Below are 416213 nucleotides of genomic sequence, written 5' to 3' on the forward strand. Positions count from 1 at the left end.
TCAAAACACTGTTATAGATTTAATCTGCAAAACTAATCTTAGAAGCACACACACAAAAACCTGCTAGGCAACATCATACATTTAAACATTACGGGCCCATTTTGAATTTTCTCTGTGAAAGTGAAATTAATTAGGCTGAAATGTTTATCTCTGCAATGAAGAACAAAATATAAAGATGCTTAACATCAATAAGTCTATAGCTCTGTGGTGAAGGTCTGACTGGAGTTCAAGAGGTCTCATTTAAATGCAAGTGCCACCCTGAGTGGAGGAGTCAGATAAATTACTCAGTGTTTCAGTGAGAAGTGGCGTCCTCACACTGCAGTAAAGGACGCTTGTCCACATAAATCTGTTTTTTTTTAACGATCTGGGCGGAAGAGGTTACGGGTTCAAGTCGCCACTATATGTCAGGCTGAGGTGACTGAGGAGTTGTTTAGATCACAGTCCAGCTCTGTCATGTCTGGCTTTTTGAGCAAGGGTTTTATAACATTTAGCATACTTTTTAATCCATAGCAACACACTGTACAGTATAGGCAAAAACAGGGCAAAAAAAATGAATCCACTAAAATACAAACAAGCATTCCACTAGACTATTTTTAAGCATGTTACTTCTAATCGAATATACAGTAAATATACTATATAATATACACACACACGCTGTTCAAAAGTTTGGGGTCAACAAGATTTTTTTCTCTAAGAAATGAATACTAAGGACAGGACTTGCTACTGTTAATAGATACATAACACGCTGCTGTGAGCAAGTAAGACACGCTGCTGCTGTACAATATAGCGTACATGAATGACCCATAGCAGATCTATACAGGTGGAGCTGGGGAAGGTGGGTGGTTTCTGAAAGTGCTCTGCAACTGCTGACCAAGTATTTGAAGGTTGAGCAGCGAGCTCATTGGCTACTGATACAGCAGGAACCAATCAGCTGTGCCCTGTATAGAGAATGATGTGATTGCAAAAAGATTGAGTTAAGGACCTATCAGCCTGCGCCATCTAGAGTTTCATGACAGAACTTTGTATTTATAATTTTCTATTCCATATAAATTCTGTTCATCAAAGAATCTTGAAATATTAAGCAGCACAACTGTTTTCAACATGAATAACAATAAGAAATGTTTAATGAGCATCAAATAAGCATATTATAATGATTTCTGAAGAATAATCTGATGCTGAAGAATGGAGTAATAATGCAAAAAATTCTGCTTTTAGGAAGAAATTGCATTTACTAAAGTTTTCAAACAGAAATAGGTTATTTTAAATGGTGATATATCGCAATAATTCTGTTTATTTATTTAATGGAGCCTTGGTGAGAACAAGATATTTATTTTAAAATAGATTTGTAAAATTCTTACCGACCCCAAAATTTTGAGAGGTAGACATAGTATATGTTAGTATTAATATAAAATGTATATACAAAATAAATAAATAGAGAAAGAGCACTAACCACATCTTCAAGTACCATTCAAAGACCAAATCATAGCAAATACTTGGTTACTGTGCAAAACACAAAACAAAGGTCACATTTTACTACTATACATCACAAATCAATGAACTAATTAATGATAGGCTAATAAAAAAAATATAAATTAAAGATGTTAAAGTTTCAACCAGCATCAAATGAATGTCCTGTAAAGAATTCACTGCAATACATTCACTTCTTTGTTACAGCAACACTTGTCATGACAAATTAATTAGTCACTTTTTGTGCTCCTCACCTGACCAGCCAAAACATCTCAAAAGCTTATTGAAACATACTAGAGCCTTTCCCCGTCAACACTGTTTTGACTTGGACTGGACACATGAGTGGCTTTAATGCCCCCTGAGGATATCCGGACTCCTGAAGTCAGATTTGTTGACGTGTTCCCTTCGGCCCCTGAGGATTATTCCCACTTGAGCAATTAAAGTGACGGAGCACATGATATGACAGTGCTGGAATTTCCAGCAGGAGAGTGACGAGGGAAAGGAGGGAAAGTCAGCAGGGGCTTGTTAAAATGTGCCTCGGAACAAAGCTTCACATCACACAGATGAGTCAGTGCTGGCGTTAACATTAGCCTGAGAGCAGCAGCCTGTGCCCGGATCCTGTCGGAAATACATGTGCACTCCAGGACTGAATCAAGACCGTGTGCTGCTTCACAGTTGGACGCAATGTATCCTCAAAGATTAAACCTTTTAAATTACACAACCATAGGTGTAGGCATTGATTAAAGCAGCAGGAGGTGATATTTTTCCACTTTCGCAGGCTCTGTAGCATCTCACTGATGCGTTTATGCCATACAGATGACGAACAGCATACAAAGCACAACAGCCACAAAGAAAGATACAAGATACCAAGTTTGGGGTGGGGGGGGGGGAGGATAATCACCATAAATTATAACATAAATCGCAAACACGGCTCAACAATAAGGATGGCCAGCTGGCCTTGGGCCAGAGTGAGAGATTTTTGGGCCAGTTGACCGAACAGAGGTCGACACGACAGTCGCTGGTCCTTTCAGTCTAGTTCTTTAATGCCACTGAAATCTTCCTGTACTTCCATTTTTATGCCTTGAAAATTTTGTTTTCTGAGATGTATTATGCACATCGCAGTTGCAAATTCTGCTTTTGTGCCACAAAGATAATAATATTTAGCTGGCTATAGCATAAATAGGTTTTGTCAAAATTGCAAAAAATGCCTTGATAGTCATAATGAAAGCATCAGTAAAAATGTGATAAACTGCATAATACATTAGTTAATATCCATCTTTGTTGCATATTTTCTTTTCACAAAGAAATATTTTGGTAAAAATCATTAGGTAACACTTTACAATAAAGTTTCACTTGTTAACTTTAGATAAGTTAACATGAACTAACAATGAAAAATACTAAAGCATTTATTAATCTCAGTTAATGTTAAATTCTGCATTTACAAATGCTTTACTAAAAATCAAAAGTGCTTGTCTTTGTTCCTATGTTCCCACCATCATCACCTATTTTGTACCTAGTTTTTTGGCCTTAAGTTCTTTCTGTCTGGTGTTGTTTATGTTGATACATACTGTTACGTTGATCCTTCTTCCTTACTTTTGAACCCCGTAAAATATCTATCAAATTTTTAAAGCTACCGAGAATATAAACATTAGCATAATGTTAAATGTGAAGGAGTCATTTCTGAAACACTTGTAAAACTGAACTATAAAAATAAGCAAGTCCCAAACCCTTTTCTCCACAAATTAACGTGAAAAGAAAATAGTAATCGACTTCAAGAGGTAAATACTGCAATTATTTGATAATAATATTACTATATTTTATTTATACGTTTTATGTCGAAAACCAAAAAATTAAATGTGCTGCACAATGCATGTTTTGCTTGCTTACTTACAATATGTCATGTTATCTACATGTGTTACATGTTCAAATAAAATTGACAGAAAAAAAGTTTTAATTTTCGAAAAGGATTAGTCAAAATGATAAATTATAGGTATTTTATCAGATCCATGAACAAGTTACCTTATTATCTGAAGTGTTTAGATTTTTAGAAAGCACATTAGCTTATTTCAACCAGTCAAAATTTACAAAAAAAATGTGGGAAAAATGTTCGCATTGGTCTGAAGGAAAATGGAAAAGTAAATCAACTCTCTAGTCTAGTACGTTAGGTGACGTCACGCTCACGAAACAGCAGAAATAGAACCGTTTCCACGGTAACCTCTGTAAACAAAGCAGCGCCGAGCTGAGCTTATAAACCCCATTTATTACAACAAGGAGGGAACAAGAAAAGCCAATGCCAGTTCCCCCATTACACATTCACAGAATTAATTTATTTATGTATTCTTTCATATAATTTCTCTCACAGCACTCTGCCTTCCATCATGCTTTCACACAAAACAAAACATACGATGCGCCTGCGCGAGAATGTTGCTAACTTTGGACAGTATTTAACGTTAACGTTACCCAAGTACGTACCGCAAGTTTTTCAAATCGTGATAATCAAATACGGTTTAAAGTACAGAGGGTCATTCATGCCAACTGCCATTAGACTGTACACCATTCATCCAGAACTGATTCTGTTTGCACCATTGAAAGAACATGGGAATACATTATCACTCAAACGCACTAATGGGTCTTGAGTTATGCATTACTGTGAATGTGAACTGACAAGGTAACACACAAGGCATAAGAGTTAGTTACAGTCTGCCTGATACCATAAATAAGACACTGTACAGAGAACATACACATATCCAGCCACATATTCATAAAAGTGTATTAGAAAAGTATATTTCCAACAGAACGGAATCCAAATTGGTAGTCTCTGGTCTCGGTATAGAATCACATAATAGTGCTGATATATTATGCATTGACAACAACCAAGGTATAGACTGCACTGGTTTTTATAAGTGTCTTACATCTTTGGGCCAGTAGGAGGAGTTTTAACTTTCAGTTCTATGTGCCTTTATTGAGCCGTGATCGCTGCTGGTCCTGGGTCTCCCTGGAATCCTCCCAGGGACGAGGGCCACGAATGTTCTGCCATCCACCCAAGTCCATATTTTTCAATTTCTGCAGCAACAAAGGAGATTTGATTACATCAAAATGACTCTTTTTACCATAGCCAGTTATAGCCACAAATCAAATGCACAATCAAAGCACAAATCATGCTAAATGGCAATCAGAAGTCAAGAATAAATGCATAGAAAATGCATTAAACTCCTAATCAAGTCTTGCTAAAGTATTAAACGGCCTGAATGCTACAGTTCAAGTAAAAATATATTTTTTAATGTTTTTAAAAGCCTATTATGCTCACCAAGGCTTCATTTATTTGATGAAAAGTACAGTAAAAATAGTGATATTGTGAAATATTATTACATATTAAAAAAACTTTTCTATTAGAATACATTTTAAAACGTAATTTATTGTGATGGCAAAGGTGAATTTTCAGCATCACATGATCCTTTAGAAAGCAAGTCTAGTATGCTCAAGAAACATTTCTTATTAATTGATTGATTGATTGATTTAACTGTATTGTCCTTAAAGGCGATTCTTTATGTCAATTATCAATGTTGATTAATAGAAAGCTCAAAATAACAACTTTTATTTGAGATCTTTTGTAAAATTATAAATGTCGTAACTGTCACTTTTGATCAGTTTAACACCACTGCAGTGTAATGAAAGTGTGTTTTTGCAGTCCTGTGGACAGCCTCAAACACACACAGACTGAAATGGAGATAATAAATGAACCTAGTGCACTTAGTTGGGACTAAACAGCTAACTAGACACTTTCCGTCCCCCAAAAAAACATATAGCACACTAATTACCGGGTCATTGAGTCTCACTGGAGCAACCTAGTTTTACGTGTCCTGCTTGACAAACTGCACAACAAAATTGTGATTACAATTCCTGAGTCACCCAGCGTCAGATCCAAACCTGCACCCATTGCATTTAACAAGCCAGATGTTTAACAATTATGCTACCACAAACTCACTACCGAATAAACATAACATCCATGCTGCAGGCAGCAAAACAGCAGATGGCTCTTCAAAACATTATAGCACTATAAAACAGTGTACGAACACAGATCTCAATACCTCATACTCTTCCTCAAGGATGACAGACTGTTTTTGAGGGTTCACCCGAGCTTCCAGTGCCGGGTCCAGCTGGAACAAACATGCAAAAAAATAAAATAATAAATAACATGAAAGAAGTATAATAATAACATGTTAAGAGATTGTATTGCACAGCAGAAATCAGTTCTGTGCGTTTGGCAAGATGGACAGATTGTATTTCAGATGCTATATTTTAGTCTGTTAAGTTTCACATACCTTCCTTTTGATCTTCTGCGCATCATACCTAATCTGAGTGAATTCTCTCAATCCAAACGACCCTCCCACGACCAGAAGCTTCAGAAAATAAACATTCAAATATGAGTACCAGTCTACCTCATTATGTACAAAGGCAGAAACTAGATCCTGTAAATAGAAACTAGAACTTGTAAATATTGCACAATTGAAAAACTGATATATCATCAGTATCAACAATGAAAAAAACACAACATTTGTCGAAATCTGAAACCTAGAACTAAGGATACACTCCTGTAGTTATTTTAAGCGTTAAGGAAATTATTTACATACGTTTTCTTTTACTACTAAATAAACCTCACAGTGCACTCTTATAAAACCTTGAATTAAAAAAAAAAAACCTTCATCAAATATTACTAATATTGGGGGAAAAAATTACATCACACAAAATATGACCTTTGCTTTGACGGTCAATTAATCAACCTCTACATTACTACTACTCACATTATTATTATTATAAGTATTATTTAAACCACGATCTCCGTCTAACAATTACTAAAGTTTAAGTCACACACAAATATTTAAAACATAACTATAAAGACTTGATGATAATAGCTCATCCAGCATACACGAACTAACGTTACATTAAAACGCTCACCAGCATCGGGATCCCATATTTCAAGGTTTTGTTCTTTTGCAGTTTACGAACTTGATTCCACATGTTTATGTGTTCATGTACGTCATTTCACAAATTCATATTATTCAGAATAAAGTCAGTAGGATATAAATCAACATGGCTTCACCGGGCGCAGCCATTGATGTAAACCCACAATCCTTGCAGCGGTGTCGTACAGCCTCGTTTTCCGTCCGTGTAGAACTAAGAAAGGAGTAACGAGTTCCACTTTAAAAATGAGGGCATAGATTAAGCCTAATACTGTGAATAATTACAGTTGAAAGCACCTTATCAGATTTAGTAGGTTTAATTATAAATTAACGTGATACATATCTTTATTGGAGAAACTCTAGAGCATGTAAACTGATCACTTTAATTAGATCTTTAATTTAATTATTCTTTGTCATGAAAATTACAATTTCTAAATAAAATTAGCACGAATCTTAATGCCAGAAGACATAATGAAACTCATGAAATCAGAATAAGAGTTTGTGGGTTTTAGTCCATGTCCATTATCTGAGAACTAACTGAGCTGAACAAGGACATCACGGTTTACTCGAGAGCGGCTATAAATTAACTAAATTAATAACTTTTTTACAACAAAAATGAAACTTACTTAAGCTGGACTGTGACGCTGTTTTCTTCTTGAAACAAACTTTGTTGCATTATTTTCTTGTTATCTCTGAAAAGCTGCTTTAAAACAATCTGTAGGCCTATTGTAAAAAGCTCTATATAAATAAATGTGACTTGACTTGACTTAAAGGGGTGGTATAATGCCCTTTTCACAAGATGTAAAATAAGTCTTTGATATCCCCAAAGTGTGTATGTGAAGTTTTAGCTCAAAATAAAAAAATATGTTTTTATATAGCATGTTAAAATTGTCACTTTTTGAGGGTGAGCAAAAACGCACCGTTTTGTGTCTGTTCCTTTAAATGCAAATGAGCTGCTGCTCCTGGCACAGGGGGCGGAGCTTCAGCAGCTTGTACACACACAGACATGCACTAAAAATTCATCAACTTCATCAATGCTTTGCGTTGTCCCGCGCAACATTTTCCCCCCTTGTCCCACACGTCGCATATTGAGAAAATGTCCCGCATTTTCATCATTCTGTTGGTTTTTAATTATCATATTAAGAAAACGAGCATGCGTTCTTTTGCCTATTTAAGAAAGAATTTTATTTATTCTTTTTGCGGTGTCGTTTTTCACCTATATTTAACAGCGCTTCGTCTGAAGTACAAATACAACAGCCGTTTTTTAGATCCAATATAATGGTTGAAATGAAAGGAGTTAAACACGGTCACTAGTAGGTTGTGACGGCTGTCAATCAAAATGTGGACCGGTGATCCGTTCCATGTGTTCCCTGTCAGAAAACAAATGGATAATTCGGTTAATTAAAATGTTTATTTAACAGAATTATCAACTTGTTGCCTGCTGTGGTTGTTTTAATTCACATCCTTTCTAAAAAAAATATGAGTTTTTTGGTTTAACATATTCTTAATATATGAGACTGTCAATGATTCTAATTTCATGTTGTTTTATATTTTATTTGTTCATTGTTTATTTATTTTGGGGATTTTAGTTGGACTTGGTCAGAACTGTTTAAAAAATAGTTATCTGCATGATGCCTGCTGCCTTTGGGCTCAGTGATGTTCAATTTAAATGACATGTAAAATAAAGACATGTTATGTAACATTGTGATGTAATGGTGTTTTCTGGAAGGGACTAAAGAACAAAGAACTTTTATCAGCTGAAAGGCAGAATACAAATTATTTGATTAAGTTAGATAGACATTATATAACAGTTTAAGGTTATGTTTTAGTGTTGGTAACTCGTCCCACATTTGGTTTGTTTGATGGTGGTCACCCTTGTAGTTATCTTCTAGTCATTGATTAGCATATTCTGTCTTGATAATCTATAAATTGTGTTCAGGGGGCGGGGTTTGTGTCAATTCTAGGGTTGGTGATGTCACTAACCCTGGAGGAATGTTGTGTAGTCCCTACCAGCCGTTTGTTGTAGTCCTTAAAAAGTGATTTATTTAAAAGCAAATATCTCCCTTTGCTTTGAACTTTGAGAGTTGTAACTTTGTAGATGTTGTCTATGCTCAAACAGCAGCATAACACACTAACTAAAGTTAAAAAAGTGAAATCATAATCAACCACCCTTTTAACTCACACTTGACGAAATGCACTTTTATTATGAGGCCATATAGCTTAAAAGCTTTCAGATTCAAAGCAGTTAAAATGGACAAATAATATTTTCATAATCCTATAATTGAATTTTAAAACAAAAACTAAATTATTTTTCATGGCTTTTGTTAATGTCACAGGTCAAAAAACACATGGGTGGAAGGACAACACCAATACACTACATCCCCAACTTAAATTTGTTTCGTCTTAGAACGTTTTGCTAACATTCCTATTCAGTTATAAAAACATTATTTCTTAAACGTTCTCAGAATGTCTAGTTTTTTAATGTCTTAACGTTAAAGCAAAAAAAGGGAACGTTTCCTTTACTTTCCAATTTTGCAAGTATTATGGGAAGATTTTTTTTTGTTCTCTGAACCATTTGAAAAAAAAAGTTGTTAGTAACGTTTAAAAAAACATTAGATTTAAAGTCTAATTAAAATGTTTCAGAAAATTTTTTCCGTTGAATAATGTAAATAAAATTTATTCTGCTAATATTTTGAAAGACCAATTGACTGACGTTACGAGAACATTTGTTCGTAACTTTGAGAGAACCTTGCCAAAACGTATTTATATAGCGCTTGCCAAAACTTTGGCAAGGGCACATACATTATTTTGGTAACACTTTACAATAAGGTTCATTAGTTAACATTAGTTAACTACCTTATTTAACATGAACTAAGAATACACAATGCTTCTTCAGAATTTATTCATCTTAGTTAATATTAATTTCAACATTTACTAATACATTATTAAAATGTTTGTTAACATTAGTTAATGCACTGTGAACTACCATGAACAAACAATGAACAACTGTATTTTGATTAACTAATATTAACAAAGATTAATAAACACTGTAACAAATGTGTTAGTTCATGTTAGTTAATACATTAACTAATGTTAACTAATGAACCTTATTGTAAAGTGTTACCATTATTTTTAAATGAATGTACTTTATCAAGAATTTAATCAAATTATGTTCATAATCTGAAAGTATAGGAATTTTGGTCCTTATATATATATAAGTTTAGACACCCATGCTAAAGTTGACTAAAAAGAGGAATAAAAAATCATCTTTTGGAAATTGAACTTAATGCCTTAATTAAAAAAAATAGGAAAAATCCAACCTTTAAGGACACCAATTTTCTTTGTGAATGAATAATGTATCCTAAATTTATAAATGGTCTTCCTTAAAATACAGGGTGCATAAGTTTGGACACCCCTATGTTAAATTCCCATAGAGGCAGGCAGATTTTTATTTTTAAAATCCAGTTACTTCATGGATCCAGGATACTATGCATCCTGATAAAGTTCCCTTGGCCTTTGGAATTAAAATAGCCCCACATCATCACATAGCCTTCACCATACCTAGAGATTGGCATGGAGTTATTTCAGTTAGCCGAATAGCTGGTTTGATTTGCATTGAGAGATGATCTTATGGAAAGTACTCCATGCCAATCTCTAGGTATGGTGAAGGCTATATCCTGTTTAAATAGGAAATATCACAGGAAGAAAACTGTGTTCGTCAAGCAGTATAATGGGTTCTCCACAGCTGATGAGTTGAGTAAGCATGCTAATAAATAAATACATTTGTCAAAATGAGTTTTGAAAACGATATGCCTAATTGTCGTCTTTCCTTTTTACATTAAAACAAAGCATCATCTCAAGTTCATAGAACGCATTTCTCCATGATACAAGCGGTTAAAAAACACAAACACACAATTGTGGTTGTTTCTTTATTTAAATTTTCATACGTTTTTTTTTCAAGTTTTTTAATAAGGTGAAGAAAAATACCTTTTTTTGTTCTGTATAATAAAATATGTTAACTTTATTCCTTTATGAAGAGGAAAAAAAACAAAATAAGAAGTAAAAATACAGAAAACATTCCTCTGGGGGGGGAGGGAGTTTTTCAATGTTGCGCATGGAAGCAGAAAGGCGAAGATCTGTTCATGAAATCTGACTCACCGTCACGAGAGAACGATCGAAAAGCATTCTCATCAACAAGCATTTACTGCGTGTAAAAAAAGTATCACATGGGTCATAGGTCACAATGATAACATGATGCTGCCTACCATGTGTTATTGTGTATATTTTGAACCGTTTGTTGCATATTGTATGTTTCCATGGAGAGAAGAGTATTAGACATTCATGTCCTGTTTCCTTTTCTCTCCTTCAATGCGACATACTCAATTACGACTTCAGTGAGAAGACAGGCAAGACAGACTTCATGAACACGGCTGGAAAAAGAGCAGGAAGTCGTATATGACAAACAGAAAGGCCTGGGCTGATAGGAGGATACAAAAATGACACATTGTGTGGTGCTGATGGAAGCTGCTCTGATTGGCTGATCTGGGACCAGTTCTTCTTGCTCTGCTTGTTGGTGCTAGATCAGCACTGAAGAGCCACTTATACTCTCATGGAGTGCAAGCTATGTGTGTGTTTATGAATATGTGTATTTGTGTGTATTTGTATCAGAAGGCAGGTTGACCCCACATCCGGGGGTCACGGCTCAGAGGTCACTCTCCCCATAGAGGGCGGTGGAGAAGGACATGTAGTCGAGAGCTCCCGGGACGGTGTCGGGGCCGGAGTAAGGCGTCATGCGGGCGATGCAGTACTCAGCCTGGTCAGGGGGGAGCTCGCGCCTCAGCTCATCCGCCAGGATATAGTTCTGGACCAGATAAAGAGTTATTCACTTGGTTATTAATTTAAACATTTTAAAACAGGAAAATGTCTTTTGGATGTTGTATATGTACCTTGTCTCCAGCAAGGACTTTAAACGATGCCATGACCTGATCAGCGGTGTCCGTGTCGGCCGTCTCGCGAGACATAAAGTCAATGAAGGCCTGGAATGTGATCAATCCCAGTCTGTTAGGATCCACAATGCTCATGATGCGGGAAAACTCCGCCTCTCCCTACAGAACAGAGAAATTCTTCTAAAAAATCACTATGAAAACAATATGAAAGGTTGTTCCTCACTGGGTTAGAATAGCTGATGCTACTTTTTATTTTATTTATTAAAAATTTTTACAGGAATCAAGTAACTCTTTCTCAATAACTCAACCAGATTAGAGAATACAACAGTCTGAGGGGATTATAATTTACAGTAGTCAACATTTTAAGTGGATCAAAAACTTTCATCAAAGTTATACATGAATTTTGAATCTTGAATCTTGTCTTAGGACAACTTTGATTAACTTTTTTGATCCACTTGTTGACCACTGTAGTTTAATTTACAATCCTTGGACTTTTCTCAACCAGTTCATGCTACTTTTTCCAGAGATACTGGAGTAATTTCTCAAATAATAACCACATTAGTGCTGACAATGTTAACTAAAACAAAACAAAAAATCGCTTTTGGTAATTGCAAAAAGAAGGGGGAGGAAAGAGAAAAAAGTGATATAAAATAAATTATAAATATTAGATTAAAAAAATTGAGAACATTTTTCAAAAATCTGAAATGTAGCCTTGGCAACTAAATAAATAAATAATTGTATGTTGAAGTACTAAAATAGCTAAAACTACAATTGAAAAAATTTATTAAAACCATGTGAAGAAAAAAAAACTTATACAAATGACAAAAGCACATAAAGATTACAAAAACTTAAAACTACAAAGAAGATATACAAATAAAAGATAATTTAAAATTTAAAAAAGTTCAGGAAATCTTCCCTTAACCACATAACTCTGCCTTACCAGATAATGCATGACGTTTATTACGCTAGTATCCACCATAGTATCATACCATAGTAAACTACTTCCTGTGAAAACTGTAAACTGTTAAACTATTAGTGTTACAAACCAGTGTGTTTATGAGTATAATAAATTAAAGGGGTCATGACATGGACTTTTTCTTATTATTTTAATATGTTCCTTGAGGTTCACTTATAAAGTTAATAAAGTTTTTAGCAAAAAACAACAACAAACAATTATTTCTACCTTCATTCTGACTCTGTCTGTAATGATCAGTTTTTAAGGGGCGGCTCCTTTAAGGCTTGTCAGTAAACAGTGACTTATGATTGGCTGCTCCATCTTTCAACAAAAGTTATTTGCCAACTCCCCATTACACTTCGCATCGATTACAAAACAGAACGCTCCAAACAAACATATAATCCTTCAAAGTGATCCAGGACACCATTAAAATAAACCATCCACTGGGATCCTTCTGAAGTCTGTACAGAGATGAAAATGAGCGGTTTAAACTGGACGCGTCAAATTGAATGTTATTTCACTCTTCCATTTGTCCTGTTGTCGAAAGACTCAAGCGCGTGAGTTTGTCAGAACCTGAACACGCTGCTCTAAGAATATTATTCTTATTCATTTTATTCTGCTCTTCTCATGATAGCTGTATGAGACATGTTAAGACCACAGTATCTAAGGTCATGAAGGTCAATAAAGCACTGCATGTATGAGACAGCATCCCAGATGAGAACTTATGACTGACCCTTACCAAAGTTTCTTACGAATACAGAACAAAGCGTGTCAAATATAATGTCTTTAAATGACCCCATTTGCTTAAAGAACAGAATACCCTGCTCAGATGCTGCTCGAATTATCTGTACTGTTAACCTATCAGAACCTGTAGAAATGACGTCAACTGATTAAAAATATGACTATCAGTACTAGTGTTTCAGTATCCCAAGTTAGTTTGAGGCTGGATCCTCTTTCTTATTTTCTACAGCATATGGAAGTCTGGAGAACTTTGTCTTCAGTAAACTCAGTGAACTTCAGCTTTGACTCCTGGACTTCCCCTACAAGCAACTGAACGCTAGAGGGCCTATGTGGCCTATGGTGTGATAAACTATTCATCGATATCTTGCTCTGGAGGCAGGCATATGCAAATGTATCAGCCCGTGTGACGTAACATGTCACCCAATATCAAAACAAGCTGTTTTTGGAGCTGCTTTGTTTATAATGAGGAGGACGTTTTAAGCTATGAAAATTGCAGGATGTTATAATGGTATAAAAACCTCTTATATGTCCAAAGATCAATGCAAATTTGATTTCTCATGTCATGACCCCTTTAAAATAATATGATAACCTATATCAGTTTGCAACAAGCAGGATAACGGACTGTTTTTGCACAGTCAAGTTACAAATGGCCGCACCTACTCTTATGTTAAAAATGAGATGGATACCCCATGTAGATAAATCTTTATTTTTCCAGGTTTATACCATGAAGTAGATTATAAATCTGTTTTACCATATATATTTTCAATTTACAATGAATTCGATTCCATAGGGATTGAATTAGGCTACAATCCATGGACCTTTTTACTAGTTCATGCTACTTTTTCCAGTAATACTTAAGTAACTTTCTCAAATAATAACCCACATAGATGTAACTAATTCGTCCTAAGCCAAATAATAACTCTGCATTAACTGAGAACACCTGGAGATTATAACTGCTTTACCATATTATACCCCATGCTGAACATAAATCTATAATTTTCCAGGTTATAGCATTTAGATTTCTAAATCTGTTTTACCAGATTAATCCAGAGGGATTGTAACTATCAATTTATCCATATTACAAAACATTCAGATTATATGATTTACCAGTTCATTATCCACGGGGATCTAAACTCTCAGTTTAACCTGATCACAACCCATGGAGATTTGAACTCTCTGCTTTACCATATTATAACCCATGGAGATGAGGCAGGCTCTGAAGTCTTCTGCATCCATCATGCCTGTTCTCTTCTACAGGAACCCACGAGGGACAAACAGAGCCAGGTAGTAGTGGAGAGAAAGATGAAGAGCGAAAGAGGATGGGAGGAGTATAAGTGAAGGAAGTCATTTTAGAGGAAGGGTTGAGAGAAAATTGGAAAAAATAAGACCGAGAGCGAAAAGAAAAGAAAAAGAGAGTAGAAAGGGAAAAAAAACAAAAACAAAAAGAATGTGGTTAATGGCAGAACTCCCTGGCTGGTGTCGGTGTGTGTGTACCTGTGCGTCGTTCCCGATATCGAAGCCCAGACTGATAAGGCAGGCTTTGAACTCCTCAGCGCCCAGTGCGCCCGAGTGGTCCTGGGTGTCAGAGCCGTGGGCAGGGTCAGAGGTCAGCAGCGTGGACATGCAGCACACACATTGGGGGGGTGGGGGAATGTCATGCAGACATGTGGAGGGGTGGAAGAGGGTCCATGCAGAAGAGAAAAAACGAGAAGACAAAAGAAGAGAAAGTGCACAAACGTTAGGACAAACTGTGCATTACTGTGCTGTGAGGGGGGGGAGTGACTGTGAGGACAGATCTAATATGTGATGCTCAAAATCTGGGCCTGCTGTGTTCGGTTAACGGTCAACTATGTTGTGTGTTTTATCGATGTTAAGGTGTCTTGGGTGGCACTGCGTGGGTTTTTAGTGCAGCGTTAGGTTTCAGCATGGCAGCCTGTAATCTGGGACATGTGTGGGTGACATACTCTATGCAAATCAGGTCAATAATACAAATGCATTTCTATGAAAGTCAAAATTCTGATACTTGTGCATTTTGGTCATTTTGCCTGCCTGAGATGACAGATAAGTCAAATATTTGAGCAATTGGTTGTGCTCCACTTAGAATTGAAATGAAAAGTATTTTAAAACTAAAACTCAGTTCTTGAGTTGAATATCAGTAAAGGTAGCAAACATGATGTGGAATTGAAGTAGAATTAAAATGAGTTGAAAATCAAAGAAATTCACATTTTCTAAGTCTGTAAGGTTTACAAATCCTTGAAAAAAAAAAAAAAAAACATCTGATAAGACTAACCAATTTTATCTTGCCCAAATTAACTTTTTATTGTTAAAACAAGTTATTGAGGTAATCATTTTGGGCACAATAAACTTTGTTGGTCTTGTCTGGAAGAAAAAAGCCTTGAAGCAAAACATATGCCATTACCGGCTGAATTTCTTTAAATCACAATTCAGTAAATTCTACTTTCTGTCATTCCAATTTAACTTCCTGTGGCGCATGATTAATTCAATTCAAATGATAACTTGTGCTCTAAAAGGAAGCAAATTCTTAAACTCAAAATTTTGCCCGAGTCTGCAAGGTACCACACAAAGTATCGCAGCAGCCAATCACAATATGAAATGTAGTCATGCTATTCTCTGTCGGTAACAACTCAGATGAATTGACTAAGTTACGGTCTCAGACGTCCTACTGCTCTTAATGATGTTAAACTGTGGTGTTGGACTGTGCAGTGTTATACTGACTCGGTCGAAGTGGTTGAACGAGGCTCTGAACTCATTCATTTGGTCCTGGCTGATGCCTTTGGCGTCACGGGTCAGAATCTGGTTCTCGATCTCATTAATGGTGCGAGCGATGGTGGTGAGGAGCTGCTCCCAACCTACACGGATGTGCTGGAGGAAGAAAAGAGATGTCAGGAACACACAAATGCTCTAGGGGGGCTGGAAATAAGCATTTGAGAGTTATTGTGCGTATATACCTCCATTGTGTAATTAGTGTGTTTGTTGTCAAATATAAGTGCTTCCTGTATTAGTTGATGGTCTCCCTCTAGCTGGTCAATCTTTGGTTTGTAGTTTACTATGCTCTTCTCATACTGCCGCAGGTGGGTCAGCTGATCCTCCAGGGTACCGTGCATCTCAATAGAGATTCGGCCAATTTCCTGAAGATTAAACATTAAAACATTTTTAAAATAAGAGAACAAAGACAGTTCTTCCTGAATCTCTGCCTCTGTGTCCAGGGTTTTTCCCTACACATTTTTCTGAGGCCACCCAAATTATATTACAGAGCTAATTTAGCAGTATCAGATGCATTCTTTTCCATGATTGACTTCATCTCACTGTGTTAACCTCAGGAAAAAATTCATAAGGGCAAATACCTTAAAATGTATGACTTAAATTATTGAGGGACTAGATGAGTAGAATCCCATAGAATTTTTAACTAGACAGTCCTGTGTCTACTTTGCTACTTTGCTCCAAATAGTTATTTGACAAATAATAACATATATCCTATGTAAACATATCATGTAATTAAGTAATTAAACAGTTTTAACTGTAACCTGTAACTGTTTTCATTTTTAATATATTTGAAAATGTAATTTATTCCTGTGATGGTAAAGCTGAATTTTCAGCAGTCTTCAGTGTCACATGATCCTTCAGAAGTCATTCTAATGTGCTGCTCAATAAACATTTATTATTATTATCAATGCTGAAAACAGCGGTGCTGCATACTATTTTTGTGGAAAACGTGATACATTTTTTCAGGATTCTTTGATTAATAGAAAGTTCAAAAGAACAGCATTTATTTGAAATATTTTTAAACATTATAACATTATATATGTCTTTACTGTCACTTTTGATCAATTTAAAGCATCCTTGATGAATAAAAGTATTAATTTCCTTTTTTTTTTTTTTTTTAAGTCGCCCTAACCCCAAACATTTGAACGGTATTGTATGTAAATCAACCACACGTGTGACCGTGTATGTAAGCTACTCACCAAGAACATTTTTGACTTTTCTCAGTTCTCTGACAGTACCATAAGAGAATGTGATTAATTTTCTGTTAATTTAGCTCATGTCCCACCTCCATCTTGGTCTGGATCCAGGGCCCAATAACATTTGCCTGATTAGCAAACTGTCTGCGCAGTCTCTCATTATTCTGCTGGCGAGCGTGTTCTTCGACCAGGGCCTGATCTCTCTGGGGTACTAACTGCCTCACCTGAGAGGAGAGAGAGAGAGAGAGAGAGAGAGAGAGAGAGAGAGAGAGAGAGAGAGAGAGAGAGAGAGAGAGAGAGAGAGAGATTAGGAGATTAGGAAAAAGCAGTGTGGAGGTGAATTAAGCATCTCTTCTTGTACCCATTTTCTTACATATAAAACATGTATTCATGTGTCATATATTTGTCTGAAAACTGATTCTCTTCTTTTCTTTTCCTAAAGAAGAATTGTGCTCAAACCTTATCCCATTTGGCATTGATCTCCTGAGGGTTGATGGTGGTGTAGGGGTTGGTGCCAGCCATGTTGACGTGGTATGTCTGCACAATTTTAGCAATTTCATTATGGATGCCCAGGATGGCCTGTCGTTCCTTATCTGCCTCAGGCAGTGTGGCTTTAAACTGCTCATGGGCTGTGCTGAGTCCCTGATACACACACACACACACATACACACAAAGAAAGGTGCTATAACTTTCTGAAACATTCCTCCTCTGCAACGTTTCAATTTTCACTCTAACATCAACTTTTATATGAAATGCACCAGAACACTTTACAGTCCCACTTGAAATCCACCAGATGGATGGATGGATGGATGGATAGATGGATGGACAGATGAGATACATTTCTGCTCATTCACACAAAACCACGCATGCTGATTTCATATTTAGAGACTGTCTTTTTGTGATTTTATAGTCATAGAATATAGTCCATCTCGCGATTTGATAAAAGGTGACCTATTATGCCCATTTTCACATGATGTAATATAAATCTCTGATGTCCTCAGAATGTGTCTGTGAAGTTTCAGCTCAAAATACAAAATACCACCCAGATTTTTTATTATAGCTTGTCAAAGTTGCCCCTTTTTGGGTGAGAGGGAAAACGCGCCGTTTTTGTGTGTCCCTTTAAATGCAAATGAGCTGCAGCTCCCCGCCTCCGTTCAGACAACAGCCAATCATTTACATGTGCTTCGGATTCTATGGGAACAACATAACAGCCGAATTTCTCAGGCAAAATGTCAATAATACCCAGTAGCGAGTGCAGCCTTACATGTTTGAACCGGAGACAGATACAGAGACTCAGGAAGAGGCTGCAACTGTTAGACTGTACATGGACATTTCTGAATGGTTAGTGCTACATTTATGTAAGTTGTTGTGGAGTTACGTTTATTCATCTCATCGACTAGCCTGTACCGTCGTGTTAATCTATAAACTGCTGTATAGGTGCTTGTGTGTGAACAGTATTAGGATGCCCATATGTTGCATGGAGATAGAGCAGGTATCGCTTTGTTTACGGTTATAGTGTCGGACTGCTGCTTCTCACTCAGGGCAGGATCGGGATTATAAAAAAAAGTATTGGGTGGATTTTTACCATTATAGATTGGTTGTTTACACACACTGTGGACACACATCTGTGTTCAAACACCTTATAAAAGTGAATTTTGCATAATAGGTCCCCTTTAAGCCCCACTTTTGATTCATTCATCCATACTTAGCCAAATTCTGTGACATTCCACATTATACAGTCAATTTAATTTTTATGACTGAATTGCACCATTACGTTGACGTTTGGACAGGCAGGCAAACAGATTAGACAGATGGATAAATGGATGAATGGATGATTAATGTGCAATACCTGTATCTCCTCAATAGTGTGGACGATAAAAGTGTCCTGCAGGTCCTCCATGGCTCCCTCCATCCAGTTGTTAAATGGTGCCGCCCTTTTGGCGAACTCCAGGTACAGCTGATCAATCGTTTCCAACAGTTTCTCTGTCCTCTGAGGGAAGAGATAGAGCCAAGACACACACATATGAGTGCAGTGCACTTACAGCACAAAAACACAAACAGTGGCAGACAGTATATCACCAAAGAAGTGATGCAGCCGTTTTCTGCAGGTCAGAATAGAAATGATAAATTCAAGGTGGATGATAAATTCAAACCTGCAAGGCCTCGCTGCGTTTCTGAGTTAAAACTCCCAGTGAATCCCACTGATCGCAGATCCGCTGACAGCGGGCGTTTACACTGGGAGAGTCGTAGTACTCCAACTCACTAAAGAGAGAGAATTGGTGTGAGAGTGAAGCTATCAAACTACTTCAACAAGCATTGTCTGAATCAGGTTCTTCTGTGTGTTTACTGACTTAAGCTCCTGTGCGATGGCAGCGATCTGTTCCACTCTGTCCTGATGAGCTGCGAGGTCACTCTCAAACGCCTCATGCTTCTTCAGCAGAGCTTTGATATCTGAGAGGGTTGCCGTCTCGAAGTCTTTATCCTGCAACATCTCCTCCTTACCTACAGGGAGCAGCAAAGATCAGCCATACCTTAGAGAGAATGAGGAACTCAATTCTTATAAACAAAGAAAAATAATGTCCCTGCATCCCAAAGTGCATACTATCCATCCTAAATAGTATGTGAGATTAGAATTAGTTTGTCCCAACGCATAGTTTGTTGAAAAGAGTGTGACCTACTCTAACGGCTGATTTTGCCAAAAAGTCATTGCTAGTGGAGGATTTGGTTCAGAACTACAAACAAGAATAAAAAGAACTACAAATATGGCAGATGTTCGCAAGACCGACTGTTAGTAAGTTAGTTACACACTGTAAGGGGTTTGAGTTATTAATAATCAATATCTAACCTGATGAAAAATATTTATTTAATATGATCTGCGTTTTATTTAATTTGCAACAACATGTACACAGCGAATCGATTTTATTCTCGATTCAAAGGTTTTTAATTTGATTCAAGAACGATTTTTACAGATTCAGAATGATTCGATTCAAGACGAATCATCTGCCATATTTGTAGTTCTTTTTACTCATGTTTGTAGTTCTGAACCAAATCCTCCACTAGCAATGAGTTTTTGGCAAAATCAGCCGTTAGAGTAGGTCACACTCTTTTCAACAAACTATGCGTTGGGACAAACTAATTCTAATCTCACATTTAGTTAAATGTAATTTATCATTCAACGGAACTGTGCGTATAGTGAATAAATACACCCCTACACATGACTGGCAAATTAACGTACTACTTGTTTTCTTTCTGATATGGTAGGAAGAATTGTGTAAATTTAACTAAATAAAATTTGGTGTATGAAGATGATAACTGTGACAGGATTATTGACAGGCCGGTTGAGACAAAATGCAATTTTGCCCCAAAGCTTGCCTACTCTTCTGCTGCACACTCAAAAGTATCTACTTTTTCCTTCACAAAAAGAGTACATACTTTTAGGGCAAAGTATAAGTAGGCAAATTGGGACGCAGCATGTGTAATTCTGCTTCATTCTGCTTCATCTATCTGTTACCGTCAGTCCAGGCTTCGTGGATGGCGGCTTTTTGGCGAAATTTCTCTGCAAGATGGTCGAGTCTCTCCAGTCTGCGAATCTCATTCAGTAGCCACTCTTCATAACCCTTCTCTGCTCCCTCAAGACCTCCCCAAGCATTGGAGATATCCTACACATGCAGACGATTCATTACTGACCAGTGTTACAAGTCAAATTATTAGAGTTGGATGCTCTAAAACTATGGTTGATACTTAGTTAGTACTTGTGCTAAGTTCTCACCGAGACCATCTTCCCCTCTGAGGGCATGAACGCAGGCCGGTTACTGAGGCGGAGTTTGGTCTGCAGTGTGTTGAAGTTGATCTCCAGCTGACATTTCTCCTGAACTTTAGGCGGTTTGTGAAGTCGTCGGTAGTCCCGGAAATCCTCCAACTTCTGCTGCATGGCCTGCATGGTGTTCTCCGGAACGCGGTTCTCCAACCACGGGATGGTTCTGCGAATCCACTCCAATAGCTGAAGAGAGCAAGAGAGAGAGAAGAAAAAAAAAAAAAGGGAGGAAACAACAAAAAGAGGGGAAAAAAGAGGATCAAACACATTGGAAAAAGATGGGAGCAGACAGAATGAGATAAAGGAGGTAGAGAGAAAAAGAGATAATGAGATTGGGTTTTAAATATGGGATTTATTGTTTTTTTTATTATGAATTAGATACAGGGCTCCCATATAATTTAAATAATACATTTCCATGACTTTTCCAGTCATTCTGAAATACAGGATATGGGTTTTATTCCATTATTGTGGAATTATTACTTTATTTAGAGATTGCACTCACAAAAAGATGAACAAAGCTGATTAAATATTTTATAGCCGAGCATAAAATAATTCACATTCAATATAGAAATTTCCAAGATCTTTTAAGATTGTAGTCATCTTTTTAATGGAACTGCCTGGCCTGGAAAGCAGTATTTTAAAATTCCCTGTTTTCCATGACCACAGGAACACTGTAGAGTAAATGTGCTAGATATTAGCTGAGTTTAAATGACTGAAACTTCTCACAGGCCCTAAATGAGCACAGGTTGAGACGACAGGATAGGAGAGATGAGGAGACGAGACGAGAGGAGGATGGGAGTGAAGAGGACAGAACATGAATGAGTGTGCTCACATCACTGGCTAGTTTCTCATAGTCTTCCATCAGTTGCTCGTTCTCCTGATTGACAGCCAGCACTTTGCAGATCCGATTGGCTGCTGTCTCGGCCTGAGGGGGTAAAGGACAGTGAATCTGCTTCTGTTTCTGTGGAAACCACATTAGCGCCATGGCAACGCTGTTAAGGTTTTGTGTGTTTAAGTGTGATGAGGTGCTCAAGTCAATTTACTACCGTTACCAAAAGCAATCAACCGCTACGTCAATATCATATAACCCTTCTGTGCATGTTTAATTATAAATGTGTGTATTTTTGGAGGGGAGGGGGGCGGGGGTTAGGAAGTGAGTTGCAATCCTAAAAGCCAAAAAGGAAGAGGAGAAAACAATGATAAGCTCAGTTTATCGTTGTCAGTGACAGACAGAGTTCATGCAGTGGCTCTCAACTTTATGATCATCTTTTGAATGCTTATCTGAAATGTTACCCATGTTATGCTTTTTAGTGGAAAATCAGCTGTGAAATACACAGCAGTTTCTGTTGAATAGTGCAAAAGTAAAGTTTTCATTTTTTTTAAATCAATAAAAACATGAACATCATACGCTCTTTCAGTTTCTATTGTTCAGATGAAAAATAAAATAAAAAAGTAACTTTTTTTACTAGGCTTATATTGATTTGTGTTGAAAATAAAATATAAAAAAACATTATAGAAAGTGCTTTTTAAATTTTTATTTATTTATATTGATTATGATTAAAATCCCAAAATTAAGTGATATTGTTTTGTACAACTAATACTGAACTGGTCATCAAAATATACTAATTCTGTCATCATCTACTCATGTCATTTCAAACCTGGATTTTTGATTTGTTAGCTTTTTCCACTGTGGAAAACAAATAGTCTGTGACAATCACCAAAACAATACAATTTGTTTTATCCTGATACACTTACTGGACAAAGTCATTTAGAACAATCCACACAATAATAGTACATGGGTGTGGATGTGGGTGTGTCAGAGGAAGTTTTGTTGAATACTGAACTGTCTGGTGGGTTTACAATCAGACTCGTGCCTTATAAGAGCAGACAGGATCTGAGTGTGCAGGGAACACACACCCAGCTTGTAAAAACTGTTTATCGAGGGATGTTAGTCATCAGTTCAGAAACGCTCACACAGAGTTGAGGAAACCCAGCTGGATGTGATGAATCAGCACAATGAAGTAGTAACTTTCACCCTGTCAGTGAGAAACATGCTGCCTCTGAATGAACTTTTGTGATTTTAAACTAATTCACAATTGTAAGTCTATGTGAAGTGACTTAACATGTGAGAAGACCCACGTGAAATCTGTGTGCACAAAACAGAAAGCTCTGAAGATGTCCACAAAATGGGAAAATGCATATGGCCTGCCCCTTGTTAATTCAATATTTTAGTCAATTTAGTCTGTATGTTACATACATTAGAAGTAACATCTAAATTGATTGGTTTCATACAAGCCAAAACTATTATTTAATAGAACTGAATCAATCTGACAACCTTAAAGCAAGTGATGCATTGTTTCTGCCAATCGTGATATGTTTATGCCGCCTTTGTGCCACATTAAAAAGTGCAAACATATTATTTTGTGGTGTACAAAAGTGGCTTCTGGGCTTTGGGCTCATGAGTTTGCCTAAGCTGATTCAGATTCATGAATCTATATGAACTGACTCGGATTCTTGAGTCTGCCTAAACAGATTCACTGCGGTGAATTTTCTGGACCAACTCTTTACAGACAGAGAAGGAATTATGAACAATAAAGATTGATTAAGATGTTTGAATAGGAACTGTCCCAGTGATTTTAGCAGGACATCTATTTCAACACCTATTCTAAAATGTAAAGAAGTTTGATGGTTTCTATAGACACAGTGTGTGTGTATGTACAGATGTGTGGAGAAACAGAGCTAGGTGTGTTATGTAATACTAGAGCAGGGTTGCCCGGGAAACAGCCAGAACTGACACAAAACCAAAGAAGGAAATAGAGAAATATCACAGCCAAACAAGAAATGAGAAAGAAGTCACAATGAAGTTTCAGAGCAGATGGGTTCTGACCCGTCAGTGACATCAGAGACTGACCTCACCATAATAGCCCTTGTGAAAAAGAAGTGCGCTTAATTTAATTTAATCACTTGTAGTGTACTTCAAATCTTAAAAAGATATTGTAAAAAACGTATTTTCAGATAATGTAATATGAATAAAAAAGGCCACTTAAAGTAAGTGAACTTAAACAGTTTTTCCTAACACACTTGTACACTTTTAAAAAGTGCACTTTGTTAATGTAAAATTAAGTGTTACTTTGAAGTATGTGTTAACTAACATATTAACACAAATGAAAAATACATTCATATCATTTTAACTATAGTGTGTTATTAGATATTTAAAGTTAATACATTTTAAATGTAATAAATTACAACTTCATAACAAATTTATAATTTCATTACATGACATACATTAGAATAGGACGTTGTGTACATTCAGCAGCACACTTTAACCATATTTCAAAGACAATCAATAAAAGTCATTGTGAAATGATATATTAAAGGAGAACTCCGGTGAATTTTTAAGCTAATCTTGATCGTTTTACCTTTGTGAGTACTGTCTATAGAAAAAAAAACGAACCGGATTGGTGCTTGCAACGCGGAGCTGTTACAGTTAATGCCCAGAGCTCCCATTCAGCTAAACCGGCAGTTATGGGGGCATAAACCTAAAGAGTGTCTTTGTGCCTCTTAACAGACACAAAATGCAATTAAAATGTCTGTCCAACATGAACAGGGCCCTTACATGACAACAAGATGCGTTTAGCAACTTAGCCATTGTTTAAACTCACCTAAATAGTGTTTTAGACAGCTAGCTGTAGTCTCGCGCTGAAGTCCCGTGGGAACTCAGTTGTAGCCGGAAAAAGTGCGTGTGATTTTTTCCCCCCAAACCACTTCAGCGGAAATCCCGCCCTGCAGCTGATTCTAAGGTTTTCATTGGTCATGTCAATCGTCACTGTAACCTAAACCAATTAAATCAGCTGCAGGGCGGGATTTCCGCTGAAGTGGTTTGGGGGGGGAAAAAAAAAATCGCGCACATAGTGCAGGTGGGAGGAGCGTCGTGTTCCGGCTACAACTGAGTTCCCACGGGACTTCAGCGCGAGACTACAGCTAGCCGTCTAAAACACTATTTAGGTGAGTTTAAACAATGGCTAAGTTGCTAAACGCATCTTGTTGTCATGTAAGGGCCCTGTTCATGTTGGACAGACATTTTAATTGCATTTTGTGTCTGTTAAGAGGCACAAAGACACTCTTTAGGTTTATGCCCCCATTACTGCCGTTTTAGCTGAATGGGAGCTCTGGGCATTAACTGTAACAGCTCCGCGTTGCAAGCACCGATCCGGTTCGTTTTTTTTTCTGTAGACAGTACTCACAAAGGTAAACCGATCAAGATTAACTTAAAAATTCACCGGAGTTCTCCTTTAAGTAATATTTAAGTGGGTCTTTTAAGTAACCAATTGCATTTAATATGAATTTACACTATAATACATTTCCATTTAATTGCAAATCACATGCAATCAAGTGTCTGAAAATATTACATTCAGTTACAAAATATTCTTTTGAAAGTATATTATATCCTTAAGAACTCTTTCTAAAGTATGCTGAAGTTTACTTCTTTTTCACAAGGAAGTTCGGTTCAGTGAAGAACAATATATCACATCTCTTTCAGTCTAGATTTGAATAGGATTTTGATGTGGAAGCTGATTGGCTGATGTCGGTCTGCGCTCACCTTCTGTTTGCCTGAGAAGGCATGGTAGTAACATGACACATACGTCATGATGGCCTTTTCATCGGGACGCAACGTACTAACGATATCTGCCCAGGGAAAGAGGGAGCGGGAACAGAGAGAGAAAAGGAGGTGGAGAGGAAGGGAGAGAAAAAAAAAAGCACAGAGTAAAAGACTGCATAGACACGAAGACAAACGGGGCATAGTTCTACAGAAATGATACAAGGCATGAAGAGGTCTCCAGGAAGTCTCATTGATGCCGTGAATGTTTGGGTATTTTTTTAGGAGACTGAAGTGGAGACACACTCATGCCTTCATCATAAGAATTAATTTCCTTCATGCAACAGGTGGAAAGACCCATGCAACTGTAGAAGGAGCATGAGCCCTGATGGGCGGAGCTTAGCACTGCAAAGAGTCAGAAAGAGGCAGACGGTTAGGAGTGTAGTCATGTTCACAAGAAACCACGACATCCAGTAGTCACTGCTACTGGCGATCACGAAAACCAGTGAGCGGAAACAGAGTGAAGGGAGGGCCTTATTGGGTGAGTGTAGAAGTTCATGACATTGGGAGGGGGGTGCCCTGCGATACCTTCTGCGCCCCAGAGAAGGCATGGTAGAAGCTAGAAACGTAGGTCATGATGGCCTTCTCATCGGGACGAGCCGTACCAACAATATCTGCAGAGAAAGAAGGGGGTGATATTAAAGTAATAAGAGAAAAAAAATGAATGATCAGAGCACATCACACACAGTCACATACTTCAGAGGCCCATACGAGGGGACTTCCTGTGTAAAGAAAGAGTTATTAATGTGAATGGAGATATGAAATCATCATAATCAGAGCCGGAACCAGGGCACATAAATCAGGAGGGCATTAATATGTGTGTTGGGGGGGGTATTAAGTGGCTGCCGAAATCATGTTCAGCCTTGGTGAAGGGTTGGATGCGTGCATTTGTAATCGCTTTCAAATGCGTGCCCGCTTTTCTCTTTCACGGAACAGTAACTCGTTTGGGGGGGGGGGGTTGGATGACAAATACCGGCCCTGATTATAATCAACCTAAAAAAGAAACCAACTTCAAAATGCCTAACAAGTTTAAACAAGATTTGCATTTTCCAAGTGCTTTCGAGCAACAAAAGAATAATGGTAAAGTTTCAATTCAAATGTTGTTGCAAATCGTGCTGGTTTAATTAAGGCACCAAAGCAACATTATAATGCTTGTGGAAACTAGGGATGGGCATGATTAATCGACGATCGATAATTGATCGTTAAGAATTTCGTCGATCACGTTTATTTGTTATCGATTAAACTAATGCAGGTTGCGTTGCGTAGTGTGAGTCTTGAAGCAATGGAATTAATTTTAGCGCGGAGGTACCTGTGCATCCCGGCAACGTCAGTCCCCTCAGAGCGGGTGTTTTCGGCGGCTGGACTGGCTGTCACCAGGTTGCGGTCGCGTCTGATCCCAGATCATGTCAACATGCTTATCTTTCTCAACAGAAATCAGTAGACTGGTGCAGAAGTTCTATGGGAACTTCATGCGTTTTCTCAGATCGGATAGCTATCTGATTTATCAAAACGATTCCATTTACACCTGGTCACATAAATGTGTTTTTGCAAAACGGATATAAATCCGATCTTGAATTCCCGCGCTATATGCATATTTAAATTGTTGCACGTCATCGAATCGAAAGCAACTGATATGAGCTGCATTTTATTGATCATCAGCGAAAATTTCTAAATCAAAGACCGCAACAAGATATTGCGGCAACAGCCCTGGTAAGATCATTTCGGTTCTTTACTTTTAATGAAGATGATTGTGTGTTGATGAATGACTTTAACTTTGATTTGCGATAGTTTGCACGTTGGCTTGATGAATAGATGCTCGTCTGTGGTGATGCGTGTTGAAGTAGCGTCGTCATATCTGGATATAACATGACATATAGCCTATAACACGCTCTCACACGTTTATTTCTTATCATTTTTGGGATAAGTCAAATTTACATATGTGGTTTCAACAACCAGATGCATTTACTCTTGTCCAGTTTCGTCTGGAATGCGTCTCAGATCTCCTCCTGAAGTGGTTTGAACGATCGGATTTAAATCCGTCTCGAATGCGTTTCGGAGGGCATTTAGATTTGGTCTTTTCACGACCGGATAGCTATCCGATCACAGAAAACGGATGAAGTGGCCATGGGTCTCTGTTTAAGAACGCCGGCTCGCAGCTGCAGGTTCCGCTGGTTTAGAGCACCGCAGGAATCTTCAAGTCTACCGAACGTCCAGTTTCACTGCCACAAGTTGATCTTCTTGTAATAAAGATCTCATCGAGGACAAACAAACTGTATTTTTGTATTTTCATTGCATTTTTAATTTATAAAAAGTTAAAGAAATAATGAATTTCAATATAAAAATATTAATGATTAATCGATAGTCGATCGTTAATTCTCCCGACGATCGACTAAGAAAATTTAATCGAATGCCCATCCCTAGTGGAAACACATAACAGCTGTATAAATTCCAGATTTTATTACAAATGAAAAATATAATTTATTTATTACAATTAATATGATATTTTCGAATAAACAAACAAATATTAAGAGGGTACTATATTAAATATATATATCAGAAAAAATACTATAAATATTCAAAAAATATTTATCAGTATAAATAATTTTCTGGGACATATAACAAAACATTGTTACATTTTTATTTATTTTTTTGGTGGTGGTGGAGCCAGTAAAAATAAGTATTATATTTTATCCATGTGATTAAGAATCCACATGTGTCTTTGCAGTGTATAGGGGCTTTATATTTAATTAGATATAGTTGTGAGAAAGAAAAGACAATTCAGTATGCATATAGATGCAAGAAAGACCTATATCAACTCAGTATGCACATATTATGACATCACCGGCATCTTACATGCTAAACATTCTATGAATTTTATAAATGTATCAAGTATAACGCTCACAAAAGCTAGAAACAGATAGCACAACTAAGCCTACAATGATCAGCAAAACAAAGTTTAATTGCAGACTGCATGTTAAGTGGTTCGGGTTGAGAGATTAAAACAAACCTTAACCAGAATGTTTGATGAATATCAAGCACTGCAACAATCTCATCACGACACATCACAGCCCATTATCCTAAAAATCCCTCTGAACAGGCTAAATGTTAGGAAAAAATCCACAATCACACCTGCAGTAATGGGGTGTCATTCAACCTACACACATACCTGTGTGCCTCCTACAGCTCTATATTTAGACAGAGGTCTAACCTAGTTTCACAGTGAAATGGAACAGAAAGAAACTGTCCTCTAAATGTCTTACCTTCTGCATCCAGCATCTTAGGGATGTCCAGGTACTTCTCAGCGACATCAAAGGCGGTGTTCAGATTAGTCATTGGATCATCCTGAGTGAAAGCAAACATCAAAACATGAGTCATTGTCTTTTATATTGCTGGTCTCTAAATATGGTCGGAGGTTCTCGTAATGCCTCACCTTGCGCAGTTTACCGTAATCAATGAGCTCTGGACGGTGTCTGTGAATGAGTGCACAGAAGCCCAATCCATCCTTCCAACTGACAGAGACACAGACAGAGAAAGGTAATATATGATGCTGTGGCGCAGCGTTCAGTTACAGTATCTCTGTCTTTTCCCATCATTCAATCTGTTTCCCACTAATGCTTATTTCCTCTCTGCTAACCTGATGTGGAAATTCTGAATGTTGACGTTTTTGTAGGGAGCTGTTTTCCTTTGGCACCACAGCAGCAAGCCTTCTTTAGCTGAGGTCTCTGCGCACACACACACACACACACACACACATCAAATGTAATCTCAGTAATGGAAAGACAATGTTGTCATTTAAATGACTCACACATTCCTGACATTGCGTGTGTTTTTAACAGTGAATATTCAAGAAATCCAAAAGAGCAGAACCGTATTTAATTATGCTAATTAATACATTAGTCATTCTGTTAACTCTCATGATATTCAATACACACAAATTTACTACCTACTGTCTTTTTCTTCAAGATCTAAAGCACCACTTATAAACTTAAGTGTGTGTGTGTGTGTGTGTGTGTGTGTGTGTGTGTGTGTGTGTGTGTGTGTGTGTGTGTGTGTGTGTGTGTGTGTGTGTGTGTGTTATATTTATATATACCCTCCACTGAGATGTCCTGGATGGCGAAGCGGAGGATAATGGTCCAGATCATCCCTAGAGTCATCTTAGCATTTCCATCAACAATCTCTGAGCAGAACAAACACACACACACCAGCATCACATTTACTGTAACAGCTCAACATTAAGATCACTTTATAAACTAAAGCCATTTCAAAATCATAAACAGGTTATATAATTCAGATAATTCTGCACTATTTATATATACTGTATATATATATATATATATATATATATATATATATATATATATATATATATATATATATAAACCATAATTATATATTTTTTTTCTTCTTCTTCTTTTTCATTACGGTAATGATACAGTAAATTCCTTAGGTCCAAAAAATTGCTTCATCTACTTTAAATAATTATTGTTAATTTTTTTCTTTTGATTTTCTGGGTGACCAAGACATATTCTTGACAGATTTTATAAAAATCACCCATAAATGGCTGCATGCTTTCACTCCTGTGAAAATTCCTCAGGCATCCCTCTAGGCCTCTACCATTACAACTCCACCAAATAATTATATTATATCTTAAATATTATACAACCTTTAATAATTAAGACTGTAAAGTGAGAAGGCTGTGGATATTAGTGAGTGTCTAGAAGGGTTTTAGAGTCTAAAGTGCAGGAGAACAGCTTTGCCAGATTGTTTACTTTGATTTGATTAAATTGAGTTAAACTTTAATTATACTTAATTATACTTTTAAATACAAAACTGCTGAAAATGTCCCCAAAAGCTGTTGTTTTTCTCAAAAGGAAAAATGGTTTATAAAGGCTAAATAATATTAAGCCTGTATTCACTTTTAAATATACCAAGTTTTATTTTTATTATTTGTTTTTATTATTGTTTTTACACACAGTTGTATATGGGAAGTCCCATTTAAATATGTAGGTAAACATGCATGTGTTTCCCCTCCATCTTCTTAGGCTAATCTCATAATACACTCTACACACATCCCAGTATGTGCTTGTGTGTATGTGTATCCCAGCTTTGCCAGACAAACACACACACACACACACACACACACACACACACACACACACACTGGTAACAGTATGTAACCAAGACAAAGGCTTTGGTAAATGGCTAATCTGTCTGGAATGCCGCTCTGGATTAAAAATAGAGAGAGAGAGAGAGAGAGAGAGAGAGCAGGTAACAGGAAAAATACACACACATTTTCAGATAGATCTAATATATGTCAGGTATGTACTGCATGTCTAACCTATTTAACTGTATTGGAAGGGGGAGGGACTTCATGTGACATGAGATATAAGCACATATCACATACAGGCAGATCGTCTGATAGCCATTGATCCCACATGCTGAACCCATGACCCTGGAAGCCTGCAGAATATAGGTCACTGCTGGAGGCGGGGGGGGACCTACCCTCTGCTCCAATAGAAACCAGTTTGACTCCTTTGCTGGCGATGAAGTCCAGAGCTTTATTCACATTGGAGATCTTATGGACTCTCATTTTTCCTCTTTCTGGTTTGGCCAAACGTTCCCCTACAGAGAAAGACGGTTTAAATATCCTGAATCATAATATTACATCACGCACAACATCACACTGCCCTCAGATGACCAAAACAGGCACACAATTACTTTTATTTCACACTTATTCCAGAAAGTAATCAACAAGCTTGTAGTATGCAAATTCTATTTTAAGAAAAAAAAAATATATATTAATGCATTTTATTATTTTTGTATGCAAGAGAAATTCTCTCTCTCAGCTAATTCTAGAAATTAAAAAGGGAACACTGTAACTAATTTTCATAATCTTAATCTCAATCTTAATTTATTTATAAAGCACAATAAAACAACAGTAGTTGATCATTGTGCTTGAACATTGTCAATTAAAAAGCTAGAATGCGCACAACAGTATGACAGTAAAACACAACATAAACACATAATTGAAGCTTAAACTATCCCCATCTGACTCAAAGATTATAAGCCTTCTCAAAGACAAAGACTGTTTTAGCGCCGGCTATGGCAAAAGCCCGGTCACTACTTTTCTTCAGCCTGGACCTAGGGGCCCTTTGGCCCTGTTTACACCTGGTATTAAGATGTGTTTCGGTCGATGGGATCACAAGTGGATGACGCTAAATACAGGTGTAAACGGGGTCTAAAACGTTTTGAGCTTATCCACTTCCACTTTTAGAGGTTGTCTGAAACACATTTGACTCGATTGCTTTCGTAGTGTCGACGCTCATGTGGTTGAATATGTTTGAACAGCCACAAAAGACCGTCTACTCTCCACCTACTGACCTCACGAGTAAACATTATGGGCTTTGTCTTATTAACTTATTAGTAGCTTTGTTGGCTGAAGATCCAAGTTTGGTTTGAAGACCAAAAAAAACGCACCAAGGAGCAAGGACAATGTTTTCTCACCATTCCTGATGCTTTCCATATATTTTTCCGTCATCTCCAGTCGCGTTCATATGTAAATTGCGCAAGCTTATTTAGTTAATTTCGAAAGATCTAGGTTAGAAAGACCTAACCCATAGACCCTCCCCTCAAAGAAACCAGGACAGAAGTGTTTTGAAAGTGGACAAAAGAGGTGTAAACGGGAATGTGTCTGCCTCGTCTACTTGTGATCCGATCGACTAAAACGCATCTTAATTAATACCAGGTGTAAACAGTGCCTTTGATAATATCAAAGAAGATACAAGCTTTAAAAGGTGGGGGGGGGAAGGTTCAAGGTGGAACTGCGTTGAGAGGTCACTGACCTGAGATGACCTCTAGCAGCAGCATGAGTTTGAGTCCATCTCTAAAATCCTCCTCAATGTTGTCGATCTGTGTCCCCGCCTTCCGTAAATGAGAATTGCACCATGCAGTAAACGTCTGAAAAAGAGTGGTTTATAAGTTGAGAAGAGAAATAAAACCAAAACACAATGCAAAATTAAATGCAACAAATGCCTTTAAATGTGCAAATAAGACTAGGCAGAAATACTGGAAACCAAAGAAAAAAACAGCATTAAATTTGAAAATACAAAATAGTCACTTAAAATATTATTCACACTTTACAAAATCTATTAAACATCAAAAGGCAAATGATATTGAAAACTGTTATTAATTTTATTTTAGATATTTATTGTTTTATGAGTCAAATAATTTTCTAATTCTCATATAAAAAATGATGATGTCCACAATAAAACAATAATATTGTTTTTAATTGTCAATGTTTAAATTGAAAATGTAAGTTTTTCATATTTTTTTCCACTCTCACCATCTAAATACACCATATTTTGCTGCTGTCCCTTTAAAACTATCACTGTATGTAAACATCCACTTCACACATGAAATAAGAAAAAGGTTCACAAGATTGTTAAGATCAGACAAATAGGATAAGTAAAGTGACATTGTTGAAAATAAACTTTTTCTAATGTTGGGACCCTACAGAAGAATTTGAGTGGCAGATGCTACACAAAGCCTGAAAAAGCACAAGAAAGTCATGAATCCAGTTTTATTTCATACACCTGTGTTATACATGCACTTGAATACTTTGGTAATTCTGTAATCATTTACAACCATGCCCGATTGTGACAGCAAGAGAGAGAGAGAGTTAAGGAGGGTGAGCGCTCTACAGGGGTTGTCATGGCAGCGCTGAGTATCTGTGGCTTCAGGATTCTTCGGTATGTTAGCGAGCTGATGAGAAACAGCTGTGGAGCAGAACAGAAGCTAAACACACTCGCACACTAATACGACTGATGTGCCACTTAACAGAATCAGAGACCCCTTCAGTTTATGCACGTAAAAGCAGGAGATTGTTCCAACTTTAAGAGGTGAGGAGAAAATGCTAGATCTGGACTGCTAGACAGGACTGCTAGATGATGGGATGCAGCCGATCCTCAAGGGTGAGCACACACACACACACACACACACACACACAAGAGCCACGACTGCCGCTACAATATTCCAGCAACTGTAATGCAAATCAAAATGTGGAAGACAAAAAACTATGAATAACTAACAAACTTATTAATAATACAACTTATAAAAACAATGAAGATAGGATGAGCTACCATAGGTTTCTGTAAGAGATGCGACAGAAGTGAAAGTGCACACTGTAGCAAAACTACACGTTTTCAAAATCAACTAGCCGGCTAGCCGGCGGGCTGCGTAAGCGACTAGTCGACTATTCGTTTTTTAAGGAAGTTCCAGTGTAATTAGGCTGACTGGTTTTCTTATGGGGATGTTTACATAAGACGTGCTCTTCTGTTCAAGAGCAAAGTGTGTCGCACGGCACACGTCCTGAAAAGTGCAGCCAAAGAATTTCGATCGCCTCTTGGTGGCTGACTGCAGTATAGGTCTTTAACCCCGCCCTCTCCATGTAATCGAATGGGACGTGAATCCAAATTTTTTTTAGCAATTACACTTCAAAAAAATGTTTTCCAAAGATGGTTTGTCATTTTAGGTAGTTCATCACGCAAATGTTTGTTTTCCCAATACGTTTGGTTTTGGTTAGTTATTTGATGCTACAAAAACAGGGTGTAACGTCATTATTGACATCTGTCCTCCAAGCTGTCCTTGGAGTGGGAGAGGGGGCGGGACCTTGATACCGTGTGTGTGTGTGTGTGTGTGTGTGTGTGTGTGTGTGTGTGTGTGTGTGTGTGTGTGTGTGTGTGTGTGTGTGTGTGTGTGTGTGTGTGTGTGTGTAAACAAAAATATAAAGAACATAAGCATTTAAACACAAGAAAAAAAAAAGAAAAAAAAAGCAAATAAAGCAGGCCGCGCCAAATATGTACAGAATGTACATCCACACTCGAGTTGGCGTATGGTTATCATGTTTATATTGTTTCACATGTTGAGAAAAACGAAAATATCCACATGCTCGGGTGAAAGTTGGCTCCTTTGGCTCCTTCCATCTCAAGATATGAAGTCTTGTTTTCAGTGAAATTGATCAAAATTAATTGAGTTTATGATTAAAATAAATGTCTGCCAATGGGCTCAGAAAAAAATTATTTAAAGGGGAGTTATCATAACTCATTGGCATATTTGTTCTTGTTTTAAACATAAACTGCGTACATTTTTTTTACCATAATTTCGAGATTAAAAACACGTGGCATTCTACGTCCTCGGACTCGAAATTACGCCTTTCAATGACAACACCAAAATAAATCTGCAGCGGTCACATGGTACAAGTCGGAGCTCACAGAAAATTCGGAGTTTATAAGTTGTAATTAAAAGTTAAAAGTCGGTATCTCGTAATTACAGTAATTACTTCATGCGTGCTTATAGGATTATCTTGGATTCACTGCATTTACGGACAGAAAACCAACATGTAGCAAAATTAGGGGGGGAAAAGTTTATTTTTATTTTTTTTTATAATTATTACAGATCGAATATTCGACTAATCCCGCACACCTCTATCAAAAAAACTGTTTTCTATTTTTAATACATTTAATGTCAGTAATGTCAACGCTAAATTTTCAGCATCACTTATCTTCAGTGTGACATGATCCGTCAGAAATCATTCTAATATGCTGATTTGCTGCCCAACCTAAGAGACATTTATTATTACTATTATTATTATTACTTGTAAACATCACCAGTTTTCAGGATTATTTGATGAATAGAAGGTTTAAAGAACAGCATTTACTTGAAAACCTTTTGCAACATTATAATTGCCTTTACTGTCACTTTTAATCAGTTTAATGCATCCTTGCTGAACAAAACAAAAAGGCACATTCAAAAACGAACATGTATAAAGATATGCACGGCCATGCAAATGTTTGCATGTAAATACAGTCAGACAGGCAGCCGGTCTCTGCTCACTCCGCAGGAACACTGCTAGATTTCCTCACACCTAGACCACAAATATTTCTTCATTATAGCTCTTTTTTAACCCCATATTTACTCCTCTATTCACTCCTTCTCTTTCTTTTCCTGCGCTCTCTCTTCCTCGCTCTGGTGTGAAATACAGCACAGCTCGGTTCATCGTCATGGGGTTGCCATAGCAACTACAAATGCCAGAAAACCAACAAACAATTAGTCGCCCTGAGACACACATACACACAAACAAACTCCCCCATAAGCCAAGCAAATCACCTGTTTATTTACAGCTATAGAGAGTAAACTCGGTTTTTTATAGATCCTCCTTCAAAATTTCTCACATGCATGGCATATGGTGGCTCCTGTGGGCACTCAAAAATCTCTACATATCAGAGCAAAAACCAAGAGGCATCTGCAAACAAATGATACTAGATCTTTTCTCAGAGCTAACTGTACTTTTCGAAGACATCTTTTTCATTTCTTACAAACCCCCAAATTAAAATGAGGTGTCCTAGAAGAGAAACCACAGTTGTAGTTCATCACATTACAGAGATAGTTTACCCAAAACTGGAAAAATGACATCTACATTACCTTTGCACCCATTAAAAAGTTTATTTTTAAAAACACTAATCATTTATTAACACTGACTGTTAAATGTAATCTTTAACAGATCTTAACCTGAACATCCACTTTTCATACCGTGCATTATATTGCTATGTCTAAATTAAAGGGATACTTCAGGATTTAGCATTTAGCTTTGTATTAGTAGAAAACCTGTAGTATTTTCGAATTACTGTGCTTTCTACCCTCATATCCCCCTGAGATGAGAGATTTATGTATTTTTTTGTCTGGAAAAAATCCTCCGATGACGTAAAAATCGTCATTTTGCGTCATCGGAGGATTTTTTGGCCAGAGGCTAAAGACTACAGCCAGTAGGAGGAGCTGTCCTGCATGTTTTCAACCCGCCCATAGAGGGTGGGATCTCACTCACAGAATGTACACACAGTATTAGCCGTCTTTCTTTGGAAGCTAAGCTAACAGGTTCTTGTTCTGTGGAGAAAGTTGAGTAGTAGGAGAAAGCTGAGTATTAGGGGTTACCATCCTCTTTTTCCCGGACATGTCCGGCCGTCGAGATCGTCCAAAATGTCCGGGATTCGGCTTTTGCCTTCTGCAGTCACCATTCATTGTTTACATGCACACCTTTTGTTTCAATCTAACTGAATTCATTCCGATTGGTGAATCTGAATGTAGTGTTTACATGAACGCTAAACAAGTGATCGGTTGATGTGCGTTTTAACATTGCTGAGAAAATTCCCGCTCCTCCGTGAGAGATATGAGACCGGTGCGTCTCGCTCATCAGTAAATCACGCCACCGGCCTCGCGCCGTTCTCCCGCGCCCCTCAGCCTCGTCCTGCTCGCCACAGTAAACATAATGAATGGCGACTGTAGAACGCAAAAGCCGAATCCCGGACATTTTGGGCGATCTCGAAATCCCGGGAAAACTCGTAAGAGTCTCACTAGTAGCCTAGCCTTGTTGTTTTTAACTGCGCTCTCTTACCGGTAGGTGTGGCTTGGGAGTGGCCTCCTAGGGCAGCAAAGCAAGTGCATTCTGGGAGTTATTGTCTTTCATCCACATAAGCCAAAAATACATTTTCTGGCTTTTCTCAGTCTAGAAAGCTCCAAATTCAAAAATAATTTCACATTTCTTCTACATAAATGACCTATTTTAAATATACATTCATCTTTCCAGAGGTGAAGTATCCCTTTAACTTGTAGCAAAAATTGTTTTTATTTTTTATTTATTCAAACAAAATAGAATAAAAAATGTGTTTATTATTATTTAATAATATTGTTTAATTATTTAAACTTAATATTTAAATTATAGTCTAATATAATATTTAATAATTATTATTTCCATGTTATGTCAGATAACCTATACAAATGACCTTTTCAGTGTGAGAAGCAGAGAAGAACGACAGGAATGAAGCTTCTCACACTCGCATTAGCTCGGCCTACTCAGGTGTGCACGTGTGACAGGTCTAACAGCTGTTACCTGTTTAAACAAAATGCTGACCGCACACACACAGACAATGACATCATCCCCATTCAACAGATGAAATGCCTGTGTGTTTCTCTGTTTATCTTTATCATTAGTGGTGTTTGATAGGGCATTCATTTGAATAAACCCCTAATCCTGAATATTAGCCTAGTCTTTAACTCATCTCACACGGTGTCATACCTGCATAAATAGGGTTGTCAACTGTGCTACTGGTACCGGTCGGTCCCAAAAAAAAAAAAAAAAAAGCATTTTACTAAAGTTCAAGTAAATTTAAATGTTAAATAATAAAATAAAAACATATGACTGCAAATCCATTAAAATATTTACAACTGCAAACAACTAATGAATTGTGAATCTTATCACAACATGTTTATTATGATGCATAAATCTCAATTTTAACAATGAAAAGTAATATACAGACAGTGACGCATGTGCAACAACAATAATATTTGCAATAATCAATTTGCACTGCCGACTGTTTATTTACAGTACCGACTGTTTACATATACATTTGCAATACCGTACTTTAACTGTAATATGCAATTACTTCCACTGCACTTTCACTCGGATAGCTTCTGTCCAAACTTTATTTGCACTACTTTAAATCCATTGTTATACTGCTCATTTTAGCCTAACTTATACATATATCTATTTGTAAAATTCTGTTTATAGTAATAGCCATCTGTATATTATGCTCACATTCTGTTTATAGTAACACCCATCTGTATATATATATATTCATAGTACATATCTATCTGTAAAATTCTGTTTATAGTAATAGCCATCTGTATATTATGCTCACATTCTGTTTATAGTAACAGCCATCTGTATATATATATTCAGTACATATCTATCTGTAAAAATTCTGTTTATAGTAATAGCCATCTGTATATTATATTCAGTACATATCTAGCTGTAAATTCTGTTCACAGTAATAGTTATCTGTATATTATATTCATAGGACAAATCTATCTGTAAATTTTTGTTTATAATAGTATTCAACTCTATATTTATTCAGTACATATCCATGTTCTGCACTTGTATCCATGTTCTGCACTTGAACCACTGTATATCCTGCACTTGCTGCTATTGCACTTCTGGTTAGACCTAAACTGCATTTCGTTGCCTTGTACCTGTACTTGTGTAATGACAATAAAGTTGAATCTAATCTAATCTAATCTAATCTAATCTAATCTAATATGCTACTGTCTTAACATAACATCTTATTTTTAATCATAATATGGTTAGTTTCAATTAATATCGAAGGCTATATGCTTAATATGTAGCACTGTTTGACACATTTTGTATCGGGGGTCCCTGCTGCTACATTGCCTAAGGGGTCCTTGCCCTGAAAAACGTTGAAGACCCCTGCTCTAGCTCTACACCGCAAAGTTTCTGTGGCAACCGTATTTAAATGCTCGATTGAATAGGAAACTGCGATGATTGACAGTCAGTGCGTTTAATACACACACCCTAATAATGCGATTATAATGGGATTTTGGCAATATTGCGATTAAACTTTACCTCATTCAAACTAATGAAGCTCATAATCGTAGTAACCATTTTTGCATTAAACTATGTGGCGTACGCCAATTTCAATCGTAATAAACAGGCATGTAAACACCTTAATCTCAGTATTACCGCTCTGACCAAAGTGTGCATGTGCTCGGTTCTACACGGATGCCGTGTGTTGTTCACTGGAGTTTTCTCTTCTCCAAATCGCTAAACTCAACTCGCTGCGCAGTCTCTACTCCGTATCTTCATCCAGACGGCGCGCATGCAGCGAAGGCAAACCCGGTGTTGTGTCGAATTCTGACCCCCGCCAAATTATTACCCCCCCCTAGTGTAGGTTTAGGATTAGTTGTGTGCGAGGGGTTAGGATTAGAGGTGGGGTAAGGATTAGGCAATCAGGTAGCGACTTCAATGAGGGGGGTAATAATTTGGCAGGTAGTCGAATTCCGGCACAACACCAGTAACATGCATACTGTAGGCCTAAGCCTATCTGAGTGTTGTATAACATTCACATTGTTCGGGAAGCAGACACACACTCTGTCAGTTCAAATCTAGACTAAAAACACATATATTTGACCTAGCATACACATAACCCATTATAGACTTCTATAATTCAATGTTAGGCAGCATAGATTAGGTCAGCCGGAACCAGGAACACTCCCCATAAATCCTGATGTACTTGTTACATCATAAGAAGGATGCCGTCTACGCTAATTTTAGTCTCTCTGTTAATCCGAGGTTTACCGCAATCCGCCGGATCCAGGCCGTATCCAGATCTGATGAAGGACCTGCGCCTGGACACGATGACAACGCAGTCCTGAAGTGTCAACCAGTCTCTCCCCTGTGAAGACCTCCTTCCCTTCCCTTCACCTCAGTACAGATAAAATGTTGTCGGGATAATTCCGGTTCGCGTGGCTACACAGACGCGACAAAACATTTCTGTATTATACATTTTTAAGGCCAGACAAGTAGTTTATTGAGGGTTGATTCGTAAAGAAGGACTACACGCCTGCGCACATATATTCAAACGCACAAACCCTTGCACTGAACACGTAACGCGCATGTGTGCGACGTGTGCGTTTTCGGGTTTGCATTTTTGAGGTTTGCGCAGAGATAACGGATAATCGTTTGCACTTTCGAACCAATTTCAGGGAGTGCGTTCTCGAGACACTGTTTTGTGCTGAGCGTGTAAAGGGTTTTCCTGTTAGAACGGTGTTGTGTTAGCGGCCCCTAAGTTTATAACTAATGATCTTCGCAACAGAAGTGAATCAATCAATCAAAACTAACTTTAGCTGGACATTAACTTTATCCTAGAGCTGTTGTAAAGCCTAAACAATCTGTTACGGTAATTTCCTATTATCTCTGTAAAGCTGCTTTGAATCCATATTGTTAAAAGAGATATATAAATAAGGTGACTAAACTTGACTTGACTTGACTATAACCACACTTATCAGCGAATAATCAGAATAATGAAAATTGCATAAACTGGAGTGAAGAGTATTGCTCGTGTTATGTAAACATCTTACTGCGATTAAGACCTTACTCTGATTATTAGAAATAATCTCATTACTGGTGCACGTGTAAACGTAGTCAGATATACCAACAGACGAGAGACATTTTTTTAAAAGCATTTAATTCAACAGTTTTTGCTCTTGTACCGACAGAGAAAAGCCGCAAAGTTTTACTGGTGTTGGAACCGACTACTCAAATGTTGGTACCGTCACAACCCCATGCGCAAATGTAAAAATCTACTTTAGTTTCCATCTGTTTCTCCCTCACCCTATCTCTCTATTAGTGGGCTGTTTGTTGGTGTCTGCTGGCTTTCTCCTCCAGACAGGAAGTGCTGATCAGCCCCAGAGACGCGCGGCCCACTGTCTCGCTTCCACACGCATTCCACATTAGCCACCCCCCCCCACACACACTACACCCTCCTAAGGTGAGCCTGTCTCTTATTTTCATGTTTCCAGACACACAGTTTAATGGCTCATTAATAATCCTATCAACACAGCCAGAGGCTTCACTTACAGCTAAACGCTGACTCGCTCGGATCACTGCTTTTACGTTAATTAAAGTTCCAAAGTTTATGTGCACATCTCCTCATAGCAATGTTTCATTATCTACACAGGTCATATATGAGGAAAAATAAGGCCTGGTTCTTGGTAACTGTCAGATAGTCCCCAGGAACAAAGTCCTTGTTTTGAGCGCATCATCAGGTTAGGAGCGGTATGAGATAATTTGCATGAAGAGCTTGACTTTCACCAAGATAAAAAGTCTGAATTGACATATTTGACTTTGCAAACTGCAGAGCCGCTGGAGGACCAAACACAGTCAATAAAAGAAACTTTTTAAATACGCACACACATTAATAAACTGTATCCCCACAGCATCTTGGTCTGGCTCGAGCAGAGACACACACACACACACACACACACACACACACACACACACACACACATACACATACACACACACAGTCCCAGTAAATGAGGTGGCAGCATTCTACACTATTCTAGCTCTATTCAAGCTGTTCTTTCATTGGCTGAAAGAGCACAGCGAGGGATTAAGTACCTCATCACGTCCTCACATCAAACTCCAGGACAGGAAATGGCAGAAACGGTGTCATGGATGTCATTGTGCATGTCATTTTGGTGTGTGTGTGTGTGTGTGTGTGTGTGTGTGTGTGTGTGTGTGTGTGTGTGTGTGTGTGTGTGTGTGTGTGTGTGTGTGTGTGTGTGTGTGTGTGTGTGTGTGTGTGTGTGTGTGTGTGTGTTCACAGACATGCTGGTTATGATGTCATGAAATAGTGATGGATTATCTAATGTAATGTAATTAGGTAATGTTTTGAATCAAGTTAAACACTTTCTGTTCAGGGACTTTTTTTCAATCTGCCCTATAATTTTTTAATAAAACACAACTGAACACATTTGTTCGCATTGTTTTACTAGAACAGATAGTAAGCTGTAGAAAAGCAATAAATTGGAGTCTGCATCAGAGAGATGTTGGGTAACCACAATAAACACTGACATGGACAAGTCCACACCAATAATCAGATATTGCCACATTACCCACCATTCCCCCAAAATTGGTTAGGTCCCCCACAATCTTCAAGACATGGTTATAGCCTGTGATTGCCGCCATTGCTTTCTACCACTGATAACAACCACATGGAAATGTAGAGAATTAAAAAAATATTTCTAACGCAGTATCGTCACAGCAACAGACTGGCTATATGAAAGCTTCTGCTCAAGAATTGAAAATGCCAGATTTCATTAAGTGGTAGGGACAAAATCAGGCATGCAATGTCGCCTAAGGACATCACGTGTTATATGCAGGCCTACATGGCATCTGTGCCCGCAGAACTCCACGTAATTGAAGCAGCTGCCATTCACAAAGTTTTACACATACCCTGCTCCTCACGTGTTGGTTTATTAGATATACTGGCTAATTTTATTATGCTTTCAGCTACCAATAAGAGTGCAGTACTCGCATTTTACCATGTTTCATGGAATGCTTCAGATTTTCAGTAATAAACTGCATGAACGTGTAAAACGTAGTTATTCATGTATGTCAGTATGTCAGTATCTCCACAGAGAAATAAAATCTCTTCTTATATTAGATCTGCAACAGATTTCAGGGAACTCACCTCAAACCAGCTAAAAAAAAATCCTCTGTATCCCCTTGGGATCCTCAACTTACCCCCTCTAATAGAGGTGGAGAGAAAGAGAACGAGTGAGACACAGAGAAAAACAGAGGATTGATTGCGACAAGCAGACCTACTTTAATTCTTTAAACTGAAAAAGCCAGAGGAGGCTTGCCTACATTAACCCTTTACCACCCTTAAAGACACACACCAAGAAAATACACAATGCAGATTGTCAGATATAGATCTCAGAACCCAATGATATGTGACTGATTCAGATTCACTAGAGCTGAACCTTTTCCTGTTTCTGAAGATCTACATCTTTCTTATCAGAGCAGTCAAGACTTGCAAACAGAACCATATAAAACCTGCCCAAGGCAGACTGAACTACTGCAGCAAGGAAACACTTAAAAATAACCCACTACTTCAATCCACACACTGCACGGCACTGAAAGACAAATTTAGCCTTTTCAGTACAAAATTCAGATTTTCACATTTTCTAAAGGAAACCCACTAACATAATGCTAGGATGTAGTGGCTTGTTGCTAGGGAGCTGCTAAGTGGTTGCTAGGGTGTTCTGGGTGAAATATCGAACTCATTCAGTTCAGTTCTCATATGAAAATATTGGAAAAAATGTTTTGTTGACACCTGGTTATGCGAGTCTCAACCTTTACCAAAATAAAGTGTTTTGGCAAATGCCTGAGGTAAAACTTCTGTTGAACATGGCCACAAATTAGGGATGCACCAAAATGAAACTTCTGGTCCGAAACAGAAAATTCTGGAGTACACTTGGCCGAAAACCCAAACTGAAAAGTGGAGCGTTCGCATGGGCCGTGAGCAACTGACCCCAAACCTTTGAACAGTAATGTAAATGTAAACAGAACATTCACTGAAACCTAACAGAACTCTCTTGTGGCAATACAAAATTAACTGTGGCAACGGAAGACTTCTCCGATTGGCTTAAAAAGCGGCAGAATGGGACACGTGAACAAAACAATGAAGTCTGAACTCACAGATGAGGCCAAGCAAAAAGGAGAGAGTTCATAAGGTCTCGCTGCCGTTTTAAACTGAATCACCTCACACCTGCCCAGCCCGAGGGTCTTTCTTCCCCTCAAGTTGCAGAAAAACTCTTAGAGACCTGCACAGATGTTATAAGACAGGAAAATGTGTTTCTGATTCTATCGGTTAAGTCTGAACTTGCTGAAATACTTTAACCCATAAACATAAACAGCAACCAATCAGATGTTTTCTCACATGCATTCACTTTCTCAACGCAAATTCACTCCAGATTTGACTTATTCCGTATGTCTTTTACGACTACGAGAGCTGCCCGAGCTGCCCTCTATACCTGCAGTGTGTGTGTGTGTGTGTGTGTGTGTGTGTGTGTGTGTGTGTGTGTGTGTGTGTGTGTGTGTGTGTGTGTGTGTGTGTGTGTTTGCAGAACATACTTTACTTCACTTCTCTACTGACCTTTCAGCCCTGTCAGAAAGCAGAACAATAACCAATTTATCTGACACACACACAAACACACATCATTAAAGTCACAGAGGGTGTTTAATGGGCAGTATGGAGCAGACGTGTGTGCGTGTGCGTGTGTGTGTGTGTGTGTGTGTGTGTGTGTGTGTGTGTGTGTGTGTGTGTGAGAGTGTTATTAGTGAGTGTCGGAAATGGAAATGATGCTCTAACACAATGTATTGCTTAGATCACGACACGGAAAAAACTCTTCAGGGCTTTTTCTAGTTGTCTCTCTCAATTCCATCTGACCCACCACACAAACACACACCACTATAACATATATAACGGTTAATGTAGCAAAAATAAAATCTAAATCTAAATATGATGATCCTGCACTAGGATACTGATAAAAAACGTATTTTTAATTTATCTCTTAACACTCAGTTAAGCAGAAACAGCATGTCAGGGCTGGTGTAAACTGTTGACACACGGTTTTGTCATGGGTTTATGGTTGTAGGAGCTGAAGTGAAGGACTCTGCCCGCATACCTGAGCATGAGTCTTTCCCGCCGGTAGCTGATGACATCATTCAGGAGTCTACAAGCTTTCGAGGAAGGAAAAAAAAGTAACCCGGGAAAGTTTTCCAGCAGCCGTGTACGGGGTCTGTTATTACCATTTTTGGGCAGACTCGCTCCCTGACAAGCCCAGCCCAAACCGCAGCAGATTCCAGCACTCGTTCTTTTTTCCTCCCCGTTTTCCAAACGGGAAGAAAGGAGTGTGGGAGCGACAAATGTTACTCATATTTCAAATAGTTTTTAGACTTCTGTGCAGAAAATCACATCCGAGAGATTTTTTATAAACACTCCCCTCCCCCAACTAATGGTCTACCGGAATCCGTTAACGGAGCTGGGCCTAGAATTGGCAACCGAGAGCCGGTTCTTAATCAGGACCGTTAAACATACCGGAACTAAGCGATTTTCATGACTTTCGGCTTTGTTAACCGTGCATTCTTCTGCCGATGAACACTGAACACTGTATTAAAATACTCTGACAGTGTCTGCTAGCAACTAACGTTACTGTTCATCACCGCTAATGATTCTACAAAGTAATCCGTATAACGTTAAACCCCGAACGAACGACTCTTATGAACCGGTTCCTTAAGTGAATCTAAAACACACGGCGAAGTTCGATTCTCGAACAAACAACTCCAATAAACAAATCATGTAAGTTAATCAAAAAGACTTGTGAATCAGTATGAAAGGTTCCAAAATTAATCTGACGAATTTGAACCGCAAATTATAACTTTCGTCTACGCGAAAGTTAATCAAAACCTGCATTATGCTGTACTTGTGAGACTTAATCAATGCAGTTGTTGACTAGTTGTCCATATGGCAGCGTGTAGTTAAAAGCCATATTATACAATCTGTTTTATATAGAAAAATACATTTAAAAACGGGGTAAACATACAGTACCTTTTGCTAAATTTAAGTTATTTGTTATATCTGTTCTGTTGTAATCTGAAATTACCTCATTATTTGTCAACAGACTGCCGAAGAAAGTAAATGCTACAATAATTGCATGTTTTTTATAAGATACTTCCTCAAAAACACTAGAATCGTTAGAGAACTGAAATCGTGAATGGGAATCGGAACCAGAATGACTCTCATCTCTATATTAGTCACACGTTAAAACCCCGTAAATAAAGTGAGCTCGTGCTCTCTGCGCGCGCATCAGATCATATGAGCCGCATCCACGAGCAAAGGCTGCTGTCTGTCGCGGGCGGCGGACATCTGTTGCGCGCGGTGAAGAGGATCGGTGGGCGCACGGTGTCCGGTGATCAGGGTCCGGCCGGATCGGTTGACTGGGGGTGGGCCGTCAAATCGCTCAAATGAATGGACAGACAGAATGGTGAATAGGAATATGCGCAATCCCGCAACAGATGTTCCTCAAGTTTCTTATAATGAAGACTAAACAGAGTACCGAACAAGTTTTTGATGCGCTATACTCGCTTGGTTTGAGACAAACAAATATGAGAGACACAAAATAAACAAATTCATGCATGCGTCGCCATGCAAAGCCTGTTTCACCAGCAGCCCACAACTCAATGACTCGGATTCCGGACGGGGCCTTTAAATCTCCGCATTTCGGCATGGTATTTTTTTCTGCTGGTTTGCAGAAAGTCCCATTGCATCTTAAACCGGTGGTATGGAAAGATTATAGCGCGTAACGTTACCTTTCGCTGCTGTTTCTCCCAGGCAGGGTCAAGCAGCATATCCCGATCCCAGTCATCTTCCTGGGGCATATAGTCGTTCTCTCCTCCATCATATTGATGATGATGATGTTGTTGATGGTGATCCATTCTGAACTGCTGTTCCCGTCTCTCTCTCCGGTCCTCCGGTCTCTCTCTCCCTCACTGTCTCTCTCTCTCTTTCTCTCTCTCTCTCCCACAGAGCGCTGCAGTAAACACTCCTGTGCGCACTTTAAACGATGGGCACGAAACTAATGTCGCTGCCTCGTTTTCCCTGCACCGTTCACTCTCCCCAAAGTCCGTGCCTCCTTGTCTGTCTCGTTCTGTCCGTTTTTTCACGGCCGCTATCCAGAGAGGCGAGTAGGCAGAACCTCCAGCACGAGCATCGGCAGCAAAAACTTCACAGTAACGGGAAAAAAATAAAAAGAGACGCAGGGCGTCTGATTGGCTACTTAGCAAACCTTTAAAGCCCGCCCACTTGAAAGGCTTGGTGGTGATTAGTTAATATGGTTGTCCGTTAATAGATTTGGTGTAGGTTGTCTGCATCGGCGTAGGTATTAGAAAAGCTTTTAGGTAGGTTTGTGCCCCTGGAATTAATTGCTGGATGTATTTATGTTTGTGTTTATTTATTAAAAGTTTAATAAATCATTGTATTCAATTTCTTAAAACTCCTTTAATGTTTTCTCTATGCCCTCCAGGTGACCACACCCTGTTTTATCTCACCGTGTCTCAGGTAACAGTGCTCATGGAAAGTGGTGGAAAGTGGTGGGGGATTCTACATCATAAGACAGCTCACATTAGTATTGTCTAATATTTAGTATCCATGCTAGAAAATCAATCTTGATCTGGTCAGTGTTTTGAAACATTGTATCTGGTCTCTAGCTTGTTCAAAATGGTCATTATCTAATCTGATAGGACTACCAACAGACCATCTACCAATTTGACTATCAGCTTATAGTGGTCAAGCTGTTTTTTGGAACATAGTATTAACCAGATAATAACCAATGATGATGACCATGTTCCAAAACACATGTAGCTACCATCTTATCCCAAAAGGGTGAATGAGCCTATGAAACTTTCACAACATTATAATTAAAGGGAATAGATTAGATAAAAGACTGAAAAGTGATGCTATACCACTGCTTCAGATCAAGGCAGTACACTGTAAAAAAAAAAAAATCATATGATCAAAAAGTTATGACATGTTTACATTGCTTTAACTCATTAAAATAAGTTAAGCAATTTTCAACTTTTTTTAATATAAATTATACAAGATTCATCTAATTTATTAAGTCAGTTAAATGTAATTTAAGTTGAATTGTCTTAAACATCCAAGTTGATTGTATACTTAAAAAATTAAGGCAGCAATATATATTTTTTTTTACAGTGTATGTTGTTAGACCTATGGGTTAGACACAAAGAAGTATGCCTAGACTGGCAAATGATATCCCTCATATTCATCACATCTTACTGTGGGGAAGAAAAGCTGTGAAGTTTAAGATGATGAGATTTCCTCCCTTGAACCCTTGCGGTTATTTTTGGAACAGGATCGAAATGATTTGTTCTGTTCATTCAGGGCATGTTTGAACAGCCATTGCGTGCTCTGACGCAAACAGATGTTCGCCTTATGAGTATTTGATGCCCTGCATTGGCTGAACAAGGGTCAGCAGTTCATTTCTGTGATGCACAGCCTGGAACATCTTACTGTACTGCCCATTCTTTCCTTTTGTAAATCTATGATGCACTTTTATACTCACTCTACTGCATATATTATTTGATTTGCTTTTGACAAATACATTAGCTATAGACCCTTCACATGCTCACTCTTAAATAAAAATTAATTACGGTTACCTCTTTACTGTTTTGTCTCTTATCCTGCTGCAATGCATTATATTTTGCATTTATATCTCCTAAAATTTTGTTTATATAAATATTACTGTTGTTATTATTGTTATTGATATACATGATCAGTATGATCACTATGACAATGAAGCTTGAGCTGTGATTTGACTTTTTTTATTCTCATTTGTGTCTCATACTGTACAATATATTGTGTATATACACATGTATGTATTGTCTTGCAATAAATACTGTTCACATTTCATATTGGTCAGAGCTACAAAACTTTACACCGCTACTTAACACCCCCAGTGCATGGCATCAGATCAAAGTCCACCTCCTGCCTCCATCCTCCCAACATTCCGAAGAAGGCCGTAGTTTGGGAAGGAATGCCTCTGCCATCTAGGGTAAAGCCCCCACCTGGTGAACAGAAGTCCCTCTCTGCAGAGGATGAACCAGGACAGAAGCCTGACTCACACATTCATAGCCTATAGTGTTTTACCTTATTTCTGTTATTTTCAAATATCTATCTATCTATATATGAAGAGTTCAGATGCAAAAACCTCTAAATGCCATCTGAAATTTCCTCCTAGAATGATCATTTTTATGAAGCTCGTATATTTAAGTTCAGTAATTTCACTTTAAGTGAAATTATTGAACTTAAATATACAAGCTTGATAAAAAATGTCATTCTAAAAGAAAATTTCAGATGGCATTTAGAGGTTTTTGCATCTGAACTCTTCATATATATATATATATATATATATATATATATATATATATATATGTGTGTGTGTGTGTCTGTCGGTTTGATTCTCTATTTGAGGACTTAAAAGAAAGTTTTATCTGATTTAGCAAAATTCAAGGAACATTCTTCAGCAATTTTATCCCTAAAAGTATGACTAGGTCAGAAACACACCCGCGCACTATGCACTCACAGTAGTCTGGATGATCGCTCTTCCATATATGGACAAACTTCCAAGCGGCGAATGTTTGGGAAAGTGACGTCACATGTTGAGCGCACAGACAGTGAGATCTTATTTAATCAAAGCAGTAAAACAATTCCTCGCCAAAATAAATCTAACTTTTCTTCAGCTTATGACAAACTTATTTATGTGTTCGCCATCATTATATTTCGCTCACACGTTAAGTATTTATTTTTGCTCGGCATATGAAAACACATGAAAATGATGACCGGAAAGTTATTCTGCATGTCTGTAGAAGCATTTCAGACGATTTTAAACAGCAGCATCAGTCCAGCTTCGGATTCAGTTGCACAATCTAGATCACTTGGGGAACTTTTGACCTATGACAATGTAAACAGGAAACACTTTCTCTTGAAGTTGTTTCAAGGAGTAGATCAATAAATAGATATAATTCTGGGAGGGATGCTGGTTGATGTGCTGCTGCTCTTGGCTTCAGTAAATCTTGAATAATAAAATCTGCTGCTCTCCTGCTGTCATCATAAATGTCTCCCTATGGACAATCCTCTTGACTATCACTTCCATGCAAAAATAAAGGTTTAAAAGCAACCATAGCACACACAAAGATGGATATTGGTTCATATGAAAACCAAAGTGTCAAAAGGATCTGGATGCCTCATTTACCATTAAATGCCACTTTGAAAATATAGTCTTGTTGCAGTCATTTGCACTTTCTATAAAGATCATGAAGATTGGCTTTGGGTTTAGTCAGAGAAATGTTTACTCTGGACCACATTCAGATATTTATTTACTCAGAAATGATTCAAATTATTCATATGCCATCTAAATATCTACATAACCACTGATATTATCAACACCAACATCAACAAAACTGGAGCCAAAGGTCATTTAATCATTTTACTAAAACTAGTCACACTTTTCACAACCAGAGAGAGGCAAGACAGCTGTTAAATTACTAAAACAAACTCCACTCCAACTCCACTGGATCACTGTTTAAATTCAAAGGACAAAATTGTAATGGATGGCCATCAGTGTTCTTGGTCCACCAGACAAATATTTGAAGATATTTCACAACAGAAGGTCTAATTTACATGCACAGGGTAAACATGGATCACACATACACTCTCTCACACTTAAACACATCAGATAGTCTATCTAGCCAAACTTTCTATTTTCTACATAAGTATTTTCACACAAGCACGCAACTTTTTCTCATTGTTTCCCCATTTGAAACATATTGCAGAGCATGTTATGGAGGGTGATTCTGTTCATATGGATGATCTTTGGGACAGTTTGAAAGCATTCCGGCTATAATCCGGCACAAGCTGGCACTTCCACCCCCCTGCCCCCTTTGAGTGTGAAACTCAACAGTATCTAGAGCTGTTGTCACAATGTTCCTGATAAGATGCTGGCTGCCGGGACCAAGGCAAGCCTGTGAAATTTTATCTTAGTTTTCTGAGTGGCTTATTTGATTTAAAAGTATAAGAATAACCAACCTCCTCATGTGCACAAGGACATTAAGAAGGCGTGCGGGTACACATCATTCATTTCCTGCTGATAGTTCCAGCCGATTCAGACAGAATGAGATGAACAAGGTTACAGGATGGAGAAACTAAAACAAAACACGAGCCGATGCTGACAGCTGAGCAGAAAGCCCTCTCACACAGAAAAGGATTTTCACGTCGGTATTTCTTTTAATTAATTAAATCAATAATAATAGTGTTGGGTTTAGTTTTTATTTTATTTTTATTCTGACCATATAAAATCATAGTGATATACTTCAAGTGATATACTTCTGAACAATTATAGCTGTTACTAAAATAAGTAGCTATTAGTTTTTCTCAGTCGCTTTTGTGCATCACAACTTTCCTACATTATCAATTGCTTTTTTCATGTTGATCAAGTCTTACCCCTCAAAACGTCTATGCATTAGTTCATTAAATGCGGAATGGTTGAACTAGTTTTCATAAGCTGTCAATCATCATTTCTATTAGAATTTTTTTCACTATTGAAGGGAAATGTAAAGGGCTAAATCAACCAATGATCAACCAGTTCTCTAAAATAGCTCAGAGGTGCATCTCATGAAGCTTCATTTGGGAAGAATATATAGACAGAGCACAACACAGTGTTACAAATTCTGACAATGAAGAACAACCAGGAAACAAACAAGGGTCAACAGCTGGGAAGAAGAAGAAGAGTAAGGATGCATGGTGGAAGAGTACAGAGGCAAAACTGTGGAAGAGGTAGAAGAGGCCATTGTGGACCATGTTCTCAATCATGACCTCATCACTGTAAAAAAATGTCTAAGCTCTCCAAGTCAAAATTTTCTAGTGACTGGTCACATCTAAATTTTTTAATTGGCCCAAGTGCAATTCTTGTTGCAATAGTCTGTTAACATTGGCTCAATGAGAAATAATACGTCAGACTAATTGAAAAATTTAGATGTGATCAGTCACTAGAAATTTTTGACTTGGGGATGTAATTTTATTTTACAGTGATGGGAGAACATCTGGGACCTCAATCAGACATTGTTCAATACTGTAATGCTATATTACAATAGTCCACTTACATTTTACATCATAAATATACTTCATAGAGACATAATGCAACACACAAACACACACACATGTACAGAGTGTGTTTATAGTCTTGCCTTTTTCTTTATATCGCATGACATTGTACTGTAATTTGTTGACAGACCAACAGTAAAAGTGAAACTGTGAATCCTGTCCAGTCTCTTTCAATCAATATCCCAAAGAGTAATGTGTACATTCATACTGTTTAAATGTACATGCCATACAGATAAAGTGCAGTCTTGTGCATTTTCAGTCACTGTTCTCAAATATAGTTTACATCTGAAAATACTGACAGAGTCCACTGTTAAATTGATAACATGACTAAGCATTTTGACTATCTTTTTCGTGAATAATGACACAAGGACTTGTCATTCTGGTGGCATTGATATGTTCGTTGACATAAATGAAGAGCAGGAAAATATTTTAAAGGATCCTTTCCATTCGGGACATCGGTCGTTTGAATTGCTGCCCTCTGGTAAACGTTTTAGGTCCATCAAATCACGGACCAATAGAGTCAAGAACATTCTACCCCAGCGCCATGCGAGAGATGAACACTGCCAGCACAGACACACACACACTCTGAGAAACGCACCAATCTGAGGGGGCATGTTATATCTCATCCTATACAAGGTTAACAACACCCCCTGTATATCTCAGTGTGTCTATGTTTACACTATGTTATTCAAATTTGGTTACATTCTGTTGCACTTACCTCTCTTTCATTGTGTGCGATATCATGCAGTACTTATTGCTTACTGTGCAATATTTCTGTGCAATATGTGACTGTTCGCCTTGCTTGCACTGGTTTTGTGTGTATTGTCTTTGTGTTGTATTGATTATGGCATATTGTTTATTGACATTGTACTGTATATTGGTTATCATTGTATTGTGTTCTTTAAAATTCTACTTAAATTGTATTTATTTAAATTACCTGTTTAGTTTACACAAAGTTATATGTGAATCTGGCACTGTAAGGATTGCTACAATTCTGCTAAACCTTCGTTTTCAAATCTTAAGGATGATTCAAGAAATGTACCAAAGTGACAGAGAAAAACTGTAATAAGGCACAAGATATCCTAACCCAAAAAAGGAGGTATTAAACCTAGTACAACTAATATAGTTATAAATTTATGAAAAACATGATGCCCCCACATTTATATCTAAATAAACCGGTTGATTTCTGGCCCTGGTCATGAGAAATATCTCAAACAAAAGCCTTGTTTGCATGAAACCTTGATTCCACAGGTGAGCCGTTTTGAGGACTAGAACACAATTCTTGAGATGATTCACTGCAAAACAGGGGTCATGATGTGAGAACAATTCACACTTCTCCAGGAGACTGAGGGTGTGTCCCAGTAACCGTACTCCTGAATGACATCAACCAAATAACTGTCAAGTAGCTCTTACCGCTGGGTGGAGTTTCCTTATCGTGTTCAACAACGGAGACAAGTCCATTTATGGCTGCCTCGAACTGCTCATCGGAGCAAGACCATGTCCGCCTGACTGTGTGTGTGTGTGTGTGTGGCCGGCCAGTGGAAAAGCTGTAGTTCATTTCCTAAAGGACAACCTGTTTCTCATCCAAGGGCTTGCATTAAACAAATACTACAGCGATTCTGTGAATTCTCTAGATGCCACGAGTTTAATCTGTTCATCATCAGCCGCAGGAACTGTTCTGCAATTGTTTTATGTCAAACTCAATAACTGCATTTTGATTCACATGGCTCCAACAAAGTGTTCTGTTCTCTTTGTAAAACTATCAGGGAATATCTGTAAGATTTCACTTCATTTGACACATTTAGTTCATTATTAATGGTCCGCAAAGTCATAAAATAGACTACACTTGAGTCACAGATTAGGGGTTGAGAATAATGGGATCGTATACATATACATTACATGTATATCTTTTAAAAGTTTGGGGTTGTTGTTTTTTAATGTTTTTGAAATATGTATCTTATATGTTCACCAAAGGCTGCATTTATATGATGCAGTAAAACCAGTATTTTTTTTTTACTTTTCTAATTTATTATATTTCAAAATGTAATTTATTCCTTTGATGGCAAAGCTGAATTTTCAGCATCATTACTCCAATCTTCAGTGTCACATGATCCTTCAGAAAATATTCTAGTATACTGATTTGCTGCTCAAGAAACATTTCCTATTATTTTCAATGTTGAAAACAGTCACCCTGCTCAATATATTTGTATGATGAAACCATGATACATTTTTCCAGGATTCTTTGATGAATTGAAAGATCAAAAGAACTGCATTTATTTGCAATATCATTTTTGGTAACCATGTAAAATCTTACTGACCCCAAACACTTGAAAGGTATTATGTACCGAGGGCTGCTCTTTAAAAGATATGAAAATAAATATGCTAGAATTTTTGCATATATTTTCTTTCAGGTTAAGTAACCTGTCATGATACTGTTATTGTAACCGTCACATAGTTTGCATAATGTATACAGTACAGAATAACCACTTCTGAGGTGAATTAAACTGATAAAATAACTGGTGAATTTTAGTCAATCCAGGGGTTGCATCAGCATGGCCATTATGTTAAAATTGTCTCTTAAAAACTATGACCAATCCTCAGTTAGTTAGGGTTAATAATAATTCATCTTACTTTTCAGTATCAAATTGGACCCAATCTGCATTTTTATGTTTTATGTTATTTTTATGTTTTATGTGAGTAGTACTGAAATGGTTGTGCTTAAACACTCCCTACGATTCTGAATCTCACTTTAGATGTTTAAATACCCGATTTAGTCGAATTTTCAAGGTACTATCAATCCGGTGACTGTAGAGGAAGAGTTTAAGACAACAAGTCCTCTGCTGACCAATTACATTATCATTAATGTTCTCATAAATCTTTCACTTGGCCCTGCAATTCGCTCCATTAGACAGATGGAGAGCAGATACCGACACATCACCATGGTGACCATTCTCACATTGGAATATTCTAGAACACTCACCCAGAAATTATAGCAGGCTACTTCCTGTTTGATGATGATTAGAATGGTGTACGATGATGATGATGAGATATCACAAGACGGTTTCTATGGAAACACTGGAACAGAACTTTAATGCACAACTCAAACAGTTGCTGCTCAATGAGGTTACCATGGAAACACTGCCCCCCCCCTCCCCACTCCCCCACTGATACAGACTCACAACAGGCATTCTTATAGAAATGCTCTCAAATCCCTTTTCTTCTGACAGCCCAAAACCAAACCAGGACCCCTAACATAAAGGTTACAGGTTCAGTGAAACTAAAACATTATGAAACCAAAAGCAATGCAGTTATTTTTTTCTTCCAATAACATATTAATATCACTAATATCTTTTTTTAGTGTCATCCCTGTGGTGTGACATCAGATAAAACGAGTTGGTTCCGAAATTAAACCAAAAGAACTTGAAAGAGTCCAAAGATGAACAACTCAAAATAAGTTTGACTCTGAGCCAGTTAGTTGAGCTGTGACATCACCACATTTTCGCCCTCTTCTCCGATGGAGAATCCTCCTCGTCTCCTGAGTCCGAACAAGTCCGTTTCCCAGCAACACTGGTGGACTCCCTTCCAGAGGGCTCCCCCTGGGTCCTGGAGTCACCAGAGTTCTTACTGAGTTCTGTGTCTGCCCCAGAGCATTCTGGGTGAATAGAGTCTGCAAGGTTCTCATCTGCGTGTGGACGTCCGTTAACCCCAGCCGCTGTGGTGCGACTGCTGAGTGTCGCGTTTATTTCCTCCACAGCACTGAACTCTTCCCCGCTAGTTCTCCCTCGCTCTAGTTCCTCCCCAGACTCTGCGAGAAAGCCCACTCGAGATTTCGCCCTCTCCACAGGGGCGTCACCAGCCGAGAAAGAGGAAGTGATGCGGCGCCTGCTCCTGGACTGCGATTGTGACTGTCTGTCAGATAAGTGCGTGGGACTTGAGACATGTCCGCTCTGCTTTGCTTTTCCACGATTCCTGAAAGGTCGACCTTCGTCGCCTGAGGACGAAGAGGGTGATGACTGATCATGGACGGAAATGCTGGGATAGTTGGAGAAATCTGTTGCACTGTGAAGATTGTGAGCAGATTCTCTTCCAGAAAGGCCAATGTTGCGCCTCCACCTGGCTGCGTTGCGCTGTCGCATCCTGCTCCTGCGCAGCTCCTCGTCAACTCCATCTGAGCTGGAGGAGGAGCTAGAAGACGAGCTGGGGGAGGAGCTAGAACTGGAGGCCACGCCTGCTGAGGAGGCGTGGCTAGAAAGGCTCGAGTTCTCATGTGGACTAGGAGATCTGGGACGGGGCATCGGATCCAACCAGAACCCGCTGGAATCGGAGTCCTCATTCACAAGGTCAAGCAGAAACGCAGATGCACGTGGCCTCGCCCGGCTCCTCTCCGACCCGTTTCTGTCCTGATCGGTCCGCTCGCTCCCGGACGCTTCTGGTCCAGCCAATGAAGATGAAGAGGAGTGTTCAGAGTCGCTGACGTGAGTGGCGGATACATTAGCAGGAGATTGTGGCATGGATCGTGTGGAGCGCGTGGACCGCCGAGTTCTCGCATGCAGCTGCAGAATGGCACCCTCGCTCAAATCGCTGTCCGAGTCTGAGCTCCAACCCTCAATCTCACGGCGAACCAGCGAGTCGAAGAAAGCCATCATTCGCGGGTCCTCCTGCACTGACTGGCTGACGTAATCATGTGACAGGCCACTTCCGCTGTTGAGGACCAGGCTTATGTATTCCTCATGAGTGTAGAGAGAGCGAGATTTGTCCTCCACCAGGCCTTCCAGATCTCCAAGACTATCTGGTTGTTGATACGGACTCCATACCTACAGACAGAGAGAGGTAGAGGGAATAAAAGAGGAGCGAATTAGAATCATTTCACATGTTTTCATTTCGCCCATATTAACAAGTTTACAAGGGATCTTCTTCCTAAAGTTTAAAGGTACTGTCAAAGAAAAATATTACATTTGATATTATTGTATTAAAGTCAATTTACTAAAGAAAATGTTTTTTATTTACTTTGTATTAAGTTGGCAGTGTGTCTTTTCCCCAATATTAATTCATTTTAGATGTATAGACATACCTATTCAACACAAACTTATTTTTTATAAAAAATAAATAAATAAATAAATTATTATGTTTCAAAGCAGTTTTAAAGAGAATACTGCCATTGAGCAAAATAAAAGCATATAGAAAGATACAAATAAAAAACTATTCTTCAGCACAATATATTATTTAATTTATTTATAAATACATTTATTTGTAAGAATCAGTAAAAAAAATGTTTATTAAAATTTAAAATAACCGTTTTCTTTTTTAATGTTTTAAAATGTAATATATTCCTGTGATTCCTGCATTTTTAGCAGCCATTATTCCAGTCTTCAGTGTCACATGATCCTTCAGATGATGTGCTGTCAGTGTGAATGCACAACTGCTTACTCACTGCTCATACATGAGCCTAAAACAGGCCTAACATTCCCAGATATGTTCAAGATTTATAACAAAATTGAACATGTATAAATCACTGTAGCCACATCTATGGCTGTACAAACACAGCAGATGTCTGTCTGTTTGCGTGTTATATAAAAACAGCCATGATGGTCTCTGACAAAATCAAGTTTAGTGTGTGAGAACAGGCCCACAGTGTGCAAGTGTTACTCAACATCTACTGCCTGCCAAAAATTTCACAAGAACCACCAGAAAAAGATAAACTACAGTCTCACTCTTACACACACAACAGCACATGACAACACTAAAGAAACACATTCACACAGAACATGACAGTTGGGGAAAAAACACACACCAAAAAATGCAGAATGCAAATCCAGAGAAAAGACAGTGAGACAGGTAAAGACAGTGAGACAGGTAAAGACAGTGAGACAGGTAAAGAGAGTGAGACAGGTAAAGAGAGTGAGACGGGTAAAATCGTGCCCAGATTTTGTGCTTTCAGGGTTTTAGGTGTGGCTGAACCAGCGACAGCAGAAATTCATTTAAGACTTAACGTAGCAGAGACACAAGTTCAGACATGATAATCTTTCCAACACGCAGAATCTTTTCCTCTGTGTGTGTGTGTGTGTGTGTGCGGCAGGTCTGCTCGTGTCAGGCAGTAATAGTTTACCCAGAAATCACATTTCATCCATTTATTCACCCTCATGTTGTTTCAAACCTGTGTGACTTTCTCTTCAAAAGAGATGAAAGGTAGAATGTTTATGCTTCTCTCTTCCATACAGTAAAAATGAATGGGACGGATGCTATTGAGCTCCAAATACGATAACAATACACCATAAAACAATTAAAAAAATTGTCGAAATGTCTTGTGGACTGTAATTTATGAAGATATATGATGTTTGTGATAAGGGAGCTTTCAAAGCTAATTTGAATATTCTGCATATTAAAACTTTAGCCACAACATGAACTTCCGTTCAAAAGTTTGGGGTCAGTAAGATTTTAAAAATGTCTTTTGAAAGACGTCTCTTTTGCTCACCAAGGCTGCATTTATTTGATAAAAAAAATGTAAAAACAGTAATCTTGTTGGATTACTATAATACTATAATAAATTTAAATGAACGGTTTTCTTTTTGAATATATTTGAACTTTATTCCTATAATGGCAAAGCTGAACTTTCAGCATTATTACTCCAGTCTTCAGTGTCACATGATCCCTAGAAATCATTCTAACATGCTGATTCGCTGCTCAAGAAATTCTTATTATTATCAATGTTGAAAATCAATTGTTTTGCCTAATAAAGCATGATTTTTTTTCAGGATTATTTGATGAATGGAAAATTCACAAGTACAGCATTTATTTGAAATAGAATTATTTTGTATCTATGTAAAAGTCTTTACTGTCACTTTTAATCAATTTCATGCATCCTTACTGTATAAAAATATTATTCTCTTTAAAATCTTACTGACCACCAAACTTGAACGGTAGTGTACGCATGAACCAGTGGTGTTTTCCAATGAGATTTTCAATGAACACCAACTTAAATTGTGGTTTGTTTCTCACAAAGCTATTATATGACTTCAGATAACTTGGAACATTATACACAAACCATATTTATTACTTTTAAAGTCGTTTAAATCCACCCACCCATCACCATTCACTTTGATAGTATGGAAAAGAGCAGCATTAACATTCATTTTTGTATTCCTTTGAAGAAAGAAAGTCATAAAAGTTTAGAACAACATAAGGGTGAGTAAATGATGACAGAATTTACTCCTAGAATTTGATGCATTATCCCTTTAAATAAATCTGCTGAAATACATCAGTTTGTTCTGATGCTAAATACTGTTTAATGTATGTGTGAAAGTAAAAACTAACCTTAATGACCTTCTCCACACCGGAGGAGCAGATCATGTACGTGTGAGGGTTGAATCGGACCTGATTCACGATGGACCGATGACCTTTCAGAATCATAAAGGCCCCGTTCACCACTCGACCCGGACCTCCTGTCGAGACAGAGAGAGAATGTATTCATAAACAACAACACCATTAGACACGGTTACCTTGTGCATGAGTGTGTGTGTTTACCTGCTTCAGGGTCACTGGGGATTCTCCACATGTAAAGGTTAAAATCATCTGAGCCAGACAAGATGTACTGAAAACACACAGAGATATTTATGTCTGAGAGTTCTAGATAAATATGACATGATCTGCCGCCACAAAAGAAGTTTCTAGAATTATATATTCGAACACAACACTCAGGCTCAGTAGAACTGCTGCACACAAACACGCACACAAAACGAGTTTAGATTTTTTTCTAAATAAAAAATTATAACATAGAATACCATTCAAAAGTTTGGAGCCAAAATCAAATCTGCATATTAGAATGATATCTGAAGGATCATGTGACACTGAAGACTGGAGTAATGATTGGCTTCGCCATCACAGGAATATACACTCATTTTGAAATATATTCAAATAGAAAACAGTTATTTTAAATTGTAATAATATTTACCAATAATTTTGTTTTTAACCAAATAAATGCAACAAGACTTATTTTAAAAATATAAAGAAACCCTACTGACTGCAAACTTGGTATTGCTAATGCATTTATAAATAAATTATTTTTAATAAAAGAGAAAATGTTTTTTGTTTTAAAATGTACATAGAAAACAAAACCTCCCTTTGGGGACATCTTATATTTAGCCAACTTCAAAAAAAAAATTTGTAACACACAGACTAAGCTTTTCAGAGGATAGAAAGGATTTAGGAAGGAGGATCCACTGTTCTGTAGAAGGAGGTGTACGACAGTCAGACAGAAAGAGAGAGAGAGGAGAAACAGCTGGACAAACATACAAAAAATCCAAACACAGAACCCAACAGACCGACGCACAGACCGACGCACACACAAACGCAGCCAGACAGACAGAGCAGCATCTGCTGATCTTTAGATTCAACACTGATAAAACAAGCTTCTACAAGCCATAACCCAACATTCCAGCACTGAACATACCTACACACACACACACACACACACACACACACACACGCACACGCACACGCACACGCGCACACGCGCGCACACGCGCACACACGCACACAAAAACGTACACACATGTGAACTCAGAAACTTCTGGGCTATCAGTGACCAGTCACATACACACACTGTTATATCACCCATTACCAGACATAATAAAGGGACTGGTTAAGTTAGTCGCAAGTTAGTCATTTGTTCACTCAACTTTGTGTGTGTAGATGACAGTTATTCAAATAGATGGAAAGACAGATTATCTTTATTATAACTAATGAGTTTATCTATATTTATTGGTTTAGTTCGTTCTGTTATGCTCAGACTCGTCGTTTTTGAAGAGTCCAAGCTAGTGAATCCCTAAGAAACCGGTCTGATCTCGGCCTGATGGATACGACATTAAACCAGCATAATTATGCAGATGCACTCAAGAATTAAACATAAAACAAAAGAAAGAAATAGCACTTCTTAAAATATGATGTGTGCACTCGCGTGAGACACAGGCTCAGTTGACAGTCAAATCAGCAGATGAATAAACAGTTTTTTTTTTTAAACATGGAGCGGGTCGTCTCATGGTGGCTGCCGTGTCGAGATCACGTGACCAGCTGAACATGAATACCTTTCCATCTTGGTTACCTCCCTATTATCGAAAAATGTATAATTGGAGAAATATCTACTATATTTGTTTGCACTTTGCAGTGTGGCGTCAGTAAGATTTCTTAATATTTTTGAAAGAAGTCTCTTATGCTAACCAAGGATGAATTTATTTGATCAAAAACTGTAATATTGCGAAATATTATTGCAATTTAAAAGAACCGTTTATAGATTTAAAAACAGTAATTAAATCCTGTAATGGAACATTTTCAGCATCATTACTTCAGTCTTCATGATCCTTCAAACATCATCCTAATATTCGGATTTGGTGCTCAAGTAACATTTCTTATTATTATCTATGTTGAAAACAGTTTAATATATTTTGTGGTTTTTCAAGAATCTTTGGTTATTAGAAAACATTAAAAACAAAAATCTTTTGTAATATCATAAATGTTATCTCCGTCACTTTTGATCAATTTAATGCATCTGTGCTAGATAAAAATAAATTCATAATTTTTTTTAAATCTCACTGACCCACAAACATTTTTGAACAGTAGTGTATGTTGCTTGAAAAAAAAAAATTGTTCTTAAATTTTTGGATTTGCAATAAATGAAGAAAGAAGTTTTTGCCCACATGGTTTTGCACATCCCAAGTGTTTATCTAACCTGATCTCGGTCTCCGGCGAAGCAGCAACTCTTCATAGTGCAGGAGTTGAAGTAGCCCTGGTTATCAAACTGGAAACTGGGCAGACGGGAGTGGAGCTCGTACAGGACGGGAGGCAGACGTCTGCGCAGAGCCAGCAGCTGCGTCCCCGTGCTGTTAAAGCGCACGCTCATGGCACTCTGAAGAGACAAACTCCCTCCATACCGCAACAGAGAACTACAGCACAGAGACACACACATCAACTACAAAGGAAATTGTTTATTATAAAAGATCATCATCCATATTTATGCTATTTTAAAGTGCTTTTAAAATAGCATTAAAGGGGCATTTTAAGAGATCGTGTCAACACTTGACCAAACGGAGAACATCTTTACACAAGCTCTGCTGTCCTCTGCTGGTCTCAGGCAGTGCAGCAGACAGCTATGATCATAGAGCTGGCCTTGTCAGCTAGATTTCAGTCCATATTTGGACCGAAGCGTCATGCGTTCAATCTTTTACCAAACATAGTTCAGCAACCCTAGTTTCCCCTGTTTAGCTTTGCTTATAAACACTGTTCTCTGTAAAATGTTATTCTGATTAGCCAATCGCAGCCCAACATGTTTGCATAATGACAATAAACTGCATATTTCAATATTGTCTCTGGCAGCCAACTCTGCTACACTGTGCTACTTTCTTTTCTCTTTTTTTTCACACATAATAAAATAATTTCAACTCAGATTAATATTTTAGGTCCATTTATTTACATATTCGGTAAGTAGTTAGTAGGTTATTATCTCAAAAGAAACCTCTTCAGGATGATGCTAGGTCCTGATCACCATGTAATTTCTCATTTATTATAAATGTTGAAAACGGTTGTGCTGCTTAATATTTTCTTGGAAACCGTGGCATTTTTTTTTCATGATTCTCGAATGAATAGAAAGTTCAAAAGTACAGCCTTTATTTGATATAGAAGTATTTTCTAAAATTATAAATATCTTTACCATTACTTTTGATCAAGTTATTGCATCCTTGATAGTATGAATTTCCCAAAAAATTTACTGGCCCTAAACTTTTGAATGGCTATTTACTTATGCAAATAAAATTGAATATGGAAAAAATATGGAAAAAGTTTAGCATAAGCTATTTTTGCTTTGGATACTGTCAAAAATATGAAGTTTGGAAATCTTTTTTCACATTGGATGCATAAGCAGAGAGTAAGAAGCACATATTTCTTTCGGCACCCATGATAACAGATAATAACATTCACACTGCACGCCTGCTTAAATTATTAAAGCTAGAGGTACAGATGTGCTTGAATGTTTGTGAACCCTTTAGAATTTTCTATATTTCTGTATAAATATGACCCAAAACATCATCAGATGTCCTAAAAGTAGACAAAGAGAACCCAATCAAACAAATGAGACAAAATTATTTACTTTGAAATTTATTTATTGAAAAAAGGATCCAGTTCTACATATCTGTGAATGGCAAAAGTATGTGAACTCTTGCTTTCAGTATCTGGCGTAAGCACCTTTGGCAGCAATAACTACAACTAAACGATTCTGGTAACTGCTGATCAGACTTGGAGGAATTTTACCCCATTCCACAGAACAGGACAGCTTCAATTCTGGGATGTTGGAGGGTTTCCTCACATGAACTACTTGCTTCTGGTCCTTCCACCATATTTGAATGGGATTAAGGTCTGGACTTTGACTTGGCCATTCCAAAAGTTGGTTATTTAACCATTCTTTGGTACGACTTGTAGCATGACAACGACCCCAAGCGCACATGACCCACTTTCTCTGGAGGTTCACAGACAGAAATCCTGACATTTTCCTTTAGAATTCGCTGGTATCAAAATGAATTGTTCCATCAATGATGGCAATATGTCCTGAAGCAAAACGGCAAAACTCATCAACATTAACATCAGCCAACGTAAGAGAGACCTTTAGTTGCTTAGGCGTTACCCATGGGTCCTTAGTGACCTCGCAGACTATTACACGTCTTGCTTTTGGAGTGATCTTTGTTGATTGACCACTCCTGGGGAGGGAAGCACTTATCTTGAATTTCCTCCATTTGTGCATAATCTGTCTGACTGTGGATTTGTTGAGTCCAAACTTTTTAGAGATAACCTTTTCCAGGCTGATGAGAAACAACTCTCTTTCTGAGGTCCTCAGAAGTCTCCTTTGTCCGTGCCATGATACACACTTCCACAAGCACTTATTGTGAAGATCAGACTTTGATAGATCCCTGTTCTTTAAATAAAACAGGGCACACAATGACACCTGATTGTCATCCCATTGTTTGAAAACATCTCAGAACAGACGGAGCCTAAATTCGCCTTAAAATGAACTGTTAATCCTAGAGCTTACAGATATGTAATATTGAATGACGAAGTATAATATTTAGTCTCATTGGTTTGATTATATGACCAAGTATAATATTTTGTCTCATTGGTTTGATTGGGTTCACTTTGTCTACTTTTAGGTACAACGTCCAATGTGAAACAGGCATCAGTGTCAACATTTTTAACTCATATCCCAAAATAATGAAACCGTATACGTTTCATGAAATTATTGTGAACGTGCGGAGATTTACATTTACATTTATTCATTTAGCTGACGCTTTTTATCCAAAGCGACTTACAATTGCTATATATGTCAGAGGTCGCACGCCTCTGGAGCAACTAGGGGTTAAGTGTCTTGCTCAGGGACACATTGGTGTCTCACAGTGGATTCGAACCCGGGTCTCTCACACCAAAGGCATGTGTCTTATCCACTGCGCCACTACCACCCCGGAGATCTGATAATTACTCTGAAAAATGCTTGGCCCCTTGAAATTTTCTTTTGGCCTTTGAAAGAAAACAGTTGTGTGTGTTTTTTGGATAGATTTCCATCTCACCTGCGGGGTTTGCGGATGTCCCACAGCCCCACCCCCTCTTTAGAGTTTGCAGTGGCCAGCAGACGGGGTTCTACAGGGTTAAACATCACGCTGTGAAACGCCGATGGGTAGTTGGCCAAGCAGAACGGTTCTAAAATACACAATAGAATAAGAGTAAACCAGGGTTTCTAGAACAGTTCATGCTTTAGATGGAACAGAGGTTATAGAACACATCAAAGAATCCTGAAAAAATACATTATGGTTTCGACAAAAACATTAAGCAGCACAAAAATTTCCAGATAAATGTTTCTTGAGCACCAAATCAGCACATTATAATGATTTCTGAAGGATCATGTGACACTGAGGATTGGAGTAATGATGCTGAAAATTCAGCTTTGCCATCACAGGAAATTACATTTGTTAATTAATTGAAATAGAAAGCAGTTATTTTAAAATGTAATAATATTTTACAATTATTACTGTTTTTACTTAGCCTGGAAATCCAGACCCAAATCTGAAAGATTAAGGGTCTGGCATCAAGTAATGAAAATCGCCCAACTCGAGGGGCGGCACCAAGCATGCATTTGAAAATCTCAATGCACGCAATTGGATAACACTAAGACCAATCACTGTCGTGATTGTGCTGTCACTAGCGCAGTCGTCATCCGTTTAGCTCGCCTCTGGCCCGCCTATATCAGATACACCGATGTGATTGGTGCAGCTCGGCTACAAGGGCATAGTTAATGAGCATCATTACTCAATGCCAGAGTAACTCGCTGAGCAAATTCAAATTGTGCTCTCGCGAGAACTTATTTTTGATCAAATAGATGCAGCCTTGGTGAGCTACTTTTTAAGGGTAGTGTACATCCTGAAATGGAGCCACACCAAAAACTAAGAAATTCAACTTTTCACTTGTGTGTACCTCCATGTGGAGGTTCCCGCGTGTCCCATATGAGAACTCGGCCGTCATCAGAAGAGCTGGCGAAGACGTTATCATTAACAGGACTGACGGACAGACCGTACACAGCGTCATCATGCAAGAAGACGTTGAGCGTCTCTCCACGTTCTACATCGTGCAGAATCACCTGCTCATCGTTTCCTGCAGAGACAGACAGAAACATTAGACATCTGACCTCCTCTGTTTCAGCTGCAGCATCATGAATCTGAGCAGCTGCTTGTTTTACCTCCTGAGAAAACACGTTTGTTGGTGCTGTCAAACGCCAGGCAGAAGATGTTGGACAGATGCTCCCCCTTCAACTTGATCGGTTTGGCCCGTGAGTGTATTGCTTTCTCCATGTGCCACAGCAACACCCTGCGGTCATCTCCACCTAAGACAGAAGACATATTAATAGATTCTCCTGAGTAATCGACCAATCGGTTTCAACTGTAGGGTTATATGCGCACAATCTGGCTGTTTTACAGAAATCACAGAAATGTTTGAGAAGCTTTTCTTATTAAAAATATACTAAATTATAAACTGTAATAATGTTTCACAATATTACGTTTTCAAAAAAAAAATCGGATGAATCGCAGTCAATTGTGAGACTATACAGATTGACATGTTTTATTTAAAGGTATGGCGGAGGATTTTTTTACTTCCGGGTGGAATGCCTATACTATTGGTCCTCCTAATTGTCAATCATTCTGGTGAATCAATCAAACTTTTCAAAAAGTGGAGAGGGCGGGTCTTATCTAAAATTCGGAAAGATCCTCCGCTATACCTTTAAGACCACTTGTTGTCGCAAATGTGTTTTTGTCATTTAAACATGTTGATGGCATCCTACTGCTATTTTAGTGTCACATCTGTTGTGCAAAATGAACCAGAAGGTTTGAGGTTTTGCATTTAGTTTCGCAGTGAAACCAAGGAAAAGTTGACCGCAGGCATCATCTACATTTCTGTACAAAACCTGTGTAAGGAAAGAACACTATACTTTTACTTTTTCACTATCACCTCTCAGTATTTCGACCCACGCGTTTTCTAGTTATTACTGGACAAGGGGTTTAAAAAGATATTTTAAATAGAATGAAATTAGAGAGAGCAATCTCTAACATGTCCTGGTTTCACAGACAGGGCTTAGATTAAGCCTTTGTTCAATAGGGGCATTTAAGTAGCTTTTATAAACATGCTTTAGAAAAAAAAAAACATTACTGATGTGCATCTTGAGACAAAACAATGGCACTGACATATTTTAAGATATATCAGTGCAAGTTGCTTTCAGTTAAAACAGCGCAAACATGCATTTTAGTCTGGGACTAGCTTAAGTGAAATAGGGGGTAAAGAGTTTACTAGCTTGTTACTAGAAAACTTTTCCAAGCCTTGAATCCACCATTTAAGAACTGCCTTATATTTCCTGGTTTCCATGAGCATGGGAACTCTCTGGAGCTCTGCGCATTCACCAACGTAAAGACTGAAAATATGCAAGTGCAAAAACATACAAAGGACAAAAATAAAGACTCGACCAGGAATGAATATGTGAAGCCAAAAAAACAGCAACAGCTGCAACCAATTAATGAGTCAGCAAGAAAAAGAGTACGACGGGAACTATGGAGGCCCTTCTACAGTCTGAACCGTCTACAATGGCCATTAAAAGTGCGTTTTTGTAAAGGTTTATCTGGCTCTTATTCAAACTAATAGAGACCTATCAACCTGGATGGATGAAGATTGTGAAGAAGTTAATAAGCATTTTTGGATTCAATTCCAGCAAGTTTTTTATGTGCAGTGCCAATGTCTGTGTCTTGGACAGGCTATGACCCTAATTTGTTCATACTTAGCACTTAATGTCTTGCCGTTTTATCCTTGAACTATGGCACGGTAGATCTTTTTTATTGTTTATTATTAGTAGCAACATAGTAAATTATTAGTAACTTTTGTCAATTGCATGACAAGGCTGGTCATGTGATGTCAACATGGTTACACCCATGAGGGGCGACCCACTTCATGTAGAATAAATAAGCTTTTTCTAGAAGACTGATCTTTATCTCATTATGTAATATACTTTTATTTATACTGGTTTGATTTCTTTGTGTTAAAGATTTTTACTGAGTGCACCTTAACATATACTGATAGGAAGACTGAAACCCTCTCTTGTTTATTTATTTGCAATGAACAGAAAATTAAAACATGCTAGCACAAACTGAAGATGTCAAATCAATCCCGTCAAGTCTTAACTCAAGTCAAAGGCTTCATTTGTGTGAGATATGCATGCACGTTTTATTCTGAATGCTTATTCTAAAGGCTAGTCCGTTTGAGACTCTGGTCTCTCTCTCGCTGACCCACATTAGAAAGATCAGCGTGCAGAACCGGAGGATCTTACCGGACACCAGCCACTGGCCTCCATTGTTGGAGAACTCGATGGCGTTGACGCAGCCGAAGTGGCCGAGCATGTCCTTCTTGTAGAGGCTGTTGCAGCCGGCCAGTCTGCGCCGCTGGAACTCATCCTTCAGCTTCGGCTGTCCGCCGATCATCCTGCGGGAGAGGAACCCGACGGCGCTCCGCATGCCGCAGCCCCGCAACTCCTTCATCTCTCCTCCGGTAAATGAGTCTCAATGCCAGCGCTAGAGTGTCCCGGCCGTCATGGGTTTGAGCTCAGGTCTAGTTCGGTGGATTCTGGTTTCTTTTGAGGATGTACTGTTACATGTTTGCTAGGTAAAGCATGAGAGTGCGCAGCAAAAACAGAAGGTTGTTTAGAGACTGAGTCCCACCGACCGCCGGCACTTCCTGCTCCGGTGCAAGGGCGATGACGTCACACGACCGGATCAGAACCCGTGCTGTACTTTCTGATTGAATGTTATATCATTTGTTTCAGCTTTTGTTTGTGAGCGCATCTTAAATCTGTATTGCTCTTAATACAGTGCTTGGTTTTTGTATGTTTTTTTTTTTTTTTAATAGTACCAGGCAGTTTGCTAGGGTACTGTGCATTAAAAAAAATTATTAATTAATAAAAAAATTAAAAATATGCACATGCTTTTAAAATACTATTTAATTGTATTTTTTGAGGACTTTATGTATAAGTCTCTTTAGTCTGGGTTTGTTAGATACGGTCTTATTTTACAGCGTTATTTTAATATAACATCATAAATATGAAACAAATTAAAAAATGTTAAAATAAACCATATCCAATTATTTATACAATATTGTAATACTATTAGGACTTAATTATTAAAATGGAAAAAAACAAAAGAAATTAACATAATACATTTACTCTCATATCAAAAGATAAAACGGTTATTAAAAATAGTATATATAATATTATAAAATATTATTATGTAATAAATCTTCTAAATTATAAATTCCATATTAAATTATTTAGTATTCAGATTCATAAGCTTATATAGAATTTTTGACATTCAGATTCAGACAAGACATCCCAAAGTGTTTAGCATTCTAAATCTTGTGATATTCAGAGAAACTATTTCTCCTGTAAGTCTAAGAGCTGCCAGCATTTCTAGTTGAGATTTGGATGGATATTTGGTGTCTTGATCTGTTTGATATTCGTCCAACAGGTATTAAAAAAAAAATCACAAGCAGAGACCAGAACAAAAGCATCTTAGTATGTGTAGTTTTATTAAATTCCAGTTAAGGAATTACAGTGGTAGTATTTTTTCCAACAGTTTTTCTTACAAATACAAATGTATCTGAGTAATCCCCCATAACTGGAGCAGAACATTTAAATTAAAAAGCTAAAAGTTTTTTTAATATTTTTTTTTATAAAAAAAAACAAAAAACTAATACTAATGGCAGGTATACATTTAAACGGCAAACAGACAGTTCTTAAGCACAGCTTTAACTATAAGCTGACATCATCAGCTCTGCTGACCATAAACAGAACAACACTGACATCATTGCACAGGTTTGCCACCAGCTTGCATTAATTGTGACAAGTGCGAGTCTGAGTTGAAGTATGGGATGGTTCCCTCATGGGTTGGATTTGTTTTTTTGTGACATATTTTGGCTTTCTAAGGAGCAAGTGAGGCACAATATAATTTGATTTAAATCTACTCTATATGAGTAATGAGGACTAAACGATCTCTCCATCCTTAAAAGCAGAGACTAAGAGATAGTTCAGAGATGCCCTAAAAGGCCTTATGAAAAAGGCATGTCTAATACCTTTATAACACTGAGACATCAGTATCTACACATGCTCATCTCACCTACAGGCAAGTTTAAGCACACAGGCTGTGGAACACTGAAATTCTTATGCTACGTTTAGTGAGATTAAGATATTGTGACATTTATGTAGCTCCATCGTTTAGTGTTCACGAAACATGCCGGTCATATTTCAGTCCAAAATCAGAAGACTTTTTTTTTTTTTGTCATTAAGTTTTTCTAAATAGTGACCAATCAAGTGTCATTACTCTAATTCTTTTATAGTTTGCTCATTATTCTCAAAAGTGATTCTCATTAGATTTTTGCCAGCACTTATAAATAACGATAAAGTTGAATTCATTAACACATTTGATCTCATAAACTAACCATGAATAATATTTTTACAGTATGTATTAATCTAGGTTAATGTTAATTTAAATATCTTATTTTACATTGTTAATTCATAATACATGTAAAAAAATTAAAAACTTTTGAAATTAACCAAGATTAATAAATGTGTAAAAATATTGTTCATACCTGATACATTAACAGAAGTTAACTGAAAATATTCCCATTATTATTTGTGTATTACAGTATAAAATACTGTTATAAGATGGGTTTTTTTAATAAAAGATAGTACAAATTGTTTCATGATGTGTACATTTACTTAATTGTCATGAAAATGTCATTACAAATGCAAAAACATACAAATAAAATTATTATAATAATAATAAAATAAATACTATGAATAATTTGTTAATTAAAAATGTCATTATTTGCCCTAAAAATAGGCTATATTTTTTCTACAAATCCAAATATAATTTCTTATTCTTTTCTTTTGATTTTGGGGTGAAGTATGACCTGAACATGTTCTAGGCACATCAATTAAATCCAATACAGCATCTGGGGGAAATTCGACATCCTCAAACAAGCCAACAAACAAAACAGAACATACATTTCATTTTAAAAATCGGTTACATTAAAAAAAGATTTTTAAGAGTGCAGCACACAGGTTTGATAGTGGTCCATCTAATGTAGACACAGACACTCAGTCCAGTTTCTGTCTCCAAAGTTCCCACAAAGCTTTGCTGCAGTTTTTAGCTGGAGTGAACAGCGCTGTGCAACACAGGAAGCCTCATAACAAAAACACAAATCTAGTAATGTTTTAAAAGTGCTTTAGCGTTCAGTACCTTCAGTGAATACATTCACACACACAAACCTACAGAAAAAGAAAAAAAAGTTAACCACATATAACGAGGTTAAGTCTGCAAAACACACACACACACACACACACATAGAGAGACACAATTAACCTTCGGGAGACTTTCTGACCTCGCTGAGGTTATAGAGTGAGAGAGAGGGATGAAACGCTTCAGCCGTCTTCGGGACTAAGCCACATGGAAAATCCATCCAAAGCAGAGTCCAGTCCAGAGTATGTCCTTTTAATAAATCAAAAGCACCGTTCCTTTCTCCTGTTTGCTGGTTTGCTCTCCCACAAGTGTGTTGGCTGCTGAAATGATGCTGAAATGTGTGGATACAGCTTTACAGAGTGACACAAAACTCACTAGTTACGGAGTTAAATCAGTTTTAAAGATTCAGTACATTAGTCATTTAACTATTACCACTGGAGGGTTTTAAAAGCTCAACATAAGTAATCAAAAAATAGGCCCTGTTTCCAAGACTACATCAAGTCTTTCATAAAAGAACAATCAAATGTCAAAAACAAAAACAAAACAAAAACAGACAAACCGTGAAAAAAGCAGATATTTGAAATAAAAACATCAGGCAGCACTGAGTGTAAAGGCAGCCGTAGCGGAGAGGAGTGAAGATGTGAGGCTGTAGTTCAGTAAGGCCCTTTGGAGGGTCCGAAGACGGCAAGTGGGAAGTGTTTGACGTGGGATGACCACTGAGCCGCCAGCTGGAAAAACTTCACATCGTTCCATTCAACTCCATCTATCAACACTGCAGAGAGGAAACATAAAACACATGACTGCGTTTAGTTTGTAGCCATATTTTCATCAATTCCACAAACATATACATATACTGTATATATACACACACACACATATACATATATATATATATATATACACACACATACACCCACAAGTTTTGGGACGTCTGCCTTTACATGCACATGAACTTTAAATGACATCCCATTCTTAATCCGTATTCCGTAGGGTTTATGGAGTTGGCAGACCCTTTGCAGCTCTAACAGCTTCAACTCTTCTGGGAAGGCTTTCCACAAGGGTTGGGAGTGTGTTTATGGGAATTTTTGACCATTCTTCTAGAAGCGCATTTGTGAGGTCAGGCATTGATGTTGAAGGCCTGGCTCGCAGTCTCCGCCCTAATTCATCCCTAAGGTGTTCTATCGGGTTGAGGTCAGGACTCAAGTTCCTCCACACCTAACTCGCTCATCCATGTCTTTATGGACCTTGCTTTGTGCACTGGTGTGCAGTCATGTTGGAACAGGAAGGGGCCATCCCCAAACTGTTCCCACAAAGTTGAGAGTATGAAATTATCCAAAATGTATTGGTATGCTGAAGCATTAAGAGTTACTTTCACTGGAACAAAGGGGCCAAGCCCAACCCCAGAAAAACAACCCCACACCATAATCCCTCCTCCACCAAACTTTACACTTGTCACAATGCAGTCAGGCAAGCACCGTTCTCCTGGCAACCGCCAAACCCAGACTCGCCCATCGGATTGCCAGACAGAGATGTGTGATTCGTCACTCCAGAGAACATGTCTTCACTGCTCTAGACTCCAGTGGCGGTGAGCTTTACACCACTGCATCCGACTCTTTGCATTGCACTTGGGCATGTAAGGCTTGGATGCAGTGGCTCGGCCATGGAAACCCATTCCATGAAGCTCTCTACGCAGTTACTGAGCTAATCTGAAGACCACACGAAGTTTGGAGGTCTGTAGCTATTGACTCTGCAGAAAGTTGCCGACTTCTACGCACTGCACCTCAGCATGCGCTGATCCGCTCTGTGATTTTGCGTGGCCTACCACTTCGTGGCTGAGTTGCTGTTGTCCAATTGCTTCCACTTTGTTATAATACCACTAACAGTTGACCATGGAATATTTAGTAGTGAGGAAATTTCACGAATGGACTTATTGCACAGGTGACAACCTATCACGGTACCACTCTTGAATTTACTGAGCTCCTGAGAGCGACCCATTCTTTTACAAATGTTTGCAGAAGCATTCTGCATGCCTATGTGCTTGATTTTATACATCTGTGGCCATGGAAGTGATTGAAACACCTGAATTCAATGATTTGGAGGGGTGTCCCAATACGTTTGGCAATATATATATATATATATTATACACACACACACACACACACACACACACACACACACACACACACACACACACACACACACATATACACACACACATAACTGTTCAAAAGTTTGGGGTCTGTAATTAATAATATTTAAAATATATAAAAAAAATTTTTGCGTCTTTCATGCACACCAACACTGCATTTATTTGATCAAAATTACAGTAAAACAGTAATATTGGTAAATATTATCACAATTTAAAATAACCGTTTTCTATTTTAAATTATTTCATAACGCAATTTATTCCTGTGAATTTTCAGCATCATTACTCCAGTCTTCAGTGTCACACAATCCTTCAGAAATCATTCTAATATGCTGATTTGATGCTCAAGTAACATTTCTTATTATTATTGTGCTGGTTAATATTTAAGTGGAAACGGTGACATTTTTTTTCCAGGATTCTTTGATGAACAGAACAGCATTTGTTTGAAAATGAAATCTTTTGTAACAATGTAAAATTAATGCTGAATAAAAGTATGAATTACTTTAAAAAAATGATCCCAAAGTTTTGAACTGTGTATCATTTATTATTATTAAATAAAAAAGTATTATTATTTAATTTAATTGTCAAGTGTATACACTGATTACTTAAAGGGGTCATTTTCTATATTATTTTTATTATTCATTTTAAATCCCATAAGTCCATTTATATATTGCTAGTCCATGTTTAAAGGGATACTTTACCGTTTTTTCATATTAAACTATGTTATTCCCTTAACTAAGACGAGTTGATACATACCTCTCTCGTCTCAGTGCGTGCACTAAATCCCTCTGTCTTGCGGCGAAACTTTGTTAGCCCAGTTCATTTAATATGGGCCAAGCAGAGAAGCTACCAAACACCTCCACGTTTTCCCTATTTAAATACAGTTACTCGCGAAGTGTAACTCGACCTAGAACGGTGACACAAAACAAAACGTTGCGCTTTTCTAAGCGTGTAAAATGGATAACTATTTTGTATGGCGGAATACCATAGCAAGTGCTTGTAAGCACTTCGACTTGGCGCAGTAATATCTTCACTAGAGGGAGCGGGGGCCGGTGAGAGGATTTTTCACGAGTGAAGATATTACTGCGCCAAGTCGAAGTGCTTACAAGCACTTGCTATGGTATTCCACCATACAAAATAGTTATCCATTTTACACGCTTAGAAAAGCGCAACGTTTTGTTTTGTGTCACCGTCCTAGGTCGAGTTACACTTCGCGAGTAACTGTATTTAAATAGGGAAAACGTGGAGGTGTTTGGTAGCTTCTCTGCTTGGCCCATATTAAATGAACTGGGCTAACAAAGTTTCGCCGCAAGACAGAGGGATTTAGTGCACGCACTGAGACGAGAGAGGTATGTATCAACTCGTCTTAGTTAAGGGAATAACATAGTTTAATATGAAAAAACGGTACAGTATCCCTTTAAGAGCTGTTGGTTTACATTATAAATATAACTTTTAACAGCCCTATTCTTCAATAACAGTGTCTTTGCAGGACTGGCATTACTTTGTTGCAGATCCACAAAACTATTTGCATTGAAATGTGCCACTTTTGCAGCTTAGTTACTTTTTCGGGCTGTTTTGCAGTATGTTTTCGAATGAACTGATGATGATGATGATGATGATATGACCCATTTAAGCAAAGTTTTCTGATTTTATTGAAAGTTGTAGTGATTACTTTGATGAATTCTGATTGGCTGATCACCTTTCAGCATGGTCTGCTGTTGTTTGGCTGTGCAGATGAGTCGACTTATGCCCTCTATCACCTGACTCTTAGACTCCGCCTCCTTATCCTTGGTCTTTTTAGGCAGAAACATCACTGAACACAGAGACAGAATGTTTTTAATGCTTATTCAATGAAATGTTCTGCTGTAATGTAAAGCGGCACAGTGCAATTACGTTTTCAGGTCTTACCCTTTTTATTTTTCTCTTTGGTGACAACAGTCATGGACATGGTCGGCTGATGTGTAATCTCTGCTCCGGCCAGTGGGAGGCGGCTAACCTGCAGCGAGCGGAAGGTGCACTTCAGCGTGTTTTTTCCAGAGGAGTCTCTCTTCTCCACTTCTTTCTTCCTTTCTGACGGAGCAATCCAATAATCAACCTGAAGACCCATCAGTTCCCCCTGGCCCCCTCCAGGAGAACTGCAGCCACACACACACGCACACAAGTTGAAGAAATAGAAGAATAAAGAGATATCAGACACCTAGGACTGTGTGTTAGTACCTGGACAAGTGTACAGAGGGAGAAGAGGGAGGCGTTGGAGATGCCTCTTTCAGTAATGGGGAGATCTGTGCAGGAGGAGTAGAGGAGAGAAGAGCAGATCCCACAGGAGCAGCGTCATCTGAATCGCCTATGAACACATGATCACATGCACAGATATATTTTAAATTCAATTTTAGGGCTGTTAGCAGTTTTTAAAATACATATTTACTTTCTGAACCCTATAGACCTTTTGCGCCAGAGAAACAAGCGCGCAGCCATCTTTAGAGATTTGTGTTCGAACTTCTGTTTTTGCGGTAGCTCTGTATATTTCTATGGCATCGCAGTTGAAGAGTAATTAGCTGGTGAAGTAGATTTACTTATTGTTGAGTTGACAAAAGTTATCATGAGCGTTGCAATGTTTAAAGGGGATGTCATCACAAATGTCAGAAGATTTTAAAACCAGCGGTTCATTCATAAATCCGTAAGGTCTTACCTTCATTCTGTGGAAACAGAAAATGGAAAAGGGGCGTGGCTACATAAGGTCTATAAATCACATTGAATCATATATTTGATATGCAATTTATAAGGCCTCTAAATTACCCTTTGATTTCCTTTTTTATTAAGTAAAAGGCCTTTAAGTAAAAGGCCTTTCAATTATTTTCTGTATAATTCTAAATATGTGAAATCTTTAATGGCTTTATCAAATAAACTTTTATATTGTTAAAAATATTTCTAGATGAACACTTACTGGACTGAAGCCACTTAGGTTTACTTGATTATCCAAACATAATTTTTTTGAAAAATCATGATCATCAGGCTTTTATTGCATTGCAGAATATGTTTTCATAAGATCTCTTTCAGAATTTAAATCTTACTTTTTTGCCATATAAATATCAGCAGTCGGACCAAACTGCATATTATTGCTCAATTTGCAAAATTGTTGACTTTTTTTCCATTTCAAAATTTGTTCCATGTGACTTTCCTTACAATCATTTCATACGTCACGCTTTACAGAGTTAACATGTTCAACTGACAGCCCTATTTAATACATAATACATTGACAGTATAACTAACCAGATGTGGCAGAAGTCTGTTCAACAATCCCCACTTTCACCACCTGCAGACAAGTTGAAATCAAATATGTCAAATACAGCAATTAAAATAGCATAAAACTATAAAGCTTAAATGTAAATGGACGACGTACCCCAATAAAAGGGATAAATTTCTGGCTCGAGTCTTCATCAGGACTGTGAAGAAAAAAGGAGACTATGAACACATTGTTTACTGACTGTTAAATTAATACAGTGAGCAAAAAGGCCCCGCCCACCCTCAAGGGGAAACACATCCTGGTTAGCATAGTTACCCATTCACTTCTATGAAGAAATAGATTTTACTATTTTAGAAAGAAAACACTTCTAAATATGTAAAACACCACACAAATATATCACATTAAAGGGGACCTATTATGCCCCTTTTTACTAAATGTAACTTAAGTCTCAGTTGCCCCCAGAATGTGTGTGTGAAGTTTCAGCTCAAAATACCCCACAGATCAATTATTATACCATGTTGTAAAAGCCTATTTTTGAGTGGAAGGAAAAACATGTTGTTTGTATCTTTAAATGCAAATGAGCTGCTGCTCCCCTTTACAGCTCCTGCCTAGGATACTCTGCCAAAAACTAAAACATCTGTTTGGTTTTGATTATCGTCTCTATCGCGGTCACGCTCTTATTGCATTTCTTTATCATCATGAACGTTTATTATTAGCGTGCGTTTTAAAGCCATACAAGTCTAAACTTCAAATATTTCTGAGCGCACACATCCAAAGCTGGCTGTCAGACGGCACGTCCCGTGAGTATTAAAACAAGTTCTATTTCATGTCTTATTGTGCTTAAACTTTCAAATACCCACACGGTTGTCAAAAACACAAAGTTCACATAAACATACACAAAGTCCAAACAAAACACAGTTTTTGATGTTTGGGTTTATTTGAAGGACAAAAAACTATTTTGGAGTGTTTTTCTTTATAAATACAAATCTATCAAGTTTTATTTTCTCCCTAGAAATGAATGAGAAATTATAGTAACCAGAATGCCCCCCATGCTAAACCACATCCATAGTATCTTTCTGAGACATCGTAGATTGTATCTATTAAAGAACATTGATCATTAAAAAAAAATAAAAATTGATCTCTGAGGAGAAAAGGCTTCTAACACTGAATTTGGCATTGGATTCGTTCAGGCATGCTGCAAAGAAACGCTGTGAAGCGAGACAAGCCTGTGTAATTCCAATCAAATGTTGCCGTTCTGCCACTGCCCCATCCACTCCATAGAAGCTACCAGAAAGAAAGAAAAACTGAAAGAAAGCAGCATTCTCAGCCAATCAGAGCTCAGATTTAGGCTAACTGAACCAGAGGTGGTCTAAAGCAGAGATTATAGATCTAGCAACAAAAAATAATGTGATGTACAATTAACTTGTATACTACAAACAATAAAATATATCATGAAATGGCTACTCTATTCAACATAAAATTGGATTTTATATCATTCAGACTGAAATCTCATGCTTTGTTAAACCACCTCTGATGGAAGAGCAGAGCAAAACCCAGAACCAGAAGCAAATTATAAGAGAACCAAAATAATAAATAATCTCTGTGCCAATGAACCACCCCAAGAACACAACACAAGCTCAAATATAAGGAGTTCATTGAGTTCACTGAGTTCATCTGAGCAGAAATAGAAGCTGCTCTCAGTGAAAAGCGTAACAGATGTTTTATTGCTCTGCGCACCAGAGCATAAAGGGACACAGATGAAACCAAAAACTGAGAAATCAGCCAATATCAGCAGCGATACTTCAAGCACCTGCTTGGAGAATCAAGACTGTGAGTGTGTGTGTGTGTGTGTGTGTGTGTGTGTGTGTGTCTTGTGTAGTTTAGGTTGTTTACTCAGATGAGAGACAGATAGAGAGAGATCACTAGAAGAGAGAAAAATGAAAACAAAGCCAAGACAAGAAAATTTATGAATTTGACCTCCATCTTAAGGTCTGTTCACCTTAGATCATTGCTTTGTCTTTTTTTATAAAAGTGGAATCATTTGAAATAATTTGCATCCTTTACTTTGCTATTCAAATAGAGAATATCCTCTGGGACCCAGAAATTTAGATAATAAAATTATTTTTTATTAACAATTAACAATGTTTTTATCCGATCATTATTAAAGAAGAATGTGTTAAAGAACAAAAATTGCCTGAAACAAATATAAACATAATTTGGGGCTATATTTTTGCCTAATGTTTTTCATAACTGAGTTCTGAAGTCCTCTACAGAGGACATGGAATAAATGCTTCTTATTCTCCAAAAACTATTTTTCAAAAGCTATTTTTTCTGGGTCCTGGGAGGACATTTAGTTTTTAATGTTATGAGAAGATTACACTGCTCTGCTGAAGGACATCGGAGGTGTTCAGAGGATGATGGAGGTGATATTCATATCCCAGGACAGCAAGAGATCCAATAAAACCTTCAGATTCATTCCACACAGCAGCCTTCATTATAAAATTTAATGGCTGATTCCAAAGACAGCACAAGGTGGAGGAGATTGACCAATTTTAGAGAAACCCTGAGAGCCCACTGAACTGTTTTGACCCAGAATTTCCCACGAATCAAAGTGTGGATAGAATCTCTAGAGTTTCAAAATTGTCTCTCTGCTCTCCCTCAGCCATAACTCAACCTTGGTGCTATATGAGATATATGAGAGTGAGAGAGTGAGAGAGTGAGAAAGAGAAAGAGAGAGCGACAGGAAGCAAGAGGCCGAAGATGATATGTATCTGATTGGCTACAGTATCAGCACAGGCAGGAGGACCACAATACCTTAGTGCAAAATCAAAATGAAAGCTCTTTTTCCTTCAGAGAGGGCAAGGAAAATAAAAAAATAAAGAGAAATAAAGTATGTTATTCACAGACAGAGATGATAAACATTGACATTCACATGCATTCTTTAAAAAACATGACTTTAAGGAAAAGGATGCTCATGGAAAAAGATGCAGATATCTGGAAAAATGCACAAAATGAATCGAGTGTCAGTTTTGAGTAGAAAACCAGATATCTGCATCTCCAGAGCACCTGCAAATGAACCCAGCCTCTAATAACACATATTCAAAGCACTTTTATATCAATAGTTTATTGATATTTTCAAATTGTATTTAGCCAAATACAATTGTAGACACTTATAATCTTTGAATATGTTTTATTATAAAGTGGTAACATGTTAAAAATCACACTGATATTCCATATTCAGTGTGTTCAGCAGAGCATCTATGTTGCCTTCTCTGAACTTTTTAATTCCTTTATATACAGTAAATATGGCCCAGGGCTGCACTGTGCATGTGTATTACCTTTTCTGCTTGTAGGTGAGCATGGCCTCTGCTATGGGCAACTGGTGAGCTCCATTTGCTCCTAACATATACTGGGTCACTCTGGAAACAATATCTGGACTGTCCTGAACTGCTGGAGAAAGAAGTTGACAGAGAAAAAGAGAAAATCTATATACTTATAGATATATCTATATTGTTTAACAATAAGTAGGTCACCTAGAAATAATGTAGGCTCTCATGATCATTTGGATATTTTTATTTGCCCATTTTACTTGTTGGATTTAAAGATGTAGCCTATCTGCTGTCCTTAAAGGGATACTCCACTTTTAAATGAAAATTCTGTCATCATATACTCACCTTCATGTTGTTTCAAACCTGTATGAATTTCTTTCTTCTGCTGAACAGAAAGGAAGATATTTAGAAGAATATCAGTAACCAGACAGTTTCTGGTCCCATTGACTTCCATAGTATATATTTTTTCCTACTATGGAAGTCAATGGGACCAGAAACTGTCTGGTTACTGACATTCTTCTAAATATCTTCCTTTCTGTTCAGCAGAAGAAAGAAATTCATACAGGTTTGAAACAACATGAGGGTGAGTATATGATGACAGAATTTTCATTTTAAAGTGGAGTATCCCTTTAAAATGAATGCCACCTTGTTTGATTTTTTTTTTCCTCATCTAATATAATGATATTCATTCATCAAGTGTGTTGTAAGTCCACTTGTCACATTGTATGCATAAGGTGTATTTATGGGGCATTTATAATGTTTTAAAAAATAAAGACTCACATTTTACTAAAGTAGGTGTTTCTGCAGCTGGAGCAACTAAATGCTTATGTTTCGGATAAGCGTGTGTGTGTGTAAGATATTAAGTGAGAAAGTAGGAAAATGTAGGTCAGTTGTTTTTACAAGGAAAAGAGATGCATGTGCATGTTGACTCGTTTGTTATGTTTGACTCTGAAATGTTTTCAGCATGTGTTAGTCTTTAACTGCAGTTCTCTGGAAGTTAACACACACACACACAGATCTGGTTTCCTATCTTTAGACGTAATGGTTTTTATACTGTACAAACTGTATATTCTATACCCTTAAACAAACCCTACCCATCACACAAAACTTTCTGCAATTTTACATTTTCAAAAAAATCTCATTCTGTATGAGTTATGAGCTTGTTTCCTCACGCAGACCTCAAAATAGGTCACCATGGACATGAAAAAAAAAAACACATGCGTTTGTGTGCATGTGTGAGTCAGTGTGTGCGTGTGTGAGTCAGTGTGCGTGTTTGAGTCAGTGTGTGCGTGTGTGTGTGTGTATATATATATATATATATATATATATATATATGCGTGTGTATGTGTGTGTGTGTGTGTGTGTGTGTGTTTACATAAAAGTAAATAGAGTATTATTATATTTTTAATATGCAAATAAATATTTTTATTTATTTACAGATGGATAGAATTGAGAGTGAGTGACTATCAGAGAGAGACTGTTACCTGAGGATGGTGCTTCTGGTTTGTGGAAAAGATCTCTCCATGCCGAGTCCTGGAACAGACTGTTATATCTGTAGTCTATACTGGCCAGATATTTAGCCACTGGATGAACCCCTACACACATACACACACATTTTTAGCGCTTCTGGTAGTGTTTTATTGGTCAGTGCATGCTAATTTTTTCCTCTAACGCCTGCACTCACCGAGAGGGATGATGAGGAATCGCAGGTATCCGAGCCAGTCGGGGGTTTTATGTGTCAAGTGATCCACAAACAAACGCAAAACGGCAGACAGGTAATGCTGAGCTCCTGCTACTCCGATCCGCACTGGAGTCGGTGTGACTGAGTTACTGTTACAACTAGAGAGAATGACAAAAAGAGAAACGGGGGGGCGGAGGGTACATAGTGTGTTACTATCCTGGAACAAAAAACTGGAAAATGTAATGGCAAAAATAATTCAATGTGTATGTGTGTTTCCTCTTTGCTTCAGTGTGACTAAGTGACTCACAATCTCTGTATGCGAGCGATGATGGTGCTGAACGCTGCCTGTACGTCAGCCATGGTATATGTACACACAACAGGAAGACCGTGATTCTGTAACATCTCAGATACATACTGAGAGAAAAAGAGAGGAAAAGAACCAAGAGTTGAAGCTGTTTTAGTACTGATGACAGACTTATGATTCATATGCTATGAATCTTATGTATGGTATTATTCATAATCTTGTCTTTTACTTTGAGTCATTTAAGTTAATAAAAAGACGACAATAATCAGATGAGATGAAGTACTTTTCATTCAAGTATTTAATGTATGGTTTCCACAAAAACAAGAAACACTTATTTTTATTATCAAATCAGCATATTAAAATGATTTCTGAAAGATCATGTGACACTGAAGACTTGAGTAATGATGCTGAAAATTCAGATTTGCCATCACAGGAGTAAATTACATTTAAAATATATTAACAAAAATAATTATTTTAAATTAAATACTGTTTTTTTTTATTATATAAAATAAATGCCTTGGTAAATGTAAGAGACAAAAACATTTAAAAAGAATTACCAGCCCTACCAACTTTTTGTGTATTTATCATTATGATAATAATAATAATAATAATAATAATAATACCATTATATATAAATATATGTTTTAGGTCACCGGCAAAAATCTACCAATGATAATTGGCAAAAATTGTGATGCTGTACTGACAGCTGTCAATCATACCTGGCCCTGCCAGTCTGAGGTGTTGATGAGGATGATGCTGTCGGGGAGATAGCTGTCTGACACCAGGATGTGGTTCAACTGGTCGTAAACAGTTTTACGTGGAATCTAACCACAACAGGGACCAAAATTAGTAAAGTAACAACCTGCTGCTTCTGTTCAGTAACTAGAGTGCATTTGTTCTATCTGACCTGTAGGTGGCAGCGTGTCTCAAGCGAGCGCTCGTTGTCCAGGCTGTTGGCTCTCTCGTTGGGCGGTCGACTGGGCTGCCTCTCTTTAAGTGATGTGCTCCGCCCCCGTCGCCCTGCCAACTTTGGCTCCACCCTTCAGATCAAGACAGAAAGTTGTTCGTATTGCAGAACTTTTTTTAATACAGACACACACACACAAAAAAAACTAAGTTAAATGTACAGCATCTTGAAATATAGTCATCTAAAATAGGAACGATCTATTAAGCTCTCTTTACCTCAAAATGTGTACCCTCATACATTAACCGCAGTGATTTGATTTGTGTATCCTCACCGGTTGGATGGAATGATGAGTGACTCCGTTTTGGTCATCCGGCCAGTTGGAGGCAACCTCTCCATGAAAGTGTCCATGTTGTCCATCATCTCCAATTCTGTGGTAGGGGTCACAACCTCAGGAAGACCCTAAAACCCAGAGACAAACATAATAAAACTTAAAAAACACTATATATACACACCATATAATATTGTCAGGGTCATGTGTGGTTTCTTTGTGTTTTCATTCCTGTGTCTTTTGTTTCAGTTCAGTTTGACCTTATTTACTCTTTCCTTAGATACCGATTAGCCCAACCTTGTTTAGTTCTCCCTGTATATATACTGCGTTTGGTTCTGTGTTTGTTCTGCATAAGTTATATAAGTTATATATTTTACCTAGTCCTAGTTTGGACATGTATACAAAATAACGTTGTTTTACACTGTAGCTCCTGTTTACTCCACATGTTGATTCAATGTGGGTGAGTCTCAAGCCATGATTCAGCTTTACAGTGTCTGTCAGAGCTCATCTCAAAGCAGATGAACACGTGAGTCTTGATCTGATATTCAGTGAATATCTTGTGGTAATGAAGGACATACCATAGAAATATGATCAGATTCATTATCCATCTGAAACTTTCCACCTCCAGCCCTTATTTTATCAGGATCCATCTGAACAGAGAAAGAGAGAAGGAAGTAGAGAGTTAGCAGAGGATTTGAACTGGAGTCTTTGTGTTTCTAATATAGCTGCTCCTTTCTCCTCACAGGGAAAAGTGGTTAAAAATTTATAGAGATCTATATATATAACAGTAAAAAAAAATACAGTAAAAACGCTAATATTATGAAATATTATTACATTATAAAATAACTGTTACCTATTTTAATAAATTTTAAAATGTATTTTGTTCCTGTGATGGCAAAGCTGAATTTTCAGTGTCACATGATCCTTTAGAAATCATTCTAATATGCTGATTTTTATATATATAAAATTTTTATATATATTCACAATGTTCTTTTGTGAATAATAATACAAAAATCTTACTGACTCACAAACTTTTGAATGATACATAATAGGAAAGGGTTTATATTAGGGTTTTTTGTTAGGTTATTATAATTAGCTTTATTTTAAGACAATATAAGTTTATGTTATGTGCTTATTTCAATATCTACTAAACACATGAGTGTGTTCTTACTGGACTGGGCGGCTCTCTGTGACTCCTAATGCTGTGAATGCTGCCAATTTCTGTCTGAGAGCTGGATAGAGAAATTCCTTCGAAATATGGCCTAAATCACACACACACACACGGTTAATAAAACAACACACATCTCAATATTAAAATAGGCACTACACATTCACTAATGAACAAACTCTCTCCTCAACATACTTGAGTTTGGGTTTTGGGGTGCTGAGAACGCTTTCATCATCATCCAGATCCGGTCCACTGTCACTCGGATTCTCAAACTCCAAACTCTCTAGATCCAGATCTAGATCTTCCTCTACCTCTGGAGGCGGCTCGGCTGGGTCCTGCTCCGAGTCCAACACCTACAAACATTTAAACATGTATTCCTCATTTGAACTGCATGGGAGACGGCCAGTAGATGAGACCGAGACAGAGACACAGGGTTAAGCATAATCTGATAAAACAAAAAGTGCTCAGACTCCGCTGCAGGGGAATCGATCCCAAAGCGGCATGTGATGTTCCTGAATAATATTAATGAGAGAGGAAATCAATCAAGGACTTAGTTTGCAACCATCAATGGTCAAGTGTAAATCCAGCTTCTTCAAATATTAACAAGCTGCTGCTGATTGAGCTAAATGCACTAACGTCATTTCTGCATTAGATGTTATAAACCAAATGATCATTACACAATGAGTAAATAATGTCTCAAATCAAATATTAACATTCCATTTTAAAGAGTTTGCTTTCAAAATCTAAAAGATGATGAAAAATTTAAGTCTCAGATAAAGTTCACCATTGCTACACCAATTGCTAAATTAACGCAACATTAGGAGGTCATGTGACAACAGTTGTATATGTTTTATGAAATAATAACAATATTGTTTCTCGTACTATTGTTTTAGTAATATTAGTCGGTATACAGTATATACTGAGCAGTATTTAGTAAGTAGTAAGCTAGTATTAAATTCCAAAATGTAATGTTCTGGTGTTCAAAATGCTTAATTTCCTGTAATAAAATGTTGCTGAAAATACCTTCAGTCAGGTTTCAGTGTGCTCCATAATAAGAATCAGCGTATTGTCAGAGCAGGAAGTAATCTGAGACATGATGCTGATGAGATCATGTTTCTGTGCCCGCTGCTTCTGCACATCAACACACACGTCCTGTCCTTGAGACAGGACTGACCTCTGAACCCAAAGTGGCAAGTGTTTGCTTTGCTGTGGGCAGCCGAATACTAGAACTTACTGCTTATTGAGGATATACTATATATTGCCTTTTTTTTTAATAGAGTGCATTATGCAATTATAGAAAACTATAGTATGCTACTTTGCTGTTATATTATGTCGCATGACCGCCTCACGTTGCATGATTAATTCAGCAAATAATCGAATTTTAATCCAATTATGTATAAAACGTGTAAATATTTACAGTCCAATATAAAAAATAAGAAATGACATTTAAATTACATTACAATTAAAGGTTAAATCAAGTGATTTGCATTGCGGGCAAAAAATAAGATCCAAATATAGTAGCTCATCCAGTTATTCCATGCATGCAGCATATATATATATATTTGCATAATGTCAAAAGAACAGTATGCTATAATGCTGTTCAGAACAGTCCTTGTTCCAGTCCTGCTCTCATTGTGCAAGATTATCAGCTAACAGGGTTTCGGTTTCCGTAGCAGTGCTGATCATGCATGGCTAAATTAATCTGTGGAGTCGCGTAAGGGTCACTGACTCTCAAGACTCAACACTATCATGCAAGAGTTGATTGAAGAAATCATCTTCCCACAACTAAACATTTATAAAATTACTTTATTAGGTGAAATGTTGAACTACCTATGTCAGGTGTGAGGTGAGAAGTCTTATTCTTATGACTAAGTTCACACTGTCAACCCAAATCGCATTATTTGTGTATCCAATAGGAATCTGATCTAAATTATTGACTGTACGCACTGTGTATCGCAACTGTTCGGATCCGATTCGTATGTCCCACGGCGCTCTTTCATCTTCCGGAATATCTGCATTGGTTTCTATGGCAATGACGTTGCATTGGTAGGTATGTGGCCAAAAAAACAAAAAAAAACATGGAGGAGGTTTGTAATACAGATGTTGTCTTACTTCCAACATGACAATGTGTAGCCGCCGCGCTGGACTACTGTGTCTTAAAAGGTAGCAGCAAAAAGTTAAGAGGCTGGAATGTGTGGTTTTATTTTGTGCCATTATATTATATTTCTGCTTTTACAACAACACAACCTAGTTTCTGCAGCGACTTTCAGCAAGTTTCCAATAACAACGTTTGGCATTTTAACGTTTTACATGGCGCGAGAAAGTGACAAATTAGAGCAGTCAGACTGAAATGGATTTCCAGAAACGATTCAGATTTTAAACCACATATTTCATGGTATTTTTTGCCGTTGACACTTGTTAAACCTGATCACATTTCAATTGGATATTCACAAAGAACGGATATGAACTGACAGTCTCAATGAGGCTTATGTAATTCTACAATATATTTAGTTAAACACAAAATAAGTTGCACACAAACATGGACTTGGTCCATTGAGAAGAAAAAAAGTTTGAGGTTTCACTCATACTAAAAAAGTGTACTTATTGGGCCAACACAACAAGTAAACAAGCACAACCTGTCTAACATGTATTTGAACATTTAAAGTGCCCTGATTATGCCATTTTAAAGGTTCTTAACTTGGTTTTGGAGGTTTCCTACAAAAGGTTTACAGGCATCCAAGATCCAAAAACACTTATATTTCCTCATTATATACATTTCAAATCACCGCTTTTCTCACAGTGTCTGAAATGATTCTCTTTAGGACTCTGTCTCTCTAAACCCCTCCTTACTGCCAGCCTACTCTGCTCTGATTGGTCAGATGCCCCAGTCTGTTGTGATTGGTCTACACCTACAGAGCGTACAGCACGGGCAGCCAATGACAACCATAGGCTGGTATTAAGCAAATAAGTTACAAACCTAAATCGTTTGTTGTGCACTTTGATCTTTAAAACTTAGCAGACAATTACCGCTATTTTGTACACTACATGAGAGGTAATATCTGAAAACAGCATAATAGGGGCACTTTAAGCAACAAGTAAACTCTGTATTCACCAACCTCATCAGAAACTCTGAACCGTTTGAGCAACGCCACCACACGCTGCTTAAAGTTCTGCTGCTAATGGAGAAAGAGAAACAAACACATAAACATACACGCTCATATTAACAGTCTGTTTAGTAGGCTACACGATCACATCTGAAAGTGATGACTGCGAGTAAATTCTCATTGTTCTCTGGCGTTCTTACCCTGGTGATTGACGCCGTCCGGACTATTGACCTCCTCTGCTTTTTGGGCTTCCTTATCTCGAATTCGTCATCCTCGAGATCCTAAGGAGCATGTACAAACACGGGTCAGCTAGAAGAAAGGGAAGTGAGGTTGCTTTATTTGTGCGTGTGCTTGTAATGACCTGTCCTTGTGCTGCGTCATCACTGGCCTCCTGCTCTGACGAGAAGCTTTCATACTCTTCTTCTGAGTAATTATCTACCAAGTCAAACATACAATATTATAAAAAGGACAGATCAAGTCCTGAATGCTGATTGGTCAATACAGCGTTCCAGCTAGGAATGCACAGATACAAATAATTATTTTTAGGTAATGGTCGATAACCGATAAATGGACAATATTATAAATCTATTTTATTTTTACCATGATATATCACTATACCTTTAAGTTAATGCTAAATGATGATCTAGAGAATTAAACATCCAATAATCGGATGAAATCGTAAAAATTAACCAACAAATAAATAGCTGATATCCAATAAGGTGTCAATATATCAGGTTACGCATCCCTAGTTCCAGTCACGCTAAAATACACAATAAAGAAGCAAAACACATAGAAAACACAATTGGTCATATATATAGAAAATACAACTGGTTATTGTGAGGGACATGCCATCGGCTAATTCTTTAAAACTTAATTTGTATGGCTGGATGTTTTTTTTTTTTACCAGAACATTTGATTTTCTGTCCCAGAATGGCCGCCTCTTCATGGTCAATCGGCTGACTGGACAGGGAATAGATCGAAATCTCAGCAACTTTACCCAGAAGCTCCTTCTGATTACTGCACAGAGCCAAGACCTGCCCTCCTTCTGCAGGATGCTGCATCACCTGCACACAAACACAAACAAATCAGCATGTTAGCATGTGTGTGCGCTTCAAAAGTGACAATTGACCTCAGTAAGAAACCTGAAATACCTCTGCCATGTCTATAGAACCAGCAGCCAACGTCTTGTAACCCAAAATTGTTCTGTTTTTGTACCTCTTCCTCCTCTGAAGCAGGATTTGCAACTTATTTCCCTCGCGCTTCAGAAAATGAGGGTACTACTCGCATACAAACACGCACACACGGGACAGAAAGAAGAAAATCTGAGAATCAAATTCTGTGTTCAGTGCACATTGAGATGATGATGTATTGAGAACAATATTGGCTCTGTTTCAAAACTTAGTAAGCCGTCTACGCAGGAAGCATTTGAAGCAAAGGTTGTTTCTACGATACCTTCCTTTTGGCCAAATTCCAAGGCAGCACATCATGTATCCTCTGCGGTGAAAGCACTCCCATAATGGATTGAAAAGAATAATGCAGAACGTTCCAAATCAATCGCTCATGACGTTCTTTGTCAAGCAAGGCAGTGGACAACCAGGCAGTTTTGGAACAGAGCCATTGTTTTTATGATTGAGCGATTTGAAAGTGTGCGTTTTGAGGATATCTTTACCTGTAGAGAGAACGTGAGGGCGAGATCAGTCTCCACCCCTCCAGCAGGGGGCAGCACTATCTCATGAGAGCGCAGGATTCGCTTGGAGCCCTACATCACAGGAGCAAACACACAATCTGTATTTCACACAATCACTTTGAAGAAACAATTATCCACTTAATTTGGAATTGTGTTTATTGCAGTGTTTTGGATTGGCTTTTTTAACTTTGTCAAATGGAATTTGTCCCCATACTTCTGTATTGGCCATTTACATTTACATTTATTCATTTAGCTGACGCTTTTATCCAAAGCGACTTACAATTGCTATATATGTCAGAGGTCGCACGCCTCTGGAGCAACTAGGGGTTAAGTGTCTTGCTCAGGGACACATTGGTGTCTCACAGTGGATTCGAACCCGGGTCTCTCACACCAAAGGCATGTGTCTTATCCATTGCGCCACCACCACCACCCACGAATGTGTTCATTCATAAATATAAATTTTCACAGAAAATGGCTTTTTTCTTTTTTTAAGAAAGATGTTGATATATATTAGATTCATTTAATTGAATTTTAAAAATGTAATTGCTTATAAGACTCTTCTATGGTGTAATAAGTCGCTGTTTGGATTTAAATAGGCAAACGCTTAGGAGTCTATGAAATTATGAATGGATTAATATTGCAGTGATTATTATGTTTCTAGCATGTTATATGTTTGGCAACAGTTCTTCTAACCCTAACTGATGGAGTGTGTAACTTTTTTCATTTCTTAAACAACCATGTAGGAAAACACATCATGGCCATATTCAAGGATGACAAAGCCAAGATTCCTCAGACTCAAATTGTGAAAGAATGGTTGGGAGGGAGCATGAAGAATCATTTTCACACATGAATTGGCACCTCTGAGTCCAGACCTTAAATTCATTGAAAGTTTTTGGGATGTGCAGGAGGAGACTTTACAGAGTCAAGAATACACTTTACAATACAAGATCTTGACAAAAAAAAATGGATGCACTTCTTGATGGAAATAACATCACAACATTTATTTCCATCAAGACTATTAAAATCAAAACAGCGCCTTTTCTGGGCAGTGTATAAAAAAAAATTAAAAAAACAAAACAAAAAAACTTAAATGTTCCCTTTTAAAATATTTCGTTTATTGTCTTTATACTTATAAATGTTGTGGTCTTTGTTGGAAAAAAAAAAATCTATACACATGCTGGAAAAACAATCACTGCTGATCACTACGTACCTGAATCTTGACTGCAATGACAACAGAAATCAGCTCTTTGTCAAGTTCCTTCATCACAACTAGCTTCTTCAAAGTCAGACTACACAACCTACAGACAAAAACAACAGAGTTATTTACACAAACACGTGATTATACATAATGTCTGGCGAATTGAAGAGTTATCTTTATAGGTAGTATAGTAGCATAGTAACTTTCAACAGATCAATCCAGAAAACAACTGGAAGTCATGGGGCTGATATCAGCCCTCTGAAAACTGGCATACAAAACTGTTTACAAGACGTTCCATTGAGAGTCTGTCATTCCAACCAGAAGGAACTGCTTGAATGAGCCAAATTCTACTAAAACATAACAAACACACGCCCTCGCTTCGACACCGCAGTAAACCTGAACACTGTACTGAATGACATCCACCCTTCAGCACATACAGTGATAACACAGATTAATCAACACCCCCACATTCACATCACAGAGGCAAACATTTCCAGAATGAAGGATTAGTAGACCAAAAAAAGACAATTAAGTACTGTAGTTATTTGCCTATAATCTTCCCTTTTGCCAAAGCTCAGACATCGAATAATGCAGGCGGGACACATTTAAATATGTGCAAATGCAAATTGCTCAGGGAATTACATTTGTTTCTCGCACAAATCTTCAGAAGACTTGGAACAGAATGTGGTGATTTTTCTCATTTATGGATCTTGACAGACCAATTTACTTTCATTAAATGGCAAAGATACATATTGTACTATGCCTTAAAAGCCGAGAGTACCCCATCACAGAGAATGAGATAATGTCAGTCACGCAGAGAGAGAGCCGGAGCAGAGATGAGTCAGGAATGTCGCAGTGGGAAGCCTGAGCAGAGAGAAAAGCCAATGGGGGAAAGTCCCACACGCACCTAGAACATTAATAAGAAACGCTTTATATATTCAAATCACATACTAAGAGGACAAGGAGGAAAGAGCGAGAATGAGAGAGAAAATATCCCTCTTCCCTTTATCTCTGCTCTCTTGAGTCATTCACTTTGTCTTTTTTTGTGGGTTAATTGTGATAACATATTTATTTTTAATAAGGACACATTTATGCTTTTTTCCCCTTTTATTTATATATATATATGTTTGAATATGTCTATTGCTTTGGCAATATTGTGCTATTTCACACAGTCATGCCAATAAAGCTCATATGAATTGAAAAAAATATTGATAGATATATATATATATATATATATATATATATATATATATATATATATATATATAAAATATCTTACTTGGACCAACTTCCTCTTTGCACATCATATTTATAAATGCAACAAACTAAGAGGTACAGGGAACATTATAGTACTATGCGTTGACTGTATTTTATGAATGTTTTATAATTTTTTTTTTTTGCTTTGTGCAATGCTTTGGCAATATGGAGAGAGAGAGAGAGAGAGAGAGAGAGAGAGAGAGGAGAGAGAGAGAGAGAGAGAGAGAGAGAGAGAGAGAGAGAGAGAGAGAGAGAGAGAGAGAGAGGAGAGAGAGAGAGAGAGAGAGAGAGAGAGAGAGAGGCACACAGTCCAATCTCTCTGGGGATCTGAAGGCTGGTATTGTTCACAAACCATTCTTACTTTGACTCACACACACACACACACACACAAAAGCCATTCTTCTCCCCTGAGCGATTAGCATGCTAACACACAACAAAGGAACACACAGTGATTCTAAATACACTTTTTACATTTCTCTCACACACAACACATACAGACATAGATAAAAAAATATTTTTGCATATATTTGTGGCTGATGACCTCTAATTCTCAAAAAAAAAGAAAAAAGAAGCCATTTCTGACATTAAAGCAAAAGAAAAATTAGGTAAATTTGCAACCCAAAAACTCAATAATATAACATTAAAAAAAAGTGTATGCGCAATTGCGCATGACGACACTGTTGGCCGGAGTGACTGCGGTTACCCCCACTGAGTGGCAAAAAGACTGAGCGACAGCGTTTGTTTTCAGCGTGAATGCTGTGAAAAACACACAAAACACATCTAAACCGGGAAAGAGCTTTGCAATTGACTCTATATATAGTTTTGACTAGAAATCTGAGGTATATTTTTTACAGAGAAGCAGATGGATCACTGCAATTCACTCCAGGCAGCGAAAGGTGGATTTGCAGTTATTTTGTGTCCATATGCTGAACTTAGGGGTAAAATCATACACTATATATTGTACTGACAACTCATCAATTAAATATGCATATACATATATTCTTTCATTTGATTGTGACGTTAAATACAGCTTTGGTTTGACTCAAAACACTGCCATAAATTACACACTTTAGTTTTAAACAGTCAACACACATTATTTATAATCAATTATATCAAGTAAAAAAGAATTGACATTAGTGAAAGCTGTGTCAGAGGTTGATCAATGAGACCACCTACAAACACGACAGGAAACAATGGCCACACACACAAATTAATGTTCTGTTTTCTCAGTACAAAGGCTGATTATTTCAGCTGGTGTGGTGTGAGGTGTGTGTGCTGTATCTCTCATTACACAAACACACACACAAACACTTGCTCTCTCTCTCTCTCTCTCTCACACACACGTCAATAAAACCCCTCTAATAACTATGTAGGCCTATAACCTCCTATAAAGATCTAAAAGCCTTCAATGATCTCTCACAGAAGAACAGAGACTGTTCATCCTCTCTGGAGTTAAAGATAAACGTGTCTCACTCCACTCGACTGGATGCAAACTCAATCACAGCTCCATTACACACACTCTCCTACAGATACTGTGTGTGTTTCTCTCTGACAGATGCTGCAGAGACTCTAGAAGCACAGAGGGAATGAGAACAAAATCAATTTCATTCATTTCTCCTCAGCTCCCATCACTCCTGACTCAGGTTACACGCACATCTACTGTAACTTTAAGTCTGAAACGGCAGTGCTAAGGGGTGAAATTGTGCTCAGGTTACGGGCCCGGACACACCTCCGGGATTAACCGATGCATTAAAACACACAAGAGCTGACACCATCATTTCACAAGACTCACAGAGACACTGTGTGTAGATTTACAGACCTGAAGCATACAGCATTGACAATCTTTACAGAAGAAAAAGTCCATTACATCATTAGAAATACCCTTTGATTCATGCCATAATAACAATTTAAACGTGAAACGTATGAGTTTTGCACCACTAAAAACTGGCATTAAACGGAATTGCAAGAGGGGTTTGTTTTAGCACATGACTTCCATTCCATAACAACATTGGCTTTACCAATGGATTGAGCAGACAGATGCATTGGAAAAACTGCCAAAACCAGCAATGCAAGTTTGAGAGGTGGCGCCCCGCCAAATCTCGCGAGAATCACGATTTGCTTTACGGCACGACGTCACATACATCAACAACATATGAAGCAGCCTCTGTGGAAGACACTAGCACGCATTTCAGACGTGAATCATGGAAGAGTCGACGAAGAAAACGAAGAAAGCGCGGTCGGAAGAGTGCAGAGACGGCTCTGCGTGAGTGGTATTTACAACAGTAACATTAAATACAAGTACTCCACAGCGACTCTAGGGGTCGCTGTTTGAGAAAAACAGAAACTGCATAGTGTGCCTTTAAATTACACAATTCACCTTCACGAAAGTAGTTTTCATTCTGTTACGCATTTCCTGTTGAAACAGGAAGATATATGGACATTGAAGTTTTATGTAATATGTTTATATATATATATATATATATATATATTATTTATTTTTTTTAGCCATCATTGTCAGTTGCAGATGGTGTGAGGGGAAGGGACATTCACATTCTAGAGCGCATTCTATTGGACAGAGAACTGCATAGTGCATGATGAGTCATCAATATTTGGGCTATATTTTCCTGGAAGAGACCAATTTTAAAGTCCCCATGAACTGGAAGTTGCAACCAACTTTACTTCAGTGTTGTAATGTATTTCCAAGTGCAATGGAATATTGAACAGAGGATAAGAAGGATTATCAGACTGGCAGTTTGAGGGGAGTGGTTAAGCATTTTCAACCCAATCCGTCAACCTGACGTCATCAGAGAAGGAACGCCATATTCCAGAGCGGAAGTACATTTTCAGATTCTGATTACAGATTACCACAGCAAACTTGCACGGCTTAATTGTTCACCACAAGACTAGTAATGTGCGATAGAGTAAATAGGGTAAATTTTGATTTCATGACGAAACAACTTTAACTGCAAACTATCACATTTGTGCACTGGCAGAGATTGCCTCAAAACTAACACACAAGGACTAAAAGCAACAAAACCATTTCGATTTCACAGTTTGTTTGTGTGTGCCTTCAAAGTGAGTAAGGATTTTGAGGGCCGTTTCCATGCTGGAATCGTGTGTATGTGATCTCATCAGAATGACGGTCCAAATATTCTGCATGTGTCTGAAAGTGAGTAAACCCCAGAGAGGTGACCTACATTTACTTCTGGATGCTAAAAACACACAGGTTCTTACACACACATTCACACACTATTCTAACAAGGTCAGCTTGGTCCTAATTAGCTCAATTTCAAAGACTTCAACACTCCTTAGTGTAACTGATGGAAGGGACACACTAAGACTCAGACACAAACAAACACACACACACACACACACACACACACACACACACACACTGAGAAGTGTGTAAGTCTATAATTTAGCTTAAGTTTTCATTGGTATGAAAAGCACATGAATGGTTGACATGCAATTACAAACACACACACACTAATTTCTGCTGAGTCTGTCTAAACGTATGAAACCTGGAAATAAAGATTATTGCCAAAGAAGAAATTTTAGGAAATATTATAAGATCACTAGGATGAAATGAAATGTACAAGTAAAAGAATGTCAGCAGATTTGTGACACACTGAACTCTTTGTACAAAAGGTCAGATGTTCTCGTTTCCATTCAATCAGCACGATCAGTCAGTTTCACAAATAAATACAAAACCTGTCCTAATTGAAAGAAAACGAGTTGAAAAACAAAGATTAAATCCAATATTTGGTGATAATATAGCATCATAAGAGATTTATAAGCTATTTTTTGTAGGTCGTCATGTTTGACCAGGTCCACCACAAGTGTGACTTTGTGCCATTTTGTGCAAGATAAGAGCATTTCAAAACAAACTTCCTAGTTAAACATTAAAGCACACTTTTGTGATAAACAGAGCCATTTTTTTCCCCATATTTTGTTGAACATTGACAAAATTATCCACAAATAATGCTTTTATCACTCAAAGACTGAGGTTTATAGGCTCAGATCAATGAGGCGAGAAGAAATCATTGGATCATTGGATGGTCAACGATCCAAAAAGAAATACAAAACGAGCCCTAATTGAAAGAAAACAAGCTGACAAAAAGATTGAATCCAATATTTGGTGATAATATAGCATAACGAGCGATTTACAAGCAATTTTTAAAAGGCCGGGAACATCAAAGGTGCTACAGGGTTTTCAACACAGCATAAGTGTTAAAAATATAACCCTGGCCTATGACAACAAACTCCCAATAATCTTATCATTAGAGACTTTAACAACTATCATGAACCAATCAAATACGTTTTTGCAATACTCTTTTCTTCCAAATTGTGAAGTATATCCGAGTGAAGTGGCTTCTCGAACAAGAAAAAGTGTAGGGCGGGACTTGATTTTGTCTATCGGGAATTGATTGGATCATTGCAGTTTGCTATTGCTATGATCTCATGTGATTGACAGTTTGCCCCGCCCTCTCGCCCGTAAACACCTCATCAGAGAAGCGATCACAGCAAGTGGGAGGGCAATTGGACAAAGATTATGAGGGCACACGAATTAAAAAAATAAATAATAATGTGCACGGATAAATCATTTATAATAAATACTGCAATATTACACAAAAAAATAAGAATTGTCCATTTTGATTTCATGGTGACTTTAAATGTTGTTTCAGTCATATTTTCCACTTGTTGGTAGTCATACTCCAGCTCTGAACACATCGTAGGTAAAATGGACAACACTTTTGTGTTACTGTACTGAGGAAAGGACAAGCTGAACAAGTCTTTTGTGACATTTGAATTCTGCGTTATGATCTCAAGCATTATACAGCACAGTGATTGGATTGACAGTTTATTCTCATGAATAATGTGGAGAAAAGCTCAGAAACTGCTGAAGTAGACGTGTATTCTCCAGCCAGTAATCACTCCAAATGAAGGCATATATCCCACATTGTGTGACGTTGATTCAACTTCGATTTTTAAACCAGAGGAAAGAAATGGCTCCGAAAAATGAAAAAATAACCACTTCCCCATAAAAAATAAATATAACTAGTGCTATTTTTGTTTTCAGTGATGTGCAACCTGTACATATATTTTAATCTCAAATATGTTTTAGGGTTTCATGACCCTTTAAACTTTTGGACGCCACCGTATGCAAATGACGGATAAACCGCATAGTTTTTACCAAGAAAACTGTGTGCACACTTAGATTTTCCACATTACTTTTTTATCTGAAACTCTAAATTATGTGTTTGAACTTTAAATGGAGCAGAGAGTCAAGATAACCTGGAATCTTTCCCAATGACTGCAATAAAACTGTGTGTGTGTGTGAAAAAGAGAGATATGAACAATATAAACACTAATTCACACACAGTAGATTTGAATTCATTTCACCCTGGTGAGATTACAGGAGTCCCTGACCTGTGGATAACAGATAGACCACCACAGATTTTCTTAAAATGGACAGACAGAGACAGACAGGAGAGATCGAGTTAACCTAGGCCTTTAATGCAGGAGAACATAAACCAATGCAAACAATCCGTCTGTGTTTCACCTGAGTACGAGCACACGTTTCTCCGGATACACTCTGTTGACTTCATTCAGTTCATTAGCAACAGCTGCGTGTGTGTGTGTGTGTGTGTGTGTGTGTGTGTGTGTGTGTGTGTGTGTGTGTGTGTGTGTGTGTGTGTGTTAACTTCCAGAGAACTGCAGTTAAAGACTAACACATGCTGAAAACATTTCAGAGTCAAACATAACAAACGAGTCAACATGCACATGCATCTCTTTTCCTTGTAAAAACAACTGACCTACATTTTCCAACTTTCTCAATTAATATCTTACACACACACACGCTTATCCGAAACACAAGCATTTAGTTGCTCCAGCTGCAGAAACACCTACTTTAGTAAAATGTGAGTCTTTATTTTTAAAACATTATAAATGCCCCACAAATACAACTATGCATACAATGTGACAAGGGGACTTGCAACACACTTGATGAATGAATATCATTATATTAGATGAGAGAGAAAAAAATAATAATCAAACGAGGTGGCATTCATTTTAAGGACAGCAGATATGCTACATCTTTAAATCAAATAAGTAAAACGGGCAAATAAAAATATCCAAATGATCATGAGACCCTACATTATTTAGGTGACCTACTTATTGTTAAACAAAACCAAACTTTATAACCAATCATTATATGGGCAGTATTTCCATATCTGTCCATCTCTATTTTTATTTTAAAAAACAAAACAAAAACAACAATATACACTACTGTTCAAAAGTAGGTCAGAAACTAACGCTTTTTTCAGCAAGTATACATTAAATTGATGAAAAGTGACAGTAAAGACACTTATAATGTATTACTATTTCTAAGAAATGCTATTCTTTTGAACTCTCTTTAAAACCTGAATGTGTGAGCACCATTCAGAAATATTGATCTAAAACTAGGGGTGTTGCAATATACCGGTATTGGCAATAATCTGTAATATTTCAAATGAATAATACACGTATAATAAAATGGCATTTATATTCTCCAGTGCCAGTATCTGTTTGACATCCCAACATACAGTAGGTGTCGGTATTGTCGGTATGACATCACTTTGTAAGCCAAAACACAGAAACGAGTTAGCATTTTAGCACTTCCGGTTTTTTGGTTAAATGACTGGAATAAGGTCTGCGGTGAACATAAGCTCAAGACACTTTTATGTTTATTCTACGACACAAAACACATCAATATTACCCGACTCGTGATTTTTTTAAGCTGTTACGCGTCTTGAAAAGTGTGGTTGCAAACAAGTGGCTAAATGGGACTACAGAGGCAGTCAAGGTCATTAAACGCCATCACACCGAACAAAGGTAAACTCTTTTTACAGCATCGTTATGGTTATGGTTATGGTTATAATTGTGATCTTATAAACTATTCTAACTCAAACATTCTGGGTAAATGTTTTTAGATAAAAACAGAGTTGTCGAAAGCTTAGTGATGGTGACGTTGAATTTGTGGGACCGTGGTGTTGTTCGTTTATAGCCTGCCTTACCTTTAGCTTTTTACTTCTGGCGACTGCATTTAGGCTTCATAAAAGTTGTGTTCATTTCTGATAATAAATCTTGGTGGACAAAACGTGTAAGTTTCAAACTTTTGTTGATCACACAGCTTGTTTTTAGCGATAATCCAAAAGCATATGGGACAATCCTATTGGGTTTTTGTTGAGGGAACCAGCGTGATGCGGCCTACAAAGTGACATCATACCTGCACCACTCTATTGCTGTAGCTGAATAAAACGCAGAGAGAGACATTTTGACTGATTAAACAGGAAGAGAATTAACACACTATTGCGACATTATTATAGTTTGTGTTCTTCAAGCCAACTCAGGTATTTTCATAAGGATATTGTATATAATAATGCAATGCCAATCGGCACTGTATATAATACGATCTTTTTCATTTCTATTTAACTGATATCATTATTTATTTTTTTCGGAATTTCTATAGATATTGCGATATATCGTTATCATGGATTCTTTTGGCCAGGATAACAGTGTAGTGAAAAATCTGATACCGCCCTAATTTAAACACTTTCTGTTTGTCAAACTTAAGGGGATGTTTAGTGAATGAAATCTGTTTTTCTTAAGAACAGCTGATTAAAAGTAATTAAAATTTTTTTTTAAAGTTAGTTCTGAGCAAAGGTCTACTTGAGAACAATAATAAAAATAAAAAAAACAGACGCGATACAACGGTCAAAGACATCCATCTGAATACGTATGGCTATAAATCTGAGATCGTCGACCTCACTAAGTGAATAGTCAGTTGTTGGATAACTAGTCAACCATGGTGACCCATCCCTCTTACAGTCCAACAGACTAAAATTCACATGCTTAACAGTAGAGAAGCACTAAACTGATCTGAAATGCAGAACAGAAAACAGTGCAGCAGACTGTGAAAACAAAGCAAAATTGTGAACTGAAATTTTCTATTTGTACATACATAATTGTGCATTGTTTTCATATCCAGTGTTTGGTTGAACACTGTTACATGCTGTCTTTACACAACAAACAGACACACCTGCAATGATCAGGAGTGAAGTTTTTTTCACTGTGGTCACAGCTTTATTTAAACAAAACCGATGTGCCCCGCTGCCGTGTGGTCATGCACATGTGATCAGGATGTTCGTGCTAGTTTTGCATTCTTTATAATCATAATTCACAGACCTACTCCTGCTGGCTTACACCAGGGCTTCTGGGAAAGAGCAGGTCATGGTCCACAAACCAGCTATTTTTGTCTTTGGACTGCAGACTCTCAGAAACCCCAGGGTGTAAGGCATCTGTTCTTTAGGGTGTGCTCAGATGCCATTTTGGTCTGGAATCTTCTGAATCTCTGGACCTCACGGTAATGTTGATGATCAGTCTTTACAAAGCTTGCTGCACAGCTAATAGACAATACAATATTATCAGCAGAGTTTAAAATAGATAATTTCAGCACAATAATATCAATGCAAATGAATGTAACTTGGTTTAGGAAGAAGAATCTTGATGACTAAAAGGGATTGTTCACCCAAAAATGTAAATTCTGTCATCACTGACTCACCCTCATGTCGTTCTAAACCCGTATGACTTACTTTCTTTAGACCAGAAGCAGGATTATTGACTTCATTTTTGGCCACATGCAAATAATTAAATGCAGACATCAGCACAGCTCTGCAAAAACATCAACTAACCAGTAGGTTGCTTTCACAGAACCTGATGAACTGGGTTTAATATGATGCAATTGTAAAAGGAAACATCAGCAAACATTCAAAACAAAAACAGAGGAATGTTATAGTCTGAACGACTAGCTATTGACTTTTAGAGGGGTTTGTTAAGTTCAGGTAAACCCTACATTATTGGGACATAATGTCCCCAAAAAAGAAAATCTGCAATGTCCTCACAAATATAGTGAAACAAACATGCACGCGCACGTGTGTGTGTACGCAAGTAGTCAGTTCCTTTCCTGCCATGTAGTTATCTTAAATATAAACATGTATTTTTTTTATATATATTATTTAAAAGTACTGTAAAACAGCAATATTAAGAAATATTATTATAATTTAATATATTTTTTAATCTGAATATATTATGAAATGTTATTTATTCCTGTAATCCCAAAGCTGAATTTTCAGAATCATTACTCCAGTCTTCAGTGTCACATGATCCTTCAGAAATCATTCTAATATGCTGATTTGCAGCTCAAGAAACATTTGCATAATCTATGTTGAAAAAAAGTTCTGCTGCTTTATATTTTTTTTTGGGGGGAAAAAACAGCTACAATGGTTCAAATTCATCAAGCACATAAACTCATTGATTTAATAGTTAATGTATGTAAAAAATACACTTTACACATACATTGATAACAGCTATTCTAAGAAGCCAGTGAAAATTCCTGACGGAACTTGGCAAATTAGCCTTCTAGGTTGGCCTACAAATGGACATCATGACTGAACAGCTCCATAATAGGCAGTGATGTACAGACTCAGACCATGTGCAATAAAAGAGTTGCACCGTCATCCCATTAAAGAGATTAAAGCATCTGCTATCCCTCCTAATCAAAAACGTACTCAAAAATACACAACAAAACGCCTCAAAACAAAACAGAGCTTTACCATATAAACAATACGGCTATTTATCCCGCTCCTGTCAGTGTGTGTGTGTGTGTAAGAATGGCTGTGGGTGCGTTAAAGACAAAGGCATGACTGTTTCTTCCCTCTGGGTGAGAACACAGCACACACTCCACCAACACACACAAATATGACAGCCTAGCACAGCCTGTTCAATCAGAGAGAGAGAGAAAGAGAAAGAGAGAGATTTCTATTGTTTGAGTAAAAATGATGCCCACTTGAGAAGATACAAAGGACCATAAGGGGGTCGTGCGCGCACTCGGCAGCACAGGGTCACTGTTAAGTCTAAGATTGTATTTAAAGGGATAGTTCACCCAAAAAGGAAAATTCTGTCATTAATTACTCACCCTCATGTCGTTCAAAACCTGTAAGACTTTCATTCATCTTCGGAACACAAATGAAGATCTTTTTAAATGAAATCTGAGAGATTTCTGTCCCTCCATTGACAGCCTACGCAACTACTACTTTGAAGCCCCAGCAATGTAGTAAAGACATCATTAAGGTAACCCATGTGCCTCCGGGGGTTTAACCTCAATTTTTTGAAGCGACGCTAATACTTTGTTTGCACAAAAAACACAATTTAATCTTCAATGTGCATTCACGAGAGCACCACGATTCATGTTTAATTGATGCGGAAGTAGACTCGCACGTTCGTTAGAGAACTACAACGCATGTATGGCAAGCCAAAAGGTTCAGAAGGTTCGGTTTTAAAGCAGTCAAATACGCCGTCCTCATTCCAAACACCATAAAACCGTGTGCAAGTCGTCAAAAATGGCGTATTTGACAGCGTTTACGGTGCATGCGCAACTACAGCGGCAAAACTCTGCTTGGTGCTGCTGGCAATGCTATAATGTGTTTTTAATCTGTTGTTTTCAACACACGTCACAGACTATATAATCATCAGAGATGCACGCGATTACATTTGGAAATAGGCAAGCTTTGTTTCCAAATGCCAAAGTAAAGATATCATGTCAATTTTATAAACTTTTGTAAACCCAGCCAGCATAATCACAATGAACGCCTCCAAACTGCAATATTGAACATATATTTAGCAACTGCAAAGCGTCCGATGTGTAAACAATATGATTTACACACTAAATCCAGCATAAACTCCAGGAACAACCTGCAGATTTTTAAAGGCTCAAGACACATGTCACTACCTCAACCGCACAGCGATTGGCTGCCGACCGCGTTTTACATCTGCTATTTGCATAAAGTCGTGAACTGCCCAACCTTTTGAAGCTCTCGGCCGCCCTCAACGCTTTCTCCAGTCCACTGTCAATCAATCCCACAATGATTGTCACGTTGAATTCGCTTTTTTATTTATTTATACAATATAGTATGGAATTTTTATAAATCTATCAGTCATAATTAAACAAAAATAAGTTTTCTGGTGTTTCTGGTCTAACAATATCTTTTCTAGTCCCTCAGTATTACCTCAACGTGACTGGGCAGGCCATGCTCACCAGTGAATGGGTGTTGATGTGTAACTGTGGGCGGCCATGTGTTCATAAATTTAGGTTTCTGAAGTCAGAAATAAGCCAGCAGTTTCAAATGATGTTTTTTTAGCCTGTCAGGAGGAAGTTAAACTTCATGTTTTCATAATACAATGAACTCAAAAGAACAAGGACATTTTGATTTATCATGATATGAGAATAACCTCCAAAAACTTCTTAACTTCCTGAGTTATTTTAGTACTATGTATGATTATAACATTTTGGATTAGCTTTATATTTGCACTTTTCATTTAAATTATTGTTTAAGTTTTAGTGATTTAGCGATTTTGTCATTTATAAATGTGAGTGTATATATATTATATATATACACACACACATATACATACATACATATACATTAGCCTATATAAATACATACATATATATACTGTACACATACACACCTTTCATTATTTTTTATTTCAGTTTTAGTCATTTTTTATTTCAAGTTAAAGTTTTGCATCTAATATTCACATTTTTTTTATAATAGTTAAAAAAATCGTCCAATAGCTTATAAAAAAAAAAATTTTCTCACACATTAAAAATTCAACGCATTTCACATGTTGGACTGAAAACTGAATGAATTAATAACAAGGCAGAAGTGGATAAGCTTTTCTACTTTTGCTGTTTTGAATTGTGGTTGACATTCCTGTGTCTCATAGGCATAGCATTCATTTACCTTTGGTTTTCTTTCACTGCAGCAGGACTCAACCAGTCAGAATGTGTCGGCTCTGACAGCTTAACTGAACGTGAGGATTATGGCAGCTACAGTGAACTAATATTAAGCCCCTTTAAATCGATCAAATCTGCCATAACACACAATAATCACACAGCCTTCAGACTATTCTGTGACCTATTTTGCAGCGTGTAAATCTGAATGAGGATTCTTCTTATTGAAAAAAGTAATTCGCCATAAATTCAATCATCCTCTTCTTCACTGAAACAATCAAACATCAGAGGAGATCAACAGCTTGAACTCGCATTCAAAACAACTGCATGCAGATTTCAGCCCACCACAAACACTTCAGGAATAGCTTGAAGCTGACGACTGATCACACTATCTTCACAGGTCATAAATTTAGAGGTTGTAATGAAAGAATCACTCTTCAAAACACTCGTAAACTTAACCTCCAGAAGACACTCGACAACAAAATAAGCAAAAGAGATGAACCATGACGAACACAAAAGCACTTGTTCTGCCAGACACACGTTTAATAAAAAAAAAATATATATATACAAATAGCCTACACGTAAAGTGGTGTGTTCTAATGGACTTTTATATTTGGTCACAACCAGAGCAAACAGATCAATAAGCATAGTTGTTTTATTAATAATATTTATAATTATTTTAAATAAATTTTTTTACATTTTCGGTTTAATTTTAACTTTAGCTTACGATTTAGTAATTTTGTGCTTTTGTATATTTCTATTTAGCTTTCTATTTACTTAAGTTTTAATCATTTTTGTACTTTATTTTATTTCTTTTATTTCAGTTAGTTGCCAAGTCAACATTTCTCATTTTCATTTGAGTTTTTTACATTTAAGCTTTTCCTCCAATATTTATAATATTGTATATTTGAATTAACGAAACACAATTTTTACATTTTAGCTAACAATAACAGAACAGCATGAATAAAACATTTACCAGAAAGCTGGTGAATAAACAAAATATACAATATTTTAATATTTCACCAGTACTATATTGGAGACACGCCCAACACATCAGACTTAGCCAATCAGACAGTATCTCCAGGCAAGGCCACACCCACTGCAGTGGAAGCCCACGGGGGGGAAATCAAACCGAAAAGCTCAGAAAAGCAGCTGCTGTGGCTCATTAATTAGCTCATTAAAAGCTGAATTTAATTTAATTTTTAAGACAGGGATGTATTAGAGTGTCTCATTGCGATAAGATGAGTCATTTCTCTCAGATTCTACTCTCAGCTTTAATGATGTGCGCAGAACGGACCTTTACATTAACACATAATTAACTTCAGGAATTCTACGGTCAAAAGTCGTGCTCCTCGCACACATACAGCGAGCAGACAAAGGGCCCGAGGGAAAATGTGTCTGTGGTACAGCTGTGAATCTTTTATTATGATCAAGAATTCATAAGGCACATCTCTCTCCTTATTCCCCATCCTCCTCTCCATCATTTGCTCCAGTTCAGGCTGATTTAAAGAGGTAGTTCATCCTAAAATGAAAATTCTGTAATATATCACCCTCACGTATGTGCAAAACCAGTATGATTTTTTTTTCCCATTGAACTAAAAGTCTAGCGACAGCTCTGATCTGTCTTTAGTGTGTCATCTATGATATTATGGTTAGAGTACATCAAAAAGCAGATTTTGGTAATTTAAGACTGGTATATTAACATTATATAAATTACTCAAATATACAGTTATTAGTTGTAAAATGTACAGGCATACCGTAACATTGAAACATTTTAACTTTTTTTTTTGATTAATTTCTAGATTCCATACTGACACTTTTCTCCTGTAAATTGAATGAGATTATTTTTTTACAGTAAAGGGCTGTCAAGTGCCAAAATGACAAAAAAGCACAATAAAATAAATCAAATCTAATCTTTGTATGAAGTCGTTTTTCATAAAAAAATTCCTTCCCTTCACTCAGATGTTATCTGCTGAATTTGGACCATTAAAGGGTTAGTTCATCCAAAAATGATCCCATAATTTACTCACCCTCAAGTCAAACTAGGTGTATATGACTTTCTTCTTTCAGCCAAACAAAATAGGAGTTATATTAAAAAATATCCTGGCTCTTCCAATCTTTATAATGGGAGTGAATGGTACCTTGTTTTTTGAAGCCCATAAAAGCGCATCCATCCATCATAAAAGTAATCCATATGGTTCCAGGGGTTAATAAAGGCCTTTTGAAGTGAAGCGATGCATTTTTGTAAGAAAATTATCCATAATTATAACTTTATATAATTAGTTATACGTATGGATATTTTCTGTAGCTGTACGGATTTCTTTTATGATGGATGGATGCGCTTTTTTGGGCTTCAAAAAACAAGGTATAAAGCTCAGAAGATCCAGGATATTATAACTCAGTAACGATTGTGTTAGGCTGAAAGAAGAAAGTCATATTCAGGATGGCTTGAGGGTGAGTAAATTATGGGATCATTTAAATTTTGGGGTGAAATAACCCTTTAAGTCAGTGAGTTGAACGCAAGAACTGAATCAATCCAAATGGTGAACAAACAAAAAAACACTGGATCTGTGAACTCACTCAACTGATTCATTGAAAAGACATGATTTGTTTAGTGAATAATGACTTCATTTTGAACCGCTCCTCACACAAAGCTACATGGCTTCAGAAGACTTGTAATCTTCTTCACAGAGATTTATGATATCTTTTGAAGCTTGAAAGCTCCAGCTCCAGTCCCTCTTTATAATTTCTCCTGGAGGTGATGAGGTTGAGTAAATAATGACGGCATTTTCCTTTTATGGGTGAACTCTTTAAGGTCAATAGCGGACACCACCCATAGTTCATCATAACAAAAAACAACCTGCATGCCAGCACACATACAGCAAACTCGTTTTATAAGAAAGAAAGAAAGAAAGAAAGAAAGAAAGAAAGAAAGAAAGAAAGAAAGAAAGAAAGAAAGAAAGAAAGAAAGAAAGAAGTACTTTGATGACTCAGACAGAAGAGAAACAGCTGTCTCTGAATATCTGGGTCACTCAGAACATTATGTTTCTGGTTGCAGTGCATCTAGTAGATTCACTGGTTTATTTTGCACTAAACCGGTCCGCGTTGATGACAGCTCGACCCTCCGGCGAAACCGCACGTGCCACCTCACCCGAGCGCGGCGCGAGAGTGGAACCCTGACGTCACAATGGCAAGGGAGTTTTGTTTGTGTTCGCAGACCGAACAGAACCTGTCAAACCCCCCAGGTTCGCTCAAAGCGTAACAGAAAAGGAAATTAATGATACTATCATCAGTAATAATAATAATAATACGCAGCACTTTAAGACTAGGATATACATATATAGGCTGGCTATATATATATATATATATATATATATATATATATATATATATATATATATATATATATATACATACATATTACTCCCTACTGATCAAAGCGCAACCGGGTCACATTTTAACACTTCGACTAATGCTGGTGAATGACAGAAAAGCGTTACTAAACCAGCAGAACATCACTGGATTTGTGCCACCTTGATCCGATGCTGACATCGGTCCAATCAGACGCGCTCGAACAGTGCAGCACAATGACAGACTAACTAGTTCACACACCCTTTCTCTGTCTAACACACACACAGACAGACACACCACTCCCTGCCGCCGCTGTGCACCTGCCTGCCCGCTGACAAACAGCCCATCTGGGCTTCCGAGCGATCACGCATGACTCTCACCTGGGAATGCAGTTGGGAGACGAGCCGTCTATCTCCCAGGTGGCGAACAGGTTCATAGGAACCGGTCTGTTCAGCGCCCCGCTGCCGGGGAAGCTCAACCGGCCACTTCTCTCCGCCATGCTCGCTGCTGGTGTCCCGTTCACCTCCACCCGACGCAGTGAGCAAACTTCTCCTTCTGGATCGCGCTGGATCTTAATCCCCCCTCCGCTAAAACGGGTGTAAATCCGCTGCCCTACGGAGACGCCTTTCCGTTCACGGGTGGTGTGGCGATTCTCGTGCGGTGTGTGCGTGCAGCTTCATGCCGCTGTGGTTCGGAATTTCCACAGCGTGCACCGTGCGCTCGCGACAAGAAACTGCAGCAGCAGTCACTCGCCGCAGGAAGTCACGTGACCCCGCGCTGTACCCGCGACTGGCGCATCTGCGCTCTTGCACACTCGGGATGGTCAGTATAAATAACGGGACAACTGTAGCCAAAGTACTTACTGCTGTTTATAAACAAGCAGTCACATCATGATAGTTGGGCACAGTTTGAAGTACATTATTATAGAGCTTGCGAGTACTGGACATTTGGATTTAAGCATAGCCTACTGTAATTAGGCCTTATATTAGACTTTTGTAATTAAGCACATGAAATCTGAACATTTACTGTATCTAATGCATGTAAAATGAAGTTGTCCAGATAAAATATTTATAAATCATAATAATGCATGTTAATATCGAATACTGCCTATATTATATTACATTTATTATGTCATATTATATTATTGTTGGCTAAATATGTAAACATATATAAACTATGTAGTAAAAAAGTGCAACTCCAGTATCCTGGACATCATTTACACTCATATTATAATAGCATTCTATAATGGCAATCAGTTTTGGGGGGTAATGCATTAGGCTACAAGTAACGCGTTATGTAATCAGATTATTTTTCCAAGTAACACATTTATTTTAAATTTACAACAAAATATCTGAGTTAACTCAAGTTACTTTGTTTTCCCATTTACACTCCTGTTACTTGCACAAAAATAGATTTAGTAAAAAAATGCAAACTAATGGCAGCACAGCTGAAAGTAGGCGTGAATTCGCATTTCCTTTAGCCACTTCCTTTATTCATTTCACTTGTGGTGTGAAAGGGCCTTTACATTTGCCAAAAATTTAACTTTTTTGTTATTAAAAAAACAAACAAATCTTGCCCAGGTGAGAAAAAGTAACGCAAAAGTAATGTAATGCATTACTTTCCATGAAAGTAACTAATGCAATTAGTTACTTTTTTAGAGAGTAATGCAATATTGTAATGCATTACTTTTAAAAGTCACAATTTTATAACAATATTTCACAAAAAAATATACTTAAAAATACTTGTCATCCCCAGGTCTTGTAAACGGGTTGTTCAAAAGGAAAAAAAGAATACTGAAATCAGATTTGATCATATTGGTTTCTTGATTTCGGTATCAACCCTGCAATATGTTCTGTTCAAAACATTTTATTAGGATACCTTTAATCCAAAACATTTGGATTATCCTTCCTGATCCCATCAGAAAGGTGGGTTCAAGCTAGATTTAAGAAATTAAATCTAATCAACTTTAAAATGTTCAATACAACAATTTTATGACAGAAAGACAGACGCCATAATATAAACTCCCAAATAGCTAGAAATGCAAATCTACTAGTTTTAATAATAATAGCATACTGTTTTGTCAAAATATTGTGGTTTTTTTTAATGTTTGAAACTGTTTAGCTCTGCATCTATAAAATGCCGCAGCTTCTGCGACTGACAATGAAATTGAAAGAGCAAAAGGACAGGCTGTTCCAGTTAAATGTGCAGTATTTTTTTACCTACGCTATTTGTGCATGTTTCTCATTCTCACCAGTACGTCACAAACTGCCCTCAGCAATCTGATCTCAATGCACTTCAGTTGTTTGTAGTTTGATTTTATCTGTTTGTCCTTGAGAATGAGAGCGTCGCAGTGCACCGAGGACACCAGTTTTATGAGCAAGAAGGGGGAAAACCAGATTGGCTGAGGACTGAGGAGGCATAGAGGGAGGGTGTTTTGTCCTTGGACTCTACAGAAGAAACAATATTACCTCTTATTCATATTCGTCAATCAGTGGTTTCCAGGATCCTCATAGCAACAGAGATCAATTAATGAAATGCAGGTTTCAAGCGCTCCTCATATCGTATTGACTGAATCAATAAACCCAGGTTCCGCGGTGTACACGTTGAGGCCCTAGCTGGGAAAAGTATTGATTCTCCAAAAAAAAAAAAAGCATAAAATATCTTGGGTTTTGTTTTGAATCACTGTCAAATTGTACAGTAAAATATCCAGTTGTTTGGCACAACCCTCTGGAAAGGGGAACTTCCACTTAGTTAGAAACCACAACTTTAAAATACAAATTCAATTTATCTCTTTACTCACCAGACCAAGCATATATTTCTAATTAATGACCATGTAAAGATCAAACCTGTTGTAAGTCTCATCTTAAGATTTATTTTTTCCAAGCTATGAAACAGCATCACCTAGTGGACTGAGCTGAAAATCTGCAGAGCTTCACACATCTTCCATTCAAATCAGATGGCAAGAGTTGATTTCATAGCAAATAGTTAGAATATTAAACTTTAGTGTTTCTAAACAATGCAGAGCTAATCAACTTCAACACATGTGATGGCATTAGGAAAACACACCATCTCTCTCTGCCAAATACCAATATACTTTATTCCAGAGTGTATATACAGGCATAACCTTCTGTTGAACAACCATAAAGACAAACTAAAATTAACAGGCGAGTTTGAGAAACAAAACTCACATACATTTAAGTTCTCTACAGAAGTACTCCAGGACTGATATTGATCAAATAAAAATAGAAAACAAAATGAGACATTTGTGAAAAAGATCTAGTCTTAACCCACTCCATTATCATTTAAACCCTCCCAGCTCATTAGCATAAGAAATAAATCAAAACATCTTCATACTCACATTCATCCATTCAACTCAGTCAGTCAGTAATTTACACTAAAGTAGCACAATGAGATGCCACATTAATAAGTGAAAAAAGCTCATTCTCTCCTTCACGCACACATACAGTTAGTTTCAGTGCTGACTCTCTGCAGATGCAGATCTGGAGCGGCTCTGTTTCCTCGGAGGAGACGGAGAGCGGGAAGGAGAGCGGTTGCTGGTGGTCTTCTCTGGGGTGCGACTGACTGAGCGGCTGCGAGAGCGCTTGCTTCCACGCTCAGGGCTGCGACTCCGACTGGGTGAACGGGAACGGGAGCTGCTCCTGCTGCGGGAACGACTCCTGCTACGACTGTGGAGAGAAGAGAAATAAGTTAGATTTTGTCAGTGCGAATTTTAGTGTAAAGTCAAGTGCGATTGTCTGTTACATACTTCCTCTTGCGATCCTCGTACAGCTTGAGCTTGCGCCCATTCAGATCTGTTCCATCCAGCTTCTCGATGGCATTCTTCATATCGCTGTGTGAAGCAAACTCCACCACCCTGTAAAACAAATCAGGAAAGGTTAACTGAGTGTTACAAGCATGTGACGGTCAGAACACAGTCTTGTGTGTATGTACAAGATCTTACCCTTCATTCTTATTGGTCCTGTGTGCATCCACAAAGGTCACTTCTCCCACCTTCCTCATCAAGTCCTTCAGATCCTGCAGGAAAGCAAAAAGCGCTTAATGACACGTTTTTAAGTAACTCAAAAGCACTGAGTCACACTGCAGTTTAGCACCCACTTTAAATACACACTGCAGTCTGCAGCATCTGCTCTAAATTGTGCACTGGCGCACCTGTAGAAAACTCCCTCAACAGATGTCATCTTACCTGTGGATCTGTACCAGTTATAAAACTACCAGAGCGTTTTCGCCAACACGAGTCTTTTAGATTGTGTGAAACAGCAGGAAGCAAAGCCCTCAGATGGAGACACGCCTGACTAAGCTAGTTCCTGAGAACTGGTTCTTCTCATGTTAAGTAGTTTTTTTGTTCAAGTCTCAAAACTACCTACCGGAAATCTGTAGCATCTTTCTCCATTTACAACTAACTCCAGATTTAAAGTGACAGAACCCTCTTTACCGTGTAACTATCCAGTGTGATGAGCTACTTACCGTTCCAAACCACAGAAGGCATTAGCAAAGAGCCACTTGTCCAAATAGCAAACGGAAGCAATGAAGCGTTAAAACGACCTCGGACTCGACCCATCCGGCCTCCGTAAGAACGGACCCCACCAGAGAGAGAGGATGGGGGAGGGGCCAAAACCCTGCACCCCTCCCCGCTTCAGCACCAACAGAATAAGACCCAAACAGCAGATCGGGAGGATGGAGCAGATCTGACATCACAGACCCTCCAGAGAGCGGCTACCCAGCTCCTCTAAGGCTATCCTGTGCTACGGCTCTGTCTGGCGCTACGGACCCAGCCAAGACTTAGACCGGCAGACACTGCGTGTCGGGTGAGGCACCAGAGGGACACTATTCAGAACACAACCAGGGGAGGGCGCTATGCACCTCGCAGGCTGTGCATGCAACTCCAATTAAAGAATACCAGAGCACAGCTGTTAAAGAAAAGGTTTGAAAAACATGGGTCTGGGTTAGAGAACCTTTCAGCATTCAATTCATCATTTTTTTTGTTGTTTTTTTTTTTTTTTTACTTATGCAAGGTTTGGCTGAGGTGAAGAGGAAATTCTATTTCCAGTTTAACAGTAACAAAGATAACTAATAGTTTGTGTGCTTGTACTGATTTCAAAGGCAAGAGAAATGCAGGGATGATGAAACGCTACAACAGCAGGCTGCTACACCACTCCGCTGCTACCGCTCGGGATGCTCACCTGCCAGCTGATTCGAGAGGAGAGATTCTCCACAATGATTCTGTGCTCCGTGCGCACTGGTGGTCCATACCTAAGAAAGGGGCAGAGGTTAATTATTTGACCGAACTGTATCTGAACAAACCGCGTGTGATAACTAGGGATGGGCATTTTTCTAAAATATTGCACTATTTTTTGCCTCATAATCGAATATTCGTTTATTTAAATGACGTTTAGAAAGACGTTATTTTTTAAGTTTGTCCGTTTCTGAACAAGCTTACAATTAGACAATATACACAAGTTTGTTATATCTTAAGGTTTTCTTTAAGTTGAAAACATTAAACAATTTATAAACAAAATAAAGAAAAAGCATTTAAGCGCAAGCAGCAAACGGAAAAAAAATAAAGCAGACTGCGCCAGTTATCGTACATATACACTCAAGTCAGAATATGGTTATCGTATTTATGTTGTTTCACGATCATGTTGAGAAAGACAATAACATCCACATGCTCGAGAGAAAACACGCTGCGCTGACAGATGTTGCAGAGACACAAAGGTAACGGTGTGCTAAGCAAAGTTTCTGACAGCACTGTTTTTTTCTGTTCTTAAACCTGTCTGTAAATCTGTAAAATGTCACAAAATCATATTTTGCTATCTGATAAGTTACCATCTCGGCTCACTCGGTACAGCTGCGCTTACCTGCAGTCATGAATGCAGTGATAGACAGCTGTCTTTCCTCATTCGACTGTTTCGATTTCATGCGATTTCTCATTTTGGCGGTGATATTATGATAACTCATTTTCATTGATTAAAAGTAATTCCATTTTGTAATATCATTTAGTAAGATGATTTTAACCCAAATAATTCCAAATTTCACTAAGCAGACGACATTGTGATCGAATACAATCAACTTGTTAAACACGCTCCACAGCACCACCCAGTGCATTTAACTATAACAGTTAGTGCTTGGGATTTATCATGGATTCACTGCATTTACGGCCAGCAAAGCAACGTAATGAAATTCTAATGCATTTTATTTTTCGAATAAGATCGAATATTCGATAATTCGAATAATCGTGCACACCCCTAGTTTTAACTCTCACATTGCTGGGACATCACACCTGGAACCCCCATTGCGGGACTGGCGATACCCTCCAAATCGTGGAGAGAAACGTCCTCCCATTCCTGGGCCACCACCTCTTCCCCTGCGAGAGCGGGCATGCTCGATAGTCACCCTGAAGTTAATGAAAAAGAAAAATGAAGGCCAGGAATAGTTTTCTGCATTGGTTAGATTTAGATTAGAAGTGTAGACATTGCACTCAAAGTGGAGGCAGATATACATGAGCTTGCAGAGGCAGTTTAAACAGACTAAATAATTGGACAAGTCAGGCATACATGACCAAAGAGAAGTCTGTCATTTTCACAGGAAAGCCAATATTTGAATTAAACATTACAAAGTACATTTATTAAAAATGAGACATAACATGAGTTTAGAAAACTGAGCGAATTTTCATTTTAAACCAACCACAAGGAGGAAGTCTAACATGTACATCTATCTTTCTGGGCTCAGTCTCACCTCTCGCTGCACAGCTCTTTTCCATTCAGCTCATACACTGCGTCATCTGCATCCCTGTGGTCGTCAAACTCCTGTGGAAATCAGACAGTAGGGGGCAGTGAGACGCATTTCACAACCACCTCACACATTAGACCCCCAAGAGAGTGTCAATACTCACCACAAAGCCAAACCCGTTTTTCAGGTTAATCTCTCTGATTCGTCCGTATCCTTTGAAGAACTTCTCCACATCTCTTTCCCGAGCATGAGGGCTCAGACGGCCGATGAACACGCGACATCCACTCATGTTGATAAAAAAGACTCAAGGAAATCTAGGAATAGAGGGTGAAAGGACTGTTAATCAACAGTCTGGCAACGTGTACTTTACACTGCAGGAAAGAGCATTTGTGCGCCGCCCTGCTGGTCACACGCGGCATAAATACTGGATAATAATTTATTAAAGTCCACGTATCAGCATTAATAAACACCCAAAAGCACGACAACCGATTCGTAAAACGAGAAGGTTTTCTGTAACACTAGGTCTTTCAACTAATATAAAACAAAAACTCATATCTAAAACGATTTATCTAACGTTTCTCTATCTAACGAATTTATACCAATAAGTACAATATGCATCCACTAGAGTACAACAATAATCAGAGCAGCTATAACTTATTAATACTAATTAAACGTTTATCAAGTCTAAAAGATAAGAATAAACCACGACTAATATGGCGAACACGGATCAGGCGTGCGGCCGAGGCCCAGTCAGCATGCGCAGATAGATTTACTCGATGTTAAACCGTAAAAACGGACAAAATACCGTCGAAACGAATTCTATTTGCATTTAACTAAACTCAAACAAAACGATTAGCTAGCAATGTATCTAAAATAAAAAGTATTTTTAAGAATTCGACTTTGTCCTCTCACCTCTGCTTGCAGGACAAAATGGCGTTGGTCTCGAGACTGAGGACCGCGGTCGCGCGCGGAAGTATTTATATGCGTGTTCACGCGCAGGGGGGAGGGTAATGGGAGGAGAGTCTCGTGCATGCGTACGTAAACCATAGACTGTAAAGACGTAAACACATTGAAAATGGTCATTTTACGACGTCTTCGTATATACTTATACCAGTTATATCTTTTAATCAAAATAATCAAGAGATATTTATTTACTAGACTTTATACTTTTAGCATTTTAACTCGATAACACAGTTGGAGCCGGATTGATCCAGTCTGGAAGTTTCCATGACCTGATTATCTTTAGGCTTCTGCTGAACATATCAAGTCACATGAGAACAATGACTATTAGGTGTGAATTAATTTAATTAATGTTTAAAAATATTCAGAAATGTCAATGCCCCTTCTCCACCCCGTGACAGCAATAACATTCAGGGAAAAGCCTTTTAGTTTCTTTATTCTCTATATTCATCTGTAAATATCTGAAATTGTCCATCACATCAAAACAAGAAGTACTAATCGAGGCTAGAAATGGCATCAGTGGGGAATGCCTACAAAATGGGTCTTTGCTGTAGTAAAAGATCTCAGTTGTGGTCTCGGACTAAATTAAACAAAAATAGCATCATAAGAATTAGGCTCTACAGGTTGATAAGATCTTTGACAAAATAACAGTAAACAGAATCATATTTCAAATATAAAATTCTATTTTATAAATACTTCACCAAAAACATATTTCCCATAGATTTGACTCATGGGTGGTGTTTCCACCTACAATGCCATGCCATCCTGAGTGGCAAAGGTGGGCTTCTAGAGAAGATTTGCAAAGAGAGAGGCAAAATGGCACAGAAAGATCAAAATAATACTGAGAGATGTATCATTTACTCTGATATGGACCATAGTCAATGAATACACCTTTTTTAATATTTCATAAATAAACACATTTTAATGTTCTTAACTTTAACTGTCGATCTTTCAGCTGACGAAACACTGAAAATGAGCTTTTCTAACAAAATTTGTGATAAGACTAAGAAAATTGCTATAGGACCAAGTCAATCAACCTATTGAACAAACTGTGCATCTGTCTTTAGAGCTTAATTTTCATTTGTGAAAAATTAGATATGGCATCTACATTTACTAAGGTCTATTCCAGAGCCTGAAAATACCCTACAACCTTCAGTTGTTATCTTCCTTTACTGTTGAGGCTGGATTACACTTCACTACTTTTAAAATCTGAAGAGATTTTAAAACACTAGGCATCATACACTTGCTGATGTTGTAAAAGGTTACAAAGGAAAACTGGCCATTCTAAATGACTGAAGATCACACACTACCAGACTTTCAAGTCTTTCAAAACACAACAAAGTCACGCAGAAACATGTTTGATATCTTCCGACTGGGTGGACTCAGTCTGAAGCTAAAAAACTGGAGTCTGTGCCCTTCACACACAACGTGATTTTAGAGAAATCTGCAGCCTGGCTTTGACTTTTGGCAACTGGTGTGTCGACTCCTCCCGACTGAAAATCAGGACAACAATCCGTGCAAAAGTCATGTAGTGAGGTGTGGATGACTCATTTTAACATCAACATCACTCTTTTCAGTCTGCACTTTTAAAAGCCAGAAAGCACAATAACTTAAGTCAGGAGAAATGACAATTAACACCTTTGCAACACACATTCCCTATCTTTCTTAATCACTCGCATTCAGCCACAACACTGTTGTACAGTAGGCCTACTGATACCAGACCTGATGTGCAGACCCCACCCACAAGTTCCCACCCCCCACCCCCCAACATCACCCTCACAAATGCCCCCTTTGTGTCCTCAACGACAGAAAAACAGGGGGCTTTTGTTTCAGTTGAGTCCAGCATATCAATGGCTTACAGTTATAAGGCTGCAATTTCCAACTACTGTCAGTGTGTGAAACACGTGATGACATCGGCCCTTTTATTGTAAATTCATTGAAAACCTTTAACTTAAATATAAAACAAATACAGCCAAAGATATCTAAATAAAATAAACGTAAACCAAAGATGGCATTAGTTTGACATCATATCATTAAATTAAAGCAGATTTACATTACTAAAGTCACTGAGGAAAAAAGTAAGGTTAGGAATGTAAATTCCTCTGCAGATGACACACTGTTTTATTCTATCACAAAATAGAAAATAATTAAATACACAGCAAACTCGGCTAAATCTAGAGAACACCCAGATGAGATTAAAAGTCAAAGGGACAAACAGAAATGAATTGACTACTGAAAGTTCAGTATTTTTGAAGGGCCTGTAGTGCTGTCACACACCAGCAGGGGCAGTCCATCATGTTCACCCATCATTCATAATGTCCTACTTATAAGAGAGAGAGAACACTAAATGGCAAACACTGTTTTGATTTCCCTAAAATCTCAGTAGAAAATCAAACAATTCTAAAACTTTAAGATAACCATTGCAAGGTTTTTAAATCCCTGTAGGCTCTACAGAAAAAACATGACTGATTTCCCCTTTCAGAGACGCCATGAGGTCTGGTGTTCATCCAGCCCAGCAGGAGGCGCTGTAGCAGCAGGATCAGAGGTTGGAGTGTATGTGTGTTCACTGTTCAAATTAGTGTACAACTGTGTGTGTGTACGTGAGATCACACACGGGTGTGTCTGCAGCTGTGTGAGGTTCCAGCAGCTGCCTCTGGGGCAGATGAGGGCTCATCGTCGCTGGAATCGTGTGTGTGGGAGTGTGTGTTCTCCTTCCGAAGGCCCATGCAGATATGGCTCTGGAGCGCGGCGGGCGTGAGCCACTCTTTAGGCAGACAACTCTGCAGAAATGGTATACAGGAGCTGAAATATGCCAATCGATTCACCCAGCGTGGGATCTCTTTCCCACACAGCAACTAGAGAGAGAGAGAGAGAGAGAGAATAAAATGATGTGAGAGTGAAGAAAAATTACAAGCATAAATGTCATCATCAGTCAGTGAGGTTGTACATGGCCTATAGTCCGATCATTTATAAAATAAAGACAGAAAAGGTCATTAGGGGAGTAAACTGACCTCAGATAGCGAGGATGAAAAATGGTTGCAGTTTTTGTGCATCAGGTGGTAGGCGTTCCCCTTGAACTCCTTTCCCAGCTCCTCCATTATTTTATCAATGTCCTCCTCTGCAAAGTCCGTTGTACCCAGAGCTATAGCCTCTCTGTAGAGAAAACAGGACTTGTGTTATGGTTTTTATGGCTCATATGTGTGTGTGTGTGTATGTGGTTGTGTAAAACTCACTTGAATTTGAAAGTCTCCCCCAGTTCTGAGGCATTTCCAGGGCTGATCTCAAAAATGCCGCTGAAGGGATATGGATGGCCGCCATATGCAAACTCTAATGGAAACAAAACAGCAAATAATAATGTAGGTTGTAAAAATTTTTGACTGTCACTTTAGAAGGAATTTTACAAGAACGGTATACTTCACTTTAAATCCAGGCTGTCTTGAACATTGGGAGAACCAATGTACTTTGTACAGTAATCAATCTAAACTATTAGCAAATAATATCTTTATTTTAAAACATGCAAAAATTCACTCTTATTTGTATGCCTTATATGGCAAAAACAAATATTTCTTGTCTCATCACGTCCAGTTACGTAATTTATTATTTTCATTTCAAAACAGCTAAATCTGACATAAAGTGGAGTGGTTTGCTTTCCTGGATATTCCTTTTTGTTGTTTAAAATTTCTATATTTAATATTAAATGTTTAGCTACTTACATCCTACCTCGCATTCTTTCACCATTAAAATGTAAGTGTCATGCTGGAATTCATATGTGGTATCTGTGAACAGTACCTTCTCTGATTTGATTAACCATCTCAATCATTTTGACATTGACGAGCGCAGTTAGACCGCAGAGGCAACCAGCCTAAAAATTTAACTTTTTCTCATCCTAACAACAAACAGAGCAGCATCAATAATATCAAATATTGGTGGGAACAAATTTGGCCATTTTGTCCCTCTCAATGTTTATGGTGGTTAAGGCCCTGCTTTAATATCGGCAAGAAATCAAAATTGACGATTCTTGTTTTTTGGTTTTTTATTTCACATCATCTATCCAATCAATTCCTGGTTAACAAAATCAAGTCAAATGTTTTTCTTGTTCAAGAAGCCGTTTGACTTGGATATACATCACATAAACATCATACATCTATTGCAATCATCTTTTTTCCCCTATTCTGACATATATCTGTGTATTAATGAGAGGCTAGAGTAAAGATCCAACAAATCATGGCTCACTCCTCACTCCGCCTATGTCTGCTCTGTATTAATGCTGCTGCTTGCTGCTGAGTGTGAAAGAGTTTCACAGGCCTTTAAACGCTAGTGACAAGGATCAGATTGCAGTGATTGCATCGGTGACCGCTGAATGAACAAAAACATGTACAATAACAAGGAAGATTAGTGATGTATGTGAATATATCACATTACTTAAAGGAACACGCCGACTTTTTGGGACTTTAGCTTATTCACCATATCCCCCAGAGTTAGATAAGTCCATATACATACCCTTTTCATCTCTGTGCGTGCTGTAACTCTGTCTGACGCACCCACTGCTAGCTTAGCACAAAGACTGGAGGTAAACGGCTCCAGCTAGCATACTGCTCCCAATAAGTGACAAAATAACGCCAACATTTTCCTATTTACATGTTGTGATTTGTATAGTCACAGCGTGTAGAAATAACAAGGTCACATGAGACACAGCCATCTTCTAACCGTATACATACTGGGAACTATATTCTCAGAAGGCAAAGCACTGCTAATTGGGTGGAGTGATTTGCTCGCAGCACCTGAGAAGCCCCGAGGTGAGGAGCAGGGAGTTCGCTCAGAGTTGGAGTAAATCACTCCGCCCAAGTAGCAGTGCTTCACCTTCCTGAGAATATAGTTCCCAGTATGTATACGGTTAGAAGATGGCTGTGTCTCATGTGACCTTGTTATTTGTACATGCTGTGACTATACAAATCCCAACATGTAAATATGAAAATGTTGGTGTTATTTTGTCACTTATTGGGAGCAGTATGCTAGCTGGAGCCGTTTACCTCCAGTCTTTGTGCTAAGCTAAGCTAGCAGTGAGCTAATCTAGCTATCTAAGCTAGTCAGGCAGAGTTACAGCACGCACAGAGATGAAAAGGGTATGTATGGACTTATCTAACTCTGGGGGATACGGTGAATAAGCTAAAGTCCCAAAAAGTCGGCGTGTTCCTTTAAATATGGCAACTCCAATTACTACTACTTAAAAAATAAAAAATAAACTGAAATGATGAATGATATTCAGTTGCTCGTTCAATTCTAAATTATCTTCACCCTCACGTCATAGTATTTTTTATTTGACACTCTAAATATATCAGTAATGGAAACTACCTGTCTACCATGTCCACTAATTAGTCCCAGTAGCTGAAACAACCCTTTCCACTGTGTGTAATGAAGTTCTTTACAAATGGGACTGAGGTTCCAGTATAGGTCTAGAGTTTGATAAAAGAAAAATATTAAATCATTGAATAAGCTTAATATGTCACTCTACCTCTGCCGTAGATCTCTATTCCTGAGTGGAAGACTCCAATACCCAGAGTGGAGGTGTATTCATTTATCCAGTACTAAGAGAGCAAGAGGGAGAACGACATCATCATACAATCATGTTTTAATTAACTGTAAATGTATTTGTTTCTCTATGTCTGGATCTATCAACCTATCTATATTCTGTTTCGTTAGCTATATACAAGGCATTCAAATCAATGAATGGTGCAAAGCCCTGACACACACACACACACACACACACACACACACACACACACACACACACAATAAGCTGGGGGTGAATATTGAGAGAAAACATCTATGTGTGAGGCCAAAAAGGTGCACCAGCTGCCCTTCATGAATAATAGAACATGATTTAATGTACACAGAGACTAGTCTATCCCACCCCAGTGTTTTATATGGTGTGTGTATTCCAGGGGAATGCATGAATTAACTTATAATACATACTTTGAATGCCATGTCATTCGATTTGGATATAGTATTTATTAAATGTATAGTCTTATTAAATGTAAAATAAACTAATAAGTCCATGTGTACCCATTAGTCACTTTCTTGATGTTAAAATGTCTGTATTGTGGTTTTATGACATAATATTGCATAACATATACAGCATTTTAATGACAAGAAGTGTTACTTCCTAAATAAACATTTGGTTTGCCACAATCACTGTTCTATCTAGTGCGAGTGTTTAGATTGTGATGGGGTTACAGCGCCTCCTCGAGCAAGGGAGTAAAAACACACGCGCTGTCATCTATACCGCTGTCAAAGATGCTTCACACTCACAGAAGGTTTGAAAACGTGCTTTCAAAATGAAACCTCTGTGTTAGCGGTCCAGATTCTTCATCACTACACCATGACCACCATTCCCAAAGTCTTTGTATTGTTATTTTATAAAATGCTAAATTAGAGCCCAAAAGGAGCGAGGTTTATGATAAAGTGTAAACTTAAGTATGAAATAATGGAAGGGTTAAAGTTCTTACCATGTCATACACATTAAGAATAACGGGCTCATTTGCCATCCTGAGAGAGAAGCGCGCGGTCCCTTAAAATAACGGGCGTTTATTGCTCTCGAGCCCCTCGCGCACCCGGGTTTCGGATCCAAAGATAAAAACACAGCAAAGTCGCTACTCCAACATCCAAAAGACCAAAACACTACATAAACGACCCACTCTTTTCATTTTATCCATCAGAGAGTCATTCTGTGAGATGTTTCGCTGGGCTCGTGGGCCTAGTCGCGTTACTAACCGAGAAACAGCGGCTGCAGAGGTAGGCACGGGCGAGGAAAGGCAACAGGGCATCAGTTTCCATCAATGGTGAATCTAGCCAGAGAAAACAGGCACTTGTGGCCTCAGAGTGCGCAGCGCGCGGACAGTCTCCGGTAAGCGCGAGGGGAATAGAGCACAGGCACCGAATAAGACCTATTTCACCGGTTTTCAATGGTAGACACTAAACAAAAAAGTACTGAAAGGGCGCAGATGATATGTGATGCACAACGACTGGCTGTCAGCCAAATCAGGAGTTTGAATTCCCGTTAAGATGACCAATATTCCATATAGAATGTTGCTGTAAAGAAGCGCGCGCTCGCGCGTGTTTCGATTGCACGGGTTTTGCCGCTTGTCTGAGCGCTGGGGTCGCAGATGTGATGTCGAAGGGAGCTTGGTGCAGTTCCGACCCCAACAGCCATCAGCGCCGCAGTCCCGGGGTTTGTCCTCATGGAGGCCGCGCTGAGCAGCACGGACGCGGTGTGAAAATTCCTAAACACGGTTCATTCTATTGATGGTGACATCACTCTAGCCGGGTCGCGAGCGTGAGGAATCTAGTGTGCACTAGAATCAGCGGAGCGTGCGCTTATTACATCATCATCATCATCATCATCATCACGATCAATACGCAGCGCGTTCATCATCCCCCTCCTCCATCCGCGAAGAGCGTTATATCGGGGCGGGGGCGATGCGTATTATTCCGATCTCCAAATAACAGTGTTATGTTAAAATGGCATCTGAAGAATATGTTAACTGACATAAACTACAAACTGTAAAAAAAAAAAAAATGTTTTAAAGGAAAACAACGAAAATGATAATGCTACCTGATCGTTGGTTAACTGTAACATAAGGTATTATATAAAAAAAAATAAAAAATAAAAAAAAATGAAATAATATTTTTAAATACAATACATGTGATTTTACTGGAAAAGAAGTAACTTTTTACTTGTAAAAAGTCTACATGGCCTTATAATACTACAAAATAGGCTACATATGTATCAAGGCAATCCATTACAGTGAAATATTGTTACAAATATGTTTTTGTAGTAAAGAAAAATATAGAATCACCTTATATTTTATGGATGAAGAAGACATTTCTAGAATTTCTGCAGGCCATTACATTTGTTTAGAGCTGAGGTTATTTTTGCTTGCAGTTACATTGTTTACAGTGAATTTGACACTTTTTCGACAGTGCATTATTACAGGAGCTCATCTAAGCTGGTGCATAGCTCTCAGAGGGTTTATTTGTGACAGAGAGGGGGAGAGGGTGATGGCTTTAATGCTTACTGTATAACCCATAACATGGTGAGGCTGTCCGTTTTCATATAGGTTTAGTATTTGATTGATGGTGTTTGAGCAAAATTGCACTGTTAGATTGTATGTGCTTTTGAATCCATGTCCTATTTCTTGCTAAATGTTAGTAAGTCTTGTCTAGTAGAGTACATAAGTGCATGAAGGAAAATGTGTTAGACATGTTTTAGCCATGCTGCTGTCATTTAAATAATGAAACAGCATTACAGAACAGAGATAATTATTTTTAGGTATGTCATTTAGAATACTGATTATTCAATATTCTAAATACATTAGAAGTAAATGTAAATAAGCCAAATCTTTAACCATGATGCCACCGTTCTCCATAATGTAATACGACTCCAGCAGAGGAAGCACTGCATTATCACTCTCTTTTGTTTCTCTCTCCTACTTTAAGTGCATTCATTCACTGCTGCCTTTGAGTGTATTGATTTCTGATGAGGAGGACTACTACACACACAGACACAAACACACACAAACATGCACACACCAGTAGTCATTTGTCAAAGGCATGTGCTTCTGTTCTCAGACAGCAGACAAAGAGACAGCAGCAGACAGCCCATCCACTCACACATACAGCATGTTGTCGTGAATCAGTCATCTCAATGGGACACAGATGCAGAGCAGTTCTCTGCATTTCATCCATCCCTCACATAAGCAATTGAACCCACTTATTGTCACAGTATCAAAATATTTTGTATCTGCTGCCAAGAGTCATTATGGCACTAGGACAAGGGATTAAAATATGTTGACAGCAATATTTTTACTATACTATCACACATACGCAAACACACACACACACTCATTATGTATATATAAGATCTGTAGCCTACTGTATTAGTGAAAGTGAAAAATAATCCAGTTAGAACACCTGCTCTGACCAATGATATAGCTGAGCTTTATGACGACAGTAAAAACTTATTATATTTATTTATTCATATCTAACTCAAATTTAAAATTATTATATTGTAAAGCTATATTGTCATTAATTACTCACCCTTATGTCCATCCATTGACAGTCGGATATTAATATTTTTCAGATTAATATTTTGTACATTAAATTATAAATTCTAGGGGGGGGGGTGTTCGCAAACAAAGCACTAATAAAACAGTCCCTTCATAAAACTGAGGCTTAAAAGCTAAAACTGATGTCTTTACTACCTTTGGTGGTTGAAAGTGGTAGTTGCGTAGACTGTCAATGAAGGGACAGAAAGCTCAGGGGCCGTATTCACAAAGAATTTTAAGGCTAAAAGTAGTTCCTAACTGGCGAATTTAGGAGCAACTCCTAAAAATAATGGGCGTGTCACTCGTAACTTTAGGACTCCTAATTGTTTTGACTAGAGTAATTCACGAAGCATTTTAGCCCTAAAAGTAGCACCTAAGCCTGGGACAGCTTAAAAGAACTCAAGACTCCTAACTCACTAAGACCTATTATTCACAAACCGCTTTTTGTGGCATTTGATTTCACGTTGCGATGTTTTGAAATGCGTATGCGGCGGCTACAGGAGCATCCAATCGTTGAGGGAACAATCATGCATTGTAGGCATAACTAGGGATGCAATAACGCCACCAACAACAACCAAAACTAGGCTACTCATTGCATGTAAACTAATTGTAACGTTTCATTGTGAATCAAATTAAAATGTTTTTCTCTTTGCAAACGTAGGCAGAGGCATATAGTGACAGATTAATTCAATAATGTTGCAAAGATATTGCATCAATCCATATGTTTCATTAGGCTTCTAGGCTATTTGTTTTACCACTCTTTATTCATTTAGGCTATTTATTCAGTTATTCATCATCTTCCGTCCTTCGCACTACTTGTGTAGCGCACGCATTCTCAGACCTACTCATCATCGTAGGGGAGGTGTTTGGAATCATTCCCGCGTTACAATCATCAGCCAATCAATGTGGTCACTTCAGTCAAGCTCGTGCATGAGTAATTACGTCATCCAGAGCAACGAAGACTCACTCTTAGTTTAGGAGTTGTAATTTTTCTTTACTAAGAGTAGGTCTGAAAGGCGTTGTGAATAACTTTTAAGAGAAAACTCCTAGCTAAAATCTTTTAGTGCGATTTAGGAGTACTCCTAGTGGTAAGATAAAATGCTTTGTGAATACGGCCCCAGATCATTAAAAAAGATCTTCATTTGTGTTCCGAAGATGAATGAAAGTCTTACGGGTTTGAAACGACATGAGTAATTAATGACAGAATTTTCATTTTTGGGTGAACTATCCCTTTAAGAAATCAGAATTCCTGTGAAATCCTGAAGGGGGCTGTGAAGACACTTATGGAGCTTCTTCTGTATGCGTATTTTGGGATATTACATAAAAACGCTGAATGGAAACGCCAAGATGCGCATACATTCTAAAAATGCGCAATTAATTTTATACGAAAAGACGACATGCGCATAAACTACGGTGGAAACTCCTTTACCAAATAAATCACGTGACTTTGCATCAACAGTGGATGTGATTGGATGACCGGACTAACCAGCAGACGAATTTGAATTTCATTCACTACAACTAAAATGTGTTACGATTTTGTAAACACATGGGATGGAAACACTGCTTTATTCCAATTTTGCTTTAAATTCGCAACGTTGGATGGAAATATAAGTGTGATGCGTGTTCTTCGTCAATTACATGTGATTGAAGGTCAACTTGTCCTTCCGCAAAAATGTACAACAAAAACAGACTATTTCAGACCTCAAGTCCATCCTCAGTAATAAAACTTTACCATACGGTTCGTCTTGTTAACATTAATGCATTTGGTATCGTATAACAATGATTTTTTTAACGGTAAGCTATTTTTTTTAAAGAACACATTAATCTAGGTCAATGTTAATTTATAAACACTTGTAAATTCATTTTCATTCATAATACATTAATTCCAATTTCTGCATCTTGTATGATAAATGTTCTTTTGCATAAATGTAAAAATGCACTTGCATAATGTAGATGTCAGTGTCAATACAATCAATGATTTCGCCGGGTTTTTGTTTTGTTTTGACAAATACTGAGAAGCAAAAAGTGAATTGTCTTTTCAAACAAATGATTTATTCAATGCTTGATGCATGTGAATCTAACATTATTTAAACTGTGAAATGTGAATAAGCACTTCATACATTGCCTTTACATGTGTTTTTTTTATCCACACAGACCTGCAGAAGATCCGCCATGACAACACAAACACATCCGTCAGTTACAGGACAGATATTACTGTCAGAAGCAGCATGAGCTGCCGCCCCTAAAACTACAGACAGGGAGCAGCGCTGAGACCAGCAGCTCAACTTGGCAAGGCACGAGTTGAGGTGAAGAAAAAAAATGAGTGTACAAGAGGATTCCAGAAACACAAGCCATATACAACATCAACAATACATCTTTTTCATTCTGATTGTGAATTCTAACAAGTTCCACCTTTAGGTTTTGTTTCCCCTGTGGGAAGAAGAGCAAATACAAGGCCAAGCACTGATGGCAAATAAACAAACTGAACGGCTTCACTTCCCACACTATTGCAGCCACTGAAATTCATCCTGCATGTTCCAACATGGAAGAGTGAGAAATTAAAGTATTTAAAAAAACTAAAAAAAACTCTCAACCCACATCATGCACGCTTTCGAACATACTCTTGCACAAACAGGTACCCGAGAATACCTCCATTAATCTAATGGTACAACCTCAGGCTCATTCAAGCACTCTCTGGAGGTGCAAGACTGTCTTCTGCCCAGAAACACAGCTCCACCTCGGCCTCAGACTCCTGCCTGCGGCCCCTCTGTCTAGTTTGGATTACAGAGATTTCTGCAGCTGTTGATCCAAACACTGTGCTCATCATCCCTGTTCCCTTATTCCACCATGTGATGTCATCAGGCATGCTGAAAATTCTGGTTAAACGCCAATGATTATCACCAAATTAATTGTGAAAATATTTTACAGCTACATGCGTGTCATCATAACATGGCATAAATGATTAAAGAAAATTTTGCACATTCTGCTTCCATTAACTGGGTTTCCATTTTCACTCCCTGGTTATATTTGGACGAGTTCAAAAAAAAAAAAAAAAAAACTTTAGTCTATAAAATGTGATGGGTTAAAACGGGCCTCGGGGCCCCCGGTGGTTCAGCTGAAAGCGTTTGTAAGCGATGAAACCTGCTGTTACTACTGCCAGCGCGACTACAGTATACAATGTCCATGTACCGATAGCAGATGAAGATTCTCCATCGGCACGAGAGCTTGTGGGGCCGTTCTGCAGAATAGGCTGTAGACATATACAAACACATGTAAGTGAAACTGATTGATTGACAGTTCCCAGAGATGTTATCTACATCACAATTGCAATGGCCATCAGTACTTACTCGCTGCTGTATGCGAAGATGCACATCCTCCCCTGCAGACCGAAACAGCTCCACTGCTGCACCGTGAGACAGATTGTCCAACTTCTGCCCATTTATCTACACGAAACAATCATGTACTCATCATTTATTTTGAAATACGAGCATATATGAAAATTCAACTTTCCTATCAGTGGAATAAATATCATTTTAAAATATATTCAAATAGAAAACAGTTATTTTAAATTGAAATAATATTTCACAATATTACGTTTTTCTTTTAACAAATGAGTGCAGCCTTGGTGAGCATAAGAGACCTTTTTTAAATCTTACTGACTCAAACGTTTATGTAAAGTTATATTTTATAGTTTATAGTTAAAGTTAAAATGTATCCACTTCTGCTCTGGTGAAGTGGCAGTTTTGATTCACAGTTAAAGGTACAATATGCAAGAATTGTTTGCCGCTAGAGGGCGCTACATTCCAAACAACAACAACGGCGTAGCTTGATGACGATGTGAAGGAGCGTGGAATGATGGGAACTGTCGTTTTAAACTCCACCGTGGATGTAAATCAGTCAGATGGGAATAGAAAAATCATGTTCATGGATGAAGTAAAGTTCTATTTTTATAAATGTTGCATTTAATGACATGCTTTTTGTGGCGAGGGGGGCGTGGTTCAGCGCGGTCTGTGATGGGAGAGAGAAGAGACGAGCAAGTAGGTCAAGTGCAAAAGACGAACACCTGTGTCTTATTGCAGTATTATTGGCGTGGAGAGACCGCTTATAAGACGCACTGGAACGAGAGAGAGACTGGAGAGAAAATTGGACGCAGAGGAAGAAAACCCGTGGATCCGAGCTCTCATTTTTGAACTGTTTTGTGCCGTCGCGGTTGCCACGGTGAATGCGCGTTGTGCGCGGCTTTTGTTTGTTTTGCTTTATTTTAATAAAGTACGAGTCCCAGTCATGCGCCGACCCCTGTCTTCTTCCTTCCTGGCTCTTAAACCTCATCACACTTTTATTTCATTAAAATGAATTAACCGCAAGAGAAGTAAGGTTTAATACTAAATTGGTTATCATAGATGTTACTGTATTTGTTGAATTCATTGTTGTGATAACGCTGCGCAGTTTTACGTGTTCTAAACAATTGTTGTAAAAGTACATTCGAACATACCCACATCATTTTCCAAAAATACTGATTAAACTTTATGTATAACACATGCTATATTTATGTACATGGCCATAAACACCAGACGTGATAAACAATGTCAATAAACTAAACACAAATCTAAAGCAATAATACTTTCCTTACATAAACATAACTATTACCGAATGCTACATTTGGAAAATATAAAATTAAGCATGCTTTGTCGACAGAACCAGCTGCAATCGGTAAAGAATAATTGTGTCCCATAACGACTGCACGAAACAAGCTAACGTTTGTTGCTTGATAGACGCTACAACTAGGCCTACAACTTCCGCATTTGTCCAGGACTCCACGCAGTACGAGCGGAAACCGAGGGTAACGCGGATATGACGCAATTGACTGGCGACTCCCAGCTCACCCCTGTTCTAACGCCCCGTTTCCTTGGTTAAAATCGCAATTTTCTCACGATTTAAAAATAGTTGGAAACATTTGGGATATTGTAAGTAATCAACTTAACAAAATATATAACACTGGCCTTGAGATTTTGGGATATTTTAATGAAAAATTCTTACATATTGTACCTTTAAGTACAGAGATATTCAAGAATTAAACATGAGTAAAGTATAATTTGTTGAGTTTGTACAGTAAATTACAGTGGTTTTACCGCAATAACTTTATCTCCCTCCTGCAGACGTCCGTCCAGCGCGGCTGCTCCGTTTTCTTTGATTTTTGCCACATAGATTCCGCTGTCATTCATTATATACTGCTGGTCCACTCCACCGACTATATTAAACCCCAGACCTGACAGAGAGGGAGAGGATGTTACACACAGCACCAGGTTGGACTACTTACATGATTAAACTATGGTCAGAAGGCCTTAATGGGATTTCTGAAGAAACGGAGATGGTGTACAAACAGACATGATCCCAGCCAGGCATCACTTCTTAAGATACAGTGGTCTCATTCTTAATTCACACACACACACACGGAAAACATCACTGTGAAATGCAGTCCTCGCAATCACAACATCTATGCTAATGCAAATGTAAGAAATGTTAATCGAAACACTTAAAATTAGTGATTGAAATTATGCAGTAGGCAAAAAAAGTTCTTCTTTGCTCTTTTATGTATTTTAGTAAGAGGTTGATACAACTCAAAATTTAAAGTCACAACGAAATGAAAAAAGCAACAGATCTTTTCCTCTGAATTGTGACGTACATCCGAGTGAAACCAGATTATCAAAAAACTAAATTGTGGGGATTTGTGTCTATAAATTAGTAGTTGATTGAATTTTGAAATGTGGGTATCACTCAATGATTGGAGAAGTCCGGCATACGTCACCAGAGAGAAATAGTGACGTACGAAGATATGCAATTTTGATTAAACATTACAAGGGGAAAAAAAGGTGGGGAAAAATGAATAAAAATACATGGATGATTCATTCAATAAGATCTATAACATGCATTTAGGTAGATAAAGTGAATTTTCAAATTTTAAATGTATTTGATTTATTTACGCAATTTATTTCAAATTTAATTTATTTAACTGAATATGTACGGCAAGACAACAGAGTCTGAAACTAAAAAGAAAAGAAGGTCAAAATGTAGGATAGCGATACATCACTGCACACTGGTGGACAGTTTTGCAACTGGTATTGCTTTATTGTAAAATCATGTTAAATAATATCAGATCCAGTCCAGGGGTCTAAGTCTAATTTAATTTATGGGGGATTAAGAACATTTTCTTTCCAATATTGACAAATGGATTGTAGGGTGGGCCTGGTATCAGTTAAACAGACTGACTTGAAGATTCTATTATTGTTTTCAAGTCATACCCTTTAATCAAAGTCAAAGTCCAGACCTATCAGAGCAGTCCAGTCCATAACCTCACAAAGGTCACACACACCAACGCATTATATAAGAGTTTAATCAAAGTCAACAGGCAGCTGAGACTGTCAGCTCTCAGAACCTGCACAGATCCAGACCCACAACTCCTGAAAGACTTCAATATCAGGAAAACATATTAGTGTGCATGAATCTGCCAGAAATGTCTGTATATGTCGGTCGATTTCGCTGATAATGTATCGTGCTGGTACTGAACTTTCGCTTTCATAACACAAACGTCTATAAATAAACCTCGATCTACTCGTCTGGAAGAACCCACTCGTCTCCGGATTATCCGTTCGTGTTTACGCCACCTGTTAAATCAGCACTTATTGTTGAAGCGGGCCGAACCAGCAACACAGAACCGAACCGCCGGACTGAACTCTGTTTCAACAGCTCCAACAGTGCAGGAGAAGTCGAAGAGAGAGCCAAACTTACCAGCCGGGCCTCTTTTCAGTGTAATATCTGAAACGCTCGCCGCGCCGTGTGCGGATCCGTTCATGATGTCGGAAAAGTTCTACTTTTTATTCCCGAAACAGCTAAAAAGCCTCATAAAGCGTGCGGAACTCCGCCTGCTTCCTCTCTAATGCTGCCGGGACACGAGCGCACCCGTCACTGCCCCCTAGAGGACAGGACACCACCTGAACACTTTCAAAGCGCACTGCAGTGACGGGACGCCTGACTCATCTTCGGGAGTCGGTTCTTGCAACAGTTCGCCATATTGCATCACATATATGTTAAGAAATCTGTGTAGTACATGCTCTAAAACGTGCCATTTTGTCACATAGACTATTTATGTTATTGCTTTTTTCGATTAGATGTTTATTGTAATTGTAATTTTATTAGCACATTCAACAACAATTCATTTGCATCTCTTGGCTGAAAAAAATGTCTAACCTCTCCAAGTCAAAATTTTCTAGTGACTGGTCACATCTAAATTTTTTAATTGGCCCAAGTGCAATTCTTGTTGCAATAGTCTGTTAACATTGGCTCAATGAGAAATAATACGTCAGACTAATTGAAAAAATTAAATGTGACCAGTCACTAGAAATGTTTTACTTGGGGATGTAATTTTTTTTTACAGTGTACTTGTTTTAAACTTGTTAAATACTTGTTCATACACTCAAGTCGTACATATTTTCAGTATGTTTTATTTGTAAGATTTGAGCTTGTTTTTCCACACCAGTCAAATGTCCATACAATCAGCACAGTCGACTTGTTTGAAAGAGACAGTTCTCTGTGCAGTGAATCGGTGACTGGTTGACCACTCGTACCGACTCATTCGTGATTTGTGAACAAATCTTTTAGACATTATGGCTGCATCCGAAATCACATACTTCCCTACTATATAGTAGGCAAAAACAGTAGGCCTATGTGACTAAAACTATAGAGTAGGCAAAAACAGTATGTGACTAAACTATATAGTAGATGAAAAACAGAATGTGACTTAAGAAGTATGTCTATGGCTGTGTCTAAATCTCATACTTACTTACTATATATCAGGTGAAAAACAGTATGTAACTAAAACTATAGTAAGTGAAAAACAGAATGTGACTAAAGAAGTAGGCCTATGTCTATGGCTGCATACGAAATCGGCTACTTCCCTACTATATAGTAGGCTAAAAACAGTATGTTACTAAAGTATGTCTATTACTACGTCCAAATCGCATACTTACCTACTGTATAGCAGGAGAAAAACAATATGTGACTAAAACTATATAGGCGAAAAGTATTTGACAAAAGTAGGCATTTGTCTATGGCTGCATCCGAAATCACATACATACTATATAGTACTAGGCGAAAAACAGTATGTTACTAAAACTATACAGTAGGTGAAAAACAGTATGTGATTAAAGAAGTATGTCTATGGCTGCGTCCAAATCGCATACTTATCTACTATATAGTAGGAGAAAAACAATATGTGATTAAAACTATATAGTAGGCGAAAAGTATTTGACTAAAGTAGCCATTTGTCAATGGCTGCGTCCAAAATCACATACATCCCTACTATACAGTACTAGGCGAAAAACAGTATGTGACTAAAACTATATAGTAGGTGAAAAACAGTATGTGACTAAAGAAGTATGTCTATGGCTGCATCCGAAATCGCATACTTCCCAACTAGTAGGTCAAGCGTTGATGCCCCTTGTGAATGGCAGCATGAGGCCACGGGAGAGGACTTAATGGCAGTGAAGTGACATAACTGACCCTGGTAGGTCACATGATAATGACAACATGGCGGATGTAGTGCATCCAGATTACATTCATACTACACACATTCATACTACAGTAGTCAACATTTGAAGTAGATCAAAAAAGTTAATCAAAGTTGTCCTAAGACAAGGACGGGTATTGTTAAAAATTCATGTATAACTTTGATGAAAGGTTTTGATCCACTTCAAATGTTGACTATAGAACATACCTTTTTGGCAGTCGTGAAGTCATTACTTACTCAAAATAAGTACCTACTCAAGAGAGTATGCTATTTCGGACACAGCCTAGGTGTGTTTGACTTGAAGCGGCGCTGTGCAGACCGATCGGTGTATGACATCAAAGTACAGAGAGAGCGATTAGAGAGAAGGCGGCTCTGTTTGCTTTCAAATCGCTCTTGCAGTACTTTGATGTCATACACCGATCGGTCTGCACAGCGCCGCTTCAAGTCAAACACACCTCTTGTTTTGTGAATCAGTTCAACTGAATCATTAAAAAGATTTGATTCAAAAAGAACGATTCATTCACCAATCAGACGCAACCGTATTGACAATCATCAGAAATCTCACACAGCTTCTCCAATATGTGCAGAAATTGTGCCCTTATTCTTTGAAAAACATGTTATATAATATTTTTATTAATGTTATATATTTTGATTTCATGTTGGGAGTTCTCAGAAATAGGAAAGAGCATCATGGTCCCTGGAGTCTGGCACATACTATGTTCTGCTTAATATTAGTGTTAATATCAGTGTTTAAAAAAAATATTTTAACATATAAAAAACACTGAGCATTGTTGTCAGATTGACACCAACATGTAATAAGAAATATTTTATGTAATGGGTATTTTCAACATTAAATGTACAGAGAAATGCAGACAAAGGATGCTCAGGTCAAAGGCCATATATACTTAACCAAAAAGTGCTTAACACAGTAGAACTGACAGTCATATGACTAGCTCAGATCATTACAAACCAATTACCTGAACAAATCACAGTGAAGAAGACTTGAGTGACATTGATTTTTACTCAACTGAATGATTTAAATGTACATGTATCTTTCTATTCAGGAGACTCTTGGTTGTTGTGGCCAGTGATCTCCCGGCTGAGAATAAAACTTCATTAAATAAAACTTTGTAGATTCTACGCTCAAAAGACAACAAAAGAAACAGCTCAAGTGTGATTGAGGTAGTGATAGTAGCTTCTTCATGGGACGCCATCACCTTACTTCAGGGAAGTATTGTATTGTATTGTAAGTATTAAGGTAATTCAGGGAATTACCTCGAGATACTGTAGTTTTTATTTTTAACAACTGGAAGTTGCTTAAATTGTCCGTGGTGAAGAAGTCAGATTAAGTAGGTTGTATTCGTATTAAGAATTTCCACGACACCATATAAGTGGACAATTGCAAATATTATTTACATGGTGTGTTCAGTAAACCAAAATATGGTAATCACTTTCTCTGTGTCCCAGTTATATTTTGAATCCAAAATAGTATGCATGCTTTCACACCAACTTATTGCACAACATTGTGATGGTTCACCTTCAACTTTTCAGTTGTACAAAAGTGGAAAGACAAAGGTCTATATAATGCTGATAATCGTAACATAAATTAAGAAGCTAAAACAGATGCAAATGACAAATGGGTCTATGGTATAAAGACACAATTGTATAACATGACCTGACAGATTGCCCCAATACTCACACTGTCACATTACTAAAATGATGTACGTTTCTATGCCCAGTGAAGTGCATACTTCTAGAGCACAGCAAAACTTTGAAGTGTGTAAGTTGTATGTTAAAATACTTTCTCCAGTCTCAGGTCAACATGCAGAATATAATATGAACAAGCACATTTTAATTGGGGTAATACAGCATTTATTCGGACATAATTACTTGCTTATCTCCTTTATCACAATGCTTTAATTATTATGGTTTTATTCAAAATAATAAACATTTTCCAACATTCATACCAATAAAAGAATATTCAGCCATTTTGATCTGATGTAATTCAGCACAGTGTCACAGCTCTGGTCTGCAGTTTTCCTGAATTAAAGATCGATAACTATAAACATAGCGTGTGAAAGGCTGGGCAATACATGTTTGATTTTTACAAAATTAGTTACGTTCCGGTATACATGCAAAAGGGTAACTAGCATAATGCATTCTGACGGGTCAGAGAATGAGGAAAAACAGACCGTTACGGTGTGTTAGACACGCATCAGTGATATCAGTGTCCTGATGACCTCTCAGACGAGTCGGAACTTTCTCTACATCTGTATTTCAATTGTTTAGATCATGTGGCGATCAAGTGTTTGACTAATCTGCAATGGAGAGACGTGTAACAGATACATCATTATTACTTTTATTAATTTCTGTTCGTCCCACTTTTTTGGAGATAAAGTACTTTCTAAAGACCAATGACTTAATGTGTCACCTCAACATTGTCAAATGGCTCCCTGTGTTTCAGATCATGCTGGGGGCTGCACTGAACAGAGTAAGGTCTCCCTCTATGTGCAGACGAGTGACATCCTCCATCCCGCCTGTTCTGTGCTCAAACTCCAGCAGATGAACCCCGTCCACAGCCACCTTAAACCCGTCTGTCTCCACCAGGATCTTCAGCTGCACACAAAAACACATTAGGGCCATGAACACTGCACGTAACGTTTGGTTGTCAATTCACCTTTTAGTGCTTAGTCCTGTTCTGTACACACACAGTTCAGTAACATAAGTTCAACTTACAAACAAACCACTTTTACACAACTGACAAACCACTTTTACACAATACTACGCAGTGTAAACAGAACGGAACTGAACAACCAGCTGTTAATGACACATCTTCTGTGTGTGTGATGTAAGGGTGTAACGGTTCTCAGGAAAAAATCGAACCGTACTGTTGTCTACCCACAGTTCGGCATACATTTGCACCGTGGTTCATGTTAAATCAGACGATGCATATGCATCTATAATATGGTTTGTTGGAAAAAAAAACACACGCAAGACAGACAAATAGAGTTAGGCTTATGTATGTTTCTGTCGATGGATATACGCATTCTGGCTTCCCCTAAACTTTGTTCTAAACTTCCCCTAAACATGAGAGTGTCGTATGCAGCCGAACACGTGACCCTAAAACTGTGATAAAAAACGAACTGTGAGAAATTTGAACCGCTACACTCCCAGCGCAGTGCAAGAAAACCACAGGGAAAGAGGTACGAGGGTTGACTCATTCTTGTTGCCAGATCTTGTAAAAAAAAAAAAACAGCAAAGAAGAACATACATTTATTTTAGAAATACAGCTGAAAAATTTCAACCTGCACCTGTCTACTTTAATAACTGCATAAACTGGATGAGCCAAGCCCAATCAACAAGCCCAAAGACACTTATAATAAGTGGACATGTCAACACTGCAGGGGCGCGCTCTGTAAAGCTGCCTTCCAAACATAAACCGAACTCTGCCTCTGTCGACCGTGGTTTGGTTCAAATTGCTAAACACAACGAGTCTTTGATCACTGTAATATCACTTTGGTAAAAAATAGAGGATACCAAACGCGCAATATGCCAGGACTTCGCTATGGTTCCCACGGTGTCAATCATCGCAATTTCAGGAGCGAGTCATGTTCTGTACAAGGAATGATAATTCAGGGGGTTCACTCCCATATTTCAATGCGGTTGTCACTCCTGAAACTGTACAGTGTGTACGTGGCCTAAGGACACACCACTGAAATCAGGCATGGTTTAAATTCCTTCTCTGAAGGTAAATCAGAAGGCCGTACCTCAAACTGTCTGCCCTGCACAAAGGGAAAGCCTCCATCTCTCTCCTCGGGACCCCAGCAGCCTCCAAATTCTGTGTTCCGTACGATGGTGTTCTCGTGGAAACGTGGGTTGAAATGGAAAACCACATCATGCCCCCTCACAAAATCTACATGGAACCTAAGAAAAGAGAAGTGGGTGTTTGCTTTGGACACGGTGAAGTAATGCTGTGTTTTGTTACATAAATGTGTGTGTTACCTGTTTCCTCCGGGTACCGGCTCACCCACGATAGTGATCAGGAGGCCGGGCATTATCCCTGCATGCAGCGGTAGATCGTACGGCAATGGCTAAAACACACACACAAACAGAAGTTATTTGAAGTCATTAACAGATTTAACAGGTCTCTACAAGAAGAATATATGTAAGAAAGAATGTATCCTTCATCCTTATTATTGTAGATAGCCTATTGATATTGGTAAATAGGGATGTAAAAAATTTAATATCTGGCATGTTATGGCTGATAACCAATAAAAGGCGGATTAAGTAAAAATGTGTACATTATAATATGCAGCATGAAAACTGGATATTAATTTTGAGATATGCTAAAGATTATTTTTAACTGTGTTATTAATTATTAGTGTTTTCAAAGATTAACTTGATTTTAGAAATTAATGTAAATAAGTGTTAGATGACATCAAAGGTCATCTAAATGTAAAAATAGGGGAAATTAGCATGTATACCTACAAATCCAATAACAACTGATACTATTAAAGGGATAGTTCACTTTGAAATTAAATTTTGGTATGTTTTAGCTTACCTCAAGGGCATCCAAGATGTAGGTGTCTTTTTTTCCGCAGTAGTTTCAATTTTGATATTTTTAGGTCAAACCGTTCTTGTCTGTCAGTCATATAATGCAGGTCGATGGTCACGGTCTCAAAGAGCATGCACAGAGTCCAAATTAAAACAATTCCCTATCGTAAGTACACATTGATGGCCTAAGACACGAAACGAGCGGTTTGTGTGAGAAAACTAACAGTATTTATATCGTTTTTACCTCTTGTACACAGCCACGTCCAAGTGATCTGAGAGCGCGGGCGGGTATAGATATATACAATAGAAGTCGCATTGGCTACTGCAGTTCATTGGAACGAAACCGTAGCCAAGGCGACATCTAGTGTATATATCTATACCCGCCCGCGCTCTCAGATCACTTGGACGTGGCTGTGTACAAGAGGTAAAAACGATATAAATACTGTTAGTTTTCTCACACAAACCGCTCGTTTCGTGTCTTGGGCCATCAATGTGTACTTACGATGGGGAATTGTTTAATTTGGACGATGGGGAATTGTTTTAATTTGGACTCTGTGCATGCTCTTTGAGACCGTGACCATAGACCTGCATTATATGACTGACAGACAAGAACGGTTTGACCTAAAAATATCAAAATTGAAACTACTGCGGAAAAAAAGACACCTACATCTTGGATGCCCTTGAGGTAAGCTAAAACATACCAAAATTTAATTTCAAAGTGAACTATCCCTTTAAAATGTAAAGCTAATAATATCCACCAATAACCATATGGAGATATAATGGGCATCCCTAATTGCAAAGAAAACACCTGCAAGCAGCTACACGTTATGATCTCTATCCTAAAATGAACTCTATATTCCAAAATTTGACTGCACAATAAAGATAAGAGACACAAAATTGCAATCTCTTACAAATAAACTACAGTTCAAAAGTTTAGGGTCTGTACACATTCGTTTGTTTTTAAAAGAAGTCTCTTATGCTTATAAATGCATAAATAATTATCTCATACATTTATTTGATCGAAAATACAGTATGAACAGTAATGCTGTGTAATATTATTATAATTTGAAATTTAAAAATAACCTATTCCTGGGATGCGAAGCTGAATGTTCAGCATCATTACTCCAGTCTTCAGTGTCACATGATCCTTTGCTGATTTGCTGCTCAAAATGCATTTTTTCAGGATTCTTTGATGAATAGAAAGTTCAAAAGAACAGCATTTATTCAAAATAGAAATCGTTTGTAACATTAAAATGTTTTACTGTAATTTTTGATCAATTTAATACACCCTTGCTAAATAAAAGGTTTGCTAATTAATTTCATTGTATTTTACATGCAATGACAATAAAAAGAAATTGAAATTGAATTGAATAAAAGTATTTAAATACATCTTACAGACCCCAAAACTTTTAATAAAGTTATTATAATAATAATTTGTTACATTTATATAGCGCTTTTCTGGGTATTCAAAGCACTTTACATAGCAGAGGGGAATCTCCTCAACCACCACCAATGTCTATACACCAATAAACTGTGATTAAGTACAAAGAACAAATATGTGCATAATCATTATCTTAATGTTGGATTAGCCCTGTTCCCCTGAGAGCTCAAGAGTTTTACACATGAAGTACTTGACAGGTTTCATCATCCTTTAATACATTTACTCAGGTCTCTAACTTTCTTCCATTCTCCATTATAAAATTCCATGGCTTTTCCATAGTGTGCAAAATAACACGAAGCCCCTCCTGACATTTAACTGGACTGTTCAATTCAACGGAATATTTTTCCAACTTAAACTGGAAAAAAGAAGAAGAAAAAACTAATAGAAGCTAGTTACTCAACGTCATAAAAGCTTATGTATACTAAACAGCAAACACCCAAAACAAATCCAAACACACGTCCCTTTTTCTCTCTTATTTTAGCTAATGCCACGTCAGAGATCACATGACATCAAGTTTATAAACAACTTTGCTATGGCAACACTGTGACAAATCTCATAAACTGCCAATCCCTGATTCCAAACCCCACCCACTGACTCATTATTCCTTTCAGTGAAAACAGATTAAACACACACTACCTTTCAAAAGTTGGAATAAGTAAGATCTTTTTTTATAAAAGATATTTATATTTTTATTCAGCAGACACATTAAACTGATCAAAAGTGATACAAAATATTTCCATTTCCAATAAATGCTATTCTTTTTAACTTACTATTTATTAAAGAATCCTGAAAAAAGTATCACATTTTCCAAATCAGCATATTAGAATATCTGAAAGATCAATTTTAAAATATATTTAAATAGAAAACAGTCATTTTAAATAGTAATAATAGTTTACTGTCTTTTTGATCATAGCCTTGTAAGCATAAGAGATTTCAAAAACACTGACCGCAAACTTTTGACTGATCTTGAACTTGTCAGCTTCTCAACATTACCTACAATATCTGACTTTTAACAAACAATAAATTCAGCCCATTAAAAACCTTAAATTTCAATAGCACACATCTGTTGGTTGTATAAACACAAAGTGCATTATTTATTTTTTCTCTTTTTTATGCAATAACATCATTAAAACATACACCCGTCAATAGTATTAAAATAATCACGAGTGTACTTTGCAGAAAGTGTCTCAGCTACATTAAATATGTGCATTTGTTTGCAAAGGTGATATGCAAATATATCAGCATGAGTTTGTGCTAAATGTCCAGAACTCTGATTGGATGTTAACTGGGGTCTTTGTGATGGCTGCAGTGCTGTCCTCCTCCTGTGATTGGCTGAGCTGCTCATTGTGCTCAAAAATATGGAGGTCTATATGGTGGCTGAAAAACAAGAAGAGGAGCTTTTGAGATCTGTCGTTTTAACGTGATCCAGCAGAATGAGACCACCGCAGGAACATCCCAGACCTCAAGAGCTAAACCTACAAACCTGAAAGCAACACTTATGTCACCAACACTTTGATAAAATAAACTCCAGAAGGCCAAAAAACAAATCCCCAGCAACCACCAAACCAAGCCTATCCCACACACATATATGCGGACTCGCACATGCAAATACCTTTATACACTAGGGCTGGGTTGACAATATTCATTTCTCGATTTTAATCGATTCTCATTTTAATGAACCGAAATCGATCCGTCTCTGAATTGGAGATTGGAGTAGAAATGTAATCTTTATCATTAAAGTTTATATTATTATAAAAACTTCCTTATGTGCAATTTAAATGTTTGTATACAAATCAGAGGTTAATTTTAACCTTTTATTTAATAGTAATGTACCAACTGACAGGGTTCCCCCAAATAGTTACAGTATTAGTCATCCCTTCAGGGAGAAAAATAACTCTCATGTAACTGTACCCAATATACAGTATATCCTTATGAATTGAGTTAGAAACTGAATTGAATCGCAAGCCTGTGTTTTGAAATCGAATCAAATCTTGAAATTTGTGTCAATATCCAGCCCTATTATACACCCATTCATACGGTCATAATTACTCACCAGCATTCCACCTGGAGCTGCAGGCCCTCCGTATGGTCCCATGGGCCCTGGACCGAAGCCTCCTGGTGGGCCAGGTTGAGGAGGGAAGCCCCCTCCGTGTGTACCCCAGGACCCTGGTGGTATTGGGGGAAACATTCCTCCTGCATATCCTGGGCCTCCATCTGGTGGAAAGGCACCAGGGCCTCCTGGGCCGTACATGCCAGGCCCAGATGGACCTGGTGGGTAAGGCACATTTGGATATGGGCCCTGTGGAGCCCCCGGTGGGGAAGGGAACTGTCCAGGAACAGGGTATGGCATGGGTGCCCCACCTGGTGGGAACTGACCTGGCATCGAGGGAAACTGTCCTGGAGCTCCAGGGTTGGAGGGGAACTGTCCAGGTACACCCGGACCTGGAGGGTATCCGCCCGGACCTGGAGGGTATCCACCCGGGGCAGCTGGGGCTCCAGGAAACTGGCCCGGGGCTCCTGGGCCGGGTGGAAAGGAACCAGGGGCAGATGGCCCGCTCTGGGGAAAGCCAGAAGGGGCTGTTGGTTGGCCAGGGCCTCCTGAGGATGGGAAATTAGGGCCACCAGGGGCCGCACCAGGCCATCCAGGGTTAGTGGGGGGCGGAGCACCATTTCCAGGAGCTGATGGATTGGTGTGCCTAGTTTTTGATGCTTCACCAGAAACATCATCTGGGATTGCGTCCGCAAGCTACAGGAAGAAGATGCAGGAGATATCACAGCAAATGAAACATCAACTGAATTTTATCAAAAATACTTTTGAATAGTTTTTATCGGTGCAAAGCCAAAGACTTACTAGGGCAAACAGTGGAGTTCAAAAGACTGAGACCAAATTGAATATATGGGACTAAAAACTTAAATTAAACTTGTAAATAAACTTTTAGGACTTCGGAAAAAAACTAAACAAAAACAAAAGCAACTTTATGATGTAAAATGAATCATGTTTAATATTTCTAGGTCAGTAATGAAGCAAATTTGTATATATATATATATATATATATATATATATATATATATATATATATATATATATATATATTAATGCTCAATAGAAACTTTTCCACTAGTGGTCTTACGCGTTTGGACCCCACTGTATTTTATAATACTGTATATCTTTATTGAATTATTGAATATACTTGCTGAATAAAGAATACTAAATTAAATTGATGGGAAATGTAAATAACCGAGTCTACTAGTACAGTCATTTCTACTGCTGGTAACAATGTATTAAATTACAAAGTTTCTTATTTTACTAACACAGGAGGAAATACAAGCCCAAAATGATACAAGTGAACAACAATTCATAAACAGTTAAAAAACTTACCGAAAAGTCTGCCATGGCCTAACAGAGAAACAAGAAGTGACATTTAATATCATACAATTGTATGCAAATCATAATATGTCATAAATCTAGCACATGTAGACAACTAGTTATATAGACGCTATTAATAAAGAGAGACGTCACTGGATTCAACACACTGTCGCAAATGGTTATTTTAAACACTATTCATTTAAAAATGATCTGGTTTAAGATTAAATCAGGCACCATTCTAACTATACACAAATTAAACTGTGTCATCTATACACATGCGCATTTTGGGTGAAATGTGAGCAGTTTTGAGAGCACAAGCACCTCGACTGGATCAGGGCCTGCGGTCCAAAGATACGGGTTTCTGAGCAGCACCAGGTCCCGTCGCCCGAAAAGATCCGAAAGTCAGTATTACTAAACTCTATACAGGAAGTGAGGTGATAACTGGAATATTAAGGGTTTTCAACGGCGTGTTTGAAAACAATGTGAGCACCAAATTATATGGATAAGACATTTACCGCTGTAGTTAAAGGCACAGATCAATCTACTGTGTTTATAGATCAGATATGAGCGCTACACACGCGCATGCTCCCCGATGGGCGTGTCATCTGAGGGATGGGCCGGTTTATCTGCGCATGCGTAGGGTTACTGTGACGGAGAGTGGGGAGGGGGGTGTTCAACCCTGGGATGCTTAAAATAAAACAACCATAATAAAATGAATCACACTCCCACAACTGGTTTACATACTTTTCCGTTTTTTTTAAATGTCCTTCCACGAACAGAGCCTGAAAAAGTAAAGATTTTCCAACAACTGGTGAATGTTAATGTGAAGGTTGACAAAAACGGTGTTTGTCAACCTATGAGGCCAATATATGATTTTTTTGCTACCCTGATCCTAAAGTTTGGGACATATCCACAATTTGAACCGTGATTTGTGTGCTTTTTATGTCGCTACATTTACATGTAAATTTATATTTCCCATAAATAATAATAAAAAAAACATGAATTTTATATTTTCTACAATAAATATATGAAAAAAAATAATAATAATCTGCTTAAAAAATTTGTGCGAAAACAAAATGTTATATATTCCTGACGAGCGTCCCTATAGAAATGTGTTTCAATCTGTTACATATGGTTTTATATTTTTATATATAAATATATATTCTTATATTTTTATTTTTTATTTTTTATCTTGTTTTATACAGTCTATGGGAGTCTATAATTCGATATATAGTTAGTTAGTTAGCTATTTAATTAGATCAGATAGTAATCCAACCAAATCCTTTAATGTCCCTGTGGGTGCGGAGAGATCTTGTTTTATACAGTCCATGGGAGAGATAGAAGCATTAATTCGATAGTTCTTTCCATGAACATCAAGCTGAGTTCATGTCAAAACGCTGCTGTTCTGGAATCAGACAGAGCTCGTCCTTTTATGGGTGAAACGAACTGATCCAGGAACAGTCAGCCATTCAAAGCCTGGCGCGTTCAGGCGTTCTGATTGGTCAAACGAACGTCACGAGACGCGGCACGGTAGAACTCCTGCACTGCTGGGCTCGTGCTGTCTGTGAAAATGGTGAGTACAAAAACTGGCTTGGATTAATAAAAACATTTTAATGGCGGCGTTGTCTTATAGGATGTATAATAATACGGAAGCATTTCCAAATAACGCCGTAGGCCTCAAGGGTCAGTGATATGTGTATGTTATAGAGGTTGTTGTTTTTTTAAGAGCCCTGTTGCAGTTCCACCCAGTGCTTTGTGATGAGCTGCATGTCAAACCTTCTCCTGCATCACACCGACTTATAAAGTTTACTAAAATAAAGACACGTTTGGCGTTACAATTACCCTAAAACTCTGTTTAGAATTTTCACGAGATAGGATTGCCTTACATAAGTGATATGATGGAATTCCGGCGGCTCCCGGGGAATTCTCATTTCCTGTTGCGGGCAGGGACGTGCTCTGCTCACACTTCAGTATTTCAAGGAAATGTTGGAAAATCTGCTGTTCTGAGCGACAAAAAGACTGTGTGGCTCCTTTTCATGGAATGGCACGTCAAGCCACGATCAAACAATGTAATTTAATCAGAGCAGAAATGGCAAACAATGCAATGAAATAAATTCTTCGCATTCCACCAGCACTGCACGACAAACACGTTTGCCCACTTCGTCCGCCACATCAACAGCTAAGAAAGTGTTGTTCTCCTCCTGATGACCCACACTCATTGTCTTAATGGAGGAGTTTTGTGAACTCCTAATCTTTGAAGACCCCATACAGCTGGATGTTGTTGTGTGTTAGAGTAGACAGGTGGTCTCGTTGTATAGCATTATATTGAACTGAGTTTGTTAACAGAATAACAATTTCACAATCAGAAGAAATACATTGTAGTTTCCACTCTCTCTACTTTAAGTCTGGTTATTTCTTACTATAGGTCAGTGGTTCTCAACCTTGTTGACTCAAATACAATATTAGTCAGTATAAAGTCAGTTTAATGTTGTAGATATTTATTTTTAGCATTTTGATTTAGATTGTTCATTTGAACACTTATTGGAGCTTACAAACTCTCAACCCTGTGTGTGTCTTTAACCTGTATGACTCAGTCATATTGAAAGAGATTACCAGTAATTGGGAGTTTTTCAGGTTGATTAATTATTTATACACTACTAGTCAAAAGTTTTGGACATGCTTGTCTAAGCCAACCGACAAGACGAGAGGAAAAACAGCCTTGAATGTGGTCGCTGGATACACCTAATGAACTATGGTTATAATATGACTGAGAGTGTGCTGAGCTGTTATTTAGGCAAAGGATGGCTATTTTAAAGAAACCAAAATATAAATTACATTTACATGTAAATGCTTTTATCCAAAGCGACTGAAAATGAGGAGAACATTAGAAGCAATCAAACCAACAATTGGGCAACAATATGCAAGTCCTGACTCCTGTGATTAGTCCCTGTTAGTCTAACACAGTAGCAACGACAACTAAAATCAAATGAGAAAAGAAACAAATACACTTACATGCTGCTGTCCATTTCTGTTGCTTGACCACTTCTCCTTAATATATAAATTTTTTTATTTATTGTTTTTGGTCTACATAATTCACATACTTCAAATATTGTATAATGTATTGTATAATTACACTGTAACACGGACACCTTACAATAAAATGTAACCGCTGATAGATTTTATAATATTTTAAAATGTGAAAAAATAGTAATAAGAAAAATGTGTGTGTGCAGAGTGAATCTTTAGTTGTGTGTGAGGTGGACGAAGACCTGGTGAAAAAGTTGCGCGATTTCCGCTTCAGGAAGGAAACCAATAATGCTGCCATCATCAGTGAGTTCAACTTAAATGAAACACTCAAACTGGTCCACATGCTCACACTTTCTCATATACCATGAGGATTGAATGTTGACATTGCTGTATTCTCCTCTGGTTACAGTGAAGATTGATAAAGACAAACAGCTGGTGATTCTGGAGGAGGAGCATGAGGTAAATTCACACACACATCATATAACCACTTTTATTGCATGAATACATAATAGACGGCTTTCCAGTGGAGTTTACAATTGAACAGCTCAATGGTGTAAACCAGGGTTTGATTTCTTGTAGGATATTTCCCCTGAAGATCTGAAGAACGAGCTACCAGAGAGACAGCCCAGATATCCTTAACTAAAACAAAGTCACTTTGTACACTACCAGGATTTAAACTCTAGAAACTTATGGAACTTTGGGAAGAAATGTTCTATTTTCCATTCACCATTGAACAATCATTAGTTTCCCTAACCTGTGACACATTTGTAGTCTACAGCTACAAGTACCAGCACGATGATGGGAGAGTGTCCTACCCTCTGTGTTTTATCTTCTCCAGTCCTGTTGGTAAAAAAAAAACTGTTTAAAAATGAAAAATTTTATATGCACAAACTCAGTAATATGAAGCAGTGCTATGTCTCCAATTCTCTAAAATGAAACACTTTCCCAGGATGCAAACCTGAGCAGCAGATGATGTATGCTGGCAGCAAAAACAAACTGGTACAGACGGTTGAACTAACCAAGGTGAAACACTTGACTTTACACCCAGTGATGTTCTTTCTTTAAAGCAGTGTAGTGGGAATCGCTTCTAAATATTATTTTTTTCAGGTGTTTGAGATAAGGAACACCGAAGATCTGACAGAGGAGTGGCTAAGAGAGAAACTGGGCTTCTTCCGCTAAGAACAGACCGAACAAGCTACAACTCATGTTTAAAGAGTGACCGAGATGGGACCATCACCTCCAAACGGAGAGAAAACCATAGTCCATCTGATACTGTCTGTTTGTGTATGTCTGAATGCTTCTGCCCAAACTCTAAACCCGCCTGTACCAGTTTAAGATGACAGATATTTGAGGTGCAAAGACAAGAAAAGAAAATATGAAAGCAAATTCCACAAGTACTCTGAACTATTCCTTGGATTTTTAGAACCATTCCACTCTCATCCCTGAGCAGTAAAGTATGTGCTGGCCTGCACAGGCAATCCAATCTTACTGCCATGATAGTTGGGTCATGTTGTGATTTTAGGCAATCCCATGTCAGCTATCCTACATGATCGATGACATGGCAACATATTTAAACATTCTAAAACTCTAACATGTGATGTGTTTTCCCAGTTATGTCTTCATGTAATGCCCTGATATTACAAGGGCCTTCGTAATGCATTTTCTACCTCTAATTTGGAGTATTTTTGACCAAACATTAATTATTTTGTTTTGATATCTGTTGAACTGTAATGGTAGGCGAAGGGTTCAGAAGTCGGGAGAAGTTGGGAGAGAGTATTTGATTATCGTATCTGACCTGTTGTCTTGAGTGTCATACATTTATTCTGTTTTGCCTTTTTTAAATCTGTGCTCACAACCTGACAAACAAATCTCCACTAAAGATTTAGAATCTGTGAGGACAATTGGGTGAGAGTTCTGGGACTCATTTTTATTGATTTATTGTTTTTGGGAAAGGGGGTAAGGTATACATCACCCAGACAATCTGTCCCACCTTTTTGGAAATGTGTGGTTTTAGATGTACAGCGACAGGGGTTTGCTATTCCATGGTGTTATTTGGCCACAGGGATCATCTCCTAATTAGTTCCTCTCTCTCTTTGTCCAGCTAAACACTGGAATAAAGCCGGTGTCATTATTCTTGAGTTTATGCAACGCATTGCTATTTCCATATTTATGTAAAAACAATCATTCTATTGGCAAAATGTAAACACTGGAAATTAATTAAATGTTTACAGCTTAACAGAGTAATACAAATTAGTTGGAGGAAGTGATATTGTGGATTCGATTAGTAATACCTCTGCAGATCTTGTGTCTTTCAGAATCTGTGAGCTCTAATGTGGGTCAGGCTCATCTCTGTACATCTGTAGAACCTGTAACACCTGTGATTAGTGCTGTTTCTTATTAAACACTAATTGCTCACTTTGGTGGTTTATATGATGTGGACATCACATGATATGTCCCATACATTAGTGAACTGTGTATGTGTTTAATGTCAAATTTTTAATGACTGAAGATGCTTTTCCTGGTCATTTATAATCTCTTCAAACCAGATAAACAGTTAACCTTTCAATATGTGTCTCAATTACATTTGTCTGCTGTTTTGAATAATTAAATAGAAGGTTTTTTCCTTTGAAAATTTGACCATGTGTTTAACTGGAGTGTTCTTGATTGTATTCACACCTTTATTTTTAAACTTCTTAGTTGAGCTAATGACTGAAAAACACTACCATGACATGAACACACATGATGTGTGTTCATGTCATGGTAGTGTTTTTCGGTCATTTGTACAGTAAGCAAAGGGTGAAATAATGTCATACAAAAAATAACTAGCCTAAAATGTAATATTGAGGTCATGCGTTAAATTTGAGTATCTTACTGGTTTTTAGCAAAGTTTACTGGTTGAAGTTGGTTGTAAGTGGATGATACATTATTCTGTTCTGAATAATGGCCATTACTTTTTAGGAGTGCAATGAAGACTTACCTATCCTGGTTATTGAGACTTAAGACCAATGTTCAGTTGGCTTGGGAAGGAAGTATCTGCTAAGAGAGTAAATGAAATCCCATTAGACAAACAAGGTGATATAGCCATGTCCATTACCATGACAAGTCAATTCTATATAGGCTACTGCATTAGTAAAACAGTATTAGGTTAATGGCAAAAAGCATTAGAAAATTCTACCCACAGTTGTTTTTATGTGGTTTTGATTTAATCTGTCTGGTTGGGTGTTATTGATCTAGTCCTTAACAAACATGCACCACATGACGTGACGATGATACATTGTCATTTCATCTTGCCCCAGGAAGTGAAAAATTCCATCAGAGTATGTCTTGTTTTGTTTTACAGGCAAAACAAGGAGAAATGCAAGAAGATCTCTTTGGCTTAGTAATTGTGTTTCCATATTAAAACAGTTCAATCTCACATCACTTTCACTGCAACATGTAAAATATTCTCATATATTAGACTCTTCAAGCTTTTATGTTCGTGATTCATATTTGTCCTAAAGTCTGTGTTAATGTTATTAATTCATTCAGCACATTTTATTAATAATAATATTATATGTATTTATAAGTATGCATCTTTGTCTCTTAGCCTTTTTAAAATAAGCATTAATAAGCACAAATTAGACAAATTTTAAACTAAATCTGTTACTCACACAAAGCTAACATCATGGCTTCAGGAGATTTGGTATATAAAGTCTGTAGACTATTTTACTTCATGGTATTTTTTAGTCTCTTTTAAATTCAGATGTGGCCTTTATGAATATGTGAACATGCAATGAATGATTGTGCTCCACGAAAAACATATGGGCTTGGAGGATGTTACTATTTCATTATTATTATTTCATTTATTTATACTTGGGATTTCCCCTGCTCTCGCGTTTTTTCGAGTATCCATGTGAAGTCTCCAGTCACGTGACATACAGCTGTCTCAACGTCACAGCAGTCGTCGGTCTGGATAATTCCACATGAGCGAAAAATGGCGTTCACATTCGCGGCCTTTTGTTATATGTTGGCGCTTCTGCTGACGGCGGCGCTCATTTTCTTCGCTATTTGGCATGTAAGTGTTTTGAACAGAACTCCAACACATTCGCTAAGGTTTTTAAATCAGATATTCAGCGGATAGTGACATTAGTTCAACATAGAGCAGAGCGCGAGACAAACGCGAATGAATGGCACGAGCGCAACCTGGTGACACCCATTATTATCATTACCGCTAATATTCCGTTAAACAATTAAGGTATTTATATGTATCTAAACGTATTATCTACGGGGTTAGCCATATTTAGTTCACGCTTTGTTTATCAGTTTCTGTCGCATCTAATACTGGTGATCACGGGCGGATGGGGCGCGCGCTCCCGTTTGGCTCTCGTGCATGTGTTTACAGATCAGTGATAAATCAACTGCTGCTAAAATCATATTCTATATTCCATAAAATCATATTATAATGTTAGAATTAGAACTGTTATGTTTTTGTGAGAATTAAGAGAGAATTATTTGCGGAAAGAAAAGCACCATTGCTCAGATCTCCTCAATGCTGTCTGGTGTCATTAACCTGTTTCAGAGATACAAAAACTTTAATTGCAGAACTAGTATCACATTTCTGCCTTTGCTCAAATATGCCAAATACATTCAAACGTTTTCACGTCACAGTAGTGACTGGAATATTGTTTTGTTTTTTTCATCCCTTTCTCCCCCAAGAGTTAAATAAGGGGACTTGTGAATGTCATACAATAATTACTTTTGGTAATGGATTAAATCTGTCATTACCAATTTTCATGAGTAAACAAGTATAATCTGAATTTGATTCAGGCATACAGGGTAATACTTTCCTCATTTCCTAATTGCATAATTTCTCTTGCGACACAAATCTCACGAAATATTAAGCTCTTGTTTGTCAGTATTTTATAGTAGGGGTGTAACCCCGGCATCCTGGCCAAATTTGCCCCTTGGCCTCTGTCGATCATGGCCTCCTAATCATCCCCATATACTGATTGGCTTCATCACTGTCTCCTCTCCACCAGTAAGCTGGTGTGTGGTGAGCGTACTGGCGCAATATGGCTGCCGTCGCATCATCCAAGTGGATGCTGCACATTGGTGGTGGTTGAGGAGATTCCCCCCTTCTATGTGAAGCGCTTTGAGGTCTCAGAAAAAGCGCTATATAAATGTAACAAATTATTATTATTATTATTTTATACATTAATTGTTTTAAATTACTCATTCATTCAGCAAAGAATATTTCTGAATGCTTAAAAAACCTTGTAAGTGTTGTTCTGAAAGAATAACACATTCCTGACATATGATGTGTGAAATAATATTTGTATGTTTACTCCTGGATCATGTTTAACTTTTTTTTCTCCTTTATTTTTAGATAATTGCATTCGATGAGCTGAAGACTGACTATAAGAATCCTATAGACCAATGTAACACATTAAACCCGGTAAGTGAGAGTTTTTGGAGAGATGCCGGGTGATGCATGCACTCCTGTTTCTTCTCTTCTATCACAACACTGTTGTGCTAATCAATGAAATCATCTGCAGTGAATGTTGCTTTCCAACACTAACACTATTAGAGTTTGATTTTCTGATTTGCATTTTGTGTTATTTATTTTCTTAATATTTACTTTTTACCTTTTTTCCTCTGATTGGCTCAAAGACAGTTGACAGGGTGAAAAAAATTAAAAGGGTCAGGCTTGCTCTGAAGGTTGGTACCAGAATTCAGCTTAAGATCAGTAACAGTCTCTCTGTGTGCACGAGTGGAGTGTTTACAAATGTCTTTTCAGTTAACTAACACCTCAATGTGCAAACATGCCGAGCAGGGAGACAGGATCTGATTTATGCCAACTGAACAGCTTGATTACAGAGGTTGTCTCGTCTTGCAAATGCCATTACATATGCTGAATGAACAAAACGCATTGCTCCTTTAGGGTTGCTTATATCTCACTCATGTTTGGCTGGTTTAGTCCGTTAGTGTGGGGTTGGGTGGAGGCACAGATGTCTGCGCAGGTGTATACTCGAGTGTAGGAAAGACAGTGGTTTACAGGGAAAAGTGTTAACTGAAAAGACTTGCAAATGCTCAGAACATGCATGTGCCGTTCTGTCCCCCCCTCCTTCGTTTGCTCTTTACCCAGAGCGACTAACTCCATTTATGATGTCTCACTTAGAAAGTGTTCTTATAAACTTGGCACCGCTGTAAAGCAATTGCACCGTTAAGATAATGCAGGAGAAGTCATTATTTCAAGTACACTTGAGATTAATGATGTATGGGAAGGAAGAGCGGGTGTAGTGAGCATCTTTGGTGCACATTCATCTAGAGTTGAGGAATGGTATACCTTAGAATCGACTCAGAGTTGTTGTTTCTGGCTGGATGTGTCCGATCACTCTCAGAAGGATATGCTTAATGAGTTTTGAGGCAATTTGACTTCATAATCACCATCAACAGTTTGAGTTTTTGATTTTTACTATGTGTTTGTGTTGGGCGAAAGCAGAACACACACTTTTTCTCTTTTGCATGGGCTTTATTGTGTTGTCTTCATTTACCGGTTATGATCAGGCATGGCAGGGGCAGCCTGGGGTCCTTGTAGCTTCTCCCTTCCTCAGCATGGCTGCTCTTCTCACTCTGCCTGGTATTGTTTCCCTTTAAAAAACACAATCCTGCCTCTGTTCCCATACCTTTGTATGTGGGCTGGGGGATGGGGGTGTAGTAAATGTTGACTTGTCTGTTTTTTTTACAGTAATTTGCTAATGGCCAGATGTTCTATTTGCCTAATATGAGAAACTCTGCACTCTATATTTGACTAAATCTAAAGCAGATGGGGTATAGTATATTCTTTACAAACCTCAACAGCTTTGGGATATAATAGATGACCTGTTTCAGAGGTTATTGAGTAGGAATAGGTGTTCTGCTTGGTTTGACTTTTGAACTTGAGGATGTCATAAGTTCTTAAATGGATCAAAGGTCTTTGAATTCTAAGCTCTTGAATTTTTCACATACTATTTGCATAGGGATTTTTTTATTTTTATTTTGCAGTCTATACTATGTAATTTAAAGTCACTTGTTAAATGTAAATATTTTATTTATCATTGCTTTAAATAATGATTTATGACAGTTATTCTCAGCAGATCCGGATCTTCTGAGGTTTAGAGAGATTTAAATGTGCATAGACTAGAAAGTACTAGAGCTCATGGGTTGGTGGTAATCCTAATGATTCTTACACCTGATTGGCTAGATTTGGGGCACAGGCTTCAGGCGCAATAGAACTCTGTCTCTGAGATGGATCTGTGTATCTTTTTTGATCTGATTCTGATCATGTGTTGTGTGGTTTCCTTAGCTCGTCTTGCCGGAGTACCTCATCCATGTGTTTTTCTGCGTAATGTTCCTGTGCGCCGCAGAATGGCTGACGCTTGGACTCAACATGCCCCTGCTGGCCTATCACGTCTGGAGGTGGGTGGGGCGTTCAGCCCCAAACTAATCACAGATAATCACAGATAAACACTTGCTGGATATATATGTCAAACATCTCAGCAGATGTGTCAAGCTAGTGTCTTTAAAGTTAATAAGTTATTAGTCAGGATTGTGTCTTGCTCAAAGTGCAACATGAAGTGTTTGTTTGTGTACAGGTATATGAGCCGCCCTGTGATGAGTGGACCTGGATTGTATGACCCCACTACGATAATGAACGCAGATATTTTGGCGTACTGTCAGAAGGAGGGCTGGTGCAAACTTGCATTCTACCTCCTCTCGTTTTTCTACTATCTTTACGGGTATGTACAGTTTAATGTACATCAAACATATAGAATGTTTTATCAAACATAGAAAGGAAAAAAAATTATAATGTATGTGTATATATACTTAAAAAAAAAAAAATTAATACTTGTATTCAGCCAGGACACATTTTATATATATATACATCAATCCATCACTGTGTCCACAAATATATCAAGCACCATATTGACTGATTTCATCATTGATAATATAAAAAAAATGCTACTTGAGTGGCAAATCAGCATATTAGAATGATTTCTGAAGGATAATGTGACACTGAAGACTGGAGTAATGATACTGAAAATTCAGCTTTGACATCTCAGGAATAAATCAATTTAAAATATATTTTATTTGAAAGAAAGAAAATTATCATTTGTAATATTTTGTAAAAATGTGTTTTTGCTGTTTTTTAAACACACATGAGACTTAATCTTTAATCTTTGTATCACTGTGCTTATGTTTCTCTGGTCTTTTTATTATAGGATGATCTATGTTTTGGTGAGCTCTTAATCTGGATACAGCTGCAAAGTGCATATGAAGGCGTTTGAGATGCTGATTTTAAAACCCAAATGGAGCTTGGACTCGGACATCTCTCTCAGTTCTGCTTGGCTGTTTCAAATGGACATTGACTTTATTTACTCCTCATCAGCCAAGAACGATTCAGGACGCAAGCAGCCCGCACAACTCCAGAACCACACATGCAAAAATAAATAATTACCAACTCTAAGTACAACCTTTTTAGACCTACTTAAAAGATCTAAAACACACATTTTACACACATGCCGCACCAATGCCAAACCTCTTCACACACTGAAAGCATCAGTAGATGAGAGAAAACGGTTTACATTGACCAGATCATGTCCAAAGCAGATGCACAAGGGCTTCAAAACTATATTGCTGATGGATATGTGCAGAGATTCCCTTGTGTTTTCAAACTGTGGGGCAAAATAAAGATCTTGATTGTAGCATTTTTACAGACTTATTTTATTTGAACTATATTACTGCCTTGTTGCTCAGTCAGTTCTTTAATTTGACCTTCAGAGTTGTGTGCTGCTTTGGTAATTCCTGATCTTGTAATACCATGTTTTTTGAGCTCAGGCTGGTGGTCTTCTTCACCTTGATGGTTCTTATCAGATGAATGCTCCATTTCAAGTGTTAAAACCATTGTTTTTCTCTCATGTTGGAAGCAAACGAGGACTGATGCTTTCAGTGTATTGAAGGCTTTGCTTCGCTCATACATCTTTGAAATACTCTACATGTAACCTTTTTTGCTTTTAAATTTTGTTGTGTGAATTTGTATTTCTAAGTGGAATTGTTTTCTGATTTTATTTTTGTGAGATAGCAGAGATGACTGTGGATACCATTTTGGACACTGGTTTAATGTTGGCATGATCTCAGTGTGCCAAGATTTTTTTTTATTCCGTCAGTAATCACAGGCAATCCTCAGTCCTTCACTGATGCTGTAGTTTGTGTCTGGATTCAGAGCAGAGCTGTGTGGAAGGAGCTTTGACTATACTGACAGTCAATGCAGTTGTTCCTAATCACCAAGCTGGACCACCAAGGTGATATTTAGAGTAATAGGTTATTTTGGATTTTCCCTGTGATTGGTTTAGAATTTTCTCTGTTTGCCATCTTTTGTGTGTGAGTGAATCCAGCTTGATATGTGCGTTTGAATGTTATAAAGTCTTGCAAGAGCTGTAGTAAATTGTGTTTTTTTTTTTTTTTTGCTTGTAATATTGCTTTAAAGTTCCCAATAAAGTCCACCATACATTAACTCATGGCTCATTTTATGATGCCGTTTTCTCTGTATGAACTCCTGTTTATTCCACTTGGCTACAATAATGTGAAACTAAGGTTTGGTTTACTCTGATAGTAGTAGTTTGTAATCAGTAGTCTGATTTGTTGAAATTTTTTTTCTCAACAATATAATCGCTTTTTTTTTTCAATCAGAAAAAATAAATATAACACCATTATACTGTATAGCACAAGCTATATTAAAATGATCATGTGACAAACCTGAAAGGTTTATAATCATTCAATAGTGCCTGAAATTGTAGCACTTGAACTGCATTGATTGTGATTATTAGTGTATCTCTGATCAATGTAAAGACATTGGTACTTGTTACCTTGGTTAACTTCTCCGGTAATGGTTACAAACTTAATATATCCCCTTACCAATGGTCACTTTGGTATGAAAGAATTGCCAAGAAGTATTGCCAACAACTGCATTATGAATTTAATCTGCCATTCAAATCACTGTCACCCACATAAGCAATATATTGTTTCCAAGACACAAAAATAAGCATCACTCTTAATTTGATCCACTGGCCAGGATTAATGCAGACAACATCTTGTTTCGGCCACTTAAGACCACATTTAAGTGAACAAGGCTCATTTAATAGTAAAGTTAAAGTTATATATTAAGCACACTATTATTAGATCAACTTATAAAAGTACAGCATTTTTAAAGTACCATCAGAATAGAAACAAATGCACTCATGATCAAGGTAGAGAACATCCATAGAGCAAAACAACCAATCAAACCAATTAGTCTTTTTTTTTTTTTTAAATCATCTGAATGTCAGGTAGATCATCGGGACACTGATCTCTCTGAAAGCCGCTCTTTGGTTTCTTGATATGCTGCAAACTTCTCCCGAAACTCGTGAAGGAAGTTGTATTGCTATAAGAGGCCATGAAGAAGCATAATTAACAACTTAGTTGTATGGTTAAGGGAAGTGATGTATCTAGGTTTTCAGATGTTGCCTCTTACTTTGACAGTCTGAATGGCTCCGCCTCCTCTCAGCTCCCTCAGGATTTCCAGCGCGGCACTGGGCGTGATGGAGACAGAGAGCTGCAGCAGCAAACAGGCAGCAACTGTGACAATGAAACACAAGTTAAACTCCTAATCACACACACGGGACTAACATTAATCATGACACTGTGCTCAGTTTGAACATTTGATACTTGCTTAGTCCTGAGCGTCCCAGACCTCCATAACAACTGTGGAGGAATACAAGCACAATTAGAATCTAATGTTCTTCAAATGGTCATATAATATATATATATATATATATTACATACACATATGTGCTATCTCTTATGCTGACCAAGGCATTTATTCAATCAAAAAATACAGTAAAAACACTAATATTGTGAAATATTTTAAAATGTAATTTATTCCTATGATAGCTAAGCTAAATTTTCAGCACATGATCCTTCAGAAATCATTTAAATATGCTAATTTGCAGCTCAATAAAAAAAATTTTAATCAATCAATGTTGAAAATAGTTGTGCTGCTTAATATTTTTGTGTAAACTGACATTTTTGACATTCTTTGATGAATAGAAAGTTCAAAAGAACAGCATTTATCTGAAACAGAAATCTTTTGTAACATTATAAATGCACTGTCACTTTTCACATCGATTCAAAGCATCCTTGTTGAATAAAAGTATTAATTTCTCTTAAAAAAATAATACTGAATAATATTAATACATGTAAAGTTAGCTTAAAACTAAAAGGTTTGATATACCGTATAGAAAATACATTTTTCTCCCTGGAAGAGGAAGAATATCACTGAATGCAGTAACTGAGAGTGTTTTATTCTTACTGTATGACGGTCTTGCGTTGATTCTGCAGGCAGTCGTGCAGTTCTTCCAGGATGCAGCAGCACTGAGGAAGCTCTGGAGTGCATCCGTCCGGGAAGGGGAGGTGGTGCACCCTGAGCCCACTCTGAGAATAAACCTCTAACAGACATGGCACTCTGTAGCGCACCAGCTCTCCTCTGGTGCAGAATACAAACACGTCCTCCACACCCTGATCACACATCTCAGCTACACACAAACACAAACCACAGATAAATCACAGTTATCCTATCCCACAACGCATACTTTAAACTGGTGCTTCTCAACTAGTTGTGCTTCAGAACATCTAACGTTTGCTAATTGCTGCTTGCAAACTGATCAGTATCAGCAACCAATCAGTCGAGAACCACTGGATTAGACCATTACTGTGTGTGTGTTTGTGCCAGCTAGACTCACCAACATCTTTCTGCAGGTTTCTTCTGATTTCTTTATATTTGCAACCTGAAATGAGCAGAAATTAGGGCTGTGCAATCAATCAAAATAAAACCGAAACATCATGGCTTTTCAAAAATCGATTTTCAAATCACAAAGGCTGCAGTTTAATTAAATATGTGCGCTGTGTGTTTTAGAGTGAAGCACTGTGCTCATTTACACTCATGGCCAAAAGTTTCGGCAGTGACATAAATTTGGTGTTTTGCAAAGTTTGCTGCTTCAGTTGTTGTGGTGTTGATTTCCTGCACAAAATGACCAGCTAAAACCATTTCACCAATCATATCATCAGCAAATCACTTTATCATTCTATTATATATTTAAACAAAATTGTTTTTGCATAATATACAAACCCAAAAAATGCAAGAGCAACCAAAATGACTTTGGCAACCATAATAATCAAACAAAAAAAACGCATACCTTCCCTTTATGTATGACATAAAGCAATTCACGCAACCAAGCTTTGAAGCATGGAGAGTCCTAAGATTTTTATTTTTTTTGCAAGAATCATGGCCATCATTAGAGGTCATTGCTGAAAGCTTGAAAGAGTTTGTAATGTCCCAGAGGATCCCAACAATTGCTAGGCCATGATCCAGCTTGATTTCTTTTTGAAAACTTTTGAAAAAGAAATCAATCCAGATCATGGGTTAAAAATAACAGTCCAACAGTTTGGAACAAAACCAAAACATGTTTGACAAGGTTTGCCTTCTATTTTACATCTGTCACAAACTGGAGAAATAGACAGTATTACTCCAAAAACTAATTTGAGTAACATATATAATTCTATGTACCACTTTAAACTGAATCGGCACGTGCCTCACATTTATTGAGCAGCCTTGAATTTTACTAAGACTTTCATACTAAGTTTTTGTCAGACACTTTATCATCAAAGAAGGATTTGGCCGAGACGCTGATATCCAGCATGCCAGAGCGAATTGCAGAGGTTATGAAGAAGGGTCAACACTGAAAATATTGACTCTGCTGCATATATTGAATGCCAATAAAATCCTTTAAAACCCACGAAATGCTTATCATTGTTTTCCAGTATATTATAGAAACGTGATAAACATTATCTACAAAATACTGAAGCAGCAAACTTTGTGAAACACAAAATGTATGTCACTGCCAAAACTTTTGGCCATGACTATACACACAAGTACCTCATGGTCTGGTGTTTTTAGTTTGGTTTAAATTAGTATTGTAATTTTACAGTTGTACAGTAAAATAATAATTATTAGTATTTTTCTTAAATACTCTTTTATTTAAAAATGAAATATTACATTAGTAATGTTTTAATTGAGTAATTATTACTATTATTTTATAGTCATGTTGATAATCACAACATTTTGGGCCAAATTGAGCATCCCTAAAAAACAAGCAAATCGAACCTGGAGCTTTTTCAATTTAATTTTTTTAATAGCAATTTTTATCAGAAAAATTAATAAATAATGAATTTAGATTTTCCCCCATATCATGCAGCTCTATTAGAAATTTCCTCATTTATGGAATGAGCACACACAGAGACATTATTCATTTATCAATTCATTTTACCAGGTAAGGAACAGATGCCAAGAGACTGGGAACACTCCACCACTGACAGAGACAACCTGCAAAGCGCACACACACACACACACACACACACACACACACACACACACACACACACACACACACACACACACACACACACACACACACACACACACACACACACACACACACACACACACACACACAATCACTTTCAATCTATGTTGAGTATGTAAATGCAAAATTGCACATGTATATGTTGCTCACCATGAGATCTGAAGAGGTGTGGCTTCCTCTTCACCAAAATCCTCTTCGTCAGATGAATCAAACTCACTTGTCCTCATTTCCCCAGTCTACCACAATGACACCAAGACCATTAATCAACCCAGACACTGACATCCAAACAACCGATATCTAACAACCGATATCCAAAACAGCAGCTTGTTCTGATGGCTGTGCTTATCATGTGGGAAAGGAACTGAGATGTTCATATGAAAATTCATATGTTTTTAGTGTAAATGTATTAGCAATAATAGTATAACATGCTGGGTGACATTAAAAGGTTTATATATGCAGTAATATTCTCAATTATATTTTCGCACTCGACAACTCGAAGTTATTCATCCGAAGCATGAATTACCACAACATAGAAACACAAAGTTGTAAGCAAAACAGAGAATCAACATTCGAACTCACCGAGAAACACCTTTCCCCACTGCGCATGCGCGGAAATTTCAAAACATACTGAAAGGAGTCGTCCAATCATATTCGACATGTTTAAAATCCACGCCTCTGTTTATATAAGACACGCCCTGTCCGCAGTTTCGCTAAATCTGTGAATTAAATATTAATGAGTCGTGTGCCCGTTTACTTTTTCAGCCTTTTTGAAGTGAGCTATATAAATGTGAGAATGTATGGAACTTATTTTATCTTGGTTACTGCACAAAATATTCTTTGTATTCAAGTTAAATTAATCCCAAACCACGTATAGAGTCCCTAATGATCTCAATACATTATAGACCTCTGATATAATGTGTGAGTGGAAGTGAAAGAGCAATAAGCAGCAGAAAATCGCTCTTTTGCTGACTGTGCAAGAGCGCGTGAACGGTCCCGAGAGGGACACCGGACGGCGCGCGCACAGTCAGTCCGTGTCCTGTCCCTCCTCCCGCAGTCAGACGCAGTGCACGACACCGGATAGACGGGACACCGGGATACAAGAGCTCAGGGAGAGACAACTACTAAAACATGAGGCCGTCACTATGTCAGAGAAATGGAATAACGTTTAAACTGAAAAAGAAATCTTGAAGATTTGCTTTCTGGTAAGTGGGCGCGCGCTGCACGGTCATCATCATCATCATCATCATTATTATTAATTTGCGTTTAATTTCATTAAAAAGATTTGTATGGAACACTGTATTTAATGAATTATGAATGTGTCGTTCTCCGTCTGCTATTTAGATTTTATATAGCCTAAAGTTACTTGATTTTACATATTGTACAAGACTGTAAATTGTTTTAAGAAATGAGAAGATAGTGAAATACTTATGAATTTTTTTTTAACAAAACATTTATAAATCTGTTGCCACTCTCTGCTGTAGGGTGGAGCAGCTCTTTGGCAGGTATCTTTCCCCCACCTGGGGGATTCGCTGACTGGGCGTCGGGCGACCTGCTCTAGGTAAAAGCACAAGCGCGCGCATTTCATAGAAACAGTGGAGGAGGTATTTAGAACTATATCTTCATCGTTAACTTTATAGTTATTGTCCTCTGTGTGAACGGGCCTTAAATCTAACACGTACACAAACCTTTCTGCATATTTAGAATTTGTTTTAGGCATTATACGTCTATTATCATGGTCACTGCTGGCTTGTTCCCACAATGTTGGTGATTTCAGGTTTTACCATTGCTGTGGTGACTAAATTGTTAAAAGGGCCATTCCACCGAATGGGTGACATTTGCTTGTTGTAACTCCTCAAAATTAAACTTTATTTTTTATCTTTTTTCAACACTGATTCTAATAATACACATATTTAAGTATTCAAAATGTGTATTGGTAAATCTCAGGCAACTTTATTTTATTTTTTACAAGGTTTCTAAGCGGAAGATGGACGCATGTTTTCTAAGTCCTGTTACTGAAACTCATATGCCATTTAAAAAGCATGTTTAAAAGCATGTCAATTAATTCCTTTGTTTTCCCCACAAGAAAGTGTTTATTTTAAATAAATTGTTGGTTATATGTTCAAATAATTGATATTTGTGACAAAAAATCTCTATATATTAAGGCAAGGTGAATTTTAATAAAAAAAACACAAAGCCATTTTCTCATTTTAAAGAAGACCGAAGCCTCAAGTTTATACTTAAAAAAAATAAAAAAATATTTATTAAACAATTATATAAATGATGGACCAAACAAAACTGATAAAAACAGAGGTTTAACTCAATTTTTTTAGAAGAAAAAAAAATAGTAACAGGAATGAACACTTGGTAACAGGAATGAACACTGGGTAACAGGAATGAGTGTCCATATGTGTGTTTATGAGAGAGAGAGTGTACATGACTGTGTGCATAAGAATTCTGTGTTGAAGTGATGTACGATGTGCTAGTAGTACATCACAGCGAAGGAGGTGGAAAGAGAAAGAAGGAGAGAGAGAGAAGAAGAGAGAGGGAGGGAGAAAGAGGGAAGTTAAGACAAAAAGGGGAGAAAAGAGAGGGTTGCAGGTGTGTTTCGCTCCTTCCATTGCAATATGCCATAGGTGGGTGTTTCTGGCACCTGGATAGTATGGGTTTTCTCCATCTTCTACAAAATATAAGAAAGACAAAACGTTTCAGTCACTTCGTATGGTGTTCACATTGTAAAAGTAATGATAAATGTCTACAATATAAGTAATTGCAACCTTAAAACTCATAATTCATGTGAATAGTATTTTATCAACTAATATTTACAGTATTAAATCAACAAAACAGAGGACTCTACTCACTCCTGTTACTTTAACTCACTCCTGTTATTTTTCATATAAGTAACGGACTGAAAGTAACAGGATTGAGTTTTTAAGCAAAAAGTTATCAAATACATGGCATAGGGCCACATAGCATACATGCTAATAGCATGAGGACACTGAGCAAATTCTAGTAACTTACCAAAGTTCATATTTTTAAGATAATATTTTTTTCTAATCTAAAATCTAAGAAATAATTTAGGTAACAAGACAGTATGTTGAGATTGACCTTCTCAGTCATATTTACAATTTCATCAAATATACAGAAATTAAAATGAGAGGACTTTACTGATGGTCTTCCCGTTGCCTTCAGAAGATCCAGATGATGCAACTTCCTGTTGAAAATGTGTCTTGTGGAATATTCCAAGTTTTTCAGAGGGGGGTGTTAGGGTAACAGGACTGAGTGAAAACCCGGGGACACGACTAATATGTGTATTTTATCTAAAATATTAGATCAAATATTTGTTTTTCTCATAAAAATAAATAAATAAACATTTTAAAGGATAGATTGGATATAAAGTCACACAACAATGCCCAAAAATTAAGATTTCTGAAGGATTTTAATAATTATATTTCATGGTAAAGTTTAGAGATAGAGAGTGAGGACATGCAGAAAATGCTATATTTTTTAGTGTTCTATGTAGTTTTTATTAATGTTTTTAATTATACATTTTAAATTTGTAGTTAGCTTAATGTGCAGGACATTTTGCTTAATAATAAAATGTATTTTAGAGTTCATTTTCATGCAATTTTATACATATAATGTCCTGGGGACAGAAATGTCACCCTTTCTGTGGAATGGCTCAAAAAACATAAAATAGATAAGATGATCATCATGGCTACTTATCATTACCATATTGTTGTATTGTGTTTTACTACACCAACATCTATTTCAGTAGTCACCTGCATATTAAAGCTTCTCCACAGAGAATGCTTACAAACCTTTGAGACTGTGTTAAATGATGTTTGTGTATCCTCACACAGAAAAGGAAATCTCATGAGGGAGACATGGAAAGAGAGATCTCTAAGGTAACAGACACACACTGACAATCTTTCAACACCTTCTTTGAGTAATAACAAGAAACTTATATGAGCATTAAATGCAATTTCTCACATCTTCATGGGCCTTTAAACATTTGTCTTTCAAAAAGACATATTTTGGGTTGGTATGTGTAATTCAGATTTCCCACAGTCATGGAAAATGTCAAGAAATATCAAATAATCTAATTGTGATTACTTGGCCTGGAAAAAATATGGAAATTAAGTCATAAAAATCACAGAAATGTATTGCCATGCTTGACTCCAAAATGTTTTTTTAAAGGGACCTATTATGCAAAATTCACTTTCATGCTGTTTGAACATTAATATGTCGGCAGTGTGTATACAACCACCCTAATGGTAAAAATCCACCCACTCCTTTTTTTTAAATCCCCATAAATCATAAGTAGTGTCTCAGAACAAGCCTCTGCCCACGGATGCTGATGGACTCTGCCATATTAGCATAGACCCCGCCCTGAGTGAACTGTACACAGTCCGCCATGTTTATCTCCTCGCCAGAGCATTTAACATCAGCATTTAAGTAAGATATGTATTCTTATTAAAGCTATTATTCAATCAAGAGCAGTGATTGATTTTCTGTTTTTCTTTTGTTGTTTGATTCATATTAACTGCATATTTAGCAGTAGGTGCTGTATATTACGCTGCTTTCACTTTAATACACAGATAATATAGGCTACACATGCGATTTCTTTACTTGCTGTTTACGTTCACAGACATAACCGACTGTGTTTATGTGAACTTTGTTTGTTTTTGACATAACATTGCATGTATTTGACAGTTTAAGCGCATTAAGACGTGAATGAGAACTTAGTTTAATACTCACGGGTCGTTTAATTACTCTGACAGCCAGCTTTAGATGTGTGAAAACCATATATTTGAAGTTTAGACTTATATGGCTTTAAAACGCATGCAAATAATAAACTTGATGATGAACAAATAATGATGATGAAGAACTGCAATGTAACATGAGCGTGACCGCGATAGAGACGACAAACAAAACAACACAGATGTTTTAGTGTTTTAGTATCTGAGGCACGAGCTGTAAAGGCTCCGCCCTCTTCTGGAAAGCAGGGTGTGGAGCAGCAGCTCATTTGCATTTAAAGAGACTTCCACTCAAAAATAGGCATTTACAACATGGTGTAATAAATGATCTGTGGGGTATTTTAAGATGGAACTTGACAGACATATTAGGAACATCTATGACTTATATTACATTTTGTAAAAAAGCGCAGAATAGGTCCCCTTTAAGAGTGCAATCTGCATACAATGATTAAATATCTTCATTAAGTATTCAGTCTCATTTGGTTGTGTTCAGGTTCAAGGCATGGTGTGCGAGTTGCGGGCAGGGTTTTCTCGTGCGCTGCTGGAGCTGAATCAGATTCAGCAGGGAGATACTGAGCTGCAGAGCCAGCTGGAGGACACAAGACATGGCTGCAACAAGCGCGCACTTCACCTAGAGAGTCTGGTGCTGTCCCTCAAGGTGAGGCCATACACACACCTGTGTTGTAAATCTATTTATTTATTTGCTTATTTAACTTGGGACAACGTACGTTAATGAAAATCAGTATAAAATACAAAATGTAAATGTACCGGATTATAGCAACATAGCCAATTTACATCCGTAGTCCCTAGGCAGGTAATGCAAACAATACATTACTAATAATGACAATTATTAAAATACAAATATGCATTACAACAATTCAATTACAGATACTTCAAGATCAAGGAAAGAAAGAAAAAGGAGAAAAACAGTTCAAATCTGATCTGTTTGTGTTGAAGTCACTTTTTTCATGTGACTTTTTAGGAGGAGCTGGAGGAGGTACGTTGTCAGTTTCGTCAGCTCTGTGAGACACAAGACAGAAAACCACCGGAGAATCCAGGAAGAGAGAAGTAAACACTCATATACACACACATGCGCACGCACGAGCACACACACACACACACACACACACACACACACAAATTTACCCATAGAATGTAAGACTGAAACTGTGTTAAAGTGTGTGTGCCAATGTGTGTATGAATACAGTAATGGAGTGGATGATGGTATCGGACAGAGTGATGATGCTGCAGAGGCTCCTCCCCTTTCATCGGTGGGCGGAGCATTTCTCATACACTGTTACCTACAGGGCTTACAGGTGTGGCAATGGGCCAGACAGACTACAGGTGAGCTTTCATTTTTTGGGTACAAATATTTGTAATGATCCTACAATCGATTGATTGATATTGATGATTTTTAAAAAAAAAATATATGTTAAAGTTGGCATGAAATGGAAGTTGCGATAATCGTTTCTTTCCTATTGTGACGTATATCCAAGTTAAAATGGCTTCTTGAACAAATAAAAGTTGGGCGGGACTTAATTTTTTCCATCAGGAATTGGTTGTGATCTCATGTGAGTGACAGGTTGTCCCGCCCTCGTGCCAGTAAACACATCATAAGAGAAGAGAAGAGATGTCTATGCAAGAGGGAGGGGAAGTTATTTTTAATACAGATTAAGAGGGCACATGAATTTATTAGTAACATGAATAAAATAAAATAAAATTATGTGAACGAAATTTTTTTTATAATTATCATTGCAATATTGCATTAAAAATTTGCATTGCCAATTTTGATTTCATGGTGACTTTAAAAATGATAAGGTCACATGAATAAAAAAAAGTATGTGCGCGATAAATCATAATTTAAACAATAAATACTGCAATATTTAATAAAAATTGTCCATTTTGATTTCAAAGTGACTTTAAAATATATGCTCATATACAAAATAAAATAATATGTGGTGGGAATTAAATGAGAAGTAAATTATATTTAAAAAACCTCAGCGATTTTGTTTTCTGTTTCTCAGGTGTAGATGCTCTTTCCTGCCAGGTAACACACAGCTGCTTACGGCGAGGTAAATCACCTCTTCACCGAGACTTTTAACAGCTCAATATTCACATGTGGGTCCTCATGTTCCTCTGTCTCTTTCTGTCAGGCAGGAGGCGCGGTGTGGTGGAGATGCTGTTGCAGTCTGAGCGCGATTATGTGTCTAGTTTGAATCAGCTTCTTGAGAAATATAAATCTGCAGAGCAAAAGTACAGAACTATATTACCACTATTTTATGTCATCTCTTTATCTCTGTCTGTATCACGGACTATAATGATCATTTACCATGTGTTTGTGTGTTTCTGAGACAGTGTGGCGTTTGTAAAGCATATTGATCAGATGCTACAGCGCCACCTGCTGTTCCGCAACACCCTAGAAGAACGCCTGACCACGAATGAGAGAAGCTGTGCAGCTGGGGAGGCTTTTCTCAACCTCACTGGACAGAACAATGTAAAATAATAATCTGTTATCCCTCATTAAATGTATCAAAAGTGACAGTAAAGACTTTTACATTGCTACAAAAAATCTATTTCATATAAATACTTTCTATTCCTCAAAGAATCCTGGAAAAAAAAAAAGTTTTCAAAAAAAATTATTAAGGAACACAACTGTTTTCAACATTGATAATAAATGTTTCTTGAGCAGCAAATCAGCATATTAGAATAATTTCTGAAGGATCATGTGACACTGAAGACTGGAGTAATGATCATTTACCATCACAGGAATACATTACGATTTAAAATATATTATAGTAGAACATTTTTTATAATATTTCACAGTATTACTGTTTTTACCATATATTTTGATCGAATAAATGCCAGCAATGGTGCTCTTAAGAGACTTTTATTTTTTAAACATAAAAAATTACTGACCCCAAACGTTTAAAAATAAATGCAATAAATGCATTCATTCATTACTTGTCTCTCTGCAGAAGTCTTTCTCTGATGCATATCTTGGATATGTGTACGGTCTGGGAACTGTCCTGAGAACAGAGTTCAGTACAACGTCTCCCCACAACAATCCACAAAACGCTCAGGTAACATCTTCCTGTTTCACGTTATGAAACATGTTACAATATTTAAAGTTTTGAATGCAAGGGACTATGAGATGTGTCTAGAGCAACCAGGCCCTTTTATATCTAAGTGCACGAACAAGTCTATTGATTTTTACATTTGTGTAATATTGGCTTCATGTAATTATTTATAATATGTTTCTGCTAGGAGGAGAAAGAGAGCTGCAGATTGCTTTCTCTACTGTTCGCTCCTGTTTCCCGCATCCACTCATATCTGAACATTATACAGGTGAGTCACATGCTTGCAAATGAAAATAAAATAAATAAATTGTTAGCCGTAATAAAAACAATACTTGCTATTTTGATATGTTAAAGGTGTGGTTGATTAATATTTAACTTGTTTAACTTTAGTTAGTGTGTAATGTTGCTGTTCAAGCATAAACAACATCTGCAAAGTTATGACGCTCAAAGTTCAATGCAAAGAGAGATGTATTCTTTTACATAAATCACGTTTTAAGGACTACAACAAACGGCTGGTGGGGAGCTTCTACACGAGCTTCCTCCCGGGTTAGTGACATCACTAACCCTAAAATTTACATAAACCCCGCCCCCAGGAACACGATTTATAGATTATCATGACAGAATATGCTAATAAATAACTAGAAGATAGTTAACTCCAGCTAACATAAATGTCTAAAAGTTTTTGAAATTTTCAGTGTGTGTCTGTGTTAGGTAATCGGAGCTGCTAACACAGGAGCTCTTGAAACTCCATCCTCTTTGCCGGGAGCAACAGCTCGTTTACATTTAAAGGGACACACACAAAAATGGCGAGTTTTTGCTCATCCTCAAAAAGTGACAATTTTAAACATGCTATAAAAAATGATCTGTGGAGTATTTTGAGCTAAAACTTCACACACACACTCAGGGGACATCAGATACTTTTTACATCTTGTGAAAAGGGAATTATACCATCCCTTTAAATTGTGTACATCCTTTTAAGGTGATACAGTAAAAATGTGAAATATTACTTTTTTTAATAAATGTAATTTATTCCTGTTATGGTAAAGCGGAATCATCAGAATCATTACTCTAGTCTTCAGTGTCACATGACCCTTCAGAAAATCATTCTAATATTTGGTGCTCAAGGAACATTTCTGATTATTATCAGTGTTAAAATGAGTTGGTCTGCTTAATATTTTTGTGGACAGTTTTTTATGTAGTTGCACATTTTATTAATTTAAAGTACTATACATACTTGATGAGCTTCCATTGTAAGTACATTACTGCAAACATGTTTGTTGTTAGCTTTTACAAACTGAGAGATCAGTCAAAAACATTTTCTGTGGTAAGAGACAGCATGACATAGACATGTGCTGAATTCAGAACCGCATACTAGTGTATTTACCTTTATCATATCTTTCTATGGCAGAAATAGCTATAGTATGCTTGTATGCAGTTTCGAGTTCAAGAGGTTGTATTTCGTCCAGAATATTCTATTAACCATCTTTAGTTTCAGTCACTACTGAAATGTGCAACCTGACTCAATTAAACAGCTGATGTTGTATTAGGAATATATAGTCAAGATACTTCTAAACTTATAAATATAGAAATAGAGCAAATGTTGTGATGCTAGACGTGACGCTAGGGTTGTAACCCGTCAGTTGGCACTGAATGCTACGGCACAGTTGAGCAGGTCCAGATGGCATTACTGCATTGCTGAACTCGTGCCACCTTAGGTCTGCTTTGCTCACTACTGCACTATTGTCTGAGGAAGTAAATCGTTGCCAAGCACTTCACTACAGAAAGTGTACATTTTCTTCCTAAAATGCAGTCTGCTATTTTCTAAGGGATTTTCATTTCCAGTGTTGCTACAAAAGACACTGCATCTTCTCCACTGCACTTCCTATTTCCACCAGGCTCTGTTACACAGTTCTGGTGCTGGGCACGCAGACTGGTGTTCACTACAGGAGAGCGAGCGGGTGCTGTGGGATCTCTGCACAAGCTGTCACATGACCTTGGAGAAGGCGGGGCCATGCAAAGAGGGGGTGGGGCCTAAACAAGGGTCAGTGTCACGTAAGGCTTCAGTAAATGTGAATTTTATGAAGTGCTATTCTGTCTAACTGGTTAAAGCTGGCTTTTGTGGCAGGTGGTTGATTCTAATTTTAGTGTGTCTGCAGTTTGAGAAGCAGGTGCTGTGCCGAGAGCCCCGCCGGTGGTCCTTCCGCCTTTACTAAGTACTGTGCCAACACTAATGTGCATTCAGCCAGTGTCACAGCGGGCGCAGGCATAGACAGCACTGTACACCAGAGGAAATGCTGTCGCGTTGGCATCTCACAGACGCTACCTCGGCCCAGTGGCATCTTAAGGTATGTCATCAGAAATTTGAGCAAAATAAAAGTCACTTTAAGACAAGTATTTTTATGGCTACATCAGTCACATTTTCTAGGAAAATAATCAAGCTAGTTTGACTGCATTTAAATTAAATGAATAAATTTGCATATAGCCTAATAATATGTTAAAAATCGGACTTATAACAATCAGAATAAAAAGCCTTCATGTTAACATTTCAATTGGAAGAAAATGATCTGATCAAGCTCGGTTTGAGAGCTATATTTATCCAATTTCAAGAGATGATGCAGATCTTAAATAATATGTATAAACATTTGAATCTGGCTACTTAAGTAACTGGATACAGATACACCTCTATTAAATCTCTTTAAAAAAATAAGAATAAATTACTTACAAATAATAAATACTAAAATATATAAATATATAAAAGCAAATTCTAACAAATTAAATTAAACTTAAGGGAGGTTAATCAATAGAGTTAAGGAATTCCTGGGTTAAAAATATATATTTTTAAATGATTTAAACATTTAAACAAATCTAAATGTACTGAAATGTATTAAATTGAATCAAATTTTGGAGCCTGTAAGTACAGATTATATTTGAATAGTTTCTATTGGCTGTAGAGCAATTACAAAATAAATGGCAATTATTTAATTTTTAAACATCACAAAGTGGTGATGAAACCGAGGTAGCGACAGATTATTGAAAAAGAAAAAAAAATTTAGGTGGGTCCTAACATAATAAGGATTGACTTATTACTTTTTGGGGGGGGGGGGGATTTTTGCTTACCTATATTAAACAATAACAATTTTTATCTACATAATAAAACAGCAACTGTTTCCCCTCAGAAATGGCCGTGAGCATATTTGTGAGCTGCCACTTGGTGGCTGGACTACAGAGTACAAGTGGAATGGCAGTGCAGGGCAGAGCCACACGGGTCCCATCTGCGTACCCTTCGTTCGTCATCCTAGAGAGGCCGGTCGGTTTCTGAACCCTGGGCCACCTGTTGACGTAGTGGGAAACCTCACCACTGCTGCCAAGAGTCAGAGCTCCTCGGCTGGTCTGGCCGTACGTGTTTGTGGGTCTCCGGGGCTTGATGGACGCGTTTACACATCTGACCTTTGCCCTCCACCCCCTCGTTTCGACGACGGGGACACAGACTGCGACGTGGCCGATGCATCAGTGTTTGACTTCTCCTCTGTGACGACCTGTAGCCCAGATGAAACTTTAAATCGACTCAGGGGAGCGGAGGCTCATGATGATGATGATGATGATGAAGAGGACAACGAGGTTCCAGTTCTCCTCAAACCTTCATACACTCACAACACTTCAGCCGTACAGGCGGGGGGAAGCTTATGCATGCCGTGGCAGATTCCCAGACGGGCTCCTATTCCTGCCGAGGTTCGCATTGGGATACAAGGAAAAACTCGTGCCCCAAAACCTCACAGAATCCCCGCCAGTGCCTTTCGGCCGATTTGGGAGCCAATTTACTCACAGGTTTGAGGCATCACATGAAAATTAGCACAAGACTACTGCATCCTACAACTTTTAATCATAATGTTTTTTCCCTGATGTCCATTTATAATGTCGTTCAAGCTGTTTTGCACTAAAAACGTAATTCAGTTTCACATAGACATTTTACACCGTCTTTTTGACCCATAGAATCCCGTTGTGCTGTATCAAAATTTTGGGATGACAATTTTTTGCAGCTTAGTTTCAACATTGTTTTGAGATGTGTAAGTTACATTATGTAGTTTTATTTAAGAAGAGCAACTGTTTTTTTTTTTTACATGACACCTTGAGATACAGTTCAAGCTAGTCTGAAATGGAGAAGTAAATACTACCAAAACATTAACAAAACCTTTTCTCTTTCAGAGTGATGTGACTCCTGCAAAAGAGAACTCTGTGTCTTTCAGTTCAACCAATCAAATCATGAATCAACAGCAAGAGACTGACCAATCACGGTAAGAGCCGTATAGCTGCGTTTGGAATAGCATGCTACCTTGATGACCAAAATGTGCAGTATACGACAAAACATTTAATAACCTCAGTTATAAAAACAATTCCCTTTCGATAAGGTTCACTCGCATTGTACCAGTAACTGACGCTTATGGGGAAAACTCAGTTTTTCTACGAATACTGAAGCCTGATTGCTTCATGTCTGTGCACCTGCACAGAGGGGGCCGACTGCCTATTTAAGTCGCGCTGAAAGCCATTTTCATCAGGATTTTTCTCCAAGCGCGAAGTTCATCTCTTCACTGATTCAGAAGAGAAGATAGAAGCCTTTGAAAACAATCATTGAAACAAGCCTCAAGCAGCGGATTAACGGCGCTTCAACAGCTGCAGCTGACTCGTGGACGAGCACACCGAATGCATCGCTTGCCTGGGATGTGCCCACGCCAAGGCTGCACTAACCACCTCGCACGCTCTCCCATTCTCTTCCCCTTTCAAGCCGAGACAGAAGACACAGCGGAGCCTCGGGGCAGAGCAACAGGACTGTAGCGAGTTCATGTCGGCCCAGCACCAATGTGCCTCACTCTCCCCTCAGCGTGATGAATCTCCAATGCTCTTCACCCGCGAAAGACCAGCACCCCTCATCTGGTTCAAGCGGCATGGTTTCATTTGGCGGCTCCAAGGAGGACTTTGATGAGACTGGCTGCCTCTGAAGAAGAGGACTGGGACTTTGCTCCGAAATGTTATTGAATAGTGGATGCAATAGCGCTGGCTTACAAGTCCTTGGGCTTGCAGTGCCCTAATAGGGTGAGGGCCCTTCTCCACCAGGGGAATGGCCTCCTCTTGGGCTTGGTCTAGAGGAGTGTAAATTGACGACATCTGTGCGACGGCCAGCTGGCCTTCGCCATCCACCTTTAAAAGGTTCTACAACTTAGAAGTCCCTGCTCTTCACGCGCTGATATTGTCTGCTTAACCAGTATGAGAGTTGATGGTACTGCTCCCCAGGTAAACAGATGTAAATCAATCAGGCTTCAGTATTCAGAGAAAAACTGAGTGTTCTCCATAAGCGTCAATTACTGACACAATGCTCGTTCCCGTTATCTCAGGGAATGCTAGTTATGCATGAAACTGGTTCTGTGAATTCCGGATGATCGCCAGAGGCAGTGTAAACAGTATTAGATTATAACAGCGCCAGCCAGATATGTTGAGAGAATATATCAACAAAGTCACTTAGTGATGTATGCTGAGCCCTGGGGGTTATAAGCCACAGTAGCTCAGCACTCGGTATACCTTTCTCGGGTATTCAGATTGACTAAGAACTCTGGCAGTCACCCGGAGTTCACATAACCACAGTTACATGTGTAACTAGAGTTCCGTTTCGTTCTTACTGACTGCCAGAGGCAGTGTAAACACTATTGGATGACACATAGTAATGAGGAATGCCACCCACCTGAGGAAAAATGAAGGCTGCTCCTGAAGAACCGCAGAACTCACAGCATGATGAGCAGCAACGTTGACCTTACAAAACCTGGCAAACGTGCATGGAGAAGCCCAGGTAGTGGCAGTGCAGATGTCCGCCAATGAATCTCCTCTAAAAACAGCCCATGAAGATGAGATGACCCTATTTGAATGGCAAGTTAGACCCCAGGGCAATGGTTTCCCTGCTGCCTTGTAAGCCAGTATAACAGTCTCCACTATCCAGTTTGACTACCTCTGCTTCGACACTGGAGCACCTTCCTTCACACAACCTTAGCAGACAAATATCTGGTCTGACTTTCTAAATTGAGCAGTAGTGTCCACATAACACTTCAAGCCACAGACAGGACGCAAAAGTTGAGCACTTGAATCAGTCTGAAAAGAGGCCAGTTCAATGTGGTGGTTTATGAACTGAGGAAGACGGACTTTTGGAAGAAAAGAAGGACTGGGTCTAAGGACCATCCCAGAGTCATCTGGCAACCAACGCACAATTTGCTAACAGACAGCACCGTGTAACTCACTGGCTCATTTAGCAGAAGCAATAGCCAACAAAAAAGCAGTCTTCAAGGATATCCATTTAATGTCAATGCTTTGTGCACGAGTGGGGTTTCAGATGGCGTGCACCCTTCAAAAAACTGCAGACAAGACTGAGATCCAAGAGAAGGTCCCCCAACTTGAACATGATATGCAGAAATTGGAGCGACGTACACTTTCAAAGTGGAAGCCACTTTCCTCTCCTCAAGAAAATGTTGAAGAAAGCTTAAGATGCTCAGAATGTCACATGTTACAGGATCAAGCCCCTGCTCCTCACGTGCAGAAAAAATCTTCCAATGGGAAGCATAAATCTGTTGTGTGTTAGAAACCCCAGCATTAGAGATGGTGTGAATATCCGCAGAGTCACAATGCTCCAGAGAAGAATTTAACCCAATGGCCAGACCCAAAGCTCCAGACGAGCTGGATCTGGGTGACAGGCGCTGGCCTCCCGCTGGGAGAGGATGTCTTTCTTGGGGGAAAGCTTCTATTAATTGCCTGTCAGAAGTCTCAGCAACAAAGGAAACCATGGTCTTGCTGGCCATCATCCTGTGTTACGTCTCCCATTACAGAGGGATAGGTGGGAACGCATATAGTAGGCACTAGGCAGTGTATCCTGGCCCAAGGTACTGGACACTTATGTCTTTGCGAACCATAAGCGACAGTGAGTGGTCATCTCTGAAGCAAAAAGATCCATCTCTGCTCTTCCAAATTGTAACCAGATTTCTTGCACTACATCTGGATGAAGCCTCCATTCTCCTGGATGTACTCGATCCCTGGAAAGAGCATCCTGAGGTGGAGTAAAACCAGGGGAATCACCACTGTAGCAGCTGTTAATATCCCTATTAGTCGTAGGACCACCCGGTACTGCAAAGACACACCCGGGCGAAAGCGAGCCGAGAATTGCAGAATGTTCGTCACACGTTCCTGAGACAGAGGTAGACATGCAGGAATTCAGGGTCATTCCTAGGAATGTAGCGGTCTGTGTTGGAATCAGATGGCTCTCTTTCGCATTTACAGAAAAACCCAACTTCTGTACGTGTCTCAAAAATAGTCTGATCTCTTGCACAGCCTGTCGTGTTGAGGGGGCCCAAAGAAGCCAGTCGTCCAAATAAGGCAGAATATGCATACCTCTCATCCAAAGAGACAGAGCTGCGTTCACACACCTTGTGAAGACACAAGAAGCAAGAGAAAGACTGAAAGGTAGAATTTTTGCAGAATCTTTCTGTGATAAAACACAATTGGGATGTGAAAGTATGCATCTTTCAGATCGACACTTAAAGGGATACTTCACCTCTGGAAAGATGAATGTGTATTTAAAATGGGTCATTTATGTAGAAGAAATGTGAAATTATTTTTGAATTTGGAGCTTTCTAGACTGAGAAAAGCCAGAAAATTTATTTTTGGCTTATGTGGATGAAAGACAACAACTCCCAGAATGCACTTGCTTCGCTGCCCTAGGAGGCCACTCCCAAGCCACGCCTACCGGTTAGAGAGCGCAGTTGAAAACAAGAAGGCTAGGCTACTAGTGAGGCTCCGTGGCGAGTTTGCCCGGTATTTTCGAGATCGCCCAAAATGTCCGGGATTCGGCTTTTGCGTTCTACAGTCGCCATTCATTATGTTTACTGTGGCGAGCAGGACGAGGCTGAGGGGCGCGGGAGAACGGCCAAGGCCGGTGGCGTGATTACTGAGACGCACCGCCGGTCTCCTATCTCTCACGGAGGAGCGGGAATTTTCTTAGCAATGTTAAAACGCACATCAACCGATCACTTGTTTAGCGTTCATGTAAACACTACATTCAGATTCACCAATTGGAATGAATTCAGTTAGATTGAAACAAAAGGTGTGCATGTAAACAATGAATGGCGACTGCAGAAAGCAAAAGCCGAATCCCGGATATTTTGGACGATCTCGACGGCCGGACATGTCCGGGAAAAAGAGGATGGTAACCCCTACTATTAAGCTTTCTCCTACTACTCAACTTTTTCCACAGAACAAGAGCCTGTTAGCTTAGATTCCAAAGAAAGACGGCTGATACTATGTGTACATTCTGTGAGTGAGATCCCACCTCCTATGGGCGGGCGGGCTGAAAACATGCGGGACAGCCCCTCCTACTGGCTGTAGTCTTTAGCCTCTAGCCAAAAAATCCTCCGATGGTCATTGGAGGATTTTTTCAGACAAAAAATACATAAATCTCTCGTCTCAGGGGGATATGAGGGTAGAAAGCACGGTAATTCGAAAATACTACAGGTTTTCTACTAATACAAAGCTTAATGCTAAATCCTGAAGTATCCCTTTACCATCTGCTGCCACAGACCGAAAAATGTTGTCTGTCTGCAGCATTCTACAAGGAATCGAGAATTGGGGCAGAAACCACTGTCCTTCTTCTATGGCTCCGTTCTCTAACTGAACAAATTTCCTGAGAGCGAGCCATTGAACGAACTGTGTCTCTGACAATCGTAGGAACAATTCTTAAAAATCTGGGAAGCCAGTGTCAAAAAGGTATATCCCCTGTTCAGGGTCATCTAAACCCAGGGGTCTGCTGTGTTGGTCCTCCAGTACTCCAGCTGTTCTACTGAAAAATGATTGCAGGCTGCCAAAAGCATGGCTGTAAGACTACCCAACTAGCGAGTCACATGGCCCATGGCCAAAAAAGCAGTTTGCAGAAACTGTGAAATCGAGGGATCAAAATTTACTAGTTCCATCGTACTGGTGACAGCAAGAAGTAGCTAAAAGATTGTGTTTTTCTGCATGGGTTATGCAAGCAACAGACTTGTATGCCTATTTAGCAATGATTCTGTGCGACCACATTGCGTACTGGGACATCGCACATTCCCTCATAGAGCCTCATCAAGAGACATCAAAGCTGCAACGGGCTGCTCTATTTCCGGATCACGACTCACCCCAATGGAATCTGCTTCAGCCATAGATGCTAACGTCCGAGCAATCTTTGAGCGCCGCTTAGGCAGACCAGAACCTGTGAGGGCATTTGAAAATTCAGCCACAAAATTGCAGGCAAAGGTAAAAGGTAGTCACAGCTGTGGCCTGCCTGAATAAAACGTTGGTTTGGGCAGATTGGACAGGTGACTTATCAAGTCCTAGACAAGCATTTGCCATTTGAAGCACGGCCAAAGTATCATCAGAAAAGGACTGGACCTGTCCAGATGACTGAACTGACCCCCAACTAGACCCCTCCACTGCTGGATAACCAGTTGTGCAGCAACATCCACAGCATCCCCATGATCACGAAAAAAAGAATCCGAAGCACTCATAGAAAGCACATCCAAGTCAGAATGATGTGGAAAACAAGGGGAATAAATAGACTCTTAACCAGCTCCCTGATTCTGAACATTCTCTTCATCCTGTGTCATCTTCACAGGTGTAGCAAATGTGACAGGCTGAAGCGATTGAAGCAGGCGTTTCAGCTCCGCCATCTCAATAGAAAGCACAGAAACCGTCTTAGAAAGTGAATTTTTCATCAAAACACAAATGTTTCTCACTTCGTGATGTGGCCCTCTCTTAGATGGGAGGGTAGCGCCGGGTGCTGCAGATGCCCTGCGCTTCAGAGTGCGCGAAGGGGCTACATCCAACTGTCCGAGTTTCACCGTTGAATTAGGGTCTAACGCTGCAAGACGGAGCAGTCGTTCAGACATAGGTAAAAGACTGCAGTGCAGACACGGGTCTGTGAGAGCCTCTCAGATGTTGAACACCCAAACACGAAGGGCAGACGTCATGACCATCGTCCGGGAGAAGATTATTACGACACAGCTTACAAGTCAGTGGGAAACCAGTGGCCATCTAGCTGAGCCATATTTACTCAATAATAACACCCTCAGATAGCACCGTAAGGTTTAAAGTCAAACAGAATGATGGTAATGAAGCAACGAAACAGGCGAGAAAAATAACAGGATTCCTTCCTTTCTGCCAATAGAGGCCTAAAATGGCCAATGGATTGAACTGAGGGGCACAGAGTATAACTTACATTTAAAGGAAAAACACTCAGAACAACTGAATAGATGATTATGTGGAGACTGGGAGACAAAGGGAGACTGTTAACCTATAGGCGCGAAAAACACCAGTTTTACCAACGAAAAGCAATGAAACTCAAATAAAAATAAAAACTCACCAAAATGGTGCTAAAATTCACCAAATCCATTGAAGTGGCGTATATGCGCGCTGACACTGTTTGTGAGGACGATACCTTACTGCTCTTGTAAGCTGCACTTGACAGCTCAAATATATCACTTAACCGAAAGAGGCAACTGTGGCTTATAACCCCCAGGGCTCAGCATCTACTTGACTTTGATGGGTATATTTTCTCAACCTATCTGGCTGGCGCTGCGATAATCCAATAGTGTTTACAATGCCTCTGGCGGTCAGTAGGAATAAAACAAAACTTATGTTATGTTAGTAACTGGAACATTATGCATTTATGCAATTCTGTATAAATATGTCTTTCAAACAGTTACATTAACATTCCTATCATTCAATTTGACCTAAAGAGTATTTATTTAACATTTGGCACTTGGTAAGTGTTAATTTTGGATGCTGTGAAATACTTAGTCACCATAATTTAACATTAATTTAATGGAATAATGCAATCTCTATTATGTAAGGGATAATGTAAAAGCGTCAGGGTTTATTTTGTGATAACTGGCTCAAGATACATAATCCCGCACATCTATTATTATAATTTTTTATAATTATTTATCTATTATTATTATCTTATAATCTTTAATAAAAAACATTAATGTCCCCTCATCCACGCAACATCATCACTTCCCCACCACAAGGGCGGGACAATAATCCGTCCCTTCCAGCAACCTGTCACTCAAAAGGAACTGCAGCAATTAGCAAACCACAATGATCCAATCAATTCCCAAAAGACAAAATCAAGTCCCACCCTTATGTCTCATTTGAGAAGCTGTTTTACTTGTATATACATCAAAATAAGGAAGAAAAGATGATCACAACTTCTGTTGTGAAGTCCTTCTACAAATCTAACGACAAAAGTATTTAATACACAAGATACTGTACCAATAAAATTGCAGTGTCAAGTTGGGAGTGTTTTGCTTAATTTTAGCAACATATTCAACAGCACTCACCTCTGAGGTCACTGTCTGCAGAGCCACTAAACCCCAAACTATATATGCCTGCAATAGAATATTGTGAAATAGTGATAAAAAATTAAATACAAAAAAAATATGGCAGGTGGTATGCTATTCCAAACATACCAAATGAAGATTTATCTGAAAGCTCAGTACTGTATGTCAATACAATTATGTGCATTGTTATCCCTGTGCTAAACTTAAAACTGTGATGCCATTTAAGGGCACTTTAAAGTGGTAATGTGTGCATGTGTTGTTTTAGATCAGCATATAGAGGTACTGGAGTCCAGCGGGCTGAAGCAGTGTGGCATGACAGTGAGGACAGTGAAGGACCCTGCAGTACAGTCTGACACACTCTCATGCCAGCAAACAATTAATATTCATGAGTCTGCACTGATGCAACCAATCATACATCAGTTTTTTTTAAATAAATGACAACAGTTCCTCTCACTGTGAACTGACATGCAGCAACAGCACACTCACGACAGAATCCAACAAAAGTTTTCCAGCATGATTTGATTTGTCAGAGAGAAATAAACACTGTAAATGTAACAGAATGCACATTAAGTCAGAGGAATAAAAACATTCTGTAGAAAATAAGACTGCGTGTTTATTAATGAGTCTCATGGAGAACATGGTACAAAAGCAGTTACAGGCCTTGAATGCGCACAGACACACATACACACACACACACATACAGAAACAGTGAGTTTTTGGGGATTTACTAACACTTCAAACCAATTGACAAATCAGCTCAGTGGGAAAGGCCAGTATGAGTGTCTACACATACAGGATGTGACATCACTACAGAACACTGCAGTCCCTCTTTGGCTGATCGCCATGGTCAATTTGATAGGAATTGCTCTGGTGACAAAGCCCTTCCTGCGTGGACCTGGTTTGGTTGATGAGAGGACCTGAATGAAAGCAGGAGGCGTGATTTACAATAGAACATTCGGCCCGCAGCGCTGTGTCCCTAAGTACATGAGTTTGGGACACAGCCCGACGGTTGTCCCGGCCAGCCCAGAGGACGGGGGTCAGCAGGACAGGGTCATAAGGTCACAGGATTGTGAGTTTGAGTCCTCTGCTTCTTTGTAACAGTACTGCCCTAAAGTGCAAAAAAAGGCTCACCGCACACTATTAAGACACACAAACTTGACACTGGTCCACACCAAACACTCTACAACAGTGTGTGAATCTGGTGGGTCTCAGACTGAGATTGTCAGTAGATACATCAGCAACTGGGGCGCCGAGGTGAGAAGTGAGGGCAGATATGTTACTCTGTACAGAATACTTGGAGCACGCGCACACACACACACACACACACACACACACACGCACGAACGGAGGTGTTGTCTAGACATTTGTTCTAAGCATGGTCAAGGCGAATGCTTTCAGACACTTCAATTTTGTTCAGTACTGATATTGAAGGCACATTAAGAGTCTGGAGCGAAAATCACGAGTCGTAAGTATTGGTGGAGGGGTGTGGCTTGTGATGAATAGATGAGTACGCCTTGGGGTGGGGGGGGGGGGTTAAGACATCATATTGGCTTTAAATAGTGTGAGGAAAAACCCTCACCAAAATGTCAAGAGTTCACCTGAAGGGTACAATCTCTGGTCAAGGTCACAGCTGTGAGTTAAAGGCAACTGAAGAGAGGCGTGCTGAGGGTGTTCGGGTTGAACCCTGGTTGACCTTTGACCTGCAACCAAATAAACATCCACAGCAGAGTCTAATGATGGTGAAAGGCCTCAGAGCTGCATTTTCATTCGAGAATGTGCTGTTGACGAGCACATGACCTTGCGTAGCTCTGCATGCTGAACGTGAAAGAAAATGAGTGAATCACATTCCTCAAGAGCAATGACCATCTTCAGGTTTCGACTAGCATCAGATTGTCTGGTTCCAGGTTAAACAATGTTAAAACACACACACTCGCGTCTCTATTTTAGGGCGGGATGCTCTTATTCGTTGCTGTCCCTGTTGTCGACTAGCGAGAGAGTGTGTAGCGATGGCTGCGAGAGAGTGTGTGTTGATTGAGAGAGTTCTCTCTTGTAAGTCTTGGGTGGCAGTTTTGGCAGCGCGGGGGTGGAGTTGTGACGAGGCGGTATGGGAGGAGCTGCAGTGGGTGGGGGCAGGTGGACCAGAATGGGCTGACTGAAGCTGGGCGTGCAGGGGCGGCGAGGCACGCGTGGAGAAGGTGTGCCCGGGGGCGGAGCACGGGGAGAGGGCGTGCCGGGTGGGGTGTTGGGAGTGCTAGGCGAGCTGGTGAAGTCCCAGTGGAAACGGATCCCTGGAGATGGCTGCATGTTCACCGGGTAGTTGATGAAGATCTCGGGTGGTCGTTGTGGAACCGGTGGAGGCGTGTCTGGAAGGGGATCGCGGGGCGGAGGGGGTGGGGGGCTCGGCAGCGGCCCCTCCGTCGGCCCGTTGATCACCGGAACGCGTGGCTGCAGGCGAGGAGGAGGAGGCAGTCGTGGTGGAATGGCGGGAGGACTTTCAGACCTGAAACTCTGCAAAGAATAGATTGCACTCGTGTGAATGTGACGGCACAACATGATGAACTTAGCCTGTGAAATGAAAGCATTTTCACAAGAGTTCTCCTACTTTTGGACCCCATAGTAATGTGTATGGATATGTACTACATGTGGCGGTAGTGATTATTGTATCGTTGCACTGGAGCAGCTCTAAATGTGGGCTCTGCCATTAAATGAAAAATAAAATATGAGTGAAAGTAAGAGAAGTTCATACATTTTATAAGGCATAATTTAAGCATGAAAATGACTAGAGAAAAACTCTATTACTAAACAAATTAAACCAACTAATAAGATTCGCATTCTATGTCCATTCTTTTTTTTTAATTATTACAAATGCAATGATAATACAGGTATTGGTGAGTACACAAAAAAAATGAAAGTATCATTATCATACTCATTCTGGAAAATCAACATTAGGGAATGATTAAAAAAAATGAGCGTTGGGTGTTTTCAAAAATTAAGAGAAATATTTAGTTAAAAGCTGTAGTTTGTAAAAGCGTGCCTCTTAATTTTTAAAATCATGAGTAGCACGTATAGTTTCAAAGTATCTTCCTCAACACAGTATGTAAGTCACCTTGGACTCTGAAGAGGTATCTTTCCTGCGGGGAGGTAATGGAGGGGGTTTAAGTAGCTCATCGCCCATCAACTGGTGTAAACTGCCACATGACACAGACTGGAACTCTGACAAAAAGACAGAAGTATACAGTCTTATGATCCGTCACAAAAAACATAAGCAGAAGAGCACTGCTTGAGGAAAATCATAAAACTTACTGGACTGGGGCAGCAAAACTGGGGCAAATATGGTGTTACCTGCAGAAAAACACAAAATGGCATTTAGGTCATGCATAACTTTGTAGCTGATTGGTATCCACTGAGCTGCCACAGATCCCCTCTCTCACCGCAGGAGCTGCTCAGGTCGTGCTCCATGAACACAGAGTTGAAGTCAGAGCTGGCAGACTGTGGAGGCGTGGGTGTGTTCGGAGAGGTGGGGAGAGAAGGAGGGGTTTCAGGTTCTGTTTCTGCGATGCTTCTGAAGGTGATTTTGTGAGGTGGTTCTCGTTCTAATGGCACCGGGTGACCTTTCAGCGTTCCTCCTCCTCCTGACGCCTGCCGCACCGGCCGAACGCCGGGAGACTTCAGAGCATACGTAGTCTTTCTGGGCTATATGACACAACACACTCAGTTGCGAGACAAAACTGCTGTGTAAACTTAAACACTTCACATTACCCACAGTGAAAAGGAAACAACACATTCTGACTCCATTTTATTCATATTAAAGTGACCAAGTTCTTGAAGAGTTCCTTTAAAAAAATAAACTTTAATGACAAAGTTAAAAAAAATCTTAAACAACATATAAAAAAAAGGTGTTTTTTTAAATTATTCGATCATTAAAATAGAGTAATTTAGACACCATCCTGATTCATCTCTTAACTATGACATGCAGTGATTTAACAAAAACTCACAAATCTGGATGGTTGTTTGCAGTTCCGTGGTTCGATTTCTAGAGACTTGTTGAACAGGTAGTCAGAAAACTCCTTTTCACTCATGTTTTCCATTGGATTCAGATTCTCAAAAAACCTCTGCAAGACAAAAAGACAATCTCAAATCTCATTTTCTAAAAACAGAGGCAATGTTTTTTTTTGTAATAAAAATCAATCAGTCACAATGCAGACTGCACACATATATGAAGTGGTTAGATTAAAACATTTACAATGCAGAACAAAAAAAATAGGGCTTCGGGTAATTTGTTACAGGTACAGAAAGAGAGGAAAAGGGTTAAACTCATGATAATGAGGGGAATAGGAAAACAGTGTAAGTGATAGATGAACATATAAACCTTTATGTCGTGTTCTACTTTGAGGCAGTAGGGTTGGTTCTGGTACTGCTGGATTTCTCCAGTGATTTCTGCTACTTTGCGTCTTTTGCTAAAGTTGATCAGTTCTTTTCCGTCACGCTTTAGGAAATCTGGATTCCCCTCTTCAGTCTTCAAAATGTTAGTCAGGTAGATACCTGAATACACAAAACAGACAGGAAACATCACATATGCCGTAACACTACTCTTCATAAGTTTGGGGTCAGTACGTTTTTTGTTTTTAAAGAAATGAATGCTTTTATTCAGGTAGGACAGATTAAATTAATAAAAAGTGGCAGTGAAGAAATGTATAATTACAATGTTACAAACGTTTTCAATTTCAAATAACTTTCTATTCATTTAAGAATCAGTTCCCTCAAAAATATTAAGTGACAACTGTTTTTTAAAGTCTGGAGAAATGGCTGCAAAAATTCAGCTTTGCCATCACAGGAATACATTATATTTTCAAATATGTTCATATAGAAAACAGTTATTTTAAATTGTAATATTTCACAATATTACTGGTTTTACTGTATAAATACAGTAAATAAATGCAGCCTTGGAGAGCATTTAAAAAATAAATAAATAATTGTCATCCCCAAACTTTTGCACAGTAGTGTAATTGTATATACATGCTAGTTTGTTACAAGCAGCTCTTTCTCTTACCAAAGAAGGGTACACAAGGTGGGTTGATGGATTTGAGCTTGGCGAGGTATTTCTTAAAATGATCCTGACTAAGTTCAACGGCTTCCTCTAGAATCCTCCTCTTCCTCTCAGGCACGGCCTACATATAAACAACAAAACCACATATACTGTACCGTTATCTGGTTATCTGTCGTTTACTATTCAGATTCACATTGTGAGTGCATTCAATAATAAATGAACAGGTCACCTCAAAGGTGTGGTCCAGACGATACACCGGTACTGAGTTGATGGCGCTTACAATCTCCAAAACTCCATTAAAGTTATTGAGCTCTTGAAACACCTGCAGGATCTCAATAATACGGGAGAACACAGCAACCCTCTCGTCCACATTTTCAGCCTCTACTATACACCTGAGTGACAGAGAGAGAAACTAAGAATTAAAGTACTTATATAATTTAAAATATTGAGACTGGTGATAATGGTTTTTCTGCAAGATAAAATGTGTTGTATTGTTCATGGAGACGATGCAGTTGGCTAAGGGCTAGTTACTCACTTCTCAAACCACAGTGTGAGGTTGGTTGTGTGTCTGATCATCCTCAGAAGATTGGGAGAATTCTTCTCTTTATCTTCCTTTGTCCAAACACTGCCTACCAGCTCAGATGGACGAACGGCTCTATGCAAACAAATGTACAATAGTTATAAATGTACTGTCTTTCTTATTCTCATGCTTAAAGTTCTGATTGGCTCACCTGTATAGATCAGACTCTAGAAGTGTTAACTGGCGAGCAATTTCTATTGGATGAAGAGTCATGAGGTCAAAGGTTTCGACCTGGCCTGGACGGCTGATGTGCCATTCGATAGGAGGAGGTGGGCTCTCAAAGGTAATGTTGTGACTAATGCCATTAGACTGAGTTTGTATCTTACGTCTCATGATCTTACTGATAGACTCCACCCACTTGCGCATCGATTTACCTGAAAACAGAACATCCTACATCAGTCTCTGAGCTTGTGTCTCATTGAGTATGCGTGCATGTATGAGAAGAATCTACAGAAATGTATGTCAGGGTGTGTATAAATGTGTATTAAGAGTGTGTACGTACCTCTAAGCTGTGTGGTGCTAGTGAGGTATTCTTTAAGTCTTCCGCAGAGTTCAGGATCATTCTCAAAGTCATAAAAGTGATGTTCCACCCACTGACGGAATACATTCAGAACCCTAATGACACACACAGACATCAGACCGACATGCTCACTGTGGTGACTTAATATACAACAGCACATTGACTGAAATGACCACGGAGAAGATGGAGCAACAACAGGATGCATGTGAGTCTTACAAAAACAAGCCCACCACCACCATACAAAAAAAGAACAAAAAAAAAAAAAACACACCATATAAACACACTACAGTTCAAAAGATTTTTTAATTTATTTAATACTTTTATTCAGCAAAGATGCATTAAATCAAATTAATGGATTCAAATGATCGAAATTGACATTAAAGACTTCAACATTGTTGCAGCAAATTTTTAATGCTGTTCTTTTGAACTTCCTATTCATCAAAGAATGTTAACAACAAAATATTAGGCAGAACAACTGTTTACATCATTGATAATAAAAATAAATGTTTCTTGAGCACCAAATCAGCATATTACATATGATTTCTGAAGGATCATGTGACAAAAGACTGGAGTAATGATGCTTAATATTTAGACTTGCCATAACAAGAATAAAATATATAAAATATATTCAAATAGTAAACAGTTATTTTAAATTGTTATAATATTATGAGTGCATCATGTATGAGTGTGCATGGCAATTGAGAATGCATGTTTGTTTTACCGGAGTTGGACAGGCTGCACGTATTCCCTGCGAAATCTCTGAAGCTCAGCTGCCATTGGTTGCTCTCCGTTCCAGAGTGCCTCTCTGTCCGCTTCTGATGGCTCGGGCTCTGGAATCTCAATCCTGAAGCATCATGGGGAAACAAGTACAACCAAATTACATGCATATACGGTACATCCTAACATGAAAGGTAAACAAAACAAGAAAAATCAGACAATGTTATGTAGGCAAACAAATGTGTAAAGGAAACAAACTCCTTGACAGACATGTCAATATTTTAGGGCGAAAGGAACACTGAAAAATTCTACAGAATTCCTTTATTTTCATTGGTTGATGCTTCTCTAATGCAAATGCTTGCTCAGCAGTGTAATGAAACTCTTGTGCATAGACTTGGTGATCTAATGCGACAGACTCAAAAGCTCCTTTGACAGTGACTAATCATAAGACAGGACATTTGCATACAACAGCATGGCAGAGGCCAGAGACAAAATAAAATTCTACAAATGCGTAGAACTTTATGCAAACTTTACTTAAGTGTAGAATTTCAAGTGTATGTGCTCTTTACCTTTCAATCAGTAGTGTGAGCAGGTCTTGGGGTTTACAGAAAGAGCGGTATGTAGTCAGAAACGTACGCACGAAATTTGGGTCTGTAAGAAAAAAAAGGAAATGTACATAAAAACATACTCAGGGATCAAAACAAATAACCAACACATACACTACAAGTCAAGAGTTTGGACACACTTGACAGAACATTTGTCATGATCTTAAAAACCTTTTGAACTAAGGGGGATTCTTGTTCTTTACCTGCGTACATGTGGTACGTCAGTCTCTCAATGAGCTTGACCACTGTCCCGGCTTTAATTATGGGGATTCCAGTCTTACTCTGCGCTCCCTCCTCAAACACTATGTTCTCTTCAGAGTCCTGGATGGCAAACCGGTAGACATCTGGTGATGGCAGCCTCAGTGGTTGTGCTTGTTCCTCGCGGTGCAGGACGGTGTCCAGCATGCGGTCCAGAGTAGGCCGGTACTGCAGCGTGACCAATGCAGCCATCCACGCGCTCTTCTCTTCTGCCGAACGAGCACCAAATACGGCACTGCTTTCCTCACGGCCAACCAGCTCAAATGCGTGACGAAACTCAGATGAATCTTCGCGATCTACGATGCGATACTTGCGTAACACAAACTTCTCTTTTAGACGAAACTCCGCCGCACTGCCAGCCCCTGGCAACCGGGAACTCTGGTTGGCTTTGCAGCTTATCATGAGGCCGTCGAACAGGAAGTTGTGCCGTTCATGCTTGGCACCAGCCCGTAGGAGTGCCCCCTCCAGGATGAACTGGCTGCAGCACTGCCCGATATCTCTGCCTTCCCAGCCATCAATACTCTTCTGGATGTCATTCATACGCTTTATTGCTGCCTGCTTACTGCGAGATGCACGACTATATAACCGATATAGGGGCTCCCTAAAAGAGAGTCACAAGAACGAGAGATGAAAATGGTGTTTGGTACAGACACATAGTTGTGCAAGCCCTAGTGTTTCTGTTACCCTTGTTTGCGCCGTGGTTGGTGTTTAGTATATATGCGTTCAATGCTGCATTGTAGGTTGATCAGTGCAGTCTGAGCCTGTTTCAAACACTCTCTGTCATCCTGGTCTTCACTGCACTCCTGCAATTGCTACAGAGAGACAATGATCTCAATGAACCTCAAATAACGTAAGATTACATACCTATAGGTTACTGATTAAGTGTGACTGCTTTGTTTATTACTCACCTGTAACAGTTCAAAGTAGTGCATGCAGTGGTAAACTGGGACCATCATCAACTGAGGAAGCACATACTGCACTGCCTCCTTAAAACCCTCTGCAATTGACTAAAAGACACAAACACACCACATGAGACAGAACATCAGAGCTCATGCCTGCAGAGATAAAGACTTTGACTCCACCGCCCTCGCTCTCTCTGACCCCACAGGTCTCTTTTCAGATTGTATTACTTGCCTTTAAAATGTGGTACATATGATTTCCAAGTTAAACTGATGAAGGAGCAGGTTGTCTTTATAAGCACAACTATAAAAACAGTGCTTCAAAGTGCAGTTAGGCTAGAGTTTATCACTAGCCTATGTCAAATAAACAATATATCTAAATAAATAATTGAATTGATTAATAAAGTAGTACAAAACTAAAACACAATCCCTAATGTCTGGAGATTTTAGTTATTTTTAAACAGGTTTTGAATTTAGAAGGGATGCACAATATATCAATACCATATTAGTTAACTGTTGTTAACAAAAACATACTAAATTAAATATAAATAAGATGGAAAATTTAAACGTAAAAACAAATATTTTTCATTTTGTTTTAAAAATAAATGTTGTTTTGGCGAGAGAGAGAGAGAGAGAGAGAGAGAGAGAGAGAGAGAGAGAGAGAGAGAGAGAGAGAGAGAGATGCGGTACCGCTGAATCTCTCGCACCATTTTCAAATGAATGATTTGATCTGATATTGTTTGTGGATTCATTTACTCATCTAATCTACATGCAATAGTAAACACATTTCTGTGGGAATTTCCCACATTTTAAGTGCGAAACCTGCAGGAATGAGTAAAACTATTCACACTCTACTATGCACAATACCCACAATCCAGAAATTCAGGACCTGTTTGGTAAAAAAAAAAAAAAGAAAAGAAAAGAAAAAAAAGTTGGTCGGGTGACCAATTCAGTGAACCAATCAGTGATGGTGCTGACCTGAAAGTGCAGAGCAACAGTGGGGCGGGACATCAGAGTGTTGAAATGTTGACAGAATTCTTTAGAGAGGATGTCCTGAGAGAGTGTCTCATAGGGATCAAATGCCTGCTCCTGTACACAACAGACACATACATGGACATTTCTAACAGCAGTCTAATGTACTCCTGGAGCTGTGGATGATCTTTCTCATTTGTGAACTTTCATGAGTGTCTATGACTTTATTTGTACCTCAGCGAGGTCTTCGAAGCAGCTGCCCACAAGGGGGTGTGGACTCCCATCAGCTGTCATTTCTACAGCATCCTCAATAAGACCCAACAGTTTAACAGTTAACTCATGGACCTCTAGAATATTACTGAATGCCAGCTCCACATCCTACACACATCACAGAGAGAGAGAAAACTGAGAATAAATGATAATAAAGAGAATGTAGAGAGCTAATCCCTGCAAATTGATGTCAATACGTATGCTCATTTACATAGACAACTCATTGCTGATTGGTCAGAAGAACACACCTGAGAGGAGAAGAGTTTGCTATTGGACATAAAGGCTTGGCGGAATACTTTGATGATGAGATCGAGTTCCCGCAGATACTGACGTTCCTCAGCGATCTCCAGACGCACCAGATCATCATATGTGAGCACACCAGAGGAAGACACCTCCTCTACACTTTGAGACACCAGCCCCATCTCCTCTTCCTGATCGAACATATCCATTAACACCTGAAGGCCCACAAAAGCAATATTAGGGATCTTAATACATCAAAATATTTAATTGGAACTTATTACTATGATTTATGTAATAAATTTTTTATTGATCTTAGTGTTCAGACCTTTTAGTCCAGAATAATCTTTCATTATTTCTTTAGTGTAATGGAGTGAAGCAGCTTTGGGACAATTTTTTTTGTTATTGATAATTATTATTATTATTTATATTATCATTATTGTTATTATTAACCATAATAATGATAATCATGATAATATCACAGACCTCTGTGGAGCACAATGTCTGTTAAGGTCAGTAAGCATTAAAACAATTCAGATAGTTTGGTTTTAGATAACAATATCGTTTAGGTATGAAAGTAAAAACATAAAGAAGAAACATGAAACCAGCTTGAATGAAAAAGCATTATTTCTCAGAACCTGACAGGTATTTTAAACTAGACTTTTCATCTAGTTTATCATTTAGGACTTTATTTGTCATTGACCCTTGAACCACTTACAAATTTTGCAGGTTTAAGATTTGATGAACTTCATGGATAATTAAATTTAGTGTAACAAAGACTGCAAATGACTTGGTTTCTGTTTCTTAATTAATCGCCTATCTTGATTTAATTTATAATTTAATTAGGCATTAAGAAGGTTTTTCTCCATGTTTCAGACACAATAGAATGATACTCTTATGACAATCCAAATAATTGTCATAATTAAAGGTGTAATATCACTACATTTATTTAGTGATTTTTTTTTTTTTACTCGTAACATCCTTTCAGGAAACAAAAACTTTTTATGCACACACATGACGAAACACACACACACACACACACACACACACGACGAATCACACACACACGACGAATCACACACACACGACGAATCACACACACACACACACACACACACACACACACACACACACACACACACACACACACACACTTCTGACCTTGTCAGCACACATGGAGACAGTGATGTCCTGCTGGCTGATCTCGTAATGTCGAATGTTGCTCACGTAGTTTCCAGCCAGCTTGAGGATGTCGGCTGAGATGTACTCCAACACAGCAACAATATACAGACACACATGATAGTCGATCTTATAGCCCAGCACCTCCTGCACACACAAAATCAGACACGTGTTACTCTGTATGATAGTATGTGAATGTTGTAGATTTAGTAAGATGTGTTCGAGTGTTTTTTTTTGCACCTTCAGTAGTGGATGTATCTTATCGACTGGCAGCAGTAGTGGGTTCCTTCGCTTGCGCTTCTCTATTGCAGCCTGAGCGTCTGCCATGGCCCATTTATCGATGGGATTCGGGAACGTCTTCTGAACACGATCCTGTGAACACACATCAAGCCAAAGGTGACAAGACCGGTCTTTTATTTTATTTAATAGTGCTGGGCTGTAGTGTTTATGATAGGCAGCATAACCAAAATCGTACATAATGTTATAAATAATTAATATCTTTGAATGTAACAGTACATTACAATATATTTATTTTGCTCGAACTAAAATAAAACGTTTTTGTTATTTTAGTGACCATGTGGTAATGCCTATTTTTGGATAATCCAGGTAATTAAATACTGTAATGAGATGAATAATTCAGGTCAATTATTCAAGTTATTTTTCCCATGTAATTTAAATATGTATATAAAACATGATCAGTTAACAAGTCAGTTAAGCTGATAATCGTGTCAAAGCAGCTGGTACACGGCACGACTGTACTGCACGGCGGGTAGGGCTGGGTATCAATACAGATGTCCTGATTTGATTCGACTCCGATTCTCAAGATCTCGATTCGATTCGATTCAATGATTTCAATTTTCACTGGCCCCACCACAAAATTAAATAAATCTACTAATTATTGTTTTTAACCCATGTATCCTTGTGTTGTAATAAATAAGGTTATGAAACCAAAATTATAGATACCAGTGAAAGATTCCAATTTTGATACCCCAGCTAAAACTACTATCTAACAAATATTTGAACATTTAACAACTTTAATAAATCCTTATTAAAGTTGGCAAAAAATTATTCAGTGAAGCGCAGTGAGTGATTTATTTGTCTTTTGTTGTTTGATTAACATTAAAAAAATTATTATATTAATAATAACAGTATTTATATTAAGGAACAGAATGCTGCTGTCACTTTAAGACAATGCATGGATCCAATATAATGATACACGTGTTGTCTTCTCAAGTGTTTACGTTCTCTTAAGACATAACCAACTAGGCCTATGCTTATTAGGATATTCACCATGGTGGCCGGGCATTTTGAGATAAATGTGTGTGAATTTGTCCATTCAAGTGCAAAGAGACGTGAAAGAAAATTCATTTTATTATTTGCACACGGTCTGAGACGCACAGCTTTTTATGCGTGTCTCACAAAACTTATTTTTGCGTCAAATAAAACTTCACACAGCACACTTTTGAGCATGAATGTTTAAATTAGCAAAGCTTAACAACCACGTGCAAATAATAAACGTTTGTGACCATGCAGCACTGGTCCGATCGGGACAGTGACAGTTCCTTCAATGTCCAGAACGTCTTTCATGCTGAAAGGCGCACCTGCGTCCGCCATAACAGGAGGACATCTAGTGGAGAAGACTAGTAAAAAGATTAACGTCAATCAGATTTTATGTTCAATATTTGCGGAAATAAATATGTAAAAAAGATTGATTAGTGGTTTTTGAGAATTAATATCGAATCAACCACATTTTAAAAAACGATTAATCGAAAAATCAATTTTTTTTACCAGCCCTAACGGCGAGCCGGTGGCAATCACATGAGCTTTCGCACTAAACACGGAAATTGGAGCTTTCAATGTTGCTGCTATATTAGCTTCGGATAGAAAAAGAATGAAAATAAAAAGACAACTGTGCAAATGATTTGGTGAAAAGCAGAGAACAACACAGCCTTTCCTTTAAACAAAAACAGTGTATTTGTGTGTGTGTCAGTGTATGCGCACGCTGTAGGGTTGCACCCACTGGACTATAATAGTATTCATAGATCTAGCCTATGTGACGTGGTTGTGTGTGATTTTGCAATAGGGAAGAGTAGGGATGCACCGATACCATTTTTTCAGAACCGATCTGATACCAAAAATTCTGAGTATCGACCGATACTGATACCAATCCGATACCAGCGCAGTTTTTTTTTTTAAATCAAGTAGAATTTCTATAACTCTGTGTGTTGAACTGATAATCACTCTTTTGTGTGCTAAACACAATATACTAAATACAGACAACTTAATTATAAAGAAAAACAACTAATTTAAGCTAAGCTAAGGCAAGCAGATAGTTTTGAACACTGGCTGGTTATGTACTTGCTCAAATTTATTTTGGATCATTTTTAACCCAAGAAAGTTATGGACTGCAGCTTTAAATATTAATTTCTATCTCACATTATACTATAGAATGGCTTCAGAACACTTATAATCTAGTGCACGAAAACTTTGTGGTGCTTTATGATGTTTTTTTGCCTTTTGTGGGGCTTAACAATAACACAGAATAGTATACGCACAATATTGGATTTGGATTGGTCTCGTCTGAACCACACCCGATCCGGCAAAGAATGGCAGTATCGGAGACACCCTAGGGAAGACCCTATACACTGGTCATAATCGTGCTGACTTCCCAATTTACGTTATATGAAAAAAGTTTAGACTAAGATTCTGATCGGACGTAGCGGTCTCCTCCATCTGCCTAAGGTCTTCATCTGTGTTCTCCGGTTCAAAAAAGTAGAGTAGTGCGAAAAACTTCAACTCATTTTCTCCTCCAACTTCAAAATCGTCCGACATCATCGTTTTACCTTTTTTGTTAAAGGGTTTTTTGTATTAGTCTTCGCACTTTCGCTTTGTAAACAATGGGGGCGGTACTTCCGACTACGTCCAACGTGACCTTTCCGACGTGATTACGTAATGCCTGGCAGACCAGCACAAGATGAACAATTGTGGTTAAAAATTATATCATTTTTTATTTTATTTAGAAAATGACCGATCGTTTCGCTAGATAAGACCCTATTGTTCAGCTGGGATCGTGCAGAGCCCTTTGAAACTGTATTGATTTGGACTTCAACAATTTAATTACCGTTGAAGTCCATAGTGTGGAGAAAAATCCTGAAATGTTTTCCTCAAAAAACTGAATTTCTTTTCCACTGGAAAAAGAAAGAAATGAACATCTTGGAAGGCATTGGGGTGAGTAAATTGTCAGGAAATTTTCATTTTGAGGTGAGCTAATCCTTTAAGTTAAGTTGCACCCTTAAATAACAAAACGTTCTTTCTCTTGATAGTTTAGGACATACGCCGATCCATATTTTTTAATTTCTCCATGTTTCTTTATCAGTCAAAGGTAAATAATGTAAAGCAGCCCTCCCTACTAATATTAGCATAAATATATCAATATGTACAGCACAGCCTCTGCCAGTTGACATATTTTTCCCATAGTACACTATATTCCATAATACCGCCCATCATTGGTGTGTGCGCGTACCTCGACATCAGCTATTGTTCTAGGCTGTGTGACACACAGCTTGTTCAGGAGCTGTAGTATGAGTGCCTCAATGTGTTGGAGTGCGTCTTCTTTAGCCGACAGGTTTGGATGTACTTGTAACTGCACCTGCACATTTAAAAACAGAGCAATGTTATAAAGGGAACCACAGATGCATTTGAATGGGGAGGAATGGAAAAACAAAAGCACATAAATTAAAATATAAATTGTTAAAAAAAATTAAAATCAATCTGGTCTGGGATCACAGATCTCTCACACATTTATAGATATACACACAGGAAGCTACACTGTTACAAAGGCAGCATGACATCATCTGACATACATACACTGATATGCACACACACCTTCTCGGCTCTCAGTTTGGTGGACAAATGAGACAAAAAAAAACACCTCTCTTTCCCATTTTATCCCCCTCCCACCTTACTGGGCTGTGTCCTTTAATAGGAATGCAGTCTGTTCAGGTACTGTGGCAAAACCAGTTATAGAAAAGTGAGAGAGAGAACAGCATTTGTGTTACGACAGGTGAAAGGTTAAAGGTGAGCACAGGTTTGAAAACAGATTTAATTCCCTTCTGCAGTCCAAAAGTGAAATACTGACCGAAAACACAAAGCAAATGCATGCATGCACATACACACACACGCAAATACACAGATGAGAGATGGCTTGTGATCTCTGCACTAGTGTCTGGTTACATGCTGTCCTCCATTAGGCACTGAGAGCTACTCTACTGGGACCCCACAACACACATACACACACACACGCAGATACAAACACACACTCTACCCCTCTGTCTTCCCCAGGGACGGGGGGATGATAGTAGCAGACAGAAAAGTATTGATGTGGAGAATGGGAGAGTAGGCAGAGAAAATGAAAGATGCGAGTGCACATCCAGAGTGATGCTCTGTATATTTACCTCTTGAAAGTGTAGGTTTGAATGAATAATATAACTCATACAGAACAGCTCTACCAATAAAAGTGAATAATAATATTGTTTACTATTCCCGATGGGATCAGTTATTCTTGCTTTATGTGAATTAGAATGAATTAAAGGGACAGTTCACCCAAAAATTTAATTCTGTCATTTACTCTCTCTCATGTTGTTCCAAACCTGTATGACGTTCTTTCTTCTGAGAAAACCTATTTATTTTGAAGAATGTGGTTAACTAGTTTTTGGTTACTGTTACCTTCCATTGTATTAAAAAAAAAAAACATCTTCTTTTATGTTCAACAGAAGAAAGATACATACAGGTCTGGGACAACATTGGGTACATGAGGGTAAACAAATGATGACAATTTTAATTTTTTGGTGAACTATCCCTTTAACCAATTATCTGTAAATATACTGTTTATAATCAAAGCTCATTCAAGTGTCTGAGTGAGTCACTCACTTCACTTACATTTCTAAGGGTTTTCTTGTTTGTTTGGAACCAAAAATCATTTTCAGCATCAGATCAGATGCAGCCAAAATCTTTCTCTCACAACCACAAACATTCACACACACCATCTGCTCCACGAGTCTCCTGATGGTGCTGAGATATTTTCATTGCAGTAGTGAGAAAACATGAGGGAGATTTGGAATACATTTGACATTTATTCTGGCAAGGGAAGCCGAGATCACTCAATCATAGATGTAACAGTGCATGATAGTTAGTTACACATTGGACTGTTTGGTCAAAGGTAAAAAGCCCCATCAAAAAGTAAAAGCCAACACTGAACTCCACCTAGACACTGGACATGACATGTCACGTCAAAGTGAGTGTGTGTCATTCATGAAACCGTAACTGTATGTTGTTAAGGCCGTGGCCAATAGTAAAGAAACATTGTTTGCATATTGCACGGATGCATCCTTCAGGAACATCTAAAAACAGACACTATCTACAGCTGTGCAAATCACCATACGGGGAGAACTCTGGATTTCAGTTCTGCACAATTACTCTTTAAAACTAACTCATTACGCCAGAGATTCAATGTAAACACTGTGAAAAGTGCGAATGAGGGACCGAACAGGGTCAGTACCTTTCGCAGTGCCTGCACGAACAGGCCTCGCCATCTCGCGCTGCTCTCTTCGCTGGAGCTGAAGTCGTGCTGCATGGCTGCTCTGCATCGGCCCCGCGCGCTCCCAGCACCGGGAACAACCACACAACTTTAGCCGCTCTTGCGGCGCGCACACACACTCAAAACAAACTCAGACTCTATCACATTTACGGGCCAGTAAGGCTTTTAGACACGTGAAACACCGCATTCTGCAGGGAAAACTGTTTGTAATTCAAATTAAGCCGTTTCAACGAGTGTGAAAGTGTTCGCGTCTCTGTCCTGTCAGCCGTTTGAGTGTCGCGGGTGTCTCGCGCAGCGCTCGTGCGCTAATTAGCCGCTAACATACACCCGAGATTAGCCGCACATGCTAGTCGGGCAGTTCGCCCAGCTGCTCCTCAAACAGGACAGCCGATGTCATGTCTTTCACACAGGGGGAAATGTTTAAAAAAAGGCGTTGAGCGTCGTCAGGCTGGTGTTCGTCTCTCGGTGTTTTGCCTGCGGTTAACAGCAGCACATCTGGCGGCGCGCGGCGGCTCTGTGGCCTCGAGACTCCTCATGAAGCGCGCGAGCAGGAGTTCCTCCAGCGCGAGGCTGTCATGTTGCGAGAGTCCGTCTGCTGGGCATATTCCAGTCACACAAGCGACGTCTGAAACCGTTATATTCCAACGAAAAGTGGGGAGTGCTAATGTCTTTGTTTTTGTTGTTGGCAACGTCCCGATTCAACTCTGATGTGGTGCGCTCGTGTCCATGACGGTGTAATCACAGCTGCTCACTGCGCGCGCTTCCCGCATCTGCGCAGCCCGGAGGGAGGGATCGCCCGCTGTGTGCGAGCGAGAGAGAGAGAACAAGCGCAGCAACGTAGCACATACACGTTATGTCTTATTTTGGCACAATAAACACACATACACTCAAGCGTGTTTTCTAGAAGTACTTTTTACAGTGAAACTATTGTTTTTGCCTTTCAGTAAAAAGCACTGAATAATCTTGAAGTGCCTTGTCAGCGGTATTTACAGATTATATTTTTGAGTTATTTTAGTTCCTATAGATCTAAAAATCCCCCAAATTTCCAGCCAACCCACTGCTATCGTGTGGTCAGTAGCGACACGACCACCCAAGAAATCATGTAAACACTTTTTCTTGGGGACATTTCAGCAGATTAATGCACTAGAAAAGGGGTTTAAGCCTTTACAGCAGTGGCTGCAGAGGGCCGGGGCCCACAGCAAAACCGAATGGGCTTCAAGACTACTTAAAGGGATAGATCACCTAAAAATTACTAACCTTCATGAGTTTGTTCTTCTTCTGTTGAACATAAAAGAGGAGATTTTGAAGAATGTCAGTAACCAGACAATTGACAGCACCCATTGACTTCCATAGTATTGTTTTCCTACTATGGAAATCAGTGGGTTGCCTTCAACTGTCTGGTTACCAACATTCTTTAAAATATCTTCTTTTGTGTTAAACAGAAGAAGAAAAAAACTTGAGGTTAAGTAAATGATGACAAAATTGTCATTTTTGGGTGAACCATCCCTTTAAAATGATTTAAAATAAAGCATGGATTAAAATAAGCTAAAGCAACAAAAAAATCAAGATGTTTCACCTCCTCGACATCTTTTATTTTATTTTCTTTGAAGTATCAGGGTTCCTAGTCTTGAAAAACCTGGATAAACAAGGTTTAGTTATGCCAAGCTCTAAAAATACTTTACTCTGTAGAAAAAAAAAAGTTCAATAATATAAACTAACATTACATGTTCACCTAACAGATTATGCTAGAAAGGAAGAAAATAGTTATAATGTCAAGAAAAGATATGCTTTATATATGGGTTGAAAACCCTGATTCTACAAGGAACAAATCAGAAGAATTGTTTTTGAATTACTCAATAACTCGCTTTAGACCAAAAATAATTTGTCATGTTTTATTTTTTTTTACAAATTCAGATATGGAGTGAACACAATCTCTTAAGAGGCAACTACCTTTCTACATTAAGGCAGTTAGATCATTAGATTTACAAAGACATAATAATAGTTTCCCAACATTTCCTAAAATCTGCATTATTTACAGAAGATACATTAAAAAAGAGCACCAGAAATCTTTTTGTATTATGACTGTTCCACACAATACCAAAGTTTTATTCTATAATTATTCTTTTATACTCTGAATTAAAGTATAAGAATGAGAGTGTTATCATGGTGATGGCAGTGTCATCTGAGCTATGTCTACAGTTGAAATCTTTTCTCCAGCTCATCTGCAATCATCTCAGCGATGGCCAGAGAGGAGCTCGCAGCGGGTGACGGTGCATTGCGTACGTGCAGAATCCGGCTGCCCAGCTCTCCCTTCCCACCGTCAAACACAAAATCATCCACCAGGTTTCCTTCAGCATCCAATGCCTGTGCACGCACACCGGACGGCCCCCTGCACAAACCAACAAGCAGAAAAACAACATTTTCAAACAGGCCAGTGTGTGCAGGACAAAAGCACTATATTAGAGTGACTACACAACAATAGTGGTGATAAATGACACGAAGCATGACCCTTATATCCTTTCCCAATAGAGTGATTGTACCTGAGGACATCACTGGGGCCCAGTTCAGGTATGAACTTCTGCAGAATCTTCACCTGAGCACTGGGAAACACACCTCTATACATCTCCCCCATTCCATACACAATGTTCTTCATCACCAGCCTCTGAAGACCCCTACACACACACACACACACACACACACACACACACACACACACACACACACACACACACACACACACACACACACACACACACACACACACACACACACACAGTTTTCAAGTCAAGAAATTGTCTTAAATGAACACCCCTATGTATTTAAATGAATATTCAGGGTTAAGTTAGCTCAATCGACAGCATTTTGGCATGTTGATTACCATAAAAACTTATTTTGACTTGTCGACATGAAGAATGGAAGAAAATGGGACCAATTTACTTCCATTTTTAAAGCAAAAACGTGAAGTTTATAATTTTATAAAAACACTTACATTATTTTGCCTGTTAAACCATTTATTATTTGAGATGTAAATTTTTCTCATTATTTTCATGGTCATTTTAGTTTTAGGCCATGTCGTTTTCATAACAACAAAGTTGTAAAACTGGATATAACTTTACAAAGGTTAGTAAGTCATTAAAAATAGAGTAAAAACAGTAATGTTGTGAAATACTATTACAAATACTATTATTCATAAAAACTATTTTCTATTTGAATATGTTTTCAAATGTACAATTTATTCCTGTGATGACAAAGCTGAATTTTCAGACTGATTGTTGACAGTCTTCAGTGTCACATGATCTTTTAGAAATCATTGTGATATGCTGATTTGCTGCTCAAGAAACATTTATTGTGTTGAAAACAGTTGCTGCTTAATATTTCTGTGGAAACATGACAGCTTTTTCAGGTTTCTTTAATGAATAGAAAGTTCAAAAGAACAGCATGAAATAGAACTATTTTGTAACATTAATGCCTTTACTGTAAATGTTTGATCAATTTAATGCATCCATGCTGAAATAAAGCATTTCATTCATTTGTAAAAAAAAACCCTGACAAACATTTCAACAGTAGTGTACCAATGTGTATTAGTATGTACCTGTAGGAGAGCGCATTAATGAAGTCTTGTGTGTCGAAGTCATAGAGTTTATACCCCTCTCGTTTAAAAGCCAACACCGCGTTTGGGCCCAGCCAGACACTACCATCCATTCGAGGAGTGAAATGGAATCCAAGAAATGGGAAGCGTGGGTTTGGCACCTAGGCACACAAACAGAGACCTTAAAGACACGCTCATATATCTGTGGATTAAGTGTGTGTGTGTGGGCTGTTTCTACTCACAGGGTAGATGTTGCCCCTGACCAGGTAGTTTTTCTCTGGCTTGAGCACCAGGTAATCTCCTCTGAAGGGAACGATACGGGGCTCTGAACTACAGCCAGACATCTCAGACAAACGATCAGAGTAAAGGCCTCCACATGCCAACACGAACCGACACCTCACCTCCTTCCCCTGCACACAAACACAGCCATACTAAGACAAAAACAATCCCAAGAGATACGTTTCCGACCTGAAATCATAAAAACATGATTAATACATTTCAGTTTCTCACCTGTGAGCTTTTGATGGTGATGGGATATTTCAGCCCTAAACACACATAAAGCGATGAATAGAGTTATATTAAATAAAAAAAAGAGGTCTGGGACATCGAACAGGTCACGTGACACACCTTCAGCACTCCCAGCTGGGCTCTCTGCTGCAACCCTGATGTCTGATGCCTCAAAGTCTGTCATCACAGTCCCACCTGCTTCCTGGAAGTCTTTACCGTAGGTCAAAGCCACTAACTGCCAGTCAACGATCCCCGTGAATGGAGAGTCCAATGCCATGATGCCCTATGTATAAACAAAGGAATGATTTCTTACATTATTTCATGTACTCTGACTGTTTGATGCATATTGCACACAAAAATGCCATTGGTTGGCTGAAATCAGCAGTTCTCTGCAGATCTGACTGGCTGCCACTACACAACTTCCTGGAGTCTAGGGGTGCACCAGTGAGCAACTGAAATTCTGCTTCATTTTCTGACATAAACTGTGTAACTGTTTGTTCTTTTCATTTTGGATTAACAGAAATTCTGATAACTGGAAGTCACACTACAGTCTGTTAATGTAGCATTATCTATTTAACAAAAATGTTATCTATAAAACAAAACAAACGATGAAAGATTCGGATGGTCTCTACCTGTCTAAACGCTGTTATTTTTAACTTTCTATTCATCAAAGAATCCTGAAAAAATGTATCACAGTTTCCAAAAATATACTAAGCAGCCCAACTGTTTTCAACATTGATAATAATAAGAAATGCTTCTTGAGCACTAAATCAGGATCATGTGATACTGAAAATGTAGCTTTGCCAACACAGGAATTAATTACATTTTAAAATATATTAAAATAGAAAACAGTTATTTTAAATTGTAACAATATTACTGTTTTTACTGCATTTTAGATTAAATAAAAGCAGCTTTAATGAATATAAGAGACGACGACTTCTTTCAAAAACATTTTAAAAAATCTTACCGACCCCAAATTTTTTATTTAGTGTAAGTGAAGCTAAACGTTAACTGACTTTACTGAGATTAAAAAAAGTCATACAACATTCAAACACATAGACGACAGTCATAAATAGGTTCATAAATCAGTGTTTGAAACAGCAGGCCTAAGGTCACCTGAACCAGGTAAAGGCCTGATGACAGCACTTTTGCAATCTGCTGGTTATTGATCAAACCAATGAATGATACACGCGTGGAAAATATGTACCAAATCTTTCATTAACACACAGACAGGCGTCACTCACCCTGCAGTACGGCTCTTTCTCTCGAATGGCTTTGGCGTCAATCAGCTTGAGATCTTGTACATTGTTCTTCAGACCGCGCTCATATAGAGCTTTTAGACGTGGAATCTCCTCTTTCTCCAATGCTACGATAAGCTGCGGTCACACACACATACACATTAGATACTATAGAGACAAATCTCTTTGTCTGGTCCAGGATTTGGTATCTGTGGTGTTAAGGGGCCTGTGCTCATTCTCACCTTGCCACATCTCTTATAAGGGACACCTTTCTTCTGACAGTACTGATATGTCAGCTTGGCTCCACGAACACAAAGCTGAGCCTTAAGAGAGCCCGGTGTGTAGTAAATTCCACTGTGGATCACACCACTGTTATGACCTGTCTGATGGAGAGCTGGGGGGAGACACCAAAGAAATAAAATTAAATCAGCATGGATATTAATAATCATCTAGAAGAACCAATGCACACTCACCAAGCTCTTTCTCTTTCTCCAGCAGAGTAAAGGTGAGGTTTGGGTGCCTGAGGATCATCTCTCTGGCAGAGGCCAGTCCAACAATCCCTCCACCAATAACAGCCACATCGAATGAGCTACACAATATAATGGTACATTATCAGCCGAGATTGGAAATGTTATTGTGCATGCGCATTTCATCTATTTTTACTATTTGTCATCATCGAACACTCATTTAAAGTTGAAGTTTACTAACTCGAACAGTTTAATATCACTGTTAAATGTAATCTGTAGAAAATTGCATAATGCGGTGATGCCTAATTTCACTTGTAGCATATGAAATGTCTGATTTTAGTTTAAAGTGTTTGATTTATTTATTAAAAACAGTTTCGTTTTCTTTAAATATTTGTCCATATACCAGTTGTCGGCCAAAAGACGAAAATAATTATTGATTACTTTAAAGGCATAGTTCACCCCCCAAAAAATGGAAATTATGTCAACATTTACTCACCCTCATATAATACCAAACATGTTTGACTTTTCTTCTTCTGTGGAACATAAATAATGATATTTTGAGAAATGTCTTTTTTTCTCCATACAACCAAACTGTTTGGTTATCAACATTCCTCAAAACATTTTCTTTTGTCTTCCGCATAAGAAAATAGGTCACACAGGTTTGGAACGACACGATGATAAGTATGATTACATTTTCGGTTGAACTATCCCCTTTTATAATATCGGTGCACCCTTAACTGAAGTATTATTGAAAGTATCCTGACTAGAGTATCACTGTGCAGTCACAATAGACATACTACAGCCAAAATACTTTTAATAGGATTCTTAGCGTGACACTACAGTCAGAACATTTTCTGTCACTATAAATACTCAGTAGTGTTATTAAGTAACTGTTACTCTGTAGTAGAGCTGTTGTTATTCTCACCCGCTGTGATGTGCAGCTCTGCACGTTGCAGACTTTGATCCCTGTGACAGTACACGCGCGCACACATATCCGGTACAGAAAGTTCGTATCATTATTCCACAAAGTAAGTTTTTACTTTCCCTAACAGACTTATCCTGGCCGTGTGATCATAGTGCTCGTCTTTGACCCGGTCTGGTTTAAGGAATCTCTTCGGTCGGCCGCTGAAAGCTTGTCCTTCGTGGCCCCGCCCCTGACGCACAACACTGACCAATGGGAGCGCGGTATGGGATGACGTAAAGGGTGAAAGATCAACGCGCGCGCATGGAGGACACGGGATGTAAATACTACGCACATATCCAGAACAGCACTACCCGAACCACACGGTCAGTTTTGTAAGATTCACACTATTTATTTTTTAGCGGTTCTGAATACGATTATAACAGATTATCTTGTATCTGTAACGTTACTGCATTTAAATGATTTAGAGGTTTGATAAATTATTATGTTGTCCTATAGATTCAATGACATGACATGATAGTTCTTCTCGATATTTTATTAGAAAGTGTATTTGAACAGTGCGTCTTCATGCTTTGACGTGTCGTCTCTTTCTCTCTCTTTATTTTAGTCATAGACATCAGACATGAGATTGCTGACCTGGTCAGCGCGGATGGTTTTACCCGCACGCAAGCAGCCGCCAGGGGGCAGTCGAGAGTTCTGGGGGTGGCTCAATGCTGTTTTCAACAAGTAATTTTTGAATATTTTTCCAAAACAACAATTACGTAACTAGTTTAGTTTTTCCTCTAATGTCATAATTATTTCCTTTCCCAACCCACAGCAGACTCTAAAGCACCTGAGGCCAGTTACAAGCTCTAGATACCTATAAAGGGACTAATGTCTAGAGTGACTATTCCTTAGAGTGAGAAATCCTTACAGAGACTCATTTAAATTTGGTAATTCACTACAACAGCTCTTATTTAGAGTCTAAACTTGTAACTTTAAAGTAATAGCATCTAGCTGTTCAGTTTTATACTTAAAAAAATGTGGCTGTCCAGTGGATGTGAAGTATAGGGGTGCTTTTTACTGATTTGTATTTCACCTTCTATTTTTTTTGCACTTCACTTAAACAGTCCTGAAGTGTGTCAAAAACATTTTAAAAGTTCCATATAGTCTCTGAAAAATACTGTACAAAATAGTGGTTGACAAATATGGGTTTTTTTGTTGGCTAATACCACTGGCAAAAAGTTGTGTTGCCATTTGCCGCTTAGTGAAATAAATGTAGTACATTTTGATCACAACAAATAAGATATGCAGTTCTGGTTCAGTAAAAAAATCTGTAAGATTTTTTATTATTATTCAGCAAGTGACAGACAGTAAAGACATTTATAATGTTAAAAAAGATTTCTATTTCAAATAAATGCTGTTTTGAACCTTCTATTTATCAAACAATCCTGTAAAAAAAATCACAAAATTTTAAAGGAATAGTTTACTTAAAAATGAAAATTCTGACATCATTTACTCGCCCTCAAGTTGTTCCAAACCTGTATGAATTTCTTTCTTCTGCTGAACACAAAGGAAGATATTATGAAGAATTTCCATTGCAGGAAAGAAAATACTGTGGAAGTCAATGGGGTCCATCAACAGTTTGGTTTCCAACTTCAAAATATCTTCCTTTGTGTTCAGAAGAATAAATAAATTCATTCTGGTTTGAAACAACTTGAGGGTGAGTAAATGATGTCAGAATTTTCATTTTTAAGTTAAATTTTTTTGAAAGAAGTCTCTTATGTCCAAATTTCAGTAATTTAAGAAATATTAAGAAATGTTTCTTGAGGACCCAAACAACATATTAGAATGATTTCTGAAGGATCATGTGACACTGAAGACTGGAGTAATGATGCTGAAAATCCAGCTTTGAATTCACAGGAATAAATTACATTTTAAAATATATTCAAATAGAAAATTGTCATTTTCAATTATAATAACATTTCACAATATTACTGTTTTAGTGTATTTTTGATCGAATAAATGCAGCCTTGGTGAGCATAAGGCATCTTACCGACCCCTAAACCTTTGAACGGTAGTTTATACAAGACTTAATTGGTCTATCACTGGTTTTAGATGGCATGTCACACTCACACAGCAGGACACTGCAGTCACTGCTTAAAATGTCACGTCGCCTTTCCAGATGCATTATTCAGTAATTGTTGTGTTCTTTGATCAATATAGAGTTGATTATGAGCGTATTAAAGCAGTGGGTCCTGATCGAGCTGCTGCCGAGTGGCTCCTGAGATGTGGTGCAAAAGTTCGGTTCCGTGGCTTCGACCGCTGGCAGCACGACTACAACGGACTCCCGACTGGGCCGTTGGGCCGGTACAAGATAGAAGCTATTGATGCCACAGAGTCCTGCATCATGTATCGTGGTTTTGATCACCTGGGTAAGTGAATGCTGCGGTGCCAAAAGATCGATTAAACGCACATATACACCCTTCTGACTGTCCTCACCCAGTTACCTTTATGTAGCAGAATGACCTTTTAACCTTTAGCATTGTTACTGTACATTACCTATGCAAATTTAATGAAATCATTAGTGAATGGAGAAGGCCAAGATCTCTTACTCTATTTTCTCCTGCAAAACAATCTTGCATTATTTATTAAATTAGACCCCAGAGAGGGAAAGTTTGTGAGGACGCTACCATGTGTGTGTGAGATGTGGTGAGACACTGAGACACCGTTTGTGTGTCACAGGTGAGGATGAGACACTGTCTGTGTGTCACAGGTGAGGATGAGAGGTTCAGTTGTGGGAAAAAGTGACGTAAAGCAAAAGGGTGTTTTACACTGACAGATACAGTGCGGTTCTCTCTCTTTTCACACATCTAGTTTTACTATACAGTACATTACACCTACTGTACTCAATAAAGGTTGCCTTTGTGTTTGTGTTTAGAGGGTCTCGAGCACTTGGAGGATATCAGGTTGAATAAGTGTATTTATATAGAAGACGCCTGTCTGGAGCGTTTGAGTCAAATAAAGACGCTGCAGGACAGTGTGAAGAACATGACGGTAGTTTCCTGTGGTAATGTGACAGATAAAGGACTCATCGCTCTTCATCAACTCAGGTATGACAACAGCATTTTTCATTTCAATTTTGCACCATATTACTGCATATTACTCCACATTTTGTGTATGCCAAATGAGGACAGTGATTGGACGACGTTGATCTCAAATGACCAAATATCAGAAGATTTATCAGCCAGGAATGCGTTTCCCAGAAGCATTGTGAGCCTCAGTTGAACAGAGACCAATGTTCCCAAAAGTTTCTACAATCTACTTAGTCTTGGGGGTTTTCACACCTCGCTTGGAGCGTTTGTTTCGGAACCTGGTGGGTTTTCTCCCTTAGTTCGTTTAGGCATATATGAAAGTGAACCGAACCAAGAAGAAAATGCAACAAATTAAGTCCCTGTTTCGGAACAAAGCAAACAGTCTACAGGTTTGAAAACGCCCTAAACACAGCCCTGGACACGATACATTGGTTTGAGTAACAACCGTTACCTCAGATTGTGTGCTTGTGTGTATTAGGAACCTGGAGTTGCTGTTTCTCAGTGATCTCCCTGGTGTAAAAGATAAAGATCAGACTGTGGACAGACTCCAGACCGCACTTCCCAGACTCGCCATAGAACTGGACCTTGCTTAACCAATCACATCATCTATCAGAGCACATTTGGAACAACACAACTCTCACAGCCTTGTGACCAGGCCAGACAACCCCTCTGGCTGATGTCCATGACTTCTGTGGCAACAGTAGCCAAGCAACTGAGCATCCCAGAGACGGATCCAGAGAGCTGCTTTGCTTTAGAGGCAAATCAACAACACCGGCTTCCCACCGAATCAGCTTTGATTAATTAAATAAAGTGTTTAGGCAGATGAACAATCTTATGTTGCCGTTAACAATAAACTTTCAGCTGTAGTTTTTTGTTGTTTTTGTCTTCACACATTTCTTGCTTCATTTAAAAAAAAAAAAGCTGTAGAAACAAATATATGTTGCAGAAAGATCTTTAATGATTTAGTCTGAAAACAAACAAAAACGATTTGATTTTACATCTATACATCTCAACTCAAAAAAACACGTTTGTGAATCATGTCTCTCGAATTTGGCATTTGGTGCGAGACAGTGGCTCAATTAGTAGCACCAGTCGTAAAGGCAACAATAAAGATCATTATGTCCACAATGGGGAAATAAATGTCAAACAAAACGCAGGGTTATGTCCAGGAACACACAGAAAGAGCCACAGATTTCTCTACAAGTTCTACACATCCTCAAATTTCATTTCTGTGTTCATTTCTTAAATATTTTGGCTAATTTGCTTTCAGTAACTCACAAATCCGTTTTACACTTTTTACAAAAAAATGCATTCTGCAGAATTCCAAAATCTGCAGATTCTGTTTTGCACCTGGTTACGTTTCTACAAATTATTGTCATATATACACACTTCAAACATACATGAAGCATCATTAGCGTTTATAATTAAGAAAAATATCTGTATCTAATAATAGAGGTTAAAAAAAAAAATCTGTCCCACTGAGCAAATTCTTCTACAGCACTGATGTCAGTTTCTAATCAAACTATCAAGCACAGCACAACATCCGATTTTAATGCTATTATTATTGCTGTTGTCATTTTACATATTACAGAAATGCCTCTGTGAGTCTTTGCTTTGGCAGTGTGACATCATTGTTCTACAGGCAGAGCAGAGCCCTTTGTCTATCTCACACACCAGCTGGGAGGTGGACGCTCGGTTCTCGGGTTCCTGATGAGTCGGCGTCCATCATATGTTGGGCAGATGACAGTTGAATTTGCGCAGGTTGTTGTAGTATTTTCTGTTCTCCACGGCTGGGAAGACAGTACTGCTGGCCAACTGAGGCAGATACTACACAGACAGAGAACGGGCATTTGAAATATTTTAATAAACCAGGGATTTCTATGAGAGTGGGGATGGGCAGTATGACAAAATGTTTTATTAAGTCGTTTTAAATGAACGGTTTATTTCACAATATAGTTATTTTTGGGTGAAAAGAAAGAAATATTCCCAAAAAAGAAGTCTCTTATGTCCACCAAGATTTGATCAGAAATACAGTAATATATTTATTAGATAACAGATGTTATTTTGATCATATATTATGAAATATAATTTATTCCTGTGATAGTAAAGCTGAATTTTCAGCATCATTACTCCAGTCTTCAGTGTCACATGATCATTCAGAAATCTTTCTAATATGCTAATTTGCTGCTCAATAAATTTTTTTTCTTATTATTAGTCACACATTATTTATACAAATACTTCAACTAAAATAGATTTTAATAATGTCTAAGTTAATACTTGTTTAAAACAATAACTTTAGCAAAGTTACTATATATAAAACTATATTCTGTTTATTTATTTTAATTAATAAAAATTCATTTTTGTTCAATAAATATAATGTCATTAAAATGTTAATATAAAAAAATATTTTAAAAATACAGAAAATTATTTTAAAAGTAAAAATTCTGAAAGCATTGAAGGAGATACCATAATAATTTAATATAGATTTACAGAAGTAACAATAAATTATTAATGATTAATATCGTATTTTTTAAATATGATGGTTTCATTATAAATATGGTGATTATCTCTAAGGTGGACAACCAACTTAATGCATGATATTTACCATCTGAATCTAACCATGTCATGTCAACAAAAGTCAGCCAGCTGTTTATGATGTCAATTATTGTGCCTTTTACACCAAATACTATACTTCTACATGTTCTTCCGTTGCTAAAACCGGTTTCTTTAATTAGCTTGAATAAAACAGAAAATCATTAAGAAGACCTTTGTCTCAAAATACTGGATATATTTTTTTGGTTTTCTCATTTTCTACTTAAATCTACAAAATGTAAAAACCCCCATCAAATGCTAGATCAATAAATTCAACAGCTCGAACTATCAACGCACACTATAAAGGGTCATACGGCCCAGCCCTAGGTGTGAGTGTTGTAGTCATGGCAACAGACCCCAGGAGGCAGGTGTTTGCGTGGCTGGCGTATGCGTCTCTTTCGGTCCAGTTCACGTGTCGCACTCTCATTCTCCTCTCGCAGACTGTCAAAGTATGGCTGTTCTAGTAACTGCTCACAGGACAACCTTTCAGCCGGATCCATCCGCAGACAACCCTAAGACAGACAGAGAGGTGCTGGTACTGGTTCTGAGTGCAGAGTAGACTTCTGAATGAATAGGGTGTGTGTGTGTGTGTTTAACTGACCTTCATGAGGCTCAGTGCCTGGTACGACAGGTTTGGATACCTCAGTTCAAGAGGCTCCTGTGCATAAGACACATGTAGAGTGCGTTTACTTTCTAGACCTCTAGAAATGAACTTATGCTGAGTGAAAAGTTAATAATCATCATACCGTCTCCTGTGGTTCAGGGACACAAACTCCGCTAAAGAACTGGTTAGTACTGAACACCTGCTGGTGTCGAGGAATCAACTCGCCTATGAACACAACAACACGAAAAAAAAATGCATTCATGTCATGCATCTATTCACACATAATATAAACAGCTAGAGTCACATGTGTGTCTTTTACCCAGAGTTTTCCTAATCAGATACAGCTGGTCTACATCAGATTTGCCCGGCCATAAGGGGGCGCCAGAGAGCAGCTCTGCAAACACACACCCCACCGCCCAGACGTCCACTGGCGGGCCGTACTGTGTGTCTCCCACTAACAGTTCTGGAGCTCTGTACCACCGCGTCGCTACATAATCCGTGTAATAATCACATGGACCCGCTGAAAAAAAGAGTGAGCCATTAGATGAATGAAACGGTGAAGGTGCAGAGTGTGTGTGGTTTAAGTGTATGGACTGCACGCACTGAGGATCCTGGCAAAGCCAAAGTCGCAGAGTTTGATGACCTGATGCTTGGTGATGAGAATATTTTCAGGCTTCACGTCTCTGTGGATACACTGAAACACACATTTTTAAATGTCTCTTAAAACAGTGGTTGACCAGAGTTGAGAACCACTGCCTTAATACTGTTTTTAGATCAGATGTTTTAAGATGAATTACTAATATTAAACTGACTGAAAACTGGTGGAACCACTTAAATAGATGCAATTCTGGAGTGGCTGGATCTGGATGCCGCCTCTTCTGGTAATTAATGTTATTATGCTGCGTTCACGCCATGTCGTAATTACCGTAAATAAAACGGTAAAACAGCGCTGCTTCAAGTCGAACACACCTTAAATCTGCAGTGGTCAGGTGGTACAGCGGCCACGTGGTACAAGTCATAGCTCTCAGTAAATTTCTACTTCTAGTACCACGTGAATTACGGTAATTACGACATGGCTTGAACGCGTACCTTTATAACATCATCATCACTTCACTATTATTATCATACTTGACTGTTCATGAAACAAATATACAGTTCAAGGCAAATGATGTTGGAGGTCTACTAAAACAAGCTTCAGATACAATTACATAGTTGCCGCATCCAGATTTTTAAAATTTGGTATTACATTATACTAGATTTGTAATTGCATTTTAAAATGAATAAATAAAAAGCGTTTATTTCTAAACTTGTAATTTCATATTTAAATGAACAAAATGTATAATATCATTTTTTAATGAATAACATTTAAAAAAAATTGTAAATGTCAGTTAACATTATTGACTTACAATATGAATTTTATTAAAGAAAATATTTTTTAACATATAACATATATTACTTCATATAAAGTAATTTTTTTCCAGATAAGATTGTAATAACTTGGTTTAATACAGGTAAAAAATGTAAAAGCTAATTATTTAAATTTAGAAACAATATTATGTCTTTATAATATGGCACTTTTCTTAAACAGTATAAATGCAGCTGCCTTTACTTTTTATACCTTTTTTAATTAACTCTGAGAAAATAATACTGTTGAGAAGATAAGACTCATATAGAAGATAAGAGAGAGCGGCAACATGTTTAAAATTCTTACGTTTTGTTTGTGGCAGAAGTTCACAGCCTGAAGTGTTTGCCAGATGATGCTTTTAACCATGTGCTCTGGAACACTGAGTGAACACACACACACACAAGCATCACAATGCAGTTACAGGAACACAAACCTCATTTTCTACTTTAAAGGGATCATTCACCCAAAAATTTAAATTCTGTCATTAATTACTCTCCCTCATGCCGTTCCAAACCCGTAAGACTTTCATTCATCTTCGGAACACAAATGAAGATATTTTTGATGAAATCTCAGTGCTTTCTGTCCCTCTGTTGACAGTCTACACAACTACTACTCCGCTTAAAGAGATCGTAAAACGAATCCATATGAATGGAGCGGTTTAGTCCAAATTTTCTGAAGAGACTTGATCGCTTTTATATGATGAACAGATTTCCTTTAGGCTTTTATTCACATATAAACTTTGATCAGCGAACATAAACAGAAGCTCAACCGAACCTGCTTGACACGCGAGAACAAACCTCATGGGTTCTTGCAGAAGCTCAAATGTGCTGCATAACACAAAAATAAACCTTATTGGTTCTTACAGAAGCTCAAACTGCTGCGTAACACAAAAATGAACCTTATTGGTTCTTGCAGAAGCTCAAACTGCTGCGTAACACAAAAATGAACCTTATTGGTTCTTGCAGAAGCTCAAACTGCTGCGTAACACAAAAATTAACCTTATTGGTTCTTGCAGAAGCTCAAATGTGCTGCGTAACACAAAAATTAACCTTATTGGTTCTTGCAGAAGCTCAAATGTGCTGCGTAACACAAAAATGAACCTTATTGGTTCTTGCAGAAGCTCAAATGTGCTGCGTAACACAAAAATTAACCTTATTGGTTCTTGCAGAAGCTCAAATGTGCTGCGTAACACAAAAATTAACCTTATTGGTTCTTGCAGAAGCTCAAACTGCTGCGTAACACAAGAATGAACCTTATTGGTTCTTGCAGAAGCTCAAATGTGCTGCGTAACACAAAAATGAACCTTATTGGTTCTTGCAGAAGCTCAAACTGCTACGTAACACAAAAATAAACCTTATTGGTTCTTGCAGAAGCTCAAACTGCTACGTAACACAAAAATGAACCTTATTGGTTCTTGCTGAAGCTCAAATGTGCTGCGTAACACAAAAATGAACCTTATTGGTTCTTGCAGAAGCTCAAATGTGCTGCGTAACACAAAAATGAACCTTATTGGTTCTTGCAGAAGCTCAAATGTGCTGCGTAACACAAAAATGAACCTTATTGGTTCTTGCAGAAGCTCAAACTGCTACGTAACACAAAAATTAACCTTATTGGTTCTTGCAGAAGCTCAAACTGCTACGTAACACAAAAATGAACCTTATTGGTTCTTGCTGAAGCTCAAATGTGCTGCGTAACACAAAAATGAACCTTATTGGTTCTTGCAGAAGCTCAAATGTGCTGCGTAACACAAAAATGAACCTTATTGGTTCTTGCAGAAGCTCAAACTGCTGCGTAACACAAAAATGAACCTTATTGGTTCTTGCAGAAGCTCAAATGTGCTGCGTAACACAAAAATTAACCTTATTGGTTCTTGCAGAAGCTCAAACTGCTGCGTAACACAAGAATGAACCTTATTGGTTCTTGCAGAAGCTCAAACTGCTGCGTAACACAAAAATTAACCTTATTGGTTCTTGCAGAAGCTCAAACTGCTGCGTAACACAAGAATGAACCTTATTGGTTCTTGCAGAAGCTCAAACTGCTGCGTAACACAAGAATGAACCTTATTGGTTCTTGCAGATGCTCAAACTGCTACGTAACACAAGAATGAACCTTATTGGTTCTTGCAGAAGCTCAAACTGCTGCGTAACACAAAAATGAACCTTATTGGTTCTTGCAGAAGCTCAAACTGCTGCGTAACACAAAAATGAACCTTATTGGTTCTTGCAGAAGCTCAAACTGCTACGTAACACAAGAATGAACCTTATTGGTTCTTGCAGAAGCTCAAATGTGCTGCGTAACACAAGAATGAACCTTATTGGTTCTTGCAGAAGCTCAAACTGCTGCGTAACACAAAAATGAACCTTATTGGTTCTTGCAGAAGCTCAAACTGCTACGTAACACAAGAATGAACCTTATTGGTTCTTGCAGAAGCTCAAATGTGCTGCGTAACACAAAAATGAACCTTATTGGTTCTTGCAGAAGCTCAAACTGCTGCGTAACACAAGAATGAACCTCATTGGTTCTTGCAGAAGCTCAAATGTGCTGCGTAACACAAAAATGAACCTTATTGGTTCTTGCAGAAGCTCAAACTGCTGCGTAACACAAGAATGAACCTCATTGGTTTTTGAAGAAGCTCAAATGTGCTACGTAACACAAGAATGAACCTTATTGGTTCTTGCAGAAGCTCAAACTGCTGCGTAACACAAAAATGAACCTTATTGGTTCTTGAAGAAGCTCAAATGTGCTGCGTAACACAAAAATGAACCTTATTGGTTCTTGCAGAAGCTCAAACTGCTGCGTAACACAAGAATGAACCTCATTGGTTCTTGAAGAAGCTCAAATGTGCTACGTAACACGAGAATGAACTTCATTGGTTCTTGCAGATGCTCAAATGTGCTGCGTAACACAAGAATGAACCTCATTGGTTCTTGCTGAAGCTCAAACTGCTGCGTAACACAAGAATGAACCTCATTGGTTTTTGAAGAAGCTCAAATGTGCTACGTAACACAAGAATGAACCTTATTGGTTCTTGCAGAAGCTCAAACTGCTGCGTAACACAAGAATGAACCTTATTGGTTCTTGCAGAAGCTCAAATGTGCTGCGTAACACAAAAATGAACCTTATTGGTTCTTGCAGAAGCTCAAACTGCTGCGTAACACAAGAATGAACCTCATTGGTTCTTGAAGAAGCTCAAATGTGCTACGTAACACGAGAATGAACTTCATTGGTTCTTGCAGATGCTCAAATGTGCTGCGTTACACAAGAATGAACCTCATTGGTTCTTGCTGAAGCTCAAATGTGCTGCGTAACAAGAATGAACCTCATTGGTTCTTGCAGATGCTCAAATGTGCTGCGTAACAAGAATGAACCTCATTGGTTCTTGCAGATGCTCAAATGTGCTACGTAACACAAGAATGAACCTCATTGGTTCTTACAGATGCTCAAATGTGCTACGTAACACAAGAATGAACCTCATTGGTTCTTGCAGATGCTCAAATGTGCTACGTAACAAGAATGAACCTCATTGGTTCTTGCGGATGCTCAAATGTGCTGCGTAACACGAGAATGAACTTTATTGGTTCTTGCAGAAGCTCAAACTGCTCCGTAACACAAGAATGAACCTCATTGGTTCTTCAAATGTGCTACGTAACACAAGAATGAACCTCATTGGTTCTTACAGATGCTCAAATGTGCAACGTAACACAAGAATGAACCTCATTGGTTCTTGCGGATGCTCAAATGTGCTGCGTAACACGAGAATGAACTTTATTGGTTCTTGCAGAAGCTCAAACTGCTCCGTAACACAAGAATGAACCTCATTGGTTCTTCAAATGTGCTACGTAACACAAGAATGAACCTCATTGGTTCTTACAGATGCTCAAATGTGCAACGTAACACAAGAATGAACCTCATTGGTTCTTGCGGATGCTCAAATGTGCTGCGTAACACGAGAATGAACTTTATTGGTTCTTGCAGAAGCTCAAACTGCTACGTAACACAAGAATGAACTTTATTGGTTCTTGCAGAAGCTCAAACTGCTACGTAACACAAGAATGAACCTCAATGGTTCTCGTACGTCAAGCAAACATGCTTGAGCTTCCGTTTACCACAACTGATGTGTGTGTTGATGAATGTTTATATGCGAATAAAAGCCTAAATTCAATCTGTTAATCATATAAAGTGATCATGTCTCTTCAGAAAATTTTGACTTAACCGCTCAATTCATATGGATTCGTTTTACGATCTCTTTATGAACTTTTTGAATCGTCAAAGTGTCAGTTACGTAGACAATGGAGGGACAGAAATCTCAGATTTCATCAAAAAGATCTTCATTTGTCTTCCGAAGATGAACGAAAGTCTTACATGTTTGGAACGACATGAGGGTGAGTAATTAACGACAGAATTTTCCTTTTTGAGTGAACTATCCCATTAACTATTCATTCTTCTCTGCCCCTTCTGTCTATCTCAACCCTCCGTCTGAACTTCACAATAACCCTATAGGTTCAGTGTGTATGTGCATGTATAAGTGATCTTTTTGTGTGAGCTTTGTTGGTTCTTGACTCGTTAATCAAGAGGATGGCAGAAAGAGTTAAATGTTGTTAAATGTTTAACAGCGTCTTAGTCAAGTGCACCACAGAGGGCAAATGCATCCTGTTGTAAACATTCCACTAAAGACATGCTGGGTGTCATAGCAACAAAAACAATATGTCTGTTAGTGTGAGAAACACAGAGCTGTTTTATAGGTGTGTCTGCATGTGTGTGTGTGTTCTCTCACCCTCGTGGGTATCTGTCCAGCTCATTTAGGACAGTGTGGTCGCAGTACTCAAACACCAGGTGCAGTTTTCTCTTTCTTCTGAACACTTCCATCAGATTCACCAGGTTTGGATGTTTCAGTTGCTACACACACAATGTAAAGCACAAATTAGGATATATATGTGGAGGAAATATATCCAAAACGTCCAAGACTGCAAGTGAAAAAGTTTCTTATCTAATTCTGATTTAATCAAGTTTTTCCAAACATCTTAGTATTTAGTTTGCCCCCCTTGCTTTAAAAATGAATGCCACAAGTTGGTGTAAAACGTGATGATAATGTTCTCCAGCATTAGAGATGAACATCTTGTGCTTCAATGGAAGAAAAACATATGATAGTCTGTACAGAAGAGTTCACATGGACAATGTCACAAATCTAGTGACCAAATACTGCATATTGCACAGCTCAAATGATAAAACGTCCATAATTTACAATGCTGTCTGAGACTTTTGGACCCTATAGGGGCAGATTTACTAAACAGGGCAAATTAGCGTGAGAGCGCAATTCCAAAACAGCGCCGATGGGAGTGGAAAGTTCTGCACATTAAAGAACACGGACGCAGTCAGATCGTTTCCTAAATCACCAACGCAATCTACCTGTAGTGTCTGGTTTAAGACGTACTTTTTTGGACGGTTAATAATGACGCAAACAACAGTACATTGACGAGCGCAAACCTTAGTAAATCACCTTGCGTGATTCATTTACACACTCTCATTCGATAAAGTTTGCGCCTGAAAGGGAAACTCCTATCCTGGTAAACCAGAGTTCTCGCGAGAGCACAAGTTGAATTTGCTCAGCGAGTTACTCTGGTGTCGAGCAATGGAGCTCATTAAATATGCCCCTCGATCTGAGCTGCACCAATCACATCGGGTTATCTGATATAGGCGGGCCAGAGGCGAGCTAAACAGATGACGACAGTGCTGTGACGTCGAAGTCATCAGTAAACATTGCAAGATGCCTATGGATGAATAGCAGTTGTTTGAAACGGCTTTGGCCGCTACAATGAACGAGTTAGACTTGGCTTTTTCCCAAAAGAGGAACAGACGGCGGCGCTCGAATCGTTCCTTTGCAAGAAGGGTGTTTTTGCTGTTTTGCCGACCGGAAGAGTCTAATCTACCAGTTAGCTCCGCTGGTAGCTAAGCGTATGGGGTTTATTGTTGTGATTGGTCGTAGTGTTATCCAATTGCGTGCTGTGAGATTTTCAAATGCATGCTTGGTGCCGCCCCTCGAGCTGGCCGATTTTCATTGATCGACACCAGACCATTCATCTTTTAGATTTAGGTCTGGATTTCCAGGCTAGGAAACTCCTACAAACGCCGCAAAAAGAACGGTCCACGCCTTTTCAGCGCAAATTTTTCATTGCGTGTCTAATGTCTTAAGTAAATCCTTCCTTACAGTACTTTTTTAACGCCAAAAGAGGGTTTGCGCTGGCGCAAGATGTTAGTAAATCTGGCCCTTAATGTGTAGGCCTACATTTGATTAAAGGGATAATTCACCCCAAAACGAAAATTGTCATAATTTACGGTAGCCTACTCACCCTCATGTTGCTCCAAACCTGTATGAGTTTCCTCCTCCTACTCAACACAAAAGAAGATATTTTAAACCTTGTTGGTAACCTGACAGCTGACAGCACCCATTGGTTATATTTCCTACTATGGATGTCAATGGCTACCCTCAACTGTATGGTTACCAACAATGTTTAAAATATCTTCTTTTGTGTTGAGTAGGAGGAGGAAACTCATACAGGTTTGGAAAAAAGTATGACAATTTTCATTTTTGGGTGAACTATCCCTTTAAGTGTGTGTTTACATGTTAAACAAGCAGCTTCATGTCTTATTAGATGCATTTCATTAAAACACACACAATGACAAACACACCCCATATCAGTGTTGTTATTGTTAACTAAACCTATTTAAAAAAAATCGTGTTTGGTAATTGAAATAAAGCTAAAATAAAATAAATATAATATAAATGAGTTTAACTACTGTACTAAATTATTAATTACTAAAACTAAAATTGAAATAAAAATAAAGATAAATAGAATTTTTGTTTTAAAGACACAAGCACATAAATGACAAACTAAAAATAAAATGAATACTGAAAATATATATAGGCTATAAAAAAGCTTTAGGTCACCATCCACCCCAGCTGAATTAAACATACAAACATTAACTTACTTATGAACTTATAATAAACTGGCACTACGTTTAGAGAAAAACAAAACCACACATTTTTACAGCCCAAAGTCAAATAAATGAACCAAAATCTGTGGTACAGTATAATTGCCTGCTATCATGACTGACCAAATAATAATAAAAATACCCTCAAGGGAGGGGAAGGGAACAACAAGAATATTCATCCATCCATCCCTTCATGCATAACAGAGTGAAATTAATTGGTAAGCGAGTGTTGGCTGACATCTCAGATCTTCAAAGGGCCACAGCTTTGCTCTCAGCTCAAAGGAAAGAGTTTGGAAATCACACAAGAGCTCCAGACACTGATTATTGAAACATCCTACTGCCACATGCTGACTAATGAGACAAAAATACTGCTAATACTATTATTCAAGTGTACAAATGGTGATAGTAAATCTTAACCCAGCCTAAACAGATTTGCTGGTTTTACTGTCTTTTGGCTAGTTTTAAAGGGGTTCTGGGCATTTAATAACTGGCCATCCTAAGAAACCAGCTTGCCCAGGCTGGGGAACCATCTTAAACCAGCAAACCACTTAGGCTGGTTTAAACTGGGATTATTCCCGCAGGGTCAGACTGAGCCATTTACCTTCAGCATGCGGATTTCTCTGAGCGCTATTTTCTTAATGATGGGATCATCCTCAGATTCTACAAACTTCTTGATGGCGACGATCTGTCCGGTGTCTTTATTCCTGCATTTGAACACGACGCCGTACGAGCCTTCACCAATCTTACTGATCTTCTCATACTTCTCCATCTCTGTGACACCAGCAGAACACACTTAAGATACTGTCTAACCTTGATGTTGATCTAAATGTGAAAAAAAAAGAAAAGAAACAAAAACCTGGAGCCAAATATGAGGCTTGTAAATGACACATACAGGGATATAGGTTAAAAAAAAATGCAGTAACATTTTTAAGGTGTCCCTGTTACAGTGTAATTACAAAAATAAGTACAACTAAGTACATGTAACTTGTAACAACAAGGACATTTTAAAATAAAGTGTTACCAAAATAGTGTTCTGGGCCCCCTTGCCTTTATAAAAAATAACACTTAGAAATTGTTGTGAGCCCCTTGAAGGAAGAGACACCATTTTTTAGGCAAACATCAGCTGGCCACTGGAATTTTATTTCTGAAATAATTTCTTGAAAGTTTATATGACAATATGTATTTTGGGTAAGTTAACTGAAGTCTTACTGTTATGTAACATCAAGATCAGTTCTAGTTAACTTACCAAGAAGAATTATAAAATAAAAATAAACTACAATACACATTTTATTATGTAATAGAGAGAGAGGGAGAGAGAGAGAGCTTACCTTCCAATGTCTCATCCAAATATTTGATTTACGATTAAAAAATAAAAGCGTATACAAAGCGCAACTTCCTGAGATCGAAATGTGTCACAAAAGCGGAGAGGTTTGTGTTGAGTGAATCTGACGACAGATGCAGCCGTGTGTCCGCGTACAACAGGAATGTGTTTGAGTTCGCATGGAGAAGAAAACACGCTATTTACAAGCGGCCAGTCGCCGTAGAAACCGAGTCGAAACTCCGCCTCCACTCTGCGCGCGCTTCAGTCTGCACAGCAACACGATAAAAGCTCGAAACAATCCGCAAGAGCTGACCTCAGATCAGTCATTTACGAGCCGAGAGCAGTGGGACCGTAAATCCCTTCATCCGAGGACAAATCAAATACAACGCAGTCTTGTTTCAACCTCCACATACCCACCAGTGCGAGCGAGCGCGAGGTGACGTGCACGCAGATAAAAGTTTCTGTTAAAGGGATAGTTCACCCTAAAATGAAAATTCTATCACCATTTACTCACCCTCATGTTGTTTGTTCTGCTAAACACAAAGATATTTTGAAGAATGTTTGAAACCAAACGGTTGATGACATTGACTTCCATTGAATTTTTTTATTTTTTTTTTTCATACCATGATGGAAGTCAATGTTGACCCACAACTGTTTGGTTACTCATATTCTTCAAAATATGTACTTTTGTGTTCAGCAGAAGAAACTCTTAGTTTTTGGAACAACTTGAGCATGAGTAAATGACTGTAAATGACACTGTCTCACACACACATATCCACAAGAGATTTTGTTTGTTATTGAGTAAGGTGTAAGAACAAACTCCCTTAGTTGATCACACACTACACTATAAACTTGTAAAAAGTACTTCTGGGTATATCAGTGTACTTGAATTAATTAGAAGGACAACAAAAATAGAACCCTGCCCATTACAAACAATAATCAGCCCACACACTATTTTTTTCCCCCTAGTGAGCATGTCAAAACATGTTGGTTTTAAGAGGCTTTCACTATATTTGTGTAGAGATTTATCTGAAATGACTTTCACAAATAATCAAAAACATCCCAAAATGTTAACAACTGCCTTTTTATTACAAAAGCTACATACATAAACCTAAAGCAACGGAAACACTTGAGATATCACAGTAACCTCGCATCTCCCATGTTTTGTCATTTTTAAATATAAAAAGATCATGTACAAAAGTGCTTACATGGTGCAAGTATTGAATTAAAGTTGCTTTTAAAAGAGATAACTGATATTTTAAAATATTACTCAGCTGGAGAAAATAAGAGCTAAAAAAAAAAACAAGGATAAAATGACCTGCAGCAGAAAAATATTCACTCAGTAACATGAGGGCGAGATGCTTCACTCACACGACTCTGCTGAATAAATAACACTCACTCACTCTCCCAAAACTCTCCCCATTGGCTGGCATGAAAACCTGACATTTTAAATCCACATTAACACAAAACCTCCCAAGTTAGTTACGTTTAATAAAACCGTTCCCTTATATGGCACTTTTTGAGCAGCAACGCTCTTTGCTCAATGTTCTAATCTTTGCAGCTTTAATGTTTTTTAAATGTTTAGAATGATTACATTTAATAGGGTTAAAAACAATTTTTGTATTGAATACAGAACACTATTGCTTGCAGTTTTGGCGATTGCTTGCTTGATTTGCACAAATCTGACTGGCTGCTGTAGAACTGCATGATATTTGATTTTGAAACACTGAAGTGTTGAGAAGTCCGGGGGTTTCTGCCGGTGTATGACATAAGGCTGCAGTGAGATTTAGCACTAAACACAGTCTGCTCATCAGCTCAGCTGTGGTTGTCCCGCATCGGTGCCGTTCCTGCAACGGCTCCAGGTGCGGCGTGCCTGAATGGCTGAAGGAGGTGGAGCTAATAACTGTTCTCATGTCCAGCCAGGATGTAGAGGTTACTGAGAGCGGTAGGGTTATCCGTAGGCCGGCTCTCCAAAACAACAACCCTAAAATGCACAGAAGCCCACAAATATTAACACACATACACTTGTCAGAAGCAACACGTATCATATACAGGAGATGTGTGTAAAAGGGTGGAAGAAAGCCATGATTATGTGAATGTAGAGGGGTTGCGTGAGGATGGTGGTGTCCTCAGCAGCAGGCGACAGATGAAATTACAGCACACAGACACCAGCCTGGCACTACCAGTGTAAATAAAATATGGAGATCTCAGAGGGAGAGTGAAAGAGAGAGACAGAATGTGCTAAAGAGGGTCTTGGGGTGGTACAAGGCCATCGTGTATGTGGTGTCAATTAGGGATGCAACAATACAGTTAGCCCACGGTTCAATAGATACCACGGTTTTCGGTTCGGTCCTGATGGCTTGGCACATCAGTGTTTTTAGTTATTCTATGCTTAGGCAACAGAAACAGTAAGAGGTTAAGGGGAAAAGTGACTTTTATTGCAATACTCTTTCTATATTTTACTTAAAAGCAAATGAAAAACCACCTGTACACATCCCAAGTATATTGTATAATATACAATTCACCTACGATACTGTTGCGCGTTTTCATAGAGGTCGAGATTTGTGTTCAGTTCTAGTGGTTTTTAAATGCAAGAAGTGCCTGCTCTTGTTTTAACTTTATAATATATTTTATAATGTAATCATTTCACAATTAACCTCCAAATTAATGTAGAAACATTTAATGGCATCTTTTTATGAATTAAGGCCAGTATGTCTCAATTTTTTTTCTTCCAATTTTAAACATTATTGCAATTCAATATTACAGTAGCTTTAAAAAATAAAACAACTTTTAAATTAAGTGACCTCAAAACAATCCTCTCATAATAAATGTCATATTTACCTGTGCCCTGTGTCTAACAGGTAGGAAATATACAGAAATTGAATAAAGTTATTAAACAGTTGATGAATCCTTAATAAAGCTACAAAAGTTCTTCTGTTATTGGTCATTCAAGCACGAAAGAGAACTCGATTCTGGCGTGCGTCTTTCTATGCGTCGTGTGTGTGTGTGTGTCAGGGCATTCATATACAGTGTGTTTTCTTTTGTCTTGTCACAATTTAATGGTTTAAAAGCATTTGCATGAATAAGAGCATGATTATTTATTTTTATATATATATATACACACACACACAAAAATTCCTCATTCTTTTGTGGCAATGTTGACAAGACATTTCTGGCTCAACTGGGACAGCAGAACAAAGTCTCCTCATTGAGCCTAGGTGTTAAATTGACAGACCTTATTTAACCCCGTACGTCACACAAAGCTCAGGTCCCCCCCAATAAACCTGACCCAGGGCTTCCCTCACTATAGAAACAAGCCCAGCCGGGACACCATGTTCTCCCTGTTGGCTTTTTTCCTCCACATGTCTCTATTTCTGTCCACTGCATGCGTGGAAGACAAAAGACTACATGTAGAGTTTCTGGGAAGATGTGAGAGCGGAGAGTAATGTTTCCAGGAGAAAAGAATTAGAGGGAAAAAGGTGATGATGTAAGGCAAGAGAGAAACAGAAATTATTTGATCTGGTTCTAACCTGTCTGATCCCAGGAGTCTGAAAACTCTGCTTGGGTCCGAAATCTCCTGTGTCACCTGCAGACGAGTGGAAATATTCTTTAATAAACAACTGTAGTACACCTGCTGAAATGCCCCTATTATAACACTGTTGTACAGTTATGCATATCAAAACAAAACAAAAGAGATTGTAATAAAATGTACTTTTCCTTACATTTGAAAATGAATAAATATATAATTATAATAAATAACTGTAATGCTCCTGGGAATTCAACAACAAACCTACAAAGATTTTTTTTTTATTAAATAAACAGTAAATAGAGACGTGTCAGAAAGGTGCAAACAATCATATAACAATAAACTAGTTATAATAATGATTGTGTTTAAACACAATAATATGTATAAAAAAAAAATTCAAGGTCTGTTTCTTTCTAGCTCTGTGATCTTTGTCAGAATTAGGGATGTCAATTTTCACAAATTCCCATGATCGATCGTCGTTTAAATTAACGATCAATTAATCGATTAATCGTTAGCCTTAATACTGCGATATGCGTCTACTGCAGTGGCTATGACAGCATGACAGGGTCTGCAAATGCTGCTCAAAACGCTATGTTCCTCACCAAATCAATTAGAATGGTTTTAAATATAAATAAAGGGCTAGTAGGATTGTAAAATGTTTCGATGTGATTGATAATCAAATTAATTATTTAATAATCAAATATAACTACTAATACAACGTGTCACCAACGCCGCCTCATATGCGCTTAGAATGTGTGACTGTTGTGGACGCGCTCTTCCTGGAACAACTGCACGCGCTGAATGAATCTGCTACCGTTAAACTGGAGCACTTTGCTAGCACGTTATTTATCTAAAAGAAACGCATCCTATATGAGATTAATCAGATATATTCAAAATAAACATAATATTACAAATTATATCTGCACAAAATGACGCAAATTCATGCACAAGTGAACTTGAACTAAGTTACGTGCCATTCATTCAGAACTACTCATGTTGTGGACGCGGTCTTCCTGGAGCAACGCGACACGGCAACTAAACCCAAATAATTCACAATGTTTTATTACAATATTGTTCTCTTTATAATGTTATGTAATATTACAGTCCCAATAGTCATTATTTAGTCGTGCACTGCCGTTTGAGCTGCGCGCGCTGAAGCTGACGCTTTACTACAGAGTTCATTCTTAACCAAATGCATCCAATATGAGATAAATCAGATATAGATAGGCCTACAGAAAATAAACAGTATTACAACTTACATTTGCACAAAACAAAAGGCTGCGAATGCACAAACAAACTTATAGTCGTGATGAAGGTGTAAAATGGTCCCAAACATAACTTCGGCGCGCTCGCTTTACATGTTTCGCGGTTGAGCAGCGCGCACGCGCATGAAGACCTGCTTAATCGATGATCGATAAGTTGTATCGATTAAATGTATTATCGACAATTAATCGATCGTCGATTAATCGTTGACATCCCTAGTCAGAATACAATGTGGACCAGACTAAATAACGATAGTCAAAGACCACAGCCAACTACCGGGCAAAATTGTGTTGTTGAAAAAACAAAAACAAAACAAGTTGCATTTTATTATTTATTACATTCAGAAATAATGTAAAATACCAGTGCATAGCATAGCTTAAAGTGGTGGTCATATAAACAATATTTATTGTAAATGCCAAGCCTAAATTAATTTATGAAAGGAAAGTAACAGTGCCCAGAGACATAACTGTACAGTGGACACACCTCTACCGGCAGTTAGAGAACTCTTCATGTCCACAATCAGATCATTTAGTCTTCATTTCATTAAGCGTTGTTTCACCTTTTCGCTAGTCTCGCACCCATTTCTCGCTTACACACCAAATTTGTGTTGTGCTGCACAGTTTGCAGTTTTCATTTGCATATGATACAACAGTCAGTTTAAACTGAACTGTGTAACTTGTTGTTATTCTGTAACTGCATTTTAGTGTTATGATGAGGCGGCTGCAATGTCAGATTAGCAATGCTACAACAGATTTGTTTTTCATGCATATTTGTGCCTCACTACTCCCATCTGAAAGACTTTAAACAATGGCTGAAAATATCACGCGTGTCATGTTCCAAAACAACAATGAGTGGCAAAGCAGGTGCACAATCTGGCAGGCTGTAAAGCTCACCCCACACACACACACACACACTGACACAATCTTTTGAGGGGTGTAGGTGCAGAGGGCTTTTCAGTGGAGTCAGAGAGGAGAAAAACAGCTGAATAATTTAATCTATTACTCTGGCCAGCTGGAGCTTTCTGATTGTACATGAATTTTACATCATCCATCACACCCTGTCATCTGTGTCTCACACACACTCACACACTATCATATGTCATAAAGACAGTGCTTCACCTCCAGAAGACCTTTGGTCTTTTATTGTTACATGCTATAGAGCCATGAAACATCATCTCACACATGATACAAATACATATGTGCACACACACACACACACACACACACACACACACACACACACACACACACACACACACACACACACACACAGATATTAAAGAGCTTGTGATCAAACAGAGCAAGCAACATTAATATCATGGGTTTGAATGCATGAACAGATAAAATAAATACATACTTATGCAATGTAAGTTGCTTTGGATAAAAGCATCTGCCAAATGCATAAATTATTATTTTATTTATAAAGTTTTATTATATAAACCTACCAATCAAAAGTTTGGGGTCAGCAAGTTATTTTTGAAAGAAGTCTATTTTTATTACCAAGGTTGCATTTATTTGGCAATGTTTTACTTTTTTTATTTACTTTTGTTTTAAATCCCCAAACAGTAGTGTAATTTCTTTAATTTTATTTGACAGATTACTACAGCTTGCTGAAACCTATCAGTCTTGTTTCAAGGTGTTTAAGAGAGACAGAGTGCTATTGTCTGTGTTTACCTCATTTGATTTGAAGTTCTTTCCCTGCATCCCATGTTTCCAAAAGGCCAGAACACTGTCCTGGAGACACACTGGCACAAACACACACATATAGAAGGTTACGCACACACATCAAACACATACTAAATAACAGTCTAAGAGCTATATCACAGCTGGATGTTTGCAGAGGTGAATCTCTCACCTACGGAGTCGACACAGAAATCAAAGCTCAGCTCAGATGCCAGTTTCTTATTAGACTTCAGCTTTCCCTGCAAGTTCACTATTTTTACGTTCTCTAAACACACACAAGAACAGAGGAAAGACAACATTGGAAATCTTCAATAGCTAATGTATTTGCTACGTTTGTGAAAAAAGGTTTATCAACGTGTGCTTAAAGTTGTCACTTACTGTCCAGGCACACGAGTACGGTGTCTCTCTCTAACTGTGTCACATGGACTGTATCAACCTGGTTACCACCTATACCCAGACAAATACACATCAATCATTTTGCTTACTAGGCCCATTTGACAGTTCTCACCAGCAAGGTATAGGAACAGAGCAAAGTGTGTGCGTTTGTGTTTGTGTGTAAGCTATACCTGAGCCGATCTCAGTGAACCAGGACGAGCAGGAATTGAGGTTGATGGTCTGGAAGCGAACCAGCTGTCCGGGCTCTGTGCCCTGACTGACCGCCACACACACCAGAGGATACTCCTGCTCAGGGACCACCAGCATCTCAAACACACGCAGCGGACTGGGCAACGGGAAATCAAAGTGCTGTGTGAGAGTGTGTGAGAGAGAGAGAGAGAGAGAGAGAGAGAGAGAGAGAGAGAGAGAGAGAGAGAGAGAGAGAGAGAGAGAGAGAGAGAGAGAGAGAGAGAGAGAGAGAGAGAGAGAGAGAGAGAGAGAGAGAGAGAGAGAGAGAGAGAGAGAGAGAGAGAGAGAGAGAGAGAGAGAGAGAGAGAGAGAGAGAGATTTAAAATCTTCTTAATATAATATGCCATCTTTTTTCTTTATTCAGTCTTGATTTAATACAACTTTCCTTCATGTCTAACCTTAATAAGCATGAATCTCTGCATGGGTTCGTACCACTGCAGCAAAACAATCCCTGACTGCAAAGCTCCGCAGAGATACTTGTGACCCGTGTACGGATTCCGCACTGACAGAGAGAGAAAGAGAGCAGGAGGTCAAACTCAATCCGAGTGTGTGTGTGTTTGGGTGTGTACTAGAGTGCATGTTTAAAGCTTTACCGATGCAACACTTGTGGCATCCCTTGGTGTCGGGGATCTTGGTGGTGAGAGCAAATCTCCTGTAAAGCAGACACCAGTGTTCTTATTGTTAAATAAAATATAAATATTGGATGGTAAAAGTAGACATTAGACATGTTGCCTTAGAAACTAAGTGCTAAAATTGAAAACAGAAATTAAAATAAATATACTTTTAAAAACAAAAAGTAATTACAAATATATTATCTTTATTTTAATCTATAAATATATACTATACTGCATACATACAAAAATTAATAATAAATAAATACAATTATAATTGTATAAGTCTATATATAAGATTCCATTTGTTAACATTAGTTAACTGCAATAATTAGCATGAACTAACAATGAAAAATACTTATCTTAGTTCATCTTAATTTCAATATTTACTAATACATTATTAAAATCAAAAGTTCCATCTGTTAATATAATTTAATGGACCTAAGCTTAAATGAACTAGCTAAGAACAGCTGTATTTTTATAAACCAACACTAACAAAGATTAACTACTACTAAAGATTAAAGATCAAGTACTGTAACAAATGTATTGCTAATTGTTGGTAAACAAAATCAATCAAGGCACATTTTTGATCCTCTTTTTCACTTAAATATTTTAATACATAAAATGTATTACACAATTTTTGCTTCTTGGGTTTAAAACAAGCCAAAAACAAGTTTTATAACACTTTTTTTTTTTTTTTTTTACCTAAAGGCTAACAACATTCACAGAGTTTCTTTATGTTATATTGCTTATAGATCATAGCAAATATGCAGTAAAATGTTGTGCAGAAACTGTGTGTGTGTGTGTGTGTGTGTACCTGGGCAGTATCCTGTCAGGGAATCTGTGGGTGTGGAATTGAGTGGCCAGTCCAGGTTTCCTGAGCTGTTCAAACAGCCCAATCAGATTATGGGTATACAACTGAAACGTCTTCCCTTTGAACGAGAGATACCACGCATAAAATACGTTCAATACACAGGGTATGACTACACACAGGATATGAAATAATTCATCAGTTGTGCTTGTGAGAATGGAAATAATGCCCCACAGAAATGAATAGTCATTACTCCCTGCACATAGAAAAGCTGAGCTGTAGTAACGCAAGTTGAACCAAAATCAGAATCGGAGTAAGAATGAGACTAGAAATGATGTGATATTAGCTGTGTGAGCGTGTGCCATAGAAGACAAAGGTTTGACATTTTACCTTCTGATTATGGTGATTTAGGCATTAGAGGAGCCAGCAAAGCAGTAAAATCAGCCGTGAACACAGAGAGAGACAGAAAGACAGACAGAGATCATGTAGGAACTGCAGAGAATCTCAGTAACAGAAAGACAGAAGAGCTCCTCCCACATCACTCTCACTCACCTGATAATGACATCAGATTATTATTGATTATGTACAGCCATGTGCATCTCCGTGGAAACAACTGAAACACATCCACACAGCAGTTTATGAGTTCATGGACCTGCTGGTCTTTTTGGGGTCGAGGGTAAAGGTGAGTCGCAAGAGTTTAGACAGTACCTGCTCCATGGTGGCTTCATGTAGCTCGTTCAGGTTCAGAGTGTAGATACCGTCTTCAGTGCCAAATATCAGATACTGGTCTAAAAAACCCAACCAAACACAATTAGTAATGTTCACAGCCTGAAATTTGATTTTTTTTTAAAAAGAAATTAATTATTTAATTCAGTATTAAATTGATCAATAGTGACAGCTGTTTATTTGAACTTTCTGAAAAACATAAATCACAGTTTCTACAAAAGTGTTAAGCAGAACAACTGTTTTTGAGCATCAAATCACATAATAAAAGGACTTCTTAGGACATTAAAGACTGGAGTAGTGGCTGCTAAAAATTCAGATTTGCCATTATAGGAATAAATTACATTTTAAACTATATTAAAATAGATAACAAGTTACTTTCAATTGTAATAATATTTCACAAAATAGTTTTTACTGTATTTGTATAAATAAATCAGCCTTGGTGAACATAAGAGACCTCTTTCAAAAACATATCAAATGTTTAGACCTTAAAAATCAACCCTATCCTTTTTAATTTAATAACACTGTAAATTTAACAAAAGTTTTACCAAATCTCAAAATCAATATAATTTTCATACTGTACATTATAATGCTGTGATGCCTACATTCCCTTGTAGCATTTAAAACGGATTTACTTAAAGGGATAGTTCACTTTGAAATTAAATTTTGGAATGTTTTAGCTTACCTCAAGGGCATCCAAGATGTAGGTGTCTTTTTTTCTGCAGTAGTTTCAATTTTGATATTTTTAGGTCAAACCGTTCTTGTCTGTCAGTCATATAATGCAGGTCGATGGTCACTTGTCTCAAACAGCATGCACAGAGTCCAAATTAAAACAATTCCCCGTCGTAAGTACACATTGATGGCCTAAGACACGAAACGAGCGGTTTGTGTGAGAAAACGAACAGTTTTTATATCGTTTTTACCTCTTGAACTCAGCCACGTCCAAGTGATCTGAGAGCGCGGGCGGGTATAGATATATACAATAGATGTCACCTTGGCTACGGTTTCGTTACGAGTTCCGCTCGTTTCGTGTCTTAGGCCATCGTGTCTTAGGCCATCAATGTGTACTTACGATGGGGAATTGTTTAATTTGGACGACGGGGAATTGTTTTAATTTGGACTCTGTGCATGCTCTTTGAGACAGTGACCATCGACCTGCATTATATGACTGACAGACAAGAACGGTTTGACCTAAAAATATCAAAATTGAAACTACTGCGGAAAAAAAGACACCTACATCTTGGATGCCCTTGAGGTAAGCTAAAACATACCAAAATTTAATTTCAAAGTGAACTATCCCTTTAATATAAACAAAATATTATCAGATGTAGTATCAGCCATATATAGGTTATCAGGAGTTTACCTTTGGTGTCTGGGTGAATCCATGAAGTGGCACAGTTAATTTTAAGAGGACAACCATCAAAAACCTTTGAGAAACAAGCTCCCATCTGCAGAAACAAAGACAGGTAATATGTAAGATTATGGCAGTTATAATAACACAGAATTCAAATAAAGGACTGAGCAGACAGCTGTTGTATATTGAGATGGGCAGATATTAGCATTTAATCAGCATAAGGTATGTGTGATGATGTCACTCACCAGGACTTTGGGAGTGGGCGGTAGGCCGTTAATAGCAGGTTTCTATAAAAAGAAACAGAAAAAATGAGTAGAGGAGCCACATTCTCTTCTTGCGTCACACTCCTCTCAACAGGACACACACCCACAAAGACTCACACACTTACTGGGAAATCTTTTCTCTCTTTCCTCAGGGGACGACCGGGAGGTGATTTTGAAACATCTCCGTTCACACTTCCATCTGAATCTTCCTCTACATAGAGTGAGAGAGAAATTTGAAAGGTTTAATTATTTATTACAACTCTCTGGAATATGTCATTCTGATTGGTCAACTTCAGTTGTCAAATATTGTTGAGTACTGACACTGTATAATTCAGCAAGCAAACTGTCTCTCGTATCACTCCTTGGTCTTTTTGTTCTCACATAAAATTATCAAATCAATATTTGATGTCCATTTATATATTTGGTAAGTGGTTCCACGATTAACAAGGGATTCTGAACCCACTGTTGATTTATTGTGCAATAATATGCAACTGAATGTACAATACCGTTCATAAGGTTTGGGGACGGTAAGACTTTTTTTTGTAATTGTTTGCATAAAATAGATTTAAAAAAAAGACATTAAAGTAATTTAAAATGTTACAAAAGATAAACGCTTTTTCTTTTTTTCTTTTGAACTATTTAAAAAAAAAATATTTTCACAAAAATATCAAGCAGCACAACTGCTTTTAAAATGAATCAAAATAGTAAGAAATCAGCATATTAGAATGATTTCTGAAGGATCATGTGACACTGAAGACTTGAGTAATGGAATTACTCAGGAATAAATAACATTTTAAAATATATTAAAATAGAAAACACTTCTATATAGCCTCCAACACACCTATATAAGAGTAGTACACAAACAGCAGCCCTGCGTAAACATGATTGCATGTGAGGTCTCACCGTGGTCTGCGGTGTGAGAGAGCAGTCCTGGGCTGCTGATGCTCACAGACAGGTAGTCTGAGTTGGTGTGTTCTGTTTTACTTCCTCTCTCAGGTGTGCTTTGTCTGCGAGCCACTGGTACCGGCCCGTTATCAGAACCCGGGAACCTCCGCACGGTCTGGCAGCCTTCGATCAATGCAAACTCGTCAGATACACTGCTCGACCGGGCCTGAGAGGGCTGATGGGAAAGAGAATTGCAAAAACAAATGGGAATAAATAAAAAAAAAAGCCAACAAATACAAATATAGCCATGTACGTTTATACACAAACTCATAGTTACCTTAGGAGGCAGAGGTGGCGGCATTCCCTGTTTAAGAGTCGAACTGAGAGGGGAGATGAAACAGAGAGAGAGTGACTTAGTTGCATATATTTACTCAATACTAGTTTAACAGAATATATTGCTTTATAACCCCAAGTGAGCAAGCCCAAGAAGAAAATTAACTCTTTAAGGCAATGTTTAATGATTAAAAGTGGCACACTTACAGATCAACGTCCTCAAAAGCATCTTCTAATGGAGCCAAATGCCCTCTTCACAGACAGACAGAGAGAGAGAGAAACAGACAGAAAGGGCTACTTAGTACACAGTTGGAAAAAAAACTGAACCCCAGGTGTTTCCAGGGAGAGATGAATCTGCAATTTTTGTGTGGCGTAATCAGGGCACAAAATTAACCTTTTGCCACACCTGCCAATGGTGGACGGAAATTGAAAATTTGGATGCCAATGGAAAACGTATCACCCATAAATAAACAAATTATTTACACCATGCATTCATTTTCATTAATCATTTTTACTACTAAAACCCCATTTTTATCTCATTTGGGCTCTTGGCGAGTGTTAATTTTAAACCCTGCGTGGAAGTTTCTATGGATCCGTTAAATAACAGCTACACAAACCAATTCTTTACCGTATAAACAACTCCTCCTCAACGCTCTTCAGAAGACTCCTTCAGCAGAGGAGTGCACAAAGGGATAGAGGAAAGGAAAACGGGGAAAAGAAAGAAAACAACAGAACAGTCAAAGTAGAGGGAATGCAGGCAGAGCTCATGTGAGATGCTGCTGAAAGGAGGAAGTGCGTACAGAGATGACGCAGACAGTACGGGGAAGTGACTGCTGGAGGCGCTTTCATGCAGACGGCAGTAGCAGGAATCAAATCGGTCCATAAAGTCATTCAGAGGACTTTTAATGGTTACCTGGAGGTGATGGGACCCTCGGTAAACGGGCTCCAGGGGGAGGAGAAATCATTGTCTTTAGTGACATCCTGAAAAAAAAAAAGAAACAACGAAATGTTTGATATAGAGACTCATTTAAATACATGTCAGTCAGGTTTCTTTGCACACCTGACTTGTGCAAATAATCTAATTATGCAGATTTCTGCATGGAACATGTTTGGTTTCAAGCGTACTAAAGGATGACACTATAAGCTTACTGAAGTCGAGTTTGTGTATGTATGTATATATAGTTCATGTATACATTTAAATGTATACGCACACACCACTACCATTAAAAGTTTGGGGTCGGTTTTTATTGGTTTTGAAAGAAGTCTCTTTTTTCCAGGATGTTTTGATAAAGAGAAAATGTAAAATGACAGCATTTATTTGAAACAGAAATATTTTGTAACATTGTAAATGTATTTACTGTCTCTTTTGATCAATTAAATGCATTCTAGCTGAATAAAAGTATTAACTTCTTTCATTTGAAAAAACTAAACAAAATATCTTACTGACCCAAACTTTCAAACAGTGTATATTAATATTAGTGATGTGTGGACAATCTGTGATATTTCTCTCACCATCTCGGCACTCGCTTCAGTCTCTTTCCTCAGGGGAGGCTCAAACTTAAGCTTATCAACTGAAATACAGAGACAAGAGAAAAATCTTTAATGCATACTAGTGTATTTACCCAGCATGACACTGAGATGAAAAATGTCACCATAACTTATCTGCTCTCATCTTTAACATTCTGTACATTCTGTTTTACTGGAATGCTTTGCACAAGAGTTGCTTCACAAGGTTCAGTTGAAGCCCTCACATGTAGTACCATGACTCCACCACAGGGAGGCTTAAGGCTTGCAGTTCTATCTGAAGTTGAACTAAGCAGCTAAAACTCTTTTCAAGAACAGAGTGAGACCAAGAGAAGGCACTTATGATTGTGGTCTGTGGTCTCACATTCACAAATAAAGGTCAAACACATGTCGACTTCTGAGCAAGGACGTGGTAGACTGTAATAAATATTGGTTTAGCATTTTCTAGAATCTAAATAATTCTATTTAGGACATCCTCAGAGGGAGGTTGGTTTATCTTTTAAGGACAATAACATTATTTTTCATGACATCGGGAAACTCAATCATCATCATGATTGACAAACGCTCACGTACAGTTGATCTGTGACTGGGTTCTTTCAGCACGAGAGCTCCTGTTGTGGGACGAGCGGATGGTGTGGCGCTCTGCAAGCGGCTGCGAACCAGAGAAAGAAACGTGGTAAAAATATGTATAACACACACAATTGTTCGCACACATTTACCATTTAAAGTCATGCACCAACACTCATATACTGAAACGCTCACATATTTATGCACAAAAACTCTCACACACCAACATACATTTTCAGACATAGGGTGGGTTGCACCAATAAGGATTAAATTTAGCTTAAATCTAATCCAGGATCTGTTGAACTGGGTTTTATTTTAAATCCAGTTGTGTTGCACAACTTAATTTTAAACACAGATTAACAAAATCCGGGTTGATCAAGCAGGTAGTGAAAACATTGCGGCAGTGTGTATAGATTTCATAAGCCTGGAAATATATTTATAGTATCAATTATTGGAGTAATATGGCAGCATAACTTATGACAAAACAACTGAGATAAGAAAAAACAACTGGCATTCACAGAGTGACTTAGTCTCAAAATCGTTTATAGCAAATCAAACCAGTGACTAAATGGAAAACTCTGTCACATTGTTTCTCTTAGTAGGATGAAAATAATCTGTTGTTTAAACTGTGATTAAATTATATATAAAAAGCAATCAAAGAACGCTCCGTTTACAATCGCTGGAGCTGTCAATCAAACAGTGCAAGTTTATCAGTGACTGAGTTCTGGACTCTCGCCAAAACTCGCATTATAATCAACAAATCACTTATTTACATTGTGTATGCACTGTTAGTTATGATGAAGGCATTCGTGAGTGCAGAAATCGAGTTGTAATGATGAGATCACTGCATTCATGCGCTCAACTCTGTGATCGGCTACAATGCTCATCACTGCAACCTTTCAATCCACGATATAAATATAAAACTATAGATCTAAATATAATTCTATAATCAACACTTTTCACGATTAGTTAACCTTGAGAGCTGTAATAGTAAAAATGTGCTAAAAGTTTGAGAGATTTCCACATGTCATACTAGCTATTTCAAATGCAAAGATGTTAGCCAATCACAGCAGTGGGCGTTTACACTGAAGTCTCATAGAGACACGCCCCTTTAAACAGAGCGTTCAAATCAAAGGATAAAATCAGGGAAGGAAAAATGCCTTTTATTTCCAAATCATGATCATTTTTGGTGTAAAAATCATACTAACATTATAAGTGCACCCCAGGAAATATTAAAAACCGATAAAACAATGCAGTTCATGACACCTTTAAAATTATGGAGCAACAGGATTAAAGTTAATCTACCTTAAGTATAAATTAAATCCAGGATCAAAATGATGGTTTAAATGTAAACCTGCTTATTTTTAAAGAAGGTTTAAAGGACAAGTTCGGTATTTTACACTTAAAGTCCTGTTTACAGATCGTATCTGATGAAATAGAACGGTTAAGATTAAAATTTGGACACATGCTCCTGTCCCGAGAATTTTAGGTTTATTTCACGTTTGTGGACCTATTTTGCCAAACGCGTCACACCCGTGATTCTTCCGTTGAGAGCTTGAATAATAGACACTCCAGCCCAGTTGGTGGCGATAATGCACCTTTGCCAATTGCAAGCAAACCACGGGCATTTCACAGAAGAAGCAGAAAAAGAAGCGGCGGAGTAATACCGTAAAGGTGCTGCGGTCTCACAGCACGTCCTATACTAGTCAATGGAGTTGGACAAAAACTACGATAAAACCTGTTGGAATGCATCTTTTTCAGCGATTTTTGAGTGAACATATCAGTGAACACCCCTGACCACTCGGTGAGTTTCACGTCTTTGTAAACGAAAGTTTAATGTGTTTTTAGGAAGGAATCTTCCAGTGCACATAGACAACCATTGTGGGGGTGGGGGGGGAGCGAAATAAACCTAAAATTCTCGGGACAGGAGCATGTGTCCAAATTTTAATCTTAACCGTTCTATTTCATCAGATACGATCTGTAAACAGGGCTTTAAGTGTAAAATACCGAACTTGTCCTTTAAAGTTTGGTGCAACAGAATTATTAGATAAACCTTGATTTAATCTAGTTTTAAGGTTAATACTTATTGGTGCAACCCACTCATGGAAACTAACTTGCCATCTTTCTCTCTCATAGACACACAAGTCATGTGTTTTACCTCCAAGTCATCTTCATCTCCTTGGCTGAAGTGAGACTGATGATTATCCGGGTTGTTCATCTTATCGAGTAGCTCTAAAGCTAACCGTCGAGTCAAACCTGTATGAGCCACAAATATGTGCTGCACACAAACACAGAGACAACGTAGTGAGTGGCTGCTTGTGATGGGGCCTCCGTAATATTCATATTCAGTAATAATTCAATTTCAAATAAATGCTGTTCTGTTCCGGATCCTGAAAAAAAAATCAGTTTCCACAAAATATATTAAGCAGGACAACTATTTTCAACATTGATAATAACGAGAAATCTTTCTTGAGCCCAAAATCAGCATATTAGAATGATTTCTGAAGGATCATGTGACTCTGAAAACTGGAGTAATGATGCTGAAAATTCCGTTTTAAATTCACAGGATAAATACTAAATATATTAAAATAAAAAACTGTTATCTTGTAGTAATATTTCACAATATTACAGTTTTTTACTGTATTTTCAATCAAATGAATGGAGCTTTGTTAAGCATAAGAGATTTTTTAAGATATAGAGGTCAGTGCACAATTCTCTATATTATATGTGACAGAGTTTATTGCTGTGTCCCAATTCACTTAATTATACTATGCCCTAAAAGTATGTACTGTTTTTGTGAAGAAAAAGTACTTCTCAGTGTGTAGCTGTCACCGTTTCAACTAATTTTGAATACCATTTAGGATGGATACTAGTATGCAAACTGGGACGCAGCACGTATTTCATTGCATGTACACATAACACTTCCACTAAATGAATTAAAGAGCTGAACTGTGGAACCATAAACGGATAAAATGGAGATTCGGAGGAAATCTTTACCGAAAGCAGCTTCTCAGCTGATGGTCTCTTCTTCGGATTTTTAGTGAGAGAAATTTTAACAAAATTATGGAAGGCTGTAGACCTGTGGAAAAGCAAGACAGATAAGACAGACAGAAACGTAAAGAGATGATTTACGTTCAGAATACAAACTCTATATTTCTGTATTGCTCAAATACGCACACATGAGCATAAAACAGGCCAGAAAGACTCACCATTTGGTCTTGTCCTTTAACTTGGGTGGCTGAAAGTTGCTTTTAGACATCAGAAATAAAGCCCTGCACATACATACAAAAAGTGAGATAAAAAGAGATCAAAGATTTAAAAAAAAATTACATAATTATGTGAGGATGTGGTGGTTGTGTAAAGGTTAATTATCTCGGCTCTAAACATAGAAGATTTTTTGTGTATAATTAAGTTATTGAGATTCACAATAACTCTGAGGCCTGGAGCAAATGCCTTGGTTAAAAACATGTCTGCACATTGGCAACAAGTGTGTGTGTGTGTGTGTGTGTGTGTGTGTGTGTGTGTGTGTGTGTGTGTATACCTCATGGGATGGAGGTCAAACATGGGTGGCTGTAGCTCTGCCAGTTCTATGGATGTGATTCCAACAGCCCAGATATCACACAGATGATTATAACCCCCATTCTTCTCCACTGCCGCCACCTCTGGAGCCATCCTACACACACAAACACAGACCAGACACGACATTACAGGTGCAGTAAGCAATTTTTTAATAACTCTGTTGAAAAGTGGATTGGACCTAGCAACAAAACACTTGTGGCCAATCAGCAGTAAGGGACGTATAGGAGAGAGAGCTCAGTGCACAACACAGACATTAGCAGAACGACTAAAGAAAGAGAGAGATCAGGGAGAAAATACAAAAGAGGAAAAGACCAGGGGAATATAAGAATGGCTACAATCAGGCCGCGAGAGGTAGAGAAATGAAAACGGACGTTGATGTTGATTTATTTCTTCTCAATATGTGAGTAACATTGGTTTTGCTGTTTCTCACAGAACTTTGTTTTGCTTTTATACACTCGTGTGTCATCTTCGCTTGTTGTTCATTTGCATTATTATTATTATAAGCCTGGAACATCTGAACATCCTCCACCACCCGTTTCAAGCATCAGCTCCTAAAGTGTGTCCGAAAAGTGAGATAACTCCTAATATATGGTTTTTCTTTTGGTTCCTCTTTTAATGATCGCTATGACCCCTTAATCTTGTCACATTTGAGATATATTAGTCAGCCTACTTGGATTATCGTGTTATGTAGGGAGCTATTCATGAAAATGGTGTTTGTCATCGAAGGAGTTGAGGAGCTAAATAACAATGAGACATTCGACCTGAATTATCATAGTAGCACAAATTGCTTTCCCTTATTGATGACATCATACCCTCGGGCAGCAGGCACAGGAGATTCCACCATAGTTGTAGTCAATATTGGGGTGTTTTCCTTTTGGGTAGGGGCATGTTTGTTTTGGTGATTTTTGGTGACAACAGTGTTTACCAGAAATCGCTTTCTGTACCTTTTAAATACACGATCGTTCAAAAGTTTGATGTCAGTAATATAATTATATATATGTATGTATATATATGTATGTATATATATGTATGTATATATATATATATATATATATATATAATTATATTACTGACCCCAAACCTTTTTTTTTTTTTTTTTTATAAGAAATTAATACTTTTATTCAGCAAGGACACATTAAACTGTTTAAAAGTGACATTAAAGACATTTATAATGTTACAATGTTGATAATAAATAATAAATGTTTCTTAAGCACCAAATTGGCATATTAGAATGATTTCTGAAAGATCATGTGATTTTTCACACTGATTTTTTTCCCCCAGACTTGTTTAACTGATGAATCTCCATGACTTTTCCATCCGCTTGTGATTACTTAAAGGATTTTAAACTCCTAAGCATCAGATTCACTAATGAATAATTTAGACAAATTTGTGAACTAGTTTGACTAACTTACTGAACAGCATTATAAACTTAATAGCAAGGCTATGAAATTGTTTAGATATGAACAAATGTCTTTGAGGTTTTTTTTGAGATTTTAACTTTTTTAAATTATTTTTCCAGGCCTTAAAAACAATTTTAAGACTGCCTTACATTTCCAGGTTTTCTATGTGTGAGAGTAAACTGTGTTTCTAACATTACGGTGAACATAACATAACGTCTGGTTCTGCCTGTGTGCTCAGTTCCCAAAGATCAACATGAACTGAAATAGACTATTCCTCTTTTTATCTGTTTTTCATTAGGAAAAGACACAAAGTTGCAAAACGGTTCCGTTCACTGAAACTTGTAGAGCTGCATTCTTGTCTTGTAAGCTGTACCTCACGTGCACTTAGTGTGTCTATCCTCGTTCATCCGCCTGTGTTGGCACAAGTTGCCCACCCCAGATTCCAAGAAATCCCAAGGGAGCCATTCTATCCTAAATGAGGCATTTATTGCCACGTTTCATAGTCTTTTGGAAGAGTTTGAATGTTTTATCATTTCACAGTCTAAACTGCATCTAAATGTGCTCTACTGTTCTTATGGTAGATTTCCATTTTACATTCTGGATTATGAGACTCTACCCTTGTTTTCTGCACTGTTGAAAATACAAGGCCATAGATGTTTATGATGATGTTGTTTCATTTTTTAATATCCTTTCCAGACTTTTTAAATGTACTTTCAAATGTAGCTTCATCACAAATCACAGACAGAAGGAATGGGGCTTACCAGTAAGGCGTCCCAATAAAGGATTTCCTTTTTGCCATGGTGGCTGTTATTTTAGCGGCAACTCCAAAGTCCGCTGCAAAAAGGGGAGACATTTGATTAGTCAAATTCTGTAACACACCACCACACACAGCAATTTTATTGTGAATCTCTCACCTAATTTGACATCTCCATTGTCTGTGAGCAGAATATTCGCCCCCTATTGCACAATGAGCTTAGAGTTATTAACAAGCAGGGGAAAATATGTAATGTGAAACAGGAAGAAACCAAAAAGATACATTGATTATAACGCTGTATTACCTTGATGTCTCTGTGCATCTTTCCTTTGGAGTGCAGATAACCCAGACCCTAAAAACATACACACACTTGAATCATCTCAAGATGTTTAAAGGATTAATTTAATAAAACAGACTCTCTACAGCATTAAGGCCAGTTCACACCAAGAACGATAACTATAACTATATTAGTGTCCACATTAGTGGACGACATAGTTGTGTTTATTCTAAGTGTGCGCTTCAGTTATTTCATTTGCCACCTTAAAAGCTTGAGCTCTTTAAAGGAGGATGGATTCTGAATGGCAGTACCAAAAAAAAATATCGTTCATTATCTGGGAAAAATCGTTCTAAACGTGATTTCAACGATATCGTTGCTCTGTGCCGTTGTGGTGTGGACTCTGCTATTGTTTTATATTTCTTTTCTTTTTTTTAGAACTACCGGTATATCTTTTATGTTATCGTTATAGTTATGGTCCTTGGTGTGAACAGGCCTTTAGACCATGGTAGTGTTTGAAGGATCTTACCTGTAACGTCTCTCTGCAGACATAGGCGATCTGAAGCTCAGAGAGTGGACCTGTAACTGCACATGTACACAAACAAACACGTTCAGTGGTGTCATACAGAAATACAAATAGAGGGTGTCAATTCAACATGGAGATTTTTAAACACACAACCATTTTACCATGATAAATGTCTTGTAAGGATCCTCCACCACAGTATTCCATACAAATCCACAATTTTTCACGGCTAAAGAGAGACAGAGAGATATCTTTAGAAAACGTATATATATTTAAACTCAAATGTGAGGGATTTAAATAAATACATCACAATATAGGCACATCTAAATACATCATAATAATCAATAAATCCATTGTTACCAGAGGTAACTGCCAAAGTAAGCCACAATGTTGTGATGGGTGCATTCCTTCACCATAAAAATCTCCTGCTGGATGATTGAGAAATCATCACCTAAAAAAGAGAGAGAGAGAGAGAGAAAGAGAGAGAGAGAGAGAGAGAGAGAATGTGAATGTGTTATTGATCAATCAAGGATCAGTAGATGACAGCTGTAGAAATTAAACAGTGAAAAGAAAGACGGAACGGTTGGATCAGATATGGAGAGCAGATGGCTGGGTGTTCAGTGCTGAAAGTGATTATTATGAACTCGTTAGTTTTCATACTTCTCCTCAGTGGGGTTTTGTGATTTAGTTACCCATTCAAACAGAACCTCCTCATCTAGAACTCGTTCACTCTTAGTCTATGGTCACACTGCGAACCTTAGTACTCAATTCCGATTTATTGCTCAGATCCGATTTTTTTGTATAGCTGTTCAGTGTTGTTTTAAATGTGGCCAAAATCAGATTCCAGAGCGGGACTGACCCGCATGCGCAAAGAACTATAAAAAGACGACACGCAGCACGCTGTCATTCAGAAAGTTGAGAAAAAAGTGACTAATTGCTGTATTTAAAATACGCACAGTCCATACATCCACATATATTTTATTCTAAAATCCCAAGTCAAATAAGTAGATGTATCATGGCGTGGCCTCTGGCCTATTAAAGAAGAAAGAAGAAGACGTTATCAGCCAAACTCCCACACCTCTTTCCCTTCACAACCTGCTTTGTTAAAGCAGTGAATCACACACCTGTATGTTTTAAACAGTTTTCATTTATCGTGTGACTCAATGACTACGCATCTTTACCTGAAGCACATGATCTGTTTATGACTTAATGGCTTCAGTACAGTGAATACCGCATAGTTTCCTGCAGGCGGCGCTGTTTCCCTTACATAAGCATTGGTCGTCACTGTGATGCTCTCAGAATGTCTTGATCTCTTCACAACAGCTGAAAATCTCATCACTCACAAAACTCACACAAACATTATAGACAAAAGAAAAAGAGAGTGAGAATATTAATATGACAGGGAAGTGCGTCATCCCTTAGAATATACAAAATACAAATATTAAACCCTATATTGTTTTAATTAGATGCCTTTTTCAACATGTTGTATGACCTCAAGCCAGTGATGGATGTTAACTGACTGTAACCACTTCTCTATTCTGCTGCAGACCTTTCAATCGGAAACTCGCACACAAAACACAACCACCTCTGTTTCACACGACACCATGATGAGATGTAGAAAGTAACGTAACTGTCAGAACATTAATGACTGGAAGGAACAATCATTTGGAGCAGTATGCACTTGAGTTTCAACACAGGACAACTGCAGCATCACAGTGCATGGTTTTATGTGACAAACAAGAAACAACACAGCTATGAAGACAAGCCTACAAGCTCTGACCACTTCCTCTCCACTCAAGACAAACAGGCCATGCCCAAGAGTGTGTGCATGTGAGATAATGTGAGACTGTGTGTGTGTGTGTGTGTATAAAGGACAGCAGCAGGGCCTGAGGGTTTGTCTGCTGAAAGCTAAACTCAGGCAGCTTCCTTTGAGCTTGATGCAATTCTCAGTGAACAAGCTGTTAGCATTTAGTAAGTGTCAATTGTAATAAATCAAGCTACCAATGACTAAACCCGTCCCTTTGGCTACAATCACCCAGCTTCTCGAACTTTTGGATTTCCCACAAACAGAACCAATTACAATTTGGGGGAGGATGAACCACTTCTGAGATTTTCACAGCAACTTTACATCATTATACAGCCGTTTAGATTAAAGTGATAGAAATATCCTTGCATATCACAAATGCCCCTAATTCACACAGTAATACGTTTTTAAGTAATCATTACTTTATAATATTTTCATGGAATAGTTCACCCAAAAATTTAAATTCTGTCATCATTTGTTTTGGACCCCACTGACATTCTTCAAAATACACTACCGTTCAGAAGATTGGGGTCAGTAGGAGTTTTTAATGTTTTGAAAGAAGTCTCTTATGCTCACCAAGGTTGCATTTATTTGATCAAAATAGTAATATTGTGATATATAATTTAAAATGTAATTTATTACTGAATTTTCAGCAGCCATTACTTCATTGTCACATGATCCTTCAGAAATTATTCTAATACGCTGGTTTGGTGCTCAAGAATTTTTGTAGTTGTTGTTGAAAACAGTCGCTTCTTAATATTTTTGTGGAAACTGTGAAAACAAATTTTTTTAAAGTTTCTTTTATGAATAGAAAATTCAAATAAACAGCACTTATTTGAAATAAATTGTTTGCAACAATGCTAAGTCCTTACTGTGACTTTTGATTAACTTAATACATCTTCAATTTCTTCAAAAAAAGAAGAAGAAAAAGTCTAACCCCAAACTTTTGAATGCTAATGTGTCTTCTTATAGTGAATCTCCATGGACTATAATTACAGCATAATATGTGAGGTTTGTCTTCAAGGAAGATGATTCTACTAACCCATGTAGAGTCTTGTGGTTTCCAAACAATTTGTTTGTCACCAAATTGTTTTTATAATTGTCTTTTACCCCAAAGGTATCAGACTGCGAAATACATTTATTAGGAAGGATTTAATTCAATTCTAACTTTTGGTGTAACAATGTGAAATTATTTAGGTACAAACTTAAAACTAGAAAACCGACTTGTGTGAAAAAGCCTCACTTATCCTGAGACATTCCTACGCAACTATAACATCACTGATCAGATCTCCTTAAATTCTGTCAACAAATTGTTATCTGGTTTTAGAAATTTGTATCAACTATCCAATATATTAGAACTTGTGTAAAACAGATCAGAGAGAATCCAGAAGAATAGGCCAAAAATGCTTTGAGAACCAAACACATGATCTCAATCAACGGCAAAATAATTAGCCAGCTGCTTGTGATAAATTTAGAAATGAATGGATCATCAAATGGATCCCAAATTAAACATCCACCATAGGGGAAAACATAACTTCATCTTATTCACAATTATTCATGCTCTGCAAATTTTATAGTTGGGATTCATATTTAACATTTCCACAAACCAAACTATGACAGAAACCACCCATCCGTTCTCAGCAGTGGAAAGAGATCCCAGACTTCCACAGTAAAAAAAATTCCCTCTTGACAGACATCCCACTGGTTAGAAATGGTTGCTACGATGTGATTGGATCATTTCTATGGGGTGGGGTGTAAACAAGCCAATGAGCAAGCAAAGAAATCTGTCCTCTACATCAACAAGTGTCTTAGTTGTGAAGTTTTGTCCTTTCCTGCAGCAGCGTAACAGTGTGGCTACCGCAAAAAAAGGTTGTGAATTCAGTCAGCTTCTCAGTTCTCCATTTGTGGTCACGCAAAACTCTACACAAACACACTCAGATTCACACAAAAACTCCAGCTGATGGACTAACATACGATAAAAAGGCTAACGCACACAAGAACTCACACCTGCTTTCCAGGTGGATATCAGATTTGCCTTTTTTCATGCACTTTGTCCAGATGTTAACCAATCTGGACATGTTGCTACCAAATCTTAACTTCAGGAGTTGGATTTCAAATGACACTGTATCACTAACAGATATCAACAAAAAGAATCTGATAACAATCATCAGCATCATACGATCTGATACTGACACTATCTGAGTGACATAACACATGCATACAACGTCATTTAGTTAACACTTAGTACTATAAAAGGACAGTCTATTGCTACAGACGGGTTGGAAATGGTTACGTCAGAATTCAAGCAAGCAGAAAGCATCCAAGGACACTTGTGAAACAATAACTTCATTCTCTATCCACCTTATTTTGCAATGCAGAAGTAAGCTATTTTCTGTGAATGTGTGAGACTTTCGATTCATTAACCACTATAGGCAACTAGAAGAATAACAAAGTACAGTAAATGGTAAAACTATTAGTCTGTTTATGATCACGATACTAAAATAAAATAATATCTTATTTTACTTTATTATCGTGATCATAAACGCACTAAAATACCTGTTTGCAATTTCAAGCAGCATAACAGGCTGTTTTCGCACAGCTAAAATAACTGGAAGCAGATGATACCGGAAGCCCCAGACGTTCAAACCAAGCCTCCTCTTACTTAAAAAATTAGGTAGATAAAGGCCTGTCAATCCCAACCAATTAAACTGGGAAAAATATTGAACTGATTGTTAGGTGTAGTGGTAAGAAATGCCAAATTATTATTATTTTTTAATACCAACCATTACGTTATTCTCCTTAGGTCTGAAAATGGAACATGAAGGGAATTATTACAGTCAAACTGGCGTAGGGATTATTGGAAAAGGATTATTTGTAGTGCAACTTTATGATTTTAAATGACTTGTTTCAGTCTTTTTAAGTGGACCTTCCCCAAACCGGAAGTGCCTCCCATAATCTAAAACACATTAGGCTCGTTAGGAAAAAGGTGGATAAGCGCTTCTCATTACAAGCAAGATGATTGCCGCAAGTTGTGTTCCCAATACACGGAATAAGCATTCCAAACTCAAAGCACAGACAGAGATGAGAATGTATGGAGCAGCATTTCCAGCAAACCGAGATGCTCTGAGACGTGAGATGCTGAAAACACCGGATCACGCGTAAATGCACACATTACCACACTTCATTCTAAATCACAGACCGCCAAACACACTAAGCCATTTCGCGATAGTAGTCATTCTGATTAATCGTGCAGGCTCACCCTCTATTAATACACACATGTCAATATAATAAACACCCAATATATACAGTAGGACTGAATTAACATATTCTGACTCTACCCATGGTTAGACCACTTTTTTATACCATGTTTGATCTTTCATCAGGCTCTTAATGATTTAAATAATCTCTTGGGATATTTAATGTCAAACAAAGTCATAAGAGCATGAGAACAGAACAGCTTTTCCACAAGCAGGGCTCCAGACTGACACCAGATGGTCGCATTTTGCTTTTTTCCTGCAAGTCAAGATCAAGCGACAAACTAAGAAGTGAAATGAAACCGCGCTACTCGTTTGAGCTGCATTGCGTGAACCGTTTATCAGCTCGGACCAATAATTAAACAGCGCGAGCTGCAGGATTACTTGCGGGTTGATCTCGACCATGCAACACCGTTATTACACAGTGCTGGGAGATCCGGTGAGAAAGCTTTTGAATTCGCTGCAGAATTAATAACATCACTGCGAGATCTAGTGAGAAAAAGCGTTAAATTTCAACGCAGAATTCTCTGTTATAAACCATAGATATCAGATCAAACAGCACTGATGTGGAAACCAGGAGAAACATTGTGGTGCTAGCGCCACCATCTGCAGAGCTTAGTGGCACCAGTGCTACTGCTCTCCAATGTTAGTCTGGAGCCCTGACAAGGATAAAAAACTGACAGTCTATAACTTTCAATTACAGAATTATGTTCATTATTAAAGGGGGGGTGAAATGCTATTTCATGCATACCGAGTTTTTTACACTGTTAAAGAGTTGGATTCCCATGCTAAACATGGACAAAGTTTCAAAAATTAAGTTGTACGTTTGATGGAGTATTTCTGTGCCAAAAATACTCCTTCCGGTTTGTCACAAGTTTCGGAAAGTTTTTTTCGAGTATGGGCGTGTGTGACGTCAGATGGGGCGGAATTTCCTTATACGGGTCCTAAGGGCACTTCTCCCGGAAGGGCGCGCACGCACCCGTAGACCAGAGCGAGAGAGCGAAAGCAGTACGCCCATCAAAGCGCTGTGCTCGGATTTAGGGAAGTCATCAACGGAGTTGTGCAAGTGTCCTTGGTTGTTCCCTGCATTTCGACGATGATTGTTTTATAAACAAGGCCCAGTTCGACGCCGGATTTGCAGATCGTTTAATGCTTAAGGATGGAGCAGTCCCAACCATAAAGGTTCACGGTCGTGTGTTGGAACCGCAGGCGGTGAGTAAAACTGCTTCAAATGTCTGTGTGTTGTTAGCTATCGGCGCGTAAGCACAGCAAGTAAACAACATGATCACGTATAGTTAATGTATCTATGGAGCATGCGATGTATGGTGTGTGTGTGATTCGCGCTCATGATTCTTTAGCTCCGCCCACACGGCATGCCTCCAGCCGCTCGGTTTTTTTTACGGAAAGACTCGGTACAGCCTATATTTCTTTTATAAATATTATAAAACTAAAGACTTTTTGGAGATATGAAGGATGCAATACTACTCTATAGGTACTCAAGATTAACATGAGATTGACTGAAACTGAGTGTTTCACCCCCCCTTTAAAGGAACACTCCGACTTTTTGAGACTTTAGCTTATTCACATTATCCCCCAGAGTTAGATAAGTCCATACATACCTTTTTCATTTCTGTGCGTTCTGTAAGTGTTATTTGACGCACCCACCGCTAGCCTAGCTTAGCACAAAGACTGGATGTAAATGGATAGTGTTAGCATAGTAATCCCAATAAGTGACAAAATAATTCAAACATTTTCCTATTTACATGTTGTGATCTGTATAGTCACAGCGTGTACAAAAAACAAGGCTATATGAGACAGAGACCATTTTTAATCGTATAAATACTGGGAACTATATTCTCACTCGGCGTAGGAGCACAGCTAGCGTTACTTGGGCGGAGTGGCTACTTGGGCGGAGTGATCAGCGCAGCACACGAGACGCCCTGTGGTGAGGAGCAGAGAGTTCGCTCAGAGTTGGAGTAATAGAGTCAGCAATTACTAGATAGTAAATTTATAGTTTACAGTCATGGGTGTTCGCTGTATTGTAAAGAGTTGCGACAATAAACAGGGGAGACCAGGTAATACTATGATATTTCATAGAATTCCAACAAAAAACGCTGACCTGATGAATCGATGGCTACTTGTTCTGGGTATCGATCCAAACACACCTGTAAACACCATCAAGAAGTATTTAGTTTGCTCAGAACATTTCACTGAGGACGACTATTTTGAAAAAATGCAAGTTGCCACACGGACCATGAAACGTGTGCTAAAGGATACAGCCATCCCATCGATAAAGACAGGACAAATTGGATCACCTGTTGCTGCGGTAAGTGTTCCGTTATGTTTTGAGATGACTAACATTAGCCATACTGTAACAGTGCCATGCTAATGTAATGAAAACTTAGTGAAATTATTACGTGAATAGGGGCTCCGTGTATTCTCTTTATTGTTATTATTGTGTTGCCATGAACACACTGTATCGCTCAATAACAAATGAGCGGCGCTAAATGTAACTCTCGGGACTAACGTTATAACATTCAACTTGCTAACGAGTTAGTCACGTTTGTTTTGTTTACGGAACCATCAACAGAACAGGGCGTCTCGTGTGCTGCGCTGATCACTCCGCCCAAGTAGCCACTCCGCCCAAGTAACGCTAGCTGTGCTCCTACGCCGAGTGAGAATATAGTTCCCAGTATTTATACGATTAAAAATGGTCTCTGTCTCATATAGCCTTGTTTTTTGTACACGCTGTGACTATACAGATCACAACATGTAAATAGGAAAATGTTTGAATTATTTTGTCACTTATTGGGATTACTATGCTAACACTATCCATTTACATCCAGTCTTTGTGCTAAGCTAGGCTAGCGGTGGGTGCGTCAAATAACACTTACAGAACGCACAGAAATGAAAAAGGTATGTATGGACTTATCTAACTCTGGGGGATAATGTGAATAAGCTAAAGTCTCAAAAAGTCGGAGTGTTCCTTTAACTAATTGAAACTGCATGTGAGATGCAACCAAAGACAAATTTTGAGCAAGGCAAAACCCTGCATATCTCTTCATAGTTGTTTAAAATAGCGGGACAGGTCTCTATTGAGAGGTGCCATCCACCTAGTGCTAGGCGGTATGATCAAAAATCTGTATCACGTTTCTTTTTAAGATTCTGGCGGTTTATAGTTTAGGCTTATTTTACAAGAACATACAAACATTGTAATGTCAAATACAAATTTACTTTAAAAAATTGTGGTAATCGAATCAATTTATAAAACTAACAATGTAGTTATTCTTTTTAAAATGTAATATAAAGAAAAATTAATAATTCCTTTATTATTGGCAAGTTTACTGTTTATGTGTGATATTCCTCAAAAACGTTTTAATAAAATGTATTATTATCATTGTTACTTTAATAAGTGCAATAGTAAAATATTTCTTTCAACATTTCTTCAAGTTAGACCAAACCTTTATTTTTGGTCGGTTGTAATTCATACCTTTGAGTTTCTGTACATTTTAATAAAATGTATTATTATTATAACTTGAAGAAGTACACTACTGTGCAATAGTAATTTTTTGTATAATTTCAAGTTAAACCAAACTTTTATTTTGACAGGTTGTCGTGAAGACCTTCGAGTTTATGCGTGTAATACTGTGTACATGATATGATGATATTTTTATCAAATGAAATGGTGAAATAGTTGTGAAGTGACTCTCAGAGCAGATCTGGGGGGTACCCAGAAAGCAAGGTTAACATATACCCTGAACTCTCAATTGAGAGTTTGCCTATTCAAGGTAGGTACGTTCCAAAACTACAGTCTGGAGTAAGTTCAGTCAATCCGGAAGTATCAAACTCAGAGGTAACGGTGACCACACAAAGGCTTCTCAATTCCAAGAACACAAAGAACAGACTTGCTTTCTCGTGGAGACCGGTCTTGCCAGGCTACCTTCAAAGAACAAACTCAGGACATGAGAACACAGAACGCATCCTAACATCACAAACAAATGTAATAACCTATTAAACCATTTCTTATATATTATTATAGACATTATTTTCATATTTTATTTTACTATTACTTTTTTTTTATGTCGATTTACATTCTTATGGATTCTGTGATTCCGTTCACGTTTTCTGCATTGTGTAAATCATAGGGCTGTACATGGTATTTGCCAGTTAAATGTGTGGGTTATTTAATAGTTAATAGAGGTCGAGATCCCATCTCAATACACTACATAGGGCTCTTCATGGCCACTGAATAGATGCAGCAAATATTTCAGCTACGCACCGGTATGGTTATATTTGAAAAATGCATATCGTACAACATCCACCAACATTCATGTACATCAGTCTAAAAACGATCATTAATTTGTTCTTTCATGCTGCTCTGGTAAGAACAAAACAGGATGTGTCATGTGAGCTTCACCGCAGACTTCACACCACACCTCCTTGAGCACAACAGAATGGCTTCATACTCACCGGGCTCAAGTTTGATGATCTTCACTGCTGCAAGTTCTCCAGTGGAGATGTTTCGAGCCTGCAGAATACAAACACAAGGAGGGCAGAATGATTAAAAAAGAAAGAAAGAGCGAGAATAGTTTCCGATTCAAACAAACACTGGAATGTGCATGTGTAAGTGAGAGCTGTGTCTCTGGTGGAAAACGCCTCATCGTTTCCAAATGGAAGTAGGTCGACAGCCATCGAAACACATGAGCATACACAGAAAAGAGACTTGAGGGGTCATCCATTTGTTACCTGTTTTTTAAACAATTAACTTTACGGTTCCCACACTTTCTGGCCAGTGAATTTCCATACCTTTTCTACAAATGTTTTATGATTACTAGATAGATAATCTGCAGGTGTCATTTAACAGTGCATAAAAAGTGTTTATCTTAGGACTGAGCAAGATAAACGGGTACAATAAACGAGTATGATTGTGTGTGGGTATGTGTGAGACAACAAGACATCCACATCTGAGAGAGAAAAGTGTTTGGAAGGAAGTTACATGTGTGTTTGTCTCACTGAGGATCAGGCCACATGTACCACCAATTCAATCAATTCAATCAAATCAATACCATTCATCGATAACTACACACAACAACAACAAAAAATGGTAACGGTATGTGAATGCTTTGTACTATCTTTACTGTACTGTAAAACACAGTAGCACCATGGCAGCTTCAAATCAGTTATTTGAACCAGATAACTCTTATAACATTTGTATTACTAAGTAGGCCAGATAACGGCATCCATAGCTCTAAACCAGTATGTATACTCTGTAAGTATGTAAGCTTCTCCAAGTATGTAAGCTTCTCCTGAAAGACGTAGCCATTCCCATTTTGTCGAGTCAATCTGTTGTTTTTGGATCGAAACTTGTAAATATGTCTTATTATTATTTGTAGTTGTGTTTTCTATTAACAATTCCAATTATAAGCTTTATGTAGTTGCTATGATAGCTACGATGTAAACAAAGCTTTGTCTCCGCTAGCCTGCTAACTAACATTACAGTATTGATGTAGTGTTTACTTTAGCTTTTGTAAAAGCCCTTGCTTTTGTAAGACTGTTCACCGCCCCGTGCTGTTTGTGTTACCATAGTTTTCCGACAAATATGATTAAATGGTGGATAACATCGCATCTATACATTTTTTTTTAAAAACATACCACTGTGAAATGTCCTGTGAAATCCACACTTGCAAAGTCCGCGCTTGAAATCCGTTCAGCACAATCCTCGTTTGTTAACATTGTCAGGGTCTGAATCGAGCTCGAAATGGTTTGAAATTTATGCCATCGTTAATATCTACATCTGAGTAGTACAACTCGTGGTTATGAAGGGGTGTGACATTTCCCGAACACAAAGCACTGCCAATCACAAAACACTGGGCCAGCTAACCAATCACAGCACATTTCGTATTTCGGAAGGAGGGGCTTCATAGAAAACGACACGTTCAACCAGACTGAGGAGAGAGGAGCTGTAATAATGTAAAATATGTGAAAAATAATGTGTGTTTTTTTAACAATCAAGCATGAAAACATTCTAGTACACCCCAAAAACAAAACCAAGACTTCGTAAAAGGGCATAATAGCACTCCTTTAATACAATTTCAATCTGTAAACTATATACTGTAACCCATTATGAAGCAGAATACAATTCCTAAACTAGTTTGTGGCCACTAAACCAGCCCTGGGCCATTTTGATCTGTCAACCAGGGTTTAACATTATGCTGATTATTTGTGATGATTTTGCTGCAGATATTAAAATAAACAATATTCTAAACAAAAAATGTAATTATTTTAATTCAAACTTTTTATTTGAAAACATTTTTTTAAATTCAAAAAAAAAAATCATGATTTAATAAAAACATACCGCTGAGAAAATTTCTGTTTATTACTATGTACTTTTATTTATATATATATATATATATATATATATATATATATATATAGTGCTCTATGAAATCAATTTTTTCCTTCTTAAATTTTGTTTATTTTGTTTTCCGTCGTAATGGTTTAATTAAATTTTCATTAAAAAAACATGTCTAATCAGTTGAATTCATAAAATTTCAACAATTTCAAATATTATTCAAATTAACAATATTGGTGTAGATAAATAATAAAATAAAAATTTAAGCAAAAGGAAGTGTGGAAAAATGTCTTGGTGATTTTTAAACTGTATTTTATTATGTATTTACTGCATTCTATCATTTTTAGTAAAATTGTCTTTTTGGTCAAAATTATGTCTCGGCTGTTTTAAAAGAATAACTAACATTTTACTTCCCTGCCAAATCCCTCATGAGAAAAAAAAAAAGGCCATAGACCCTATTTGTAGACCATATGAAAAGTCCCTAATGTAGTCAGTCGGATCAATGCTAGACCCTCAGATCACATAACCAGCCGTCACACACCCAAGCCAGGAAGTGTGCTCAGCAATCAATAACAGTAAATGTAATACGCAGACACACACACACACACACTCCTGCACTCTACTGAATGAATGGAAACAACAATTCACCAGATTTTCAAGCACTTCCAGACCGCTGGCTACATCCAAATTCCTGGGGGACAATGTGTGTGTGTTTAGTCTCCAAATAAACAAATTAAACACTCATGCACACAGACTCAAGCCAAATGCAAGTTAATAAATCTTTGATCAAAGTTTCCATGAGATCAAACCTCCTGAGTATAATTTAGAGTTCAACTCAAGAGATCCCAAATGCCTTTTCCATTTCGAATACTTATTTCTACTACATTTTCTGTAAAAACTTCTGAACAATTCCCAAAAATGAATTCAGCTTATAGCCAGAATAAACCAAGAACTAGATTTTTACATTTTCTGAAGAGTGCCACGGTGTAGCCATGCAGTTGCTAAAGTGTTCTTGGTGGCCTGGGTCATAAACCATGTGAAAAATCATATGTATGATTGCTTAGAAAAGCAATAGCACACATCATCTCAACATACTGCACGATTTGATATCAGTAATACAATCAATAATAAGGATTATTCATTTGTTCAAATCTGTTACTCGGGTAGATGCTTGCCACTAAATTCATCACCTATTTAGTTTCCTAATTTTTTTATCTTTTTGTTTGTTTTTATCTTTAAAAGAAACAGCACAGGAGTGTTCGCTAAGTCCATTTACATATTAACACTAACCAAAGTTCAAAACAAACGCTCTTTTGTAGGAAACAAGCAACCTACACATGTCACTAATATAGTCAGAAGCTTATTCTTCTCTCAGGAGCTGCTACTGGGACATTTTCTGACCTTATATGGCCTTTTTTCTCTTGAGGGATTTGGAAAGGCAGTAAATGAACCCATGGCAGGATAACGCAAGGTAATGAACGAGTCTCTTAACATTCAGAACTTTAAATCTATGCAGGATACTGACGTTCATTTCATGCATTCAAACATTTCATGACTGCGACTGCCACACTTTAAGAGTTTGTGCTTCCCAATCAGCTCAAAAATAACAATATTAACTAAATGCATAAATACATTATTATTTTCTCTTGCTACTGCTTCATATCATCAGCCCTCTGTATGCAAATGGTTGCCTAAAAAGTGCCTAAGGCTGGCCTCCAGACCCAACACGGATATATTACATCCACAAGCTTTATAAAAAAAACTCAAGGCAAATAACAACTAAATACATAAACACACACTAAATATATATATATTTAGGTTCCCATATCACTGTCTACAGCGAATACTGAGAATGGGATAACCAGATAAGTCGTTCTCATGGCCAGCATGATAAAGGTGTGATATTTCAGCTTTCTAGCATGAAAGTGAAACTCAGTGAAGTAAACGACTTAACCAAAATGTGGCTTTATAATTTATATTTATAAATTTATATCATAGCCTATATCATAGATATTTATTCATTCAAGTCAAGTCATTTATTTGTCTGGTGCTTTCCCCAATGCACATTGTTTCAAAGCAGTTTTACAGAAAGTCATACTGTTCTGTTTATGATGGCTTGGTTAATGCTTTAACATTGAGCAGGTTTAGTCCGATGTGACAATATATAACGATGATACACATGATCCACCATTTGAGAACTAACCATATTGTAGTTATCATTTTAGCAGTTATATAAGTGCCTCTTTTAGTGAACAAGACTGAATGAAAAATGAAAATACTGACATTAAAGAGTTACAGAGTAAAACTAAGATGGAACATTTCACATGGTTTGTGTTGAGAGCTATCAAAGCAATAAGCTGCAAAAGATAAATGAATGAGGTATTGTGTGTTGTCTGATCGAAGGGAAGGATTAAATTTGTTAGATATTAACATTTTAGGCTGTTTTATTTTAAGCGATTGTAAGCAACAGTTCTCAATATATCAAAATATAAAAACAGATTTTTGTTCTCTGCCGATTTGTGTTTGTTGACACTGTGTGCTCCTAAGAGTCCCAAAAATACAGCAACCGTTACACAGAATGTAACACGGCGTGACGTAGATTCCCATTATCTATAAGAGAGTTGTCACATGAATCTCGGGTATAATGTGTCCAGTACCTTATACACGTCTCCATAGGTTCCGCTGCCAACTCTCTGGATCAGCTCAAAGTCGTTCTGCGGGTTTCTGCGCTGAATCTCCCCTCCGGATCGGCCCAGCGGATCCATCCTGTCGGACTGGAGGATTTACTACTTTAATGACCCAGATTCAGTTTCACAACAGACCTGCAGTCCACATCCCCCTGAAAAATAACAGAATCCAGAACATCATGTCATTAATACCAGCAGCACACCTAAGCTTAAACAAACACCTAGACAGCTACATAGATAGACAGACAGACAGACAGTCAGACAGACAGACAAAGAGATAGATGGACAGATGGATAGATAGATGGATGGATGGATGGGTAGATATTTAATACTCTGTGAAATTGCAGAAGCAAAATGTGGACAAAAATAATATATAATAATCGTTTTATAAAGACTTTTCCAACAAACAGAACTATTAGCAAACTTCTGTTAAACCTATAACCGGTTTTAAACCTATAACAACACTTTTAATAGTGTAGTTAGTGCATTTGTTTATTTAATTTAAAAGTATTTATTTGTATACATAATACAGGATATTTTAAGCTGTACTTTCAGTTAATTTGGATGCGTTTCAAGATTTGGCTATGTCAGGAATTCTTAACTGTCAAAACAGGTGCACTGTTATTAAAAGTATCCCCCTCATAGTAAGTTATAGAGTTTAACATATTTATAGTTTAATAATAAAAAATTATAAAAATGTGTCTGAATGTCCGTGTATGAAGCTAACTCGGCTAAATTCTGCTAACTAATCTCACATAATCACTTCAGCTTTAAACTTCATTTTATGAAGACAAATATACACATTCAAATCAAAAGCATAATCCAGATTTTACAGATATATAACGTTACTTGCATTTAGCTAATGAGTGTTTCTAACTGCCGTTTGCTCTGAGTGACAGTAAAGTTCTGCCGAAGCTAATGCTAATGCTATAAACAGCGTCAAACTACAACACGAAATAAATCACTTAAATTTAGAAACTTTGATTCAAACTTTACCATTTGTGCGATTAATCTGTGTCCTCTGAACTCTGAACTGAAGATATAGAGGTTTTCCTAAATGACGAAGTTCATTTTGCGTCGAAGAAAACATCCAAACAGGAACAGAGAGAAGCGCAAACTTCAACTGAGCCAGATCAGACCCCTCTCTCTCTCTCTCTCTCTCTCTCACACTCACACACACACACACACACGCACTCAAAATCACGCACAGACACACGGATACACACTGTCCCACAAAGACAAAACAAACATTACATACTGTTTAAAAGCAAGCACAATGTTAAGCATTACACGATATCTATTCCACTTTAATTCCCAGTAGCAGTTTCACTGTGCATTATTTGCACTAGAAATAATGGAACCATTGTACTGACAGTGACAAGGTACTGTCAGTTATACTGCAAAATAAATAATGGTGGGACAAGGATGTATAGTATTAACTGTTATTTATTTTAGTGTCTTCATATGTAAGATGTGTAAGATTATATTTTCATAATCATTGTGTTTTAAATTGTTAGCCTAAGTGTCTATTGCTTATGTATTATAGACAGTGCATAAAACTGAACTTGACAAAACTCATTCGGTAAAAGACGAGTTATGGCCCTCTCCTCTCCTCTCCTCTCCTCTCCTCTCCTCTCCTCTCCTACAGTGTTCACCTAGCGCCATCTGACGGAAATAACATTACTGAGCCACACATATGTAGAAGTTTACGAATGTTACTATTTCTAACGATTATTATAATAACGTTAGACCTTTTCGGCGAACGTAACGCAACCGCATGCATTTTCATAAACGTTTTATTAAACGAGTTATTTGCAAATTCACCGGTACAGCGGGTACAGCAAATAAACAATAGAGTATATTAAATAAATAGAAAAGCAATGTTATACGAATGTTTAACAAAACACACTCCGAAAACATTGCCTGACAGAATCATTCTTGACGCTTAACGACGCAGTTAGCCGAATTTTTCATTAAGCCACATAACAATCTCAGTTGTTGTTTTAGAGACATTTGTATGCTTAAAAAGCACATGTTTTTAAATCTATTATTCTAGGTATTGATGTCTGACACTCCAGCGCTGTGAAAAGTAACACGTAGCCTACCACGCGATTGACTTCAGCAGTGGTCTGGATAATAATCTTAATCGTGACAATGAGAACAACAAAAACAGGCAATTTAAATAATACAATACAAATATGAGAACTATTATTTAGACCAACCGTATGACCAAATAGAGACAAAGCCAGAGCCTCTAAGCCCCGCCCTTTACAGTTAAGTTATGATTTCATATAGATGTTTACCACCGACCGTACTACAGCGCCACTAGGCGGTCAAATGGGGCGCTGCATATTGGGTTCAGATGAGAATGAGCCTCCATCACTGATTTCCAGCATCGCATTCGTCTCATGATTGCTGTTTAGAACCGAACCGACAAGACCCGACCCGAATACTGAACAAAACACCCAGTGCGACATGGCACGAGACAAAAAGGACAGAGACAGCTGGGGTGAGTCCATCTTTAATACAATAAACCATCTAGACGCGAGACACCCTATGAGACGGGTTAATGTGTGATTCTGTAAATTATGAGGATGCTGTTACATAGATACACTGTCTATATGTTAAAGAACACACATAAATATACACAGACAAAAACGGAATGATTTTCCTCCCTGTCCAAATCAGCTGATTTGGTCCGGACCACAGCCCTGTTCCGCCCTGTATCAGTTCGTGTGTGTTTGTGTTGACAGCTATTTTACTGCTGTACAAAAGCAGTGTGACATTTGCAGTACTGTAAAGTCAATGGCATCGCAAATTCTTGGTCGTTTGCGATGCACCAACCTATTTATTTCCTACACATTCCGGTCAATATAATATGCTTTATTTCTGGAATGCATCCTTGTGCATTTATTAGATCACGCGTCATAGTTTTTCTTCATTGCAGTGGTTAAAATCAGAAGTCCTTTGACTGTGTGTGAAGTGAAGCCAGTGACCCAAATAAGCAGAGCTCTGTACATCTGCTACAGGCCTGTATGGAGATGCTGGTTTATATAATGTATACGGTTGCCGTGTGATGCTTACTGCTCTATACAGGCCTGAACAGGTGAATATGACAAGATAGAGAGCGAGAGAGAGAGAGATAATGAGAGAGAGAGGGCTCTACAAGGCAATTTGAATATAAATAATTTACAGTGTTGGGACAGCATTGGTGAAATTCTGGTACCAACCAATGGCAAAAGTGTAAATGTAATGTTGTGAACAGACTCATCACATCCTTATAATTTGAATCTGACCCACTACTATCCTTTTAGCCCTGGCTGAAAATATGTAGACATGTTCTCATTCCCCTGTCAATATCCATTAATGTTCAGTTGCATTTAAGAAATGGTTTACTAATGCATCAATGAGACAGGCAGATCCCCCAGAGCAACCTGGTGTTTTACTGGTTCACATATGATGCTTAAAAACACATTAACAGTTGTTTGTACATCACGAAGTCTGAGAAGTAAAAGAGATGGACTTCTAAACTGATAATGAACCATATCACATTTGCCTTGATGTCAGAGGTCAAGATCATCAGTAAACCTCCATTAGGATTGTCAGCTGCATTAAGCCTTGCTAAACCGTGACTCCACCATTTCTCCCAGGAGAATGCTAGATTAAGAAAAGAGAGTCTTTGTCTCTAAAATGTTTTCCCGTAACATTTGTGCTGTGAACACTCATCTCTGATTTGAATTTAGTCCTAATTTGGTGGTTTCAAACAGATGATTATCTTAAGCATAACATGGCATTAATGCTTCATTAATTCACTTGCTTCATTAATTCACTTGATTCATTAATGTTGTTCTCTCACATACACACAACTTACAACAAAATATAAATATTAGATGAAAAACTTGAACTGAGCGTAAATTAGAAAAGTTTATTTTGTAGCTAACTGAAATAAGCCTAATTTGAAGCACTAAAATGACTAAATAAATACAAATTAAAACAGAAATAAAAATGAATTAAACCTAAATAGTAAGACAAACTAATAAAACTAATAAAAATGACAAATATATTAAAATTTAAATATATATTAATAACACGGCACACAATGCAATCTACTGCTCCCATCAACTAACAAACACAGTGTCACTTTTTTTCATCATCTGATATTGAAATTCTCCATCATAGTTGTGTCATCGGTGCAACCCAAACGTTATGATCTATAGAGAGCAAAGCAGCAGCTTTAAGATCATCAACAGTACATGGCGTCTCTATCAGCTGCGGTTTGCTTACAGCGCTGGATGATATTACGTCTATGGTTAGCACTATGACAGTCACTGCAGTTGCAGGAGTAACATATTTAAATGTGTCTTTGTTCAGGGTCTTTAGGAGATAAGAACGTGTATGACTGGAGCTCAGAGGAGGAGGAGACAGACGGACGGGCCCGTCCAGTGCAGGTGTTGGTGGTGAAGGATGACCACTCGTTTGAGCTGGACGAGGCGGCGCTCAGTAAGATCCTGCTGGCTGAAGAGCTCAGAGACCGAGAGGTGGTGGCCATCTCTGTGGCAGGAGCGTTTCGCAAGGGCAAATCCTTCCTCATGGACTTCATGCTGCGTTACATGTACAGCCAGGTCGGATTGCCTGTAACTCGTCTTTAAAGTGTAAAAACATGCTCTCAGACTAGTCTCAAATGCGATGTGTGTGTGTGTGTGTTTAGGCCAGTGATCAGTGGCTGGGGGACCCTGAGGAGCCGCTGACAGGATTCTCATGGAGAGGAGGGTCAGAGCGGGAGACCACTGGGATTCAGATCTGGAGTGAGGTCTTCCTGGTGGACAAACCAGATGGCAGCAAGGTAAGACTCCCTTTAACCTACCTTTAACACCTGCTTACGCTGCCGTACAGAGGTTTTGGGGTCGGTAAGATTTTCTCATGTTTTTGAGTCTCTTATGCTCACCAAGGCTGCATTTATTTGATCAGTAAAAACAGTAATAATTTGAAATATTATTACAGTTTAAAATAACTGTTGTCTATTTGAATATATTTTAAAATGTAATTGATTCCTGTGATCAGAGCTGAATTTCCAGCATCATTACTCCAGTCTTCAGTGTCACATGATCCTTCAGTAATAATTCTAATGTGCTGATTTGCTGCTCAAGAACATTTCCTATTATTATCAATGTTGAAAACAGTTGTGCAGCTTCATATTTTTTGTGGAAACCGTGAAACAGGTTTCAGGATTCTTCCATGAAAAGAAAGTTCAATAGAAAAAAATAGAAATCTTTTGTAAGATTATAAATGTCTTTACTGTCACTTTTGGGGGCGGTTTCCCGGAGAGAGCTTAAGCCTAGTCCTAGTCTAAAAGGGCTCTGTAAACCAGATTATTAAACCTGTCATGGTTTTAAATAGTCTTAGACTTAGTCTAGTCCAGAGTTTAATTGGCTGATTTCATGGAAGAAGACTAGAGCTACTCCTGGGCTGAATCCGAAATCGCCCCTTAAACCCTCATTCACTATTCCCTTAGTTAGTCCACTAATACTGTTCACTTGAAGGAGTGAATGAAAAGGAGTGAGCGAATTTGGACAGCTGTTGAGCGTACATTGGCTGTACGCTCGTAATTGCAGTGCAATGTAGGATTTAATGAGTGCACTCAGTAACATCCGCTATGGTTCAGACACCACTACAAATGTCTGTCCCCTCAAATAACACCCTATTTGAGGGTATAGGGGACGATTTCGGATTCAGCCCAGGACCAAATTTTAAGATTGTGTGGTTCATTCAAAGTTTTATAGGCAACCTCAGTTGTGCTAAATCAGATAAGCACATTTGGTCTTAATTAATCTTATTTTAGTTTAGGACTCCAGGTGTTAGTAAACTGTACTTAATCTGTTTCAGAAAGCCATTTTTTAAACCCATCATTAATTATTCTAGATTAAGATTAATTTAAACCCTGTCCGGGAAACCGCTTCTTGATCTATTAAATGCATCCTTGCTGAATAAAAGTATTATTTTCTTTTTTCTATTTCCAAAACTTTCTGACCCCAAAAGTTTTGAACAGTAGTGTAGTATACACTGAGTACATTGAGTATCAATGTCATGACTTGAGTTTAATCTGTGTAAACATGGGAGGAAATTTCATGAGGACCTTTAGTATGTGGTTAATATGGGAGGGATGTATTATGTCCTGTTGCCTGTAGGTGGCAGTGCTGCTAATGGACACACAGGGGACCTTCGACAGCCAGTCCACTCTCCGTGACTCAGCTACTGTATTTGCCCTCAGCACTATGATCAGCTCTATGCAGGTTGTACACAAACAGCATTACACAAAACACCCTCCTAAAAAACTGTGACTTTAAACCTTCCTGTTTACCATATTCTTAATGCAGCTCAGCTGGATTGTCATTTTCTTTCTTTGTAGGTGTATAACATATCTCAGAATGTTCAGGAAGATGATCTTCAGCATCTGCAGGTATAGAGAGACTCATTTTGCCACCCATTAGTTATCAGACTTTTAGACCATAATAAATTTAATTCAAAACGTATTTGCAAAGCTCTATAAAACACAATGTACTAATTGCTGTGCATTTACAAGTAGATAAAATCTCATAAAAGTAATTAACAAAATAAAAAATTCATCAATACAATATTAATGACTATTGCTGGGTGCTATGCTTGAAATGAGATAAACCAGACAAGCTTGTAAGCCATCATTTTTTGCATATAAACAGAAAAAAACGCTGGTATGAACTGAACAAACATCCTAAAAAGGACATTTGAGTCACGAGTGCAGACATTTTTGTAATTTGAAACAGAAAACCATGTATAAATAATAAAAAAAAATTTTTTTTTACACTTTTGAGTACGCTTTTAATTAACGTGTGCTTTTGTTTTTGCTGACCTGTAGCTTTTCACTGAATACGGCAGACTGGCCATGGAAGAAACATTCCTCAAACCATTTCAGGTATTTGCTTCTGCTGACAGCCTCTTTTAGTGCTGATGATTCTGAAACAGAGAATGTTCCTTATAAAATGTACTTTCCTGATACCGGTAGAAATAAACGTCACTAATCATCTGGTTTGCGTTATTTCACAAGTCAATGATCTTTCTGGTGCGGGACTGGAGCTTTCCATACGAGTTTCCCTACGGACAGGAAGGAGGGATGAAATTCCTGGAGAAAAGATTAAAGGCAAATATTTATGGAAAGGTTAACATGAATATTCTGAAACAATTCCAACAGAACCACCACTTATGTGCGTTTATGTGTAGATCTCAGAGAATCAACATGAGGAGCTGCAGAACGTAAGGAAACACATTCATTCCTGCTTCACCAACATCTCCTGCTTCCTCATGCCACACCCGGGACTCAAGGTGGCCACAAACCCACACTTTGATGGCAGATTGAGGGGTAAGTCTATAGATGCAGAGCTCAAACATGTGTAAGATATGTTGGCATCTTTATACTATGAACAGTGCTGGGTGGTAACTGATTATCAGAGCATGTGTGCAGAGCGGAACAGTAGTATTTCAGATTCTGATCAGGGCCGCTCGCTCCTTGTGATATGTTGGTTATGGAGTTCAAATATTGTTTTAATGAAGTGCCGAACCTTATATTTATAAATGCACAGTAAACATCAAAGTTAAGAATTAAGAAGGAGAAGAAATTGAAAGGGAGTGTGGAGTTAGCAAAGATTCATTTTATGATATACTCACAGCGAAGTTCTGTTTCTTTCTTTGCTTAGGGGTAAATAGAAGTTTCAAATATCTTTGCACTGCAGCGATATACTGTTAATGAACATCCCGAAGCCGCCATAAATATGTGCTGAGCGCTTTCGCTTTTCAATTACGAGCTTTGCAATTTGGCATTATCTAGTCACGTCATGTTTATTTACACCACTTTATATTATATTGCTTTAAAGCCACAAATCTCATAACTGTTATCTGTAGGCATACTTTAATTGAGATATTTAGAAGAAATTCTATACAAACAGAAAGACGTATAGTACGCAAAAAAAATATTGTCAGAGCGGGATTTAAGCGACTTACTGGTGAGCGTGAGCGGTAAATGAGTGGAGCGTTCACTCGGGCCGTGCATCAGATTCCAAAAATGAAATACTTGTAATTATATTATATTAATTTTTAAAATCAGAATACAGTTCCTTTTTATTGATCACTTAATATTCACAAAATGGCAGTAAATTATTCAGAATTCATTGATTCTCCCTAATTCTTCTTTTTTATCTTTTATCTTTTCCTTTCTCAAAAGTTTTATGGAATTGCACACACAGACCGGCCACTAGTCAGGTGACTATAATTACATGGAAAATTGAGAGGTCACACTTTTTTTTAGTTAGTGTTTTGATTGTTTTTACTCTCAAATAATGTATTTCTTATAATTTAACTTTTTGTTTGTATGATTAAACTAATTATTAACTTTACATAAATGTATGAACCCCCAACAGTTCCTTCTTCCAAAACCCTAGTTAGGGAAACCCTGATGTAATGTAATATTTAATGCACTTCATGTTGTTGATTAAAAAGAAAAAAATCTTTCTCTTTTTTTCAAAATGGTACAAGATTATATTATTCAAATCAATGTTATAAACTAGGTCAACTTTATATGTTATTGTCAAGTAATCTAAAAGTAATCAGATTATATTACCTAAAATGTGTAATGATTACTTTACAAACTACAATGTATATCATGTAATTTGAATTCAGAAATGGACTACAATTTGTAAGTGATCTACCCAGCACTGGCCATGAAGTACAAAAACAGTGTTCAAAAACACCTATTTCCAATCATGTGTTTCAGAGATCGATCAAGAGTTTACCAATAATCTCAAAGTGCTTGTTCCATGGTTACTACGCCCCAAAAACCTGGATGTGAAAGAGATAAATGCAAGCAAAATCACCTGTCGTGGACTCCTGGAGTACTTCAAGGTGATAGTTTTGATAGTTGTGCAATCACTACTACTAGGAATGATATATAAATGAACCAACTGACATTATTAATTAGGCATTCAACGATATTAAAAGTCAGAAAGCGCTAAATTCCTTTTCTTACATAGTGGCCAATATTAAAATTCTATATTAAATATATGTACAGTACCTTCACATCTTCACGTCAGTCAGGACATTTAAAAAAAAAGTAATATACTTTTATTCCATAGAAATGTGACATTAAAGACTTTTACGTTGTTACAAAAAAAATCTATTTCAAGTAAATGTTAGATTTATCAAAGAATCCTGAAAGAATGTATCAGTTTCCACAATATATATCAAGCGGCACAACTGTTTTTAAAGATTGATTAAAATGAGAAGTGTTTCTTGAGCTGCAAATCAGCATATTAGAATGATTTCTGAAGGATCATGTGACACTGATGCTGAAAATACAGCTTTTGATCACAGGAATAAATTACATTTTAAAATATAATGAAATAGAAAACAGATATTTTAAATTGCAATAATATTTCAAATTTGTACTGTTTTTGTACCCCAAACGGTTGTCTTTATATAATACACAACATTATACTATTTTGTAAAAAAAAAAAAAAAAAAAAAAAACTAAAATTTTTGTTACAATCTTGAAATGCTACAAGGGAATTAAGTCATCACAACATTATAATACAGTACAATAAAAATGGATATTCATTTCAAAATTGGAATTACATCTACGAGTGTTAGATTAAATACTCAATATCAAATTATATCAGTAAATTAAAAAGAAAATCTATAACCAATAAGGCACCAATATATCCCTAATTTGTATGGAGTTTGTAATATAATTGTTACAGTATAACTAGATTTTTGGAATTCTTAGAGTGAACTGAGCAGCTGTTTATGATTTCAGGCATATATCAAGATTTACCAGGGAGAGGAGCTGCCACATCCAAAATCCATGTTACAGGTACAACCTCTTAACCTTCAGCACGAACATTCCCCTCCCAAAGCCTTACATGCAGTGAATTCACCCGAGAGCTATTATCATCCTGCAGTATGACAGTGTTAGGCTGTGTTTGTGTGCACAGGCCACAGCAGAAGCCAATAATCTGGCCGCAGTGGCTGCAGCTAAAGATCTATACAACAGGAAGATGGAGGTGGTAAGTGTGATATTGACAGCTGGTTTCTTGTCCCATGATATCAGTGCGACTCATCTTCATCGTGTGTCTTACGCCCCCAGGTGAGCGGAGGAGATCGGCCTTTCCTCGCCCCGAGTGAGCTCCAGGCACGTCACTTGGACATCCGCGAGGAGTCGCTGGCGTTGTTTCGCAGTGTGAAGAAAATGGGCGGGGAGGAGTTCAGCCGGCGGTACCTGCTGCAGCTGGAGACGGAGATCGACGAGTTGTTCGTGCAGTACATCAAACACAACGACTCCAAGAACATCTTCCACGCGGCACGCACACCCGCGACGCTGTTCGTGGTGATCTTTGTGATGTACGTGGCCGCAGGGATCACGGGGTTCGTGGGCGTGGACGTCATCGCAAGCGTCTGCAACATGGTGCTGGGCTTCGCGCTCATCACTCTGTGCACCTGGGCGTACATCCGCTACTCAGGAGAATACAGAGAACTGGGCGCAGTCATTGACCAGGTGGCCGGAGCGCTGTGGGATCAGGTACAACACAATCTTTAAGAGGAAATAAATACTTAAAGGCATACTATGCAGTATCTGTTTGTCTCAAACAGCGACCCCTAGAGTTGTACTTGTATTTAGCATTACTGTCGATAAATACCACTCACGCAGAGCCGTCTCTGCACTCTTCCGACTGAGCTTTCTTCGTCGACTCTGCCATGATTCACGTCTGAAATGCGTGCTAGTGTCTTCCATAGACGCTGCTTCATATGTTGTTGATGTATGTGACGTCGTGCCGTAAAGCATGTTGCGATTCTCGCGAGATTTGTCGGGCGCCACCTCTCAAACTTGGCGCCGCTTTGCTATCTGGATGATTCGCCCTACTACAAGTTCTTTTACCATCGAAATGATTTCGAAGCTGTTATATTAAGGTACAAATCTTGCATAGTGTGCCTTTAACAAAAAAAAAAAAATGCATATAGACTATAATGATCAATTAAAAAGAAATCTACAGCCAACAGCCAATATGATACCAATATACCATGCATGCAGTTTAAAATTGTACAGTATAATTTACCCCTAATTTGTATGCAGTTTTATGTATTTAGATAGAGTTTATCTATATAAATATTGAATGTACACCATTCAGTTTTGGGTCAGTAAGATTTTTTTCACATATCTCTTATGTTCACCAAGGCTGCATTTATTTGAACAGAAATACAGTACAAACTTAGCCTGGCTAACGTCAGACCTCTTTCTCATTGAGACGTGGTCTGGGAACCACATGTTCCTTTTCTCGTATTTGAGGCGTGGTTTACGAATGCCCAGAGCCGTTTATTGGGCGCTACGAATGTCTATCAAATGCGCCTGTACGTAGCTCATAGCCAATCGTTTCAATTATACCAGATGACGTATGTAGAGCGACAGAAATTCGACGAGGAAGAAGACGATGGCTGAAGAAGACTAAACTACTTAGAACACTATCTAAGGCTGCATCGAAAGGTAACTTCGCGTCTGCTGCCATGTTGGATCCATAGATATAAACAAACTGCTTCGGTGTGTCGCATAGACGTCGCCATCGTCTTGCTGCTCCCTCCCCGTTCTGTGATTGGTCCCCTCGCTGAGGGGAATATCTGGTCCATGGTATCCAGGCTGCCTAGCAGCGTGAATAAAATCGCGCTGCGTTCAAGGCATCATGGGGAAACCCAGGCTAGTACAAACTGTGATATTGTGAAATATTAGTACTATTTAAAATAACTGTTTTCTATTTGAATATATTTTAAAATGTAATTTATACCTGTGATGCAAAGCTGAATTTTCAGCATCATTACTCCAGTCTTCAGTGTCACGTGATCCTTCAGAAATCATTCTAATATGCTGATTTGCTGTAGCCTGGGAAAACCCAGACAACTTCCGGCAAATTTAGATTTGCTCTGCAAGTAGTCTGGCAAAGAGCCCATTCAAGCCCATTTCTAATCCGTCCAAATCGAGGCACCAATCAGAAACGTTGGGGCGGGATTTACACAATGACGATCGCTCTGATTGGTTTTAGTTCTATCCAATTGCGCCCAGAGGCACTTGAGCGACGTCCGTTCAACTTCTAAATGCATTATTATATTCAAATTGCAAACACATGAGGACAGTCTCCATGAAAGACCCACTGGCAGATGAACGTGCTGCTACATTTCTCTCCGAAACGGTAGGAAATTAAATTAGATTTAATAGAGGATTTTAACTGTGACAAGATGATTGACAGGGCAGTTTACGTGACAGGATGCACGTGACAGATCCGTCCGATAAAGATGACGTAGTAGTATGTCCCAAAGCTTGCCTACTTTTTTGCTACTCATTTCTTCACATTTTCTTCACAAAAAGAGTACATACTTTTATGGCGTAGTGTAACTTAGGCGAATTGGGACACAGCATATGGCTTTACACGATGACGATCGCTCTGATTGGTTTTAGGTCTATCCAATTGTGCCCAGAGGCATTTGAGCGACGTCTGTTGGTGACGCCCCTTTGGAAATGAGTTATTAATGAAGCTTTGCCAGACCATAACTCAGTTACTACTGAGAATGGTCTGGTTTTAACCAGGCTAGATTTGCTGCTCAAGAAACATTTCTGATCATTATTAATGTTGAAAACAGTTGCTTAATATTTTTTGAAATTGTGAAACCTTTTTCAGAATTCTTTAAGTCTCTTTTAAACAAATGTATTTACTGTCGCTTTTTTAAATCAATTTCAATGCATCCTTGCTGAATAAAAGTATTGATTTCTTTAAAAAAAAATCTTACTGATCACACATTTTTGAATGGTAATGTATATAATAAAATAAAATAATATATTTTATTTGATTAAATATATTTTATATATGTACGTATATATATATATATATATATACATACATACACATTTTATAACAAAAATCTTTTTTTATTATTTCTCACAGAATTTTGAATATTCTGTCATCATTTCATGATTTTATTTGTATAAGGTCACATTTTTATTTTAAACTAAAGTTTGTTAACTGCTTTCCTCATCTCTTTGTTTCAGGGAAGCACAAATGAGGTAACTGTACCTGCACACACTTATCTGTCTACTTACATAATCACAATCCCACAACATCATACAAACAGATAGAGACATCTCACATTGACATGCTGTATCTTCCTGTCCTTCTCGCTCAGGCTCTGTATAAGCTGTACAGTGTAGCAGCAAACCACAGGCAGTTGTATAACCACGCCTTCCCTGGACACCAGACTGGTCAACCGCCTGAGCAGGACAAGAAACAAAACTGACCCCACACGGTTTCACGCAGATGCACTGTGGACAGTGACAGTGGAGCGTACAGTCAGAGAGAGAAAGAGGCACGGGACTGTTCGATGCTTTACTGCTACAACAGGAACATATCGTCACCATCACCTACACTGCAACATCCTCCACCTACAGCTCAGGCCCACAGTCAGACGACGACGAGACTCAAAAGATTCAGTCTGACTGTACCATTTGCGCCTGCAGTCGAAACTCACGGTATTAGTTCTGAATCACCATTTTACCATCTTCTCACTGTAAATACTGTTTCTCTCTCTGACACTCACATGAAAGGAGTCTGTTCTTATTTTGTAATGGATGTCGTACGTTGAGTTCAGTGCTATTTATAAGGGAATAAAGTACTACATGTTTAAAAACACAAGTTGTAGTCATTATCATGGGCCAAATAACGTGATGCAGTGATCTTCCATCCCATCATATTTAGGGCAATCTTAACCATTTTCAAAGACATCAAACCTTTAAAAAAGCCTACCTCTATGGGACAATACAAATTACCAAGCTTGTTTCAATAACATTAAATCACCAAGAAAATCTGACATTTATAGTATAATAAATTGTTTTGTTAGCTCATATTAGGATAAAATGTGTTCAGCTAATGCTCATGAACGACTACGGGGCTCATTTATGTGTGCAGAATGCTCCTTGATGTGAACGTATGATAGTTTCCAAAATTTAGATGTATAAAATGTATAAATTGTCCATACGCACAAAATGATCCAAAAAGCATCCCTTTTTATAAACTGCAGTTCATCTTAAATGTAAGCGGATCAAAACTGTAAAAAATGATTGTTAGTTTAACTTAAAAAAGAAAGTTACCTCGTTTCCTTAAAATTTCGAGTTGACACATAAAGGAGATTGGGTTTAATCAATAGAAACTCTAAATATTATGCTATCTGAACCATATTAATTATCTAAGTTGATTTGTGATAAATTATTGAAAATTATTTTTTTACAGTTTACAGATCACCCAGAAATATCCCTTTATGGTTCATCAGAAGTACAGCACCATGAATTCCATGAATTCATGAACATAAATTAATTTTGTTACGCAATTATCACGAAGCAGTTAATATGTTGCTCATTTACATATATTAATTCATACTGGACATGATACTCTATTTAATTTTACATTTTAATAAACAACATTGGAAAATTTTAAATACTGGTCTAGGCACAAAAAGCTTGTACGCATGCTCTTCCGTTGGCATACGATTTAGAACATTTTCACGTCAGCCTTTTCCTTTATAAATCCCGATTTGTTCCTCATTCTTGATGTAGGATCAAATCCATGGAATTGAGGCCCAAGGTACCTTTGTGATGCTACTATTTTTGTTTCCAAAATGTTGAATTTTGCATTTGTTTTCAAGTGGCTTTGTCTTTACCCATAAGATGTCCACAAGAGCTGTAGAAGAAGGGCATATATATATATATATATAGAGAAAGATATATTAAAGGATTAAAATAGAAAATGAGGTATTCTGCTCTACTTCCATCAAAATAAAAATATTCATTTTGAAAAGAGGTGAGAAAAGTATAATCTTAATTAGGAAGAACATCCTCTCACACATGCGCACAATACAAGATCCTGGTTTATTTAGAGTTGATGCTTAAAATAGTTTTTACAAACATCATTATAACTGAAAAATACAGGCAATAACCTCTTGAAAAAACCCAAATGCCACAGGCACAATCACTTCACCCAAAGTGACGATTCAGCCTGAAAGTTTCATCTTTAAATACAAGAAGCAAATTCCTTAAAAAAGGAATCCACCCAGATATGAAAGGATGAACCTCACAAAAATGTTCAAGTCACATTTCACCCCAAAAATCACAAGAAAGAAAGAATATATAATTTACCTACAGAAAATGAAGCACCATGAAGATCTCTCATTACTGGAATTAAAAAAACTGTGATTTTTATTGTTTATAATTTAATGGTAAAACCATTCATTTATGCTGATGTTATTAATCCTAAAACAAGCTTCATTTTCTTTACAAACTATAAATTCCATTTTTCTTTTCTTTTACATTTTGGGGTAAAATGTGAACTGGATGCATTTTTTATGAGATTCATCCAAAAAGCAAAACTACCATTGCGCAGAGTCTGACAAAACATAAAACATTGAAAACTGATAGTTATGATTGTCCATACAGACAATGCCATAAAGAAGGAGCGAGTCCTGACATGCGCAAACACATTCACAACACACAGTCAAAACCAAAGCACAGACTCATAACACACAGCCGTATAATGGCTGATAATCTATATAGGCGTAATAGTGTAAAGTTTCCAACATGCTTTGTGTGGCGTCTCTCTTTGGGCGTTTATATTTGGAGCTGTTTGAGGAAGTAAATGGGAGTCTGCATCAGCAGCTAAGGCACTGATAACGCTGGTGTGTCTCGTACGAGTCACATGTTCGGAGGGAAGTTTTTGGCTGGCTGTTGGGCATACCACTGCTGCCGCTGTTTGCGTGTGTCAAGTTCGGTGAGCAGCGCTTGTCGATATGCTTCATAGGATTTAACGATGCACTCCAGCTCTTTCATGAAAAGCAGCTTCAACATCCCCTGATATGTGTCCAGATCCATTAACTGGAAGAGTTCCCACTTCAGGATGTGGTCATACCTGAGACAAACACAAACACACACTGATAAGGCTGAAGGTTAATGACACTGGCCTTTACAAGACTCCATCATCACGACATGTTTACAGCCTCTGGTGGCTTCCAGGAAGCAGCCAATGAAAAACTTTCTGGCTCTCTTCAATAAAAAAATTCTTCTGGCTGATGTCACTGCTGAAACCTAGGTCTCCAAACCTAGTGGTCTCTTGTTTGGTGATAAAAGATGAAAACCCTTCTAAAACCAACCAAGCTTTCAAGATACACTTTGGCTGCATAAAGGTAGGTAGGGTATGCCAATTTGGAGAGGCTAGCAAGCTAGCTTTGAAAGCATGAGAGTCTCTAAAGAGGTTCTCTTAAGCCACGCCTCCTTCAGAACACATGACCACGCACAGCAGAGTCTGCAAAGCGTCACGAGACAAAAGACAGCGTTATATTACCTCATGTCTCAAAGAACTTAAATAACTTACAGAGCTCTTAGTTGTACCACCTGACTGCATCAGATTCATTTCGGCATTGATAGTGTTGACATTGAAACGCCTAAATCCGAGTCTGAGGACGTGAACAGCTCCGGCTAGAACATCACGGGTCGCCATCTCATAATTATGGTTATGATATGGCGTGAACGCAGCATAAGCTTGTTGTTTTGGTTCAGGAGGAACTGTAAAAGTCGGTGACTGTGTCCACAACTCTGCATACGGGACATGCTGATGACGTGATGTCGTGATGTCTGCGTGAGCAGGGTGCGAGGAGGTATGGAAATATATATGTTGACTTGACAAGCAGTTAGGACATCGTATCATTGCATTTGGAACGAATGCAATGATTGGATGAACATTTTTTAGTCCTGAGGTGAATAGAAATAAAAAAATTTAAACTGAAATTAAAAATAACTAAAAATAAATGCCAATTCAAAATATTAATGAATACTATAATAGTATATAGAAAATACTCAAATAAAAATACGCAATCTGTAACATTTTCATTAAATATGAGAATCAAACTGACAAAACTCTAGAAGAGTCATGTTTGAAGTCCCCTAAAAAATGTAAAATAGCTGATATACATAGGTGCACACCTGTGACTGCACATCAGTTGAATTCTATTATAAAGTTCAGAGCCATTGAAAAACCGAGTTCTCAGCGCCACGTGGTTCATGGAGCTCTCGATAGTTCCAAACAACTTCTGTTTGAATGGGTTAAAGCAGGATAGACAGCAGGTTCACTATATTTGCTACCCTGGAAATCCAGAGTTCGCGCGAGAGCACAAATTGAATTTGCTCAACGAGTTACTCTGGGGTCGAGTAATGATGCTCATTAAATATGCCCTTGTATCCGAGCTGCACCAATCACATCGGGTTATCTGATATAGGCGGGCCAGAGGTGAGCTAAACAGATGACGACAGTACTGTGACGTCGAAGTCATTAACATTGCAAGATGGCTATGGATGAACACCAGTTGTTTGAAACGGCTTTGGCCGCTACAATGAACGAGTTAGACGTGGCTTTTTATCTAAAAGAGGAACAGAAGACGGTGTTTGTGTCCTTCCTTTGCAAGAAGAACATTTTTGCTGTTTCGCCAACCGGATACGTCAAGAGTCTGATCTACCGGTCAGCTCCGCTGGTAGCTAAGTGTATGGGGCTTATTGTTGTGATTGGTCGCAGTGTTATCCAATTGCGTGCAGTGATATTTTCAAATGCATGCTTGGTGCCGCCCCTCGAGCTGGCCGATTTTCATTACTCGATTCCCAGGCTATATCGATTCGACTCGATTTCCAGGCTATATATTTGCAGCAATTTCTGGTAAATATTAATGCATAATGTACATTAATTACTACGCTGATGACATTTACAGTAGCATTTTGGGAGTGATAAAGAGACAACATTAATATGTTTTTCTCGAGTTTAACCCGTATTCCTTACTTTGGTCACACTCAAACTCCTTGGCGATCAAAAGTGAACGAACATCTCAAGTGTAACTTTTTATCACTTAACTTAATGTACTACATTTTAGTACAATAATATGTATTTAATATTTTGAGGAGATTAATGACCATTAAAAATACTTTTTAAATATATATATAAAAAATTTTTTTTTTTTTTTGGTTGTTGTTTTTAATATGTTTATAATTATTATAATTACTGTAGTATTTAAGGTTCAAATAGAGGCATCTATAAATGTGTCCGGAAAAATCATATTCATATGTAATGCCATGGTTTAATATATATTACTGGTCTTTAATATATCTATACACACACACACACACACACACACACACACACACACACACACACACACACACACACACACACACACATGTATAACTCTAGTTGCTAAAAAGAGTATAGCCATTTATAACAGCTTACTTATTTTTTAGTTTTTGCATTTGAATATACATTTAGACATTATCAAACACTAGTTTTTTTGTTGTTGTTTTTTATCTAAAAAGGTTAATAACTCACATCCTAATGTTATTTTATAAGCATAAGATATTATTCAACAAGTGAATAATAATGAATGTAAGCAAACCCAAGAATGACTAGATTCAGGATAGGTCAAAACCTGACAAAATGTCTGTTGCCGTCTGTCGGTATGAATTGGCCTTAATGCGTTAAAATGCCAAAACATGCAGTCATTTCATCAACTTACCAGCAAGTGTGCTTGAGAAACACTGAAATTAATGGGGTTCATTGCTAGAACTATTCAGTGTTTGGAACAATTGGTTTCTCCACCACGACACAAGTTACTTCTGCATTCCTCAATTCCTATGAAAGTTAGCGGACTGTTGCAACTGTTTTTCAATGGCTTTGAACAAGTGGCAATGTTGCTCAGCAACCGTAAACAATCTACAGTTACATAATGCCTACACTGGAGACATACAGTGTGGCATGACACTTCAAAATGAAAGCACTCCCATTACAACCAACAAAGCTGTACACTAATGCGGCCATCTGTGATGCAGATTGGAGTGTATGTGAGAGTTTTCTGTTTGCTGTTAGATTGCTGCACCTCAGGGTTTGGCTGTCTGTGACTATGACTGTGAAACTTACTTTAGTGGGGCTCTGGCATACACCTGCAGCCAGTCTGGGATCTCGGCTGTGTGATACGGGTTTGCCGGCACCAGTACGGGCTGGTTGCGTTCTGGTGGGCGGGGCTGGTAGGTGACTGGCGGGGGAGGGGGCTGGTCATAACGTGGAACACTGAGGTAGAGTGAGAGCAGAGGTTGCATGTGTATTTTGGATACAAAATGGCACCAAACAGTCTCAGAATGTGCTGGAACATCTCGACACTCACCTGGGTGCGCAGGGGTGTCTGTATTGGGCACGTTTGTTGATGTGGTCAACATAATACACTCCAAACTCAGCTGACTCCACCCTCTCCCAGCCCGGCGGAAGCCCCTCCCTCTCCAGCGGGTGGCTCCAATGTGTTGTGTTTGTGTTGTGATCGATGTAATACTTCCGGCCTCGAATCGTCCAATCAACAGTCCAGCCAGGAGGAAGAACCATCTCCTCCCCACTCATCGTCGTCAGATTACCCACCGACTTTGCTGGCACACGCCCGATTGCTAGAAAAGCACATACATAGTGAAGTATTACAGATCTGCATGCAGTAAATGTTTCTTTGTGTATTTACATTTATTTTCAATTTGAAAACAGAGGAGGAGTGAGAGATGATAAAGAAGAGAGAGATGGGGAGAAAACAACAAGTCACAGCTGCAGGGTCAAATATAAAACAACAGCCCCCAGAAGACTATGAAAAGTTCAGCACAAGGAACACACACACACACACACACACACACACACACACACAGGGTGAAGAAAAGGGCAACCAAGAAAAATCCATATTTCTGTCAATCTCACACACAGTGAGAAATACCGCACCAGAGTGACAACTGAGAAAGTGTGTATTGAGCACAAGTGTGTGTAAAAAATTTAGTGAGTAGGGCTGGCAAAAATGATCAATATTAATTTATGTATGTATATTTGTGAAAAATTTGCTGGTAATACAAAGCAACATTGTAAACCTTTTCTCATCTCTTGTTTATTCTTCAGTTGCATAAAGCTGTTAAGAGTTGGTAAGTTTGATTCATTTCTATGAATCTATGCTGAGGACTTGTTTGCATCATTCATAAATGTTCACTTACATTTTTTTGTATTAAAATGCTGTTCAGTAAATAATATATGCAGGTAAATATTGATGTTTATTATATATAGGCCTATAGTTTCCACAAAATATATTTATCAGCACAACCGTTTTCGATATTGTTAGTAAAAAGAAATGTTTCTTGAACATCAAATTAGCATATTAGAATGATTTCTGAAGGATCATCAAGGATGAAGCTAAAAATAAAGCTTTGCCATCACAGCAATAAATTACATTGTAAAATATATTTTAAAAATCTTACTGACCAAACTCTTCCTCCACAGTAGTGTATCAAAACAATATATATAATATCAGGACAATTTTAGCTATGTCACTCAGCTCTAACCATGAGCATATCTTTTTGAAGGAACCAATAATCCATCTGCATAACATTTCAATGTACAATTCTGTCATTCATTCAACCTAATACTTTTCTGCACAGCTGTCACCTGACATTCTTAGCACACATATACATACATACATACATACATATACAGTATATATATATATATATATATATATATATAATATATATATATATATATATATATATAAATAACATTTATAACGCAAATAATATAGTAATTCAATTGTGTTAATTTATTAACACATTAAGGAATTTGAATTAATAGCATTCCGTTGACGTTGACAGCCCTAATATATATATATATATATATATTAAATTTGTTTTTATTAATTGCACATTTTTTCTGTAATTAATCACGATTAATAAAACCTAAAATGAAAGTTTTTAATATATCTTTATATTTTAATAATGTCACATTTAATCTCCAAATTAACGTAGAAACAACATAAAGACAGTAGCCTATAGTGAGTCTGCACAGTAGTGAGTGTGTAGTGGAGCTGCGTTATCAAGGTCCTGCCAACACTCCCTCAAGAACACGCGCCACAACTTTTTTAAGTAGCCTGACTGCTCCAATTTTGATGTCTGCTGATAGTAGTACAACTGAAGGCTTGTTAAAATAAGGTAAATACAACTAGTCATTCACAAAAAAGGCTGTTGCTGCCACCATGACTACTTCACTCAGAGAAGCTATCAATCATGACGTCACACCACCGTTTTAAAGGGGGCATCGGATGCAAAATTCACTTTCATATGGTGTTTGCATATAAATGTGTATTTGCAGTGTGTGGACACAACCACCATACAATGAAAAAAATCCATTCACTCCTTTTTTTTTTATCCTCAAAAAGCCTAAAAAACCCTCTCAATAATCAAGCCGTTTGGATTTTCTGAGCAATATGTCATATTGCTCATGCTCCGCCCACAAACACTGACGGGCTGTCCCGTATTAGCATATTTCCACCTTCAGCCATTTGTATGCTGTCCGCCAATGCAGCGCTTTACGTGTCTTGTGTCGACACACGCCCCATGGAAGAGAGGGGTGGGGTGAGCAATTGCTCATTATCATTTAAAGAGACATGCACCAAAACGGGTCGCTGTGAACTGTTTTTGAGGAGGTAAAAGGGTGTTGTTTTACACAACCATTGAGGAATTTTAACCAAAGTATGTTACCAACTTTACATGAAGACCCTAAAGAATCATACCAATTTGTGGAAAATGGGCATCCGATGACCCCTTTAAAGAATAAAATAACTAACTAAAACAAAACCTATTTAAAGAACACTTTAACTTACATCAGTATGATAAAAACTGCCTAAAATGACAGAAACCATCTTTGCAAAAAAATGTTTTTGAAGTGTAATTTGATTGTTTCAGTTTGGCTTAAGTCCCATTTGTTTACATGGAGAGGGCGGGGTTTATCGAAATGCTTTTGCTTACTTTTCAGGATGTGCGGCACACCCAGTCTCATATAGTCAACAGCATAATATGGTCACATAAATAGAGGCAGTGTATTTATAGTAAAGAGCGACAGTCATGTTTGTTATTTCATGAGGAGTCTATTATAATGCATGCGAGTGTGAATGCACACAGGATGATATGTTCCTCACCTGGGGGTGGGCGACTGTGTGGCTGGGGCGTCTGGGGCTGTCCTGGGTTTCGTGGGTAGTTGAGTTCATTGTGATCATAGTACCTGTAGCTCTCATTAAAGTGGTCTTGTCTGTGGGCTCGTCTGGGTTGGTTATTGTAGTACGGCTCCGGAGGATAGTAATACGGGCCGCCATCTCCATTCTCCGTCACCGAACCAGCATCGCTGATGTAGGATGGCGAGGAAGGGGAGTAATCGCGATGAAGGTGTGGTGGGGCAGAAAGCCGATGACTCTCCCTGCGGGATATTTCGAGGGGGGTCCGTGGAGGTGCGTTGCGCAGGAAACTCTTGGGGCCGCTAACGTCCCCAACAGAACCAGAGGAATACGGACCTGCACCAGACACCCCCGCCGGAACTGGCTCCACTAATGGGGGCTCACGCCGAAGAAATGTTGGATGCCGGATAAACGAGGGCATTAAATCTGAGAAAAAAAACAAGCGAGAGGCAGAAAAGAGAAACCTAGGGTAAGTGGATCAAAACATACTCAACAATATTTAATTTGTAAAGAATGCTTAAGATTAATTTTATCGTACAACTTTACATCCATTTTCCAGAATACAAAAAGTGCTAAAGTGATACAAATTTAAGTTGCTCCAGATGTGCACAGATAATATCTTGAAACTGATAATTTCTAGATTCCTTTGCCTTTTAAGTCCCCAATGCAAGTTATGGCATTTATAATGTTAAAGTCCAACTACTTATTATTTCTAATGACATTATTTAAAAAAGCATATTACATATTTAAATTATTTTCCTGGGCTACAATTATTTTCCCATGTCCCCAGAGCAGCACCTTTTTTTTCTTACAAAAATAAGAGTGAAAATAATTGGATTTCACATTTTTCTCCACCAATACAAAGTCGATGACTATACTATGCGAAACACACTTGTGGATAATTTATAAGTTAATCCTGAAAGTTTTTGTGTGTCCCTTGAGTTACTGTTTACCCAATTATGCCCTGATACTTTGACTTAGAGTTAAAGAACTATGCAACATTAAAAGATAATAGTGTAAAAACAAAAACAAAAAAAGTTCTACTTCTACTTATAATATTAATGAGCAGATGGCACATATCTTTTGATTGATGCAAAAGGTAGACATCCATTTGGCTGATAGTATACTATGTAACTGTACATATTAGTCATAAAGCTTCACTTGTATTCTAATAAAGCTTTAATTAATTTACAATGATACATAGATACTTAAAATTAGGTTTCATTTTCAAAAGTTTCATAGCTCAACATGCACCGAATGACCACATTACATAAAAATGCAGATTTATTTATTTATTTGAGGGTTTTGATAGGCATATTGACTTAAAAGTTACTCACTTCTCAGAAGCGGGGAAGTTTCTTTCTTCACATATTTGCCCTGAACTTCGGCTGGCTTGGACGCTTCGTTTTTACTCTTCTTTCTGGAGAGCATCGTTAATCCGAATCGATTCTGGCCCGATTAGATTTCGGTTTCATCCTGAAATCCGGATCGAGATTCGCACTGACACGCAGAACCGACACCATTTCGGAGCGTAGCCCGATAGCTAATTTCGAGTCATCATGGCTACAGTCTGTAAACATTAACACAAAACAAACGAGTTTGCGTTTAGCGAACGCTCCGTTGTTTTCAGTGTTTAGTCGAACATTACGAATATTTTTCGACGACTAATTAGCGCTCCCCGCGCGCGCTGTCCAAATTACGCCCAGGGAAAAGCGCACGAAAACTTTTACCAGCTGAATGTGTCCACCCAACCCTCACCATCTCCTCCTGATCCCAGACCAGCTCTCCCTGGATCCCTCCCCCGCTACCTGATCTCAGATCAGCTGTTTGGATCCCTAACTTCCAACTGCGTGATTACAGATCAGTTCACTTTATTTTCAGATTCAATAGCTTTACTAGTTTATCCCAAAAAGAGCTAACATTAGCAACGCATTAAAGAGTATCTGTTCAACTACGCACACAATCATTTTTATAAGCATTATTGTGCAACGTGGAAGTGTCTTTAACCGCTCCTAGAATCACCTCTCTCTAGATAGCTCACTCCCCGCAGCAGACTGATCCCAGATCAGACCTTCCCTAAGGCATGTCCTTAGACGTGCAGTGCATTGTGGGAAATATTTTACTCTCGAACTTCTTTTCTCTTTCACATTTTTATGGTTTCGCAGGATAGATATGATGGTTTATTCAACACATCATGTTTAATATAAAGAGAAGTAGGCACTTTCCACGAACAAGGTACAAATATAGGGTCTGTTTAATTTATGTCTTTATTTCCTGTGGGTTTTAACAAACAAAATGGGACATAATACAAGTATGGAGTAAAAACCTTGATTTGGGTACTTTTAATTTCTATATATTTATAAAAGAAAGTTTTCACATCTATATTGCTAAAGAGAAATGTGCAATATTTATGCATTCAGAAGGAAAACGCATTACCAATGTTTCCTAAAACTATTTTTTTTATTTTTTTTTACAAAAAAGGAAAGTTTTATGTTTTTACATTCAAGTGTTATACAATTAACACTTCATATATTATATTTGTCATTTTCATAACAAATAGTGGCAAAGCATAGCTTCTATACTTCACCAAAGGCTGTTACAATGCTAAAAACACAAGGACACAAAATTCAAAGCAATTTCAAAATGTTTAAATGCCTGTAAATCTCTGTGCATTTTTCCACCAAAGCATCAAAGCTTGTAAACTGCATTCGTTGAGAGACGCCTGAAATGAAACTTCATAACCAGCAATTTTCTTCTCCACACACAAATTATACAGTGGTTACCATGAGGCTTAAGTCTCCAAGCTCTGAGTTTCTTTTAATCCACATAAATATTTTAATAGATTCCCTATTATTCATATTCACAGTGCTCATAATGCATGATTACAGTTCATAAATGAAAAATAGGTACACAAAATAAATATACAGCAGAAAGTCCTGCTGCAACTTAAGTAACATTATGGGATGTTTTATTTTTTTGGTGCACATTCTCAAGTAAAAAGGTTTATATTAACTAAACAATCCCAAAGACATAAAATGCACAATAACAAACAGGAATAAACAGTGTGACATTTGCCCTTTAATTTCCTTCTCTGAGACGTAGGGAATCACTGACCTTGTTTGCATTTCAATGAAAACTATGTAATGACAGGCGGCTGCATGCATGCGTGCGTGTGTGTGTATGTGTGTGTGTGTGTGTGTGTGTGTACACTAGGGCCTCAGCTGTTGGACAAGCTTCTCTAGGTCTAAGGAATTTCACCATTCCTTAAGACAACCTTCCAATTGCAGTTTAAGGTCCAGACTCACCAAAAATATTACCGTACGGCTCAGTAAAACGATACTGCTATAAAATTCAAATAAAATCATTAAGAGCAATAAAAAATTTAATTAAATAAAGCAGCCATATGCCCTTAAGTCTTGATTTTGGGGTCTACTAAGAATATGTTTTCATGCTTGAAAGCTCAAAAAACAAAATTTTCTCTTATTTTACAATGTTGCAGCTCCTCTCTTCCCAGTCTGATAGTAACACTGTTTAGTTTCTGCTTCTATGAAGCCCCTCCTTACAAAAAGCACAATGTGCTCTGATTGGTCGGCTGGACCAGTGTGTTGTGATTGGTCAACCACTTCAAGCTTGTTGCTCCCCTTATCATAACCGTGAATTTCAACCTCTTTGGTTTTAACACACTACTGACAGGCTTAACCCCCTTTTTTTTTGCAAATGCCTTGGGCGAGAATTATTTAAATGAGGAATATTGTGACATGTTCGTTCCTGAAAGAAAACTGAAGACTACAATAGAGATACACCCAGAAATGAAAATGATTGGGAAAGAGATTTGAGATGTATGGCAGAGGGGAACATTTTCAGTAAATAAATACGTATATTTCGGTCAGTTACACAAAGCTTTCGTATGGCTTCAGAGACTTAGAATATAGTGCGCAAGTCATATGGACTACCTGGATTTGTTGTCCTTATTGTAGCTTGACTGTGTGTAATACAGTAAAATCAGGAGCGTGTAAAGTGGTAGGGCGCAGGGGTCAAAGGGGAAGGGCCGAGGTCACGGACGATCTTGTTGAGGCTAGAAATTTTCTCTTCTAGCAGGAAGTTCTTCTTCTCTGCTACTTTCTGACGCTGTTCGGTCTTCTCCAAGGTTTTGAGCAGCTGAGCGTTCTCCACGTACAGGTCTTTGATCAACACGTCGGACTCACTGTTCCTGATCAACTACAGAAGCAGAGAGAACAGAACGGTTCAACTGGAAGTCTGGTTTGGAGTGAAATGCATTATCAAGAATGTGTCAAAGGGCAGGGGAGCATGTTTGTGCATTTCTGTACCTGTTCTTTCAGCTGAGACACTTTCTCCTGAAGCAACAGTTTGAGGTTTCTGAGCATGAGCTCGACTTCTCTCATTCTCTCCTCCATCTGTAAAAGCGCCACCTCCCGCTCGTCCTGCTGGGCATACAGATCAAGGTCAGAGGTCACGAGGTCATTGGTCGGCTAGAATCCGTTGCCTTAGTTATGCTAGACACCACAACTGCTCTTAGAATAATTAAATTAACAGTTAATAACCTTGCATGGTCTCTCTACCTTCCCTTACTTGTGTATGATCTATTATTGAGTTTTTTTCCATTTTTATTTATGAGCAATGAAAACAATTAAATGTATGAAAACTATTTTTGTCATATTAATAGTGTAAAATTAGGGACATGAAAAGAGGTCACAGACAATCAAGAGTAAATCATTAAAAAAAATTAAATAAAACAAAATTAAACACTACGCAAAATATTTCACCTAATAGTTTATTTGGTCTCACTTTTATATAAAAAAACACATTCACATCAATAATGGACATAAAACATTTAAACCAAGTAAAGCAACATAACATAATCCAACTAATAAAATAAAATAAATCAATAAATTAAATCAATAAATAAACATCATTCATTAATTAGAAATGCCAGAATGTTCAGTAAAAACATGTAGAGGTAGAGAAAGTGATGGATTGAGTCTTCATTAAATAAAATAAATAAGAAAATTAAATAAAATTCAAAAGCTGGATTTATCTCAGAACAATCATGTAGTGCTATCGCATGTTTTTTTTATCATGTTAAAACTGATGCCATAACAGTGCAAACTAAAAAAAAAAAAAAAAACAATACTGCTTTTTCAAATGCTTGAAAATCTTAAAATAAATTCAAACATAGATTGTACTGCCCTTAATGGTATTTAATGTCAAAATCTTGTTTTACCAGATATATGTGCCATCATCTGGATGACAGAGGAAACGACTCACAGCCAAGAGCATATGCAGTATAACGCCACCTTGTGGCAGATGTAAATCACTACCATTCTAAATCAGACAGAAGACATTGGTCTTAACAACTCAAACAAAAACAACAAAATCTGTCAGGAAGGGTTCGGTGATTGGGGTACACAGAGTAAAGGTCAGAGTTCAAATGGGAGATGATGTCACAGGTTGCCACTCTCCTATGTCTGTTAGTGATGATGTCACAGCTCTTACACCTGCAGAGAAACATACACACAGTGCTATATACAAACATCTCATACCCACACACAGCTGTGACAGAGCAGACTTACACAGGTACAAACTCAAGAGCATATAAGGCCATTAATAAAGACACACCCAACACCATTCATTTAAACAACCTAGGGGGCGCTCTAACACTGCTACTACACAGAAAACAGACCCAGTGCTGCCCACACGCTTCTTAACGAGTGTGAATACAAAGGATGACGAGTGTTTTCCAGAACAAAGCAAACAAACATAGACACCAGACGAGCCCAAGTCACCAAAGAAAACCTGAAACTTCAGAGACCAGACGCACACTGAATACTCCTCAGAGAGTGCTGCACAAGAATATACGTACATCGTGACAGAGTATGCACTGACCCGAGAGAATTCTCATGCTGGCTGTGATGTGTTTGGGTGTGAGTGTGTTACCTGCATGTTGAAGTCTGGGCCGTCACTATAGTGCTGTCCTCTCTGTTCCCCTGGAAACTGTAGAGGAGATGAAGGCAAGACTGCAGACAGATGAGCCTGAAACAACAGAGAATCAGTGTGTTATTATGAGGAAATGCGTGTTTGTGCACATGATAAGGAGTGTTAAATGTATCAAGTCAACTACTGACAAGAAAAAGAAAAGTTTATATAATATATATAAATATAAATATATATTCACATATATAAATATATTAACTTAGCCTGGGTTTCCCCATGCTGCCTTGCATGCAGCGCGATTTTATTCACGCAGCTAGGCAGCCTGGACACCATGAACCAGATTTTCCCCTCAAAAAGGGAACCAATCACAGAACGGGGAGGGAGCAGCAAGACGATGACGACGTCTATGCGACACACCGAAGCAGTTTGTTTATATCTATGGATCCAACATGGCATCAGACGCGAAGTTACCTTTCGATGTAGCCTTACATAGTGTTCTAAGTAGTTTAGAACGCAAGTTTATTTCGTCTTCTTCATCGTCGAATTTCTGTCGCTCTACATACGTCATCTGGTATAATTGAAACGATTGGCTATGAGCTACGTACAGGCGCATTTGATAGACATTCGTAGCGCCCAATAAATGGCTCTGGGCATTCGTAAACCACGCCTCAAATACGAGAAAATGAACATGTGGTTCCCAGACCACGTCTCAATGAGAAAGAGGTCTGACGTTAGCCAGGCTAATATTCACTATGAATTTACTTTTGCAGTCACTGTCAAGGGACAATGCATATTTAGCCAAAGTGAAACAATACATAAATATATAAATAAATACATAAATACAAATAAAACATATAAAAGCAGCCTATAAAAAAAACAACACAATTTTTCTACACAATTTTGGCTCAAACAAAGGTGGGGTTACTCGTTTGGGGTTGGGTATAGCTTCATTGTACAGTAAGGTTTGTGTATTGTGTTATATGTGTATAAAACACTTGTGTGTAACCTTGTTCCGTGTTGATAGCAGCTGTGTGTGCAGAGCCTCCAGTTCATGTTTCAAAGCAGATTTTTCTTGATCTGCAGTTTTCACGAGTCCTCTCTGTTTCACACTTAATGCCTCCAGATGGCGGATCTAAAAAAGAAAATCATAATCATCATTCTTGCACACATCCTATGGCTGCTAGAGGTGTTTAGTAAACATGTTCTGACCTGATCCTTTGCCGTCTGCAGCTCTGAGCTCATCTCGCTGATCTGCCGCTTGAGTTTTTGGTTCTCCTCAGTTAGTGAGGCATGCTCCGCCTCCATCAGCCCAGACAACTCCGCCCACACACGCCTCCCCTGCTGTTGACCAGCAGACACAACGGAGACCTCCAACAACTGATGTGGAGAAAGAGAGAAAGAGGAAGGGAGAGTTGTAACAATCTTCATCTAATGAAATAACAGAAGCTCCTGTCCTCAATACTCACCCTCTCATTGGCATATTGCACTTTTTTGTGCAAAGAAATCACTTCCTGTTTGAGGGCATCCCTTTCTTGTTGTGTGATGCGTAGGTCAGATTTGAGACGGATGTTCTGCTGAGTGAGTGTCTGTAAAGATGAGTCTAGTGACATGACCTGAAGGAGACCAGGAAACATTTGTAAAGTAAAGTATCAGATGTGAGAGAAAATGGGCAATGAGGGAGTCTCGCATTTTGTGTGCTTTTTGTACCTTTTCTATGCACCGATTGAGTTCTGATCGAAGCAGTTCTTTTTCTGTTCTGGAAACAATCTCCTCCCGATCACAAAACTGGAAGCAAGCGTGTATGTGTGCATTCAGAAAGACAGGGGCATGGAGGAAAAAGATAAATATAATAAACAAACATTCCAGTCACTGGAACTGAGCATTTTACTATGAAATTTACACACTTAAAACCATACCCCATTCTTTTCATTGGTCGAGCTGTCATGATGACGCATTACTTCCTGGAGCGCATGTCGAAGCACATGATCTGCATTCTGCTGCGATAAAATATTCTCCTCCTCCAGCTGCTGTCCCAGGCGACGAGGTTCTGAGAGCTGGAGAAAAAGACATTAAGTGTGTTTGTTTGTGGACATACACTTATTATGTTGCCATCTATCATTACAATCATTTCCATCTCTGCATGTAACTCCCTATATGACAGTTTAACTTTCTGAGTAATGGAGTTAAATCTCACCTGTCTCCTGAGAGCTTGTACCGATCTCTTCCCTTGCTTCATGTGTTGTAATCTGGAGAAAGACATTATTTGTTATCATTCAACAGCTCTTGTATGAAAATTAAATGTAAACTTAAGGTAAAACAGCAGTGCGCCTGTCTTACCGCAGGTCGTCCTGGTTCTCTCTCAGGTCCTCCTCCCTCACGGTTGAGATTTTGTGCCTCAGAATGAAGTTCTCTTTAGCCAGACGACAAACTTCACTCCTAAACACAGAAGGCATTGTAAATCCACTTGGTGAAATTAAATTCAGTACAACAATGACCAAGCATAGCAAAATGATGCATCAGTTTGTTGCATAGAGCATTAGTTCAGAGTAAATTTTTTCAGATTAGGTCAAACATTCTGTTAAATTTACAACAAGCTCCACACGTTTGCATAGGAAATTTGTAATAGTTTAGACAAAGATTGGGTCAAAACTGGTACACAACAGCTACACTACACAGACAGATCTTTTTTGTCACAATACTGGAGTACAACTCCACCAGAGTTTGTAAGTGTGTGGGAGAGACTAATGGTGGTGGTCGGGCCTCTATCTCTGGAAAAAGGCAGGGTCTCTACAGGCACTCACACACAGAGGTGATTGAGCAGCAGGGGGCAAATGGGATGAGGGATTTGGGGATTCTGTTCTACTAAAGCAGGACAAAGGGGACCATCACATGGTACCTCCGTTCCTGCATTTGTTCATGGATCCTGAGAGATTTGTCCTGCAGATCAGCAAGTTCTTGGCGTAGTTGTAAGTTCTGCTTCTCAAACTCCATGCAGAAGAATTCAAGCTCTGCTACAGCAGCAATCTTCTCTTTTAACTGGGAGTTGCTTGATGAGTTGTTTGAAGTATCGGAAGAGTCAGAGTCCCACTGCGGCACCTTATCCTGGTTATCAAGTTCCTGGAGAAGTACCTTCAGTTTGGAATTCTCCAGTTGTGCAGTCTTTTCCAGGACAGACGCCTGCTGCTTGTGGAGGTCCAGGACTACATGCATCTTACCCTCCAGACTTTTGACTCTCTCCTCCAGGTTTCTGTTGCGCTCCACAAGCTGCAAGTTCTCTTGGATGCTTTGCGCAAAGCATATATTTAGCTCAGCAAGTTGCACATCTTTGATTGAGGCCTCCATTTGGTCAAAACGATTTGGTTCTTGATGTATGATATTCTCATTATCCAGATACTGCCGTTTAGGGCTCTGCAACTGGGAGCTAGTGCCTTCTGCAGCTTTATTGTACTGCATCACTGTTTCTTGAAGATCCAGGATCTCCTGTATGCACACATCTCTGAAATCAGCAACTTTATCCAGTTCTGTGTCAACTGTGGTTAGGCTACAAACCTTATTTGCAAAAGCCCTGATTTCATTCTCAAGACTTGATATGCTGATACCGACCTCTGGATTGTCTTCAATCACAGGTTCAAATGGTTTGCAATTGTATTCGATCAGGGTGTCATCTGTGCTTGGAGATTCATGGTGTTGCAAGCTCTCCTGGTTATAGGAAGCTTCATTCTCAACCAAGATTTGAGCTTCTATTTCTGTGCCATTCAAAATATCCTCCTCGGCCGTCTCCAACGTATCATCTCTTTGAGACTCTGTACTATTCCTCTCAGCATTCTCCAACTCTTCGTTCAATGCTGCATATTCAGAACCATCGACTCCAGGATTACTGAGAATCTCCTCAGTCTTTTCCTTCTCTTCTATAAGACAGGCACAATCAGGGATTTTTGTTCCACTATTGTTAGATTCTACATCCGACACATCTAATTCATCAGCACAAGAGTTTGAAGTTATATAATTTGTATCTCCAATCTCTAGGCATCTGTGTTGCTGTGGATCACCAAGCCCAGAGTCAGTAACTTGATCCATTATTCCTGCTTTCTCTTCATCATCTCTGTTTACAGAAGACTCCTCACATATGAGGTGCTTTGGACTGACTTCTTCAGTAGATTCTGTGCAGGTGTATTGGTTGAGTTCACCAAAGGGTTGTACTGTGGATTCTTTGGAAATTTCGTCACAGTTGTCTCCAATGGATTCTGCATGGATTCCTTCAGTAGACTCTACGCAAGGTTCCCCCAAGGGTTCCGCAGAAGGTTCTCCGGTGGTTCCTGTCAACTGCAACACAATTCCTTCCAACTGCACCACTCTCAATGCCAGTGCGTCTCTCTCTGCAAGCAGAGCCTTTCTCTCATCCTTTAATTCCTGACAGAGGAGCTCCTCACCCTCCTGGATTGTGCCTTTCAGCTCCATGCTCTCAGTGAATGAAAGTACTTCCCCTCGCCTGCTCTCCAAAGCAGACAGACTCCATTGCAGCTCCGCTCGCTCCTGGATGAAGTCATCCACGGCCTGTTTCAGCATCTCTTCCAGCTCAGTGGCTTTGTTCTCTGCTTGTGCCAGCAGCAAGTCTTTGGCCTCCATCCTATCCTTGTGCAGCTCATTGAGTTGACGGCTCAGCTCAATCTCTTTTGTTCGAGCAGCACTGACAAAAATCTCCAGTTCGGCCTGAAGTTGTAGGTTCTTGTCTGTCAGAGCTTTAATATCTTGTGCGTGTGCAAGTTCAAGGCATTGGTTCTCAGTTTTGAGCGCCTCCCTCAACAGCTTCCACTGTTGCTCCGCCTCCTTGGTGGCTGCCTCTGACTCTTCCTGCCAGTGGGCACGATCTGCAGCATGCTGTTGGGCAAGTGCTGCAATTTCACTTTGGTAATGTTGCTCGAGTTTATGTACATCTGCCTCAAAACGTTTAGACACCGCCTCCTGGTCACCACTGAAACGGACTTCCACTTCTTCGAGTCGCTGAGAGAATTGTTTCTCCAGCTCTCTCCTGCACATGGCCAATCAACATCAACAGCTTATAGCATTACCTAAAAGAAATACTCACTAACTCATATCATATGGCACATTTAAAGTGAGTGGAGATGAAGAATAGTAGACAGTGATTTTGTATGTTTCAAGATGAGAAGTTAAGTGCTGTTAAATGCAAAAGCACAAAAGTGTTTCCCCTATTATTACTTGAGAAACAACACTGCTTAAGACTTGTTTCCAGAGAATGCATCTTTAATAAAAGTGTATTTTGTTTTACTGCAATTTTTAAAAACTTGATTATACTTAAAAGAAAATGTTTGTCTGTCATTTATGCCATGTCAGCTACCGTGGCATTAAATAGGTAGAAATATAATAAATAAAAATATATTGAAGATTAAAACCTATATAAAAAAAAAAAAACATTTATTAAAAAGAACCTTCTAAAACTGAAATTAAAAGGAAACTTTAATAAAAAGTAAAACTTTTTTTTTAATTTTTTATAATTACATATAATTTCTCAAAAAATGAAAACCACCACAGTTCAATTAAATTCGCTTCACAGCTAGAGGACTCTAGCATGAGGCACATAATGGGGGATCCAGTGTAAGACTAAACTTGTACTAAAGATAATATTTTGATAAATACAAATATTTAAAATACAAGTATCCAATATATATAAATACAAGTATCCAATTTGAGGACATGCATCAGTAGAAATTTAATTTTCACACGTAAAAATATAAAAGTTTTAAGGTTATTTTCAGTTAGCAAGTGTGTCTTACCTCTGTTCTACAATGTCTGTGCGTAGTTTCTCCAAAAGGCTGCTGATTCTTTCCCTCTCCTCGCTGTGTTTGGCACACAGCTCCTGCATGGCCTCCCTGTGTGCCTCCTCCATCCGGCCCTGCTCTTCATTCAGCACCTGCTGCCACCTTCTCTCTTGCTCCTCTCTCTCCACTTGCAGTCTCTCTCTCTCCTGCTCCAAACAGGCCTGCAGCGTCTCATCATGCTGTTTCTCCATCTGAGCCCTCTCTCTCCCCCAATGCTCAATTATCATGCTCTCATTCTCTTCGTGCTGAGTTCGGAGGTGTTCCCTCTCTTCCTGCAAACGCTGTAGCAGCAGAGCGTGATGCTTGTTCTCTAATGAAGCCCGCTCCTCATCCCACTGCTGCCTGAGCCTCCTTTCCCTCTCCAACCTCTCCTCCAGCACGGCCTGCAGCGCCTCCTTACTGATCTCCTCTAGCTCCTGCTTCTCCCGTTCCCACTCCTCGAGCCTCCGTTCTCTCTCCTCCAGCGCAGCTTTCAATGCCTCCTTACTGATCTCCTCTAGCTCCTGCTTTTCCCGTTCCCACTCCTCTCTCCTCCGTTCTCTCTCCTCCAGCGCGCCCTGCAATGCCTCCTTACTGATCTCCTCTAGTTCCTGCTTCTCCTGTTCCCACTCCTGCTTGAGCCTCCGTTCTCTCTCTTCCAGCATAGCCTGCAATGCCTCCTTACTGCTCTCCTCTAACTCCTGCCTCTCTCGTTCCCACTCCTCCCTGAGCCTCTTTTCCAGCTCAACACACTCTTGTTCTGTTCTCTGCTGCATCTCCTCAAGCTGAGCACTTAGCACCTCCTCATAACTCTTCTGCTCTTGTTTCCACTGTTCCGTGAGCCTCTTCTCCTCCTTTTCCTTCTCTTCTTGCAGTCTCTCTCTCTGCTCCTGCAGACTTGACTCCAGCACCTCTTGGTGCTTTGACTCCCTCAAACTCATCTCCTCAGCATGCACTCTGCTCTGCTCCTCATGGGCAGTCTGTTTCTCCTCCAGAACTTGCACCTTCGCTTCCAGCTGTTCTGCACGGCTTCTGGCTTCCTGCGCCTCCTGCATGAGAAAGTGAAGCTCCTGCTGGTGGAAAGTTTGGAGGGCAGAAATGTCCTGCTCCAATCTGTTCGCTCTCTCTAGTTCTCTTGCCATCTCCTCCCTCAAAACCTGCACCTCCTGTTGGTGCTGCAGAGAGAGACGACTTCTCTCCTCTTCTGCGCTGCGTTTTTCTTCATAAACCTACAGAGGGGAAAAGAGCAACAGTACGTCTTTTATTCTTTGACCAATCCAGGGCAGTTTTGGATTTAATTTAATCTTAAAGGTATAGTTCACCCATAAAATTTAAATTGTCAGAATTTTTGAGTGATCCCTTTACTGATATGAATGCAAATACACCAACCCCTTCTTTGGTTTCATACAGTAAATCTTTATATTTTTTAAAGTTTTAGTATGCACATTGCCCTGATGTCTCACCATTGCCCTGATGTTTTCTATCTCTTGTTGGTGCTGCTCCAGTAACATCTCTGTCTCAAGACTCATGTGTAATGGCTGCCGCTCTTGAGAACCTACACATGCATACACACAACAAGCAAAGCTCATTACATGTGGCAGAAGATGAAATCCAACTGTAAGCATTCATTCAATGTTTTCTATGAGTATGAGCACACATGTATATGTTACCAGGGTCTGGACTCTTGCTGGCCAATTCATCAGACAGACTCAATCCGGGACGTGTCGAGGGTGTGAGACCTGATGTCTGATATTCCTCCAGCTGAGCTTCCAGCTCATCTATACGATCCTGCAGCTCCTACAATACACATACAGATATAGATGTGAATGTCAGGCAGAATAATAGAATGAAACATATGGAAAGTATACAAAAACAGAGAGGTTATAGACCCTGCACTGCTCCTCGTAGTTCCTGCGCAGCTGTCTGAGACGTTCCTCCTGCTGGTAAAACTCTGCACTGTCTGGATCCAAATCACCAAACTACACACACAGAAACAAAAAGAACAATTAGAAACCCACAAAACAATACAATACAATAAATAAGTAATGGTATGACAAATGACAGGATCATCTAAAACAAAAAGAACAATTAGAAACCCACAAAACAATACAATACAATAAATAAGTAATGGTATGACAAATGACAGGATCATCTAAATCAGTGGCCAATATCAATATCAACTTTCCAATTGTTCATGATTTATTGGATAAGGATTAAAGAGAAGAATTAAAAAATATATTTTTACTTCATTTTTGAAAAATTCTTACTAGTAATTTCTTATCTAGAAAAATGTATATTCATAAAAATAAATTAAAATTGCCCATGTAGTTATTCGAATTTAGATGGCTTTTCCTGGTCTAGAATTCACACTTTTCAAATTAGACTACCTCATTTATTCAGCTTTTTCAAGACCGTGGGAATGCTGATCTATGTAATCAGAAAGATGTGTCTGTAATGTCAGCAGGCCTGAGTATGTGATGTCAGCAAAGATGGGCATCTTTGGTGATGTCACTATCAATCTACGCATGTTTCTCCTCATGTCAGTATTGATGTCTGCATCTGTGCTGATTTCAGTACCTTCTCTTTCAAAACACCGTCCAGATTTTTCTGCACTTTGTTCAACTGGTTTTCAGTCTCCACCAGTTTCTCTGTGGTCTCAATAAGCTCTGACTCCAGGCGACCATTTTCCTACACAACACAAAGTTATTGAAGACAAACACATACAATACATTCTTCAATTCCAACCACAAAATCAAATCAATATGACAGGTTGACAGAAATGTGATGTAAACATGTAGCAGGCAATTCATAGTGGAAGTAAAAAAACAAAAACAAACGCAAAATGCTGATTACTTTAATGGTGAGAGTTAGGTGTTCTCGTAAGAAGGCTTCATCATCTTTCATCTTGCCAATTCCCTGTTCAAGCTCTTCTCGTTGCTGATTGGCCTGCTGCTGCACAAGCTCCACCTCTCTACTTAGCTCTGCCTTCAGAGCGGTCATACTCTCTTTATATTCCTGCTCCAACTTTCTGTACATAATTGCATGCATGGACATAAACACACATGCACATGACACATGAATACACATGCTCACACCCACATGCACAGATCATCAATGTCCACAGAACAGGCCTTCTGTGTTTATGCAGCAAGTCTCAGCAGGTAAACAAAGATACTGTTGAGGAAAATGTCACATCACAGATGATATGCAGAGAAGAGATGAGATTGGAAAATTTTTAATCTTTAAGGGCTTTCTGCATTTAAAGGGAGTAAGATGGTTCAATTATGAAGTTATTGAAAGTGAAATGTTACCGGAGGTTAAGTTCGTTGTTGCGTTCGATGGCAGCATGGTGGTCATCCACTTCAGACGCCAGCTGAGATTTCAGTTTCTCTGCTTTGTCCAGATCAAAGCGAATCCTTTCCTTCTCACGCCTTTCCAGGTCAACACACTCACTGTCACACAAAGTAGTAAGACATTAGAATCAATCTGGAGCTCTGATGATTTTAAAATGATCTTGAGTGAATCTGAATAATGAGCTAGATTGATGTAGAGTGCGTGAAGACAATTTAAGAGTGTCTTGATGTGCTAGAGTGACCCTGAGTGTGTGGAGTAAATCAGAATAAAGACCTGGATTTAGGTCACTCTAGACCAGGGCTGGGTGACTTCGGTCCTGGAGGGGCACTGTCCTGCAGAGTTAAGCTCCAACCCTAATCAAACACACCTGAACAAGGTAATCAAGGTCTTTGGAATTGCTAGAAAGCTACAGGCATTTAAGTTTTTATTAGGGTTGGAGCTAAACTCTGTGGGACAGTGGCTCTCCAGGGCTGAAGTTTCCCATCCCGGCTTGAGACTGTGCAAACGCACTCTTTTACTGGAGAGAGTGAAGCAATGGATTAAACAGAATACACATTTATATTAATATTCCCTTCTAATTAATAGAATTAAGCACTCGAATTACATAAATTCATTATCCAGAAGTCCATTATCTTGAAACTGTTTTTCAGTGATTTTTAATAGGTTTATTATTATTAGTAGTAGTACTAGTAATTACTCAGCGTTTTACATAACTAGAAAAATATTTTGAATATTTTATACATTTTTATTACACTTCCAGATCTAGAAATGACACTTTTAAAATTAACTTTAGTTTTTCCAAGACTCTGGGAATCCTGATTTTCAAATAAAATGATAGTCGTTAAAGTAATACATTAAATTTTTTTTTTTGCCATTTTACCTAATTTTAAAATATATTTTGTCTTATTTTAAATAATTTTAAGCCATCTTGCGGCCCCCTTGGAATTGTGCTAAGGCCTCCTTGTTGAGAACCATTGATCTAGAATGAGCTAGAGTAAGTGTGATTAACAAACTGAAGTGATCGAGTATGATGCAGAATGAATAGCAACAGTGCTCTAGAGTGATGATTAGAGTAATGAGCTGGCGTGAGTGTTAGTATAGTTGGATTTAATGAATGATTATTACGATGATCACACAAATTAGTAATATGAATCATGCAGTAGTATGCTGGAGAAGTTCTAGTTCTAGATAAATCTAGACCGAGCTTGAGTGAGCTGTGAGAGTTGGAATGAGCTAGAGTTCAAATACATGGACTCACAGCAGATGTCTGATTTCTGCCTTAAAGCTCACTAGCGCCGCTTGGTGGATCGAGTTCTTAGTGCTCAGCAGCTCATTCTCTAGAGCAACGGTCAGCTCAGACAGATTCACTTTACCTTCCAGATTAAAATCCAGAGCCTACAGACAGACACACACATAAAAACTTGTTACGAATATCCCAGATTAAACGTAGAGTTGTGTAGATGCACAACGTCTGTGCGTTTCACCTGTAGGATCGCGGAGCTATTGTCCACTCCCTCTTCCATCCACCGGTAAAGCAGAGTTTCCACAGGAGCGTGTCCCGATCCATCATCCAAATCCGAAAACACCCGCAGACCGATTGTACTGCTCAAAGCACAGGAGATCCTTCGGCCCGACTCATCAAACTTGAAAGAGAGAGAGAGAGGGATGGGGAAAAGAGGCTTAACTACTATATTTCAGCATGTTTTGCGCACAACCTATTTTTGTGTACTACCTGAGTAGAATGGTGTCTCTTTAATTGTCTGTAGGGTGTAGATACTGACGGTGTGGGTGGTTTGCTGTGGTTTATTATGCATGAGATGAACTCCTGCACATCCATTACACTTTCATCAGCACCCTGCAACAGATCCTCACCCACCTGGGAACATTCAAAAACACAAGAACTGTGTGTTAATATGGTATTTAACCACTTAAATCTCAGGTTGTGATAATGGAAAATACCTCAATGCCTATGTGCTGGCAGAGTGCGTGTAGCTGTTGCAGCGTGGCCATGCCGTTTGTGGGTAGAGAGAGCTTATGACAGGCATTCTGCAAACGCTCCTCCAAGTCACAGAGTGGCACTGCATTGCCTCGTGGTGTAGTGGGTTCATCAGGGTTCCAGAGGTGCATCTGACCTGCACAAACCAGTGTAAATCTCTGGCATAAAGGAAGATGTCTGGGGGGGGGGGGTTGAGAGTATTTAACCTTACCTTCTGCTTCAAACTCTTCAGAAATGCTCATGTCAGCATTCCAGCGCTATAATGAAAATAAAAATAAAATGCACAAATGAAAAACTTATCACACCCCCAGGAGGGGGCAGTACTGAGCAACAACAAGACAGCAGAAGAGGTGAACCTTTTACAGTCTATGAGGTGAACATACAGTATAAGGAGGGGTGTTAACTGTCACATTAATAATTTAATTTGAATGCATCAATGTCAAAACAAATGCCTTCAGTGATCACCTAAGCAATGTGTGAAACACTGCCTATGCAGGCAGGAATTTAATAATGTTCATAAAAACACTTCCGTTTAAAGGTTTGGGGTCAGTGGGATTTTTTTTTTTTTTTTTTGAAAATAAATAATGCATTTTATTCAGCAAAGATGCATTAAACTGATCAAAAGTGACAGTAAAGCCATTCACATGGTAACAATATAATCTATTTTTGAAATTTCTATTCAAAGATTACTGAATTAGTTTTTTTTTAATATAAAACACAAAAACATTAAGCAACAACTTTTTCAAGATTGACAATAATAAAAAATATATATATCTTGAGCAGCAACTCAGCACAGAATGATTTCTGAAGGATCATGTGACACTGAAGACTGGAGTAATGATGCTAAAAAAAAAAGTTTTATATATTAATAAATTACATTATAAATGTATTAAAATAGCAAACAGTTATTTTAAATGGTAATAATATTTCACAATTTTACTGTTTTTAATGTATTTTTGAATCAAATAAATGCAGCCTTGGTGAGCTTAAATGACTTTTAAAACATTATATATATAACTCAATAGATAACCAAATAAAAAACAATTTAAATAAATATAATAATACACTAATCCTGCAATAAACCTACAGGCTTGAATGCATAACTAGCCACAGGTTGCGAAACTAAAAAGCCACTGAATCAATTACTTCCCTATTGTTTAGTCAAGATCATTGTGTGTGTTTGTTCAAATACGGACCGGGTGAATTTTAGGGGGTGTAGGGAGCAGATGGAGAATACTTGCAATGGAATTCAGGGGGTAGGGAGGGGTCATTGTTCATCAATAGACACCCACCCCCCTCCAAACACACACCCCGCACATCTGCTATCATAGAACCGGAGGATTGTTCACACGTCAGACTATCAGAGAGAGCTCTGCGCAGCAGTGTGTATTAATGTGCACCTGCTGGAGAGCGTGGCCAGAGTCACACACAAAAGCTCACAAAACACACGCCAGCGGGAATTTGCTAAAACATCTTTTCATCACAAGATAGGGTTAGTTTGACTCGATAGTTTGAGTGCTGCTTTAAAGCCAGTGGGATGTGTCTTCTGAGACTCTAAAATCTCATTAATTCAGTGACACACAGAACTGCTGTCAGAGCATAGGGCAAAGACACACACAAACACACACACACAACCAGACTGTGTGTTCTGCTCTCTCTCCATTCAGCCAAAGTTTTTCAGAGCTAGTTCAGAATTTGCGGCTGAAATAATTTGGACGTTTTCTCAAGGAGACTCACAACTTTAACCTTCATCTTATCTGTGTATTCAGACATGGATGATTCCAAACGAGAAGAATGTGCCTCAACCTTAAGCTTCACTGTTATTCATGTCTGTGTTTGTTACCTCACGTTTCCTGGGTACAGTCCTGTCATCGCTCTCTTGAGCATCTTCATCCTTCTCCTCCTCATCTTCAGCCTGTGCGTGTGAATCAGCGTGTGTGTGAATGAACTCCGGAGCTGTGCGACGGCCATAGCGCTTACTGCCCTTTACAAAGCGTGGCTGGACTTCTGGGGAATCTAGGGGGGAGACAAAAGGACTCTTGCAACATTTAAACTATAAATACATTTCTGCAGTAAAATCAAAACACTCTTTCACAAATTTTGCGCAAGGAATCACCAAGTCAGAAGTCATTCTAATATATGCTGATTTGGTGCTCAAGAAACATTTACTTTATTATTAATATCAATGTAGAAAACAGTTGTGCTTCTCAACATATTTGTCAATACATTTCAATACTCGTTGAAATGAACAGCATTTACTTGAAATCGTTTGTACTATTATAATGGTCTTTATTGTCAGTTTTGATCAATTTAATGCATACTTGATTAAAAGTATTATTTCTTTCCTAAAAATTCTCACTGATCTCAAACTTTTAAGTGGTAGTGTATATGGGCACCACAGAATTTAGACAAACCGTACCATAAAGTCTGATTTCATTACCGGATCATTCATGGTATATCAGCAACAATCAAGCCAGTGGCACATTTTGATAAGAGTGCGGGAAAATCCTAGAAACAAAATCTGTGAGCTGTGTGTTTACCGCTCACCTGAGACCTGTGATTGAAATGATGAATGCCAAGTTGTGTATTGAGTACCCTGGGTAACACATTCCATTGTGTGTATAAATGCTGTCTATCATATGTTTTTATGCAGGTAGAAATGATTCATATGAAGAAAAAGTTTGCTAAGGCAAGCATCACTATTGCTTATGGTTATGGTTAAGGTTAAGGATTTGAACAAACCCCCAACCTATTAATCTATTAAGTGTTTAGATATGAATGAACTTTATGCATTATGAATTATGCGGCTTATTGAGTAGAGGTGATTTATCAGGTTTCTAAGCAATCAGGGTTACATTTCTTGCCTGACAGACACTACCGTAGACTTGCTATTGAGGAAGGGTCCTGAGCCATATTTAAGGAACGGTATATCATAAAGACTTGGAAATGGTGACGGCCAGTATTAAACCACTTAGCAACCACACAATGTTCTAAAAACACCGTAGGAACCACATAGCAATGTCCAGACTACCATCATTAACTGTGAGATGTCATAATTAGAGAAGAGCTTGTTTTAAGATAGAATAGTCTTCATTTACACTCTCACTGCTCTCAGATAATCCTTCTTAATCCAGATTTAACCTCACATCCTCCCTATTTACTCCCTGAGCTCCCGCTGTCTGGCTTTTAATACATCCTCGGTTACATCAGGATTTCCAAACACCGTTTGATCACAACCTGCAGTTTCAATTACAGTCAATTATAGTAAATAGTCAAAATATATCTTATAATTAAATTTTGTAATAGTCTCATACAATAGTCATAAGTCAAGCAGACTCAAGAATAAATAGCGACAAACACAAATAAACTATATTATACCTAAATAGATATTTATTTCCATACAGATAAATATTTATTGCGGCATGTTAGATGATGATTGCTTGAAAATGGAGTTTAAATGGTAAATACTAATGCCATTATCTAGACAGCTGGGTATCCAATGACCAATATATATTTAGAGTCAAGTAATTATTGCTGATGCCAAACATTTAAAATGCTCAATGAAGTTCAGTAATCAATGAAGCAATGATGTTCCAACGTTCAAGATTACCATTACATGATTCATACCTGCATTATTTTAGTTATCAGCCCAGATTTTAACATAAGAAGCTACATTATGAGGATGTTACCTGGCTGTTCAAGACATTCCTCTGGATCATCTGTGTTTGTACTTGACAACACGAGGATCAGCACATCCTTAAACTGTTCAAAATCAACCTGAAAAATGAAAAAAAGTTGCAATAAACCACTCCTCTTTTCACCCAAGTATATCAAGACTATGCAGCTTCTTGTTTTAGAGACTCTAAAAAGTTCTTTGGTTTTTAGTACAAAATACAAAGTTTCTGAAATGTAATCCACACTCAAATTCCCCTGACCATTAACAGTATTAAATGTCTCAGCATAAAAAATAAAAAAACAAATCACTCAAAAAAATGAAACTAAACTACAATATGCATGTTCTCTTACCCGAGCACTGATCTGGTCCTGCAGCAGAGTGTGTAAGAGTGTGTTCAGTGTGTTCTCCTCCAGCTGAAGGGCCTGGCAGAGATCGGTCAGTTCTTCAGGACTCAGAGAGCCCAAACCACTGCCATCAAAACTTTCAAACACCTCTTTCAATCGTTCCTCATACTGGTCCCTCGCTCCATCCATCAGCCTTTCCTACAGAGACACAGAGTTACACATCCTGCCCACTGACATTTGGCCTATCTAGGCAGAGAGTTCACCTCCACACTCACAATAACTCCAATGTCTTCCTGTTCAAAACACAAGGATGCAAAAAGAGCCATCAGAAACCAAAGAAAAGAGTAAAAAATAACAAATAAAATGGCCAAGAGGAACGACGAGCTCAAGCGCAAGTGCCTGACACACACTGGTCACCTCTACCAGAGAGGCTGTATTGGATTTCAGCCATTAAAGGACTACAGCTTTCATAACAGCAGAGCTCTTGTAAACTCAAACAACGTTCCCAGACTTGACTAATGGATTTCCATTAACCTTTTAGTCGTTCAGAAGGATAAGGAGCATTTAGAATTTAGAAACTAATTTCCATGTCAGGTACCAATCTTTTGATTTAATAGGTGAACATGAGGATATTAGGGATGTGTAATAAATCAGTACCATTTCAATTATCTTCCAATATTATAGATTTTATTTTATTATTTTATTTATTTTATTATATAATTTCTTTAAAAATAATAAATAAATAAATCACCACTTTTGCCATCATCTAACAAAAATGAATAATCATGTTAATTTTTAAAGACACTAATTAACATGGTTAAATATAATTTTTCACAAATCTTAAAATTACTTCCCATTTTTCATACTTAAAATTTTATGTTGTGATGACTAAATTCAATTACAAAAAATTAAAAACTGATTGAACTTTTTAGTATTTTATTTATTTATTTAGGCAATTTTAATAATCAGCCATAACAAGAAAATAATTATCAGTTTATTAGAGACGTCCCTAATACTTGCTACCGTGCAAATGTCTCCAAAATAACCACGACTGGACAGATTAAAATTGCAATGGTTGTTTGCATGCAAGTTTTACTCAATGCAAGCACACGCAATGATTGTGTGCTCATGGCTATTGAGAGTATGTGTGTATAAGATCCAAAGGGAACATTTAAGCTTGATCCACAAAAATGGAGAGCATACAGACCTACAGCACTATTTCTGACACACAAAATCCATCCGCTCAGGAAGAGAAGAGATCTGTGGGCTAAATGCAGAGCAGTGCACAGATGAGAGAGGCCAATGTCAGGACACACAAGTTATAACTATACTGAGATGATGATACACTATACACAATCAGGTCTGCATGATATATTGAAATATCGCAAATGTGCATATCGCAACGACTTGCAATAACTGCATGATTTTAATACTCCAAAAGATTACAAAAAAAGTGCAAGTTTAAGGTCACACAGAGCGTAGACTGGACACATGACTGTTACGTGTGACATTCTTAATGTATAAACGAATAAGCGCAATAAATGAAGTACTCACGCACACAGAAAGCCGCCTCTCGGACAGTGCGCGATTACGAATTCAGTTCTCTTCCGCAGCTTATACGGCCACATACATACACAATTATAACAAAATCTTAGTGAGTATTCACTAGGGGTGTTCAATTCCGTGTTTTTGGAATCGACTAAGAATCACTATATATTTAATTCATACAGTGAAAGCAGTGTTTCATTTTTACATTTAGGCCTAATTATTCAATTTCTGTTTTTAAATAACTCTAATGTAGGCCTACCTGAAACCCTAAACACCCCTGGTTTACACTGACATTAAAATGACACTTACTTTTTATGTAATGCTACAGTAAAACACTGCTGTTCACTTTCAGAAGTTATAAGGATGCTTTCTATTCACAAAAAAGAATGTTAAACACGTATGTTGGTTATAAAATGTTCTGTTTAAAAAAAAAATATATTTAAATATACTTGTCATTTATTTTACACAAGTAAAGCATTATTGTATTGCATATTGAATATTGCCTTATTTTACAAGTTATCGCATTTTTCTTTAATATTGTGCAGCCCTAAACACAATCAAACACACTTTTGTCCCAAGGTGCCCTGAAACCTCTGAAAGGCTTACAAGCATATAAGTGTGTGTATGCATTTATTATTCTTCAGTAGATGGTGCACACGCACACGCACACACACACACACACACACACACACACACACACACACACACACACACACACACACACACACACACACACACACACACACACACACACACACACACACACACACACACACACACACACACACACACACACACACACACACACACACACACACACACACACACACACACACAGGGGGAGGGTGTTTGGTGCCCATCTGCTCCTTGCCAATGACATCACCGGCCCCTTACAAGGACGTCTGAGAGTAGCCAGGTGTTCCTCTATTCAGGAAGAATAGATTCAGAGTATATGGACGAGGTAATATTTGGAATTGATTTTCAGGGGCAGTTTATTCTAACTATATAAAATGTACAACGTCAATCAAAATACTTTTCAATCTCAGTCTGAACAATTATAGCTGTAATGTTTAATATCAGATTCATTTTAAATACAAAAGTTGTAAACAGGGTAACCACAGTTTTTAAACCAATGAATTTGTGATAATTTGATTTTTTTATTTAAATTTTTGGCATTCATTTCATATTTATTCATAATTATTTTTTATTGAGATTGTAATAAAAAACAGGAATTTTGAGCACATTTTTTTCTTTTTCGACTGAGCATAATTGGAACAAATTAAAATGGATGTACTAAAATTATTAATTTTAAAATTGTATTAAATAATTTCATTTTAAATGCAAATTATGATATTTCCAGGTCTGGAAATCCCTTTTTTTTTTTTTTTTTTTTTTTTTTTAATGACCATGGGAACCATTCTCCCTGCAAATAATGCACAAGTAACAATTGTACTGCAATAATACATTTTAAATCATTTTCCTAACTAATTTGACTAGAAAATATCATATGCATGTCAAAGTCTGCTTTGTTGGCCATCAGCGAGTGGCACCCATTGACGCTCTGGTATCTGATAGCAACAGGTCTCATACAGTGCTATAAGAGAATAGAATGAGACATCTGAGAAATCTTTCAAATGTTAGGCATAATATTAAATATCACTTTTAGATATTAATTTCTAAAAACGAATATTAGCCCAGCTCAAAAGCAATCCAGTAAAACCTAATCAACAATCATAGAGATTTCAGCATCATGCAAGTGTCCAGCAGTGAAACAGACACAAAGGAAGACAATAACAGACACACATCAGAGACAGAAGAATTGATTCAGCGGCAGACAGAAAACTCAGTAGGTAGTGGTGTCTGATTCTGTTTTAACTCAGTTATGAACGACTTTTAAACAACTAGCCTAGTCATTTTAAAACAATGACACCACAGCCTGTTGAAAACCAACTTCCCTTATCACGTCTACAGTTCTGCAATCTCAGATGATCGAGGTCATCAGTCCATAACAGTAACTATTAGCAACATAAATACACAAACACGCCATTAAACACACACAAAAGATCACTGCCACAGATTTAAAGCCTACACAAACACTTCATTTACCTAACATTAACTCTCAGGTTGGTTTGAGGTATAAGAAAACAATAATAACAATATTTGTACGTAGAAGATACAAAGTTCTTAACTTCAGCATTGTCAGTCACAAATGAATCACCAAATCAAATTACGACACAAGCTCAATAAACCATATGCAGGACACCTAATGTTCAAAATGAATGCATGAATCTGTTAGGAGTGATATGACTGTGATTTGTGTGTGATCAAATCAAAGTTAAACCCATCAGAACATACCCGGCGGTACCACAGATGCGCGCGCTCTCTATCTCCGTTATTCGCCTAGAAGTCCATAAGTTTGATCCAGAGCTCGCGTTCAAACTGAACCGGTCTGCTAGTGTTTGGATCTAATACCGGAGCTAAAGCTGTGAGTCAGTTGTCTTTCTGCTGAGTGCTCGGGTCAGAGTGCAACATTGTCTGTTATAATGGGTTGGTCAGGGAGATTTTGAAAGGCCCTGCAAGAGGAAGAGGAGGAGACGAGCAGAAACACAGCGCTCAACAGCGCCTCCAGCAGGACAGTGAAGGAACCACAACACCTGTTGAGCTAGACCCTTTCTTATACTATCTATGGCTAGACCCCTAGACCTAGACGAGTTCTCTTTATTTTCAACTTTCTCACTCTCGCATCCTTTCTCGCATTCCATACCATGAAGATTGATCAGTTTTGCTTTTCTTTTTTTTCTTTTTCTTTTTTTTGGAGTGCCGCACTGTCAAATAATCCAATTTACTCTAAGTTTGGGGTAGGTGAAATGATTTAATATGTCTGAAAAAAGTATCTTACCAAGGCTATATTTGATCAAAAATACAGTAATATTTAGTAATACTTTTTTATTTTTAAAATCTAATTTATTCTTGTGATTGCAACTCTTGAGTAACATTTCTTATTATCAATGTTAGTGGTGTAATAATGTTAGCTTATTATCAAACAATTAACTATACTCTGAAGAAGGGCAGTCTCAAGAGAAGCCAGGTTATCCTGGTATTACTTTTCTGTAAATGAAAACGGGAACATGGTTTGTGTAACTGTAACATTTGCAACACATTATTAGCTGTTTGATAACAGAGTCAAGCCAGAGGCTAATAATATCAATTACCGTTATGCATTGTTATCCAACGTTGTAAAGAGCAATACATAAAACACATTAACCATTCTGATATATTGACTTGTAGAGGAGCCTGTATGAGTGAGTGGAGGAGGGGCTCATTTGCATATTCATGAATTCGCTTATACTAAATTAAGCAAGGGTGTAGAGTTACCCTCAAGCTATTTTAAGGCATGAATACATTTCTCACAGGAATTTTTATTAAATATGCCATTTTGGTGATCAAAGATGAATTTAATATTGTTTTTTGTGTAAACGGTGATACTTTTTTTCAAGATTCTTTGGTGACTAGAAAGATTTGAAAAGCATTTATTTGAAATATAATTTTTTTGTAACACTGTAAAAGACTTTACTCTCCCATTTGATCAATTAATCCCATAGTATTCATTTATTTTAAATAGAAACATCTTACTGACCCCAAACTTTTGAATGATTGTGTATTTATTCAGGTTATACATTTTGTGTTCCTTGAAATATATCCTGCTAGCTTGTCATTGCAAGCCCTTGCTCTTTGGTAAAACTTTTATTTTGTACTTCTAAAGTTCTAAATATTATTAGTTCTAATATATAAAAATATGTTGAACAGTGCAACTCTTGGTCTTCTGCATCTCATTACTCTCCTTTTTCAATCTGTCATTTTTTATTTATTTTATAATTAATTTTTTATAATTAATAATAATAACATATACAGTAGTGCTTTTCTTGACACTCAAGGCGTTTTACACATTTGGAGGGAGAAATCTCCTCTACCACCACCAATATACCTAAAATCAATATATTGACTGATAGCTACAATACTACATGAATAATTTGACTTCAATGTTGAATTAAAACATAATTTTTATTTTAGCTCTTTGCTAGTACAATCCATTCATTTAGAAAGTCATGCGTGAACATTTAAAAACTGAAAGCAAAACTGGAAAATGTATTCATACCAAGTAATTAAATTAACTTCAAACAAGTCTTCTCACGATTCTATAACTGCACTGACGTGTTCAGATCTTGCGCAAGGCACGCGCGGTTTCCTCCAGAGCTTCACGTGGTTCACTGGGAGGAGGGATCTTCAGGTCAGTGGGCTCCACTCCCCAGATCTCAGTGGCGTAGTCTGTAATGGTGCGGTCGCTCGAGAACTTTCCAGAGGCCGCAATGTTCTTAATTACCACCCGAGTCCACTCTCTCGGATCCTTTAGACACAGACAGAGAAATATGGACCAGTTTAATTGAGTCTTTTTGTAATTTTCTGGAGCTTGACATCCATGGTCACTTTGACCTGGTGCTACATAGAAATTAGCTGTGTAATGATTCTTAAATAAATTTTTTGCCTTTTGGGTTTCACAGAAAAAAAAATAGCTTGGGGTTGGAAGCCATATACAAAGTCCATATACAAAATAATGAGTAATGATAATAAGTTTACTCAATAATGACAATGTCATTAAATGAAATGAAATGTAGTGATAGTAAAAACTAAGCTTTTTGAAACTGACTCAACTGGATTAATAATATTGCAAAATTATTTACTGTTTCGAACATGCATACAGACATGTTACTATTAAATGTAAACTATAAATCATTAAATAAAATTAAATATGAATAATCTGTGTTCGTTTGTTAATTTGTAGTGTTTTTAGGCAGGACAATTTTTTACTGTCCCTTTTTCATTCAAATTCATTAAATTAATTCAAACTGAACATACATTATAAAACTGACCTGAGGTCAGCTAAAACAGTCTCTTACAGTGTTTCTAAACTTAAAGGCCCCCCATGGTCCACAAAAACATTCAAAGGCCTCATAACTTTAATGAATTGTCCGTGATTTACTGGATTAGACACTGGTTCATGAGTTCAACAGATCAACACCCTCTAGCAGCGAACCATCACAATTCAAGAATTCAAAACCAATGTTCGAAACAGTGATGTAACAAAGCCTTGTTTCATTCCATTACGTGACCTGGCCAGTTTGATACGTGCTCCGAACCGCTGATTCAAAACAAAAGATGCTCAAAGGTTTTGAAGCTTCATTAAGCAGTGTTCAAAAGCCGCCATAACTTATGAAATGAATGCTGAGCATTAAATGAATCTCTGACATGTGTGGTAGGCAGTAATGTGTGTAATAATGTTCACCTTATACAGAGCGCTGACTTTCTCTTGACACTTGACGTAAGACTCGTAGTCTGCGAAAACCTTAAACCTGGAGAAAAAATTCGGCGTGATGAGAGAGTAATGTAGGAATTAAAAAAAAAGAAAGTGTGTGTCTGCATATGTGTTTTACCGATCATGATAGAACAGCATGTTGATGATGTCGCTGAACATCTCAGGCTGTTTCGGTGAAAAATAGCCACTTTTAATCTGATTTATGGCCTGTTTCAGCTCCGGAAGATTCTCATAATATTGTAATGCATCATAGCTGCGCACACACACACACACACACAAAGGAATGGTTAATGTCTTCACACAAGCACAAAGATTGAATGACATTTACTCAGCATCCATTTCCATTGATTTAATCTCTCCGTCTCATTCTCTACCCTTCTTTATCCATCTCTGCTACATCTTCCACCCTCATGCCAAAGATGAAGAGGTTTTCTTCTCCGGCTTCTTCTGCCATTTCCACGTTGGCACCATCCATTGTGCCAATGGTCAGCGCCCCATTCAGCATGAACTTCATGTTTCCGGTTCCGGACGCCTCCGTCCCCGCGGTGGAGATCTGCTCCGACAGGTCTGTAGCTGGGATCACTGCACATAAAACACAGATGAACAGGAATTTATACATTAATACACAGAAAATTCCATACCCAGTTTAGTTTTTAAACCGTAGTTACCTTTCTCTGCCAGTGACACTCTGTAGTTCTCCAGGTAAATGACCTTCAGTTTATGGCCAATCACAGGATCGTTATTGACGACATCAGCGACAGTGGTGATCAACTTAATGATCATCTTTGCCATGTGATATCCAGGAGCAGCCTGCAGAAACAAACATAATACAACTTGCCATTCAGAAGTGTTTTATTTTATTTTGAAAAAACTTTTATTTAGCAAGGATGCACTAAATTGATCAAAAGTGATAATTTATAATGTTACAAAAGAATTATATTTCAAATAAATGCTGTTCTTTTGAACTTTTTATTTATCAAAAAAAATCTTTACATAATGTATTATGGTTTTCCACACAAATATTAAGCAGCACAACTGTTTTCACAGTTGCACCAAATCAGCATATCAGAATGATTTCTGAAGGATCATGTGACACTGAAGACTGGAATAATGATGCTGAAAATTCAGCTTTACAAATCACAGGAATATTACATTTTAAAATATATTCAAATAGAAATCTATTCTAATAATATTTCACAATATTACTGTCACTTTTTGAATGGTAGTGTACATATTGCAAATCAGTGCATGTGAGTGTGTTTGGAAAAGGTTGTTTGTTTTACCTTGCCCCCGATAATCACAGTCCGTGGCACAAACGGTTTCGTGGGGCTCCTCTTGATTCCTGTGTGTGAAACAGTTGAAAAATTCTTCAATATCTTAGTCAAAGAGTTTAATAATAATTAAACTCTGAATAAGAGTTTCTGAATAATGGCAGAATTTCATTGTATAATGAAATTATACATGGGAGACTTCTACATGGGAGAATGTTTTTTGAAAAACATCCCAAAAAAATTGTGCGAGTGTGTGTTTGTGTGTGTGTACATACGGTTGTACATGGTGATGACGTGGAGGCAATTGAGAAGTTGTCGTTTGTATTCATGTATTCTTTTCACATGGACGTCAAACATGGATGCGGGATTTACGTCCACGTTGTACTCCTTCTCTAAATACTGTGCAAACTTCAGCTTGTTATCCTACACACAGAAACATGTGAAAAAATTAACTGCAACTGACTCTGAATTGAAATTACCACATTTTAAGAATGATACCATTCATCTGAGTCAGTAATGCCCACAGAAAACCTCTAACATGGTGAACATTTATATAAAGACTGTATAAAACATTTCCAAAACAACTTGTCACTGGGGCAGAAAGAGTACATATCACTCTAAAGTACTAATATGCACTTTTTATGGGTAGATAAGTGGCCCTAAAGGGTACTGCCCCAGTGATAGGCTGTTAAACTGTCCAACTTGACCATTAAAATCTACATGGATAAGATTTACAAATACATTGATATGAGAGGAGTGTGCGTTTTGACCTGTTTGACTTTGGCTACATCTCGGATGAAGGCGTCATCATCAACCAGATCCTTCAGCTTCTGCAGCTCAGTCAGATCTTTGACATACTCTTCACCGATAGCCTAAAAACGCACAAAAAACCCCCCCAAAAAACCTATGAAATGATTTGGAAAAAATATGTTATAAAAAGAGAAAAACATGTGTATGTGTGTCGGACCTCTGCGATAAGATCGGCGAGTCCTGGATTGCAGAGGAGCAGCCAGCGTCGTGGCGTGATGCCGTTGGTTTTATTCTGAAATTTCTCTGGTTCCAGTTCGCTGAAGTCTCGGAATCTATATCATTACATTCAAAATAATCAGCGATGGGATGTAGGATTGGGATGTAGGATTGTGTGTTTGTGAGTGAGTGAGAAAGAGAAAGCCCTACACGTCTCTTTTGATGATGTCTGAGTGGATCTCAGCAACTCCATTGACCTTGTGTGAGCCCACGATGCAGAGATGAGCCATGTTCACTCTCTTTCCATCTCCCTCCTCAATCAGAGACATCCTGCGGATTCGATCCATATCATCTGGAAACAGAGATGCTACATACTACACACACACACACACACACACACACACACAAACATGCATACAGTACATAAACATTAATGCTAGGTTTACTGGTGTATGTGGGTTTTCAAAAATGGGCAGTGTACTCACATCCAGGTGTGTTTGGTTGATCTTGTATATGATCTGCAGGTGTCGGGGTAAAAGCTTCTCCATCAGTTCGATTGGCCAGCGCTCCAGAGCCTCAGGCAGAACCGTGTGGTTGGTGTATGCAAATGTTTTCTTAGTGATATTCCAGGCCTAGATTCTCACACAGAAGAACTCACTGTGAGTAATCATGTTGCCTTGACAAATGTTTTGGAATTGCACTGACGCTTATTTGCATTTATTAAGTAAATCTGCCCCAAAATGTCTAAATTTAACTCATCTTAGAGCTTTCAAGCCACTTCATCAAACTGAGCACAGTATTACAGCATCAGTTTAATTTTAGCATTATTTATACACTTGTAATATTTTGAAATAGCTTTTATTTTTATATTTTCAGCGTTCACTTTTACTTTGTTTTAGAAATTGTATTATGTGCTTGTGTCATAAAGTAAACTTACATTATTCAAGCTAGTCAGTTATTCATTAATATCTATATTTTATTTTAGCTTTATTTCAATTATGAAAAGAAAAGTTTTAGTGCTCTGACTTATTGTACCACATAATTTCTAACTTATTGGACTTCAGTTTGTGTTTTCTCAACATTTGAACAATTAAAACACATGATAAACACATCTATATGCATGTTGTATGGGCTGTCACAGTGTATCATAAATGTATGAATCTTACTGCATCCCAGTCCAGTTTCTCAATGTCCACAAATATCCTCATCAGCTCAGGTATGGCCATAGCAGGATGAGTATCATTTAGCTGGATGGCAACCTGAAACACAGACATGAAGAATCACACAAATGCATGCAGCAACTATCTTTAAAGTTCAATTAGTTAAAACGGTTGTGTGTAGTAAAGCTGACCTTATCAGGGAAGCTGTCAAATGACAACGGTCCAGAGCAGTTTCTCTTCGAGGTCTTAAAGCGGCGAATCACATCTTGTAAAGTTGCTGCCACCACGAAATATTCCTGCTTCAAACGCAGCTCCTTTCCCTCGAAAAACTACAACACCCACCAATTGCAATAATGAATGGAGTTTAAACACAGAAAAGCCATTTAAACCTCAATCTGCCTCAAAGAGGGTGAAATAAAACTTACATTGTCATTTGGATAAAGCACGCGGGAAATGTTTTCTGCTAAGTTACGGTCCAAAACTGCCTGGATATAATCACCAACATTAACTGTAAAAAATAAATAAATCATCCATCATTGAATTATTACATATAAATTCCAATAACATTAAGTTCACAACCTATTATGCTTCCATAATATGACATATTTCTAAGTGAATAATTAAATGATGTTTTATTAACAAAGTTCGGGAGGAGCAGGTTCAGATAATTAACCAAATTATGCACAGCTGGAGATTAATCAGTATTCAACTCAATGACAGAGTATAAATTCACAGCAGACCTATCTCTGTTCATTGAAAGTTTGTCAGCATCCCTCCTCCACCCCATCTCCTCACTTCCAGTTCCATCTACACTTACCACCTGGGGGGGGGAGTACTCTGGGTTCGGGCCTAACTCCGAGCTCGGAGCCCTCCCCCCGGACAGCACGCCAAATACGCATAAACTTATTGTACTAATTATATGTAGATGTGAACTCGTGAAATGATGAAAATGAGGCTTGATTTCATGCATGCAAGCAGTTGAACACTTTTTCTTCAAATCTATTTTTATACGCCATTATATCTTGAAAAATTCTGAAGACCTTTGGAATAATATGCATTAACTGCATCATAATAAAACCCAAAAATAGGCTCAATTATGATTTTATATTGATTTTAGTAATAAAAGATTTTCAAGAGTTTGTCTTATAAGGAATTATAAAAAAAAAAAGTCAGATAAATTGGATTGGTGACCCATTGTGTGAATGACTCACAGTCTCGGAGATTGAAGTCGTTGGGAGCGCGTGCAGACCACAGGCGCATGGTGTTCACCGTATTATTCATGTAGCCGGGGATTGGCGTGTCGTACGGCATTGCCAGGACCACCTGCACCACAAACATGCATTACAAACTTGGCCAGAGTACCTTAATGCTATCTTGTGGGTGTGTATGTTCTTGTATGCCTGTAGCCGTTTTAAAACCTGTGTGTTAACCCATTTCGGCTCCTTTCCCTCCTCTTCCTCCACACGGCCATAGAAATGCACAGGCAGCATGAACTCTGGACGGGCCTTCTCCCAGGGGTTACCATACCTTAACCAATCATCCGCTTCCTCAACCTACAATGATACAGCGATGATGAAGACGACGCCAGTGTCAATATGCACTGGAGGACACAGTACTCAGATCTAGGTCAGGTTAAAGTTCAGGTGTGTGTGTATTTTTTTACACAAACACACCATTTTCAATGTCCCTTTGTAAATAAATTGAGCCACTGTTTCTTATCAACCTACTACTGCGTGCACAAGATCCTCATTGGTCCATTATTGGTCCAGTATTATCAGCTTTGCGGCAAGCTCACATGCAACAGGCCAGTGACCACAAACGCAATGGACTCCTGGCCCATTTGCATTGATTTTTATGCAGACGCTGACCAACAAAAAATGTACTGCAAACTACCCACAATTTTGTGTAAATGCAAAATGTAGTTTTTAAAACATAAATTTGGCATAATTAGATTGAAAATATATATATATATATGAAATATAAAAGAAAATAACTAATAAAACTTATATTTGTTTAAATATACAGTATTTTAAATATATTTTATAATTGTATATTTTAGCATTTTTTTGTATTCTGGAATATATTAAAAAATAAATAATAAGATATATACAAATATTTGAGAAATTATAAATAACAAACTTATCAAACTATATTTTTATTTAAATATATTTTTGCTTTTTTATGTATTCTGAAATATTTTTAATAATATTTGATAAAATATATGAGAAAATATAAGTAACTAAAACGTATCAAAAATATATTAATTTAAATATATTATGCCAATTTCTTGTATTCTGAAATATATTTAGAAATATATATAAAATACATAAAAATATAAGAGAAAATATAACTAAAACTTATCTAAATATATTTACTGAAATATATTGTGGCAATTTTTGTATTCTAAAAATATAATGATGTATTTTGCCATATGGGTCAGAACTACTATAACAAACAGTACTGGGAAAGTATCAGAGACTTGTGTATGAGAACTTTTGTCTGCCAGCCATCAAATTCACCTGCCAGCCATCTTTGATTTTCTGGTTGAAGATTCCATACTCATATCGGATCCCATATCCATAAGCAGCCAGACCCAGTGTCGCCATGGAGTCGAGAAAACAAGCTGTGGATCACACACACGAACACACACACACACACACACACACACACACACACACACACACACACACACACACAGAGTAAATATCACTATTAACTTAGATCATGTTATTGTTTGTATAGTGTGAGAGAGAGAGAGAGAGAGAGAGAGAGAGAGAGAGAGAGAGAGAGAGAGAGAGAGAGAGAGAGAGAGAGAGAGAGAGAGAGAGAGAGAGAGAGAGAGAGAGAGAGAGAGAGAGAGAGAGAGAGAGAGACCTGCTAATCTTCCCAGCCCTCCGTTGCCTAATCCGGCATCTTCTTCCATCTCTTCAAGATCCTCCATATCCAACCCCAGCTAGAAGGAAAAAGAGAGGTTTACAGACAGCCAGACGCACAGATGAATGGATGAGTGTTTTGTTCTCTCTCACCTGGTAGATTGCCTCATCACAGGAGTTCTGCAGACCCAGATTAATCATGGTGTTCTGGAGCGCTCTACCCATGTAGAACTCCAACGACAGGTAATATACACGCTGAGGGCACATAGAAACACACACACACACACACACACACACACACACACACACACACACACACACACACACACACACACACACACACACACACACACACACACACACACACACACACACACACACACACACACACACACACACACACACACACACACACACACACACACACACACACACACACACACACACACACACACACACACACACAAATCAGTCTTGAAACTGCATTCTTGGATTATGCATTGGGTGCACGTTTTTACATTAATTTCCATTACTTTTCTATACATTTCTAATTGTAATAATATATTTTAGTTAAAAGCTGTGCATAACTAGAAAAATATTTTTTGTTTAAAAATCACTATAAAATTTTATAAATTTTTTTGACATTTCAGGACTGGGAATCACAATAAATAAAAAATTCCCTAATATATCCATGTTGGTCATGGCAGTTGGAACCCTGTTATTAATAATCACAAACAACTGGAACTAATACTTTATTTCCATCCATAAAACTTTAATACATGATGTTTTAAAGATTTGTGCACCTGTCTTGATTAACCTGACTGACAATTTAAACAACCTGCTAATCTTATAATAATTAAAAATGACCAACAACAAAAATATAAGAAAACAGATAAAAATCACATTACCATTTTTCTTGTATTCTAATAAAAGGATACACTGTTAACTTAATACAAGTAAATCTTTTTTTTAAATAGGTTATAGCCTATTTCAATAAGTTGGAATCAGTTTTAACTTTGGCAAAGTGACAAATAGTCAGTCAAATTAGTCATTAATAATAGTCAAGGTACCAAATGACTTTTTATGGGACTTTTTTCTTCTTCTTCCTGACTCACCTTCGGGTCGGCTTCATAGTAGAACTGCTGTGTGCGGATCCAGCGACCCACCAGATGATCCCGCACCGTGTGCGCGAGCGCGAAATAATAATCCCGCGGCGTCGCGACGTTCCTGTCTTTGACCAGCGTGAAGTGCAGGTGTCGGTTGAAGCCCTTCTTGAGCTCCGCCACATTCTCCACACCGACGATCCCTCTGATGCTGATCTGCTTGCGTTTCTCCTGGTCCGTTAGAGGAGTCGCCATCCTGAAGATCACCGGTTACACCGAGCGCAGCGCACGGGGGTCACAAGCCCCATATTTTATAGTGGGAACAGAGGGAGGGACAGAAAGTTTCTCCCTCCCTCTCTCATTGAACTGTTTTTTAACCATGGCAAATATATTGCAGTATTTGAATCAATGACGTGACGTCCATACGGTTCATATTTAAAAAAATTAATGCTTTTTTTTGTTTGTTTTACGCAATTTAATTAATAGTTAAAATCCATACAATTGAAGTGGATAATCATTACGTATTTTAATTGAATAATTGAACAATCCTTAGTCAGTTATTCAATTGAAATGAGTCAGGATTAGCCTACTCAGTTCAATATCATGAAATTTTACCATTAACCAAATTGCGTTAAAAAAATCTCGAAATATATATAATAGGCATATACCAAATATTAACCATTTATTAAACCACATTACTACTCTGATTTAATACATTACCATTAATCAAAAAAAATTTGTCTATAGCAAATTTGCACACATTTTACACAAACTATTTTCGCAGGGAAATGACAGTCAGATTTTTATTGCACCTAATCCAGTTTATTGAGCATATAACTTTACAGATAACAATTCAGACACAATAATAATAATAATAATAATACATTTCTTATAATGGGATTAATTTATTAAAAAATACAATTTACAATGGGTGAAATTTTCCTGTCACGCACCCAAACATTCGGTTGTTTGTTGAGCATAAACTGCTCAACAAACAGATAAAGTACAGCACCTGCCCCATTTTTTAACCCCACCAGTGGGATTTTAAATATTTTTTAAAATGCAAAAGTACATCCTTTATGGTAAACTTATAGCCAATGCTTCAAGCAGCTACACTGTATGCTGCCTTGTTTAAATTTCTCTCTTTGCAGCTCTATTGTTTTATATTGCAATATTTTCTCACATTGAACAAAAGCAGCACCAGTTATTTGTTTAGCATTTGCGTTTAGCTTGTGCACATTTGAGGCAGCAAAGGAGAAATAAAACGGAGAGAGAGAGAAACAAAAGTGTATTCATTCTCATCGCTCCATAATACGTTATGCAAGGCTGTGGAAATGCCAGTGTGTTTGTGTGCATGTGTTTGTGTCCCAATTAGTGTTTTCTATTCTGTTCAACAAACAGAAAGCCATTACCTCCACACTGACACACATTCAGCTCATTCTGGCATTCCCAAATGTATGTTTGCTCATCGACTGTGAATGTGGAGAGAAGGTTAGAAATATCCCATTTTGATCGAGGTGTAAAATGACAGAGTTTAGGTTTAGGGATCGGGTTTGGTCAGGGTTTATAGTTTGAGTTCCAGGATAGGGTTTAATATATATATAAGATTAACTGAGGCATAATATGCGCAATGAGGCTGTAATATAAGATATTGTACTCTAGTTTCTGTCCCCATCTGCAGTTAAAATTCCCTTTATATGCAACAGAACGTTTCTATATAATGTAAAATGCATCCTCTAAGGTCTAACACATCAGTAACTTATTTCTAAGCTTAACTTGACACAGAGGATTTTATCATGAAACAACACTCTGTTAAGATCCAGTAAGCTTGGAGTTCACATCCATGAGCACCTTTTCCATAAAAACAACAATGACAACATCAATAATGATAATAATAATAATAATAATAATATCTAGAAAAAGAGTAAGAAAGAGAGAAAAATGATTCAAGAATTCCAATAATTTACCTCACATACATCAGGGTCAGAGTTAAGGTTAGGGTTAAGTTGACCCTAACAGGTCCATTTACATTTTTGATCTCTCAGACCTTGTTAAAACGTATTAACGACTGTCATCAGCAAATCCCCTGCCAAGTACTCACAGCTGAATCCATGTGCACTTGTCTGTGCGTGTGTGTCTGTATATGAATGTGTATCAGTCGAGGACTCTTCAGCAGACGGAGCCTGCAGCTTCAGACTCTCCAGGTGTATAAAAATCAGGAATAGGCAGCCCAGAATGAAGTGTCACCTATTAAAAGAAATACACACAAAAATAATCAAGATATATCTTATTGCTCATAAAAAAGCATTTTGGTTCAAGTTCATTTTACACATCCTAAGTAAAATGTGCTTTCCCTACTCCCATAGAGTCACAACTGATGTGGTAGTTAACGGAATCAGGACGATGAGGATCAAATACTAGCTTTATTTAATATACACAAAGAGAATACATAGATGAAGGCACAGAGAATCATAAAATAAACTACTCACACTACAGACGAGAACTGATAATTAACTGAATGAGACGGAGTATAAATACACAGCGAAACTAATTGACAGACAGCTGAGTGTAAACAGTAACCAAGGAGACTAGCTAGGATGCAATTAAGACTAAACTGAACTCAAGCACATGAAACACACACACAGGAATGGAACTAATACAAAACAGGGGATAGGGATAATCCATGGCTAGCTGTGCATTCAACTATTTTATTGCACACCTTCCAGCCAATCAGAATCGAGTATTCAGACAGACCATGGTATTAATGTTTTTATTGAACATTGATGGAGCGACATATTTTGAGTGAAAATAAATCATAAAAGTGGTTTGTTTGTTTGTTTGTTTGTTTAAAAATGTTTGAAGATGAACAAAAGTAGGCTAATTAATTGACAGAATTTTCGTTTTTAGGTAAACTAACATTTTAAGTGCTAATTACATTGAATAAAAATTACAATATAATACATTTTCATTTAATTGCAAATAACATGCAATTAAGTATCCAAAACTATAACTTTGAACAATTTGCACTTTGCAAGAATAAAGTTTTTTTTTTTTAAATATGCAAAAGCAGTGAATGAATTAAATGAATGTTACCTGAACATTGCGGTTGAGGCTGATAGCTGGGTAGTACATCCCCTCTAGTGTGTTGAAGGCAACGGGTCCCTGTTGCTCATCATTTATCAAAAACAATAGAATCCCACGAGAGAAATCCAGCAGCACACCCACAGTTGCCCCTTTACTTATTCCTCCATCCGTACTAAGAGAGGGAGAAGAGAAATACAGAATAAATGAAAGATGATGCACTGACCAAATAGTGTGAAAGACCTATTATAGACCCGCTAGTTTTACTTAATAAACACATTCAAAATACAGAAGTACATTTTATTTGCAACATTTAACATAAATCAATTAGCAATCTAAGCCTTTTAGCCTGCTGTGTTACCCTTGACCTCTCTCTACTGCATGTGAATAATATGAATTAACAGCAGGTGGCAGTAATGCATCGCGTTTTTTTCACTTGTATGTGCTGTAAGCGATTTCAGCTGTTTTTATTAGCTTCATTCATTAATTCAATGAAGCATGCACTTTGTAACCAAGGGCAACAGTGAACATTTGCTGAGATGCTTTATCAGCCTTTTTTCCCCCAATCATTTCTTTCAATAATTTCATGAATTATATTTATGGTTTGGTTCAAACCTAAAATTTAGATTTAATAATAATCAAAAATATTTATCTTCCAAAAAAAACAAAAAATGTATATTAATGTAAAATATATATATATATATATATATATATATATATATATATATATATATATATATATATATATATTTTATATATTTTTTTTAAAATCTAAGAATTCACTTTGGATAAAACTATAAACAATTTGTTAGTCAATGTTTAATTTAATTTATTTAGTAAAAATAAAGACAAACGTAACAAATGTCTTGGTTACAAATGTAACCCTGGTTCCCTGAGAAGGGGAATGAGACACTGCGTCTGAACAAGACACCATGGGGAATGCCTCCAGCTAGACCGCTGTCTGAAGCACGTGCTAACATGCGACAATATCATTGGCCGACGACAGTCTGTGACATCACTACCAGTGCGACCGTGAGTATAAAAAGGCACCTGTAGTGCACATCATTCTCTTCTTTGTCTGAAGCAGACGTAAGCAGGCAAGCCCGAAGCATGGCAACGAGACGCAGTGTATTGTTCCCCTCCCCAGTAAACCAGGGTTATATTTGTAACCGAGACGTTCCCTTTCGAATGGGAACTCGTACTGTGTCTGAACAAGATTCTATGGGGAACAAATGCCCACTACGCCATGCTAAGGGGAAATGTCTAAGTACACGAAAAAGACATATCAGACTTATATGCCCAACTCAGGTGCACCAGCAGTGGAACTGTCAGTAACGAAATTGCCTACAGCCACTACCCAAGTCTCACGTCCTATACAAGGAAATCCTGGACTTTTTAAAATTCCTCCTTTCCTCGCAGGGCCAAGCGATAGAGCCCGGTCCGAGGGCAGGACTCAAGGGTCTGGTATGTCAGCTCTGAATGCTAGACATCACCTTTAAGGGAACCTGGCCTGGGAATACCTAATTCCCTAGCCTGTCACTACCTCTAGGGGGACCAAGAGAATCCCTGCTCTGCCTCTAGGATACCCCACTTAACCCTAAAAACTCACTTATCAAGGGGATCTGCAAAAGTGCTAGCTACTACCACTCAACCTCGCTGTCTTATAGAGGTATGATTCCAGGATTTGGACAGTGATCATCTCGGGGAGAAGAGGACCCAACTCGAAAACCCTTAACAGTTGGGGAGGGTCACTCTTCGGAAAAACCTGAAGGCCTGCAGGAAAAAGGGAGTTAGCCGTTTTAGTGTTAACTACAACCAGCTGTTCTCACACCAAGATCTCAAGACTCAAGACATTTGCCAAAGTCCCATTACAACAAAAAACGCTTTCTGTCGATTACCAAGAGATCAGTCTGAGGCTTGTCTAGTATATATAAAGGTTTCCAAGAATCACACTGAGCTCTTCTCAGGGAGCATAGATACTCTACTTAAAGACCTTCAAGTGGGGGTCCTAATCAAAGCTCACCATGAAGACTTCACTATTCAAGGCAAACCCCTCAAACTGCTGTCTTCAGACTAAGATTTGCACTAGGATCTTTACAACAGGAAGGGTTCGCAAATCTGGGCCGAATGCCACATCCCGTCGGGTTCTAGAGATCGGAAGAGCTCTTCTTGGTGAACAGAGGACGCATTCTTAACACCCGAACAAGGAGAAGGTTCTGGTGGGTTTGCAAAGCTGGCGCCAAAGCCATTCTTCGTAAGGGTTCTCAAGATCTGCGCTGTAAGGGATCTTCCTACTTAGTAGACCCCAATATCTGGGGGAGGAAGATTCAACCTTGAGCAATCATCAAGTCTACCGTTTACAGGTACTACTATAGCAATGTAGCTGACAGAGACTGGGAGGGACGCCAATTTTAACTGGAGAGCATCCTCAACTTGTGCACTAGCATTAGTCAGACTAGGCATGCTTCACAGCTTACATTCAGATCCTACATCTACAGATCCTTCAGCAGATCAGTCTGGTACGCCTACGGCACAGCCATTGTGTGCAGTGCACCCCCGGCCTGGCCCGTTGCTGCATATGCCCTGCCATTCAAACGAGATGTGGTATGCAGCGGCTTGGATGGCAGGGTTTGGAGCCTTCAATGATGATGCCTAACCCACTGAGCGACAGCTGGCTAGCGTCTCTTCAATGGAAGGCATCATCACATATCCGTGCTCGCGCATTCCCCCTACATTCGCATAACTAGCATGATGACAGATGAATGCAGGCCGAATATAATTTCTTCCATGATCTCTCAACCTCAGCATGGAGATCCAGAAGAAGGCTCAAAGGAATGGGACGGTTATGTTCAGACAGATATCGCTCGTCCAACCTGCCACAAGTGTACTCCGATCTCTTGCCTCCAAGGGAGATCTAGTCTCTCTGTGGCACGGGTCCTCCAGAAGCTCCTCCTATGTGGCGCAGACAGGCTGGGAGGGCTCACCAGTTTCTTCATCCTCCTCAGCCACATCCTGCTCTTCCCGGCTGTTCCGCTATCTGCTGGATTGGATGATACAAGTGATAGCATGTCCTGATCCAGCAATTATCTTGTGTCGGCAGCAGAAGAGTGAGAAAGATCCATATTTTCTCAAACTCTTCAGCCAGACTGACTTGCGACCCCTAACATCTCATTCTACGCTTTGCCTCGGTGTTCGCAGGTCCTGAGCCGTGGAGGCGCAGACGCTTGTCCTTTGAGACAAGGGACACACGTGAACAGAGCTTCTTCATTGAGAAGCTCTCACAGTGCGCCCATTCAGCCCCATCAAGGACGGAACGTGCATACTCCACGACCAAGCACATAACGCACAAGTCATGTGTGTCCTCGGGTGTCAGATACCTCTGACAAGGAGGCACACACTTCCTAAAACGTTAGGCAGTGGACATTTTTTTGCCTAAACACGTTGCAAACAAACGGTTCCTGAAGACAAAGAATATAATGACGTGTACTACAGGCGCCCTTTTATACTCACGGTCGCACTGGTAGTGATGCCACAGACTGTCTTCGGCCAATGATATTGTCGTGTTTTAACACATGCTTCAGACACCGGTCACGCTGGAGGCATTCCCCATAGCGCCTTGTTCAGACGCAGTGCGAATTCCCAATTGAAAGGGAAACAGGTTTACACCATGATTTTCAATTAGATCAATATAAAAATGCACTTTAAATAAATGACACTATAGTTTTACTTTTTTCAGTGTATATCAATGAAGAAATTCAAAAATACAAAAATAATTATTAAATAACAATTAATTAATTAATTAATTAATTAAATGACACCATCATTTTACTTTTTTCAATGAAGAAATATCCAAAATAACATAAAATAAAACTTCCAAATCACAAACATGCACACATAGACAAACGTTAATTCATACCGGTTGGTGTGCGAGTTGTTATGCATGAACCAGGAGCGGTTGTTGTCCACATACATGGCCCAGGCTTTATCATCCTTCCCCAGCATCACGTCCTTCATGACATCAGCCCGGGCGATCCCAAATGCAGGATCAGGGTGGTTGTCATAGCGATCGATGGTCATCTCCCAGTAGTGCACACCACGAGAGAACCCTGTATTGCCCATGACAACACGGTCGTCGTAACTGTTACATGTCACCGTGAGGTTGTCGTTGGACAATATGATGTCAGGGTGGGCCGATGCAGGGTCAAAGGTGAACCAGGCAACTGCAGAAAAAGCACACACACATACAGTCATGAAGGCTGGTTGAGCTCCGATTTACAGTAAGAATGATAGTCCAGATTAATTTAAGAACACAGAGACACTGCAAATAGATCTCGCAAACACACTCTCTCATTCACACACACACACACACACACACACACACACACACACACACACACACACACACACACACACACACACACACACACACACACACACACACACACACACACACACACACACACACACACACACAGAGAGAGACACACAGAGACAAGAAAGGGTGTATGAGGTTAACATAATCATGATGTTCAGATATTCAGGCATTCATACCTGCTGCCAGAGTTTTACTACCATATGAAGGCAGACTCACTGAAATCAAGAGAAAGGAAGAGATGGGAAAAGAGCGAGAAAAGGTTGGAGAGAAAAAGAAAAGCGGAAGAGGCAAAGATATGCAGAGGAAAGAAAAAACAGAATGGGTGGAAGAAGAGAAAAAAAGAAAGTAACAGAATTGGGTACTGAAAGAGAGCAAGGAAAGCAGCAGATCAGGGAAGCTGGACTTATCCAGAGCTCACATGTAAAGAACAATTATAGAGAGTCAATAATGTTAATAGCACATTAACAGTGATGTTAATTTATATTAGTATCAGACATTCAATGGTACACATAAAGACCTCATAACAGTAGACTTTCAGGGTGATATCACTGGCACTTCCCATGAATAGGGTAAAACCTAACAACTAAATATTATATATTATATGATTATATGAGCTTTTATTTTCTATTTATTTTAAATGAAGATTTTGCAACACTGTAACCAAAATTTGGGGCATGCAGTTTTAAACCATGACTTGTGTGGTTTCATTATTTTCTAGCAAGCAACATTAGAAGCTAGAAAAATATAAATCCTGCACACTAAAGTTTGCATCATCACAAAAATATTTTAATGAGAAATGCTTTGGTCAATTAACCACCGAAGGCCTACAAATATATAAACTTGAGCAGTGTGCGGGATTTATATTTTGTAGTCTATATTGTATCTTAATCCAACGCTTGATTTGGGTGTGCGAGGCACAATATATATATATATTAATTGTAGCAATAAACATTAAGATAAACATATAAAATAAATATTACAAATATTAAAATATATTAATATAGTAAAATCTATTTATATAAATATTTATATTAAATATACATATAAAAACAATATTTATAAAATCTAAAAAAAAAAAGTAAAAAAAAAAAATTTGAATATCAATTCATAGATACTGATTTATGATTATGTCAAGAAGGTCAAAAGTGTGACAGGCCAAAAATCTCAATTTTAAGGAAAGCTAACTTTGCATGCTAGGTTAATTTTATGTTAGAAACCAGTTTATCAAATGTATCTGATGGTTTTACAACAAAAATGTAGGCCTCCAAGTCCTTAAAAAGTCACAAGACAGCAACTAGTAATATATATATATATTATAATATATCGTATTTGTAGAAACTGAGTGCCCACTATATTGACATTACTAATACAAATCTGATGTTTTATTTTGCCCTGACATGCTCAAGCTTCCCTGTGCATTAAGAGTGACAGGATTCAATAGTATGAGTGTATCAGTGATATAACATCTCTTACTTTCTGATGTCTGCATGACAAGCGTTTTGCTGTACTGGCCGACTCCACTGGAGTTAAACGCTTTAACACGGCATTTATAAGTGCTGTTGAAGTGCAGACCGTCCACAGTGCAGATCATCTCTGTACCAACATACACTTCCTGTAGAATACACACTTCAGTTAGTAAACACGTGGTTAACTATGTCTAAAATAGCAACTAGGGTACTGCTTATTGTATATACTCTATGCGGCCTACTATTTTTTAAACAGTATACATTTTTCACATGATTCTGTGTTTAAATTGGGCAGTCTAATTAAATTCTGAATCAAGTGAAAGATGTTAAAAACCCCTTTGATATTACATTTGGTTTATTGGTAACACTTTAATTATTGGTAACACTTTAAATGCAAGGGCAGATTGAGTGTACCCAACACAAAGGGCTTTGTTATAAACTACATTATATCAAAGGAATTAGGTCTGTTACTGAAATCGGAAATCTATACTATCGTACTACTCTTACTATTTCAGAACTAGAAGGGTAGTATGCAACTTCAAATTCAGTTCAGCCCAGGTGTTTCATGCATACAGAAAATTGACATATTTTGCATAGTATGCACATTTTCTGTATGCATGGAATCACTTCCTGTAGAATACACCGTTAAGTTAATTTGCTAATTAAGGCTGATGAATATCTTGGGAAAAACACAATGTGATACTGTTGCTAAAAATCTACCCAAAAATGGAGCAAATATAAGAACACATGAACCTGGCTTTCTAAAATAAGAGCTTGGCCTGTTTAGAGGATAGTAGAGAGAGAGAGTGTGTGTGTGTGTGTGTGTGTGTGTGTGTGTGTGTGTGTGTGTGTGTCTATATGTCTGAGGGTATTTGAATTCCTATGTGTAAGTGTGAATGTGTGTGGCTAATCTCAGGAGATTTATTTTAATGATGTACACTACCGTTTGGGGTAAGTACACACAAAAAAAAAAAAAAAATTTATACTTTTATTCAGCAAGGATGCATTAAATTGATCAAAAGTGAGAATAAAGACATTTCATATGGTTAAAAAAGATTTCTATTTTAAATGAATGCTGTTCTTTTGAAATTTCAGTTTCCAGAAAAATATTAAGCAGCACAACTGTTTTCAATAATAATATAATAATCTTGTTTGATAATAATAAGACGTTTCTTAAGCAGCAAATCAGTATCATGTGGGATAATGTGACACTGAAGACTGCAATGATGCTGAAAATTCAGCTTTGTCATCACAGGAATAAATTAAAATTTTAAAACATATTAAAATTGAAGAGTTACCTGAAATTGTAAAAATAATTCACAATATTACTGGTTTTACTTTATTTTCAGCAGTCTTGGTGAGCATAGATATCAGATTTTTTTTCAATTTCTTTCAAAAACATTTAAAAATCAAACCGACCCCAAACATTTGACCAGTACTGCATGAAACCACAAAATCAGATGAAATCAAATCACAAGTGGCCACTTGTGATCACCTCAGATGAATGTCAATACCAAGTGTAAACAGCCAACGAGTGACAGTGGTGCATGCATATATGCGTTTGTGATCGTGTAAGTGCGTGTTCGTGGGTGAAGTGGCCCTCTAATATATAAATAGACTTCTGCAGTGAGAGGCATGAATCATCTTTAGACTCAGGCATTTTGTGGCAAATATGAGATGAGACACCATTTTTGTGGACTTGACGATCTAATGGAAATACATGCGTGTCCCTCGTCACTCAAGTGAACATCACTGATTCTGACTGCCCACAGCCAAATGACAAAACCATGTTCGACAATATCACTTTATTAATACAGTACACACTGATAGTGGATGAGTGTGTACTTGTGTGTGCATACACATGAACAATTTTTCTTCTCATGTTTGTTCTTGCTGAGTAAAACCTCTATCTATTGGACAGATCATTCAGCTAGCCAAGCAGAAACATCACATCTAACAATTATGCATTGTTCACTGTGTCCACTTCGAGAAAGAAAAATAATACTACACTAATAAATAAATAAATAAATAAATGCAGTAACATATGGCGTCTGTGGGATTCCATTTGTTTGGAATAGTCATCATTATTGCATTTTTGCTCGGTGCTGCTACGAACTTGAAATCTCTGTACTGTTTTCTGATGTGGTGCTATTATCAAAAATGTAATCAGTGCTGTGTATTTCCACACAAGATTTCACACAGCTTCAGTCCTACACTGAAAACTAATATGTGGAGTTGAAATGCTGGTCATTCAATTTAGCTCCAATTTAAGAAATGCAAGCATTTTTAGCCCCACATATTTTAGCATTCTGCACGGAAGTGCTTTTGTAGTGTGTAGAGAAGCAACATGCCCATTCAAACTCAGAAGGTATTATTATAATTTTTTTAATTTTAATAATTGTTCTATGGTAAAAAAAAAAAGAAGAGATTGTTTAAAAGAAATGGCAGAAATCACGCATTTATATGTGTAAATTTGATCAGTCAAAATGAGTTGCATTATTTTCTTGCAAATTGTGACCTATATATCCAAGTGAAACGGCTTTTCAAACAAGAAAAATTTGTAGGGCGGGACTTGATTTTGTCCATCCGGAATTGATTGGATGATTGTGGTTTGCTATTGCTATGATCTCATGTGATTGACAGGCTGCCCCAAAACACATCATCAGAGTAGAGAGCAGATTTCGCTGCAAGTGTGAGGGGATTTTTTTTTACATTAAATATTATGAGGGTACATAACATTTTTTTTTTAAATAATGATGTGCACGGATAAATAATTTACAATAATAATAAATATTTAAATTATTCCATAAAAGAATAAGATTTGTCAGTTTTGATTTCATGGTGACTTTAAGCTAAAACTTGTTTCATCTATCCAGCCTCATATGAATTTTTCATGATCAAGGAAAATGCATGCTGATCACTTGCAGTCAAGTAGAGTATTTAGAGTAACACTTGAATAACACATATTACATTCAACCAATGATCTACTAAGCTGTTAAAAAGGTGTTCTTTTAATCCTTGGTCATGTCTTATCTTTTCTAGGGAACAAAGTGAGGTCAGGACAGCCTTTTAAAAAATAGGGGCAACATAGAGTGAACACTGCACAGAACACTATTTTGTTGAAATGAATATAATTCTAAGAATGTGATTTGCACAGAAAGGTTCACTGCGTGTGACACTCACTCTGAACTGGCCTCCAGTCCCATCATCCAGTTCCAAAATGTAGCCTTCCACAGCGATGGTGGAGAGAGGCGGCTGCTTCCATGACAGAGTCGCACTGTTGGTTTGAGTACAGCACTCCTCTAACTGAAGAATAGGAGCAGCTGGAACTACACACACACAAAGCCACAAAACAAAGACAGACAGAGTTATTTTGGGTCCAGGGTTCTGACTTACTGTGTCATTAAGGAAAGCCATGCAAAAATGAAACACACCCAATCACGCACACACAGGCTCACCCTTCATCTGGACGAAGTCTAACTGATGTATGGTCTGCAGCAGGGGTCCGCTGTCCAGCGTCAGGTCAAAGTCACTGCTCATGCGAGGGGTCAGAGAGCCCTTCCCCCACTGGTTCTCCGTCATATGGACCCGTCTTATCAGAGCATCAGAGATCTACACACACACAGACACACACTGCGATTCAGAATATATTACACAGCCTTAAGGCAAATTAATGAAGTGTTTCAATTATGTAAATGTATGACCTTCTGTTAATTTAATAAGAGTCCTCAGAGCAAGAAACATTTTGTGATCAGAAAAGTTTTGGAAGGCAAAGTGTCATTGAGCAAGAGTGCTTGTTTTTGAGAAAACCAAAGTTTCCTTGCCCTTTACACTCATTTTTGAGTACTGAAGTAGCTTATTTTTTTAAATAATGGATTATAATGATTTCTGGGCAGATTTCCATTTGGATATCATGTACCAGTCTTTTTAATTTGATAGATTTAAAAGATTATACTTATTAGTGTACAAAAGTCTCCAATTAGATCCTCAAACAGACAGAGTGTTGATGTCACACTGGCTTATACAAGCAAGTTTTGCATAAACACTCACAAAGAGCAATATCTAGAATTGACACACTGATATTAAAGTTCTGGAAAACACCAATAATAATATGATAATTATGTTCATGGTCAATAACTGATGAACGGCTGACATTAAAAGGAATTATTTTAATATTTAAAACTATTTACAAAAACACTATTTTGTATAAATAAATTAAAAGTGAAAAACTAAAAGGTAAAATTAATTAATAACTTAGGCGTCACAAAATGATACAGTATGAAATAATGGTTGACATTAAAATGATTGTAACTTTTAAAAAATGTGTTCAAATACTATTTTGTTCAAACTAAAAATTTAACAAATTAATTCAAAATGCTTTTAAAATGCTGCATGTGAATTGAGATTATGTACAGCATGAAAAATGTATATTAATTTTAAGAATTGCCACTTATTAGTGTTTTTAAAGATTAACTTCAATGAGTGTTATATGATGGCAAAGGTAATCTAAACAGAAAATTGAGGAAATGAGCATGCACAAATATCTGATATCTATGGAAGCTTGTTTCCGCCACAGAATAAAAAAATTTAAAAGGTGATTGCCACTTTTAATCTCATAATTCGGATTTTTTTCTTGCAATTGCAAGTTTATATCTCACAATTCTGACTTTGTAACTCTTACAAGAAAAAAAGTCTGAATTTTGAATTATAAACTTGGAATTGCGAGAAATAAAGTTAAAATTAAATAGAATTAAATGTGAAATTTTATCTTCTAAATCTAAATGTCATTATCTCATTGACCAATGAGAATTTCAGAGAGGCGGCACAGTTTTGGAAATCCAATCTGCTTTATGTCAAACTGAGTTGGATCTTTCTGCAATCAGAGAAAACGGATGAAGTGACCAGGCGTAAACAGGCCCAAAATGGATCTTAGACATTTCCATGAATCCCATCCATTAAAAGTTAGGTCAGATCTTTCTCTGGTGCGTAAGATCCCTATGTCAGCAGATGAGGTTCATTAGTGTGACATTAAAAGGGTCAGTGACCTGCAAGAAGCCGCTGGGGTCGTTCTCTTTGATAACCTCCAGACAGTATTCCATCAGTCCTGTGGTCTGCCTCAACTTCACCGTGCAGTGAGATATCTGATCACGAACCACCTGAGATAAAGAGGCAGAAAGAAAGAGAAAGAGGATGAATCCATGATAACTGTGCTGTGGCTGGGTTGCTAGGCAACAGCAGGACCAATTGTCAGCATCCTCTCTGAGCAAGCAACACATCACTGACCTTTTACACAAAAAAATGCACTTCATGCTTGCATATTCCACTGGATGAATGTGTGTCTGAGTGTGTCCCTCCTCCTTCTACTTAAACCTACTGGCTCCATTCCTTTTACATGATGCACACGTACACACTGATGCACACACACGTCCTTCCAAAGCCAATCTTACTATACCGAAATGAATCCAACATAAAACACTTCATTTATGAGAGGCAAAAGAGCCATTCAAATCCAAACAGAATGAGACTGAACCAGACAGAAATAGACAGAACTGAAGAAAGCCACTGGACAAAACTAGAACCCCAATATCTTTGTAACCATGGGAACATGCCTGTGGCGCCATGGAGACAAGAGGAGAGAATAGGCCTACATAAGATGCCAGCAAAAGCACATATGACTAATAGTATAGGAGAGACCAGAACCATTTTAATATTACATTTTTACATTTCCCTTTACACATACAGTCTTTACTGGTAAATTACTGTTACAGGGATCATTCACCCAAAAATGAAAATTGTCATTAATTACTCACCCTGATGTCGTTCCAAACCCGTAAGACTTTCGTTCATCTTCAGAACACAAGTGAAGATCTTTATAATGAAATCTGAGAGCTTTCTGTCCTCCATATCGTAAAACTAATCCATATGAATTAGTCCAAATTATCTGAAGAGACACGATTGCTTTTTACATTTAACAAACATAAACAGAAGCTCAACCGAACCTGCTTGACGCACGAGAACAAACCTCATTGGTTCTTGCAGAAGCTCAAACGCGCTGCGTAACACAAGAATTAACCTCATTGGTTCCCGCAAATCAAGTGAACATGCTTGAGCTTCAGTTTACCATAACTGATGTTGATGAATGTTTATATGTGATTAAAAGCCTAAATTCAATCTGTTCATCATATAAAGCAATTGTATCTCTTCAAAAAAATGTGGACTAAACCACTCAGTTCATATGGATTAGTTTTACGATCTCTTTATGAACTTTTTGAAGCGTCAAAGTCGTAGTTGCGGTAGCTCTCAGATTTCATCCAAAAGATCTTCATTTGTGTTCCACAGATTAACAAAAGTCTTACAGGTTTGGAACGACATGAGTGTGAGTAATTAATGAAAATTAATTAACTATCCCTTTAAGAGATCATGTGTGAATAGGACCTTTTTAAAAATACAGGTAAATCAGTTCTGGCAATTTACCAGTATTGTAACATTTCCAGTAAATTACCGGTATAATGCTGCTGTGTGTGAACAAATGGCGAATTCCAAACTTCATTATGACACACAAGTGCCCTGCTCCCTCCAAAGTCCCCACATGGGCTCTGCCCTTCGGAGTGAGTAGGGCATAGGGATGCTCACTTCCGATTGGAATTTGCACAAAGAATGAAGATTACCATACGTACAAGGTCCTAATGTAAGACGTAAGAAGTCTCCCTTAAAAAAAACACCTTGCTACGGTATAGTCATTCTGGTCATTTTACGGTAACTAACTGGGATATGTGAAAGGCTACTAACAGTATAGGGGGAGACCAGGACAATTTTAATATTACATTTTTACGTTTCCCTAAATATTAATTGAGTTGTGTCATAACTCCAGCTTGAAGAAATTTGGATCATTAACATATATATTATTTAATTAAACAGCAAAAAGAGTAATTAAAGATTATGTAGCAATTTTAATATAAAAAAATTCTAGTTTCCCCTTATAACTCACAGACTACTACAAAATACAAAAAGTAATTAAAGATTATGTTAAACTTTAAAGAAATGGTTCTTTTAAAAATGATAATATTTATCATCTACCCACAGACAGAGCCAACAAAATCAGGATCATGTTAGTGCATTATATGCTGTATAATGTTCCTAGAATTCTTAAGACTGTATAAAAGCACACTGGTTTGCCGTTTAGTTACTTGTTATTTCATTGCTCCATTTCAACCGAAGAGAATGAATCACAGCAAACTAACTATAGGTGCAGTCTCAGTGGAGCAGCCTGGGATTCAGAGTCTTAGTCAAGGACACAATGACTCCAGTTTAAACATAAATTATTTCCGTTAATAGCCCAGATTTTTAACCATTAAGCTGCATTCCCCCTATGATAGCAAACCTTTTCATATGGCAAAGAAGCTTGGGCTAGAAACAGGCTGATTTGACTCACCAACAATGGCTGCTGATTAGCCCTGCTGCCTGAAGCATGAATCCATTCTGAATCCAACTTTGGCAGAAAAGAGATTTAATGAATTTTTAATGGGAAAATAGAAAATACCCTCAGTGCCAGTCATCTGTTGCCCTAATACAGAAATGTGTAGAGATTTCCATGAAATTAAAATGAACACTTTTTATTTTTTATGGAGTATTGCTGTATTTATTATAAATCATTTATCCATGCACATCATTCATTTTTTTAAATGCATGTGCTCTCGTAATCTTTAAAGGCACAATATGTAAAAGGTTGCTTATTCAAAACAATAACAAAAGCGTAGCTTGATGACGCCTTGAATGAGAGTGGAATCATGGGAGTGGTCGTCTTCACCTCCACAGCCGATGGAAAGCAATATGACAGGACTCATGCAGAAATCATGTTAATGGGTGAGCTAATGTATTAAAGTTTTATTAACGTTATGAAGCAGGGCGGGGCAGAGAGCCCGGGATATTTTATGCTGCTGTTTTTATTATGGTCCGATGTCGCAGTCGGCTGCTGCCGCTCTTTTCGTTTTGTTACTCATGCATATTTTACGATTAAAGTTACGTTTAACGTTCGCCTCCTTCTTCCCTGAATTTGAACTTTGTTACTGTAATGTTTGATCATTTAAATTCACATTATTTTATTTCATTCTAACGAAACAGCCGCAGTGCTGAATTACTACTCTACAGGTCACTTTATCTGGCGAATCAAAATTGTTGTGTAACGCAGAACTGTTTTACTTGGTAAAAAAAAATACATTTGAGTATGTTGAAAGTAATGTTATCTCGGTGGCTGGTATGAGACACTAGACGTTACACTGGTTAAAATAGCTGATTTCCGCCTGTAGTCAATAATTGTATCCCTTAAAACTCATCTTTGATCACCAAAATGACATATTTAAAAAAAAATTCCTGTGAAAAAAATTCTTCATGCCTTAAAATAGCTGGAATTGAACTCTACACGCTTGCTTCATTTAGTATATATGCTAATTAGCCCCGCCTCCATTCACGCTAGCTCAGAGACTCACTCGGCCAACCTACTGAGGTAAACGCTGCACAATGGTATCGCTCTTTACAACGTCGGACACATAATGGTAATTAATATGATTAGTCTTTTGCTTGACTATGTTATCAAACAGCTAATAATGTGTTGCTAATGTTACACAAACCATGTTCCCGTTCGCCATCTCAGAGTCAGACAGCAGTCTTCTAACAATCATCAGAAACCCTTTGAAAAACTCAAGTGGAGAAAGGCATAAAGTTCATCATAACATCGTAATATACATCATACACCCGTTTTACTGCTAAATCTACCTGATTTTTCCTGATTAATGCACAGGGATAACCTGGCATCTCTCGAGACTCCCCTGCTCGGTGTTAATGATATGCTAAAGCCCTCCGGCACATTGACGTGATTGGTTACAAGGTAGTTTGTGACGTCAGAAACACCAGCGATTTCCAACCGCGTTTTTTGAGACTGTCTTTGGTTCACCGCAGTTTTAAAGAGAAAATCCTCAGCAATGGGGTTGACTTATGAATTTGCACATAAAGCACATTAAAAACAGCACATAGACATATAAACAACATAAAAAACTTGACTTTAAACATTGTTGGAAACATTTGGGATAATGTAAGTACACAAGTCAATAAAACATAACATTGTTCTAGTGTTTTTTGGATATTTTAATAAAAAAATCTTACATATTATGCCTTTAATCAAAATAACTGCTCCTCCCTCTTTCAGCAACATATCTTCTCTTCTCTGAAGACATGTTTCAAGACAAACCTGCCACTCACATATCACAGCAATAGCAAACCACAACGATCTAACGATTCAATCAATTCCCAATGGACAAAATCAAGTTCAGCCCTACATTTTTTCTTGCTTGAGGAAATGTCACAATATCCCTATCCCTAGAAAAGAACATAGCAACTTCTGTTTCACAATGTAAATAATTTTTTTGTTTCAAATTAAAAAAAGTAAGTGTTCCGCTACAACGATGGCAAAGACGAGGATCTACATGCAGCAAGTTTATTAAAGAAAAGCATAAACTAAGATAATCCAACCAAGGAGTGGGAAAATAATCCTCGGGTTTTCCAGAAAGCAGGTTATGTGACATACCCGGGTATGTTTAAGGGCGAGTAAGCGGATAACCTCAACTTTCGGTTCCAAAAACGGAGGTGACTTTCAGGGTAAGTAGACATAGCAACATACTCTCTGAACATAACCTGCTCCGTAGCAGGTTCTGTTCCAGGGTTAGTTTACTTCAGAGGTGTTCAGAGCGCTTTTATAACAAGGTAATGTTCATTTTATTATTATAGCTTACAGTATTTCTCATCTCACACATCGTTGATCTGCATCCAGACGTTTTCTATGCTATAATGTATTTCTATAATAAAAGACATATATGATATGATATATCTTATCTTATCTTATCTTATCTTATCTTACCAACGTGGAAACAAAATGAACAAAAACGTATACAGCCATGTTATCTTTGCAAGCACAGACTGTATCTTTCTTTTTATTATGAATTATTATTTCAATTATGAAATGAAAAGATTTGAAAAATGATTGTACAACCACCAAATAGGTGGCGAGATGTATGTAAAAGTATGTAAATCAGCATTTAACAAAAGAAGAAGAAAGATGTAATATGGCGTGCTTTTTCTTAGCGTCTGTTTCCATGGTGACTCGTCGATTCGTTGCTCTGTTGAGAACGTCTGGCGTGTTAACCATGAACATACGCTGAGTTGGATGAACTTACTCCCGGACGCGTTTTTGGAACCAGCATACCTCGAGTAAGCAAGGTTTGGTTAAATCAACCGAGAGTTCAGGGTATGTGTGACGGTAAGATAACCTTGCTTTCAGGAATACACCCCTGACCAGGAACAAGAATGCAAAAAGCAAAAGGCAACAACTCACAAAGACAGACTAAAACACAGGGCTATACAGTATATACACACAGGGAAACTAACAAGATGACAAGAAACAAGAAACACCTGAGGGACTGTTAAGAACTAATCAGGGTTGCAATGGCAACACAAACAATGGAAACAGGAGAGGAGAACACAGAAACAATAGAAACAGTTCAACTTAAAAGTCCTTACAAGACACAGCACAGGCATCGTGACATGTTCGTGCTGCCTTAAAATTTTAAGTTTAGTCAACTCAAATATCCAAGTTGTCACTTAGTACAACTTCACATTTTAAGTTGAAACAACAAATTATTTTTTACAGTGAATGCTGATTTCAAAGTGCAAAAACATCTAAATGAACTAAACACTTTCAGTTATCAATGTGTTTTTCTGTAGTTCTATTCTTACAAAGCTACTGAAACAAGAAATAAAAAATGATTCCCCTTGCTTGCAATAAAAAATGTGTTAAACTAATTTATTCATCAGTTCTATTAGCACACACTAAAAATCCTCACGGTGGCAGTCACTAAACCTCCAATTAAGAAATCAAATCGTGACTTGTGTGATTTGGGTTTTTTCCAAATTCCCTTTACTTCAAAAACACAACAGAGAGCTGTCATTCTGCTTTTGTGGTTAATTTGCATTGCATGAGCTCCTCAAATGAAGAACGGCACCCGATAACTGAGATTATTTTTTAGAATCTCTTCAAGAACTCAAGGAATGTTTTGTGTGTGGTTGTGCTTACTGAGAGTTTGTGTTCATGTTCTTTGGTTACTCTGCTGAGAAGCTGGGCTTTCCTGCGGTTGAGAGCTTCAATCAGAGCGTCACATTGGGCGACCAAGCATGCCTCGAATTCAACTCCATTCTCCTAGAGCACAAGGAGAGGAGAGGACAGAATCAGATCACATCACAAGTGCACTGTATGAGAGTATAAGTGTTAGTGTGTGTGTTTGTTGTACCTGTATGTGTTGTACCATATTTCTGAGCTGCACCAGGAACTCTTTGGCCTCTGTGGCCTGATCAGACAGAACATTCAGTGCTTGAGAGAGCTGACCCTGGAAAGATAAAGACAGAAGGTAAGAGAGATGAAACGATATAGATAAAGAGCAAGTGAACTTTACTTAACTAACTTTACTAAAGCTTGTTCTGCACAAAGGATAAAAGTCTAACAACAGTCTTATTATTAGAAAATGTTTGTGAGTAAATACACAATCATACAAAACAAGTGAATTTTATTATTTTTGTTTTAATATAAAATACACTACCATTCAAAAGTTTTGGTTCATTAATATTTGAATGTTTTTGAAAGAAGGTCCGCATTTCACATTTATTTGATTATTGTGAAATATCATTACAATTTAAAATAACTCTTTTCTATTTTAATGTTTTAAAATGTGATTTATTCCTGAGATGGAAAAGCTGAATTTTCAGCATCATTACTCCAGTCTTCAGTGACACAAGATCCTTCAGAAATCCTTCTGATATGTTGATTTGATGCTCAACAAATAATTTGATGCTCATTGATAATTTCAGGATTTGTTGATTAATAGAAAGTTCAAAAGAACAGCATTTTTTTAAATTGAAATCTTTTGTAATAATATTGTCTTTCCTGTCACTTTTGACCAATTGAATGCTTCTTTGCTGAATAAAAGAATTAATTTCTTAAGCATTAATCAGTGTTGAAAACAGTTGTGCTGCTTAATATTTTTATGGAAAATATGTTTGTTTTTTTCAGGATTCTTCGATGAATAAAAAAGCATTTATTTGAAATCTTTTGTAACATTATAAATGTTCTTACTGTTACTTTGGATCAGTTTATTGCATCATTATTGAATACAAGTATTAACTTCATTCCAAATAAAAAAATTCTTACTGACCCTAAACTTATGCAATAGTTTAGGAAACTTATGAAATAGTGCTTTATTAGATTTCAAACCATAAAGAAATTCAATGATTTATTGAAATTATATTTAATCCAGTTTTGCTATGTTTAATATTATATATTTTTTCAGTACTCTTAACACTTTATTTAACACAGTTCAGAGCAGTTCAAACTGCTGCAACAGGGAATCAGGGATCTACATAAAATGTGTTTGAGAGAGGAAGTGACATAATTTGTGAGAGGTTAGTCATTAAATCTGTCATTTAAAGAGTGGGTGAGAGAATAGGAAGAGGAGTGCATGTGCGTATGTGCGTGTGTGTGTGCGTCAGGCACAGCCAAAGGATGTTGCTTTAGAGTGGGAAAAATATCCCATTATAAATGTTCTCACATTGCTATGACAACCATCCGCCGAGAGACCTCCACTTTCATTTGTGGTCTGTTCTCAAACGAGGAACAAAAGTGAGAGAACAAGGAATGAAACACAGTGCTCCAAATTTCTCTCTATGGCCTACATACTACATTACAACGCTATATGATACAGCATTACACTCCATAACATTACATACTAGAGCCCTACATGACAGCCTTACACACTAAAGCCAAACACGTTACAGCTTTACACACTAAACCCCATACATACTAACAGATACATGCTAGTCTGCATGTAGCACCTTACATACAAGTCCTACAACGAGAACCCAGCAGGGGCAATGTTACAGAAACATCATATCTTAAATCTTTGTCCTAAATGAGAGCTGAAATCACCATGGTTACTAAACAAACAGGACAAGATTCTAGTTGGGATGGTTCTGTAATAAGAGCCCAGTTGCTACCCCAAACAGACATTACAGACATTATTAGTAAAATAGGCAAGACATTACAGGCAAAACCATTTTTTTTCTTCTTACACTGGTCAATTTGAAGATTTTGAGCTATTTTGTTTCCATATCATGTCTTCATTTAGGCAAGTGGAAAGAAAGCATCCACAAATTGCACATTTTTTTTTAATGTTTTCTCAAAATTTGTTTTTCCTCAGCTTTAGTATCACATTCCAGTTTTATTCTAAAAGTTTTTACAGAGGGTTTTGTTCATAACATTCACCTACTTTATATAACATTTTTGATAGTATTTTCTGATTTAGTATTTTCTGAGTAAGACTCCAAAATGCCCCCCTGTAAAAACCTTAGTATGTCAACAAACTAAACAAGAATATTGAAACTGGCTTTATCCAATGTTCAGATTTCCATTCTGGAAATGTGTGCTAATTATTGCAAATTGAATTAGATCATGCCTCATTTGCATATTTCAGAAAACTTGTCAAAAAAAACAAATGTCTCAATCTGTGATTAATCAACAGCGGAATGTGGTCATATCTATTTGGTAAAATTATTCATCACATTTACCTGTGGTGTCCTGCCTTAAAGTTAGTAACGGTTATAAATGTTTCATATTTTTTCAAAACTTGAAGTTAGTCACACATTGCAGTGTTACACACTAGAATACTACACACTAAAGCCCAACATGCTTTAAACACGACTACACACGACAGTACTAGTTTGTCCATGCAATGGCAGACAGTGTCGGAGTGAAAGGGACAACAAGAGAAACATGTTTGGAAACAATAATTTTTTCTGTATTACCACTTGGTTGCACTACTAGAGAGACTTAAAGAGTGTTACAAGTAAGAACTTGTGGTCATCCATCTTTGCTCTTTAAAAGATGGAAATCATCATTCTATTGAAAATACTGTATGTTTATGTATGTTTTGTACTAAAGATAAACCAGTTCCAAAATCTAACGCCAGCCTTTTTCACTGGAAAATTAACTTTTTTTTATCACAATTATGTGAATAGTCAGTAAACATTATGTAAAATTAATAATCATGCAAAAGAAGTTAAACACATTTTTTTTTTTAAATGATGTACATGTACTGACATCCAGCTCTCTAGATAACAGCCATATCTGTGGACTACTATTGTACTAATTAAATACTAATTCAAATATTTTGCACTGTTGCAAAAAGCTTTAATTGTAAAAATCTTTTATAGCATCAACACACAGGCCCCATTTCCTGCTTGCTGTGTATTGGTGCGTTCAAATCCTCCTGGGAAGTTCGTACTTGCGAGGTGGGAAGTCATGTTTATGACGACATGTGCGTTCAAGTCACTTTCGTCGGAGTAAGATGGCGGTGTACTTTCTCTTAATTAATTACACAAAAATAGAGCAAGTTTCTTAAACTCTAGTTCTAGAAAATGAAGAACAAAGAAAAGTGCATCAGGTGTGCTTTGGTTTTTAATGTTTTTAATTAGCCTAATTTATGAAGCCACTGCAAAGTTTATTGTTACATATTACATTGTTATATTATAATGCCATCATATTCTGTGCAGGCAATTAGCTTACTTCGCTGTAGAAAAGTCTAGCAATATCACAGCTAAATACCTTTAAGTATTGTGGTATTCCGCCATGTTTCTCAGTGACACACCCCCAACTCATAAAGATTGGGGCTTAAAGAAAATCCAGAGCTTCCCACTAGTATTTACGACATTGTGCGTTCATGTGCGGTCAACTTGTAAATACGATCTTTACGAGGTGACTTGAACGCACCATAAGTGTCTGTGTATGTGACACAGAGAGATAGATGGAGAAAATGAGAGGAAAAGTAGCATATGGGGCCCTAAGGCTAAAGCAAAACTACAATCTGTTTAGTGAATGACGAGCAAGTGTCTGCAGTGCGGAAAGAGGCCATTTTCCTCTGATATGAGGCCAGCTCGCTAGTGTTCAGCGAAAAAGCTACAGATGGGACCATAGTAGAGGACACTGATCCAAGATCTTCTCTCTCTGTGTGTGTGTGTGTGTGTGCCCCAGGTGCTAAAAGGGGGGAGCTGTATTTGGGTCTGCCGTAATGCTGCTGTCCCAGTTCAAACTGATATTATGCAATCACAACATCAGACATGGAGCTATGAACAGAGAGTCAAGTAATTGAACACCTAAAATTATGTAGCTTAACACATAGAATAATGCAGTGCTTGAATTAAGTAACTTTTTCTGCTCTCACATCTATCTGCCTATAAAAATGTCTCATCTTCTTCAAAAGTGAAAGAGGGGTGAATACCAGTACCATACAACAGTCAAATTGCTCAACCACATGCCTTAAATGTACTATTATTTTATTTCATTTCTAATTGATAGAGTAAAAATGTATAGTGATTTCTCAGTCAATATTAGATTAACTGTTCAAAAGATTTGTTAAAATCTCTTATACTCACCAAGGCTGTATTTATTTAATCAAAAAATACAGTAAAAACAGCAATGTTGTGAAATGTTTTAAAAAGTAATATATTCCTGTGAAGACAAAGCTGAATTTTCAGCATCATTACTCCAGTCTTCAGTGTCACATAATCCTTCAGAAATCATTCTAATATGCTGATTAGCTGCTCAAGAAACATTTCTTATTATTATCAATATTTAATATTTTTGTGGAAACTGTAAAAAACTCAAATATTAAGCATTAAACTGATAATTTCAGGATTTGTTGGGGAATATAACGTTTTTAAAGCATTTTTTTAATTGAAATCTTTTGTAATATATTATGTCACTTTTGACCAATTTAATGCTTCTTTGCCTCCAGAGCAAGACACCAAAACAAATAGTTTTACATCATTGATTGCACCATCGCTTAACGGCTGACACTTGCCTGCAATGAATGCGAGCGTTGCGTCAAAAGCAAATATATAACCCATTATGTATGACGCTGTATACACTGGATACAGTATACAGAGGCCCGTTCAGAGTCTATCAACAACAGGACAATTGGAAGAGTGAATAGAAGCATAAAGGAAAGTTCGCTTTGATGCATTCTGCCTAAACAGCTCATTTGCTCATTTCTGTAGAGACTTCAGAAGAATACCAGGATCAGGAACAACTGGATGGTTTATTTTAATGGTGTCCTGTATCACATTGGAGGATTATATGTTTGTTCAGAGAATTTGACTACAGATTGCTTTGTAAACGAGGAAAAATTAAGAGTTAACCCTTGCCAACTTTGGTTAACCCTTAAACGGATACCTCAGGTCTTACCTGGGACGTCATTCACTACCCTCCTCCTCATTCATTTTTTAAAAGTTAGATATCAACCTTCTCGGAATTCCTTAATCAATTCATTATAAACAATACAACAAGAAAAAATTATAAAATTATAAAAGAATACCTTTTTTCCCATTCATGTTTTCCCATTCATACACAATGATGAAGTGCTGTTTCACTCATAGTAACCGCAGGCAGAAAACAACAGAATAGGAAATATCATCAGCAAATCTTGAAATGGCTCAGCGATTTACTGCAGAGCAAATTCTGAAAGCAATCAAATATTAGTGTCACTGTCACTTGATGGTGGATCTGGTCAAGAAGCTGTCAGCGATCAAAATATTGATTTTGAACATGTTGAAAATATGTATAGTTTTGAGAATATGTTTGAGATCTCGAATATGAACCAGATGCTGAATGTACTGGGAAATGAGCTATGATGAGGACAGTGATGAACTCAATGCTTTATTTTATTCTTCTATAAGTGTTACTCTAATATCAGGAGAGTTTTATATTATCACGACAGGCAGAGATCCATCTGTGTTAGATATATAGATCCGGGTCGCTAAAGACCCAAATATGTAATAATGATTGGCGAAACATTCCTGCATTTAAAGGTTAACCGATGAAGCAGCCAATTGTATTGAATCTGACAGCAGCTGCATCATAAACCGTGAGTAAATGATTTCATAATGCTTTGTCTGTAAATTACGGTTTTATATGGATGTTTTTAAAACACTTACTCACGCACAATAACGAGTGGGTGCCATTTACTGACAAGCCTTAAAGGAGCCACCCCTTAAAAACTGATCATTTCAGACAATGAAGGTAGAAAATAATAGTTACCGTATTCCACATATATATATTTTTTTTTTACAAAAAAAAAAAAACTTTAAGTGAACCTCAAGGAACATATTAAAATAAAATAAAAAATCCATGTCATGACCCCTTTAAATGTAATCTTCAGCAAATCTCAGAATGAATATTCATTTTTAAATTGTTCATTACAATGCTGTGGTGCCTAAATTCACTTAAAACATTTAAAATGACTATTTTCAACATATCACCCATTTATTGGTTATCTGCCATAACATGACAATAATTATTGGCTTATCATATCACCCAGAATTTTAATATGGATGCATCACCAATATTGTCTCACACCAACAAAAATATTTCTAAATTAAAAGGGTAATGTACAGACATGACTTTTGTGTGCCATGTTAAACCATGTGCTTTTTGATCCGTCATCTCCCTATACCTGTTGATTGCTCATGTTTATGGTTTCTGATTAAATAAAACGGTCTGGCTGAGAGTCACTCACAATTTGATTAAACTTGTTGACTCGCATGCAGAATGTTAGGACTAAGAGAAAGAGAGGGGACTCTTCCCTCATTCTTTGGCTCTCCATTGGATACACTCCTTTCTCCTTCACAGACAGACAGACACAGTAAATCAGCTCTCTGCCTCATGTTGCTACAACAACAGGCCAGTGTCACAGCGATTTTGCACATTCCCTGAGGAATCCAGACACACACACACACACACACACACACACACACACACACACACACAGTTAACACAAGCAACCTGTATATTTGAGTTCAATCAACGAACATATTTTAATTAAAACGTGCATCACAACACCACAGGAGAATTAAACCTCCATCCTTATAAAACAGCCCTGACCGTGCACCGCAGTTACCATGGATGCCTCAAAATCCAAAACATATTTCCATAAGAAGGTTTGTCCTTACCTTTTCCTGTTCAATCTAAACCGGAGAGTTGGAGCACAAGTGTTTTTCATTTGGCCTGAATCATGGCTGGCTGTGTCGTGCGCTGTGTTTTAATTAGACCGGTGGTGTCTCACCCATCACAGTGACAAGGCTTACTGCACTATCACAGACCCTTATACTAAAACCAGACAAAATTTAAGATGGTTTTAGCTTGTTTTAAAAGGGTTTAGGGCATTTTCAGGCTGACCAGCTAAGACCAGGTTGTGAGACATCTAGACCAGTATGTTTATCTGTGATACCAGCTTAAACCATTTGGTCAGAGATGTTTTTTTAGTCATTAGGGGGGAAATGTAATAAATAAGCAACAACAACAACAACCTCAACCAGTTTCCCCACCTTGTGGAGCTTCCACATGGCCCCCAGCGCTTTGACCTCATGAGTGGAGTGTTTGCCGTCCTCCAGACACTGGTAGCACACGGGGGTCTTACACTGGACGCAGTACATACTCAGGTTCTCCAGCTCGTGCTCGGTGCAGGTGGAGATCTTCCGGGGGCTCGCGCGGCGGCTGATTCTGCCTTGCGCCGGCGGCACGAGCCGGTGTTTGGCCAGCGGACCCCGGGGCGGGTGGCACCGGAGGCGGCACGGGTCGCAGTAGAACACGTCGCATTGCTCGCACATTACCGTCGCCTCGCGGGGACTCTTCTCGCAGAGCTGACACTTGAGCGCGGCCGCTTTGCTCTGCTGGTACCGGTCCACCACTCCCTCGAGCACGCGGTTCTTGGGGAAGCCCCGGAGCCCCCGGTCGTCCAGAGTCAAGCTGCGATGGCACTGCGGGCAGGTGAGGCAGGAGTTCCGCGGGACCGGCGGCAGGACGCCGGTGTGAGGCAGCAGGTGGTGTTGCGCCTGAGGCGGATGAGGTACGCTAGGGGGGAAAACTCGCACCCCGTTAGGGGACTTCTGGCACGGGGTGGTCGGTGCGCTCACGAACCCGCCGTAAGAGCCGTATCCGCTGTCCGCCTCGCTGTACAGGCTCATCTTATCCAGGTCTAAGTAATCATAATCGGAGACGCCGGAGCCGGACGCGCGGCTGCTCTGCGGGGATTCAGCGTCTGGCGTCTGCACAAGGATGTTTCTCGCGCAGGCCAGGCAGATATTATGCGAGCAGGGCAGGATGATCGGCTCGCGGAAAAACGAGCCGCACACCGGGCATTTTAACTCCTCTTCCATTTCATCCATTTTTGTCGTTCGAGACGGATTCGGAGACTTCCTCTAAACGAATATTCCCACCGATGGCAACTCCGCACGGACGCGTCTCCTTCGCGCTCTCCGTCCTATGCACCGGAGGATAGAGGAGGGGGCGGTATAAATTCAGTGGGCGTAGGCTGACTGGTGCACGAGCGCCAACAGCTACTGCTCAAAATCGCTGTCAGTTTATGTGAAGAGCTCCAGGAATCCAATCAAACTGACGATGCAAAGCAGGAACGCCTGATGAATTTGAGACACACACAGCCAATGTTTGTGGTGGTGCACCTGTTCTCACAGCGCGCCTGATTTTTCCTATCCATCACACGCGCGTTGGCTACATCACAAGTCAGTCATCGGTTGTAGTGTTTGACAGCTGAAATGTACGAGCTAAATCTGAAATGTTCTACCCTAATTGCTGGCCTGGTGGGTGATGATAATTGCCTTCAGCTAAATTTCCATGGTAACCAAAGAGAGAGCAAATTGAGAAATTAGCTACAAGAGACAAAATTTGTCACACACTTTTTGTCAATAGGCTACCACAGCGAACGAACGAGCAATTGTTGCTTCTAGTAATATTTAGTTTGTTTATGCTTTGACTTTGCTTTGATCAGGGACATAATGGCGTTTTAGAATAATGATGCTATAGTCAGGTGTGTGGCAAACTATTATAGTGCAGCTGCTATTGATTTGACCAAATTTCTTGACCTCTGTGTTGTAGTGTTTGTGTCATGTGTTTTAGACACGTGTGAACATTGTAAACGTGAGTGCTAGTAGAGGAGTCCAAGAGAGTGTGTGTGGGCGTATTGAGGACGAGGTTGTTGTTGAGTCAGTGTGTGTGTGTGTGTGTGTGTGTGTGTGTGTGTGTGTGTGTGTGTGTTAGAAGGCCTGTGATTGAGAGCCATGTGAATTTTGTCCATGTGCCACTCTGGTGAGTAGGCCTATCTGTAGGGGAAATTAATTGCTTAATCATTTTTATTCTTATGACAGTAATTGGGTCACAGAGCAGAACTGGGGCTAGTTAGTTATTGAGATTCTCAGAGAGAGTCAGCTGTATTTGCATAATCATCTTCAAGGTGATGCTCAGATCTCGACCTTCCGAATCCAAAATCATCAACATTTATCAGAAAACTAATGGAGAAATTATGTGTGCAAAAGCAATCCATGTATGGAACACACATGTATTATTGCTTCAGAATATTATCTAAGTGCATGAAACAGTGTTATTACAGTATCTTTTTGAGGCAATATTTGAATTAGATTTTTTTTGTTCCTTTGTATTAGAACTGCCTCCACACTGTTGTAATTTATTTCTTTTTTTTGGTCGAACCCGATTGATTTGTTGGATTTTTTCGTTTTATGTTGAATAGTTAGACGGACGTCTGTACGTGGTATGTTTGCTTTTTGCATTGTTTTAAGAATTATACAGCAGATTGGTCAACAAACTGTTGTTTTTCCTTGCCACGATTTGCTGCTACTTAGTTGGCTTGAAGATCATTTGGGGAGGGACATTCTCATGCTAGAGATCATTTGATTGGACAAAAATCTTTGTAGTCCAGATTGCATCATCAATATTTTTGCCTCAGTCTCCAGGAAGAGAAAAAAGTAACTGAATGTATCTGCTATCTTAAATTCTGTCAGAGTTTAGCAGTACAGTAATGCCATACTGTAGATGACCTCAAAGCCCAAACACATGGACTAAAAGCCACAAAACTTTGTTAAACTATATTTTTCAAACTCTATGTTGCCAAATAAAGACCTGAGAGGTAACATTTTTGAGCAGAGATATCATTTAGACATCATTTAGTGCTAGTTTTTTTCTGCCAAGATTCAGAAGAACTGAAAAAAAGGTTTTCATTCATCCAATTAAAAAAAATTTAGGGTAATGATTCACATCTATATTTTATAACTTGAGCCAATGAAAAATAAATAACTTGCCCTAACCAATATTTTCTATGTATTTTCTAAACCTTGGCACAAAGTATATTTTTCTTATTGAAGAAAGCCAATTAATTTAAATTCTGTTTTTGATTTAAACAAAAATATATAGATTTAATCAAAACAAAAATTCACATTTAAGAAATATGTATTAGACATTATTTGTTTTCTCCAATCAAATAGATATAGATTTAATTATATATATATATATATTATATATAATTAATTATTTCTCATTTTTAAAAATACAAATTAATTGAAATGATTTATTTTAAACAAACAAAAAGATATGGATTTAATAAAACATGTTTACCATTAAGGAACGTTTCTTAATATTTAATCTTGTTCAAAATCAAAAAAAAAAAAAAGAAAGAAAAAAAAGACAAATAATTTTCATTACATAGATATTTATTAACTTATACATTACTTACACATATCCACAATTTCAGTACTCAAGTGTCAGATTTTCAACTTTTCAACTCAGCTGGCAAACATTGACCTTAGAAAACAACAGCCTTAACCGAGAACAATGCAGTGAATTAGGGAAATGTGACAATTTCTCAGTTTCATCACTACTAGAAATGCAGCTGTAGTCAGTATCTCACTATCTCTGTCCTCATTGTATTTTATGATGCTACAAATGATATCCAACTGTAAAAAAAAACATTGTTGAAAAGTCAGAAATGGGAATGGAAGTACAGAGTTGTTGCTATACACCGTCCCATTTCGTCTCATTGGTGTAAACTGGCAGCTTTCAGAACGCTGCAGCACGTAGCATTGCGCAGAACGCCGAACCATAGCCAGCCACTCAAACATGACATCATTTACGGGAGTAAACTGGGATGTGTGGGAACCCTGAATTAAGCTCTATTGTAGAGCTGGTCATAGAGCCTCTTGACTTAGTTGGTCATGCCTTTTGGGTCCAGCTCCATGAATAACTTTCTGGATATATTCAAATGTCTTGGGATATTCCAGACTGAAGGCATAAAGAAGGCCCAGGAGAATGGCAACAGCATTTGCGAAAGACAGCAAGTCGCTCAGAACCTCTCGTCCCTCAAGTATGATGCCAATGTTTGTGGGTACAGCTTGTGCATCTCTGATGACGAAGATTGCCATGCTTTCTTGCTGAAAATTTTTCAGCCTCTTCCTTCTCCGACACCTGGAAAAGAATTTAGGAAAAGAATCAGGGATCGATAAAGCTTGGGTTTCCCCCCAGATTAACCTCTTAACATTCAGACGGCCCGCAGGCTAATACCGTATATTCTTATATTCAGGCCAGCTAATACCGTATTGGCCTGAATATAAGACCACCCCCTATTTTTCACTCATTTTTGAAAAACAGCTTTTTGAAGACCAAATCTTGTTTTTATACAGAGTATTATTTCATTTGAAAATTTAACAAAAGAATGCTGGTTCACAGTTTTTAGATTTCCAAAGCCATCCCTAACCCTGTCAGCTTGAAAGGAATGCAGCATGGAATGTGAATAGGGGTTTATGTAATGTGAATTTGTGGTTAAATGGTTTATTGAACAAATTGTGTCTCTGTCTTTAATTTTTTATCAAAAGTTTCTTAAGGATAAAAAAAAAAAAAAAAAAAAAAAAAAAAACTCTGCTAGTGCTGTAACTATAGGTAGCCCTTACTTTAGGCACATTACTATAATATTAAAGGTTAACAATACAGCCCAAACTACTAGCCTAAATTCAGTTGATTTATTTTTAGATATAATAACCAACACTCAAATAACAAACTGTATGCAAACACAAACTGCACATAAGGCTGCACATAGTTTTATAATTAGCATTAACTTCTAACTAATTATAAAATTATGTTTTTAATAACTAGTGCAAAATGCCCATGCAAAATCCGTTTTTAAGTGTGTTTTTATAATTGTTGGTTTGGTGTGTTTGAGTGCTCATTGTTACAATTACACAGCAAAAGTTCAGTGACATTTTTATTTGTGCATGGTAGAAAGCACAAAGTGAACTCCGAGAAAACGCTACGCTTGAGCAAACAGTTTGTGAATAGGCTACATGATGGCCGTGAAAGGGACTGTGAATGCATTGAAAAGGATATGTTTAGTTGGTGAATAGCATAGGCTACTATTACACAGTAGCGATAACGTTAAGCGCACCAGAATGAAATATAATATTCAGAAGTAAACAGCATAGCTGACTTACAGATTCAGTTAACATCCACAAATGAATAAGCGCATTGATTCAGGGAGCAGTGCAAAGTGCCCGTGCAAAATCAGTTTTTGTGAGCTGATCGCCGTCAAAAAAGTTCAGGAGATATTTCTTAGCGACGGCTGATTTTAACAGTTTCAATATGATAAAAAATTACTTTTATATTGATTCAATGGATTAATTGCATTTTGAAAAAAAAGTGTCATGAATTTATTGCATTTTTGGGGGAAAATAATACATTTTTATAATAAATCTTTGAAAATCTAAATCTAGATTTTAATTTTTTTATGTTATTATAACCTAAAGATGCTATGTGAAAGTTTGAAACAGAAAATAGTGGTTTTCATCTTGCCACTTTCTTGGTAAAGAAAACACATTTTTACTCAAATTAATCAAAATGGATTTATCACGTTTTGTAACCAAACTATAATATTCAGAAGTAAACAGTGTAGCTGACAGAGTGTTTGTATCAGAATGTTTATTTTTAAACCACAACCTTCTTGGGGCTTCTTTGACCGATACAACCCTCTAATGTCAGAATGTTTATTTTTAAACAACAACCTTCTAAGTGCTTCTTTTACCGATATATTTACCGATATCTTTAGCATTTCTCATCGAAACAACGTCAAACTTGGCACTGCACTTACTCATGCCCGTAGCAAGACACCTGTCGAGTTTGATATCCATCGGACTAACGGTTCGAGAGATATGCGAATAACAGACATACAGACACACACACAGACATACAGACACACACACAGACATACAGACACACACACACACAGACATACAGACACACACACAGACATACAGACAGACAGACGTTTCTGTAATTTATAAATAATAAACTTTATTTTCTATAGCGCCTTTTAGCATCTCAAAGCGCTTCACAAGAATAGAAACAAGATAAAACATACAATTATACAAACAGTGCTTTAAAGGTACAATATGTAAGAATTTTGTAATAAAATATCCAGAAATCACTTGCACAGTGTGATATATTACCTGCAGTTGTGTACTTACAATATCCCAAAAGTTCCCAAAGATTTTTAATTTCAGAGAAATTCCAATTTTAAATAATTGGCCGTCCCGGAAAACCTGTTCACTTGTCGCCTGTCACTGACGTAATATCCACGTTATCCCTGGTTTCCGCTCAAGTACTGCCATAGTAACCATGACGACAGACGTGGACAACTGAGCATAATGAGTGTAGTGCGTAACCTCTGGCTGCACGCTGTTGTTGTTTCGTTCAAACATTATGGACCATGGCAAGCAGACTTTAGGAAAAAAGGAGAACTAAAACGAGGATCAATATCAGCGACTAACTTGGACTTGACAGCGCTTCACTAGTCACGACTTCACAGAGACGCAGCTCTTGTATGTACTTTATTAGACAGGTGAGCAAATGTACATAAAACTAATCAATGTTTTATAGCTCAACATGATGAAATGTTAGAATATGATCAGTGTGTTATTCTAATGTTGATCTAGCTCACTGCTAGTCTCATACAGACAAACTAACACATAGAATAACATTATAACTTTAACACACTCAAATGCAGTTTAGTGTGATAGTGTAGAGCAAGTGAAACAGCGCTGCGTTACCTCACAAGCTTCATTCGTCTAATACACGTCTAATACACTGACATGTGTGAGCACTAATACAGCACTTGCGTTTGGTAGAATGAAATCTTCATTCCTTATATCCGTGAGACTCGCGTGTGGCGCTGATATCATGATAAAAACATCAGTTTATTCACTCATCCATAAACATTATTAGATCCATCGGCTTGACGACAAGTTCCATAATTCCGCAGGAAATTTTGCGTCATCAATTTACGCCTTTGTTATTGTAAGAGTTATTGTACCTTTAAATTAAAGAAAAAACAGAGGAAAATAAAATACTAAATAAAAACATACTATCAAAAGTCAGGTAAATAATAATAATAATAATAATAATAATAATGTGGCAATTACAAACAATCATATAAAAGATAGCCTAAACAAATAAGTTTTAAGGGATGATTTAGAAACACTAAAGTATTCAGCTTGCCTAATCTCAGCTGGCAGGGAATTCCAAAGTTTTGGAGCAATTGAAGAAAAAGCCCTATCACCCGTGGACTTAAAACGAGTAAGCGGAACAATTAAAAGGCCAGCTTCCGAGGAGCGGAGATCACGTGCTGGTGTGTAAGGGGTTAAAAGCTCAGAGAGATAATGAGGTGACAGTCCATGCAAAGCCTTATAAGTAAGCATAAGGATTTTAAAATCAACACGCAATCTGACAGGGAGCCAGTGTAAAGATTCCAATAAAGGAGTGATATGATCCCTTGTCCTGTTTCCAGACAGGATTCGAGCGGCAGAATTTTGACCCAACTGTAATTTATTAAGGGTAGCTTTTGAGACCCCGGCCAGCAAAGCATTGTAATCAATGCGAGAGAATACAAAGATGTTAATGAACTTTTCAGCCACTGGGAGTGACAACATGGGACGCAATCTGGCAATATTTTTTAGATGAAAAAAGTATGTCTTGAGTCTTGACAGTGCTCTGAACATGAGGAACAAATATTAAATTAGTATAAAATATCACCCCCAAATGTTTTTATGTTGTTTGAAATTGCAGTGTAGACAGGGCCTGAAGTTAACTTTTTTGACCACCAGCCACTGTGGCAGGTGGATTTAAAAAATCCACCTGCCACAGTAACTTTTTACCAGCCAGTTTTTTTTGTTGTTTTTTTTTTGCCTCATAAAGGTGAAAAATAGAAATCACACAAACATTGTTCTTTAACTTGTAAGAATACACATTTAGGTGCTGCATCTTTTTATTCATTTGTTGTGTCACAGACATAGTCATATGTCATATTCATATATACTGACTGCTGCTAATCTGAGTCCACAAAAAAGGAGCAGATGCACTCCTCTTCCTCCACTGCTGCATCTTCATGAGGTCTGGTGGTCTCCTTGACATGTCCCCACCACTTTTTGACATGTCCCCACCCCCACCAGAACTGGGGCCCCCCGCACCCAAGACAAAAATGGTTTGGCCACTGATCAAAATTTGATGTTGTCATTTAATTTGAAGTTCAGTACGCTTAAAATGCCCGTTCAGCACAAGTCCGGTGCTCAGAAGAGGAAAGAAAAGAGAAGAAGAAAATAGAGGTTTTCTAAACATATATAAAAAAAAAAAAAAGCGGTGACGGTGAAGCTGGAACTAGTAAAGTCAACGTAAATCAAGGTAAGAAACAGCGCAGCAAACGCTTACGAGCATTGTCAGGAGTTTTCCTGCATTTAAATTTTTGGGGCGGCCGAAGATTTTTGTCCCGCCAAAGCCGTCTCGATTTTTGTCCCGCCAAAGCCTTATTTGATCGGTAAGTGATGTAGAATAGAATGACTGCTGCGCCTGACAGGGCGATAACGAGCAGAGAGAGCCCCGGCCGCGCGCGCGCACTCTCACGTCTTCAAACAACTGGTTGAGCGCTGTCTTGCGCTCTCTCACTCGCGCATATTAATCAAAGTCAGTTGAACCGTTAAGCAGAACTAAATTAATATTAATATTACTGGTAAAGTTACCGGGTACCGGACATTTTCTCACTGGTTCCCAACTCAACATACACACGCACACACATCTGTGTAACTGTCATTGTACCATAACCAACGTCAGCTTTGCTTTATCTCATCTCATCCCATCTCACCAACAGTTTAATACTGTTACTCGCACATCCAAAACATCGTATTTTACGTCGCGGACTTAAAAAATAAATAAATAAAAAAACAGACGCAAAAAAACCCAACAACTAATGAATCACTCAATTCTCATTGGCTACCCGCCAATGTGGCAGGTAGATTGACAGTTTTACCCGCCAATTGCAAAATTCACCCGCATTTGGCGCGTGGTCTGGTGTTAATTTCAGGTCCTGAGTGTAGAACCATCTACACTTATAGTTGGAGACCCAGCCTTCCGCAGCTGGTGTAGTGAACCAAAGAGCATTACCTCCGTCTTGTCACTGTTTAGTGTTTAGACATAGAAAATTCCTAGACATCCATTGTTTAATCTCAGAAATACATAGAGAAAGAAAGGACACAGCCACATTAACATCAGGTTTTGAATGTATATAAACCTGGGTGTCATCTGCATAAAAGTGAAAACTGAGACCAATTAAGTGATCTTAAAAGTTGACCAAGAGGATAAATGATCAATTTTACTCCAATTCGTTGTTGAAATATAAATATAACGTTAAGTCCAACGCGCTCCAAAATATGAAAAATTCAAACACAGAGCGTGCTCCAAAATATGATACATTCAAATGCAGAGGCTCCAAAATATGAAACATTTGCTCCAAAATATGAAACATTCAAATGTAGAGCGCACTATCTAATGATACATTATGGTTACCATATTATACATATCTACATTTGAGCAGATATCCACAAACACAGTAACGGTTCAACTGCAATGTGAAGTTTATGCAACAATAACATAAACTGATCATTAAGAATTTCTTACCTTACATCTTTCTTGTCTTCAAATCGCGTTCTTCTTCTTCTGAGGTAAATCCAATGTAAGCTCACGGCGTCTTCCAAACTCGACGAAAAGCAGAGACTTGTGAAGTTTTTTGGTGCTTTGTTTTTGAGGTAAGGAGCGCGTTCGTGTGAAGCGTGGGCGATTTGCATGTCAATCTCTTTTGCGCGTGTGGGCGTGGTCGAATTAAAAATAATGAGCAAGCTTGAGAAACTGGACATCTTGTTGGTTTTATACAAATTACTTAAGCAGAGAATATTTGTTTTCAGTTTGAATCCGATCATTTAAAAGAACACACTTGAAAGGGTTACAAAGGGGGGGGAAGCTATAACTTAAAGGTATAGCGGAGGATCTTTCCAAATTTTAGATAAGACCCGCCCTCTCCACTTTTTGAAAATTTTGATTGATTCACCAGAATGATTGACAATTAGGAGGACCAATAGTATAGGTTACCCACCAGGAAGTAAAACATCCTCCGCTATACCTTTAAATTGTATGAAACTTTATGTTAATGCTTTGAAAAAGTTTATAAATAAATGATATTAAAAAAAAGAACACACTTAAATGATTATAAAGATAGATGGCTCATAAATGTGGGACAAGTATTCGCTGAGTTTTGTTTCATTTTATAGACGTGCTCAAGAAAAAAAAAGTTCAGCGAGACTGAGAGACAGAAAGACCCTGTTTATTTCCTTTATTTAAAAAAAAAATCACAATGTTTTGATTTGATTGTAAGTGGACATATACAAAAGTAGAAATATTTTTTTATATTTATTTTTTCTGTATGACCATAAATTACGGAGTAATTTAAGTTTATTGTGCTACAATGTGAAGAAAATCCAGTAAAACGCGCGGGCGCGTTTGCCGACCCCAGAGGGTTTTTAATACAGCACGTAACAGCAGCACATTTAAATGGTTGCTTTTTTCACTTACTTCAGTTTATCCACGATGCAACCGATGATTCTCTCCGGTGCAGGAAAGTGATCAACGGAACGTAGACTTGAAGAGCGGTCTGGTGACTGGTCGAGATTTGTATTTAATGCCCGTGCGCTGGCTTCGCCATGTAACCTTGAAATTGTACATTCGTCGAAAAAAAAATATTTCTTAGTTGAGCTCTTAATGAAAAATATTTATATTTAACAAAGTTTTGAACGAAAAAAAAATATTACCTGCAAAATAAAACAAATAATGGTAAAATGAATTGAAACTAAGACAAATTTTTTATTGGATGATGAGGTACTCACCACTTGAAAACCTTTTATTAATGTGTACATGCATTCATATAAAGCATGTACAATGCTTTGGGTGTACAATGGGTGTTTCTAAAGCGGCCTTTTTCAGATGTTTAGTCAGATATTCAGGGATCCTGAGTTTTCCTCTTTTTTGGGACCCTATGGGCACAGGAGCTCCTTTTGGGGATGCAGCAGGCACAGGTGCTCCCTTTGGAGATGCAGCAGGCACAGGTGCTGAGTGCCGAGCTTTCTCCAATGTATCACCGAAGACCAGGGATGAGGTGAGGTCCTCTTTTTTAGCACTGGGAGAGTTCTGCTGCCTCCACTGCTTCGTGGTCTTCAGTTCTCCCTCCTCATATTTCCCATCTGAGAAGCCCGAGTGCTGGGAAGGAGCCTTCTCAGATGCATCACTGAAGACCAGGGATGTGGGGCATGATGTTTCTCCTTCCTCCACTGTTTCCCACCACTGGTCTGAGATGAGGTCCTCATACTCAGGATACTCAGATATGGGGTCTGAAACTTCCATTATCGCCCACCACCGCCCTGCAGCAAGGGCCGTAGTGAGCTCATCTGAGAATTCAGTTGATGAGGACTGCTCTGCACTCTCAAAAATGGTGGGCATGGTTGACATACTCGAAAATGAACTAGAAGTGAACAATACTTCTTGCAATTTATATCTGTGAAACACTATGAAAGAAAGATAAAGGGAAGAGATTATTTGAATAATCAATATTTCACGAGTTCACATCTACATATAATTAGTACAATAAGTTTATGCGTATTTGGCGTGCTGTCCGGGGGGAGGGCTCCGAGCTCGGAGTTAGGCCCGAACCCAGAGTACTCCCCCCAGTTGGTAAGTGTAGATGGAACTGGAAGTGAGGAGATGGGGAGGAGGAGGGATGCTGACAAACTTTCAATGAACAGAGATAGGTCTGCTGTGAATTTATACTCTGTCATTGAGTTGATTTTTCGACGAATGTACAATTTCAAGGTTACACGGCGAAGCCAGCGCACGGGCATTAAACACAAATCTCGACCAGTCACCAGACCGCTCTTCACGTTCCGTGGATCACTTTCCTGCACCGGAGAGAATCATCGGTTGCATCGCGGATAAACTGAAGTAAGTGAAAAAAGCAACCATTTAAATGTGCTGCTGTGTGCTGTATTAAAAACCCTCTGGGGTCGGCAAACGCGCCCGCGCGTTTTACTGGATTTTCTTCACATTGTAGCACAATAAACTTAAATTACTCCATCATTTATGGTCATACAGAAAAAAGAAATATGAAAAAAGAATCTGTGATATTTCTACTTTTGTATGTGTCCACTTACAATCAAATCAAAACATTGTGATTTTTTAAAATAAAGAAAATAAACAGGGTGTGCTTTCTGTCTCTCCGTCTCGCTGAACTTTTTTTTCCCTGAGCACGTCTTTAAAATGAAACAAAACTCAGCGAATACTTGTCTCACATTTATGAGCCATATCTTTATAATCATTTAAATGTGTTCTTTAACAACCTCAAGATGCTGATGAGAGTGATTTCTGTGTTACAAAGCTCTTAATCAAATCAACTTTATCCATTCAATTATTTATCTAATCTATTTAATAGATATTTTATTACAGATTTTTCTTCACTTAGGCCTACATCATTATTTGCTGATAAAATACATTTCACCGACTGTGATGACGCATTTCCACAGTTATCAACATCGCAAATCCAGTAGGCCTAAAGATTTTTCATAATTTCATTCTTTTAATACACATTTATAGCTCTGTTCTTTGTGTTTCATTATTCACATAGGCTACTCTAAGTTTCTAATCATACTGTGTTATATTACCTTGGAATTAAATGACAGAAAAAAAAGAAATTAACACAAATTCACACGCGAGTGAAGGAGTGATGGCAAATTTCACATCATTCTCTCTTCTGACTGCTATAATCAATCTCTCTATATTTTTTCCCTCTTTAGGAAAGTCTTGGAAATTATATCATGGATTTTTTGTTGTTGCTATTGGAGCAAATGGGAATACAAAAATTACATTTGCTGTCTCCTCCCATTCACCTCTATAGAAGTTTACCCAATCGACTTCTGCTTTTGAGAACCACAGAAATGTGAAAAGAGTCCGTTCTCAAAGCTTGTGTTGCTCAAGCTACCGATCTCTAAAGACCAGCAAGGACAGCGATTGTACTCGCAGCTGCACAGTAAACCTATGAACAGCTCTGCAACTCTCTCTGGCTCTCAGCTTCAGTCTGTCCATCTGGAGCTGCTCTTGGTGAAGGAGGTGATGCTCAATCTTCTGAAAGATTTTGGAGACTTAAAATCTCCAGGCAGAAGGAGTCGCAGCTCCAGAAATTGGCTTGGACTGAGTCCCTATAACTCAACATAGAATATCTACGTCCCAGCTGTAGAGATTTAGAGTTCTGCGTCAAATAGGAATCAATCAGACCGTGCTGTGTGTGGCTTTAGTGTTAAGATCTTTTTTTTTTTTTTCTGTTTGAGTGCACAAGCTGTTCATCATCCACAGTTACATAAAAGCTGTAATGCAATCTAATGAAGACAACCCGCATCTATAATAGGGTTTTTATGAGTATGCCTGTCCATTAGCATATGTGTGTGGCAGTAGTTCACAGAATGCAATTTATTTTTGGTACATCTGAAAATGAGCAGGCTCTTTCTATGATGCTGAGAGTAGGCAGCGCCTTGCATAACAGGTAAAAGCCTGTTTGAGATTTAGGATGAGAAATAGAGGGGGAAAGTAGATTTATCTATCCACCTACTCCTATTCATGCTGTCTCCGGCGTTTCTCTCCTCCCACGTGCATCCTGTCGTGTGTGTGTGTGTGTGTGTGTGTGCGCGCGCGCAGACGTCAGTGAGAACGGTCACCGCGTAACACTCCGTAGATGGTGTTAACCGGATGAAATGGAGAAGATTATTTTAATCACATAATAATGTACTCTGCACATTTAAGCCTCCTGATTTCTCATCTTTCTTTTTATTTTATTATTTGTTTGCTTGTTACTTTTTAAACTGATTTTTTTAAATCCAGTTTTTGATTTTTTTTTGTCCCAGACCCTGACCCATCGTTAAAAAATATTATTATATTAATTATATATGGCGTGAAAATGATTGATATCAGTTTATTTCCACTGCAATGAACAATGTTTCTATCTAATAACGTTTTTATCTGTAAGTTACTGTCCTTGGTTCCCAAGGAAACAAAGTGATGAGTGAAAGGCATGCTTGAGATAAAATGTGAGACATGTTGTGTGAGGACACTTGACATTATGTGTGAACGGAATATTTTTATTGCACTTCATTTGCAATTAGATTCAAATTATGCACGTGTGAAAATATTACTTAATGTGTGTATTAGGATGCATAAAATGCTAACAATGTATTCTAGATATCTAGTAATTTTATTCCAAAAATGTTTCACATATAATTTTCACCTTTGTCATGTTCACGACAGAATGTTACCAAACACAGTACATCATTTGAGATGGGGTGTAAATGACGTTTCAGATCAATTACAGATCAACATTCACAAAGCCAGACATTGATGAAGAAGTACACAAAATAAGCAGCTTTAGAAAAAAAAAGTTTTATTTTTGACTTTTACTCACACAACAGACAGTGTATATATATATATATGTATGTATACCCCTCGTTTCAGCAAACATTTTTGTATAGGCTATCTTCTCAAGGGACAAAAACTATAGAAGTTAAACTTGGATATATTTTAGAGTTGTCAATGTGCTGCTTGTATAGCAGTATTTACTGTCCTCTGAAAATAACTCAACATACAGCCATTATTGTCAAAATAGCTGGCAACAAAAGCGAGTACGCCCTAAGTGAACATGTCAAAACTGTGTCCAAATATGTTGTGTGAGCACCATTGTTATCTAGCACTGCCTTAATCCTCTTAGGCATGGAGTTCACCAGAGCTGCACTGGTTGTTGCTGGGATCCTCCTCCACTCCTCCATAATGACATCACGGAGCTGCTGGATGTTACACACATGGTGCTTCTCCACCTTCTGCTTGAGGATGACCCACAGATGCTCAATAGGGTTCAGGTCTGGAGAAATACTTGGCCACTCCATCACCTTCACCTTCAGCTTCCTCAGCAAGGCAGTTGTCATCTTGGCGGTGTGTTTGGGGTCGTTATCAGCCGTTCGTTCGGCCCAGTTTCTGAAGGGAGGGCATCATGTTCTGCTTCAGAATGTCACAGTACATGTTGGAATCCATGTTTCCCTCAATGAAGCGCAGCTTCCCACCATCAGCACTCATGCAGCCCCAGAACATGATGCTACCACCACCATGCTTGACTGGCAAGACATAATGTTCTTGGTACTCCTCACCAGGGCGTCGCCACACATGCTGGACACCATCTGAGCCAAACAAGTTCATCTTAGTCTCATCAGTCCAGTAATTCATGCTCTTGGATAGGTTGCTTTCAGCAAACTGTTTGCAGGCTTTCTTGTGAGTCAGCTTCAGAAGAGGCTTCCTTCTGGGACGACGGCCATGCAAACCGACTTGTTTCAGTGTGCGGCGTATAGTCTGAGCACTGACAAGCTTACCTTACGCTTCTGCAACCTAAAGCAATGCTGTTCCTGTTCCAAGTGGAACCTGGATCTCTGTATGACCTGGCCTGGCCTGTACTGTTACTCAGTGTCAGGGTGTTATCAATCTTCTTATAGCCTAGGCCATCTTTGTGGAGAGCAACAATTCTAATTCTCAATTCCTTAGAGAGTTCTTTGCCATGAGGTGCCATGTTGAACATCCAGTGGTCAGTATGAGAGAATTTTACTCAAAGCACAAATTTGAACTGCTCTAATACAAGATACACAAATATGTATGGTCCTGTCAAGCAGACAAAAACATGATCATGATATGTGGCTTTGCATTGTTAAACGACGTACATCTATTATCACTTAGGGTGTACTCACTTTTGTTGCCAGCTATTTTGACAATAATGGCTGTATGTTGAGTTATTTTCAGAGGACAGTAAATATATGCTGATATATCTCGCAAAAGTATATATATATATATACCCCTTTCTCGATAAAACAGTTACCTTAATCTCAGGAATCTCATGAATATGTACATTTTTAACATATTCACTGTGGAAAAGAAATTATCACATCACTGCTGTCATTAGCACTCATTTGTCAGCAGAGAGGGAGAGAGAGAGAATATGTGTGTTGGCATGTTTTTTTCTTTCTTTTCACTTTAACAAAAAAAATCTTTTCTCGATTGATCTGTGACTACACACACACACACACACACACATACACACACACACACACACACACACACACACACACACACACACACACACACACACACACACACACACACACACACACACACACACACACACTCACACACTCACTCACACTCACTCTCTCTCTCTCTCTCTCTCTCTCTCTCTCTCTCTCTCTCTCTCTCTCTCTCTCTCTCTCTCTCTCTCTCTCTCTCTGTAAATCTACAATTGTCGAGATTTTATATTCTCCTAGGATTCACAACAAAACAGTGCAGTAAAATCAAGACAGAGCTCATAGCGCCACCTTGTGTTTTGACATTTTTTTGTCCCAATAAAAAGAAAAAGCAAACCATTCTTTCGTCTATTTTATTTAACAGTCGTATAAGTTCTTTTTTTGCAAATTATAAATGTTAAATACATCTTAAACTTCAAATTACATATATGAATTATATGTAAATTAAATTAATTATTTAATTTCAGGCAAATATAATAGAAAATACATTACCTAAATACAAAATAAATACTTACAAAATAAAATGAATTATAAACATTTTCTACTAATATATATATATATATATATATATATATATATATATATATATATATATATATATATATATATATATATATACATTATATAACATTTATTTAATACATATATTAATAGAATATTTTTATAATAGCCTACATTTTATTTTATTTTTTAAGGTAGAAAAATACCAGAACAATAACAGAACAATATTTTTTTATGGAATAATCAAACAGTACAGTATTTTCATGGAATAACTTTAATATAAATACAAAGGGCCATACATGATGTAAAACAATTTTTTTTAAATTAAATTAAAATCATATGTTAATTAGGCATAAGTGTCTGGAAGTGGGTTCAATTATGTTGTAAGCCATAGACTGTAAAAAAAAAAAAAAATAGTTACCTTTTCGAACGCTGTGCGTCATGACGTCAATGACTTTGCCCCGCCCATCATCAGCACGTGGGAGTGGAGGCGGAAGCGGAAGGGAAGCAGTGGGCGCTGAAACATGGCGTGCACATACACACGCAGAATCAGGGGGATGACAGCCGGCGCGTGTGTATTTTATGCGTTTATCGCAACATGTGTGATGCTGCAGCCCGCATCGGCCAAGCCGGGTAAATTAAGAGAAATCACAGATGGAAACTGGGAGGAAATCCTGACTGGAGAATGGATGATCGAGTTGTGAGTTACTAGATTGAGTTGTGCAAAAAAAAGTGTTTATTTTTGCATTACCATTAACGTTACCAGTGTTACACATGATAATAATTACACAACAATAACTTCAGATTATTTCATTATTTTTTTTCTGCCGTGTTCTTGTACTGGGCTCAGGTTAGAGGAAGTTCTGTGGTTTTGAAGTTAAAGAGTTTACCAAAAATCAAAGGGATGTAATCATTTAATCAGCCTCATGTTGATCCAACCTCATATGATTTTCTTCCTTCTATGAAGCAGAAAAAGGATATATTAGACAGAATGATAACCTCAGTCACCGTTCACTTTAATTGTTTGTAAAACGGATGCGAAGAAACTGAATGGTGACTGAGGCTGTCATTCTGCATAACATCTCCTTTTGTATTCCACAGAAGAAAGCCATACAGCTTTGGAAAAACATGATAGTGAGCAAATGATGTCAGAAATTTCGCTATCCTTTTTATGCATTGCCTTCCAAAAAATACTCAAGTGGACAGTCTTTTTTTCCCTGCACAGCACGCTTCCTCCTGCTAGAGCCATCGAACAAGAGGATTGTAGTTAAATAGATCCCATGGAAAACAAATGAGCCTCAGTGTCTTTGTGTCTCCTCTGGCTGGGATTGTGTTATTGGATTAAAGGTTTGTCTGTCTACTGCAGCTTTGCTCCATGGTGTCCGGCCTGCCAGCAGCTCCAGCCCGTGTGGAATGAGTTTGCAGAATGGGGAGAAGATTTGGGAGTGAGCATTGCCAAAGTGGACGTCACCGAGCAGCCGGGTATGCTGTTATCTCCTCACATCTGGCTTTTCTGCTCACCTGATCTCCTGTCCTCACGAGTCTCACTCCATTCTCTCTCTCTCTCTCTCTCTCTCTCTCTGTTCTGCAGGTTTGAGTGGGAGGTTTATCATCACAGCTCTCCCAACTATCTACCAGTGAGTTTCATTCTATTTACACACATTTGACCCTGTCTAGAAGTTAGTAAGTTGTTAATTGGAGATAGATAGATAGATAGATAGATAGATTAGAGATGCACCGATTACAATTTTCTGGGCCGATTCCGATTTTTCATTAAATTTGACCTGCCGATACCGATTTTAGCCGATTCCGATTTCATTTTTTCTAACCACTTTACAGCACACACAAATATTTCTTTTATATCTTTTCTGTAATAGAACATTTTACAATTTGCATTGTACATATTTTTTTGAACAGATAAACGCTATAAAACAGAACTATATAAATTACTCCAGGTGTGGGTAATTCACACACATCTAAAGTGCAGTGTTATGGAAGAACCATTTCCTTTTCACATTCAATATCCAATAATTTTTTTATACATGTATTTAGCAAACTAAACGTCTGTATGAAAACAGGGAATGGCGATAAAATAATATATAAATAAAAAATTAAATAAATATAGCCTTGCAGTATAAAGATATTTCTCAAAGCACACACACACAGGCCTATTGCAATCACTTGTACAAACTGAATAATAAAACAAGTTTAAATGGGTACATTTTCTATAAATATTAGTCTTCGTTTTCTTTTCTGACATGGCCTACTCCAGTTCTTGTTAAAGCAACAACATGGAACTTTTCAACCTTCATAATATATTTCCAAGACCCTTGTGATGGTACATCGACTTACAATAGGTTGAATGACACGTCTGCCATAGCCTGACGGGGTCTGTATCGCTTTTACTGGCACTATGTAACTTCGGGGTGCGGGTAGGAACCAGAGCACAAAAAGAACTACAAAATTCGACTACTTTACGGCATACGTCACTTCCCCCACCACTTCCTCAAATTCGGCCGTGAGAGCTGCCAACCAGCGTCTGTTTTCGTCATGGCCGAAGCAGCAGCAGCGAAACGTAAGAAGTCCAAGGTTTTGTCGGAGGAGAGTCGGAAGAGGAAAAGGGAGAGTGATAGACTTAAAGGCAGGACGAGGATCAATATTGGTCGAGCGTTTGCTCGCTGGCGTGAGCTTAAGGAGGAGGAGGGCTGCCCGATCGATTTTTGGTATAACTATATAAATAAGGTAGCAAAGCAGCCACTAAAACGGTGTCACCTTTCTCTGCAATATTTTTCAAATAAAATGCTAAAGATTTTCACAGACAATGCAAATGACTACTACATGCTAAACTGTTCTGCAATAAGATTTTACTTTTTATCCTTGTGTAAACCTATCTTGCTGTTATACCGTTTCAAGTTTACTTTTACACAAATTAAAAACTAAAAACTATGATACAAAAGACGCTTTTCCATTACCAGTACCGACTCGACTCGGCTCGGCTCGCTTTTCGCTCCGTTTTCCATTGCAGATAGTACCTCCACAATAGTACCTGGTCGTCATAGCGACGCCGCAGGATACTGCCGTGACTTAATCTTTTACGCGAGACGCGCCCGCTACCCAAACACACAGGACAATGGAGGAAATCGAGTGTATGCTGTTTTTGGATGTTTTTGCTGTTTTTTATTCAGGATACTCCGTCTGGCGCGTGCAATGATGACGCAGTGAATAGTGACGATTCTCTCTGACCAATCAGCAGTCTGCCTTGTTTTCACGTCACATTTTAGTATCGCCTCAGCTCGCTTAGAACCTCGCCGGAGGTGGTACGAAAAAAAGTACCTGGAAGCAGGTACAGTTACAACTTTTACACAGTGGAAAACCAAACAGAGCCGAGTCGAGTCGAGGCGAGCCGAGTCGAGCTGGTACTGTGTAGTGGAAAAGCGCCAAAAATAAATACTATATATAAAAAAGGAAGCAATGTTATTATTTATTTATTCTTCGTTTGTGATGTCGCAATACATCATACTTTCATAAAACCATGCATCATACTCTACCTTGTCTGTGGCCCACAAGCCGGTGCTGGATAAACAGCGAGCGTGCGCGTGCGACAGTAGGATGCGGTAGGCTAAATTATTTACGACAGCGGTAATGGACAATTCCGCTTCCAACCTGTAGGGCGACCGCAGAGGAAATGCACGCACGCCGAAAAAAAATACGCGCTTGCGGTCTGAACGGACGTAATTCACGAGGTTTCCTACATGTGCGTTCCGTGTGCACGTGTGATGCTGATGTTGCGCGATGTTAATCATGCGGCGCCCGAGTGCATTTGACCGGCATAAAATCGGTATTTGTCAGACTGACCGGCCGGTCGCCGGTCATGGCCGATCACGTGAAAATCGGCCAATTCCGGTCACCAGCCGATCAATCGGTGCATCTATAATATAGATAGATAGATTCACCAAAGTTGCATTTATTTAATAAAAACTACAGTCAAACATTAGTCTAGAAATCTAGACGCACCCTAGCGGCAGCAAAATTTATTTTGCAGCCAGTGTGGTCTAGCAACTCTCCGTTGACTTTCGAGCTGGAAAAACCAAACTCAGGTCAGGCCAATCACATCGTGTATAGAGTAGGCGAGGCGGGCTTAACATAATGACGACAGAGTTGCGACGGTTCCCTGCTACTTGAAAACAAAGAATGGCTGCTGTTGCTGGCGAACAGCAGGGGGGTAATCATTCAGAAAAAACTGAAGCTTCCCCGGGTGCCGCCATTGATTAGCAGACCCCCACCTGCTGTTAGCATTCCATTGATTCCCATTCATTTTGGCGTCACTTTGACAGCGAATAACTTTACATCTGAGGCGTTTAAAGACTCCATTTGTCCATTATTTATTTCTAAAGAAACACGAAATGTATAAAAGGCTCCATTACCTTGTATCTTACGTTATGGCCCCGTAGAAGCAGTTTTTGTAAAAATAGGCTAACGATTGCGTCATAACCACGCGACTCTCTGTCGCACAGTAGAGAGATTACCGTATGGACAGGAGGAGAAGCTCGCGGGCAATCGGGGGGACGTGTCGTGGAGGCAAAATGACAAAATAATTAATCAGAATACTTAGCAAAAGTTTCTCCTCCTCCTAGCTCATGGACACCTCCTACTCACGATCTCCATCTCTGCAAGTTTCGGAAGGGAATGATTCAGATTTCTCTTGGCACAGCTACTAGAAGACAGACTACATCTACATCGTCAAGCTCAGTTTGAGTCTGCGCAGTACGGTCAGCCATCAGGAAGGGAGTGCTTCTAATTGACTTCACTTTTCTCCAATTGAATCCAATTTTGTCACAACTCCGCTGTGTCCATTTCTGTTACTGTCTATGGCGAACAGCGGTCTTTCGAATCGGCTTTGGCCGCGACTCTGGAAAACTTGGAGTTAAGCTTTTCTTTGAGAAAAGAGCAAAGAACGACACTTAAGTCATTTTAAAAAAGGAAGATGTGTTCAGAGTTTTGCCAACTGGATACGGCAAAAGTTTAATATACCAACTAGCCTTCTTCATTGCTCTGATTGGTTGTAGCGCTATCCTATTGCGTGCAGAGGGATTTTGAGAGACAATCGTTTATCCCGCCCCTCGGATTGAGCCGTGCCAATGGTGAGTTGCCAGACCTAACATCTTGATGTAGGTCTGGCTTGCCAGGCTAGTCAAACATAGTAAAATCGCGAAAAATGATTACAATTTAAAATGACAGTTTTCTTTATTCCTGTGATAGCAAAGCTGAATTTTCAGCATCATTACCCAGTTTACAGTCACATGATCCTGCATTAATCATTCTAATATGCTGATTTGATCTGAAGTAACATTTCTCATTATTATCAATGTTGAAAACAGTTGGTGCGTAAAATTTTTGGAGGAAACCGTAATACATTTTTTTTCAGGATTCTTTGATGAATAGTAAGTTTGAAGAACAACATTTATTTGTAAAAAGAAATTCATGTCATTTTTGATCAAAATAAAAAAAATAAAAAATGATTTCTGACTCCAAACTATTGAACAGTTGATAGATAGTAGATAGATAGACACCAGCAATTGTTTTGTTTTCTGTCTTGTGCACCGTCCCTGTGTGTTGGGTGTAAACTCCGTTATAAATGGTTAAATATGGTTGTGTGTGTGTTGCAGCTGTAAAGATGGTGTGTTTCGGAGATATCAAGGAGCCCGATCTAAAGACGACTTCCTGAACTTCATTGATGAGAAGAAATGGCAGAGCATAGAGCCGGTCTCTTCCTGGTTCGGCCCCTCTTCCTTCCTGTGAGTATTTGTAGTGCGTGTGGGTGGTTTCAAATTCTGTAATAATGCAAAGGCCTCCGGGTGAGTCTGGCAAAGTCTCCAGAAAACCCACAGCCTGTGGTTAATGTAAAACTTGTTTCATAAGGCAGCACACTATAAATGTACAGCTGTCGGACTATTTTTACAGTTGATGTGATAAAATGTCTTTGACTGATTTTTTTTTTTTATTGTAGGATGAACGCGATGTCAGCCCTCTTTAAGTTATCCATGTTCATCAGGGTGAGTGTGTTTGTCTGTTAATATTAAACTGCATTCCTCTCAGACCTGTGTATTCCTCTCAGTGTATTCCTCTCAGACCTGTGTATTCCTCTCAGTGTATTCCTCTCAGACCTGTGTATTTAATTGTATTATTTTCTTAGCAATTTTGTGAATAATTTAAGAGTTACAATTTACCCACACAAATCATTTATACCTCAAGCTAATGGTGAAGGAACCAGCAACAGACAGTGAGGGAAAATATAGACTCAAATAGTCCATGTAAATGTAAAATAAACTGCCTGATTTAAAGAAGAGAGGACTTATATCGTCTTGAAGGTTTTTTTTGCAATAACGATTGCCTGACTGTACATTATCCTGAATATGACACAGCTACTTAAAAAGATAAACAAAAAATGGAATTTGAAATCTGATTTGGTTCGAATTATTTTATTGCATTAGCTTTTTGTAAGCATAATTTGAAGCCAGTGGAAAATAAACTTATTTAATGGTTATAATGATTTTGTAATAAATACCTGATATATTTATAATCTGCTCATGCATTTTTTCTTTTAACATTGTGTTTCAGCATTGCCATAATTATTTAACGGAGCAGCTGGGCGTCCCAGTTTGGGGCTCGTATGGGATATTTGCCCTGGCAACACTCATCTCAGGACTGACTCTTGGATTGGTGAGTGTACACAAACACACTACCTTGTATTTCTCTTGCTCATTCTCTTATTTTCAACAAGGCTACATTTATTTATTTTTATTTTTATTTGCATTTATTTGCATATATATTTATATATATTTTCAAAATCTTATTAACCCCAATCTTTTGAACATTAATGTACCTAAGATCAGTTTCAAGTGTAATTTTGGAGTGGATAATCCCAGAATGCACTGCAACAAGCTATATAAAATCATGGATGATTTAAGAGAAAAGTCTAAGGGGCTATTTACACAAATTTAAAACTTTTTGTGTGTTTTGGCCTTTCGATTACACAACAACAGCGTTTTGGTGGTCTGAAAACGGGATTCAAAGTGCAAGTTTTTGAAAACGATATCGTTTTCAACTCTGTAAACCACAAAAACACGAATTTGTGAAAACGGTGACGCATGCATATGACATGTTCAGTCTACAGGCACATTCTGTTTCTTTACAAAGTGGCATCATCAACTATTGGCCTGGCAGCCTTATAGCGTTTTTAGTCGTTTCCGCGGATCCGTGTGAACGGGGATCGTTTTGACAACATTGTCTTCTGTAAGCAAAAAACCGCAAAGGAACAACTTTTACATTTTTAGTATATCGTTGTCGCGTAAATGTACCCTATATATTCCCTTAAGTATTAGCTTATTCATTAGCTTAGAACATGTGAACGTCAAACTCCATTGGAATCAATTGTCAGTCACGTCTCCCTGATTTCATGTTATTTCCTCTCTCAGGTGCTGGTTTTCGTCGCAGATTTTGTGTTCCCATCACGACGACTTTCACCAGATTATCACCACAGTAAGTGTGAATGTTTATATGAAACCTATGCCTTCTTGACTACGGGAACTTCTAACGTAACAGAGATCGATTAAAACTCAACCTAGTATAAAAAGCAAAGACGATATTGTGTAATTGTGGACGCGTGAATGTTTCTGTAGGGAAACTGCTTGCGGGGCAGGTGCGTCTCCTGCAGCAATCTGAAGATGAGCAGGAAGCAGATGGAGAGGAAGAGGATGATGAAGACGAGTACGGGGGAAAGACTGAAGAGTGGCAGCCGGTGGGCGGAGCCGACGCTGTCAGAAGAAGAGGTTTGGGTGTTCCGGAGGAGGACACCTAGAGGACTGGAGAGGAACTGCCTCACTGTGCACAAAATCGCTACACAAACCACATCGCAACGGCAATGCCCTCACGTGCTGCCATAGCAGCGCTCATTGAGCTTGATGATATCACATATGATGTCATAGCTCCTTTCTGAAAGATTGATGTGGTTGTGCTTTTCTCTCTATCTTGCCGCAGGTTTGCGTTTTCTCTTTTCCACCTGTCCAGTTTTAATTATTACACCCCTTGCTATGCATTATGTGCACACAGTGTGTGTGTTAGAGCAGTGCTTCTCAAAGCTGTCCTGGTCACCCACCACTGCACATTTTTATCAGTAACACCCCATTTAAGTCTTGCAGTCTCTACTAATGAGATGACGAGTTGAATCAGGTGTGTCAGATGAGGATAATTCCCAGGACAGCTTTGAGAAGCTCTGTGTTAGAGGAATATAAGCGAATTTCACGACACACAGCTGCAATATTCCCCTTACAAATACTGAGCAAATAACCAAGATCAAACAACAACCTCACTGTGAAATTAGGCTTTTGGGAATATGAAAGGTTTTGTGCTTTACTTTGTAAATATTTTATTATTTGAGCTTTTCGGATGCCTGTTATATAAAGTTGGAATTTTCAGTTTGCTGTTTTAAATGTTTTTTTTCTTCCATATAGAGATCAGATTCATACTTTTTTGTGTTTGGTTTTTGTGTTATTGAAGCTTTGGGACATGCCTGAATTAACGTACGTGTGTGTGTGATTGATTATGATTATTATTTGACACTGAAAGACACTTTTATTAGTTGTCCCATAGACATGATTTGTGGTCTTATATTTGACTTTAAATGAGTTTCATTCATTTTACCTTCCACACCCTGTTTCCTTCAATATTGTTTGTTGAATAACGCATACGCATACAGTATCCGATTAATTTGGACTGGTGTATTACGTTCTCTTTCAGGTGTTTTTATGTTACAGTGGATTTTAGGATGTATATTTGAATTGTGTCTTGGTCTTCCAAGTAGTTTTCTTATTATCTTTACATTACTATACATTGACCTCTGACCCTTGACTGATCCACTAGAATTAAAGTGCTTCTCAAAATGTTCTGCTTAATTGTCCACAGCAGATCGATTCTAACGTGTGAATGTCTGCATTTACAACTTTATTGCTCAAAGCGTGTGTGTGCGTGTGTGTGTGTGTGTGTGTGTGTGTGTGTGTGTGAGAGAGAGAGGTTTTGGAATGTTTCTGTATTTGAGACTGTAAATCAGCACTGTTAATAAACAGTCTAAAGCTGATGTGCTGTGTGATTTCACAGAAAATGCTAATTTTGTTTGCCCCTTATTGTACAGTTTTGCATTTCACTTCACATTTAGTGATGCATATGTACACTGATGTTCAGAAAGAGTTTTTTGAAGTCTCTTATGCTCACCAATGCTGCATTTATTTGCTTGAAAATATAGAAACAACTAATATTGTGAGTAGATATTACAAGATTTAATTAATTTAATGCTTCCTTGCTGAATTAAAGTATTAATATCCTTAAAAAAAATAATCTTACTGGCTCTAAACTTTTGTACAGTAGCCCAAAGAAGTGTTTGGACACTAAATGGATATGATTGCATTAGTACAATAGAAGTGCCACATGTCAGCTTAGATAGGGGGCCCTTTGAAAAAGGTCTCGGACAAAGAGGGACCTTTGAGTCAAAAAGATTGAGAATCTCTGCTCTGACACGCATAATATTCACCATATGCTTGCACATTGGAAAATATGTCAAATGCATTTGCATCTCTAGAGGGCAGTATTTTTTAAGGTTTCGCTCCTCCACATATGACCTAGAGCTAAGAAACTCTCTGCCATGGCCTCCTCAGTGAGCTTCACTGCACAATTCGTGTGAAAACCACACAAATGGATTGAAGCCCCTTTGTGTCATCTCTCTGAAGAGCTTGTTCCAATCCATGCCAGAAATATGTGGGGGGAAACGACACAACCATTTATTTAATGATATCTACTACAATGAACCTAAAAGTTGCCCATTTTATTGAACGGACATGACTGATATACACCACTCAACACATTTTTGGAAGTTCTTGGATATTCAGCAGGGATTCTCCAGTCGCAGTGTGTGTTCATCAGAACTGGATGGTACATGCTCACTGATCCAGAACTAACATCTGGAAACTTCTTTCTCTTTTCTTGTCTCTCAGACACACACTTTCACTGTTCCAGAAAACAGCTGCTACTGCTGGAAATGGTTTTCACATCTTCTGTACATGCATCTGGTAGTTGTTTAAGCCAGAATACACAGGATCCTGATTCTGATGTTTGGAGATTTCTGTCCTACACAAAATCTAGATACCTATACATTTTACCAAATTGGTGGTTTTATCAATATAAATATGTTACATGTTCTACGTATTTATTGTGTGTGTGTATATATATATATATACACACACATGTTGGGTTTTCATGTTTTATGGGGACTTTCCATAGACATGATTTTTATACTGTACAAACTGTATATTCTATCCCCTAACCCTACCCCCCTAAACCAACTCATTACAGAAATCTTTCTGCATTTTTACATTTTCAAAAAAACATCACTTAATAAGATTTATAAGCTGTTTTCCATAAGGGGATCAAAATTACAAACACACACGCACGCCCACACGCTCTCTCTCTCTCTCTCTCTCTCTCTCTCACACACACACACACACACACACACACACGATGAATAGTATAATCATCAAATAAATTAATCTTGTTTAATTATTTATAGGATTTAATATTGTTTTGGTCTTTGCACACATGTGAAATCCCAAACACTTCTAGGCTACATAATATTCCATGGAAGTATCTTGTTTTTCCCAACCTGTCAGTTTGTGTTATGCATGTTGTTCAATGATGAGAACATTCAAAAGAAGTATTCATTGTCAGATACACGTACACGCATTGCTGGAGGCTGTCTTTGCCATTAACTTGTGCCTATAACCAATGACATTGTCTGATACTGAAACTCTTTCACACACACAAAAGAAGAGTTCTCTGTGTCCGACATCCTCCTCTCCTGTCCTCAGGGATATGCTAACCTCCTTTTCAGATGTTCTACTTTGATTATGTTACTCCACATTTTTTTATTTTTTTTATTCACATGCAGGATGTTCCCAATCTTCAATGGCACAACCTTGAAATCCAATGATAACATGTAAAAAATGTGTTTTATTTGAAGGTGCAAGAAGTCTAACGTTTCATTCATGTGACTGTGTGAAACCAAACACTACCCTCAAACAGTGCACGGTATGTGACGGCCTCAGATAATGTTACCACATCAACAAAATATGAAGTCTTAATATTGACACAACAAACTGCTGTCGTTCACTGATACATATGGTGCACATAATCTGCCAAGGCACTGATCTCAGTATTGTGAAAATAAAAGAGTGTCATCACAGCCAGATCAAGCTGACTGCAGTGTTAAATTACAAGATAGTTCTGCATTGTTAAAGGAAATAGCAGAGAGAGATGAGAATGCATCATTAGCACAGCATAAAATCAGACAATTTTATTTTTTCTTACTGTTCAAAAGTTTGCCGTCAGTAAGACTTTTTATAAAGAAATATATAGGCCTACTTTTATTCAGCAAAGATGCATTAAATTGATCAAAAGTGACAATAAATATATTTAAAATGTTACAAATTATTATGTTTCAAATAAATACTGTTCTTTTGAACCTCCTATTCATCAAGAAATCCTGAAAAGAAATCATGGTTTTCACAAACATTAAAAGCAGCACAACTGTTTTTAAAGGGATAGTTCACTTTGAAATTAAATTTTGGTATGTTTTAGCTTACCTCAAGGGCATCCAAGATGTAGGTGTCTTTTTTTCCGCAGTAGTTTCAATTTTGATATTTTTAGGTCAAACCGTTCTTGTCTGTCAGTCATATAATGCAGGTCAATGGTCACTGTCTCAAAGAGCATGCACAGAGTCCAAATTAAAACAATTCCCCGTCGTCCAAATTAAACAATTCCCCATCGTAAGTACACATTGATGGCCTAAGACACGAAACGAGCGGTTTGTGTGAGAAAACGAACAGTATTTATATCGTTTTTACCTCTTGAACACAGCCACGTCCAAGTGATCTGAGAGCGCGGGCGGGTATAGAAATATACACTAGATGTCGCATTGGCTACTGCGAAACCGTAGCCAATGCGACATCTAGTGTATATATCTACTGCGGAAAAAAAGACACCTACATCTTGGATGCCCTTGAGGTAAGCTAAAACATACCAACATTTTATTTCAAAGTGAACTATCCCTTTAACATTGATAATAATCAGAAATCTTTCTTGAGCATAAAATCAACATATTAGAATGATTTTTAAAGGATCATGTGACACTGAAGACTGGAGTAATGATGCTGAAAATTCAGCTTTGCCATCGCAGAAATAAATTACGTGTTAAAATATATTTTTTAACCTTCATCCTTCCCTCACACTTTGTAACACATCTTCCCACCCAAAGCCCTAAAATATATATATATATATATATATATTACTGCATACTCCTTTTAATTCAGCTCAAAATACTTACATTGCTGACCTCTTGTGGGAAAAATATTATATAACATGATATTTCATGACTCTTGCCACTAGATGGCCTTATAGCTCTAAATGGAGCAGATGAGCTGTTCCACTGGGTCCTAAAGTCATTTCACTTCAGTATGCGTTTATATACACAAGTTACATGTAGACATTATAAAATAATGTTTTGGTTAAGTTTTAGCATTTTTAGTTTGAATTTTGAGCATTTATAGGTTTGTCTAGGTGTAGGCCTACTGAAGCATTCCTCACATTCCATTTATAGGGGGTCAAATTGACTCTTGAGAGAAGGATTTGTCACTTTTTTAAATTTCAACCACAAAACTCCTCGAATCCATTTTTTTTTTTGTGTGTGTATTCATGGTTCAAGTGTGACAAAAGCCCTAAGGTCTTGGACCCTTGGAGACTCTTTTTTTTTTTTTTTTATTAAATGAGTTTCGGGACAAAATGACCCGAGGGAAGGATGAGTTAAATAGAAAACAGTTATTTTAAATTGTAATATTATTTCACAATATTACTGCTTTCACCAACTGCAAACCATTGAACGGCAGTGTTTACAAAAGTCTTGTAAAAAAAAAAGGTGTGCAAATTAATATCATTAATTAATTTTTTATTTTAAAGACAAATTTCTAATAATTGTAATCAAATAAAGTTTGTAAATATACAAATGTGATGCAAAAATATAGCAGCAACATTTTTTTTATTGCAGAAAATCTATAGGTACAGTCATGAAGATTTAAATCTAAACATTTTATACTATATTGGTGTATTACAAATATTAATAAATGAATACATAAAATAATGCAGAAAATAATTAATATTCATACTCAATCATGCAGAAAAAAAAAAAGTATGCTTCATGCCAGTATGCTGGTTAAAGTATGCTTTAACCTCATGCCAGAGTAATTTAACCCATTCAGGTTTATCACAAAGATAGATCAACTGAGACACTACAAGTAGAACTCAGGCTGAACTTGAGGCTTCAGAGAGAATCATGTATGTTGTTTACAGGGAAGGTCCTGGTTCCGAGCTGACTGTCATTAGAGGTAATTACTGTAATTCTCAGCACGCTCCGCTGCCGCACAGAGCAACACAGCCACACAGGACAACTCAAAGACATCATGGGACTCTGAAGGGAAATAATTAAGTATTATTTTAGGCCATGTTCCTTTTGCTTTTAGAATCCCAATCTACAGTCAGAAGCAAACCAGCTCTGCATTTCTGTGTGTGAAAGAGTTTAGCAGGAGGACAGTGATTTGGCCAGCAGGTGCAGTCGTAATGTTCCTGGTTGGAATGCGGTTGTGTCTGATTTATTTTCCCATGAGCTTGAACCTAAAAACACACATTTTCAGTCCCGAGTGCATGACAGAAACATGGGACCACTCAAACTCTCACGCTACACAATCATAATCAGAGACTGAGAGTCCAGAGATTACAATGATTAGGCTATACTTCACTGATTCAAGTTCATTTCTGAACATTTGTGTTCATGAGTTACTGGTGTGCTGGGATGCACATGGCAGTCTTCTTTGGTAATTCTGGTTGCCATGGCATTCATAGAGGGATGATCAGATAAGAAATTAGTTGTGATTGCAATCTAATACTCTTAAACGGAAAGGGAATTAAATCTATCCTGCATCATTTGGAAATGAATCACACCTAAAATCATTCTGTTTGTTGAGGAGAATGGTGATTAATATCTAGAATTCTGAACTAGATCATATCGTAATGATGTTTATTTGCACTGTAATATAAAGTTATAACTCCATGACCTTATTTCATTTAATGTCTTAACGTGGTTCCTCTCTATACAGACTGTTTACCGCTAAGGAGCAATAGAGACATTGTGCTTTTGGCTGCCTAATTTAGAAACTTTTCTGTCTCTCCAACCCCATATTACAACTCCACCCAAACCCATTTCCTGAGGAGGCCTCACAATACACACACACACTCTCACATATACAAACACACAGTTTGAGAATAAAAGATCTACTAAAACTGCAGTGATTTTCTTCTGACTGCGGCGCATTGTTGCCTATGCGCTGCTAAGGAACATATGATTACACACACACACTAGACAGACAAAGATATTTTGTAATGCATGAAAGACTTTTGCATGTGTTGTTGTGAGAATTTTCAACCCTCCGCTTATAACAGACGAATCTGGTAATGTTTTATTACGTTGGTTGTTGTACGTATCGCGGCAGTTCTGAACTGAAATGTCTGGTGAGTGGCACTAAAGCTTTATCGCGTTTGAAAATAGCTTGTTTCTGTCGCAATTGCCAGTTAAAGAATTGCGATTTATGAACTTGCAAATGTGAGAATTGTGTCACAATTGCTTGTTATAAAGTCAGAACGGCAAGAAATAAACTCGCATGTCTGAGAAAAAAAGTATTTTTTTCCCTCAGAATTGGACTTTATAACTCGCAATTGCGATTTTATATCTCGCAATTCTGACTTTATTTCTCGCAATTGCAAGTTTATATCTCGCAATTCTCCTTTTATTACATGTAGCCTTATTGGGAGTTTATATGAGATGTAAACAGGCAATTTTGAGATAAAAAGTCGTAATTACCTTTTTAAAAGTTTTATTCTGTGGCGGAAACAAGCCTCAATACTAAACACTGGATAGTGTTAACAAAAGTAAACGTGACATAAAAAATGCATTTGCTGAAGCAACCATGCAATTTTAGCTTTTTCTACAAGACTTTGAGCTCTTTATGTCGTGTTTTTCCAATGAGCCTGTGATGGAATTTTTTTTAAGATGCATGCAATGCCGTACATATGCTAAAAAAGAAACTGAAGCAAATGCATCCTGCAAATATAAAGCTGTGAAGGTTAAAGTTTGAGTTTTGGCTCTGTGTGTTATGGGTCTGAATGATCTGTTTAGGTCCAGTGGTCTCCAGTTACAAACGGCAAGAACATCTGGATGTATTTATCTTTTTGCTCTGCCCGGATACAGTACAGTCTGAGCTCAGAGGCATTAAAAGTTGTGTTATGATGTTTTTAAAATAGATTATTCTGACTGTATAGATTATTAATCTGTTAAACGAAAACTGTCTGGCCAGATGATGTTTAGCATTTGCACTGAAGCGGGTTTATTTTAATGGTAACACTTTACAATAAAGTCCTATTAGTTAACTAACATTAATGAGCAATGAATCTGTTACAATATTTATTAATATTTGTTAATAAAAATACAATTGTTAATTGTTAGTTCATGCTAGCTAACAACAGATAATAATGTATTAGTAAATGTTGAAATCAACGTTAACTAAGATTAATATAACACTTTTTCCAATGTGTCTTATGAAGTTAACTACAAATGGAACCTTATTGTTAAGTGTTAGATTTAATCTTATGGCATTTAAGCACAGAAAGGGAGGAAATACTGGAAAAGGAAGTGGTTTCCTTAGAGTTTCCTATAACTAGGCCTGATTTTTTACCCCATCTGAGGTCTTGTCCTGGGCTTGTTTTGTCAAATCAGCTGTGTCACTGTGGCGCTAAGGACATGACTTTGCCTTCACATTGCTGTAGGGCTGCTGGGATACTGGAAGGTCAAGCACTGACCAACACTAAACATGAGAAGTGTTCTGCACTGAGGCTGTTTGTGAATGAGTGAACTGTTGTAGGCTCTAAAAGTCTTGATTGTTTGAGAGAAAACAATGCTGTTCTCCTCTGAGGTTTCACTGTTCTTCCTGAGAATGGAACCACTGGGGGAGAGAGCAGCACCAGTGTGTATCAGCATGCGGTGTCATCCCATACGCTATTTACACTAAGTACAACAGCGATAGATTCTACACAATGTAAAAATAGCAGTATTTTTTTTTATATCTTTGCAATAAGTGTAAATAGTGGTTAGATGCAATTTATACTTGAATAGTGGCTGATACTTTTTGCACCTCTGTGTTGTTGCACGTTAAACGGTATGCAATAATAGAGTGTAAATGATTATATTTATTAAAATTATTAAACAGATGTCACCTTATTGGGACAATAAAACGCTATAGTCTACACCTAGCCGTAACCCTAAACACTTTATTATTAGACACACGTTAGACACTATTTTCCACTTTTCGAATATTTTCTTCATTTTTAATTACGATAAATCCCTTTCCAATCTGATATGTAATTGGAAAAAGGAGTAAAGCGAGTTTGGCAAAAGGCGGATTTGAACTCTTGTCGATTTGTGTCAAAAATGTCTACCACGGGCCTTACTCTTACACTATTTCTGCTGTTGCAATTTTACTAGAGCTTTATAGAGCTTTTTACAGGGGATGCCATCGAAAACAAGGTAAGTCTATCCCTCACAGCCACGCTTTCACACCTGTCATAGTGTTGCTCTGAACAAGGTCTATTCTGTCCCTGCAAGCTTGCGTTCATTTTTGAGTGCCAACGCCACATCTCAACATCCAATCAACAACCGATGTGTAGAACCAAGCAACTGCCCACCCTACATTCTTTAGTTTTTATTCGGTTTCAGTCAGATGTAGGGCTACATCACAGTAGGTCTGTCACTACTCCTGTTTCATCGCAACTTTAAGAGTGGGTGCGGCCATTTTTAACAGCGCATTATGCTGCTTGATGTTGCAAATTGGTATGTGTTTTTGTATTATTAGTGGTGCTTGCCAAAGGCATACTTGCATACTTATTATTATTTGTAGTAACTGGTTCAGAAATTCAAATCCAAACTGTCATTTTCACACACAAAGACACCTGACAACCCTGTGTCTCTCCCTCTTACTCAGATTATTCATATTATCAAGCAGCCAATAAGTAATGGCCTAAAATCGTCATAATCACACCCTAGCAACCAGTTACAGCACCCTAGAAACCACCCAAAACGACTAACTAAATGTTAAATGAGCAATATCACACTCGTAGTCATGCGATATCGCTGTATATCAGCACGGCTGTGATTTGGCCAGCCGTACTAAAGGCACTCGTTACTAAAGATTTTAAGAACTCGATAAGAACTTAATAGTAACCATCTGTGACAACTACCAACCACCTAGTAACACCATAGCAACCATCAAAAATACTTTAGCAACTGCCCTGAACACCCGAGCAACTGCCAAGAAACGCCCTAGCAACCATCCAAAATACTCTAGCAACCACCCAGAACACCTTAGCAACTGCCTAGCAACCACCCAGAACACCCTAGCAACACCCTAGCAAGCACCCAGAATACCTTAGCAACTGCCTAGAAACCACCCAGAATACCTTAGCAACCACCTATAACACCATAGCAACCACCCAGAACACCCTAGCAACTGCCTAGCATCTCCCTAGCAACCACCCAGAATACCCTAGCAACCAACCTAGTCCCTTTAAGTCATTCTATAGTCTTTGATTGTGCATTGAAAATGAAGGTGGATAGTAGGGCAGGGGCCCTCGAGGATCTCTTTCCTGCAGAATTTAGCTCCAACCTTGACCAAAGGTCAACCAAATTGACCTTAATTAGCTTGGTCTGGTGTGTTTGATAGGGCTGGAGCAAAACTCTGCAGGAAAGTGAACCTTGAGGGCAAGAGTTGAGAATCCCTGGTCTACAATAGAGCTTATGGGTAGCACCATAACAGGTCTGAAAGCGAGGCCGTGAGGGACAGACTCACTGTGTTTTCAATGGCATCCCCTGTAAAAAGCTGTATAAAGCTCCTACTTAAAATTGTCTGGAGTTTTTTGTCTGCTAAAATGTATTGAAAATATAGCAAAAACGTGTTCTGGTTTTGTAAGGCAGCCTTCTACATCCCAGTTTCACGTCTCTCTTTTAACTCTGTGGTCTTTTGCGTCTCGTATGATGAAGTACGTTCAACTTAAGTCAGAATTTCATATGCTTTTATTTATTTATTGAGTAAGATCACTCAATTTCTCAGCTGCTGGTAGGCCTAGAGGCTTTTCCAGTTAAAATCTTTCGGATGATTATATCGGTAAGCAGTGTAAATAAAGATGGTGTCCAGTAGAACAGATCATGCAGTTTTGTTTTTAATGCTAGAACTAAAATAGCAGCTATTATAATAAAATATCATCATCATTATTCATTATTCACACTCTTACTCAGGGTTTCCACAGGTAAGTAGGCTATAAGAAAATGTAAAAACCTAGTTATTATTACCATTGCTGACATTTATTTTTATTTTTTTATCATTGTTGATATAGCCTATCTGTACCCAAGTCTGTTGGTTAACACATTACATTGCATGCTTGCTGATGAAATTTTTCGTCATTATTATTGATATATGCCTTTATATTCCTTATTAATTTGTAAGTAAATAAATTTATTTATCAGTAATTTGTGTCCACACCATATGAGTTGATCTCCTTAAAGATACCTGTTTTTATCCAGTTCATCAGGGATGAAACAAACATACAGGAATTCAGGTCACACATAGAGTAGAGTATTTAATCTTACTCAGACAGTCACTAGGCGTCTTTAAGCAGGTTAGGGACAGCATAAAAAAGCTGTTTTGCGTATTACGAAAAAGCTGATCTGCTTGATCTTTACCAACAACAGCGACTTAAAGGATTTAGGATATTACAGAGAAGAAATTACGAAACAAGCTTTATACCTGCAGAGACAGAGGTATAGTGGAAATTATACAGGGAACATTTAGATGTACATTGATAATAATGACACTACACACGCAAACCATTTTAAACTGGAGGCAAATCCATTTAGATTGTTAGTCTGAATACAGTATAGGCCATACTATTTTTAATGTTTTTGAAAGAAGTTTCTTCTGCTCATCAAGCCTGCATTTATTTGATCAAAAATACAGAAAAAAAAGTAATATTGTGATATATTATTACAATTTAAAATAATTGGTTTTCAATTTATTATACTTTAAATTATAATTTCTGCAAAGCTGAATTTTCAGGATCATTACTCCAGTCTATCACATGATCCTTTAGAAATCATTCTAATATGATGATTCTGTAACGTCTCTGGGTTGAAGATAAAGATGGATGCAAAGTCAAAGTACAAATACTAACAAAGGTTTAATTTTCCAACGTGAAAACAAACAGTACAGTGTGCTAGTGCACAAACAATAACCAACAAAAGACAAGTGAAGACCAGGAACTTAAATACACACACAGATGAACACAAGACAGGTGATGCAGATGATGATAACGATGAACAGGTGGGTAATTGAGGGAGTGAGTTCAGGTGTGGAGACAAGGAGGATTCTGGGAACTGTAGTGAACAGGACGAGGACAGACGGTGAATGTGACAGATTCATTATCAAAGTTGGAAACAGTTCTGCTGCTTAATATTTTTTCATAACCTGTGATACTTTTTTAGGATACCTTGATGAATAAAAAAAAGAAAAAGAAAACAATTAAAAAAAGAAGCAAATGTTTTAAAAATAGAAATCTTTTGTAACAACAATATACACTACTGGTCAGTAATTTGGGGTCAGTCATTTTTTTTTCTATCTTTTTTTGAAATAAATCAATACTTTTATTCAAATAAATAAAAAGTGATAGTAAAGAAGATTTATATTATTAGAAAATATTTTTTATTTTGAATAAATGCAGTTCTTTTTAACCTTTTATTCATCAAATATATTAGGCAGCAGAACTGTTTCCAACACTCATAATGAATCATCATATTAGAATGATTTCTAAAGGATCATGTGATAGACTGGAGTAATGATCCTGAAAATTCAGCTTTGCATCACAGAAATAAATTATAATTTAAAGTATAATAAATTGAAAACCAATTATTTTAAATTGTAATAATATATCACAATATTACATTTTTTTTTTCTGTATTTTTGATCAAACTAGATGTACCGCATCGCGGTACAAAATATGACCGCCGCTCAGGCCTGCACTGGCTTTCCACAAAAATAAATGACGTGGAGTAATTTGGCTGTATTGCGTGTTTATGTATATACCTAAAAAAAGTAATAGTATGTGCATGTCTGTCTGTGTGTGTGTGTGTGTGTGTGTGTGTGTGTGTGTGTGTATGTGTGTGTATTTGTGTATGTGTGTGTCTGTGTGTGTGTGTGTGTGTGTGTGTGTGTGTGTGTGTGTGTGTGTGTCTGTGCGTGTATGTATGTGTGCGTACATGTGTGCGCGTGTGTGTTTGTGTGTGTGTGTGTCTGTGCATGTGGATTTGTATGTGTGTGTATGGGTGTGTGTCTGTGCGTGTGGATGTCAGTGTGTGTGCATGCTTGCGTTTGTTTGTATTCCTGCATGTGTGTGTGTGACAGTATCATCCTAAACCAGCAACCCTTCGCTCAACAGCACCATCTACAGGCCGATGAGTGTACAGTCACTAAATGTGCACATAAATGAATTTATTTTATACCCCCCCATGGATGAAATTCTACAAAACTTAGCAGAGGATACCCCCAGAGGATGTCAAGTTAATCATACACATTAAATATGGTGCAGTTCTGAACATCTCCACTGCAGATAGGGGCGATTAAAGCAGAATAATATTGCATTTTCATTTTTTATGGGAGGGGCGCAAATCACAAATGAGTGATTATGGGCTAGGTTGATGTGCCATAAAAATTTCTTAATCCTCGGTGCCACGGTTCAGGTAGTTATTTAGGAAAAACTGCATTTTTGGGGGTTTGGGGGGGCCCAGCGCGGGGGAGGGGGGGGGGGGGGGGGAGTGGCCCCCGGGGACCAAACGAAATTTTTCCGTAGAAGTCTAGTGGGGCTACATGCCCACCAAATTTCATGTTCCCCGGTGTTTCAGTGTCCCTGGTATCGTTGACGAAAAATTTACGGGGGCCCCAGCGCAGGGGGGGGAAGTGGCCCCCGGGGACCAAACGAAATTTTTCCGTAAAAGTCTAGTAGACCAACATACCATAAAAATTTCTTCATCCTCGGTGCCACGGTTCAGGTAGTTATTTAGGAAAAACTGCATTTTTGGGGGTTTGGGGGGGCCCAGCGCGGGGGGGGAGTGGCCCCCGGGGACCAAACAAAATTTTTCCGTAGAAGTGTAGTGGGGCTACATGCCCACCAAATTTCATGTTCCCCGGTGTTTCGGTGTCCCTGGTATGGTTGACGAAAAATTTACGGGGGCCCCAGCGCGGGGGGGGGGAAGTGGCCCCCGGGGACCAAACGAAATTTTTCCGTAAAAGTCTAGTAGACCAACATACCACAAAAATGTCTTCATCCTCGGTGCCACGGTTCAGGTAGTTATTTAGGAAAAACTGCATTTTTTTGGGTTTGGGGGGGCCCAGCGTGGGGGGGGGAGTGGCCCCCGAGGACCAAACGAAATTTTTCCTTAGAAGTCTAGTGGGGCTACATGCCCACCAAATTTCATGTTCCCCGGTGCTTCGGTGTCCCTGGTATCGTTGACGAAAAATTTACGGGGGCCCCAGCGCAGGGGGGGGAAGTGGCCCCCGGGGACCAAACGAAATTTTTCCGTAAAAGTCTAGTAGACCAACATACCATAAAAATGTCTTCATCCTCGGTGCCACGGTTCAGGTAGTTATTTAGGAAAAACTGCATTTTTTGGGGTTTGGGGGGGCCCAGCGCGGGGGGGGGGGGTGGCCCCCGGGGACCAAACGAAATTTTTCCGTAGAAGTGTAGTGGGGCTACATGCCCACCAAATTTCATGTTCCCCGGTGTTTCGGTGTCCCTGGTATGGTTGACGAAAAATTTACGGGGGCCCCAGCGCGGGGGGGGGGAAGTGGCCCCCGGGGACCAAACGAAATTTTTCCGTAAAAGTCTAGTAGACCAACATACCATAAAAATGTCTTCATCCTCGGTGCCACGGTTCAGGTAGTTATTTAGGAAAAACTGCATTTTTTTGGGTTTGGGGGGGCCCAGCGTGGGGGGGGAGTGGCCCCCGAGGACCAAACGAAATTTTTCCTTAGAAGTCTAGTGGGGCTACATGCCCACCGAATTTCATGTTCCCCGGTGCTTCGGTGTCCCTGGTATCGTTGACGAAAAATTCAGTAAGGTGACAAAAAAAAAAAAAAAAAAAAACTTTGACAATCCCTATATGACCGGCTAGCTACGCTAGCGGCGGTCATAATAAATGCAGGCTTGATGAGCAGAAGAAACTTCTTTCAAAAACATTAAAAATAGTAATGTTTCCAAACTTTTGGCCTGTACTGTATGTTAATTGACAAAAAGTTGTAGACCACATGACCAAAACTAAGCACATGCTGTGGCGGGTCTTTGACCTTCATGTGTAACTACAGTATGTTTCGTCTTCAGTGAAACTGTAATGTCTCTGGACTCTGGACTGCGCACAGAAACCCAAACAGGACCAAATATTTACTTAAATCTTCTCTATTTCCTCCTGCAACATAAACTACAAAACCCCCACTAAAATACCAGATTAAAAAAAATGCGTTTCCCTGGCCAAACTCTTTATAAGATATTATTCAAAAACCATGACACAAGAACGTTTTCAGAATTTTATGAAAGTGATGATGGACAGGACAGTAGCTCACGTCCTTCCTATCAAATTACTACGCAAAAATAACATGCTAAAGGATGTTTTGAGTTATGCAAGTTAAAGACAAATATTTTGGATTAATATGCCTCTATTTAAACAATCAAAAATCATGTTTGCAGCAATCCACTTACAATGTAGGTCAATGGAGCAAAGCTTTATAGCAGTTAAAGTATTCTGATTACGTTTTCACATGTTTACATGAGATTGATAAAAACAATTATTAACCTCTGTGCAAAGTTATATCTAATTTTAAACTCCTGTATTGAACTTGTAAAGGCAGTTAACCTGGTAACTATTGCATATGTGCAGGATATGAATGTTTATGTTGAGAAAAACCACAGGAATTACATTTGTAACTCAGAACCAGACATGCACCCACCCAAAGCTGTGTGCACATCAATAAAAATATATTTTAGACAAATTTAAAACACAGCTACACACATATCTGCACAGAAAAAATAATATAAACTCTTTAGCAAAAGCATGAGTAGCACATTTCTGCTTTTAAAGGTGCAGTGAGCGATTTCTCTGATGACTTATTCTCAGTTAATACTTTATCCTGAAAACTATATTTTTATTTTCAAACACATTACATCTTGTCTAATGTCTCTTAAAGGACATTTTTATTAATAGTTGTCCTTAATAATTTTAAATTACCTTGATTTTATATTTTCAGTTTTCTTTTTCATTTTAGATAAAGTTTTAGCATTTTCATTATGCTTATATTAGATATGTCTGAATGCGCAGTCATTCGGCTCTTCTCGTTCTCCCCTGATGCCGTTATTGTTTTTTAAGTGCCTGAGTGCAGTGCACTGTGTGATGGTTAACATCAAGGACTCATCATGAGGAATCTCATAACAACATGTTTGGGTCCTAACATTCACATAGCCAATAAACACACACACCACCAGCAGTGAGTTTGTGTGTTCTCACACTCTTGAGAATCTCACACAGGGTCATGACCTGAAACAGTCTCCATTTGTTCTCCCCTTTAGTTTCCCCTTCACCCCTTCTCACTTAGCAAAGGTGTATTAACTCTAGTGTAAACAATAAACTCTGCAATCCCAACCCGAAAACTTAAGAGTGAGACTAAACCTTAACCCTAATGCCCAAACACAATTCACCACCCTAATCTTCCTAAACTAAACATTGACAAAATTCAGTGGCACATTTATTCAATGGCATATATATAAGTTTTAGACATTTTAATGATAAAAACAACAACACATCAAGCGATGACAAAGTTGGGAAAAATAAAATGCTGAAAATTAAGTCTTTCCTAATTTTCCATACAGTATTTTCAAGTGATCTATCTATGTAAATGATTTGGCAACTATCCACTCTCCCCCTCATAAAGAAGTTGTTTTAAAGAATGTTATGTTAAAAAATATTATAGGGGAAAAATACTATGGAAGTCGATGGCTACCGTCAACTGTCTGGTCACCAACATTCTTTAAAATATCTTATTTTGTGTTCAACAAAAGAAAGAAACCTTTACAGGTTGGGAACGACTTGAGGGTGAGTAAATGATGACACCATTTACATTTTTGGGTGAATTATCCCTTTAAGACTGTTCATAACTGTTTAAGTCAGTTATATAAAAAGTATATTAGTCTAATTGGATATCCCAAAGTAAGACTGATTACAACCAACTACTGCTAGTTGATCAAACTAGTTCTTAAGACAGTTTTATATACAACTGGCTATCTTCTCATCACGCGTCGAATGAACCAATTCTACTACAGTGAAGATTTAGTTCATGAATATTAATCCAGTAACGTGACATTTGCCTAATACGCCTACGTGATTGGCTGCACAACACAAATCCTTTCATAGAGAAGGCTTGGTTCATTAATATTAACTTGAAAACGTTACTGGACGCTCCGGGAGGGTTACTAAGCAACGTCTACAGGACCTCATTAATATTTATAATGTAAGCCCTCGCTTTAGTATCAGGATTCGTCGGTTCTCCTGCAGGCTGAGGGAAAGGTATGTTGAGCAAGCCGTGGACGCTACCAACGTCAGCTGCAGAGGGGTGGTCTTTCGTACACGCTTGGTTAAATGTAAACACCTCGATCGCACAAAGATTTCACAACCGCTGCGTTGCTTTTAAAAATTTAGGGAAAGAGACACCGTGTAACAGACGCGTTTCCGGCCGATTCCTTTTGTGTTTGTCACCCCTCCTACACACGGTTGGGAAATTCCCTCCACATGTATAGTGATTTGTGAGTGTTGGGGAGCCCGATGGGGTTGAGTTCGCAGCTCGGGATTATGTGCTAGACTGGCGAGCGCTGTAGAGGAATCAAAGCAAGAGTTACATGGAAGAAGGTGTGTTTGGGAATACTTTGGGAATACGCAGAACTAATGCCACCAAAAAGGTGAGTTTTGATATTTTAACTTTATTATTTCATCTTTATGGCGGTCAGGATGTACAGAGGGTTTAGTCTCCTTGCATTTCCCAAATAACTTATTCTACGTGGCAGCGCTGGCCCGCAAAATCACGCACGCACACACGCACACGCGCGCGCGCGCACACACACACTAGATTCGATGGAGCTTGACCAAAACACAGCAGTGTGTTTGCACTCCTCTTTGTAAATTTACCATGGTAACGAACCATAGTTTACACCAAGAAGCCAGCTACTACTAAGTTAATGTTACTATAGTAAAACTGTGGTAACTTGGCATTAGCCACCGCTTTCAGAGATGTTTCACAGCAAAGTGACACGATTCTAAAAGCATTGTTTCTCTATGGTAACGTTAGTTGATATTGCTTGTAGTATTTTGAGGCAAACTATGATTACCATGTTAATTTTTGTAAGGGCTTTTTAAAGCTCAAATCAGTCTACTTCTAGACCATAATATGGCATCCACTGACCACTGGCTATTTTGGGAGTAATGTGTTGGTACTTGGGTTGGTTTATAGCACCCAGTCAGCCCAACGCGGTAATGTGGAGTTTGGCCAAGTTAAGGTCTGCTGTAATAAGAACCATTGGCTGTGTCTCAAAACCTGATGTGTTGCCCACCACCTAGACTGCGTTTTGGAGCATCCTTGGCATGCTTACTTCCGTATGGGATCTGAGACCCAGATAAATGTTTTATTTCTCAGAAATATTCTTAATATTAAAATATTGGCTATTGATATTGAATTTTGCGAGAACATTTAATGTTTCAGAAAATATCTTAAACATCTTATGTAAGTTTGGGATTTCACATATTAAACATGAATACATGAAGACATTTTTTTTTTTGCGTGATTGGTGTACATTGGAAGAGGTAATTTTTTTTTTAATATATATATATTTTATTATTTATTATATTTTTCAACAGTGTGTTCAAATTTACCCCAAAATAAATAGAAGGGTTAGCCTATTACTATGCTGGGTAGCAATCACTTAGGCTGATTGTCATAATTTTATATGTACAACATGGGGACCCCGAACAATCAGGAAGTGATCTCAGTCTCAACAGAACATGCAGGTTAAATGCATCACAATAAGACATGAATCGGAAAAATTTATTCTTATTTTCCCTCTCTCTCCTCGTCTCTTCTGGATTCAGGAATGTTCACAATTTCCTCTTTGCGGTCAGGGCGGGTTTAATATTAGCCCAGTGCAACTCTACACCGACCGGGATTTAAGGGTCTCACGTTTATCCTCTCTTGTGTTACAGTGATTTTCTATAAGCACTGAAAATCTTTAATGCGCTTTACACATTGATAGGTTTGTAAGGTTGAACTGTAGGCCTCTGAAACGGCAATCATTCTGTTTACCACCAGGGGGATCGTTTCCATTGGCCCCTTGACAATAACTCATTGAGAGATAAGATTAAAAACATTTTGAGCTGTTGATCAATTGTATATTTGACTTAGCCTATAGTTTAATGTTGCTTCTTTAATCTCCGGACTGAAACGGTTTAAGTATTCAATGATCACCCATAATTCATTCAAGTTTATGATCACTTTGTCATTTGAATCTCAAATTGTTTGTGATTTTACCCAGAGTAGCATTCCATCCTGCCAGCCAAACGTGTCAAATCAACTTCGTCATTTAAGATTCGTCAGTGTGTTTAGTTAGATGCGGGTTTGTCTGAGTCTGTCTGTAGTCACATCCTGTGTGTGTTCTCATGCCGTGCCCTGAAGAATAATGAGGTCTAGTTTTGCCGGGCATAATGTTAAATTTGCCTTGTGTGTTTGTTTGTGGTGGTTTGGTGACAGGAAGTATTTTCTGCTCTCCTTTGTTTCTTTTCCTTTCCTTTTTTTTTAACCTCAGGATGTTTTCTTTGCTGAGCTGCCCTTCATTTGTGCGTGTGTTTGTGGGTGTGTTCGTCGTATTTGCCAGAAGGCAGCTAGAATAGATGTTCAAAAAAAGAATTCTCCCCAGAGAGTAAAGATTCCTCTGCCTTCTCTGGTGTAACTTGTCTGTTGTGTGCAAACCGCTGAGTGATTACGCGATTCTGGAGAAAATGGCTCATCTAATTACGTTGACTTGGAAATGTCTCTAAAAATACTTGGTCACCATGAAGTCAAAATGGACAATTCAATTTTTTTTTATGGAATATTTCTTTTAAATGATCATTAACAAATCTTACACATTATAATTGAACAAAATAACTGCCCCTCCTCTTGCAGTGACATCTCATCTCCTCTCTGATGAGGTGTTTAATGGCATGAGGGCGGGACAACCTGTCAATCACATGATGTCGCAGCAATAGCAATCTGACCCAACAATCCAGTTAGTTCCCGATGGACAAAATCAAGTCTGGCCCTACATTTTTTTTCTTTTTTGAGAAGCCGTTTCACGTCTAAATAGAAAAGAAGAATATCAGCAAAATAATTGGTCTTTTCATTTAATGGAATTAAATCATTAAAGGATTAAAAGGGATTGATGGGAATAGAGAAATTTAAGAACGGTAAATTAAGTTCTAGGTCTAATTATGAAGTAATCAATTTAAACTATTTGCAGATAATGTTTTATTTTAAAATATGCATGCATTTACTCTTATTTTTATGTCTGTGTTGAAAACGCAAAACGTTCTTTGTCTTGTCACATTCAGTTATGAATTACATGAATCATGTAAATGATAGGGTTTGCTCTATCTAAAGATTTTCTTAGTCGACTGTTTGTCGTTCATTTAAGCCATTAGTTGATTAGTCGGAGGAGAAATACTAAACCATAATAATGAGTATTTAAAATATAAATGAAGCTCTCCAGTGCGCGCATAAAGCAGTGATACCGGCAAACATTGCACTAACTTTTCTGAGATCAGAACGCACACAAAATAAATAACCTATAATATAATTAACCACATTGAAAACATCATTTAATGAAAATATTTTCCAAATGTAGGACATAAATATAAATTATAAACAAACAAAATAAATCTACAGCAAACTGAAACACTGAAATATCAGTGTAAACAAGTTATCTTTACCCAACAACCACTTCCTTAACCAACACAAAATAGGTGTAATTTTAAAGCTTAATTTTAGTGTAATTTTAAAGCTTAGAAGCTTGGCTTTACAGTGAATATAGGGAATATGACCATCACTTAACAACAATTTGCAGATATATTAGAAGTGCTTTATTTTCATAGTGTGAAAAAATAACTGCTTTACCTGAAAATGTGATCTGTAAATTGTTAAAAATAAATTGTTGAAAAGGTCTCAACTAGCAGAATACAATAAGGATATTTGTTTCAGTCAGAGACCAAACTATAGCCAACCAAGTAGCTTAAGTATTTGAATGAAAAAGCGCTGCCACCACACGTGTAATGTTTTTGTGGCACATTTTGGTTTGTAACTTCGAAACATTAGTAAACCATAGTAGATCACACATCTTCATTTAGAGCAGCTGGTCTCAGATGAGACCAAACACAACATAAAACATTGGAGTGACATGACATGCTGCTTGGCTAAAGCTATAGGACTTCCGGGATCATGACGCAGTGTTTTCCAACGTCATTTGAAAGTTCAACCAATGGAAACTTGTGTATCGTGAGGGACGATGTGTAGAGAGTAGAGACCAGTCAGACACTGTTTGGAGTGTGATCTGGGGCCAGTTGCATAAACTTAGCCACTATGTGTTAAGACTGTAGCTTAAGAACTAATTTGACCGCTAGAAATTAGTCAAGAGGTAACCAGTCTTACTTTTCTGATTCAAATGAGACAGATCAACCTTTTTATGTAACTGACTTTAAAAAGTAAGCACCAGTCTTGAAGAAAAAAAAAATAGATGGCTAACTTTTAAGACTAGTCTAAGCAGTTTATGCAACCGGCCCCTGAGCTCAGATTGACAGCTCTTAATTTACCATAAGCCATAGAATAGGAGCACACAGCTGAAACAGCGCTGGGAGATCATAGAGCATAAAACGTTGTGTTGGAAATCGCACTCGTCTTCTGTGAACAATTTGGGCATTTCTAATTATTGGTGGGACTTGTCCCCCTTAATTGCCTATAGTGGTTACGGCCCTGAACATAAAGGTTGCAGCCGGGTTGAATCTAGATAGGCCACCTAAATAGTGCTGTTGAGAAAGACATTAAAATCCAGGTTAATAATAGTTTTTTTCTAAAAAAAGGTCATGCTCCGTATGCACCTACGTGAGCATGACTTCATGATCTCACTCTTCATGAACATGCTGTGTGATTGAAGAAACTGTATCTCCCACCTGACCTGACATGTTTTTTTTTTTTTTGTTTTTTTACATTTTAAAGAAAGCATGCACTTTGATTGGCTGTCTCAGTTGCAGTGTAGGAGTGGTTAAGATGGATTAGTTTCCCGGCTCGCTTGGATGGGTTAAGCTGACACTGCTATTGTTTGTAGGTTTGTTGTTATTGCATGTGCAGCATCCTTGTCCTTTTAATGTGGTGTGTATGTAGTTCTTTGTGTTGCCTTGCCTCTCCAACAGCTGTGTTAACATCATCCTTGTGTCAGAGTATGTTGTCTAAAAGCTCTATTTGAATGTATTACTGTAACACATTAGTCTCTGTGTAAAGACTCATTTAATATTATTAATGAACTTGAAAAGAATTTGTATCGGTTGAAAAATGGTTATACGTAATAACAGTGAAGATAGAGGCTGTATAAAAAATTTGGCTATACTATACTAGTGTTGTCACGGTACCAAAATTTCAGTATTCGGTACCGATACCAGTGAAAATCCACGGTTCTCGGTACCAATTTCGGTACCAAAGCTTAATTTAGATTAAATTTACATAATTATATTAAAGTGTAGGCTATATCACAAAGATGGAAACTGTAGTATTAAAAACACTTTACATAAGATTCCATTTGTTAGATAACATTAGATAAAATGACCTAACAAAAAAAAACAATAGTTATATACTGTCGCAATTATTCTCCTTTAGGGGTTAATTTAAAAATACATTTTTAAAATCAAAAGTTAACATTATTTCTGTTAACATTATTTAATGCACAATGAATGAAGTGAACAAACATGACCAATCAAGTGTTTTGTATTAAATAAAATTCACAAACATTAATTAATGTTGTAAAAATATATTGTTCACTCAATGTGTTATGTTAGATAACGCATTAAGTGATGTTAATGAATGGTATCTTATTGTAGCATCACCAAACTATACAGGAGATAAAATATGTTTTATTTGACTTGACTATACTTTTATTTAATCCAAAACTGTATTCATATTTAACTTTAAAAGGGCTTTTTAAACCTGCTAAGAGTTATCCAGCCAAGAATAAGACTAGAACTGCTTTTCTGACGGACTGATATTAATGACGGCTTTTTATTTCACATCTCCATAAATATATCTAGTAGTAAAGCTAATGCAAGGGCTAGAAATCAATTAATAGGCCTATGTCACACTTCCTCGTCGTCATAGAGAGCGCAGTTCGCACAAGCGTTTGTACTCCCGTCAGTCCCGTGGCGTCTGTCGTTGCTATACATCCGTGAACGCACATGGAAAAGCGAGCGCGCCGCTTCTATTATGAGCGCGCTTGCCGCGCGCCATTTGAAATAACGTATCTGCAGTGCACGCGAAAAAACATCAGCACCACATCAGCAGCAGCACCGCCGATCGCCATCAGCGCTTTTATGAAGAGGACGCAACTGCACGCGCTTCGGGCATGCACGCGCATCAAGTACCGGGTTTGAGAAAACCTGGTACCGTGACGTTTAAAAAAAATGTGTACCGACTTGGTACCGAAGTACCGGGTCTTTTGACAACACTATACTATACTTTAGGTTCAGTGTCTTGCTTAAAGGTACTGTTTTGGTGCCTAATATCCAGATTCAGCCCGCAGCTTTTGTGTTTAATACATCATTAACTTTTTAGCTTTTAAAGATGTTTTTAAGTCAAAGTAATCTGATGATCCATATACTGAGTCACTTTATCACACAGCGCTGTAGTGTGTGGATGGCTTAAAAACAACCTGAAACCATAAAGCTTTTGTATATGATATTCTAAATCTTTTAAAAGGTAATTTGTTATTGATGGCAAAGATAAATTTTTAGCACCCATTCTCCAGTTTCACAAGATCCTTGTCAAATCATTCTAATATGCTGATTTGGTGCTCAGAAAACATTATCATCAACGTTGAAAACCGTTGTGCTGCTTAATATTTTGGTGGAAACCGAGATACATTTTGTCAGGATTATTTGATGAATATAGAGTTCAAAACAACAGCATTTATTTAAAATAGAAACATTTTGTAACATTATGATTGATTGTCTTTACTGTCACTTTTGATCTATTTAATACATCCTCGCTGAATAAAAGTAGTATTCATTTCTTTAAAAAAAACAAAAAACAACGGTAGTGTACATGACATAGATTGAGATGTTTATGAGGACTAAGTATGTCTTTTATTTTGTCTTTTAAAGTTTTAATTAAAAAAGCATATTAATGCTCAAAGACACACACACAAAATTACTCTATGATCTTTTTTCAGTAATTATTCTGACAGGTGTGGTTTAAAATGGTTTAACCTGAAATTAGGTCATATTGAAAGTCATCTATGCGTTTACTCAATCCACGGTTGATCTAGACAAAGATCTTATGGTTACGTTTTACTACAATGTAAAAAATGTTACTGTTGTTTACTTACTGATATTTAGGCTACTCTCCATTTCCAGCCATGTGCAAAGCATGCTGGGAACTAACAATTGTTTCTAAATAAAACCGCAGAATTGAGCTAATTCTCTTAAAATAAATAGGTAGCCTTATTATTTCCTTGATTTTATCAGTTCCTCAATTCAAGCCTCAAAACTGTTTCTGTTTCCTTAAAACATTTTGGAAAATGTATCTCTTGGTTTTATTAGTGAAATGTTCTCAATATTTTCAATAAAACACTGAACCACAATTTTCTTAATAAAATATACACAATATTTTTAATGATCACCTTCATTTAAAAAAAAATGAAAATAATAAGACTCATCATTTTTTACAGTGACTGGTTATATTATAAAAAGACATTTGTGTAGTTAGTTACAAAGCATAGTACAATTCAAAAAATATTTTTTCTATATCTGGTCCATTTTACTTTTATTTTATTTTATTTGCGCTAAATTTAATTTGGAAGAGGATTACTGCTGGATTATTGCGAAACATATTGCATATTTAAAACATTACTACTATTCCCAATGGCAAAAAGTGTCCCAATTTATCAACCTGAATTTACCCTATAAGTAATAACAGTTAAGCTGTATCATAGTTGGCAGAAAACATAAGTGTATCAAATGACCTCAAGTTGGACTATTTACACCTGCATAGACTGACTCCTGACTCCTTTTTTTATCCTTTATTATTTTGGATTAATGCCAAAGTCTTTCCGTATCTTTTGTGTTATGTTTAAGTAGAACAAATCTGCTTTCCTCAATGATTTTTCTACAATGAATTTAATAACAGGTGTACTACAGATTCAGATGATGTAAGACCAACTACTCCTCTGGTTGTGTCTTCTGCTGTGGCATGAAGGAACAGTTCAGTGCATGTGAAAAGGGGAATGTGTCTGGGATTAGAATCACACTAAATAACTGTGGACCAACAGTGTCTGAGCAGGTCCGGACATGCGGATTCCACCTATCGGTGGCATTTCCTTACCACTCATTCTACCATGCTTGCTTAGTTGCTTTGTTTGTTGCTAGATCTTTCTTAGTAAATTTTCCACCACTTTTCTAGAAGGGCTTTCTGTCTGCATTGGTTCTAAATGTTTCCTTTCCAAGAGGTAAAAGCGCTGTGGATGATGTAAGACTGCTTGTAAAAGCTAAACCCCAGCACTTCAGCAGTCGTCTTTTAAGATAAGGTAAGATTTGATCCCTTGAGGCAAAACGAGCTTTTACAGCGGGATGACAGGGATGACAGGCGTAACATAGACCTTAATACTGTAGCAAATTATAACAGTCTGTGACGGGAACCTTTATACTTATGTGGGTTTTATTTGTCTCAGAAAAAATCCAGGAAGTTTCTCCTTCCTTTCAGCAAAGAAATGGCGCACATAACGTCACGCATAACGTCACACATCCTGACAAACTGTGGAATCATGCAATCCTCTCTTCCATTCTGTTTTCATCCTACTTAGCAATGCCAGATTAATATGGCCTCAAAATGTAACTTTGATGAGTCAAGTCATATATTATATGATTTTATGGCTGTTCTTGAGCCGTTTGCCTGCTTGGCTTCAACTATTAGTGCATGCAATGTTTCTAGAAACCTGTTAAAGTCGATCCCTTATGAACTCCTAACTATAATATGAAAAGCCAAAATCCACGTCATTGTCATCTGATGTATGCATATGAACATTACACATCTGAATTAAGTGCAGCAGAGTGTGTGTGTGTGTGTGTGTGTGTGTGTGTGTGTGTGAGAGAGAGAGAGAGAGAGAATCAAAGGCCTCTATTGTTGGAATGAGAAGCAGATGTTGGGTGGAATTCTCCTGACTGCTGCACATTTTCCTTTTCTCTCTGTCTCTCTCTCATGCAAAGTCTTCTCGCTACTCCATTTTGCATTTTGCCTGATTTTTTTCAAAATAATATACTTACATTTTTTCTTTTATTATTACAATAGAAAAAGCTTTAATAAAGTCCAGCCAAGAGAGCTGAGATGTAGCTCTAGCAGTGTATGCAGTTCCACAAACTACAAAGAATATTTTAATATCAATTAGTGGAGCAATATGGCAGCATACTTAACGTTGTTAAAGAAAATAATTTAAATCTACGTTTGAAGTAATGAGGTTAATTTATTCTGCTGTAAAACTAAACCCAGGACTAAACTGACTTTCATATAGTTGATTTTTATTTTCTGACCTATTTTATAGATAGAGTGAGGTTTAAGGCAATCCATTCTTGATATGTTAAGCTTACATTCAAACATATGTCAACTTGATCATAGTAAGTATATTTCTGCAAATGTTGATTTATATACACAAATATGTTTGAAAATAACATGTAATATTCCTTTTAATTTGATATGGCGTATTTTTAGTAATTTTTAGTAATTGCTCGTATCACAGATACTGATGGAGACAGAGATGGTGAGATGACAGTCTTTTAGTGTTTCATGTCTGTGTAGGCAGATGTCCCAAAATATCTTAAATCACTGAGCAGGTGGATTTTATGTCCCAAAATATTTAAAATCACTGAGAGAGTTGTTGAATCCTAACATGAGTTAAAGTTTGTGACATCAGGTAAGAACTAAGATTAATAACATAATATTTAAGCTAAATTAATATTGTATTTGTGTTTGTCAAGTTACCTTTATTTTATAGCACTTCATACAATACAGATTGTTTCAAATAAGCTTTTACTGTGATCAACAGACAAATAATTCAATAATGCAAACATAGTTCAATTCGGCTGTAATGCAGCTCTAAAAAAAAAAAGAAAGAAAAAGTGTTATTGTTCAGTCAATTCAGTGTTTTTTTCAGTTCCATTGTAAAGATCATCAATTATTAAATGAGTTCAATTCTGCTTTAAAGCAGCTCTGCAGAAAACAGTGATGTCATCATCCAGTTCAGTTCTTGTCAAATAGTGTCAGTGCAGTCAGATCAATAATATTGAATATCGTTTGCCATGTTGTTATGCAGAATGTTTTTAATATTGTTATGGACTGTTTAATCTACAAAAAGAGAAAATGAAATGATTTCAACACTTATCAATATTACATGTCTGTGCGTTTATTTGATAAGCAGCCATGTAATAAGAGGGATAATGTACAGTTATCGTGAACAGTAACTTTAATGTTTATATAAGCTTTATGACCAGCTGACAGTACATTATACTTGACAAAAGATGCTGTAATGCTCAAAATGAGTAATAAAATGACAGAAAGAAGTGACAAATTTGTAGTGCACCATATTTTCTACCCAGATATAAATGCAGAGTACAGAATGTGAGTTTTGTCGTGTGGAATGTACATGTACACACAACTGTCCATCACTATCAAAAACAGCTTTCCTTGTTTTCTGTTTTGCGAATAAAAAGAGATTTATCTCGTCTTATGTGTTCCCTTCAAGATCCAGCAAATTATAGCTGTGTAATGTTTCAGTGAAATATTTGGAGAGCTGCCTGCCAGTATGCATGATGTTTCTAGTTGTACGCCTGTTAAAGTAATTTATTTTTGTCTTTCTATCTTTTTCAGAGTCTGACGGTGGATCTGCTGTGTGTTTGTGTGGTGTGACTGTGTTGATGCAGGAGAAACTGTTGGTTTGAAACAGTTGTGAGGTTTAAGTTCTCTGGTCGCAGGATCGCGTGCATGGTCTTTTTTTTTTTTTATGTGTGTGTGTCTAAATTATCTAAACCCATTGTGACTGGGAGGTGCTCAGGGGTGGAGCTCCAGTGAGGGGCACGAATCTACAGGCTGCAGCCTCTTAAAGATGAACAAACTGACTTTCCACAATAACAAGATGATGCAGGACCGCCGGTGTGTGTGTGTGTTCCTCCCGAATGATGAAACGCTCAACGTAATAGTCAGTGTAAGTACAACTCCATGCACTCAATGACACACACACCAGTGGCGATTGCACGCTTCTCCCATGATTTCATAAAAAATGTGGCAATTACAATTATCTTTATCTATTTGAATCATATGCAAAGATTGTTTTTGATAGACAACATGCTCTAAACATGTCATTTAGGGTCCCGGTCCGATGTTGCATCCCGCAAGGAGCATTCTGAGCTCACTATTAAATATTGTAAAAATACAGCACTAATTTTTGTTGTTGAGTAATTTCATGGTTTAATAGAGTTTGAGAAGCTGCTTTTTTGAGTACTAAATAATATAAACAAAATTCCATTGAAAAGTGAAACCTGTTCCGCCACTGAAAAACACACACTATATCCTCCCTTTCTCTGTAATACGGGTGATCTCTCATACTTTCTCTGTTCTTCTCTCTCAGGTTAAGACTGTGTGTCAGGAGTTGTTGGTGCAGGTCTGTGATCTGCTGAGACTGAAGGACTGTCATCTGTTTGGCCTCAGTGTTATTCAGAGTAAGACACACACAACTACACACACACACATACACACTTATGATTAATCAGCTGTTTTCCTCATGAGAACCAAAAAATGTCCCCACAAGGTCAAAGATTTCTGATATTGCCATCCTTGGGGTTTCAGGTCTGTTGTATCACTCTGTGTTGTGTCTTTATTCTCTTCATAAAATAATTTCAACTCAAATAATAATGTTTTTTCTCCATTTATTCCTTTAATTATAAAATTTTGGGGATAATATATGGTCTGGCAATTTTATTATTGCATTTTTTGCTTTGCATTGGGGTCTTGATCACCCTGTCAAGGTTTTTTTTGCTGTAATTAATCACTGGATGCTGTTTGTAATTTTCCCACATTATCCATTACATATATACACACACATTAAAGACCTAAATGCATGTGCGTTTCTGTGTATTTTAAGTGTGCTTTTTCTCCTAGATAATGAACACATATATATGGAGCTGGGACAGAAGCTGTCAAAATATTGTCCAAAAGAGTGGAAACGGGAAGCCAGCAAGGTATCATGCAAACAGTTTGATTTTCTTGGGGGAATTTTTGGTTGTTCTTGCACACTTTGACAGAATTCTTACCAACTGCAGGGAATTGACCAGTTTGGACCTCCAATGATCGTTCACTTCAGAGCACAGTATTATGTTGAAAATGGAAGACTTATCAGGTGAGACATCTACACATCTACACTGCCGTTCAAATGTTTGGGGTCAGTAAGATTCTTTAAGTACTCTTATTCAGCAAGCATGCATTGCGTTGATCAAAAGTGACAGCAAATACATTGTTACAAAAATTCTATTTCAGATTTATTCTTTTAAACTTTCTATTCATCAAAGAATTCTGGGAAGAAGTATTAAGGTTTCCACAAAAAAATATTACAACATTGATAATAATAAGAAATGTTTCTTAAGCACCAAATCAGCATATTAGAATGATTTCTGAAGGATCATGTGACACTGAAGACTCGAATAATGATGCTGAAAATTCAGCTTTACCATCACAGTAGTAAATTACATTTTATAATATATTACAATTGAAAACAATTATTGTATTGTAATAATGCTTCACAATATTACTGTTTTTACTTAATTTTTGATCAAATTAAATGCAGCCTTGGTGAACATAAGAGACTTCTTTCAAAAGCATAAATCGTACTGACCCCAAACTTTTTAAACATTCAAAATATCTATAGAAAAATGACTGAATTTGTTCTATATGTGTCTATCTGTTTTAGCGATCGCATGGCACGGTATTATTACTATTGGCAGTTGCGGAAGCAGGTACTGCAGTCTCAGTGCATCCAGAGAGAAGAGGCTTATTTCCTTCTGGCTGCATTTGCGCTGCAGGCTGACCTGGGAAACTTCAAACGGAACAAACACTTTGGTGCCTATTTTCAGCCGGAAGCTTATTTCCCCTCCTGGGTAAGTCTGCACAGCACCCCATTAAACTACTTCCTGATGAATCATTATGCTGATCAAGCTTGTTAAACGCGTGTTCGCTCCGACCGCCCTCTGTGTGTGGTTTATGGGCTGCACTGTGATGTCCCTAAATATTTCAGCATCATTGAATAGAGCTTTTTGTAGGAAAAAAACAAACATTTTATTTATCAGTGCATGTAGGGGATTGATGTTAAAAATAGTTGAAAGCTTTTAGAGAGAATCTTGGGTGCATTAGCTTCAGGCTTGCTGAGCTGTGCTATCATCTGGACACACATGGTGTGAGGCGCTCCTTCACTGCAGGATGGTGCAGTCAGAGATAGACTGTGCTGTAGAACTGGCAGATTACAGAGACTGCTGACAGCACTGTGCTGAGGATTCTTGTGTTCAGGGACATCACTGTAGCCAAGGCTGACAACTAGGACTAAATCTGCGGTATATTTGTATAAATCCAAATATATATATACACACACAATATATAAATTTTTTTTTTTACATTATTAAATTATAAATCTTTTTTGATCGTTTTGATCTCTAGTAGGCTATTCCATCGACATTTGCATTTAGCCTAAATATAGGCTACTATAAGATTGGAAGTGTATTTTCTTGCCCCTGAAATACATTCTGAAATATATTTTGGTAAATGAAGGTTTAAACTAAATACATTTACGTTGAGCTGCACTGTTACAACACATATTTAGCATATATTTAAAATATATTTTGGTTAAAAAAAAAAAAAAAAAATTCGTATGGGATGCTATAGGTAAGGTCACCTGCAATTGATGGGTGAACTGAGAAAATGTTATGTATGTATGCATGTGTGTGTGCATACACACTGTACATACATATATGAATGCAAAGTTCTGTCATGAAACTCTAGATGGCCAAGGCTAATAGGTCATTTAACTCAACCTGCTCGTAATCACATCATTATCTATAGGGCACAGCTGATTGTTTCTTGCTGTATCAGTAGCCCATGAGCTTGCGTGCTCAACCTTCAAATACCTTCAAATACTTAAAACGCGCTTTCAGAAACCCACTTTTCCTAGCTTGTCTTGCTCACAGCAGTGTGTCGTGTATGTATTGGCAGTAGCAAGTCCTGTACTTGCCCTGCTGCAGCAAAAACAGCAGCAACGTAGCAGATCTGTTCCGCACAGACCAAACATATCATTCTCAGACCCATTACCATACCAATCACCCAGTGACACTCATCACACACACACACACACACACACACACACACACACACACACACACACGTATATGTATATGTTTAATTTTGTTGTGTTCCTAACAAAGTTACTAAACTACTGGCAAGTAACTATTTTTTAAATGATTGTATTTTAATATTATGGAAATTAAAATCTTATAAAGTCATGGAAAACTAATAAATTATTTAGTTAATATACTTTTTTTTTTTATTATTTTGATCAGATGAAATATATTCTACTGTATTAAATGTCTAAGTGAGTGCAATCTCATGTCCAAAATGCAGTTATCAACCATACCGGAAAGTCACGTACCAGTGAATTTATCAGTCAAAAGGTGTGCTTTATTATTATTTTGGTTCTCTCTTTTCTAGGTAATTTCTAAGAGAGGATGTGACTATATTCTCCGTCATATTCCAAACATGCACAAAGAACAGTTTGCCCTTACAGCATCAGAGGCCCAGCTGAAGTACATAAAGGAAGCAGCGCTCTTGGACGACGTGACTGTTCATTATTACCGCCTTTACAAGGTCAGAGAAGAACTATTGACAGTTTGTGTAAGTGCACATGCAGTGTGATTTTGAACATAATGAAAATTTTTCTTTCTGTCAGGATAAGAAAGAGTTAGAGGCCTCTCTATCTCTGGGACTGACCTTACGTGGGATTCAGATTTTCCAGGTATGCTGTTTGAACACTTACTGAGTGAGATTGTACAGCAAACTGCAAGAAATACTGCTCTTTTCGAATATATATATATTGTGCATTTCTATGTTGTGATGGTTCAATTTGATTTTTTTTTTTTTAGAATGTGGGAACTGTCAGGCAACTCTTATATGATTTTCCCTGGACCAATGTGGGAAAACTGGTTTTTGTGGTCAGTATTACAGTACTTTATTAGTATGATTTAAATGTCAAGTGTATAATTCTGTGCTATTAGGGTCACTGTTTACATTTCAGATGAATCAACCTTTGACCCGTTTCCTTTCCACAGGGGAAGAGGTTTGAGATTCTTCCCGATGGTTTGCCTTCAGCCAGGAAGCTCATCTACTACACAGGCTGTCCTCTGCGTTCACGACACCTCCTGCAGCTGCTCAGCAACAGCCACAGATTGTATATGAACCTACAGCCTGTGCTGAAACAAGTTCGGCGACTAGAGGAAAATGAAGGTATCTTACAAATATGCACAATACGGTAACAGGAGTTAATAGTTGAAATGTAACAGAAGTTAATAGTTGAAATGTACATGAAATCTGTGATATACAGACAGATAAGGCAACCATAAGTTATTGGCATATACTGTACATATAAAATAAAACATAATTGATCTAGTTGAAAAACTTTCTAATTGGCAATAAACTGAAATAAGCTTAAGTTGAAGAACTAAAATTATTAACTGGAAATAAATACAATTTAAAAGCTAAAACTGAAATAAAATATTTATATAAAAAAATAACGAAATAGCTAAAAATGAAAGTAAAATGATCATGAAAACCAAAAATATAACAATAAATGCTAATTCAAAATAATAATCAAATTAAATAACACTGCAATTAACTGACTCAACACACGTGACACAAGATAATGAATATCAACAAAGTCATTCTCAGCAGCATGAATTTTTTTGTCATGAAATTATTATTGTTTTGTTTTGCAAAGGACCTGGAGTATATGGTTGACATTATTAAACTGTGTTCTCAGAAAAGAAGCAGTACAGGGAGTCGTATATCAGTGATGCTCTGGAGGCGGACATGGATCATTTGGAGCAGCGTTCACGTGCCAGCGGCAGCAGTGCTGGCAGCACGTCACGACCCAATCCCTTCTCACGACACTCCACCACAAGTCATGGCAGCTCCCGCACATCCGGCGTCGACACCGACAGTTTCCGAACCCCTACAAACACACCCCACCGACCGCTGAGAGCACACTCATCTTCCAACACCAGTCATGCCAGCACACACACGTCTGGCATCGAGAGCAGCAGCAAGGAGCACTGCCTGGATGAAGACGGTAGGAGACACAGTTAAATGGCTACTCAAAGACTCATTATATTAGTAATAACACTATTAATAATAAATGCTGTATGATTAAATGGCTGCATTGATCAAATCTTTGTTTGTGTTTTTCTTAAGAGATTGAGATGCTGGTTGATGATCCAAAAACGTGTGAAGATCTTCATGATTTAGAACTCAGCCAGGAACTATGTATCCACATTACAGAGGACATGCTGTCAGCACAGAACAACGGATGCTCCGGTATGCATACAGGTTATGTTATGTTAATAGTTTAGGCTTGATGCATTAACTTGAAAAAGTGACGGTTAAGAATCTGACATTGTTACAAAACTATTGTTTTAAATAAACGCTGTTCTTTTGAACTTTCTATTAATAAAAATAATGATCCATTTCCACAAACATATTAAGCAGCTCAACTGTTTTTAACACTGGTGCTCAAGAAACATTCCTTCTCATGATCAAATCAGCATATATATATATAGTATATAAGTAGTCAACATTTGAAGTGGATCAAAAAAGTTAATCAAAGTTGTCCTAAGACAACTTGATTGATTGTTCAAAATTCATGTTTAACTTTGATGAAAGGTTTTGATCCACTTCAAATGTTGACTACTGTGTGTGTGTGTGTGTGTGTGTGTGTGTGTGTGTATATATATATATATAGGGTACAACGGGGCTAAAGGCACTCCTTAAGAAAAAAACATTCCCAAAGTGTATGAATGCAGAAAAAATATATATGTTTGTATTGAACATTGATGGAGGAATAGATTTTCTGTGAAATAAATCATAAAAGTGGTTCATTTTGTTAAAAAAACGTATAAATATTTGAGGTGGCAAGGTGGGCTTTTTACTCCACACACGTGGCAAAAGGCACACAGTATTTATACAAATACTTTAGCTAAAATATGTTTTAATAATGTTCAAAACAATCACTTTAGCCAAGTTACACCAGTTTTCTGTTTATTTTGATAAGTAAAAAAATGCTTTTTTTGTTCAATAAATATACTGTCATTAAAATGTTAATATAACAATATATTTTAAAAATACAGAAACTAAATTTTTTTTTAAAGTAAAGATTCTGAAAGCACTTAATAATTTGATATAGATTCACAGTAGTAACAATAAATTATATTTTATCATATGATATGATTAATATCATATATTAAGTTGGGTGTCCATATTCATAATGAAACAATCATATTTAAAAAAAATATGATATTTACCATCTGAATCTAACCATGTCATGTCAACAAATGGAAAAGTCAGCCTGATATTTATTATCATGTTAATTACTGTGCCTTTCGCCCTGACAGCAGATGCGCCTTTTACCCCAAATACCATACTTTTACATATTCTTCCGTTATTGTTTATTTACCTTGAACAAAACTGAAAACCATTAAGTTGACCTTTGTCTCAAAATATAAATTTAATCGATTCTCATTATCTACTTAAATCTACAACATTTTAAAAAACATCAAATATTAGATCAAATTAGCACTGAATCAACTTTGCGCTGCTGCCTGCGATCGCGTCAAAGATCAGACAAATTTTCACGTGCATCTTGAAAAAAGGATGTTTTGGAAAGTGATGCGGTATGTTTTTGTGCCATCTAGTGGTTTAGAGGAAAATCAAATCAAAGGTGCCTTTTCCCCCACGGTGCCTTTAGCCCTGTTGTACCCTATATACTGTATATGCACAAACACACACCATGATGCAAATGATCGCAATGCAGAACAATGTGTTTAAAAAAAACGATGCGTTTTTGTGAGATTTACCCACAGAGCCAAGAATAGAATACAGAACACCTCTTTTAATTAGTGGGTTCAGGTAACGACCACACCTGTTGCTGACAGGTGTGTAAATACAAGCTGTGTCATCTCTGGAGGCATTAGCTTTAGATTTGAGTCAATCTGTGACCTTTCAGTGCCAAGTCAGTTTGTCAGTCAAATTCTTGCTGTCCTGGAACTTCCCAGTGTGAATGAAGGGCATGGCGGTATGATGATTTCCAGACCTGGAAAAGTCTTTGGACATTGATAAATTCCCCAAAGCAATGGCAATTTTTACAGTGCTAAGGAAATCACTGTTCAAAAAGTGTGAGAATCCAAATTCAATCAGTGTTTACTTGATTGAGAAAGGCTTGAAGGCAGTGGTGTTTTGATCAACTACTAATTTTGTTACTGTGCACCCTAGTCAAGTCACCTTTATTTATATAGTGCTTTTTACAATACAGATTGCATCAAAGCAGCTTCACAGCGATAACATGAAAATAATACAACAAAGTTTGTTTCTAGTCTGTAGTGAGAAAGAATGATTACGTTAATGATGTATGTGTATGTTGTATATTTGTTTGTGCTTTTCAGGGTTAGTGGTGAAGGAAGTCGGTTCTTCCACATCCAGCTCATCAGAGACCATAGTGAGAATGAGAGGCCAGAGCATCGAGTGTCTCCCTCAGGTGCAACTATACACACACACACACACACACACTCAATGCATAACAGCTGTTGAACGACACTGTCTCAAGTTCTCAACCACTGAAGTTAAACCGAGGACGTCAACTCTGCATTTTGAGCTGTATCATTCTTCTGTTGAGTAATTCTGTAATCTCTTTTAACAGTGCTGGTAACCCCACTTCCTCTTAACAGTATTTGTTTAGGGCAGCCTTACCCTACACCCAACAGCATTGTCGTTTCTCATCTGTGAATTCATGTGAGTGTACAGCTAACCGCTCTCTGAGATTTTAGGGTTAGTTGAGAGTTAGTGTAGTCGGTGATTTCTGTGTTTTAATGCGGCTTGTTGGTTTCCTACGTGCTGACGTTGGTTTTGTTGTCTTTGTTTTATTAGACGGCGATGGGCAGGAAGGGCCAGAGCTCCACAGACCGCCACAGCCAATCACTTGACGACGTTCGTCTGTTCCAGAGGAACTGTCAGGAGTGGGCGGAGCTTTGCCAGGACACCGCACATAGCTATACGTTCGGCTGCGAGCCAGACCTCGGGGACCCGGCCGGCTGTGGGTACCAGGGACTTGCGGATCAGTGCGCCGGGATCCGGGATAACCAGCACACGTTTCCCATCAAGAGAACCAGCAAGTATTTCTCTCTGGATCTGGACAGAGAAGATCTGACCACAGACCACATGACCACTGAAGCAGAACCAGAGTTCGTGGTGTAACGCAGAGAGCATTGAAAAGAGCCCCAGAACAAATTACAGGATGTTATTATTGAAGGGATAGTAAACGGAAAAACATAAATTATGTGATTAGTTACTTACTCTCACTTCGATACAAACCTGACGTTCTTTCCTCAGTGGAACACAAAAGGGGAAATTCAGATGACTCTGGTTGGTTGCATTTTTCCAAGCTGTTACGATGAAAAAGAATGCAAAAGCATCATAAAAGTAGACTTGTGTGCTATAGACCTTTTTTGAAAGAAATGAAAACTAGGCTGTAAAAGATCAAATGGATTGTACTCTTGTTTAACACCATTCAAAACACTACACCTATAAGTCCATAAAACAGTTTTGAAAGTTGTGAGTTTGATCTAGGTGTGCTCTAGGACAGCGCAATCTTTTACAGCCTCATTTTCATCTGTGTTAAATGTATAGTCCATCCAAAAATTATAGTTATGTCATCATTTACTCACCCTCATGTCATTTCAAACCTATATAGTTTCTTCAAAAAAAACATTCTTCAAAATATCTTCTTTTGTGTTCCACAGAAGAAAGCAATTTATACACATTTGGAATTACATGAGGGTGAACTGGTTATAATTTTTTAGGTGAACTGTCCTGTTATATTCAATATGGATATACCCCGACTAGGGTCTATAGTCATACGATAGCTTTTATGGATTTATGGTTGTATTTTTAGGAGTTTGACAGCCCTATCTACCATTTAATTTCATTGTATGGAAAAGAGCAGCATAAACAATCTGATAAATGACTCTTCTGTGTTCCACATAATAAAAAAAGTCATACAGGTTTGGAACGACATTATTGTGAGTAAACGATGACAGAATGTTTCATTTTTGGGTGAACTATCTATTTAAGGTCAATTAGTACGTGTGCGCGCGTGTGTATCCAAAACGAGCAAGAGAATCTGCACCATCCTAATGCCAAAATACTAAAATCTAGAAAAAGCTGCCTTACCAAAGTATCCAAAAATGTGTTTGTGTATGTATGTGTGTGCTGCCCTAAATAAACCCTCAGTGCCTTGACTTCACTATGCAGGTTCTCAGAACATAAAACTAAAGTTTCTGCACTCCTGTTTACTTCCACCCTCATCTCTAAGGAAACGCCCCAGTCTTGTCTCCCAGAATAACACTAAACCTAATGAGCTTTTTGGGATTGTGGCCACCGAATCATGTGAGCATCATAATCAGAGGGCCCTATGCCGGGGTGTGCCGCCCCGCAGGATAAATGACTGATGGGATTTCAAGCCGCCGCGGCTCTTGTTTAGAGACGTTTGCACACAGCTGATACTGATGCTGATCGGGTCAAGTCTTCCATAGACCTTCCTTTAGAGGTTCCCATTTTCTTTATCTGTCTGTTGACTGTTTATTTGTCTAACTGGAAGTTTGTCTTTATTATATAGTTTTATAAAGAATGACTGCTGTGTGTGTGTGTGTTTTAATGGTGTGTTGCCTGTCAGTATTAAGCTGTTAACGGGAGACAGTATTATAAACTTTATGTAAAGGTTGCAACATGCAATTCTTCCATCTAAACAAGAAAGAGAGTGTGTGTGAACAGTAGGGGAGGTAGACACGAAACATGAAGAATTTGCATAGATCAGTGCAGTTAGACATGGAAACCCACTTCTAGTTAAATGCTCCTCATTGCATGGGTGGTTTGAAAGGCTTTGAATGAACAGCACTTAAAAGCTCATGTGCATGTGGGTCTTGGTGTCATGACTTAGTGCGTTCAGCTGAACACTAGTACAGTACATATAGATGCCCTGAACTGTCTTCACATTCATCTCTCCTTCCCCTTTGAAAAGCAGCAGTGAATCTGAAATGGCCAAACTGTCTAATAATTTTGGTTGCTGTTGGATTTCATGGTGACTGAACACTTGCATCGGTTCTGCTTGCAGATAAGAGCCGATCACACATGGACTCCATGTATTGTTTACCCTTTATGTTTGCAGCTAGACTTTGTCCTTTCTGTGAAAGGAATTTCCTATGTGAAAATGAAATTGTTTTCCCCAGTTCCTTTGCAGACCCATTCGACTCTGTTCTCTCATTAAAGTGTATTCTGTGCCTTGCAGGTGCCAAAGTCCTCAAATGTTTGCAATAAAAGGTACCTTCATTTGTAATTAAATCTGTCCTGTATTTGTGTCCTGTTTTGTGTGCAGCATTTTGATGAAATGTACTTTATAAGTGCTCCATAACATCTCATGATTCGTTCCTTGTCTGATGATGTTTATGAATTACAACGTAATTACTATTGGTTACATCTGACACAATAGTTTCAAGTTTCCCATAATCCTCTTTAATTACCCTGATAAACAGTTCTTAAAATGACCAATTTATTGGTTATTAGTTTGCATAATTCATTTGTTGTTTTTGTTCGAAATACAAAAAATAATAATACGATTTTGGGATGTTCAGGTCACATTCCACCTCAAAATCAGAAGAAAGGACAGATCATTTTCATTATGAGATAATTAATTACATTTTATGTTGTCCAGTTGTATTTTTATCTCTCCAACTGAAGTGGCTCTCATGATGTCCAGGTCATGCCCCTCAGATCTGTGATGTCTCATCATATCTCTCCGGGTGTAAACTATGATAGAGAAACAGAAAACGCCACAAGCCTTCACTCTGCCAAGGTTGTGAAATGGCTCATCAAGGCCCCTCTGTTCTGGAGAAACAAAACACTTGGCAGATTTATCGTCTTTCAGGAATTCAGACCTTGGAAAGGAGGCAGAGAAACAGTATATTTCTCATATGTAGGCCTACAAGTTAAGGATGACAGATTGCAAAAATCTTTCTTATTAGGAAATAAGAATATACTAAATATAATATGTATAATATGGAATCTAATTCTTACATTTATTTTACGTGTCGCACAGCGACATGCATCATAAAGTAACTGACATTTGTGCTTGACGTTTGGCTAATTCAAAAGAAGTTATGTTAGTGTGAAATAAACAATTGATTAATTTATCAAATTTGTTTTTTTAGTAAAATATCCAAATCTAAATGATTGTCTTTTGTGTTGTATTTCCCTGTAGGACTAACTAGTTGTGTCAGAATTTCCTTGTTTTTAATGATAGCCTAGTAATGGCAGAACATGAGCCTATCTTTGGTGTTGGATAGGCTTTTGTCTATGGATATGGATATGTCTTTTATTCTGGAAGAGTTGATGGTATACCCTGCTGGAACATAAGTTCTAGGTCTTTGTATAGGCCTACTACATGTTTGTTACATTAGCACAAGTTAATGTTTCTCTAAAACAGAAATATAATGCACTTGTTTACATGCTGGTTTAGTGTTTGTTTTTCAGTTCACACGAGACAGAAAGCGAACTCGCTGTCGCCATGGAACCGGAAAATACAATTCTGTGATATACATTTGCCCTTTGCCACATTCAAATTATTATAATTTTTTTCTTATTGGAAACATGTTTAGACCTACACTAAATTGTACGATTGTTTTTGTTTCAATATGTGTACACCGTCGGTAAATCTGTACGATTTATTTGTTTTGAAAAAAGTCCCTTATGCTCATCTTGACTGTATTTAATCAAAAACAGTAATATGTCGAAATATTAGACCTGTTTCAATTTAAAAATAACTGTTGTGTTTTGTAATATATTTAAAATGTAATTTATCCCTGTGATGGCAAAGCTGAATTGTCATTCTAATCTTTATAGTAAGAAGGAATGTTTCTTGAGCGCCAATGTCAACAGTTGTGCTGCTTAATATTTTTGGTGACAGCTAGCTTTTTGATGTATATAAAGTTCAAAAGAACAGCTTTCCATTTAAGCCCACCGGCAACTATAGTTGCCGCAGTGAATAGTTGTCATTTTCCTTTTGTAAGTATTTTTCTAGATGTTATCCTTGTTCTATGTCTCAATACATGCAAGCAAACAACCAAATAAAGGATTTCAAGAAAAAAAAAAAAAAGGTATTCACTTGCTTCCTGTCACATGAGGCTGTCAACTTCCTACCCCTACTTCCAGGAAGCATGGCGAAGGCAAACTCTCCCAAAGAGAGGCCATTTTCATGTTACTAATAAGTATTTTTTTTATTGACATATATATATCTACATAATCATGAAGGTCTCTGGAATCATCCAAACAAAAAAATCTTACAAGAGATATATAGTTTTTTGTATACTTAGTCAAAAGTCCAAATGGCAACTATAGTTGCCGGTGGGCAAATGCCTTGTAAGTACATAGAGACCCCAGGCATCAAAATGTAATTTTGTAACAATATATATATATATATATATATATATATTAAACAAATGTAATTTTACTACGTTTATTAATGTTTTTACTCCACATTTGGAAATTTTTACTCCATCAAATTTATATACATTTTTTTTTACAATTTTTTTTTTTAAATAGGTTTTTATAAAAATAAAGAAAGAAAATTTTAAATTCATCTTATAAAAGGCCCACATTTCCAAATTTCATTCATGGGGATAACATGGATAATTTGACATGATTTAGTGTAAGATTTGTTGCCCATATTTTGGAAAATGCAGTTTTAAAAGTTGAAAAAATACAAATAAAATCACTTTAACCAGTAGATGGCTGCAGAGCTCTAAACGTACTAAAAGTTTAAAACTAAAAGACATATTTTCACAAGTTCTTCCAGTTAGACTCATATCTACAAATTATGAAATCACAATTATAACAATAGAAGTTACTTTTTGTCAAAGTTTAGCAGTTTTTGTACTGAAAAAAAAAATCAGTTTTTCAATAATGTTATATTATGATTCGAATCAAACCTGATCAGGATGTTACAAAGAGAAAAGTTGGAGTCTTTAGAGTTCATCATTTATTTCAAACATCCGTTTTCCATATGATTCTATTGTTTCTGATTTTGAGGATGAATTTTGTCCATTGACAAAATTCATTTGATTCTACTCATAATATAACATTATTGAAAAACAGATTTTTTTCCAGTACAAAAAATGCCTAAACTTTGACAAAAAGTAACTTTTATTGTTATTATTGTGATTTCATTATATGTAGATATGAATACAACTGGAAAACCTTGTGAAAAGGTGTATTTCAGTTAGTCAAATAGTAAATAGTGGAGCTCTGCAGCCATCTACTGGTTAAAGTGATAATTTGTTACTTTTAAAACTGCATTTTCCAAAAGATGGGCAAAAAATCTTTCACTAAACCATGTCAAATTATCCATGTTATCCCCATGAATGAAAGTTAGAAATGTGGGTCAAAAAGACCCTGAACAGCACACAGGGGTTAAAAAAATGGATTTGTTGTTTGTTGTGTTTTCATATTCAGAGATTTTAAGATACAGTAAATGCAGATTTTTTTGGGTTCACATAAAATATTCTTCGACTTTTATACATAATAAATTTGTTTATAAAAAAAAGATTGATCTGTTGAAAGCAGTAATTTTGAGACAGATGCCAAATGTTCTCCTGCTATTCATATTTGACATTGAGGGGATGCATACAACATATTTGCCCACCGGCAACTATAGTTGCCGCACATTCAAATACGATTAAAAAAAATAAAAATAAAATAAACCTCGGTAAAATAAATGCAGAACATGTTCACATAGGACACTATTAACACAACTATGCATGAAACCATTCAGAAAAAATTGGGCACAAATGGGTTAATTTGAAATAGGCCTAGGGGAGACAGGGGACAGTTGCAACAAGTCTTATTCCTTCAATCAGAAACATGCCAGAGTAATGACACTGCACATGCACAGTTAGAGACCCACCCGCCACCAAGAAGACAGAAGACATATTCAACATCTGCTGTAAATTTAGTAAATTTTTTCATGAGATGTATTTTTGTCATACTGTCCTAACATTTTGTATGAATTAATCAAAACTTACTTAGTTTGAATTATTGTTTTGTTGTTGACTTCTAAGTGACATGGTTTTTATTTAGCATGTGTGTCTAGCAGGCATATGATGTTCTGTCATGGCTGATAGGGTTGGGCACTGACCCTGAAATATGGAGAGATTGAATAGCATCTGTAACACCTGCACACTGAATCTATGCCTATGTTCTACACATAAACAAACAAAACTCAATAACTGTTATTTGATAAATATGACTAAATAAATAAATAAATAAATAATAGGCTACAATAATATTATTGTATAAAAAAATAATACTATAATAGTATAGTAGGCCTAAAACATTTCATATTTTCAGAATTCTATGCTCATTGAGACAAAAAGCTAAAGTTAATTAGCGAAATTTAAGGTATTTTTAACATGTTGCAACCGTCCCTGGTTGTGTTGCAACTGTCCCATGGGTTGGGGTTAGTTGCAACATCTGGCTTTTTCCATTCAAATAAATACTGTGAACGATATGTCATATGTAATCATCTTTAAATGGTATGGGTAATTAGCAGACAGATGCAAGTTTAATATATACAAATTTGGTTGGTCTAGTCCAAATAGTCTCTGAGTAACTCAGAGAAATGCAAAAAGTGTTGCAACTGTCCCCGGTCTCCCCTATAAATAATTTGTAACATTTAAGCCTACATGTCTTTACTGTTTCTTTTGAAGAATTCATGTTCTTGCTGAATAATAATATATATATAAAAGTATAAAACCATTTCAACCCAAACTGTGGTTTAGAACCAGGTAGTTGGTTAGCTTGTCACTTTAAACGAGAAAGTGAAACATGGTTAAAAATGTAGATGAAAAAAAAAAAGATGAAAATTCTAGCATTTTAATATCCTCTATTTATTTTGGGAATGTAAATAGATTTAAGATAATGAATTCCTTATTTTTGGAGATTATAGGGATAAAGTCTATTTTCTTATGCCTTATTAAATCTGAATAATAACAAAGCATGTAATTAAGTATGAACATGAAATAATCTCATTTAACAAATATTTCACTCTCATATTTTCTCATTTGTTTCAAGTATTGAGTTATTGAAACCGAAAGTTTGTCACCTTTTTCAAAGTTCATTTAAAGTTTCCAAAGAATTTTATTTCCTTTGCCATGGAAATTATAATATTCAATATTTTTGCAGTGTCAAAATATGACAGACTTATATTTGATCAACAAAGGGCACAGCGTGTGTGCTTTATCTGCGCATGTTTGTTCTTTATTTTCTGTGAATCTGGTTGTGGCTTCCCCGTTTAAGTAGTTGCTGCCATCGAATTTTCAGGAAAAACTCAGTCGTGATGTTCAGTGCGCGTTCACGTAGGTGGTTTAGCAGTGCATCAATGGTCCAGCAGGTGGCGGTGGTGTTCTGTTCTGACCGGATAAACAGGTTTTAGTTTTTTTTGAAGATCAGCTATCTCACAGAATATTTACTGGACTAAAATACAAGGATTAACACACACACACACAGAAAGTTTAACCGAGGATTGCTTTTAGCTAAAAAGAAAATTTGAATCATTATATGGATGTTTTTGTTCAGTTTTGCGTGTATAATAATGAACTAAATTCCATTAATCCATTAATAATGAACTAAAACAAATGCTTTTATATATGGCAAGACAAAAGTCTTATCAAAAGACAAAAGTGTGTTTGTGTGAGTGCGTTTCTTTCAAAGTAGGCCTATCTAAAACAATTAAACTGTAAAGGAGTGACCTTGTGGATTGTGCGCAATGAACTGAATTTCTGAATACATTGTGTCTTAGACCAGAAAAAAAGGCTTTGAGATGAAGCTTCAGTGTTGAACGCCCCTTTTCTCTCCAAAGCTCAAGAAAATTTATGGTTTTGTCCCAGATTTCAATTTCCACAACATCTGGCCTCAGAAACCCTTGGCAAGTCCAGCACAAAGGCATTCAAGTTGTTTTGTTTAGTTCTTCGTGATATATTTCACATATTATCATCATGTTATGTTGAGATAAGTTTCATAAGAAGAGTGTTAGGTATAATGCAGGGTCCAAAGATGAGACAGCAAGTTTTAAAGTTGAGAGCGGAGAAACACACTCACACACAGATATTTAAAAATATATATATTTCTTTACAACCGCTATGGTAACAGCAATAATAAGACATTTCTGTCGTAAGAACAGATATTCAGCTGATGGACACCGTGCTGCGTTGTCATGGGAACATCCCAGGTGGAAATAATCATTAAATTACGTTTTCTTTCATTGCTCCCTTCGCCGCTAAGTGCGTTTCAAACTGCTACATAATATGTACACAAGTGCCCTGCTCACGCCAAAGTCCCAACTTCAAGAGCTCTACCCTTCGAAAGGGAGGAGGGATGCTCACTTCCGTTTGGATTTTGCCCTGGGTCTCCTGGAGCAGGGTTGAAGACCTCTGTTCTGGACTGGACCACTTAATTACAGACAGGTGTGTTGAATCAGGGTTAGATCTTAACTGCAGGCTGGCAGATCTCCAGGGCGTGCTGGGATCAACAAAACATTTTCGCGCACAGAACTGGCACTCACTGCATATTTGCTCTTTTTCGGACCATACTCTGTAAACCCTATAGAGATGGTTGTGCGTGAAAATCCCAGTAGATCAACAGGTTATGAAATACTCAGAGCAGCCCGTCTGGCACAAACCACCATGCCATGTTCAAAGTCACTTAAAGGGGTCATAGAATGAAAATTTAAATGTTCCTTGATCCTTTGACAGTTAAGAGTTCGTTATACTATAAAAATGTAAACTTACCCTGTAAGTTTTAAAACTCAAAACTTTCTTGTTATTCCAAAAACTGCTTTAATTGAAACCAAGGCCAGCAAAGACAGGATCTATAAAGTGGAGACGTGTGACGTCACACTTTAGCTTTGGCCCCGCCCACTGGAGCGTTCGTGAACAGTGAGTGACACGAGAACGAGAAAAGATCGATACAGGATCAATTCAATACCATTACATTCCAAACGATCCTAATGCTAGGATAGTGGGGGTTTCCCCCCAACAATGTGAATGTCTCAGCAGTGCATTATTTGTTTGTATTCTGTGGATTTCACTGTGGATTATTTGGTAAATTTCGCAGAGGCTTAAAGGGATAGTTCACTTTGAAATACATTTTTGGTATGTTTTAGCTTACCTCAAGGGCATCCAAGATGTAGGTGTCTTTTTTTCCGCAGTAGTTTCAATTTTGATATTTTTAGGTCAAACCGTTCTTGTCTGTCAGTCATATAATGCAGGTCGATGGTCACTGTCTCAAAGAGCATGCACAGAGTCCAAATTAAAACAATTCCCCGTCGTCCAAATTAAACAATTCCCCATCGTAAGTACACATTGATGGCCTAAGACACGAAACGAGCGGTTTGTGTGAGAAAACGAACAGTATTTATATCGTTTTTACCACTTATACACAGCCATGTCCAAGTGATCTGATCTGACGTGTACGCAGACTGGTGCATAGATATATACACACTAGATGTCGCCTTGTCCACGGCAGTTCATTGGAACGAATGTCTTTAAGGCGACATCTAGTGTGTATATATCTATGCACCAGTCTGCGTACACGTCAGATCAGATCACTTGGTAAAAACGATATAAATACTGTTCGTTTTCTCACACAAACCGCTCGTTTCGTGTCTTAGGCCATCAATGTGTACTTACGATGGGGAATTGTTTAATTTGGACGACGGGGAATTGTTTTAATTTGGACTCTGTGCATGCTCTTTGAGACAGTGACCATAGACCTGCATTATATGACTGACAGACAAGAACGGTTTGACCTAAAAATATAAAAATTGAAACTACTGCAGAAAAAAAGACACCTACATCTTGGATGCCCTTGAGGTAAGCTAAAACATACCAAAATTTAATTTCAAAGTGAACTATCCCTTTAAGACTTTTACGATATGGATCTTCCAGCAACGCCACAAACATGCAAGTAGTCATGTTTATTCTAATGCCTGATCTGTGATCAGTGATTTCTGATGTAATTATTCAAGTTCAGACAGATTATCTCTCAAAATATCGTTCAGTACTGTTTATTCATCAGTAAATCAGTGACTAAACAATCAACTTCACGTCGTTTCATAGTAGGATGAAAATAATCTTATTTAAACTGTGATTAAATTGTATAAAGAAAGCGATCAAAGAACGCTCCCTTTCCAATTGCCCAGCTGTCAATCAAACAGCGCAAGTTTATCTAGACACTTGCCAAAACTCGTTGAAATCAATCATCACAAAATCATGACGGTGTTACAATGTAAAGTACAACGACGCTTTTACTGTATTTACATCGTGTTTGTATTGTTATTTGGTGAAAGCCAGAGGTGTAATTTCATACACGATCAACTGACTGTCATCTGCTCAGCCTCAGTGCTCATCACTGCAACCTTTCATGTGATGGGAATAGATCATTATGACCAATACTTTTCACAATTCCTTAATCTCTATAGCTGTTATTGTAAAAACGTAGTAAAAGTTTTAGAGAGAGTTCCACATGTAATACTAGCTATTTCATATGCAAACATGTCAGCCAATCACAGCAGTGGGCGTTTACACTGAAGTCTCACAGCAGACACGCCCCTTAAAACAGAGCGTTCAAATCAGAGGCTAAAATCAGGCTTGGAAAAATGCCTTTTATTTATAAATTATGACAATTTTTTATGTTAAAATTATACTAACATTATAAGTGCACCCCAGGAAACATTATAAAATAATAAAATAATCCAGTTTATGACCCCTTTAAATCATCTTTCTTCCTGATTCTGATGCTTAGTTTGAACTTTTCTACATACTTAAATGCACTGAGTGCTGCCATGTGATTGACTGATTAGATATTTGCATTAACGAGCAGTTGAACAGGTGTACCTAATAAAGTGGCCGGTATGTTTATAAATATAAACTATTTGTTTATTGTTAATTATATTATTATAGTATAATGTAGATTAATATATGCTGTAAAAGTATTGTTTGTAGTTCATGATAGCTAATGCATAAATACAAATGAAATCTTATACTTTTATGTACTTTATTTTGCATTAGATTCACTCCATGATCTTTTTATTGCTGTAAATACCATGAAGACATCTCTCAATTTCATATTCACAAACACTGTCTTGCCACCTGGCTCTAACTCTATCAGTCACATGACCTCAACAGCCCAGGTTTGGGAAACTATAGCTGCATGTTGCCATGGCAGCACAGTCACCGTTCTACTAACAGAGGGCTAATGGAAAAAAACGTCCTTGTTTTCAGTATGTACTTGGTTTAAGGTAAATGTATCAATCTCTCTTTGCTTCTTTCTCCTCTGTTTCTGCAGCCGAGGTCACTTACGACCAAGACAAGATCAGACACAGAAGATCATTCATCTGTCTCCTCTTCCACCTTTCTGACTATGGATGACTTTGTCACTTTTTTTCACTTATAAGGTGGTGACCACCTTACCACCCAAAACCCATATTCCATCATCAAGATCAGTTCCACATGTTTTCACCATCCAAAATTTGGTTCTGGAAATGAAAAAATACCCCTTAAAGTCATAATGAAAATTGAAATCACCCTATAGATTTTCTAAATGTAATTTTTCTTTTTCAATGTTGAATTATTATTAAAAAAAAATTATGTTTTTGACCTTGTAATTTTTTATTAAAATAACATCTTCTGGTGAAGACATCTCTCTGTTGACGAATGCCAGACTTTTCCAATCATTTGGTCTGCTTAAACTCCGCCCCTTTCATACAATCGACTGCAAAATTTGCATTCAGATCTGTCTCCATCCAATCAACAACCGATAGACTGAACAAGTCCCGACTCCCCGTCCTACTTTTAAAAAATGTAAATCCACTCAGATGTGCGTCAAATTATGGAGGAAAAGATGTCACTACTTCCGTTAAATTACAACTTTAAAGATGGGTTGTGATAATCTTTTCTTGTGACGCATATCTAAGTGAAACAGCTTTTTAAATAAGACAAAATACAGGACAGGACTTGATTTTGCCAAAAAAAAAAGTCTATTTGGTGACTTTAAGGACTTTGAACCTTAAAACACTTCAAAAGCCAGGCGGTGTGGGATCAACAACCCAAAACAAGATTGCTCCTAATCAAACAGATTACACTGCATTGCAGAGTGCAGTCAGTTGACTGGATAAGTTCACAAAACTAGGTTGAAAAAAAAAACTAACTTGTGTCTTCAGTGATCCAGCGGATGCTTGGTGATACCAACTCAACAGGGTACAAAGTCACTTGCTCTCTCTGTTCCTCTGTGATGTGATCCAACCGACAATTGGTCTAGAAACAATTTTTACTCTGAAATTGTTAGTCAATTTTACAAAGAATCAACAAGTAACACATAGAACATTTGGGTGAATGACTGTTCAGTAACACTTTGTAATAAGGTGGACACTTTATTAGGTACTGAGTTGGACCCCCTTTTGCTTTAAACAGTGATGATGTGTGTTGTGGGCGGAGCCTACTGGAGAGGCGGAACTTGACGTCCAGCTCCCCCTCTCTAGACATAATGGTTTGAGCTTTAAGGTTCAGCCACACAATAGGCTTGTTCGACTTCATACAGCTCTGCGCAGACTGATTGGGGGCTGACCAGTGCTGCGTTCCAGTCCAAAATTGTCATGCCCTTCACTCGCTAACTTCCCTTCGTCTCGTTCACTCGGATGTACGTCATTGCGAGTGCCCACTACTGGCGGAAACTGCAATGGGCTGAACTGGAACGTCCTAAGCCCTTGATCACTTGGAATCAGCTGTGGAGTTGATTTATTATTTAAATTTTTTTCCCTTTAATAATTTGTTTAATGCAACATCCAAATGTTTATAGGTGTGTTTGGGTTGTTTTAAATTTAAAACATTATAATTAATATATCATAGAGTTGTCTGTGTGGTGGTGATTAGACGAGATATGTGGTGACGTCCCAATCGTACTGCATTGTGGGACATATAGGTGCCTGAAGTGTACATTTGAAGCAGATTCGCTCCCTCGGTCAAAATCGAGGGAACGAGGGTCTGTCCATATAAACTTCCCTCGTCCACTTCACGAAGTGGAACGCACTTCAAAATGGCGGCAGGGATTCCCCCAAGGGGAAGTGCTTAGGGAAGTTCGCAAGTGCGTGTCTAAAAGTGGACTGAAACGCAGCATAGGGGGGCAGTGTTTCGGAAAACATTGAAGCTTCCCTGGGTGCCGCCATTGATTAGTGGACCCCCACCTGCTGTTAGCATTCCATTGATTCCCATTCATTTTGGCGTCACTTTGACAGCGAATAACTTTACATCTGAGGCGTTTAAAGACTCCATTTGTCCATTATTTATTTCTAAAGAAACACGAAAATGTATAAAAGGCTCCATTACCTTGTATCTTACGTTATGGCCCCGTAGATGCAGTTTTTGTAAAAATAGGCTAACGATTGCGTCATAACCACGCGACTCTCTGTCGCACAGTAGAGAATTACCGTATGGACAGGAGGAGAAGCTCGCGGGCAATCGGGGTGACGTGGAGGCAAAATGACAAAGTAATTAATCAGAATACTTAGCAAAAATTTCTCCTGCTCCTAGCTCACGGACACCTCCTACTCACACTCTCCGTCTCTGCAAGTTTCGGAAGGGAATGATTCAGATTTCTCTTGGCACAGCTACTAGAAGACAGACGGGTTGCTCACGTCACATCTACGTCGTCAAGCTCAGTTTGAGTCTGCGCAGTACGCTCAGCCATCAGGAAGTGAGAGCTTCTAATTGACTTCACTTTTCTCCGTTGAAACCTATGGGGTCGCTATGTCCAGTTTATATACTGTCTATGGGGCTGACGTGAAGCAGTGCATGCCAGTTAGAAATTTTGGCCATCAAAGTACCGCAAGAGCGATTCGAGAGCAGCCGAAGGACTCAGCCAGCGCAGCTTCTCAAGAGCGGCTGCACGAGCTCTGATGACGACACAGCTGTTTCACGATTGGCCGGATTCACCGCATGACAACGATCATGTGCGTTTCATGTTCTCACACCTTCAGTTCCACTAATGCTCACAAATGTTTTTTATAATAGCAAAAGCTCTTTTCATGAAGTCGTGATGTTATATTGTGTCATGTTTATCAAAATAAAACTGATAAAATAATGTAGACCCCACTTCATTGATAGTATAGGCTTATGTTGAACTTTATTATTGTACAGACTGTATTTGACAAATATTACATTTATTTCACTTCAGCTGCGGTAAAGTATGCAAACAGCGCAAGCGTCACTACGGGAAGCAGAAAAAGTCTCCGTTTTCAGCTTCTCCCCGCCTGGACGCGGCAACACTCAATGATCGGTTACATTCAGCAGCAGCCGATGTCAAACACACCTATTAACTCTACTCATAACCCTATCCCTAAACCTAATTAGGTCAAGCTCCACCCATTGTGACCCTGGACCACAAAACCAGTCAACTATTTGAAAATCTGGAATCTGATGGTACAGAAAAATCGAAATATTGAGAAAATCGCCTTTAAAGTTGTCCATTTCTATTGGCGATAGTGCTGCATCCATTCACAAAAATAAATGTTTTATATATTTAAGGTGGGAAATTTACAAAATATCTTCATGGAACATGATTTTTACTTAATATCCTAATGATTTTTGGCATAAAAGAAAAATCTATCATTTTGACCCATACAATGTTTTGTTGGCTATTGCCACAAATATACCCGTGCAACATAAGACTGGTTTTGTGATCCAGGGTCACATTTGGTCCACAGAGGTGGAGCTGGACCAGTACAAGCTCCACCCGTTACATCCAGTGAGGGGGAGCTATACATCATTTGGCTCTGCAGTAAGCACCACTTGGAGTTCTGCAGTAGCTGTCTATGGAAGTTACGGAATAAAAGGATTTCGAGGATATATCTCACAATTCTGACTTTTTTTCCACGCAATTCTGAGTATAGATCTCAGAATTCTGAAAAGAAAAATCAGAATTGCGAGATGTAAACTTGTTTTATGAATTTTCACCTCAGAATTTTGACTCACAGTTGCGAGTTATAAAGTCAGAATCAGGAGATATAAATCTGCAATTGAGAGAAAAAAAAGTCAGAATTGTGAGATAAAATGTTTTAGGTTTAAATATTATTTCATGCTGTAAGTATGAACTGCATATGTGAATATTATGTAGATCTATTGTTTACATCAAATGTATGCTTTAATAGTAGGCAAATCATTGCAGGGGCCGGTTGCATAAACATAGCCATTATGTTAAGACAGTGTCTTAAGTTCAAATATGACCCAATAGCAGTTAATCAGGGGCAGTCAGCCTTAGTTTTTGCCATCAAATTAGTCTAATCTACATTTTTATGTAACTGATTTAAAAAAGATATGAACAGTCTTAAAGAAAATAAATTGATGTCTAAGTTGTAAGACTGTCTTAGAGCTTCATGCAACCGGCCCCAGGTTTCATCAGTCCAGTATATCCTTTAAATGACTTGAAAATAACACTCGCCTTAGTGTCAAATGAGTAAAAATCAGCATTGGTATATGAAACGGTGTCAATCGCAGTTGGCTCGTAATATTTTTTGGAACGTAAACAAATGTGAACGACGACGCTCGGGCCAGTTGACGGGCCAGTGCTGCATCATCACAAGAGTTTAAGCCGTGGCAATTTAAGTATTCAAACGTTCTGAAACGTGCTATATAAATAAAATTGCCTTGCCTTGCCTTGCCTTCAAGCGCAAGAAGACACAAAAGGGAACTCAATTCATTACTCGCACGCTGTGTGGAAAGTTTTGTGTCCGCACACATCCGAAGCAGCGGCCACAGAAGCCACGTCTCAGACAGCGCACCAAATCTGAATTGAGGTCTCTTTCATGTGTTCTTGTGTCCAATTGTGTATCAGTGTATTGGATCCATGCATTAGTCTTAAAGTGACAGCAGCGTAATATTTCTGCTGCTGTCTGTTTTTTTTATGTTAATCAAACAACAAATGACTAAGAAAAACAAATCATTCACTGCTTTTGGCTGAATAACTTTTGTAAGGGTTAATCTATGTTTTTATTTATACAGTGAATATCCAGTGTTATTTTATATTTGATTACTTTAGTCAGTGTCTCTCCCTGAAAACTACCGTTACTTGTCTTTAATAATGTTTTAAATGTATATAGGCTAGTAGTTTTAACTGTGGTATTGAAATTGGAATAGAGAATTGTGAATTTTTCACTGGTATCTAAAGTTTGGTATCTAACTGCCTGTTTTTGCAAAAACAGTTTTAAGGCCTGTAAAAAATATTTATGTCTGGTACATTTTGGCAGGTTTGGCAAAAAGTATGTTTTAGGCCCTCAGTTGCAACCATAAACGTCTTCAAAGGGCGATGAAGATGGTCTTTTTTTGCATCCTGATTGTAACATTGAAAGGTACAAGACCTTTTTTTTTATCATATTTCCTGGATCCTGCCCATCTGCATGTACTCAAAATATACTCAAATATACATCACTTCTTAGAGCACTTAAACCATAAATAAAAGCAATATATACTTATTCTTACTTTTGTTGTACTCTGGTTTAATTTTGAAATTGAGATAATGCTAACAATATTAGCTTGCCTATGGTAATTGCTTGTGCTTGGCTGCTTTATTGCAAAATAGAATGCATGTGCTTTTTTTTTTTTTTTGAAAAAACACAAGGTTCTTGAGTGCAGTCTATTATTCTGACAGGAGAAGGTCTTTAACAAGCCAGATCACGGACACTGGAACCTTAAAACAACTATTTTTTGCAGTTGATTTTATAGGATTCCAGTCTTTGAACTGAAAATGACTTATAGGTTTCATTAAAAATTACTGTCCTGGAAAGTCTGATTTGAGATCATCTAGCAGTTCTTTCTGTTACTCGTCAGAGAAACAGCTTTTCTACTTGTGCGTAAATTCACATAAATCTGAGCCTGAAAATAATCTGATCAAATGACTTTGGCAAAACCTTTGTAGGAAAACGCTTAGCTTGTGCATAATTAGGCAACAGGGCATCATAAAAACTCCATTAGAACATGGAACCAAGTTTGACGGCTCCGAGTCAGCACTGAGGAAGAGTAGCTGGAAGTCGTTTGTCAAAGTCTGAAACTCTTTTATCATCTTTTTTTCCATTCCCTTTTCTCCATTTATCTATTCTATGTACTCCTCCTCTCTTATAACTTTAAGACCACAGCCGAACTGGTTTTAAGTGAAGAGCTGGGATGTAACATTAGGGGACCCAGTTATCTATTGTAAAATCTCACATAAGCCATTAACTGAACCAACCAATAAGTCCATTTTGGAAAGTGAATGCCGGCTCATTTCTCAACTGGCTGTCTATTACAGGAGATAATGGAGTCTTCTAAAACCCAGCTCTGCCCCACTCCACCTGGCATTTGCCATTAATGCTGCCGTACAGAAACCAGTTGGAGAAATAACTGTAATTCAGAAATAATTACGAATGGCATTCTGCAAAATTAAACCTTGCCTGCGAGAAGCGGTATAAGCAGCATATGACGGAACGAAAAATTCAACTCGCTGCCCCCTAATTCTCTCTCTCCCCACTCAGTTCCCCAGCAAATGAAAGAGCGTGGAGAGGTCTTGAAAAGGAACACGCGGTTCTTTAATTCGTTTCCAGTTCCAGCTTTTATTTCGCTATGCCTGTGAAGGCGACCAGCGTATTGCATAACGAAGAAATACAAAGATTTGCAGATGATTTCACATCCCTTTTGAGAAACATTCAGTTTTTGAACATCTAATACTTTATTCAAAAGCCAACGAGAGTAATTATTTAAGAGTCAGTGTGGTGAGGCGGAGAGAAAGAAAGTGAGAGATTTCTGTATTTAGGATAAAAGGTCAATTATAGACAAAAAAAAATTCAGCAAATGCACATTATTTCTTAACTGACCTTAGTCAAGGTCATTTGACACCATATTGATTTTTTGCGAATGAAAACTGTACGAAGCCCTTTTTTCCCTTTATAACGGATAGTTATAGTTGAATTTTTACTTTTTTAAATTATATTATTAGTAACCTAATAAAAGCTTGTCAAAAATGGACTCATGGAGGCCACCATCTTGATGTCATAAGACCATCACTTCTTTCATTGGACACATTGGTCATCTGGTTTTCACGGTGCATTTTGGGACTTTTTAGGGAGCGCACGTTTCAGTTCCCTGGAAGTATTTTGCGATTGAGACAGCCCGTAAAATGGCCGACTCCCTGATCAGTGCCGACTACTTTGAAATAAATCAAAAGACTGTGTACAAGTAGGCCAAATAGGCTAGACTTTTCTTTCTAGCCTATATTACAACTAAGTCAAGTATACTTAAGTATAATTTAAGCAGGTCTATACTTCTGAGAAGTATACATAAAGTCTGAAAAGTATATAAAAACCGTAGCAGCTCCTGGCTGTAAATTTAGGTAGGGCAGATTCTGGGCCTTAGCTCTAGTTTATGATAACCGACATGCCAAATAGTTACCGACCTGATGCAGACACATAGCTGCTCACTGCAGAGCTTACGTGTAGCTTCTCCTCGCTAGAGCTCCAGCGAGGAGGAGCGAATGTAATTTGGGCCTAATGGGTGGAGCGCATATCCAACCAAACCCTAACCACAACTCTATCCCTCCACCACCCTATTGGAGCTCCAGAGAGGAGGAGCTGGTCGTCATTTAACTCTACAGTGAGTAGACTACCACTTTAGCATCTTGTTCTGGAGCGTGGTTTACGTAAGGTCACGAGAAAATAAGTGGGGGAAGTCTAAAATCTGCCCCAATGGCTCTCTATGAGAGCGTCCTGCAGTTCCATTTTCCACCACAGATTGACGTTGGAGATTTGTGGGGTGCTGTTGAGCTAGGGAGGGCTCAGAGACAGGCTGCCCCGCTTAGGCCTAGTCCACAAGTACATGGGTATTTTTATAAACTGAGTTTTTCCTCCTTCGTAAAAAAAAAAAAGTTTTTTGTTTTTTTTTAAATATTGTTTTTGTGTCCACATAAAAACCATAGACAGAACCATAGTCCACAAATGGACACAGCGACCCCATTGGATTCAACGGAGACAAAGTGAAGTCAATTAGAAACTCTTACTTCCTGGGGGTCGAGCGTACTGCGCAGACTCAAACTGAGCTTGACGACGTAGATGTGACGTGAGCAACCCGTCTGTCTTCTAGTAGCTGTGCCAAACGAAATCTGAATCATTCCCTTCCGAAACTTGCAGAGACGGAGAGTGTGAGTAGGAGGTGTCCATGAGCTTGGAGCAGGAGAAACTTTTGCTATGTATTCTGATTAATTACTTTGTCACTTTGCCTCCACGTCCCCCCGATTGCCCGCGAGCTTCTCCTCCTGTCCATACGGTAATTCTCTACTGTGCGACAGAGAGTCGCGTGGTTATGACGCAATCGTTAGCCTATTTTTTACAAAAATTGCTTCTACGGGGCCATAATGTAAGCTACAAGGTAATGGAGCCTTTTATACATTTTCGTGTGTCTTTAGAAATAAATAATGGAAAAATGGAGTCTTTAAACGCCTCAGTTGTAAAGTTATTCACTGTCAAAGTGACGCCAAAATGAATGGGAGTCAATGGGATGCTAACAGCAGGTGGGGGTCCGCTAGCCAATGGCGGTGCCCGGGGCTACTTCAAAATAATATAAAACCCTGCCCCCCTGATAAAAACCAAAATATGAAGCGCTGTCAAGAGCATTCCAAACCAACAGGCGGCGATATAACCCTATCCGTTAAGCCATGTTGGCCAATCAGAAAACTGGAAAAACGGTTATTACCGGTTCCAACGTTACAAGCCCAAATCTCCGGTTTCACCTTCTACA

The 416213-nt window shown here is 37.9% G+C and overlaps 24 protein-coding genes and 5 long non-coding RNA genes across 58 annotated transcripts; 9 read left to right on the top strand and 20 right to left on the bottom strand.

The window, feature by feature from the left end:
* Positions 1-4221: 4221 nt before the first annotated feature.
* cox16 (cytochrome c oxidase assembly factor COX16) lies at positions 4222-6628 on the bottom strand. The gene is made up of 4 exons (XM_082154574.1): positions 6424-6628; positions 5790-5867; positions 5556-5624; positions 4222-4530 (listed from the first exon to the last, which is right to left on the bottom strand). Exons 1-4 carry the CDS (start codon positions 6484-6486, stop codon positions 4417-4419), a joined length of 324 nt encoding a protein of 107 aa, XP_082010700.1. The 5' UTR covers positions 6487-6628; the 3' UTR covers positions 4222-4416.
* A 3715-nt stretch (positions 6629-10343) lies between these two features.
* Positions 10344-46734, bottom strand: actn1 (actinin, alpha 1). Of its 4 annotated transcripts, XM_082154439.1 has the most exons (22): positions 46307-46733; positions 32364-32478; positions 31024-31143; positions 29612-29698; positions 29156-29243; positions 28952-29030; positions 28782-28863; positions 26050-26135; positions 21697-21789; positions 20820-21050; positions 20562-20709; positions 19402-19552; positions 19204-19312; positions 18900-19040; positions 17510-17692; positions 17140-17274; positions 16040-16219; positions 15807-15953; positions 14565-14645; positions 14256-14321; positions 11375-11533; positions 10344-11289 (listed from the first exon to the last, which is right to left on the bottom strand). In XM_082154439.1, the coding sequence occupies exons 1-22, from the start codon at positions 46430-46432 to the stop codon at positions 11131-11133; spliced, it is 2766 nt and encodes a 921-aa protein (XP_082010565.1). In that variant the 5' UTR covers positions 46433-46733; the 3' UTR covers positions 10344-11130. The 4 variants fall into 4 exon arrangements, with proteins under 4 accessions (XP_082010565.1, XP_082010566.1, XP_082010564.1 ...); XM_082154440.1 differs by lacking the exons at positions 14565-14645; positions 26050-26135 and adding an exon at positions 25465-25550 and having other exon boundaries at positions 46307-46734; XM_082154438.1 differs by lacking the exon at positions 14565-14645.
* Positions 46735-53899: 7165 nt separating this feature from the next.
* Positions 53900-67997, bottom strand: dcaf5 (ddb1 and cul4 associated factor 5). The gene is made up of 8 exons (XM_082154461.1): positions 67567-67997; positions 65437-65580; positions 65175-65351; positions 64274-64403; positions 61396-61609; positions 59196-59262; positions 58986-59113; positions 53900-56488 (listed from the first exon to the last, which is right to left on the bottom strand). Exons 1-8 carry the CDS (start codon positions 67772-67774, stop codon positions 55163-55165), a joined length of 2394 nt encoding a protein of 797 aa, XP_082010587.1. The 5' UTR covers positions 67775-67997; the 3' UTR covers positions 53900-55162.
* An 800-nt stretch (positions 67998-68797) lies between these two features.
* Positions 68798-106853, bottom strand: pacs2 (phosphofurin acidic cluster sorting protein 2). Of its 10 annotated transcripts, XR_014201712.1 has the most exons (26): positions 106446-106852; positions 89637-89724; positions 88409-88498; positions 87891-88016; positions 87644-87803; positions 87101-87174; positions 86940-87020; positions 86752-86811; positions 83831-83988; positions 83639-83729; positions 83046-83117; positions 82471-82598; positions 82140-82272; positions 81952-82056; positions 81236-81342; positions 80932-81086; positions 80732-80842; positions 79257-79368; positions 78733-78765; positions 76075-76117; positions 75945-75987; positions 74892-75018; positions 74583-74809; positions 74347-74487; positions 70671-71300; positions 68798-70557 (listed from the first exon to the last, which is right to left on the bottom strand). XR_014201712.1 is itself a non-coding variant. In XM_082154430.1 (25 exons), the coding sequence occupies exons 1-25, from the start codon at positions 106562-106564 to the stop codon at positions 71182-71184; spliced, it is 2700 nt and encodes an 899-aa protein (XP_082010556.1). In that variant the 5' UTR covers positions 106565-106853; the 3' UTR covers positions 68798-71181. The 10 variants fall into 10 exon arrangements, 9 of the variants coding, with proteins under 9 accessions (XP_082010556.1, XP_082010555.1, XP_082010553.1 ...); XM_082154430.1 differs by having other exon boundaries at positions 68798-71300; positions 86752-86808; positions 106446-106853; XM_082154429.1 differs by having other exon boundaries at positions 68798-71300; positions 79257-79365.
* Positions 106854-109137: 2284 nt separating this feature from the next.
* srsf5a (serine and arginine rich splicing factor 5a) lies at positions 109138-113824 on the bottom strand. Of its 2 annotated transcripts, none has more exons than XM_082154541.1 (8): positions 113725-113824; positions 112976-113126; positions 112819-112889; positions 112364-112477; positions 111267-111336; positions 110027-110100; positions 109832-109939; positions 109138-109751 (listed from the first exon to the last, which is right to left on the bottom strand). In XM_082154541.1, exons 2-8 carry the CDS (start codon positions 113099-113101, stop codon positions 109538-109540), a joined length of 777 nt encoding a protein of 258 aa, XP_082010667.1. In that variant the 5' UTR covers positions 113102-113126; positions 113725-113824; the 3' UTR covers positions 109138-109537. The 2 variants fall into 2 exon arrangements, with proteins under 2 accessions (XP_082010667.1, XP_082010666.1); XM_082154540.1 differs by having other exon boundaries at positions 112346-112477.
* Positions 113825-114146: 322 nt separating this feature from the next.
* LOC309487033 (deubiquitinase DESI2-like) lies at positions 114147-131711 on the bottom strand. Its single transcript, XM_082154581.1, has 7 exons — positions 129663-131711; positions 128006-128142; positions 126224-126319; positions 119285-119357; positions 117006-117099; positions 116784-116925; positions 114147-116627 (listed from the first exon to the last, which is right to left on the bottom strand). Exons 1-7 carry the CDS (start codon positions 129724-129726, stop codon positions 116379-116381), a joined length of 855 nt encoding a protein of 284 aa, XP_082010707.1. The 5' UTR covers positions 129727-131711; the 3' UTR covers positions 114147-116378.
* A 1553-nt stretch (positions 131712-133264) lies between these two features.
* lgals3a (lectin, galactoside binding soluble 3a) lies at positions 133265-141305 on the bottom strand. 3 transcript variants are annotated; one of them, XM_082154522.1, is made up of 7 exons: positions 141123-141305; positions 140814-140831; positions 139488-140180; positions 135442-135530; positions 135207-135363; positions 133871-134055; positions 133265-133757 (listed from the first exon to the last, which is right to left on the bottom strand). In XM_082154522.1, exons 2-6 carry the CDS (start codon positions 140826-140828, stop codon positions 133900-133902), a joined length of 1110 nt encoding a protein of 369 aa, XP_082010648.1. In that variant the 5' UTR covers positions 140829-140831; positions 141123-141305; the 3' UTR covers positions 133265-133757; positions 133871-133899. The 3 variants fall into 3 exon arrangements, with proteins under 3 accessions (XP_082010648.1, XP_082010647.1, XP_082010649.1); XM_082154521.1 differs by having other exon boundaries at positions 133265-134055; positions 141123-141304; XM_082154523.1 differs by lacking the exons at positions 133265-133757; positions 133871-134055; positions 135207-135363; positions 135442-135530 and adding an exon at positions 138501-138811 and having other exon boundaries at positions 141123-141289.
* A 918-nt stretch (positions 141306-142223) lies between these two features.
* Positions 142224-146465, top strand: gmfb (glia maturation factor, beta). Its single transcript, XM_082154568.1, has 7 exons — positions 142224-142374; positions 144035-144131; positions 144238-144287; positions 144408-144457; positions 144592-144674; positions 144778-144851; positions 144936-146465. The coding sequence occupies exons 1-7, from the start codon at positions 142372-142374 to the stop codon at positions 145005-145007; spliced, it is 429 nt and encodes a 142-aa protein (XP_082010694.1). The 5' UTR covers positions 142224-142371; the 3' UTR covers positions 145008-146465.
* A 1286-nt stretch (positions 146466-147751) lies between these two features.
* On the top strand, positions 147752-153360 carry cnih1 (cornichon family member 1). The gene is made up of 5 exons (XM_082154566.1): positions 147752-147882; positions 149194-149262; positions 151153-151265; positions 151442-151585; positions 152069-153360. The coding sequence occupies exons 1-5, from the start codon at positions 147802-147804 to the stop codon at positions 152094-152096; spliced, it is 435 nt and encodes a 144-aa protein (XP_082010692.1). The 5' UTR covers positions 147752-147801; the 3' UTR covers positions 152097-153360.
* Positions 148313-148726, bottom strand: LOC309487051. The gene is made up of 2 exons (XR_014201737.1): positions 148422-148726; positions 148313-148377 (listed from the first exon to the last, which is right to left on the bottom strand). It is a non-coding gene; the product is annotated as an uncharacterized lncRNA (long non-coding RNA).
* Positions 153361-153797: 437 nt separating the features above from the next.
* On the bottom strand, positions 153798-157943 carry cdkn3 (cyclin dependent kinase inhibitor 3). 2 transcript variants are annotated; one of them, XM_082154558.1, is made up of 8 exons: positions 157883-157943; positions 157454-157539; positions 157208-157263; positions 155624-155668; positions 155194-155416; positions 154555-154586; positions 154357-154460; positions 153798-154266 (listed from the first exon to the last, which is right to left on the bottom strand). In XM_082154558.1, exons 1-8 carry the CDS (start codon positions 157907-157909, stop codon positions 154177-154179), a joined length of 663 nt encoding a protein of 220 aa, XP_082010684.1. In that variant the 5' UTR covers positions 157910-157943; the 3' UTR covers positions 153798-154176. The 2 variants fall into 2 exon arrangements, with proteins under 2 accessions (XP_082010684.1, XP_082010683.1); XM_082154557.1 differs by having other exon boundaries at positions 154551-154586; positions 157883-157941.
* A 362-nt stretch (positions 157944-158305) lies between these two features.
* Positions 158306-177133, top strand: LOC309486959 (uncharacterized protein). The gene is made up of 16 exons (XM_082154473.1): positions 158306-158505; positions 158785-158861; positions 161164-161208; positions 162554-162718; positions 163043-163128; positions 163268-163404; positions 164085-164132; positions 164214-164313; positions 164416-164554; positions 165036-165140; positions 165325-165405; positions 167033-167178; positions 167294-167482; positions 168314-168962; positions 169341-169429; positions 176796-177133. The coding sequence occupies exons 3-16, from the start codon at positions 161188-161190 to the stop codon at positions 176881-176883; spliced, it is 2043 nt and encodes a 680-aa protein (XP_082010599.1). The 5' UTR covers positions 158306-158505; positions 158785-158861; positions 161164-161187; the 3' UTR covers positions 176884-177133.
* On the bottom strand, positions 177119-194185 carry sos2 (son of sevenless homolog 2). Its single transcript, XM_082154415.1, has 23 exons — positions 193372-194185; positions 191338-191463; positions 188055-188186; positions 187797-187961; positions 186647-186853; positions 186363-186506; positions 186135-186245; positions 185166-185264; positions 184942-185069; positions 184203-184858; positions 183964-184045; positions 183399-183521; positions 182660-182772; positions 182309-182531; positions 182113-182232; positions 181807-181969; positions 181581-181698; positions 180900-181072; positions 180526-180642; positions 179962-180223; positions 179834-179872; positions 179637-179743; positions 177119-179038 (listed from the first exon to the last, which is right to left on the bottom strand). The coding sequence occupies exons 1-23, from the start codon at positions 193444-193446 to the stop codon at positions 178490-178492; spliced, it is 4032 nt and encodes a 1343-aa protein (XP_082010541.1). The 5' UTR covers positions 193447-194185; the 3' UTR covers positions 177119-178489.
* Positions 188196-188833, top strand: LOC309487049. Its single transcript, XR_014201735.1, has 2 exons — positions 188196-188420; positions 188455-188833. It is a non-coding gene; the product is annotated as an uncharacterized lncRNA (long non-coding RNA).
* Positions 194186-195288: 1103 nt separating the features above from the next.
* Positions 195289-200369, bottom strand: l2hgdh (L-2-hydroxyglutarate dehydrogenase). The gene is made up of 10 exons (XM_082153554.1): positions 200137-200369; positions 199218-199333; positions 198987-199138; positions 198751-198882; positions 197627-197789; positions 197510-197544; positions 197242-197409; positions 197003-197160; positions 195951-196082; positions 195289-195799 (listed from the first exon to the last, which is right to left on the bottom strand). Exons 1-10 carry the CDS (start codon positions 200226-200228, stop codon positions 195604-195606), a joined length of 1344 nt encoding a protein of 447 aa, XP_082009680.1. The 5' UTR covers positions 200229-200369; the 3' UTR covers positions 195289-195603.
* A 40-nt stretch (positions 200370-200409) lies between these two features.
* On the top strand, positions 200410-204073 carry dmac2l (distal membrane arm assembly component 2 like). Of its 2 annotated transcripts, none has more exons than XM_082153557.1 (5): positions 200410-200498; positions 200741-200859; positions 202339-202547; positions 203054-203225; positions 203686-204073. In XM_082153557.1, exons 2-5 carry the CDS (start codon positions 200756-200758, stop codon positions 203798-203800), a joined length of 600 nt encoding a protein of 199 aa, XP_082009683.1. In that variant the 5' UTR covers positions 200410-200498; positions 200741-200755; the 3' UTR covers positions 203801-204073. The 2 variants fall into 2 exon arrangements, with proteins under 2 accessions (XP_082009683.1, XP_082009684.1); XM_082153558.1 differs by having other exon boundaries at positions 200489-200507.
* Positions 204074-204143: 70 nt separating this feature from the next.
* cdkl1 (cyclin dependent kinase like 1 (CDC2 related kinase)) lies at positions 204144-216624 on the bottom strand. 2 transcript variants are annotated; one of them, XM_082153556.1, is made up of 10 exons: positions 216127-216624; positions 215400-215620; positions 212583-212704; positions 208115-208187; positions 207007-207097; positions 206723-206923; positions 206546-206628; positions 206401-206457; positions 206156-206311; positions 204144-205034 (listed from the first exon to the last, which is right to left on the bottom strand). In XM_082153556.1, the coding sequence occupies exons 2-10, from the start codon at positions 215565-215567 to the stop codon at positions 204933-204935; spliced, it is 1053 nt and encodes a 350-aa protein (XP_082009682.1). In that variant the 5' UTR covers positions 215568-215620; positions 216127-216624; the 3' UTR covers positions 204144-204932. The 2 variants fall into 2 exon arrangements, with proteins under 2 accessions (XP_082009682.1, XP_082009681.1); XM_082153555.1 differs by having other exon boundaries at positions 215400-215569; positions 216127-216623.
* On the bottom strand, positions 210522-212574 carry LOC309486313. The gene is made up of 3 exons (XR_014201468.1): positions 210927-212574; positions 210826-210875; positions 210522-210622 (listed from the first exon to the last, which is right to left on the bottom strand). It is a non-coding gene; the product is annotated as an uncharacterized lncRNA (long non-coding RNA).
* Positions 216625-217184: 560 nt separating the features above from the next.
* On the bottom strand, positions 217185-252072 carry map4k5 (mitogen-activated protein kinase kinase kinase kinase 5). Of its 3 annotated transcripts, none has more exons than XM_082154443.1 (33): positions 251909-252072; positions 250883-251064; positions 246344-246401; positions 237176-237266; positions 236980-237044; positions 236822-236877; positions 236323-236370; positions 236179-236221; positions 236026-236098; positions 233827-233958; positions 233495-233557; positions 233283-233364; positions 232444-232563; positions 230292-230370; positions 229707-229765; positions 229108-229175; positions 228402-228446; positions 228199-228241; positions 227880-228096; positions 227102-227187; positions 226959-227000; positions 226723-226807; positions 225345-225424; positions 225189-225249; positions 224643-224760; positions 223808-223866; positions 223613-223716; positions 223157-223334; positions 222969-223037; positions 222763-222855; positions 222582-222652; positions 219650-219705; positions 217185-218103 (listed from the first exon to the last, which is right to left on the bottom strand). In XM_082154443.1, the coding sequence occupies exons 2-33, from the start codon at positions 250988-250990 to the stop codon at positions 218016-218018; spliced, it is 2640 nt and encodes an 879-aa protein (XP_082010569.1). In that variant the 5' UTR covers positions 250991-251064; positions 251909-252072; the 3' UTR covers positions 217185-218015. The 3 variants fall into 3 exon arrangements, with proteins under 3 accessions (XP_082010569.1, XP_082010570.1, XP_082010571.1); XM_082154444.1 differs by having other exon boundaries at positions 224643-224757; positions 251909-252071; XM_082154445.1 differs by lacking the exon at positions 228402-228446.
* Positions 243419-245438, top strand: LOC309487061. Its single transcript, XR_014201747.1, has 2 exons — positions 243419-244199; positions 244720-245438. It is a non-coding gene; the product is annotated as an uncharacterized lncRNA (long non-coding RNA).
* A 1160-nt stretch (positions 252073-253232) lies between the features above and the next one.
* On the top strand, positions 253233-264663 carry atl1 (atlastin GTPase 1). Its single transcript, XM_082154487.1, has 14 exons — positions 253233-253421; positions 255284-255534; positions 255621-255755; positions 257098-257202; positions 257319-257369; positions 257805-257861; positions 257994-258086; positions 258167-258305; positions 259713-259840; positions 260751-260807; positions 260929-261000; positions 261081-261512; positions 264024-264038; positions 264158-264663. The coding sequence occupies exons 1-14, from the start codon at positions 253388-253390 to the stop codon at positions 264266-264268; spliced, it is 1680 nt and encodes a 559-aa protein (XP_082010613.1). The 5' UTR covers positions 253233-253387; the 3' UTR covers positions 264269-264663.
* A 1210-nt stretch (positions 264664-265873) lies between these two features.
* On the bottom strand, positions 265874-274853 carry sav1 (salvador family WW domain containing protein 1). Its single transcript, XM_082154517.1, has 5 exons — positions 274405-274853; positions 273035-273493; positions 270212-270482; positions 269968-270117; positions 265874-266925 (listed from the first exon to the last, which is right to left on the bottom strand). Exons 1-5 carry the CDS (start codon positions 274496-274498, stop codon positions 266712-266714), a joined length of 1188 nt encoding a protein of 395 aa, XP_082010643.1. The 5' UTR covers positions 274499-274853; the 3' UTR covers positions 265874-266711.
* Positions 274854-275391: 538 nt separating this feature from the next.
* LOC309486332 (uncharacterized protein) lies at positions 275392-298537 on the bottom strand. 4 transcript variants are annotated; one of them, XM_082153591.1, is made up of 26 exons: positions 295413-295953; positions 294212-294403; positions 293875-293962; positions 292029-292201; positions 290397-290442; positions 290149-290321; positions 289922-290065; positions 289674-289832; positions 289448-289584; positions 288147-288287; positions 287689-287863; positions 287413-287523; positions 286725-286814; positions 286506-286632; positions 286299-286390; positions 284812-286064; positions 281357-281455; positions 281214-281265; positions 280936-281073; positions 280727-280804; positions 280486-280632; positions 280229-280396; positions 280026-280151; positions 279023-279118; positions 277396-277512; positions 275392-277285 (listed from the first exon to the last, which is right to left on the bottom strand). In XM_082153591.1, exons 2-26 carry the CDS (start codon positions 294392-294394, stop codon positions 277070-277072), a joined length of 4329 nt encoding a protein of 1442 aa, XP_082009717.1. In that variant the 5' UTR covers positions 294395-294403; positions 295413-295953; the 3' UTR covers positions 275392-277069. The 4 variants fall into 4 exon arrangements, with proteins under 4 accessions (XP_082009717.1, XP_082009718.1, XP_082009716.1 ...); XM_082153592.1 differs by lacking the exon at positions 295413-295953 and adding an exon at positions 298109-298537 and having other exon boundaries at positions 275393-277285; positions 277396-277509; XM_082153590.1 differs by lacking the exon at positions 295413-295953 and adding an exon at positions 298109-298537 and having other exon boundaries at positions 275393-277285.
* On the bottom strand, positions 281472-284805 carry LOC309486333 (uncharacterized protein). Its single transcript, XM_082153594.1, has one exon. It carries the CDS (start codon positions 284054-284056, stop codon positions 281882-281884), a length of 2175 nt encoding a protein of 724 aa, XP_082009720.1. The 5' UTR covers positions 284057-284805; the 3' UTR covers positions 281472-281881.
* Positions 298538-299796: 1259 nt separating the features above from the next.
* pygl (phosphorylase, glycogen, liver) lies at positions 299797-308798 on the bottom strand. The gene is made up of 20 exons (XM_082153700.1): positions 308510-308798; positions 307548-307649; positions 307396-307474; positions 307041-307144; positions 305940-306074; positions 305733-305844; positions 304947-305029; positions 304713-304850; positions 304528-304620; positions 303847-303993; positions 303572-303735; positions 303363-303477; positions 303166-303267; positions 302671-302818; positions 302408-302466; positions 301793-301934; positions 301499-301706; positions 301243-301377; positions 301095-301161; positions 299797-300158 (listed from the first exon to the last, which is right to left on the bottom strand). The coding sequence occupies exons 1-20, from the start codon at positions 308750-308752 to the stop codon at positions 299970-299972; spliced, it is 2565 nt and encodes an 854-aa protein (XP_082009826.1). The 5' UTR covers positions 308753-308798; the 3' UTR covers positions 299797-299969.
* A 509-nt stretch (positions 308799-309307) lies between these two features.
* On the bottom strand, positions 309308-336943 carry trim9 (tripartite motif containing 9). 4 transcript variants are annotated; one of them, XM_082154463.1, is made up of 12 exons: positions 335894-336943; positions 328756-328851; positions 328542-328664; positions 322465-322575; positions 320878-321031; positions 320603-320748; positions 317427-317565; positions 316130-316168; positions 315495-315798; positions 315089-315193; positions 311591-311753; positions 309308-310744 (listed from the first exon to the last, which is right to left on the bottom strand). In XM_082154463.1, the coding sequence occupies exons 1-12, from the start codon at positions 336731-336733 to the stop codon at positions 310667-310669; spliced, it is 2298 nt and encodes a 765-aa protein (XP_082010589.1). In that variant the 5' UTR covers positions 336734-336943; the 3' UTR covers positions 309308-310666. The 4 variants fall into 4 exon arrangements, with proteins under 4 accessions (XP_082010589.1, XP_082010590.1, XP_082010591.1 ...); XM_082154464.1 differs by lacking the exon at positions 316130-316168 and having other exon boundaries at positions 335894-336939; XM_082154465.1 differs by lacking the exon at positions 315089-315193 and having other exon boundaries at positions 335894-336939.
* Positions 336944-352871: 15928 nt separating this feature from the next.
* Positions 352872-361550, top strand: tmx1 (thioredoxin-related transmembrane protein 1). The gene is made up of 8 exons (XM_082154538.1): positions 352872-353087; positions 353754-353869; positions 353979-354024; positions 358054-358182; positions 358395-358440; positions 359006-359107; positions 359863-359926; positions 360067-361550. The coding sequence occupies exons 1-8, from the start codon at positions 352912-352914 to the stop codon at positions 360243-360245; spliced, it is 858 nt and encodes a 285-aa protein (XP_082010664.1). The 5' UTR covers positions 352872-352911; the 3' UTR covers positions 360246-361550.
* A 15706-nt stretch (positions 361551-377256) lies between these two features.
* On the top strand, positions 377257-400504 carry frmd6 (FERM domain containing 6). Of its 4 annotated transcripts, none has more exons than XM_082153872.1 (15): positions 377257-377632; positions 387871-388204; positions 388628-388718; positions 389158-389237; positions 389319-389395; positions 389963-390149; positions 391747-391902; positions 391985-392050; positions 392178-392246; positions 392364-392538; positions 393071-393379; positions 393502-393624; positions 395745-395836; positions 396027-396090; positions 396226-396425. In XM_082153872.1, exons 2-15 carry the CDS (start codon positions 388106-388108, stop codon positions 396279-396281), a joined length of 1644 nt encoding a protein of 547 aa, XP_082009998.1. In that variant the 5' UTR covers positions 377257-377632; positions 387871-388105; the 3' UTR covers positions 396282-396425. The 4 variants fall into 4 exon arrangements, 3 of the variants coding, with proteins under 3 accessions (XP_082009998.1, XP_082009996.1, XP_082009997.1); XR_014201581.1 differs by having other exon boundaries at positions 377259-377632; positions 395999-396090; positions 396226-396243; XM_082153870.1 differs by lacking the exon at positions 396027-396090 and having other exon boundaries at positions 377260-377632; positions 396226-400504.
* LOC309486529 lies at positions 378552-384618 on the bottom strand. Its single transcript, XR_014201582.1, has 2 exons — positions 383461-384618; positions 378552-382348 (listed from the first exon to the last, which is right to left on the bottom strand). It is a non-coding gene; the product is annotated as an uncharacterized lncRNA (long non-coding RNA).
* Positions 400505-416213: the final 15709 nt, after the last annotated feature.

This window comes from Leuciscus leuciscus (assembly GCF_965113295.1).
Source record: "Leuciscus leuciscus genome assembly, chromosome: 22".
Taxonomy (NCBI): Eukaryota; Metazoa; Chordata; class Actinopteri; order Cypriniformes; family Leuciscidae; genus Leuciscus; species Leuciscus leuciscus.

Coding starts and splice junctions, on each gene's coding strand:
- sos2 (XM_082154415.1), bottom strand. CDS start 193,446: ATGCAGCACGACTTCAGCTCCAGCGAAGAGAGCAGCGCGAGATGGCGA. Junction 185,070..185,165: donor ACTACTTTGAACTGTTACAG/GTGAGTAATAAA, acceptor GTCTCTCTGTAG/CAATTGCAGGAGTGCAGTGA. Junction 184,046..184,202: donor GACGTACCACATGTACGCAG/GTAAAGAACAAG, acceptor TTTTTCTTACAG/ACCCAAATTTCGTGCGTACG.
- cdkl1 (XM_082153556.1), bottom strand. CDS start 215,567: ATGGAGAAGTATGAGAAGATCAGTAAGATTGGTGAAGGCTCGTACGGC. Junction 208,188..212,582: donor CTGGACAGATACCCACGAGG/GTGAGAGAACAC, acceptor GTGTTCACTCAG/TGTTCCAGAGCACATGGTTA. Junction 206,458..206,545: donor TCCCTGAACCACAGGAGACG/GTATGATGATTA, acceptor TCTTATGCACAG/GAGCCTCTTGAACTGAGGTA.
- tmx1 (XM_082154538.1), top strand. CDS start 352,912: ATGGCGTGCACATACACACGCAGAATCAGGGGGATGACAGCCGGCGCG. Junction 358,183..358,394: donor TTCGGCCCCTCTTCCTTCCT/GTGAGTATTTGT, acceptor TTTTTATTGTAG/GATGAACGCGATGTCAGCCC. Junction 358,441..359,005: donor AGTTATCCATGTTCATCAGG/GTGAGTGTGTTT, acceptor ATTGTGTTTCAG/CATTGCCATAATTATTTAAC.
- dcaf5 (XM_082154461.1), bottom strand. CDS start 67,774: ATGAAGGAGTTGCGGGGCTGCGGCATGCGGAGCGCCGTCGGGTTCCTC. Junction 61,610..64,273: donor GACATCCGCAAACCCCGCAG/GTGAGATGGAAA, acceptor TCTGTGCTGTAG/TTCTCTGTTGCGGTATGGAG. Junction 59,114..59,195: donor CCCCAGTGACCCTGAAGCAG/GTAAACACACAC, acceptor CTGTCTCGACAG/GAGGTCCGGGTCGAGTGGTG.
- gmfb (XM_082154568.1), top strand. Junction 144,132..144,237: donor CAATAATGCTGCCATCATCA/GTGAGTTCAACT, acceptor CTCTGGTTACAG/TGAAGATTGATAAAGACAAA. Junction 144,852..144,935: donor AGACGGTTGAACTAACCAAG/GTGAAACACTTG, acceptor TATTTTTTTCAG/GTGTTTGAGATAAGGAACAC.
- LOC309486333 (XM_082153594.1), bottom strand. CDS start 284,056: ATGTGCAGGAGAGAGCTGGAGAAACAATTCTCTCAGCGACTCGAAGAA.
- LOC309486959 (XM_082154473.1), top strand. CDS start 161,188: ATGGAAAGAGAGATCTCTAAG. Junction 162,719..163,042: donor GTCTGGTGCTGTCCCTCAAG/GTGAGGCCATAC, acceptor GTGACTTTTTAG/GAGGAGCTGGAGGAGGTACG. Junction 164,555..165,035: donor ACCTCACTGGACAGAACAAT/GTAAAATAATAA, acceptor GTCTCTCTGCAG/AAGTCTTTCTCTGATGCATA.
- frmd6 (XM_082153870.1), top strand. CDS start 388,106: ATGAACAAACTGACTTTCCACAATAACAAGATGATGCAGGACCGCCGG. Junction 389,396..389,962: donor GAAAATGGAAGACTTATCAG/GTGAGACATCTA, acceptor TATCTGTTTTAG/CGATCGCATGGCACGGTATT. Junction 390,150..391,746: donor AAGCTTATTTCCCCTCCTGG/GTAAGTCTGCAC, acceptor TCTCTTTTCTAG/GTAATTTCTAAGAGAGGATG.
- LOC309486332 (XM_082153591.1), bottom strand. CDS start 294,394: ATGGATGGAGCGAGGGACCAGTATGAGGAACGATTGAAAGAGGTGTTT. Junction 293,963..294,211: donor AGGACCAGATCAGTGCTCGG/GTAAGAGAACAT, acceptor TTCATTTTTCAG/GTTGATTTTGAACAGTTTAA. Junction 287,864..288,146: donor AACAACGAACTTAACCTCCG/GTAACATTTCAC, acceptor AATTATGTACAG/AAAGTTGGAGCAGGAATATA.
- actn1 (XM_082154439.1), bottom strand. CDS start 46,432: ATGGATCACCATCAACAACATCATCATCATCAATATGATGGAGGAGAG. Junction 26,136..28,781: donor TAAGATGCTGGATGCAGAAG/GTAAGACATTTA, acceptor CTTTCTCTGCAG/ATATTGTTGGTACGGCTCGT. Junction 11,290..11,374: donor AAGTCCTTGCTGGAGACAAG/GTACATATACAA, acceptor TATCTGGTCCAG/AACTATATCCTGGCGGATGA.
- pygl (XM_082153700.1), bottom strand. CDS start 308,752: ATGGCGACTCCTCTAACGGACCAGGAGAAACGCAAGCAGATCAGCATC. Junction 303,268..303,362: donor TCGCCGATCTTATCGCAGAG/GTCCGACACACA, acceptor GTGCGTTTTTAG/GCTATCGGTGAAGAGTATGT. Junction 300,159..301,094: donor AAGTCAGCGCTCTGTATAAG/GTGAACATTATT, acceptor CTGTGTCTAAAG/GATCCGAGAGAGTGGACTCG.
- atl1 (XM_082154487.1), top strand. CDS start 253,388: ATGGCACGAGACAAAAAGGACAGAGACAGCTGGG. Junction 257,370..257,804: donor ATGATCTTCAGCATCTGCAG/GTATAGAGAGAC, acceptor GCTGACCTGTAG/CTTTTCACTGAATACGGCAG. Junction 258,306..259,712: donor CTTTGATGGCAGATTGAGGG/GTAAGTCTATAG, acceptor CATGTGTTTCAG/AGATCGATCAAGAGTTTACC.
- l2hgdh (XM_082153554.1), bottom strand. CDS start 200,228: ATGATACGAACTTTCTGTACCGGATATGTGTGCGCGCGTGTACTGTCA. Junction 199,139..199,217: donor GGAGAAAGAGAAAGAGCTTG/GTGAGTGTGCAT, acceptor GTCTCCCCCCAG/CTCTCCATCAGACAGGTCAT. Junction 197,410..197,509: donor TCACCATCAAAAGCTCACAG/GTGAGAAACTGA, acceptor GTTTGTGTGCAG/GGGAAGGAGGTGAGGTGTCG.
- pacs2 (XM_082154427.1), bottom strand. CDS start 106,564: ATGGCGGAGAGAAGTGGCCGGTTGAGCTTCCCCGGCAGCGGGGCGCTG. Junction 87,021..87,100: donor ATGACGCAGCACAAGGACAG/GTCATTACAAGC, acceptor CATGCTCCTTAG/GATCTCGAGGATGACGAATT. Junction 83,989..86,751: donor GGTTCAGAGTTTCTGATGAG/GTTGGTGAATAC, acceptor AAATGTTTGTAG/GTGTTGGACTCGGAGCAGGA.
- map4k5 (XM_082154443.1), bottom strand. CDS start 250,990: ATGGATCCGCTGGGCCGATCCGGAGGGGAGATTCAGCGCAGAAACCCG. Junction 233,558..233,826: donor TTTGACCTCCATCCCATGAG/GTATACACACAC, acceptor ATGTATGTGCAG/GGCTTTATTTCTGATGTCTA. Junction 226,808..226,958: donor CGCCCACTCCCAAAGTCCTG/GTGAGTGACATC, acceptor TTGTTTCTGCAG/ATGGGAGCTTGTTTCTCAAA.
- sav1 (XM_082154517.1), bottom strand. CDS start 274,498: ATGCTCTCCAGAAAGAAGAGTAAAAACGAAGCGTCCAAGCCAGCCGAA. Junction 273,494..274,404: donor AACTTCCCCGCTTCTGAGAA/GTGAGTAACTTT, acceptor TTTTTTTCTCAG/ATTTAATGCCCTCGTTTATC. Junction 270,483..273,034: donor ACACAGTCGCCCACCCCCAG/GTGAGGAACATA, acceptor GTGCTTTTCTAG/CAATCGGGCGTGTGCCAGCA.
- srsf5a (XM_082154540.1), bottom strand. CDS start 113,101: ATGAGTGGATGTCGCGTGTTCATCGGCCGTCTGAGCCCTCATGCTCGG. Junction 112,478..112,818: donor AAAGAGCTGTGCAGCGAGAG/GTGAGACTGAGC, acceptor CATTAACTTCAG/GGTGACTATCGAGCATGCCC. Junction 109,940..110,026: donor AGGACCAATAAGAATGAAGG/GTAAGATCTTGT, acceptor TTTGTTTTACAG/GGTGGTGGAGTTTGCTTCAC.
- cnih1 (XM_082154566.1), top strand. CDS start 147,802: ATGGCGTTCACATTCGCGGCCTTTTGTTATATGTTGGCGCTTCTGCTG. Junction 149,263..151,152: donor AATGTAACACATTAAACCCG/GTAAGTGAGAGT, acceptor TGGTTTCCTTAG/CTCGTCTTGCCGGAGTACCT. Junction 151,586..152,068: donor TTTTTCTACTATCTTTACGG/GTATGTACAGTT, acceptor TTTTTATTATAG/GATGATCTATGTTTTGGTGA.
- cox16 (XM_082154574.1), bottom strand. CDS start 6,486: ATGTGGAATCAAGTTCGTAAACTGCAAAAGAACAAAACCTTGAAATAT. Junction 5,868..6,423: donor AATATGGGATCCCGATGCTG/GTGAGCGTTTTA, acceptor TATTTTCTGAAG/CTTCTGGTCGTGGGAGGGTC. Junction 5,625..5,789: donor CGCAGAAGATCAAAAGGAAG/GTATGTGAAACT, acceptor TGTTTGTTCCAG/CTGGACCCGGCACTGGAAGC.
- LOC309487033 (XM_082154581.1), bottom strand. CDS start 129,726: ATGAACGGATCCGCACACGGCGCGGCGAGCGTTTCAGATATTACACTG. Junction 126,320..128,005: donor AGGGAGATAAAGTTATTGCG/GTAAAACCACTG, acceptor TGTTTCGTGTAG/ATAAATGGGCAGAAGTTGGA. Junction 116,926..117,005: donor GGGGAGACTTTCAAATTCAA/GTGAGTTTTACA, acceptor TTTTCTCTACAG/AGAGGCTATAGCTCTGGGTA.
- dmac2l (XM_082153557.1), top strand. CDS start 200,756: ATGAGATTGCTGACCTGGTCAGCGCGGATGGTTTTACCCGCACGCAAG. Junction 200,860..202,338: donor CTCAATGCTGTTTTCAACAA/GTAATTTTTGAA, acceptor TGATCAATATAG/AGTTGATTATGAGCGTATTA. Junction 202,548..203,053: donor TCGTGGTTTTGATCACCTGG/GTAAGTGAATGC, acceptor GTTTGTGTTTAG/AGGGTCTCGAGCACTTGGAG.
- trim9 (XM_082154463.1), bottom strand. CDS start 336,733: ATGGATGAAATGGAAGAGGAGTTAAAATGCCCGGTGTGCGGCTCGTTT. Junction 321,032..322,464: donor ACCCCAGCGGCTTCTTGCAG/GTCACTGACCCT, acceptor GTGTGTGTGTAG/ATCTCTGATGCTCTGATAAG. Junction 310,745..311,590: donor GCCTCAACCGCAATGTTCAG/GTAACATTCATT, acceptor TTCTTTTAATAG/GTGACACTTCATTCTGGGCT.
- cdkn3 (XM_082154557.1), bottom strand. CDS start 157,909: ATGCGCAGTGGGGAAAGGTGTTTCTCG. Junction 157,540..157,882: donor GTGGGGAAAGGTGTTTCTCG/GTGAGTTCGAAT, acceptor TCATTGTGGTAG/ACTGGGGAAATGAGGACAAG. Junction 154,461..154,550: donor GGACGCTCAGGACTAAGCAA/GTATCAAATGTT, acceptor TCATTGTCACAG/TTGCTGCCTGTTTGCTGCTG.
- lgals3a (XM_082154522.1), bottom strand. Junction 135,531..139,487: donor CAGCTCCAGGTGGAATGCTG/GTGAGTAATTAT, acceptor TGTGTGTTTTAG/CCATTGCCGTACGATCTACC. Junction 135,364..135,441: donor CCGGTACCCGGAGGAAACAG/GTAACACACACA, acceptor CTCTTTTCTTAG/GTTCCATGTAGATTTTGTGA.